Source organism: Scleropages formosus, chromosome 9 (assembly GCF_900964775.1).
Source record: "Scleropages formosus chromosome 9, fSclFor1.1, whole genome shotgun sequence".
Taxonomy (NCBI): Eukaryota; Metazoa; Chordata; class Actinopteri; order Osteoglossiformes; family Osteoglossidae; genus Scleropages; species Scleropages formosus.
The window spans coordinates 21,866,608-22,418,473 of record NC_041814.1 but is presented as its reverse complement, the minus strand read 5'-3'; the positions used below and the strand labels follow the sequence as shown (position 1 = coordinate 22,418,473).

Sequence of the window (551,866 nt, the reverse complement as noted above, 5' to 3'; positions counted from 1 at the left end):
TGTGAGTATTTTTAATTGGGAAGGGAATGAAGAAATTGTGCAGACCTGCATACAAGGAACCTGAGAGAGAGAATAATTAGTTAGGCAAACTAATTAGAATGGGGCTCGGCTCATTGTGCTGCTGAATTACAGGGTTGACCTTTGAGAGCGATCCGGCGGCAACACCTTACCCAAGCGCCTCCATTAATCAAGACGACTCTCAAGGGGGGTTGGGGGGATTAAGTTGAGGGGCTGCATTAACCAGGTATCACAGCAGCCTAGGCAGCGAATGGCCCTGTGGGCAGGACTTAGGGCCTGAAGGGTGGCCATTGGGATGCCTGTGATGTCCACTGTGGAGGGCAGCATTAGCTTGGAAACTAATTTTTTTGCACACTGTTTGCCTGGCAGAAATGGATTCATGAACCTCTACGGCTGGATAGCTAGATAAGCAGAGAAGCAATTCCAGTTACACGCCGGGCACAAGGGAAGTCAAGGCAGCAGATTTGAGCATGAAGCCGTAAAGTCCAGCCAAAGTCCAGCTCCTTCATAGTAACATCTATATAATACGCACTCTTACCACTAGCTCTCACTTGTATGTCCAAGAGGCAGCAGTCCACTGCACGTCTACATCTATTGTGTCTAAATCAAGTTTTCTCTCAGAATTAGCTTTTATCAGTTTAATTTTACATTGTAGGCACATTGTGCAAACATGTCATTTCTGGAGCTTGTCACTCTGGACTTTAAAGTTAATTAATACTTTGGTGTAATATAGATAATTAATACTTTATGAGAGACATGTTTATATTTTGGCTAATGAATTAAACACAGCCCCTGGGATTTTGTCACACTTCACTAGTTTTTGGGGCACTGGGTTGATATATTAAGGAGTTGTTTGCTTTATAAACTCACTCTTATGTTCCTAGATTTATTTTAAACTCACATTTTTCCTCTTGTATGTTTACAGTACTTGAACCAGCAATGGGCAGTGAAAGAGATTGCACTGTTTTTAATTTTCATTTCACTGAAGGTTTATGAGCTTTAAATATTTCTGTGACCTCCAAAAGGTCAGTATCTAATACATCGATTGAAATATGTCACAATAACGCTTTTAATTGATATTTCTCACAAGTAGACATTGAAAAAGCTGGTTTGAGTTTCACACATTAACTGCATCATAAAGAGCACAAGTAGCTTTATTGTGTCCTGAACATTTATTAAAACAACAGCTGAAGTGTGCCAATGCATTTGTAATTTTGTTCCAGAAGTGCAACTGAGAACACCGAACCGAAGAATTTCAGGAAAAATGCATTATTTACGTTTTTCAATAAGAAGTTGCCTTAATTAGCAGATGACTGGCATAAACATTTAATTCTGAATTCACATATTTTGAAAAGGTTTTATTGCATTCTTTTTAATGACTAAACTGTTGTAAACCTCTCCTTTTTGGATAACATGTGGCTTAGTATTTTAGCTTCTAGAATGAATATATATATATTCATTTTAAAAACATTTAATTTTAAGGGTTATATCCCACCAACCAGGGATTACAAAACCATTCTAAGTGGCAATATTCATAAGCTGTATGATTTTTAATTCAGTCAGGGTCTGAAACAAGATTATTGCCGCACTGTAGTTCTAAATTACATTATCTTTGTTTTCTTTGTTATTTTCCAATTAAATCTATCTCCAGAATAATCCCTGCAGAGATCTAGGCCTCAAATTGGTTTGAATCAGGGCCCAACATACACTCAGACACACAAACACATTTTTATATAACTTGTTACACACAAACCAAATGAATGCAATGTAAAAGAAACATTTCGTAAGAGAAAACATTCACAAAGGAACATGGACTGAATGAGAGATCTAAATTCGCAAATTGATAATCTTGATAACTGCTGCTGAAAAGCAGTATGTGGCCTTTGTCAAATATTATGTGTATGTGAATTTCCTTCAGCAAGTATCAGCCTCTAAACCACAGGCTTTATGGGAAACATTTTCTGTTTTCTTACTTTTTCTGCTTTTCAGAACAGAAGCAACTGTTGTGTGACTTGGTTGATTGCGTACCTGAATTGTACAAACGGTCTCTAATTTTACTTTCGACTTTCAGTCTCTTTGGAAGTCATTCAGCAATTCAGCTCCTTCAGTGTCTGGTGTGTTCGTGGTTCCTGCTGTGCTTTGGGTGTTTGAAAAGCATTTTAGATGGTATCCTTTTTTCTCAGAACTAAAGGAGACGTGCTGTTTTCTGCCTTGTTTGCATTCTCCACCTCGTAAACTTTGGGATCGACCAACCAACCAACCAATGTCAACAACCGCTTGTACTGAGCTGGGTTGCAGTGAGCCGGAGCCTACACCAGAGACATAGGGCGCAAAGCTGAAGGGGAGGGGGGCACACCCTGGACAGGACAGGACAGGACGAGTCTGGATCTAGAAAATACTAAATATTGTTTATGACACATAATATAGAATTAACACAAAGAAGTAAAAAATGTAGTATACTATCCTTAGAAATAACATCTGCAAAAACTAAATATTTTATGGTCCCCAAAAACAGTCTTTATATTAGTTTCTTTTGGGGACAATACACCTGTTATTGTTAAGTAACTGACAGTGTACCTTCTCTTCTTGTTGTAGCTGATAGCATAGTGGACAAGTTAGATAGTAAATAACTTAACACTGTACAACACTTTAGGGAAAAGCTTTGGGTAAGTTTAAAGTTTTTCTTCATGACAGGTAGAAATCACTGGCTATAAACATACTTCAATTTTATTAAAAAAAAAAGATTTTTTTTTTCAACTAATCCACACTATTGTGGCACATGGCACTCTGGGTTTGGATAGCTTGAAAAGGGATGCAGAGGCAGCATTCATAATGAATGTTTTATTAAAACACCGCCACACAGGGAAATAATGCTCTTGGTCAACAGATTCCATTTTCTCAAGAACTTGCGCCTCATGCCAACTCTCCCAGCCTGCTTAGCATCCTCAGGTTTTTTCCACACGCTCCCAAACACAGCCACCACATCATATTCCCTGGAATTCCCCTCAGTGGTTGAACACTCTATTTACAATTTACCCAGAATCCAGCTATTTATAATAGACCCATTTCTCGCCCAAACTCTCGGTAACACGGGTCGTAACACTATGAAGAAAATACAATTATGCATTTCTTCCGCAGTAATCTCAGTCCCAACACAGATCCTGAAACAGTTCAGCAGAAATTTGTACTATAGCAGTTTTAATGAGCGTTGTCATCATACCACCAAATACATCCAGACTTCACCTTAATTGGATTCAGTTTCCCGCAGTACTGTATTACTCATTATTCATCGTTACTGAAAACTCTTATTGTGTGATGAGCTTTGAAAAGGTCCGTTTGCACATCTTCAGAAAAGACAAGGAGATCTTACCTCAAAACTGAAAAGTGCGAGGAGATGGGTTTGTCCATTTAGACAGCAGATCCAAAATTGACTCTGCCCTCAGTGATCCTGCTGATGACACCACTTGTTGGAATTGAACTTTTTGAGTTGAAGATTCTTCGGAGTTTCAATAACAAGGTACAAGAAGGCTTAAACAAGCGGCTTTATCAAAGTTCTCACCAGATGTTTTCCATCACAGATGTGTAGACATTTTCAAAGGATGTACAGACTGATGTTAATGTGCCCATATGTCCTATTTTAATGACTAAACCATTATAAACCTCTCCTTTTTAAGTGGATAACATACAGCTTAGTGTGCACTTACCTCCCAGCATGCCACTTTTCTCTCGTTTGAAACTTACTTATCAATATGTTCTTAAAACAAATACTAGTCAAGGCCTTCAAACCTTCTATCCCTAGTTCCGTGGAAAAGTAAGTTACAGAGGCTTTCCATTCCATAGCAGGCTGCACCACAAGTACAAGCAAATAAATATGAATACCGTATGATGAGTAATATACACACACACACTTTCTGAACTGCTTGTCCCCTACGGGGTCGCGGGGAACCGGAGCCTACCCGGCAACACAGGGTGTAAGGCCAGAGGGGGAGGGGACACACCCAGGACAGGACACCAGTCCATCACAAGGCACCCAAGCGGGACTCGAACTCCAGACCCACTGGAGAGCAGGACCCGGTCCAACCCACTGTACCACCACGCCCCCCTCTGAATCAAATACAGAGGTATAAAATTCTGAAAAGTAAGTGCATTGTAACAGTTGCAAGCCATGGGGATCATTGTCTGTGATTTGTTTTGTACAAATTTAAGACATCTTGAGGAACTTGTTTCAATTTTAAAAATGGACTAGTCTCGTGACAAAGAAGGAGTGTGTGTTGAATTCTGCAAAGGAGAGATACAGGCACTCCTGAGTGATAATGCCACTTCATTTCCGTTGGACAAAATTTAACGCGATAAATGTTCTGGAAAAAAGAAAACAATGCATTTTTTGCAAAGTAACGTCTTTGAAAAGCAACCATATTCAAAGAGTGAGAATACCTCTTTGAGTTATAGAAGAAAAAAGAAATTGTCTTGCATCCTTTTTATAAATTTGACAGATTCACAGAAACAGGATGGATGAGCTACGCGTGCCATTCTTAGAAAACTAAAAGTAAATGTTCAAGTTTTGCATTGGGACAACATCTTTCTCATGATTTATATAACATCTCACATTATTTAGAAACGGCATTTACTATTTATGTTGCAAAGCTTGCACTGGTGCTGAGTAATATTAATTTGCATTGCTGCTTAAATGTGATGTCATTATACTGAGGACATAAAGGCTAAAATCTGCAGGAATAAATCAAAACAAAGTATAAAATTCCAGTTGTAACCTCTGCCTTTCTCTTCTTTCAGAAAAAAACGTCATTTTAAAGCTTCAATGCTGAATCCAAACCGCCAGCTGATAACGCAGTGTATTTTTTAGTTACTTGAACAATCTTCATTTTGATGTAAATTTGTCTTAGACTGAATTGGATAATTCAGACATGAGTTTACATTCACCACTAAGCAATTAACTTCAATTTTGACTTTGTAAGATGCTGCACAAGCAATCAGGAATTATAAAATAATGCTATTGAAACACATTCAGTAGCTGTGCAATCTAAATTAAGCCTATTTTACACGATAACACAATCAAGTCAAAAGCATTTTTTTTGCCATATTTTTGAGACTTGCATCAGGTTTGAAATCATTTCTTAGCAAATGAAAGGAAAATGATCTGTTAAAATGGAAGAGTTTAGGTCCAGGACAAACTCCACGGAGGCTGAATGAAATCAGGGCCTTGTCATACACACAGCCGCAGCACCACAAAGGGAATGAGCAGGAAAATGAATAGTCTCATCTGTCATTCGTTCTCAATAAAGGAGGTCCAGGGTGTTGCTAGGCTGGCCCCACAATCTGTTTTCATTTGCATGGCACTTCATTCTGCGCAAGACGAATCTCCTCACACGCAAAGTATAGGTTTTCGGACACCGCTGGAGGCATCTCAGGTATCAAATGACAACGTAAAGAAAATGAGGACAAATTGTTTCTGGGGGAAAAACCACCACGGAGAAGGCCTTTGTAAGCATAAATCCGATAACCTATTGCTGTCAACCTCGAGCCTCTAACAGTGTCCATTCTTCATAACAATCTATTCTGGGTTTGCTGTAGCATGCAGAGTGATGTCTGATCATTTCTGTCATTCTGGAATTTGTTTTATGATATATTCATTAACTGGCTGCTAAAACAAGTCTGTCACTTCAAAAAAGTTAGCATTGTCTCATTACATTACTTGTCCAGTACACTACGTGGTACATGCTATGTAACTATTTGTGCTTACAATCATCACACACCTGTAATAGGAGCACAGCCAGGATGTTATAAAACCAGCCCTGAAATGTCAACTTTTAAAAAACTGTGGCCCTTATCATAGTGTCAGCACAGGCAACACCAATAGGAGAACATACCAGTTTCTGGGAAACATCAACCAGCCGAGATGATAAACAAATTTCACCCTAAGGCTTTCGATCTCTAAGGAACCCTCCCTGTTTGTGGTGCTTGGCCACAAACAGAGTAACTAATCAATCTTGTCACACGGCCTTAGCGTCACTGTTCCCCGAGGAAGTTGCCTGCAGATATAACTCACCATCATGTGTCTGTCTCCCTGTGGACTGAGGTCTAAACTGAAAAAGTCAGTTGTAGCGCACTGGACATCTTCCAGACCCAGGATATACACTCATCCTGTGGTTTACTTTCAAAAGAGACAGCACACATCTGAAGAGTCTCTTTTCTCTATGTTGGCAGGGCTACAAACGAGTCTGGCCTACTTGCCTGTGTCCCCTTGCAGCAATGAATCTGCACCTTACTTTGGGGACAAGGTATCATATTATCCTACCCTCGGAAACTCACTGGGAATAAGTTATGTGTAAGAAGTGTCAAACAGGTGGAAGATATGGCTTTCTCCATATAACAAAGAATGTTGGGTCTGCTATACACTTTAAGGAAGGACTACAAGAATGCAATATTCCTAGCTGTGCGCGGCTAGATTGCTACATTTTGGGTGGCGAAATTGATATTCCCCTTAGGTGCAAGTAATTCTAAAGGTCTAATTCCATCAAATCAGCACAGGGTTTGCCCTTCACTTTGAGGCACATATTTAAGCACATTAATTGTGGTGACTGGCCATAGATAATGTTCTGTAGATAATTTAAATGAAACTTTTCATTTAATTTCATTAAGGGCACTAAGGACAAATGGCAGTTTTACTGAATAACTAACATGGAATATAGTGTTTTACTAAAGATGAGACTACTATCTAATAAGCTCATGACTGTGGTTCATTCCAGTCCAGAAACAATCATGTTGGAAAAAATACCTAAATCATTATTATAAAAATACACAAATCATTATAATTATGTTATGTTATGTTAAGAATGGAAAGAATGGCAAAGCAGTTCCTTAAACCTTCGAACAAACCCTGCTTGATATCATGAACAGGAATTTATTGTCCACTTCCTACAGGGCAATACTTATGTAGGAGGAACTGGACAGACAAGTGAAGTCAAAGCAATAGCTGCAATGACTCCAAATAAATCCATCCTGTAGCTAAAGTGATCACTGTTGATAAATTTTGGCCCAATTTTTTGGAAAAAGACATGGAACTAATTTATGAATGGGTAAGTGACTGTGTGTGGTTGCCTTGTAATGTACTGAAATCTTGTCCAGGATGTATCCTCCTCAGTCTTGTCCCCAGTGCTTCAGGGATAGATTCTGGTTAACTGCAATCCTGCTCAGGACAAGCAGGAGTTAAAATCATTCATGATCATTTTCTTGCCTCATGATACATCTATGCTTCCACTTCAGTTCACAGACTAATAACCAAATATTCTTCTTTAGAATTTTTTGACAGAAAGAGAAATTCCTTACTTCAGTTATTGTGAGACAGCCTTTGTCTGTAAAACACCCCTAGATCATTACACTGCCACCACCAGACTGGACTGCTGATAGAAGGTTCATACTCTTGTAGCAGGAGTTGCAAAGCAGAAAAGTGTTTGACAGTTGAAGTAACTGTCAATTCAAATGCTATCTTACTTAAACACATAAAAATAAGTAAATAAGGAACTAAAGCAGGAGGAGGAAGTTTGCTGTTATTAAATAAGGAATTATTGCTGCTATCCAGTGACAGGATGCCTCCTTATTGACAAGGCAAATAGCTGGTGATGTCATGTTAAGTATGATAGCATAGTGATTAGAGTTACTACTTCTCATTCCAATGGTTGCAAGTTCAATCCCCAGCTGTAGCTGTAGTACCCTTGCGCAAGTTATTTACCCTAAATTGCTCCAGTAAAAATATCCACCTACATAAAGAGATGCTCTTTAGGTTCCCCCATAGTGTGTGAGTGACACAGAGAGAGTGTGTTTCAGTAATGTATGTATGAGTGACCCATTGTAAGTAGCTTATGTAACAGTGTGAGTCACCTTGATGAATGAGATGTGTGGCCTGGTAATGCTGCGTAGTATCCATTGGAAGTTGCTTTGGGGAAAAGTGTCTGCTAAATAAATAAATGCAAATGGGTAAGTAACTGTAGTCTTGACATTGTAAGTTGCTTTTGAGAAAAGCATTAGATAAATGTAAGCAAAGGACAACAAGGATACTGGGAGAGCCACTTAAAGATTGCAATACATTTTGCATAAATTACAGTCTTTTTTTGCCTTGTGTGTCTTCTCTATCTAAACTGCCTTAAAGAATCGGTCCTTTTAGGAAAACCCTAAGACTACTTAGGGGCCCAGGGGAATCTGATGTATGACTAGGATTAAAATGAGGAATAGTGGGGAGCACCATAGTAAGTTTGGTGAGCTCATAAGTTAAACAGTTCCCAAAACTAGTTATTGTGTGAAGTACAGGGCTCACCTCTCTGACATTTTCTGAACAACTACTGTCTGAAACTAAAAGTCAAAGGGCTCACTAGGGCTTTGGACCAAATCCGCAGCTGTGTCAGTTAGTAAACTTATGACACTATGAAGTACACACACACACACACACACACACACACACACATTTTCAGAACCGCTTGTCCCATACGGGGTCACGGGGAACCGGAGCCTACCCGGCAACACAGGGCGTAAGGCCGGAGGGGGAAGGGGACACACCCAGGACGGGACGCCAGTCCGCCGCAAGGCACCCCAAGCGGGACTTGAACCCCAGACCCACCGGAGAGCAGGACTGCGGTCCAACCCACTGCGCCACCGCACCCCCCACTATGAAGTATATGGTTGTAATTCAAAGACTAATTTGCCAAAAAAAAAAGCATTGTTTTTTTTTTTTCCTCCTGAACATTCGCATTTTGTCATATTTGGTTTGCACCGAATGTAATGGGGAAATGTAATTCATGATGATTCCAAGATCAAATGATTATGTGTTGATTTTGCCAGTGAATGGATGCTAGTCCATTGTTGGGCAATAAAAGCAATCACATAAACATTAAAATAATTAGTGTATCACGTAAAATCTGCAGAAATTAATAAAATATAGGAAGTATATATCTAATATACATTAGAAAAGGAGAAACACCATAGTAAAAATGCATTGTTGCTCATTGCATCTCCATAAAGACACTTATAAAACATAGAGTTGTGGCCTGATTAACTGCAACTGAGGAGTTTTGATTAGATCAGAACGGTTGAACCACTTAACTGTTCATGGTCCGATATGTTAAAGCTGAAATGATGTTATAAAAATATTATAAAGACATACCGTTTTTCAGCAGTCCAGTCTTGGACTTTTGCAGTATCCTGCAGCGTAGTACATCTACATTAGTTATTTTTACACTTACATTTTCAAGCAAGTCATAGCAACGTCAATAATGCTAAGACTTCAATGTATCAGTAAGGGAAATTAATCTTTTATAATTTTACCAGATGAGATCGTGCATAACAGTATCTGAAGTTAATATAATAATGAATCCTTGCCTTAATCCTGGTCCTCGATCAACAGAACCTGCTTTCTTTTCACATAATGCAGATAAAATAAGTGTAGCATTTTTCCAGTCTTTTTTCATTCTATTTTGCAGCCAACATTATGGAAAATAATCTCTTTTCATCGCTGGGATTTGTTTCAATGACTTTTTTATTAAAACTATTTTGGTTAGTCTCATTCTGGTAGAGGGTCAAGGGATGCTGGCTGTAAAATGCTGCTTGGAAACAACCAATCTAAAGTTTAGATTCAGGTTTTTATTTGCATATGGGTGTGTGCTTCAGTAAACTTTTTAAACCGAGATTAAAACTTTGCTGTCAGTTTCTGGTGCATGGAATGAGAGAAGGCGTGCAGTAAGCAGGAAAAAATCTAAGGTAATTTCTCATTAACTGCATTTTAAACAAAGCCAAAATTAAACATTTATTGGTTGTGCATTTCATATGAAATTGGTGAATTAAAAACTGATATTTCTGTTGAAGAGATTTGAAGAGTACTATGGACAAATGAAATTTCTCCATTGAGTAAATAATCCAGAATTTTAGTACAATATGTGATATTTAATGTATGTATGTATAGTATTTATAAAGTTCCTCATTTAACTGATTTGTTACTGAGATATTTAATCGATAATCAATATTTAATAAATAATCCTATATTTAACAAAGTCTAATTTTTGTAAATGTTTAAATCCTAAAATCTTTTAACCCATAAAATGTTGTAAATTGCAAAATGTAATGCAGATTTTACAGGAAAATACTACATTAGAAAATGATGACTTTATCATTTCTAGTTATGGAAATGACGCAATGGACTGTGTTGGTGAACTTTTTTGTTCTCAGTCTGGAGATCTTGCAGTCCACATCAAGTAAGGAGATATATAATTATTTTTCTAAAAGGGATTGAACTATTTCTTTATTTTATTTACACAAACATATTGTGCAGCACATTATTTCTATAATTTTTTTTTGTGGCTTTTCTTTTGTTTGTTGCTTGCCAAACCATAACCATAGCATCATTACATCACCATCAATTATCTACTATATACCAGTCAGAAAAGCAAAGCTTTAAGTATTTTTAATCATTTCCTGTCAGTAGTCATTATTTATTCCGAAAAACACAGCTCACTGTGGGTCAAAACAGAATTCTACAAAGTTTAACATTTATTGTTCAGTATTTCTGTTTCACAAGTTATAATTTCATGTTTGTGTTCCCTGAGATAAATTAATATTTTTACCCTTTTAGTTAATGCATTCCTGCTACCAATGGAATCACAGATGCACAGCCAACATTACCATTACAGTTTGCCAGATTTTAAAGTGCCTTGTTAATGTTACATTCCTAAAGAGTGTGTGTTACTTTTTGCCACATCTAATTAGCTAGCTAGGTGTGGTCAGTTTTTATTTGTTCTTAACAGGCTCATATAAATGCCCCAGTTTTCATCAAATTTTAGGAGTGATTAATAATTGTTCACATTTTGACTTTTTAGATAAGCTTGATAACTGTAAGCCTGTCAGTTATCCTAAGAGCTGCAAAGAACTGCTTCATCTCTATGGCTGTCTTCCAGGTATGTCATTGTCATTGTTTCTTAAAAAATGTATTACATTTTAGCAAGGTTCATGTCACACTGAATGATTATGTGATTCTGGGGATGATAGTCCAGTTGTCTTCGTTCTTCAGATGGCCTTTACATCCTTAGCTCCTCTAGTGGAGCTACCTACTTGACCTTCTGTGACATGACCACAAATGGCGGTGGCTGGACTCTGGTGGCTAGCATCCATGAGAACAACATGTATGGGAAGTGTACTGTGGGCGACCGCTGGTCCAGTCAGCAGGAAAACAACCAAAATGTTCCCGAGGGAGATGGCAGTTGGTCCAACAAAGTCACCTTTGGCACGGTTGAAGCAGCCACCTCAGATGACTTTAAGGTGAATATTATCTGATTTCAGATATTGTGATCAATGAAAGAGGCAACAAACCAGTTAATAATGCAAAAAAAAAAAAAAAAGTTAAAATTATGGGCAACAGCCGAGTGTTTTCAGAGTCTTTCTTAGAGAAACAATAGACTGTCCTTGGAGTAGTGTAGTGATTAAGCATATCACCCTGTGTCAAATGTGTGTCCAGATCCTAGTTTGAAACCTGCCTACATACCTTTCAGTGAGGTACTTCATATGAAATTAAAATTAAAATATCCACATGCATTCAAATATCCGCTTGCATAAACGAGTAACAAACTTTAGCTCTTTTTGTATAGCTTCTAATGTTTCATATGTCTTCCTTTCTTCAAGAACCCAGGATACTATGAGATAACAGCTCAGGACATGTCTGTTTGGCATGTCCCTAATGAACTGTCTGTGGATCAGTGGAAAGAAAAGTCTATTTTCAGGTATCACACAGAAAACAACTTTTTAAATCAATATGGAGGAAACCTCTATAACCTGTACAAGGTAATGTGTGTGTCTCTATATTTACCTTTACAAGAATTAGATTTTTTGTGGATTCAGTGAAAAACATTTTAACTGATTTGTTTTAAATTCATTATCATATGATGAACAGAAATATAATATAAACACAAGGTAACAGACATAAACTATCAAACATATATAGTGTATATAAAGCGTATATTTTAATTGTGTTTTTTTTTGTATATTTGCTTTGATCATTATCCATCCTAATTCTGGCTTTAGGCTTATCCAGTCAGATATAAGGCTGGTGCCTGCAAAACCAACAACGGACCGTCAAGTCCCATTGTATATGACCATGGAAATGCAGGGAGTCTTCCTAAATTTTATGGTCCCAGCACTACTAGTAAGAAAGAAAACATTTAATTTCCCTTTCTAAAATGGTGATTATGATATGTTGGTACACGTTGTGCAGAATTCTATATTTACGTGACACTAGTCTTGTGCAGTGCACTGAGATGATCAATGAAGCATATGTGTCAGAAGAACATACTAATAAAATCTTTATTCTAAATTCTTCTTTTATTCTATTCTAAATATTTCAGTAGAGTATGAACCAGGCTACATCTCCTTCAGGGCTTTCAACAATGAACAAGCCGCACTGGCTTTGTGCTCTGGAGTCAAACCAGTCGGTTGCAATGTAGAACATGTAAGTATTCACTCACTTGTCGCGCTTGGCATGTTCTCGGCTCAATAAGGAGAGTTTACACAAAAGCCTCTGTGCAGATACGTCTCTGGAGTTTAGCTGCCTTTAGAGTGGCTTGAAGATCAATCAGTGCTGATGGTGCTTTCAACACACTTGCTCACAGAGAGCACCTATTTTCCTTTCTCCATGTACAGTGGATCTGTCGCTTACAAACCTATTTGGGACCATGGTTCGTTACTTGAAAAATTCATTGGTCAAATGTGCCATGCAGTGGCCAGGGGCTCATCATCAGTTCCATAATTCTATTCTAATTCTTTACATTGCTACTCATGGAATGTACCTTGGCAAAAATGGTGATACAGGGCTATGACTGTACTTTGACAATCAGGTGTCTGTATCTTTTTCTCTGATGGTGTAATGCAAGTTTGTTTACGTTGAGTTCTGTGCTGTTTTGGAGAAAAGCATCCGTTAAATGAATAAGTGCAATTTAAATGTCAGCAACATTGCAGTTCCGCATTTCAGACAGGAGTAGAGCGGCAGACTGTATCACTGTCATCCACTCAGCATCTCGCAGAGACCAGGCTACCTCTGGTGAGCCGGGATGCCTTGTGCATGCACTTGTGCATTCTGAGTCCCCTGGCAGAGCTAGTTATTTTACATAAGAAAGCTAAATAACTGTGGTCGGATCTAGAGCAAGGTGTTGACAAACTTGAAACAAGTTCAGCTGTGTTTTCATGACTTTTGCAGATTTGCATTGGAGGGGGTGGCTTCTTCCCTGAAGGCGGTGGACGCCAATGTGGGGATTTTGCAGGATTCGACTGGGATGGTTATGGAACTCACAACGGCTGGAGTGCATCCAAGGAAATAACTGAGTCTGTTGTGATGTTATTTTACCGCTGAGTCATTTAAATCATGTGTCACAACACCAGGAGGTGAAAGTCCTCAGGTGCATCAGAGGCACCAGCTTAGATCTATGTAACTAACCTAACAACTGCTATCAGTTAACCAGATCAGTTTCTGTAAAGGGGTTCAAGTATATTCTTAAAACTTTTAACTGATTCTTTCTTCTTCAGCTGCAGAAAATCTTCTTCATCTTGAAATGTTGATTAAAAAGCATGTTCAAAATTATCCTTTTGTTTTTTACTTTTTTATCACTACACCAGTTTGGTCTATTATTTCAATAATTACATCTCTAAATTTAGTTCATAAAACACACCAAATTAAAAATATATTTTAAATCTTTTGACCCCACAGTAATTTTCACATTTAATCATTTTAATTTTGCTATTTATTTCCAGCAACAAGAAGGAACAATTGCTAGACGTATAATAATACTTATAATAAGCAAAAATCCTTCAATTTTCATTTTTGTTATAGTTAGTGAAGATCATATGAGTGGAAAGTCAAGGCTTTATACAGGAATCATAACTTGTTGATTTGTTAATATAACAACTGCAGCCAAAACATATTCACCCAATGCACTTTCTTTTTTCACTGAACTTGTCCATTCTGACACCTTGCCTAAAGTGGATTTAGCATTTAACCATGTGTGCATTTATTATCTATCCCTGCATCCATCATCTTTTCCTAAAAGTATTCCCCACAATCCCCATTATTCCCAACTATTTACAATGAACATCGTTTCCTGCTTGAATGTGACACTCCTTAGTCATGCGGGTCATTGCAGTATTGAAGTTTGTGAAAATTTACTTGCGCCGTGCAGGGTCACAATGATCCATAGTCTAACCCGGACACAGGGTATGACACAAGGTACACACTGGACAATCCACACGCTCATTTACACAAAGAGGAGATGTATAGTCGCTATCCATGTAAAACACAGATTTTTGGAATATGGGATGCAGACAGAAGAACACACAAACCTCACACACATTGAACTGAATTGGAGCACATGTGTGAACCCAGTTCCTAGGAGCTCTAAGGCGCCATGCTTCCAGCTGTACTACTGTACCCCGGTATCAAGTCACTATTTAAAGTAAATAACTCCATTTTATTTGTTGGTGATTCATACCTGAACAATATCTTGAAACAGATTTACAGAGAATGCAAAGAGTGTAAGTGAAATGAGCAAAATCTATTTTTTGTGACAGGTACCATGTAAAATCTCTTAGAATTAAGCAGACAAAAACAATATAACCAGACTTGTTTATACTGTTTTTTTAAGAAAGGAGACAGAACAGAGAAAAAAATGTCCACACACCTGGTCACCATGACTGATATGTAAATGTAATAAGCGCTACTGTAATGTCAGCAGATTTTTACCACCTCATGCCTTTTTTCTCTATCTTGTCCATTCTGGCATATACCTAAAAGGTAGATTTACACACACACGCACACACACACACACACACACAATGTCTGAACCGCTCGTCCCATACAGGGTCGAGGAGAGCCAGAGCCTAACCTGGCAACGCAGGGCATAAGGCTGGAGGGGAAGGGGACACACCCAGGATGGGACACCAGTCCATTGTAAGGCACCCCAAGTAGGACTCGAACCCCAGACCCACCAGAGAGCAGGACCCAGTCCAACTCACTGCACCACCACACCCCCCTAAGGTAAATTCAACATTTGTTAAATTATATTTAGCTGACATCTTTGTCCAAGGACACTTACAACACAACACCATATTGATTACAGCTCTGTACCAATTTACACAGCAGGGTGTTTTTACTGGAACAATTCAGGGGAAGCATCATGTTTAAAGACTGGGTATTTTAACTGGGAACCTTCAGCTGGCAGGACAACAACCCTGAGCACTACACTCCTGTTTTCAATCTCTAATTTCTTTACACAGTGTGTTGCTCTCTGTGTTTGCTTATACAGAAATAATGAAAATAGATGTTAAACAATTTACAATGTGATGGGACTCAAAAGAGGAGCTGTACTCTGTTCGCTAACTGTGCAAGTTTCTTGGGAAACTTGAAACTTGCACTTAGAGAATAAGCTTTTATACCGTATGTGTCCTGGTAAAGGCTCTGAAAAGGTTACCGATTGCTGTGAGCCATATAGGATTTGTGTAACTATAATAAAAATTGGATGCCAAAATTGCTACAAGATGTCAATTGACCATCTACTGAGACTTTCTTCTTCTTTCAGGGATGGAGCATGGACAGTAGCATAATATCTACATAAGTGCTCCAGACACAAAAACAATGAATGTTCAGATCCCAGAAGGTGTCTTTTTGTCCGCTCTTGAGCAAAGCATGAAGCAGGAGTTCCTCCAGTCAAATATTTGTCTGTATGAACCAGTATCAGAATCAGAATCAGAACGAGCTTTATTGACAAGTATGTTCACACATACAAGGAATTTGTCTTGGTGACAGAAACTTCCACAGCACAGACAGAATGACAGTGACAAGACAGATGAGAAGATATCGAGTATGAATAAGGGATAAAAAAATATATAAAAATATAAAGTACCCAATATACAAAAATAGTCACTAGATAAAAATGCAAAGGAGTGTGAATAAGAGATATGATGTGATAAATAGTTATAAATATAAATATAAATAGCGTTGTGTATTGCACTGGTTTACTCTCTAGGGGGATTTAGCTGTTCATGAGGTAGATGGCCTGAGGAAAGAAACTTTTCTTGTGCCTGGCTGTCCTGGTGCTCAGTGCTCTGTAGCGCCGGCCAGATGGCAAAGGTTCGAAGAGGAAGTGGCCTGGATGTGAGGGGTCTAGAATGATTTTGCCAGCCCTTTTACTGACTCTGGACGAGTGCAGTTCACTGAGAGCTGGGGGGGATGTGCCGATGATTCTTCCAGCAGTCCGAACTATGTGCTGTAATCTTCCGATGTCTGATTTCGTAGCTGAGCCGAACCAGACAGTTATAGAGGTGCGGAGGACAGACTGGATGACGGCGGAGTAGAATTGCAGCAGTAGCTCCTGTGGCAGGTTGAACTTCCTCAGCTGGCGAAGGAAGTACAACCTCTGCTGGGCCTTATTCACAAAGGAGTCTATGTGGGAGTCTATGTAAAGCATATAAATATACATTGTTAATGTCTTTGTAGTCTGGGAGGTTGGTGTGGTTCCAGGAAGCTTCTTTTCTTCAACAAACATCCCAGTGCTCTACATACAGGTAGAAATATCCCAACAATGACAGTATACAAACTTACAATTTTCACTAGTGAGCAAGTACAACAGTCTTAGTGTCCGTCCGTCCGTCCGTCCGTCCGTCCGTCCGTCCGTCCGTCCGTCCGTCCGTCCGTCCGTCCTTCCTTCCTTCCTTCCTTCCTTCCTTCCTTCCTTCCTTCCTTCCTTCCTTCCTTCCTTCCTTCCTTCCTTCCTTCCCCCACCTCTGAATTGAAGCAATTATGTACAACGGGCTCCACCACTAGTTATTCCATTGACCAGTTAACATTAACAAACATTCACTTTGTATTTAAAGCACAACCATTCAATAAAATTGTACAACCACTCTATTTCAAACATTTTTAGCTTCATTTAGGTAACACTAAACAATGTAGCTGTTTCTACCACCAGTTTCCAATGGACTCTTCCTCCCAATACTTAAATGACTCCAACTCCCATAATTCCTCTTTTGCCATTTTGGCCACAGCTTCCATTTTACTCAAGGTAAGGCATGTGTTTGTTTCTCACTATTAAAAAATAAAGAAATAAAAAAAATTCTACACACAGTCACAGTATACCTATTACGATATATGATAATACAATAACTGAATCACATTACATATTTTCCATAATATTCCCTTTACTTTTACATAACCTATTCTTGTTAGAAACATAAACTTTTTTACGTGTGTAGCCACTGCTTCATCACACTCTTTGGATGAAAAGTATCTGATAAGCATTGAGACTAATTTAAAAGCTTTGTTCAAGTGCTGTTACAGACACGACTGGCATTTTTCATAAATTACTGTATAAATTGATCAGTCATTGTAAGTACCTCATCACTCAGTTGCATTGGAGAAAAATATCAGCTATATGAAAGCATGTAAAGGAAACAATGTAGCTCAGTTTTTTATATATAGAAACATTGATTACAGCTGGACTCAACGAGGTCACAATGTTTAATTTCATCCCAGCCCCACTATTTTGGCAAGACTTCCCCAAGAAAGGTACAACATAGACTCAGGTACAGCACTTCAATCGCAACGGTACTACATCACAACAGCAAATGGCAGGTAAACACGTGTAAATTCCCAGGAATCACAATTAATGAATGAATTACACTATTTAAATAATATAATGAAAGAGCAAAAGTAACACAATCAGCAGTACTGTCTTTCCTCAAAGCATCCTGTACCAGTCCCAACACGTCAGGTGAAGTGATCTGACACAATATCATCTAGCTCCTTTCTTTTCTGTATATATTTATATAAACTGAGGAGAGGAGGAATCACATACTAAAAAGTGTTTGGATTTAGGAACAGAACCAGCCTGAAAAGTTGTTACCCCATTACAGCCACCATCAAATATTTTATCGCGGTCTGTGCTTGTTAGCAATGCCGTATACTCCGTACCAGCAGAGGCCTACTTCATCCTGAAGAGGGGGATTACCGTGTTGTTTCTGTTGATTAGGCTGTTTGGGATCCATTACATTCACTGCAACTCAGCTTTTGCCAGAGTGACTCACACAAGTTAGGGAGTTATTATGTAAATCGGAGGATGTTTTTTTTTTCTCCCACTTTTTTTAACCTCTACAAAAAAGTATTTGTATAAGCAGAGAACGGGGCCACAGGCAGAGAGTGAAAAATGAAGTGGGTGAATGGTACTGTTTACATGGGCAGTCGGAGCTGTCCCTTGTTGACAGATTAGTTACTGTACAAGTTATATTCATAATTCTCTTCCTGCAAAACACACACACACACACACACACACACACACACACACACACACACACACACATTTTCAGAACCGCTTGTCCCTTACGGGGTCACGGAGCCTACCCGGCAACACAGGGCGTAAGGCCGGAGGGGGAAGGGGACACACCCAGGACGGGACGCCAGTCCACCACAAGGCACCCCCAGCGGGACTTGAACCCCAGACCCACTGGAGAGCAGGACTACGGCCCAACCCACTGCACCACCGCACCCCCTCTTCCTGCAAAACAATCTTTATTCAAGTGTTAACTGGCTACGTTTCGGACGTAACGGGAAATTACATGCAAAAATGATTCTGCTGCAAGTGCAACAGCTGAAAATTCTTAAATTTATGCCTTACGCTGGATTTAGAATGAGTCACAGTAGTTCATGATATAATTAATGCTTTACAGGCAAAATAATCAGGAAAAAAAAAATCCATCTATTGCAGTATATTAGTTCAACGTTCATGGAATTAATATTTGCAACTTGACACTTAAAGATGTTTACTTGAAAAATGACCTTACTTGTTGAAAGTTTAAAGATTTTAAATATCATGTTTACAGGTAGTGTGGCAAAGTGGTGCAGGGGGTAGTGCTGGTGCATCACAGGGCCTGGGCTGTGGGTTCGGACACTGATTTGAATCTCTCTGGGTGGAGTTTGTAGGGTCTCCCTGTGTCTGCATGTATTTGCTCCAGTTTCCTCCCCCTGTCCAAAGACGTGTTCTAGGTGAGCTGAGGGTTTTAAATTGCCCATAGTGTGTGTATGTGTGAGCGAAAAAGTGTGTGTGACTGTCCAGTGATGGACTAGTGTCCTTTCCAGAGTGCACTTTGTCTCATGCCATATGTTCCCCTGGTTTGGGTCTGGACCACCACAACCCCGCGCTGGACAAGTGATTGATAATGGATGGATGGAGGTTTCAGGTAATTTGATCTTTTTAAAAACTTTTCCATGAAGGGAGTTGTACTTTGGTTACATCCCATTAACCACAGCTGGTTACAGGCACTGTACGAGAAAACCTTCACTCTCCACCCCCTCAGCATTTCAGTCATACCTGGTATATTCAGTCATTACATCTTTTCAGGACCCTTCAGGGAAGGAGAAATGAAATCAAGCATAGCAGATGAGTTATAGTGGAACCTGCCACAAAATGTGTTATGAAGATGTGAAACAAGATCAGTAATATAAAAAACTGATTTTTTTTTTTTTTTAAAAAAAAGGTTTCGCTATTTGAAGTTGTGTCATGTATTGGATTTGAACAATTATAGAAAAGTGTACAGTTACGGAAAATTTATCTGGTGTATTAAATTAGCATTTACTTTTAGTCATTTTGCAGACATTATTCTCCAAAGTGACGTACGTCTAAAAGAATAATACAAAAAGTGCATCACATCAACAGAAGGAGAAATTTGAATGCAGACGTGATTCTTAAATAGAGACAATTTGTCACATGCCAACATATAAACTATTATACATCACACGAGAAGCTGCATGTAGAGGTATTACTTATGTTTGTATTCATCCTAATGTTGACAGTACATTCTGAGTACAGTAGACTAATACTCCCTTTTCCAAGTAATTTAAACAGAAATTCTCACCCCTTTGAGGATGGGTACAGTATGGCTCCCGAGGAGGGTGACAGCTTAACATTATCTGAGCTGTAGCTGAAGGATAATTTTTTATTTGAAAAATTTTGCTTATAATCATGGATATCTTTGTGCCTTCACCCCTTTCACTTAATTTTTTAATGTAATTTAAAAAATAGTTACAATTAAGCTATTTTTTTTCTTGCAGCTTAACAGGAAAAACTTGATCATTCAGGAATCCATAGAGGGTAACATTTGTAAGAAATATTTGTAGTGTTTTGATAAAGTGCATCAGACACTACTAAATATAGCATCTCTCCGCTGAAATCTGTTCCAGGGACTGTTTTGGTTTAGGAGGTCTGTACCTCAGAATCAGCGAGGAGTTCCAGGCTTTCAGACACGGCCCAAAGGGCACAGGGAATAAGAATATCTTTGACAGGAACCACCAGGAGGAACGCTTTATAAGCAGGAGGCTAGACAGACACTTCAGGAACTTTTTTGATGTCTACCAAGAGGTATGTAAAAAAAAAAAAAAAAAATCCTTGCCAAAAACTAAAGTGACAATAAATGGTAGAATGTCTCTCCCATCAACAGAAGGTAATCTGGAAAAGGCTGCCCTGATTTACTTTCTTGTGTTTACATGAATTATTTATCTGACATGCACATCCTGCATTCTAAGATTATGTGCTTCTCTTTCGTATATTATAATGTTTTCATATTTTACATATCTATATTTGTTTTATTTTATTTATTTCTCTGTGTGTTGCCCCTTGACAAGGAAGTTGTGATGTAGCAATATCCTACATACTCTAATCACAATAGTTCAGACTTAAACTTCTTTTACATCCAACTAATTTGAAAGAAATAGATATTCTTTGTAACAAACAATATAATCGTGTGTGATTTAAGAATTGCCTGTAATGTTGTGTTGGATTTATACAATTAGACTCTATGTCCTCTTTTATATTTGAATAGAATATTTATTATACACAACCCTGTAAATATTCTTATTAAGTAAACCCCAGTGTTAGTCCAATGTGACAGTTCCAGAATATTTACCAAAACTGTTAGCATGTTCTGTGTAATGACCATTAGGTTATCCACATGTAAGTCCCGTCCCTGTATAATTATTCCTAAATGCTGAGGAAAACAATCCATTTTGCTGAATGGAAAATTAAAATTACATTGTTCCTGTTTAGCTTTTCTGTGATCTTTTAAGCATTAACAGCATGTACATTGGAAGTCTTCTAGTCAAGATTCAAACAGAGTTAATTTCTTAATAACACTGTTCCTTAAAATGATGACAATATCATAAACACACAGTATATGCCCAGTTGTGCCTATAGTAACTGCTCACTAACAGGTTAAACAACATTGTTCTTTTATAATACAGTGATAGTCAAATCCATCTCAAAACATAAATGTACTGATAGTTTCAACTTCTTACTCTTTGCCTTTTCCTATGCTCTGATAGCTGATTTGTTCATACAAATACAGTCTACTTTATCTTGTGGTCGTTTTTAAAAAAGTCACTTTCATTTCTACATTTATAACTCCTATAATCTTATTTGGTGTTATATACATATGAAAAGGATTTGGTAAATATATACAGTATGGGAAATTTGAATCTCATTATGCCAGTATTAACCAAAGAAGTTTAGAGAAAGTGGCTGTTTTCTCTGTTTATCCATTCTGCGGGGTTCTATCTTTCTATTTAAACCATGCTCCAGCACAAAGAGTTCTCATTTCAGCATTTTTAGTTTTAAATGATAACTGGCTGGCACCCAGAAACAAGTAGACAGTTTCACAGGAAGTTCATTGAGATATAAGAAGTATTTTGTTTTCACATCTTAAAACCTCAACATCAATTATTGCCAACAAGACAGGCATGAAATTATAAATACAGCCTAGCTCCAAAGTGGATTACCATCTGTTTTACTAATGGGAAAGGTAATGGTGAGCAGACTTTAAAATATTAAGAATAGATGGAGTTTTGTCACATCGGCATTGAAGCTTGCTGAAAAAGTTTGTGCATAAACCTAACAATGTGCATTTGTTTAGATCCCTCAAATACATTGACAGAAATGCGGCATGTTTGCAACTCGGAAATATAAAGCCCTAAATCCTCTCGCATTTCAAATATCTTACGCAGTTTTTTCAAGCAGGTCTGAAAGTAAAGCTAGGACAGGATGTCCACAAATATTGCACTTGAAAAACACAGGACAGTGGGAGATTCATAAAGTCTTTGTTATTTTAAGACGTTATTTCACATAATAGAGGAACGGGGACTTGGCCTCTTTAAAAGTAGAAACACAATAAGCAAAACAAGAAGCACGAATATCAGTTGCAAAAAGTGTTGACAGAGCCAGAATCCTTCATTATGATGGGGAGCTTCTGTACCTACTTGTCTTGTCGTCTTTCCCTTTGGTGTCAGACCAGCTGCCTTATATAATGTCTCGTTGTCTTATCAGAGACAGCTTGTCCTCACAGTCTGTGAGGTTTAGCACAGAGCAAGTGCTGGAGAGATGCCCATCATGTGAAGCCCCATCCCACAGCACAGTTCCACCTTCAACCAGCATACATTATTTAATGCCACGCAGACCAGTGGAACTGGTCCAGTGCTTCTGAAAAGACAGGTAGAAAAAATCAACAGCTTGGTCACTGCATAAGTGCTGACTAGAGCAGGTTTTTCTGCCTGAATGGAATGGTTTGGATCTGCTTATTCAACCTCAGGTCTAGATGCGTAGGTTGGCTGCAGTTGTTGATCAATAGCAGCAGCACTGCACTTATCGGACCGGTTACAGGTGGGGAGGCCAATGAACAGGAGATATCGGATTGCTGTATTAAAGACTGTTAGACCAAATGTAGGTGGACTGGCAGTCTGAACTCCACAGGGATCTTCTTCTGCATGCTAGCTGACAGTCCATATGCTGACATTTACATGCTGCAGTGACTTATTGAAGAAATGCATCCATTGTCCTCCTCACTCCCCAAACCCTACTCTTCTCCCAACCCTCCATTCCCCAACTCTGTGGTTATTATGCTAGAGCCACAAGTCAAGAAACTCTTGGTAGGAGAATCCAATGCAATGTGCATCAAATTAGCAAATGTCACAAAAATGAAGAAAGCAAAACAATGAAAAACGTACATATTTATTAACAAAATCGGAGAGGAAATGATGTTTTTCGACTTTTACCAAACTATGTTCATAATCAGCAGCACAAAACAATGCACGTGGTCAGTTAAGTATCCGCATTGTCTTTTAGGATTATATACTATAACATACCTTTAAAAATTCAATCTTTATATGTCAGAAATGGATGCAGTACTGGTGCTGTTATTTGCCTAAAGTATCCTGATTGAAAAATATTAACTCATTTTAGAGAAAAGCTATGATTATCAGTCTGATGATCAGGTGTTAATGTGGAGTTCTGTTTACTACTACTACTTATAGCTTTCAAATAAAACAATAGCTACTCTTGTCTTACGTGTATTAAAATGCTTGAAATGTTAACGTGCCAAAGGACAGGTATATACTGTATGCATAAAAATAAGACTGAGATAAAAACCAACATTTTATTCACCTCTTTTCTGATAAACAAATTGTAAGTTCCATCAGAAGTGTGAATCTGTGTCTCAGAATACAGTTGATCGCTGGAGTTTATTAATAGCTGTTGCTTGGGTGAGTCCCACCACAGCAGGATGCAGGAACAGAGGCTTTGGGATTATTTATTGCATAAATAATGTGATTTGCGGCCCTGCTGCGTAAATTCTTGACATTACAAACTGTGAATGGATTAATTGCATACACAGCATGCTCTTCCTCTTATCTCCCTGGTGTGTCCTCATCCTTTCACCCATGAGAAGTTGAAGAACATGCAGGCCGCTGAGCCAGCATCCCCAAAGGAATCGCACAGTAAATACCAAAAATTTAGTCTCTGTCTTTAAATAGGTTTTACTTTGCTAGAGACACAATAGTATTTTGTATCTCCAGGTCATTTTCAGCCTTCTCAGATACAGAAACAGGGAAGGGAAGTTAACTTGGATTCCATTGCCGTAGGACTGTGGATTGTGTTCTTTTCGTTTTGCTTCATTTTTTTCTACCAATTTCTATTTCTTCCAAAATTAATATGATTTTGAGCCTCTGAATGCCAGGAAATGAGCATGGAAACTCTCGGGATTCTCCAAAGCTCTCATCCAAAACCCGAAAAGACCCCTCTGTTTTTAAATAGCTTGATTAATGGTGCAGAGGTTTAATTTTACCTGAGATGTAATAAAAGACACAAGCTTGCTGACTCCTGACACTTTTTATTCAAATTTCATTGCAGTGGTTACACCACTCAAACGGAACTCAAAAACAAATCCTATATGAGAAACCCAGAGTTATAATTATTTTGTCTGTGGCACCTGGAATTTGTAAGTCTTAAGATTGTAATATATTAAAATTTCACACCAATATCTTTAAACTCTCCCTTAAATTATTCCAGATTTGTAAAGATGAAAATAAACTTGAGACATGATTACTTGTGAAAGTAATTGTAATTATTTTATTTGTTTGTTTATTTATTTATTTTTACGGATAGGAATTTTTTTTCTCTCTCTTTTTTTTGAACACAAATGAATTTCAGGTGCACCCCATTCCTGGGTGGCGAGAAAACAGATAAAAGGCCTTTTGGTTTCTCTCATCCGCAGTCAAAATCCACAGCAATCCATAGTAGACCGCAGTGCATTTTGGTCTGAAAGAAGGGAACATGGACTTTGTAAACTAGAAAGGGAGACATAATGTTTTAAATCTTTGATTTTTATGAATTTCAGGACCACATGTGGTCAGCACGTGGGTTCAGACACATGGTTTGCAGCTTGACCTCTCTGTGTTAATGGAGTGTTATGGTCTGGGGGTTTTTTGCAGGATCAACACTGAGATCTCTTTTAAGTTTCTAGAAGTTTTTATCTTTATATTAATACTCTGAGAAGAATGTTGGCCTCTATGAAATGTCTCCCACAGTTTTTGAAACGGCTTTCTGTGTGTTTTGATGCCAGCCTATCTGATGCCAACTTTATCACGTCTTTCCTCATATTCAGTATGCAGAAATATTCCATCAAAAAAACCTGAACCTTTTTCTATATAGGAAAATACAGCACATTGATCTGCAGTATTTCTGATAAAAATATTTATAAACCATGTTGTACATCAGACAGCAACTCACTAATTTCATTTAGAGCATGAAGGCATATGGCACACACTTGCTCTGTCTACAGTCATTGTGTTTTTAAGCAAAATATGTAGAGAAATAAGGGGGAAAACTGCAGTCCCTCATGCACTCTGCCTCCTGTAGCTCTCTAAACCAGTTAGCGTCTGGGTTTTTGTCGCAGAAAGTCTTCAATGAGCTGGCTAGAAGTGAAAGCGACAATGCATGTCAGGTTGCAACACAAATGCACTTTTCTGCCCTTTTTTCTTTTGGTTCTCATTCTCACGTTTGCAAATTTTTTGGTATTTTTCACACTTTGTAGTCAGGAACAGCATTAATAAACACAAATTGTGGACCTTATCCTTCCAAAATTGAGCTTTCATGAGAGCTCACCTACTGTCATTCCAACTTGGAGTAATTGTCACAGAAAAAGGACATAAAGCACCACCTACCAAAATTCTTTTTTCTTACTCATGAATTTTAAACAGTAAAACAACTACAGAAAGAATACAAGGAAAGTCTGCTTTATTATTATTATTGCTATTTTAATGCATCTTTTAATGAATGTATTATTTGTCGACTACATATGAATGCATGAATGAACCAGGTCCATGATACAAAACAAATAAACATGCGGCATGTCCTAACCATTCTCCTGAATTGACGTACATGATGTTATTATGAATTACAAATAAAGAGCATGCAGCACAGTACAATATTTACCGGTTCTGTACCTAACTGGTGGCAGATATAGATAGTGTGATGTGTTCAAACAAGGCACAGCCATTGTTGCAAATAAGGCCATATTTCCAAGGGATTTAGCAGGACTAGACAGTGATTTAAAAATGAAAAAAAATCAGAGGCAGAAGGGTGTGACAATCTAACAGCAGGAGGCGAAGGAATAAAGAGATGTAGGACTCCAGGTATAATGAGCGCTCAGAGTTACACGGGCATTGTACTGTGTGGTTTGCCAGGATCAATGGACTGTAATGTGTGAAATTTAAAATGTGCCCTTATTTCTCAGTCGAACAGTTTTTATCTGCCACTTTGTAAAAAGCCCTTATCTTCCGGAAATTTCAGCAGTTTAATAATCATTTACTAATCACAAATAGTAATTAGTAATCATCCCATGGAATATTATTACATTATTTGAAAGAAAAAGAGCTAAGAGTTAACTGGGTAGTTTTAGTTGTTCAATTGGGTATGACTGTTTAAAGGTAAAATGTTGAATTTCTGTTAATTTTCTTAATTCATTTCTGTATAATTAGGAATTACAAAAGTTAGCCTTGCAGAAATACATCCCATTTAGTTTGAACAAATTGATGGCTCAGAAAGTGTATAATTCTAAATATTTCATAATGGTGATAATGATCCGTGAGACTGCTGTACAACCAGAGCATGCAGCTCCTAATAAAAAGTTTGGTGTGTTCTTAACTATTTTGTGCGGTTTTGCACTCTAATGGCCATCAAATGCATAATATTTCCTTTTGTTTTGAAGTCCAGGCCTACTTTGTGAATACAACAACTCAAAGAGAATACTGTAAAGTAATTCTTCTTTTGGACTGAATTTGTGCAGTCTTTGTACAGGCGTACTTTTTCAATTTTATAAATATTATGTAGGAAAACAAATTACAGCAGAAAGATGAAAAAATCGATAAAAAGTGAGACTAGGGACAAAGCGGACTGTGTAGCAAAGAAATCACATGGTGATGGGACAATGTCATCCAGGCCTAAGGACTCAAGGAATGACAGTCAGGAACATCTGCAGCAGTCTGTTATGACCAGATGTTTCAGAAAGCAGGTGCTCTGAAGCGGCAGCCTTTTGAGTTGGGCTGTCACACCGAATATCTCCTCTCTACAAATGACTGACTTAGTGTAGGACACACCTAAATTTTACCCACTTCTTTTTGCTACCTGATTTTTTTTTTTACTACCTTTAGTACATTTTAGTTTTCTTTAATTCTTAAAAGTAGTTTTTTTTCTCTTTATGCATTTATAACGGGTGCCACCTCCATTTAACAGTTTGTAGTACCAGAGTAAAATATGAGTACATCTGGGCAATCTGGGCAACACTTGAATGAAACAAGCTGGACAGAAGAGTGGAAGCAAAGCAAACATGAGTTTTCTACCTCTCTGGAAACTGCTGCAGAAGATCTGGGACAACATGGTGCCTCATTTCCTGATCAACCTTTATAACCATCACCTTGAAAAAGACACTGGTGTCCAGCAAGCGGACTCATGGTTCTTGCTGGTACTGCAAGAAAGAATTACACAAACTGAAACAATGGTAATATGATATGTAGAGAAGTTTAAAACGGTCACCAGGTTTATAAGGGCTGAGAGCGGAGCAGAATGCATTGTTTCTTTTTTCACGGGTGGACCCTTCTTGTGTGACCAACGGTCACCGAGTCTTATCTCCTCACAGACTGCCCTGTAGCAACACTGTTTTTGTTATAACCTGTACATGGGTGTAGTGCATGAAACTTGGATGCTTCCCAGATTTGGAAGTGAATGTCATAATAATACATCAAGCAATAGGGCAGATAAAATGCATCGAACGTTATCTGAGCTAACATTGTTGAGGCTCTTCTCCTAATACCATTACCTTATACATAGTTTGTCTTTCCCTGAAATACTACTCAGTACACCCTCCTATGTGGGAGATTTATCACATCTACCACTGTTCTAGGAAGATGACGCCATTCTCTTTCCAGGTCTTTCTTGGAGCCATTTGAGATATACAAAGTCAATTTTCATTATCATCTGAGCTGCATTTTAAAAGAACTTAAATGTGTATTAAATAATTAAATAATATGTAACTTCATTGTTTCTTTTCAAATTCCATTTGTTATATGCATATGGCGAATGACTGATTGACCAGAGAAACACACATCCCAATTATGGATATGTCATGCAGGATAAAAAGCTCTACTATTTTGGCTCTGCTGCAAAGACAATAGTCTTGTGTCTGACGCCGGGACAATGCCAGTGTTGATTTTCAGAGAAGTGAAAATGAGAATAGTCATCTCCATATGCAGCTTTCATCAGCTTTTCCGAAGATGAAATATAGAATTATCAGTGGCTGCTGCCGCAGTCACTTTTCTGCTGTATGCTGATGTGAATAGGAATCAATGTGAAGAGTGGTATTATCTCTCTTTTTTTTTAAACAAAGGACTCAATGTCCACATCTAATGAACTTTCCAGAGGAGACAATGAAGCCAAATGTTTAGGGGGAAAAATAAGCCTTAAAAGCACTCGAGGTTGGACAGAATAAGTACTACCATCCACTCATCAATTCACTGATGCTAATCTGCAGCCTTATTTCCCAAATGAACTGGGAAGTATCCAACTGGCAGATCTTTTTTGCGATACAAATTGTTTTTTAAGTCCGATTTAACCAATTTTAAGATCTGTTCCTGAGGTCTGATTCTTTTTCTCTGCAAAGATAATTAACTTCCTTCTGGCACAGTGTAAATGGCCCAAAATGATGTCAAAAAGTCACATTAAATTGCGGATCGCAGGAGGGCACATAGGAGTCATTGCAGAGGAGCAACCATTCTGGAACATTCCTGTTTTGATTTGTCAAGTGCTGTGGAAAGCTAAGGTCTCCCTTACCTAAATTCTACATCCCGTCATGTCACAAACCCTTATGTGCAAATGATTTTTTTTTTCCTTCAAAATACCCAAGAAATAACAGTTTCCATCAATATTACCAGACATAATGTCACATTGATAGTCATTAGTCTCAAACACTTGGTGAGTATTGGTCTGTGTTTAATATGAGGTTTTATTTTACGATGAAATGCAAAATGATGTGGTTCACAACAAAACAAACAATAGAACAAGCCTGAAACTATTTGATGATAATGCTGTCAATAGAGATTTGATTGTTTCAATGATTCACATATTGCCCTTTTAATTGTCATTCTGCTACGGTCGATAAAAAGGGACATTATTAAAGTGAAATCTCAGAAGACGCACTAATTTCCACTTTTCTTATGTGCAAATGATCAGTTGTTCATCCAGTTAGCTACAAGAAAGCAATGTATTTTCAACAGTTAAAAAGAAAATTATTTGCAGAGAGGATGTCGACCTTTAATAATACTGATCATTGCTGACCATTGCATTTTATAGTTGAAGGTATAGTGGCACCTAAGGGGTGTGGTGGCGCAGTGGCGCAGTGGGTTGGACCGGGTCCTGCTCTCCAGTGAGTCTGGGGTTTGAGTCCCGCTTGGAGTGCCTTACAATGGACTGGTGTCCTGTCCTGGGTGTGTCCCCTCCCTCTCCAGCCTTATGCCCTCTGTTGCTGGGTTAGGCTCTGGCTCAATGGGACAAGTGGTTCTGACAATGTTCATGTGTAGTGGCACTTGGAAAATGGTCAGGTAAGATATGCACATGTTGAATATGTTTCCTAAAATGATACTGCTTTTATAAAAACGACTGCATGTAACAACAGGGTAACACGGGTCAAAACTGACAGGCATTTAGACATAGATATGCTTTGTAGTTCATTTAAATACATTAGATCCAAACAAGACCTGCCTTTTCAATCGATTAATTTTCCATGTTCAGACAGGAATGCTAATCGGGTGGAGCTGAAGTATGTAGACTGCAGGGAAAAAAATTAATGTTCCATGGAATAAAAGCATAAATTCAGAAATAAGTAGAACAGAGCGAATATTCCATTCCACCATAAACGCCTCATTGCATGGGTAATACATGCACAGAGGGAAGCTACCTAAAAAGTTCTCTGTTTATTTTCTTTATTTTCTCCTAATAAGAAGGAGAGGATTCTGTTTTCGTAAAACAGAAGTAAAGAAACACTTTGTCTCTGGAAATGACACAAGCCAGTCATTTTCCGATATGCGTTTGCGTACGGATTTTAAAAAGTTTGCTTCGGTGCCCTCCTCATCTTTTAATGCTCAGCTGATCAAACTCCTTTTCTAAACATTTGTGTCCATCCTGTGAGAGAGCTGAGAGCTAGTAGATAAGCTAATGAGTTTAGCTCAGGGACCAAAACCTCGGTTCCTGGCGTGCCATGTGCCTCTCAGTTCTAATTCCACATTTCAGTATGTAAACTGGTCATTTCGGATTTGTGATCAACTTTATCTGTGCATTTCTCCAAACATGCTGAATTTCAATACAAAATTTCTGAATGATGTAAAGTTACAACCTAGAGCAGGTGGTGAAGTGTTTTGAGTGCTTCCTTGCATTCAAAGGGCACAGCATAGAACCCCACCTCCTGCTATAGGACCCTTGAGCAGGGCAGTTACCATGAACTGTAAAAATTGCACAGCTGTATAAACAGGAAACTAACTGTAAATCGCTTTGGGGAAGAAGAATCATAGATATATATGTTGGTATACAGTATTTTATCATGTTTTATTGTTTATTTGGCTGTGCCTGCGTCCTAGCCAGATTGGCACTCACACCCACGCGTAGCTTCCAACAAAATGAGTATTAGTTATGACCACTTGAATGAGTCAGATGTTATACAGGGACATAGAGAGCTGAAGAAACAACATGTTCATGCTGTTTGTCCAAGATTTTGAGCTAGAGTTGTGTCTTGTTAGAGTTAATAGATCATGTTAGGCTTGTGTTTCTGTCTGAGAGTTTTGTTTGCCCCCCCCCCCTGAGTTTGACAAGCATTTCCTTTCTGTTTCTTTTCTTTGGATGGACAGTTTAACCTTTTGGGTGTTGTACGCATGGATTTTGAGAACTAAAAGTAACGCAGAGTTCGGTCACGACCTCTCCACACCTGGTAGTATCTAGTATATCTGGTGTCTAAAATTTTTCCCCGCTTTCACGTTGATGTCCATGCCTTCAACAATGAAAATTCGTAATGAATAAAAAGTGCAGGAGATTACAGTGGCAATGACCTTGTTGAGCAATATCTGATAAAAGCATAAAAAATATTGCAGACATAATTTATGATCCTGAAAAGCTATTCAAAAGAAGCTTTTAGCTAATCGATATCATGCTCAGTCAGTATGCTTTATTATTAGTTATGCCTCTGGATATGATAGACAAGTTTGCAGACTAATATCTGGCAGCAGAATACAGTAGCTTACAAAAGTACGGGTCACTGCAAAATTGACAGCATTAATGTATATTGCCCAATAATTTTGCTAACATTTGTTTAGCTGGAAAGGAAAACAATAGGTTATTTGCTCAGTTTGATGAGTGCACTGGAGCTCAGGCAAAAGGCGAAGGATTTCCTTGAGAACACCGTGACATTGCAGATTTGCATAAGTTGTATGATGTACCGTACCAGGTACACAGTAGCCCATTGAGTGTGTGCATTGTAGGGGTTTTTTTTGAGATAATACCAGATATGCTCTGGACTTCAGTGCTGCAATTGAAATGGTCTGTCTAACTAGAATTTTAAGTATGTTCACAAGCACAATTCTTAATCACTTATTGTTGTTAAAGAACTTTGAGTCAGTCAATTCTAGGCAACCATGTATGTATAGAGTGCCTCCGGGATGTTTTCCCCTCCATTTGGGTCATTAGGCTGAAAAGGGGTAGTGCTCAACCAGGAGTACACAAATTCCAGGAGGTATATTGAGGAGTACAAGGGTGTACCGTAGGGGCCGCTTCCAGTATGGCACATTTTTTATTTGCTCTTATTTTTAGTAAAGTAACAGTCTATTAATTATGAAGTCATTCTGATAGAACATTTTTCAAATGTATTGCTTCCAGTTAGACATAAGATAATGGATAATAAAGCAATTTTCAGTACATCTGTTTGTGCAGAATTTGGAGATGCAAAAAAAAATTGAATTTCTGCTGAAGCAGTAGGATTTTTTAGCATATATATATATATATATATATATATATATTTATGTGTGTGTATACACACACACACACGTAGGAGGTACCTGAGCACCTGGCTGACACCCGTTGAAATAACTAGGTTGTTTTAGAGAAAATGCAATTGTCTCATGACAAGTCCGATCTATGGTAATCTCCATGTCAAAATTTATATTTACATTTACTCATTTAGCAGATGCTTTTCTTCAAAGTGATGTACTTATCAGAGAAAATACAATTTGTGCATTGCATTAGGAGAAAGAGAGACATAGTTGCAGACATGTGATTCTTAAGTAAACCTAGTTTGTTTCTTTCCACTTTATGCACCAATGTTCATCGCACGAGTAGGTGCACAAAACTCAGGATAGACTAATCCTGATCACCTTTATACAATTTTTTTTTTAAATGGTACACAAACATTTACATACAATACAGGAGTAGGAGCTGTGTAAAGGCTTATCTGGGCATGATCATAAAGTCACGGTGTATGGCTTAATGGTGCATGCGGTCATGCAAGGTGCACACCTTACACGAGCTTCAGAGATCATGGGCGAAGTCAGTCTAGAAGAGGTGAGTTTTCAGACCCTTCTTAAATGTGGACAGAGTTTCTGCAGTTCTGAGTGAGAGGGGGAGGTCATTCCACCACAATGGACCCAGAATTAAGAACCTCCATGCTTTACCTTTTGTGTGCGGGATCACCAAGCAAGCAGAAGTAAACAAGCAAAGTGGTGTGGTTGGGGTGTAGCGATTGATCAAGTCTTGTAAATATCTAGGAGCAGTTCTATTGATGCATTTGTAGACAATAACTAGGGTCTTGAATTTGATCTGGGCAGTTCCAGGAAGCCAGTGCAGAGAAATGAGTAGAAGAGATTCATGGGAACGCTTTGGCAGATCAAACACAACTCGTGCAGCAGCGTTCTGTATCAGCTGTAGAGGTTTGCTGGCAGTAGCAGAAAGGCCACACAGGAGAGAGTTGCAGTAGTCCAGATGGGATTTCACCATGGCCTGGACAAGTAGTTGGGCAGAGTCAGTTGTGAAGTAAGGACGGATCCTGCGGATATTATGCAGGATGTATCTGCAGGTCCCGGCTGTGGCTTCCATGTGCTGAGAGAAAGACAGACTTGAGTCAATCATCACTCCCAGACTCTTAGCCGAGAAGGTAGGCAAAATGAATAAGTTGTCCAGTTTGACTAATAGATCGTGACAGGAGGACAGGCCAGCTGGGAGGTGAAAAATCTCTGTTTTGGAGAGGTTGAGCTGGAGGCGATGATCAGACATCCAAGCAGAGATGTCTGACAGGCAGGCAGTAATGCGTGTGGAAATGTCCGATGCTCCAGGTGAAAAGGAAAGGAAGAGCTGGGTATCATCAGCATAGCAGTGGTATTTGAATCCATGGGAAGCTATGACTGGGCCAAGGGAGGAGGTGTAGATCGAGAAGAGAAGAGGACCCAGTACCGAGCCCTGCGAGACACCGATTGAGAGAGGCAGAGGAGAAGAACAGGAGCTCCACCAGACCACATGATAAGATCTGTCAGATAGGTAGGACTCAAACTATCTTAGTGCCACTCCTTTGATCCCAAGCTGACTTTTGCTAGTAGTGATAGTTCTGGTTTCATTTGATCCATCCAAGGTCAATCTGCTTTCCTAGCTGTCTATGGTGTCCTTAAAAGGCTCCACCAGCACCACAGTGTGAAGGAGTTTATGCAAACATATCCTGCTTCAGATTTCACACCCATGTAGTGTTTTAAAAAATACCATTTGTTGAACAGTTCCAATCTTCCTTCTTTTTTAGCATTTTTCCATGTTTTTCATTGCAGCTCTCTCAGCTGGTTGTTTTTCAGTCTTAACCACTACAGTTTGTCTTAACTTCAAGTCATCATGAATTATTTTGCTGTGGACTAAAGTCTGAGAAAGTTAATTTGCTCTTTTTGAATCAAAAATGTTTTCTTCTTGGTTGATTGCATCTGCTGTCATTGATAAGTAGAGACGTACATTAATTTTCACGTGACATTGCAGATGGTTTTCATGCTCATGGTGGTCACTAGATGGATAGAATTTAATGACATGTTTGCAACAGACAAGGAAAATTCAACAATTTCATCTTTGGAACTAAAGGCAGAGTTTCCAAGTAATATGCTATCAGCTGCCCTACCTAAATACTTTCTGTCATTTTTTTTTTACAATACAACTCTTTAAAAAGTTGACAAAATCTCCGAGGCATCTTGACTTTCATACCGTACTTAAAAGATTCAAGCTTCTGTTACAGTAAGATGTACTGAGGAAATGCAAATAGTTACAATCATTTCTTCTGAGCCATTCATGGCATTGCTGCTTGATGTTCAGCCCATCATTATAGAATTTGATGTTCTTCTTTTTGCTGTAATTCAAATGCACTTTGTAGCATTATGGTGAGAAGCTTACACTGTTTGGTAGTTTATTAACCTTCTGACCTGAGACAGTCGTGCAAGAGTAATTTCACTGTAGGACGCAGCTTTCAAAGGTCGATGAAGTACAGTCGTGCCCCCGCTATAAGTCAGGACAGCCACAACACATTTGAGCAGCATTTCAGCAGAAACTCATTTCGTAAACCACAGAGTTTTATTCTTTGTGTTGATGTATTCATATGCTGCCCCTGCATCCATGCAGGTCACATTTAACATGTATTTTTTGCAACATTAATGGTGAATGTGAATTTGTGTTAAGGTCACACACATTTTATCAGCCTCCTCATTGCTTTTACTTGAGCCCTTGCACTGTGGTTAAATTATAATTATTAATCTGCATTATTACACAGTCAGAGCAAATTGCATCTATTGATCTCTGCAGTAATATGTACACTGATGTTGTTTATGTCTGTAGCTTATTATGGCTGGAGGATAACCTTTCAAAGGGTTGGAACAGCAAACATTTTTAAGCTGAATATTACCATACATTATCACAGAGACGCAGCCTTTCCAAATTATGTTTCATATCAGCTGAAATAGATGTAGTCCAGTATACATTGCTAGTTGAAAATGTCATTTGTGTATAACATGGCAAATACTACCAAAGGAAATTGCCCTGTCTTTCTAAATGCTGGAATGTATATGTTGTGTATTTTAAAGCTCTTTTTCTTGAAGACACTAACAAAGCGTTCAGAAGAGTTTCTTTAGAGCACAAGGGACATACAGTGCTGAAAACACTGTGCTCGAAAACCACGTGCCTACATCCAAATTTCTCCTTCTATTCGTGTAATGTACTTTTTGTATTGTTCTCAGAAATGTACGCTTTGGAGGAAAGCTTCTGCTAAATGAATAAGTGTGAAATATACAATATCAGGATGAATTTTTTACAATATTTTAAATTCTTCTTGCGTTTATGATTACGATTGCTTGTTTCAGAAAGTATAAGATTACTGAAAGTTTCTCTCCATCCATCTTTGCAGAGGTCAAACAGCCATAATGTTTATCATTATTAAAACCATTGCTCTCTGAGAGAAGTAATCCCTGGTTTCCCTGGTCCAAAGGGCTTATGGTGTTCCAGTCTGATTTACTACAGTTAATGCGGTTTGTCATATTTTCATAATCGAACGTCACTCAAGGACAATGCGTCTAAATTAATTTTAAGTTTAATCAATTAGTATTAATTAAGTTTAGGTACACTGTTGAAAAAGCTTTTGTAGAGGAGAAAAATGTTATTGTTCAGAACTCTGTGTGCAAACCTCCTGTATCCTGTCACCCTTCAGGCACTGAAACGGTTATTTACCCTCTGTGTTGGAAGTGGTGTGAGGTTGTTGATTATGTGTTAACTTGTGTATTCTCTAAACAGGTGCTTGGAAACATGCGGCTGATGATGGTGGCACTTTCTGATGTTAACGTAGCAGCGCGTGTCGTGTTTTTTCCCCACGGGTTTCTTTATGCCTTGGGTAAATGTTACATTTTTAGTTATTAACACAAGCTGAGGAGTTCTGCAGATCTGGAGAAGAGTAAGACTAACAAGCAGAAATGGACCTCATGGAGTTTTGAATGATGTGAAAGCTGTTAGACAAGGAGGAGTACAGCAGTTCACACTGCAAACATGAAGGGATGTTTAAAACAGAAACTTTGTGATCCTTTCTGCTTTTTTTATACCTTGTTCATAGTTTATAGCAGATAAGTGACTCCAAAGCTTTCAGCAGCAGGGAAACAGGAATGATTATTTTCCGACAATCTGGAGAATTTGAAAAGAGGTAAGAAGAAGCAAAAATATAGTAATAAAATAACTTGAGGTTTTTTTGATTATCACAAGTTCACAATGCTGGGAATGGATTACCTCTGAAAGGATCATTGCAATTATCATTGTTTATATTCTGTAATATGAATGCCACAGTTAATTGTGTTGAAAGCTATAGAGAAGAACACTTTGACATTGAGGGTATGAGAAGCAAGGCAGAATTGCCACTTTGTTTGCTCATCGCCTGCAGCCAAACAACCTGAAGGTCTGGAGTAATTGCAGTATGTTTCTATCCCTATAATTGTTTTGTTAGTCTAAGAGAAACACATCAGGCTTTTCTGAAGCTCGCTATTTATAACGGCGTACCAGGCAGTGCGGATGTCTGTAAGTCTAATTACTATTCCGTAGTTAATTACCTAATAAACTAAGAACAAAGCTGCCGTGCTTTATGCGACAACTGAACTAATGCTTGTCTTTGTTTGAAATGTATGTGGGACTAATTGAGGACCTCTGACAGCTTGATCAATGCAAATAATTATGCATTGGCAAGTGAAGTGGGTTCATAATGCTTCCCATAACAAAGTTTCATGTAAACTATCTAATCCTGCTGTCAGATGGTGACAGAAATCAGAGGAAACAAGTTTTGATTCCTCCATTTGACATTAAAAAATAAGATCAGGCTCTTAGTAAACTGAGAACATTACACTTCCCAGAGAAATCGCTTGCTGTTTTTATTGGGTTAAGATTTTGTTTTGTTGTTCTTGTATTTCACCAGAGATGCGCACGTTTGATAAGTTTTCATAAATATGTTTCATGGTCTGTTTATGATCGTTGCATCACATATAAGCACGTGATGAGAGTTTACCAAAGTGTTTTAGTCCCTTCTGACTGGACTTATGAGGTATCATGATCACTTCCCACATGCGTTTTATTCCCAAAGTGTAAGTTATACCAGCTGATGCTTCAAGTTAATTTGGGTGGTCCGTATTCGGTCTTGGTGAGCTGACATACATTGCAAGTCTTCATACCGCCTACGGACTTCTTCACATATATGTACAGACGAGCAAATTATTATTTTAACTGCACTTAAATGGCCTTCCCTCCGGGTTGTTACGTGTGGAAAAACTGTGTACGTACACCAGGCCTTCTTGGATTCTCCAGTTCCGAATCACTGCTTTAAGCACATTAACAACCTGAAAACATGAATATATACTGCAACTGAGATTTTTTACAAAATGCCTTTCCCAGTCCGGCTAAAGGAAACCTCTTACAAAAGGACTAATTCTTCCACCAAAACCGGCTCAAGTTACTTTTGAGAAAACAAAAAACCCAAAACCCTATAACGGAGACGCATTTCGCGGCTATACATGCGGCCCTGAGAACGACGACTTTTCTCAGACATAATGAGCTGTGGAGGAAAATCTTTTCGCGTGTAAGCGACACGCCGCGCACACACAGCTGGTGCCACACACCTAATGACCTGCAGAACGCGTGGGAGAACACTGCATTTCACCTATCGGGCTCTTCTCAAAAGTTTTCCGAATAAATAAATTGCTTGCTGGAAAGAAGAAACCCGGAGAATTTCTTCTTTTTTTGCAGGGTGTTTCGCCTTTTATATAACGGTTCTTGAGATATCTCAATTGTCAGGTCTATACAACATGTATAACCAATCCATTTTCTCTCCTGGGTTCATGACAAGAACGCTGCAGTCCATCAGCTGTCTGTCCTTTTATTCTTTCATTCGTTTTCACTAACCGCTTATCCAGTGAGAGGCACAGCCAGTCCAGCACCTATCCCACAAAGATAAGGTCGTCAGTCCTTAGCAGTACCTACCCTCCTGCAGACAAATAGCGACTGTAGAATTGACGAACGGCGTCGTTTCTTACAAGAGCATCATTTGTCTTACGTTAAGCCTCTCCCAATTTAAATTCAATTTGAATTTGTGCTTGGATCTGCAGTGTCTATCTAATTCATAAACCTTGGAAGATTCAATTAGTAAATCTTGGGTGATGGTAATTGTGATTGAATTGTGCCTTTGCCATTAATATTGTTTGTGTACAACTAATTTGTTTTGCACTGCCTTTCATATACAAGCATATGCCAAATAAATTAATATTAATAACCATCATTACTGTTTTGCTGCTTTTGGACTTTTGAAATATATCTAGGATATAAATCAATTTATTTAATTCACCTAAGAATTAAAAATGTACTTTTATCTGCGGGAAGACTGATAAAGCTGAACTGTTCAGGACATTAAATTAGAGGCATCCTGCATGTCAAGATGAAAGTCATCTTATCTTTGAAAAAGATGAAATCCGATGAAATGAGCAGAGTTTTTGTAAAGTCATGAGCTCTGAATGTAATATCTTGTTACCTTTTGATGAAAACATTATATTGACGAAATAAACAAGTAGATTAATCATTGTTTAAGATTTAATATTAGCCATCTATGTTTATTTTAAAACCGTTACTTCCTGAAAGCTTTACTGTGCCACTTGCCAGCAATGGCAATAACTCAAAGCAAGAAATAAAATAGTGAAATAATGTCATGATTTAGTAACCTTCGCCAATGGAATTTATTAGCCTGAAGCTACAAGATGCTTTTCACACATTTATTTAATTAACTGCTTATTCAGTTAGGGTTATATTGATCTGGGGCCAAATCCAGGACATATATTGAGTAAGGCTCGACTTGCCAAAAAACGAATGCCTCTTTGCCACAGGAAACCTTCTGACCATCAGAGGGCAGGAACCCTGGAAAAAGCAACACCAAGAAGGAGACCAGCACCCCCCTACTGTTTGTACTGTGATTGGGGAAACTCAGCTCTTTGCGCAAAACTTTTTTTTTCATAGACTGAATATTCAGCATTTTTCTTTGTTCTCCAGGTCAAGTTCTGGTATCAACTCTTCCTTCCTCTGGTCCTTGAAACTTGCTCTTCCCAAGCCCCAGCCAGATTTCTTAGCTACTTTTTTGCAGCCAATTGACTGTCTCTTAGCTGTGATCAAAGCCCAGGTCCTTCAGTATTGTCCTGCGGTCTCCTGAAGTTATCCAGCTTGACTGTATTTTCTCCACTTTAGCATCTTCAGTCTTTGTCTCTATGCTAAACCCTCTGTCTAGAGAGTTCTAGCTGAATATCAACTGACCAGGCACTCCTGGTGCTGCTCAGTGAAGAGTCTGCATACTGAAAGTGGAATGTGATGGCTTAATCCCCACAATTCACCTGAACAACTAGCCTGAGGATCATGGAAGAAAAACAGTACCAAAACCACTCTGGACGATGGGAAGAACCTTCCTAAAGCACTGTGAAGGGTTTTGAACCCGCAGTCCTGAAGTTGTGAGCTCAGCTGACTGAGTCACGGTGCAACCCTGTGATAAAGCAACTAGACAAAAGTTAATGAACCCTATGGGGTGTAAATCTCTGATTTGGGCACAGCTCCCTCAATCTGCCTCTATCCATTGGGGTGATGAGGATGTCCAGGGATTAACCCAAAAGCCTCATTGTCCCTTTGTCAGATGCCACTTTTACTGCTAATAGGCCAGGAATTCGTAGGTCTGGGTAATCTGTCCAAAAATGCAGCCAGAGGTGATGTGCAATGGCTCTGCCTTTGTCAACTGCAAACTGAATCCTCTTCTAAATAAAATGTGTTGCAATTAATCCAAAATTATGATGTTGGCAGCAACGACCTAATCAGCACGACTCTCCCCCATTGTGACTGCAGTGTGATTAACACACAGATTTGTGATGCAAATCTAGCCCAGCAATTCATAATTGTTCTCTGAGAACGGGAAGGAAGAAAGAAAACAAGCGATGAAACCTTCTCATTGACAAATGTTTCTTGTCTGTTGACTCTCTCCCTACTGAATGAGTTCAGTTTAGTGTCTGAACTAGGAGATGATGTTTGAGTACCTTATTAGACCGAAGTTTAAGATTTTGACCTCACCTCCAAAAGTCCTCTACTTATGCAGAGAGCAGAAGCACAGCTAGTGCTGGTCCTGAGGCGAGGTTTGATTGGAATGGGGCTCGGAGCAGAATGTGAGCGGTTGGTGTTACTTGCTTTGTTTAGAGGGCAGAAGATGGGGAACCAAATGTCAACATGTCAACATAAGCAACCTCTCTGCAAAGCTTCTGCAGTTGGCAGTCTTACAGTTACTGGTTATTGAGCTGGTTGGGATGGCAATGTTAGATCTGGGCCACCACAAGAATCTGATTTTCCAGTAGAAATGAAATTTATTTACTTTGCAATTTATTTAGAACTTTGGATGATAAATCTCGAATAGTGGGAAGTGGACCTGAGAAGATTTTATCCTTTGTGATATTTAAGACAGTAATTCAAAGGCTTTTTTTTCCTCTTTTTTTGAAATAATTTCATTTTGAAGCATGAGTCTGTTTTTTATTTTCAGAATTGTTTTATGTGGGTCAAATTATAGCAATGGACCTTACATTGATTTATCTCTCGTTCAATATTAAGATTTATAATATTGCTTATTCCAACAGGGAATAAAATCCTATTTCAGAGAGATTGGCAAGAAGAGTTCCTCATAAATAACCATGTTTCAGAAAACTCTCATTGAATACAGATTTCAGGATGCCATGCATTCTGTGTCTTTAAAAGCAGTTTAACGATTGTATTATTATGATGGCTTTCAATAAAATAACAGAACAAAGTAATCATTAAATGTCTTAAACATCCAAATGATAGCTTTCCAAATGTTTAATATGAAGTACATAATATATTTAATATGTTCTGCAAAATGCTTTGAGTATGAAGGCAGGCTTTGATTATGAAGGAGCAACAAACTGAGATTAAACCTCAGAAACAGTCTAGGCTGAGGACTGATAGAACAAATCATTAATAGCAAGACACAATGATATAGAAATGCACGAATTGTCTTCCTGAAATGAAATTCAAAAAATTGCAACAATAAACCAGAGACGAGATGTGAAGTTGGTTATAGTCATAGTACAAATAATAATGTTTTAGTGAAAAATAGTTACAATATTGATCCGATGACAAAAATGTGAAAACACTACTGCAAAAAAATGCTTAATTAGGTTTTTCATCACAATATAACATAAACTACATGCGACATCCATCTCTGCATCCCATATTAATATTCATCAAACTTCAATGACAAAATAAAGTTAATTGTTGAAGATTATTGGATATTTCAGAGTTCTTACATTCTCTACATTTCATTAAGATTCCAAATCCCTGGTTTAGAGTACTGCGGAACAAGAATGTGTGCTTGAATGATTAGCACCAAAATAACCTGTTGCACTACAATAAACAGCGTCAAAGAGCAGAAAAGGTGTGAAGCAGATGTCACTTTTGGCAAATGTCATATCTGTTGCAAAAGTGCATAGGGAAAACAGGAAAAGATATATTTTTTTTTTTTGTAAACACATCCAGAGTCCTGGGCAGAGTTAGAGTAAGAAACTTTAATCTTGAAGTAAGCATTTATAAACCCAGCAAGATGTTTTTAATGAGGTACACATAATAGTTCTATTTATAGCAGATTGGGCCGTGCACATTAATTTGCAGAGCCATATTTTCTTATCCAAATTAACATGTATTTGAACGATAAACAAAGACAACCGCAGATACTACCAGAAATAAATATAATGTGAGGTTTTAGAAGTTGGAAAAAGCTATAAAATACGCTTAGTTTATGAAATCAGTTCTTTTCCATTTATTTTCAAATTTTAAAATTCAATTTTAAAGAGGGGGGCACAGTGGCGCACTGGGTTGGACTGGGTCCTGCTCTCTGGTGGGTCTGGGGTTTGAGTCCCGCTTGGGGTGCCTTGGAATGGACTGGCATCCCCTCCTGAGTGTGTCCCCTCCAGCCTTACACCCTGTGTTGCTGGGTTAGGCTCTGGTTCCCTGTGACCCCGAATGGGATAAGTGGTTCAGACAATTTTAAAGAAGTGTAAAATATAGTGCTACCTAAGAACTGTCATTAGTAATGATGCACATTTTAAAATAGTGAAGCTGGTAGTATAGTAGTTAGAGCTGCTTCCTTTGAGCCCAAAGGTTGGAGGTTCAAATCCAATCTCCAGGTGTAGCACTCTTGGGAAATGTAATAATGTACTTACCCTAAATGACTCCAGTAAAATTTCTCAGCTGTATAAATGGGTAATAATTGTAAGTTGCTGTGGAGAAAAGTGTCAACTAAATAACTGACTCAAAATGTTGTGTGGGGGGGGAAGCCATCTGGCAACAGGAGACTTGTAAGGCTGATACAGGGCAAAAAACATTTGGGGGACCCAGCCTGAGTGGCTCCTTGCCTATCTTGGCACACTTAAACTGCAAAGGAAAGAAAGGAATTTTACAAGTGGTTCCTGAACCAGTCAGGTGGTCATCTGAAGACTTCATTGGGTTATCATTAGTGCATTAATCAGCATAAATGGTAAACACTAACAGATATCAACTTAACATAGTTTTTCCACATACTTCAATATATAAATGAGTAAAATTGTGACAGGACTAGCTGAGGACTAGGACGCAGAGGCCAGTGGATCTACAGTGTTTATTGTGCTGTTCATAAATATAACTGCAAAACTGACCTATTCTGGAAGTATTGGAATATAGTGAACCAAAAAATACAAAAAAAAAAGACTAAAATTAAGGCAAAAAAACTTATGGATACTTATGGATAAAGTCTAGATACAAATCCAAGCAGCACAATTCACTGGCAATGAACTTAATCAGGAATCCTAATGACCAAAAACAACATAACTAGCATTTACACAACTCTTACCAACTGCCAAGTACAAACATCTCACACACACACACACACCAGCTGAAACCGCTTGTCCCATGCAGGGTCGTGGGGAGCCGGAGGCTAACCTTGCAGCACGCAGCATAAGGCTGGAGGGAAAGGGGACACACCCAGGACAGGATGCCAGTCCATTGCAAGGCACCCCATGCGGGACTCAAACCCCAGACCCACTGGAGAGCAGGACCCAGTCAAACCCACTGCGCCACCGCACCCCCTCCCAGGTACAAACAACTTTCAACGAATTTGTACACAAGCCATAAATGAGGACTGAGCTGAACAGTGTTCTGGCACTGATTCCATGCCTAACTGCTCCACTTCACATTTCAATAAAAATTCCTCCGTACACATCCCAGTAAACAGTTCAGTCACTCTTAGCATTTAAAATACATGTTTACAGTACAAAAACAACAAACAAAGCAAACAAGAATACCAACGACTGTCAAGAACCGCTTGTCCTGATCAGGGTCGCGGCGAGACAGAGCCTTACCCGGCAGCACAGAGAGCAAGGCTGAAGGATGAGGGGACACACCCTGGACGGGACACCAGTCTGCCGCAAGGCACCCCAAGTAGGGCTCAAACCCCAGACCCGCCACACAACGGGCACTGGTCAAACCTGCCCTGCCCAAACAAAAATAGCATAGGTTAAAATTCTATCTCACCCCTGTGTTTATAAGATCCTAGGCTATCAGCAGTAGCATCAAACACTTCATTTCCAAGAAGTCCTGGTTGTTCACCCAATACCATTCCCTCACATGTCTGTTTTCAAAACCACTAACTCTAAATTACAAGTTTTGCCTCATTTACAATGTGTCTGCACCTCCACATCCAGTGGCACTTTACTTTGTTTTACTTGTCCCATCCCTCTCTTCTAAGTCTCTCTGGGTTTGTGTTTATGTGCAGAGACCCTCTGTCACAGGTACATGTAGTGGCATTAAGGTAATTAAAGAGTGCATGATGTGCTCAACTGGTCCCAGACTTACGCAGCACCTCTGAACTGAAAGTGCTAAACAAGTAACTCTCAGAAAAAGAACTCATGACTAAAGCTAAATTCACCCTATTCCAGGACAATGTGGCGGAGAACCTTACCTGCTTTTACCTTTATCTCACGCTACCCTAAAGGTCTGCAATCTGTTTTGCCTGATACGTCTAATTTCCATCTTTGCGTTGGCATTCCTCCACTTTCTTGATCTTTGCAACCCGCCCACCCTGTACTTTGTATTTTACTGCCTGTTGGCTGTAGCCCATGCTCATGGGATGATGCTGAGAAAATACAGGGTGTTCCTCTTTTAAATCAAAATTACATTATTGAGTGTACACTGCTGTGGATCACGTAGGAAGTTTTTGTTACCTGACTTCAAGGCGTCCGTTTACATTTATTCATTCAGCTGATGCTTTTTTCCAAAGCAACTTTTAATTATTTGCCCATTAATACAGGTGGGTAAATTTGCTGGAGCAATTTAGGGTAAGTATTGGGCTCTGGGGTACTTCAGCTGAAGGTAGGATCCAGACCTGCAACTTCTGCATGCAGAGGCAGCAACTGTAAGCACTACACTCCCAGTTTTTTATTTTCAGGGGTGGCAATACATGAGATCAAACTGATCTGAAGGACATCTCAAGGTCAAAACTGTTCTTTGGTTGTATGGTGAATCAGACCACAGTACCCGGGGTGGGGATTTCTGAGAGCATGGGGCACCATTAACTAAAGAATAATTCTACATATAACATACAAGCTATACATTTGTACCCACCTGTGTTGTGTCCCCAAGAGACAGAAGACCTTTGTCAAAAAAACACACACACAGCCACTGCTGAGTCAATATTTTGAACTGATTAACTGCACACACCTCCAGCAAACTAATGCCATACTTGTCAATAATGGAGGAGACTCGAGGTGAGAGTCAATGTCAGTGACACCTCCGGCACAGTGCTCTCCGCTCATCTAGAACCACCAGCATGTGGTAAAACCGTAATAAATATAGCCTAATTATTCTGCAAGTAATTTTTGAGCAAAATTCCATGCTTTACATATGTTTTCAACTACATAAAAATAATGAGAATTATTATTCTCTGAGATCATAGTACATTTTCATATAACACACTCTTTTTGTGAGAAGCAGTAGCTCCCAGCAAGAGAGGACTCTCTCATGGCAGGGAAGATATTATTTGACGCAGGAAGGAGTTTATTTCTTAAAGCTTTGTGTGCCGCAGTCCTCAGAGGAAAGGCAAGTTCGAATGTAGCTGAGAAGGTATTGGTACATTCATCTTACTTTGACCGAATGGTCACCATTGAGTGATGGCAAGGCTGATATTGGTACAAATGGACGGGCCGAGCCCTATTGAGCTCCAGCAATTACCACGTTATCGTCAGCCTCCCGCAGAAGATAAGGACTTATTGAGGTATTCGGCGCTGTGCTTTTGGTAAATTTTGAATCCTAGGGCACCATCCATCCCCCATCCTCTAACCCCGACAACCTTCACCGCTTTGTTCTCTTAACATGACCCCATTAGTGCAGCGTTTAGCCCCAGGGTTGTGACTCACCCGATCAATGAAAGATAACTGTTTCCAATCGTAGGAGCCTATTGAAATGTTATTTGCAGAAACTGTCAATATTTTCAGATGTCAGGATCTTTACTGAGGAATTTTCAAAAGCTTCCTTTGTTACGTGATTGCAAAATTCAACAGCAGGTTTTAATCCCAAATATAAGCCTTCAGGAACAACTCTAGCTTTTCGAAGACTCGGAAGAGGCAAAAATTAAAATTAATACGCTGTATGAATTCTGAAACATTGTAAGCTAATCGCATAAGCGGATTTGTACAGAGGAATCCCTCCAAAAGAAAGTTAGAGGACGTCACATGTCTTAGTGCTCTGTTTCTCATTAAACGAAAATTTTGCTGATAACTGCCCAGAGAATTATTGTTTTGTTGCTGAGCCAAGGTTGTAATCTGAAGAATTTTACAGCTTTGCTCACTGATGCTGCTGGGTATGTCATTCCAGCAATTCAGGTTAAGTACCTCTCTCAGGAACACTCGAGTAAGGACCCTCCTGAAACTTGTACGGACAGCTCTGTTTAAGGCTCTGCCCTTAACCGCTGCACTACCTGCTGCCCATAATAGAGATTAATGGGGATGAGTTCCGTTAACATTGCTACAGACTGCCTTACTGCCTAATGCTTCTCTGTTGAATGTGAGTAACAGCTAAAACCATTTTAATAATTTATACTGTTGTAACAAGCAGTGAGACATTAAAGCGGTTTCTGTTGCAGTGATTAGTGAATGTTACAGAAATATAAATATTAGTGTTGTGTTTTCTGCATAGGTGACAGTGCTTGGGTTTTTAAATCGATATAACAGTGCGGAAAATACATATTTTGCAATTTAGGTTCAGCTTATTTGAATTCAAGAATGATTGTGTTTTATTTGTGTTTCTGTGGTGTTGCTTTTACCAAGAGGCGTTTATAACGTTGCTTTTCCTCTGCTTCACATTGCGTGAATTACATTATAATTTTGTAATTTCTCATTTATTTATCATTATTTATTTATAGCTAGAATTTCTATTTATTTTGGTATTAGTATTATTCATTACCAGTGGATCTGGAAGGAATTTATTTTGACCCTGTAATGACTAAAGACCTACGCTGTGTTAAGAACTTTCAGACAACCTGTTTGGAAATGTTATGAAAGATAGATTGCATTGAATTTATACTTTTTTTTTAATTTTTGTGTCATACGTTGAAAACTTAAGTTGCTTTAAAGCTAAATCATTCAACCACCAGAAGCGTGACAAATTATTCTGTTTATAAGTTAGTTCATTGGCACAGATCCTCAAATATACAGTATACTATATTCTACAGTAGCTATGACAATGTACCAACTCTGAATTTTTCTTCTATGTAAACTGTTTTTTTTTTTGTTTGTTCATAAATTATTTTACCACTGAATCACCACTTAAGTTGTTTTTTATTACCACAAAATCTTGCCCACATCACAAAGTAGAAAGCTATTCTGGCTGTCTCTGGTATGATATAAATGATTATATGCTTTACTACTGAGGTAATGGTGAAATATTTTAAATATGTGTTTACTCAACTATTACTGTGCCATGAATTAAAGGGTGGGACTTTTAAAACTTTGTGAAGCCAAAATTGTTACTGTGCAAGAATGGCACAGGTAAATAAGAGTAAATAACAGTATGTGTAACCTCTCTCGGCTAAAAAAAAAAAAAAAAAATTAATAGTTGTTTGCAAGTAAAACATGCCACACCACACCATATGTTAACAATTCTTGTGCTCAGCCGTCATGTAGACTTACATTATGCGGCATGTACTGTATATATTTATAGATATACAAGTATTTTGAGAAGTGGAAAGGGTTTCCACTTGGCAAAAGTAAAATGAAAACTTGGTAAATGACAAAATTTGCTAAATTTTCTTTCTAGGTCTAAAAATATCTAATGGCTTGGTCTAAAGGCTTTTATACAGCCCTATGTTTAATGGCTGAAACACTGAAATATTCCAAAGTTCACCCATTGTGTCTTGCATGCATTAATTCTATTTTTTTAATCTACACAATGTTGATGAAATCTGTCATCTGAAATAATAATTATTTTCATGACTTGGTAGGTTGTATTGCAAGATTAACTATCATAACTGTGACATGATAAAATGTAGGTTTCAGCATTAATGTTTGTGCAGTGATGTCGTTCGCTATGAAATATTTTAAACAATTTGTATTTATATAATATAAATATTTATGACAACCAGCTACTGTACTGAAAATTCAGTGTTGTGCTGGTGCAATACCCCTGAAGAGCTGAAAAAGTAATTACAAAAAACCACTTCATCATTGCTAGTTTTCTTTTCTTTGACCAGCCCTTGCATTACAGTTTATCTGTTTGGACCTACAATTTTTCCGCTTATCTTCATGTAATGTGATCTCTTGGAGGCAAGAGAAGAGTGTGGTGCTACTGGTGTGCTGAAAAATTGTAAGTATTTAATTTATCACCCTCACATAGGCTGTTAAATCATTATTCTTTTTAATGGGTAAGTCTTCTCAATGTCAACCGAGACCCAAGTGCGCTCACATCGTTCGATTTTGCTGAAGATGTGTCCACAGGTATCCTTCCTGTGGAACTGATCTGTCGCAGATATGAAAGTCAAACTCTTTGGCAGAAAGTATGGAAAACCAAGTGAAGTGGTCAAATCCCCGAAAAGAAACAGACAGTTAAACCATGAAATGTTTACTGCGGTTTAACGCCCTAATGCTCACACTGCCGAGTCCCCTGAGGCCATGGGCAGGAGTTTTGCTGTGAAAATAAAGGAGTTAAAAGTGATCAAGGAGGAAAACCAGTACGCCTGCGGCTTCCACATCGATGTATGTACTGCACAAATATTATTTTGTTTGTTTGTTTTTTTGCTTATGTTATGTATCCAAATGGCTGAATATTATTATCAGCATTATAGCTGCTCATGTTTATGCATGTCCCTCGCGAAATAAGGTGCAGAACAGTACCATCCTTCCTCTATATTCATAGATATTTTGATTGTTTATTTTTTCCTGCAGTCAATGGTCATTGTCGTAGCTTTATTAATATGGTAAATAATGTATGCTGCCATGAATCTCTTAATTCAATATGAATGGAGATTTTCACGCAACCTTTTTTGAGGAGACAGGTTTTTGTGTTGAACAAATCCCATCTTTATCTAACTATAATGGCAGTAATGACCTCAAGGCTTGAAATGTAATGCTTGGCCCACTCTACTTTTATAATGGGCTTCTATACCATGCATTTAGGATTGGCTTTACTCATTCTTTGGTGCAGGAAATATTTTTAAAAATTCCAGATCCTCTATGAAATTTAAGCAAGTTAAGGTGCTTTTTAGATCATATTTTGTAGTGTTGTATGATTTTCTGTCTTTTTTTTTTATTTTTCATATAACCTTTCTTTGATATTGTGTTTGAAGTTCTAGACATTGACTGACTGTATGCAGACCCCTTACTCCTTCTATCTAGAGCATATTCTCGCAAATTTTGTCTAAGCCCATTGTACCTTTCAGCATATGATAGGAGACATCGAGATGCAGATGAGCGCAGTGAAGCTTTGCAACAGCAGGCAGACGGAGAGCGGCGAACATGATACATTGGAACCTGGGATTCATCAGCACACGCTGGGAAGTCTGCCGTCTGGGACTTTCACACACTGTGACAGAGTGACAGAGCTCCTCCTTTCAGTGGGGAAAATTAGCTTTTAGATTCGTGTTAGCAACAAAGGTCTAACAGTATAGAAAACAGGAGCTGGACAGCTGGACAAAGGGGAAAACTTATTAGTCTTCTGTTGTTGCAAGGCCATCCCAAGCATTGAGGAAAATCAATGTTGCTTTCGCCATAGTTTTCAGATCTTTCTGTGGCAAGAATTGAATAGGACAACATGTGCCATGGCGACCGGAATATTCCTTCCCAAACTTCAGGATGAACACTGTTGTTGTACCTCTTGGTTTGTGTTTGCTTGTATAAAGTGTGATGACATAAACCAGAGAAGACCTTGTGGATTATTCCATGACAGGTAAAATCTTTACCCAAACAAAACCTCACGTATCTCATTGTTGCTCTCTCATTCTAAGCACGTCCCTCAACACTCAGCCTGCTCAAAGGGCTCTTCTCACCCAAGTTCAATTAATCATTCATTTTGCGACACACCATTATGGCTGTCAGGCTGAGAGAGACCATAAATCCTGGAAATCTTGCATCCATCACCCAAAATGTTGGACACTAAACAATTTATGATATTGTCTTTTGGCTAATGAGGATAGAGCGAGCCTCGCATAGAAACGTCATTAAGACAATGAGGGCAAAGCGGTGAGGGCTCTGTAGCTCGGTGACATTGAGCGATGGACGCTTACGCCTGTTTGTTTACTAAACCAAAGCTTAGCTGACACTTCGCAAGAACTGACGGAAGATATTAAGTGATTTTGTGATTTGAAACAATACCAGAATGGGCTATAGCAATTACCGTTTCACATTCATTATCACTGTAATGGAGATTATGAATACAGAGGGACGTGGGGTCTTCATGGTTGCTGAAACCAGAATGTCTGTGCTCCTCTTGCCCTTGTGAATGTCAGCTTCTCAGTGGCTCGTACCCCCAGCGGCCTGTTAGCCTTGTCACCGATGACCTTTGTTCGACCCGGGCACCGATAAATCTCTTGATCTGTGCCTTCGCATCGGCATCAACCCACCCCTCAAGGTGAAACCATCCTGTTCCTGGGATTCCCGCTTCCACATCAACATCACCTCATTAATCTGCTCCCATAGGTTAAACCAAGTCCCCGCAGGGGCTGGGAATCGATGGTGAAGCAGGTATCTCGCTGAAAAGGGTGCGTGTGACAGACTTCATTAGTGCCGTGATAGCACTTCCCATTTAGGGCGTAGCTGTTCTAGAGTAGAGCAGCATCACAGAACATACTGGTTTTTACCTTATTCTTTAGAAGAGATTTAAAAATGTATTTTGTGAGTTCTGATTCCATGTCCTCTTGTATTTAAATAGGGGGCAGCCAATAGCATAAGGGAATAGAACAGCTGCCTTCAAATCCGAAGGTTGCTGGTTTCAATTCCGCCTACTGCTGAAATACCCTTGAGGAAGGTGCTTACCCTGAATTTCTCCAGTTCAATTACCCAGCTGTATAAATGGGTTGAAATTGTAAGTTGCTTTGGAGGAAAGTGTCAGCTAAACAAAGAAAGGTATTTCTTGTAAATGATCTTATGCTATGTACTCTGAGGGAAATGTCTTGGAAAGGATGTTATATAAAATAAACAGGTTTAGAGCAGCGGCATATTGTCAAGTAGTCGCATTTTAATATTTTGAGAACAATAACATTTTAACCCTCCAACGGGAAGCACAAAGATTCTCAGTGTGATCCTGAGCTGTGTATGTGAATATGTCAACCAATAGTTGGCACATTCAAAAAGGGACAGACTTATGGCCTTTAGCAAAGACCTATGGAAACTGGGTCCATAAATGTTTGACTTCTTAAAAGACATCCAATAAGGGTATCCAAAAATAAGTAATTACCCTTGCCAATAATTGCACACCACCACATTGTTGCAAAATCAATTTTTGCCTGTGGCTCAAACAGTCTGATGTCAGAATAAGCTGGTGGGGTAGAAGAAAAATGCATAAACTTCATTAACTGTCGACATCAGCAGCCAGCATAAAAAAATAATAATAATAGGGAGAGGAAAAAAAATCATACACTTTCCACTGCCTGGAACCTCTGAGAAAGCAGTGAGATGGGATGTTGTGTAAATTGAATTTTATATTTCAAATCTGAAATTCTGATCCGCTGAGGTGACTTGCCACAAAACTTTTTTTTTTTTTTAATGCTTTAGTTTGAGACATGCACATTTTTCAAAATCTAAGGGAATTTGAAGCCGCCCGTGTCCATCACAGCTAATGCTGCTTTGGCTGCCTGAATCCAGGGGGAGGGGAATCCTGATAATCTCTTCTATTTATTTAAGGATTTGTTTAATCCTATTGCTAACAATCCATCATTATAGGAACTATTTGAAAGTTCCCACTTGGGAGTCGTGTTTTCATTATTAAGACACAAAGTGTAACCGTATATGCTGTACCGACATAAGAGGCGTGATGGGGAATTAAGCAGTGTTGACCTTGTATGGCTGTTAGGGAGACTCATTTATACCGTTGCTCCTTTGTAGATGAGTGTGGGTATTGTGTCTAGCGATGGAAAGGGATTTTAAGCAATACATATTTTAATCTTGTTATTTTTTCAACGGTTGGGAATGCCATATATGAAAGGGTGCTCAGAAGACATAGGTGGATCCTGAAGGGTGGTGTTACCGTGGTGCAGTTTTTCTGCATTTTGAGCCTAATGATCTCCATCCGATGCGTATGCTGATGAGTTATTATGAAGAACCTACAGAGCACCGCGACGCACTCTTTTTTTCCCAATGGTAGTGCCTAGTAATAAATACCGTTGCCAAGACAAGACTGTTAAATTTCAGCTGAAAGGTCTTTATGGTTGTTTGGTTATTGTTTACGTTTGTTTTTACTTTTATGGCCTCATAATGGTTTTGGTAAAAAGACAGTTTGAACAATGCATTTGAGCAGGGTATAAAAAGAATGGAGATAAATCTTTTCCTTTGTTTGGCTTCCATTGTTTTTCAGGGCCACTTTTCACTAAACATTTTTCTCTGCGTTCAGTTTGAGAACGGGTTGTTTATATTACTTACAATTTTTGGTTTTTAGAACCGTTCTTATTTACGGAAGCAGTTCATATTAAGCACCGTGGTGGAATTTAAATCCACAGCTGTAGAAGTTCCTCTGTTATTCAGGTTCGCTCCCTACGGTGTACTGGGAATATCTGAGAGAGCCGCATAAGAATATCGCCTTACGGCGCTACCATTAGGGCAGTCAACGATTCTTTATTTTTCATTTCTAACCTGTTTGGAAGTCTGGTCACAGTGACGCGGATTCATATGCATCATAAAAATTTCATATGTACAGCATTCTCTCCTGCCAGAGGGTTGAGTTTGTCAGTGTAAGATGACTGAGAACCTGTAGAAAAGGGGAGCCAAGTTCAAAGGTCAGATGAGAGGGAAGGCGAAGAAATGAGTCACTTGACAGAGCTGTTTATGCACTTCCCATAAACCGTTTCTGTTTAATTAAAGTAATTTCTAGAGGGTGTATTGGCACAAGTTTGAGTGTGTGCAGTCATAACAGATGCTATATCGCATAGATGGTTTACCTTTATTGCATTTTCTCACTCGGCTGGATACAGTTCTTGATGTTTACAGATCTATAGATAGACCATTGTGCTATTTTTTTCTAAAATATATGCCCTCAAAAACGTAGGTAGGAGAAAGACTTTTTTTTTGCATGTTTGAAAATTTCGTGTTAGACCAGTGTTGGTATGTAACCATTGCATGCAATAGCTAACAGTTTTTTTTTCCCAGAATATCCAGGTGTTGTTACCATTGCATGACTATGTACTCTAGATGATAGCAAAGGTAAATGGCGTATATGTGATTTACTTTTAATTTACTTTAATCTGACTTTTCCTTCACTTTCCTCTTCTTTAGATAATACACTGTTGCTTCAGTTACTATCTTCATTCATTCATTCATGCATCCATCCATCCGCCCGCCCCCGTCACTATGTGCTGGTCCAGTACAGGGTCGAAGTGGTCCGATACGGATCCTGCACACACACAGGACATGAGGCAGGATACCCTCCGCATGGGATGGCAGGCCTTGATAGAGAAACACACACTTGTTGACTCAGACACACTTAAGAGCATTTTAGAATGTGCAATTCATTTGAAAAATGTCTTTGTACACGGACAGGGAAGCAGAGCATGTAAACTCCACACAGACTGAACCTGGAAAACACTGAAGATATGTGAGGCACAAGTGCTACTCATCGTTCCATTTCTCTTCATTATAATTAACCATTTTTTAGCTAACACCTTTGTCCAAGAAGAAAAGGTGTTTGTGTACTCACTTCACAGTGATTTACCTATTTACATAGCTTTTTACTGAAGCAATTCAGGTAAAGTCACCTGCTCTGCAGCAGTGCAGCAAGAGTGATTCAATCCAGGGTCCTTCAGTTTCAAGGTAGGAACTCTAACCACGAAGATACCCAGTGAATGTGGTGTCAAAACTGTATTTTAAAAGCTATAAGTTTTTTTTTTTTTTTAATTCATCTTCTTTCTAATTTTGTAAGGTCTTGAGATTGGAGAGTACACAAAGGCAAAGCTAATGTTTTAATATTCAATTATTTTTAATAGTTTCCTACTGTTAGAGAATGATGCAGCTGATGTCCAGATTTAGGGTGGAGCTTGATATTTAAGTCACCTGGACCATTACTGGATGCAGTACGCAAATTAATTCAGGAGAGAGACTAGTGAGGTTGAGTCCAAGCCTTGTGGTTTTTTTCTGTTGGTTTAACTGGCAGATTAAATTGGTACAGAGGATGCTGCTGGCACTTAGTATCAAATTTAAACTACTACACACCCCGCCTTTACAGTCCTCAAATACTTACATGACCGTGTTGAATTCATTCCTAGGATTAAATGTGATTATTCAGCATGTCCTCTAGTAAGCATGTTCTGGAGATAAAAAAAAAAAAAAAAAAAAAAAAAAAATATCGTACAGGATATTGAGCTGAAAGTATACTGGAGAAGTTGTACTTCATGGAATGAGAATGAAGACGTTGGAAATGATGTAGCTCTTTATCGGTCTGGCTCCCTGACAGAAGTAAAGAAGCTGGTTTCTAGTTCTTCCTCCTGGCTCTGCCAGACGGCTGAATCGATTCATTCTGCAGGGAACGTCTGTGCAAAACTCACCGGCCCGCTGAGACCGGCAATATCCCGCAGCCCAAATCCTGCACTAAAAATGGTGTAGAATATCGTCGTAAAAAAATGCTGAAAACAGCAGGATGTAAAGTCAAACACAGCAAATACAACAACTTTTTCCAATTAGAAAATCTGCAAATTAAAATCTGACTTGTTCTTATCACTCGTCATCTATTGTTGGCATAATTTCAGTGTCTGCAGAATTTCAAGCATCATTGTCCTTTCACTTTTTTCAACCCAGACTCTGTTGTAAAGCTGAATCGCAGTCATTGACTAGTGTGATGGTTTCATCAATGGCACCCGTTTTAATTTAGGTTTTTTAATTATTATTTTTTAACAGTAGGACAACTTTTAGAAATGAGTTTCCACTCAGCCAGCATTTCAGAATATCAAGACGGCCTCAAGCATTCCATTTCTCGCTTGGGTACCACTACTTTACTCCCATATTTACAATTCCATTATAGTAATGATGGAAAGTGATTGTCCTTTTCCCACAATCTCTTATGGATGTCGTGCATCTGTGTCTCAAAGGGCCTCTGGCAGTGGGTGGATGCAGCCAGCAACATCCTTCAGCACACCAACCAGCAAACGGAGCGATCTTTGTCTTGCACCACATCTGGCTTCCCTCTTGAAAAATGTGAAAACTCACCCACTCTGACATCTGCAGCAGCACTTTACCTTTTGCTTCAGATTCATGCTCAAGGGATGGGTGTTTTTCAGACTGCAGTAAGCCATGCTCCTTACAGTTATACTATAACCTTGCTGAGGGAAAAAAAAATCTTGTATAAAATGTTCCAACAAGGGATGGGGATGGTTTTTCATGTCAACCATTATCAAAGCAAAACATGTTTTCACTAGGCATGTGCACTTTGAGATCTTGCTTTCATAGGCATACTCCTTTAGAAAGCCCCCTTTACTAATTAAAGTTGTTGGGAATTTTCTGCCACAATTAAGAAATCTGTATGAGAGGTTTACAGGACATTAAGAAAGGCACCTTGAGGAATTTAATTATACATCTTTCATTCCGAGCTCATTCGCTCTTAATCACTCTGCATTCTTCATCTTCCTTGATTTTTCTTTCCCATGATTAACACTGAGCAGAGAAGAAATACCTGTTGCGTTGGCCAGTTAGCAAGACCACCACTCCCTCACTGTGCAGGAGATATACTTACATAAACCTCCAACATTCATGCTCTGTTCTTACTGAATAAGCTTCTCAAACAAGGTAGCTTTGAATTAGGACTCTTTGGTATTTATACCTCTAAGAGACATTAGCGGTTGTTGCACCGAGGAGAGAGCGAGGCCTGTGGTCCTAAGGCAGTCAAAGTGCCAAATTTACATTAACTGTGAACACCATCCATCCATTGTCAATAACCACTTTTCCAATGCAAGGTCAGGTGCTCCAGAACCTACCCTGGAAGCATAGGGTACAAGGCTAGGCAGAGTACACCCTGGACGGAATGCCAGTCCATTGCAAGGAAAAGTAACTTTACCCGAATTATATTAATCTAAGGAAAATCGGTCAGTATTGGTCACACAACACATAGCTGACTTCTAATTTTCTTTGAGAAACAGCTTTTGAAAGAGAAAGCAAGTGTTAAGGCTTACAAACAAAGTGAACTGAGAAAAAAATGAATGTGCTACTTTTATATAATATGATTTATTGTAACATTCCATTTGCCAGATATTACCCGTACTTAAGAATCTACACTGTGAGCAAAACTCGCAGTAGAAAAATAGGCGGTAGCCACACTTGAGATAAGATGATGAAATACACTAAAATAAAATGTTTTCCCCCCAAAAGTAAAAGAATATTTTAAAAGATAAGGTCAGTTTCATGAGAGCAGTTTTTTAAGCTGACATTTGGCATTCACTGCAGGGTCTGTATTAAACGAAATGGCAGAGTCGCGCTCATTATAGAAATGGGAGCAACTCTCGAATATAAATAACATTTAACATCCAGCTGCTTCACCGTTTGACTCGAAAACAGTGCTCTGAGCCAGGGCCTGCACTGCAAGGACAGACTACAGCATTTTTTTAAAAACAAACTAAAGAGAATTCTGCATAGACTGAGATACTTTCATTTCAAAATGCAGCCCTGTGAGGTCCCGCATCACGCCGAAAGTGCCCTTCAGCTCCAAATGTCCTGCAAGTAGCGCTTCTCCTCCCGCAGCCCAGCTACCACCTTCATGGCTTCCAACTTGTCCACTTGCAGCTCCTTGCCAACTATCTCGATCAGGGCTTCATTAACATCCTTCGCCATGTTCCTCGCATCCCTGCAAAGTGTAAGAGAAACCAGCAGCAACTGATAAGCTGCCAGGCTAGAAGTCAAAAGGCAGAGAGAAGACCAACGATATGCTGTGTTACAATTCATTAAAATTTGTGTATGATAACAAGGGAGCGACTGCTTACCCGCAAACGTAGAAGCAGCCATTTTGTTTGAGCAGAACATTGCCGACCTGCTGGGCATGAAGGTGGAGGTTATGCTGGACGTACTTAGGCCCGAGTTCCTCTCCATCGCCGGCATCCCGGGAGAAGCACACCTTCAAATGCGTTAGCGTGCCACGTGCCACAAAGTTCTCCAGCTCCTCCCTGGGTGAAATAATGTTCTTAAACGGCTGACAACATTATAATGTGCTTCCTCTGTTAGTATGGCATTACAGAAGATAACGCTTCAGCTGCTTTTCGGTTTCCCTGATTTATAATATTATAAAGTGTTGAAGTTAATCATTTCATTGTTGTTCGTTCTTGCCTTTATGTGCCTGGCAAATGCGTTATCTGAAGTAGTGCTGAAATACTTCACTATTTTTATTGATGATTTGTAATGGAAAAATGGAGCAGCAGTGGAAAATGGAGAATAAATAAGAAAGGTATGGCGCGATCTATCTTCCTGGGCCTGCTCTGCTATGTGGCCTTTTTATGAAATTGGTCTGCTTGCTCGGTCTTGTGTTCTCCACTTCTATCGGCCTTGAGCGAAGTGGCCTTCTTAGGGACACGTTAACTCCGCTCTCCAAGGTCCGCTATTCACAGATCCATTAATGCCAGACAGAAAGATTTCCATTTAAACTCAACAGGGTGCCGCCCCCCACCCCAAGGTGACCTCCACATTTATACGTGGTACGACAGTATCCACGAGTTACAGCGTGGAGCTGTGTTGGGGGAGTGAATTTAAAAACCATCCACTATGCCGCAACCACAAAGCAGAGTCCCTCTCCTCTGAAACACTGTGCTCTGCTTTTCCGTCTCGATATTCGATATTTCCAAAAAAAAAAAGTAGGGGAAGGGAACACCTTGGTGACGCCTGACCTTCAAGGGGCTCTGAGTGACCTGTTTCTCCGTCTGAAACCCATATTGCTAAATAAAAATTGCAAACAGCAGGTGAAATAGTCTGGCTGTCTGGATTAATTTAGAAGACTGTGGGTCATATCGATTTCACTGCTCTATACAGATGTCAAGCGCTAGGGTTGATTAGGAATCTATGCATAAGGGTTTTTTATTCCCCTCCCCTTCGAGTGTCCGTCTTTACAGTCATCATAGAATTCAAGCCATCTAAAAGGCCGGCCTGAAAAGCAATACCTTTTCACAATATCAAAAGCATGCCTTGTTTATCTATCCGTTCTCACTTTACAGCTCACTGCTTGGTGATTCTCAGCTGGCTGAAGCCTCAAAAGCTGATAAAGTGAAAACAGATGTGCTTTCAGCAGAGCCTTGCCATGCTCAATTCTACACGTTATACATTTCAACAGGACTGAGCTGTCAAAATGACTGCATGGAGTGGGAGGATCACACTGCAGTAATCAACAGCTGTGTATGTTATTTACAACTATATCAAAATATTTTGTGTATTAAATATACAGGCATTGGTTTGTGCCATTTCTTTGAATTATTCCTTGCCTATTACTTTTTTTTTTTTTATTTAGGAACAATGCAGCACTGCAGTTATTAATCATCGTCTGTGGGTTTGTAATATATTAATAATTGGTGTTTCAGCAATTTTACTTCTGTACACAAAAACACTCCATTTATGCACATAACACATGCCTAACATGTTCAAAGGATTCAAAAGTAATTTTTTTTTTTTTTTAAAAAAAGGGTGTTTCTGAGTGACCGTTGTTTAAATCAAAGTGTGGAAACAGTCTGCCTACCTGAAGAGAAACTCCCGATCTTTGTATCGGCAGCCAAAAAATAACCATGTTTCTCCAAAGGCTGCCTCCTGGTTCTCTTGCCTTTGTTTCTCCCTGTCAGAAGATAGAAAAATTAAATAATAGAATATAGTAGAATAATGGATACACAATAAATGAAGCAACGGCAATAAAGAATTATTTTATCTAGTTGCACAGGGACTGCTACTAGGAAAATGTGTGTGCACGCATGTGCGTATTCCAGTTTTGCGAAAACACAAGGAAAAGAAAAAATGATTGTGTCAGTGATTTCTCCTGGGACCTATGGATCTGGCTAATCTCACGTTGATGGGACATAATGGCAAGACACAGATTGCCATGTGCCCTATCAGTGTGCCACACCTGCTGCCTGGCATGAGCCTGGCACAGGTAACACTGCCAACCCTCATCTTTACTAAGCTCCCACACAGGCATGCTCAAGACATCCCAATCTGTCTGCTTGAAAGCACCCTTTTGTTAATAAATATCTTCATTTTTCGTCCCCATAAATAGATCACATATAATTTCATTCCTTAGCAGATTCATTTATCAATGGTAACTTACAGCTACAAATTTACACTTCATTCATGTACAGACATGGATATTTAGTGAAGTAATGAAAGTACTTTTCTCAATTGTACAATTGCACCACTCCTCACAGGACTTAAACCAATAACACTGTGGCCTCAAGTTGTAAGTCCAACCTACTGCTGTAAATTTTTAAACTGAAAAGCTATTTTTGTGTTTTTTTTTTTTTTTTAAAAACATGAACAAAAAAGTGGTGACATTAAAAAAGTAAACCTAACAACCTGAACTGCAAAAAAGCTCAGAAGGAAAACACTGCAGTCAACCAGAAAAGTATAATGTAAGCGCTTCTTCACCTTTGACCCATTTCCACCAATGTTTAAAGTAAAAAGTGAGATATTCATTTTCCTATACATCCATCATCTATAACCATTTTTCCAGTGCAGGGTCGCAGAGGTCTGGAGCTTATCCTCAAAACATGGGGTGTGAGGCAGGGTACATGCTTGATGGCAATCTTTCTCACTCACTCACTGTGCAACTTAGTGTCACCAATTGACCTAAAACAAGTCTTGGACTGTGGGAGGAAACCAGAGCACCAAGAAGAATCCCACGTGAATGTGGGGCACGGAGGGAATGTACTAAGCCAGAACCCACAGCTCAAGGGCTGTGAGGCACCACCAGTGCTACCTGCTGCACCACCACATTGACCAGTTCATGGTATAACGCCCATATAAAATACAAGACTACACACAATGTCTACAACCACTTATTCCAAGCAGGATTGCGGCAAACCAGAGCCTAACCTGGCAACACAGGGCGCAAGGCCGGAGGGGAAGGGAACACACCCTGGATGGGACGTCAGTCCGCTGCAAGGCACCCCAAGCGGCACTCGAACCCCAGACCCGCCAGAGAGCAGGACCTGGCCAAACCCACTGCGCCACCACACCCCCCTCCCAAAGACAAGACTACTTAGCATCAGTTCAAACAGTAAATACATCAACTGTGTCTATCAAACAAAGTAATTTATGGATTATTTGCTAAATGTTTTGTTTGCAGAATGTTGAAATTAAATGCTATAAAAAAACAATTGCTCACATTTACCATAAAGAGCTGTTTGTGCAAAGTGACAGCTAAACTCAATAAACACAGCTTCCCCACTATAGAGCCCTGTTATTTGCCTTGCGATAGGAGCATTACTTCATAATCAGATGTTCGATTTGTTTGATTTCCCAACTGTCCATGAAAAATGTCCAACCTAATTCTGTATGCTGCTGAAATCTATGCCAGCAACGCTTCCCTCGTTTATGGAAAGTCACCCCTATTGCCAAAATAATTTGCAATTAACGCTTGCATTACATTGATTACCTAATCGTCTCACCAACCTGCGCCAGTGGAGGCTGCAGAAGCATCTGCCTTTCCCACAATGCCTTTGCAGCCCTGGTTTCCGTCCAATTCACATTAAGGGAGCAAAAAAAGAGCAACTCCATCCTTGCCGTATGGAAGCTGCTCAGCCAATCAAAACTATACCACGATCCGGGTTGTAAGAAGGCCCCGGCTGTGCGATTGCTTGCAGAAAACATGCGTTGTCCAAATAGTCCCCCTCCTTCCCAGTTAACATCTGGGAGTGCAGCACCCAATCAGGAAATGGACTCCAATAAAATAGGTTTAGAGTGTTTTATGCAGCCCAGAAGGGATCAATACCAATATGAAAACCTGGATTCCATTTTATGTCACACAGCAGAGCGAATGAGCTCCATCATGAATACAAATGAGGTGCGCTCCGGCGACCGGCAGAGATCGAGCCTTTGGAAAAATAGCTTTGGAAATAACCTGTGAATTCGGGTGGGGGATGGGACGATGTCCCTCACAGCCAAATAATGACTGTCTGATGGAGAACGCGCAAGGAACAAATTGCCTGCATCTATTGTTTTATATAAGTAAAAAAAAAAAAAAAAAGTTTCCACACAGTTCTTCATTGATGGTTTCCCGAGAAGAAAAGATTCAACACAGAACTGAAACTGCACAAAGCAGTGTGGTGTCATAAGAGGGCCGAAGCATTTACATTTTTAACACGCACGTTCAAAAGAACTTATTGCTGAAAGCACCGAAACTACAAACCTCCCAGAAAGGCAGTTTGGGGCCATAATAGAAAAGGAGCAGCCTGCTGTGAACGGAGCTCTAAACATACTTGCGTTATTTTCATTTTGTCACAACTAATAGCAGGCCGTTCTTCTGCACCGTAATGCTTTCCGCAAAACTAGAGAAATACACGAAAAATGAAAGGGTATGAAAAGATATCCATATTAACTGCAGTCAACTGTTTCCAAACGTGCTTGTCAATGACAGCCTGAGCTCTTTGTAAAAACGTAACAGGAAAAAGGTGATCAGGAAATCACAAAAAATATTACATTTGTTAATTAAGTGGACACTTTTCTCCATCGTAATGTAAAATGTTTACTTTTTTTGAGTATCAGCACAATGTAAGCACTATAAACTGAGCTAAATACAGCGATTCACCCATTTATATCACTTGGTAATATTTACTTTGTTGGCTCAGGGTAAGTACTTTATAGAAGGATACTACAGCAAGGTGATGGCTCTATAACCAATATGCTAGTTGCTGCCACACCCCCCAAAATAACATTTTGAGTTAATCATCAAACATGCAAATAAATATATTAAAAAAAAATACAACAACATAGTGCATGTTTTTTCTTCAACTATGAACAGCTAGTAGTGTAGTGCTTAGAGTTGCTACCTTCAGACTCACAAGGTTGCAGGTTCAATTCCCACCTCTACCTGTAGTACCCTTGAGCAAGGTACTTACTATAAATTGCTCCAGTAAAATTACCCAACTGTGTAAATGGGTAAATAATTCTAAGTATGTTGACGTTGTAAGTCGCTTTGAAAAAAAGCATCTGCTAAATGCGTAAATGTAAACTAAGCCAACTAAGATACACGTTTGACCCAGAAACTGGGATTCAGTAACTTCATGCAACCTAAAAGCTAAACTTAGTGTTGATTCAATTGTACTGCTCACCTTCGACCACTGCCACACTAGCTGCCCATGGAACACTGTTCCACTAAGTCCAGGAGTAGAGGAACTTGGCTTTTCTTTGAGAAAGTTGCTCTCTAGTAGTACATCTGTAACACAGCAGTGTATCTCTAAATTAACCCGATTTAAAAACGTCACGCCAACTCTGAAGGCAGCACGATATAAAATGTTCTTATCTGGGAGCTTGCAGGATGTAGCGCTAGCAAGAGGCCGAAACCAAACACCCTCTGTGTTATATCGCCCAATTGCGCTATCAAGCTGGATTCCTGACAACTGCACAACTTACATTTATTTAACCGGTACCCTTGTGTAAGCCAACTTACAATGTGATGTACGCTGTACTAAATCATTTACAATTACTTAAGCGTGGCTAGAGCTACAAAAGTTTTACTGGAACAATTAAACTTCTCTTGAATTAGTCTCTTCATTTAAACATCCTGAAACTTCTTACTTCATCCATAATTAATAACTATTTGCCCAGTGCAGAGCTGCAGCGGTCTGGAACCTATCCTGGAAGCATGGTGTGCAAGGCAGAGTACGCCTTGTATGGTACACCAGTTCGTCACAGGGCCATCACACACACATACACACAAGAGGAAGACTCACAGTGACACAGGGAGGACAGCCAACTCCACACAGACTGCGGTGAATTTGAACCCACACACAAGAAGCTGAGAAACCAGTTGTCCCCTTTTAGCCCACAGTACCTCCATAAAACTTACTTCACTCACAAAACTCTTCAACACCATTAGAATGTGAACCGTGTGAACAGACCTTCCAGATTCTTACCGCATTGCAAATTCTGTGATACTCTGAATCTACCGAACACTGAAAAAAGTGAAATCATTGAAGCCTGTGGTTCCAATTTCATCACGACAATTGTTTTTGTTTATGTACAAAAAAAAAAAAAAACTCAAACACAGTGCTCCATGTAAAGAGTAGAAACAGAGGAACCACTCTGCTGTTACACGATGATGTTTTTTTGCAGTTGCTGCAGCCACTTCTTCCCTAGGCGGGGTCGTGGCGAGCCGGAGCCTACCTTCCAGCACTAGGCACGGGGCTGAGGCACCCTAGACAGGACATCACTTCGCCGCAGGGCACCCCAGGCAGGGCTTGAACCCCAGACCCACCACATAGCAGGCACAGGCCAAACCATCCGTGCCACCCCCCCCAATGACGATGTTATGAATTCCAAATACTGGACACTAGAGTCTGGTCTAAACCACACACATGTTACATCCATGGAGTGAGACGGTGGGCCAGTGAAACAGCGCACAGACAAGCTGCATTTGACCTCCTCTCCTCTTTCGAGTTACCTGGGCAGCCAAGCAAGACAACTCCACCAAAAGGAGACACTGCATGGGGCATCTTTAAATGTGTAACCACCCACCACTGATTAGGTGACAGGGAAACCAATTCAGATCACACATTTTGTCCATTTAAGATAAATTAACATACAGCTTTTGTAGATTAATAGTGATGGCTATAAACCAGCATTTTGTGCGTTTCATTATCGTACAATGTAAGTATGGTACTCCCTGACATTGTAAGTTGCCTTGCGAAAGTAAGCTGCCTAACTTGTATGTTGCTTCAAACAGCTGGTAGTTTCGTGGTTGGTGCTGCTGCCTTTAAACCCAAAGGCCACAGGTTTGAATCCCACCTCCAGCTGTAGTACCCTTGAGAAAAGTACTTACCCTGAACTACTCCAGTAAAAAAGTACCGAGCTGGGTAAATAATTGTAAACATCTTAATTTAAGCTGCTTTAGACAAATACCTGCTAAATAAGAACAAGTAGTAGTTTTTATCTGAACTTAAGTAGTGGGACTGAACATTGCTATGAAGATAGTGTGCGGAAAAAGGGATGCAGAGAGAAGTTAAGACACAGAAATTTATATCAGTTAAACTAGGCAGACATCTGGAACATATATTTTTTTTAAAAATTTAAAAAAACTGCAGGAAATGTGAGCCAAAAGTACAGTTGAGACAAGGGGCAGGACTGTACAATAATGTATTGTGTGGAGCACTGCGTCACCGTGTCGACCTTGGGCTCCACAGTCCACCCACCACGGTGGGGGGGTGGTTGGGGGTGGTCAGAGAGCTCTGTCAACCATTCCTCCTCGGGCGCGTGTGATTACCTCGGCAAAACTACCTTTGTATGCAGCTCCCGCGGGCACAGCGTAACACACACACACACAAAAAAAAAATTAAATTGGTTCACAACATCAAGATTCCGCTGCAGAAAGTCAGAACTGCAACTTTACGCCTGGGATTTATTTATAGACTGCTAGACAAAGTATGCATTTCGTTACTCTTTTTCCACATTGTTCTTCCAAATCAATACACCTCCGTTTGACCTGTAATTGTATGAAGTAATAAAAATCCAGTTTCAAAAGAATTCAATTATTTTCTCTAAATTGTGGTATGCCTGCATTAATAAACTGTTTTGGCTGGCACACTAACATCCCCAAGCAAGGAATATCTGATACAACCTTTTGTACATCTTCCCAAAAACGCCTGATCCATCCCTAAAATGGAACCTCTTCATTGATTATGTAAAGCAGTGGGAACAGCGGAGAGGTGCACACGCTCTCTGCTAAAACGCGGATTTCGGGGAAGCGGTGCTTTTATTGTATGGGGTGGCCGTCATTAGGGGCGAGGCCTGCTAAGCGTAGTCCAGTCAAAATGAGTTTCCGAGCCGTACGCTCCCTCAGTTCTCCTTTCCCGAAAGTGACTTTTTCTTACGTTCGTATCAAGGTCAATTCCCACTGCCTTACATGCAAGCTGATATTACCTATCAATGCCAGTCCGCATGTTTCATTTTCAGCAAGAAAATTGCCTTGAGTCATAATATTCCAGTACAATGTATTAGAGCCCTGAGAATATGAATGAGTTATGTGCCGCGAACATAACTTAGCGACACTTTAGCCACAAGGCAGGCAGACACCCTCTCCCAAGACACAGTGACTAGCTTCAGTGTACAGCTGCTGGGTACTGCGCATCTGCCCCCACCACCTTCCACGGTAAGGTAACACAACCCACTTCCAGCTCTAACATAAAATAGCAACACAACCTAAGTCTGCAATGCACCATGCCCTCTTCCCGCTTACTTTCTGCTATAACATCAAAAATCCTACTTCCCGCTGTAATGTTAGACAACCTACTTCCTGCTGTGATGGAACAGAAACCACTTCCCGCTGTAAAGTGACACTTCCTGCTGTACTTCCCACTGTAATGTAACACGACCTACTTCCTGCTTTACTGCAACACAGCCCACTTCCTGCTGTACTTCCCAGTGTAATGTAACACAACCCACCTGCCGCCGTAATGAATACCCAGACCGCTTCATCATTGGAACATTAGGTGTTGCATACCTGTGCTGGAGGAAGCCAATGAAAGGGGCAACGCCAGTTCCGGGTCCTACCATGACAATTGGCACGGTGGGGTCAGCAGGCAAGTGGAAGGCGGAGCTTGGGCGGAGACTCACAAACACCTGAAAAAGAGCTCATCAGAACATGACCTTCTTCAGAATGTGCTAGAGAATTATAGATAGGTACCATTTATTACCCACGTTCCATTGTGACATCTTTGGGTGTTTACAATTAGCGTGACACAGGGGAGTGAAAGGTACTACGGAACACCATCACAACCCCCCTCCAAAACATGCTTTTTTGCGGAGCCCAATTCACCTTTGGTGAAGTCTGAAGTCCAGGGTTCATCTCCTGAGTATGAACCCCTCCGGAGGGCTGTAGGACAGACGACACCATGTCCGCCAGCCACCCGGTGCACACGCCTCTTCTCGGGATGGGGCGCTCAGCGCACGCTGGGAACTCGACAATGTTGAAGACAAAGAGCAGCTTCCCCGGGTGGCTGAGGCTGGAGCTGAGGAGGAGCCACAGAGCTAAGAAGGTTATGTGGAGCAATCGGGAGCAAAGCCTTTTTCGCCATAGCGAACCACTGCTGGTCAGACCCTTCATTCTTTAATGATCTGGAAGCTTCCGGTGACCTGCAGTCCCTGCTCCAACTTGGGGATTTCTCGACAGAGTAAGCGGCACGCTGGAAAAATGTAATGTTCAGGAAAGTAATCCATGTGACTGACACATTTGAAAAAGGTAAATATTCCACGCACTCTGCTGCTATAAAACACAGTGGATCCAAGCAGGGTGATAATAAAAGCAAATAAGAGCTGAGTCTAATAAAAGGTTTTTTTTCTTGGTTGTTTCTGCCAAGTCTACAAAGCAATATGAAAAATTTGGGCCTTAATGCATTTCAAATTATCAAAACAAGGAAGCTGTCCATCACCAATTTTTTTTAGACCGCACCTAAAAAATGCTTTATAAAACTTGCCTCCATAAGAGCTACTTCAAAAACCACAGATTAATCACATATAGTGAGTGATGAGGATGTAATGCACAATCATATGCTTACCTTGCTGCTGAATAAGACCGAGGCTGCAGCTTTGGCAAATGCTCTATAAACAAACAAAAAAAACAACATATACGTAGATAGATAATACATATCCAAAACCACTCACAGCACTGATGTGAACAGTAACAGTTGTACCACTGAGAAGAAAACAAATACTGAAGAAGTAAGAGAGCTGCAGTGATTCAATAGTCCATAATTAACACACACAGGTGTTGAGTATTGGCATGCAAACTTTTCTGACGAGGTAAACATGGACAAGTATACATCTGAGCATGCCAACTTGCTGGCCACTGTGCCAGTAAAGGACACAGGGGTGCTCTCTATTTTGAGCCTTAACTTGGCGTGAGACGAGTCCCCGTGGACTCCAAGAGAAACTGGAACACTTACACTCGCACAGGGACAGACTTCCTGCGTCCTTGCGGACATTTCCTACACTAAAAGTACAGACTCCTGCATCTATGACTCTGCTTTCACCTCCACATGCAAAACATCAAAATCCCTAAACAGATATACTTCTATATAATTGTAAATACTATCTACAGACTTGTTCTTCCCAAAAAAGTACAAGATTATTCAAAAGATATACTCTGAACATGAGAATCTCCCTCCCAGTCATACCCCCACTCTTCTAGTTTACCCATCTCATTCCAGCAGATCATTTTGAGCCGAGAATAAAGACAAACTGGATATATAAACATGTAAAATTACTTTATGCTTTTTCTCAATACTTTACTACTACTATTGTACCTGTTGTATCGCCTGGGATATTCAACCATTTCAGCTCAATTAGCTACAAAAAAAAAATTACCAGATTCATTAAATTATGAAAGGTTTGGCACTCAAACATTGCTACTGAGCTACCTTTGCCATCGATCCATTCATTATCAATCACTTCCATATTGCATTCATATATATTCATTTAGATTTTCTCCAAAATGACTTATACTTTTCTCCAACTCACACTTTTCTCCAAAGTGACTTACAATATTAAGATATTTACCCATTTAGGTAATTTAATTGGCGCAATTTAAGGTAAGTACCTTGCTCAAGAGTACTACAGCAGGGGTTGGTATTAGAACCTGCAACTTTTGGGTCCAAAGGCAGCAGTGCTAGCCACAACACTATCAGCTGTCCCATTTCTTGTCCCATACAGAGCTGTGCTAGTCTAGAACCTATCCCAGAAGCACAGGGTATGAGGCAGAGCAGACCCCTGATGGGACACCAGTTCATCACCAGGCAAACACTCTTTTACTCATACGTACACACACTACGAGTAATCCAAAGTCACTCATTCACCTAAACACATCCAAGAATTGTGGGGTGAATGCAGAGCACCAGACGGACCCTCATGTGAACACAGGGAGAGCATTCAAACAACACAGACTGGACAAGATTCAAACCCACATCCAAACTTACAGCACAGGAGCTGCAAGGAAGTAGTGTTAACCGCTGGGCCACTGTATATTTCTTTTCTGTGATTAATGAGTCTATTAAAAGGCATGTGTTTTTACAGCAAATCCATGATGTTTAGCAAAAATATATGAAGAACATCTTTTACCCATAAGAACTGGCCTATTTTCACTTGACTAGTATACCTTTAGGTATTGAGACACACCGCTCAAACTTTTATCTTAACACATTTATTTGTTTAACCGATGCCGTTTTCTAAAGCGAATTACAATGTTGAGCTACTTCCAATTATTTACCCATTAGTCCAGCTGCGAAATTTTACTAGAGCAACTCAAAGTAAGTACCTTGCTCAAGAGTACTACAACCAAAGGTGGGATTCAAGCCTACAACCTTGGGGGCTGAAGGCAGCAACTCTAACCACTTCACTACCAGCTGTCCCCTTATCATGCCAATATTTCACAAAATCATGAATTAGTCATATAAAAGTGCTATGAAAAGGCACCAATCATAGTTTCCCATCCAGTTATGTGGGTACAAGTAGCGGAAATAACATTTTTTCTGCCAAGTTTACTTCTTGAACTTCTGTATTCAGTAAAATAATATGCAGGATATTATTCACGCGACTAGCTGACAGAGCTACAGCATGCCTGGTTTGTTTGCATATGAACTATGTTAAAATAGCAAAAATTTATAAAGCATTATCCAGTGCGCCCCATCTTCAACACATCCTTGTTTTACACATCAGGGCTCATGCAATTTCACAACACAGCAAACAATAGCTTAGCAAACTGCTGTCTCCAGCACATTTTTCATTTAGCACATTTCTTTCAACTGCCAACTTGCTCTGCACAGCCACAGTGTGTTATAAAGCCCACCAGCTCCGTAGTCAAAAAAAGAATAAACACACATAACGCTTTTAATTTAGAGAACCATATTTAAAAAAAAAAAAAAAAACAACCTTTGTGTGCTACTATTATGGCATCCATCCATCTATCCACCCATCAACAGAAACCACTCCACTTGGAAGATTATCATGGTCTGGAGCCTATCCCTCATGTACAGGAAACAAGGTACAGCAGACAGGATCCCAGTCCATCATCACAAGGCAATCACAAACACACTTAAAATCAATTGCATACAAACCTTAAATGCATCACTGAATGGTTTCAATAGTAAGACTATTATGTTCTCTCTCTTTGTAATATTCAAAAACAAAGTCTTCAAAGACCACTTATACTGAAGCTCAGTTTTAAAACTAAAACCAATAATTAATGTGCCGCTCTTGTGCTTAACTTTTTGTTTTGTATAATACAATAACGTTTTTAAAGCCTCTACTGCCCTCTGCTGGCAGTTCTGCACACTGGTCATAATTATATATTATGGTGTATACAGTGTACATTGATGACAGTTTTATACATTATATTGACAATGGGAAGCACGTGACATACTGGTCAGCACTGCAGCCTTGCACTGAATCCCATCAAATAATGTAGTTTTCACTATTCCAGTTGTGTGTGTGTGTGTGTGTATCTACACACAGCACGTGCCTGTATATGCTTCAAAATGCCTGTTTATATACTTTAAATATATAAATAATTATATTTTAATAATTTAACATATGTTGGATAAAGCTATAAATTCCATTCTGTCAAATTGTTCTACAAGGTATGCATCTGTTCTGACCTTTATTGATCTGACCTGATTAGAAACTGTAGGAATCATTTCCAGTAAGCGTTTGTCCTGTAAGTGTTCTACTGATCCGTCCTAAGAAGCACAGGACCCAAGAGAGGTACAAGGTGGACGCAACGGCAGACTATCACAAGGTGTGCAAAGCCTGACCACTTAAGCCCTCTTCATGCATCTGGTGAAGGGAAACGCACTGACCTATGAGGATGCTCAAAGGCGGCAAGCAGGAGGTGAACGCTCTCAGCAGGTCCAGCAGGCACAACCCGGGGTCTCTTATAAAGCTGTTGTATTCAGCTGAGCCCTGCTTGCTGCACAGCTCCTGTAACCGGCGTTTCTCAGCGGGGTTCGAAGTGTATTCGACAAGGGACCGCAGGAAAGCCTACACAGGTACAGAAGAGACGTGCGTCACGCAAGCTGTGCCAGACGTGCAACTCTGGCCAGTCTGCACTCACATGTAGGGAAACCCACGAACCATCAACTGATCCTTCATCTACAACACAATGCTAAGAATCCACACTTCCTGCGGTCATTTGACAAAAAAACAGAACAGATTGATGATTACAGGAATGTTCACACACAGTATTTGTACTGATGCAAACCTTCTCACCCAAAGTGAGTACACTGACATTTATTCATATAGCTGAGGCTTTTCTCCAAAGCAACTGACAATGTTGAGCTACTTATACTTATTTATCCATTTATACAGCAGGATAGTTTTACTGAAGCAATTTAGGGTAAGTACCTTGCTCAAGGGTACTACAGTTGCAGATGGAATCAAACCTGCAACCTTTGGTTCCAAAGGCAGCAGCTCTAACCACTATGCCACTAGCTGTCCCCTAGCTAGAACTGCAATTATTTGACCATGTGAAACTTAGCTCAAGAATCCTGGCAACATATATGATATCAGCAATATTATACACTAATAAACCCAGTGTATTGTAAAACAAGATTAAAACACTGGAAATCAGCCTGTAATCTATGAGTGCATTTGTCTGACTTTCTCTTTGAAAAACACTGGCACACCATTTAAAAAAAAAAAAAAAAAAAAAAAAATCAAACTGTTCATATCCTCCTGAGATCCAGCAAAAAACAAAAAAAGAAAAAAAAAAGTTTATGGATCGATTTCTATGCTCTGTCATTTACCAGCATAAACTGCCCTGTGTGAGACGAATGGCCTCTATAACGACTTACTACTGTAGCATGTACAGTCTGCGAGATATACTTCTGTGCTCCTGAGTGAACAAAAATGAACAGCTAGGTCTCAGAAGGACATACAAGGGTCTGTTTATTGCCACATTTTTTTATGTTGCCTTGTGTGCGCTCCTTCTGAAACAAGTTAAAACAGCACCTTTTTCAGAACGCTCCGGATTTCTAGACACCAGGTGAAGAGGTACTGCAGTGAACACCTTTCTGGAATGTAACTGGGGATCTGTGCAGCTGTTGGGGCAAAAAGAAAAAAGTGTTACTCACTACCCAGATTATCAAACCTGTTAGAGGTTGAAATTAATTACCACAATAAGACAAAAGCTGTGAGAGGGTCCTCAGCATACCCATTAGCTTCTACACACAGCACGTGTTTCTGTGACCTCCCTCACTGTGAGGGCTCTCCTAGGTGAGAACTTTCACAGTTTGAAAGCTGTGTGCGCATCCCCCCGCAGCATACCCTTTTTCTTGGTGTCTGCTCGCAACTGCAGCTGGACGCTGCAGGACTTCTGTTGGGACAGGCCCAGTCTCCGCAGCAGCTCGTCCACCTCGGCACAGCTGTTTGGGCAGTGAATGTCAAATGAATCTCCAGGCTGGTAATCCATTTGATGCTCCTGAAAAGAAGGGAAGGTGGAAGGATGGAATTGACAAAATGCAGCTGGTAGTGTAGTGGTTACACCTGTTGCCTTCGGACCCCAAGGTTGCAGGTTCACCTCAACTGTAATACCCTTGAGAAATGCATGTGTTAAAATTGCTCCAATAAAAAAAAAAAAATTACCCACCTGTATAAATGGGTAAGTACCTTACTACTGTAAGTCACTTTGGAAGAAAGCATCAGCTAAATGATTTAAATAAAATCATCATTTTGATAGATGAAAATGTCATGGCTGGGACAGCAGGTGGTGCTATATTTAAAGAACATTCGTCTTCTGACCTTCGGTAATGTTTAACCTGCTGAGCCATTCAGTGAGGTTCTTTGCGCTGAAGGATGAGGGTATCAAAGTACAGTCGTGAGATACATCCATTCCAGTTAGAATTCGACTGTAAGGATTTTCATTTGATACCCATTAAATGGCCAGACATGCCTTTGCAATTATGACAACAGCTGAGCAACGTGAGACATTTACATGTATTTATTTATTCAGCAGTCACTTTTCTCCAAAGCAACTTCCAATGGATACTATGTAGTGTTATCAGCCACACACCTTATTCACCAAGGTGACTTACACTGCTAGATACACTACTTACAATGGGTCACTCATCCATACATCAGTGGAACACACTCTGTCACTCACACACTATGGGGGAACCTGAACAGCACATCTTTAGACTGTGGGAGGAAACCAGAGCACCCAGAGGAAACCCACACAGACACAGGGAGAACATGCAAACTCCACACAGACTGAGCAGGGCTCAAACCCATGTCCTCTTGCACTACCCAGGTATTGTGAGACAGCACCACTACTCGCTGTGCCACCATGTCACCCCACCCATGCTGCCCTATTCATTTAGTAGGTGCTTTCCTCCAAAGCAACATACGATTGATATCGAGCATTTAGTTGACACCTTCATCCAAGGTGACTTACACTGCTACGCACACTACGCTCCCTATAATCTTCACCCATCTAAGCAGCAGCCCTGAATAAACTATAAAGTATAACTGTGAAATATTCAAAGGAAGCGAAAGCAAGTCGACTTTAGCAACAGCTCAACTCATAGCGCACTGATCTGTATTTACATCTTAAAAACATGAATGATTACAAAACAGTTAAAAGCAAAGAGTGGATTGTTGGAACAAAGCAAAGTGACTTACAGAAACATCCAGTTCTAGCAACAAGGCTGTTTTCACAGCTCCTTCTCCAGTGAGTCGAACTGCCCTTGATACAGGAACGTGGGGAAGAGCTTCTTTACGAAATGGAGCATTGTTCTGTGGGGACAAAACAATTATATCCCTTTTTCCAATTTACGTGTGTGCTTATCAATACAAAACTGCTGGATATTTATGGGTGAATTTTGGCTATGCAGTAATTAGCTGCGTACTTCATTTTCTTTTTCCGCTGTGACTGAGGCTATGTACCATATTACAGTAAGCACTCCAACGTTCAAAAAAGGAATTGCAAAGAATATATGATGCCATTTATGGAGCATTTTATTTTCCTTAAGCATATGCGTAATGAACCATAAAACCACAAATTCTGATTAATTACAAAAAAGAAAAAATTTTAAAAAAACTTCATCTCATACAAAAAGTTACTGGCTCAAGTGCTGACAGGGCCAATACTGTTGACCCAAAGTTGTGTGTGTATATATCCTGATGTTTTTGAAAAAAAAAAAAGCTGCTTTTGCTTACTAACAGCTATACAGTCGTAATGCAGTTTTCATTTCTTTCTTCCAAAACCTTGACTATGAACTGAGCATCAGTTGTCTTCAACATCCATGTACACTGTGACATGGCAATTTGGTGTCCTCCACCTTCTGCGCCTTTAGAAACCTTTATATGGTTGTAAGAAACAAATCGCAATATTCCCAGCAAAACCTGAAAAGAATTTTAAGAACTGTATCCATAGCTAAAGCGATGTAGGTTGAACTGCTGTGGAATATCCAGCAGCACGTAGAAGCAGCAGTTATCCTGTGGGAGTCCCCCAAAGGGCAAAAAGGAGAGATTACCTCCTGTGGTGACGTGTTCAAAAGCTGGACATCGATGAAGGGAGGAGGCAGTGTGGGAATGCTGAGAGAGGACTCCGACACTGGGGGCTGGGAACGTGTCAGCAAGGTGTACGCAGCCCCAGCCTCAGCCCCAGCCCCCTCCCTTTGAGGCCCTACGTCGGAAAGTCCTGGAACTGGGTCATGAAGACTCAGTAGTTGGATATTCAAGTCTCCTCCGAATTTGTCAGTGTTTGGCTCGTCTTGTTTTCCAACATAACCGTTTGGGTCAGTCTCTGCCTGGTCGAGTCTCTCTTGTCCAGAGGCGGACATTTCCGATAAAGCTTTTCTAACCGCTTCCCACAGTCCCTCAATCCACGGCTCCACCACTATTTCCAGTCTAAACCACAAACAGAATAACAAAATGTGTAAAAGTTCACATAACTAAGCCAACTCTGAAAAATAAAGAAATCCTACAACTTCTTGAATACTGCAAATATCTCCAAGTATCAACAGACCCTACAGTTTTTTACTCAGCTTTATTAATTATGCTTTAAATATGATCCTACTTTGTCGATTCAATGTCTGATAATATTTATCTAAAATATATATATAAGCCAAAATTAAATGGTTTCACATTACCCAACACCATCATCGGCGTGTCCTGTTGGATAAAAGCGCTTTGCACCAAGCTCCTGGAGACGGCTGTCAATAGTTTTTCCACAGTTGCAGAAATTGGAGTAGTTTGTGTCACCCAAGGCTTGATCAAACATGTTTTTTAAAAAAAAAATATAGAAAAATCATAAATGTTCATTTTATTCTGCGAAACGCCAGTCAAGCAGGATGGCAGTAACAATTACTCTCCCCCTGTATTGCTATTTAAATGAAGAGACACTTGAGCTGAGTATGACCATTCTCATTATTTAAATAGGAATTCTAACAACGCAATGGATAAATACCCAAGGACAGAGTCAGTGCAGAATAGACATTTCTTACCTAGAAGTGCATAGCGCATGTGCTCAAAGTGATCGCTGGGCAAAGTCTTTTTTTTGATTCCTCTCACAAACGCAAGGGCCGTGTCTGGAGGTTCTCCATCCCCGGTTGTAGACACAACGAAAACTACCGGAGCGATTTCCTTCTCTAAATTATACTGGAAACATTTTCACAGCAAATTACTCTCAGCTACACAGTAATGATCACGCTAATGGTCCTCCCCTTGGCTGTCATATAAACTGTTTTCAAACATCCACAATGCTTCGGTAGCGTAAACCATACTTGGCAAAGTGCTGAAGATGAAATTACTCTTGTCCACAATTATTTAACACTCAATTACCTTTTCTTTTTGGCTCAAACAGTAGGCATCGGCCACAACTCCGAGCCCCTCTGCCTGGTCACATATCTCCTCTGCTATTGACTTGGCTTGACCGCGTTGGGAGCCGTAAAGAAGCAGAAAGCGGCTCTTCGCTTCACAGGGCATCGCCGACGTGCTGCGGAGAAGAGGAGGAACTTACATTGAGATGATCCCAGCTATGTTATCTCACAGACACCTCGGTCCTCATTACGACCACATCTCACCAAAAAACACTTCTGTCCCCGGGGCATCACTAAAGCCGCAAAGGGACGCATTTTAAGTGGAAATGAAAAACAAAAAGCAAAAATAAGCACATCTGTCTAATTTCATATGGGAAATTTTGGCTTTTAGGCATATAGAGGGTGTTTTTGCATGACTTGTCTTTTACTGTACAGTACTGCACCGCACGTGTTTTCTACAGCAATGAGAACATGTCGTCGTCCCCGGCTAATGTAGCATCCCAAAAAGGATGGGAATAAAAGAACTGTTAATTACTACTACTACTTCAGTAATGAACTAAGAATATGGACGGGATGTTGAAATTAAGAAATTATTAACATAAATAGGATGTAGAGGTTAGGAGCTCCTTATAGTATACCACAGGGCAGCAATTCACTTTTTTGCTGCGTCTTCAAGTTCATGTGTTTCTGCAGTGCAGATTTACAGCAAAAAATTCACATTTAGCTGGCACTTTCCTCTAGAGGGACTTACAATGTTAAGGTACGACTCTTTACCCGTTTTATACAGCTGGAGGTGGGATTTAAACCTGTGACCTGGGTCCAAAGCAGCGACCTTAACCACTAAACTACCAGGTTTCAGGGGACAACTTTTTTTGGAGGAGGGACTCACTGAGGGAGTTGGAGTGCCCACTTCTTCTTGTGAGTTATGTTTCATTATTATTATTTTTGATTGATTCAAGTAGGAGTGAAATACCGGCGTGACGTGTAAGGACCGGCGACCGCAACGGGACGAGCTAGAAGAAGAACTGAAGCCCTCGCCTCGTCTCACTTCACACATCAAGTCCTTCAAATTTCAACGGTAAAACCGAACCTGCCTCGTTTGCGACATCTAGAAAACACTTATGGCGGAATAATAAGCAAAATTCGGCACGTCGTGTGTGTGTTGTAGTTTGGTGGCTGAAGTGAAGTAAGTCAGCGCTAGCCGCGCACACTCGCAGAACTGAAATAACACCCGGCCACGCGACCAATAAATAAGAAATAACGAAACAACTTTTATTTGCTACCGTTCCTCATGCGGGACCGCTCACTGACGAGACACCTACTTTGACCACCGTCGCGTATGAAACGTGTTCGCACGCGCTACAGCGCGCTTGCGTGGCGACGCCGGAACTGACGCATGCGTGCGACAACACGTGCTCTCAGTTCTTCAGAGTACGTCCCACCAAGTCGTTTAGCGTGTGGTTCGGCCGCGTCTCGTGGTGCGCAGAAAGATGGAAGCGCACACATGCACACGCTTTCAGAACCGCTTGTCCCACATGGGGTTACGGGGAACCGGAGCCTACCCGGCAACACAGGGCGTAAGGCTGGAGGGGGAAGGGACACACCCAGGACGGGACGCCAGTGCGTCGCAAGGCACCCCAAGCGGGACTCGAACCCCAGACCCACCGGGAAGCAGGACTGTGGTCCAACCTACTGTGCTACTGCACCCTTCTTGTACGCATACACACATTTACAAATATAAGAGAGAGGACAAACACACACAATGTCGATAACCACTTGTCTCGAGCCCGGCAACACAGGGCGTGGGGCTGGAAGAGGAGGGGACACACCCAGGACGGGACGCCAGTCTATTGCAAGGCACCCAAAGCAGATCTCGAACCCCAGACCCACCACAGAGCAAGCCCTGGCCAAATCCGCTGCACCACCACACCCCCGAGTTAACAGAATATTGCACAGAAATACTATAAATATAACACATAGGCTTGATGAGATGATAGATGTAGGTAGGCCGACACAATGACACATCAGGTTATACAGTTATCTGTTTCATGTATGCTTTTGTGTTTCAAATATCTGCACCAATGTATGTGCGTGTGAAGACGCTCGAAAGTAAAACAAGAATTTATTCATTATACCAAATGATTTTATGAACCCTGGCCCTGATATCATTTTTGGTAGAGCAGGTTGTAAAAGGGCGAAGGTCATTGATTCTGAACCTTAGTGTTGCTCGTTCAAGTAGCAGGAAGGACTGTGCTGTTGAACCATTGAATATGGTATTTCACCTGTTACGCTAGTAAAAATATTAATGAAAAAATTATCATGAAACAACTGTGCAAGTGGGCACCACAATGGGGCTGTTGGTAGACCTTCTCTACAGGTAAGGAATGGGTTTCCTCCAGCTGCTCTGGTTTCCTCTCATAGTCCAAAGACATGTGTGTGCAAATGTGTGTTATTGCCTTGTGATGGACTGACACCCTATGCTTCTGAGATAGGCTCTGGACCACCATGACCCTGCATTAGGATAACAGCTTACTGATAGTGAAAGATGTGTATAACTGACAAAACCGGTAAGCCTGGACAAAGAAATTTTGGCTAAGCAAGAAATTAGCAATAATTTTAATGAACAGATGAAGGATTCTGGCAGCAGTCTTGCCATATGTCAGTGCTATCTTGATGAGGAAGCCAACCACCTGCTCCACTCAACTGGCTGCCTATTTTTTGTTGGGTTGCCAAATCAGAGTACGCTCAAGTAACCAGTTAATGCAAACAAGAACTTCATATGGCTTATTCTGCATTAGCTCATATTTACTGTATTTTTACATAAAGCTTTAAGTATATAAATATTATGTTGTAAGCATTATTCTTTTTGATGTGTCCACTCTCTCTACCTTATGAAGTACATATTGATACCAGCCTACTGCCAGGAGAGGCGAAAAAACAATGAGTTTGTTTTAACACCGCATTTTTAAAATGTTTAAAACTCAGGAATCTTAGGCGTTTGATCATCTTTTTTTACTTGGGAATGCAGGAAAGGCCACATTCCTGTCAAATCCAGTTTCACAAAAAGCGTTATTCAGAATTACTTTTCCACAGCATGTTTCATGGTGGTTCTTAGCCTTTTTTCTCCCCATTTTATATCATTAACAAGACAAAGCATGGCCTTCGTGATGTGTATTACCACATGACTAAACAGCTGTATTGTGCATGGCAGCAAAGCCTGAGACAGGCCTCACTCTGATGGTAGATTAAGCAGTAGAGAAGGTACTGCTGATCTAGCTTCATAGACAATGCACCTAATAGCAGGAACCTGTGAAGATGCACTATACAGCACAGTGACTGCATTGCCATCGTAAATGTCACTCTCTCATGGACACTTCAGAAGTCATCCCCATAGCACTGCAGAGAACAGCAGGAGCCCAAGTGACACCTTGGCGTAGGTTAGTGATAGGCAATTGACGGCCAACAATTTGGTAATTAGATCTGATTTAAGTTTTATTGATTTAATTATAATAATACAAATTATTTATTTTCCATCAACATTAGCTCAATTTTTTTAATGCTTAATTTTATTTTTTTATGCAAGCATTTACATTTTATGGCATAGTACTGTCTATCTATCATCAATAACTGGTCATTGTCATGCTCTAGAATCTATCCCAGAAGCATGGGGCATAAGGCTGGGTACACCCTGGATGGGATACCAGTCCTTTGCAGGAGAATCACAAACAAATGTTCAGTCACACATACACACAACAGGCAACTTAGAATGAATTATTCACCTGAAACATGACATTGGGAGAAAACCAATATGAAAATGGGAAGAAGTTTAAAAGTACGCACATAAAGAGCTGGACTAGAACCCATCTCCACCAGTGCTCCCTCTGTGCCACTGTGCTGCCCTTGGTAATACTGTACTGTACTTGGTAATATTTATACTGTAAGATTTACTCTTGACCAACAGCTTAAGAAGCAGCGTAACATTTAAGAAATACGATGCTGAAATTAACTGGACTTGTGACCCAAAGGGTTTCAATGCCCCTTGGTTTAGATAAATAAACTATGCAGTGCTAAGTTACACAATTCCCTTCAAGTTGAATGAAAGTATTGTCTCAGCAACTTAAGTGGGACTGTTAGAGGGGCTATGAAAAGTTGACGGGGACACTCTGTAGCATAGATAATGTGGCAGGAAAATTGAGAAATTGCCTTCCTGTTCATGCGAATCACATTGAACACAGTTCAAAGTTTACATGCGCCCACCCCATTTTACGCAGACTGACCGTCAGTGATTTACACAGGTAATTATTCACATTTCAGAATATTAAACTTCCTTCATCTTGCACTGAGACTAAATCTTTTACCTGGAATATGTATTGTAGCAAACAGCCATAAAACAGAGTGGTTATAGGACACTAGGCATTAGCTGAAGGAATTATACTGCAGTATTGAAAAACTGCATTAGGTGGAATAATTAGCCTCTGAGAAGAGAATGAAGAATCACACACACACACACACACACTGACTGAAACTGCTTGTCTCAAGTGGGGTCACGACGAAACAGAGCCTAACCCAGCAACACAGGGTGCAAGGCTGGAGGGGGAGGAGACACATCTAGGATGGGATGCAAGTCCATCACAAGGCACCCCAAGCAGGACTTGAACCCCAGACTCCCCAGAGAGCAGGACCCAGTCAAACCCGCTGCACCACCACACCCCCAAATTAAGAATTAAAAACTTTTAATAATCTTTGTCTCGACATTATGTGCAATCGACACATGATGTCTCTGGCTACAAAGATATTTAAGAGGATTCTGAAAATTGCTACAACAGAAGCTCGGGGGCATCAGAGGACTGATTTGTGGTCTTGCCACTTACTACGGCGCAGCAGGAAGAGTAGTGAGGTGGGACTGTACTGTACTTTGTTATCTTAATATTCTTGCTTCAAATCCCCACCTCAACCATAGTACAGTTGGTCAAGGTATTGAATTAAATTCCTGAATATATACATTAAAATTCCATTTGTCAGTGCAATAGAGTTCTTTTAATCACCTTTGTGTTGTTTCCTTTTAATTCCCCCATTAAATCAACATAAGCACTAAATTAATATGTGATGAATGCACACAACTTGTGAGTCACCTTGTCACTATTTGGAAACCATCAACAGAAAACATACAGGATAGGTAGACAGAATTATTCTAACATATAGTTACATATAAGAATAGTTTTGAGAAATTAAACGAAAGAATATTTTAGACAAATTTAAAGAAAATAGGGATCTAAAGGATGTGAACTTTTCAATATAGAAAAATGTTATATGTAAAAAATATTTTTCACGTACCCTTTTGGAATCAAATATAGGCTACCATAAAGACTGATTGTACTGTTTAAAGGAATAAAAAATTAGGTCTAGATGCCATTAATCTCCTTGATTAATTGCATATTTTTTAGAACAAAAGATACATGTTTTCTGTAGGTCTGCACTGTTACATATATTTATTCAGCCAGTTCAGCAGATCCATTCTAGCCTCCTGAATGAAAGGTTTGTCATCTGGGTTTATATCTTCTCTCTTACGATGAACAAAGCCATGCGTCTGGCCTGGGAAAATCTTCACTTGGAAATCAACAGCACATTTCTCATGTAGCCTCTTCTCAAGGAGCTTCACCTGAATAAACACAAATGTAATTTTAATAACGCTAAAATGATGAGACTGAAATTAAAAATAATAAAACTAATCACGTTCATTATATAATGGGAACATAGTAACCTGATCAAGAGGTATAGCTTGATCATTTTCTCCAAAAATGAACAAAGTAGGACTTTGCAAGTTATATCGGTCTTCGACGTCCCTGATGATTCCTGCAGTGGGATACAAGTTAACCAGTTAATATAAGATCCTGTGACTGCATTTATCGCCGTAAAAATTATTATTGTCTCACCAAAAGGACAAGGATGTCGTTGCTAAAGGCTCACCGTATAAGGAGACCCCGGCTTTAATCTGCGGATAGCGGAGGGTCAGGTGGTGGGTGGCGACGCCTCCCCAACAGAAGCCCACCACCCCAATCCGCTTGGCCCCACACACCTCACTCAGGTACCTTAACACAGCATCCAGCTCTCTGAACAGGAGAAAGCACAGGGAACAGAACATGGCTGAAGGGGCAAGAGACACCGTATTATGAAATGAAACCCTGCAGTTCAATTGATTTTCACAAGAAGCTCAAGTTCACAGTGCAAAGTTTTGTTTGATTGAATATTTACTTGTTTATATTGGTAGGTTTTTTGTCCTCCAGCCACTGTTCGAATGTCGACCAGTCATCAGACGGATTCCAGGGCTCCTTTCCAACAAAGAAATCGGGGCAAACAGCACTGTGTAAAAAGAATCAATCTGTTATAGTCACACTTCTAATATAAACAAAATCTAATACAATTATTTATCAATACATAAATGCACTTAGTACATAGTAAAGAAATTAATAAATATACTATATATAAATAAAAGGGGTTGAATTTTGTCTGAATCATTCGACAAACAGATAAAATAAATCCTCTTTAAAGAAATGGCTCCTCACCTAACAAACGCAATTTAGACTGGATGTATATCTGTAAGGGGGCGCAGTGGCGCAGTGGGTTGGACCGGGTCCTGCTCTCTAGTGGGTCTGGGGTTTGAGTCCTGCTTGGGGTGCCTTGCGATGGACTGGCGTCCTGTCCTGGGTGTGTCCCCTCCCCCTCTGGCCTTACGCCCTGTGTTACCGGGTAGGCTCCGGTTCCCCGCGACCCTGTCTGGGACAAGCGGTTCTGAAAATGTGTGCGTGTGTGTGTGTGTGTGTGTGTGTGTGTGTAAATATATCTGTCCATAGACCCAGTGTCACTTTTACTACCAAGTCACAATCAACTGAATGTTAATAATTACTGAAGTATGGATGAGTGACCCATTGTAAGTAGTGTGTCTAGCAGTGTAAGTCACCTTGGTGAATAAGGTGTGTGGGCTGATAACACTAGAGTTCATTGGAAGTTACTTTGGAGAAAAGTCTCTGCTAAATAAATAAATGTAAATGTCGTAATACAATCAATAGTTACAGGTTAGCGTTCATAAAAGTCTATGAATAAAATAAAACTTTTTTCCACAAGATTCTTAATACTGAAAAGTTTGTATCTGAAAATCTGCTGCTCAACCATTTGTAACACAAGGTGTGACACTTTCAGCAATAATGCTGACCTGACCTCAACCAGCAATCTGCAGTACCGGGAAGGTGTCAAATGACGGTGTTATGGGGAATCTGACTGTTGTTCAGCACTAAGTTCTATAGTCAAGACACAAGATGATGACCAATTGAGTAAAGTTATTTACATGTAGCCATTGGAGGCAAGCAAATCAGTCATGTATCTGGTGTTGGGGAGCTTCCACCCAAATATGTCTTGGATGACAATGACGGCTTTGTCCGAGTCCACCGACGGCTTTGTCACGTATGCTTGTATGTGCTCGATCTGGACCTCCTGCCCCATGCCTCCATACTCCATCCTGTCTCCAATGTCACAGGGGCACGGCTTAGCCTCGTTTGCCATCTTCTCAAAAACAAAGAAAGGAAGAAAAAAAAAATCAGCTGGTCTTGTTAAAATCAAACATATGGTTCCTGGCTATTCTCATATCTCAAACAAGGAAAAGTCTGATAACAGCCTCCTCTGTGCACAGAATCTCACTTTGGTGTGTACATAGTCTGAGGGGACAATGATAAAGGAACTTTAAAAAAAAAAAAAAAAAAAAAAAAAACTTATGTACAGGTAACTGAAAGCATACATCATTATATTATGTTCATGTGTATTTTTTGATCTCATCTGTTTATTGTTATACAGTAATTCCTATAATCTGCATTTTCCCCCTTTGCTCCAAAAAAAACTTCAAGAACGTCGCAGATTATTAAATTCTTTCACGATAAATTGTAAACATCCTTTATTTATGTATTTGCTCATTTCACTGTGTGTATTCTGCTTACTTTCCTCTACTATCCCCCGTTGTAATTCTATGCTCCAATGCTGGTATTCTGTAAATGCGCTTAATATGTCTGTTTATAATGTTTGCTCACAAATAACGGATTTTTAAAAAATCTGCCTTCAGTAAATCCCGACTAAATGGGAGCAGCCGAATCGCACCGCACCGCAGCTTCACTCGCGCCTCTAATTGTAGTGCATAAATGATAAAGTGAGTCATGTTGCAAAGGTGCTTCCAACGCTCTTCGTCACTCGTCGAGTGCGCACGTTTCTGCTCCTCTCTTTAGGGGAAAAATTAAAAAAAAAAGAGTCTACAGGTTGAATGTGCATTGATTTCTACGAGCTACTGCGGGTGACGCAAATAATTCACTGCACAGAGTGTGAGCCGTCAAGGCGACGCTTGATTTACTTACTGTGATTTATTGCAGTACCTTCACTTTTCTGGTGCTTCGATCGGTGATTTCGGATGCTCTCCTCAGCGTGGAGTCCCGGAGCCCGACTGGAAATGTGACTTTTCGCCCCTCCAGTCTCCGCCCCTCCGATCCGATCGGCCCGACCTTCGCTCAGGGTTCCACATCCCCTCGACTCCTGCGTGCGAAGCAACACGAAGTTGTGAAAATGCGCAATCATGTGCAACGCACTCCTCTTCCCGATGACATTTGTGATATGCGCGCTGCTATTCGTTTGCGATATGCTTTGATAAATGGATCTGCATGTGCGCCTTCTGTAGTATGAATCAGGAACAGCTGAGTCATTCGCCCAGTGTTACGCAATGTCATTTTCGACTTCATGTTACACGCCGTATTCGCCATGTTTTGCGAAAATGGGGAAGGCAGCGCAGGGTCTGTCAGAAACCTGAAAAAAGTCGTGCTACGCGTGTTGGAATGTATCACGCGGAGATTATAAACGGGTGATGGCGGTGTGTTACAACAGTGATTGGCAACTAAACGCGATAACTATGAAAAGGCACCGCTGGGATTCGAACCCAGGATCTCCTGTTTACTAGACAGGCGCTTTAACCAACTAAGCCACGGCGCCACACGTGGGAGTCTTCTCAGATTGGATAAATATTCGTTCATGAGGCATGGCATATGTTAAATTTGCTTTAAAAAAGTCAAATGTTTTATTTCAATTAGAGCAGAATTCCACAGACCTAACAAGATAAGTGCGATTGCTTCTCGAGATAAGCGACTGCGTAAGTCACGTGTTGAAACGGTCTGTAACGCGCGCGCGCTTTTTATAACTATTGAGTAACAGCTGATGAAATCAACACTAATCCTCTCTACCCTAGGCAGTTCCTTCAGCAATTTCTTCAGGATTTTAACAGAGCCATGAGATGTCCCTCTTTCCCACAGTTTGAATATCCTGCCTCGGCCTCTTTTTTCTATTTTTCAACATGCGATTGGATTGCCGCTCTTCTTGTCTTGACGGAAAAACAAATTCTAAATTTAACATCAATATTATTCCCCCAGGGGCAACTTCACAGGACCTCTAATAAATGTGAAAAAAGTAAAAAGTTTTCTTTGCGATTTAAGCCAATACTTTGTTCTTTTACACAAGTAAAAAGCTATTCCTTGAGAACGCTCGCCTTACGCTGAGCAGCAGAGCAGAGGAGACATTAAAAAGCTTTAATTTATGATGTGAGAATAATCAGTTGGCTATTGATGCAGGAACTAATTTCTAAACAAAACTCGAAATAACACCCTAGAATAAACCTTTTATTTATAGCTGATGTAAAGCATGTCTAAGAAACTACTAAATAACGCTGAGGAGGTGAGGGTTACATCGTGCAAATATACTATGAATACTACTAGTCTAGTGCATATTTTATTTTTTTCCCGGGTGCGGCCTCTTATTTTCTTTAAAACATGACTACTGTTGTGATTTCTGCAGCCGACCTGAAGTTACAATTATGTAACCAAAGCCCAATTTTGGTTGAACATCGAGTCACGCTTACTGTCTGTTACCAGATGTTGAAACTCCACTCTCTACCACAACTTGGCTTAGGCTGCCTCAAAGCTGTGGTGACTGTCGTGGAGACTCGGAGCTGTCGTCACTCGTCGTGTTGTGTCGTAAACATTTCTGTGCGTGGCTGTTGCAGATCCTACGTTTAGCCATCGGTGCCCGGTTACATTTAACCTTATACAATGTCGGTAAGTTTAGCAGTGCCCCCTTCTCTCCGGGGATAAATCGACTGGTAGGGCGCAGAACAAAGCTTAGCCCTACGAGCCGGCCCATCGGCGTTGAAAGTGCGGCTCTGATGGTTTTTGGAGCGGCTCTGACGGGCAGTCCGGCGCTCGCCGTGCCGATGTGCTCGGCGTCCGGCTGAAGTAAGTGCTGACACGGGCACTGCGCCGTCGCCACACAAGATGGACACCGCCGAGGAAGGTACGTTGTGCAGCAGCTCCCTTCATTGTACCCGCACATATCACACTTTACCACATATATTGCCTCACGAAAAGTGGCGCTGTATCGTGTCGAATGTGTTTGGGCTAAAATTATCCCCTCTTTTCTGCTGTCGGAGCGCACGCGCCGCCGCCAGGCTAGGCTAGCTTATCATAGCAACCTCGGCTAGCCCGCCGTGGCGTGAACCGACTCGAGGAGCATTTTAACTGATGATCCTGCTTCTGTTCTGCGCTTGTCACTTGTCTTTAGTCCTTAATAAACAGTACTGTCGGTATCAGCAGTAGGTGGGTTATGCTAGCGGTTAACACAGAATTTGTTGTGCAGCTCGCTAGCTAGTAGCTGCTGCTGGCCTGCCCCCTGCCTGCCTGGGTTTGAATCTTATGTTATGTTAGATGATCGTGATCATCATCATGTTTGGAAAGTGAAATATTTAGGTTATTAAAGTTAGTTCGGTTATTGTTTTAATTTGGATGGGTGGCTGTGTCGTGACTGCAGAACGGTTCAAGTTCCACTCTCTGCTTCTCTCTTCTTTGTTGATGTTCTTGGTCTGTGTTGATACAGTTAAAAGTACATATCACACACACTACCACTCATTTACACAAAAAGGGCAATTTTAGAGTCACCGGTTCACTTGAAACACTTTTCCTTGGACTGTGAGAGGTAACCTGAGCACCTGGAAGAAACTACTGTCTGGACCCACAGACAGTTTTGAGCATTACCTGCTGCATTGCCATCCTCCTATATAAATGGGTCTTATACTGTAAGCGATGTCTTAATAACAGATTGAGTCCATAAACAATCGCTTCCTAACCTTGTAAATGAAGGTTTTTTGAGATGCATTATCTACGTTCTTCACAATTTCAATATTTCACTGCTGTTATCCATTCAGACAGAAGCATGTTTTTACTGTGTCGCTTCAAGTGAAGTTGTTTGATCGAGTGCTATGGTTTGAGGAGGGGTTTGAAACCAAGGACCTTGAGACTGCAAGTGTAAGCATGGCTAACGCCTCTGAACTACTGCTGCTCCAAATATTCTTGATGAAATTGCTCATTTAAAAGTTGACTTACAGTATTGCTTGCCGGTTGAAATGAAGTCAGCGTCATTGCTAAAAACTTGGAAATGAGAAGCATATTATCACTAATGCTTCGGTTGAGAGCATTCACTTGCTGATGTTTTATACTGTCTGCAGGTTGTACTGTTGCATATTTTGTTTTGCTCAGTAGCTGCTAATTACAGATTTGGGGGAAAAACAGAATTAATGCAGCTTCCAGTTGAAGGATTGGACATTTAGGAAGAAACACAACTGAGACCTGAAGCTTTATTTCTCATTTTAAAGGGAGTGACACTTTGGTCACTCACCAAGAAAATATGAAATACAGATGTCAGGGCCTAAACAGGGAAAAGTATGAAAACTTCTTCATGGATTCAGCAGCCATAGGCCTGCATGATGGGCAAGTTTCCCAGACGCGCTGTAGTTCTTAGGTTCAGCTGCAGAGAGAAAAAGATAAGAAAGAAGCAAGTGTACTTTCCCGTCCAAAGAATTTGTATTCTTATAGAAACCCAGGAGAGATCATTCAGAGCTGGCAGATCTGACTCTTTGAGGTTTGCAATGCTTATTGGACAGTAGACTGTACCCACTTGTACTCTGCTGGGAACCCCTGTGGAATTAGTGTGGAAAGTAGTAGATACAGAAACATACATGTGACTTCACAATCTGCCAAGGTTTTTTCAGATGAGTATATTAAGTATTGACTAAACTCATAGCATGTTTGTTGAAAACATGGACTGAAACATGACAGCTGCTGGTTTAAACCCAGTCTTGCTTTGCTTCTGAAAAATTCAAACTGCATTACTGGTTATGTACTGAGTTGCTTTGGATAAAAATGTCAGCTAAGCAGAGAATGAATAGTTGTTCAGTTTATATCTGATATTTTGAGATGTCTTAATCAGTGGTTTGTTGTTTTGTTATTCTCCAGTTGAACATACATAAGAAGTGGAATGTATTCACATTGCTGTTTTGATTACAGTTTAAGCTGATACGAACAACGGTTATCTTTGGGATGTCACATTTGTTGTTTAATTTCTTGCCAGTCAGTCAAACTTCTATCTTGATGCAGTGACTTATCGTAGACCAGGGAGCTCTGTATTTACTGGTAAAAAATTTTGGCTGACAAACTAAACTATGGTTGTTAGACCTGATCACAGGGTACAGAGGTTTATATTGTAATTGCTGAAGGTAAATGAAATTGAAAATTGTTGAAAATGTTCAGTAGGAAGACAAAGCTTATTATAGTGTACAGTTAGCACAAGAGTCTAAAGAATGCAGTTGGTTATGGTGATTAGACTTTCAGTTTCTAAGGAATAATACGATCTCTGCTGCAATTAGGATTTCTGCTGCTACTATGAATTTTTTTTTTTTTTTTAAATTGTGGAAAGTATATAAATGGTCCTCAAGGTGTTTTGCTCATAGACTGAGTTTGTAGTTACATAACAGAAATGTTCATGAAATGCATTGTTACTTCAGGATGGAATGGTAGCTGCTAGTGTCATCAAGACAGGGGAAATGCTGACCCAAATGACAATGTACAGTGTTAATCTAATTAATCAGATATAGGTGTCTATACACGGATCCCTGTGATAGCTTAAATTTTTTACTAAGAATTCTGGACATAACTGGACTGTAGGCATTTCCTTGAGCTTGAATTGAAGCTTCTTCAGATGTTTTTGTTTATGCACTCTGTATAGATTGCTTTGTGTATAGCATATAGATCTTCTCTAGGAACTGAGAATCTCACTGGGTTCTCGGTATGGTTTTCTCCAAGTCAGTGTAATGGACTGCACTGAAAATGCCGAAATGCTTCATTAAAGGTGTAGCTGAGTAAAACAAGCAGTGTGCCTTTCATTGACTTAGTTGAGCATGTATTCCCACCTGTCTCCCTCAGCGTGGGCAGGGTTTCTCTGTACTTTGTTAGTAAAACTGATTTGTCGTCTTGTTTCTTGCAGCTGATATATGCAGGGTCTGCCGGTCTGAAGGGACACCGGACAAGCCGCTCTACCACCCCTGCGTCTGCACTGGCAGCATCAAATTCATCCACCAAGAATGGTCAGTGCTTCCTTCATTGCCCTCTTCTGATAGCTGATTTTAGTGATGAGAAAGAGAGCGCCAGCACTTGTCAACCTCCAGCTCTTTTCTTAGTGCAAAAATAGGCACTCAGTTCAGCTTTACAAACCTGCAATTCTCAAGTTGACCATTTATAATGTCATGAAGTGTTGTAACAAGGTGGAGGCGCGGTGGCGCAGTGGGTTGGACCGGGTTCTGCTCTCCGGTGGGTCTGGGGTTCAAGTCCCACTTGGGGTGCCTTGCGACGGACTGGCGTCCCGTCCTGGGTGTACCCCCTCCCCCTACAGCCTTACGCCCTGTGTTGCCGGGTTAGGCTCTGGCTCCCCGCGACCCTGTATGGGACGAGCGGTTCAGATGATGTGTGTGCATGTGTGTTGTAACAAATTCTGAGGTGCCTGAGAAACATAGCACCTGACTCAATAGCAGCTTTAAATCTTATGTGCTCTCTCCTTTTTTGATGACTACATGAAGATTTCACATGCAGGTGTTATGGCCAGGAATATATTAATATTACAGATACTACTGTTAGTAAAGGAGGATCCAGTCCAGAAGGTATTCCAGCTTTCCTTATACCTATAAAACTCAGAAATGGAGTTAAATGGACATGATAGTAGTTTAACTGCAGGAGTTTGTCACCCAGCTTGAACAAAATCCTCATGGACTAAAAGTATGTACTTGCATAGTAACAAGAATGATCCTCCATGTGGTCTGCAAACATTGCATTAACTTGTAGAGTGAGCGAGATGCTGTAAATAGTGATATTTCTCTCTTCCTCATATAGCTTGGTTCAGTGGCTGAAGCATAGCAGGAAAGAATACTGCGAATTATGCAAGCATAGGTTTGCTTTCACGCCAAGTAAGTAATTGCATATCATTGTGTTCTTTGTAATATTTCCATTTGTAGCTCAGTTTTCAACCTGTATATTCTTGTGTTAGATGAAACGCAGGTTGCTGATAATCCGATGTATCATTTGAATGGCATACAGTTGCAATTATAGACACAGCTGAATAGGTACTAAAGAATTAAGTTTAGCTACATGTCATGTTTTAACAGTGCACCTGGTTAGGTTAACCTAACTCAACCTAACCAGCAGAGGGGAAAGTGTGTGGATACTAATAACATGTTCATTTGACAGTTTTCGTTTCTGCCAAGTGTCCATGTTTTTGTCTTAATCTTCACACTTTTGGGGAAAGTGGGTGAAAAAGGAAACGAGTCTTGATGAGATCTGCCATAAATAATTGTCATAGAATTTTGTGCAAGTATATCAGTTGACATATTGAAATGAATGGATTTGCTGACTGTCCAGTTATTCCAGTATCAGTTTTCCCAAGGTCTGGTCATGTGCTGATGAACTGTACTCTGTGTGTGTGTGTGTGTGTGTGTGTGTGTGTGTGTGTGTGTGTATATATACTGTATATATGTTGGTTTGCTGTGCTAAGTGGGAGCAAACTTTTGGTATTGTTAAGTTATTTAATGTGTTGTTCATTGACTTTTCTTTTTCCCAGTTTATTCCCCAGACATGCCTTCTCGGCTTCCTATTCAGGACATTTTTGCAGGACTGGTGACGAGTATTGGCACTGCCATTCGGTACTGGTTCCACTACACACTTGTGGCCTTCGCCTGGTTAGGTGTAGTTCCGCTCACAGCATGTAAGTTTTTCTTTTTAAGCCTCTTCGCATGTGTCTATTCTGCATGTAAGGTTTTTGCTCATTAAATTGACGGAATGCCATGTAAAAAATAATTTGATAATATTTTGTTCTGAAGAGTATTGTTTTCAAATTTGAAAATAATTTTAATGAAAGACCTACAAACTGGAATGTAGAAGTGATGTTCATATCACTGTAAAATCTGGACCAAACATCATTCTGTTCATGTGGTGTTGCCCCAACAGGTCGTATCTACAAGTGTCTGTTTACTGGCTCTGTGAGCTCCCTGCTGACACTGCCCTTAGACATGTTGTCCACGTAAGTGTTGTTTTTGCTATGTCTACCCCTTGCTCTTCTTACTGACATCCGGGAGTTTACAGCAGCACTTCTCGCATCACTACTTCTTGAATTCTGTCCAGTCATTGGGTAGCATTATGTGCACAGCGGATATTGCTGGTACCTCACAGCTCCTTAACTGTGACTTCTTAATCGGGGGTTCAAATCCTGGTCTGCCTTTGTGGAGTTTTTACTAGGGGTGGAAGAAATAACATACAACATATGAAAAAGGAGTTTAACTTTGTAATTGTGTTTTAGCTACTTCAAACACAGGTGCCAAGGTGAGTCATATTAGGTAGGTGACCCAATCAGTATGTCAGCTATAAAAATGGTCTTATAATTTGCACTTTGACTTTACAAAGCAATGTGAGGAAACTGAGTTCCAAGGATGCCAGATAGTTGATGTCTGAATTGCATGTGCTATGTTCAAAAAAACTGCAAGATTATTCAGTGTCTCAACAAGATCAGCCTCGAATATAATGACAACGTGCCAAGCATGGACAAATTGCATTGGTAAAGAAACTGTAAGTCGAGATCATCGACAGGAATAGATGGAGACTGCTGAAATGCCACAAAAGTAGAGCCTCTGAAATTACCAGAGAGTTAAATCAGAACCTTTGTGACCCAGTTTCTCATTTATGACCCAGACAAGAAATATACATCATGAGCGTCACCAAGTTGGCGGCTACCATTCTAAAACTGCTTGCTTCCAAGGCCAACGGTCAAAGACAAATAACCTGATATAAGAAGCACAAAACCTGGACCTCTGAGCAGTGGAAAAAATTAATGTTTTGTTGTGTCATCTTTAACCCCGTTTTCTACACTTGTGGGGGTTTATGTTGGTCATAAATGCTGTCTAATATGACATTATGTTGGACCATAGTATTTATGCTACATTTATACTGTTACCAAGAGCAAAAAAGAAAATTCAATGCACTTAAAAGGAAAAAAACTCCTAGGCTTTTTTGCATTTCAGCTTTCTTTAGCTTATGTGGGTGTTGCTTGGATATACTCTGTTACAGAGAGAACCTACTGGCAGACTGCTTACAGGGGTGTTTCGTCGTGACATGCACTCTTTGCGCATTCATCAGCCTGGTGTGGCTGCGCGAGCAAATCGTCCATGGTGGTGCTCCACAGTGGCTGGAGCAAAATTTTGAGCAGGGAGCCAATGCAGGTGGACAGCCCAATGAGGTACCAATGGATGTGTACATACATCCGTAAATAGAGATGTAATCTAATTTAGCGATGTCTTTAATTGGTATCACGTGTCGCCATAATTATACTGGCACCAGAATCTGTCAACCACACAATCCTTTATGGTTCCACCCTTATTTGTCATGTACGTGCAGACCCAAATTTTTCAATGTACATGTATACATTCAATGACTTACACCTCTCTGCACTCTGTCTGTGGAAGGCCCCTGATGCAGATAATGCCCCAGCAGAGAATGAGCCCCCAGCCGATATCCCCCCTGCTGAGAATGAGGGGGCAGCTGGGAACCCTGATGATCATCTGGAAGGGGCAGAAGACTTGGATGGAGATGATGAGGAGGAGGAGGAGGAGGAAGATGATGATGTGGCTGGAGAGGAAGATGCAGCAGATGCCAACAATGGTGCCCAAGGTACCCCCATGTCCTTGGCCCTATATTGGTCTGGGTTTACTGTGAACCTGGAACTTGGAATTACAGTGGAGTAATTTATCTGTTTAAATTTTCTTGTTGCAGATGACATGAACTGGAATGCATTGGAATGGGACCGGGCTGCTGAGGAGCTCACCTGGGAGAGGGTGAGTCCAGTTTGTACCTCTTCACTTCCAGGTTACTTACTCCATTCTCAGGCAACCTTTTCTTATAAATCCCCTGATTACGTATATCGTTTGTTTTGTAGATGCTTGGACTTGATGGCTCCTTGGTGTTTCTGGTATGCAAATTCAGAGTACATGGCCATTTTACTGTCATGAAAATAAAGGGAGAGTGGAAATGAGTTTTGCAGGTTTTGTTTGAGTTTTATTTGGTTGAGTGAAGCATGGAAAGATTCTGGTCCCTGAAATATTGAAGTTCTTAGACATTCAGATCAAAACCTGCTGTTGTATCATGAAATGGTAGAACTAGTTTTTATTTGTGTTGTCAGTATAAAGTGTAAATAAATGTTTTTTTTGTTTCCCTCAGGAACATGTCTTTTGGGTTGTTTCACTCAACACACTCTTCATCCTTGTGTTTGGTATGTATCTTGTTTTCTGTGTTCTCATTTTAACAGCCCATAAGACTTACTCAAAAGTACTACCCAGACCACACAGTTTAGCTACTTTTCTTCCATAAATCCTGGTTAAGTCATTATACTTCAGTTTTAAATTTGACAGGATGGAAATTCACAGCACTGTTTTCAAGTCTGTACCTACTGCAGCAAAGTAACCTGCATGAGTGTAATGTTACTAAAAACAGAAATCGGGCCAAGACAAGTGTATCTGATACTCACATCTGTCATGTTCTCATCACTGTGTCCATAACACGCTTTAATCTGGAAATGAAAATGTTTTTGGAATACACAATGTTCTGGTGTGGATGTCATGAAATTAAGGAAACTGTTCATTTTGTTCAACTAGTTTTGCAGTTCTTGCTGTTTCTACAAAATAACAAAATTCTGTTATTACAGAAAAATTACATCAAAGAATTGCAGTGTTTATGTAGGTGTTTATTTTTTTTCAAAATGCTAGTGGTTTTTTTTGGCTTTGTGGATTACATACAGTACTTTGCAAAAGTTTTAGGCACTTGGGGGGGGGAGCTGTAACGTGAGAATGCTTCCAAAAATAATGCTCTTAATTAATAAGCTTCCTACAAAGCATCATCAACAACCGCTTGTCCCGAAGGGGGTCGCGGTGGGCTTCGCCGGGTCCAGGTCTCTGGCTGGTCTGGGGGTTGAGTCCTGCACTGGGTGCCTTGATGTGCCAGATGGACTGGCGTCCCGTCCTGGGTGTGTCCCCTCCCTTTCCAGCTTTGTGCCCTGTGTTGCTGGGTTAGGCTCCGGTTTGCCACGACCCTGCTCAGGAGAAACTGTCTCAGACTCTGTGTGTGCGCGCACACGCTTTCTTTAATGACATACAAAACCCTTACTGTAATACTGTAACTTTTTGCAAAGGGAATGCTTGGAAATCTGAAATATGCTCTTTCCCATTGACACTAATGCAGAAGACATTAAATAACCATCTAAAACAAATATTTTTGTGAAACATCTAAGTGCCTAAGATTTTTGCACAGTACTCTGTATTATAAATATTGCAATAATGCCTTTTCATGTTGCTCACTTTTCAGCGTTTTGTCCGTATCACATTGGACACTTCTCTGTCGTGGGTCTTGGTTTTGAAAGACAAGTAAGTAAACACTGCCAGCTGTTGTCATGGCTTCTTTGCAAAGGCTGTTTTCACAAGTCACCAATACTTTGTCCATTCAGTGTGAATTGTCATACAGGAAAAAATAACACTTAAGTCAGTGGTGTCAAACTCATTTCATACAGCAGGCCAAATAGGATTTATGGCACCTGTTGTTGGCCAGTTTTACATCAGATTTATATAACAAAGATGACAACTAGCAGAGTAGTTAAACCCTATCTGTAGCCATTTTAACCTATTAATCCTATAGTCACTTAATTCTGTAATGCTGTATACGCATCCAAAATTAATTTTGTTAGGCTATATGTTTGCACTGTTATTGAAAACTAAAGCATAATACTATGAGATGTTGCAGTTTGTCGCTACTTGCTTCCTCATGTCTCACACCAATTACCTTGGGCACCAGATTCAAAGTTTAGAGCAAGCCACTGAGCTTGTCAAGATTCACAGCAGCATTAAAATGAGTGCAACTGAGTTGAGTACAATGTTCTGACTTATTCATATTTGCAGCAGAAAATATCCAGTTACAGGCTTAAGTTGTTTGTTTTGCTGCAAGAATTATGTCTATTTTCCAGTCAACCTGGGATGTTTTAAACCTTTATAGCAATAAAATGTTATATGCATATCTGTATCAAGTCCTATGAATCTCTTTATTACTACTTGCATGTCTTTATCAGCACCAGGAATGAGCAATGTAAGCTGAGTCACATTGGTTTTCACACGGTTTTCAGCTGCCAGTGAAAATGTGACAAAAGGCTTTGTCAGAAAGCTGATTAGCATCATGCAATAAATCAGTAATGCTCTCTTAAAATTAATTTCTTGAAATGATTAACAAATTGTTGCTGCTTTATGAGGATATATCAATTCTTCCCTCATTAACATGCACTTCATTAGTTCTCCAATGGGAAAATTGTTTTAATGCCAAGAGTAGTTTGAGAGCCATTGTATAGCTTGCCTTAACTGTCACTTCACTGCCACTTATAATAATGACTCTATGGGTAAGGTACCAATCAGGCATTTGATAATTTGGCCATATAATAGATGGATTCATAATTGATCGATTTACTTAGCACAGAACTTTTCATAGGTGGATTAATTCTTTTTTTTGGACAGTAGTGTGTTGTTGTTGATGATTCACTCAGCGTTGGTTACAGTACTTATGTGTGTGGGCTGGCTAAATAACATCTGGCCTGCAGGGTCGTGTGTTTGCCACACCTGTTCTGAAGTCAGCTCGGTTAACGAAGTCCTGAACTTGAGGCAAAATGATGATTTTGGAATGTTCTCGGTGATTCAGTCAGACCTGATTAATGACCCGTTTCCTGTCATCCCTTTTCATCTGCTCTAGGTCCAAGCTTCACACTTCGAAGGCCTGATCACCACAATAGTAGGCTATGTTCTACTGGCTGTGACACTAATAATGTGTCATGTATCCTGTTCTATGTCTTGTATGTTCCAGAGAAATAATTTGCAAATTGAAAAAACAGCCAAGCCTTTGGCTGAAGCTCCAGTGTCCCTGTTCTGAACACTGTTGTTGGTTAACGTGGGTAATGCCACCTGGTGTGTTAACTAATGATGCGGTCTTAATGCTGAAGTGATGAACCAGCCCTAGGTCATCACTGGCCACAGGAAGTACAATACTGCCTATGAGAATACATGCTCAGTCTGCACGCATATAAAGACAGCAGGAAATGCTCAGTCAGTGGAATCTCAGTTGATTATGCTGGTTAATTCCGGGGCTCCATGCTCACTGTTTTGTCACTTTATCTCACTTGGTAAAATGAGCACTTAGTCTCTTCTGTAGAGCAAGGATTTTCACTTGTGAGAATGAGTGGAATGAGTGTAGTATTTCCAGGCTTTAGAACGTGTCTGGGCTGATTGTTGGCTGTCTGTGCAATAATAAGACTAAAAACCCTGAAATCATCACCCAGTTATTTGAAAATTACTGGATTGGATTAATTTAAGAAAATGACCAGCTGGTGAATTATGCTGTATTGTGGCATCTCCGCTCTTTCTTCAGCTAATGGGATAATTGTAACTGCGAAGATTTAGCATTGCTATTGCGTTGAAACATCACCCATATATTTTTTTCTAGAACATGATCAGAATGTAGTAACTTATTTTCTGGCTTGTTTGTTTTTGGAAACGCTGTGTACTGATGCTTAAGCCTTTGCCTGGAGAATGTTTTCAGTGTGCCACAGAGTCCAGGAAATGTGTTTTTTTTCCTTAATGGAAATATGCAGGGTTTGGCAGCTCTAGTGAGATTCCAGCGGTCGCGACGTCTCTTAGGGGTTTGCTACATTGTTGTAAAGGTAACCACTTTAATTCTGTTCAGGTTTTTTTCCTTTTATCACATAACTAAATTTTGTTAACGCTGTCATAATACTAGTAAAACAGAGCTGGAGCTTAATCAACATGCAGCCTCTATACAGGTTTCCTTGTTGGTGGTTGTGGAGATTGGTGTCTTTCCCCTCATTTGTGGCTGGTGGCTGGATATATGCTCCCTGGTAAGTAACGCTTGCATATGATCTGCTCAGCCTGCAGTACAGATGTTGGACAGATCAGCTGAATAGACAATTTAGTGTTATAAGCCTGGGAAAACCTCAAAATGCAACTTGTAAAGGATCAAATATTTTTGCAGGAAATGTTTGATGCCTCTTTGAAAGACAGAGAAACGAGTTTCGACTCGGCCCCAGGAACAACCATGTTTCTTCATTGGCTTGTGGGAATGGTTTACGTCTTCTACTTTGCTTCTTTTATTCTCTTACTGCGGGAGGTAGGACACCAGTTTTTTGTCTACATTCCAGACTTCGGCATAACATATATTTTATTAAATAAGGGCCAGCAGCATCTTTTCACTTTAGGTCCTGCATCTCACAAACAGGTGGAAGAAAGACCTAAAACAGTCATTCAGGATTTTAATGTGTTGGTTTGTTACTGCGTTATGTTAATACTTTGAGCACTGAATCAGCCCATAACAGAAGACATTTATGGCTTTAGTTTACATTCTGAGTTATACCTTGAAACTCTTCTCTCATATTACAGGTACTAAGACCTGGTGTCTTGTGGTTTCTGAGAAACCTGAATGATCCTGATTTTAATCCAGTTCAAGAAATGATTCATCTACCCATATACAGACATCTCAGAAGATTTATTTTATCAGTGGTGTGTGGACTCCTCAGCTTCCCATTGCCCAATTTTATTTCTATTGTTGTTCTTCCTAGGTGGCTATACTTAACAGAATTTTTTATTATTCCCCCCCCCCTCGCGCTTCATTCTCTACAGGTTGTGTTTGGTTCCATTGTCCTTCTCATGCTGTGGCTGCCCATCCGAATAATCAAAGTTGTTTTACCAAGCTTCCTTCCCTACAACGTAATGCTGTATAGGTATACAACTGTTTTTGATTATTTACATAGTCGTATTCAGTTTTGTTCACCAAACTGAGGTCAAAATGTTGGCTAGTTAGTTGTATTTTCCTCTTGATATGAGACTTTGTTGGGTGGCTCTTGCTGATTTGTTGGCTTGTGCTTCTCCCCATCTTACTCCAGTGATGCCCCAGTAAGCGAGTTATCGCTGGAGCTACTGCTTCTGCAGGTGGTGTTGCCTGCGCTGTTGGAGCAGGGCCATACTCGCCAGTGGCTGAAAGGGCTGGTGCGTGCATGGACTGTCACTGCTGGATATCTGCTGTGAGTCATAAGGCTTTTGCTTCCTTGACCAGGAAACTCTGGTGTAACTGCTTAACATGCCTTTTGGCCAGTGTTGAGTAAGAAATGTCTGCTTCCAGAATGATTCTATACACTTCTCCCTCAGTTCTGCTGTTATGACATGTTGACCAGTTCCTGGAAAAACAGTCTACTATCCATGGAGATTTGGTCTTAAGATCATAACTGTTGATGCAGAAAAGATACCAAACCATTTGTATTCTTATTAATTATATTAATATAAATTATTAATACATTCATTCTGTACTTAGCAACATTTTTATTCAAAGTGATACTGCTTTATGAATATCAAAAACCTCCCACATCCAGTACATGTTTATCAGTTTTCCTTAGCAGTCTGTCTAATTTTGCAGAGATCTGCACTCTTACCTGCTTGGAGACCAGGAGGAGAGTGACAACAATGGAAACCAGCCAGCCAATAACAACCACCAACAGATCCGCAACAACGCCATCCCTGCTGTCGGGGAGGGGTTGCATGCAGCCCACCAGGCCATCCTGCAGCATGGAGGTCCTGTGGGCTTCCAGCCCTACCATCGGCCTATGAGATTCCCCTTCAGGGTGAGAATGTGGACCATTCCCATATTCTTATACTTGATAAGTAAATGTTTCCTAAAATGTTCTGTTCAAGGGGTCCTCTGGAAGCATTGTAAGATGATATTGGTATAATAAAGTAGACCCCTGAGACAGTTTAGTTGTGAGTTGCTTTTCACGAGGGCATACATTTCGTTGATTTGCCAGTAATCCCCCCCCACGCCCCCCTTTTGCAGATCGTGCTGCTGATAGCATTCATGTGTGTGACCCTTCTGGCAGCAAGTCTTGTTTGCCTCACATTACCTGGTGAGTCACTGAGTCTTTGAAAATCAGCATTTTCCCTGTTGTGGCAGTTAGGGATTGGACTCTTCATGATGCTGTTATTTACTCTTCATGAACTGTTCTTGATGTTATGTTCATTTGTTTCAGTAGACATTATTGTAAGTTGCTTTTAGCAAAAGTGTCTGACAAACAATCCAGCATCGTGTCTGCTTGTAACACTGTTTTCTGACAACTTCTGGGCAGTTGGTTTGAATCTCCCTGGCTCTCTTTGTATGGACTTGCTACATATTATTCCCATGTTCATGTTAGTCTTTTGTGGATACAGTAGTGTCTTCTCATCCAAAGCCATTATTTTCAGTTAAAATGTGACTAAATCAGTGATCAACAGCTGACAGCCTGAGGGTGAGATCCAATCTCTGAGAACATGCCTTATAGCCCTCAAGACTATCTTGTGTGCAGACAAAAATGTAATGTAAATTAAGTCTTAAATGTATTTGTAAGAGGAGTAAGAAACTTTTATTAATTAGCAGAGCACCTCTGTGAGTTAAATCAGTGCAGGTGCACAGCAGTAAACAGCCTCTTGGGGATAGACTGTATTTGGAGCTCAGTTGTTGACAGTTTGGTGCATGATGCATGTGAGCAAACATTTTGCTTTACTTGATATTCTTGAACAATCACTGATGGGCCATTATGAATGAACACACCCTATCCTTAGTTCTATAAAGGAAAGGCTACACATTTTCTTTAGCAGATGTACAGGTCTTATGTCCCACACCAGCTTTAGCTTGTTGCTGCCAGCCCAATTTCATTTAACCCTGAATCATCACTAAAAAAAAAAATCCCTTTCCATGTGAACTTTCCCTGACTTTTTTCTGCTTATCAACTGGAGGTTTGTTTTTTGTTGGCAGACATGTCTTCTAACAATTATACTAATGTAAAAGCATGTGTTGATTTCTCACCAATGAAAGCATGACATGCTAGATATAGCTGTGCCTGTCACTGAAGATTTCAGGTTGGACAGTGATGGTACTTAAGAAAAACTTTGGCTATTTTTTTTCTGATAAGGAGCATTTCCTCATTAAGTCACTTTGGACAGTGGCATTAGCTAATTAATAACAGAAGATGATTGTTTAATGGCCCATCTCAAATCTTCTCAGAAAATGATTGGCTCCCTGACAGATGTGATAATCCCTGATAAATGGAGCCTGCCACTATGAGTGGGCATATTTCGGCCTAGGGTGTATCTGACCTTTCTGGGATTTGCTTTGTGTCATTTTCACTCTGGTTGGATAAATGGTAATTGATAATGGATGGATATTGTACTGATCAGTACCTGACTACCATACCTCTCTCTCATGTTAAGTGTTTGCAGGTCGCTGGTTAATGTCATTCTGGACGGGCAGCACCAAGATCCATGAGCTGTACACAGCAGCCTGTGGCCTATATGTGTGTTGGTTGTCCATCCGTGGTGTCACTGTCCTGTTGGCCTGGATGCCTCAGGGTCGCACAGTCATTCTACACAAGGTCCAGGAGTGGTCTCTCATGGTAAGGAAAGAGCACCAGCATCTCTAAGTACACATCCCACTGTGTAATATGTTTGGTTATTGCAGTGGTTCACAGCTCTGGTGCTCAGTCTGATTTGTGTTTGAGTTTCCCTGTGCTTCTTAAATTGACAGTCTGCTTTAGGTCTACTGTGGTAGACTGAATACTTGCATACAATGTGACTTGGGAGCCACTACATTGTTTCAGCAATAACCAACTATACCTGTCGTGTTCACAAATTAAATGTTAGCCAGGTGCTTGTAAGTGAACATGTATGGACCAGCAAGTTACTGCTTTAAGTGCAAGTTTTAGATCTCTTGTTTGAAAGTAGTATACGATCAAATAATATAAAACATCTGTAGTGCCAGTGAAAAGTTTTGATATTATACACATACCTAAGCAATACTTATAAGACCCACTGGACAAAAGTGAAAGCAAAGCAACCCATAAGGGTCCTGCAGCTTTGGGAACTGCTGCAGAAGTGCTGGGAAGGCATGCCAGCTGCTTTCCTAGTCAAATGTTTGATTGTCTTCCCAAAAAGAGTTTCTGGCAAGCATAGTCAAACTTTTCATTGGTACTGCATAGAATGATTATTTTACTTAAAATCTGCAGTCACGTTGACAGTTTTAATGTTTCATTTTACTCAGTGCAATAATTGGCCTTTCAGAATTTGGAATCTATGTTCAGTTTGCTAATTTTTTTTTCCTTCCAGATCCTGAAGAGCCTTATCGTGGCTTTGCTGGTAGCAGGGGTCATTCCACTGCTCCTTGGCTTACTCTTTGAGCTGGTAATTGTGGCCCCCCTCCGTGTCCCACTGGACCAGACGCCGCTTTTCTATCCCTGGCAGGTGGGTACTGCAGGTCTCATGACTCCCCCGTAACAGGCCTCCAGTCCTACAGATCTCCTGGACTTGGGACATTCCACGAAGTTACCACCCTGCCAAAGTTCATACTGTGTGGCTGCCAAGTGTACACACATTGGCAGGTGGATTGTTAAGAATAACACATTGTTTCACCATTCAGGCAAACCTGTTTTTTTATTATTTTTGCTGGAGTTTCTAAATGAACATGTATTCTCCTTGGTTACCATGTCCTCTGTCCCACAGGACTGGGCCCTCGGAGTACTCCATGCCAAAATTATAGCTGCCATCACTCTCATGGGTCCCCAGTGGTGGCTGAAAACAGTCATTGAGCAGGTCAGTACACATCACAGCTACTTACTTTAGCAAGTGGACTTTTTTTTTTTTTTTTTTTTTTTCCAGTGTACATTTGTTATTTGGAGTAATTTCTGAATTGTTGGAGGGGGAATAAAACTTCATTTTGTAACTTTTTAAACTTCACTAGGTCTACGCAAACGGAATCCGTAACATCGACCTTCACTTCATTATCCGGAGGCTTGCTGCTCCAGTCATTACTGTCTTGCTCTTGTCTCTCTGTGTACCTTATGTCATTGCTGCTGGTATTGTTCCAATTATAGGTATGTGAAAGTATACTCTTATTCAAATTAATGAGTCCTGTTTTTATCATTTAATTTTATTATTTTTTTATACTGTAATTCAGTAAACATATTAGCAATGGCTGTCAGCTAAGTGTCCTTGACCATATAATGACACATTGCTGTTTTGCAGGAGTCACCATGGACATGCAGAACCTGGTGCAGCGGCGGATCTACCCCTTCTTGCTCATGGTGGTGATTCTCATGGGCATCCTCTCCTTCCAGATTCGCCAGTTCAAGCGTCTTTATGAGCACATCAAGAATGACAAGTAAGTCATACTTTTGACCCATGGAACTTGTTCAATTTCAAGGAGACCTTTTTCAGAGTCTTCTGGTCCTCTATTTGTTAACACTATTATGGATGTCACTTGGACACAGCAGTCCTGGGACCTCAACACCTTGCCTCAAAAAGCCCAAACCTGCTGATCTTAGTGCATTTTTAAGTCATATTTGTATTAATGTTTTCCCAGGGCTTTAAACGCAAACTAATATTATGATTATGTATATGCAGGCTTCTTTCAATGATGTACAGTAAGACTGGTGTGAGTGTCCTAAGTGAGTAACTGGTTCATCTCTCTTCCTCTAGGTATCTGGTTGGACAAAGGCTTGTAAACTATGAGCGCAAGGCTGGCAAAACGAGTATGGTCCCACCCCCCAGCTCCCCGCAACACTAGAATATACTGCGTGCTGCATCGAAAAAAGGCCACCTCATTGGCCCCACGTTTTCTCTGTCTGCATCTCTCCATTCTGGGTTCTGGCACCATGCTCCGCTTCACCTGTGCTTTTTTTTTTTTTTGTCATGTGCTTTGTAAGAACCAGCCTGTGAAAGGCACGCAAGTCTTTGCCTTGACTGAAGCAAAAGAGAAGCAATGTACATAAAAAAAAAAAAAAAAAAAAACTTAATTTATTAAATTGAGTTGTCACTTTATTTTGTGGATTCCTATTGGTTCAGCCTGGAAAGGGATCCATTGCTACTGACATATCAGACTGTCAACACTGCATTGAGATTACCATCATTCTACATTATTGTGACCATAATTCTGAGGTACATTGCAGGACTACACTGCTGAAGTACTTTGCAGATTGTGGGGATTATGTCTGTCTTGTTTTGGGTTTTTTTTTTTTTTTTCTTTTTTCTCCCCCCCTCCCCACCCCTCTATTTTACTTCTGAGGCAGTGTAATATATACATATGTCCGGACTAGTGTGAGTCTTACAGACACCTGCAGTGGCTCTCAGAATGGTGCATCTGTTACTTCCTGTCTGAGGTTTCTCGACTTCTCTTGGACAATATGTAGAGTAACTGCTGAATTTATCCAGAGGTGTTGATTATTTGTGCTTGATGTATGGTAGGAGCTGATCTGCTTAAGGATGTTCTGCTGGTTTTTTTTGTTGAATTATGAACTGAAAAGCTTTAATGTTGACCTTACAGCAATGATAAAATGGCACATGTATGACTCATTTTAGGTGTTAAAAAAAAAAAAGTTTTTTCTTTTTATTGATATGATATCCAGGCCAATGAAGTTTAGTTCCGGATACTTTAGATGAAACATTTTCAGCATTTTCCTGATCACTTTTTTTAAACGGTGAATATTTTGAGGTACAGATAATTCCGTGTTCACGTACATTATGTGGTCAATTGTAATAGCTCAAAATATTTATTACTAGTTTGAATTTGTGAAGCATCTGACTGTATGGGGAGTAACAACTTCTGCGTTTTCAATTCCCTTGTTTTAAAGAAAATTGTGAACAGCATTGTTGTTCTGTCCAGATGCACAATGTTTTTTATGCTACTGTCAATAATTGAAGGCATGCCAAAAAGTGCTTGTCAAAGCTAGTGCTTGAACAAGGGTTTTGAAGTTGCACTCTCAACAGATGGCACTGCCTGTTCGGCAGCGTAGCCATTGTAGATTCCGGATTAAAAGAAGGCATTAGTCATTGTGAGAACACTAGTTCAACGTGGTCATAATGCTGGGAGCTGTTTTTGTCTTAAACTTTAAAAGGGAGTGTGAACATGCTTACAGAAGTGCTAATAGACATTTTTACGATGGGCTGTTTAGTGTACAATAATTTTCATTTCAGTTAGCAAAATAAATTCTTTTTAAAAAAACAAAACCACACTGTAGTCTTGACAAATTCAAGCTTTATTTTTTCACTGTACTTAAGATTCTGATAACCAGAAGATTTTTTTTAAACTTTTCATATACTTACATAAAAAATGCCTTAAGATTTTTAATAGATAATGAATTTATAGCCATAGATTTTGTTGCAGATGGACCTGCCTTAACTCAGATTTCAGAAATGAGTTATTTTCTAATTTTACCATTTTCAAGTGGCCTGAAGTGTCATGTTTTCTGCACACTACCAGAATATATACATTGTCCTTATTGTTTAAAATTCAAGATATTTGTACATTTTGTTAGGGCAAATTCCAGTTATGATGCTGCTCAGTGAGTCACTCAGTTACTTTTAAAGACTGTGGTTATAGCCAATTTAAATCCCCATAATTTGACACTTCACAGCTAGGATCTTTTGTTTAAAAATAACTTATTGGAGATAGAAAAATAATTTCAGGCAACATCTTCTATAAAATGGTACTTCACTATAGAAGAAGTTGTTTGTATTTCTGCTGTTGAACCAAAATTGTGGAGGAAGAAACAGATACTTCTGAATTTATTTTTATTAGGCTATCTTAAGAGCTATTATCCTGCAGGATTTTGTTCCAATCAAACAAATCTGAGTTTCATAGTCCTATGCTCTCAAAGACCATGATTTACATTTATTCAGCAGACACTTCTCCAAAATGACTTGTACTGAATACTGTGCTGTATTCAGCTGACACTTTTTCATCCATATTGACTTAGTGTTAGATACATCACTCATCCATACACCAGAGCAACACAGTCTCCACACAAAATGTCTTGGGACTGAGGAAGGAAACTGGAGCACCTAAAGGAAATCTGCACAGAGAGAACATGCAAACTTCATAGAGACAGAGTTGCAGTCAAACCTACAACCTCTCGGTGTCCCGAACATTGTGCGGTTTGCTACAACGCCATCCCGACTAAGGTATGTTAAACTGGGGCTGGAGTGTTACTGACTGCATAAATGTTCTTAGCCCTCAAAAATCTGAGCAGGATACCAAGGGACTGATACAGAGTGAACAAAACACTAAATTGTTGTACTTTCATAAAAAATAGAACATCAGCATAGCTGCTCATGTAAGTTTACTCAAACCTGGTTGAACACAATGGTAGAGGCTTCTAAACAAAGGGTGACACAAGTAGCGCTGGGGCCTTCCAGGTGCTGGATTATGGGTTGAGATCCTGGCGACAGTGTCTTTGCATGTTCCCCTCGTGTTCACATGGGTTTCCTCCCACAGTCCAAAGACGTTTCACGTAAAATGGTGACTAAATTGCTGAGAATGTGTGTGATTGCTCTTCGATGGACTGGTATCCTGTCCAGAATGTATCCTTCCTCACAGCATTTGCTTCCAGAATGAGCTCTATATCACCCTGACCCAGCACTGGACAACAGTTATTAATAATGGATAGATGTGATTTTAACTGTGATATGCATGTGGACCAGGTATACTGACCCCCATCATAGGTCACATGCTGGCTATTCTTGGATCCTAGTGCCCTGTGCACTTCATGTATCAAGATATTTTTCTTTCCTCCCACCCTAGCCTGAGACAAAGGGAAAAGGAAACATGCTAATAAATCGGTGGTGGTGGAATAATGTCCTCATCTTTTGGTTTTATTGGAAATGGAAGCTTTATTCCAAATATCTCCATAAGAAGGTCTGGAATCTCGTTACCTGAAAGCTCCCGGACCGTCTTAGTGGTGCGCCCCCCAGGCACAGAGGGGAGGCTGGTGAAGGTTAGCTTGTAGCCCATGTAGGTGACCCTTCCACTGGGAAGCAGAAGGGAGCATAGAGACTTACAGTAGAAGATGGAGCTTGGGGATGTCTGGTGGTAGATGCACATGGCTGTAAAGTCTTCTAGCTGACGTGGCTGAAGAGTAAACTTGTACATCTCCATCCAGCCATCTGATCTGCTCTTCCCCTCACCTTGGACTTCATCTCTCATTTCTGTTTCCAAGAACATAGTTTCTCCCTCATGCCTGATCCGAAACGTGCCATTCTCTTGACTCTGAGGCTCTGCTGTCTCCAAGGAAACTGGTAACTCAAAACTGGCTCCAAAGCCCACATCGCAAAGCCACCGTTCCCCCTCCAGGGTCACCATAACAACGAGGTGGTCGAACGGAGGCCCATAGAGTCGAGTAATGGCATTCCTGACCTGAGCTGACAGGAGCGTTACCCTGAATCCCAACTGGGTCAGAAGCCAGGAGAAGAGCCCATTGTTCTCAAAGCAGAACCCCCCTCTGTGCTGAAGGACAATCTTCTCATAAAGGTGCGGCAGCTCCAGCCGGACCCGTCCACCACTGTGAATAGTCAGATTTTCAAAGGGCACCGACAACAAGTGTCTCCTGTGAATGTGGCGAAGTGACTCTAGTGTTGGCATTAAGGGCCCTGCACAGCCAATCCGCTGCAAGTACTTCTCTGGGTCCATTGTGCAGACACCTGTACAGCTAAAAAACAAACAGCACAGAAATTGGGAGGAGAGAGAAATCCTCATATACACATATACAGTACTGTGTAAAAGTCTTAGGCACTTAATGTTTCACAAAAATATTTGTTTGTTTTAGATGATTATTTAATGTCTTCTGCATTAGTGTCAATGGGAAAGAACATATTTCAGATTTCCAAGCATTCCTTTTGCAAAAAGTTGCAGTATTACAGTAAGGGTTTTGTATGTCAAAGAAAATACATACACACTGTTTGAGACCATTTGTCCTGAACAGGGTCACAGCGAACCAGAGCGTAACCCAGCAACACAGGGCACAAGGATGGAGGGGGAGGGGACACACCCATGATGGGACGTCAGTCCATCGCAAAGCACCCAGAGCAGGACCCGACCCCCAGACCAGCCAGAGAGCTGGACCCGACCAAACCCTCTGTGACCCCGCTCATGACAAGCAGTTGTTGACGACGGATGGTTACTACGCTTTGTAGGAAGTTTATTAATTAAGAAGAGAATTTTTGGAAGCATCCTCACTTTACTGCTTTTTTCCCCCAAGTGCTTGAAACTGTACTGTATATATATATTCATATTCATATATATTTTCAATGAGTTAATGAATGAATGACAGCCCACCAATGCTGACTGCTGTAGTTCTGAATGAAAGAAGTGGATCTGCAGTATGAGCTCACACTGAAGTTACTGAAATTTACCGCCGTACCTCGTTAAAAAACTAAACTTATTCGAACTATAAGAAACTTGCCGTGGTTCAACGAATCAAGCTGTGTCATAAAGTTTGAATGTCATAAATAGAGTTCAGCTAAACTGCTCATTTATTTTGCAGACTGGTGCAATTGTAAAAAAAAATATACAATACTTTTTATTGTATACATACAATATATACATAGAAAAGCACTTTTTAATGCCAGATCCCAATATTACACAAAGTTAATTGATGGAAATCAGAACAATCCTCATTTTTAAATACCATTGCTAACTTTGTTGGTAAACACCAAGATAAGAAATGTAATTCCAGTTTTATTATTAATGACAAATAATTAACCCTTTCCCTCAAGCACCAACATCTCAATCCAGTCTGCCTAGCACATCTCAGGCTTTCCTTGGCCCCTTATGCTTGCAACAGACACTCAGCCCCTATTCCCTGTGAGCCCCACAACAGTTGATAACTAATTCACATGTTACCCACAATTCTCAACTATTCACACACACACACTCTTTCTGAACCGCTCGTTCCATACAGGGTCGTGGGGAACCAGAGCCAAACCCGGCAACTCAGGGCGTAAGGCCGGAGGGGGAGGGTACACACCCAGGACGGGACGCCAGTCCACCGCAAGGCACCCCAAGCAGGACTCGAACCCCCAACCCACAGGAGAGCAGGACCTGGTCCAACCCACTGCGCCACCGCACCCCCTCAACTATTCACAATAAACCAATTTTCCTTCTCAAAGGTAAAATTCCCCAGTAAAGCAGCTGGTTACAATAATATCAGATGCTGATGACCTGATGAAGGTGACAACCGCCTGTCAGGATGTAGTATGTGAACTGGGACATCAAGTTAACACTCAGCTACAATGTTATGATTAGTTGTAAATTGACTTAACTACACTTCGATCTTAGCGGAGAGGCCGAGAAGCAAAATTGACTTAAAAGTCTTGACTAGACTGTCCATGAGGGGTGGGCGGCCACTGGCACTCGGCCCCCCGCAGCCAGAGAGGTTTTTTTTTTTTTTTTTCCTTCTTTTTCTTCTTCTTCTCCTCGTTCCTTCGACTTTCAGTTGGGAGTTTTTTTTTGCTCCTTCCTCTCTCTGGCCAGTACTACACTAAACTTTAATACTCTAGTCAACTATCTAACTTGTTTCTTTGTCTTATCCCTTCGTTCACCGCACTGTGCCACTGTGAGAAAAGTCAAAAGCGCTTTAAAATTAATTGAATTTAACGGAATCGAATCGAACTGAATTTGGCGTGGCACGCGCTCGCTTGCCCGCCTTTTTCATGGTGACGTCGTTCTGCGATCGCGAAAGAGTCCAGTTTCAGCAGTCAGCACTTTATTAGTCGCGATTCTTTTCTGTCTAATGGCAATCATGTCTACATCCTAGTGTCGTGATACATTCTCTAATGTAAAATGCACTAAAGGTTATATTAAAAAGTGTCAAAACTCTCTCATACCGGTATTCCTCTCGTCAGGATAGTAGTTTTGCAGGTTAACTTAAGGGTGTCGGCAAGCCGGGTTGCCATGTGCCGTATTTTCTGTGTGAAAACGCTCGATATCACAATCATTTCCAAGTTACTCCCAAGACTCATACGTAACTATCAACGAATATATAAAATGAAACCGTGAACTCATCATGGAATGCACAATTTAATCTCCATAGTGCCAGAGACAACAGAAGGCAACCAATCACTAATTTTGTATGTAACCCAAAGCCGAACAAGAAATGCTGCAGAAGCGAAACAAATGCACGTAAAAGGGAGATTTAACAAACGGGAGTTGGCAACCCTGCGAGAAACCCGGACACAAAAATCACGCGATAACATTGAAGATCACGTGAGGTTACCAGGCAACACTTTGGCAAAACTAGTCGGTTGCTAGGATACCGAACGCCACGTGCTAAGCCGTCCGGCAGTTATTTGGTAAAAAAAAAAAAAAAACAAAGGATTTTCCGAGACAGCAAAAATTTAATTTTGTTATTGAACCAGGGTTTTCACACACTCACAGGTAAATAAAACCTTATACAAAAACTAACTTGTGCATCCTTAGAAATATCGCTCTAATTAATGTTGTAAATTAGGTCATATGAGAGATACGTCTCATTTTTGGCTGTGTGTCAGCGTTCTATGTATCCCAAAGTTTCGTGGAGATTATTGAACATTCATTTTGTTCTGCTTTCAGCAAAGAAGTCCTTGAATGATTGAGTTTAGGGAACGCGCGCGGCGTTCGTAGTGCTGCTCGTCCGAATTTGTATTTATTCAATTGTTGTTGTCGTTGTTTTATTTATTTATTTATTTATTTATTTATTTATTTAAAATTATTGCCGCTCCAGGGACAATCACGATGCCCCTGCCGGACACGATGTACTGCGCCCAGCAAATCCACATCCCCGCGGAGCTGCCCGACATCCTCAAGCAGTTCACCAAGGCGGCCATAAGGACGCAGCCAGAGGACGTGCTGCAGTGGGCGGCCGCGTCGGTATCCGCCTCTTAAAACCATGTTCATAATCATCACGTATATTTTACCTCTATAGTATAACCACTTAAGCCGGCCCACTGGGCACTCGGCTTCTCTTCTTATAAGGAACATGACTTGCTTTTCTTGGTGATTTGTACCTTCTAACCTTGCACCGGGGGTGCAGTGGCGCAGTGGGTTAGCCTGTGCCTGATCTTTGGTGGGTCTGGGGTTCGAGTTCTGCTTGGGGTGCCTTGTAACAGAGTGGCGTCCCATCCTGGGTGTGTCCCCCCTCCAGCCCTGTGCCCTGTGTGGCTGGATTAGGCTCTGACTTGCCCACATCCCTGCTTGGGCTAAGCAGCTTCAGCCTGTGTGTGTGTGTGAGTGCACATTGTATTTTCATTTAACCATTGCACCCGGGACTGATGGCGCATCATTTGGCAGGAATCGCGTGTAAAGAGGTCATTTACATTCATTCATTCAGCAGATGCTTTTCTCAAAGTCACCTACAGTAAATACTATGTATGTACTACCATATGAAATACATAACCACTAGGTATTAACATAAGGGAGTACATTTTAATGACTCATGAAATAACAGCAGAAACAAAACACTACGCAGTTCCATAAGCGATAGCAGTAGAGCATTATTATTATTATCATTATTATTATTGTATAACGACACAGGACAGAACACAGTGTGGAAGAGCGTTATGTTGGGGGCCAACTGGGGTATCACGGTGTGCCATATTATTCAGCATAATTTTTTCCGCTAAAACTGATCGATCATTTTCATTAACTGCTTGTCCTATTAAGGGTCGCAGCCATCTGGAGCTTATCCCAGAAGCACTGGGCACAGCTGAGGGAGGTACACCAGTCAATCAGAGATGAGCCACAGAAACTACGAGCAGTTTAGAGTCACCAGTTGACATGAGTGGTATGTCTTCGGACCGTGGGAGGAATCCCACGGAGAGATCACGTAGCCATAGAGGACGAGCAGGGACCGAACCCACGTTGTCGGTTCTCGCACCACCCACATGCTGGGGGGCCGCAGCTCTACTGGCTGTGCCAATGTGCCACCCCGGTGAGGAATATCAATATAAATCAGTGAAAACCAAAAAAAGCGCGTGTGCCCCGACCGCCGAGCCCGAGTGTGTCCTCATGCCCAGGTGCCCTCTGCGGCGGAAGTGCTCACGGACACCTGTCCCCTGCAGGTATTTCTGCGCCCTCTCCAAAGGAAACACTCTCCCTGTGAAGGAGAGACTTGAGGTGCCACTAGCAGTGCAGGAAGGGGAGGGTGGTCTCACTCCGGGCCTCCTGAAAGTGCTGCACAAACAGGTGTGTGCAGGGCTCCCCGAACCCACTGGGGCCGCGGTGTGACTCCAAACTGTCAGTCCCCACAGTGCTGACAGACACGATGACTTAGAAAAAACATCATCCTGGTGTTTACTATGCCCTTTAAAGCAGTTCAGAATGATTAATGAGTTTATTTTACCTTCCTACCCATTCTCAAAGAGAGCCTGTTGCAGTAAAGTCAACTCAGGGTGTTAAAGACGGTACAGAGGAAACCGTGACATTTTTAAGGTATGAGAAATAAAGGTCTTCTCACCTTAATCTGCACTTCTGTGAGGCCTTATAGAAGAACCCGACTTTATTCAAACCCTGTCTGTAACTCTGAGAGACACTTGAACAAGTGTTAATGGTAATGAGTAACCTGTCCAGAGACCACAATTTAACTTGTAGCATTTTTATTGTTTTTTAGTGCACTGAGATTTTTAACAGTATTTCTGCATTATTTCACATTTTGAACAGTATTGCAATTTTGGATTGCTGTAAGTTTTTTTTAAGCTATGCGATAGATGATATATAAGCTGAACCTGGATGCATTACGGTAATAATATTTTATTGAAAAATGTGGTAATATACAGTATATTTTAAAGTTAATGTTCATCTCTAAATTTTGAAGGGTCATAATGTAAACGCTTTGTTTTTCACAGTACTGTTGAAGACTGATAGCTTACACCAGGCTAAGTAACTGAAATGAGCACAGACGTCATTCGCGATTGGCTCGTGAAATTGACGAACATCTGCAATCGTACACATTTGCGCACAATGCGACTGGCCCAGCGGAGCGATCAACTTGTCATTTTAACTGCTGTCGACCCCCTGTGATGGCTGCTGCAGCTGGGCTGCGAGGAGACTGTGACCAGGGAGGAGCTGGAGCACAAGTGGAAGGGACTTTGCCTGCCCACCGAACAGCTGGACACGCTGCTGCAGCTCGGCGACTTTGGTGCAGAGCTCAAGTGGATGCAGTTCTTCGCTCTGGGCTGCAGTGCCCTGGGTGGGGTGAGTCTGCAAAATCACAGCACACCACTAATATTTCACTTCCATTCAAGTGCTCTGCTGTTCCGTGGTTGGTTATAATATATGTGATATGATAAGTTATGATATTGGTGGATATTATATATAATGATATAACATATAAATATGGATCCATTCATTTTCAATAACTGCTTGTCTTGAGCTATGTTGTGATGATCCGGAGCCTGTCCCTATTTGAGGGGGGGAGGGTTGCACACCCTGGACAAGGGCAATGGTCCATTAAAACTATGTGAACCCTATAGGAATGGTCATTAGTCTTGTAGAAAATCTTAAAGTGAATACCTGATTATGATTTACACGCCCGATTCTTCTTACCTACTTGGTTTAGCCAGTGCAACTTGGGGTTCACTTATTTTTGCACTGCTTCTATTGTTCATCTACACACATGATTTCCTCTAAAGCAACATATGGAATTGGTCATTACACACCTGTTATGTCAGATGAGAAAGACTGCTTTTCATTAAATAACATTTCCTGGTAAAACTAAGGGACACATAAGGTTCACATACTTCTAAGCAGCACTGTATGTATGTATGTATGTATAATATGTATAATACAATATATGTCGACTAGTCCATTTTTGCAACGCGCAGAGGACTTTTGAGTTATTTTGAGAGTGTAGTTCTGGTTCTCTGTACTTTGACATTGCAGTTCTGTTGTTTTTTTTTTTGGAATGATTTCTTTTTAATGCATTACTTTGTGTCCATTCAAATATTTTCATTTATTACTGTATTGCCCAGCTTCACCTTGGCCTCTGTTGGCACACTGGGCTGAAAATGAAATAACGGTGTCCTTGAATACAGCTCAGCACTCAGGATGGTGTGCAGTAACGCTCATTTCCTCGTCTCTTGGAGCAACGCAGCCAGTAAAAAAGTTTAAGATCATTACGGGAACAAGCAGAACTTGGCGTATCGGAACCTCCGAGAGTCCAGCTACAAACCGGTTGCAGTTAAAAGGGCGTTTTAATGTATTCTGAGGAACTGAAGGCATCTGTGCATTTATTGATTTCGTGTGGATGTGTTGTGATATTTCTTCTCATACGGTGTTTGGAAATGCTGGAAGGAACAAAACGGATCCTTCGAGTGTAACTGACATGTCCAACAATCTTTTGTGCCGTCTTGATGATTTCATTGGAGTTTTCCGTGTTTTAATACGATAGACAAGATCCCAGAGAAGCGTTAGAAATGGCCATTTTCCTTCTGTGCTGATGAGGTTCTGCACTATGAGTACAGTTTACTGCTCTGTGTCCCCTCAGAGTGGTGCTACAGAGCTGCAGTTGGAGCACGGCTCGGTCCTCCCTGTGCATCCTGCGTCACGATCAGACGTGCTGCTCTCATTTGTTTGTATATGAGCTATTTGACGAGTGGAAGTAGAGGGCTTGAAGACACCAAATATTTTCATAACCTGCACCTGTGTCTGTGCACGGTTCTTTTTCCTCTATGATTCATGAGCGCATGTTGACGCGTGTTCTCATGCAAAGCGGCGCCAGACTGTTTAACTTTGTTCGTGTGTGTGTGTGTGTGTGTGTGTGTGTGTGTGTGTGTGTGTGTGTGTGTGTGCGCATTTTCCCGGCTGCTCCCTGCCTCCACAGTCCATCCTGAGCACCCTGAAACACGCCTGCGAGATCCTCACCGAGGACACGGAGGGAGGCCCCTCTCGCATCCCCTTCGACACCTTCGCCGACCTGTACACCTACCTGGCACGCCTGGACGGCGACATCCCCCAGGACGAGATGGACAGCTTCCTTCAGAGCCTGCAGGAACACGTGTGGGTACACGCATGCATGGATGTTGACGTGTCGAACGTACTTTGGGAAGTCCTCCCGTGTGAAATACAGTAAGAAGTAGAATAGGATTTCCACAGGCACTAAAAAGTACCTAATAAAAAGAAAACAAGTATGAAACTTTACATGAGTGCAAAAATAATAAAATAAGATAAACACAAAAAGCCTTCCACTTTAATACCTCCCCTTCAAAAATTAAACCTAGAGATTGTGTTATTATTTGATCACATTTATCATTTATCTATTTTTATGACTTTTATCAACATGTACAGAGTGGACTGAACTTAATTCTGCACACGTCGCATGCTTTTAGATTTCTAAAGACAACTCGGATGATATTTTAATAAACTTCTGCAATTTTGATGTCGTGAAAGCCATAATAAGCTATTAATTAATGATCTAAAATATAGACTCCCAATTAGCTCTTCCTATCAGTGTACTGTGTAGTCTGTTTATGATAAAAATAAATTAAAGGACTGCTAAATATGTGAAGAACTGTTAAAGTGGCAGGATTACAAGGGGTGCAATTTCAGTATGCTTTGCATAATATTATTAAAGTCCCTGAACCATTTCAGGAAAATCAGAGATGCTACAGAGAACATCAGTAATGCTTTAATGGTGCAAGAAAATTGGGTGGATAGTAGATGTAAATGTAATCCCATGCATAACTTTATGAAATTTGCTGCCCGTTCTAAGTTTTTTGGCATCTCCCAGCAAAAGAACAGAGAATATATGTCTGCTGCCAGCTGTTGCTAGGATACACAGCATTTATGTGAAAGCTAAGAAGTGTCAAAAGTACTACTTCAGAAGCGCAAACTTTGGGGGAAAAAAAACTGCGTTCGCTTTCAGAGGAGAGGCCATATCTTCACACAACTTTTAGTTTGGCAATGAAAGAACTGTATAAACACAGGAAGTATGCATTTCGTCGGGGTGTGTATGTACTTTCTGAAAGGAAAAAAACGAGGTGTCGGGGGAGGGGAGCGTTCACCACACAGCAGAAGACCTTCAGTAAAGCCCGTAATGCCAGCAGATGCAGGTTTCTTCTATACAAAGCAAACCGATGCTTCGTATCTCATAACAAATTTATATGGAACTCCCCATCCCATCGAGTCCAGCATTAGCTGTAGCGATGTGCAGAATGCTTCCTTGGTTTACATGCTGCCGGCATGGTATATTCCTTTAGACTCCTAAAAAACAGCTCAGGTCATATTCTCTTCACCATTGCTAATATGATCTCATCAAAGCCATACTGAAAAAAGGAAATAATTACAAAATGAGCCTTCGGTTAGTAGCTCTTTAAGCATATACTGTATTCTCTGACAGTGTACTATGTAGTCTGGTTAAAAAGGTTGAGATTGATAGATGGGAGTTTAGAAATGGGGCTCCTTTATGTCGGCAGACAATCGTCCTGCTTTCATCCCATATGCATCCTAACTTTATTTAACTAGAATCCTCATATTGAGCGTTCATGTCACGATTTGAGAATTGGATTAGGTGCAGTTTACTGAGGGGGTATGGTGGCGCAGCAGGTTTGCCCGCTGCGGGTTGGGTCTGGCGTTTGACTCCTGCTTGGGGTGCCTTGCGATGGACTGGTGTCCCGTCCAGGTTGTTTCCCCTCTCCCTTCAGCCTTGCGCCCCGTGTTTCTGGGATAGGCTCTGGCTCGCCGTGACCCTTCCCTCGGGACAAGCAGTTGTTGACGTTGGTTGGTTAGCAGTTTACTGAAGATGGTAACTGTACCAGATACAGTTTCTTGGCCACGTCTACGTATACAGAAGGTGAAGAAAACAGGCAGCATACAATTGAACTTGCTGGAGAGAATATATCTACATAACCTTTTATTTATTGTACATTTTGTTTTGGATTAAAGGGGGTGCGGTGGCGCAGTGGGTTGGACCACAGTCCTGCTCTCCAGTGGGTCTGGGGTTCAAGTCCCGCTTGGGGTGCCTTGCGGCGGACTGGCGTCCCATCCTGGGTGTGTCCCCTTCCCCCTCCAGCCTTACGCCCTGTGTTGCCGGGTAGGCTCCGGTTCCCCGTGACCCCATATGGGACAAGCGGTTCTGAAAATGTGTGTGTGTGTGTGTGTTTTGGATTAGTTATTGAAATACTGCATATGTTTTTGTATATTGTGTTTTTAAAAATTAGCTATTATTATTTAACCGATGGGGGAGCGTGGTGGCGCAGTGGGTTGGACCGGGTCCTGCTCTCCCGTGGGTCTGGGGTTCGAGTCCCACTTGGGGTGCCTTGCGACAGACTGGCGTCCCATCCTGGGTGTGTCCCCTCCCCCTCCAACCTTTTGCCCTGTGTTGCGGGGTTAGGCTCCGGCTCCCTGCGACCCCGTATGGGACAAGTGGCTTCAGTGTGTGTGTGTGTATTTAACCGATATTAGGGTGCTATGTGGTGTTATTACTGAATCGCAAGGGTAAAGTTGTGGCTTATAAATGCTCCTTGTGAGAGTTGCTGTCCGGTGTACATTTACATTTATTCATTTAGCAGACACTTTCCTCCAAAGTGACGTACATCTCATAGAAAATACAATGTGTGCATTGCATTAGGAGAAAGAGAGACTTAGATACAGACACGATTCTAAAATGCAATTAGTTTCTTTCCACCATATCAACCAATGTTCATCATACAAGTAGCTGCATAAAACTTTATCCAGATCTCCACGATACTTAAGTATAAGATGCAAGTCAAGACAAAGGTGGATATGAGCTCAGGATCCATGGCTGTGTGGTGAGGGATCAGCCGGCGGGGCACGTGAGGAGTTGCCCGGCGTCAACGCCCCAGCCGCTCTCGTAGAATTGCTCAACCCTCGTGCGCCTTAAAGACTTTTTACCGGCCTTCATTTACTTTATCTCAAACACACCAGCCTTCTTACACTCCCATAATACTTGTCTTTTCGTAGATTACAATCACCACTCCATTGTTTTTAGGGGGTTTTTTTTTTTTCCCCTTAGGTCAAACAGTTGTGCTGGAGGATTTAAATGTTTGAAGGAAGCAACGGGTTGTCTAGGGACGCGGTGGTAATTAAAGGAGTGCAGCGCTATCGTGAAAAGAGTGTCAGGGAGAGAGAACGGGGGAGAGAATGGAAGAGATTAGCCTGTCTCCAAGGACCAGGTTGTGCCAGAGAGGGTCACGGCTACAGACCGAGTACAGTTCTGCTTGTTTTAATTCTCACGGCTTGCTTTGGAACATGTTGTTTTTCTGACTTTTCCCTCGGAGCGTTGGAGCGCTTGTTTTGCATGGCCAAAACGCCTCCCTGCGCCTTGATCCCTTTCCAGATATGATCTTAACAAGAGTCTTTATTAGCTCACTTTCCACCGCCTAAACTCCAGGGATGAATGGACAGCAAATTACTTCTTGGTGATGCTACGTCATGGAGATGGAGCGCGGTTTCACAACTTTGCCCACGTTGTCGGCCTCTTTAATATCTCTTTAACCCTTTTCGATGATCAGGTCTGTTCATATTTTCAAATTTGTGTTGTGTTTGTTTCAGGGAGCGCCAAGGAGGGATGGTACAGCCAACGAATTTCACTAGTCCCTGTAGAGCTGAACAGACAGAGTAAAGGTAAAAGGTACATGTTGGCAGCCTGTAACACCCTCGCATCTTACATCACCAGTCCTTATTGTCACCATTCCCTCTAAGAAGCCTGAAAACTGCAATGCAGTGCTGGGAGACGAGATGTCCTCTCTGAGACTGTTTACCCTGTTTACTCAGAGCTTTCAGCCAAAAAAATGCAGTGAAATGATACACATTGTCAAGGTATTAATTTCAGCAAATGGTTTTATACAAAAATACTCACCTTTTCTGGTATTTTACTTGAGAATCATTTATTCCAGATTCTTAACTACTACATTACCTGCTTATCCCCTATCTGAACGGGTACAGTGTATAGGACTTCTGGATGTTCACTCCGTTAAGGAGTCACTAAAATTTACATTAAATATTCTGTTCTTGGACCGTGGACATTCACAAATGACATGTATTACAGCTGAATGTTTGTCACATGTTTAAATGCATTAAACGTGGTAAAATAAAACGCATAATGATATTGGTACTGTGATGCTTGAACTTAGATTTATTCATTTTCTGATGCTTCTCTCAAGTGACATACAATGTTAAGGTTACAGTTGTTTACCCATTTGTACAGTTGGGTAATTTTACTGGAGGAATTCAGGGTAAGTACCTCGCTCAAGGGTACTACAGCTGGAGGTCGGGATCAAACCTACAACCTTTGGATCCAAAGACAGCAGCGCTAATCACTACGCTACTAGGTGTCTCATTTACACAACTTGCGTACGTACAAACAAACAAACAAACAAACAATAATGCAAGCGCGTACAACATTTTAACATAAGTACGAAGAATGCTGTACAGTTTAAACTTGCATTCGTCTTTTTCCAAAGTAATTTACAATGTTGTATAAGCAAATTTTACAGTTCTGTATTAATTTACACAGCTGCCAGCTGGGTTTTCTGACTGTATCAGTTCAAGGTAAGTACCTTGGTCAAGGGTACTACTACAGCAGCAGCCATCAGGTTATATGACAAGAAGCCTAACCAATTAACTGCCTGCTATGTGGGGGCAAAGCGAAGGCAACGCAGAGGAAGGAAAGCCCCTGGTTGCTATAGGAGAAACAACCTCTGGGGGTCTGAGGCCAGGTGTTTGCCCACCCCTTCTGGGTATGCTCACACTACAGTTACTGGAGTGTCTCGGGTGGTCTTCTGAACTTCCCCTGGCTGGTCAGCAGGTAATGCAACCCAGGATGGAGTTCACCTTGGGTGCGCTGAAGGGTCGAGATACGGGCAGGAAGTTGGATGAGGTAGTGCAGATATACTGCTATTACAAATGCCACACAGACAGCCTCAAAAACTCCTGAAAAATTGTTTCCTAAAGCTGCTTCAAAAACATGTACACCAGAGTTCTTTGCCAGTTATTCTAAGGTATGGATTATACATTTTGAAACTACCAAAACAGGCTGAAGTCTATCGTATCAGACAGCGAAATGCCCCTACTAATGTCATTACGCATATTTATTTTAATCTGCTTTCATAAGTCCAGGATAATGGTGTCTGACTCAGAAGGCATATATAATTGTCGCATCTGCCTTATGAACTGTGGAAGTTTCCTCATTTTACTCCAAGACAAGCTTGGCCCCGTGACACTGGGTATGTCTGGGGTGCAAACAAAGCTCTCTGCCATCTGTATTCTGGAGTACACATCCCATTTCATGGTGCTTACGGTAGCTCTATAAATAATGCTCAGTGTAATACCTCTCGTGGGCCTCTGTAATGCTGGCGTGCAACCAGAGCTGATAGAGAACCCCAAAGTGAGCTGTGGAAACTTCATTAGACCAAACTCGCCCCCCCCCCTTTTTTTTCCCCCCCCAAATCCGCACTGTAGCGTGATGCTCCCTGAGCAAATAGACCAAACAAGCAAAGATGAACACGAAAGGTGTGTTTGGCCAAGCCCGGCTTTTCCGTAAGGAAGCCGTTGGGACAAGAGTGACTCGCGTGAACACCTGGTGAACACGATGCTGGAGCTTCTCAACCTGACTGCACGGTGAACTTGACGCCTTCACCCCCTGGTGGGTGTTCTGCAGTGTGTTCTCGTTCCAGTGTTAGTACTTCAAGGGCCCCCAGGTTAACCTTACTGAAAATATCCAGGATGTAATCCTTTCATAATACTTCACAGGCTTAATACATGTGGGCTGAGATTGTAGCTCCCAAGCTGGAGTCTCCATATGCTCATAGGTCAGCAGATGGGGCCATCACAGTAGTGGAAATTTTCACATCTGGCCCTTTAAAGATGAAGAAAACCAAAACCAGGTGGAGAAGTGCTCACTTTTAAGTAATGCGCTCCATTAATTTAATCATATCTTTGTGAGGCACAAGCTCGAGGCACCCAATCATATGTTGGACCCCTTCTGAAACACTGTCTATTGTCCTGTGCTGTACCACATATAGGAATTACCATTGCACCATTGCTCCGCATCTGCCGCTAAACCTCGTGATGCACCGGTATCTATGTAGTTCTAACAAGTGGCCAAGAAAATGCTGAATCTTGGATCTCTGTGTCCCAGGTCTTGAAAACAGGGCCACGATGGAAGGCTCTGTAAATGGCTGGTTCATTTAAGATGCTCCAGAAAGCCCATGATTAACGCCTGGATAACAGTTTCGGCTACAGTAAGTGCAGGACGTAATCACCACCATGGTGATCCGTGTGTCCCTTTGGCAGCTTTTAACCTCTTGTAAATCATAGTTATAAACTGTACACTCAGTCTCAATGCCTTCAGTGAACTGCACTTACGTCACCTCACTTACCTGGATGTACTGACCTTAAGCCTTACAGGCTGCTGATTTCAACCGGATTCTGTTTATTCACTCACCAAAAACACAGAAAAGAGTTAATAGTCAATGCCCGCCTGACATTTTGACCCCCATGCGCTTATTGCCTTCATCGTACCGACGTAGTAACTTTGTACAAGTTCAGCTCCTGAGATGTACTTTTCTCTTCACAAGCAAATGAGAGAACAACTTAATGCAATTAGAGGCTGCTAAGTGCAATGTGGGGCACTAAATGATTGCTATTGAATTATTCTCTCATTCAATAGGCTGCTCTCTGCATCTCCAATGGCTTAGCCCTGAAGGTCAGCCCCTCTGTCCTCCAACTTTTAACTGCTTCCTCGGGCCATGGTGGTTGGCCCAGAGCACTAAGTGCCATTAATTGGATCATTAATACAAGAATGATCCGTTTCAGCAGAGCAGAATCACAGAGGCATTGCTGAGTTTAGACGGTAGAACCACATGAGCCAGAACCTTTTCGGTTAGTGATCACCGCCTTTCTTCACACAAAAGCTGAAATAAGGGCATTTCAAAGTTTTTACTGTGGCTTTTAATAAATCTTTGAGTCAACTGTGATTACAATTGTCACAAAATGGAATAAAACCAACAATATCTGGACATGAGCATTGAGAATAGGCACTCAACACTAGATTTTCTGGGATAATTGTGAAAGAAATGTAATGCGTGTTGAGTATGTACATCCGTTTGTTGTCGTATGCTGGGTACCGATGTTCATAGATAATCTCTAAGATCGTAGTGGTGGGAACTTTACTATGTCTGACTGCTTCCTTCCTGAGTGACCAGTTCTGTTTGATTATAGTAGAATACAGTATATGTATGTATTTCCTCTTCTACAGAGCTCCTTGACAGTATGCAAACTGCTTGTCCCTAAGTTTTAGCACAAAATCGTTATTTAGTCAATCAGTCTTTGTCATCTAATAGGTGTGTAATGACCAATTCCATATAATGAGTTAGAGAAAATCATGTGTAGTAGAAAAACAGATGTATTGCAGGTGTAAAAATAAGTGAACCCCAGGTTGCACTGGTTAAATTAGGTAGGTACGTGTGTAAATCATAATCTTTCATTAATTTTCAGATTTACGTTTTATAAGTTAATTTTAATATTGTATACAAGAATAATGACCATCCCTGAAGAATTCACATAGTTTTAAGCAGCACTGTTGATATATGCCAGGACCCATTAAGAGTACCCATTAAATCCTTCACCATCTGAACCCATTCTTAAGGTGGGAAGGGATTTAAAGGTCAATGTCACATGGTGCAGGTTCATGTAGTCTGGTCACATTGTTTGGCTTGGCTTTTTCCCTCAAAATTTTAAATGCAGGTCTTCTTCCTCGGATATTTTTTCCACAGGTTTAGAGTGGAAAAACCAAAAACAATCATGCGTTCAGTTACTTGAGAACAACACTATTTTTTGCAATGACTGCTGTCTCCTCACTCAGGTCTTGGGCATGATTTTCATGTTCTAAAATTCCAAAAAGGAAAAATACGTTGACTGTGAATTATCGTTCCTGTATTTGCAATAAACACTCATTTAAAGTATTCAGGTTCCAAGTATTCAAGTTCATTGCAAGGTTCAAGGTAAAATTACTGCAGTGCTCCATGTGACCCTACAACCTTACGCAGGAGTTCGGTGCTCCTACAACGGAGAGTGTGTTTCAGGCTTCAGGCACAACTTGCTCTTTAATGGTTAAATACAGGATGAGAGGTGTTACCTGGGATGCCTCCAAATCACATCTCCATTTTAACATCCAGTTATAGTGCGAGCGTTCACACGCGCACACACACTCACACACCAATGCATGCCATCTCATGCGGCCAACGCCGTTATACCTAGTTATATTTTATTTGCTTAAAGAATGGGTCAGCAGGTGGTACCGTCATTAGAGGTGTCACTTTGCATTCAAAGGAAGCGGGTTTGAATCCCACCTCCTGCTGTAGTATCCTTCATCACAGTATTTACCCTGCACCGTTCTTGTAAAAATTACCCAGCGGTACAAATGGGTAAGTCAGCACAGGCAGTTTAACATTCTATGTCACTTTAGAGAACAGTGTCAGATACATAAACGGAAGAAACAATAGGTGATAATGCACAGCAGCTGGTAAGAAGCTGTCGGGTTTTTTGTCATTTAGACCCGTAATGCAGTAACTCCCTAATTGATTGTATCAGAGGCTTTGAGAGCCACTTCATCTCTTTGTAAAGGTGTGATCTTTGCAGTTCAGATCACACCCCACTTTTCAGGCACTTTTCTTTGTCTGCATTGGTGCCCAAATAGTATCTCTTTGCCACTTCCTTTGCCATCAATGCACCAAAGTAGTTAGCCGCACCTGGAACTTGGTTTATCGAACCCTTTCCCCTTCGGAGCAGAAAAAACTGTTGTCACCCTTTTTGTTTTGCAGGTGAGAATTTTAACAATTTTTTTGCACAACAGAATTTACCTTGAACGCAGCATGTGTTTTCAACAAATGGACCCGAAGCTGAGGGACACTCATACAAAAGCCCTCAGTATTCACATGACATGAAGTGAATATTGGGTGCTCTAAGGCTAATGAACGTGTGAAAACTGATGTTGAAACTTCACACTCCATATGCTGTATATATATATAATATACATATATACTACTCGATATTCCGCCGAGTTCCTTTTTCCATTATACAGAGAAATTTATCAGATTCATCCCATTGATGGAAAAATTGTGAACGTTTCTGGCAGATGGGCACTTGTACATTACCCAGCAATGTTGTGCTCAGCAGAAGTCATGTCGTGTCACCTTATAGACACACGTAAGGTTAAACAACCCTTTGCATTCTGTTGTACTACAACGGTGAAAGACTTTATGCAGGCCTTGTTCCGGACAGCCTTCTTATTTCCATAGCCGTTGCATAAGATCATCCATTCGTCCATCCGTTATGAGTAACCTATTAAGCAGTGCATGGCTCAGAGGTTATCCTGGAAGCACAGGGCAAGAGCCAGGGTACATCCTGGACAGGGAACCAGTCCATCACAGAGCAATCACATCCTACAGGCAATCTGGAGTTAGCAGTTCACTTGAAACAGATGTGTTTTGGACTGTGGGAGGAAACCAGAGCACCTGAAGGAAACCCATGATAACACAGAACATGCAAACTCCGTACTGAGCTGGAGTCAAACTCAGATTCAGACTAGTATAAAATATACTACCTATTTCATACTGTAATGTTTAAAACTGGTAAAGCAAATTAAATGTCAGGTTTGCTCAGCGTCAACCTTTTAAAGTTAGACATTGCAACACTCTCCCTCACACTTATCGTTTGTGTGGCTCCACATTTGAACCCAATTAGCAGTGTGCAAATGCAATGTGACCTAATCCCTCTCTCTGCTCTCGTGCCAGATTTTTCCCTGCTGTGAAGCCTGTTTCTGCTAGAGGCCCTCTTAACTGTCTTCTCCTGCACCGCTACACGGATGAATGATTGCATCTACGTGTCTGATGTCCATCTTTTAAGTTTCGTTGCGCTGACACAGCAATTTCGCAGGACACCGATGATGTGTGTTCATAGCGGCTCTTTCACTTTTGCTCGTCGAGCCTCGGTCGGGATTACAAAAGCCATTTCAAAGAGCCAAGGCAGCATTAGGATGCACCGCTTTCATAACCTACCTGATGGGGTTTATATCAGGAGGTAGTGCAGCGATCTGTCCTCGAACCACCCGTTCGTGACATGAGCCCGCTGAATGTGTCTTTATTCACCCGTTCTAGCAGGAAAGGAAATTTCTGCATCGGAACGTGGAGGCAAACTTAACATATGGGTTCATCTGGGTCTGCCTTCTGATGCCATCTGCACACGAATCTTCCTCAGAAATAAGCTCTGTCGTTTCCAATTGCCTCCTACTGTTGGGAGCCAGTTATCTGGGACGTGGAGGTGCCCAGGCTGTTGCTGCATTACCTGTGCATGCATTCATTTGTTTAAAACATGGAGGTGGATATTATACTCCTCCACTGCTCAGAAGGCTGATTTTTGGCTCCTGCAGAACAAATGTACAAACAGGAGTTGCCAGGTGTTTTATGATGCCTGCACAGCAACCGAGTCATGGCATCTGGACGGGTTTTGTTAAATCAAGGAACTCAAGACCCATAATCAACTCAGTGAACTATACATAGTGTTACAGTTCTACTAAACACACATTGCATAACAGATTTTGTAACGATCGCGTCCATGCGTTTCCAGGTTTCTCTTCTCCATCTACGCCTTGTCATACGTGTCGTGAGCAAGTATGTTTCCCGGATCTTTCTAGTGTACGACGGAAATGTAAACAAGATGAGATTTGAAAATGTAAACACGTTCACTGTCCTTCACAATGGAGAAGGTTCTTGTTAACTTGGGACGGCTCTTGGTTGGAGAAGCATCGTGATTGGCGTTGAGCTGCGGGAGACACGGACTGATCTGCTGGTGACGGGCCGGCGGCATGTCGACGAAGACCTGCACGGCTAAGTCTTTAGTCATTGTTGGGAGCTTGTGAAGCTGAGACACGTGGAAACCTGGTAGGGGTCAGAGAACCCTTCAGTCACACAGCTTGACCGCTGCAGGGCTCAGGGGGCAGCTTTGCTCGATGACTGACAAGCTGTGATCCGTTCCTGTCCTCCTAAGGCGAAAGTGATACAATATAGTTTTCGCTTTTCTGACCGCAGCTGCGATTGCACGAAGGGCTTGTTCCCTGCGTGTCGGTGGGGAGTCATTTCACGTCGGGTGTCTGTCCCCGCAGTTCATTCCAGTCCCACACTGGCTGAACATGTGGGACGTAAACACATGAGGTCATGGATGCTCATCTCAGTATGTAATTAGACAGAAGGGCTGCATACCTAATGTGGATCTGATTAAGTGTAATTATGTGCTTGGTGTCATACACAGGGCAGTCAGTGTGACTACAGGACATTTTTAAAAATGCTTTGAATTGTGCTGTGTGTTTTGACTGCTTGAGGAGAAAAATTAGAAAATAACCTTCTTAACACTACAAGTAATTTCTGCGAGATCCGATTATCCATCTGCTAATACAACTGAGGCTTCAGGCGGAGCCAATGACAGATTAAGGTCAAATATGTTTAACCAGAGGAGAACCTTCCTGTGTGCCATGAAAATAAAATGCATTTGCTAACGTTTTCATTTTTTGAAAAAAATTATTTAAGTCATTTAAATGACTTACACCCTGAAAATAGTGAGATTCTAGTGACATTAAGGAGCAACTATAAATGTATTCATTTTGAAGTTATTAACAGGACAGTTCAGCCACAACACTCAAAGAAATCAGGACACAAAGAAGCATGAGCGCTGAAATTAGATATTACAGGATCAAAAACATAGATTGTCTCCATAAATCTTATTTAATCAGGTATTATGGTAACTTTCGTGTTTAAATAGCCATAGCCATAAAATTCATAGTACAGTCATGACTGAAAGTAAAAACTGTAATGGAAATTTCTGCAAAATCTGTTTTTGAACAATTTGCTGTATAAGGGGCAACAATAAAAATTTTGTTAGGAAAACCATGACCTATCTTTTACATTTCAGTATTGTAAGACTTTCTGAGATTAGAACTGTGCTGAAAAGAATCTATTTGGAGACTGATATGTAATTTTACAATATTTACAGCATGTCTAGACAGCTTACTTACATGGTAATTTCACACTTATTTTTACACAGTACATGTAATAAGGAAAATTAAGCAGATCCATCCATCTATCCATTTTCCCGAGTGCTTGTCCCCAACTAGGATCGCGGTAGAAATACCACCCTACAACCCACAGTGAAAAAAGAGACAAGGGCAGGTTGAGGATATGTTATTTGGTGAAATTTACTGATCTTAATCTTTCATTTTGTACTGTTAAATTACTTTTTTTTTTTTTTTTTAAACTACCCTGACCTTTCAACCACACTTGGTCTTGCAGGGTTTTTTCACTGCATATGTCTGTCTCATAGTTCCCAGTGTAGGAAACCTTTGCAATCAATACCTTGGAAAAATGAATAAAATAAAATAAAATAAATAAAAGCATGCCAGGTGGCGTGCATTAAACATTGTAAATAGATCCACACATCTATAAACGTTTTTATAACTTTACAATGTAAAGCACAAGACTATGTGGAGAATGATTCTGTGCATTAATTATGCACATAATATCCTGCCCTCATTAGCCTTCCTACTAAAATATATATGAATGCACGTTACGTGCAGGGAACTTTACAATGAATTAGCCCTTTTGTGGAAGATTTACACACAACAGGGTTTTTTTTTTTTTTTTTTTTTGCCACAGAACTTCTTTGGTATACAGCTGTCAGGTGTTTTTACTCAAAACAGAGTAAGTGAAGTGATTCATTAACCTAAGTACATGACTTGCCAGCAGTGGAGAGTCTGCGAGAAATGTTACATTTAGGGGCGGACAGTTCTCAGATGAAATGCCTTAAAAGTCAAATACCTTGAGCCAGCATATTAACTTAAGTAGAGCTTTCCTGCTTTTGATAGTACTTTGTTTTTTTTTTAATTTTGCAAAAAGGGAGCCGTTACTCATTGTGGTAAGGGGATTCCCCTGGAGGGTGACTCACTTAATATTTGTTGTTTGATATAAACTCCGGATTTTCCGAGCACACCCGAGAACGAGTAATTCTAATAACGAAACTTGGGCTAAACTATAACGAAGGGCTATGTGCACGTAAAGGCAGCTCCTCCGTATCTGAACGAGGAGGTGCAGCAACAGTAGTAGGAGACTTTCCGTCGCCATCGCCGCCGTCACGCCGAATTCATGGTGAGCGGATCTCGGCTCCGTTCGCCTGGACTGGCGCGCGCCGCGACTCGCGCCGCCACGGCACGTCTCGCGCGCGCGTCCTCGTGTGAAACAAAACGGTACGGAACGAGTCCTGATGTCGCGCTTCCAAGCAGCGGTTTAATCTGCTCACTGGAGGGGAGGGAGGAGCAGGAGCAGGAGGAGGCAGCGGGACACTAATCCGATTATGGAGCCACAGTTTCTGCCATCGCCTCTTTCTCTCCTCGGTGGCCTTGCTGAATGCAGCACTTTTTTTTTTTTTTTTTTTTTTCTTTTTTGGAAACACCGTTTTGCACTCCGCCGTGCTTCAGAAACACTGACACACAGAGGGTTTCTTCCGGCTCAACTCGGGATTTTTCTCTTCTTCAGGGCTGAGAGGAGCGCCTTCTCTTTCGCTTTGCGCGCTCGCGGGACTTTTTGAACCCCTGGCTGGAGTTTACTTTTTTTTTTTTTTTTTTCCCTACTAAAACTTAATGGCAACTTATAGGAAAAGGTTTCAGTGCGTCTGAGGGGTAACACTGACTGACCTTGCTAAACTTGAACCGCCCTGGAAACCTGTGCTTAACTTAAGGTGTCTTTAAGTAACGATTTATCTTTGTATAACGTTTACTAACTAGCATGACATTGGTTATGGAATTTTATTTAGGGAATACCCGCGTCTCTTCGGAGTTCCTCGGGATTTTCAGCTCTGTGTCTTGGGGAGCGTCAGTGTGTCCCGAGCGCGAGGGGATGCTTGCCGCGCACGTGGACGCGGGGCTGTGAGGGTTCGGCGCGCGCTCGCGGCAGAGAGTAGGGTAAGGGGGGGGGAGCTCCATGGTGCTCGTCACGGAGGCCCGCCGTGGGCCGGGCTGCTCGCCCCTCAAACTCAAGCAAATGGCGCAAACGAAGGCGGGGGACGCGCAGGTGTACCCCGCCCGACTCTCCCGCGCCTCCGAGCTGCCGCCGGAGGACGAGGAGGAGGACGACGACGATGAGTACTTGGGCTCGTGCGAATCCGAAGGGGAGGACGACTATGTGGAGTACGACGACTTCTCCGACCTGCCCGACACCCGGAGCATCGCCTCGGACGACTCGTTCTACCCGCCGGAGGACGAGTCGGAGTTCGCGGACGGCGAGAGTTCGTCCCCCGCCGAGAGCCCGGCGCCCATCTCCCTGTTCCAGGCGTGCAGCAGCAACAACGCCCTCTTCGTCAAACTCATGATAAGACAGGGAGTGACTGAAGAAGACGTCCGGGAGACGGATAAGAACAGCAGGGTAAGGACTGTTGGGCCGGACCGACACCGTGGCCACGTTCTTACGTTGTAAAATTTACCCACCGAAGTACAGTACCGTAGCCTAGGACGGGCGCGCTGACTGAGGAGTGCGCATGCGCAGTGCCACTCGAGCGCCTTTCATTAAATCACTGACGGATTAGTGAACTATTTTAGAGCTTATGCTTGCGCGCAGTAAAAGCCGTTTAGGATTCGTAACAGGGTGTTTGTTTTATTTTTTAAGGGACCTCTTTTTGGGTCACGTTTTTGTCTGTACAAAGTGTAGGACTTGAGTGTATGGTGTTTATTCTTCTGTCTCGCTGAACTGCTGATTTATATGCGATAACATAAGGCTTAAGCGCGCGAGTTCGCAGCTGAGGCATTGCGTGTCGCCACCCTAGTATCTTATCTTGTAATTTAACATTTTCACCTCTTTAGTTCTCCGTAATACGTATTCAGCTAAAAGTGACCAAGACTTTTGTGGCGCAAATTTGGGACTAAAAGTAAAAGTTCAGTTTTTTGAATTTGTGTAAAACGGCAAACTTCGGGGAAAATAACCAAGCATCGTTTAGCTCAGATGTACTGAAGAAGCGGTTCACATAAGTATTACGAAAATTAAGAAAATGTAGACGTTTTATATATTTTCCGAATGATATCTGTTTCTCGTACAGTTAGGGTCTCCATGCTACCGTGTACGCTGCGGTGACGTCACACACTACCTGATTTGCAACACCCTCCCTTGTCAATAATTGAAAGATTCTTGGAAAAAATAACGCAAATAAACATATTTATGTAACGAAAACTTTGTGGTCTATTGAATGTCATAGAGCACACAAGTACTGTGAGTTTTTGCTGTACGGTTTTAAAGCTGTATATAGAATTATGCCGCTCAGTATACTTAGTCTTACGCTTGCATTCTTATGTGATGACACGTTGCCTGAACTGTCACGTGACTGCTATATCCCACTCTCACATCAGTGTGTACAAGTTTAGAAAAGTGTGCCACATGTCCCAACAGTTTGAGATGAATGAACCAAGAGTACCCACAGCAAGACACCTATCATTTAAGAGACGTGTAAATTGCTATTTCACAGCTCAGCTCAACAGGCATAGAAGTTAGAGATGCTTACTGACCCCTAAGTAGCTATTATAGTATTATCAATATCAGCATGTTGCCGGGAAGAATTACTTCTGTGGCAGTAAAAATGTGCTGTATATTCACCTGTTTTTTTTTTTTTTTACAGGCATTTAGAACTTATGTTTCTTTGCTAGAAGTTGGAAAAGGAACCTGAAAAGCAATAGAAACTTATTTGTATTAGTTTCACTGGGTTATACTGATGTGTATTTATATTCCATTGGTTTCTGGTAGCAGTGTTATATTTTCTCTCAGAGCTTTCCCACATTATTCTAATGGTCATCTACTGAGCAATTTTGCAATTTTGTTTGGTCTTGCAAATATTATAGTGGCTTGTTTCTCACCCATGTGTCATTGGTGTCTCACACCTGTATTACGTTATAACAGGTGTAAAATTTTGCCAGATATGTGTAATGCTAACCATCACATCACAAACTTACATTTTAATGGAAAGTGGGCTCATTTATGCAAGGTCTTAGAAACCAATGTGCACTGCAGTAACGGTTCTTCTGGAAGTGCTGGTTTTGCTGCTATATTTCCTAACATGTTTACTACCACAGTATTGTGAGTAGTTTGCATGGCATGGATTTTATTAAATTTTTTTTATGCAAGAATAGTGCATTAGCTTTTATAATTGCATGGTTTTGTACCCTACTGGATTTATTGAAACTGTCAGTACTACACATAGTAATTAACTCTAAACATTTTACATTCTAGTTAGTTTACCAGATTCATTCTGCTTATTTATGGAAAAATACAACAACCCTCTGCCATACCTCTGTTTTTTCACTTGATGTGAAACAGTAGCTAACATAAATGCTGAAAGGGGATTTAAACATGCATCAAATCGATTCAGTGCCATAAACCCTGCAAACCATGTCCTTTCCCAAGCAAAACTGTTTTCACGAGTTTTTTGTTTAAAAAATTATTGATATCTTACTTGGGAAAATGTTTCATGGATTTTCCCACTGAAATGGCAGGATTTTATAACTTGCTGTAATAGATAAGAAATACAGCTGTGTTGCCTTTCAGCCTCTGATTCTACTGTTTTTTGGAATGATTTACATTTCCATTTATTCATTTTGCAGACACTTTTCTCTAAAGTGGGCAGGGCATGGTGGTGCAGTGGGTTTGGCCGGGCCTTGCTCTCTGGTGGATCTGGGGTTTGAGTCCTGCTTGAGGTGCCTTGCAATGGACTGGCATCCTGTCCTGGGTGCATCCCCTCTCCCTCCAGCCTTGCGCCCTGTGTTGCTGGGCTAGGCTCTGCCTTGCTGCAACCCTGCTCGAGACAAGTGGTTTGAATATGTGTGTGTTTTCTTCAAAACAGTGTATGTCTCATAGAAAATTGTAATGAGTGCATTACATCAACAGATGGAGAGATTTGGATGCTGACATGTGCTACACCACATGATAAACCATAGCAACTCTTAATTATTTCTCACGCACACATACACACATGCGCACACTTGCTGAAACCACTTGTCCTAAGCAGGGTTGTGGTGAGACAGAGCTTAACCCAGCAACACAGGGCACAAGGCTGGAGGGGGAGGGGACACACTCAGAGCAGGATGTCTGTCCATTGTAAGGCGCCCCAAGCAGGACTCAAACCCCCAACCCATCAGAGAGCAGGCCCTGGTCAAACCCCCTGCGCCACTGCACTGCCCTCTTAATTATTTAACATTAATAATTAGAAATAATGCTGTTCTGAAAAATGTGGATGTATATGTTAAAAAAAAAAAAAAAAAAATTACATAATATAATTAACTTAAATATTTTAATAATCAGTTCTAGTATTTACAGATGAAATATTGTTAAAGCATATTCTGTACGCAGGTCTTTTTCCTAAGATTTTGCTCCATCTTTTCTGGAGGTAGGGGAATAGCCAGTTCCTGTGTTTGTGTTCAGCTCTCTGGACACATGGTGTGGGACTTTAGGATCTTTACTGCAGTGTTTTTTTTTTTTTTTTTATAGCTTCAACATTAAGGCCTTGTCAGAATATCTGTGCTTGTTTTCAAGTCCTGGAAACTGTAACAGAATAAATGGCATTAAGTGCACATTTGAGGTACAGTCTAATATCACTGCTTAACCTGCTGAGCTTTCATATAATCACTTATAAAGATCAGATGTATCACTGACCTTCCTTCTTGTAACAGCTTTTGATTTCTTTTTTAATTGTTTTGCATCAATGCTTTGATTTTATGTTTTATCATATCTGGTGGTGTTCAGTATCATGTGTAACCTACCAGCTTTTTGAGATAAAGCTCTGTGTGGAGTTTGTATTCCTGTGTTCCCATAGTTTATTATTTAGGTTCTGTGGTGTCCTTCCAGGATGCAGAGACCTGCTCTTCAGTTGAATGTTTTCCCAGGAATTGCCCTTGGTGCCCTGTGTGAATGTGTGAGCCAATGTCGCTATGTAGGGGGCTGCTGATAGCATGGTGGTTAGAGCAGCTGCTATTGGACCTAAAGGTTGTAGGTTCAAATCTTGCCTAGTGCTGTATTACCTGTGAGCAAGGTATTTACCCTGAATTGCTGCAGTAAAAAAAAAAAAAGTCCTAGTTGTATGAATAAGTTATTAGCGTTGTCAGTTGTTTTGGAGAAAAGCAGCAGCTAAATGAGTAAATGTAAATGTCTGACTTCTCTGCAGTGTATTGCTGCTCTGTCTTGGGTGTATCCTCTCTTACACCCTATGATTTCTGTGACTGGATTCAGAAAACTGCACCCAGGTTACATAACTGTTTACTCAAAACAGATGGATGGATAAATGTTAAATCGTGCAAGGAATAATGAGTAATGATGCAAAAAAAGCCCTGAATCCCTTTGCGTTGCTTGATATAGGATTCAATCTCTAATCCCTGTGTGATTGAAAGCACTTTAAGATGCTGCTGTACATTCTCAGACTAATTAGTCTAATTGTAGAACCTTATATTTCAAAAGATGTATATTTGTATGTTAATGGATGACTAAGTTTTTTATCCATAGATCCTGTCTCTCTTGCCCTTCATTTCTTCAGTCCACAGATGCTTGCAGTTAAGTGGTAATTCTGTATTTTGGTTTTTGAATGTGAAGTTATGGAGTATAACTAACCACCAATAGACCTTTTCTCCTCTTTTGCAAGAATTTGAAAAAAATGATGCACAAACTGCATAAATTGACCAAAGTTGTATGAAACTGTCATATCAATGCTATTTAACAAGGATATAAAGGGAAAATGAGGTCATAGTTAGGGTTAGACTTAAGCACGTAGAAAGTGTTACTCGGCTTCCTCTGTAAAATTATGTGCTCACATGGACATGGCCATATGGGTTTTATTATATAGTTTCATAGCAACTGCAGTAAAGCATGCCAAGTTTTACTCGCAGTGGGGAGAAAAGCTGTCGTCATCTACACAATAACATAAATTCGTGGGTGATGATGTTTCTGAAAGTTGGAATTCACAAACAGTGTTCACAGATCATGAGATTTTGGGAGGAGTGCTCTCTTCGTATGCTGTGTGTAGCCTGTAGAATATGAACCCTTGTTATCACAGGGCAGATCTGTCAACAGTATCCCACTGACCTGGTTTATGAGTGACATGCTTCGCAAATGGACTCGTCTGGTCCTGCAGAAATGAGGCCAGAGCGGCCCTCTCCCATTCTGTTGGCTGGCATCTGGACAAGCATATGATTCCTGAAGTTGTCATCTTCGGTCATCTTCAGCTGCATGAAAGACACTTATTTATTAAAATGTAGCCCATTTACAGCAAATAAGAGTTTATGTCTGAAGTCTGTGGAATATAGTTTTTTTTTTTTTTTTTTTTTTATATACTGTACACGAATGTTTTCATTCCTTGCTAGCTTGGTCAATTTGCTGAACTGGAGCAAAGTTATTTCTTGCTGCACATGATAACTCAGAAGCAGCAACAAGCCTGTATAGTTTAGGGTCCAGGAGTTGCAGATTTAAAAAAAAAAAAAAAAAAAATTAATTTAATAGAATTGGTAGCCTACAGATGCCCTATTTACATTAACATGAGTATGTGCGTGTGTCTGAGTCTGTAAAGGCAGCACTAGGCGATGAGAAACGGTAAACATGGCCTTGTGACTGTGAATTTACTAATATGCGACCAACAAAACTGTGGAAACAAAATAAACCAAGGGTTCCCTGCAGAAAACGATGAACTTAAATAGCGAGAAGCAAAGAACGCGCTCAGAAAAGCCGAGCCATCGTGGGAAAAGCTATTCAGGTCACAGACTTGGCCGCTTTTTGCTTTTTGCGGCATTTTCCAGCCACGGCCGATGTGCCTTCTTGCCCCTGGTCCTCAGTACTCAATTGACTGTTAGCTGGGGCTAGACGTTGTTCACTGGGGCACTGCTGTACCCCATCAGGCATCACTAGGCGTCCCTGGGTGTCACTGAGGGCCCTGGACATCAGTGGGGTTCACTGGTATAACTGGTCAACATCCCCAGGCATCAGATGGACGTTGCCATCGGTATGCTATTGGTATCATATGAAGTGGACCAGTCTAAACAAATTCTGCTCACTTCTCCTAATTATTTATATACTTTTAGCTGAAATTGATTTTGGTTTTGTTTCCCTTTTGATGTTTTTGATTAACATTCATCTAAAACAACATAAAATACCCGAAAGGCCAAAAAGGGGAAAACATCTGCTGAACAAATTGTATTGCCAAGAAGGTGCTGTGCACTGCATTTGTACGCATGTTGGTTTTCTACATAATTTCCTGTCCTGAGATTTGTGTTAATGTTTTTATTTATTTTTTTTATTTATTGCATTTGGCTGACTCCTTCATCCAAGGTCTTTTGCAGTGTTAGGTTTGTGCACTAAGCTTCTTACAGTGATTTACTCATTTATACAGCTGGCTAATTTTTCGTATATGAATTCAGGGTAAGTACCTTAATCTAGGGTAATACAGCAGGAGGTGTTTGGGACCTTCCAACTGCAAGACAGTGACTCTCACCACCATTCTACCTGTTTTTTTTTTTTTTTTTTTTTTTTTAAAACTGTCCCCTTAGGAGCACACTTGTGTTGATTATTGTCTTTCCTATTATCCTTTATTAATCCTTATTGTATTTACTATTATACCTTTGATGTGAAGTGTCCTTTAAGTTACTTTTGTCAGTTGTTTTTATTCTGCATTGCTCAGCTTAACAAGATCAGACAATGTTAGCAGCTCAAGGTTTTAGCCTTTCTATGTCAAGACAAGAATATGTTACAGATTAACCTGACCACTTGACCGATGCTCAATTTTTAAACATTACTTCAGAGTATCTGGCCTTACATTATTTATTAACCTTCATCCCATGGTTCAGATGAAATTGACCGTTTACATTTTCACCTCATTTGTGTCCGTTTACAGCTATGTGAGTGTATGAGCTTCTGCTGACCACAGAACTTCCATAATTTCCAAGAAGCAAAGGGCAGCTGGAACGCACTTGGGTCTGCATTCCTTTCTAAACTGCGAATCGCATGAAATAAATTCTGGTTGGTATCCAGTAGGTCACAGACACCTGGCCAGTTAGTGATGGACACTTAGATAGCAGCCAGCTCAGAGACTCCGGCCAGTTTAAACCCTCAGGCTTTGGAAAGGTGCCCGTTTTCTGTTATTGGAAACTAGAAGGTCTCCTATAAATGTTAAATCATGCATCATCCAGCAATATTTTAAAGGGCACCTTGAATCCATTTGTGATATCCAAAACAAAGCTTTCACATAAAATTGTGGTCGGTTTGCAGAAGTTATCCTGAAAACATTGAGATATTTTCATGTTTTTACTTTTGAAAGTATGTTATTTAGTTTCGAAGAAGCACTCTTATCATACTGAAACGGTAGAAGCAACAATTAGCTGAAACCCGAGGCAAACGCTAAGTAGCACCGTGCAGCGCTTTCACGCGTTCCAGGTTTGGCGCTTGTTGCTTTCCTCTGGCGGCAAACGCTGAATGAAGAGGGGCGCTCAGACAGGAACCTGAAAGCACCCCTCTTCCCCCCCCAGTCGCAGTGCCAGGGAGTAGAAGGGACGTCTGAGGTTATATTTAGCCAGTGGCCCGAAGCAGTGTGTCAGTGTGACAGGAAAGCGGTCGGTGTCGCACACCGCAGGGTGTTGAATGGGGCTGACGCCAGGCTGAATAATGGCTCTAAAAGGCGTGCAGGGAAAAGGTGGACTGTTATCAGACCCCACCGAGAAGATGACTTTCACTGTGGGGTTTCTGGGCCTCGCTTAGCTTTTTTTTTTGTTTTAAGGATTAAGGGATTTGTGATATGCTGCTTAAGCCTAAATATTTCCAAGCATGATATGTAAGCGGAGTGTTTGGTGATAGGCATGTTCTTAGGAGAAATGTTAATTGAGGCCCTGTTGAAATGTCATTATTCAAATGTTAATTCTGTCTTTTGTGTCCTCGAGGTGCGAAGCCAACGCCTATCGCGTGACTGCTGCGTTTCAGGGAACTTCCCGCTAATGTCGAAGGGCAGCTGCTTCCAGTGGGTCTTGCCATGTGTTGGTAAACTGGAAAGAACTGGGCAGCGTAAAGGCGATCCGATGTACGCTGCTGGGATTTGGGCTTTAGAGCACACTGACACACTAATGGGTTGCCCAAATGCATTAGCTCTTGAAAGCGTATTATAGATCAGGAGTGCATGTCTCACTTAGTTCAGGGGTCATTCCTTTAAAATGTCTTCTGAGAATGGATTTTGAGTCCAGTTATTCACATTCACTCAAGGCCACAAACTACATATTCAGATCCCCTGAAAAAAGTTCTGAAACATGTCAGTTTTTTACAGAAATAATGTGTTGATATTTAAGACCGTGTGGGTCGGCACACTCTGGGATAGCACAGATTTGTTACTGTGACTGCTTTGAACTGGGTTCCAATCTGTCCTCCTGTTGTAGTACTTACTCTTAAGCGAGGTACTTGTCCAAATCTGCTCTAGTAAAAATTACCCAGCTGAATGAACAGGTAAATAATTGTAAGTAGATTAAGTGCACATTGCTTAGAAAAAAGCTGACAGGTAAATGAATGTAAACATTTGTTTTTGACTCCAATTTTATGCATTCACTACTTACATATTAAGTTTTTACTTGTGGTGTTTGAGCAGGTCAACTTTTCTCTAAAGGAGTCACGGGTGCTGTGTTTATTGAATATTTATAGTTTTGTCTGCTGTCCTCTGTTAAATTCCTTTTGCAGTTGTTCTATTTAAAATACACTGTATAAAAAAAAATTGACCACCACATGAGACGAGACTGAAAAAAGTATGCATTTCAATTAACATCTTTGGGTTTATCTTTAATTAAAATGCTGGTGCTGTTGGTACAGTTGAAAGAATAAAGTGAATGAAGCTTGTCATGCTGTTATGACTCATACCTTCTTAAATTATCACATTCTCTTGCTTTCTTTAAACTATGAACCCTTTGAAAGAATTACACCAGCTTGCTAGAAAAATTTGCATATTAAATAAACACATTTATTTGTAATATATGCAATGTTTTTCTACGAGTGGAAAAATCTTTTTTTTTTTTTTTTTGGTCATCCCACTGGAATCTATGAACCAGATATATAGTTAAAGTTTAATAGAAATCTGATCTCTGTAGTTCTATAGCTTTGTAAAGCACATCTCCAAAAATAAGTTTTTCTTTCTTCACTTTGATCCATGTGCTGTAGCTGTTGCGCAGTGTGGTTAAAGTTCAGCTGGGACTCAAATCCCATCATCCCACCAGTGTTGAAGAGGCCTCACTGTGCCCTCATACCCAGCTTTAGTCCTAACCCGAGCCCGAACCCCGTACTCTGCCGACACCAAGTGAAGGATGTGTAAAATGATATTTTACTCTGGTATTAAGGAATGGGATATAGACTTGGGCTGAAATCACTACCATCCACTCTGCCATGAACTACTTGTACTGTGTTGATAATTCAGCCACATTTTCCCTACTATTTATATTTTGTATGTTTTTTTTTTGTATTTTTGTTCTGAACAAATTTGATCCAGATAAGGTGTTTTTGAGAGGAAGTAGTAGATACATACATATGAAATGAAAGATACATGGGACTGAAGACCTTGGGAGGCAGGGGACAGAGAAAACGCTATATTCTTGACATTGTTGGTAATCTGTGATATTTTGAACAGTTCATGCTATGCTTTGTGAAATATTTGAACTTGGATAAATAATTGCTATGGAACAACAGAAGAGGTTTACACACTTTTTTGCTATGTGTGTTTCTTGAGATAGCAACTCTTGTCAAAGCTCTGTATACTGCATATTCTATGTAGGTTTGAGTCCCACGTCCAGCTGTAGTACCCTTGAGCAAAGTACTTACCCTAAAATTGCTCCAGTAAAAATTACCAGATGTATGTCTGGGTAAACAGTTGTAAGTAGCTTAACATTGTAAGCGACTTTGGAGAAAAGCATCAGCTAAATGAATCAAGGTAAATGTGCTGAAGCGGTGATGTTTGGTAGAATGTCTGTCTGTGCCGAGGTGGTGTGGGTGACAATGTTGATTTTTCTTCAGCGTGTCAACAAGGTAATCCTGTACATATACCGGAACGGCTTGGCGCTATTTGGTCAGCTGTGTGTGTCAGTTTCTCTTGTTCTGTCTTGTTGAAGACTGGGTTCAGTTGCAAACTGAACAAACGCTGTTGATTTCGCAGAGATGAAGACAAACTGTCAGAATTTGTTCGGCAGTCAAGCTAATTTTAAACCGCCATTTAATGCAAATCCATATGGGAACTGTTGCAAAATAATTCAATATATTTTGCCAGTTATATAGTTGTAACTGGCCTTTACATCTCCTGGGCTGTGGGTTCAAATATCCGGCTCGATCTGTGTGGAGTTTGCATGTTCTCCTTGTGTCTTCCTGGCTTCCTTCTACAGTTCAGATGTGTATTTCAGGTCAATTGGTGACTAAGTTTCCTGTACTTTGTGTAGGTGTATCAGAATAAGTATGTGTGGTTGCAGTGCGATGGACTGGTGTCCTGTCCGGAACATGCCGTCTTGTACCCTGTGCTTTCCGGGAAGTCTCTAGACCATCGCGACCCTGCAGTGGAGAAGCAGTTACCGATAATTTGCATATGCGTTTACGTTTATTCATTTAGCACACACTTTTATCCAGCGCGACTTAAAAGTCAAAGAGAACGAAGGTGCTTTTCACCAACCGATGGAGAGGGTTATTGGAGAGGCGGCATCAGTTTGTCTGATGGCACCGTTTAAACCTTACATTAAACAGGAAGCTACATATGTAATGATAACAATAGCATTACATGAGGAAGCATATAGAATTGACAAGAAATACAAAGGTGACTGACAATTTAATGTGAGTTTCTGGAGTAGATGGAAGATCTGGAGAAAAGTGAGTTTGAAAGAGTTGAGTTTTGAGATTCTTCATGAATGTTGAGAGAAATGTTGAGAACAGCTCTAAGTGAGAGGGGGAGGTTATCTCACCCCAGTGAAGCCAGAACCGAAAACCTTTGTGCCTTTGATTTTGGATCCTTCATTCCTGGGACCACCAAGTGGGCAGAGGTGGAGGAGCCAGTCTGGTTCGGGTGTTTCGAGTGATCAGGTCTTGTAGATATCTGCGAGAAAATCCACTGATGGTTTTATAAGCCATAACCAGAATCTTGAATTTGTTGCTGGCATAGTGTGGTGTGAGACAATGGCAGATCCTGCAGATGTCATGAAGGACATATCTGAAGGACTGGGTTATTATGCTGACAGAAGCAGAGATGCGAGTTGAACGTTATTCGCAGACTGTGATGTGAACTGAGTGAGTGGTCTTAATTTGATTAGTTTCCCACAGGTAGGCACATCAACTGCGAGGCGAAGGTTCTCCGTTTTGGAGAGGATGAGCTGTAGATGGTGATCAGTCGTGCAAGTAGAGACGACCAAGAGGCAGGCAGTGATACTTGAGGATATGAACGTAGCTTTAGGGGGGAAAGAGAAGAAAAGCTGCATATCGTGAGAGGCAATGATAGCAACGTGGGAGATGTACACTTGCTCTTCGGATCTGAAGGACAAAATCTACACCAGATCATTTCATGTTGTCCAGCTATCGTGACATGTCCCAGTTTCCAAGAATCGCTGAAGGGTTCTCTCTGTTTTTGTTCACAAGAGAACCAAAATGAGAATCAACTGACCACCTCTTTCTATAGAATTCAGTTATCTGCTTAGAGGAGAACATTCCCTCTTTTCAACTTGGATGTTGGTTTCCAGATTTTCAGAACATCCTTCAGTTGTTCACACTTCCAACACATGTACACAAAAAATGTTTTAAAGAGCTTGGAGAACGCAAAACAATTAGAGTGGCAGTGTGAGCGTGGGTTCGACGAGGGCCCTCTTACTACCGCAGCGGCTGTCTTCTAGTGGGCGCCGGGGAGATGCAGCGGTTCCATCCCAGGCGAAGACACATGTGGGGGGTCCTGGGGTGTAAATCGGGGTGCCGCAGGAGTGGGAAGAATCACCGGACTCGCAAAATTGGATGATTACTCTGCTGTCCAAGTAGCTGAGGCCTGCCGGAGCAAGAGGATCCCAGCGCTATTTCTTTACTATAGTAAAACTTTGCACACATTGCAGAGTTCGGTTTACTCACCTGGCTTCTTTACTATAGTTGAACTTTGTACACAGACTGCAGCTTAGCAAAATCTCACTTAATTTGAGGTTTTCTACACTTTTCAAGTTCAGGGAAGTTCATTTTCACTGCTTTTTGTACAACTGAATTTCTCTTTGTGTTTAACGTGATCTTTTCATGTCCCATTTGTTATTCTGATGACACATAATCACAGTTTTTGTGTAAAAATGGCCATTTTTGGGCATCTTCCAGTGTGACAAAAAGTGATAAAAGTATATAATGAAGTAACAGCAGGAAAGACATCAGGAAACAAAATTATTTACAATCTGCTCCTCTGTGGTCTCGTGTCACTAATGATAGGGAAAATTTATTTTTTTTTTTCTTTCTTTCCTTCAAATTAAGAGAAATAATGATAACTTGCAGTCTTATATGTTCAATGATTATGCACATACCTGGACAATCTGAACATTTTGCATTCAGGTTTACACACCTTCCCCATTAATTTTGAATGTTTTATTGTTGGGAGGGTTTACCACCCTGTACATTTTTTATTTGGTAAGATTTACACTTTATACGTGCCTAAAGTTATAATCGTCCTCATAATGTGAGAAACTTTGCGTTTGTGTGTCATTCGTGGCATTGAACATTGAATAATGGCTGCATGACAGCAACTATGACCGGTTGCTTTTGTCTGTGTTTGCAGGTATAAATAATGTGTTTCAGGAATGTGATTAAAAAATATTACAAGGGAACTAGTGCATTTTGATAAATGCTACTGCTGTGCAGTCTGCACATAAAGTAATTAATATTTCACTAGACACTGTATAGGATTTATGACATTTACAGGCACAGAGAGTGACAAATTCGGTCCAGTTTAAATAACTGCATAGAAGTGCCAGCACAGCTTTTGGCATGGTATTTTTTGTTATAATATATCAGACATCAGGTACAGTGGTGTCACAGCAAGCTCCCTAAATCAAAATCGTTGACACTGCTGCTCAAGGTCAGCTAAAAATTGAGCTTTAATTATTCTTTCTTTTTTTTTTTTTACTGACAGCTGGAACTATCGATAGTTGAAGCCAAGACTGTAAAAGGGACTGGTGCTACTGTAGTAACTCACTGTGGTACCTGTCTGTACAGTAGACTACAGCTGCTGGAACAGGGCAGCACATAGAGTAGGGTTTAGAGCTGCTTCCTCTAGACTTGGAGGCTGTATGCTTGAATCCCACCTCTTGATGTAGATATGTAGAGTAAGATATTTACCCTGAATAGCTCCAGTTAAAATGACTCAGCTGTGTAAATGTTTGGGTCAATGGCTGAGGGCTTCGGAGAAGAGTGTCGGCTGAATGAATAAATATAATGTTCCCAGAGTGTGGTTTCATTGTGACTTCAGTGTCAAAAGGTTGGTGATTCCTCATGTAGTGAAATAGCTACTTGTTACAGCTTTTGGTCGCATGAAGAAGCACGGTGATAATTAGGTTTTTTAATACTAGCCTATGAGTATAGTATGTATTTGTAATGGTTTATAAAACGCTAAGCAGCTCTTTCAGTTTATATTACAATTGGCCAGATTTTATAGTTGGCTGTGTTCATATAAAATATTAAAAAATTGGGATTACACTTTACATCCTTGAAACAGTGTAATAAATGTAACAGTGTTAAGAGTAGAAAATATTGCTGTATTTTTTCCCGAAACTTGCCATCCTTGTACTGGGGAAGTGCTGACTGTATAATTACTCGCACCGTGGTCTGGGGGGTTTACTTACTGTGTTGTTCCCCCATTTGCCATGCAGACCGGACTTATGGTCGCTTGCTATCAGGGTTACGTGGACATCGTCACTGCCCTGGCACAGTGTGCCTACATCGACATCAACTGGCAGGACAACGAGGGAAATACGGCGCTCATCACGGCCGCTCAGGCAGGTGAGAGTTCGGCCCCAGAAGCTCTCTTCACATCATGTCAGTTTAAATGTGAAAAATAGAGGTACACTTTGAAAAGTACTTCAGTTGTCGATTACTTGAATGACTCCAGTAATCGAAGACTGAAGTACTTTTCAAAGTGTAACTATTTTTCACATTTCACAGCAAAATGTAAAGTGATCTACAAAAGCAAGACTTTTTCTCACAGCCTGCAAATTAAGTGTTATATAACCTTTAATAGGCACCACCTTGAACCATTTACCTACTGCGGAGTCCCCACCCCCACCCCTCACGCTGCCTGCCAATTACCTCACTTAAGCTACAGGCAACTTGTAAAAACGATAAAACCGATGAGCCTCATGTCTGTCGTTGATTTTTCTCAGTAAAAATGTGGCATAAGCAGACTCATTGATTTATTCAGAAACAAAACTGAAATGCCAGTTTATTTCTACATTTTTACTGCAGTTCTGAACATAGTAATAATATGGTCTACCTGCAACTACAGGACATATCACAATCACCAACTACCTGCTCAACTACTACCCCGGCCTCGACCTGGAGCGCCGCAACTGCCACGGGTTCACAGCCCTCATGAAAGCGGCCATGCAAGGCAGGACGGACTGCGTGCGGGCCCTCATGCTCGCAGGTCAGTGTCGAGAAGTCTCAAAAATACCACGGTACTGCTCAGTGCGTGAGAGGGTGTACAGAAGTACACACCAGCAGAGATTTACTGTGGTTCGGTTTCCCCAGAGAGCTGAGGGTGATGACTGACATCTTGACAATTGAAAACACACACACACACACACACACACACACACACACACACACACACTGTCAGCAGCCACTTGTCCCAAGCAGAGTCGCAGCGAACCGGAGCCTAACCCAGCAACACAGAGCGCAGGGCTGGAGGGGGAGGGGACACACCTCGGATGGGATGCCAGTCCATCGCAAGTCACCCCAAGCAGGACTCGAAACCGACTCACCCGAGAGCAGGCCCTGGCCAAAGCCGCTGCACCATTCCCCCCCATTGAAAACGGTCAATGTTAAAGAATTTAATCAAACAAAAATGACTAGTGCTGCTCAATGTTTAATAAAAAACAATTTACATTTACATCTGTGTTACGTCTGCTAAATGAATAAACCTAAACAACAGTTTTTAAGTAACAACAAAGCAGGTAAAGCTGGTGACTCGCAGCTCCTTCCCTGTGGGTTCCAGTCCAGCTCAGTCTGTGTGGGGTTTGCATGTTGTCCCTGTATTAGTGTTTCCTCCAGGTGCTCGTTTCCTCCCACAGTTCAAAGACTTGTGTTTAAGGTGAATTGTTGATTCAAAATTGCCCTTTGTGTGTGTGTGTGTGTGTGGCTACCTAATGATGGACTAGAATCCCTGCCAGAGTATACCCCCTCCCCGAGCCTTGCACCCAGTGATTCTGGGATAGGTTCCGGTTCACCAGGACCCTGCTCAGGCTAAGCAGGTATTGGATGGATGGCTTTTCCTTAATGTTCCCAATGTATATTCTAGTCAGGGCAACATCCTGCAGCAGCTGAAGGCTTACAGGTGACATTGGAGTCATGGAAATATCACCTGACCCATGGATGGATGGATGGATGGATAGATAGATATCAATTTAATAAGTGTCTGAGTCAGTAGATGAGCTGTGTTGTTTACCTGGCACCACCTTGCTGTGTACCTGCTTCAGGAGCGGACTTGGCAGCCCGTGACTATGGCCGGAAGCTCACGCCACAGGAGTGGGCTCTGTTCACGGGTCGCTACGAGACAGTGAAGGTGATGGCGCGGCTCTTGGCACAGCCCATGCCGGTGCAGTTCTGCGAGTCCTACCGGGCTGAGTGGCCGCTGCTGCCCCACCTGGTGGCCAAGGCCAGGGAGCCCAGGGGCTGCCTGCGCAAGCTGTCCGAGACGGTGCGCAGAGCGCTTACTTTCGGCGGTGCTGGTGAGCCGCAGCCGGACGGTGTCCTGGACCACATGGTGCGCATGACCACTGGAATGGGCAGCCCGTTTGTGGCCACGGCCTGCCGTACCGTGTGCCCGGGCAGCCCGCCGCGCGTGGGGAAGCGCCGTTATGCCGTGCAGGAGATCCTCAAGAAACAGAGGACAGAACAGCTCAAAGGTCTGGGTCCCGAGCACCTCGCCAATCACAAGAGGCTCTTCCAGAACTCCAAGATCATGCTGGTGCCCAAGAAAAAAGACCGCCGGGCGAGCCTGCAGCCCCAAAGCCCCAAGGCGCCAGCAGGGGATGCTGCCGCAGTGGCACTCAGGCGCACCAGCCTCATGCCCCTGCACATGGTGAGAAGGCGCAGCGTGCGCCCAGGGTTCGTCGTACCCAAGGTCAGGGTGACCAAGGCCCCGGCACCCACCTACGAGCCCGAGAAGGTGGGACGGAAAGGTGGCAACGGTGACAGTCACTTCCTGCAGATCCCCAAGTGGAGGTACAAGGAGCTGAAGGAGGAGCGGAGGAAGGCCGAGGAGGAGGAAAGGAAAAGGATGGAGGCCGTCTCCCAAAAGCTGTTCACCATGGCCAAGAAGAAGTGAGGCTCCTCGCGGCCTTTTGCTGCACACACCTCACCTCTCGCTGCTGAGCTGAGCCATGTACTTTCTAAAGCTTTTATACTTGAAAAGTTTTAATATTTATTTTCATATTTATTGCTTGGGAAAATGTTGCGTTTTATAATGTTTAATAGATTGAATTATGCAACCAGGTAACCATTGAACAGGTTTACACAAATGAACAGGCTAGAAATTTCACAGGTTTATTATGTCCTCACATATTTTAACTGCACACTCATGAGGTCTAAATGACATATTTCCTGGCCTATGAGAAACCTTCAAAAAGCAAAATTGCTCTCGCAAAGTTTAACCATGTGAAAATTCCGATCCTCAGAGCCAATCCTCTCTGGAAATGTATGAATGCTACAAAAAGAGCTGAGACAATCATAGGATGGTAGAAAACAGTCATTTTCTGTAGCAGGAAAAGGCAGAGAAAACACCCCATAATCACTAAGAAAAAGCATTTCCTATTAGGTTTTATGTGCAGTGAACTCACTGTGTTTCTAATGTTTTCGGAACAAGTGCATAAAGATACATTAAATATGCAGAACATCTTCCGCTAGCAAAATGTTAACATTTCTGTGTAGTATATGTATTCCTTTTTATTATTCTTTAATACACATTTAAATAATATGCTTCTAAATGATGAGGGCTGGACAGTTTACACTTTGCTAGACATTTTCGTCACAACAATGTGCAAGCAGCATGTCTCCATCTTAACAACACATTGGTTACTGCTGATTAGTCAATGGGCTCTTACAGTGCGGTAGAGTACAGTACAGGATATGCAGGATGAGCACTGACTTCAACTCAGCAGGGTTGAGCTCCACCTCCCCTATAGCAATGATCTTGTTTATACCACCTTTTTTTATATTTATTAGGAAATCGTATGTCCAGTATCTGTGCGGGATAAGGGGTTCGCTGTGGAAATGTGCTAAGCTCTCGGCCTGTTTTTTTGTACCAACAATCAGAATCTGTAGTGATTTATCAGCGCTGAAAAGCCAAAGTGGGACAGTGTTCCAGGTGTCGAGCTTTTTCACTTCAGGTTTCTATCTAAAGAGCTGTAATTTACTACTTCTCGAAAGATGTGGTCCCCACTATGGCGTTTTTAATGCTGACGACACACTGCTCTGTTGCCGTTGTTTCTGTCCCTCATACTGCAATACGTCACCTTTCCAGGGTAACTGCTGATGGATTTCTCTTGCTCATTATATTTTTACACTAGGCTTCTCACTTCGTCACATCGCGAGAGAAATATTTTTGCATTTAGAAAATCAACCTTTTCAGGGTTGTTGGTACTGAATGTGTGTCCAGAGGGACAATGTTTGAGATTAAAAAAGGAGCTCCTGCTCGTATTGAATACACTATCTCAGGAATGTGCTGCCAGCCACTTGGATGCTCTAACAAACACTAGAGAAGAGCCGTGTCTGTGGGGAGCAGACTGTTCAAAATTGGGTAGCTCTTTCTGGTCCAGGGGCCAATGGAAGCATCCGCCTGCCCTTGCCAAGGTCCCCGTGAACCTCTTTCCTCTTTTAACCTGTTTGGGGTTGTTGGGTCACGTCCTCTCCTCTGCTGGTTTTCCCGTGGCCGTGTTGGACAGGACAACCCCTACGCTGTGCTCAGTCGCACTCGTGTGAAGACGGGGCCACTGGGTAGCGCTCTAATGCAACCGGCTAGAACCTGTTTACACCCCTTGTTTGTCAGGACTGTCCTAGAAAACATCAACAAGCGGTAGATGGAGAATGTAATGCAGAGTTATCATGGTTTCGTTGTCAATAAAGACTGGTTTACACTGTGAAGTTGTCCTCCTTTGTCCACAGTGTGTCCTTTGCCAGTTGGTCAGCAATTCAAATGGTGAAATGAACAAGAGTGTAGCTGAGGGACCCTGTCAGGTAATAACCAATCCAATTAATGTCTCATAATTAGAAATACCGGTAAAGTGATTGTCTCTGCTCGTTCCGACCTTCATGGTCCATGAGCCGCAGGGGGGCATCTTCAACGTGGCTCTCAGAAGTGCCAATACCATGCGAAGCCCCAGGTCTGAACATCTGGACAGGCACACCTGAACAGCATGTCTCACATGGACAGAGAACTAGCAGATTGCAGCAGGAAACACAGCTGGCACAATATGTGGAGACCAGACCTCATGCCATGAATTCACACCCCACCCAGTACAGGGAGTGGCCAGAGTCACTGGCCAGCTTTACACCTGACTGCAATCTAAGTGCCCTGTATTCTCACAAGAAGGAGGGCAGGTAACATAGTGGTTAGAGTATCATTTTGTACTCAAAGGACTCAGGTTTAAATCCCACCTCCTGCTGTAGGTACTAACCCTGCCTTGTTCCAGTAAAAATCACACAGCTGTATAAACCAGCATTAGGCAGCTAAACGTTGCAAGTTACTTTGGGGAAAAGGGTCAGGGAAATTACCCGCTTGTCCCATTTCAATGACTTCAAGTCAAAAACAAAATGTGCAGACATTTATTTTAAATTTTATTCCAACACCAGAAATAAAGGACAACCACACTTTCTTCATTTGAATAAAATATCTCAGCTGTCAAAAACATACAATTTGCACAATTAATGAAAAATGGGGGGGGGAAATCTTGGGTAAACCCAATGTTTCTTCCATTTATGGCAAATTTTCTTTGTTCAAACCCAAATTTTGAATTGTGATATAGTGCTCACAGGAGTTCGAGAGGAAAGGAAAGCTGGTCAGTTTCTCTCATGAGAACTCGTAGCTCCTGGTACTGGACAAGATGTAGATCGGACAGATAGAATGGAATGCTGGACGGTTGCCTTGGTAACCTGAGTGCCGACGGGCGACTGGTGTGGTCCTGGTCCTCTCTTGGTGGCAACGGCACCACCGCCGGTCGCTCACTTGCGGGGCTGGTGGATGTGCTGGTTGATGTGGTGGGGAGGAGGCAGCTTCTCCACCGAGGGTTGGGGCTTCTGGTGGGCCACCTGGGCGGCGGCTGGAGTGAAGTCCTTGTCGCCCTGGAACCAGAGACACAAAGGACATGTTCAGAGCCACTGAGGTTCATATGAACCTTCTCATTGCTAATGATGAAGAACAACCATCAGATGATCTATGATCATTTCAGCAACAAGAGCCCAAATTCCAAAACAATGTAATTTATTTCATCCTTCATTCTGACTGACGGTTGACGGTTAGCTTTTAAAACCCTACAGGCCATGTGCTCGCACCCTTAATCTGTCACACCTGAGAGTGCCATCAAAACAGCAAGAAGAGTGGAATGTGGAGAGTGTAGCCATTTCATCATAGGTGTGTGTGACTTCAGTCTCAATCACCCTACAGTTATTTGCACTAATTAATTTACAGCATCTTTTTTAAAAAAAAAAAAAAAGAATCGAAAATGGAAAAATTACATGGATGTTCTGTTTCTCATGTCCCCAGAGGTACTTCAAATACACCAGAACAAAACAAATCAATGGTGAGGGAGGTGAACTGAGGACATGTCACATCTGTAAATTCTGCTGAAACCTTTACACATCATCCTCCAGCTGTTTTTCTGCTAAGTACCTGTCGGAGAGGTGAATGTGGACAGTGAGGTCTCCACACCTCCCAGCTCCATCTCAGGAAGGTCACACTCCAAAGCCGTCAGTTCGGATGCACAGCCCTCTCGAGGGGGGGTCCTCCAAGGGTACCCAACAGCCCCGCAGTTAGCCTGGCTGAGGCAAACCATAACTGACCACACAAAACCCCCTGTAACATAAGATGAATCAACACAACCTTGCGAAGAGGGCCTCCCGAGAGGGACTCGACCTCAACACACGCGTTGGGAAGAGCCTGGATTTCTCAGAAAGAGGGCAAAACGCAGGCCTTAATCTTCAATTAGACCATCCATCGTATCACAGTTTTTTTTTTTTTTTTTTTAAAAAAGACCTGCTGTTTATAGGAAGGTACTAATCCAGATTAGACTCGGGTTCATCCTAAAAATAACTGTTTAACTGGATTTTTCCCCTGAAAAACACACATTCAGCTATATGCTGAGTTTGGAGGTGTGTTCTGAGTGCGTTCAGAGAGACCTTATGGGAAACAGGCCCTCCGTGTTGACAGTGCAGGAGTGGGACATACAGGGAATTAAGTGAAGGGCCATCCAGCACTACACTGATCCCTATATTTAGACATAGGAGGGAAAAGAAAATGCAGTTTGCCTTCACTCGGAGGTGAAAGCTGGCACTGCTTGAAGGACCAGCGCTCGCCAGTTGGGTGGGTAAACTGTGTGTGGTCCACGTCAGCACAGAGCACGTTTAAACCGGCAGATCCCTGCGGTCAATCTGACTAAGAGGAGATTAAGGTCAGTTGCGGCTAGAAATGGGAGCAGCTGCCTCGACCGGGGGAAGTGAGTGACACATGGGGGGGATCACATGGCTTCAGCGGGAAGGACTCTCTCCCACAACAGCAGGGTGGAAAAACAACAGAAGTAGCAGAAGAGAAGTGTAGCATCACACACTAACCCTAAATACATGACACACCTGAAGACAAGGAATTTCAATGTGTAGAAAAGGGTGCGACGGAGCTCAGGAAAACCGATCCCGTATGCTGTAGTCGTACACAGTATTAAAATTACATAGAGATTTGTCCCTGGTATGACTGGATTATTAATACTATAGCAAACCATTGATTATGAAATTATATGGCATTTCAATATTACACCAATGAACACTGCACTAAATCGAGGTTAGTGGTCCAACAAAGCAAAGAACAGTGACTTATCTCCATGTTCCATGTCTTCTACTCAAGGCCTTTGCTCCATAGAAGGTGGGGCATCGAGGTGAACGCTTCCCAGCCTTACCCTTGTTTCACATTTGTGTATTTTACTGCCTGCTGTGATTTGAAATAAAACATCCTCTGACCCACACAGGTGTGCAAATGTACTATTCTTCAGTATCTGGGGCCCTGACATTCTTCCAGGTGATGCTCAACCACATAAAAGCACTTTGAGAGCTCAGAGAGCTCACATCAGCACCCAGTATACACACACACACACACACACACACACACACACACACACACACACACACACACACACACACCTGCCCTGACTGTGCTCACTGTCCCACTGTGTGTTCACTGCACTCCTGGAATGAGCGATGAGGTGTAGCTCGTTCATGTATCTCTCCTCCGCCGCTCTCCAGTGCAATGAACGGTGACCAGGCTCGGTGTAACACACCCCACCCGAAACGTGCGTGCTTCCTCCCACCTTTCCCACACACCTCCCGTGTTCACCGGCAGGACTGACTGATGGTCTCGAACCTGGTCGGCTAGCTGTGGGGCCCTGTCTGCTTGCTGCAGCTGGCGGCTCTTTTCAAAGCCCGCACTTCCTCCCAGCAGGCCAAGCACCACCAGGCAGTACCGGCAGCACTGTGCAGTCTGCCAAAGAACATCTTCATCCATGCTGGACTCAATAGAGTCACTGGCTGGTCTCCCACACCCATCAAAAGTTTAAAAGTAGTTTTTGGAACAAACTTGAGAATTCATAATAAGCATCTGAAACCATATTTTATAAATATCACATCACTATAGGAACCATCTAGTGTTCACTGATCTCTTTGAGTAGTTTTAATAATTACACTGTGAACCCAGTATGATGTGGGATCACTCATAATGCAGTGTAAACTTTGACCCTGTCAGCTGTCACTAAAATGCAGTAAAACAAAAACTTGCTTATAACGCTGTCAGAAATCCTGGACCCCAACACTTGCATTATAGTGGGTGTACAGTACCGCACAGCTCATAGGATAGTGGTTGAGGCTGCTGCCTTTGGACCTAAAGGTTGCAGGTTCAAATCCAACCTCCAGCTGTAGTACCCTTGAGCAAGGTACTTACCCTAAACTGCTCCAGTAAAATTACCCACCTGTACAAATGAGTGAGTAATTGTAGACAGATCAACATTTTAAGTCGCTTTGGAGAAAAACATCAGCTAAATAAATGTAAATGGATTTTCACCCATCATTATTAAAATATTATAAGATTATCAACATCTTTAACAAAGCCATGGAGGTAAAGTACTTTACATAGGGACACTGCAGGGCTCTTTCCTGGGACTTAAACCAGTAAACTTCAGGTTTATAGACCCATGGCCTTAACTACAATGTCCACAAGAACAGAAAATAACAGACACAGCAGAGAAAAAGAAGCATCTTACCCTCGTCACCACTCCTGAGACGATTACGGGCACCTTCGGGGGACTGGAAAAGAGAAGAGGGACAGTTCAGATGTGATGCTCAGCAGGTTTCAGGAAGGAGGCCTATGGAAACCACTGTTTCAGCTGAGGAGCCGGATGATCTCGCACACCTTGGCAGGCGAGCTTTAATACGGCTGTCTTAAATTAGCCCTCATGACTGTGTCGAGGCCCATTTACCTTAACCGTTCTCCAGTATTGGTAACGGCATCCACTTAATCAGCAGCTTGTGAGAAAATCCTACCGCCACACATCTCGTTACTTGGAACGCAATGCCGAACCCGAAGGAGACGCACGAGAGAGATGTTGGTCCGCACATCAAAAAAATCTCAAATGTTTCAATGATCCAATTAAATGTGGACTAAATGGATTTCAGCCATACAATGGCGATTTAAAAATTTGATTCGTTTTGGAAGTTATTCAGGCTTTTCTGTGCATTATTCTGCAACTGAAAATCTACTACTGGTCTCTTATTGCAAAGATTACATTGCAAATACATATCTGTGATGTAACAATGGAATTTACTACAATTTCTGGAGGCTAGACACTCTGTCTGATCAAACAGGACATCTGCCCCATGACTGGCCCTCTGCCATATGGTTTCCTTCCGTTTCTTGACAGCATTTTGCCCTGGAATCAACACACACCTCGTATAGGAAAGGAATCCACACAAGGCAGTTTGATCTGGTCCCAGAATGGAGAAAAAAAAACCCCACAAATGACTGAGGGACAATAAAAATAAAAAAGGGAACTTTCAAATGAAATAAAAACCACCAAAGCATGAAATGTCCAGCAATGGCAATAAAAGGCGTTCGCTGAGCAACAGTAAGAGTTACACCCGTGTCAGTGCAGTGCAGAGAGGCATCTGCCCAGGTTCACACCACCGCAAATTGCAACCAGATGGAAGTTAAAACATGGTAAAATAAGTGAGGACATGGGGGGGGGGAGACACAAACAATACACACGGTGGACTCCATGCAATGCGGGATCACTTATGACAAAGGTCAAGGGTCCGACGCCTGTCAGTCATCACATGCGGTTTAACGTGGACTCACTTACTAAAGTGGTGAAATACCTTGGACTCAAATGTACATATTATATTGTAGTGTATCTGCTGAAAAGTAGAGATCTTATCACATGCCACTGGACACAAACCCAGTGCAAGTTCTCACACTAGTGCCCTTAAAGCACCTCCTACCTCTGATGTGGTTCGGACGCAGTGGACCGAAGTCTGAGAAAGGAAATCTGAGGGCTGTTGAGCGAAGCACATTTTTCCAGGAAACCAACAGATTAATTCAGAGGGTGACAGAATTAATGCCACCGCACTGCAAAGTACCATTGGGCCAGAGCCTGAGGCAAACATTACTCTCCCTCTGTAAATAACTAACTGAGCTGACCAGGACATCGCTGGTCCTGCTAAACCGTTCACTGACCATTGTGTAAACTGCCATTCATGTGCAAAATGTGAAACATCTGCTCCTAATCTTATTACAGCTACATCATTTCCATTAACCGCTCCACGCTGTCTTCCTGTATGAGACTGCAAGAAAGGAGGAAAAGCTTAATGGATTCTTTTGGTCAGACTTGGCAGTAATTTCTCATCGAACATTATTCTCGTCTTCCCTCGGAAAACCCGAGGAAAACGTGTCACGATGGTCTGATGACAACACGCAAGCAAACCTCTTCCAGGATGGTAGAATAGAAGGCTCTTTGCGACAGCACTGGCTATAAATCATGGTTAAGGGCTGCCATTCTTGACGCAAAATACTGCTATAAAAAGCACTGTGAAATCACACACAAGTACCGCCCCGAAACTCACAGAAAGTCTACACTCAGCAATGCAGGAATTGGCTCATTAAACATGTGTCTTTTCCTATGAAACATAAGGGCAGAAACCCCAGAAAGAACAATTCACATACTAGAAGCACTCTTTTTAGTAAGTATAATTCAAATGTCTGGGACTGAGAAGGATCACTTTAGAGAAGAAGGGGAAAAAACTGTAACCCAACACTGAAACACTGTTTAATTGCTAAATATGTAATTTGTGATCAAATTACTAAAAATTTACAAATGTGTAAACTTCAAACAAAAATGTATATTGTTAGATAACTAATTAAATAAAATACTGTGAAAAGCAGCATTTCAACAAGAAAAGTTAAGAAGTGAAAACCACCTATTTCCCATCCTGACCTGAAAAATCACTGCACTACACAACCCCTGCAGCCCAACACACCTTGGTCATATATCTCTGCCAATTCTCTGCAGCGCTGTCACAATCCTGTTGTGCTATCTCAGATGCTTAGCCAGGGATAAACGTGTATTTGCACAATTTTTTTTTTTTTTTTTTTTTTACTTTATTTTGGAACTGAACACAAATATAGGTTTTTTTGGAGGGAAATCTATCACTGAACACCTGGACTTGACACATGACACTCTTGCGCAACAATCAATTGTGAGAAAAGTTGAAGAAAGATGGCAGCATTTAATTCTTCAATCAAAGATGGGAAATGAGAGAACAAGCTCATCCAAGGCATTGTCAGATGAGTCAATCAACATCAACTTCCAAAACCTTCCAGTACTTTCTTCTCATAGTAAGAGAAAGTGTACATCAAGATCTCATTAACCCTGGATCACAAAGTGGCAGCCTCTAAACCCAAGGTTTTCTTTGAATAACTGGATTTTTTCCGTCACCCATGACTTCTAATACTGTACAAAGGGCAGCTTCTTGAGACTGCGGCAGCTGTAACCAATGGTAGCCTAACGATTGCCCTGAAAATGCATTTACATCCGTGCTAAGTTTCACTGGTTTCTTCTAAAATATAATCATTCTCACATACATACACATTCTCACTCACTGTTGATATCTCATGGCCTTGAAATCCACCCTTGACAGACTTTCTTCTTCAAAACCCACATCTCAAAGTTCAAGTGCTGCAAGCCCTCAGGTTATGTACTTTTGACTAGTCCTTTGAATTACTAAAAAAAGTAAACGATACACTTTTAAAGGATTCAACTTTAAAAAAATCTTGTTTATGATGTAGCAACTCAAATAGAACATGAATTTTGCTTACACAGAAATTCACAAATCATCTCTTGAAGCCTGTTATCAGTTTTGCACATCTAATGTAACTTAAATTAGCCTTTCACTGAAGGTTATTATGAGCATTATACATTACTCATATGCTCTTATAAACTCTTACCAAAAACAACATTTTTATGACAGAGTTAAAATAACACACCACAACACCGTTCCCGAAAACATTAATCAAATAAATTAGAATAATGCAAATTTATTCATTTAGCTCACACTCTCCCCCAATGTGACTTTTTGACAATGTTTCACAAAATAATTTCCAGGTTCACAAATCAAAGAACTTATTTCTCAGAGACCTCAGTTCTCCTTCATAAGTTACAACACATGTCCATGAATTGTAGTCTTCGCCTAAAATATCAGGTTAATGTTTGCTTAGAAGGAATCATTTTGAAAATTTAAAGCTGATTTGATCATAAGTGAATGGTGGAGTTCCCCAGGGCTTAGTTCATCGACCAATTGATTTTTCAGCAAGCAGTTGCCAACATGGTCCTCTTCCAATTTTTGCTGGCTACACATCATGCCAAAATGCCAAACTGTATAAAACATTAAGAGCAGTAATTAAAATTATTGACTGGGAAAGTAAATAAAATAAAGCTCACACCGAAACTGCATTTAAAGAAAGCTAGAGTACCCATTCCATTAATTTATTTAGTCAATTAATTACTTTTAATATCTAAAATTTCATTTTGGTTTGTACTATTGTAATAACTATTTTGTTTTATATTCCTGAAAGGATTCTGTGACAATTGCATGGAGAGGTCTTACATGAATTAAAATTTGACTGTAAGCAGGTAGAAGCATGACTGGATCTCTAAGGACAACACACACTCAGTGCTGATCATTCAGGCAAAATCCTACAAAATTTAGTGCACTGAAGCATAAACTATTAAGTGTTTATTTTCCCTGTCAAACTCGTTCTAAATAAACTGTCAATCCCCAGTGGGCAGTGGAACATTTTATATCTGCTCCAGTGGCACTGCAGATTTTCCAGCTTCATCAGCTTTTGAAATGAGGTGTCATAGACAATATTTATTTTGATAAACACAAGAGTGAATCAAATAAAGAAAAATATGACAAGGAATGGCAACACAGCGGGGCTAGGAGATAAACATAGATAAGGGATTAAAAAAATTGAGCGTATAGCAGTTTTTCCCATCTGCAAAAAAACAAACCCTCTCATATTCAATAGCCTTAATTATGATGAAGATGACATGTTTTGGTAATGTGATGCCTAATAAGGAGAATATATCGGTACAGCACAAGGCGACTGCCGCTAGTTAAGTCTACATAAGTGATGCTTGTAAAAAATGGTGTGGAAGGAGTTGGACTGTGAGAGATTACTCACGTTAACCAAGCACAGTTGGACAGCGAGCCAGTCTTGCCAAAATGCTTTGCATTCTCGGCTGAAACGCACTAGTGTGCCAACACAGCGGGTGATGCAAACCCAATTAGAACCCATCTGATGTAAGTGTGCTAATTGAAAAAGTCCAGTTTCATCGTGTAGCATGTCGTTGCGCTTGCTGGAATGCTGGATCTGTTAGTAACACAGCATACAGCTGAGGACACCTCGATTATCCCATAAGACACAGTATTTCATGCAGACGTTAACATAAAAAAACCATAAACCAGACATTTTCTACAATAATATAGTGCCCCTTTTCATGAGTTTGTAAGTTATTCTTAATTATAGTGATTAAACCCAATAAAAAGAACATCATTTTACTACAACATTAATGATCAGATGTTTAACCTAAGCTATACACAAACTGCATGACAACTGGACTTGATAAAACAACACCGGCTTTTGCGTATTTTACTGAGATGGATTTCAGAGTATCAGCACGTCTCACGGCAATGCTACAGCGTTCTCTTACTGAGGAACAAAACAGGCCCAAAGAGAGCTCTATGAAGCCCTGCTGGTGGGATTAAGAAGCGAGCAACTCTGCCGACAGAAACCGTCTCTCTCGGCGTCATTACTGTTTAATGAGAAGCAAAAACTTGTATTAGCGCCAGAAACGAGGGCCGCAAATCCTGAAAGGTGCAGATGGGTGGGGGGAGCATTGAAATTCGTCACTTTTCATAACGCCAGGCAAATCTGAGAATGAGAGAAAGCGAGCGCGGAGGACAAAGCGGAGTTAGGAGTGCGGTAAATGCCGCTACGTCAGGCACTGATTGCTACAATTCGCTGCTTCCACAGCGCAACTACAAAACAAAACACGAGCATCCTTCAAATCAGTAGCCTGATTTAATTACTCATTTAATTTTAATAAAACAGTCCCACCCCCAACCTCCATAAACACCGGTAGAGCTGCTCACAGCCATAATAAAAAATTAACCCTATTAAAGGTTATTTGATTTGCATATCAGACACAATAACCTAAAGTAAGTAAAGCACATCATATTTTTACCCTTATTGCCATGTAAGCATGTAGGCACTTACTGAAGAAACTGAGATTAACATCAAACATCATAAAAACTGGATGCGGGATTCCAGTCTGAAATCCTGATATAAGATTCTACATCTTTACAGGATTATTTGATGTACCACATGCTCTAAATCTGTTTGGGTATTTATTAACTGAAAGGGTCCCCGCTACGCCGTGATCAAAGTCACTGCATAGTTCAACATTGAGACCAAATCCGTATATCTGTCTGCATACAAGGGATGAAACGATTCACCTTTACACAGTGAAACAGCAAACATTAATGTTGTTTTGATTAACACTGTTTGACTGAGACTGCACTATAAATACAGTACCACCTCTGAGAGAACGACCACGTTGAGAGTGAAGTTGAAAGAGCCGGTTCGTGCGTTTAGGGCGACTCCTGCGCCACAGCCCTCGCCACTGGGACGCGATCCAAACGCCAGGTCCCGCTGCCCAAGGAGCGAAGGCGGGCGTCGCCAGGGTAGCCGGTGGCACGGCCACAAGGGGGCAGCAGCGGTGCACCACACTGTGCCACACGCAGAACCGGGCCGAGTCGCTCGTGTTCTCCGAGGACTTGGGCTGCTGGGGGCTTCGCAGAGACACAAAGAAATATTTCACAGCGCAAATAAAGCGCGATTGAGACCGTACAACGGCAACATTACCTCCCTGAAAGTTCAAACCTTTGCACGTCATCTGTATGGACCCATTTCTGCACTTATACAGATTGTTAGCAAAAGAACAGAGATTAACTGACAACGGAGAGTCGACACGTATCCGTTAGCAAAGCTGAAGCCTAAACTGGTGTCCCTCATGCAGTGTTTAAAGATGGCTATTGCTGTAGAGCGCGTCGTCTGTTTGGGCTACGAAAAGCGCGAGCTGGTCAGATGATTACAAGGCTGCTGGGTCAAGACAGGGCTAGTTTGCTCTTGGCTTCTTGGGAAGGCACAAGGGAGCTCTAGCTGAAGCACAAGAGCACAACAATGGGTTTTATCGTGGCCCTGAACCTGTGGGCCAACCTCTGGAGAACAGTTAGTTTGTGGCAATTAGCACTAGCATCTTAGTGTTGGCAGGGTGGCGTCTCCATGGCAACAGCACTGTGAAGCTTTCATGTGCAGTCGGGTCGGAAGATTCAGAAGTGATGCTCGGGGAACCTACAAAAAAAAAAAGAAAAAACATCTCCACAGCTGTGGAGTGGTCTAATCAGAGCCAAATTGGAATCGAGCAGCAGCGGTGCAGCCGGGACACGCTCGTCGGGAGCGCGCCAAGGGCCACGTGGCCGACTGGATTATCGACGGCAACGACATCCGAGTCTCCTTCCCCGCGGCGACCATCACGCTTGTATGAACACGCAACACCTCCATGCCACATACAGGTTATCAGATCTAGAGGAAAAGGATGTTCTTTCTGTCCTGCCCTTGGTACACATGGCTCTGACTGCGAGTCCTGCCTATCTGGAGATCATGCAGATCCAAGGCAAAATTCACCTTTACGCCACTTGAAACTAATGTGAAACACACACCTTTAGACCATCTGCAGAAAATCTGAATGGAACAATAACTCCCCTGCACTAGTATCTTGGGAAATGATCACACCCTCACATTTAACAAACAAGACTTTCTTATGTGTGAACACAGTACAGTATATTAAATACTGGACACCCCAGCAATGCAACAATGGCCTCAGCCACTAAGCAGCACAGTGGTGGTGCCTCACAGCCCCCAAGCCGTGGGGTTGGACATGGGTTCAAATCAGCTCAGTCAATCCAGAGTCTGTCTCTTCTCCCCATGTTTGTGTGGTTTTCCTCCCACGGTCCAAAGAGAGTTGTTTCAGGTGAACTGGTGATTCTAAGTTGTCCGTATTGCGAGCGCATGTAGCGTCCAAGTCTCTCCTTCTGTTGATGCAGTGCACTAATTGTAATTTTCCCTGAGACGTGCATCGCTTTGGAGAAAAGCGTCTGCTAAATCGATGAACGTAAACGTACTCATCCATTGAGTATCCTAGCACCCTACGCTTGTGGATTGACTCTGCAATGCTGCAATCCTCCCTAGGACCATTGGTCATCAATCGTGAGCGAGTGGCCTTAACCAGCGCGATTAAACAAACAAAAAAAAAAAAATCTCAAGAGTTCACACAGAACATTAGAACACCCCCATCTTCCCTACCTGGCCTTTGGAAATTAGAGATACTGCTCCCTGGGCTTCATGCCCCCAGACGATGATGTGCACCCTCCCCTCTGTAGCGGGGCTCACTGTTAGTCTCAGCAGCACTGACAGCATCACAGCCCAGTGTGACCACAGCCCCCCAGAGCCCCAGGGACCCCCCCATCCCAGCACCCGACAGGGCTGTCATGGCTCTCTTACCGAAAAACAACCGTTCAAAAATTCATAAGCAACATACAGTATATTACTAGACGGCGCATATGAGGAATGACAGGCACATGTGACACATCCTGTGCAACTGAAATTCAGCTCAGGTTTACGGGAAACACTAAAGAAGAAGCACTTTACCATTTAATTATTTACAACTACTACCACCTTTAAAGCTCAAAATCCATTACCAAAATAAGCAGCTCATCATTACTTGTACGGCGAAACAACTCATTTGTTTCTTCACCAGGGAAAGATGAACCCTTGAGGAGCATGAAACATGTGCGATGCAGATGTAAATCACCACAGCCGCACCGTACTGTACAAAGAGCGCTAAAGGGTTCAAGATATTGTCTTGTCACTCCTTGGATGATCAAAGACAAATCAAAACACTTCCCGAATCCGGATGCAACCGCACGACTTCAAAAGCAAACGGAAGAATTACGTTCTCCTCAAGCCGGGTGCGAGCCGTGCTGAATGTGAAAGAGGTCTTCTTCTAGAATCTCGTCGCGCTCTTCCCCTCTCCCCCCGTCTCGACTCACATTAGAAGAGACGGCGGACAGCATGCTAATTATTTATTCATTCAGCTAAGCAGTTCCTTTGAAAAATTTCTGTAAATTAAAATTGAAAGAAAAAGCAACAGTCCTACAGCATCATTAAATAATTGCACCCTGGCTTCAAACTGAAACCTTATACTAGGTAGCAGGTGGAGCAGTGGTTAAAGTCACTGTCCTGCACTTGAAGGAGCTGGCATCAAATCTTGCTCCTGCTGTAGTACCTTTAATCTAGGTACTTACCCTGAATTGGCAGAGTAAAAATAGCCCAGATGTATAAATTGGTGAATCACTGGAAGCAACTTAACATTATCACTTTGCAGAGAAGCAACAGAAAAATGAATAAATACTAACAAAAAGTAGTTATTAACTTAAAATAACCCTTTGTGTGTGTGTGTGTGTGTGTGTGGCTACCCTATGACGGACTAGAATCAATACCAGCGTGTACCACTCCCTCCTTAGCGTTGCACCCAGTGATTCTGGGATAGGCTCCAGTTCACCAGGACCCTGCTCAGGCTAAGCAGGTACTGGATGGATGGCTTTTCCTTAATGTTCCCACTGCACACTGTATGTATATTGTAGCCATGGCAACATCCTGCAGCAGCTGAAGGCTTGCAGGTGACACCGGAGTCACGGAAGTGTCACCTGACCCTAACAACATCAGTCCAGGCGCGACGGGGACAGCGAGATGACCGCCACCGCCGTGGTCTGCCAGGGCCCCATCCCCGTGACGGACACGCCGACGGTCCGTGCCCTGGGGACGCCGTCGCCACTCCTCACCTCTGCTACCTCTGTTAGCGGGGGTGCCAACGGCCCCCGCCCCCTCCAGCACGCTGCGGTCCTCCCGGCCCCCCGTTCCGTTTTCAAATCGAATCCGCCTGAAAAAGCCAAATCGCGTCTGACAGGCTGTCTCCAGACAATCCCGCCTCACTTGCTGCAGCAAATGTGCAATTTTTCCAGCAGCCACCTGCGCTCTGCTCCCGGCGAGTCTTCGCCAGGCGGGAGGCGGGGGGTTCGGAGGAGGACACACCCAGGGCACGGCACCAACGCTCCGGGTCACTCGGCACACGATCCTCTTCCGCACCGATCGGATCGTCGCCCCGACAAAGAGGCCCTCGCAGGGATGACAGCACATGCTACGTTGTCACCGCTGGTCTTCTGGAAGCCACACTGACAGGCTCATCCTACCCCAACACACACACACAGACAGAGTAAACTGCGTAGTTTGGCAAATTGCAGCACAGGAAACCCCTGCAGGGGCCAGGCCTCACGTAACACGCAGAATGTAACGGGGAAAACATGACAGACGTGCGGCTTGGCTGCCGCCGCTCACACACGCTGCATCGGAACTGTCAGATCGACGCACCTCGTCATAACGGCTGTTTTACGAGAAACACGGAGGGCTTTGCGCCCAAAACGCTCTCAGTTATGCTTACTTGTGAGCCTTTGACTTTCGACAACTTCCTAATGCTGGGGACAGCAGTTAGGCCTGTCACCTTGAAGGGCTGCTTACAGCGACACATGTGTAGTACAAAGAGATGCCTGGTACAGCCACTTTTAATACTTAAACATCACCTAGCGGGCTCAACGGGGCGATGCCCTTGTACCGTTTCCTGTCGCCCACTTCTTCAACCGTAATTGCTCTTTCTCTCACTCGCTCTTCTCATTCGTTGTGTTTATGACCCAAGTACTTTTAACCCATTATTTACGCCTACAATCCCATTTACTCAGATTTTTTTGTCAAACCATGACATCAAAACCTGTCACACGTTCTATACCCTGTTTACGTGATACCACGAGTAAAGCGCGCATGGACACCGATGAGGCACCTAGCCGAAATGCATCCGTGTTTTATGCAAATTAGGTTTGTTGTTCTAAGTTTAAGCGCACTGCCCCCTTTTATCTGTAAACAGAGCAACGGAAGGATCCGGGTTCAAGTCCCTTTGCCTGACTGTAGAATCCTTGATCAAGGTACGTACCCTTTATTGATAGAGAAGAAATCACCCAGCTCAATAAATGGGTAAGTCACTGTAAATGAAGAAATGTGCCTGCTAAATAAATAAATGTAAAGGGATCAGCTGAATAAAATAATACATAAAATTAACCCACTGCCAGGACCAAAGCGCAGAGCACATTTTTTCTGCCGGGGAGGAATGGAGGAGTACACCTGCAATCTGCCCTTCGCGTGCACTGCTGACTCACAGCTACCCACCGGGAAGCGCGGGGAGGTGAGGCTTTTGTGGCGAGAGCTTCCCCCAGTGCCAGCTCCACTGAGAACCTCACTTACACAAAAGCCCGTGCTGTATTCGAGAAGCAGTTGTGAGAACATCTGCAAATGAATGACCGAATTCAGGAAAAAAACGGGAGCGCATGAAAGCCGCAGATTAAACCAGCATTTCATCCGACACGCTCGACTCGTGACAGAATTCCGTCAGCCTCTTGTCGATAAAGACCATTTATGCTAAAAGTGAGCAGGTACTTAGCCGTGTTAAATACCCGCACCTTTTCAAAAGCTGAAAATCACAGAGGCTGTATCTGATCAATTTACTCATAAAATACTTGTTCGTTCCCCTCCTATGTGAAGGCCCGTCTATCGAGCCTATCTGAGACTCGTCCAGCTCTGACCGACAAACCGGACTCAATGACCCCGAGTGCCTGCAAGACAAAACCTGCACAACACCAACCCTCCCAACGCTTCCAGCTTCTTTACACACTGCAGTGCAGGTGAGCCATGGCACGGGTGTGTGTGTGTGTGTGTGTGTGTGTGTGTGTGTGTGTGTGTGTGTGTGTGTGTGTGTGTGTGTGTGTGTGTGTCCGTCCCCGGTCTACCAGCTGCTGTGAACACACTGGCAGGACCTGCTCCTCCTTACAGGTAAGAAGGAAACAATGCTCATCGCCAGTGCAGGTTATCTGAAGTTACCTTCAGTTCCACTCTGTTTCCAAAGTTCCTTGCCAAAAGATAATGTCTGTGACATAGGAGATCACAAACCGATCAGACTAAGATATCTTTCAAGTGTCCTATTTATCCCCACACTGCTGCTGTACTTTGCGAACACAGACAACTATGCAAATGGATGCTAGCACACGATAGGTAAATTACTACAATTAGCTCACAGATGTGATCAGAGGTAAATACATTAAATCCATAATGGGAGCCAAGCATAAATATAAGCTTAATAATACAGATACCCTTCAATTTATTTATGGGTGAGATTCAGTAATAGTCTGGGATACAGCCCTAAAAAATGAAAAATGCTATATAAGACATTTTTATTTTAAAGTTTCTATTTTTCAATCTGCATTAAGACCAAAACTAACTTACTCAACAATGACTAAAAATAAGAAATGCAATCTCCACAAACTCCTGTTCAGTGCCAGCTCTGGACTTATTCGTGTCATAAAGGTGTGCATGGGTGTCTTTCACTGCCATGCATTGGCTGGCTGAGGAATAACATGCAGCATTTGCTCCCTACAATTAAAATTTTTCAAAATCACGTAAGTTAAGAAAAAGCAACAAGAAATAAACAAAATTTAAAATGCACCTCTAAAAATCTGTCTGTAAGTCAACCTTCAGTAATGCAAGGATCCAGTATGGTTAAAAATGCACACATAACTGAACAACTAGGTATATTTCATTGCAATTTTTTTTTTACAGAGCTGAAGAAGCAAATAAGTTAATTATTTTATTCATCTGCTCCATGTTGAAATGTTTGTACCCACATGGTAGGGACTTAATAATGGCTGTAAAACAATTCGGAAGACATAGACAATAGGTGTCTCACACCTGCTGTTCACCCCAATGGTGAAAGTGAGATGGAACAACAACAGGGTTGCAACACCTGTGCTGCTAGACTCCCTGCAGACAATTCTTTCAAACCCAACCTGTGACTCATCTGTCAAAGCGCGTGGCGAGCATCGTGAGTAGCGAAGAGTCCTGCGTCACGAGCAAACTGACTGTGCCAGGCGTTAATCCGAGGTGCTCATCTCAGTGCCACCTGAGCCGTGGGCAACGCTCCCCCCCGGAGTCTTCTGCGGGCTCGAGCTCGATTATGAGAAATGAGTCATCCTTGGGGTTACGCTGGGGAGTCGGAGGTCTGCTGCACAGAGACAGAGGAAGGACATGCAGACTTGGAGCCTGTCAAGAGCACGCGTTTCAAAATGAGGAAATACCCGCGAACACGGCGGCACCGTAAAATCTCAGCCTGACCTCAAATTAACATATTAAAAAGAATCCTCCTTATCTTCGTGCCTCATTTTCGCTGCCCAAAAGAAGAGAGAAGCCTGTTGCTGCGTTTCTCAAAATACAAAACAATGCCTCACTCAGGGACCCCAACTTCCTTCACCTACGGAAAAAAATTCCAACAAACAACAGACGGGACCTGATTTGCATTTCAAACTGTCTGGTGTGAAATCCGGACAATCTTTTCTTGCTACTCGGAGGAATTAAATAAATAATAAAGGCAGCTAAACCATGATCTAAGAGCTGCTTAGGTAATGATATCGGGGCTTTTATCAGCCTCGGAGAGCCATTCTGTCCATTCAAAGATAAGGGCTCGAGGTTGAACGCGTCTCTCCCGCAGACTTGGACTAGCACCGGGTCCCGGAGGGGCTACAAATGGAAACCTCCTGTGGAAACCGTGTCTTCCCCCTGAGAGCAGCTACACCGTCATGGATTCTTGGCGGATATGAGGTCATTTCAAGGGCATTTACTATTATTCTGGGAAGACAGCTTATGTATTAGATAAGGTACAGGTTTTTTTTTAAAAAAAAGTGTAAGCACACTTACTGGACGCTAGTTTTTGGTTCACAAGACATTTGGTCAATGAGTTAGAACTGGAAACGGACCACCAAGTTTTCCCAGAGACGCGGGATACTGGTGGGTTGATGTGATTTCTCTCTTCGGTCCAGTTCATCCAGTCCAAGCACTGACCAGGCTGCATGCACCTTCCACTGGTACACTTTGATGTAGCGTTACGGTAAAAAGCCATCGAACAAGGTTGACGCACAGCGACCACTCTTGCGGTTTCCAAGGTGAAGGGCGGTACGGAAGTGGTTTATCACTGCCGTTTTTCACACAAGTCTTTGGGCTGTGGGAGGAAACCCAAGGTGAACATGCTCAGAACATGCAAACTATATACAGAGGCTGAGTGAGGTTCAAACCCCAGATTCAAAACCACAGCCTAGGTGCTGCAAGACACCAGCGCTTCCCACTGAGCCACTGTGCCACTTTATTGCCACAAAATGGAAAAGGAAAAAAAAAAAAGAAAACAGCCATCGCACAGGAGGCATGCAAACGATTTCACTTAAAAACCTCACGGGAAAATAAACAAAGAACTAAAATGGACGAAGACTGCATTTTTCATCTTTTTCTTTTAACCTTTTCTATTTTTCTCCAATTATCTAGCGTGCATGTGGTCCAGATCAGCTCCACTGCGACTGCAGGCTCTTAGAGGAGCTATCATAGCTCACTGTCAGCTACGGTGCGCGGTGACTGATTTATCCATCCCGTGTTGTCGTCGCACAGTCGGGCTGCGCAGCCACTTTACGAAATAACAGCATTATATAGCCGAGTGCTCCTGCCCACAGCGAATGGCATTTTAAAGGGCGCGGAATAACAGCGGCGCTGCCAAATATTATACCGTTACTTCCTGACTGAACTCTGTGGCACATCCCACCCAGTCACTTCCCGTACGCGTAAGAGAAACCTTCAAGGCTGCAAATCTAACACAGTGGAACAATCGGGTTCTTTCAAAATGATGTCCAGAGAAAAGTGACTCTGCTAGTTTCCCTTCTCAACTACAAGGTTTGCGACAGCCGCTAAAACATCCGTGAAGCGGGGAGCAGCCAGAGGCCTGACCGAGTAGCGCACAGGGCGTGCGGTTGGTGCGGTGACTTGGCACACGGGGGCACTCCAAAACTCACGAGTTCATCCCTCCAAGAGGTCCTGGTTCAGGGTTTGGTGGGAACTGCTCACCTGTGGTTCATGGTTCCGCTTTTTATATATGTATATATATTAAAAAAAAACCAGCTAAGCAAACAAATGACTAGAAAAAACTGCTACGCTACCTCCTGCACGAGAGCCACAGCCTTTGGACTTGAAGGTTACAGGTTTCGGTCCTACCTCCTGCTGTAGTAGCCTTGAGCAACGTAGTTATCCTGAATTGCTCCAGTAAAAAACGACCAAGCTGCATAAACGGGTAAATGACTGCGCGTATCTTTGGAGACGAGTGCCAGCTAAATGACACATGTAAATGTTACAAAAAATAAAGAAAATCTATGGAATAATCCAGAAATAACGCAGGTGTGCTGGGCTTCGAAAACATGCAACGGTGCTCTGCGGTCGGAGGAATGACACATCAACCCATCTACAGTGAGAAAACTGAAAAATCTTGGGGTTATTTTTGTATGGCAAGTGCGATTTATGTGTCACCTGTCGCCTAACATGCTTTCTGACATCAGAACATATGTCTGCTGGAAGAATCAGTCAGACAAATTACACGATTGAGGCATTTCTGCAGAACAGAAATAACAGGAAGCTGCAGGGCTCACTGACTGACTGACTTCTTATTACAGAGTTTAAGTGACTGGTGCACACAAAATTCTAACGTGCACACGCCAACATCCCAGTTCTACTGGGCTGAAAATACCCCGGTCACAGGACACTCTCTTTCCAGTTACCTTTAATCATAAACAAACAACACACACGGTACGTGAGGTTATTTTACGTGCGTTTACTTACTTTAGATGTGTGTTTATGCGCACACATGTTGTATGAGTAGAGATGTTGTGAGCTGTATGGTGCCACAACCAAAGTGAATTTCCCTCTGGGATTAATGAAGTTTCATTCATTCATCCGTTCATTCACTCATACGCAGTACAAAACAGTTCCTCGAGACCAAAAATCAGTCTGTAACTCCAAAGTCACTTCTACTCTCCAAGTCACAAGCAATAAAAAGGTTACGGTGAGACATCCTTCGATATATCTGATAGTCACATTCTGTGAAAATCTAAGAAAGAGTGATAAAAATAAAAAAAATTTAAAAAATGACTTAATATTTTACCAGCGGGGTGCGGTGGCGCAGTGGGTTGGACCGCAGTCCTGCTCTCCCGTGGGTCTGGGGTTCGAGTCCTGCTTGGGGTGCCTTGCGACGGACTGGCGTCCCGTCCTGGGTGTGTCCCCTCCCCCTCTGGCCTTTCGCCCTGTGTTACCGGGTAGGCTCCGTGACCCCGTATGGGACAAGCGGTTCTGAAAATGTGTGTGTGTGTGTATTTTACCATTTTATGAATTGATATATAATATAAAACTAGTTTAAAATGACTGAAAATAAAAAATAAGCACGTGCACCACATCACCAGACACGAGTTGTAAGCACCGGGGAAGAGCACCGAGGAAATCCCGCAGTCCTGCTCCGCTTGGATAGACTTTGCTGGAATCTACGAGGACGCTTTCGCTTTCGTTCTGCTCCAACCAGAAACTCGAAAAATATTTAAGTGAAGACAAAGCTGTTGTAACCGACCAACCAACCAAGAGAAGAGCGTCGATATCTTCAAAGGGTTGGAACTCTTCCATCCATAACCAGCATCGTGGCTCTCGATGCTGCTGAAAAATTGTAATGTGTCTGTTTGTCAATGGAAACTTTAAGTTTTCATCTTCCTCCCCTTCGCTGTTTCACATGTGGGGTGAAAACACATACATTTCAATAAAGCTACAATATGTAGGGCAGCGGGTAGCCAGCCTGGTGAGAGGTGTCCCCTCCTTCAACTCCTGCTCTGGCTGTAATACTCTCAGTCAAGGTATTTACCCTGAAATCGCACAGTCAGGATACCTTGCCGGGTATAAATGGACAAACCATTGTAAAGTGAAGCATGTAACAAACAGAGATATCAGCTAAATAAAAGTTAATGGAAAAAAAAAACATCTTTTAACGGTCTGTACGATCCTGTGCAGGCTAAACGGACACGGGGAAGTGAACGTGGGAGGATGCCCAGTGTGTGTCAGCGGGGTGTGGTCCTTGGGGACTCTGCGCATCCCTTACCTGCTGGTCTCATACTCTTTGCTGTCCTTGTCTTTGTCCTGCACTGGCTCCCCAGCAGTCTGGTGCTTCTGGACTATCCTCATGCCGCCCGCCTTCACTATCACAGGAAACACGATGCGCTCATCATTCTGCTCACAGTTAGGGTTTGTTCAAGGGTTACAAACAAGTACATTTTGTTTCTGGAAAAGTCACGTTAAAGCGTAAGCGCGGAGGCTGTTTCTCAGTGACTCAGCTCAAGCGCTGTTACTACGCACTGCTCTGTACACTGCGACACACATTTCAACACATGGTCACCAGAGTGTAAAACAGAGTCATTTAGCACACCCAATATAACCCACACTAAACCATATTAACAATCCAATATTATCCATACTAATTCATATCAAAACACCCAATATTATCCATATCATACTTAATTTAAACTTAACTTATACTGCAAAAATATTTGCATTGTTTGTGCACCCTGCTGCGAGTCTTTCTTCTATTTGTCTATGTTGTGTCTGCACATCTCTGTATCAGCCGCTGTACGCAACTGAATTTCAACCCGGGATCAATAAATATCTTATCTTAGACTAATTTATATTAACGCAGCCAGTATTAGCCATACTAATTCATATTAACATTCCCAGTATTATCCATACTAATTCATGTTAACACAGTTAATATCATCCAGTCTAATTAATTAATAATGTTAATACTGATTAAATAATTGATTAAATAACAGCGGCCATAGATATGCATGGCACAGCAGACTCATCACTGCAACAAAAGCTGTATAGATATTTTCTGGTTTTTATATGGTCATTTTAAGGTTGTATCACAGTTTTAAAAAATTGCGCTGTATGTGCATTACATTTTTATTACAGTTCCGTGACAGTTGTATGACGGCTGTGCTGTGTTTGCCGAATATAAATCTAAATGTTTGTGACATGGCTGTACAAGCTCTACTGTAGTCAATATTTGCCTTATGGGCCTATGGTTGAGTTTGTGTTATGGCAGAATTATTTTAATATTAAGGCTGTGTAATACTAACACTGTTGGTCATACTACAGTAGCATTGTTATATTCTCATGGTTGTGTTACAACTGTATTGCACTCACACTTATTTCATTTCAGTGATGCTTTTCTCCAAAGTTACAGTGTTAACCTACCTACAATTATTTACCCACTTATACAGCTGGGTAATTTTACTGGAGTAATTCAGGGTAAGTACCTTGCTTAAGGGTACCACAGCTAGAGGTAAGGATTGAACCTACAACCTTTGGGTCCAAAGGCAGCAGCGCTGTCCCCTATTACTGAGTGACACACAGAGAGAGAGTGTGTGTGTGTGTGTTGCACTGATGTATGGATGAGTGACCCATTGTGAGTAGTGTATCTAGCAGTGTGAGTCTTTGGGTGCTCTGGTTTCCTCCCACAGTCCAAAGACATGCTGTTCAGGTTCACCCATAGTGAGAGTGACAGTGTGTTCCACTGATGTATGGATGAGTGACCCATTGATTGTAAGTAGTGTACCTAGCAGTGTAAGTCACCACGGTGAATAAGGTGTGTGGGCTGATAACACTACATAGAGTTCATTGGAAGTCACTCTGGAGAAAAATGTCTGTTAAGTAAATAAAATGTAAATATTACTCTGTTGTCTTTGTTCTGTGACTGTGTTTTGAACGTACACAGGTTGTGTTCTGCTACTACTGTTACTTACTGTGGAACTTCTTGTGGCAAAGAGAGGTTCGTCCACGTACCTCCCTAAGGTTTTTTTTACCTCGTTCCTTGCTTTCATTAGAACTCATGTAACTGACTGTGTACAACTCTGTAATTTACTATCATTTTACGATCGTCATTCACCACATGACATGATTTAGGCGGCAGTGCATTAAATTTGGCAGCATAGTCATTATTACCTTCTTCTATCGGGGGGGAAAAAAGGACAGACCGCGCGTTAAACATGACAAGGAAGCAAAGCTCCGACATGATGGCGATTCAGCAGTTTCTCGTGGTTAAGTTTGAGTTTTACAGTATAACTGTACACTGTACAGTTAGCGACGAAGCTAACAGCACAAGAGAAGACCTCTGGACTTGGCTAGCTTAGCTACACATTAACACATGAGATTAACACACACACACACACACACACACACACACACACAGAAAGAGTAGCCTAGGCTAGAGCACACGGCCGCGTTCAGCCCCCGAGTCTGAATACTGACTGGATGGGCAACGGCAGGCAGACCCCACGTAGCAGGTCCATCCAGCCGGTCCATACAGATTGCGATCGGTGGGCAGCCAGACTCTCAGTGAGGCACACACACACACAGCTAGCCCGCTAGCCCGGCAACAAGCACAAAATAAATCACTCCGAAAAGCCAGGCGCCTTCCTGATTTCACTGAGCACACACAACCGACTCGGGCTGCCACACAGTACCGGCGGGGAGGTGTCCGCCTTTCGTCTCGGGCTTTTCTTTCGGTGGCGAAGACATGCTTCGAGCGGCAACGTTTGCACCTCTAACTGATTTATGACGGAGAGTCTCTCTATCGCCTGCGCAGACTGTGCAGAGCACTTCTGTCCACTTGGTCAACGTGGCTTTTCCCTTCCCTCTGTTTGGCAACACTCCCTGCGTGATGACGTCACCAGGCACGCCGGGCAGCGTCCGACGTGTGGGCGGAGCTCCCGTGCAACGGGAGTACGTCGCTCTTCCGCTCTGGAGGCGTTAAAATATGCCGTGTTAATTTATTGTAAACGAGTTCATGTTACTTTGAGAGTTTTGTCTCTATCTCGAATCTCAAAGGTTAAGAACACATGATCATACTGTCAAAAATAATTATTTATGATTTTAAAGAATAAATGTCTATAATATACGACAGTAAGCATGTTTTGTTGATTATGAGTGCAACTAATATAAACTTAAGCCTGTAATTTTTTGCACATATGATATAAACTTGTCATATATACAGCTGTTCACTTTGGAGCTCTTAGTTAAACACAGAAGTCACTACCTGGATAAATAAATAGCTATTCACTCACTGCCAGTGGGGAGGCATTTATGGTGGTGACAGACCAGTTTATCATCCTGCTGCTGGACATTGCATGCATCGTTAAGATAAAGTAATTCTAGCCAATAATTAAACAGCCTCCTCTAAGCAGCTCACCTGTCAAAAGCAGCAAAGCACGTGACACATTATATAAATCAGGACCCTCAGGATACAAGCACGTTCAGGAACCTTGTTGAAGCCGAACCCAAAAGGCAAATTAGAATTTTCAAACACATGAGTTCAAGTCATATTGCATCCATGTTTAAATATACAAGCTTAAAGAAGGTCGGATAAGAGCAGCTTGAAGACAGTTTTGCACTTTTGTCCGTGAATTTAGAAGCACATAAAAGCTCATTTCATAGCCCTGCTGCCAGCCCTGGAGAAAAAAGTTACAAAGCCACGTGATGCAATACAATCAATCCCTGGTGTGATTTGCATGCATAATAGCATCAGTGTATCTGTTTTTTTTTCTACAGTCTGGTGCGATAATGAATAATTTATGCAGCCTTGTTCTCAGATAAAAGAAATCAGAATGCAGGTTCTTAAAACTGCCAGCAATGTCTGTCTGTATGTTTAAGCGATAGTTATTGTAACAGCTCTATACTCCAACAGTACTGTGGCATCACAAAGAAAGTGAACTTTAAATCATTGTAATGCTACTGTGGTTTGGGAAACAGACCCCAGATCAGTTATAATGAGTCGTGTTATAAAATTAGTGCCTTTGTTTATTCATAAGGCATTTTGCTTTTAATTAAAATATGGACACTTGGCCTGCAGACTGTGATTAATATCTTAGACTGTCTTCATTAAATGTATTACATTTTAAGTTTTTCCTCTCAAATGTTGTAGATTCTTCTCTTGCCTTTCAGCATTTTCTTTCATCAGATAATTGTCCATTTCCAGAAGGGGATTTGCCAATCGCTGCTCTGCTGAAAAGAATGGCTGTATATAGACCTGTTGTATATTTACTATTTGTGAGGCTTGGCCAGCCGGGACCCAAGGACACCGTCAAACACCATATAGTTCTTCATAACAAAGTCTCTTTGCTTTAGACAGACCGCTGAGAACGGTCACTATTACTAACAGGGAATACAATTATATTCGCTCAAGTTTTTGCCCGAATTGAATATTTTATGCATCTTGTTAAAAATTACAGTGGCATAGCTTGGCTAACATTTCACGTGAAGGTATTCTGTTGCTATTAAAAATGCAGAAATGCATATAAATCTCAATAAACTTGTACATCTTTATGTTTAATAATGGAAAAGCCTATATGGTGTGATGTATACTGGTTCATGTCGTACAATGTAACAAATCGACTGTACTCAAGAATCACGTGCCTGCATCCAAATCTCCTTCTGTTGATGTAATACACATTTTGTATTGTTCTTGGAGATATACAGTATGTCCCTTTGGAGAAAACCATCTCTTAAATTAAAAAGTGTAAATGCAAATCAATTGCAGTAAAACTGTGACAAATGCAATCCAAGCAAGGAAGGGGTTGGGGAGAGATGGGATAAGAGGTTGAAACATTGAGGAAGAGTCCAGAGTCAGACATTCGGCAACAGAAATGCATTGTTCACAGTACCAGCACAATTAGATCTATTAGACCCATTGTAATGCCGTTTTGTTTATTAGAAAATATTAAACTATTAAAATAGTTTCAGCACTGTGATATCTTTTTGGAAAACAATGGCAATTAAAGAAGGCACTCACCGTGTGTGTATAAGTAACCGACATTTTCTTCAGAGGGTAAAAAAATGAGAATTCAAGGGTCTGCCTAGTGAAGGAATGCTGCAAAATGATGTGGTTGTTGTACAATATGTAAGCGTCTCACGAGAGTTGAGTTAGAATTAAGGAATAAATGGCAACCTTTCCGCTGGTGGAATGTTTGGATTTATTGACACAGCAGGAACAGTTTGACATGACATACACAGTTATGTTGGTATAAACTTTGAGTCATAAAACCCAGATGGCAAATCCAAAGCTTCTCTACTCACAGGGCCTTAAACAATTGTTTATACAGGAAAACCATGGATATTAACTAAACAAGGGCTTCTGCGTAGATTCCTTGTACTGAGGTCACCATTAAAGCCTACAACATAAATTCTGTTGAATTGCATTAAGGGATACAGTTAAGAGGCTGGGGGAAAACAGAATACATCATTCTCAACAACTTTTAATGTAATTTGGAGTATACCAATCTATCATCTAAATTATGATAAATTATGGTGAGGTAAAGTCACTCCAACAAATGAGAATGTTCTGAAAGTGTTGATACTGGAACACACTAAACTCAGTCCAGAGACACATTTTTTTTGTAAAAGCCATGACAGTTGTGCTCATTTTTGGAGACAGTTGATTTTTCGTAATATTTTATTTAGCTGACACTTTCTACCTAAAGACAATTACAATATTTAACCCATCTAAACAGATGAGTATTGGCAAATAATTACACCAATGATTATACTTATGCATAACAGAATTTATAATAATAATAATAATAATAATAATAATAATAATAATAATAATAATAATAATAATAATAATTTACTAAAATATTTCTTCTCCTTTTTTTCAGTTAATAGATGATAAAACCATTATGCATTAATTGAAAAAAGGAGAAGAAATATTTTTACATGACAATAATATTATTTATACATGACAATACCCATCTTCAGACTCTTAAAAGGAAGTGGAAAGGCTAAAACTGAATACCTGGGAAGCTGCACATATAAAGTCCGGGCACTGAAAAATGACAACAGAACGTTTATTCACTTTCAATTGCTCAAGATCCAAGCTTTCATTCTAAAGTTAATGTAACCTTAAAAAGAAATGAGAAATTCAAGAAAATGAAGCAAAATAACTGTATTGCCTCTGGGAAATTACAGGTCACAACGACACATTTATGCCACTTTTATTCACGTTGTTCAGGGACTGTGTTGCTTAGTGGAAAGCACTGTCTGGAGACTAAAATGTAATAACTTCTCATGGAAAAAATAGTTAATTCCTTTCTCCATAGTGACTTACAATGATTTATCCATTTATACAGCTTGGTCATTTTTTACTGAGTGATTTAGGGTAAGTACCTTAATCAAAGGTACAATAGCAAAAGGTTGGGGTTAAAATCTAGGTCCTTCAAGTCCAAGTTGGCAACTACTACCACTATGCAACCTTCTACCCGTTTTTACCCAAATGCTGCATCTGTGTTGTTCTCTGCAGACTAACAGCGAGAAAATCATTTCATCCGTATAACTGGCCTTTTAAACCCATTCATTTTGCAAGAGTAAAGTGATATGACTTAAAATTAAAAAGTACCCCATAATTGTTTTATATGATCAGTATAATACAGCTTGTTAGTTCAATGGCGTTAAATCCAATTTGAGAAGCAATGAAGCAGGTTTTTCTGATATTTTCATTTGGCTAAAAAAGAGGTCTGAAAGAGATGGGTTACCATGGTTGAGGTGGTCTGAGAAGTTGTGTGAACCAAAAACTCCACCTACACTAGCAGTCCAGGACCTGGAGCTAGAATATTATTTAAAAATAAGTAACATCTGGAATATGGCTGCAGTGGGAGAAAACAGGAAAAGTTTGCCACCGGTTTTGAGCAATTTATTACATTTCTTATATTAAATTTCAAAAAATAATACAGGATCATGCTTAGAATGAAGAGCATATTATAGCCTTTTGTCAAAGAGAAGTATGTTATGAAATGGCTAAACCTGAATCTGAGCATTACCACAGCATTGTTATACATGTTTTCAGTCTTCTGACACGTAGCTGAGTGCCTCGGGAGGCTGTTTCATTGCTGTGATCATTAAATAGTGAAACTATGGTAACATTCCCATCTATTTAGCTCTGCAGGTAGACAAGGCAACTTTCCCATTAGCTGTAATAAATTACACATTACAGTACATCCACACAATCCATTTCCATCAGGCTCATCAGCTAATAAATGGCCTTTAAAATATTTTTCTGACTGTTCGACATTGACTAGTTCCCCTACACACATAATCCCCCGAAGGATTCTGTTAGGCTTTGCTCCTAATTTTACTCAAATTGTAATACCCTTTCCTATTTCTTTTACAGTGAAAATGCACATAAATATTTAAAGCTACACTCTGGACCAAAGTATGCATTTCAGCAAGTAATTTTGTGAGAAAACAATGAATAATTTAGTGAAAATATCTTATGAAGAGAGACAAAAAATCCATGTCGATGTACTCTCCCTAAAGTGATTTTTCAGTGGCCTTGGGTATCATGGATGGAAACAAACAACTGTGAACATATGCCTCAGGAAGAAATAGTGTATCTAGACTAACTTTTAAACACAATAATATGGGTGGACATGGGTGGTTCATTGCCAATATTAGTCTGACATTGCATCATAAGGAAGAAAATAAACGTGTTCTCCAATAAAAGAAGCTATGTTACATTGCTTCTATCGCTATGGCAACAGTCTCCAATCAGCATTTCCTAAGCTTACGCCCACAAGAAAACTACATAAACATTCTGAGTAATAGCCAAGCAATGAACTGCCATATTATGTAATGTGGATGAGTTAGAAAAATTTTACTTTTGCAACATTAGGCCACCAAAATGATCAAAGGAATTGTCAGGCAAGTAAAAACAAATGTTGAACTCCCACGCAGAAACACCATCTTTTAGAACACAGACATAATAAAGTAATTCAATTTACTTAATTGATGTATTACCTTAAACTGAAGAATTCAGATTTATAGCCTTTAGAAATTCTCAGATTTTGTTTAAAGCTTGCCAGATTTTGTGTTTTTCTGTTGATTCGATTGAAAACAGGCCTAACACATGTTCTCATGTATTAGATGGCCTGCTCTGAGTCTCCAGTCTGTAGTACGAGCCAAAACCTGCCCAGAAAGAACAGCTCTTGGGCATAGAGTTGATAGTTCCTTGCTAAGTGGTATGTGGACCCAAGGAGACATGTCTAAGCTGTCACTCTATAAAGTCAAGCGATGGTCCTTAGTGGTTGCTGCAAAAAGTATCAATTCCAGGAGGAAGAACATCACACATGCTGAGATGTTGTTTTTGCACAGGTTACCAATACAGGTTCACATCCAATATGAGTCAAAAATCTGAGTACTGCTGAGTAACCTGGGCAACGCTAGAAACACTTGTGCGGGTCAGATATACAGAAAACGGAAAGCAATTGTCCTACAACTCTGGAAACTGCCTCTGGGAAGCTGAGCAGAGAATTCAGCTGGTGTTCTGATTAAACTTGATAGGTAAAAGTGAAAAAAAAAACTAACAAGTGTACTCAGCCTTTACTATACCTTAACCAATAACACAAAACTTATTGTGCCATAAGTGAGCCAGGAAGCTGTAAGGACTTGGAGTTGCTGGCGTTTTAATGATTCTTCACACATTTTACCTTTCCTAGATTCTGTCATCAGTGTACAGCACAGCTATAAAAAACAATCATCATGAGTGCACTTAAACATAGTACCCATTTTATGGAAATTGTCACTTTCAACGACATAGTGTCAGCACTAATTCCCTTAGGTAGTAGTAAGCAAGAAGATCTGAATTCCATGGGGAAAAGCGTTCTCAAGTCTTGCACTTGCAACTGAAAACTTTCCTATTTAAGGTCCAATGAGAATGATCAGCAAAACTTTTCAAAGGTTCATTTGTTTTTGCAAATAATTTACATTTATTCATTTAACTGACAGTTTCCTCCAAAGCAACGGACAATGTTAAGCTTCTTACAATTATTTATATGGCTGGACAATTTTTACTCTAGCAGTTCAGGGTAAGGACCTTGCTCAAGGGTACCACAGCTAGAGGGCAGATTCAAACCTGTGCTTTTGCAGCCCAAAGGCAGCAGCACTAACCACTACACTACCAGATTACATTACATTATCTTTACAGCTCATATTAAAGAAATAATAAGAGGGGTTTTCAACATTCAATTACAGTTGCATTTTACATTTACTCATTTTGTCCACACTTTACCACAAAGTGACTGACAATGTTAAGCTACCTACAGCTATTTATCCATTTATACAGCTGGATACTTTTACTGCACCAATTTAAGATAAATACCTTGCTCAAGGGTACTACAGCTAGAGATGGGATTCAAACCTTTAGCAACTGCTACTGCTCTAATCACTGTACTACCAGCTATCACTTTCTAAAATTAAATAGTCTAAAATAAAGTTCATTTATTTTTTTCCCCTGCAAACTACCAAGGGAGTTCTGAATTGGAATAAGTAATTGGGAAATAGGGGCTGCTGGTAGTGTAGTGGTTTGAGCTGCTGTCTTTGGACCCAGGGGTTGCAGGTTGGAAATCCACCTCCTGCTGAAGTATCCCTGAGCAAGATACGTTAAAATTACTGCAGTAAAATTGTCCAGCTGTATAATTGTAAGCACCTTAATAGTGTAAGTTGCTTTGGAGAAAAGTGTCAGCTAAACAAATAAATGTAAATTAGCCATGAGTGTTACTGAGCAGTCAGTTCCTGAACAAAAACTAGAGTTCTGGAAGGTAGGTAGTACAATCAGTTAGCAGTTACTACATAGTTCTCTGAAACTTGAGGTTTAAATTAATTTGTTTCCAAAAAAAAAAAAAAAAAAATCTGCAGGCATAATTACATGCTCACCATAAACATGCGATGCCTGCAGCAAAGCATGGTCATCAACATAATTTTCACACCTCTCTAAACTGTCAACAAACAGTACAGTTAGTTGGCGTTACATATTCCCAAAACAAGCCAGACAATGTGCATGTAAGTAAAGAAGTGTTTGAGTGCTATTGTCATTAATCTGTCATTAGTCTCTGATGTCCAAACCAATGTGCAAATTACAGCTCAGGATGATCATTAAGCCTTCAAAAACTGAAGATGGTAGCAAAAGCAAACTATGATTTGCGCATCAGCAGACACATCTATCAAGGACAGTGGATAGCATACATAATTATGGACAAATGTAGATTTTATGCAAATGATGTGAGCAAGCAGTGCAGTAGCTGTTACATATTGCATGGTTTCTTCAAAGTATGTTAATATAATTCATGCACTGTTCAAGTTGTAATCGATTTTTGAAAGTTTAAAACATAGAAAGGAGTGGGTTCCTAAGTCAATAATCCAAACCGTGTTATGTGTAATGAATAAAATGCTTTGAATAATGATGGAAAGGATCTAGTGTGACCACTAGAGGGGAGCCTGAATCCTTTTGGAAAAAAACCCCATACATCAGTGACATTTTCCTGGAAGTGCATTAAATGTTGGATTTCAAATGCTAACTTATAAGATTTGAAGCTTACTGTGTAGTATTTGAAGTAAAGCAGAAGAGCAAGTAATGTAGGGTTTAGGTCTGTTGTTTTGCATTCAAAATATCCCAAGTTCAAATAGCAGCCCTACTGTTGTACCCTTGATAAAGTTACTTACCCGAACTGATCCAACAAGAATACCTTACTGTATAATGAGGAAATCATTATGAAGTTTCTTATTTATAGTATCAAGTTTTCTTGGAGAACAATGTCAAATGCAGAAAACATAATTCAGGATCTGGAGTATTAAACAGTGATTGTGTATTTGGAAGAATCCTCGGGTTTCCGTAACGGCTCAGATTCCAGTGATGGGATCACACTTGATGCTGAGCAAGTTGGTCTTGTGTTCAGACATTGCGTTTAGACAGCGAAAACTGGAGATGGGATTGGAGTGGGATGCTGAGAATAGTGTGTGGGGTACTATGGAAGACAGCTGGACTTTACGTAGCATAGAGGACAGCTGGACTTTACGTAGCATGGAGGCCAGCTGGACTTTATGTACCATGGAGGACAGCTGGACTTTATGCACTATGGAGGACAGCTGAAGTTTATGCAGCATGGAGGACAGCTGGACTTCATGCACTATGGAGAACAGCTGGACTTTATGTACCATGGAGGACAGCTGGACTTTATGTACCATGGAAGACAGCTGGACTTTATGCACTATGGAGAACAGCTGGACTTTATGTACCATGGAGGACAGCTGGACTTTATGTACCTTAGTGACTGATGGCAGGGTGTAGACAAGGGGTGGTCTAATACTTCTCTCGTATTTCCGTTATTGTCACATGAAACTATTGTGCTCACCTTCAGATATAAAGAAGAATTTCTCCCAAAGAAGAACAAAGAGCCTTTCTTACAGGAAGCAGAGGCAACTCAAGAGCTTCGAGAGTGAAGTGCTACATATTTTTGAGATACTGTTCAGCATGTCACTATAGAACAGCCAGAGACCTGACTCACTATGCAAATGGTGACTTCAAACATACAGTTAGAAGCTGAGGCAAACTCTGTACTTGGCAAGTTGGCAAACTCTGTAGCCCCTGAGGGCTTCAAGTGGCCAGAGCTGACAGGTGCATTGTCATTGCTTCAAAAAAAAAAAAAAAAAAAAGAAAGGAATGTACAAGTGGTGAGAAAAAAAAAAAAAAAAAAACAAAAAAACCCCCAGAAATGCCAGTAAAATAGTCACTCAGTGTGCTGTTAGGCTGAAATTGCTCCCAGGACAGCGTGACTTCAATTTGGCATGAAGTAGTATTCAAGAGTCTCTAAACATTCTGTAAAAATCTGGCACCGTTCCTCCACAATTAATTTCTGCAGTTCATCGACAGAGGCAGACACCGCTGCTGCGTGCTCGACGGGATTGATTTCCGGTGATTAGGAGGGCCGCTGGAGATGGCCGCCTTCTTGCTTCTCCAACGAGTTTATGTTGTGTCCTGCGTAATGTTATTTTAGAGAACAACCCTTCAAAGAGGGAAGAAGCACAGCATCACCGGCGACAGTAGATCACATTCAATATATGCCATTACCTCTGCCACTAAACTGAACCCTACATTTTAACAAAAGGGACAACATCTTAACTTTGGAACAAGGTACAGCAGAGTAAAACAGAGTTGCACTGAAGACCTTGAAAGACGGCTAATGAGACCAAATCACAGCGCTAAAAAGTCTGTTCTCTGCACCATCCGGCCTGTACATGGATGTTACCAGGTGCTCCATTCTGAAGATCAGCAACCCAGGAAATGTTTTACATCCTTTCGAAGTTTAAACCCATTCTGCAGTTTTCAAATACACTTTGCCAGTACAACGTATCTCTCAAGAGGTGTTTATGCTGAAGAAGCCTTTAAATGCTGCTGAACTAAAGCAGTTCTGCATGGAGGAGCAGGCTTAAATTCCTCCACAGCAGTCTGAAACCCATGATAACAGTTACAAGATGCATTTAGTTGCAGTCATTGCAGCTAAAGGTGTTGCAACCAATTACTGACTGTGACAGGGCAATTGATATTTTTATACCTGTGACTGCACATTTTATTATTTTTCGCACCAAGGAAGTTACATTAAAACAACGGCGGTGTGATTTTTTTTCTCTCTCAGGCTTCATTTATGTACTGGTAAAACCAGAAAACGATGTGATCATACCTAATGTCAAAAAGCTGCAAAAATTGAGAAAATTGGCCATACTTTTTCATAGCACTGTTTCTCCTCCCTCCCAATCCAGGCAAATGCGCTCACGTTATTGTTCTGCTTCATGTATCTCTACCAGTTGCCACCCTTCTACGATGGTATTTCTCTTCTTTTGTTCACAAAAAAGTCCCACCTTTTCTTGTCACCTGTAACCAACGTACACAACTGAAGCTAACAATCTACTCAAAGGCATCAAATCCAACATTGAATTTTAGAATGTGGGGAACTGCTAAAGTTTAATATCTCACACTTTTCAAAGATATGTTTAGCAACAGTTGTCAGCATTTAATCAGGAGGTGGACTAATAAAATGTGAATTTAATAATAATAATGATAATAATAATAATAAGAAGAAGAAGAAAGATGACAACAACAACAACAACAATAATAATAATAATTAGAGAGACTAATAAAAAATTTAAGGTGGTGCAAATCATGCTGTAAATTTTGATAATTTTTCATTAAAATATTCAGCTGCAGCTAAATGGTGCAAAAGTTTTAAACCTTGTAAGTTGTTACTCTCTGAATATTCAGAGATAAGTCCGTGTCTTTGCGGCGAGGCTAGTTTTTATAAATCACTCTTATCAGTGGTATTCATTTCATGAAAGTTCCTATTTTTGTTTGAAAATGGGGCTTATTGTATTTAATCTTGGCGTGAGGCAGCTTGTCATTGCAATCAAAGTGGGCATTCGAATGAATCTGTGGAAATGACTGCGAGAGCAGGTTCGTAAATCTAATCAGATCACACGAAACATTGTCCGTATTGCTTTTTGGATTAGACGAAAGAGCATACCACGTGGATTTGATTTCTTCGGGCTACTGGCCGAAATTGCATTGTGGAAACCAAATAGAAGCTGAAAAATGAGCAAGTGGGCGACATGTCATAGATTGTGGGTCTCTGCTGTAACAGGGCTTATGACAGAATGACATGATTATATCTGCCTGGTACTGATGGTCATCTACTGACCTTTGTTCAGAAGCACAGTGCAGGTCAACAGAGTCATATGAGTTTGGGTTAATAGCATACAGCATTGCATCATATTCAATATTGCAGCATTGCTTTAAAAACATAATCACCCTCATTACTGGTACAGCAGTGCTTTGAAGAGTTGGAGTTTTGTTATAAAAGAAACCTGTTTTGTATGCAGACATTTGGTTGTATCAGGACATAGCTCTCTGCTGTAGCCACATAATTTATTCACTCCAGATGCCAACACATTGCGCTGATTCACATTTTAAAACCAAGCTGCTCCCCTCAGTGCTGATTCCTAATTTCCCCCACAAGACTGAATAACGGGAGAGACACGGCACTGAAAGGAGAGAAAATAACGTGAAAAGGGAGAGGAAATGAGGGATATAGATGGCGCAATATTTGAAAACCAGGTTTTAGTAGATGGTACATATAATCCTCTCGCCGAGAACCATTAGGGAGAGAAGCTGGATGGGATGTTCTTCGCTGCAACACGTAAATTCCATCGTGCAGTCCTCCTAAAAAAGGAGGTTCTGTCTTCAGGGAGTAAGTTCTATTTTATTCTAAGTGAGGCTCTAAGAATCAAGCTGTAGAGTATCTACCGTTACATTTTGTGGACTGTTTCAGAGGGCCGCGTAAACCCAGGCTGTACATCACTGCAGCTTGGCTGAGTCAAAATATTTAATGGTCCAAACCGGGGCAGTTCCTGAACTATACTGTGTGAAGGATTTCCTTCCTGGGACTCGTGTACATTGTGACATCGAGTTGCACAGTGTCAGCCTATGAGCCTGGCTCCAGATTTGCCGTGTCAGTGGATAAATGGAGATCTCCAGGTCGAGTGAGACTGGGCCAGATGTATAGTGCAGCAGTCTTCTCAGACTTACAACGGTCAGGTCTGAGGACAATTGATTCCGATGATTCCAATGTATAGGATCATATACTGTAGGTTCACTTTTGACAGACGCAAAGGGAACTGTAAGAGAGTGGCGGCTCAGCACAACATGTCTTACATCAGTTCTTCACTAGTTCTGCAGTTTTTCTGTTACATATTTGGAGTTGTATGCTTGCACTGGAAACACTGAAATAAAGTTCTAATATAAAAATATTTAAAGGGGATGCGGTGGCGCAGTGGGTTGGACTGGGTCCTGCTCTCTGGTGGGTCTGGGGTTCGAGTCCCGCTTGGTGTGCCTTGCGGTGGACTGGCATCCAGTCCTGGGTGTGTCCCTTACGCCCTGTGTTACTGGGTAGGCTCCGCGACCCTGTATGGGACAAGCGGTTCCGAAAATGTGCGTGTGTATAAAAATATTTAATTTTATCCAATATACTATTAACAAGGTCAGACGACTGCCGATGAAATCAATGAGAGAGGGGTTGGTGCAAAAAATAGGACTATTACAACCAGAATACGACTAATACGACTACAATACGATTAATACAACTATTGCGACTAGAATTCGACTAACACGACTATTATGACTACAATACAAATAATATGACTATTGCGAGGAGAAGATGACAAGAAAAGGGCTAATACGACTACTCCTTTCAATTCCGCATCCAAGAGTTGTATGCTTCAAAATCACTGTAAATATTTAAATTGAATGTGTTAAAATAGCGATAGTTGTTCCATTTTTCAGATTTTTAATTAAAACGAAAATAATGTGACGTACTGCACTGTGTGCTCATTTCAATCTCCTGTCAACAAAGGTCCAGTCATGCACGGATGAGCTGTATTATATGTGTGTGTTTGTATGTATGTATGTATTAAATACACATGCATTATGTTTTCCTCTTTGTTTAGTACTCCTTCTTCACAGATCCAAGGGTGTAATGAATGACAAGTTTGAGCTAACTCTGCAAATCAACACATACTCCCTTTGCTGATTTTAAACTGCTACTTTTGAACCATCAAGTTTAAAAACATTGGTAACTTACCAGGAGCCGGTATACTGAACAAATGTTTTATGTTTTATTACAAGTCAATGCAGTTTCACATCTTACCAAAAAATATTTTATTTCACATTGGAGCAAAACTACTGCAAGACTACTGGGTTCTTGTAACAAGTGTAAAACCTACTTGACGTGTGTTTAACAGCACAACCTTCAGTAATATAAGTACTCTGAACCATCCACTCTGCAGGCTTTGGGTTTCACTAAGCAGCTTCACATGCTTGGAACAGAGGGCAGCAACTGTTCCAGTTCCAGACGGTTCCCGGCTGACCGCAAGTGTTTCTGTCAGCACCGAGGGTGAGAAGTGGTGCCAGAACCATGCTCACCTCCCAAAAAGTTCTCATAGCTATTTGTGTTTCATGTTCTTCCATGCTACAAAAGAATTGTTAATGATTCAAAGCAACGATCTTATCATAGGATTTGTGACAATTTACAAATACATCACTGGAGAAGGGGGCGGGGGGTGCAGTGGGTTTGGCTGTGACCTGCTCTGTGGTGGTTCTGGAGTTCAAGTCCTGCTTAGGGTGCCTTGCGGCAGACTGGTGTCACATCTGGGGTGTGTCCCCCCCTTCCTCAGCCCTATGCCCTGTGTTGCCAGGTTAGACTACTGTTTGCCGCGACCATGCTCGAAACAAGCAGCTATAGACATTGTGTGTGTGTGTGTGTGTGTGTGTGAGATCAATGGGGAAGAAAAATTGGCTGAGATTTATCATTACTCTTATTTTTAAAATAAACACTATTTCTCTGTAATTCATTCCTGGTATTCGATATTCTCCTTAACATGAAGAGCACAAAAATAACCATTATAATTTAATCCATGTCTTCATATTCATTCGCATTAAATGGGATTGTATATGCAAAGGTCAAATTATTGCATTATAAAGATCATTTTCTAATGACAAGGTGTCCTTTCTGAGCCTTAGTTATTAAGAATAACACAACCTGTTCAGAAAATGTGTGTTCGTAAGTTTATATACTGTTAGTAAAATGTTTAATACCTTTTCAAAAATTACTGTTTTTAAACTATTTATTAACACACACACACACACACACACACACATTTTCTGAACCGCTTGTCCCATATGGGGTTGCGGGGAACCGGAGCCTACCCGGCAACACAGGGCGTAAGGCCGGAGGGGGAGGGGACACACCCAGGACGGGACGCCAGTCCGCCGCAAGGCACCCCAAGCGGGACTCGAACCCCAGACCCACCGGAGAGCAGGACCCGGTCCAACCCACTGCGCCACCTGCGCCCCCTATTTATTAACATTCACATATATTTCAGTAATTTCAACTTTTATATATATATTTAAATATATATGACAACAAAGGGGATGCGGTGGCGCAGTGGGTTGGACCGCAGTCCTGCTCTTTGGTGGGTCTGGGGTTCGAGTCCCGCTTGGGGTGCCTTGCGACGGACTGGCGTCCCGTCCTGGGTGTGTCCCCTTCCCCCTCCGGCCTTACGCCCTGTGTTGCCGGGTAGGCTCCGGTTTCCCGTGACCCCGTATGGGACAAGCGGTTCTGAAAATGTGTGTGTGTGTGTGTATATATGACAACAATTATGTTGTCTGAAAAATACATTCTAGATAATACAGCACATGAGATATTTTCCCCAAATACTCCCCAAGTCCCTTGCTAATTAGTCTTTATGTTTTCCATTCCTTAATGGAGTAGGAATATAATATATATATGTATATATTTAACATTTTTACAATATATTACAAAATTATATATACACATGGGGGTGTGGTGGCACAGTGGGTTGGACCGCAGTCCTGCTCTCCGATCGGTCTGGGGTTCGAGTCCCGCTTGGGGTGCCTTGTGACGGACTGGCGTCCCGTCCTGGGTGTGTCCCCTTCCCCCTCTGGCCTTACGCCCTGTGTTGCCGGGTAGGCTCCGGTTCCCCGTGACCCTGTATGGGACAAGCGGTTCTGAAAATGTGTGTGTGTGTATATACACATATATATAATATTGTAAATGATATTGTTTCTTCTGCTGCAATTTAATGAAATAGTTCCAGTTTACTGGTTTTTGAAGAGCAAGTCTATACATTGCATTCGCAACCTTCTTATGTACTGGAAACAAAAACTTTAACAAGGTCTATTAATGTCTTTTCCGTTTTTAGTGATCCTGAATGGTCACTAAGAGGCCTTAGCCTGTTATCGATGTGTCAAGGCCCCCTGGCTGCGCGACAACACACCGAGCTGGAGTCTCCGGGTAGTTGGATAGCCTCCGGAAAGCTACAAATAATATCAGCATGGCAAGGTGGCATGACAGGAAATTGCAGGATGTGCTTCACAGAACCTGAACTCTGAGTTCAGATGTTTGTTCTAATCCTACTCTGTCTGCATAGAGTTTGCATGTTTGTGTTGTGTATGCATGTCCCTGTGTTTGTGTGGATTTCCTCCAGGTGCTCTGGTTTCCTCCCACAGTCCAAAGGCATGCTTTTCAAGGCAACTGGTGATTTTGCCAATTGTGTTTGTGTGAACACATGTGTGATTACTCTTGTGTACAGTGGCATCCTATCCAGGGTGTACCTTGCTCTCACGTCCTATGCTTCCGACATAGGCTCCTGACCACCACAGTCCTGCGCTGGACAAGGTGTTGAGGAAAATAGGAAATACTGTCTTTGTCAATTTTTTTCATTGTGATCTACAACTTATGTTGTTTAAAAATACATTTTAGATAATGTAACATAAGATACCTTCTACAAATACTCCCCTACTCCCTTGCTAAGTAGTCTTTATTTTTTCCACTTCTTAATGGAGTAGGAATTAGTTACTGAGGGGAGGCAGAAAACATTAATTTAAATTAAAGTTAGTAAAAGTCAGTCTGCTTTATTCTGCTTTATCTGCTTTATGCATAATTCTTACAGCAGATTTTATTTGCACTGTGACATATGCTTTTATAAAATATGGAATGATCTCAAAGTTTTATTAGTTTGAATGTCAAACTAAAAAAAATATTTTTTGAATTCAAGTGAGCCTGCCTTCGCATTTCTATATCATTTTTTTACTGTGTTTATATACAATGTACTGTACATGTTTTTGAGTTGTGTGTCCATCTCTAAGATACTCATTTAATAACCTATAAAATTATTTTAATATGAGTGCAAACTAAAGTTTAGCTATTTCTTGGAATGCTTAACTACTATTGTAAATAGTAGTTGTAAAGTAATATTGTAAATTATACATTGATATAATAATCATGCAGTGGGGCACGGTGGCGCAGTGGCGCAGTGGGTTTGACTGGGTTCTGCTCTCCGGTGGGTCTGGGATTTGTGCCCTGCTTGGGGTGCACTGCAATGGACTGGCATCCTGTCCTGGGTGTGTCCCCTCCCCCTCCAGCCTTATGCCCTGTGTTTCTGGGTTAGGCTCCAGCTCTTCGCAACCCTGTATGGGACTAGTGGTTTCAGATGGTGTGTGTGTATAATAATCATACTGCTGTCAAGGGAATTTTAACTAATGCACCCAAACTTATAAGCACTACATTGCTATACTTAACGTTAACTACACATTCAATAGTTGTGAACCCTTTAGAATTACCTGGATTTCTGTATGAATGGCTCCTAAAATGTAATCTGATCCTCATCTGAGTCATAATAATAAATAAAGACAGTGTTATTTAACAATCCACACACATTTTTGTCACAACCTCTTGGAGCAGTTCCCCGTTCGACCACCACGGGTCCTCATGCAGAAGGACCTAGCAGATTCCAGCACACCTGTTCTCACTCTGTCAATCATTCATTCAATGAGCCCAGTCTTTAAAGAGGGAGAAGGAGAGCTGCTACGTTGTGGAATCTTGCACGGTGCAAAGACAGTGACCGCCCGATCAGCTGAGACTCGTCCCTGCAACTCCTGTTCCCTGCTCCATGTGATCTCAGAACCGTGGCCTTCTGCTTACCTGTTTAGTCCTGACATCTTCACCTTGTCTCGCTTCCCGGGTCCTCTGTGGTTCCAAGCATCTCCGAGTTTGGATCACATTGTAGGAGCCATTCATGTAGAAATCCAGATAATTCCGAAGGTTTTACAAACTTTTTCAAAGAAGTGGGTCAGTTCAGTCCCACAGTGTCTATAGTACACTTAAATTTCCTGTGGAAAAAATTAACTTTGAGGATACTCAAGTGCAGACTTAATGGTACTTCAAAATAAATTTGAAATAATTTTTGAAAGGAAGTGCAATCTGTGTACCAAGTGTATTTCAGCGACTACACTAAAATAAATCTAGAGGTGTAATGCTAATATTCTTTATATACACATAGAATATAGATTAAAATGGTTCGAATCAAGAAGAGGGCATGGTGGTGCAGTGGGTTGGACCGGGTCCTGCTCTCTGGTGGGTCTGGGGCTCACACACACACGAACTGCTTGTCCCATACGGGGTCGTGGGGAACCGGAGCCAAACCCGGCAATTCAGGGCGTGAGGCTGGAGGAGGAGGGATACACCCAGGACGGGACGCCAGTCCATCACAAGGCACCCCAAGCGGGACTTGAGTCCCAGACCCACCAGAGAGCAGGACCCGGTCCAACCCACCGCGCTACCGCACCCCCCTGTATGTTAAACACTCAAGGAATATTGTTGATAAAGGATGAAGGCACTGCGTTTAACAAAGTTGAACTGAATCCATTAGTGGAGTAATTGCTGGTCAGTTGGAAAAACATTTGGAGCCATGGGTAGTGTAGATGCAAAGGAGGTGTATTCTGCAGAAGTTCATAACTTCTCACTCAACTTTGAGTACACAGTACCACCCCTTTCTGTCTGCTAATGCAAGAGAGCCAAGATAGAATTCATCTGCACAGATGGTTCTAGTAGCAAAGGGGTTGGAACTAATTATATAACCGAGAAACATTCCTTATGTTGTAAAAGGTAGGTACCAAATTCTTCCTTAACTTACAAAATGCCGTTCTGTAAGTGTAAAAAAATGCATTTGATGATGGAATGAAGAACTGAAGGTAAATATTAACACCAGTGACTGAAGGAATGGGAAAAGAGTTCTTAGAACAGAAGTTCTCAGTTCTGATCCTGACAGCACCCTGTGTATGGCTTATTTTTTTTATTTTTTTTTTTAAACTAAGATGCAAGTTGTACTGTCAGTTGCTGATAAAAATCCATCCATCCATCCATCCATCCATCAGTGACTGTTTGTCCAACTCTGTGTCACAGTGTGCTTGTAAAATAGATCTCAAATTTGTAATAATTTCAAGCAGCACATAATGGAAAAGTTTTCATTAATTTTAAATCAGTTACTTTTGAGAAAACTATGTACTCTTTGGAACAGAAATCCATTTTTACAACATATGCTAATATGTAAAAGTGGCATTGAAAGCACTGAATAAGTTGTATACTGATAATATATCTGGACAAATGAAGTGCATTTTACATCTGCCGACAGAATGCATGATGTACTGTGCTGCAGGGAACCGACAACTGTAGGACACAACCGGTGATCCTTGTCAACAATGTCTGGCTTCCATAGTCTTTAGCTCAGTCTTGGCAGTTGTACAGTTCTTTTCAGACATACCCAAAAGTAGAATGTCAAGAAGGGGTGGGCAGCCACTAGTACTTGGACTCCCAGCAAGACCAGAGTTTGTTTTTCTTCCTTTTTTGTTTTCCTCTTCTCCTCACCAGCTGGCTTATGGTATTGTGAGCTTCATCTGTTACATCTGTAATACTGTACCATTCTTACCAACCTTGTTCAGTACTCTGCATCACTACAGTGGGAAGAGCTCTGTAGAAAATAAACTGAACTAAATTTCAGCGTGTATTATTTCTGAGCCATTTTCTGCCTATGAAAAAATATATTTCTGGATTATAATTACAAATTCATTTATTTTAAGCCTAAAGCTGAAGGTGTATTTAGAATTTTCTTTGTAATTATTATCAAATCAAAGGCTGATCACAAATGATACTTCTTACATTTTGCAAAAAAAAACCTGCTAGAAAGGTGATTAGGAATCAGCGATATTCTGGTAAAGTTTTATGCAGCTACTTGTGTGATGAACATCGGTGCATATGATGAAAGAAACTAACTGTACTTAAGAGTCACACATCTGCAGCTATGTCTCTTTCTCTTAATGCAATGCACAAATTGTATTTTCTGTGAGATGCACATCGCTTTGGAGAAAAGCATCTGCTAAATGAATAAATGTAAATGTACTAATACAAATTTTATGGAATCTTAATTCTTTTACTTTTATCAGGCAAGTCATTCACTGATCTAATTTGACAAAAAACAGCATAGACAGGGCTCTCCACAAACAGTACTGAGCTGAGAACTACAGCATTAGAATGTGTGTGCTGAGTGACGTCTATATGTTTGTATTGTGTATTATATTGGTGTGGCAGGTTCAGCCAGTGCCCGCTGTGTGGCGGGTCTGGGGTTCGAGTCCCACTTGGGGTGCCTTGCGAAGGACTGGCGTCCCGTTCTGGGTGTGTCCCCTCCCCCTTCGGCCTTGCGCCATGTGCTGCCGGGTTAGGCTTCGGCTCACGGTGACCCCACTTGGGATAAGCAGTTGACGTTGGTTGGTTAGTTGTATTATATGTCGGTGGGTGTTAGGTTTTGGGCTATTGGAAATTGTTAACGCGAGTGCTGACTTTCGATGGCAGTCTGCTATACCTGAGTGGTCGGATAAGCTGCACTTATTCAGTAATTGTTTAAACTCTTCAAAGAATAATGGTTGTTACACGGGATTAAAGGATTAGGTACTACATGTTTGCATTTATACACGAGGAGGGAAGTTTAAGGGAAATCAATATTTTTAGAATAAGGGATATGGTTTATCTGATCGTGACACCTGGTGGACGTACCGCGATACGATCAGCGGCCCTTTTTCACACCGGCTACCTGTTGCTGGAGAGCAAGACAATCAACCTACACCGGTCTGACTGAGGGAAATCAAATGCAGCAGACAAGAAAATCAACTTTGTCAATGAGCAAACCATCCAAAACCGTGTCCTAGATGGTCATTTTATATATTCGCAGTTGCAAATTGTTGAGGCAATAAAAATATCAACAGTTTCTCAAAACACCTGGTCTGAAGCAACAACAACAAAATAAAAAAAATGAATATACATCTGCATTACAAGTGATCAGGTATGATGTCTACTTTCACAAATCTTGTGCTTGCTTTCTGATGTGAACTCATGTACGTGTTAACAGCAGATTTTGCTCCACAGCCTTCGAGCACTTCGAGTCATTTATTTGTCCTGGCATCCAAACATCACCAAAATGATATTCTGTATAGCTTGGAAACAACATAACTCAGACCAGGAGGTCAATATCTTCAAGTGTTTTGCTTTTTTTGGATCAGAACATGAAAGTGAACAGGATTTTATTTTACAAGTCTTTTATGACCTTGTTGCTCTTTTGTGACACTGACTTCTGCACATAAAAATTATATATTTATATTTATATATATTCTTCATTCTCTATTAACACTTTAGCCTAAGATGTATTTTGTTTAGTAACAGAAATTCAAACTTTATATCAGCCGCTTCTAAAACAATGCCTTCCTTCTCAGACATTGATAACCATAAGACACACGCCCAAGAAATATTGAGACAAATTTGTACATCTTTGGAGGGAATTAAGCTTTCAAAGATTTTGCCCTCCTGGTAATATTCCAGTATACTGCAGATATAGCTTAATTCCATTAAAACACATTTAGAAACTAAAAAAACATTTACAAACTGGCATCAGGAGAACAGATAACTAGTCATAGATTGTAAACTTCAACTAAAGTTCCAGATTACATCCAGGTTTGAACTGGAAATAAGAAAGTTTGGCACAATTTCAGATCTCTTTTAATATAAGCACAGATTACTGAGATACTAGTGGAACAGACAGGTTTTATGCAAATATGGATGACAAAGTTGAATTTATTATATTTTAACATTGTATTATAAAGAAAAAAACTTGCATAATTGAAAACCAAAGAAATTAAAATATCTACATCTATTTTTCCTTTTTAGGCAGTGAAAAAGCACTTCATTGACAAGGAGTATGGAATGATATTCTGTTACTGTCTCAAAATGCTTAAAATGTCTGTTTAGTTTCCACTAACAAGTTCACATTATCAGAACAAACAATACTTCTAAATATGTCCTTCTTGATGTTAAAACATACTTAGCGTGGAAAGACGTCTGTAATCTTTCCAGAGTTTGTCGTTTTTTTTTTATTTGATGGTAAAACAATGTTAAGAGCCACTGAAGACTGGACACAGTGGCGCCCGTGTAATATACACAATGCACTTGTATCTCTGTAATGTACATCGAATACTTTACAACAAAGAATTAAAAAAGTATGAATTAAAAAATAATGAAAACGGGAAAATGCAAAAAAAAAAAGAAAGAAAACAGAGGCCGAATGCATCCTCTACTACAGAGGAAATGCTCCATAAAATGCAGATTGAAGCCTTGGATCACAACGAAGTTAAAGTAAAGAAACTTGAGGCGTCGTTCCCCTCGCTCGTGTAAACAACAATTTTGTGTTCTTGTGCTTACTCGACTTGTCGCTGCGTCGTCCCGCACATTCATGGTCTCTTTTTATCCTTAGCATTCCACACATTCTGCATCGTTACTCCTGGGGGATGCTGAAGGTCGAGGTTCTTGTTTTCTATACAGCACATGCCCTCGAGTTGTCTTTCATGGGCTCTTTCATTACGTACTTCTACGACACCTTTGTTTTTCCTCGTCTTGCTCTCTGTGTTTTATCTCTCCACTTGTCACCTCTCACTGTCTTTCTCTCTCCATGGGTCTCCTTTGCACTTTCTACAGCTCTTCCTACCTTTCATCTCTCCCTCCTTTTCACCTCTCTCTCGCTCGCTTACGCTCGGTATATTTCTCACACTGTCACACTCTCTCCATCCCATCTCTGCTGCCCTCTCCTTTCCACATTCCTCCTTTTCTCCTCGCTCCAACTCTTTTTACTGTACATGTCTCATGGTCTCTCACGCTCACGCTCTCTTTTTTTGCTCCTTTCTATCCGGTGTGCTCTCTCGGTGCCCGTTTCCTCCATCGAAGCTCCTTCTCTAAACCCATTCAATTTAGTGAAACCTCTCTGCAGAACGAGCTTTAACAAACAAAATGGACTGAAAAATGTCTTGTGGTATGCATGCACATGCACTGTTCCCCCCCCACACACACACACACACACAACAATTACTCCTGTGCTCTGCTGTGGTTGGATGCCAGCCGCTAGACCCAGGAATCTGGTGAGGCAGGGTAGTGGCTGGTCTCATAGTTGAGTTCGCTGTAGGGCCGGGCTGCGGAGTAGAAGTCCACATAGTTGCCTGTCGACTTCAGTCCCAGGTGCATATTTAAATCTGTGGTGGGAGGTGGGGGCCGGTGGTGCACCTGATCTTCAAAGAAAGGTTCCTCAAAGTTCCTGGTGGAGTTCTGGAACGGAGGGAACGTCTCGTACTCCTTCCGAGCGGTGTCTTGAGGAACAGGCTGGACTGGAACCTGGAACAGAATAAGGTTGTGAATCCATCGAAACCGTCGTCGAAAGTGCTGAGAAAGAGTGCAAGAAAAGCAGCGTGAAGAAAATGCTTCAGTCTCCCAAGAGCTCCTTTGAGATGCAATCGTGACAACCAAGTCAGTGTGCTGCAGAGATATGTATGTCTTCGTTCCTCAAAGCTTAAATTGTCATCTGATTGCTTGCTGAATTAAGACAACATCCTTCTGAAACAACAATGCTTTTGTTGGGATGCAAAACAGTTCACACCTCCTTAAACCATAACTTCAAATATAACCTTGTTAATTACGTCTAAACAACCACGCAAATTGGAGAAGTGAGCAGGAAATAACGCAATTTGTTCCAAATCTCTTGCAAGGCAAACACTGGAGATCCGTCTGCAGCCATCTCTAGGGTTGGCAGCTGTCAAACAAAGAGTCATTCCTATCATTCTGCCACATCAAGAGACGTGCTATAAAAACTACCCGAGCAGACATCCATCCTCCCGCATACTGACTGGAACAAGCAACTGTTAAATTTAAGTTAAAAATCACCCGCCTTAGCAACAGATGTTCCATAACAACCGAACAAGCAATTAAATGCCGTGCTGGCATATGTAGACATGTGGCTGCAACTGATTAATATGAGCCAGAAGCATGACTTGCAAGGAGCACATCAAGCATTTTAACAGCCTGATTCTTGCAAGCAACATCTGACTAACCTTGGTTCTGGGCCATTACAGGCTGGACTGAAGAACTGCCAATGAGGCCAAATATTGAGCAAATGACTGTGCTTCCTGGACAGATGCCCTTAGCATTTAACCGCTTAGAAAAGAAAAGATATGTCAATGTGCATCTGTGTAAATGTGATGAAAACACAGCAAATGGAAATCTACATGCAGCAATTAAAACAATTAAAATGATTTGCAGTGCTGCACTAATGTGCTGTGACTTTTTTGGCTGGCTTGTGGTGCCTTTTTATTGACTTGTGATGAAAATGTGCTGTGTGCATTCAGGATGGCTGCAAGATTTGTTTTCTTTCTAAAGAATCTAAAGATAACAGAGAGCCAGATAAAATACTTTGGATGCACAACTCCCAGAGAGAAGTAATCGGTTTGACAGCACATAAACATCCTAAGTTATCTGTGCACTTTGAAGTAGCAAGATGACTCTGGGGTGAAACTCCAAACTCCTGAGATGCACTTGTTTATTTCCATCTGAGAAGCAGCTTCTTTGTTATCAGTGTGTGCAGGGTTTTCATTGTATCAATGAAAGTGAAGGGTTTTCATTGTATCATTTCACATATAATTGTATTATTGTTCAGAATCTGATCAAACTGTAACTATCAGATCTGAATAATAATATTGCCTTAACATGGTTTCTTTCTGTGGTCAAAGCATTCTGAGCCATACAAAGCTATAAAAAATTAGAAATTTACGAAGTTTCTCCATGCAAAATGAAAAGAACTGAGTAGATTCATTTGGAAGATACACAAAATGTATTCAGGATGAGAGGCGGCTGGTGGTGTAGTGGTCAGAGCTCCTGCCTTTAGACTAAAAGGGTCGCAGGTCCGAATTCACCTTCCGCTGTAATACCCTTGAGTAAGGTTCTTACCCTAAATTGCTCCGAAAAATGACCCAGCTGTATAACTGGGTGAATAGTTCTAAGCATCTTAACACTATAAGTTACTTTGGCGAAATGTATCAACTGAATGAATAGATGCAAATAAATTAACACATATAATACATTTCAAATCTCCTAGGGCTTTTTCACCTTTGTGTGTAATGACTAACTCTAAAACAAATACATTCCTAAATCAATTTAATTGCTAAATCCATCACTCATTTTCATGTAATCCCATTAAAGCCAGACATCGTCAGTGGCTGCACTATGTTCTTCTTGCCAAGAAGTAAATTAACTGGATGTCAGTCCCATAGACCACAGGCCACTAACAAGCCAAAATCAAACCCAGGTCCAGGCAGGTGAGAACAGCCTGAGCTTACGGAAGAAGCAGAGGAAGTAATTAGACTACTTCTGTCTGATAACCTTTAAAAGCCTGTCAGTAATTTCAGTGGGCAATAAACTGATTAAAACAAGGGTACGATGGAATATATCAAGGATGAAGTTTGTTTTACTTACCACGAGAATATTCATAATTAGTGTCGATTTTTTTCCTGCTAAATGAGCTACTATTTGTTACTATTATTTACAAACAAATATTTAATTAAATTGCTTTTTTGAGAATAGCAAGTGCAATTAAACTCTTACATTGGCACAAATCACTTAATGCACTATTACATACTGAATCAGTGCTTCTGCTTTGAATACTATATTTAAAATGTGAACATAAAAAAATGAAACCTAATATATTACGAGATGTCAAGTGGTCTCCTAATCTCTGTCTGTCTCTCTCTCTCTCTTACACACACACACACACACACACACACACACACACAAAGATGCATTAATATCAAAATGGAAACACAAATACATCCAGAACTGAAAATGTACTGTACATAGCTAATAAATACGGGTACCAAATGCAGCGTCTCCGAGTGATTCTTACCTGGTTGTGTTTGATGTCCTCATTAGGAGTCACATATGAATTTCGGAACAATGTTGAAGTACCGCTTGAGATTTGAACTGAAGGATGAAAGAAAGAGAGGCGGGTGAGTGTGTGCCTATATACACGCTCGCAGGGATGTATACACACAATGTGTGTATTTGTGTAAAATTGAGGGAAGCAGAGGATGAAGGTTCTAAAGCAGTGTCTGTCTTTGATGTAATTACTCCTTGTTAGTACTTGCTTCAAGAGGACAGTGAACGGCACTCATTGGGAGGCATACCCAAAATCCCTGTCAATACCGATTTTTCACGAGGCTGAAGGATGGTGTGTTTGAAAAGCTAGCAGTGCCTGAGCATGAGCTTGGTGGGCCTGTTGTGATTGAAATTAATGCTGATGATCTGCGGTGTGTGCCCACGTTGGAGGAGCTCTCCTGCACCACCAGGTCATGATCCCATGTCACTGAGGACTTGAAGGCAAATGTAAAGATTGATCAAACTCCATTTAGGGAGTATTTCAACTCTTCTTGTCTCGCTCTCCCATCAAAAGGGCAGCTGTGAACCAGAATAAAGGTAATAGCATTTGGAAAGCAAGGGTGGTAAACAAAATTCAAGAAAAAACACTAGTAAAACTCTCTTTTTGGAGATGATTCACTTAATATTCTCAGTTCCAGCATATAAACTGGGCTTTATCGCATTGTCTGTGGACACAAACCTTTCGTGTTTAAGGACCCAAGTGGAGGTCAAAATATTCTGGGGGAAATCTGTCTGTGCAGTCTCTTAAAATCAACTTTGACTTGATGACACCAACGACAATGGGTGGAGAATGGCAATTAATAGTAGCAACAGTAATATTTTTTATAAATATTACTAATAATATTTCAATAATTGTTACTAAAATACACACACACACACACACACACACACACACACACACACACACTTTCAGAACCGCTTGTCCCTTACGGGGTCACGGGGAACCGGAGCCTACCCGGCAACACAGGGCGTAAGGCCAGAGGGGGAAGGGGACACACCCAGGACGGGACGCCAGTCCGCCACAAGGCACCCCAAGCGGGACTTGAACCCCCAGACCCACCGGAGAGCAGGACTGCGGTCCAACCCACTGCGCCACTGCACCCCCTGTTACTAAAATACAAAAAAGAAATCTGTTTAAACAGAGTAGTGTTTATTTTTGCTAAGCAGGATTTTTTTTTTTTAAAGCCTATGTCTGTTAAAAGTTCAGTTCAAGTGGATTTTACTTTGGAAATGAACACTCTCAGTTAAAATTTAAAGTAGTAGCTTTAAGGTTCTTGTGTTGACCAGACTGGCTAGTTCATTTTGCTGGGTTTTTAAAAAGCAGAATAAGCCCCAACAACTCTATCCCACTGCAAATATGTTGCGTTAGAATAATCCAAGTGAAGGGCAGGTGGCCTGTTTGATTACGTCAAACTAAAAAAGTCAGAGGGGGAAGAGCAGTGCCTTTGTTTGTGTTTATGAATTTGTGTGTATGTGTCTGTGTGTGAGTTTGCCCGCGGGTGTTAAGATTAATGAACAACAAAATTAAAGGCCTCGTTTTACTTACCGTTACTTATAACAACTTTGCTCACCATTCATCACCAAAATACACATTTTCGTTAAACGAGTTGGCCGCTCAGTCTCCTATCTGCTGGAATGCTGCTTAGGTTGGACATTTAAAGTTTGAATATGTATCGTGAAAGGATGGCCACCGCAACTCAGGGCTGGACTTAATCGTCAAGGTCCCTGAGGCCTGCATCTTGACCTTACAGAAAACTGCATTTGAGGCTTCAATTGCCTATATGACAACTCCCGTAATTACGCATTAAAAAACAACCAAGCGGCTACACTTGTTATTTCAAATGGCTATTTCCTTGCACATTTCCCTAGGAATAAGCAACAAAGAAGCTTGTGTCTAACTTTTGTAATTAGACTGACAGACCACCCTCAATACCCCTTCAGTCCACACATCCGGATCCCTGGTCTCTTACACACACCTGCCATGGCGTCTTTCCTGGAAGTGTGCTCTCCTTTGTTTCCATGGAAACTGGCGTTCGTTCCGGTTGACTCGTAGTCAGTCTTTCTTTCCTTGAGGCTAATCATCTCCCGAGGAGAGGCAGGGGCACTTGCTGTGGAGAAGGAAATAGGGCACATGACTTTTGGAAAGCATCCAAAGCTTTGCTCCATTGCTGGCTGCTCTGGCCCCCTTTCAAGCACTGGGCTGCACTCTAGAGCACAAAACCCTCCAGAATTGGTTTGGTCCTTTTGTTGAAATGACTGGATGAATAGCAGACCAAGTAGATGGTGTGGATCTTCATAATTGAAGGATGAGAAGCCCTGAATCTTTTCATTTTCATACTTGTGCACTTGGGAAATAGTAATGATTATGCAATAATTTTTTTGTTTGCCAACAAAACTTTTCAAAACTTTACAACTATTACCAATACACACTTTTGCTTTGTGTGTTTCAGACATATATTTCAGACTATATTATAAAATATAGCTGTCAACAGTGTTTTGATGACAATTTACGTGACATTGCACAAAAAACCCTGCAAAGTGCATTGAAGTTAGAATACAAATTGTCTGCAAACACAAACAAAATATCCAACCAGATTCGTTCAACAAAGCTTACAAAGAGGACCCATTTAGCGACTGAAAAGGGGGGCATTTATCTGTGCTAGAGTGAAAATTATGATTGAAGATTCCCAAGGCAGGGCAGTCTTCATATCTCACAGGGCACCTGTGCCCCTCATTGACAGCGGCACGACTGCTGCAATGCCAAACGAAGGACACGTAGTGAGGCGGATCAGCCACCCTCCCGGTGGACGATTCCCTCACAGTCCACTTTTCCGACTGCTAAAAGATACAGTTCCCCTCCGACCAACACGAGAGAGTCTCTTGCGACCTGCGTCCTTTGAAAGAGTAGGAAAATGAGACAGCGGAGCAGGCTTGGTGGAGAGCACAGAAGCTCCTCCTCTGCGGAGTCGCTCCTCGTGGCTGGGGTCTGTTCGGCACCATCGCACCAGAGCTCAGGGTGACGACTAAAGACAGGTGCTCCGTATGTTCCGACAGCTCCTGCAAACTGGCATGCTAATTGATTTCCTGCTTCAGTCTGATGTGCACTGCAGGTATAAATACTCCCTTAGGGTATAGGAGTAAATGAAATATTTCCTGATTTTTTTAAAATGAGTTGAAAAGACAAACAGCATTACTTATTGTACATGTATTAATGCGCAAACACTAGAATCTGCCAAAACCATGCAAGTTGTCTTTTCATGTAAATATTAAATAACCTAATATTTTTGTGTACATTGGATGTTCATGACAGGAAGCTGTTTCAATTTCTTTGAAACAAACACATTTTAAAAATGTAGTATGGTCAAAGGGGGGGTGTGGTGGCACAGAGGGTTCATTCAGGTCCTGCCGTGTGGCAGGTATGGGGCTCGAGCCCTGCCAGGGGTGCCCTGCGGCGGAGTGGCATCCAGTCCGGGTTGTGTCCCCTGTGCCCTGCGCTGCCAGGCTAGGTGCCGGCTTGCCACGACCCCACTTGGGACAAGCGGTTGTAGATATTGTGTGTGTGTGTGTGTGTGTGTGTGTTATGGTCAACCTTATGACTTCTTATCGCATTTTCCGTGGTACCAATTCCTAAGACATTAAATCTCACAGCATAGCTGGCTACTCTGTAAACATACTGCAAGATTCATACGAAACAAGTCAGTTGCTGGCCCAAGCCTCAACGTAGGTTTACCATAAATTGAACGGGCAGGAGAACCGTCTATCATTCATATCATTAAACAGACATTAAACGAGGACCAAGCAGCAAAATTTTATGATGCAGTTTAGCTAATTAGCTTCTCCTCAAGCTATGAGCCAAAGTCTTGCATTACCAAAACAAAATGGACATTTTTTCTTGCTGTCTTACTATTACATAACAAAAATACCTAAATGACAATATTTATGTATGATGAGATCAGGTCTTATATTTATTAATTTAGCTGGAACTTTCCTCCAAAGCAAGTTACAATGTTAAACTACATTAAAAAAAAAAAATAAATAAAAATAAATAAAAAAATAAAAATGATAATAATACAATGCTAAGAGTAACAAATAGTTCCATTGTTTTCCTGTGTAGCATTGTTGTTTCCGTAGAGCCCAATGTGTAAGAGGACGTACACATTTATTTCACCTACAGATGTCCAGTGCCAGTGCAAGATTTGCTTTGCAAACTTTAATACTAGCCCCACAGGCACACCATTGTGGAAGATTACGCCTCTGCTCGTCACCCTGGCAATAAAAATGCAGAAACCTATTGCATTTATTCATAATAACTGTAAAACTAACAGTCAAGAAAGCACTTCTAAATTTATACAAGGCCTGATTAACAGGCATGAGAGGTACCTATAAAACTCCTTCAGGTGCAAAGAGGAGCTACAACATCAGAGACTGTAAGGGACACAGAGCAGCCTTCAATAGTACTCTGGAGGCTGAGCTGATGGTTTCAAGAGGATGTGCTTACAGTTATTTGTTTCATAACTGTCACATGCTTGTGTGACCATCCATCTTGGCACAGCTTTGAAAAGATGCCCCCAGAGGAACATTTTATAAACTGGTCTTATGCGACTCAGTTCCCTAATTCAACTCTGAATCACAAAAGGTTTTCCTCTAAAGGTCAGCGTTAACAGTGTGGAGTAACTGTGGTGCACTTCCCAGGCTTCCCAGGTCAACCATGGAACTGGTTGCCCTTAGTGATGACCTTCATCTGAGAGCTGTTGTGAGGTGACTTGAGGTGCTCTGTTGAACAGGTGATCAGGTGTCACTCAGCCAGATCTAAAAGCCCACCCCCATCTTCAACATCTCAGTCTCCTCAGGAGACCACCTCTTTGGAGCAGGAAAACTTTCAGGAAGGACACCCTCTGGTGCTTGTAGCCCCAGATCTCCTACAGGGCTCTGATGAGATCTGTCAAGCAACAAAGCTCCACGGTTGGTGCTGGACAATGTGTGATTGTGGCTCAGCCGGAGAAATCAATTCCAGTGTTTTTCTCAGCTTCTGTTCAATTTGTGCCTGCTGATGTGGAGGATATGTCCATGTCCAAGGCAGTGACAGCTGACTTTTAACCATGGTTCCCTACGGCTACCATTTGCTCACCAGTGTTTCTTTTAGAAGGAAAGCATTCCAAAAATTGGAAACATAAATAGTAGGAAGGATACACTACACATACAATTAATTTAACTGAACAGGTAGCTCAAGACTTTTTGCAAGCTGGGAAGCAGTTTTTGCATTTCCAGCTCCCATGTGGTTGAAAATAATGAAAGGCATTTATCCAGGAGGTGTATTTCACTATCTTTTGACATGAATCTGCTTAGTTATTAGATTGCTGATGCCTGTGAGGTGGATCTGTCTGTTGACAGCTGTTAAATGTCAGCAAAACAAACAGGGGATCCATTGAAATACATGAAATGAATAAAACAGTAATGAAACAGTAAAACTGTGCGCTTGATATTAGCCTGCGTCAGTGCAAACCCTCACAGAATATGGTGAATTGCACTGCAGCTGCAGGTTGCTGGGGCTTCTGTTCTAATTAATGAGAGGTGGCCAAGGGTGGAGGCAATGCTGTTGAGACCACAACAAAAAAGCAAAAAAAGCCTTGAGACTGTTGACTGTTGCCGGCAATCAGCAGCTATCAGGAGCTGAAGCATTTTTTTTCTGGAGCTGGACTGTCAAGGTCAAACTATAATCAAATAATTACATCCCTGCTTCGTGTTATTAAATTGAATGGCAGCATCAATTTGGCTGACACGTTTTTGCCCTGGGGTACGAATGTGTCCGAGCAATCCCTAATTGCAATAGTGCACTGTGTGGGGCTTTGATGATGCCCTTACATTGCCTATCTGCCCCACCCCAAAATATTTCAAGCTACATGTTTGTACCACTGAACCACTGATTTACATTGTCTCTTGCCCTTTTATGCTTTGATCTGCCTTAGAATACTGATATGCTGTACAAAATACAACATTAAGTGCTGGGTACCTGTCAGCGGGATACGGTTTTTTAAATGGGGGAAATTTAAAAAAAGGCATATCAAAGGATAGCTTCCCTTTACCTGCATTTGCATTTACACTGACATGCATGTGGAACTACATGAGATTTATCCCCTCGAATAAAAATCTCAATAAAAACACTGCTATGATACTTCAAAAGAGGCCACCAACCTTAACACCAACCAACCACAAACAGTCTCGTTCATTTATGTTATGGATTTTAGTATGACTGACCAGTCTGTAGCAGACTCTGGAAAGCACACATGTAGTGGCTGTAAATTCAAATTTTGACTAATTACATACAAAGTAATATGTTGATTTAAAGACTGCATGTTGGGTAGCTTACCTGATCGGTTGTTGGGGGATGTCCGAACTGGGGAAACCGAAGGGGTGCGAGAGGAAGAGTAGGGTCTTTGTCTGTCTCTCTCTATTGTTGATGAGGAGCCCACAAAATGATACTGTGAATATCCATCCTGTAGAAACACATTTGCACATGAGAAGCACTGCAGGATTACAGATGCGTTTGTTAAATTCAGCTTTACTGTTACCAATGGGGGGAACTTCTCCAGCTTTTTAAGCTCTGGAGCTCAGTGTTTTCTCAGGAGGCTACATCATTTGATTTTATTTACCCAGCATTCATGCAGAATTCAGTGAATAGAAAGAAAAATGGACTTCAAAGAACTTCAGTCTCGAATGACTGAACTTTTAGCGGATTAAGCTCTGTCAGATGTACACCGACCAAAATCTCGAGGAAACTCCACAACTTTTGTGTGATGTGACTCTGAAGATGCCAAGTGTTCCTCAAAGAGCTGCACCTTCCTTGATTTTGCTAACTACTGCACGAAAGATTGCTCAGTTGCCCCAACGTAAAAGCCAGAAGGTCATTTAAATGACAGACTGGAAAGCAGTCTGGATGGTTTGTGCCATTCCTACACCGAAGGAGCTGTGATTCTGATTGAACTGAGCCTAAATAACACGTGTAAAGAGCTAAAAGCATGATCTAGCAGATAAGGTTGGTCTTGTGACAGCCACTCAGCCAGTGGCTATGAAACTAATCGATAAACCAGTTTCTCAAGCGGTATATTTCAGATTGCAGAAGCAAGTTTTCACCACACCAGATTTTCTCTCAATGTAGGAATTTCAAAGTCATTCTTTATGTCAGATTGCAAAGTAGTTCTCAGCTTCCCTTATGAAGCACATCTGGGAACATCCAAAACACTTTGAAGGTATTATTGCTTATTTGGGAGGAAGTATTGTTTTAACCAGCACCTGCATTAAGCGTTTCTCTGTTTTCGGGTATAAATGTTGATTGTGGTATACAACAGGCAAAAAAGAGAGGATGATTCCTTCTTTTGGACTTTCATCAGACTTCTTCTGGACTTTGAGAAAAATGTAGAAGCAATTAAATTAATGGATGATGACAAAAAAGTGATGTTTCTCAGAAGGTTCCATAGTAAATATCACAAACACATCTACGAACCTGAGTCGCCACATAAAGGTACGTTGTATGTATGGACCAGCGTGAGCCTACAATCAATATCAGTGTGTGAGGGGCAGGCCACAAGTGCTCTGCTGATGAAAATATTTTTAAAGCTAATGTTTTGCCAAGGCTATGCAAACAGCAAGTAAAACAGCCCGCAGCTCATCACCCCAATAATTCCAATTATTTCCAAGGAGGCTTCATTGCCCATTTGAGAGCACTAAAGGATATGGACTTCATTTGGGCCTGAGAGCATGGAAAAAGACCTGAGACCCAAGAAAGACAGGTCAATTTCAGCTGAAAAAACAAATACAGTAAATAAAAGAAGAAGAAAAAAAGATTTGTTAAAGGGAAAAAAGTTCAGTTTAAGTTCAGTCCAAACCTGCAATTATTTTTTGAAGTAGCAATGTTTCTTGACTTATAACTCAGGTCATTTACTCAAAGGGATCCATCTGTCCTGCTTGTGTTCTTACTGTTTGAGTGATAAAAAAGGAACTGAAAAGGTACAGCATAAATATTAAAAAACACTCAACAATAAAAAAGTGTCTTCAAAATATTTCAAGGTAAAAGTTCATGCTGATCTGCTATAGGATACAAATGACACTTGAATATGCTTACAAACAAAATGATGCTGGATAGAAAAGGACACCTAGGGCAGAGAGAGCAGGAGTGAAGAAAGTAAAAAGTGAAGTTTATTCAGCCGTGAATATCAACAGTATCTATCAAAATTACTTCCGTTAATTAAAGGAAAGTAGAACCTGAAACTTGTGTTAGCTGACCAAGCTCATATATTTATACATATCATATATACCACAAGAAATAATTGTGTAAATTTGTGAAACAGGATGATATTTCATAGAAATGTAGAATTAATATTGAAACTGTAGGCTTCATGATGCAAAAAAGGGCATTAATTCAAAGCATGTTTGATAACTTACAACTATACAGAACCACTGTATAAAGACGAAGACTGCTTTAATGGACACATCTTTTTGTTAAAATGTCTGTTTTTGTGACCACAAAGCCTGGTACATAGTTTTCACATAGTTTTGATCATTGTACAGTATGCTGATTTTTTCTTTCACTCTTACCAAATCAAAGCACCAACTGTTCGCTTTGGATAAAATGAAAATAAAAGATCTTGTTGCTGAAGAAAATCTATATATAATTCACATAACATGTTAACAGACCTAAAAATCTGGAATGGCCCAAGAAGGGACTTTTCAAAGTGTAATCTTTCATTACAGTTTGACAAAATAGTCCCTACAGTATGACATTTTGTTGCCCTGCAGTGACACAGAAGGGCCTAAAAGGAATCAAAATTCCAAACATTTCTGACATGCAGCAGTTCAAAGATGGCACACTTCAATTATTCCCTCTTCAGTCACCCCATGACATTTCCAGAACCTTGTTGGCAAGGAGATATTGCTGTTGCTATGCAACTGTTATGCTTTTTACAATGACAATACTAGACAGAAATGTTGAAACTAGTGGCAGAGGGAGAAATTCTTTAACAATAATATAATTCAAATGTGAAGCTCACTATGATGTTGCAGTAGGAAATAATTTTACTTTTTTCACTTTTGACAGCGAATGAGACACTGTCCCAAACAGAGATGGTTCCTGGATGAATTATTTGGTCTTGTGATGTCAAAGTCTGAAGAAAATTGCAAATGACTGGGGGTAACAGAATGGCTGGAGCTGCTTTCTTTGGCGTTGGAGGTCTGTGGTTCAAATCTCACCTCCTGCTGTATTAGACTTCAGAAAGTTACTTATCCTGAATTGCTCCACTGAAAATTATCTGGCTCTATAAATGGGTAACTCACAAAAGCATCTTAACTTTGTAAGATAACTTGGGGAAAATCATAAGCAGAAAGAATAAATGTAGGCAGCCCATGAAATTTGGATAAACAACACCTTTTCTTAGACTAGGGCAAGTGCAGTCAAAGTCAACCACTTGTGGTTTCACAGCAGGGAAGGGTACGGAAGTGGTTTAAAATTGCCTTCTTCTGCACATCTTTGATCTGTGCAGGAAACCCATAAAAACATGGGCAGAACATGTAAACTCTAAATATGAACGCATAGCCCAGGAGATGCAAAGCAGTAATGTCACCATTGCTCCACCATGACATGTTTTCCATAGACTACAGAAACTCAAATTGGTTTATGCTTCAGTGCGTGTAGACATTGCTCTCGCATATTTAGGAATATAACTTGAACACAGATATGAGTGTTTGCAGCTACATGGCTTTCATTCTACTGTTAAGTTAGGTGCTGAACCTGATTTGCTTTAACACAGTATTCAGATGTAAACCCAGATGAAAAGGAAAAGCAATGCAATGTAAGCAAGTTACTTCTTATTAAGTCCTCCACTAAACAAGAAAAAACAATTAGAAAGGATCCTGGGACCGCAAGCAGCACATACACAATTTCCTTTGAGTGCAGATACTCTTCCCAGTCCATTCTTAGAACCAACATTTCCTCATGGTTTCAGCGGCTGATTAAATCCTTGCTGCTCCCCCCTTCTCTGATATGGAGATAGAGAGCACAATTCTCTTTTGTGTCTTACAAGGTTGACATTGCAGGTAAATCAATAACAAATGCCACATAGTTGAGGTCATCAGCAGTAGTGTCTGATAACAGAATCACATGACCTGCTTGCTGAGAGGTCTCCACTTTAATGGGGCATACTGCTTGGTATTCAAATGGAGGCAGACCCATAACTGCAAGTCACTGAGATACAAACATGTCTGGAATTGCTGCGACCTTCCTTTGGTGGCCAGACTGACTGCTTCTTTTCAGTGTTGAGATGTTGGCATCAGTCTTGAGGTGCATATCATTTGAGGCTTGATGCAATGCGGCAGCGGTAAGGAGCTCAAAACCCTCAGAGTGCCTCCATCAGCCAGAAGCTGTTGAATCCTCAAGGAATCTCAAGTCCTTGCAGCAGTACTTGCTCACATACCCAACCAGTGCTGAATATACAATACAGTTGGATTTATTTAAGGAGTTTCTTGCTTCTAGCCTTCAACCACTTTGCCTCATACTGTTCAAAGGGCTCTATCCACTACAGACAAGTTATGAGTGTCTGAGAGGCTGCGTGTTCATGAAGCAGCACAGAAATGGTCTACACGGGTATTACTGGCTTTCTATATAGAGACTAATTTCTGCACCATTTCAGGAAACTAAGGCATATTGGAAAATGTTCTATTAATAAATCAACAGGCAGACTTCTCGAAACCATCCAGAAGTCCAACAGAGGGTGATGTCCTTCACCTTATCAAAGAAACTTTATTTTCCAGCCTAACTATATGTATCAGTTGCTCAGTACTTAGTCATACCTACTGTAAACACTAATTTGCCCTTTCTCAAAGGGTCAATGAGTGTTTTTTTTTTTAACCGTAAAACTTTTCTACATGGAACAACTCCTCGAATAAAACTTTTTCTCCCACAAAAAATTCATGACACCCCAGGCAACCACTTTGAATACTGTCCAACTTCTGCTATCTCCAAAATACAGTTGCTAACGCTGCACCCCAGGTAACAGTCTCCCCTCTGCCTCCTACTCCACTTTTGAAAGAAACCGACAAAAACCCTGACAACTGCTTAATAACCATACGCTGAAATGGGACTCTGGGCTTGCAAAATGTTCATAATAGTATTCTGTATCATATTGCCTGGTTTAATGTCATCTCGGCTGACATTCATTGGGCTTTGTGGGTCATGTTAGGAATTCTGTATGAGTGAACATTAGAAAAGCTCAGAACAAATGAAGCATTAAAAACCAGCACCAAACATTGGAGAAAACAGCAGGTCCATATGGTACAAAGGCTGAGGCCTTTGGCTTGTGAAGGTGGCAGAATGCCTTTGTCTGTGACCCTGACTTTCCCATGAGATAAAACCACTCCCAAACCACATGGGAGCATTACCTCCTATTAATGTGGTTTTGCTGCATTATAACCAGGAATCCTTGGTATTTGGGTTTTTTCTCAACTCTATTCTTGGTCCTTTCTCCGGTGTCCCGGAAGAAAATACCACTTGGCCCACTTAATTGTGGGGTATTATTACTGTTTTATTGCACTTGTTACATTTTCATTTATTAAGAACAGAATGATTAATTAATTTAAAGACATTATAGCTATGATACATTTTCTATTCAGTGCATCAAAATAAATCTATCAATGTATCCATTCATATATGCATGTGTCCATGTATGTTTCTGTCTGTGCTGATTAATGCTATCTTCCCATTTATACAACTTTGTATTTTTCTGTATCAATTTAGGGTAAGTGCCATGATGAAAGGTACGACTATAGAAACAGGGATTGAATCCCAAGCCGCTTGGACATGAGGTGACAATCGCTACACTAACAGCTTCCTCAAACCAAAAATCACCCCAAAGAGAAACAAATTTGTTGTATTCCAATATCCTAACAAGAAAAAAAAAAAAAAACTGATGAAATTGATTTTCATTTAATCTGCATTCCATAAAAACCCAAACCAATTTCTTTCTTTCATTCATTTGCATGTAGAGTGATATCTTATAGAAGATTATCAATTTCTATTTATCACCGCACCACACATTCCAAAATATATTTTGTATTGACTTTAAAATAAATAAATAATGCAAAACCTTAACACATACATTTTTAATTGTAATGACGACCCCACTCTACATGACATATAAATAATACAGCTACCATGTCTTTCTTAGTCTGAGTGAAATGAACTCCTCCAGTTCCTCAGAAATACTGAATCCCTTGTGGCACTCAAGAAGGGTCTCGAAACAGGTCATTTTCCCCATCAGTTTCCCTTCTGGTCTCCAGACAGTATCATAGGTTAGTCCTACACCATCTGTTATTTTAAGATAAATAAGGGGACAGCTGGTAGTGTAGTGGTTTGAGCTGCTGCCTTTGGATCTAAAGGTTGCAGGCTTGATCCCCACCTCTAGCTGTAGCACCCTTCAGCAAGGCACTTACCCTAATTGCTCCAGTGAAATGATCCAACTGTATAAACGAGTAAATAAATGCAAGTTTGTGATAACTGTAACCTCAACATGGTAAGTCACTTTGGAGAAAAGTGTCAGCTAAGTGTAATACATTATTTGTTTGTGATTTGCACAGGCAGCTGCTTGAATATGTGTGCTCTGATACCGGTCTGCTAATTCAATCAATGTAAATGTTACGGACATATCTTTTAAACATGGTTTTCTATGTAGAGCAACTTAGTTTACAGTTCTGTCCATCGATATGTGCACATACATCGTGCTTGGTAGACCACTGTATGTTGCTTTTCTAGAGAGCTGAGGCTCACTGTGCCAGCTGCAACAGCTGTGTTGTGTTTACAGGAACCAAGTAGTCCACACTCTTTGGGTTCTGCCTCAAGTTGTACTCCAAACATCTTGTTAGTCTTCTGGCAATACTGAACACAAACCGTAAACAAGCAAGCGTCCTCATTTCACACAGGAGACATATTGCTACAGTTAAAAATTACCATATATGCTAATATAGTAAATATGGTAATTCTGCAGTCCCCACTGAGGATTGAGAGCACACAGGACCGAGAGAGCTCACAGGCCTTAGTAGAGGAGTTCTTTTAGAGGGTGTTTGTACAAACCATACACGGTCCCACCTGATTTAAGATGCTGACTCATGCCTCGAACCAATAAACACAGATAATTAGTTAAATCAGACAGAGTATATGACACAGTTAAAATAAGTGATAACAGGGCACAGTAATGAGGAACTGCAGGCCTGATGGGGTACATTTACATTTATTCATTCAGCCGATGCTTTTCTCCAAAACAACGTACAATAACTTACCATTTTGTACATCTGGGTAATTTTTGCTGGAGTGATTTATGGTAAGTATCTTTCGCAAGGGTACTACTGCTGGAGCTAGAATTCACACCTGCAACCTTCACATTCAAAGGCTGAAGCTCTAACCACAATGCTAGCTGGTACCCCAAGGCAAAGTACTGAGTATGTACAAGCCTGGTGTGCTACAGCCCTGCGGGGAACAGTACTGAGAGGCTAGAGCACGAGAGAACAAATCCCTGTTTCTTTTCATCCTTGGGTCAGGTCACCCTCTCATGCTGCCCAGACCGTTTGACCAGAATCACACAAGTTGCTGAATTTTAGCATAAGCAAGGCCAACATTTCAACGTGCGAATTATTCACGTTTGTCACACATTAAATATGAATTAAACACTAATGAACCCCTCAGTAAGCGACCCTAGTGATGCTGGGGTTTCGTACTTCAGAAAGAACTGACTGAATGCTTTCATAATTTATCAGCAAATCACAAAATCTAGCGGCTTTGGGGAGATAAAAGTGTCTCCTGTAGCGCATCTTAAAGCTATTAAACCTATACACACTCTGGGTCATCTCCTTAAAAATCCTTTTCATGTGTATAACATTTTTTCTGCTGATCGCAGGAAATCACTTTCAGCATGATGTTCCTACAGCCATAAAATGACACTGGCTTACAGCGACGTGAATAAAGTCTACGAAAGTGCCGCGCTTTCGTTTTCAATCGGGACATTAGCCCATGGTTCTTACCATCTGCATTTTGATTTTTCACATTCTATGCATGTGCTCAAATAAGTGTCACATGCTGATAATGTGGCCTGTTCAGATCAATAGCTTTACACTGGGTGATTATTTAACCTTTCTAAGCCTTCAAACAAGAGTGTAATGAAGCCATCAAAGGACCTTTGTGCTGGCGTATACATCAGTCACACCTAATTCACCTGAATTTTACCCCATGGCGCTGTCCCTTTGGAGACCAGCAGAGTGAGGGTTTTGGAGTACCCTCATCCACCCATATTCGTGTCCACTGGGGACAGCATTTATCATGTCTAACCTAGGTGTGGGAACCTGCTGTGAACTGTCAGAGTGCTACAGTTCGAACCAGCAAAGTCCAAACAGATAGGTTCCTATACTGAGAGGAAGAGAACGGTCATGACCCCGACAAGGTGACAAACCCAAGGAAATAAAGTTCATTCAAACATCAACAGGGGGTTAAATGGTGATGGACATCTGAGTGGCTGCAGTTAACAAAAGCATCAGTCAAGCAACTTAATAATGCAATAACCCATAAGGGCCTTTGAGTTACTATGAGTCATGCTCTTGTGTCCAGAAAATGTCCAATGTCCACTTCGGAGTGTACTTTTGTAGAGCCCTTAAACTTCCAGCTTGAACACTGTCTGATTTCATTAAGAGCTTCCTGAGTCCGCAGGGGAGCGTTGAAGTCCACTCCAAATGACATTCCATTCATCAGTTTAAAACCTTCAAGGACTGCAGGTGAACGCGTTCACCCAGCCCGGACCCTCGTGTATATGTGTATTTACTTTGTGTGCAACTGCGAGCTTCTCTACTTTGTTCCTGCAGCTAAATGGAAAAATACTTCATGTGCACGTTCATCTTTGCGACAGAATGTGCTACTGCTCTGATTCTCCGTATTCCGATAAATAAGTCATATTTCTGCAGTGTTTCAGAAGCGTTCTTGTTCATTTACACAGGCACTATACATAGAGCCCCATCGCAAAATGCATTGACAAAAGACACACATACAGTACATGTCAATTTAGATTGCACTTATATTCTTAATTAAAAAGCTTTTGATCTATTAAAATTCCTATCAAGCTTGTGTGCTTCAGAAATAAACAGCAAGACACAGAATGCATCTGCATCCAAGCAACATGTGACGTACAGTACAATAATTGTGCAGCACTGAAGGCTACCTTTTCACGAAACCCCTCAAAGTCAATTTAATCCTTAAAAGCACAGAATGAATACAGAGATAAATAATTGAGAACACAAACAAATGCTTATTGATTGAATATGTCTAGCAAATATTTCAGCTGCTGCATTACTTCTCAAAAGGCCATTAATCGCAAATGTCACGGCGAGCTGACTCCAAAATAAGGCTGCCACAACGAAAAAAATTAAATATTACAGATATTTCAACGTCTGAACATTTCGTTTGCTCATTGTATGCAAATCCCAGCATGCTGCAGGCTGAACTTGATTTAAATCAAGTGCAAATAGAGCATAACAGAGCATGTTGGCCTGGAAAGTAAAGCTCAAAATTAAGAAGCGTTCAGTGCTGCTTTGAAGGTCTCAGGGTGACAGAGTACCTGCAGGTCTGTCCTTGACACAGCAAGTAATCAGTATCACACAGTAGTTACAGGCATATCAAGTGACTGTGTATAGTGGTGCATTACTAGTGTTTCTCGTAGGGGCCGGCAGGTGGCATAGCGCGTGGAGCTGTTAAGCAGAAGTAGTATCCTTGATCATGGTACTTACCCTGAATTTGCCCAGTAAGAATTACCCAGCTGCGTAAATGGGTAAATCATTGCGAGTAGCTCTGTATACCTGTCCAACATTATATTCACATTACATTGGGAATAAAGGTGCCGGCTAAATGACAATATGACAATAACGATACCAATGGCGGTTTCTATTACAACTAGACATTAGGGACAGAGCAATTAAACCGGTCACAGGTATTTCTGTAGCAGATTAAGTGTATTTTTTAAATCATCAGAAAGAATACAGGGAAGTGCATGGTGTGAGGGAAGTGAAGGGGTATAATTTGTGCTTAAGAGGAAATGATATCATTCATAGCATCCTGCTCAGTTGGTGCAATTTAATATAGAGTTTGAAAAAAGAGTCTTATTGAGGTCCACACAAGGACTCACTCATTATTAGTCAGTCATTATCCATAACCATCTGCTGTAATGCAGGGTTGCAGTGGTCCAGAGCCTACCCTGGAAGCGTAGGGTTTTGGGCTAAGCAGGATAAATCCCAGATGAGATACCAGTCCATTACAGGGGAGCCACATACACATACATTTGGACTTCATCACACAATGAGGGCAATTTAGAATCACCTTACAGCTGAAATACTTTTCTTAGGATTGCAGGAGGAAAGCAGAGCACCAGGAAGAATCCCACGATACAACACTATAGAACTCTGATGTTTATTTAAACTCCCACCACAGAACTGTTATATACTTCTATCTGGGACCACATTTTCCTGAATAATAAAGCAAGACAATATAAGGCCTCTAGACTGATCTTACCCCTTGGCATCTTGGTTAAAAAGTGATTGGATTAGCTAGCCTACAGTGACATAGCAGCCATGTTTTGGCTGTGAGACACTCATATAGGGTGAACAAACACACACACACACACACACACACACACACACACACCTCTTTCTTTTTTGCGCCCCATGTGGAAAAACCTTACCTTCTTGTAGAGGCTCCGCAGATCCCGGTACTGCCACATACTGCTGAGCACCTGAGAGGCTGCCTTCACCACTTTTGGCGAGTGTCTGGAAAAAAAAGGCCCATGGGGCATCACATTCAGAGAGCATTGTATGAAAAGACCTACAGCATTTTGGGCAGCTGGTAGTGTAGTGGTTAGAACTGCTGCTGTTGTATCCAGAAGATGCAGGTTTGACTTCCACCTCCAGCTATAGTATCCTAGAGGAAGGTACTTACCCTAAATTGCGCCAGTAAAATTACCCAGCTGTGTAAATGGGCAAATAGTAGGAAGCTTAACATTGTAAGTGGCTTGGAGAAAAGTGTCAAATGACGAAATGTAATTTCATTATGTTTACACACTTTTTATATTTACTTTGCAACATGCAGACAGTGGTGTTTGACAGGCTAATAGAAAGAGCAAAGAGCAGACTGTCCTTAAAAGGTATATGGATGAAGCAACCAAATGAAATTACAAAAACATTACACCAAAAAACAAGCTACAGTCATGCAGCAATACTACCAAAAACAATGAGAAAGGGATGTTAAATTGGACACACTGCACGGTAATGGTCCCCACATCACAGTGATCGTCTAACGAAAAAGGTCCCGGTGAGATGCAATTAGTGTGTAGTAAATAGGTATAACCAGGCTGTTTAATGTCACTGACTTCTCTCTTTGCAACTATTAAGATTGTACAGATATAATTACACTTTAAAACAGCAACGTATTTTATCAATGCAGAGCAATAAGTATAGCCACCGACATGCACCTTCTCTATGGTAATCCAAGTTTCTGCAGGCCCGGAAATCATAGTGTTGCATGCTTAATGGCAAAGACCTCCTCAGAGTTATAATTTTATTCAGAGCTGAAATACACACACACACACACACACACACTTTCTGAACTGCTAGTCCCATACGGGGTCGCGGGGAACTGGAGACTAACCCGGCAACACAGGGCATAAGGCCAGAGAGGGAGGGGACACACCCAGGACGGGACACCAGTCTGTCACAAGGCACCCCAAGCAGGACTCGAACCCCAGACCCACTGGAGAGCAGGACCCGGTCCAACCCACTGCGCCACTGCGCCCCCCCAGAGCTGAAATAAAACATTGTAAATATGCAAACCAGACACGTTATTCTTGATCAGGAACAAAAAATTTTTGCTTTAAATGTGCCAGTTAATGGCTGCTTTTTGTTTTACTTTACTTTTCTTTTTTCACTTTTTTAACATGTTGTGTACAATGTCCCATTCTTCACGTTTAATTAATCTCAACTATGGAGGTGTTTGAGGAAAGTAAATCATTATAACATTTGACCATGGTCAAGAGTTGACCTGACTTTTGAAGACACTTTTGCATCAATTTCGATTTCTCTTTCTTGCTTTGAAAAAATTCTTGCAAATATAATTTCAGTAGTAAAGAGGGTGTTGAGGATGATGCATTATGAACAGTGCTGTGTAATACACCTAGTAATACATTACACCCCTGCAAAGAATACTGCATCATTAATCATTTTCAGTAACAGATACAATAAATGCAGTATTTTCGATGCACTTAGAAAGTATCCTGAAAAGCAGAAGAGAAGATTTTAAATGTGCTGAAGTGGACCAACTTAGGACCAAGCATGTATAAAAACCATATCACTGGAGCTCACAAGAGCAGAGATGGAACTTGGACTAACCTTGAGTGAACCACTGTCTCATTACAGCGGAGTGGCGAGCAGGCAAAGATGAAGCTTTGAGCAGTCACCTAATTTCACCATCTTTAAAGGGAATTTTGAATTCATGCGAAGGGAGGGGGGTAAGACGTAGGGGTCGTAATCACTGCTTTCCACTTTTAATAACCTCACTTGGTTTCGCTTGAGCTTCAACCCTCCAATCAGCCAAACCCCTAATTTAATGTGACCCAGGCCGAGCAGCTTGCTGTGTGCTGACAGAGTGGGCCGCGTGTGTAAGCAAGCGTGAACAGCAACTGCCTGCTGTCGATTACTGTGGACCACCACCTGGCCAGGTTTTCTGAGCAACTAATGATGAATGCAAATGCACAAGGAATGCATTAACATGAGCTGCGGAAAACAGGTTCCCCCACCATTCTTTAATTGTGACAGAATGCATAGGATACTCAAGAGTTTGGGAGAAGTGGTGAAATGCTCCCAAAGTCCTTAGTAAGGGTCCCTAAAGAGGCAGCAATTACAACACCTTTTAAGTGTAAAGAAAAGAATGCACAAAACAGCACACAGAAAACCGGCGGTCTTAAACACATCCCTCCATAGACTCTCTTTACTCTTCAGTCTACACTGTCAAAGCTTTAGCATGCTAAAGAAAATTACTGGGAAAAAAACTGAAAACTAACAGGGAAAAGTCATACTAGGGATCGAAAAACCGGCATGGCAGTAACTCTTCCCTTCTACATCGCCATACAGTGAGTAAAGTACACTAAATACAAGAGTCCTTCCCATGGCTGCAACACAGAACAAACAAATGAGTGAGCGAACGAACGCAAACAAACGTATTTTGACAGCGGTGTTTACTCTTTAATTTCCTCCTTAGCTGTGCATTAGCTGATTTTCTTAAATGACATTAAATGACCAGACGCTGACAAGCACTGATGTCCATGTGTAAAATGCCATGCCAGCTCTCAGTACTTGCTACCACACTGGCCCCTACATGACCCCTCCACGGTATCAAAGTGTGCTGTAGCGGCCTGTCTGGGGGGAATAGCGGCTCAACGACAGAGACTGGAGTTCGATGCCGGACGCTGGCGGCAGTCCGAATTCCCACTAGATGAGCCTGGCCATCAGTAGAGGTCAGCTAGCTGATGTGGAGCGACTTGTCGACTGATCATGCACTCAGTCCTTGGGACTCGTGGGATTAAACTGACTATAAAATGAACTCCACCAAACACAACTTTCTAACACCCAGTTTGAGTGCTGGCATAATCGGCGCTTCTGCTTATATCGATACACATACTATGTAAGTGAAAGTGCTGGTAATTTGTTTGCAATAGTTTAACATTTTATAGCATACTTTATATTACTGTACATTATACTGTTATGTATATCATGGAAACATACCAGTATTTCAAAAGTCACAAACGCAAAAATTAAAGTTTACCAAATTTTCTAAATTACCGTATTTGGCTGTGTTATGCTGCTGTGCACTGCATTATGGTCCAGACGTTTTGCGGATGATTCTTACTTGGTCAATAAGGGGAGTTCACGGTCTCACTACATCTTAAAATTGTAGCATTTTCCGAGATGGAATAATGATCTGTGCAATAACTTATGCACAATAATTTTTCACATTAACTTCATTCTGAAAAGCATCACTGTGTTTGTAAAATGTGGTTAAATAAAACTGCTGCAATTGTTAACATAATGGAAAGTTAAATATGTGCTCACCAAAATGTGGAAGAAACTGTTACAACGGGTGCCGAAGCCTACAAAAAAACTGAAATAACGTGTTATAAAGCCAGCATCCACAGTACTAACTATATATACATATATAGTTAATATAGTTAGTTATTAAATATATATATTTAATGTAAACATAGAACTGATGCTATAACACGAACATGTTTCAACTATGGGCCTTCTTCAACACATTCTGAAGTTTTGCTGAATCTTTTTCATTGATGGAGGTCGTGCTGGTGCCTCATAACTCCTGAGCTGTAGGTTCGCATGTGGGTTCGGATCTGGTTCAGCCTGTGTGACGTTTGCATTTATTCTTCTAGCTAAAGCATTGCTCCGAAGCAACTTACAATGTGAAACTACTTACAACTACTGTATTTACTCAATTAAATACCGTTAGATAATTTTACTTGACCAGTCTAAGGGAAATACCTTTCTCAAGCATACTACATCTGAAAGTGGGATTCAAATGTGCCTTTGGGTTCAAAGGCAACAGCTCTTACCAGTACACTACACTACCAGCTGTCCTAGTACACAGTTTGTGTGTTTGTATAGGTTGCCCTCCCACAGCACAGACATGTGCAGAAGAGTAAACCACATACAAACCCTTCCTTAACTTGGAAACCATGTGATTTCTCACCTTGAGTTGACTTTATCCTTACCTTTATGACATATGATCATGTGTTCTGTGCTGTTAATTGCATTTTGGCTCTTTAACCATGGTAGCAACAAGGTTACTACAATGACTGGACGGTTTCCAAATACGTTATACCGTATCTCATATTCAGATGTAGAAGGATTATGACTTCTAAAAAAGGTACCTGAAATATATGACGTATTATCAAAAAGCATGGTGAATGTATGTAAAAACTTATTAGATGACAGATAAAGTCTGCATATTGTTCCTTGGCATATTGCTCTGTGTGTGACGTGCATTCACGGAAATATCTGATGACACCTTGTACATTATAATATTTACAATTCAATAAATTATATATTTATAATTATATATTGCAAAGAATAGATGATGGAACTGCATGTCCATATTTCCCAGTTAACAGTTCAAATTTTTTTGGGATTTATCTGACAAATGCCATGCTCTATTAAACACACTGCAGTGCATTTTTTCTAGTTTTGAGATTTTCTCACTCTTGGAACTAAAATCTCACCAATTTACAGCACATTTATGTTGTTAATGTTACTGTATTTATGCTAACTCTATGTGCACACTGTTGGTCACCAGGGATAAAAAAATTTGGAAAATTAATTGCTGATTTTTAGTTTTTGGGAAAGTAATTTGTATGACAATCACACACACACACACACACGCTGTCTGAAGTCGCAGCGAACCGGAGCCTAACCTGGCAACACAGGGCGCAAGGCCGGAGGGGGAGAGGACACACCCAGGACGGGCTGCCAGTCCATCGCAAGGCATCCCAAGCAGAACTCGAACCCCAGGCCCACCAGATTAGGCCAAACTAATCACTTTAATTTTTCTTTTTTAACAACATACCCTAAAATCTTTGGTTAAAAAGTAGCCTGGTTCAAGGTCATTATGAGACAAAAGACATGCTGATTTTTGTCCCACCTTGCCTGGTTTCAGCCATTATCATTCCTTGTTATACTGCAGTACTACGGATATTCTAGATTGCACAATCTGTACCTCATATATGTCTTTGTAATACAGACATTGTATGTCTTCATGTGATGAGTCTGTTTTTCTGACATTACAAAGGATATTCTGAGTACATTATGCACTCATATCCTCTTAAACATCTGTCCAGTCCACCAATCCGTGACATTACACTCTACCAAACTGTTATTCCAGGCTTTGGTGATATCTTGCCTAAACCTCTGCCACTCACCCGTGTCTAGTCCTCCTGCCTCTGACATCAGGTCTCTTCAGCTGATGCAGAATGCCGCTGCACAAGTTGTGCTTGACCTGCCAAAGCATTCCCCTGTATCTCCCCTCCTCATCTTTCTCTGCTGAGATCCTGTAGTTGTCCCTATCATGAATGCTGTTCTCCTTCACCTCTGGCTGCATGGTGGTCCCTTTTATTCTCCTGATCAGCTTGCAATGGCGCACTAATGATGTTACCAAATGGCAGAATTGCCAAAGAAATCTAGATTCTGGACTGGGCTGGGGAGCGTATGAGTGTATGATGGGAACCTACTTGTCTCCTTTGCTCCTGGCAATGCCGATGAGCTTCTCAATGCCCCCAGCATCACGCAGGGCCTTGGCGTTCTCCATGTTCTTGGTGATGACCTCATGTAGAGCACAGCAGATGGCCGTGACTGTGTCGTCTGACATGGTCTTGGTAGCTGTGACAGTTGTGGTGGCGGAGGTGGTGGTTGCTGTGCCGCTGCTGCTGTTGCCTGGCAGACGGTGGACCAGGTCGCGCATGGCATACTTGCCTTAGTGGAGAAGAAGGGAGGAGGAGGAAGGCAGAGAGTGGAGAGGAAGTGCTCCGGTTAGTTGCTATGCAACAACAAAAAAAAACATTATTTAATTTTGGCACAACAATGCTCTATCTGCATATGTACAGTGAGTGACTTTGTCAGGGAAACACTTATGTGAAATTGAAGAATAGAAATAGAAGTCTTCATCCCATCTCTGAATACAGATTTCAAAGTTGCATCAGTTTTAGAGAAAAAAAAGAAAAACGACCTTCCGCTGAAATAGTGTTCTCAGTACAATAAGGCAGGAAAGTTGGAAATACAGTGAAGAAAGTGAGTAAAGGGAGAAAACACCTCAAGAATCTACACTTAGAGAAATATATTTCATATGATTTCTGTACTTAAAGCTTTCGAGCTCTGATGTCTATCTACACCTGCCTCAGGAACCTGCTGTTTCACTGAGTCATCAAAGCAGCCATTTTTTTTCTGTTTCACCGCTTTGTTGATTTTTCTTTCAAATGATACCGCTAAGAGTAATCTGGTGAAAAAACAGCATAGTAAAGCTGAATCCTGGCATTTACAGAAACAAGAACAGATACTGCCAGGCTGAAATTTTAACAGCTTTGCGAGGTTGAGGCTAAATGATCAGAAGCACATGAACAACCGGTGACATTTTAGATGTATTATACATTTGCCCATCACCTTGGACACAAAGACCCCCACACATCTGCAGAACACATTGCGAGCTTGTGGGCGGACCAACCCAGGACAAGGGTCGGGAGGATGGGTAGCTCCTAGGGAGCAGCCGCACTCTATCACAGGACTATCACACACAATCATTCACTGACACATAAATATACTACAGGCATTTTAGAGTCACCTATTCACCTGTCTTTGGACTGTGGGAGAAACTGGAGCACCCCAAAAAAACCTATGAAAACAAGGTTTCCCTTTTTAAATCAAAGGTTTTAAAATCCTAGATATTTACTAAACTTGCCAGTTCTGTTGGTATGACCACTTAGAGGTGAACTGAGGACATGAAATCTGTGAGACAACTCATCCTTATGAACTGCTTGAAAATACAGTAAAATAGCACACCATTACCATTCCTCAAACCCCATATCTGGGCCCAGGACACTAGCAGCTGAGGTTTCATGTTTCTTTTGCTTTTAGTTAAAAGCTCACACTGGTTGTACATGACAGCCGTTATATGGCTAATTATTCTAGCTGCGGGCCCTGCCACGGGTGGTGGGAAGCGTCACTTCTCTCCTCAACGTTCTCGACTTTTTGGCCATATCTTCAATGCCTTTTCTCCTCCCTTGTGAAATGTCCCACCATCTAACAGTACGCCAGGCTGTCCTTCGGAATGGAAGGGGATTATAACGTGTGTAAAACGTTTTGGGACTTAGATTAATAACAAGCACGTACCAACTTCTGCAGAAGTCTCTGCATACTTACACTTTTTTCTCATACCATTTAGGCAACAGAAACAATGTGTGCACAATGGTTCATCTTATTCCTGGGACTGAGTGATTACTATTACCCTAATTTCATAGGTAGTTACCTAAAATACAGCACCAGGCAAAGTCTGAACACACTTGCTGGAAATTAATTTTTGATAATTGACAATGTGTTACATCCAGATCATTACTTTTAGAGGTAATTCACTTGCCTTCTTGGTAAGATAGTTCTTGTACAACATCAAGGTGTGTTTTGGGTTTGCGTTTTGTGGAAGAATGAAGGACTGCCTAACCAGCCAGCTTCTGAAGTTTGTCATAACAACCAGATTGGTGAAATTTTCATGGACTTGGTAAAGATTACTGTCTCTGTGACCAGCAAAGCAGTTCCAGACCATCCAGTGCTTTCTCCACACTGGATGAGGAAACCGCACAAACACGATTGTACATGCTCCCCCTCTCTGTGTCTTACAAGTACTTAGTGACTGGACCCAAATATTCCACATTGCGATTGACTGGCCCATAATACCAACTTCCACTCTTTAGACATCTTTGCTTTGTGGTTCAGGCAGGTTTGGTTTCACTTGTACTGAAACTTTTTACTGCTCTTGTACATGAACAAGTTAACCCCGTATTACAAGATCTGTGATTGTGCTGTAGTTACAGAAGGTAACTGGGAACCATGTTTTATAGTCCAAATGAATCTAAATGTCTGACCGATTCATGTTTGTGTAGTTATGGTTGTGTGATATTGTACACAAACACCTATATACGACCTACTGGACTTACTGGTCTTTGTGCAACACAGCACTCCTTTGTTAGTAAAACGGAAGCTATGCCTAATTTAATTAATTGGAGCCTCACTGTTTTAAAGTTTTAACAGGCAATTTCAAATTGTCTGAAAATTGAAGCCATAGACATAACTTGAAACATTCAGATTTTGATAATTACAATTTCAAATGAGTTCCCATTTATTTCCAATGAAGCAGAAAAAAAAAACTGCACTCAGTTAATTGATGTCCGCTTATCTTGAACTTCCAGACTCAGTATCTCCCTTGCTTGGGAAGACAATATGAAAGCATTTACTCAAAGTGGACCCAATATATTCTGGAGGACTTTTTGAGCATAATTTAGATATAAATTACTGTCTTTGATTGATCTCTATAACAAATTTAGGAGGCTAATTAGTGTTAATTTGTCTATATTTCCAGAGGCATTCAGAGCTGATAAAAATTCTTTACATCCTTACAAAGGAACGGAAAACCAGCTAATAGGTCAGACAGTGCTGACACAAAAATAGTAGATTAATCAATACTTTGCAGTGCTTGACATAATCCCCAAATAATGACAATTTGCTTGACATTATGAACTGAACTGTGTTTGTTCTCAATATGCATATGTCTTTACATATCTTTTATGCATAAAAAGAGATAAGAAGGCCAATGAAAAGCATGTAAAATAATGGTCGAAAAGGAAAAGTAAAAACACTGATGTCTCTGTATCTGGATATTGAACCTAAGTCTAAAGCCACTTGGAAAAAAGAAAATCAGTTCACTGCACTATTGTAAATCTAAATAATAGGAAAGTTATTTAGTCAGTTAATACAACATTGTAATGATTATACTGGATGCAGTGTACTACTTTGAAATTTCATTTTGCTGGACTTACGAAAAATCACTGGCACATCTATAATTGGACACTAGCAATGCTGAAACTTAACATAAAGTTTGACATACTTATAACCCAAAGTACTGCATTTAAGTACTACATCTACAGAAAAGGACAGCGAAAACACAACAAAAAGACTATTTAGCAGTTGTTGTGCCTTCATCCAGAACTCCAGCTGAGCTATTCATTTAGACATTTCAGAGCAACTTGATTGAGCTGAAAAATTTTATAGCTTGTTTTTTTGCTATCTGAAAATACTATATTGAGTTAATAAATTAAATGTTACATTTCAAACTGAAGTAAAGAATACAATACAATTGAGGATTCGGGCAGCGGCTGAAGAATCTGTTGGAGGAAAAAGGCAGCTTATAACGTGGGCGTTTTTATGAACAGGTGAAAAGGATTCCTTTCTGAGAGAAGGTTCTTAAAAGAAAAAAACAGCCCCACTATGGATAGCACACAAACACCCTCAGCACTTGAATGCCAACAGTCTAGGGCAAGGCTGCAAGAGCCCTAATGCTGGAAAAATCTCCCCATAGCTGGGTGCGATTAAACTACCGAGAGGGGTCAACCGAGGGTCCCTAAATCTACCACCGTGCCACAGAGACCACTTCCTCAGATTAACTGTTCAAACAGAATAGATACCGTGGGAAGGTAAAGCAACAACTTGAAAAATTAAATCAGCTTATGTGCAAAGTTACTGGTTTACTTTTAGCTGCATACCATGTTTAAATCCAACTGAAATAAAAATAATGCAATGACAACAATTGTTATATAGTCATTATAGCTGGCTGCGTATATTCACAGATTAACACCATCAAATAACGTGAAAAAGACCTGCAGACCAGAGAGCGAAAAATCATCACTCACATTTACTGCTGCTCTAATAACCCACGCGTTACATTTTAGTGTGCATGAATTCAAAAACTGCCTAGCAACATATAAAAAAACATTAAAAACACATTTGATCACGGTTAATAAAACATGAATTTCTTTTCCAGGTCTGTTATGCACAGATATTGTTAAAATATATACAATGTCTACCTGCTGGAAAGAACATATATGCTTACTGGGGAAAAAAAACCTGAGAAAACCTCAGTGAGTTCTAAAAGGCAGTAGGGCCAGGAAATGGGAATTTTGAGGAAATTGTGCATAACATACCACAGGACTGTTTGGAAACTTTTCGGTCTTGTGCTCTTCCTTCATGATTACTGACAGAGTGAAAAATGTGAGAAAGTCTTGCATGTCACAGTAGCTTTAAGTCATGCAGGTATTAGGATTTAACATTTCCAGCAAATTTCCTAACAAATAACACTTTTCGCAGGAAAACTAAAGGTACGGAAGGGACTTCTTTCTATCATTCCCTTGAAAGACAAGGTATTAAGATTCAAACCAACCCAACCCAAATGTTGATTTTACACAATTGGAGCACTTGCAGTCTTGAGGAGGCAGCTCAAATGGAAGACATCACAGCTGAATGGCTGAGGAACACAGACGTTAAGCTATTAAGCTAGTGGTACTGAGCTGAGCATGCAAACATGGCCAGAGCGTTAACATTTAGCGATTAAACTCAAAGTCTATTACTGAAGCGCAATCCAATCAGAATTCACATTTACAGGAGCAAGAGGGTGACTGAATTTTCTCTCGTCTTGAGCTCAGCATAAGCAAACTATTCAGACACAAAGCTGGGACTATTTAACACACCTAGACACACACTCCAAAAAACAGGAATGAGGCCCTGATTGCACTTGTGCACTCTTTAGTACCACAAAATGCTGCTGGAGGTACGTGTAATTTCAGTGTGATTGCTTTTTGAAGGGAATACAGGCACTGTAATGGAAAACAAACTCTAATGTTGGTTTGGTTCCCAACCGGGGAAAATGGTGTGCCCATTTTAAGATGAGTGCAGAAAGACAGACCATCACAAGACTGAAAGGCTTGACATGAAATGCTGAGTACAGTTTAATTCAGTAAAATGGAATGGATGATGAAGGGGAACAAAGCGAAAAACAGAGTGCCAACAAAAAGGGATGGGCTGAATGCAGTATGGGATGGGTGGTGCAGTAGATGGTTCTGTGTTTAAAAATCCTAACTTGAGACCAAATGGTTGCAAAATTCATACCGCGAACTATGACCCTGTCGTACCTTGAAAGTATCCAATTTGCTTACAAACATCCAGTTGTATTACTGCGCATAGCTGTAACCTTCAGCATGCAAATAACTTAAATATCTGCTAATCATATACAATAATGAATAAGTCCATAATGGTAATACGGGAAAAGAAGGAAAGTTCATTCATTTGAACTCTACTCATGCAGAGAATATGACTGCTGAGGTTTTATTCTTAACTCCTTGGGCAACCTTGCCATTTTAAAGTACCGTGTCTGTAAACACTTACCAGTATGAGAGTCATAGAGAAATCAATGCTGAGAACCAGCCCTTGAGTCGGTCAGCACCCCCTTGAAATGCTAGGACAGATAACTCATCACACGCTATGGATGCTAGACCAATAATAACATTTACATTTTTCATGAATTCTGCTACATTATGTGCTGTGGGTTAGTTTCTGTTAGCAAAGTCTGGAACCTTTTCTGCTTTGGACATTAAGCTTGGGGCACAAGGCAGTGTAGTAGTTAGGGCTGTTGTCTTGCCATCTGAAGAACCCAAGCTGAAATCCTAAATCCTGCTATGATACCCTTGAGAAATATTTTTGTCCTGATATACTCTGCAAGAATACTCTAGAGTATAACTAAGTAAATTCTTGTAATAGTTGTTAGTCTAGCACTGAAAGTTGCCTTGGACAAATAAATTAGCTAAAAGAACAAAAAGGATATCTAGGAAAAACAATGTTCCAGGACCTTTTCCCCAAAGTATACAGTTTATATATAAGACATCCATTGTTTAAACCTTTAAAAATGCCATTTTTTATGTTAGAGCAGGTTGGATGTTTGGCATCACCTCCACAATCTCAGAAGAGATCCTTAAAAAGGCTTACACTGAGGATGGTTCTAGCTTGGAAATGCTAATCTGTGATGCCCCTAGGTGCCATGAACAGAGCAGACTTCACAGTTGGCATTAAAATTCCCATGGCTATAACAACATACCTGTTCCCACAAGCTAAATGAGCTGCCAAGAGGTTGTGACAACGTCACTGAAAATTTGCACTACTCCCCTTGCTGACTTGTAGGTTTCCGTGCAAATTTCAGATTTCTAAAATGCATTTCAATTAACCCTTGTGAAATCCGTCACAGTGTGATAAAAGCATGAGGGATGCAGAGTGCCAAAATGAAAACTGTCTAGTCTCTCGGTGCTACGTTGATAACTGAATGCCATATCACCACATGGATAGCATGAAAGAAAATGGTTGGCATTAATTGCAGCGCTTTCCTAAAGGATAAGCAATATGTACGGTAATAATTCAGTAAAGACTAAAATCACCAAATCTGCAATTGTCAAGGAAAACCATGGTTGATAGGCCCCCAGCTCATTGCTGCCTAGGAGGTCTTATGGGTAAGTGGCAGACTGTTGAGCATGGGATATCATCTATTCGCTATTTGAGCCGCAGGGACTGAAAAACCCACACGTCTAAAAGGATGACTGTTGCTTCCTGTGCAAACTCAGTGATAAGAGACTGCAGGATCTTAATTTCAAATGAAACTTTTGGAGGTTCTAATCTGATGATTTACCTTGCTGCTGCAAACCTGAGGAAGGTGCAGTAAAATAAATTGATTCACTTAAAATATAAATCTGTAAAATATAAAACTCTGAAGCTATCTTTTAATTCACAAAACATAATTGTTTGTTGAACAATTGTTTATCCTTCTTCTTCTTCTTCTTCTTCTTATTATTATAATAATAATAATAATAATAATAATAATAATAATAGTTGCATGAAACAGTTTTGCATCTATTTTCAGATTTCATTGATTATATTTGTAAGCTCTCCTCAGTCCAGTCAGAAGTGTGAGGGAAGGCTCAGGGATAGGTGCTAGGTAGGTACACTGACACAAGTCCTTGCCATTTCAGAAACTGATGACTGTGCAGAAACAATCAGCTAAAGTGAACGTCCATTTTGAAAACCTGCTGACGAACACCGATTAAACCTTTGCCACATCATTAGAAAAGCAGGAAAGCGTTGCGGACGCTGAGCAGGGTGAGCCTACAATCGGGGAACTTTAAGCCACCTCACTGCGGCGAAACTTCAGTTCTTACTGCTGTCTCTTGCTTCTGTCTTTCCAACTCCAGCGGCCGTGTCGTACACCCTCGCCTCCTCGGCCCGTTCCATCAGGCTTGAGCTCAAGGTTGACAGCAGGTTTAATAACCAAACCTGGCAGCTGAGCAAACCTTCTTGAAGAAAGATTTTTTTTTTTCCTGCGGTGGTGAAGGATAGAGGACGTGGGGTTCCGAGAAGATCCTCACAGTGTGAAATTTCCAGTAGAGCAAGTCCTTCTGCGCAATTTCAGCAATGGCTTGGGAATGCTGTAGAGACTAGGGGGGTTGGTTCTCCATGAATACTTAGTTCCAATATCTCTAAGGTTAAACTACCCTCCATCCAGGAATTTAAAATATAAAATCTCCCCTGAGTTTTCTTTCCTTCTTTCTTCAGAATTGCCTTTCTTTCTCATCTCGTTTTGCTCTGGAGGCTGGGTTAGTCACTCAGGGTGAAAGCATCTGCGAGTTCAATCAACCTAATGTACATTATGTGTTAAACCACACACTCGTATGGAAAAATCATGGTGTCACTTTCCAAAATAAAAAGCATTGCCTCTTGTTTTCTGGAATATGCGGGAAATGAGCAACCAAGGCATTTGTTGTTGACGGAGAACCACTAAAGACAACGAAATTTGTGTGTGACAAATGGGCATGAGCGCCACTCAAGCAAGAGATGACAGGGAGATGCAAACGAAGGGCGAACACTTTGCAGGAGGTAACAGCTTAAAGCAGCTTTTTGGGAAATTTGCAGCTTCCGGCATTTCTGGAGCGAACCTCACAGCCACTGGACTTCTAATTCAAATACCCCTGTGGAGGGAACTGTGTTACAGCTCTGATCATAAATCTTTAAGAGCAGCACAACAAGTGAGCCCAAGGAATGTACAGTACACATGACAAACATGGCACTGCAGTCCAGGGTGTCACAGATACAGTGCTGATAATCACAAAGGTAATATTTCACACACAAAACAGAGTATCTACGTACTCTGAAACAGAGGACTACTCTTCGGATATCCCTTGTATCTTTTATACTTATGTACATTTTTCCTCTTAAAGCTTGTAATCATTTGATAAAATCTGACAATATTCTATTGCCTTCAAGGCTGTTAAAGCAATGGGCTAAAAAATATTAATCTCCCATCACTTGTAGTGTATTTCATGTCAAAATGACATTTTTTTCTTTTCAAATATGTAAACATTTCATTTCACTTTGATACCACATTTCACTGAAAACAGATTTATGCTGGAAGCCGGGGGGCAATAATAGATTTCAGAGATGTTTGTAAAAGAGACATTTCTGTCACACAAAGGAATCATAGTCCATCAGTAATCACTGGTAGGATTGATAATGTTGGTAGTATGAACAGTCTATTAATACTCTCTGAAGATGCTTCCATCATAATAATCCCTACATCTACTTCTATACAAACACAGATTTTCAATGCTGAAATGCCTCTTCACTCCACAAGGGCACAAAATCATTACATTTTATTTTTCTGATATTACAGACTCAAATATTATATATTCACATGCTGAAAGCTGTAGGGATTATGCATTTCCTTTTGCATATCCCTGCATAATTACTTTGACTTTCTTTTTAATTGAAGGATACATTCAGTACTCCTTATGACCGATTCATACGCATCATCGCAAATTGGATGACGATGGCCATTAAATTTACATGCACTTTTATCTATTTAACTGATGCCTTTGTCTAAGGAGCTTCACAATGTTATATTGTACTAAGGTACTTAAAATTATGTACCCATTTGTATTTCCCAGTAATCATAAAGTCAAGTACACTCCTGTCCTTGTACATCAAAATGACAAGTCAATGGTCATGTTAAATAGCTTGAACAGATTCCATCTTCAGGGCCTGCTCTCCAGGGGGTCTGGGGTTTGAGTCCCATTTGGGGTGCCTTGTGATGGACTGGCGCCCCGTCCTGGGTGTTTCCCCTCCCCCTCCAGCCTTATGCCCTGTGTTGCTAGGTTAGGCTCCAGCTTGCCGCAACCCCGCTTGGGACAAGCGGCTTCAGACTGTGTGTGTGTGTGTATGTGTGTGTGTGTGAGAGAGATCCCATCTTTGCTGATACAAATATAGTGATCATAATATACTTTCTTCTGCAAAATTTCAGTAGTATTTTTTTTCACCAACTTTTTGAAGGGAATAATTCAACGTATTTATAAAAAGCACATGACGATGTAAAATTAATAGAATAACTGGAAAAAAATACTCATGGAAAAACTAAAAACACTGAAAATGGCATCACCAACAACGGCAACAGCAAAAATATCACCAGTAATATCATCCAACTACATTTAAACAAAGCAAAAGGGTTCCTTAACTGCAGAAATGTACAAACCTCAAAACATTTGTCCTTTGGGTGCCAAAACTGAAACCAGCAGTGTGAAAAAGAAAAGGCTGTTGCTATGGAGATGCAAAGGCCCACCAGGAAACCAGGTTTATTAGAGAAAGATCAATAGTCTGTTAGTAGTGTCACGGAGAGAATTTCAAACACTGATGCTCAGCCTTTCAAAAAGCCTTTAATAACACTGTGAAAATTAGGAATTAACGAAGCACACCAGCTTTCCCAAAATCATGGTTCCCACACATTTTCCTTATTTTAAAACTCAAGGAAAAGCTACGTCACTCCCACATGCTGTCTATACATTTAAATTCAACCCATTTTGGACAAAGCCACGGGCCTACTTATCATAATAATGCTTTAATCTAAAATTAATTCAACATCAAAATTTAGAATAATGACAGTCAGTGCCAGAGTACACTGAGCTTACCAGTAAATGGGTGAGAACTAAACGGAGAAGAAATCTGGATGCAGCAAACAAGAACTCCAGGCTCCAAATAGAGCAAGTTTTCACCCAGAGAAAGACTGATATAAGCAACATCTACTGTAAATGTGAATATGTTGTCACAATCTAATTTAGGAATAAAAGTGGTATTTTAAGTCTGTTATATCATATGCAAAACACAGTACAAGATTAATTAACATTAGTGGGTAAAAACTGAGATACTTCATGTGAATATACTGTCTATATATGCTCATATACATACTCAACCTTCATTCTGGTATGTCCATAAACAAACACAGTGTAGTCTCGACTGCCCATATGACATCCAACCATAAAAATGCTAAACAAACAGAATTCAGTCCAAAACGTGTTTGGCGTCTTCTTCCTGGCTTAAATACAGTAGATTGCTCAACAGCAGAAATCTTTGATAAAATCAGTAATTTATAAAGCAATTTAATGTATTTCAATTAAAATGGTGCCTTATTTTGGAACTGCAACAACCAGATGTCCACCAGAGGACTCAGACTGAATGGCTTATGATGTCCTAAAACTGGGATCTGCTGTGTTGCTTGAAATTCACAGATGAAATCCAGCAAGGAAATCACTCTTTTTTTTTTAGATTTTAATAAAACTCTGTGTAAGGGTGACTAGTAGAAGAATTGATATGGTTAGAATACATCGATGAGAAAACTGGTCTACTAAGTGCCAAAATGTCAGTATAATACCTAAAAAGGTCTTCAGGTTTCTGCAACCCCCTTGCAGACTCCCAAAGGCCCATAATCTCATAATGTGGGCAGATGTGCAGATCTGCTGACACTGTTGGATATAACAGATGTGAACATGATACTCCAGCACTTCTCAGTGGTATAGGGGAGCCCTCAGAAGAGCTAAAATCTCAGCTTGAAACCAAGACTACCGCTGAACTGCCTTAGTGGTATTACAGCTTCATTAGTGTGGGTTGTGATCATGCGTACTCTCCACCTACAAATGAGCCTAGGCTAATACTTTGTGATCTGAGAGGATTCAGTTCTTTTAACTCACTTTTATTGTTGAACATAGTATAGCTCTTGGCCCACTTTATTCTCCCTTAATAAGCTAGCTTCTATTTTGGAAAATCCCTTCTCAACATATTTTCTGTAAAATTAATTGTATATGTGCTAATTTACACATTTAATGAAACCTTGGTTGAAGTACCATGTCCCAGTGTCACTCATCCTTTTATTTTCAATAAATGAACTTCACATGCAGTTACAGCTATGGTGCCTCACAGGCCTAGACTGGAAAAATTAAGTGGATTGTGAGGTACACAGTAACAAAAACAGCAGTCAATAACAGCAGATGGCTCTCCGGTGGGTCTGGGGTTCGAGTCCCGCTTGGGGTGCCTTGCGATGGACTGGCGTCCCGTCCTGGGTGTGTCCCCTCCCCCTCTGGCCTTACGCCCTGTGTTGCCGGGTAGGCTCCGGTTCCCCGTGACCCCGTGTGGGACAAGCGGTTCTGAAAATGTGTGTGTGTGTGTGTGTGTGTGGTTTTACAGGGATATTTACAAACATGTAGATGTGCTTATTTATTTAATTTTAAATGCAACTTATAACCATCTATCCACCCAGTTTTGATAACTGTTTGTCCTGAGAAGGGTTCCGGTCAGCCATTGTGTATGTCAGGATCATTAGGTACTAGGCAGGAGGGTACACCCTGGATGGGATGTCAATCCATTGCAGGGTAGCCACACACATAGACAAAGGGCAATTTAGAGTCACCGACATACCGACACCGCATGTCTTTGGCCTGTGGGAGGACATGCAAATTGCACATACTGAACAGAGATCAAATCCATGTTCCCTCACACCACCTGGGTGCTGTGAGGCAGCAGCAGAACTCTCTGCACCACCTTGCCAGCTTCTAATAATTTGCCAATTTAAACAGCTGGATCAAGGGATTCAAGGTTTATGTTTTGTTTTCTGGTACTACGGAAGTTGAGAGTTGAACCCAGGTCCCGTGACTGGTAGATAGCAGCCCTAACCACTGCAACACCTGCTGGGCCCTATGCCACCTTATCTGATAAGGAGAACTTAGGTTCCAAAGACCAGAAGAATATGTATAGAATATGTAAGATGTAAAGGTAGGGCCAAACTTGAACCTGGAGCCCTAGAGATGTGCGGCACCTGTGAAATCACAGTGTGACTACTACAAACTTCCAACCAGTCTGATGATCTTGCATAGAAATACCAATATGAATGATACGCTACTGGCATCTCTCTCTAGTCATGAAACATCACCTTTTCAAAATCACTGAAATGAAAGCGAAGAGGATCCAGTACCTGAGAAAAACACAGCACACACTGTGCATGAACTGTGATGCAACAACCTCTGGAGGACACTCTCCATGTCTTTAAGATGGAGAAGAACAGAGGCACTCAACAAGTTATATCACCAAGATATCTCCAGGGTCTACCTTGGGACTTTGAGTCATTTCATAACAATATTCAAATTACTGAGCCCCTGGTGGCTCCCTTTGAACCCGTTTCCCCCAAGACTGCCCGGACAACTTTTCCCTCCCGCTGAGGCCGTGGCCGATGTTGAGACACAACACTTCATACCGTTGCCACCGGCAGGGCTGGCAAAGAGTTCAAACACTGGGTATCAATGGAAACATCGCTGAAACGGATGTCAAAGCTGGGAAATTCGTCACAACATCCTGGTGGTGAGCAAGCAAACGAATTTCACGTTGAATGCAAGAGATGCAACATCTCTTCCCTTTTCCTGGGGACCGCCTACAGGATTTCCATGTCCTTGTACTTTAAAACAGTAAGAACGGCAACACTGACACTGGAAACTCAGTCTCAAACCTTTGTGCTTCAAACGGGGGCGCTGTGGATGCATTCTTAGTGTGGCTCAGAAGCAGACTCATGCACAAATACAAGCACGAAAAAGGCCGGGTGTGGGGTTGGAGGAGTGTAGGGGGTTGGAAAAATGTTAGCAACAACTCACCAATTAGCTCCTTGTTCCTCACATCCAGCGCCATGTTCCGGAGGGCAGTGGCAACCGCACACACCACGCGGTCGTTGTCTATCCGCAGCAGCTCCACCAGGATGGGCAGGCCCTTTTCCTTCCTCACAGCGGCGCGGATGTACACTGACCACTAGGAGGAGCAGACAACATGAGCACCGAGATCTAACAGGAGCGCAATAGACGGCTGCCATTTTTAATGTCACTCTTCAGGAGAAACCGTTTGTTCGCATATGTTGAAAGTCAAGCTTGCTAAAGGCCAAGCCCCTGCTGGACACTGGGGGTCACCGGAGGACTTGACTGGATTTGACCCTTCCTGCAGTTTGCTTCTCTCAGGGGCTCCCTTGGCAGCTCTGGTTAAACAGCTTCATGGTGTGGGCGGCCTAGAAACCAGCTCCCTGCACCCGGGGCAGCATAAAATGTTTGCGGGGCCTCCTGTCCTGACGAGACGTGTTTGTGTGCTGGTGCCAGGCCAATCCGACTTTTTCGAACAAAGCCACACAAAAAGCAAAAAAAAAAATCTTCATGGCAAGTGCATGCAAGCATCCTTACTGCTCTACGTGAGAAACATAATGAAAAAATTCCAGCATCTGTATTTGAAGGACGAATTCAGTTTTGCTGCAGATACAAAGAAGCTTCTGGAAACAGATAATACGGACTTGTAAAGAAGGGCTCTTTGGAATGAGCTGTGTTTGGGCAGGAGATGATGAAATGGGAGAACTAATTTTTTTGTGCATAGGCTAAAACAGAAGTAAAAAAAAAAAAAAAACTGCAAACCTTGCAATTTGCTTTTGATGAAAATGCCATGTTCATTGCTTTTTTGACCTCCCCTGCACGTTCTGTCTATATGGCTGTAGTTTTATGTCTGTGTTTTCTCCTTTCTAACAGAATGAGTGAGTGAGTGAGTGAGTGAGTGTATATTCATAAAGGTTCAGAAGAAATGTTGTGGGCCACTGTGTTCTGTGCATGGTGATGCAGTAGGTAGCACTCGTTTCTCACAGCCCCTGGAGACTATAACTGGATATAGCTGGTTCAATCCCAGCTCGGTTTTACATTTATTCCTTTAGCTGATGCCTTTCTCTAAAGCAACTCACAATGCTAAGCTACCTACACTGATTTAGACTTATTTTATGCCGTTGGGTCATTTTTGTTAGAGTAATTTATGGTGAGTACCTTGCTTAAGGGTACTACAGCAGTACTCGGGATGCAAACCTTTGAATCTGAAGGCAACAGCTCAAACCACAACGTTGTCCACAGCCTGTGTGGACCCTGCATGCTCTACCTGTGTCTCCATAGGTTTCCTTCTACAGTGCAAAAGCATGTGGTTGATGTGGACTGGTGGTCATGTTATGTGACCTTAGTGTGAATGAATGTGTGTTACACTGCTCCACTGTATAGGTGGCAGAATGATTATAAGGAGTTTGCTGTAGTGTACCTACCACTGTAAGTTACCCTGGACAAAGGTGTCAGCTGAATCCTATAAAGAAATTGTATGCTGCTTTGGAGAAAATCATCTACTAAACTAATACATGCAAATATATTTTCAGAGCAAATATAACCAAGGACATTTACACTGAACAGGAAGTTCTAGCAGACTGACTTTTGTTGTTATGGAAACAAATGAAATGACAAGTTTCAGAAGAATCAGAATTGGAAATACACATAATGAACACGTGCATTTCTGAAGCCAGAATCCATAGCTTGACTGATTATAACTCTTACACTGTACAGTTTTAAGTGGCGGTCAGAAGGTTTAGAAATTGAAACACTTTGCCTTCTTTTTTTGCCATCAAACATACTGAAGAGCACAAAACCAACCAATACCTGCAAATCTGGACAGCTTGTTTGTAATAACCTTGCACAGATGGGAATTTATAGTCCTATTTACAACAGGAAAAGGAATGCAAAGCTGCACAAACATATCTTAATTTTATTATATCAAAATGCAGCTCGACTGACAGCTTGCAGAGGAGCAGGCATGAGGGCAATTATAACTGACTGGCAAGTAAAGTGGTGGAGACTGAAAACACATGGAGAGGTGTGATGCTGGTTTCAGTGGGGGTGTAGGCTATGCCATTCCCAAAATTATCATATGTGGCCTCAAGCGTTCTAGACAAGCAGAGTCCATGAAGGATCCTGAGACTGGACCAATTCCATTTTAAGAATGAGGAAAAGCATTTTTGGTCAGGTGATTCTCAGTCCACAATGGAACCCTGTACTTTGTGATCCAGTGCCATCTGTCAGTTCTGGGAAAGCAGAGCACTATTGGTTATATGATGCTGAGACTGAAAAGAAATCTTGGTCTTCCTAATCCCAGTGCTGAAGATTGGTAGATAGTTACACAAACATTAAACCTGCTTTATGCCAAGGTTTAGAATGTTTAGAATGATAATGGGTAGCTTACAGGTGATAGTATATTTATATACAGGTCCTTGACTTACAACATATGCAACTTAGGATAACCTCTACTTATGATTGTCTTCCCATCAACCTTAGTACAGTAAGAAAAGAAAAGACTACATAAATAAAATAGTGCAGTGTTAAAATGCAATACTGCATTTATTGCATACTGTACTATATATTATTGTCCGTGGATATTACTTTAATATGACTAATTTGTGAAATTAGTGAAAAAAATAAATTCCTATTATACAATGTAACATTCATACATGTTCATAATTTACAATGAAGTTATTGGAATGGAACCCTGTCATAAGTCAATAACCTGTAATTATTAGTGTCTTCATATGATGGTAAAATCCTAACATATTGCCTTGCCTACCAATGTTTAAACAGAAAATGCAAAAAATACCAAACAACACATCTTACAAGAGAGACTTAGAGACTGAATATTAAGCAAATACCACACTGAACAGAATAAACTTGTTTAAATTCAGATTTGTTCAGGTTTAACAAATTACAAACATCCTTTTTCGCCCAACCCATCAGTTCCCACATTAAGACACTGACTGACCGTGGGTCCTACCTTCCAGCTACCGGCAGCCAGGTTCTGAAGCGCCCCTGCCGCGCCCTCCAGCGTGTCTGGGTTCGAGCACTCGGAGAGCAGAGTGAGGTAGGGCTTGACAATAGAAGGGTGCCACAGCATTTGGATCCCCTTGGGGGGATCTGTGGACTCTGGGAGTGGCCCCACACCATCCCACTGGATCATAAAAGAGAGAGACAGGGTGTAAATATTGCAGTTTAAATTTAAATTTCCTAGAATAAAACAAAACAAAAAAATAAATACTTGTTGAAGTACGCAGATGGATGAACGAACACCTGTAATGTAACTTTCTCAAGGGTACAGCATTTCCCTCATGAATATGTCAACGAGTTTCCAAAAGCATTTCGAGAACCACCACCCCTCTACTGCCTCACATCCCAGGACTGCCCAGGCCACCACCTGGGGTCAGTCAGTGTTTGTCAAAAAGAATTTCTGATAACATTTTAGCGGCTTCCGCACAGCATGATTCAAGGCCTACAGATTCCGAATGGGCAATGCTTCCAGCTGATGTAGAATAAACACCGGGTAGCTTGGTCAAGTAACAACAGCAGCACATTATAGGACATTTAGAGAAATTAGATAAGACGCATGGTGTAGGATAACCACGCCAAAGACTCTGAGACAGGGTAAGGTAAGTCGACGGTTCTTGAAAGGGGCTTTATTCTTTTACACTCTAGTCTTTACTCAAACTCCTGCTGGAATGTAGGTGTTTGTTGATGTTGCTGTTGTTGCTGCTTTTGACACTGTAGCTGGTGTGGGACAAATGCTAATCCTAACAAATCCACATCACATATGCGGTCACGGAACCATTTCAAAAAAGGGAGGTAATTCCAGATTGGTACTGGCAGCACAGCACTCCTGAAAAACCTACTTTCAGTCAGCACGAAAAATCGGTAAAATACCTAGATGTAAGTTTCCTCTCCACCCTATCTTCTCTTGCACCCATGGCCAATAATTAATGTCTATATACATTTATTACCTTTGCCTAGAGGACAACCTGTACCGTAAGATTTATTGCTAAAGGGAGGGGGGAGGAGAGACAGGGAGACAGAGAGACCTCTACAAGCTTGTTCCTGTATGGTGAGGAAGGCGATGATTTCGGGGGAAATAAAAAAGGACAGGTGGCTGTGAACAGAAGTGGACACACCTCCACAGCTGCCCGTTCCCACAGCTCCTTCATAAAGGAGGAACTGTCTTGCTTTTGGTCTTGCTATTTTCAGTGTGTTATGTTGGCTCAACTAAAAAAAAAAAAAAAAAAATGGCTGTAACACATTACCCTCGCTGCTGGAAGGGCCCAGCTGGTCTTTCAGTCAGTGCTGATAAATCAGAATAAAAGCCATAGTTACATATTTCATACTGAGCTCCACAGCCATCGTTGTGCTATGAATGCCTTCCAGTTAAATAAAATGATCAAATAAAATTCAAGAGAAAACCAGGGTATATTTATCAAGTTAAATACACAATGCTGAACAAGCATACTGGTACATGTGTTTACAGGCAGAGGCCAAAAAATTATCTGTACTCAAAAAAAAAAAAACATAAAATGTTTACCATTTAAGAGCGGAAAATGCTTTGCCGCCTGGCTAGAAAACATTTTCAGTACGCATCGATATGAAGATGACAGTTAATTTAAATTCTAATGGCCGAGCATATGCTCTTTACTACTGTAAAGGAAAACGGACAGCAGAACCTTCAAATAATTACGCTCTTTAGCTACAAATATTACATTTTCCCGCTCTGACTGTGTCAATGACCTATTTTATCCTTCAAATTGGAAAGTACATAGAGTGGTAGATAAGGTTACAGTCTCAAGTGGGTCTTTGCTGCATTATCTATAAGAAAAGTCTGAATAGAAACTAATCTCTGTTACTTCAGTGCTACTTCAGCAGAAACAAATATAGAATGAAACAGATAAATGCGGAAGCTGTTGCACTTTGATTAAAAGTATTTGTTAAGCAATTGCAGCAACAAGCAAGCTGTTTTTCATCACAAAAAAGTGCATTGAGTCCATTTTTATTTATCCGTGACGCCTGTAGTCACTGATGATGAAAACATGGGACCATCAAATCTCTAGAACTTTCCTAAAGACACATGCAAAACTGATAACGTTTACTTGACACCGTTCTATAAAGCGATTTAACAAGCTACCAACAATTACAAACAACACTACCTGCTGCCCAATTGGCCTAATTATTTCTAGTCTGAGAAGTAACATGAGGTATTGTGCTGGTGCTTTATCTTCGAGGTCTCTACATAAGTGACAGTCCAACCCTGGTCCTCACAGATCATAGGGTCCACAGTTTTTTTTTTTTTAAAGTTGATCAAATTACTCACCCTGATTTGGATCTTATAGAACAAATTACATCACTGCTTCAAAGCCATTAACTGAGAACTGGTTTTGATTTCTGTTAACTGAATGTGTGTTAATTGGGTGTGAGTTGATGAATATCTACAATTACATTTTTCTCCGAAGTGACATACATAGAAAACACAAAGTGCGCATTACATTAGCAGGAAGAGAAACTTAGATGCAGACGCGTGATACTTAAGTACAGTTAGTTTCTTTCCACCATATGAACCAATGTTCATCACACGAGTGTCTAGTTTTGTCATGATAATAGTAAACATGGTTCTCTATGTTATTTTAACCTCCGAAATGTAATCATTCTTAACTCCTGAATCACTAAATCCTGACATATTGATAAATCTAAATAAAACAATTGTTTATTTGGATGAATTTTATTTAGTGAAGAAGGCAAAAGATTATCAGAGCAAAGATTTTCTGAAAGTTAGTTGGCTTATGACTGGAAAAGTGGGTAGTTCTATGACACATTCTGTGAGAAGCATAACGCTCCTTCTGTCAAGGTGTCTGACAAGTGTAAGTTATTAGGGGGTTGGCTAGAACAAAAACCAGCGCACGCTATGACATGTAGGCATCACAGTTGGCCACCCTTGATCTATAACAATGTTATTATCAGCAGATGAATCCAACAAGATGATATATTACCAAATCACTGACCTGTTACAAAAACCGTATGATGCATCAATGAAATACAAAACACCAGAAACAAGAATCGACTAAATAATTTTGTTCCTGCTCAAAAAGGACCAGAAACTAAGCAGAAGTGCCTCGTATCTGCCTCATACTTTCCTGTTGGCTGTGACTCGTTTCCTCCATTTACATGGACGTGGATTAGTGTGGGCTCACAGACGTGGCCTGCAGGGCTCCTCGCAGGCGCTACGCATTTGATAAACAGCAGAGCTCCCTGGAAGGGAAATGCCAGCCTTCTACTGGGGCTGGGCTAACTGCTCCTTCTTGATAAATGGTGAAGAGGGTTATGTTGCACTCTCCTGTGAGGCACAGCTGTTTCATTTCAAGATGCCAACTGCTTTAAAGCACACAGAATGGAGGGGGCAAATATCTCACGAAAAGAGATATTACAGGGCACCAAATGCTTGAGCCTCTGGCCTTTTAGGGCTTTCGGTCTCTTTGGACACCAAAGTATGGAGTGGTGGTCAGAGGACTAATATTGGGTACTGAAGGGGTGTTAGTTCAGACACCAGGATAGGCTTTGCCAGATACCATCCAGGAAGGAATGTAATGTGCTTTCAGGCCTCTTTACTGTATTGAGCTCTGAGCTTTAGACTTGTGTTGAGTAGAAGTTAAAGAATTTATAATGATGACTGGAGGGTTATTGGCTAACATACCAGGATGGCATTTATTACTCTCTTTGGGAAAAACCGACTTGGTCTGTATTTTTATAATAACTTTACCGATATAAAAGCTCTACAGTTAGCACTTTATAAGACAATCTGTTCTGACACTATAAATTATATTCATAATGAGGTTTTGTGTGATTAAACATTGTAAAAGGTTTATTTATATGAAGTAGAATAAATTAGCAGGTGCTACATTAAGTTAAATTCTTAGCTTTGGATTTTTTTGTAATACCACAACCAATAAGATTCAAATCTAGGTGTAATAGTGTATAATAGCAAGTCTTCTAAATGTGAAAATATACTTGAATTTATGAGGAGAAAGTCGAAGGAAAACTTTTTAAAATATTACTGACATTAAGTATTGCACAGGTGGAGAACATAGCTTGGTCAGCCTTTGGATTTCCTTTATGATTTATCATTTTAATTTTAAACCCATAAGAATCACACTTTAACCTTCTCCCTTTTATGTAGAAGTGCAGCTGCTGACATATCCAAATGCAACAAGGCTGAATGTTAAGCTTCATAAGCTGCTGAGGAATGTGGACCTTTAACCCATTTCTTTCTGCTTTCTCATCACTCAAGTAAAACGCAGACTGTAGACAGGTAATACCTTTTCAGCTGGCAAAGTGACTGACACATCTCTTGAGTCTGCCTTTCAGCTGCAGAACAACTTCATAACTGCAAGCTTTTCAATCTTTTGTGAGACTTGAAAAACCACTAAGCTCCTCAAGCAGTGTAAGATTCACCTATATGCATTAAATCTAATGAGTTAAAATGTTTAAGGAAGCCAGAAGTTGAGTCAAAGTGATTAATTTTTACCCAAGTTGGATTTTCTAGGTGCATGCAGAAGCTATGGGCAACATCATGGTGCCTCGCAGCTCCTGGCCTGTCAAGTTAGGTGTGAGCTCAGTCTGTGTGGAGTTTGCATGTTCTCCCCACGTTCACATGGGTTTCTTCCAGTGCTGATATCATTCCACACGCCAAAGACATGTTTCAGATCAACTGGTGCCTCTAAACTGTCCCCAGTGTGTGAATGTGTGAGTGATTGTGCGTGATTACTCTCTGATGGACTGGTATCCCATCCAGGGTGGACCCTGTGTCACACCCTACATTTCTAGAATGGGCCCTTTCATCCAAATCACTCAGCTCGGTCATGATGATTATCCAGCATGCCTTTGGATGCTTGGAAATGACCGCTTCCTCTAATGAAAAAACATAATGATATTGATCTCCCCGGTTCCCCCAGCAGCCATAACTACAATAGCTGCAGGAATGTGACAGGAAGATGTGAGGGCTACAGGAGCCTGAGCCAGGTTTCCCACCTGGTCCTGTGGCTTCTTTTTCTTCTTCTTCTTGCCCCAACAGCCAGAGCTTTCGGCGTCCTTGCCATTGGCGTCGCCGCACAGCAGCCCGTCCAGCTCCTCTGTGCCCATCTGCTGTCCCTGAGAGGTCTCCGCAGCCAGGCGGTATGACAGGTTTCTCAAGATACACACACAGTTTTCAATGGTCTGCAACGAGATGTGGGTAGGATGACCAACAGGTTACCAAATTATTACAATTATTTTGATGAGTAGCACACACTTTTGTTTCACTACATCAGATGGTTTAGGTTAAGTATGTTGCTCATCATGTGAACGGGTGATTGAGTGTGTGCACGTGACTACCCAACGATGGACTGGCATCCTATCTAGGGTGTACCACCCCCTCAGGCTTGGACCTCCGTGACAATGACCAGGACAAGCATTTAATGAAAATGGATGAATGGATGTTGCTCATCAGTTAAATCTTATTTTCTTTGGATTAGAACAAGATATCTTCTGATAGCTCTGATTCAGGAATCATGTTTTCTGTAAAGTGTTGGCTAAGTAAAGAAATGATAAGAGCAGCTTGGGCACCATGTGTGAGGAAGGCTGCCAAGGGCATCCTGCTGGCGGTGGAAGGACCCAGACCTGAGGGGATTCTCCCCGTCATCCTCCACATCTAATTAGACACAGTAATTAGACTCAGTAATATCAGACGCCCTTTTTTGAAACAGAAAATAAACCCATGCAGAAAACAAAAGTGCATGCAATTCATTTCCATGACATTTTGTGGATTAGCAAAAAAAAAAAAAACAGAAAAACACCGGAAAGCATCAGTGATTTTCTTTGAGGAGAACACTGACGGTGCCTATGATATATAAAAATCTATGATATATGGAAATTGTTGTGATGTTTGCTGATGAACACTGACACATTCACTGACGTTTTTTCTCTCGACGGCATTTGCTAATTGAATAAAATGTAAATCAGAGGAATACAATAACGAATAATGTAAGCTTGATGCACTTTTTCCTTTCTCATTTGCCTTGGAAATGGCACAAATGAGACTTGCTCTTTATCGACGGGCTCTCACATTTAAATTCGATTAAGAGATATTTGGGTATTGTCAAAAGGAGAAAAATGGGAACAAATTTGTCATATCACACTTCATTTAGCAGAGATATTCTAAATGATGGCTAGATGTTTGACGGCAACTTCCAGAACTATTAAATATTCGTTTGAGGAAATTGGAAAAAGAAACGTGATTAACTTTTTTCCACAACAGTTTGGTAGGGGACATATACTTGTAGCAGTCAGCTGACAGCTTCTCCCTCCAAAACTTGAATGATGGGTGCAATCAAAGTGAAACGTCAGACATGTTTGTGGGCGTTTCGGCTATCATTTCCTGTGTTGTCCTTCAGCATCTATTCGTTGCATCAAACATGGATGACCTTGCGGTTTTGTCCGATTATGAGAGGAAGCCATTTCCCTTTGTGGGAATTTATCGCCGAAAAGCTTGGGGGGATAAATAAATGCAAATGAAATACGTGCGGCACCTGGTAATGCACCTGGCATGACAAGGTGACAACACAAAATAGCATGTCCCAGTGCGGTGGCCTGGCCTTCAACTCTGGCGGCCCGTCTATATAGGGTGAAAAGAAGCTCTGCAGGTGAGGCAAGGTGACAAGATTCATATAGTGGAGACACACTCAGTGGGGACACAGCTGGTAAAAAAAAAAGCAACGATAGGATGGTGTGGCATACCGGCTGCACCGGGTTCAGGGAGTGACAAGGCTTGAGGTGGTACGGTATAGACTTATGGAGTACTTCTTGAAATATAAAACAAACTGTGGGACACATGTAATGAACACAAAAAATGGGTTTTTCTCTGCACTCACATCAGCGCTCTATATCATCCTATCTCTGCAATGTAAGTCAGTTTTTCCTCCATCAGTCTGTTTAACCGCTGTGCTCGCCCCTGACTCTCTTCTCTGATCAGCCGATAATCGATGAGGTGGATGTGGCCACGCTCCTGTATGCCTCAGATGGTTATGGGCATTCTCTCAAAAAAACAATTCAGCCGCTAGACAAATGATGTCCGTAGCTAATATTTGCTGTTTTTTTAATCACAAGGGGAATGACTGTGATGATTGTGCTGGATGGAATATGGACAGAAGCACATAGACTTTTCCTGAGATCAAAAGTCAAGACAAATAAAAGGAAGGGGACCGATTTCAATCTTTCAAAGAACCGGTGCTCTGAAAAAATGAGATGAGATGAGAACTATCTCGGAGCACAGTGGGCTGAGAATCTACGTCCTTAAAAATGGACACAGCAGCAGCCCGCACATGCATTTCCAGGGCCTGTGTGCCCTCTTTTAGGTCAGGCTAGACCAGAACTCATCATGCAGTGGTGCCAGCAGGAAGAGTAATTGCATTTGCTGGGGTGTCTTCTAATGAGTTTTGGAAGTCGACCGTGGATGCAGAACTTGGCTGCTTCCTCATGCCCGTCTGGTCAGGCACTCAATCCTCATTATCATGAACACGTCACAACGCTCCTTTTTCCCCGCATACAGTCGCCAAGGTATGTTTGTGGGGGGGATGGGGGGCAGGGGGCAGGGTTAAATCAAGATTAAAGAATGATCACTCGAGAAGCCATGGGTGAGGCCACCTTGAGAAGTCAGCCATCCGTGAAGCAGTTTGTTCTGTTATTGTGCTCGTGTGCTTGCTGCTAGTTTCCTTGACATGGAGGGACAATGGGAGGAGAGGAAGAAGAGAGAGAGGCAGACCTTGCTATCGATCTCGCTGCTCCCGAGAGCACTCTGGATCACATAGAGCAGCGCGTCTGTAAGTCCCTCGCACTCCCGCATCCGCCTCCGGGCCTCTTCTCCAGCCGAGCTCACGTTCCTGCAAGACAAGTAACGGGTCAGCTGGCTCTGGGGTCCTGGCCCTGTTGCCCATAATGTGTACTGATGCAGTGTGTACAGCCCCCAGTATGTTCACATAAGCCTGCATATAGTGTGCAATACCCCAGTGTAATTATTAGGCAACATTTCCCAATACCCCATCAGTTCTTACACGAGCATTTAGGTTGTGATCCATTTTAAAAGACCCACACGTACAGAATAAATACCTTCAGTCTGAATAACCTAATGGAAACATTCTTTCCTTAAAAGCTACATAGCTATTCGACAGCATTCACAATGCAGATCATTTGAGGCACGAGTGACAGAAATTGGCTTCTCTTCACCAGAAAGCAAATGATCATCTGCATACCCTATTAGGCCTTGTCATTCAAGTAACTTCAGTTCATTGCTTTTGTAATGCTATAAATATTTGATTAAGGTTGCCCTGGGGGCAAGTGGATGTTGACACCTTGTATTGTCTCAGTATTTATAAGTGATGCAATTATGTTTGCTTAACAGGCAAAAAAGGTATCGAGCATAACAACTATTTACATAACTTTGCATAGGCCATTTCAAGGGTGATCCTCTGTAAGAGGATACTACCGGCTTTGTATTTAATAAAAATGCCCTAAACAAAATACATGTTTTGAAGCTTTGACACAACTTTAATATAGATTAAATGCATTAAAAAAAGGTGCTTTAGCAGCCTACTGATAAGTAATGTTATTGCTAACAATTATTTCGCTGACACCCTTGTGCAAAGTGATTTACAAGGTTACGTTTGTATACTAAGTCACTTAAAGTTATTTATCTATTGATACAGCTGGGTAATTTTTACTGGGGCAGGTACTTTGCTCAAGGGCAGTACAACAAGAGGGGGATTTGAACCTGGGTCCGCTGAACGGAAAGTGACAGCTCTTACTACTGTGCTGCCTGTTTTACCTTCACTAAGTCTTGAATGTTTTGGAGCTAAGTCATAGTGGCTAAATATACAACCAACATATGCTTGCCAAATATTTTGATAAAATACAAAATGCAAACAGCATTGTGTTAACCATTTGGACAGTAGTTCTTTTGGTTACTTCAGAATTACTACCAGATATTTCAGCGCACCAAACATGTTACCTGCAGGTGATAATTTACTCCCTCAGTATGAGACAAATTACCATGTAAAAACACTAGTCAATCACTGGGAATCTGAGACCGAACTTGGGATGTCCTGAGGCTCTGGAGGACTGGAATTGTCCAATTCTATTTGAAAAGGAGCTGAGAAGCATGTATTATCATATATAATGTTCCTCAAAAATATTCTCACGGAAAATTTTGATACCAAGAACCTGCCTCCAGACTGACAAATGGCACTTATGTTCCCACTTTACATTTTAATGTGGCAACAAGCCCCTACTGAGCTTACTCATTATATCAGAAAGAAGAGTTTCATTGCCATTTCACTCTCTACACCAATAAATTCAAGCCATTACTAATTGTGGTAGATGTTTGTCCTGACTTCGACATATCAGCTAGATGAAAAGATCCATGCAAGGAAATAGGAGTGTCATACAGAGCAAAAAAAGTTGTTCAGTGCTGTTAAAGTATAATTTTGAGCTGAGTTTCACTGAGTGGATAGATTCAGTACACCCCAAGAGGCTCTGGATCAGGAGTGATGAAAATGGCACATGGGTCTTTCAGGCTGTTAAAACGGAGGGCTCCTCCGGGAAGAATTCCCTTTTCAAAAATCCACTTTTAAATCTGAAATAGAGACTCTCCCTTGGATAGGACACAGATGTTAAATAATAAACTTTACCAGAAAAAAAACCCAGTGCAGTATATTTTGCTCATGCATTACCAAAAATTCATAATCATTTTATTAAAAGCAGCAATACGAGTTGGTGAAAAACCCAGTTTATAGGGGAACAAAACAAACAAACAAAAAAACATCTTCCCTTTTAAAAAAACATGAAAAGGCAATTTTTCACACAGCGATGTACATGTACATATAGGGTATTAACAGTCTATACAGAAACATTTATGGTTCTTGGCCAGGCATTTGAATGTAAACAGTGCAAGCAGTGTTGTCGAACCTAATCATTTATAGATTTTACACTTCATTAAATTCAAAACATCTCGCAGGCACATCCTCGGCATAGTTAATCAAATGGCAATATCAGTGCAATGGAGGACCTTAGCTAGTGTACCTTACATAGTGAGTCTTTATTGAGCGTGCATGGTTCATTACATAAACTAATTAAAGGTTGTTGCTGTAAGAAAAGTCAAAATCATTCACACCGTTACCGCTGTAAGAGTCGTGTCACAGTTTGTTCAAGGATCATTTTTTCACCAGATAGTCCACTTGACAGGACACATTATTGTTTGCGAGGTATTTTATAACTATAGTCATGAATTCCATTCAGATGACCACCACATTATGTTCCTACAAATCAATACTTATTACACTTGTTACTTTTTCAATCCATATGATTTAAAGCCACATTATTATGGTAATTTCTTAGCAATATGGCTAACTACAACAGCAATTTCATATATTACAATACTGAGGTTAAAAAAACATTGTGACAGAGCAGCCTTGGGGATTATATACCAAATTTGTTTGAACCAGTGAAATTTCTCTCAGACGCATTAAGGTCTACTAGGAATGCAATATTAACATTACTAAGCCATCAGCTGAATGTGACAAAAAAAAATGCATTGGGAAAATACCACAGAGTATTTATGAACAAATGGAAAATGTTCGGAGACGTAAGAACATTTAAAACTGACAACTTAAAAATGAAAATTGGAATAATACACTTTTTTTTGTCCTTTCCTGAATCCCCAGGAAATATTTTGCCATTGTAATGTTATGCTTGACGTGTTTTTGAACATCTAAGGAAAGTTTACAGATCTTTGTAGGAGCTGGGTTTTTGACTTAGTCCAAACATAGAACAAAAGATATTTTTTTCAAATGGGATCTTTTATTTTCCTTTCCAAGTTTCATCGCCTGTGCAGTAATGGTTCTCCTCAGAAGCCCCTTCTTTCCTGCCTGCATTAAGTCTGCCATCAATAGGTCATCAAGTGATGCAGCAGATACACTGTACCCCGAAAAATCTGTCTTACTGTTTCACACTGTGTCCAGCTGTATAGCCTTTATTTAACCAATTAATTTAAGACAACTAATCTTCTAATAGGTGCTGAAATCCACCTCCTCTTTCAAATGCGACCATGTAATGTTGCCTTTTTGTTGCCTTTGCAGCAATAGCGCTCCTCGGAACCTCCAAGCTGACGGCTCTTCTGTGGGGATCGTCAAGAGCACCAAATTCCTTGGTGTTCACCTGGCGGAAAACCTCACCTGGTCCCTCAGCACCAGCTCCATAGACAAGAAAGCCAAGCAGCATCTCCACTTTCTATGAATGTTGAGAAAGGCCCATCTCTCACCCCCCATTCTCACCACATTCTACAAAGGGACTTGTAAGAGCATCCTGTGCAGTTGCATCACTACCTGGTTTGGTAATTGCATCATTTCGGACCGCAAGACCCTGCAGTGGATAGTGAGGAGAGCTGCGAAGATCATCGGGGTCTCTCTTTCCTCCATCACAGACATTTACACCACACGTTGCATTGTGGATAACCCCACGCACCCCTCACACAAACTCTTTACTCTCCTGCCGTCTGGTAAAAGGTACTAAAGCATTCGGGCCCTCACAGCCAGATTGCATAACAGTTTATCCCCCCAAGCCATCAGACTCCTCAATACTCAGGGAGTGGACTGACACTGGAACTTGTGCACTGGTCGATGCTGAACTGTTCCTTATTGTGCCTATTGTCCTGTTTTAGTAAGTTGTTGGAATGTTAAGTATTGTTGAAATGATTAGTAATTGTTGAAATGTCTAGCGCTGGTTGCACAAGTCTTGCATGTGTGCACTTTATGTACTCTGTGTAGATAACTGTTTTGTTTCATGTAGCACCATGGTCCTGGAGGAATGTTGTTTCATTTCATTGTGTACTGTATCAGCTGTATATGGTTGAAATGACAATAAAGCTTCTCTTGTCTTGTCAAGTGGCTGCCAGCAGAACTTGCTGTTCTGTGTGGTGCTTCACATAGCAGGAGGTCAAACTCACAGCCATCATATCTGATTTAGTATAGCAGTAAGATGTATGAGTGCATATGGGCAACAAGGGGAACACTTCTATGGGCAAGAACTAGATGAAAGAGTGAAAAGCAGAAGCAAACCTACTCACAAGTGTTCTGCATCTCTGGGAACTGTTGCAGAAGAGCTTGAAAGACATGTCAGCTGGTTTCCTGATCAACTTTGTTAACTGGATGCCTCATGTGGGAGGTAAACTTTCTCACACTCAGATATTTGTAAATATTGGTTTTATTGCAATGCCATACTGCTCTTTTAAACTTCTGGTTAAAACTATGTCGTTTTGGAAAATGGCACAAATCATGCTGCATATCTTCCTGGGCTATGACCATCAGGGAGATCTTCCACTGTTCTTGATGAAAAAACAGTGTGACATGACGTGAAAGTACATGTAACACAGACTCAATTTAGCAATTTAACACCTCAACACTGCCGGGACTGAACACACTGCTCAGTGTCATCACAATAAGAACACGGCCAGTGGGAAAAGAAATTAATATCTTACAGCAGTGAAGAAGAAAAAGAGCCAGGATTTCATATATGTGCTTCAGAAAATCCCACCTCTATTACTGTAGTTACCCTCAACAAACATTCAGGTGATGCAGCAACATAGATACAGATGTCAACAATAGGTGTTCCCATGGGATTTTGGGAATACAACCTTTTTCTTATGTATACAGTTTTCAGTTTTGCTTTAACAAAAGAAAAGGATTTAATATGATGAATATTTTCTAATGAAAACTTATGGATAGAGTTCACCTATCGTATAAGATGGGTTACATTCAGATAATACTTCATATCCAAAGACAGACTACGAACAAACTTACTCTTTCCATTGTCTTAACGCTCTAGTGAATTCAGCTCCTTAAGAAGCTTAATATTCTGACAGCCTTTTGGCATATTATCTTTAAACCATTATGGCTCCAAAATAGTCACTCACTGTCTTAATCAGGTAAAGCCTTTAACTTCTTGCAAAAAATTTGCTCAGTAACACCTTGCCGAAACAATTTGCCCAGCAGGGATGCTCTGCTAATGGACCACCGCCATCCTACTCTTCCTGCTTTTTATACCTAATTAGGGCATGCTGCATCTATTAGCTCTATCCAAATCAATGCAAATTGTGATATCAAAATTCGCATCACCATTTTAATCCACTCGGTTTCTTCTAACCCAAATTGGCACGGATAGTTTCCAATCAGACCCCTTTTCCATATTAATACTTTACCCTTATTTGCATTACTGCGATTTCCTGTCATCACAATTTAACATGGGTTTGAAACAGGCAGCAGGTACAATGCTGGATATAGACATGGTGACCTCGAGATAGAAGATTCAAGTCCCCTTGTGCAACGTTCTTAAGCTGAATTGCTTTAAGAAACAAACAAACAAACAGAACATAAGTACAGCACAGGATTTTCTGGTGGCACTCTGTGCTTGCAAAAATCTGACATTGACTTAAGAACATGAAAGATAAAGCAACAACAACAACAATAATAATAAGACCATGCACAAGGGTGATTTCTGCTTGCAACAACAAGACGTGCCGACCACCAGGAAAGGGCCATTCAGAGGTAATTCTCAGTCTCCAGCAGACACACTGAGGTTCTAGCCACAGCACAGCATTGCACATGATCTGCCAAGGAGGAGATAAATCAAGAAAATTTATTCCTATTATTCCCATTTGGGAGACACTGATGTTGTCTTTGAATTCAGTGTGATTTAAAGTTATGATGGCCCAGCATGCATTAGTTTAGGATGATGATACACTGTTTTATCTCATTTACTTTTCTCTGGGCCTCCTTGTGAGTTCTGCTCTGAATTTATTAGAGACCACAAAGGCCTAAACCTGGCCAGGGACATGAAAACACTTCTGATTCTCTAGTGGATGCCGTGGAAAAAGGATAACCAAATTATTTACTGATTAAATAACAGTAAATGACAATTCGCTTAAACATACCCATTTTACACATATGCCAATTAACCGATTTAGGAAGCTAAGAAACATAATAAGATGTAAACATTGCGCATTACATCTGAGAAGGACTTTCAAAGGAAGCCTGCTATTTGACAGCACAAGGACAAATGAATAGTCCTCCGAATTTTCCCATAAGGTAGATGCCAGACCTGGAACGAAGCCAAGCGTTTCTGGCTGGTTGTTGATGCAGCTCAAGTCTCCTCTCTTGTCCCTTCTGCTGTCACTCATCTGTTGTTACCTCTGCTCAGAAATCAATGTTCTGAGACATAGCTCTCTTTTGAAAGGATTAAGCTGGCAATCTTGATAAAGCCTTCCGTATGAGGACAAAGCAGTGCCCCCTGCTCCCTAGAGGGGCCGACAGGTCGACCGTTGGGTGATGATGGCCTGAGACTGACGGTGAGGTGTGAGAGGACGGTAGGTGAAAGTCCGCACCACATGTTTGGCTGTCCTCGGGGTTTCCGCCACTCTAGTGATGCGTGAAAGAACGTGATGCCAACACGCTGGGAGCCAGTGTTTCTGGGGCAAATGTCTGTGACAGGCTGGAGCCCCCATACCTCAACACAGCCCCCCCAGCACCTCCTACACAGCCTTGAATCAGCAAAGGATTTAACATGCTTCCAACAACTGGATAGAGATCCCACACTGCTTGGGCACAGGTGCAAGACAGTGAAAGGAGAGCCCAGAAAATGGTGCTTATTCATCATGCTTGCCAGAGAGCTTTGACAAAATTATGGAAATAAATCACATTACGGACGATTATAGTTTGGAGGATTTTTAAATGACAAACATCGAATTGAAATTGTGCAGTTGACATACATTTTTAAAGATTCCCTAAGTGTGGTAAACAGTTATGGTCATTAATTAGTGCTTTTTCTCAAAGATAAAAATATTTATTGTAGGGGAGAAGTGGAATTACTGGCTTGCTGAAACATCTACAGTCTTAGCATTTTTAAACACACACACACACACTGACTGAAACTGTTTGTACTGGCGAGCCGGAGCCTAACCCAGCAACAGAAGGTGCAAGGCTGGAGGGGGAGGGGACGCACCCAGGACAGGACGCCAATCCATCACAGGGCACCCCAAGCAGGCCAGGAACCCCAGACCCACCAGAGAGCAGGTAGAGGCAAAGCCTGCTTCTGAGTCACCGCACCCCTGCACCCCCATAAAGATGGAAAGAGAGACCCTAAATATTGTCTTTACAGCATTCAGTGTGAGATGATGTGATGGTCAGCAGGTAAGTGCTTTAGGAAATACTTGTTCCTGCTCTCTGGTTTCACTGAGGCCATATGAATGCAACAAAATGGGCAACACGGTGGCACAGCGAGTAGCGCTGATGTCTTACAGCACTTGGGTGGTGCGAGAGGATGTGGGTTTGATCCCCACTCAGTCTGTGTGGAGTTTGTATGTTCTCCCTGTGTCTGTGTTTCCTCCCACAGTCCAAAGACATGCTGTGCAGGTTCACCCATAGTGTGTGAGTGACACAGAGAGTGTGTTCCACTAATGTATGGATGAGTGACCCAGTGTAAGTAATGTATCTAGCAGTGTAAGTCACCTTGGTGAATAAGGTGTGTGGGCTGATAACACTACATAGAGTTCATTGGAAGTCACTTTGGAGAGAAGTATCTGCTAAATGAATAAATGTAAACTACTGCTGATGTCACAACAACCCATCATTGTTCCGGGACTCATCTTGCTGAAATTTTTTTAACTGGTTGTAAATTTTCCTGACAGGGCCCGTTCAAACCCCAGAAACTCCTTATCAATATTCCAAAAGTATACTTAAGTTACTTAAAATTGTCTTAAAAAAGCCCAGTGCAGTTCAGGTGGAAATAAACCACTGCTGACAAGGCGGAATGTGGGATTTCCGTGATTTCCCTGTCAAGTGTTTAAGTTTGAATCCAGTCAAAGGAGAATATACTCCCAAGCCCCGATGAGGGGATTACTACATACCGAACATCAAGCTTTTGCTCACACCTTACGTGAATGATAGGTCCCCAAAAAATGTCTTTCCGTTGTAAACAGTCAATATTCTAAATTAGAAAGAAAAAAAACCTCTGGCTGGCATTTACCTTAAATCAATAAGCTTTTGATGGTCTGATTATGCTCTGCCTTTTAAAATTTTCAAGAAAAAAGTTCACTGCAGGAATGGTCTGTAGGTTGGTTTTAAATTTTGAGGCAGGTTACAGCTAATCTTCAGTGGTTAATGAGCCTTGCAGCTTTTATTGCTTATTCGTCCAATTTATTTTCTGTTACTCTCAATAAATTCCATCAAATCAATTAGCATACTTTGTCAGCTAATTACTTACCGAACACAATTAACAAGCGATTGAATCAAGCGTGTCTATAGCCTATAGATTGCAGATCTAATGTTCACCTCACAATTTCGGAACACACACTGTCTTGCCTTTTGTCAAAAAACAGATTTCTTACGTTCACTAAAATATATATAATTATGACATCATCACATACTGAATCATGCTCAAGGTGTATTAAAGTTTTTCTTATAAGGATTATAAGGAAAATAATTATTGACACAGTAGGTAGCTATGTAACTAGTTATGTAACTACCAAACAATAGCCTTGATTTGACTTTTATTGCAGTTTCCACTTTCCAGCGTGAATAAGGTATTGTCATTGTCTGGGCTTGCTTGCTGGTCACAGAGTTCTGGTCTTTACCAAATAATCTGAACCAGCATGCTTATTGTAATATACTTCAGAGGCATGTTGTTCCATCAGGGTTAAGGCTAATTGGGCAGTAATTCGTTCTTTAGTAAGAGAGTAACCCAAAATAAACCTAAAAGTTGTGCAACCGTTATAAGGTATGGGGAAAAAAAAACACAAGGTTACAATAACTGGTTTGGTTGGTACTCTGCATTAGAGAAGTAAGTAAAGAAAAGTACTGTTCATCCTCTCCAGGAGTTTGGGTTTAGAAAGTAGTGAACTGTTGCCCTGCAGCTCACAAAAATGAAGTATGTCAGAAGGAAATTGCACCAAAGGAGGTTCTTGGCTTGAGAATACAAGCTAATCATGCGCCCTCTGAACTCAGGAGGAGTGTGTTGAAGTTTTTTTATACCGCACTTTAGATGAGTTTTCATGCCTCAGCATTATCATGATCATTTTCATTTATTCTTATCCTCAGCTCAGTTAACAATAGTGGCAATGAGAAGTGGATTCAGTCCATAGCTTTAATTTACAACAGACACTGGTTCCTCAACTAATTTACACAATTGACCCTGGAAGTCTGTTCTTAACCTGATCGGTTTATAAATCCAAGGTAATTTTTATTCAGAGATTAACAATTAATAATAGCTTAGCAATACTGATATCCCTTGATTTTTAATTGATTATTGCTTTCTATGGTGGGGGTGCGGTGGCGCAGTGGGTTGGACCGCAGTCCTGCTCTCCAGTGGGTCTGGGGTTCGAGTCCCGCTTGGGGTGCCTTGTGGCGGACTGGCGTCCCGTCCTGGGTGTGTCCCCTCCCCCTCCGGCCTTACGCCCTGTGTTACCGGGTTGGCTCCGGTTCCCCGTGACCCCATATGGGACAAGCGGTTCTGAAAATGTGTGTGTGTGTGTATGTGTGCTTTCTATGAGATTTGGTTAGGTTCTGTAAATAACCTCAGTTAAAGCAATAATCAATGAAAAATTTTCTGATTTACTTCATTATTTGTTAATGTTTTAACTACCATTAAATAAAAACCAATTTAAAATGATTGACAATGAGTCATTTTCAGTATTCCCTATTTAAACCCAATTTTTGACCCGTATGTCATGAATGTACAATATTCATAATTTTGTTATTAATGACAGACACTCAAAACTGTTTTGGTATGTTAACTGCCAACTAATGGCCAAGTATGGAAACACAGACCACTTTTGCTTGCAACAGACAAAAGTTATAAAAAATGGGTAAGTGAAGAAAATGTTATTAAAATAAATAATCTGGAAAATGTTTGCATCTTCAGAAATTCATAATGCAAATGTTTGTAATGCCAGGAGCCAGTGTATCACATCAGGCCTATTGACCTGTGGTTCTGAGGCTGAGTCTAAGAGGTTTTTGTTTTAGCACAGCAGAAAACCAGTTTAATCACTTTGTGCCACCAAATATTTACCAAGGAAAATTTTATTTCACTTAGGAGGAGGCCTCAACCTGATAAATGACAATATCTTCTCATCTGTTCATCTCTTTTAATGAAATGCAAACCATTGATCATCTAACTGATTTCCATACCATATCATATCCCAGTATCCAAGTGTCTTGCACAGGTTTTTTTTTGTAACTACTTTTCTTTCAGGGAAAAGCCTCCCTTTCCTTGTGGCCCAGCACTGATGTTTGTAGAAATAAATGATCCAGTGGACAGGAGTAATAGTCCAGCTAAACCCATCTGAAAACAGATTACAGGGAAGGCAAAAGGGATAACACTGTGGATCCAACACACTTAGCCAACCGACAAGTTCCTGACGTCTTCACAAACTATAGTTCTGGCCTAGAAGATTCTTTCTTCAACCATTTGACAATGAAATTTACCAGATAGAATATATCAGAAATATTACAGAATTTATCAAATACACAGCGGCCCATAGAAATGAAGTTCTCACACTCGTTATCTACATTTAACAGAACCACATAAAGGGGTCATCTTGTGTATTGTGCCATAAACACAATATTTTTAAATAAACCAACTCATTTTGCCACACAGACTGTCCTTGTAGCTGTGTAACAGTGGTGGAAACCATGAAGTCCTTTATGTGCTGGAAAAGGATTATGTGTTTCTGTTCAAGGTTTTCTTCACAATAGAGGCTGCTAGTTAATAAACTTCAGATTTTGAAAGTGAATCACAAAAACGGTGTGCAAAGTCCTATTGAGGGAAGTTCCTGTTCCGGAAGTAACGCTTGACTGACCCTCAGTGCTTCCTGAGTATGAAAACGATTGAACACCACAGCACATAGTCTGCAACTAAATAGAGACTTTAACAAATAAAATATTACTTGATTTCTGCAAAGTTAAATGTGTCTTCCAAGAGGCCCAGAGGAAATTAGAAGTTAAATTTAAAAAGAGAATGGAAAAAAATATAGAATTTGTGAAGGATTACCTGTCTAGCATTTGCACAAATCATTTCAGTATCAGAAATGACTGTTCTCAATGGATTTGGCAGTCTCCTGCACTCATCTTGAGACCTGTAAATCCATCAGATCTCTATAGGGAAGGTCTAGATATTGAAACATAGCTTACATTTGTGATTCATTCCTCTGCTAGTCACCACCAATAAATACAAGTGATAGATGGAACATTCAGACTAAGGCTAATGCAGGACTGATTTGGATCTATGCACCCTGTTCTCATGTAAGCAACGCTAGAAGATGTGGGTGAAGAAGCTCATTGTAAGCATCTGCCGCATCAGTCCAGCTCTCAGCCACACTGATCCAATACAAGAATTTATTTCTTATTCTGATATCAATAACCACCACAGGGTCATGTAGCTCAGGGCCTATCCCAGCATATGGCATTTTGCAAGGTACACCCTGTATCAGACACCAGGGTAAAAACACACATTTAGCTGATGCTTTTCTCCAAAGTAACTTGAAATACTTGCTTAAGTAGGTATTTCAAGTTGCTACTTAGAATAATTTACTAATTTAAACAGACGAGTAATTTTACTGGAGCAATTCAAAATAAGTACTTTGCTTAAGGGCACTATAGATGAGTTGGTATTTGAACCTGCGGCCAGTGAACCCAGAGGCAGCAACTGTAATCACGTCAGTGCTGCTGTAAATACTCTCACTCACTCACTCACTCACTGCAATTTAGAGTCACCAATTCACATGAAAACACGTCTTAGGACTTTGGGATGAAACCAGAGCACCTGGAGGAAATCCAGACAAACATTAGAAGAACATACAAGCTCTACACAGACGGTCTGATTTCCACATGAGCAGTAGCTCATAAATATACATGTGCTGCTTTTGGATAGCAATCACGTCAGTCAAGACTTGATTGAACACAGAACCGAACACAGAGCTACTGGGCGATGGAGCCATGAACTCGGTGTTAAAATTACTGACGCCTCTGCGTGTAGTTCAATGACAGTCTAGCTTTAAAGAATATAAGAACAGAGGAGAAAAAGACTGAGGCTTGTCATATTTCAGCTGGAGAACTTTCTAGATGCCGGACAGTGTCCATTCAACTCCCCAGGGCGGTGACGCAAAAAAATCAATTTGAATTAGCTCCGGGTGCGCTGAGGGATATTGTCTCGGACTGATTTTGACACACACTGTTCTCAGCAGTGCTGCTGTGAGCCTTGTGCCACAACTAACTCATAATTGCCTTGCTACAGCACACCCCCAGTACACAAAGTCATATACTTTGAGGAAAGTTCATACGCAAAATCAATGGGTATATTTCAATTTGGTGGTAATAAAAGCAAAAGGGCATGGAGTCTTTGAGCAGCATTTCCCATCCTTTTGAAAGTAAATACAACAAAGGACATCGGGAATGAACAGTGAAAAGCAGAGACGTAAATAGAAGAAAACGTGTTTAACGGACAAAATGTATTTTAGAAAAATCTTGCGACACCATTAAACTGGTCTTAAAAAAAAAACAAGGGATTAAGACTAGCCCTTGCACAAAACACACAGTTTAATGAAGAAACACTGGTGTGTTGCTATAGAGACAAGATAGAATATTTCAATGCAAGACTGAAATTTGTCCCGGGAGAATCAACACTTTAAGTCTTTTTTTTTCTTTTTCCAGAGAGCTCACAACAAATAACAAACATCACTTGGAAGATGTCCCACATACATGTGATTAAGTGTTAATGAAAAAACCACGCAGTTGGCTAACACATGGGGAGGTCACAAACAAATGCAAGAAAAATACAGATTTGCTTAGTTTTTGGTGCAATTTAGCCTGAAAACTCAAGGTAGAAGTTCAGAGCACAGAGTCTGTTAGGAGGCTGTGGTTCAGTGAGGGCTGCAAGACTGTGGAAAAAAGACTAAACTCTGGCTTGTGCTCCATCTTCTCTTTAATGAAAGCAGGGATTTCGCTGTGTTCCGCCATCGTGAGCACAAAGAAAAGCTACGACACTTGCTGCCACCGCCCCCTGGAGAGCCCTTGAACAGCAGACACAGTGCTAAGACAGTGATGCTAGCATTTCCGCACAATTGGAATTTCACGGCACTGATGCACTGCATCCTTCTCCTGCATTTTCTGCATTCTCCCAAGAAGAACATTCACCGTGATACATATACTGTATGCATAAACCACATATCAGGAGGTTTAACCTGACTGTTTCATGACTACACTACTCCTCATGAATGATCAGGCCCCCCACTAATGACCTCATGTGGAATTGTGGAAAATGCTGTGCTCCTTTCTGCTGTCACCTTGAATGCCACAATGACCACAGGAATGCAAAATCCTCCAGAGTGAACAAAGTTCATGGGGAAAACATATATCAAGGTGCCTTTCAGTTTGGAGGTAATGAGATCACTACTGCTCCTTGGCCATGGTAGAGATGCTGGGCAAGGAAGCAATTAAGGTTGAGTGGGATTATAAGGAGTTTGGGACCACTCACCTCAGGCAACCCGTGGCGTTGCGAAGCACTTGTGAGGAGTGCAATTGCAGCTTGCGGTCTTCAGGCTGCGGTGAGCTGTCCCAGGCTGACTGTGGGATGATCACTGTGTTGGTCAGGACAGCCAGTGCATCCTGGATGATGGGCATCTTCAGGGCATCGCATGAGGAAAGATTCCATAGCACCCCTGTGAAAAGAGGGATCCTGGGATCACAGATAGTTTGGTGTGGCAGCACTATTTGACCAAGAGCAGCAAACAGCAGCAATCAGAACCCTTGAACTGGAACAATCCATCAATATGCTGCACTACTGTTCATTCTGAGATGGATCAGAGACCGAAACCAATAGCAGATGAAACAAGCATAAATTATTGTGCATCACTGCATTTTTATTCATCACTTCAACTCCTCTTCTTCTTTTTCCTCTTTTTGTTTAGTTTATACCATTTTCCAAAGGGATTTAAAATTTCAGTCATTGATCCAGGTGGGTATTTTGAAGGAACAATTCATGCTGAGAAACTTGAAGGGTGCTACAGTGAGACTTAAAACTAGCAACCTTTTACTACTAAAAAAAAAAAATCACATTGCCATGAAAATGTTGCGAATGATTATTAAAGACACAAATTATATCAGCCACATTTGTACTATGCCACGTGTTGCTCCAAAACTCAATGATCAGCATGATTCTCAACAAATCAGCTAATTAATATATCAATAAATGCAACTAATCAACAGTATAAATGGACTCAGCAGATACTGCAAAAAAGTTACATCTCATCCCACACCTTCTGTAATGGACCGAATCTCCCAAATTCAAACATTGGATTGCAATCCATCCAACATCTATCTATCTGTCTTGCACTAAAAAGTGATACTGGGTGGTACTAATGCTATAAGTTATAATATTTCTTGTAAGATTTTCCTCGAACTGAGCTCAGTCCTTCAGAGACCGCAGATTATGTTTTCTTCAGGTTTCTCCCACAATGGAACTTTTTTTAATTACCTCTGAAAAATCTGCACAGCATTTTATGAAAAGGTGATTGTAAAAATTCATCTGGAAAAAAGGTTGATTGATGGACTGAACGTCTTTCATGTTCTATAAAACAACTGCAAAAAGGGAATTTCATTACTTACAAACATTGCAAGAAACTCATTTAATCAAGCTCATTTAATCAAATTACAATGTTCGCCAAAGGCTGTGCTCAACTGTGTCTAGACAGCTTCTCAATCACTTATCAACATTCTCCAGTGCTTGAAATAATGAAAAACAACAATAAAGGCAAAACCAATCAGACAAACAAATGTAAACATTCACTTACATAGGAAAACAAAACAAAGCAGCTTGAATTCCATTCTTAAATGCCAACTGAATTAAAATTGGATACTGATCAAAGAAGGTTATCTGATTTCAGGAACAAAAATATCACTCATAAATCAAGACACAAAAGTACATGCACCTGGCAATAACTTTTTTCACAAAGTCATACAACAACAAAATCTCATATGTAATTTTAAAATTATGTTAGAATGATTTAGAACTTGGAAAAAAAGACTATTTTAATGAAAGGAAAGATGCACTTCAATGTACTGTTTAATGAAAAACCAAACTCATAATTTGAAGATTACAGGTTCAAATTTGTGAACGGTCTCTACGATTTCCACCTTGCTGACCTTGCAAAGAAATTAATCCTAACTGCTCCAGCGACATATATAGCTGTCAAAATGGGTAAAATGTGTTTTTTGTTGGTTTCAGTAGAATTTTTAATTATGCACTGAATCATAATCATTTGCTGATGCTTTTCTGCAACACAACTTACAATGTGTCACGGCCCCAGGAACAAGCAGAGTGACAACACCTGTGACTAACTGACCCACAGGATAAAAGGAGCTCCAGGTCAGTAAGACAATGTGGATTCTTGCAAATGTTCTTGTCGGTTTGTGGTATCAATGACCTCTGTTCCCAATTCCTGACCTTCGCCTGTTTTCTGACCACAGAGTTTGGCTTGCCCTTGTTGTGATGTTCGCGCCTTGAAGATCTCTTGCTTCTCTTTGACCTTGATCCTGTGCTGCCCTTTGAATCTGGAGAAACGAATAAAACCAACCCGCACTTGGGCTCACAACCCACCTGCCTGTCCTCCATCCGTCTGTTGCAATGACACAATGTTAGTCTACCTACAATTATTTACCCATTTATACAGTTGGGTAATGCTACTGAAGCAATTTTAGGGTTAGTACCTTGCTCAAGGGTACCACAGCCAAAGACTGGTGACAAGCAGGGGGGAGAGATATCTTTGAAGTGTGAAATAATTTCAAAAGTGAAAATGACATCAGTTGATTTAATTCAAGAAAATTATAGATGAGACCCACTATATAAAAACAGGCATCAAAAAGTGCTTATTAGCGTGAAATACAGTTCTTATGGCCAGTGAATAACCCTAAGGTTTGTACTGATATAGATAAAAATTTGTGTCTTGGTAGGGACCTGCACATGCACACATGGGGTGTCGGTGGGGGTAGGGGACATGCCCCAGACAGCATGCCAGTACATCACAGGGCACCCCGAGCAGGACTTGAGCCCCAGCCCCACCACATGGCAAGCCCTGGTCAAGCCTGCTGCACCACCACACCTTTCCAGAGATCTGCAGACAGCTTTATTTCCTAAAGTTCAGCACAATGTTGCTGAACCACAAGTTCATCAATGTCTATTTTAAACCCCAGCACAAAAATGCATAAGACTAGTACAAGACGAAAAGCTACAATGGAAACATTCCTTTGATTTTATGACATTAGTGTTCTGTGTCTCTTCATCAAGAGATGTTATGCTTGATAACAAGCAGATGTGAAACAGAGCTACTATATGCTGCAGATATCTTCTCTTTAGAGTGATGTATAATGTATTTATGAATATAGTTGTTGCCTTTCTTATTATAAGTTGATAAGGAATGATTTTGTTGTACACATGATTCAGGATATTTATGGCTAGAGGGTATTTCTATTTTTAAAATGCTTAATGAACATAATTAGTCTAAACCCTTAATTGGAAATACTTGTTATATAATTTTAGCTTAATGAGATTTTAACAGTACAACACTGATGAATAACACAAAAGCAGCATCAGAAGCTTAATCTAAGATATAAATTACCTCCCATCATAGCACAGTAAAGTGTCCAGCAAATGACAGGTGCTGATTAGTGGTACAGTCAGTGTAGAAGCACTCACAATAATTTAGATAAAGAGTACTTTAACCACAGGAGCACACTTGGATATGCTGGGGTAGCTGAAAAAGAGGGAAATGTTGCAAAAATGGTAGAAGTCACCAATATAAATTTAAGTACTCTGGTGTATGGAAAGATGCATAGAAATATACTATAAATTAAAACATTCAAGTGGTATGACCTGCAAACAATCCACTGCAATTATCAGACCTACTGTACTGGTTTCCATGTATTTCAAGAGCGTGTGGTGTCAGCAACTGGAATCAAAGCAGCATGTGGTATTAAGGTTTTGTACTACATCGACAGGTACTCATGTACAGTACACTTTCTTATTCTGTGAAATAATGTAAAATGCATGAATGAGTGTCCAAACTGATTAATCAAAAAAGTGGCAAAGAAACATCCCTTCAAAAGTTGTAAAACTTGCAGTTCCATCAAATGAGGGTAACACAACCCCCAAAAGTTGAATGTGAGAACTCAGTTTGCCCTGGATTTAGGTAATTGATTTCTCGACCTGTCTTACGGTCCCAGTATTCAGTGGCTGTATGAGAGCAGGTGCCAATTTCTACATCTCCGTCTCACAGTCTGTAATGAGGTCTGGTCAATGTACCCCTCCATAGGTATGCCATGTAGAGGCCATGTGAGAGCACAGGTAAACTAGGAGACACCAATGACCTCCAAGGCCCTCTGCACAAACATGCTACATGTATCTAATGAGATCTCTGGTGTGAAACTGTGCTATTGGATGCTATTGGTGCAGATGTGTTTGGAAAACATGTAGACCAAGGCCCCAGTTGCTCCGTGATATCCCAGATCGAAAGTGAAATGGCTTCACCTTTCAGCTTCTACCTTGCATGACCCAGTGGGAAGTTTCAGGAGGTCTGTTCTGAATGCATAACTGTCCCCACCCCCACATGTACAAGTTCCAGTCTTCGGTGCTAACAAGGATGACCTTGATGGCCAATAGCTCTTCAGACCCTCATCAGCGCGCCTACAGAAATCCAAAGCCTCTGGTGATAATTTGGTCCTGATTACAATCACTGTAAAGAGCGTTCATTATCATGCTCATTGTTATATCTGACCAGAAATCTTTATGATCCTTGATATCATACACCTTCTTTCTAGTTTCAATAGTTTGAATCACCCCCCGTCACCTTCCCAAAATAAAATGCTGGAAACTACAACCAATGGAGAGAATCACTTTACAAATGACCATTTCCCTGTTTGTATGAAGTTATTACAATACAGGAAGAACACCATTTACTCAAGAGAACATGAAGCACATTAGTATGGAGGAGAAGCTAAGGATGAGTGTCCTGCTTGTATTTGCCCTCTGAAGAAGAAGCAGCCAAGCTCGTCTTGACATGCTTTTGAAATTCTTTTTATAGAAATATGTACTGGTGAATCATTTTTTAAATTACTATTTATTATGCTCTACATTTTCATTAGGAACTATGCATCATAGCTTGGCGTCACAGCTTTGGCAGTGCATTAACGTCAGTGGTAACTGGGGTTACATTGGAGGATAACCAAGGTTATCGCAAAGAGGACAATTTGTAACAAGTACAGAGATGATGTAACAAAACATACCAAGCTGTAGCTTAATTCCTCAGCTAATTCACAGGTTGAAAAGGGGCCAGCAGTACACTATTTTGGTAAAATTAGTCTCATTAGGGCATTACATGTATGCCTTTTAATGCAATAGTGTCCTCTTGATGCCCTAAACATCTTCCTTTTATTTCCCATAAAGTGGGATGTGTTTTTTCTTCATAAGATAAGAGGCTGATTGGACAACAATAGGTCCTTCAAGGAGGCATCCACTGAGGAAATACTGTGATTAAAGTTACCAATAAAACTGGCTGCTTCTCTCAAAATGATGCTACGATGGTGGCCTCAGCTCAAGAGGAATAAAGTCACCAGAAGGTCGCCGAAAAGTGATGCCATTCAAGTACGAGCAGCAATGGTCCTCCAGGACAATTCAGTTTGTGTTTTTTTTGCAGAGCTAAAGCTTTTATCCAAAGCGACTTAAAATTTCAAACTACTTGATACTTTACTGAAGTTGTTTAGCTGACAGTAATTAAGGGTACACCTGCAGCTTGAACTGACAGCCTCATCCAAGGTTATCAAGTAGTTTGACGCTGTGATGCGTGACGCCAATGCTTAGCTCAAGTGCGGCTTTCAGTTCAGCAATGATTTGAAGAAGACAAACACGCAAATTCCAGACACACTGCTGAAGCATCTGTCAGTGCTAATCCTTGATTCCAGGCAAGAAGCACAAAGTGCCTTCATAGACCGAGGACAAAAAAATATTTATCTGGGCTCCCAGTAAACACAAAACTGCTCGGTTAATTCGAAATAATAGAACCCTGGAGACAGAGCTGCACTACACTGCTGATGGCATGGAGGAGATTTGTTTTATTGAACTGGATCCTCAATGGCTCCACAGCACAATGAAAATGAGTAATGGGAAGCAAACGGCGCCACCGGCTACAGGATTTGTCTCCATTCTGAGTGAATAGCTGTTGTCGAAATTGCATGTCAACATGCGATCAGAACAACGACGTGCTATCAATGACAGCGTAAGTCAACACATTGCGCTCATTGCAAAGATATAGGGAGTCCCCAGTGCAAACAGTCCACCCTGGCCATGTTTCCAGGCAGTTCTTTAGCTGAGATACCTTACTCTTCACACTTGTAGGAATTTGTTCACATAATTTATTCACTATACAAACTGCAGGCGCATTGGTCAAAAAACTTCAAAATTGCATGAAAAGCCATGACAGAAGATTCACAACAAGGAAAACATGTACCGTGTACTAAAAAGAACAGAGATTACATGTTGGGTGATTCTCACCAACAAAGAGAGACAGGAGGAGATGGTGTATAGCAGTCACAAGACAAAAGACTTTAAAAGTACAGAAGAGAATCACCTCAGTAAGTCAGTTTCGGTGAAAGTAGCACGTCATGAATTTTGCAAATGTCTCCATGATGAGACTAGCATTCAAAAACCACTTGCATCCAAAGCCAATATGCAAAACAGGTAACCTGAAGGAATGGGCACCAAACCTGGAATCTGAGCAGAATTATGACCATAATGAGAAATCGTGGAGTCCTAATAGCAGAATGCAGTCCCGTCCCCTTTAGGAAGGAAAAGAACACCGCCAAAGGTCAGAATGTGAACACAGCTGCCTCTTCAAATAACAGGGCAGGCATCAGAGTCCCAGTCACCACGCCTTACAGCCGGCCTCCGTCTTTCTCCCGCAGCTGCTATTTTACACCCCCTCTTATCAAGCTATAAAGAGGCGCCGAATTCATGCACAGTCGCAGGGAGAAACCAATTGAAGGTCTGATTTGCACAGTTGTTAGAAAATGAGGAGCTGAATGTCCCTTGGGCAATACATGCTTTTGTGGGGGAGGGGGTGGTTTGGGGTGGCTGATTCATTTGTGACAGGACTCATTCTAAGTGCCCTGCCTTTGCATTGCGTTTAATTTATATGTTAATCTTCTGACCAGCTACAAAGGTACAACCTTTTTCCTTTGTACTTCCATCTTTAAGCGTGTCCCTCAATGTTAGGCATACCTTTCAGGTGTAATCTTGTAGGTACTACACATTGAGATGGAGCTTCACTGATGATGTGTAGGACTTTTTTTTTCTTTAACTGGTTGCTTTGTTGCGGTGGACTGACATCCCATCCAGGGTCTACCCCCCCTTAGTCTTGTGTCCAGTGCTTCTGAGATAATCTCCGGATAATCCTAAACCTGGTCAGGACAACTGGTTATTGAAATTGGATAAATGGATGGATACTCTGTAAATCACCTAACCCAAAAAAAACTCTCCTGGTGATGCTTGTCATCAACTCATTTTTCAAAAAAAAAGAAATGCACACAATATCTGAAACTGCTTGTCCTAAGCAGGGTCATGGTGAGCCAGAGCCTAACCCAGCAACACAGGGCACAAGGCTAAGGGGGGAGGGGACACGCCCCTCATGGGCTGCCAGTCTGCCACAAGGCACCCCAGACAGGACTCGAACCCCAGAACAACCACAGAACAGGCCCCAGGCAAACTGCTGTGCTGCCGCACCCCCCACAGAAAGCCAAAAAAAAGATTTAAATACCAGTAACAGGCACTTACCATATTAAAAAAATTAAAAAAAAAAAACCTATCATAGTGATATCTTCAAAGACACATGTCCAAATGACTTGTCATAGTTGTCATAGCTGTCATGCTTGCCAGCCATAGTAGTCTTTCTGCACAAACTATATGCGCACTTATACTATCTTGACCATCCTACTTGTCTAGTTGTTAATGATTAGATGCTGCCATCTCTGGACTCAGAAGCTGCAGGTTAAAATTCCACCTCCTGCTATAATACCCATGATTAAAGTACTTACTATACAAATACCTTGCTGCATAAATGGGTAAATCATTTTAAGTTACTCAGCATTGCAAGTTTTTTTTTTTTTTTTTTTTTTTTAGAGAAAAGCACTAGCTAAATGAATAAATGTTCAATCCTGTAAAAAATCCAGAGATGGAAAATATTTCTTTCTTACAGCAGATGTTATTTTTTCAAATCAGTTTGTCTCTTGCAGAGATTAAAAAAAAAAAAAAAAAATTGTTGCTCAGTGATTGTACAGTCCTTCTAGAATACAGAAAAAATGAGAACATCTGCCAGCATCAAAAGCATGAACCACCTCCACCCAATTATTATACTTTCAATTTCATTTATAAAACAGTTTCATATGAAATGTGAAGTCCAACTTTAAGTGTGTTTTGAAGGCAGTGGAGAAGGTTTGGGGGGTGGATATATAGTAAGAACCTCCTAACATCATCAGGCATTTTGATTAAATCCATCCATTTAGCTGTTTAGACAGAAGCATACTATTATTAATACTGCTTTGCGCCCAGGAGGGCACAACATGACCTGATTACAACAGAGGACACTGTACCATGCGGGACAGGATTTTGGAAACAGGAAAAAAAAAAAAAAAATGCATTAACAACGGTTATTTTGGTGCACAGATCTGGAGGTAATGGATGACCTGTATTTAGAAACCATGTGTGACTCGGCAGTGTGACCTTTGGAGACGGAACGTCTTGCTGCTCTTCCCTTTCACGTCCAATCCTAGGCCGTAACAAGTGAATCAAAACTCAGCAAGTCTGCTCTCCTATGCTGCGCGTAGCCTTCTGTCTGCAAAGTGACTTACTTCTGCACACAGATAAGAGGAACACTGACAGCCTCCAATATGTGCAGGGACAAGGAAGTCCCACGTTCAAGATTTAATTTCTCTGTTGTGTGTACATGAGTGCAATCTGTCACCACCACCCCAACCCCTCAGAACTCTGAGATAGAGCGAGGGACAGCTCTAACATGTCACGATACTCATTACCATTCCATCACTCGCTGGGATGATGTGAGACATGCTGTCAGCTGGGTGGATCGACCAAAGCCACATGTCATTTTCACACAGACCTGGATGGAGCAGAAGGACGGCTCAAATGAGGGGTGCCATAGGCTGACCCAACCTTCCAGTCTATACCTATACCTATACTGGTGGGAAAATTAATTTAGCCTACCATGGATGAGGGAGCACAGAGTCCCACATTGTGGAGCCGCTGTGGTCATCCCTGCTCACCGAAAATGCCTCTGAAATGTAATAGCTGATAGGAGCCATCGCAGCATCACAGCAGAAGGATCACCAGATAGCAGCCAAAGTCATACGAAAGCCTTACACTCAGAAATGCCTTCAAGACATCGTGTAGAATATATTAGCTCAGGAAAGAACATTAAAAGGATGGATTACAAAATACACCAAAGGAATTACAACAGCATTCTATAAATACCAGGGTATGAGCTATTTTATTCATTGCACTGCGCCAGGTCTATAGCAGACATTCGCCAATCAGCTTAGGATGCTCTGATCTTCAGAGCGAAGAATACAAATGGAAGCACACACTGCACAGATGTGATGACAAGGGAGTGACATGTTATAAACGCGGCTCCTCTTCCCTTTTTATTTTGTTCATTTCTCACCGTTACATAGAGCACAATAAAGCACATCAGCAATGTGATGAAATGTGCTAAACTGCAGTACAACATTTTATTTAGGGTATCTCACAAACATCACATTCCATTCAAATTTCTCTCTTGACATCTCTTGGCACAATGACATCTGTTTTTACCGTAGGTGTTTTATTGCATCTCTGCTTTAATTCCGCCGCTATTCCATATTCATTTCTGGCTGTTTCAGAGCGGATGAATGCCAGCATGAGGATGAAATAAACAATCTGAAAACTTTTTTAAAAATTTATTCCCTTTGCTCCCAATTTGCCAGTGTTTGCGGGTACCTGTGAGGCTGTCTGGGGCTGTGTAGGCCACAGCATTCGCATCAAAAATGCCTTTGAATTAAAACCCACTTTGTTTCCTTAGGAGTGAATTCTGGTAAACCAAGTGGGTGGACATTACAAGGGGAAATAAACAAAATATACATTTTTAATGGACTGTTGTTACTGGAATGAGCCCTAAAGCATCAGAATTTTGGTATGATAAACACAACTGTTCCACAAAGTTCTTATACTGTGCATTTCCAGTTTTTGAATCAGATAACTAGCACTAAGTTACCTGAAAAAAAGGGTATCGAAAATATTTAGAAATCTATAAGGCTTTTTTACAGACAACAATTTAAAAAAATAAAAAAAAAAAAATCATGTTTTTGCTGTATATTGTAGTTAAGGCTAAAGTGTCAGTTTACTCACAAGAACGACCCTTCCAGATTTCCAAAACACATACATTAAATCCGGAAGACAATAGGGCAATCAGTGAAACATTCATTTTCAATAGATTTTGCGGGGTGCATTACGGGCAAACCAGATGGCCAATTTGCATAGAAATGTAAACATTGATTGCGTTCATCACTTGCAATAAAACAAGGCAAAAGAACAGTTTTTATTTATTTCAACATTCATTTTCTCAGCGAGAACACACATAATGATTCATGACAAGCTAATTTTAAAATCAAAGCGTTATCCTGAATCCTTTTCAGTTATGTGAGTCTATCCCTATTTTCCAGAGACAGGAAAGAATACAAGTTCATCAACTAAATTCTGCATTTTCTGTTGTCTGGTTTGACACCTGTGTGTGGAGGATTTTGTTATATTGTGTGGCAGAACTCTTGGGAATAGGACTCACTAACCTCAGATTATTCACACGTAGCCCAATCTACACTCATATCAAACCACATTTTCTGCATTTATTCTTCATGATTTAAACTTTCATTCATTATTTATTAATTCAATTCTTGTTTAATGTGGGATTTATAGGATGCAGACCCTATTCTGGAATAAAAAGGCATGGGTCTGGTAATACCCTGGAAGAGACACCAGCATGTCACAGGGTAATGACACACACTTATTCGTTTACACATACACACAGTAAGTATAGTCTCCTGTTCACCTGAAACACACCTTTGGACTGCTGGAGGAAACCCTTATAAACACAAGGGATGTAAACTCCAGACAGATTGAGGGGGATTTGAACCCAAACCCACAGCCCAGAAGCAGTGAGGCACTAGAAGTATCCTTTACATCACCATGTAGCAACATGAATATGTAGTTGCATCTACCAGTTATAACTGTAGGTGTATATAACTCTATAACTTTTGGATACATTACAGGGATCTAGAGCCAAAGAAATTTTTCAGTCCAGAGTTTTTCCAGTGTTACCTGTAAGACACAATATACACCTGAGGTTTGGGAGATGGGATGGCCACGACAGATAGACAAGTTCCATCCATCCATCCATCCATCCATCCATCCAATTCCTATAACTCTCCTGAGCAGGCTTGCAGTGAACCAGAGCCCATCACAGAAGATCTGGGTGCAAGGCTGAGGGGGTTACACTCAGGATGGGATGTCAGTCTATTATAGGGTATCCAGACATACACACAGTCACCCCTTTTCACACTACAGGAAAATTTAGCATCACCAATTGAACCTGAACAGCATGCCCTTGGACTGTGGGAGGAAACCGGAGCACCCGGAAGAAACCCATGCAGACATGGGGAGAACATGCAAACTCCACACAGACTGAGCGGGGAATAAACCCATGTTCTCTCGCACCACCCAGCACTGTGAAGCAGCAGTGCTACTCACTGTGCCATGAATGCCATGAATGTAGATTAATAACTAAAACTCACAGGTCCTTTTGATCATTCTAATCAAGACAGAAGTCATCCAGAATCATAAATGCAAATATATGGTACTCACAGCGTCACAGGGCATTACAGAAAAGCTAAACGACTTATGCTATTGATTTTCAGTAAATTCGGTTTTATAGTGTTAATTTTCCCAACAGATGCATTTATCCAGATTATCCAGCCATGTTTACATAAAACCTTATCCAGTTGCCAAAGCACCTTTGTCAAAGTTTCTCAGAGAAACGGACAATCCTGTGACTTGAACCATCTCTTCAGCCAGCAGGCCGCCCACTGCCCCCTTCAGAGGCACACGTAAATTTGAGTGTTTTTCCCTCTAAGTAAAATGGTTCATTGGCCTGATTTACAATGACAGCCATTATTATATCCATTGTTTCCACCTATCCATTCATTTAAATGGATTTGAAATGGAGTGATGAAAGTTCTGCTGGTATACGTGTCCTTGGAAACAGGGATCATGCCCCTCCATCTCTGTGTGCCATTATGGTCCATGCAGGTGGCAGTCCCTGATCTCATGAGAAACTGATTTTGGGAGTGTGAAAATCACCCTCCCCCAGCATGTTCTCCACTCATTGTGCTGCATCACCTTCATTCAGGTACAGAATGTGAACATGACCTAATCAGGAGTAAGATATTCAGTGCCAGGAGATTAGAAATTCCTTCTGGGCTCAATCATTACAGCTTATCCCTGCATCTGTCCCTGGTTGTTAAACAGTCCTTCACCCTTATTAATTACTACTCATAGCAGAAGACAAATTTATTCTGTTTCATTTTACCAGTAAGCTACATTTGTATTGGTCAGTTTTAAGCTTTCTGAATCTTTAATTTTTTATGTCAAATTTATCCATTTGATTAGAAGAGATTTTTACAAATGAGTAAAAAGAGGAAAATAAAAAAAAATAAAAATAAAAATCATGAAATGGCCACATACTTTACCTGATTTCCTACCTCACTATCATTAACCCCTCTTCCAGGTGAGGGTCATGGTGGTATGGAGTCTGTAGCACAGTGCACAAGCCTAGTCAAGGATACACTGTCAATGGGATGCAAGTCCATCACAGTGTGCTCCACTGTCTTTCAACATATGTTAAGTGCATAATAAGAACTTGGAAAAAATGCATAAAAGACCAGTATTTTGCAGCTACAAAAAGTATGTGTACACATACAGTCTGAAGCCGCAAGTCCCAGAGGAGGGGGGTTACGTCGCGGCGAACCCGAGCCTAACCCAGCAACACAGGGCATAAGGCTGGAGAAGGGGAGAGGACACACCCAGCACGGGACACCAGTCCACCGCAAGGCACCCCAAGCAAGACTTGCACTCCAGACCCGCCAGAGAGCAGGACCCGGCCAAACCCGCTGCACCACTGCGCCACCATGTCTGCATGCTACGGAAAGTACCAATAAACAAATGCACAGTATATGTTAAAGACACAAAGTAAAAAACACTGAACCTGCTGCTGAAATGATTTCTAGTGCTATATGTGATATTACTTCTACACACAGGTCATACAGACATTAACACATATCTTCATTAAAAAAAAAAAAACTGTGCTTTTCTAATTACTGAAATGCTCAAAGGAAATACAAATATCAAAGTCAATGTAGCCTAAAGGACACATTTTTCATGATGGAAATTGCCAAATTTCTTGAAACACAAAAATCCCCACACAAAACATTTAGACCTACATAAATACCTCATGTAAATGTTAATATAATTTCTCCGATGTTATAGAGAGGTAAATGTCTCTCGTTGAGAGTCAGTATGAACTCAATATCATGTTGTTCCTTCCTCTTTCAGATCCCTAGACTGTCTGTGTAATAAGTGCAACAGCAGGATATTTTTGAAAAGGTGAAAGTTTCCCCTTATGTATGAATCCGAAAAGTAATAACCATTGTCTAGATCACAGTAGTCGCCGTCATGTGCCACAGAAATCCTGCAAAAGCGTCAATAGTGGATGAATGCCAAAGAAGTCAAAGGGAGCCTACAGAGGACTGGGAGTTCTTGCCAGACTTAATGAACCAAATAATCTCAGAGTATGCAGCATTCCTCTGTGCTCACCAGGGCGATTTTAATAATTTAACGTAGAAAGACATGCTGAAGAAAGATTACTTTAGGGCTGTCTAGAAACTGGGACAGAATGAACAACTTTCTCTCCTGAGCAGATTGAAAAGGCAGGAGTGGTCAGGACAGTTTAGGGTCAGCTGTACTAACCCTAAAGTCTGTCATTCCTGTAACAATCTTGACTCTTTATACAGCAACTTAATGACAACCAACACTTTCGTTAAAACTTCCTCTGCAATGACCAACGGGAACAGTTTTACCGAAAGGCAGGTAAAGGGAAATTTATTTTTACGTAATATTGCAATTGGGGGGGGGGGAGGGTGGTGGTGCAGTGGTGCAGTGGGCTTGACCGTGTCCTGCTCTCTGGTGCATCTGAGGTTCGAGTCCTGCTTGGGTTACCTTGTGTTGGACTGGCGTCCCGTCCTGGGTGTGTCCCCCTCCCTCCAGCCCCACGCCCTGTACTGCCGGTTTAGGCTCCAGTTCGCCGCGACCCTGCTTGGGACAAATTCCTGCAGCAAATGTGTATGTGTGTATTACAATTGGAACAAGGTTGTTAAAGGTGCTTCATCGTGTCATTCTGAAAATATTAAATGTACTCAAAAATCCATTTATCCATTCATCATCAATAACCGCTTCTGCTATGATGTCACAGTGGTCTGGACCCTATTCTGGAAGAATCAAGCCTGAAGCGGGGTTACACACAGAAGAGAACGTGGGTTAATCACAAGGCAACTACACACATACACTCATTCAACCTCACAGTCACACACCTCAGGCAATTTAGATTCTTCAGTTCACCTGGAACATGTCTTGGGTGTATAGCAGGAAACTGGAGCACCTACTGGAATCACACACACCATGTTCGATGTAATCCCGTGTTCAAACCTAGGTGTGAGACACCAGTGCTACTGCAGTACGAGAGAAGGAAAATATAATATAAAATTGCATATATATATATATATATATATATATATATATACACACACATATATATATTTTTTGAACAAGCAAAAAAAGTCTTCACCTTCTCAGAGCAGGATGTTTTCTGTTGCAGATAGCACGAAACAAAAATGTCAATAAACTAGCCTGAGGCTGCGTGAGGATACCTTATTTAACACTTTAATATCATCAAAAACACTGAGCAAAGAAAGGTTTTCCCAGAGTTTGTGTATCGATTAAAGACATTCTGAATAAAATATCACCATGCAATGGACCATTCCAGCAAGTATCCACTGATATGTCTGTAGTTATTGACTATAAAGCCAGACAAGTCCATGGAAAAACAAAAGATAGTGGAGCTCTATTTTCTTTGTTTAACTTCTCCAAAAGCTGCACACAAAACGGGCAGAGTTTTGATGAAAGCAGAATGATATTTAGCCATTCTGAAAATAACCTCTCCACATCAGCCTCTCAGATGACATCATCTCATTGCTACGCAGCCTGAACTCAGTGTTCCAGCTGGAAGAGAATAGGGCACAACAGCACAGCTGTGAAACACAGCCCAGACTGAAAATTTTGACATGTACAATGCATTTTTTTTCAACTGAGCTGACACACACACACACACACATTTTCAGAACCGCTTGTCCCTTATGGGGTCACGGGGAACCGGAGCCTACCCGGCAACACAGGGCGTAAGGCCGGAGGGGGAAGGGGACACACCCAGGATGGGACGCCAGTCCACCGCAAGGCACCCCAAGCGGGACTTGAACCCCAGACCCACCGGAGAGCAGGACTGCGGTCCAACCCACTGCGCCACCGCACCCCCGGATCTGAGCTGACACATTTAGCCAAAATTACTTGTGAGGTTTGTATGCTAAGCTCTTTGTAATTATCCACCTATTTATAGAAGAGTAAATTTTACTGGAAGGGGGTGCGGTGGCACAGTGGATTGGACCACAGTCCTGCTCTCCGGTGGGTCTGGGGTTCGAGTCCCGCTTGGGGTGCCTTGCGGTGGACTGGCGTCCCGTTCTGGGTGTGTCCCCTCCCCCTCTGGCCTTACGCCCTGAGTTGCTGGGTTAGGCTCTGGTTCCCCGTGACCCCGTATGGGACAAGCGGTTCTGAAAATGTGTGTGTGTGTGTGTGTGTGTGTGTGTGTGTGTGTGTGTGTGTGTGTGTGTGTGTGTGTGTGTAAATCTTACTGTAGCAATTCATGGTAAGTACCTTGATCAAGGATACTACTGCATGACCAAAGATTTGCACCAGGGATCATGCGATTGCAATGATTACTACACTTCCTCCTGATTACACACAGACTTACTCCCTCACTGTCTATATCTGCTAATTCTAAGCCAGTTTTAATTCTAAGGGTACTTGGCCTAGCAGGATATACCTTGGATGGGACAGTGGTCCATTGCATATAAAGAGCAAAATATTCTATGTTACTGCCCCTTAAAATATTCAATGTTTTATTTACAAAATGAAATGAAGACTATGAATAATATCCTTTGTTTGAGTTACACGCACATTTATTAAGATTCCCCCAAACTTGCGGAGCAGCCCATTTATACAATATCCAGCAGCAGTTGTGGCTAAGTATACTGCCCAAGGGCTTGACAAATGTGCCCCACTAGGATCTGAAGATGCAACCGTAAAGGCCTAAATTGGGTTTATGAAGCACTGTGCCACCCAATTATGGCATAAATGTACAACTGTAGATAAACAACTGAAACTATTTGCAATTTCTCTCACACAAAAGGGACATACAGTATGCATTTTCACCAAGATCCAGCAAACTAAATATTACGAACTACATAACAGCGGCAGTTTGTATGGCAATATATTTCACTGACGTATTTCAAATTATTTTAAGAACCCATTATAATGGTACATATGTAGGGCCTCTCTGGGGAGTTCAACCAGCAATGCTCTAGGAGTAGCTGTACTTCCTAAATCAACACGCTACCTGTCATCCCCAACTGAAGCAACAGCAGAGCAGCAGGTAGACTCTACCTCTTCTATCCTGTCTATTCCTGATCCAGCCCTTACCCGTGACTAGCTCCCGGACCTCCACGTCAGTGGTCTTGCGCAGCAGCCGGACCAGTGCAGGGATCCCTCCGCAGTTCTTAAGGGCCACCTTGTTGTCGTCATTGGCCTTGCCGTACACCAGGTTGCGCAGCGCCCCACAAGCACTCCGGTGCACCTCGCTCATCCGGTGGTCCAGCAGGTCCACGAGCAGCTGGATGCCCCCCAGGCGGCGGATCTGGGGCACAGAACATGCAAGGGTCATTGACAAACGGTCCATGGGGCCTAGTGTGCCCTTTGACTGCTTAGGATTCTAGATCGTTCACTCTTGCTTTTTCAATTCAGTTGATGTACATGGCCCGTGGGTGTGAAGGAGGCTCTGCTTCGGGGACTAAAAGTAACAACGAAAGCCAAGTTTCTTCCCCTGTACACACCCTGCAGCACAAGCAACACAAACCATGTCAAAACTGTGGTCACCGCAGCAATGATACCACCGAAACGTCGGTAAACCACACATTAATTTTCTCAGTTTAACCGCTGCTACCCATGAATTATTCTGCATGTGAGCACTGACCTTTGTGAGGTTCAATAAAGGTCGAGCAGCTTCTTTTTATTTCCAGATGACAAAAACTTGATGACATTTAGAGTTTATGTTTTAGTATAATGAAATGAGCCAATGAATAGAGGACTTCTTTTTCAAACCACTCACAAGCATTTTTGAAATTCAGACTGTTGTTCCATAAAGTGCTTCATTACCTTAAGAAGGAAAAAAAGATTACACACCTGACGATTTTCACTTAAATCATTTGCTGAGAATTCATCAAGGGTATGGAAGAAATCAGAAGCAAATGTATGACTTAATTAGCAATGCAATGCTGCAGCTCTGTGTACTCAGCAGAAAGCAATATTCTGGTTGTTTTTGTTTGGATCCAAAATAGGAAAAGGCTTCTTAAAGCAATATTTTTGAACAAGAGAACAGGATTCAGAGACGCCATGACACAACACTCAGAAGTGTGAAACTGATTTGCTGCAATGATGGCCATGATTAACTGCCAATTAAATTTCAAGGAGGGTCACTCAAGAAACAGTCGTTTATAGCTGAAATATGGTTATCTTCATAATTAACTGCATGGTCTGCGCACTGTTAGTTAACCAAGTTGGTAATGAACCCAACAACTGGAAACTTCTCACATTTCACTGCCTTTGTGATTTGATGTGAAGCACTGATGATCCCAGGTGCACCTTCATAATGATGACATGATGCTTGGGACTGATTTGTCATTCTTCTGTGCTGACTGAGTGTACATAATGAGATGTGGGATTAACCAGAATATAGCTTTCAAGAATGAAAAGTAATGATGATAATGGAAGACAGTGAAAGACATTGCAACTGTAGCATGAAGGTTGACTGAAACATTCAAAAATCAAAAGAGAGACCATAAACCATATGGCAGAAAAATTAAGGTGAAAGTGAGGGAAGGCTTAAAACTTGATATTTATGTCATTTTACGTATCATGACATATTCTGTACTTTTTTTTTCCAGAGACACTGATCCCAGCAAATTTGATATCTTTTATGGAGCCATTCAAAATGTGAATGAGTAAGTTATCCAAAAAAAAAAAAAAAAAAAAATCAATTAAATACATGCCAAGCACTAGAGTATATGTCTTTTTTTCCACATATTCACTAAGCAACATTTCACTAGCACTGCTATTGTCTGAGCAAAAAAACATCTGAATTTTATCAGATTGTCATTTTTCAGCAGGCCAGATGCCAACAAGGCACCTGTAAAATGTGAAGTGAACACTTACCCATCAAACCATACTCGGCACAGCAGTGAGTGATTGTTGGCTCATCTCAACTGTGCGCATTTGTGAAGTTCCAAATGCCATCATTTCATGCAGTATTTACAGTGTGTCACCCACTTTTGTGATCAAAACAACAGGCTCTGCCTGGAGGTTTCACCATCCCTTTGCAGAACCCTTAGCACAATAGCTGCAGTGACGTTAATTACGGTGAATGTCGGGAGGCAACAGATGTTCAGAGAAGCGAGACAACAAATGAAATCAAGGGTTTTCACTGAGATCCAAGGAAGCCAAGTGCAAGGCTCCAACTGGGGATTCACTTTGCATATTCTTACGCAGAGATGACGAGTGTGTACTGCGCCTTGAGCTCAGGAGATCGAAGTGCGGGCACTTTCTACATGTCAGCTTACTGGGGGCGTCACAGACTTAAAAGACAACAAAGAAAAGTTGCAGAAAGAACAAAATGCCACAATGAGAATGAAGGCGTTCCACAGTTGCAAATATACCACATTATATTGCTAAAATATGCAATGGAAAGTGACGCGTTTGACCATTACTGCGTATTTGTTTTATTGGAGAAACGTGCTCTTGTCCCTGTATTACACACCTATATTAGCTACCTACCCATGTCCTGTGTATTTATTAATAAAGCATTATTGGTTGGTGAGGATTCCTTACTTAGGGGTTTGACAATGCTGACCTTTAGTCAGGAAGAGCTCTTTGACATTAAAAAAAAGTTTCAGGTCAACCTGACAGCAGTATTGCTTGACTTTCTGTGGTGTCTGCATGGTTGAGCACGGTCTGAGAAAGGCCACGGACATCAGTGCTTCACCACTTGGAAAGTAAACTCAGTCCTCATCGTTATTCTATGGTCTTCCATTGTCAGGAAACAGCTGCCTTGTCATCCCAGGAGAGGTGAGCAGCCTGCTGGCCTTAGACCCCTAGAGCTTTCATGCCCTGCACCAGCCTTAAGAGTCGTGTTTCCTCTGCTTTGACGCTTTTCGGATTTCCCATCCCCCACAATTATTGTTAACTGCTTATCACTCTTTACTTATGCTACTTGCTGCTTGTCTGTCCGTACGTTTTGTGCAATGATATCTTAAGCGCTCTAAAACAACCTGTTGGGAATGGCACAGTAGAAAAATGAACTGAAATGAATTGACCTGAATTGAAATGAAATGGGGTGAATTGAATTTGATATCACAGCATCTTCTGTTGGGAGACATTCACCATGGACAGCTGGGGCCAGACGCACTGCTGCTCCGTGAAGACTAATCTAAATCTTCTCATTACCCAAAAGCTAGATTTTTCTTCTTTTTTTTTTAAACAGACTCAAAGTATCTTAAGAAGTGATCACTGTCTCCAAAAGCCACTGCTTTTCCAACATTTTGGTCACCCAGTTCTATTCTTCAAGAACAAAAACAAAACTGCTGAAGCCAAGTGTAGATGAAATCAGATTCAGATAGAGGGTATGGAACACAATGTCTTGATCACAAGTAGTACAGACATATAATAGATACGTATGTGTGCGCATATATATATATACAGTGCCGTGAAAAAGTATTTGCCCCTTCCTGATTTTTTATTTCTTTGCATATTTCTCACAGTGAAATGATTGCGATCATCAAACAAATTTTAATATTACACAAAGATAACCCGAGTAAATACAAAATGCAGTTTTTAAATGATGATTTCATTTATTTAGGGAAAAAAGCTGTCCAAACCTACCTGGCCCTATGTGAAGAAGTAATTGCCCCCTAAACCTAATAACTGGTTGTGCCACCCTTGGCGGCAAAAACTGCAATCAAGTGTTTGCGATAACTGGCAATGAGTCTTTCACATCGCTGTGGAGGAATTTTGGCCCACTCTCCTTTGTAGAATTGTTTTCATTCAGCCACATTGGAGGGTTTTCGAACATGAGGGGCCTGTTTAAGGTCATGCACAGCATCTCAATCGGATTTAAGTCCAGACTTTGACTAGGCCACTCCAACACCTTAATGTTGTTTTTTTTGAGCCATTCAGAGGTGGACTTGCTGGTGTGTTTCGGATCATTGTCCTACTGTATAACCCAAGTGCGCTTGAGCTCAAGGTCACGAACTGATGGCCGGACATTCTCCTTCAGGATTTTCTGGTAGAGTGTAGAATTCATGGTTCCATCAATTATGGCAAGTTGTCCAGGTCCTGAAGCTGCAAAGCAGCCCCAGACCATCACACTATCACCACCATGTTTGACTGTTGCTATAATGCTCTTTTTATGAAATGCTGTGTTAGTTTTAAGCCAGATGTAACGGGACGCACACCTTCCAAAAAGTTCAACTTCTGTTTCATCAGTCCACAGAATATTTGCCCAAAAGTCTTGAGGATAATCAAGATATTTTTTGGCAAATGTGAGATGAGCCTTTATGCTCTTTTTAGTCAGCAGTAGCTTTTGCCTTGGAACTTTCCCATGGATGCCATTTTTGCCCAGTCTCTTTCTTATTGTTGAATCATGAACACTGACCTTAACTGAAGCAAGTGAGGCCTGCAGTTCTTTACATGTTGTTCTGGGTTGTTTTATGAGCTCCTGGATGAGTCGTCATTGTGGAGTAATTTTGGTAGGCCAGCCACTCCTGGGAAGGTTCACCACTGTACCAAGTTTTCTCCATTTGTGGATAATGGCTCTCAACACGGTTCGCTGGAGTCCCAAAGCCTTAGAAATGGCTTTATAACCCTTTCCAGACTGATACATGTCAATTACTTTGTTTCTCATCTGTTCTTGAATTTCTTTAGATCGTGGCATGATGTGTTGCTTTTTGAGACCTTTTTAGGTCTTTTAGAGAGGTTCTGTTTAAGTGATTTCTTGATTCAACAGGTCTGGCAGTAATCAGGCCTGGGTGTGGCAAGTGAAATTTAACTCAGCTTTCCAAAAAATGTGGTTAATCACAATTCATTCATAATTTAACAAGGTGGGCGGCAATTACTTTTGCACATAGGACCAGGTAGGTCTGGACAGCTTTTTTTCCCCCTTAATAAGAAAAACTGCATTTTGTATTTACTCGGGTTGTCTTTGTGTAATATTAAAATTTGTTTGATGATCTCAATCCTTTAACTGTGACAAATATGCAAAATCAGGAAGGGGGCAAATACTTTGTCACCGCACTATATATATATATATTTAAAAACCTTATTTATCAATGCCAATGGGCATTTGGAGAAATGAGAATGTGTCCCCTGAAAAAAGAGTGTTTACTATTACAATAAATTTAGGATGTTGTGCTGACTTCAGCAATCACATTATCCTAAATGCTTTCACATTACACGGGCATCCTCCGCCAATCTCCGCTAGAGACAAAAATGGAAATTCAAGCGAAGTCATTCTATATCAGTCTTCACCCTCTGCCTCTTCTGTCGCATTCAATTAACTCGGAGAATTTCACCGTAGATTAATACATATTGCATCAGTGGATTTTCTGTGATACGAATCTGTTTCCTGTGGAGATGACATTTACGGCAAATGCAGTGTGTGCTTCCTTGGCCTATCAATGTTATTTGTTGCCTCCATTTCCAATCATGTGGTGCCATTTCAAGCTTAATGTATACACTGTGGACTTACAGACAGCAATACCAAAGCAAGAGAATGTGTTTAGAGTAATTGGATGGTTCATGGATAATTGTATAGCTGATGACAATCACGGTTGGTCAAGGCCCGTCCTTCCTCAGAAATAAACAAGGGGCTGAGGATCCTGTGAAAGGTCACTCAAACACTGTATTTGTGATAAAGGTGAGCTCGCAGTGTGAAAAGAGAAGACATACTGTAACTTGCACTATCTTACAGGTCTTGGGGAAGAATGGATGTCCTCATATCTTTTGTTATATGTACACACACATTTTCGGAACCGCTTGTCCCATACGGGATCGCGGGGAACCGGAGCCTACCCGGTAACACGGGCGTAGGGGGAGGGGACACACCCAGGACGGGACACCAGTCCGCCGCAAGGCACCCCAAGCAGGACTTGAACCCCAGACCCACTAGAGAGCAGGACCCGGTCCAGCCCACTGCGCCACCACGCCCCCTGTTATCTGTACAGAGGTTGGCTAAATTGGTTGGTCATTTTAACTGAATAACTTTGATCTTTCAGAAATGCTGTGTGTCAGAAATGTCTTGAAATTAAAATAAAAAAAAAGTGTGTTTGGGCTGGCCTATGCATTGGCATTAGAGTTTTGCTACTTTGGTACTCTTCACTTTTTAGAATTAAATGCTAGGAAATACTGTATAATGTTCATCTTAGTTAGGCATAAAACTATCCATAAATAAATTCTTTAAAGCCAGAGAAATACACACACACATTTTCAGAAACGCTTGTCCCATACGGGGTCACGGGAGCCTACCCGGTAACACAGGGCGTACAGCCGGAGGGGGAAGGGGACACACCCAGGACGGGATGCCAGTCCACCGCAAGGCACCCCAAGCGGGATTCGAACCCCAGACCCACCGGAGAGCAGGACTGTGGCCCAACCCACTTCACCACCGCACCTCCTGCCAGAGAAATATTTTATTTTATTCTTAAATGCACTGCAGAGCTTAATTTGCTTTTGGATCGAACCATTTGAACTGCGGTAGTGAAGTGCAGAAACAATAAAGGACCCTGGTGGTACATGTAGCGTTTATATTACTTATTCCTTTGATTGAACCCAGTTTGCATTTCTTATCTGTGTGTAGTTTAAATGTTCTCTTTGTGTTTGTGGGGGTTTTCTTTAGTTATTCCAGTTTTAGTGAAGTGACATGTTTTTCTGGTGCAATAGTGACTCAGCATTGCACTGTACAACCCTGTACTCAAAAACAAACAGATGGTAGGCATGGACAGAAAGACATATATCAATTAAGGGCATATCAGTTAACCTCACATGAAGAAACTGGGGGCAGTGTTTTTTGAAAAAGGTGGTTTGAAAAGTTTTCTTTAGAATGCAGCAGACTGTCTCCTGCACATTCTTCTGATTGCACTTCTAGGCTGTGATGATTCGAAAACTCTCTGCTACACACAAAAATATGTTGACTTTAAAGACATTCCAGCTCATAGAGACAGTTTAGAGGAAAAAATTAAAAAGTAATACAAAATCTGAAAAAAAGAAAATTAATTTAAACCACAATGACCATACATTTTTGACCACTGCCGTATTTTTATGTAATTTCAGTAACTTTAAATGTTAGGCTAACTAAATCTATGACTTGAGTTTTAATCAGAGATAACAAAAGACAAATATTGCCTGGATACCCTTTATTAAGGTGCCAATATTCATACTGTACTGATTGCTTTGCTCATTTTTGAGACCTGAGTTTTTGAAACATTTATTCTCTAAATCTCATTTTCTGTAACTGTGGACTTCTGTAACCTTTGAGAAACCATTATTACTTTTCTGTGTCTCAAATGCTTTTCTACACCAACTTTCCTTTCTATTATGTGACTGAAATATTAGATTATAATTAAAAAAGTCCAAAAAGGCTAATTCATATTCAACGAATTTTCTATCGGGAAATCAAAGATTAAAAAAAGTATCCTGGCTTTTTCTAAACAGAATAATAGTCAACTAAACATGTGAAAGCCCAAAGTCATTATACTGATAAAATCAAATGAGCAGTTTCTATGTCTTCAAAATACACTAAGCAAACTCAATAACATCAGTAACAAGGCAAAACAATACATGCATAAATACCACAAGGGTGGAAGTAATGAACCTAACAATTCTGCAGCTTAATTAAGTTCTGCATTTTTGAAGCTACAGTATGTAATGAAAATGATTAAATAATGAAAAAAAAAACTGAATGTAGTAATTTTATGAAGCTGAGTCTTCATGACACATAATTAGCCCTGCCACATATTCGAAGGGCTGACAGGTATTATTATTTATTAGTTTAGCACTTTTATCCAACGCAACTGAAATTTTCTGGTTTTTACACTATGCTTCTGAAAATTATTTAATGGATTTTACAGTTGGGTACCTTTTACTAGAGGACTTCAGGGTAAGTACCTTTCTCAGGGGTACTATAGCAGTAAAGGGGGATTGAACCCAAGTCCTTAGGTTGCTAGGCGATGGCTCTAACTATGCACTCTACCTGCCAGAGCTAGCTAAACGGTAGTTTAGTATTTGTGAACCTATGCAGCTAACGAAAAGAATCCGGTTTCAGTTCTGAAATGGAATCCAGCAGCTGAACCACTGATCAGCGTGCTGAAGCTGAAATGTAGTGAAGTCTGTCCAGCGGTGTAAAACTAAGCAGTGAGATACGGAACGAAACGGGCTGTTACCTCAGACTTGATCTTGTTGTCTCCAAAGCAGAGGTGCTGCAGGTAGGCCGCCGCGTTGGACTGCACCGATGGGAACTGGTGCTGCAACATTTGGATGACCTCGGGCAGCTCTGGGTCTCTCCAGCCAAACTCCCTAGTCAGAAAGAAAGAGGCAGGGAGAGATTTAGAAAAGTACTGCAGAAGGAGAATGAGAGAAGGGAAGAAAGGGAGCGTAAGAGGGAAGAGACAGAGAGGAAGACGGAAGTACATTGAGTTCATCGTGTGTAGGTATCTGACTTGTGTAACCTCTTCCACTCCTGGACTCAACAGCAGTATAATGTACAGCATTGTCATCTACTGTTGTCAACAGGCACAGAAAATGAAGGTTTATTTTTCATGTAATTACAGGAATTGCATTGCCTTATTTCCAAACTGATGGTTGGGATTCCATTGAAGGCGTGGAAGAAAAAAAAAAGTCAGGTTATGGATTTTCCTGTTCTCTGAATTCATCAGTAGTTTTCCCCATCCCCTGCTGTATCCAATTCCTTTTACAGTCATTCTTTCCCACTAATGCCTGTAAACTCCCAAGACCTTGGGAGATGATTTTTAAAATTGAGTTTTCCGTTTAGAATTGATTTCATGTTGAAGGATTTCAAAGGTGCCATTTGGCTCCCATACAATGTGTCACTTCCTGTGTCTAGCTGGTAAAAACATGCACTGGCATATGTGAAATATTGTGCCCTGGGGCAGCATATATTAATCATGCTGAAGCTCGTGGTATGTAGACAATAATATGCAACAGCAAATCTCTTTAACAGGCGACACCCAAATGGAGCTCTTTAACTTTAAAATTTAGCAGTTGTTGAATTCTTTGCCCGTATGAGTTTTTGATTATCAGGCAGTATTTTTGCCAGAATAACCTTTGCATTGACTTTTTGATATTGCTACATTCATTTCTAACATTGCATCCAGCCAATATAAGCGTATGTTATTACAACAGAATAATTTGTTGGGCCTTACTATGGAGCAAAATATATTAGATCATCAAAGAGCTAAGCTGTTGTAATTCTGAAGGCCCAGCACAAGGAGTAAATTATTATTTAAGGGGGAGGGTATAGTTCAAAGTTGATACATCTTTTATGTTCTCTACTGAAGACTGAACACAATTATGAATTCAGAGCTTGCAGGAAACAGATGCCTGTAAGCTGATGGCAGAGGGTCATGAATGCAGAAGAGTCAGCAAAGTTATTCACATAGAATTAAAAAAAGAATGTGCGCTGTCTAACGCACAGAAATTAATGATATGCTTTTTATTTCTCAAAGAAATTATATAACATGTACGGAAATTTTCAAAACAAATCATTTATGAAAAATGAATAACTTCACAGTTTCCCTACAAAACTATAGCTGAAATTCATGCCATTTAAAATGACATCTGACATTTAATTTCTGTTACACTGTTAATTGGGAGATGATTCTACAGTTCCAAAAATTGACAGCAGTGAACTACATCGTAACTTGACTTTTGGTCCTTACAAGAAAACAACAGAGGAATTGTATTTTTGTCACAGATTTCATGGACATTTGATAATGCTCGAATTAGAGAGTAGTAAAAGTTTGACAAAGCCTGAAAGTCATTTCAAAAAAAAAAAAAAAAAAAAAAAAAAAAATGCACTGTGGTTTTTTTTTTTTAATCAATTTTTTATGCCATCTATCCATCTAGAGAGCAATCCGAGTGGATGTCTTGTGTAAAATACATCACAATTTTAAAATAATGAAGCTGGAAAATCAACATTTTTTTACTTATGGGTCAGTTTTCAACAGTTAAACATTGTATTACTGAGTAGAATGGTTCATGAAGATTAGTTATATGTAACTATTTTCTATCTGTTAATAGTTTTTTGAGCACCGCTCAACCATGATGAATTGCATAATTTTCTCAGATTTCTATTGTCGTGTTGTGAAGGAGGTATGTATATATTTATATGAATTTACAAGACAAAGGTGTGTATACATATGTAGTTTTTTTTTTTTTCATTATTTAGATCAGTGGTTAATCCAATGTGAGCTGTTTTTGTTTAGCCCTGTATTAATAAAATTTTTACTGATTTGTTGATTAAATGCATAGCATAACTGAAATAGCATTAAAATGAACTTAACAGCTAAAGACTAACTGTTGTTTTCAAAGCTTTTACATCACATTTATTAGTGACCAACCCGCAATGCTGAAATGATCAGTAAAGATGTTTCTCACCTATTTTTCTTTAGAAAAATTAATATAGCAGCCAATACAGTAATTGCACGGTTGTTACTACGATTACATTCTTAATCATTCATGGCCTTCCATTGTCAGGTAAGATCCATTAAGTGAAACACTGTACGATTGTGCTCAACAGTTTTCTTAGAGCAACATCTGCTCTGTTTCAACAGAATAACAAAATAAACAGAGCCTCCAGCTACCATGTTTGGTTTGGCTTGGTTTCAATCCTATGATTTGTTAAATGAAGAGCTCAATCAAGCATATTTGAGTGCTGAAACTGCTCCAACAGCCCAGCACCCTGTGAGGTATACTGGACCTAGGATGGAAACCACTGCTATTAACAAATGCTGTCTTACAGCAGAGCTTATATCTTATTTCCTCCAAATACCATGAACAAACTACTATGGTGTTTTGGCATGGAAGAGCCTGACAACAAATTGCTTTTTCCTGGACTTTCAAATATGAGGACACATTGGACAGCTTCTTGCTTACGGCTTCTGCTGCAGTGAATCCAGACATAAAGAATTCACTAAGAATTCACATGTTCTTTTAATTCTCTCTTTCACTAACTGCTTGTCCTCATCAGAGTCACGGCAACCCAGAGCCTATCCTGGAACCTCTGGTGCATGGCTGGGGACTCCAGTGGGGTGCAACAAACAGATCTCGATACGTTGCAAGGCAGCTACATTTACACGCACATGCACACGCACACACACACACACACACACACACACTCACACACTCACTTACCCAGCCACTCCCTACAAGCCATTTAGCACTCTCAATTCACATAAACTGCATGTCTTTGGACTGTGGGAGGAAACCAGAGCACCCAGAGAAAATCCAGGCAGACATGAGGAGGACATGCAAACTCTACACAGACTGAGCCACAATTAAACCTATACCTGAATAGGCCAGGTACTGTGAGGGAGCAGCACTACCTGGCTGTACCACCTTGGTGCCTGTATTCTTATAATTAAAAATTAATAAGGTTAAGTGGATGATCCGCCCCTTTTTAATGACCAGCATGATTACTACCGTACTTAAAAAGAGGTCAAGATTTTTCTGATTTCTTAAACTGCTGTAACTGCCAAACACTCCAAACTGGCCAAAGATCCTGCGAGGAGCCCATAGTGTAGCATTGAGCAGGTACTCGGCCATGGATCAAGAACTGCAGACACAATTTTCTTCACGACAGCAAGGATTGATCTCTCCAAGGGCATAGCCAGCACCACCAACACTATAAATTACAAACGATCTCCAGATAAGATAGGCATCACAGGCTTTATTAATTAAAAGCTACGAAGGCTTTTGAATTAAATGTCAATCACAGCAACTCACTTAATAGAAAAGAAAGACACCTGGATCTCAGTATGGATATACCGTTGATTAACCATAACAATTTACCTACATTAATAAAAAGAAAATGTACCTCATGTACTTTAAGTACAGAAATCTTCAGTATTCATAGTTCAATTCATACATTATGCTTATTAGATTGGCAAAATCAGTAATCTAAATAACCAGGGAATAACTACTCTTTTGTTAAACAGGCATTGGACAAAGAATTTGGAATGCATCTGTGCATGTCAGAAAATAAAGGGCAGAAGACACTGGGATCTTAGAATTCCAACACACATTTGTACATTATTACCTTGGTGCTTCCCAGACTATTTCTGTCTTTGCTATCATCAGGATAGTTCTATGAAACGGGGTCAGAGAAGTGGCATTTCATTCCTTCCATAGAGGGAAAAAAAAACGAAGAAGAAAGAAAAACCCAAAACAGAAGAGCTGTCATGTCACTCAGTCGTCTCTGATGACAGATCTCGTCTCGTGCTGCCAGAGCCTGTGTCCAGGCTGAGGGTCAGGTGCAGTACGGCTTCGAGATCACGGTGGAGGGGGCAGACGGGGAGTTACGGCACTAAACGAGTGGGAGTGTGTCCAGGCGCCATGGCAACGGGCGGAAGGTCATGTGACCCCACCAGAAGACCTGGAGCACTGAGAGTGTGCAGGGAATCATGGTGCCAGGGAGGCAGAGCAGAGGGTGATACCGTGTGAACGAATGTTGAGAAATCGTTCAACTTGAGGGTGGTGAAGCCTCCTCCCAGTCCTCAGCACCACAGTGTAGCCCTCTTCATACATCCCATGCCTCGGAAGCGAAAGACCATAAAATCCACAGTGCTGACTAGTCCCTGTGCGTTATGTTGAGTAACACACGTCTAATAGTGCCCGCTGACATCACAAAGCCCTGGTCGCCAATAAGGCCCCTCTGCAGACCCGAAGTATGCCCTATATCCATGGATTTTACGACACATTGTTAGTACGTTTTACAGCAGCCGAACCGGCCTGTCTGAAAACGCCAGGCGACACTGAGCACTCCCTGGTTGTAGATCTGAACCCTTCGTCTGAACATTTCAGAAGATTTGCACAAGGCTTTTGATTTTGTTTTAGCCCCCCCCAAACATGCGACAGCTGCCAGGGCCGCTGAGTGCTACTCCTGCCACAAAGGAAATCTCAAGCTGTGCTACAAACCAAAGTAGTGCTCAGGCTTGTCTTGCTCCCCCTAGTGGACAAGTAGGCTTCACTGCGCTTGGGAGCCTCCACGTCTCTCTCAGCAGTGAGCGGTGGGCATGTTGCATGACTGGGAAGGACAGTTTATATGATTGTAGAAAAGATATTTGGCAAAAAATTGAAAGAAAAAAACACAAAAGGTGTCAGAGATCCTTGAGCAGCTCTAAAAGATGGTCTCTCTATAATTAGTTTTCATACCTAATAAAACTGTGTAAAACAACACCTAAAATTATCTCCCCAGTCGCCTGGACTAAATTGAATTGTATTTTTAAAAGTGGCATGTCATCTAAGGAGGTGAGGAAAAAGAGAGACGGAGAGAGAGAAAGATCAAGATATGTACAGCGGTAGCATCCTAGATTAATCAGTTTTCACTCAGGAAGACTGCCAATACCACAAAGTCCATTTCTGTTATATAGATCCCTCCTATGCGCATTGCCTTAGACCGCACTGATTACAGAACTGAGCTATTATCATAAATTGACAAGACGCGGATGATAGCACCGTGGAAGTTCAAAAATGAATTCGGGAAGGTGGATCATATTTTCAAATAATCTTTAATATTCAAAGGCTATTTATAACATTTAGCATACACCACTAAATCGAAATCAATATTAATAAACAGATTTCAAGTTTTTACCATCTGCCAGAAAAGGATAAAAAATATAAATAATGCAAACAGCCACGTTCCTATGAAAAGTATCTGGGTATAATTATCACAGGTGTGAAGGTTTAATTACCACTTCAGCCCATATGTCTTAATAATAAGGTACATTTTAGCATTCTGCCATCAAGTTTTTAACATTTGAACTGTTTTTGATATTCTGCCCTCTCCACTTAGGAAGTTCTGTGTCTCTCAGATTTACCTAATCAGATTCCAGTGTTTTTATTAACTGTTATGTAAATTCCAGTTGTCAGTAATGCACTTGCTCCCAACATATATCACACACACATTTTCAGAACCACTTGTCCCATACAGGGTGGCAGGGAACCGGAGCTTAACCCGGCAGCTCAGGGCACGAGGGGGACACACCCAGGATGGGACACCAGTCTGCCCCAAGGCACCCCCAGCAGGACTCGAACCTCAGACCCACTGAAGAGCAGGACCCGGTCCAACCCACTGCGCCACCACACCCAACATATATCATTGACTGTTTATTTTACCACATCCAGTAGAACCAACAGCATAGTACTCGACATATGCAATACGAGCTGAGATATTAACATGATGTGTTAAACACTATTTAAAAAAAAAACAATCCATCAATTTGTCATAAATATCCACCTGGCCAATGTAGGGTTGTGGTCTAGAGCCTATCACAGATGCACCGGACGTGAAGCAGGGTACATTCCTTCACACATTCACATACAGTGGGCAATACAAAGTCACGTGTTCGCATTAAACACGGGAGGACACTAACACGAACACATGGAGAACGTGCAAACTTCATCCCGACTGAACCGGACTTGAACCCCACCAGCTGCTGCGCTACCGCGCCACCCCCAAAACAAAAATCTATTATTAATATAAACATAATCATCGTCATTCCACCAAATTCAGAACCCCTAGAGCAGAGATATCATGGGAGGTATTTCACAACTACAGGTCTTACATTTGGACTCACACGGGTGAGGACGGTATATATCTGAGCTCAGCAGCATGACCTTATACCTATAGTCTCTGGAGTTTTGTACCGTTTCAGAATGAAGAAACTGCAAACCTTTCAACGTTATCCTTTGCAAAGTTTGAGTTCTGTATGCAGACAATAAGAAAACTTTGATTTTCAAGAATATTTTGACTTTCAGGATGGGATACTTGGAGGGCGTTCAAAAACATTGTTGCACTGCTCAATGCGCTGAGACTGGTCAGGTTAATCTTTTTAAACGTCTCCAATAAATAAGGATACAGACTCACACATCGTTCCGCTGTGGAAGACCGGGGAACAAAGTGTAATGATACTGCTCTCCCGAGGAAGGAATGACATCACACGCAATGAGAGCAACACACTGTTCCACCGCAGAGAATCAAACTGGGAAGACAACACATAAAGACCCCATATTTCACTGACCGGCAGTGGTTAAGAACAACTGTGTGAAAAAGTCAATTGGAGGACTTGGCTGCCTGCTTGTACTTTTGATCCTTGATCACTTCTGAAATTTAACGGCTTGGTGAAAATATGGGGCGGCATTAACATCCACACCCTGCCTGTCTATCGCAGCGCAGAGCGGCAGAAAGTACACGCACAACAGGGAGACACACAGCGTTGCATTGCAGTCAGCACAAAAGCAAGGCTCGCAGCACACGGTACAGCACGAAAACACCCGAGAGGGGGAGAGGAAAAGCACTTTGCTTTTCTCTCAAAAGGGAGAGGAATCAGCAGGAAGAAGCGCAGCTGAGCAGACGGGGTCAATGCAGACACAGTGGAAACTGCTCGCACTTCATACATGCTTTGCTGTACAGCTGGATGGCGATCAAGAAGCAGGCCTGCATAAAATCGCCGCTCTCTAAAACCTACTGTGCGAGATCCAGGAACGAGGGGAGAAATTAGTGATTAAATGAAGCGAATAAAAGACGGGCGAATCCTCGGAAGAACGCCGGGGAAAGGGAGGGTGATGCGCCATTCCGCCGCACGCAAAGGCACGAGGGATGGGGCCCCGGCAACAGCGTGTGACGCACACGTGTGAGGTCAAACCGCAAGGACCGGTGACTAAGAGTGTGAAGGGACGCAGTTTGGGCTGTCCTTCTGAAGGATCACAGCGGGTACAGTACCGCGGTGAACGCAGCACAAGAGGAAAATTGGCTTTTTTGTTATTCTGCTTCGGTTACAAATAATACACGAAAAAGGCAAGTAAAAACTACCATGGTTCCCCTTTCTGGCATGCAGAATTGTGAAGGGGTGCTAAGGGATACAGGAGGTTGCTGTGCAGTCCAGTTTAATTAGCTGAGCAAACAAAAGTGAACCGGAGAGCAAAAAACCATGTAAAGGCGACTGGCAGGTGTTGCGGTCCCGGACCTGTCACCTGGGGGCTAAAAGATGCTGATTTACGTAAGAAAACATAACACGCCGTTTCCCTCCAAGCAGGCAAATTACTTGATGTTAACAAACTGAGACATTGCCAAATAACAAATAAACGTTGTATTCCCACACCAGTGCTACATAGCAATGTGTAAAGCATTGCTTCCTGCACTAAAGGCAAATTCTAGCTGTATTAAAAGTATCTGATGGAGCCCTTGATTGTATATATAGAGCACAACTGATTATTCAAATGATTTGTGATGAAATATGAAAACTACTACTACTAAACTACTACGATGAGGGAGAAGGATCACGATTTCATATGAAAAAACTTCTTCAACCAGTATATTTCCTTTATAGCAGAGGTTCTTAACCTTTCCTAGGTCAATGAGCCTTTTAAAAATTTGACCAAAGCAAAGGACTACAGAACTCACAGAGAAATGTCTGGAAATAGTCTCTGAAGAAAGGCTTTATTGCACTAAAAACTGATTACCTTGACCTAGAATTATTTCACAGGTGTTATATTAATATTTTCTTTTTAACTTTAACTTAGTGTTATTTTCAAGGTAACCCTGTGCTTTGTGGACCCCCTGAAGCCCATCCATGGGCCCCAGTAAAGAATCCCTGTTGTACAGCATTGGTGGCATAAGTGGAATTTAAAAATACACTGTTGTGAACGGCTAAATTAAAAACCTTCAATGGGAACAGAAGGGCTGCTCTGTACCATAGTACTGTGTTAATCTGGCTAGGGTCATGTATTAATGTGGCAACAACCTGCACTTTCTCTGAACTTTCTCCTGACACACAATAAATTAGTGCAATAAATTCCTTTTCTGTATTTAAATTAATCATCCTTCTCTGCTCCCTACACGTTACTGAGCTCTTAATCATAATTAGCATAGAAGTAATCTTTGTTGACGTGAAAAACAATACGTAAATAGTTTAAATAATGGCAGCATAATTAGAGGTGGACACATTTATTTTCTATTTTGAAATACTGTATGTCGACAGTTTATATAAAATAGCAGCAGCACAAACTTGATACTGTTTTTTTTTTTTAAATAATAAAAAATAGCGTATTTTAAGACTTCTAGGGTAAACAGAATACATCTAATTCATACATATTTGTAGCTAATCTTGCATTAATATGCCTTGGCAAATGTTGATTTTCCATAAATAATTAAACCAACTGTATTGCTTCCAAAGCAAGTGACTTTTAGATGGTTACATATTTTACAGATGTGAGTGGAACTCACATGATTTTTATTTTTATTTTATCCCATTCTTATAAGTTATTTATAATGCTGAAAAGGAAAAAGTACACTCTAGTCCCAAAACTTTTTGGTTGGAACTGAATATAGTAAATAGCAATCTGATCCCAATCACTTTGAAATTCTACAGGATCATGTGTTATCATTCAGTCACCATATCACATGAGCATGTCTGTGAAGATACACACACACACACACACACACACACACACACACACACACACTTTGTCTGAAACCGCTTGTCCCAAGCAGGAACACAGTGAGCCAGAGCCTAACCCAGCAACACAGGGTGCAAGGCTGGAGGGGGAGGGGACACACCCAGGACGGGACACCAGTCCATCACAAGGCACCCCAAGCAGGACTCAAAGCCCAGACCCACCAGAGAGCAGGCAAAGACCAAACCCGCTGCGCCAGCGCACTCCCCTGCCTGTGAAAAGGAAAAATAAAATGACCAAAGTAAGAGCACTTGCATAATTGTTGAGAAGGACCAGGCTTGTTGTCCTTTGATTTAAACGATAAGACAGGCAATAATTCCAACAAGGCCTGTAGAACAGAAAATATTATAGCGTGGGATATCATGTTGCTCTCTAATGAGGACCATTGAGAGGAGGGGGAATTTTATAATATCAGCACAACACATTACCCTGATGAAGTATCATTCTGAGGTGGAAATAACACTGAGATAAGGTCATGGCGGATATTACAGAGCCTTATTCACAGCTGACAGATTTTCTCTGCTCTTTGGCAATGGGTGATTTAAGTAATGCAGATCCAAAGGCCAGGGTGTAAGTTTGGCACAACATTAGAATGATGACAGCAAAATGTTGCCTGCAACTCATAACTCTCGACATTCTGTGCCACGTTGGTCAGTTGTGATCACATCTCATGAATACTGCGGAAAAAACAATATAATCAACAAAAACTGAACTCAACAGACTCAAGAGATTTGAAAATCAATGAATCTTTTTAAAAATAACTGAAAATCTGTTAATGCATGTGAGATATTCAGTGCACTGGGGGCAGTGGACATATCAAGTGTAGGTATCTTGATTTATGATCTGGCAACTCTGGCTCCAGCTCTGTCGCTGGGGACAATCATCGCAAAGAGGGAGAGACTACACTTGGAGCTGCAGACGTTTTGAGGAACTTTAATGCCACATCAACAATGGCCATCAGTGTCCCATTCGGCATCCTAAGTGCACCACTCCTAAAAACCAGCATATCAACACCATTCCACCATTCTTTGCGTTAGACAGGCAGCATCAGGTCCTCATAAATCTGCCATTCTGGCTGGTTTTTATCCTTGCTGGGATCGGGAGTAAATTGAGAAGCAGTGATGCTGAAAATAGCCATAGCATACAACTCCTGAACACAGGGGGACACTGCATCCCTTGAGCTACACATTACCATTATATGAAAATACGTTGATATTCCTGTGGCGCCAGACAAGAAGTTTCTACCAGCTCAATTTTGGTAGAACGTAAAGCATGTCTGAAGTGAGTGGCTTGAGAGAAGCTTGTGTTTACCAAGTTTCAAAGGTATATTTTCATGATTTCTAGGAAGCAATTCCAGCCCCACTCCAAACATCTGATAGCATTTAAAAGAGCAGGAAGACCCCTGTTAGGACTCAGAATTATAGCACATTATAGCACAATACAATTTGGAAGACATAGCTCACACCCTCTAGAGTGGACAAAAAAATGAATGTCTACGTCTCAGGAGGATATCAATAATCCAATGTGATTTTAGATATTACTAAAATACAGAAGTGCAGCCATTCAGCATTTTTCAGTTAAAACATGAGTGTTTTGGAGGAAGTGGTTTAGTTTGAGAGGTTGAGGGTTATTTGGTGCATCTGTGAAATTGATAGAACAAAGAGCTCAACGGATAAACCTCTGAATTCAGACTGACTTTGAGGTTCTCTGCATTTGCTCCAAAAGCAAGCGTTCTCCACCTCATCTAGATACTAGGTCAAGTGTGTGACAGGCCAGCATCATGGTTCAAATGTCTTGTGTTGAAATAGTGACACGGGTCAGCGGGTAGTATAATGATTAGACCGAAAAGATCGCAGGTTTGATTCCCACCTCCAGCTGTTGTACCTTCGTGCAAAGTACTTACCCTAAAAATTGCTCCAGTAAAATTACCCATTACCCAAAGGTAAACAATTTCAAGTGGCTTAACATTGTAAGTTGCTTTGGAAAAAAGTGTCAGTTAAATGAGTAAACAAAGTGGAAACTGTTGAAATTCAACATTTCTCCAGTGGGAAGCTACACATCTAGCAAATGAAAACTCTTACTGCAACAAGGAGGAACAGATGGCTGAAGTAGAAATTGCAGATGCTGAACATTAGAAAAAGAAATGAAGGGGAGCCATTGACTAAATTTTAAGTGTCAACAATGGAAGCTCTACAGTGTAGTGAGGAACCGGGGAATCAAAACCAAAGCGAGCAAATAATCGTACAACTTAAATACAACACCCAAGGCACATCCAAATGAATGCGGGGAAAAAAAAGCTGGTTGCCATGGCTTTTTCTAATGGTTTGAATTTACAGTATTTGGAGACTCCGAGGGGACTGTACACTGCATGAATCTTCAACCTTGAAAAAAGCAAAGTGACTTCAAATAACATTACTGAACTGGAATTCAGTTGACGTACCATTGTTTTCCACAAATACTTTCATACTTTTACATCCTAAATGCCAGAGTGTTCCAGAGATGTTTCTCGCTCCAGCTTATTGCATCATTTTTAAGTTGCAAACGAGAAATGTTTACAGAGGCAGCTTGAAAAACTACACACGTAATGTTTAGTTTTGGTTATGGAGCCTTTTCTTTTGACTGGACTTGGGTGGGGGGTGGGTGCTGCATCTCCAGCATTACTTTGTTGATGCCCTCAGTACCAAAAGTCATGTCAAACTTTACACAATGAATATAAGGCTGTAGCAGTTCAAATCTAACAAATCACAGAATGCCATCTTAAGGAAGAATGCAACAAATACGCTACGTGTTCGTCACTTTGGAGAAAAGCATCTGTTAAATGAATAAAAATAATGTAAAAAGGTTATTTTACATGGACAGTTGAAATCTGTAATAACCCCCAAACAACATATATATGTTAACGACTAATTATTATTAAAATATATTGCTGTATACACAATTCATCTGGAAGCAAGGTCAAGGGAAATATGCTTATTGCAGTCACCTCAGTTTAAATCTGTGTGGTGTCTACATGTTTTCCCATGTCTGTGTGTGTTTCCTGCAAGTGTTCCGTTACCACCCACAGTCCAAAGATACGGAGTTCGGGTGAATGCTAAATAGCTCACAGTGAGTGTGTGCTGCTACCTTGTGATGGACTGGCATCCTGTCCAGGGCGTGCCCCCCCAACCTTGTGCCCAGGGATTCTGGAGTAGGTTTTGGACTGCTGCAGAAAACTCATTTTACAAGAAATCTTTTTTCTTCATGTTTCCAGGATGACATTTTGTTTCTATCAATTCTCAATACATATTCATTTTCTGACATTTCTTATTAATGTTGCCATATCAACGTTTGAATATTTGTATCTGTGAGCCAATAAAGTCTCCTTTACCTGAAAATTTCCGAGAGGAACAAACAAATAATTTATCCAGGATAAACAGAATGAGCGTTAGCCTACCTTGTAAAATAGAATATTTTTAAAAGTAAATATCGCAGTGAAAGATGTCAGTGCTTAAGAACCCTACCCCCTGGCAGTGCTCTGTTTTCTTTCCACTGCAGACAATACTAACTTTACACTTGCAGTTTCAACGCTGTGTGCACATTGCATTTTGTACATTTCAAAGAGTTATGCAGATCTTTAGCTGATACCAGACAAAAATTATACCATACATACCAGATATTATAACTTCACATTATTAGTATTTGTGTCACACTTATCTGTTTCTTATGTTAGATGTTATAGCAGGTAAATAGTTATTTGTATCTTAAAAACAAACAGCAGAAAAATACACAGTCACCATGTCCCATTCCACCTGAATTTGACCCAACGCAAACATTCACTATTTCAGGAGTGTCTTTCATTGAAAACAAAGGACAGGTGTTTAAACATGCTGACAACTGCAATGCATCATCCAAGTTTTTATTCCAAAGTTTTTATCATTTTACTAACTAAAATCCTCAGTTTTTTCCAGGTGCACTTGAAATTTAAAGGTATTTCAGGCATTCGAGCTGCACAGCCCTGTTCTGAAGCATTAAAACATTTTGGTGACAAACACTTGGATAATTTTAAAAGAAAGATAAAAAGATTTTAAAGAGCTATTTGCACCTACCACTGACATGCTGATGCATTCACATTAAAATAACCATTCAGCCTAAATGAGAATAGTTGAAGATAAAAGAATAAAATACTCATGGAAATACTATATCTGAAGCAAAATAACTATTTTTGGATGCCCTGTAGTCAAACACACCATGGAAAAATTATGGTAGGTGGCTTGAAGTGGCCGAAACAACTCAAATGCATTTGTCTCTTAAAAATAACCCACTTTTGCAAGACTCCCACAAACCTCTTATTGACATTCAGTTGACTGTAAATGGCTTCCAGAAAGGAAGTAATGGTTATAAAATGAAAGTTGGAATGAATAATGTAAGATCACATCCATTTAGAGATCAAAATGTCACAGACAATATTCTGTGAATACATGTTTATTTTCTGGCACAGTTTCAAGAAAAAGGGGAAAAAAAATTCCCCCCAAAAAACCCACTCTACACTCAGAAAGAATACTTGTAATTATTGTCTTTGTCCATGTGTATACCTTACACAAAGTGCTCACAGTTTGTATTCCCATTTTGCACAACAGGCCTCTTACTCAATGGTCAGTGTCTGGTTGAGACAGTTAAAACATACATTGCCAGTCAAAACTTTAAAATGTTTCCTGGAAACTAGTTTTTTCATGAGCTATTTGGTTAAAGAGGTTGAGCAGGAAATGAACCTACTCCATGTGGGGAAAAAAGGAGGGAAAATGTGAGAACATTCAGAGAGCTTTTCCTGACCTGTCGAAGTCTGAACCCTGCTTTCCCGCTTCCATGCGTCACTGCAGTCCTGCACTGTTTAAACTAATGTCTCATCATCCCCCATCATAAGCGGTAAATCTCCTCCCAAGACATGGTAGTCCACAGAGTCAGCAGAAAACCGATACCGTCCCGAAAAGAAGCTCTTGGTAAGCACAATCTGAATGGGTTGGACTATGGTGGTGCATGGAAGCATGGAAGCAGGAAAGCAGGGTTCAGACTTCGACAGGTCAGGGAAAGCTCTCCACATACAGCTTTTCTGAAATGTTCTGTTTTATTAAGAGATGACTTACATCATCATTCATATTCACTGTCAGGCGACCACCTATGAATTATGCATCTTTTCCACGTTGTTTGCTCTTACTGTCCTGCACTGTGCTGAGATTCAGATTGATTCACCTCCGCTGAAAAAATAATGAATGGTCTTCTTTTGAAATCGCTGCCATGATTACTTCTGCAGGTTCTATGATCTACATTAGATACGAAGATAGGAAAATAAAAAGCAAATAGATGCGGATGCCCACAGCGTGTCCGTCGTCGGTAAGCCTCCGCCTTGTGTCTATCACAGTATGTTAGATGACACGCTTGAAAGCTGAAACGAAGACACGAAGAGATCAAAGGACGTGTCACACACATGGAAACATGCTGCTACTTGTTATGAACTGTGACGGAGGAGAGGGAGAGCAGGGAGACCCCAGGCCCTGGCCTTGTCGCTTTCACAGTTTGTGAATCTAACGCATCTCACCTGACAGCTCCAACATATATCACTTCATATTTTCATGTGTTTTCCTTTGATATGGTGCTACATTTGTAGCTTTTATAAACTTTACTTTGTACCTTGTAATTTTGAATATTTGGTTACTTTGCCTGTTATTTGGTTTATTATTAATTATCATATTGTAATTTCATTAGCATTCTTTTATATATACGTATATATGAACTCCAAATGCTCAAGTCCACTGGCACAGCTGACAAGATGAGCCATGAGAAAATGGAGAGCATAATCTCCAGTGGAGCTGGTTCTCGAAGGTCAGAGCCAATCGCAAAACGCATCTTGTTATTTACTTGTCTGCCAGATTTTTTTTTTCTATTCAATTTTTTCCAGAACTATTTCTCTTAAATGTATAACTTGACCAATGAAATCTATTAACACTATACACATTCATTTTAAACATTTAACATGTTTTATATATAAAGATTTGATAAATTAAGGGGCATTGGCAAATATGCTATGAGTGGTTAAGCAATAACACAGGCAGAGGTTTTTAGATGTGGAAAACTAACTTTCTCAAACTAAATTGGGAAAATTACTTGCATTAACTAATGAATAATTCTGCTCAATTTTCACTATGACCAGAGAATAGATCCATTTAAAAAAATATATAGTTAAATACTTTGATTGCTTTACTGTGGTACTGTGCTAAGGTAGCCTTACAATATCAGGTAACGTTAATCTGTTAAAGCCATACTGTAAAATAATGTTAAGCCATTAGCTGCTTTGACTAGTTGTATATCAGCTCCATAGTATTTGCAGAATTGTACATTTCCGTTTACTGTAATATTTCCAATGAGGTACAGTTCAACTAAACTAAACCAAATTGCAACTCCTTTTATTGTTTGGCTGGTTTCCTCCATTTTAAAGTACTGTTGATTGTGTTTCCACATCTCTTCAGCTGTCACGTTACCATTTGAGCTCATTTACCACAAACACTAAAAACCTTTTCAGTTCCCCAGTCACTATCAGCAATAAAAACAATATTTAATTGTTTACAAAGTGATATACAGGCAGTCCCTGGATTACGAACATTCGACTTACGTAAAACCCATACTTACAAACCAATCCCCCTGTAAAGCCTACTATATTAAAAATTTGAGTTACATGCAATGATTTGTGATAACAAATGGGCGCTACTTTGCAACGCGCATCAAAACATTGCGCGTATACGGCGGTTCTCCGGCTCGTGGGCGTGTGAGCCCAAGATAGGGCAAAGATTTAGTTCTTTCCAGTCGGACCGTCGTGCCCACAGCCTCGCTCCGAACGTCCCCAACTACTCATAATCAGAGCAGCAGGGTATAAAGAAACCGCACCTGCACACCCTGGTTGCGGAATCTCATTTGAGAAACCTGTCTCTCCAGCACTGATCTCCTGATCCCACGACAACCTACCCGTCATTCCAAGTCACTTGTTCTCCTCAATCCCTTGTTCCCGCTCCTGATATCCACAGCTCCCGACGCTTGCATCGCCTCCTCAACTACGACATAGGATTCTCCCCAAGACCTACTTTTGCGCATCGACCGACCCACACCTGTCCCCGACCACGAATCTCGCCTGGTCCCTTGTGTACCGACAATAAAGAGCTCATGATTGGGTCCACACACACACACACACACACACACACACACACACACACACACACACACAAACCTCAGTCTCCTTCCCGGTCAGTATAACACAAAACATGTTGTTGTTAACAGTGTCGTGTGTGATACTTCATTTGGGTTTAATTTTTTTGTTTTTACCCTCCTAACCATGTAAATGTGATGCAAGTGATGGAAGAAAAGGAAAATGATCACGACTGAAACTAAAGCATAAATAACAAAGCGACTGGAAAAAGAAGAAATCTGGACAATGACAACAAAATCTGGAAAAGAAAACAAAGTTTTTTTTTTTTAATGTTTTTTATACCTGCACACGCACATACACACTCTCTCTCTTGTTATCCTCTCTCTCTCTCTATTATAAATACTGCAGTAACATTTCTTATTATTTATTTCTATACCTCTCTGTTAAAAATACTGTGGTTACATTTATTATCATGATTATTATCATTTCATTGTATTATTAGTTAATGAGGGGGTGCGGTGGCGCAGTGGGTTGGACCACGGTCCTGCTCTCCGGTGGGTCTGGGGTTCGAGTCCCGCTTGGGGTACCTTGCGACGGGCTGGCGTCCCGTCCTGGGTATGTCCCTTACGCCCTGTGTTGCCGGGTAGGCTCCGGTTCCCTACAACCCCGTATGGGACAAGCGGTTCTGAAAATGTGTGTGTGTGTGTGTGTGTGTGTGTGTATTATTAGTATTATTACTGTATTATTATTTTAAAGATGTTTTAGTGTATCTGGAAGTGTTTCTTTAATGTTTTTTAGAAATAGAAAGGTACACAATATACTATATACTAAGACGAACATTTGACTAACTGACGTTAGACCCAAACCGTACCTAGCTGTTCTGACTTATGTAGAAATCCAACTTAAAGACAGACTTAAGAAAAGAACTCGTTCGTATTCCGGGGACTGTCTGTAAAATTACTTATGGTTATCTGTGCTAGCTCTGTTTGTGCTTTCCAGTGTGAATAAAAGCAAGCAGGCCAGACACAAAGGGAAACCCAAAAGACAGGACGTAATAAATGGCAGCGATGACATCAGCCTACACTGTCTGTACACAGACAAAAGGAACTTGGTGCTCTGCACCCGTCTGTTTAGCTGGAGCCTGAGTAAACATTCATCTTTATTAAACTCTCACCTGTTGCCTACCCACACTGGATGGTCCACAGCATTGTATTTGCTCTGTTCTCTACGTGTCCCTTTTCCTGAAAAGACTCAGACAAATTAAAGAATACATATATACTTGTTACAAAAATTACTCCCGGTTCAGGAATGTTCAGGCTGCATATATGATTTTGCCCTCCAGATAGATGTCATATTTTGGCAATACTTGCTCAGAGCTACAAGCTGATGCAAAAGCTTAAATACAACAGGAAAGAATACTTTGAGCTAAACAAAAGAAGATGATGATGATGACATGATAAAAATAATAATGGTACAAGTGGCATTATTTTCCACGTCAATAGACAATGTCAGGTATACAATACTAAGGTTGTTACTATTATTTTTTTATTTATACAGCTGGGTTAATTTTACTTTCAGTGTTTGTACCTTGCTCTGGGGCACTGTAGCATAAGGTGGAATTCAAACACAAATTCTCTAACTACAAGGTAATGTTTCTAACTACTACACTTATTATGGTTCGATGTGTCAGTTTATTTGCATATGCATTCTTCCACGTTCTGTTTACTATTGCACACTGTGGATATGCTGTCACATACCCATAAAAATTATCAATGCATCTGTGTCTTTGCTTCACAAGCTATATTCAGATAACTAGCTATTTTCCACATTACATTATTTTTCATCAATATTAACATTTACTTAACTCACATCTTTGGCATATTTCAGATCTTCGCAGTTACACTGATTTACCCATTTATACAGCTGGGTATTCTGAAAGTATCATTTCTGGATAAGTACCTTGACTACTGATGGTACAGGAAGAGAGGAGATTTGAAGCAGGAATCTTTAGATTGGAAGGCAAGAGAGCCATCCAGTATGCCACCTGTTGCCCCCACTACAGCAAATCCCTACCTTGAAGTAAGAACTTTCAGGTTAGAAAATCCAGTATCTGTGCTTAGCCACTACTCCACCTGCAGCCTAAGGTTTATTCTTAACATCTACAAGCTTTTTTTTTTTTTTCTTTTTTCTTCCCGAGGATGTGGAGGAAATGTGTGGGCAACCATGCCTTACTGGTTCAAACACAATAAAACAGTAACAGATTTAAAAGTTGTGGGACCACAGCTCAATGGTACAGTGTACCCTTAGGCCTGTGTCTCACTATGTGGCTCACTTAGGGAATTTACCCTGAAAAGAGCATCCAGTAGCAAATAATAGCCAGGGTACATTTTTCAAATTATCTTTATTTCTTTAGGTGAGGAATTGTATGGTTAACAATTTATGTGTCTTTCAGTTGAACTCACAAACACAACTGACTATAGTTCAACGGCAGTGTAATTACACCAGACCCTTGTAACCTATATTACTACTTATATTTTTATTACAGAACTATCACCGAGGAAGCATTCGCACAATAATATCCTATGCATCATCTTACTTGACACCTTGACAAATGTCTATGGAATGAAAAAATTTGCACTAAATCAAATCATTAGTTTAATTTAATTACAATTTACATATTTAGATTGCTTTGGTACTTTAAACCTCAGAATGGAGAAATTTAGGGCTTAAATTTCCTCCTGCTTTTACCTGGTCTACTTAAATGCTATATTTCTCCAAAATTACACACACTGCAAAACGGAGGCACAGAAACTGGGAATGATGTTTCTGACAGTGTAAAACCTGGACCGAAATTTTTCTTTTACCTCCAGGTGTTGTCCCAAAAGGTCTGTGTACTGGCTCTCTGAGATCCCTACTGACATTGGCCTTGTATATGCTGTTCACATCAGTACGTCTGGCTATCGCTCCTCTTACTGACACCTGGGCTTGGAAACCCTCAATCAGCCATTGTTCAGGTTTAGCTAAGCACAATTTCTGCATGACTCCCTGTTGAACAGAGCTTTATGCTACATTAGAGGACACCGGGATGCTTTTCTGAAGGTACGCCTACTGCAAACTATATGGAACTTCCTTCCAGATGCTCTCAGGCCCATGTTTCATGCAAAAGCATTACATTTCTTAAAAGAAGAAAATAATTGTCTGGGGACAGAGTTTCCCAACAGGGAACAAAGGTCTCTTTTCCCATTCGTCTTTCTTCCGTGTCTGTCTGTACCTACAGAGATATCTCTTTGTGACGAAGATCATACATCTTGAAGCACAATGAAGCCCGGTCAGATCTCAGAAGTGTTTTCTAGAGGGCAGATGCACATGTGCAATGTGGAGGATGGGTGGTTTAAAGGAGTTTATGCGGAGGAAACAGTGCTCCCCCAACCTACTCAAGAAATGCAAGCTGTCCCGTGGTGCAACATCCTCCTACATTCCAGCATACTTGTTTTCTAAAGTAAACCTAAGCCAAAGGATGCAAATAAAACAGCAATCCGGGAGATTGTAAAAGCCACTGGCCTGGAAAATTGCCTTTCGTCTTGCCTCTCTGTTTTCTGTTGTACTGGGCTAGTTATTTATATGGCGCACAGATAGGCTCTGTATTTGCAGGTAAATCCCACAGAGGAAGCGACCATTGGCTGATTAAATTTAGGGCTGTGCTTCGCTTGCTGGGCATGCACTCTGCATGCTGCGTGGACCAAACAAGTTTTGTGCCACGTTGGCTTCTTTTCACCTTTAATATTTAATAAAGTAAAAATCAATTTCTGCAGACTTCAATTGTCTATGCTCTGGCGTAATTTGATCGCAGGCAGCACACTTGATTCTCCGGCCAAATTTCTGTGCATTTGGAGAATGACTAAAGAGCACATCAACTCTGCGGTGTGTCTGAGGCAATTCCGAGGTACCTGTGACACAATCAAACACGTTTCAAGAAGATTAGCGAAGGGAAAAACAAACATATACCTTCGCTGACTATATTACTATAGAAAGATATTCCCTGTTTTCTGAACACGTATTTATGTTCTTTTGGTTCCCTTTGAAAAAGCTGCATCAGCAGAATATAAAAGTTTTAAATACATATTCAAATGTTAAATACATTCATTCACTATCAATAACCAGTTGTCTAATGCATGGTCATGGTGGTCCAGAATCCATGCTTGAAGCATAGGGTATGAGGCAGGGTAGACCTGGTTGGACATTTAAATTGGATACTGCCCCAGCAAATATTTGCAAATATTTCTATATGGTACCATGGTACCATGGTAATACCACTGAGAAAAATTACACATTTTTTTTTTTTTCGGAACCGCTTGTCCCATATGGGGTCACGGGGAGCCGGAGCCTACCCGGCAACACAGGGCGTAAGGCCAGAGGGGGAGGGGACACACCCAGGATGGGACGCCAGTCCATCGCAAGGCACCCCAAGCGGGACTCGAACCCCAGACCCACTGGAGAGCAGGACCTGGTCCAACCCACTGCGCCACTGCGCCCCCCCTGCAGAAAAATTACAAGCTGCAGAAATCCCTCTGGATATTTGCTAATTTGATAATATATCGTAGATCACACTCAGGCATTGTATGCTTTGACTTCCTGTATGTCTCATATGAATGCACTAGACTGGCATTAATGACCCGCTACACACATTGGGCTGAGGGTTCATCTTACAGTCTGTCTATTTGCCTCTGCCTCCATCCGTTCAGGAAGAGCATTGCCCAAAATGAGCTGACCAGTGTGTCTGCTTTGCTTCCTGGCTTCAGCCTCATTCCCCATAAATGCCACTAAAGACAAGAGGATCAGGTATTTCAGCCTTTAAGTGGATTCCAATTTACCTCTCTGCTGAAATGTATCGATGGGTTTAGAATGAATTATATGGTGTTACTTGAGGGAGTAAGAGATGCCCTGAAAACGTGTTGGAAGGGAGTCCTTTCACAGATCCACAGGACAAGTCAATAGCCATCAAGGTAAATGTATTATGCAGTGGTCTCTAGACCCAGTTTTTAGCCTTGACGGAAATATAGGCGGCCAAACTGAATGTAATTCAACAGGACATTTCATCATCATGTACAATTATGTGCCCTACTGTACACTTACTATTACCTTTACTTAGATGTATTCATTTTCTGCAATTGTTTAGAAGCAAGATTTTCTTGAAGTTGTATTTTTTAAGGGTCAGGGAACAATTTTCACCTCTTTGCATTAGCAAATTAGGGGTTTCTGTTCTTTAAGCCCTTTGGTAGATTTCCTTTACATTACCTTTTGATAACTTTTCATAAGAAATTAGGTAAATAATATATAGTAAAATGTGACTGATGCTGTGGCTTCAAGTCAGTTCTATAGCACATTTGGAGACATTCGCCAATGTAACTACAGCCCTGGCAGAGCAGCCGACATGCTGAGAATGTGACCTGAAGCTATGTGTGAATCATACCACTCAACAGCTCATAACCACTGTAGCCATTTTTACTGCTCTTTCACCCTTGCCATTTTACAGAGCAGCCAGTAGCATAGCACTCAAGGAGACAGACTGGGTGCCTGAAGGTTGGTGGTTTAAGCTCCACTCTTTGCTACTGCTGTAGTGCCCTCAAAGGTACCATCGAGATACTTGCCCCAAACTACTCCAGTAAAAATACCCTACGGTATAATGGGCCAGATAACGTAAGCTGCTTTAGATTAACCAAAATTCATAGAGCTGAAGTAAAAAATTGATTTTGCATTTTAGACCATTCCAAATATTAATACTTTTTTGTTGTTAAAAATACAAATACACACGTGTGTGTGAACACACATATGAAGACACACTTCGATGATAGTCATTGTCTTTAAAGGTTAAACGTACTCCACCATTTCTTAAAGAATTCAGGCAGTCAAATTTACATCAAAACTTCTGAAAACGGCAAAAGGGTCAAATCATACATTGGCAAAAAATATTGTAATAATCTGTATTGCAATTATACTCTATTATAATGCAGTCATATTATTACTTATTATTACATTATTAATACAAATATATGATTACTTATTAAAAGTACAGTTGGAAATAAAAAAAGAGACAGAAGTAAATCTATAAGGTGTCTTTAGCAGTTAAATTTTTCTGTTTACTTCAGGCCAAATTAGAAATCAAATATGTTTATCTGTAATGCTTACAAGAAAGGGAGCATACGCCTTATCAGAAAGAAAAACAGAAGGCTTCACAAGAATTTTTAAAACTTGAAAGAAGGTGAGGAGGCCAGTACCACTGATAATCTTGTACATTCATCAGTGAACATGAGAAATGAAAACAGATTTCAGAAAATAATTTATATTAATCCTCATTGCTAAACACAGTGAGTTTCAAAGTTTGTAATGGATGAAAATCCACTTGATGATGGAACACAACATGAGAATTTGGTGGTGATGACAATTTTGACGGTGCATTTTAAATGAAAGCTGCAACGTGTCAACATACCAGTCTCTTAGCGATGCCACCACCATGTTTGGCATTGAATGACAATTGGTGCATATGGAAGGTCCTGAATAGTTGTGGGGGGTCATCATTTACAATGCTGGGCCATCTCTGGGTAAATTGCGGACAGTATACGGGGAAAGTCCTGTTCAAGGTGTGACGGCCCGTGTAATTGCAAGGCTCTGCTGGTTCAATTGCAATGCGCTCATTCGAGTGTGGCAGCTGCTTGAAATAAATACATCACTGCATATGCTCCCATTCTCTACTTGTTTCCAGGGACAGCCACAATGGTGTGGCCCTATTTATGCCCCTCCATTACAAACCTGAGGTACTGTACCCCATCACTGCCCCAGGCAATTTACTTGAAAGATGAGAAAGGAACACCTGAAAAGAGGTCTTCATCTGTGGAAGATACTCCATCAACATTAAAACGTTACAGAAGTAAACAGCAGGCAAAGCATGTGGATGCCCCCTTACAATCAAAAAGAAAAAAAATCATGGATCAATGTGTTGCTTCTGTTGTAGTCACCTCGATCAACGTACTTACCGTGATTTACACACACACACACACACACACACATTTTCTGAACCGCTTGTCCCATACGGGGTCGCAGGGAGCCGGAGCCTACCCGGCAACATAGGGCGTAAGACCAGAGGGGGAGGGGACACACCCAGGACGGGACGCCAGTCCGTCGCAAAGCACCCCAAGCGGGACTCGAACCCCAGACCCACTGGAGAGCAGGACCTGGTCCAACCCACTCCGCCACTGCGCCCCCTTACCGTGATTTACTCAAGTTATAAATGAATTGCGTAATGAACTGTAAAAAATTAGTAAATAATTGTAATCTGCACAGTACATAAGCCTAACATTGTAAGCTGCATTGGACAAAGGCATCAGCTAAATAACGATTAACGAGAAGAACTATCCCAAGAAAAGTCAGACCCTATTCAACGAGGCAAAAGCTCTACCATTCTGAAAAAAAGCTTGACTCCAGATATTAAATCTAATGGCAAATATTCCTGTGCTTCCACAGTGTGACTGTGGTTCTGGAAATCCCAACATGACACCCTCATCTCAACTCACCCTGAGGCAGCCTACATCAAACGCTCAATGTCATGATGACAGACATTAGTCATGAAAAGTCACGTTAGGATTCCCACAAATAATGAATTAACTCACAATATGGATAAAACTGGGTGGCTGGTGACATGACTCAGGTCTAGTTTCAAAACACAAGGAAGCAGTCAAAATCAGTTCTTTCCATATCTTGAAAACTTTCAGCTCTGTCTGACCTCTGCTCATTCATAAATATCATAACCAATAAAACCCTATGGATACCACGAAATCATTTCTTGTGTCCCTTTCTAAACAAATAATACTATTTCAAATTGTAAGTGGCCCCAATATTTAATTATTTTCCCCTGTATAAACTTTTTTATTTAGCTTTTTATTGCTCCAATCTCCAGGCCCATTACCTATTCCCAGTGAGTCAAATAATTGATTGTGAATGCTTGATTTCCTTCATGTTACTGGTAAAGGTCAGACTGAAGACACGACTGGATTGCTGAAAGCAAACCTGTATAGTTTCATTCCTTTTTGCATATGCTCTGCTCATGGCTGACCTTAAGCTCCCATCAAATACGTGAGCAAACTGTCCTTCTTTTACGAATATCTGGAATGGAACAGAAAAATGCAGACGAACACTTTAACCACTCAATTTAAAACAGAAAGAAACCTGAACATCCAGATACAATTCTGTCTAGCTGACAAGTCCCCATAATCCCTTTATAATCCAGTAAGAACAACAATGTGATTAACCTATACAATAGACTGGCTGTTTCGGTCATATTTTATCTAACCTTGACCACCTTTGACACCAGTCACAGGGATTGTCTTCGAAAGGGGGGCATTCCTGCCTTCCTCTTTTAGAGGCAAAAACTAAAATACCACATGTTCGACTATAAAATATGCCCCAGTGCCTGTATTTTGTTTGAGATTTATAGGTAGATATGTTTCAGACAAGCAGTTCTTCTATGAAACAAGTACCGATTTGGTACAGTTTGGTACAACAGCATTATGCGATTAGTGCCCGGAATCCCAGCTCCTCAAGCTGGCTAGTTAATTTTGATGCTCTGAAGACAGCAGAAATATTAATCTTGATATAGCCACTAAGATACACCACACATTTGTTTAAGCACCGACTAAGCGCAATAATAGGCTTGATGGATGCTAATGGAACTCTTGACAGGGCCTGTAATTACCATAAACAACAGGAGCTGGATTGGTCACACAAAGGCTGACAACTCTTCTCCCAAGAGAGCACACTGACAGCTCTTAAACTACAACAGCAATCTTTCAAAACGTAAATACCAAACGGTATGATCACGGTACACAATGAATTAATCAATTAATGTATTGTTTCACTTCTTAGAATGCCTTTAAGCCGTGATTGCCATCGCACAGCGTAATGAGTCACACAGTAATCTTAAATGGCAAAGATAAACTTTAGGTTGAGTTTCAAAATTGACAGAAAACAATAGTGAAAGATTTAAGCAATCATGACAGGCTTTCTTTTGGTGAACTTGAAAGGAGGGCAGCTAAGAATGTAATTGGAATATATAAAGCCTGTACATTGTAATTTTAATGGCTAAATAAAGGATAAAGGATATAAAAGGGTACAGCTGCTGATTGCTCTCACAATTACTGGAGAGGACACAATCGCTAAAGTTACGAGAAATACGATTGGCTTTTAATTCGAGGCCCTTGTTGTATGATAAGAGGTTCGACATGCCACCTTCAGAAAAAGATGCGATCACCCTCACTGTGAGGAATGTGCTCTGAGCCCGCTGTCCTGTGTGTGATCCACAGCCCGGAGAGCATCAATCACATGGCGTTTCCAGCTAAGAACCACTACAGAGCTGCTTAGGCGGTCCGACTTTGTGCGCCTTCCAGCTCTCCGGCCCATAGCTGCAAAGCCCCCAGATTTAACGGCGAGGATGTTCTTTATCAACAAGGTCACAGGCAGCGCTGCTTGACTTCTGGTGCAGAGAACGAGTCGGGATGCCCAATTTACCTGGAACAGGGAGCCACGGTGGTTGGGGCAATGGTCTGAGGTGGCGTGCACCCCTAACTGCAGGTCATTTTGTGGAATAACACCAGTCAGGGAGGGAATTACAGTGCTGGGCACCAAGGAAGACTAGCCTTGCATTTCTAACACTTCTCATAAAGGCAACAGTGAGGAAAATAAGTTTTTAGAAATGGCTTCCATGCAACACATGCAAGTTAGAAGTTTCAAGAAGTTGGAGGCCCTATTGGCCCGTTAAAATACAACATTGAAAGAATCATAGAAAATGGCCATGCCTATTATGAACTGCTGAACTCAAGAAGAGTGAAAAAGTTGCTAAAATGAGTGCCAAGGACACCTAAAGCCATTCTCTGTGCATTTATAGGACACTTGTATTTAGGATCCTTTCTGGCTCGCAGCTGGTCACCCAACAGGGATTAAATGACTCTGCTGTGAGCTTCCAAAAATGCATTTAAATTACAGCAGGACACCAAGACTGATGCGCAGTCCAGACGGAGTTACCTGCACCCTCAATAACAGAGGTCTGAATGAAGCTGAGACTGTGTTTGGAAACTGCAAGGAAATCTGACAATATTAAAGCCCTTTCATGCACAGGCATGCAGTGCCTTGTCCTACAAGCTACTCAGTAGAGACCCCTCTGTTTATTTCCTGAGACATAATGATTGGATCCAAAAAACACTATTTCAGCAGTATTTCAAAGATGATGCTCGGGGTGAAAATAACAACTGTATGCAAAGATTACATCATTTACCAGGGATGTAATTTTGTAGATAGGCCCAAATCCCTAGTGTTGGAAAGAAATGCACAGCCATAGAGGGGCTACTCATTCTCTCATTATTTTTGAGCAAACAAGAGGCAGGCTGAAGCTTTGATAAACACCAATGTGGGATATTCAAATCTGTGACTGCAAGTTAAATGGTTTTCTAAACACAAAAATAATTTCTTTATTACAGCCTCCCATGTTTTGCCAGGATACCTGTGTGAGACACACCATCCATCGCAGTTCAACAAGGGACCAGGGTGGTTTATACTGGCCTGATGCAACCTCCATACTCCTTTCCTTCACGTGTAAAAGGAAGGTTCCATCAAGGAATCCCACAGAGTTTGGATCCATTGGGCATGTCAGAACCAATGGAAAGATCTAGCAGGATCCCGAACCCCTTCTCCAGTTCCCGATCTCTTTAAAGAGTGCAAAATGTAAGACACAGAGGCCCTTGTCTGCAGGCCTAATGGCTGCAGCTTCGTCAAATCAGAGACAACAGAACAAGCACTTGATCAATGCGACCCCCCACCCCGCCCTTCTCAAAGCATCACGAAATGGGAACTGGGAAGAATGAAGTGGCAATAAAACGCATTACAAGAAGACGGTGCAACAGAGGAGAAAGGCGAATAAACACACTCCAAGGCCTAAGGGATAATGACAGTGTTTAACAGCAGGCTTTCAGATGCCGCGTCACTGTTGTTTACTCTCTAGAGGCCGATCGATGACGCAAAGGTACAATGGGTCCCCGCCAAACGTTGGCGGAGAAGACAGACCATGACTACCTTTCTGGAGAGACGGTGTGCCATGGTGTGCCAGGAAGGGATCAATAATGTCCCATTCACATTTAATCATATTTATTCGTCTTTATTGACCTCTGGCTTCATCTTACTGGCTTGTCAACGGTTCTGTTACTCCTGCCATCAAGGTTCTGAAATGAATAATCCTATTTTTTTAACGGTTCTAATGGTCAGCACATGCAACAGTGCAGCGCCGTGAAATAGATAATCCTGATGTTCTAATTCTGAGAAAATGTTTGTTGCCCAAAACACCGTATGCTAGGAACATGATGGTTAAGTATTTGTAGATAAAGATAAAAACAGACACTAACAATAATGCATGGAACAGATTTACTTCAAAGTGTTACCTTTCTGTCATTCCTTACACAAGAAGCCCCACCCACTCTCTATGATTTCATGTGACTGTTGGAAAATATGGAAATATATATTTTAATTTCTAGTTCTTTTTTGCCTGTGCTAACAATTGAACACCACTGTTATCCAACTTGTCATTTAACACTTGGTTTGATTTCAAAATAGTTCTGCTTTTAAAATTTTCTCAAATCTAGTTGAAAACTGTTGGCTGAATCCATGCATTAGTCATTTAGATTTCTTCTATCAGTGTTAATAAATTCACACAAAAGCACAACCAGCTGGTGTTTGGGTCAGTCTAAGCAAATGTCTGAAGAGTTTTTGAAATTTTAAGATTTTTTTGAGATTGTAAGATGGTATAAAACAGTAACGGCTGCAAGTTTCCATTCCATCGAGTGAACGTGTGTAGTTATTACTGTGATGCTGCAGTACCATAGTGTTTTCTTACACACTCACAGAACAGTTTGGCAACTTTGGTGCTATTTTGTTGTCTCTCTGCTTCAACTGCTTCATGCAGGGGGACTATTGCATCTCAGACATTCGGAGTTTAACAGGATGTGACAAACGCAGGGCCGTCCTCTTTGGTGAGGAGTGCAGTGGTGCACCCAATAAGTAACCTGTGCTCTGATGCGCTGTCTCTCCTCCGAGCTGCCTTGAGTCAGGCAATGGGTAGAAAAGGTCAGGAAATGTCACCTGGCATTGACGCGAATCGCTCAGAGATTCAACTCAGGGGTGGACAGGTGGGGGCTGTAGCCTCCGCGTCCGGATCGGGGAGTTAACAGCTTCATAAGTGCCCTAGCCTTAAATGGGGCCGCTGTGCTTTGAGCAACCTAATAACAACGAAACATCAATTGCCATACTGATGATTCGTGCCCTGCAACTAAACCTTTCCAACTGTGCACCTGTAAAATTTCACGATGGAAGCATTTAACCGGCTGTCGGGCTGTCAAAACTTGGCACAGATATTGTTTATTTCCCCCTTCACAGCAGTGAAACCACGCCTTGAATGCCAATACACTGTAACAGTGGGGATGCTTAGATTTGAGATTTAATGAAGAGCAGAGGTTCTATTGCTTTATTTGATAAATGAAGAGATACGGCAGATATGATGAATGGCAGACACTAAGCCCTTAATGGGATTGTGGCATGAAAGGGAAAGTGCTGCTGTCACCTCAGTCTTGCCTCTTCCTGTACTTTATTTACTCTTTTTTCTTCACTACAGATGGAATATGCAGAGGAATCTTTATGCCTCACCAACAATACCTATGCGGCAGATAATGTAGTGGTTAAAGTCACTACCTTTCAATCAATGGACCCAGTTTTAAAGTTCTGCTTCTGGTTGAATACCTTTCATCACGTTTTTATCCAGAATTGCTCCAGTATATACTAATCATCTGGGTAAACAATTATAAGTGACAGTGTAAAAACCTCACATTGTAAGTTGCCTTGGATAATGGCATCAGCTAAGTAGTGGTTAATAATAATATTAACATCTTAATCTTATAGTAGATAAGTAACAACATTGGCTTGGCAAATGATTTTTGTAAATGTTTCTATTCAAAGAGGGGGCGCGGTGGTGCAGTGGCGCAGTGGGTTGGACCACAGTCCTGCTCTCCGGTGGGTCTGGGGTTCGAGTCCTGCTTGGGGTGCCTTGCGATGGACTGGCGTCCCGTCCTGGGTGTGTCCCTTACGCCTTGTGTTGCTGGGTAGGCTCTGGGACCCCATATGGGACAAGCGGTTCTGAAAATGTGTGTGTGTGTGTGTGTGTGTGTTTCTGTTCAATGCATTCATATACAATTTAAAATACACACACACACACACACACACACACACACACATTTTCAGAACCGCTTGTCCCTTACGGGGTCACGGGGAACCGGAGCCTACCCGGCAACACAGGGCGTAAGGCCGGAGGGGGAAGGGGACACACCCAGGACGGGACGCCAGTCCGCCGCAAGGCACCCCAAGCGGGACTTGAACCCCAGACCCACTGGAGAGCAGGACTGCGGTCCAACCCACTGCGCCACTGCACCCCCCCAATTTAAAATATCTAAACAAATCAAGCACATTACATTTAGATATGAATGAGGATGGAATCAGTTTGCACCTTTCAGATTAATGAAAAATAAGTAAAGAAGGATTTCAGATGAGCTAAATAATAATGCAAACTAACAGGAATACGGCAAAACATTGTAGTGATTATATAACAGCTGTCTAAGAGGCCTTGTCTTCTTGGCAATGTACTTAGGGTTGCTAGCAAAGGCTTGGGTGATCGGGGTTTTATTCTAGCCGTTGGCTGGTCCCAGCGGACTCAAAGCAACATCGGAACATACGCACATATTCCACACAATTCATTCATCAGATGCAGAACATACCAGCAATGTTTTCTTTTCCTCGGGTGTCCTTTCGATGCGAGAAAACTATGAAGTAAAGTTGGTGCTAAACTAACGCAGCAGCAACTGCAGCAGAAAACCCAGCCCAGAGAGAAAGAGAAACAGACGTAAATTCTTATTCATCTTCATTAAATGACACACAAGCGTACCAAAATGACTGAAGCACTGACAAGCCGGGGCCTGGAGACTGTCAGCCGAGGAGGAAACACTCAAATGTAAGGCATTAGTTCAGGCACAACCGCATCTTGTCGGTGCGTCTTGTGACAGAGTCCCTTTTCTACAAACTCCGCAAGGCAGCACCAACAAAATGGTCCGACCGTTTGAAAAAAGTGTGAGAGTTTGTCCGAAACGGCTGCGAGATTCTCAGACACATTAGAATCATCGGTGTCATCGCTGCACTGAAAAAATGACAAGCAGAATGAATGTTTCACAGATATTCTTGGGCTTGCGGCATGCCTGGGAGACATCGCAGCTGAGCTGTGGTTACACAACATTACACCCCAACCACCATCTTCTCATTTTCTTTGCTTAACCTATAAATGACCGTGCTGTCTTCCACATCGACAATACCATTTACATTATTAGAGTATAACATTAACCACAGCAGTCCAATAACTGTGAGTCAGAGTGGGGTTGGATGATGCAGTTAAAATTTCATTCAGTATATTTCTACAGATGATTTTACAGTTTTGCAAGTTTAGAACAAACCGTGAACCCAAAACTAACATTCTTTTGAAAACACTAAACAGAGCAAGGCCAAGCCTGATACAAAACTTCTTTTACAACCCGTTTTTGGCTTTATCTCCTTTGTAGTGTGAGAACTAAGCCTGGAAACACCACAAACATGGTGTCTATGCTTATGTTTACATGACATATTGAAGATAGCCTCTTTTTCAGGACCTGTGGCAGATTTCTTCTATGGCAGTGTCTTAATGATCTGTTTACTTAAACCTGGTCTGACTCTGATTTGACTTCATAAGAGAAAAAAGCAGCAAAATAATGAACATCAATAAACATTAGATTTTTTTGCTCTTTTTTTTACTCCAGACAGAGGAATTCTAAGAACAAGGTAATGTAGAGTATTGCATAAACCAAAAACTAAAAACTCAGGGCTGTATTCAGAGATGTTTCAAATGGCCATCGCTAATATGTGAACATCTGCAGCTCTTGTTTCATGTTATATTATAATGTCCTGCAAATTTCTATTGAACTGTGCCTTAAAAATAAAAACACCCTGGGGCACTTATTGCTTACTAAAGCAAACATTCAAGCAGAGAATATATTAAGTGCAAGGTCTGCAATAAGCCACCAGAGAATGTCTGCCAACAGTTTTCACAGGCAAGTTTTTCTCTGGCAGACACTACCAACAGATTTAACAGACAGGTTTATACTTAAGGACACATTGTGCACAGCTCAATATTTAACTATACTTGGGTCAGTTATTAGTCAGTGCTTGGGAGTTAACTTATACTGTATAGTTTTTACATTTATTTATTCTTACTGACCTGTTATACATTTTTCCTATATTCAATGTGTCTTATCATACAAAGACAAGACAGAATATGAAATGTTTTTTATTAAAAAATATAGAATATTTTGGATACTTTTTGACTCATCTTGATATTATCCCATTATGATGTTTGCATTCTTTTTATTTTTAGTTGTTGCCCATAAGATTGTGAACTACATGCTATTAAAACTGTTGAATACAAAGCACCTCTGCAATTGGTAATTTTTCACACAAATGGGGATAGGGGTTAGAAGACCTTTGGTTCTTGTTTTGGGTACAAGTAATAAGTCATGACATACAGGCATGTGCTGTCTTTGCAAGTTTTGGGTACACCTGGTGAAATTCTGCCCATAAACAGTTATAAATCCTTTTATGCTTCATTGGGCCTTATCACTGAGTCTCCAAAGAACTCAGAATTGCCTGAAAAAGATGATTTGATTCCAGCACCACTAAATATAAGTAATAACACCACTAAATAAGCCATCATTGTTCAGAAGCCTAAATATAAAGTCATAATAATAATAAAACATGAAACAGTGCCAGAAACATACCACTCTAAGCTGCCTAAAAGGACAAGGCTCAACAAAGACACAGCAAGAATGGGTTAGAACTCAAGGACTCTACTGGACCACAGGATATAGAGTGAATTGGTAACATTTTAGTCTTTGCAGCAGAAAAGAAACGCTACAGTACCAGATGGCAACCAGCAATGGTATCAATCTTAGGTGGCTCAGAATAATTTGCCTGGTTGGTGGCAAGGTGACAGAACATCAACAAATAAATCGAGGGTGACAGCGATCCAGTACAAGCACATATCCCAAATCTTCCAGTTCAACCCACCCACTTCGAGCTCACCTGGGGTCCTTCTGGATGCTGTCGATGGAGGGCGATCTGGCCAGATTGCCCTCGGGGGGCAGTGCTGGGCCTGACTTGCTGTAAGGGGAATCCACCGAGGGACAGTACTGAAGTGTGCGGTAAGGGTCCGTGTAGTTAGCGGCTGGACCGGTGTTGTAGCTGGGCCTTGGGTAAGTGCCGGCTGCATTCTGGCTGCCTGTGCGCTGCAAGGGGACGGAGTCAACACCGGGGGAGGACGGGGCTACGACAGGGAAGTAAGGACAGAGCAAAAAATTCAGGACCTGTTCGCAGAAATGGTTGACTAGGTCTAGGCAAGAGGAGCAGACACACACATAAACACACAAACAGAGTGAGAAGAGAGCGGAATGAGACACCAAGATGAGAAGAGAGATGATAGAAGAGAGGGGAGCAAGAGGTACAAAAACACAGTCAGTGCAGAGCATCTAGCAACACAGCAGAATGCAGAAAACAGCAGCAGAATCCAAAGGCAGCACAGTTCAAAGCAGCACAAAGTAAAGAGTACAATGCATATGTCACAGCAAGAAGGACAGGTGACAGAGCCATATTGCAATACAGTCATTTGGATTATTAGTATTAATGCAAAAGTCACTACCAAAAACTGTGCTACTTCTACTCAAGTGAGCACTGATTCTGTGGTCAGTTACAGCACTATCAGGACCAAATAGAGAAATTATTCATCATAAGTGCATTGAAAAATATCTAGTGAAAGGTGAGTTTTATTTTCTTTTTGCGTGTATAGCTGTAGAGAACGAGTGGCTCAAGTGGTCCTTTCCCCACTTTTAGTTTTATTATGTATCGATTCTAAATTATAAATGTAGAAAACTACAAAAGTGTACGGATTAATTAGTTTGTGAATCCATAAACGAAGCACATTAGGAGAAGCACTGATGGAAAAGAAAATGGCAAAATGGACATACAGCATGAAAATGTGATGTTCATATATTTCAGTGGCACTGAATTTCAACAGTTACAATACAGACAGAATCAGCAGAGATTATAGAAATTATTTACATGAACATTTTCTCTAGTTAAAATTGAAAGGACTGGGATTTTGCTGTCCGAGAAACAAGATTTCTTTAAAATTTGTCCCCTGCTGTCAGAACTACCTACTGCTAGAACAAAGGCTTTTGAAAATTATACAGAAGAAAGTGGAACTTTCACTTTTCCGCTGGAGAGGCTTCATAATATCAACTTCACATAAAATTAACATAGAGCTGTGGTCAGATTAATTAGTGAAACTGAGAATACTACAGCAGCAAGACAAAGAGAATAATGAAAGGAAGATACCAGACCTTTGCGCCTGTGACAATAGCAAAGATATCTTATGAGACTACGGTCAGCACATCTTGTGGTGCTTTTTTGATTATCTATTGACACCATTTGTCATAATTAGGCAACATTAAAATAAACGAATGCCTGAGGGGAAACCTGGAGAACACATATATTGCCAGAGGGAAATAAAGGGAGGACAACTTTAAATGAGAAGCAGATTTGTGAAGGACGGTATTAAAGTAGTCTTTAACCTGATAGATCTGGTGCAGCTGGAGCCCTTCTGCATGCTCTGGGACCATACAAATGCCAGCGAGCAAGAGAGTATGTGGTTACAGAACGCCGCTGCTGAAATAGTCTTTTCAGACACGTTATTATTAGTTGTACCTACTCCCACACACATTTTACCTCTATCACGTACTCTAACTGTAACCCTGGGGCATCTAACCAGCTACTAGAGGTCATTCAGTGTGGACAAGAACCACAAAGCTGACCTGTGGGTCAAGGGAGTGACCGTAAACAAATAAGTATGGTCTGCAGCCTTGAGGTGACTATAGAAAACTGAACAAAACTCCTTCTGGATGAATCTCAATCAAATGATTTTGGTTACTTGCAATGAGGGCATATATAAGTACACCAATTCAGAGGAGGGGAGGTGACCCAAAAAAAAAAAAAAACTAATGACTTTTAACTATAAAGGCAAGATAATATTATTTAAATGAGCTGGCACTAACCCATAGTGACTCTACCCATTTATATGACTAGGTATGTTCCGAGGTTAACTATTGTGCTCAAGGTTAAAAGTGCCTGATTCACAAGTAGGACTAGCAGCTTTCAGGTTACAAATCTGTGTGTTTAACAACAACGCTACAGGTTACTTTCACAGGAGAGCACTGCTCATAACTAGCAGCAGACCATCTATTGTTGGGGAACATGAATAGCTTCATTCTCACTGGAGGTTTCATATATAAGCACACATGCAAAGAAACTCATTACATTTATATTTCTTTATTTAGGAGATGCTTTTCTCCAAAGCGACTTCCAATGAACTCTATGTAGTGTTATCAGCCCACACACCTTATTCACCACGGTGACTTACACTGCTAGATACACTACTTACACTGGGTCACTCATCCATACATCAATGGAACACACTCTCTGTCATCCACACACTATGGGGGAATCTGAACAGCTTGTCTTTTGAATGTGGGAGGAAACTGGAGCACCCGATGGAAACTCACACAGACACAGGGAGAACATGCAAACCCCACACAGACTGAGCGGGGATCGAACCCATGTCCTCTCACACCACCCAGGCGCTGTGAGACTTCATTAACTCTAAACGCTTGAAATATTACATTGCGTCTTGAAAATTTCCTTGGATATGTAGTGGCATTTCCTGCCTAATGAAGACAAACAATGAAATGCCATCTTCTTTCATCCATTGGTTGTAAGGTGTTCACCTCCAGCTCAGTAACTCAGAGAACCTCTAGCACTTTCAGAGCTGGAGCTCGCCAGAGACTGCTAGCAGAACAGCAATGGAGGGAGGACATGTTTTTTGAACATACAGTTGTAGCCAAGTGGACGATAGGTAACATTTAGTGATCTTCAGACTCCAGCTCATGTCATGTAAATGTACTGGGTGCCTCAACAGGCCCAGCAAGCAGTGCATATGCACACAAATCCAGCCACAGAAAGTTCTTCTTTAGAAGGGACATTTTAACTGAAGGTTTAATCTGTCTGTGAGCTTCCGTTTAACTCCATATTCACATCATTTAGATGGAAGCCATTTACAATGACTTCAGAAAAAACTGGAAAAAAAAAAAAAAAAAAAAAACATGAAATTTTGACTTTTGCACACTATTCAAAATTTAATCTAGCATTGCATATGTAAGAAGTCAATTTAACTGCCATTCATTTCATACGCAACCTTATTGTTTAATCTTTCTATTTCTGCCACCTATTATTTATTAATTTATTACCTGCACAGGTGTTCAGGTATGTATGCTGTGTCAGTACAAGTCAAACTTTATTCACAACCAGCACAATAAACTCATTGAAGTTTATTGAGCTCAGTTTAATTGGGGCGGCACTGAAAACATGGTCGACTTGAGGAAGCTCTTGCCAAGCAATTCAAAAAGCCTTTAAGACTTATTTGTACTTCAAATTTTCAGTGAGGTGATAAAGTACTGAAGGAATACCGTCTGCCCAACCACTTCAACCCCCTGCTGCTTTCTGTACTTCAGAAAATGTTTGTAAGACAGCCTGATGGTGAAGCGAGGCATTGTCGTCTGTTCATCACTGACAAGGGGTTTTGCTTCGACCCCATAATTCTTTAATTAACACACAATCTAAGCTGTTTTACTCACACTCGGCTTTCTCATGTTGACTGACTCTGGCGCCAGCTGAAGGTTTGAAGGACAATCTCAGATAATTGACCGGACTTAATTACATTAAGCCAGAGGAAACTTAATTCTCTTTTACTTGAACGTGCTGTTCCTTGATTTCCTAAAATCTAATTCGTGATGTGCTTGAACCTCAACCACTGAGGGAACTTCAATCTAAAAGGAGGCACTTTAGACATCTTTAGGCCTAAAAAGAATATTGAGTACTCATGAAATTAGTTAAACAATGTCACAAATAATACAACTCAGTGGGGAAATGAAAAGAAAAAATGGGGGGGAGAAAAAAATTCTGAAACTCAGGAAAAAAAATTTATTTCATAACCAGTTTCTACAGTATTTCCTGTATTATTATCTTGAATGTCATCATATTTGTACATTCACATTTGAGCATACAAATGTAACGATATAAAATCTAATTTGTGAACATTTTGTTTGCCCACATCCTATTTTTATTAAGCAATATAACAATTTAAATCAAAGTAATACATTTCCCAAAGCTACCATTTCTGAAATCAGTAACTGCTAACTCAGTTTAATGTATGCACATTTTCTTTTCATGCAGAACTTCTCTGCAATAATCACTGAATATTTTCAACAGTTAAAACCCATCTTTCACCTCCACTTTTTACAATAAAAGACTTTTTGACCTCTTTTAAATATTTTAGCTTCTGTCTAACTTGCATGATAGAGCAACAGTAATTTTTAAGTGGAGAACGTTGGTGGCTCAAAGCCCAGGCACAACCTTACTATTATATTCTAGAACAAGGCATTTAAACTTATAGCTATACAAGAGGATGACAACTTTAAATTGCTTTAAAAGTGTCAGCTTAGCTGCAAATGAAAAACAATTATAGTTGGCAATGTAACTTCAAATAATCCAGTAACACAATGCTAATAATATACAGTAGAGTAACTACATCATTAATAGGCACTTAAGCTTCCATGCTGCTACTTAGCTGTGCTCCAGAACCTCGTCTCTGTATGGACACAGGCCACCTACAGCCTGCTGCTAGTGGTCCATCCCTCAGTCTCCTAATTTCCCCTTGCCGTGTTTGTTCTTCAGATCACGAGTCTGCTTATCTTATTGCTTTCAGCATCGCCTCTAATCTCACCATGCCATGCGTCTCAGTATACCGCTTGCAGTGATAACGTTACGTGCTTTCAAATGACTTGATGCTCGGATTGAAAGTGTTGATACAAATCACTAGGTGCCACATGTCCTTTCCGCCGGAAGGAGGAAGCTCACAGTTAAGAGCGTAATGGGGCAGAAAAACAAACAGTAGCTCCTCTGTCACGCACTGCCTTTTTCAGACATAGTGCTCTTTCCTTAGACTAAATAAATCAAAGCATTCATCAAATTCTTAAAATTATGTAACCACTTCTGAATTCACATGGGCTGCATTTGAGTCTCGCATTAGCATTTTGGTGACTCGGAGGTTTGACGGATCCTTTGAGCCACCATTTTTGCACAAACTTTCACGGGAAGGTTTCAGGCAAAAAATAATTAAGGACATTAAATGACTTCCTAGGGAATAGTCTGTTGGTTAACACACCACACAGAGGGAAACAATGACCTCATCAAAAGGCACCAGGTCTTGTACCTGTTAAAGACAGACTTCCAAGTTGAAGGTTTCCAGTTCAAATTTCAATCATGTCAACAGTTATAGCACCTTTGAGCCATGAACTTACCCAGGATGGTTCTAGCCAAAATAGTCCTTAGACCTGAACACCAACACTAACCAACCAACCAAAGTCCACAACCGCTTGTCCCAAGTGGGGTTGTGGTGAGCCGGAGCCTACCCGGCAACACAGGGCGCAAGGCCTAAGGGAGAAGGGACCAACCCAGGATGAGACGCCAGTCCGTTGCACCCCAAGCAGGGCTCAAACCCCAGACCCACCACACAGCGATGCCCCCCACCAATACTATATTATATTAAAAAATTATACTTATGTATAATTTAAAAATTGTACTGATACATTCTATTTGAAAACAAATTCAATCAGAGTTATCCTCCATCTAAAATCTATCAAGTGGCATATGTAGACATGTTCGTATTGATTGCCAATATTCAGCAGAGATGGAGAGTGAAGTTTGCAATATTTTTATTTAATACAGGAAGGATAAACATTGCTTAAAGAAAAGCTTGGAGAACAATGCTCTATCTCTTCGACCACCTGACAGATAAACGAGCAGAACCACTTAGCATGGGAAGTACACTGGGGAAGAAAAAAGTGCTAAGAAAACAATTTATTGAATAGAGCATGTTACTTCACCAGTTGCCATGTGTCTTTTTTATGCCAAAAACAGGAGATACTCCCGAGGACTGTACCCCTAGGCCAAAATGCGAATGACGTGCGTCTTGCTCAGGTGACGGGTGTCACACCCTCTATGTTTGCCAGGTGTCACGATTCTTGGTTGAGAACTGCCGCCCAAATGCAAATCATTAGCACTACCGCCATAATTCCCTTATTTTTGTCATCCGTGAATACATATTCTACTGTATGTCAAAATTTGCATTTGGGGTTCAAAACGCCTGTCACATTGAAATTCGGATCAAACGCTCCTTTCTGTGAGTGTACCCTCCAGACATGCATTACCATTCAGGAAGATCAAGCTGAAGGATTCTGTTATGCTTGGATCCACAGTAGAGTTCAGTGTATCGCGAGTGTGCCGAATGCACAGATGAGTCAATGCATGCTTGCTGGCAAGACAGGTGTTACATCTTAATCAGACATCTTTCAGAGGTAATTGTCATGCATTCTGCAACAAATGTTTCTCCTAAAACACGAAAAATAATTAGTAAATACAATTCTTTTTCTTTTGATCACACTTAAAATAATACGGAAGCCTTAAAAATCTCTGGAGGTTGCCTGAATACATAAAAAGGACAAATATGACTCCATTGTTTAATTAACATTTGGTACCAGATTGTACAGCACCACAATGGTGCACAAATATTTCATAAGTCCACTTCATGTACACCCTTCTTTCTTTAAATGAAACATCAACAGGGAACTTTGCCCCAAAGGCCTCTTTCCCTAGAAATCTGATCAAAGTGTTTCACCTGGGCATTATAAAACATTAAAAACTACAGGGAATGTCATTTTCACCCCGTCAGCTTGCATATTAAGCAATGTCTATTCCACGAAGCTGGCTGGAGATCGTTCTTTTGTAACTCAGATCAAATTAGCATCTATGGTGACAAGTTTAGAATACAGGTGTTACTACAGTGGTATACTTAGTTCCATTATTATACTGTATGGTATTCATAATTTATTTGTACATGGTTTTAAAAAGCTTGATGTGGTTCAAGCAAAAAGCAACTTGTTAATTAGCTTTCTTTAGTATCTTCCTAAGAGTTTTGAAACAGTAATTTTAAACACATGAGGTGCAAAGGCTGAAATATTATCTATTACTAACAAGTACTTAAACTGCAAGGGGGCGTAGAGGTGAGGTGGCACAGCGGGCCTGGCTGGGTCCTGCTCTCTGATGGGTCTGGGGTTCAAGTCCTGCTTGGGGTACCTTGTGATGGGGTGGTGTCCTGTCCTGGGTGTTTCCCCTCCCCTTCTAACCCTGTGTTTCTGGGTTGAGCTCTGGTTTGCTGCAACCTTGCTTGGCACAAGCAGTTTCAGACAGTATGTGTACTTAGGCTGCTTTGTCAAAGGCAACTTACAAGATGTAGTTTGTACACTAAGCTTGTAAAAATTATTTGCCCATCAGTACAGCTAGGTAATTTTTTCCAGAGCAGCTCAAAGAAAGTACCATTCACCAGAGAATTACAATGGGAGCAAGGACTTGAAACCAGGTCTTAGGTTTGCAAGGCAATGGCTATAGCTAACCCTGCAACCCACCAAACTTTCACTATGCCTGATGCCTTCTCCTTCTCCTATATTGATTAATACAAAAGGAGAGAGACTACAAAATTATTAAAAGGAGATGAATCATTAAATGGGCAATGAAAGGAGGCTGGAGGTTCCATGTCAGTCTAGATGGTTACCTTGTACATCCCTGTGACAGCCAGTCTAACTGCGACTGACTGGCTCAACTGCTCATCTGTGTTAAGCAAGAGCCCCTGCAAAGCTCTTCCCCTCTACTCCACAAAGCCCATTTACTTAGAAAGTCATTCTATTTACTTGCTCCAGAGACATTTTTCCCAAAGCAATTTGCAGTTTCAGTGTCTATTTTAAAACTGTTATATTTCAGAATCTCAGATTATTCTCAAAATTTTCAGAACTTGCTAGTGGATGCACACCATGGCAAACCACAACTGTCTCCAGCCAGTGGTTGTTTGACACTATGCATGTCCGGTCACACGCTGTCCCATGAGAGGGCTGGTGCTGACAGGAGGAGCATAGCAATTTTCTTGCAAGGCGATCCAGAAATTCTGGCTAACCAGCATGAACAGACATTCACCGAAATCTGTTCTATGGCTACAGGTCTTCCAGACTCATTGGCTAATGACACGGCCCAACTGAAGATTAGAACATATGTATGAGACCCACTGCGCTTTCACTGACGGCATGTTCACTGTAATCTAAGAATCAACTAAAAGTCAGCTAAGAAGTTTACTTAGGAACAGACCTCAAAAACACAGTATTATCCATGAAAGTCCAAAATGCATAAAAAAGAAGGCAGAACTATTGCTTTTGAGGGAACAAAATGGCTTACAAGCCATTGTATTATTTAAAATGAAATGATTTACAAATTACAGGGTTGTCACTGCTGTTCACGTTTAATTAAGATGGAACACAAACCATTCTCTTAGCCGCTCTTCACAATAGCTACAAATGATCTTTGCAGGACATGACAGCAATCTATTTATTGCCTTTAAAATAGAACTCTTCTCAACTTAATTACAAACCACATGGATAACTCCATCAATAACCTTTTTTGCACACCTCCATAGAAACAGCTTAGTTGTCACATCCAAAATGGTGACCACGGCCATGTGTGAGCGCACACCTCAGGCAGTTTGACACCCACACATTTTCCATGTCAAAGTAATCGATGCACCCCCCGACATCCCCCTCCAGGCATCTTGTTGTCGAGCACAGTGGCGAAAACCACAAGGTGACCATTGGACATAATCAATGTGCAGTTAACGTCTCCCGCCCCCTATACCCACTACTAGCATCCCTCACAGTAAGTTACAGTTGTCATCAATCAACTCCAAGTGTGTCTCCTGTGTGAATGTATAATTGATCATTAGGCCTGCTTCCATGCCAGGGGTAACCCAGGTTCACGTCTCTGCGTTAACCCAAATCACGTCACTTTTTATTGTTCACTTTTGCAGAGGTAATTTAAAGTGGAGAGGAGCTTGGTGAAAGCTCATGGTTTCTATACGGCAATGCTTCAGGAGCTGAAACGACCAAAACTCTACCTAATGGAAAAAGACATTTTACTGGATCTAGGGCTTTTTGCAGCACAAAATGTAATATCCTTCCTTTCATTACTGCATTTTTTATGTAAATGGTTTAATATTTCAACATTTCTCAACTTCACCAGTAAAACTGCTGCTTCTTTATTTAGTATAATTTCCTTGTTGGTTTATTGGGGGATTAAATGTTTTCTTTCAAGTGAATATGCCCATTCTTTATTCAAGGTTGGAAGGTTTTTGTGTTATATGATATTCCCTGTGAGACACACAGGTCCCCCAACAACACCATGAGCAAACTCCAGTGAAATAGCTGACCCCCAACACTTTCCAGTACAAAATGGCAGGTGGCAGCCTCTAGATTCCAGAGTGTTTTGGGCTGATGTAGAAAAGCATGACATGAAACCAGGAAAACTGCCATTTTGTAGTATACTAAAGCATTGCATCCAGCCTGGTACATGAGCACTTCAGAAGATGCCAGCAGGTCTTCTAAATTTCTTGATTTGAGAATGAAAGTGCCTCATGCTAAAGAATTCGCTGAGTACACTTTCAGATGCTGACATCAATGATTATGCCCCAAAGTAGAGGGAAGCAAGTAACAAAGTACCAGTTTTTGATGTAAGAAGAAGAATGAGATGGTGCAGAAAAAGTATCCTGTTGCTTTTGGAGGAAGCTCACATTTTGCATGACCCTATAGCAAATCTGTTATGGAAACGGGCTGGTTGAAGAGTTTGCGATGACAGAAGCCAAGCTGGAAGCCATCTACCAGGCAGGCCAAGGGATTTCAACAGGAGGTTTTATAGCTGATCTGTACCAATTCCACTTTTGTGCACTGGATGTAATAAATTTCCAAGTCCTCAGCAAAATGTGCAATGTAACATCTTAGAAATAAAGAACAGCAGTCATGAAATTGCAAGTCTTTGGTAGCAATAAGCTGTTTTTTTTCCTCAGAGTTCTAGTCCATTTTGGTAACCTTGAACACAGTGACTTTGGTTTGACCAAGAACATGTACCAAACTACATCACAAAAGTTGATCTTAACTGACTGTATACTACAGTTTGAGAAAGATACTTGACATGTTCCGTGCTACCAATAACCAGGGGCAAATTGTTGCTTACCCAATGGTAATTAAATTTTAATGCCAAAGACACAGCTTTGACATCTAGAAGCCACTTCAAGTCTTCTCTTCAAAACATAATGAGAAGACACTTGCAATAACAAAGAAGCAGAACACTTCTTAATGCTCTATATAAATCCAATTATCATTATCCCTCCATTGGAAACCCCAACACTCCTGAAATAGAATCTCTTGAAGCACAAATAAAAAGACAAGCATTAATAACACCTGTTCTAAAACATCATTCAGCAAATACTCAAAGCCTCCTTCTTCTCTTATGAATGCATCCAAGACAAATGTAATTCTTCTAATAAAGAGCTTGCAAAGGTTCAAGTTAGGAAATAAAAAAACTTTCAGTTAAGGGGAAAATATTGTGCAGACTGGACAACTAACCTGATGTGTGAGATGGAACTTGTCAAGAAGCAACCTGCAACCTGAACCTTGACTTTTAATATGTAACCGTTCTTCTTCCAAACTTTTTTCATACCATTTTATATCAGGTCTAAAATAAATTTATAGATTTGCTAAGGGCAAAGTGTGGGCTGCAGCTGAACAGAGGAACTGGACTTCTGACCTAAAGGATGCTGAGGACGAGAACCTATGCTATGCCCTTGAGCTAGGAACAGTATCAGATTTATTGATCCTATTCTTTCTTTAGTTGCTTACCAGATTATTTTTTTCCTGTAAAGCACCTTACCGTCCATTTTATTTATGCAACTAACCTTTTCCCCTAAACTGATTCAGGATAAGTGCTTAGCCTTTGGCCAAAACAGCCCCTCCTGAATCTTAAAACAATATTTAATCACAATTTCCATTTGCTATCTACCTGCTATAGAGTAAATTGCTCTAACTGAAAAAATACAAGTGCAAAAAAGGTTATGTCACTGTGATGAAGAGCATTATTAAGTAACAGAATTTATCCCATGCACCTAAATAATTTCTTTATGTTGAGAAACAGAATCAGTCTTTTGTCCCTAAATACTACTCAGTAAAGGGGGGTGCGGTGGCGCAGTGGGTTGGACCACAGTCCTGCTGTCCAGTGGGTCTGGGGTTTGAGTTCCGCTTGGGGTACCTTGCAACGGACTGGCGTCCCGTCCTGGGTGTGTCCCTTACGCCTTGTGTTGCTGGGTAGGCTCTGGGACCCCATATGGGACAAGCGGTTCTGAAAATGTGTGTGTGTGCGTACTACTCAGTAGGCCTAAAATATATCTTATTTCAGGAAATTATGTCCACCAGTTAAAGGGTTAATCAGAATCTCTGTGAAGTCAGTCACAATAAAATGCTATCAATTTCAACAAAGATCATTTTATTTTTTACAAGAAATCAATCAGTGTTTAACTATACCCACTGCTCATTGTGCTGGAATGAAAGGAAATTCCATGGGTGCAGAGTGAACTCCATACACTGTTGCTTATTGTCTTCTTGGAAGCCAAGAGAGCAACCATTCCATTTCAGGTTGTTAATAGGAGATGAATTTTAAACGACACAGAATATGTATGTACTCTATATTTTTTTTTAAATTATTCTTCAGGCAATAGGATATACACTAATCTTGCAGCTTTCATTTTTTTCTTCTGTAAAGGTGTTTTTAGGGGCACCACTTTTCAGTTTCTTTTAATAAAGGGAAATTGCTTGAATACATTAACGTGGAAGTCTTCTAACTGTGACTTGTTATTAGTTAAGTGGGAGGAAATTATTTCAGAAAATTCTGAAACTCTGTTGCTCAGGATTGTGTCTTTCACAACAAACTTGTCTTTCAAAAAACATGGAAGACATGCTAATCCATATAACTATGACTTTTCTTTCCTGCCACTGAAATCAGGTTAATCTGTTTTGTTTTCAACATGCTATTTTCGAGGATAATTCCAGCTGGATATGCTTTTGGCCTTGTAGGTACAAAACTCTTAGAAGACTAACTGACTTGATGGAAATGGAATATCAGTGAAGAAATACTCAGCTGGTTCCAACACAAATCAATGAGAGCTGCCATATGAAAGAATTCCTGTGCCTCTTCAGCAAGTGTAGAAAAACTCTTTGCAATTCTCCATTTAAGGAGGGAGAACTAACAGACAAATCTACCTGTTTAATAACTATGTCCCCTTGAGTCCCAGTTAACTCAGTGACCAGTCATGTGGTTTTCTTTTTAAGGGATGGTTCATGAGTTGTTTAAAATTGCCTTCTTTCATGCATGTCTTTGGACTGTGGGTCCAAACCCATACAAACATGAGGAGACTATGCCAACTCACACAGACTGAGCCAGAACTGACCCTAGATCAGAAGCCCAGTAGTTCTGAGGCTAAATATCTACAGTGAAGCTTTGAGAAATCCCATATAATTTGTTTACAGTAATCAGACTTTAAAATAAGACAGTTTTACTTACAATCATCAGGACTAAATCTGCCATGAAAGCTAAATTCACATATGTACTTGTAGTAATAATGTATACCTATACTTATGTATACTGTATATTTCATATACAGTGTATTGGTCCATAGTTCATTTCCTTATCCAGATCATCTGTAACGAATCATGGGAAGCACAAAGTAGGACAGAATATGGATTGGACATCAGTCTGTCACAGAGTACTCATATATACATAACTGAACACACATCAGAATTGTCACTTTACCTGACATGTAGAATATGGATCAAAACCAAAATATATTCAAAAATTATGAGTTTTGTGTCCATAGTAAAACCTTGGAGCTGTGATGGTAAATACAGCACAGCATAAACAACTAGTATATGTACTATTGACATATTGGGAAATACAGGTATAGTAATATTTGAAAACATGCCATAATGAATGTTAAGTGTAATGTCTTATTTATACAGTTCCCATTTTCATATATGAACCAAATCAAATTATTAAGGAATTCTGAAATAACACCATTGGAGGTGAATTAAATGTTGTATTTGTACAATCAAGGAAAACTAGTAGTATAATGGTTAGTGCTACTGCTTTTGGACCCAAAGGTCGCAGGTTTGATTCCTGCCTCTAGCTGTATGTAGTACCCTTTAGCAAGGTACTTACCCTGAATCGCTCCCGTAAAATTACCCGGCTGCATAAATTGGTAAATAATTGTAAATACCTTAACATTGTAAATTGCTTTGGAGAAAACCGTCAGCTAAATGAATAACTGTAAATCTGTATGTATACCAACTTGTCCGTTTCACCAGAGCTCAAGAAACAGTATTTACTTGTGTAAAATTGTATTTCCAGAAGATGCCAACTAAGCTACCATCCACCACTGATCACAAAAACTGCATCCTATATTTCGATTTCCCCACATGGCTCTACTTCTTTGACTCTGGACTCCGTCTGTCTCATTTAATTTGCTCTCTTCCATGTTAGCCTGAATGCGCTTTCATGTGTCTCCTGAAGCCTGGCTTAGCCTTGCTGTTCCAGAGAGAAGAGGCTGCGATGCAACCATCCCATCCTCACAAGGAAACCCAAAAAAAAAAAAAAAAGAGGCCACAGTCTCGGTGGCTTGTCCATGCTTTGCCACACCCTGGCCACCCAGTTGCAGTTCACCCTCAGGCTAGCACTGCACGTGGAATGACTTAAAAGACTTTGGAAAGTTGCGATCCACACAAGAGAAATTTCATATGTCAACGTGTGTTTGTAATGAAATTCCTTTACATAAGTCAAGGATATACCAAATGCAGACTGATAGTTAATAAATAAGTATTACAGTGCTCAAAACCCCAGGTTTGTACCAGGGTTCTTCCTGTTCTTTGGTGAAGGCCTTTGCATCTTTCAGGCTTTCACTTCAAGGCACCCAAGGCAACCTGGTTGATTGGCTAACTTGCCCTCTATCTTTAAACAGAGCAAGTGGTACCCAGAAGGCTAAGACTGCCCAAGATGGATCTGAATTGCTCTAAACTGTATAACACTCTTAAAAAGACACATACAGTATTAAATGTGACACTGGGAGAAAAATACATGAGCTTGGCTACTTGCCCAGATCTACATCGAGAATAACATCTAATAGTCTCAGGAGGTGGAAAATGAGCTCAAAGCACACCTACTGTAGGTACATTTAACCTCTGAAGGAACCTGGGGTTGAGTCCAAAACTCTCCATACTAAACAGATGGCAACGGAAAGCTCCTGAAGGATTCCATCAATACAAAATATAGGTTTTGTCCTTCATTTCCTAATGTTACGAGGATTGAAAATTGGAGGGAAAAGAGGGTGTAGCTGAGAAGGATCCATCTCCGGGATGGCCGTTACAGAGAGTCGCATGAACTTGCACAGAACATCACACAGTAGTGCAACATTATAATACTGACAACGTGGTGAAACTAGATGTATGATTGTACATGGAAAATTCATTCTTCTTGCTTGGCTTTATGTACATAGGCTGCAGTCCAAACATCCTTCTGCATAGTGTTTGACTTCTTTTGAAGCTATGGTGTCACTGTTACAGAGCTCCTCCAATTATCCTTACTGTACTGTCTGATAAAGTTGCTTGATAAAGCTAAAAGGGTGTGCAGAAACTCTGTCAATCCAACGCTTGCAGACCTGGTTTCCAACGGAGTTAGAGCCAAGACCTTTTTAACATGAATACTGGGCAGTGTGGTTGCCATGACACCAAGACAGATCAATTGACTTTAAATAGGAACATTAGCGCATGCTGCGTTTGGGGGTATACACATGGGCAGGGCCAGTGTGACCTAATTTGATCCTTTAAAAAAAAGGTCTCAGCCCACCCTGAGCTCAATCTGCCGATTCCAGGGGTAGAGATAACCAGTCTTAATGAGGTTACAACGGCTAAAATTTTCCTCACCTGGATGTGATGTTTTGCAGAGGAGCCCTGGGGCAATGCTCATGCTCAGAAGTGGCTTTGTGGGTTCAATAAAAGGAGCGTTGGCTCAATGGAGCTCGAATTGGAAAATTGCTCCACTTGGCAAATAGAAAATGTCAAAAAGTTGTCATGGTGTAAATTCAACTGTGGAGTAATTTGACCCGGTCTCAGAAAATGGAGAAAGAGACCCAGCAGGAAGCCAAATGGATCAAACAGCCGAGAACACAATTTTAGACAATCATGTCTTGAGGGTATTTTATACAGGATTTACAGACTTGTTAAAGGCGAATCCCACCAAAAAATTATATTGTTCTTGTTTTACCTGATTCAAAATGATGTAATGCTCAGCCAAAGAATGATATTGCCTGTTGTACAAATGAGAGATGCCCATGTTTAACTTTTCTGAGAAATCAAGCAAGAATTTTTTTCTGTTTGTACAAGATGTCATTGGATTGCACATATTACACACTCTGCAAGCCATGAGGATTTTTCTAATCTCATTTTGCCTTTAAGTGTTTAACATGACAAAAGGTACTAAAGTGATAAGAGTATAAAAAGCATTCTGGTGGTCAAAGTGCTAGTGGAGAATAAAGACTACAGTGCAAGAATGGAAGTCGGATCCTAGTAAAGCAATCTAGAAGAAAGAAGGAATTCCCAACTCTGTGTTCTTTCGTTATTTTTATACTTCATAAATTATTTGCAATACCTTTTTTGTTGGGTTTTCAGTACTTTAATTTTGAAAATGCTATGAGATTTTGGTAGGTTATGACTGTTATATTTTAGGTTTCATTCCAGCAGAGTTTACACTAAGAACTCTAACGCATGTGGTAGTTCAACATGCTAAAGATATATTCCTGAATAATGACATTTAAGTTAAAAATTAAAATGCAACATTTACAGATTTCTCAAGAATCCTTAGTTTTTTGAAACAGTAGTGTAGGTAGTGGCAAAATATTCACTGGGAACTGCATGAGCTTCTAAACTATAAGACATGATGTTCTGCCAGGAAAATAGAAGTTGCTGAGAAAGCTCCTTACAAAAATTAATTAAGCAATATTTGATGTGGATTATGACCACAATACATAAGAGGATCAACAATTTAGCTAATCAAAGTACAGCCAAAAATGTTCACATAAAAAGAGTTAGATACAGCATATAAATGTATTACATGGAGACTGATGAAACTATCATTGCCTAACAGATTAAGCCAGTACAGCATGTAACACTGACACTGATTTGAAAAGGCTGCCCATCACTGCTACATGCATCAACTATCAGTTGAACATGTACCTTAATCATGAGACTTTCCCATTGGATAGGTGCAAAAAATTTTTTAAACATAGCCACTTATTGATTACCATCCATGCACCAGCCATGCCAACCTCATGGATCACTAGCTGTACCCGAGTACTAGACGAGACCCAAGCGTGGCCAAAGTATTTAAATGGACTGATGGAAAAAGGGATGAATGGACTGCGGAACAAAGAAGTGGAATGATTGCTATTGCAGTTGCAGATGAAAGTTTCATTGGTATTTAAATCACTGTTCTGGCACTATATCGTTAATATTTACAAAAAGACCGTGTATGTCCATTCTGTAACACTTCATCTCTCCCTGAACCTAACACACTCCCCGCATGCTACAGTTTAACAAACAGAATGCCTCGAGCTTAGATTCTGCCATTGCAATAATGGTAACACTTCCAAATTTACACTGACTATTTCATATGATTTTCATCTTGCCGTTACTACTGGTTGTGCCGCAAGGTAACTATTTGCAAATAAATATCAGACACATACATAAACATAAAATTATGGTGTACACCTGTTCAAACGATCATGCAGTATAAAGCAGATAGCAAACAGTCATAATAAGGCCATTTAATGGACTACAGCACAGTCAAAATACCTATAGCTGAAGACCAGAGCTGTGAAAACGCATCACTGAGCAATGTGTAACTACAGCTGTACCTGTACTGTGCAGTAAGGTCCTAAATTGAGTCAGTGATAAGACTGAACCACATCCTGAACCATAGGAATTACAGTGATTTGAGCCAATCTTTTATAAAACCAACAGATAATGTGGCATATAAAACTGGCCATGGTCTGTTTATCATGCTAATGGTAAATATTAGTTTCTGCATCATTAAGGGCTTTGAATAAAAGAAATAATGAACTATGAAGGCATAAAGTATTTTCATAAATAACAAGCCCCTAATGGGATTTACATACCTAAACAGAAGCTAAATGATGTGCAAATGTAAATGAACGTATTAATGCATGTTTAGTCCTGCCCATAATTGTTATGTGTTGGCCAAACCCAGTTTTCCTGGTACAAATGATCTCTGCATCATCAGCCTCAGTTAATCTGCCCAGACAACAGTAATGGGGTTGCTCCTTATTCAGTGTTCAAGCTCTCAAACCAAGAGTAGTTCAGTTTTTAGTGCACAGTTTCAACTGGTAGAGCCTACCTGTGTTGGTACGGTAGGCTCCAGTAGGTCCCACAGGCAGGGCATCGCCCTGACTTTGGCTCAAGCTCCGCATGGGGGCCTTCTGGTAGACTCTGTCCTCGTAGATGGGGTCAATGTGGTGCTCAGGGGACTGCAGGGGTCGTAGCTCAGTACCCACGTGACTATGTTGGCTGGTGTACGACCCCCTTGACCCTGGTGGGACAGAAGGCAGTCGTTTGACCTTATGACATTTATACAAAGCTCCTTTTTTTTTGCTATCTGTTAGTATTCATATGCCAATATTATCACATTTTTTATAGCTACCCAAGATGTTTTAGTCAATGGACTGCCTATTGTGACACTAAAGCTGATCACTTTAAATCTGGTTTTCAGTTGATGTCAATGCTCCTCCACTGACAAATCAGGTGGCATCAGTGCTACCCCCACTGTAGAAAAACATCTATCAAACAAAGTTTGGAAATTACCTCAAGTTCAGTTATATTTATGTACTTCCATGTGTTATTGCATTTTTTGAAAAATATATCATTGATGCAAAGAGTCTCATTGTTGACATATACGAAAGTCACTGTTTTTGAAAGACATTCAGAATTAAACAAATCTTCAAACCAAACCAAATGCAGACATATGGGCCATGTGACATATGCAAATGTGATCAAAAGTGGATGGATTATGCTGAATCTGTATGTAGCTACAAGAAGATTCTAATAATGACGCGAGACTTTGGCTTCTGTATTGTCCATGCTGATCTCGGCCCTTTGGGACACAAGAAAGCCTAATTCCGCGAGAGACGCCATATCCCCCCCCATGCCAAGCTCAGCCCTGCGTTAAGTTTTCGGCAAAATGTAATTCCCCAAATTTACAGACAATGAGAGGCCCGAGTTTCAGACCTCCTCTCTCTCTAATCACCTTATCAGTGTGAGGCAGCTGTGTGCCTGTGGTTCCCTAACCTGATTACTCGGGGAGATCTTTGGGGGTAAGTAAGAGCTCACTCTCTTCCAACGGGGTTAACAAAGCTCCCCAACACAGCACCACAGCCAGGAAGAGCCCCTTGATCTGTCAGAATCACAGAGGAACCCAATAGATTGAACAAAACCTCTTATGAACATTTCACGCTCTAAGCTGAATGGGGATGGCACCGCATGATGATAAGGCATGGAACAAAAGATGTAATAAAATCTAGTGTATGAAATGGAAATGCATTTAGTCCAACAATGAGGTTGTTACTGTTGGTTGGGTGAAAACATCAGAAGGCAGCATACTCATGCAAAGGATGTTTTATTTTGGGGGATGCTGATGACGAGTGCCCCAAATGAGACTCATGTGGTATCTCCGCATTGCGACTTCATGTGCGATTCGCCCTGGCCACCTCATCTCTCCATGTGTTGACAAAGCTCAAAGGAAAGCTCTGACTCTTTACAGTATAAAAAACAACCATGAATGAACAAATGAACAGTGTGGCCCATATTTTCCACAAAGGGTGCAAATTACCACGGGTCTGGCTTCGATTTGCAGACTCAGCTGTTTTCGGTTTGCAAGATATTTTCTGATTATGTAAATGAACACTTAGGGTGTGTGTTCAGCATGCTGTATCCAGAGTACTGCATCAGCAGCTCCAGAATGGCATACTGTAAGCTACTGTACTCTGCTACATTCTGAGATGAGCCAGGTATTGAACAAATAAAAAAAAATATCAACCTAGCAAGTGCTGAATGTCTCAGTTGACCTTTGGCCCTTAAGGACTGGATCTCAGAACTGCAGAGCTATCAGACACTACATAATCAATATCATATTAAAATTATGAGAAACACTTTGAAACATTATTGGGGTTACTGACCAACATTTAGAACTTTGTTTCATTGCTAGACCACACATCACTGTGCCTTCTTCTAAGAGAAACTTTGTTGCTGTAAATGTTGAAATTCTAATATTAAAATTGCCACAAGTGGCCTTTAAAAAAATATGTACTGCGTTAATGAGAAACATATAATTCCCTGATTCTGTACAATCAAAGGAAATACGTGGGACTATTCCAATTAATGAACACAGCACAATGATTAAAAGTAATAGCAATAAAAACTTCCATCGGTCTTTTCTATATATATCTACATTTTGACCAAAAAAAAAAAAAAAAAAACAACATTAAGATGGTAAGGTCTTTAAGATAAAAATTAACTTGACACTCTTCTCCAAAGCAACTACAATTATTTATGAATTTATTCATTTATACAACTTTTTACCACATGTTTACCGCATCAATTCAGGGTTAGTACTTTGACTAAGAACACTATAGCAGGACTAGACATTTGAACCTTTCTTTTAAGTGGAAGGCAATGTATTTAACCACTACACCACCCGCTGGACCTCAGTGTAAAAATACCTTTAATGCATTACACATGGGCCTGCAAGCAGCACAGAGGCTATGAAACAGTTTTTGGTCTAACACCATAAAGCGATATTGCGCCACATGAACAGCAGAAAACATTGATGTGATGCGGTAAAATATAGTCACCATAAGTTTATATGCATGACCTCTACATGTACCTGAGAGTCTGCACCAGTGGTTAATGGATTGCCATAGGTTAAGCAATTTTTTTTGCCTGTGCCTGAGACAAAGGTTTCTCGAGTGTGGAAACTGTTAAACAGTCCATATATAACCGTCACTTCAAATTCCTTTAACTCCACCCCCAGACATGAAAAGTCCTTGGGGCTTAATGACACACATCAGTTGGGCCCTTCAGGGTGGAAGCCACGAAACCTAACATCATCAAAGGCAAGAAAAAAAAATGTAAAAACTAATGCAGCAAATCCGTGGTGAAGAATAAGAAAGCGAATGCACTTTGCGGAAGTTCCTGCTGCGATTGCCCCTGGACACGGTTGACTTTGGGTTCCAATCGTTCAAACACCCAGGATTTATCTGCTGCCACATTGGGTGGGGGTGAGGGGGAGTTCACCAGTGAATTCCGCAGCAGCCATGGTGTTGGGGTTGGAGGGACAGCCCTTGGTTTTGGCTGGCACCCCCAAAGCGTTGTTTTAATCAAAGTGACACCGGGGCTAAGCCAGTGGCTACGGTTGGCTTCAGCTGCCACTCCTGCGTTTGTTTTTCAGCCTTCTGCCGCTCATCGGTGTGGCTGGAGACTCAGCCCAGTGACAGGTGATACTGAGAGAAATCAATAGGGCCGCTCACACTCTCGGAATATCAATTTCCAAGGTTTTCAGATAATGAACTACCGAGGGGACACTCTATGGTCTGAATGTGGGAACAGTAAACTCCTAAGTCCCCTGAGAGGAGTGGAGAGTCTCCAGTGCTTTCTTTCATTCATTTACTCCTAATTCCAGCAAACAACATGTTGGACATTCTTGATATTTTTTTAATGGAATTATTTGTATTGGGTATTAAAAAAAGAGAGAGAGAATGCCATGAAATTCATGTATAGAGGCCAATTAAGGGAGACTAATTAAAGCAATGGACCAAAGTTTAAGTCTGAGTAATACAGTGCATCCTTATTGTGTGCTTCTTTGATGTTTTATTAGTAGCATTGAGGCAAATCAGCTTTCGTATCAAAGCACTGCAGTCATTCAGAGGATGAGACTAGGTCTCACGACTGAAGCCTCCAGTGGAAAAATAAACTTCCCATGACATTTCACAATGGCAAGAAAAACAAAAGAAACAATCAAAAGTGTATTGGTCCCTTGTTGCCTTCAACCTAAAATAAATGAGTTTCTGTATTCCAAACTGACTGAATATGCACACAGTTTTCAGGGTAGTTTCGGCAAATCCATACATGTTTACTTTATGGGCTCTTGCTTAATTCAAAAAAAAAGAAATAATAATAAAATAATATTCAAACTTAGAATTGGTGCCACTGAAAGGATTAAACATCTAAAACTGAGCTGGAAACCAGAGACTTTAGATTGCCTGCAGTGATTATTTATTATTCAATAATTTATCTGACACTTTTCTCCAAAGTGACCTACAGTGGTGGCTTTGTAAATATGAAGATATATACAATTATTTATCCATTTAAAATTCAGGGTAAGTACCTTGCTCAGGGTTTCTACAATAGCAGCGGGGTCCTTTGACTGGAAGGTGATATCTCTAATCACTACGCTACCTGCTGACGCATATCAGCAGAAAGACTCAGCACATTTTTAAATATCCAGTAGTTAATGTATTTTATCCAGAATAAATATTAAAAAAAAAGTAATGGCAAAAATGTATTAATAAGAAAGATGTCATCATGGCTCGCGCCAACACCTCAGCCTGTCCATCATCGATTCATATCCTGCAAAGCCTGTCTGTGAAAGTTTCTCACCTCCCAGGCTGCCCGGCCTCTGCAAGGTGGCTGTGGCATACAAGTCGTGGGAGACCTTGTATTGGTCTGAGGAGTGCACCAGACGTTTGGTGGGGGACAGCGTGGCGTAGCTCCCCACTGAAGAGCTCAGCTGGTGGATGGGGGAAGAACTGGTGGCATTGGGTGGCGAGGCCACACGCAGCGGAGAGGCACTAGCGTGCCCCGGTGATGACGACGAGGCTGCTGTGTTGACTGGCGAGCTGGTGCTGTAGGACTTGGCCAGCCGGACAGGTGACGGCTTGGGAGAAGAGATCCGCTGGGCGTTTGCGTAGCCAGATGTGTCAGACACGGACGTGGAGGCCAGCCGTTGCAGCTTAGCAGGAGAGCCCACTGTCTGCATGGACAGCGGGGAGCTCACACGCTGTGCTGGTAGGGTGGAACAAGAGTAGTAGGCCCCCACCGGCTGGGGGTCAGGCAGGTGGAAGGCACTCCCATGGCTCGGCGCGAAGGAGTCCCGTGACTGGGCGGCTTCGCTGGCGGCAATCTGGGCTGCTCTGCTGGACGTAACCTGGGACACAAATATGTACCCTCCTTACTCTCAAAACAGGTAAGCTCTTACACACAACAAAAGAAAATCAGTGGCCTCACCTTATCTGTTACATAATATTTTCATTGCAACAAAATACTTGCGAATACTGGGTTTGTGATGGCTTTAATTATATGGTTTTGTAAAAGTATAAGTTGTTATTAATTTATTGCACAGCTGATACATTTAATGACTCTATAGGTATACCACATATCTTGCTCAAGAGTAACCCAACAGTAGATAGGCTTGAACCAGTAACCTTTATGTTGCATTTTTTCAGTTAGATGACACTTTTCTCAAATGAGAGTTACTATTATCCACCACTTCATAGAGTAGGGTAATTTTTATTGAAGCAGTTTTGGGCTAGTACCTAGCTTAAACCTGGGTCCTTCACTACAAATTCATCTAACTGTTACACTCCCTGCTTCCCCAATCAATCTGTTGATCTGTCTGTTGGATTCTACAAAGTACAGACAAAGTTGCATGCCTCATACATTAACTGTAATCTTAACAAGTCACACCACAATGAATTAAACTAAAATGTATGTATTTGAACTTTGAAACAAATATTCCAGTTGGTGAGTCAATTCTGTATCATTTGGCCCCAAGTAGAAGCTGCCACAATAGTGCTGGCTTCAGGACTCCTCATCACAAAGCCTTGTTTGAAATTTAATCCAATTAATCCTATTGGTCTAAATCAAAGTGTTTTCATTACAGTTCTTATGAGGTGTGGAGGAAAAGCTTTTGCCGTAATTTAGGTGGATCCAAATACTAAAACCAATACAGCAGGACTCATCGATGTGAAGAGGAGGGAATTCTTTGGTGATGTCACAATCAGTTATTGTTGTTCATATCCATTATAACAGGCAACCATCACTGCACTGAATCTGATTTAAATTTCAGTTGCAATGACTTGATACACAGGATAATATCAATGTTTATAAACACTGATTTCAATCTCAGTCATCTTTATTATTCATAGACAACTCTGTGGTATAACTTGACTAAGATGAATATGTGTCATTTTCATTTGTTACGGAAGACGCTGGAAGCCATCAAAGGTGCCCGTTCATCTATTGGCAAAAGAACTTCAGCATTTCACCACACTGGGCCTTTGCATGGGTAGGCATGTCACCTTGCTGTAACTAGTCAAATTGCACATCTCAGGATTGACTGCATTATCTGTGTTTAGAAACTGCCACAGGTGCCAGACTCAGATGAATTATTGAGACAACAAGAGGTTTGCAGTGTTATAAATATCCAGGCAAAGAACAACTTTCCATTGTGCTGTTGTTCAAAACTATCCCCTGCTCTCTGAAAAACTCATCCAAGAGAATCATCTTGACAGGAGGGGGGGAAAAAAGCATTGCGGCGCCACCTTTAGCAAAAGAATGCAGAAATGAATGGGAGATACTGCGGGGAACGAAGAGACGATACAAAGCTGTTGATATTGTAATGTATGATGGAGAAAGAGAAGAATTTTTTTTTTTCATTTAGCTGAGCATCCCATCTATTTCGAATGAAGCTCCTGCCGAGCTGAAATGGATGTCTTTGTAGAGCAATATCACCCTGCTGTCATGCCTGCTAAGACAAAAAAGCAAGTGCGTGGATGCAGCACACCCTGTGTGTTTAATCTCAAACATAACTATTTCAAGTGTTTCCCATCAATGGACAGATGTTCTTTGACAGTGCGTGGGGCTGATGCATAAGCATTTGTGCACGTACACACGTGTGTGTATGCATGTAGCAACAGAAGTAGCAGAAGCAGTAGTAACAGTCTGGATACTGTTCACCTTCCTTTCTGTAAAGCTTCCTGACAACCAGTCTCATTATCTCTATCCTGAGAACAATTTCAAAGGCATTTGACTTTAAAAAAAAAAAAAAAAAATCCCGAAAATGCAGACATTAACTTTACCAGTCGCAAAAATCGTCATATCAGTAACACAGAGGGAGTGATTTTCTAAGGTAGTCATGCACTGTAACATTTGGCCCTTTTGCATATTTCATAATACTTTTTACTGCTACCTAAATTATGAAAATGTGTATTTTTCTTGAAGGCCATTCTATTTGCGCTGCATTTTTAGCCTCTCTGCTATTTTTTGACATGGACGGCACTTGGGCTGATCAACTTTTTTGAACTCCATACATAAGGAGCAACTCTTCCTTCACCTTCTTTTTCGACAACCAAATTTGAAATAAAATAGAGCGTGGCAATATGAATTAGGGCAAACAGCACTGACAAAAATGCCTAATACCAAATCACAAATGTCTGACCTATCAATCCAGATCAATCTGATCTCTGCTCCTTATGAACCTTTACAAAGCAACTAACCAGAACTTCATCAGGTTTCCCTCTCAGAGAAACAAGAGACCTCTTCTAAAATATAATACATTAGTACAACCCCATCCTTGCAAACTCCTGTAATCAATATCACCTATCCCCCAACAAAAAAACAGAAACAAATATATTACATATTGCATCATCTTTCCTTTCCTATATCCAACATCATCTCTTTCTACAGTTTTCTGTGTCTAATGAAGGGCTTGAAACGTATAGCAACTTCAACTTCAAAGCGCACTCCCCCCCCCACCCATCTTTATTCACAGCCGTTCCTCCATCCACCACATCCAGACATCACCTACCTGGTTGTAGCTGTGCACTGCGCCTCCAACCTGGCCGAGGGTCTGGTTGCTATGGTAGCTGGCGGAACTCTGGAAGGACCCCTCTGGGTTGGTGTTGAGCTGCAGCGCACTCTGGGACAGGAGGCTGGGTCCTGTGTTGGAAGCAATTTGGAGCAGGCAGTGACGCGGACCTTGGTGAAGTGGAAAGCGCCATGCATAATTCATGAGTGCAAGCGCATTGGGGTGGGGGGGGAATGCTGAGCACACGTGCTGCGGGGCTGTCAGATCGAGACCAGTTATGATGGTAATTAGGAGCCGCTGGTTTTCCAACTTCGAGTATTGTGTGACCATTTCTTTTGCACCAAGCATATGGACTGAATCAGCACATTTTATTCTGACAGGTGCCATGTCCAAGACAGTGTGACTTTTAATACATAGGTTACATGAAATGCACATAAACATATAGCTGCACTGTTCTATATGATAACTTCTTTCTCAGCAAGTCCTTCAGTTGAAGTCACATGCAAAAACTGTGCTTAATGGTGTTGATACTCAACCAGTAGCGTATTAGACTTCATGGAGCTCTGTGAAAGGGCTGCATGACAAGAGAGAAACCCACACCCTCCCAACACCCCCATCCCCCAAACAGGGAAGCATTGAACCATAGCCCTGGTGTGTCCATGTGACCTGCTTGATGAGATAATGACCATGTTGAGTTGAGCACATTGATGGGGTTTGCGAGAGGGTCATCCGCCAGCTGCACTCCACACCTCTCAGTGCATCTCAACCTTTACAGGTGCTGTGTTGGAAACGGAGGACACCATTTCCCACATAAGAGGGGGAGCTGTTGTCAGTTTGACTCTAACCACAGCTCCTGGAAGACTTGCCCATATATAGCTACCCTTAATGGAGAACGGGAAGGATGATTCAACAAACGGGATTCCCTTTGACGGCACAACTCGAGCTGATATGACAGGGTGAGACAAGCAAAGGAATTCAAGCATGGGCGTCCTATTTTGAGTGTGTACATGGTTTTTGGCTTTATGTTCTGAATTTGCCTGCATGTCTTACTTAAATTATTTTGGTTATTGTAAATTCAGTTCTGAAAAATAGTTTTACCCTGCTACTCAGTCACTGCCCATTTCATGCCGTAGGCAGTTAAGAACAATACACTTTTACAATTGTGCCATTTTTTGACAATGTTCAGTAATATTCAGTTTAGGGAGCATGCTCATAAGTACTCTTTTCATTAAACTCATGCTTTTGACTGAAAATGTGTGGCCTACCAATAACATTTGCGTGTACACTGAGGATACAGCTTGTGGGTATGTATTCCTTACATGGAGAGCTTCTGTGACTCCATAGTGCAACCACCCTGTGAAATTTACATTTATTTACATTTCACATGTATTTATTTAGCAGATGCTTTTCTCCAAAGCATCTTCCAATGAACTCTATGTAGCGTCATCAGCCCACACACCTTATTCACCATGGTGATGTACACTGCTAGATACACTACTTACAATGGGTCACTGAACCATACATCAGTGGAACGCACTCTGTCTGTGGCACTCACACACTAGGGGGGAACCTGAACAGCATGTCTTTGGACATGTCTGACCCCTGTCCTTTGTCTCTCCATTAAATACTGTTGTCGTAAAGGCAATGGACAATCCAGGAGGGGTGCCTGGCTATACTCCTGCATGACACAAATAGTTTAGTGTTTTCATTAAATTTATTAATTCATTTTGCACCTCTGGTGCATATTTTTAATGTGTAAATTATTGTTTCAATAAATGCATACTGAAACAAATGTACTATGTGCTCAAATATAACTTTATATTATACATAATAACTTAATATATAATACAATATAGACTGTAACTTAAATCCTAGCAAATGTTTCACTTCAGAGGAAAGGGCATGCTTCCAGTTACACAACGGAGCTGTAGTTCCCAACCCCGATGTCACATGGGGGACTATTTCTAAAACTGATTTATGCACTGTAAAGCCTCTTTTATTCAATTGTCGTATTATTGCAATACTATTAGTCTTCCATATTATTTGATACAGATATGTTATTATTGCTTAAAATATACATTTAAATTTTCTCAGAAGAATTTTTCAGGCATCGAAAAAACTACAGAAATGTTCATGCTACTAGCACTTTTATAAAATGCGAGTACTGTTCCTACAACTTTCTTTTTTAATGAATGGATTATACTAGTCATTGCTAGACACTTTGGCAACATTATTACAGGCCCCTAAATCACTTTGATATACTTTATCATACAACATAATAATTAAAAAAGTAAATTCAACTAAAGTCATTTTTTGATCAGAATGTTATGAAAGAATAATCTGGGGTTATTAAATACATGATTAACAAATTCTTATTCTAGGATAAGAATTTGATACAGATCTTTTAAGGAGAAGCTATGGTTGTAAATTTGCTTTTTATTTTATAGCTGGTGAGATAGATTTTCATACAGGAACAGACACATATTTAAACATTAAAGAACTATAAAATACACATTTTGCATTTCTTCTGTAGCTTTTTTCCCCTCATCTGATGTCTGATATTTCAGACATCACTGTATTCAGCATATTTGTATATATGGGTGCATAATTTTGTATGTATGTATATTTGCTTTATGACACCTTTTGTCTTGTAAACTATTTTTGATGAAATGTTCATACAAGGTGTGGAGTCTACAGGGTCAAAGTAAGAGACACTGCTGCTATTTGCATAGAACCACATCAGCAACTATTAAACATAAACATTAATACATATCCTAGGGTTAAAAAAATCCCATGAATAATAAAATCCTCTCCAAGATGGAGAGGACACATTTTAGACCTTTTTTGTAGTCGGCTATTTCAGCCTCAAGTTAAAATAAACCTGCACTTTAGACACATAATCCTGTTAGAGGCACGCTAGAGTGTGGCTCCTCATACATAAAATATGCTGGGAATGCTGGTTTTATTATTGTGGTAGTTAGGTCCATACATACACACACACCCACTGGCTGAAGCCGCTTGTCTCATGCAGGGGTCATGGCGAGCCAGAACCTAAGCCAGCAATACAGGACCTAAGGCTGGAAGGGGAAAGGACACCAGGCCGTTACAAGGCAGCCCAAGCGGGACTCAAGCAGACCCACCAGAAAGCATGACCTGGCCAAGTCTGCTGTGCCCCCTGCACCCCCAGGTAAATATACACACACACACACACACACACACACACACACACACACACACACACACACACACACACACACACACACACAGTCTGAAACCACTTGTCCCATACAGGGTCGCGGGGAGCTGGAGCCTAAGCCAGCAACATAGGGCGTAAAGCTGGAGGGGGAGGAGACACACCCAGGACGGGATGCCAGTCTGTCACAAGACACCCCAAGCAGGACTTGAACCCCAGACCCACTGGAGGGCAGGATCCTGTCCAACCCGCTGCGCCACCGCCCCCCCCCCCCCAGATACCTACATACCAAAAAAAATTTAATACCGAATATAGTGTCTATTTTGGAAATGGTTGTGATGACGGGAGTACCGTACTCCCCAGACATACGAATACAGAACTGGTGGTTGCACAAATGTAACCTTAAACTCCAAGTTTATCTGAACAAGCAGTGTTACCATGCATTGTTGGTTCATCAAGTATCAAAGGAAGCCAGATGCTCCAGGTGTCCAGACTTGAAGAATGTTTTTGAATATCTATTTTGGGGCAGCATCCATTTTCTGCTATTAGCCTGAAGGTTTTATTAATGAATGATTAGATTCCCTCAGAAGGGTACATCAGCTTGGTTTGCAGTCATCAGAAGTTGAAGCTGATCTAAAAACTGAGTTAGAAAACATATCAATGGCCAAAAGTGTCATAGAATGCGTAGGAAGAACTGAAACAGATTTGTATCTAACTGCGTAAGTCAATTTCACCAGAGATATTTACATTCATTTGTATAATATGTTTGTCCAAAAATGATTTACACTGCTAAGCTACTTATAAAGATTTATACAGCAGGGAAATTCTCAGGGGAGCAATTTTTTGAAGATAAACACCTCAATGAAGAGTATTACAGCTAGAGGTAAGACTCAAACTTGCAACCTTTGGCTCCACAGGCAGCAGCTCTAACCACTATGCTACCCACTGCCCCAGTAACTTATGTCATTAAGCTATGTATAGTTATTCAAGCATTTATAGAGCTGGGTATATTTTGCTGGAGCAAATCAGTGTAATGTAGCATAAGATGGGGTTTGATCCTGGGTCCCTGAATACTACCTGCTGTCCTATATTCATTTGCCCCCTTCAGCTTTTCAGTATCTTTAACATCTCTTGCTTGGTTTACGGACAACTCCTAGAGATGGAGTCCAGGATGTTTAAATTAACTATGCGTCACTCAGCATTGCAATCATCCATCTATCATTGGTAACTGCTTCTCCCGGGGAGGGGGGTGTCACGGTGAGCTAGACCTTTGCCCAGCAACACAGGCAGCAGGGCCAAGGGAGGAGGGGACACAACCAGGATGGGATGCCAGGGCTCGAGCCCCAGAGCCACCACACAGGGGGCAGTGGGCAAACCTGCCATGCCACCACATCTCCTCTATTGCAACCATATTTACTACAAATCATTTGCAATGAGGTAATGATCAGAGACATACCAAACGTCAACTATGTATACATACAGTTCAAAACCCTCAGTGCATTACTTATTCTTTCAGCATATACATTTTTGGATATAAAATATTGGTTAATGAAATTCAGATAAATTTTAGACAAAAATCAGAATGCTGGAGGTGGAAAATTAAAGATTTAATTTTTTTTAAGTATCAGAGGACCCATTTGCGATTTTGCAGTCCAAGTCATTTTTGAGTCTTTTGGCTGAGTGAATATGAATTTGATTATCTTGTTCAGATCATTTACCCTACTGTTTTCTCATAAGGAAACCTGGGCATTTCGCTGCACTCAGAGGAATCCAATGGACTGTGATTCTTTTGTGAGACGCAGTATACAGAGCGTGAAAGTTGCTGAATGAGCAACCACAGGTATTCCCCTTACGAGGCTTGTGCTAGAGAAGATCCTTTTACAAACACAATAAAGCTGTGGTTCTCTAATCTTATCCTGGCAGCCCTGTGTGTGTGCAGGATTTCAAGCTCTCCATAACCAGATAGAAACCAAGGTATGGGAAGAAAAGGCTAAATTAGATGAATTAAAGAATCATTTGATTCAATCAAGCAGGTAATTGGCGATATACAGTGGAAACCTACATACACACCAGTCTGCCAGAATATGATTTGATAAGCTCTACAATGAAGTCAGACCATGTTTTTTTCTGGAAGCAAGAACATTTCTTTAAAAAGCACAGTGAATGTTTGCATTCATAAACTTTGTTTTTTAAAAAAAAAAAAAAAAAAAAAAAAAAAAAAATCTAAACAGCTACGAAACGTTCTGTTTAACTGTTCAGTTTTTTTCTCCCACTGAGAATGTTTCATTTCCAGACATCATTAAGTATAATTATATCTGAAAATCAAAATGTATTCCACAATGTTTAAATGTGGTATCGTAATACTCATTTACATTTTTTTTCCAAACAAAGCACTCGATCATTTGTTTTGCCTCATTTCTTGATCTTTTTGGGATTTTGTTGAAAAACATTGTCACCCTCACCATCTCTGGTAAGCCTACTAAATGCTTGGGTAAGAATGAAATTATAAACAAAAGAGGCATGTTAAAATCCATTTGGATCCACATATTTCATGGTGTGTTAAAACAATAGCAGAGCTCCTTACTTTCAGTTGTTGAATATTCCTGGGGGTCAAGTATCCCAGACTCCTGCAGAGATCGGATACAAGAGTCCACCAGCTCCAAGCCTGTTGTCAGCTCATCTTCAATGTCTTTTTGTTCATCTGTAAAGCCAACAAATAGGGCATGAGAAAGAATTACAAGCCAACAACTACCTACTGGTTTACTGTGATAGCTGAACTTACCAAGAATGATCTACAAGCCTTGACATAGAAAATTAAACTGCAGGAGGAAAAAAAAAATTCCCCAATTCACTTCTACGCTGGTACACAACAAACTGACCATTGGCTTGCAAAGTATGGCCTAAATTGCCAAAGGAATCCAGACTTAAGAGATTTAAGATGAAGAATTAACCTTTCTGTAACACTGATAACAAACAGGCCAATTCATAAAATTTAAACTTTGACATTGTTCTGAGCTACAAATGCATGACAGAAAAGCTGTGCAATGCAAAAGGATTAAAGTATTTAAATGGGCAGATTTGTTTCTTGAGAAACATCTTGGAAAAATCTTTCCTCTTAGCAACTCTATGCAGACATATATTTTACTGATTGTCATCCTCTTGGTAGTTTACTGATGATGAATTTTAGAGTGATTTCATTTTTATGGTGGGATATTTTTTACTGGAAACATTCAAGGTAAGTATCATGTTTGACAGAAATACTGTAGTGCTGAGTGTATGTGTGGGAGCAGCTGGTAACATAGTTGTAAGAGCTGCTGCTTTTGTACCCAAAGGTCGCATTTTTGAATCCCACCTCCAGCTGTAGTACCCTTGAGCAAGGTGCTTATCCTAAATTGCTGTAAAAATTACTGTGCTGTATAAATAGGTAAATGGCTGTTGGCAGCTTAACATTGTAAGTTGCTTTGGAAAAAAAAGAGTTAGCTAAATGAATGAATGTAAGCCAATGTAAGTTCAGCCAATACCATTTTCTATTTAAAAAAATCAGTTTATGAGTGCTTGAAGAGGTGAAGAGTCACTGCTTGGTTGATACACTAGTAAACACTTCAGAAAGTGCAATTATATACTGTTAAGTCTTAAGAATACAACATGCATCAACCTCTTGCCCTGAGTTATATTTCCAGAGACTTTCCCTAGACGCATTCTTTACTTTTGACCTTACCTACCTCTGATAGATAGGCTGATATATACATATATTCCCTGACAGATACTGACAACAAATTGGTTATTTTTTACTACATAAAATTTTAAAAAGCGTATTTTCAAAAATCCACTGTTTGTATAGTTCCTCTCCATTGCCCAGTCTGTACCTTTTCACCTCTAACAATTGTTACAAAAAACAGGCAATTGAAGCAGAATCATAATATAATACAGCAGAACAGAAAAAAAAAAAAAAAATGAATTTAAATAAAAAAGGGAAATTGGTACCTTGAGTATTCCAGCGAAACTGCTCCTCAGCTGAACTGCAAAGTACAGATAAGATTCTGGTTATAAAGCAAAGCTCTCCTTCATGAAGGTAAACGTCCGAATCGGTCACTATCATAAGCGCTAGAGGTTAGTCATAAGTTCAGTGTTTGTATTGCAGTTGAGCACAAGTTTACCACATTGCAGATGTTAATTCAGTGAATACAGAAATACAGAACATATGAACTGGTTGCAAATGTTATGTTCAGCATATCTCTGACGTTCTAATCTTGTCCCGTTCCCTCCGACTATCAAGGCATTAAGTTACAAATATGGACAAAATACAAACTAAAAAGTTACAAGCGAACACTTTTGAAGAATCAGTATGAATTATATTTTGTATTTCCCTCACATTGCAGAATTCTTAACTGAACTTGCCAGAAAGTGTTTTTATTTCTTAAGGCCAAATAAGCAGTGTCTCAACAGGGATTGATAAGACCTCCAGTGTCAGGAAGAATACCAGTAGCTAACTATGAAAGTAATATTAGTCAGCAGAATGATTAATATTGCATCTTTTCCCTACAGACGAAACAAAAATTCATTGTCATGGTCTGAGAAAAAGAACAATGCATTCACTGTTCAATTCAAAAGCACGGAATAATGTTGTTGTGGAAAGGATAAAACTGAACAATGACTGTGCCAGTTATAATCTTTGTTGGTCCTGTCAAATCTAGTGCATCACACAATAGACATATTGATTATCCTTTATTTTCACATAAAGAATATTACCTCCTTGTTGTAACTTGTATGTAAAAGGACACATGGGAAATAACCGGATTCACTAAAAAGGTGATGAACAACGGGTAAGTTGATATAAGCAAATGGCACAAGATGACACAGTATTTAAGATGTGGCACAAAGAGTAATCAAAAATGGATATAATCTACTACATTACATCGATTGTCCCAGTGTTCTAAGTAATTGTATTTAATTGTTCCCAAAGTGCTGAAAAATGGCTGACTGTTATCAGTGGGTTAACTGGTCATCCGCCACCCTCAGCACAACGGCTGCTGCTAAATCAACCCAACAGGCCCATTGATCTTCCTCTCTGGAGAGGCTGACAATTCACACTGTAAGTCTGTCACTTCTTACACCGAAGAGACAAATTGCAGTGGTAAACAAAACGTCACATGTTAATGGAGCTCTGCATTTTCCTATGAGTATCAATTTGTCACCTTTTCTGCATGGAACAATAAAGATACAGAGAAGACAGCAGCAGCGCAACAGAGAAGAAACTAGAAAAATTTTCACCACATGGTAAAAATAACCCAGCAAGCCCCAGGTTTTCATCTTTGCCATGTCCATCTTAGTCTTTATTTTGGGGATTTTTTAAAATTTATCTAGTACCAGGAAACCATTAAGCATTTAATCAAGGAGAAAGAGCAAGGAGAAAAGCTGGAATGACATTGGAGTGACAGTAGATATTTACAGCTCACAGGCTCCATCAAGGCTTTGGACGTGGGAGATGAAAATAGTGGGAAGGATGATAACAAACCCTTGTTTTGAGGTCATGCCTATATGTAAGATCTCGGCAGAGGCAACGTGAGGCCCAGGAAATCCCCCATAATGCCTTTCAACATTTTGACCCAGAGGAAGGAGAAGGCTTTACTAAGCATGTTTCTTAAACAAATACATTATAAATTGTGTGTAAAGCCTTATCGTGATATCAGGATTACAACCCCATATGCAAGAGTTTAATTAAATTACAATATCAGTCGAGAGCAAGGATAGACGCTACGAGCTCAGTTATGCAGGTTAAGGCTGCAGACCTGGGTACGAGAAAATCCTTTGTTGACAAAGCAGATGATCGGATTGCATTAGATCTACAAACAGGCAACAAAAATTCAGTCTAAAGCAAACCTGGATGTCATCAGCAGATTATTGCAATGAAGTAATCTGAAGAACATCAGACCAAAATACCATTTTCAAGTTTAAAATTGTAAAGATAAATTTCTTGTCACTACTAGTGCGCATAGTGAAATGTTTTTCAGAATAAACTGAACTGATTTTACATGCATCTGGATGTGAAATGCAGCATCACAAACAATATTTACCTTGTTCATTTGTTTATTTTCACACCAAAAGTTTCTATAGTGAATTATTCTACAAGTCTTTTTATCAGAGCAAAGAATTTTAGCAACACAATTTCCTTCCTCAGATAAGAATTCATGAAAATGGATTCAGAAACTTTTTATAGGATACACTGCAAATTAACGCCTTTTGTCATTTTTGGTGTTTTTCATAGAAAAACAAAACAACTGCAACCGTAATACTTAAAACTGAAAATATATGACTGACAACCATAAAGTCATAAATGTGTACAGACTGCAGTTATACTACTGTAAATGCTGTCATACATGCAAATAAAAAACATCTACAATGAACATTTTGACAAAAGATCTCCATAATGCATAATTATATCCCAAAAGCCTTATGTATGAAAACATAAACCATGTACATTTATAAAGGATTACAGTTCATTAGCAAGTGTAAGAAAAGACAGTTATAAATAGCTATTTTAGTGGGGTTTAGAGTGAGTTTTTCCCCTGCATGTAGTTTGATTTGGCCTCCAAACCTAGTTTCCTTCTGCCTCCATCTCCACTCTATTTGACTAGTAAACATGATTCCTTCTTCACTCTGACATTGATTCCTCCTGTCTCAGAACTTAGCTTCTTGGAATTTGTCTCTGAACATTTCCTTCGAGTTTACAAAATCTTACTTTCTGATACTGAGCTCATCTGGTTCCTACTACTGAAATCAGTTACTTCCCCATCAATCCATTCATGTGCATCCTGCCTCTGAATTTGGCTCTGACTCCTTAGTTTTACTGGAATCACTGAGCTGGGTTTGTTCACAGCCTCTGAAACCAGTTCCTCACCATTTCTGACAAGTCTGCTCCTACCGAACGGCAAACAAGTGTTTCATTGTTTTCCACAAGAACATGTATGACTCAGGTTTGGATTTTAAAATTTCCAGCAGAATGCTCATCAGTTGTAAATGCAGCATGATATCGATACAAGTCTATTATTTCTGATTCACCAGATCTAATGGTAGCAGTCTCACCAATGAAAGGCTGCTTCTCTGTATCCTGGATAACTCATTCTGAGGTGTGAACTATTCAACACGGACGGTTGCCCAAGTCTCTTGGGAACTCTGCCTTCTTGAACTTATTTCCGGTGGAGCTGATTAGAGAAGCCCAATGTTCAATGTGAGACGCGTCTCATTAATTACCCGCAAATTGGATGGCACTAACAATGAGGTAGCATTTACTGAAGACTATCCCCCTGAACCCCCACACAGAAGAAGAATGGTAACAGTGTATACAGTTCTCATGGCTTTAACAAGCCACAAGTTGATTTTATGGGAAAAAAAGAACTAGCTCTGAAAACTCTTTTCTTCAGCCTTTAGGAAACTGGAACAACCAGTTGCTAGACTGAGAAAGCATTCATTCAACCTTTAGCCCTGGGGAAGTCACTTAAATACGAGCTACAGCAGAGGTTTAAAATGATGCATTGAATCCATGTCACCTATAATATGGGACACAATGAGTCCATGACACTTCACAAAAACCACCCAGCAAAACTAAAGGGCTAATAATGAGAACACTGAGATAAGAGCACAGGCATGGTCAGATTCCCTTTACTCAGTCCGCAACAGAATGGACTGGGTATGGGTTACAAAGTGTGTAAAGGATTTTATATGCTTGTTAAGCCTTTTACAAAAACATAATCAATATTAACCTCTGACTTTCTTTTTTTTTTTTGCATTGCAGTTCTACTTTAAACTGACTTAGATGATCAGGTCTAGGCCATGGTAGCATCCTGTCTGATCTTCCAGCCTCTATCATTGAGCCTCTCCAGATGATCCAAATGTGTCTGCAGTTCTATTTGACATGTCAAAGTGTTCCTATGTATCTCCACTCTTTGTTGTTTCTTTCCTTTGTCTGCTGCTGCCTGTATCAAGTTTAAGACTTCGGTTACAGCCCACAAGACCATCAATGAATCTACTCTCCGATACCTACAGGACCTGATCACTCGCTACACCCCAGCCAGACTGCTATGCTCCTCCATCTCTGGCTGCCTGGTGATCCCATGCTTGAAATTGTACAAGTCTACAGCAGTATATACACAAAAAACAGTTACAGAAGATATTAAGACTTCTGAGTTTAGTTACTCAGTAGATGCTAACCAGATGTATAATCTATTTTGTTCCTTCAGGTTGTTTTTCTAATTGTTGCATAGACATGTATAACAAGCAGGACTTCCCTCAGAATACACACACACACTTTCAGAACCGCTTGTCCCATACAGGGTCACGGGGAACCGGAGCCTAACCCGGCAACACAGGGCGTAAGGCCAGAGGGGGAGGGGACACACCCAGGACGGGATGCCAGTCCGTCGCAAGGTACCCCAAGCGGGACTCGAACCCCAGACAGCAAGACTGTGGTCCAACCCACTGCATCACCACACCCCTTTCCCTCAGAATAAAGCTGTCTAAATCAAACATCCAAATGCCTTACATATGGACATCAACAGTGAAACACAGAGTAACCTCGTAGCTAACGAAAACCAGGTTGACTAGAGTATATTAAAAATTTGAGGTACATGAAGCCTGTGTTAGACACATCCAGCCAGAGCAGGCATGGGCTTATATAAATGCTTAAATAATTCATCTTCAGATGAGCTAGACTGTACCAACCACAGAGACCCTGTATGGAAGGGATATAATAAGCTCTTCTTTCAGATAAAATTATTTCCCCAGTGTAGGACATTATTCATGCTGTTAAATATTTTTAATTACTTTTTTGGCATTTTCACTTCATTTTTTGCCTGTTCAAAAAGGTATCTAAATAATTTATTTAATGTAGTCCTAGTTACAAAATGGGATCTTTCTGAATGCGTCTTGGCTATGCCTGATGTGTGAAAACACTGTATGAAGCTGACCATGATGAAAAATGTCAGCAAGTTAAATTTGTAGTTATAGAGGGTACATACCCAAGAGGAACGCATTATGTGCTATGCTAAACAATCCACATTCTTGGCATATCAGAACATAACTACTGTTTTCGATATATACAAATCTCTTCCTGCTTCAGAGGCAGCTAGTAGCACAGTAGCTAAGAACATGGACTTATGACCTGAAAGTGGCCATTTAAATTTCAATTGCATCTTTGAACCAAGTGCTTAGCTTGGATCACTCCAGTAAAACTTGCAACTGTGCTGTATAAATGGTTACAACTGTCCTTTTCTTTTGATAAAGAAAGCAGGAAAATAACCTGAAAATAAAAATATTCTTGTAACATGAAAAAATACAGAATGAGTTTAAATGGAAAACAACTGGGAAGGAATTAGCTTCAGAAGAAGTGGGGAGAAAAAAAAAAAAAAAAAAAAACCTGTTGAGATTTTTGTTCATGCTCTACAAAGTAGCAGTGTTATCTGTTTTACCACCTGAAGAGGTGACAAATTTTGAACTTATTAGGAATGCAGGTGTTAACATTACACAAAAGTCTCCTCTCAAGATGACCTTAATCATTTCAGTTTTTGCATTTTGAAATCAACTGGCAAAGCAACAATTGGTTATCTGTCTAAACCATTTCTATCCAAAGTGTAAAAAAAAAAAAAAAAAAAAAAAAAAAAAAAACATATAGTTACAAGAGCGTAAGGCAGTTGTCCGAAGCGGGGTCGCAGCAAACCGGAGCCTAACCCAGCAACACAGGGTGCAAGGCTGGAGGGGGAGGGGACACAGCACGGACAGGACACCAGTACACTGCAAGGCACCCCAAGCGGGACTCGAGGCAAATGCCAAATGAGCTAATAAGCCCATGTTAACTCTTGTACAAGTTATCTGTGATACTACCCTAAGCAACTTGATTTTACAGTTCATACATTTTGTCTCATATATTACTATTACGGAAAGAGCTGTACGGTGCATAGTGGTATTCTTTTTTTAACTGATTCTTATTTTTCCATATTTGTAAGAAATTCCATTGTATTCTTCAAAATGGTCATTATCATGTATATCATTATTAAATGGATATTATTACTTATTATTGCAGGAACCATTAGCATCGTATCTATTGGTACCATTTGTCACAACGTTTCTATGGTAAAGTGGTCGTACATGATTTTTGACGGTATGCAAGGTTTCAGTACCACCAGCCCTGGAGTAAGTTGCCGGTGGAGTGAGATGAGGAGAAGGGATCCATGGGAAACCTTTGTCTAGTTGAAGATAACTTGTGCCACAGATTTCTGGATCATTTTGGCCATTAAAGATTCCAAAGAATGCTGCTGAATTAACCATTTTAATAATATTAGAAGATCACTGTCACTGAAGTAAATTACACTTACTTTTACAAATAATTACAGCCTATTACAGTTCATTGCAAACATGATAAATGGTACATCGCTGTAATTCTTTCAATGGTTTATGATCTTTTCTGCTGCTGTAGTTTCTATAAGATATCCAAGTCATAGCACTGTAAGGCTATTCACTGATTGGATGGCTCAGTCTTTCAGAGTGAAATGCTTACTCGAATCCCGTTACACTATGAAATGTAAGATATTATCTTCCCTAGATATCAAAGCCACCTAATAATTTTAAAGCTCTTGGACTTGTGTTTTTTCATAAAATATTTACCTCTTATTTTAAAATAAGTGTTATACTATGGTATAAACTCACTGTACAAAAACTCATTGTATTTCCGGTACATGTATTTATTAACTGTACAAAGCCAAAGATTCATTGCCATCTAGCCATGAAAAATAAGGGAGAGTACAACTCAGATACAAAAGTGTATGTGTGCGCATGCAAGGGCAAGACACTGCTGTGCTTGTCTTGTTAAAGTGGTGTTCAGTCTAAACCGTCCCCTACCAACTTGACTCCCACTGAACTTTTTCTTTTTTTTTTTTAAAGGAAAACTCAATGTCTAAGACATGCACGTCAAGTTAAGTTTGGTCGGTATTTTTATTCAGTCCAAGAAGTTGGCAGGAGCAAAAAGCCATGTGACACACTACATGGTCAAATGTGATTATCTTACACCTGTGTGGATAATTACCACCTTGGCTATATATCAGTTTTATCAGGTAGCAATATATGGTGTGTTATAAGAGTTAAAGTCTTTCAAAAGTAGATTTTCCTCGGAAAAAGTCTTTTCAGAAGTATGTCTGCAAATCATTTAGCCTCAATCAGCCTGACTTCACACACACACTATACCTACATCCACTTGTCCTGAGAGGGGTTGCGGCAAGCCAGAGCCTAACCCAGTGACGCAGGGCGCAAGGGACACACCCTGGACGGGATGCCAGCCTGCTGCAAGGCACCACAGGCGACGCTCAAACCCCAAACCCACCACAGAGTAGGCCCCGGCCAAGCCTGCTGCGCCACTGCCTCCTACCCCCCAAGCCTGATTTTCTGCAACCCATTTCTGCTAACTGACTGCATGTAGTGCAGAAAAGAAAACAGTTAAGTACAACACACACACACACACACACACATTTTCAGAACCGCTTGTCCCTTACGGGGTCACGGGGAACCGGAGCCTACCCGGCAACACAGGGCGTAAGGCCGGAGGGGGAAGGGGACACACCCAGGACGGGACGCCAGTCCGCCGCAAGGCACCCCAAGCGGGACTTGAACCCCAGACCCACCGGAGAGCAGGACTGCGGTCCAACCCACTGCGCCACCGCACCCCCATATGTTAAGTACAACAGTATGTAAAAATATAGACACACACACACACACACACACACACACACACACACACACACACACACACACACACACACACACACACACACACACACACACACACACACACACACGCACGCACCCACACACATTCTGAACCTCTTGTCCCATTCAGGGTCGCGGGGAACTGGAGCCTAACCTGGTAACTCAGGGCGGAAGGCTGGAGGAGGAGGGGACACACCCAGGACAGGATGCCAGTCTGTCACAAGGAACCCCAAGGGCAACTCAAACCCCAGACCCACCCGAGAGCAGGACCCGGTCCAACCCACTGCGCCACCACACCCCCCTATGTAAAAATACATTATTTTCTATTATTAGATGTATGACACAAGTGGTCTAAAAAAATGTGATCTCATTTTTAAGCTATCAACAATATGAGAAATATATTCTTTTTCAAGTATGACTATTCTGAGCATACTCCTGAAACACCCACATCAATGAAGGGTTCGAACATGACGTTACAACAAGTGACCCTGTTCTTGATATGGTAATTATTCGTAGCCAATATACTGTAATTTATCTTGCATTAGATTATATTTTAAGCAAGCACAGATTTAAAAGTCATTATGACAAGCAACACAAGCTGTACAAGGTGACCAGGAAGAACTGTTAGGGCACACATATTAATAGTCAAGAGGCATACAGTCAAAGTAGAAAGCCAATATGTGACCATCGACTTAATAGTGAACCTTGTCTGACTACCTTAATAAGGAGCAACATGGTTTAACATGAGTGAGGTGCTTCAGCGCACAGGCCTATTGAAAATCAACACAGATAGTAGGCTGGAGCATAGTTCAAGCTCAAGTTGATTTCTTGTTTAAAAGTGTAAGCCGTTTAAAATTCCAATATCATTGTGGAAACACCTCAGGGGAAGTTACCATTTCAGACTTGACAGTGGAGATAAAAATTAAAATGCAAATCTTATTCCCGCTCGCTCATTAATTTAATTACATTCCTGGAAGGCTGTCCTCTCACTGTGACAAAGCCCGTGTTTGTGTGGAGAAACTCAACTTCAGCCCAAACTTTTGGCAATGCTTTTCGCATTAACTTTTGGACTCTCCACACAAGAAATCACAGCAAGGTTCCATACTCAATGGAAGTAGAATTTGAGCTGATTTGAAGTGCAGCAGCATTCATCTTTAGAACCCTTTATGTGTCCAGACATCAAAAGATAACCGTACATACACTACTGTTATGATGGCAAGAAAAGGGGGAAAAAAAATCATGTTTCTCTTATGAATTACTGATGTCAGGCAGATGGCCCTGCCACAATGTGTGATAAAACGCAGGGAACATAAAAGCCAAATGCAACATCTTCCTATCAGAAAAGAATATTGTCCGGACGTATTATGTACCGCTGTCACCAGAGCGTTTAGTTCCCTGCCATCACTCCTTTAAAAGGAATTGTCATAAAAGGCAATGTGTGTGGGCCGTGGTTGTCACAAAATGTTTCAAAAAACTCTCAAAACTCTGTCTTCGGAGTCCATTTTTATACCCCAGGTTTCAGACTCTGCACGAAAACTGTTCCCTGGAAATGAACAAAGCAATGTTCACTCAAACAATGCACAGACAAATGGAAATTTATGGAAATCATCAGAGGAAATGTTGAACGCAGGAATAGCAACTACACAATCTGATGTCATAAATATGTTTCTTTAATGTGTTCTATTGAAGTTTATCATAGTTTGTTATTTTTCCGTTGCATTCCAATGTTAAAATTCAATAAAGACACCATTTTTAAAATAAATCTAAAATCCTTTGGATCAGTATACGTATATGGTTCATTGTTCAGTTTGTATACTTTTCCTGTGGGAACTAAATCAAATCTGGTGGATTTACCAGTGTTCTTCAAATAGGTACTCCTTCTCCCTGGTATATGCTACTATAATATCCAAGAGGCAGCAAACTTCTTTTTTTTGTTCCTTAGGCAGTGGCACATAATTTATGCATTTTAGTGTGTGAACACGTAGGCGTCTTCCTATTTTTTCAAGCCTTTACAATTTCGAAAGTAAAAATAAAACAACTCCCTTGAAAGTTAACCAGAAGCTACTGTGCTCAAGTGTAGACTAGACTGCACGACCAAGTTCATGCAATTATGCCAGTGATGTACGATAAGATATGCAGTGTAAGCAAATTCATTGCGTGTTTTGGTTTCCAGCCTTTTAATAGCATTATTTGTCTGCTACATGCAACATATTTATGTAGACAGGGATAGAGGAGGCTCATTGAAAGAGAGGTGGGGTGCATTGGTTATTTGGGTTTTCAGTTTGTCAGGGCAGGTAGATGGAAAAAGGCTGCAGATTTGCATTCCTCTGTGTACCAGTAAAACATATCAATAAACATGGAGCATACAGAAATAGTGCAGGGTTGTGGAAAACTAGAATGGAATCAAATGAACTCCAGTGGTTTTTTTGGCTTTGAAAGTTCCTTTGCCTTGGGATTTTGGACATGCCTCATTAAGCTTTCAGGCACCATGTCTTTAAACATCGAGTGATATTTTACAGCTTATTGGGTTGCTTTAGTCTGTGATACAAGTCTTCATAACAACTTTTATGCAAAAACAACAACTTTGACAAAGCCTGCTATGGTAGAAAGCAAATTCCTTAGATGAAATGTTAGTTAAGGCATATTTTTTAAAGGAAGGGAAAAACACTACAGCACATCAGCCTGTCTTTTTTTTGTTCCTATTATTTATGATGGTTACATAAAGCGACACTGTAGCTTCTATTCATCGGCAGGGTGACAGCTTGTCCTTATGATGATACTGCATTGTCAGTCAAATCGTAAAGTCAGCTTTTGTGCATCTGGGAACAATAAAAAGCTTATGTAAATCATCTTTTACAGTTGATTTCAATTGATAAGTGGGCTGCAAACCGGCTGCCAGTCTGCCTGCTTTTGCTCCAAATGCAGACGGCGTCTTTCAGAGATGGCCCACAAAGTCATGTTAGCCTGGTTGTTGTGCCATGCAGCTGCAAACTTAGCCTCTTGAACCATTTCTTCTCCATCTTAAACCACAACTTTGAGACTTTAGGACTGGCTGGAAGCATCATGATGGCTTATTGCTTATTATTCAAGTAAACAAACTGGGCACAGATGGCCATTAAATAGACAAGATTTCAACTTTGCAGAGAAACAGGTGCAATACCAAATAACGAGATCCATCAAGCTAAGATGCCATTTGTCCTTGGGTGCTATAAAAAGCAATGAATTTCCATTTCGCTGGACCTTGTCCAGAAATGTGAGTGTTTGGTATTTTCTCAAGTATAATGAGTGATTGCCATGCCTGTTGCCTCATTTTAATGTGTGAAATTAGACTGTCTATAATTAAATAGCAGTGACAAGATGTGTAACCAAGAGCCTAAGGGGAGGCTGCACATGCAACACAATTTCAATGAAAAGCACCACAGTGAAGCGCATGGAAGGCCTTTTTCATCATATTTACAAAAGACTGTCTATACAAAAGGAAAATAAAGTTTTTTTTTTTTTTTTTTTTTTGCAGTATGCAGCTATGCACTTACTTGCATTTGTCTGTGCTTGGCAGGCTACTCCAAAAATTCAATTGTCGAGGGCAAACACTCGCTTTCAATGAAGAAATCTCAGCTGAGCAATTCCCCTGGCTTATGCTGGCAGCCTCGGACATGGCTCCACACCACACGCTTGAACTGCACAAGAGTGGACGTCCTTCACCTTGCTTTAGTAAGTCCACCGGAAGAAAACATTTTAAACCTGTCAGCAAGAGGCCTGCTCGCTGGGAATATGTTTCCCCTACACGGTTTCTTGATTCACTGTTGCACCCTACAAAGCCTTTATACAGATGCTTCCATTTAGCCCTACATTGTTTGCTGTGCATATACCATATAGCATTTTAATTATATACATATATTATTTATATATATATAGAAAAATTACCCAAGCAAATATCTTCCTCACACAACATTCAACAGTAGTTCCTCTCCCAAGATTTGTCAAAAGTCCAGTTTGTCACTTGCAACACCACCTGTTTTCTCATCCCACATGTACATCTGTTGGGCTGTTTGGCACCAGCCTGAGTTATTAAAAACATGTGTTTCTCAGTAGTTGAAAACAGTACCTGTTGATTCTGCTAAAATTCGGATATTTAATGGGCTGTGACAATAAATAGTGTATAGCAAAGTGTAGAAGAAACAAAAGAAACATTCTAAAAGTCAGAATCCAAAGATGCCAGTGATTTTTATGATGACACAAAAAACATAAATAAAATTAGGCGGCAGGTAATCTGAAATCCTGAAAGAATTGTACTACTTTAATAGCCTTGAGCAAAGTACTCCGCATTAATTCCTATAGCAAAATAGCCAACTGTCCAAATGGGTAAAACTAAGTTACTTCAGATAAAACTGTTGGTTAAAATAAGGAACTATAGATTAAACCATATTAACTAATGTGCTGCAGTAATCATTAATTAAGCACAGGCAGTCCCGGGGTTACAAAGGTTTGACTTACGTACAACCTGTAGTTACAAACCACCCCCCCCCCCCCCGTAAAGCCTATTATATTAAAAATTCGAGTTACATACAACAATTCTAAAAACAAACGGCCACTACTTTGCAATGTACATCAAAACACTATGCATCTACAGCTGATTGTCGGCTCGTGGGTGTGGTGTGTGAGTCCACGGTAGGACAAAGACTTCCTTCTTTTAAGTCGGACCAGGTTGCTGTTAACAATGTCTCGCTGTGCTGGGCTTTAACTAATTTTTTTTGTTTTTACCCTCCTAACCATGGCACCAAAGAGTAAATGTGATGCAAGTGATGGTGATGCATCAAACAAAAGGAAAACAATCACGACTGAAACTAAAGTGGAAATAATGAAGCGAAACGTGAAATGCCAACGAACACTGAAAAAGCAAACATTAAAGTTTCTTTAATATTTTGCACAAGCGCACGTGCTCACTCTCTTTTTCTCTCTCTCTCTTTTTTTTTTAAATACTGTGGTTGTCACAACCACGCCCTGCACCTCAACCAGCAGCTTAAATCGGAGCACTCGGTTACAAAAGACACTTCTTGCCAGTTGCGGAATCTCACTCTACACAACCGTCTCCTCTGCATTCTCAAACCTACCTTGCTTTGCTCTTCCAAGTCCTGTCCCTCACCGTTCCCCAATCCCGTCTCTTTGATAATGACTGCTCGCCTCATCCCTCGACCACGATTTTGGATATTCATCTCTATTCAGTTCGCCGATCGACCGACCATGAGAACACGTCTAGTCTTTTCACAAACTGATGTTAGACACAAACCATATCTAATGGCAGCGACTTATATCAACATCCGATTTAAAGACAGACTGAGGAACGGCACTCGTTTGTAATCCGGGGACTGCCTCTAATCAAGTAATTATCTTGAGCATGTCTGGAATTATCGGTTGTATAATTTATCTCTTCAAGTTCAACAGTACTCGGAAACACACCAATAGCATGAGCTGTAAAAATAAAGTGAAATCCCATTCCAGACAGGTCCTTTTCAACTCTAATCATGCCTAAATCTGCTATAGTTTAAAAAAATTAAAAGATGATCAGGCACAGTAACTAAATAAAGCAACTAAAAATTTAAAATTGAATGTTTCTTTAAAATGTACAGGACTCTGCAAAAGTTTTAGGCACTTGGGGATAAAAGCTGGAAAGTGAGAATGTTTCCAAAAACAATGCTCTTAATTAATAAACTTGTTACAAAGCTTAGTAACCATCAGTCGTCAACAACTGCTTGTCCCGAGCGGGGTCGCGGTGGGCTTGACCGGGTCCTGCTCTCTGGTGGGTCTACGGTTCAAGTCTCGCTTGGGGTGCCATGTGACGGACTGGTGTCCCGTCTTGGGTGTGTCCCCTCCCCCTCCAGCCTTAAGCCCTGTGTTGCCAGGTTGGGTGCCGGCTTGCCACAACCCCACTTGGGACAAGCGGTTTCAGACAATATATATACATAAACATTTAGCATTCCTGAATACAAAAAAAGTTGTACAAGGGGGGGGGGGGGGGGGAGATGATAATAAAGATGAAATTAAGGAAACATTGCTACAGTAAAATAAGCAATGCTAGGCAATGCTCAAATTTAATATTATAGTAATACTTAATATAATTTAACCATTGTGAACACCAATAACATTGCACAAGATGTTTGCTCAACCCAACATGGTGACTGTGATAGTCATGGTGATGAGCTGCCTAAGGCAGGGCTGTGGGGCTCCGAGAGAGCTGGGCCAGGCTATCAAAGCAGCCCATGTTCCAGCATCCTGCCGCCTCAGCAGTGCTACAAACACCTTTACCGAGCTAATCATTACTCTGCCCGGCTCCCTCACAGCCACAGTCCACAGAGACCACACTCAGACCAATTATTTTGTCTGGTTGCCCTTGATGATGTCAATACACAGAGGAAGGTCACTGTAGAGACCCCTTCTCAAGAGCAATTTGCCAATAAGTGAACATCTCACCTGAAACTATTTCAGTCAAACATACTATTCAGAACAGATTATTCCTTATTATATGCAAATACAAGTGGCTTTGGGTGGTGCAGCAGTGATCTTTATATTAACATTTAATTTTATTATAATTTATTCATTCAGATAATCCACGGCAACTTAAAATCTGAGGTTTGTAAGATTTCAGGTTTGTGCTCTAAGCCTCTTACAATGATTTACCAATTAATACTGCTGAATAATTTTAACTATCAATTCAGCATAAGTACTACAGCAGGAGCAAGGATTTGAACCCTGGTTCATTTTCATTGCATGATTAAATAAATTTTTTTTTTTAAAAAATCGCAGCAAAATAAATGGGTAAATTGTAAATACACTTATATTATAAGCTATTTTGCAGTAAAGAGTCTAAGTGAATAAATGTAAATTCAAGATAACATTCTAACCAAAATGAAATATACAAAACAATCAGCTGGAAATCAGTTTTATTATTTTGTTGAACATTAGTCGGAATATAGGGCTAGAAGAGGAAAATTACCTCATTTCAATTTTTACCATCAAAGCAACAGGTTTAGTTTCAAAGGAGTAACATGATGGTAAGTATGGATATACAGTTTGCTCCACATGACTTTCAGCTTATACCGTTTTTCCTTTTTGATTCAGTTAACAAGTTGTCAGATTGGAATAAGGGAGGAAAAGAAACATTATACTGATCAATTGACTATTTCTATTAATTTATCTGAACAAATGCTACCAATAGACAGACTATAAATTGTTGATTCAGACCTCCTGCAAACTTATCTGATTTTACATAGGAAAAGAAACAGTATTACATAGTATTTCCATGCATTTCCTACAAAGAACTTTGCAGGTGTGCTTCCTTTTCTCTCCCTTTTATCAGAAAACGAATTCAGGAGAGCTGTGTTTCTAATTAATTCGGTCATGCCATAGGCCACAGTCCCTGCAATCCATCAGAGCATTGTTCATTTTTAATAGACTTCCTTGGTACCCAAAAAGCAGAAAGATGTCTGCATCTGAACAGACACACTGTGAGAAATTTGAAGTCATTAAACCACTGAAATTCTCAAGTACCATCATTTCAGTTTCCACAGAAATTTTCCATAAGGTACTTTTTAATGATATTTATTTATCACTTTGTCCCTGTGAGGAAAGAGGCAACTATCACAAGGAAGCTGGCAAAAGCATCTGCTTATAGCTGCACCACTATTCGTCACACATAGTGTCAGAACCCAGTGTGACTTGCAGTTGTGTTAGGTTGGACTGGCATCACACACAAATCCATCAGTGATGTTGACATATCTACCAGTGTTACACACTTGTCCTCCTACATTACGTGCCGTGATTAGACTGCCTTTTCAACTCTACCGAGATTAATTCAGCAAATTTGGCTACACTGAGATGTGCATGGTGGCTGGAGTCCCTGTTGGCTGGAGTTTCTGTCTCAGAAAGCTTGCCACCATCACTACCAACATCATCCAGACCCAATTAAGCTCACAGTCACGGTGGTTGTGTGTGAATCTGCTGCTCCACCCCCAGACAAGAAAGAGGCCGATATCTCCACGCTATTCATGCTGGATCAGGACTTCCTATGAAAGGAGCTCCGTGGTTAGGGGTCAGCTCCAGCCAAGAAGTAATAGGGTCACCTACGAGAGCATCCGGGAACACACAGGGTGAAGGCTTAGACATATAGGATTCTGAGAAGGGAGAAACCCCAGGGTGCAAGGACCTCAAGTGAAGGTAGCTTTTGCAGTCAGGGAAGTGGAAAGCCATAATTATCTTTTATTCTGTCTCAAAGTCTCTTCTGAAAGAGTCGACCAGATCAGACTGAAAGGAGAGAACAGGATGAAGGGAAAAACCAAACCGTGTTCCCAGAAAATAGTGAGAGAAACTGAAAGGAAGAAAAGATGACAAAGAAGAGGAATACATACGAAATGAGAGTTCAATTAAAAAATTTCCTGTGAAATAGGCAACACCAAGTGTTTTATTTGGAATAAATGAATCAATACTCTTATATCTTTAAACCATGGGGATGAGAACAGTGCATATGATACTTTCACCTTGGCAACTTGCAAAAAGACAGTGTGCCTTGAAAAGATATAGCAGAAAATTGTTTTGAGAAAGAGGACTAAATATACACACACACACACACACATTATCTGAACTGCTTGTCCCACAGGGAGCCAGAGCCCAACCTGGCAACACAGGGTGAAAGGCTGGAGAGGGAGGGGACACACCCAGGACAGGACGCCAGTCTGTCACAAGGCACCCCAAGCGGGACTTGAACCCCACACCCACCGGAGAGCAGGACCTGGTCCAACCCACTGCGCCACTGCGCCACCGCACCCCCCCAAGGACTAAATAGTTGTATAGAATATTAGGCAACGAAACAAGTACCACTGCTGATAACAAGATTAAAAGAAGAATTTTAGAAAAAATTTCAGCAAGTATTTGTATTAATAAACCTAGAAACCATTTCCTTAGTCTTTTTTCAGTATGCTCAACTTGATTTGACTTTTCTTTTTAACCGCATGGTGCATGTGAAAGGTGAACGAAGGGGAAGTGTCACAGCAAAGGCACATTTTAAAGTCACATGGCTCCAAACGATAAAGACAAAGCGGGCTTACTGGAGCATCGTTCACCGCCCCTGGCAACACCGGAGGAAAAACGGATCGCAGACCCTGTGGGCGCCATCCCACTGGTGACTATGCTGCCAAATGAGAATGGCCCATGGAAGGGTATTAAAGAGTGCATTTCAAAGTCACTCACTTAGATAGGGAACTGGGACACTCATTACTGAACCAAACTCAGCCCATGGAGGATGACAGCACAGCACGTGAGGTGCCAGCAGCATGCACTACCACAATCCAGCCACAGATCCCTCCAAGAGCAAGTGGAATCCATGTTACAGGCACCAGGTGTTTTCTCCTGAAGTTTACTATTAAGACCTGTGAGCATTTTTCCCTCACAGATGAGTTAAAAGCATAGGACAACTTTTGAATGCAAAAGTTACTGAATTGCATCCACCTCTGGTATGAAGGGGATGTTGAGGATTGAGGATTTCTCCTATCGCTGGGGATGGATGAAGCAGTTTGGTCCTGATGTGAGCAAGTCTCCCCAACCCCCTTCCACTGCAGTTGTACCAACATACAGCAGATCACAGTAAAATGGGATGCTGCCAACTGTACCACCATCATCTGTTGGAAAGATCATCTGGCAAAAGTCCTACCCTTCTGCAAATTCAAGCTCAAGGCATTTTAACTTTGCTGCTGTTCATGTTACAGTTATTAGTTGTACCCTGCTCAATGTATTTCCATATAGGAAAGATGGCACAATGAAGACATGTTTGAAATACTGTCTCTGTGGTGCAATTGAATAAGAAGCAGCAATGAAAGTGACACCTTCATTTCCTCATCACTGAAAATCCAATATATGGATATTTTTCACTTAATTTCCTTTTGCACTTAATTTTAGTTACACTGCATATCCTGCACAAGGTAAAAGATAAAACTGCTGTAACCCATATCCACAAACATTCCTGCCCATCTGTCCTTCTGTTTTCTTAGCTGCTTATACATATGAGGGTCATGGTGAAACATATCATCCACTCAATATATCAAGTGTACCAGAGGGAAAGACAATGTAATGAAGTATAAATTCAATATTTTGTCAACAGTCAACATTTTTCAAGCTCAGTGAAAAATAACATTCATGCACTTTTTCACTGCCTAAACTAAACAGATCACTTATAGCAGAAGTCGTTTTGGTAGGACTGTTACGGGACCAGGGAGTTACATTTACTTTGTAGGGGCCACAGCAGTTGTGGCTATGGACATGTTTTTATCCAGTGGTACTGTTTAAATTCACTAAACCACAAACATAAAAACAGATTAATGGGGGGTGGAATACTAGACACACATCCAAACACTTCTGGACACCATATATTTGATCTGAATATTATCCAGGCTCAGCAGTTGATTTTTTGGCAAAAATTTAAAAAAAAAAAAAGGATGCTGGTGCAGACAAAATAATGTCTGAAAGTTTTGCCCTGATGTGCTACTTGTAATTCACATCAAAGAAAGCAATGAAACAGGCCAGAGAAAGGAACCAAGCAGAGAAGCCTTTAGGAAGAGCCTCAGACTGTTGGCTGGCAGATAATGTGATAAGAAGCACAGAGTTATGCGAAGCCCAGAATCAAACTTGCTCCACATTTGTCAATGTAGGTAGTACCGTAATTACAGAAATGTAATAATAACCTGTAGGCTTTTTCTCCACATCATAAAATTGTCTACTGAGATGGTTGTGTTGAGTAAAACGAGCTTTGCTGAGATGTGCACAGTGGCTCTGGAGTCCCTGTTGGCTGGATTTTATGTCTCAGAAAGCTTGCCACCCAGACCCAATTATGCTCATAGTCACACTGGCTCTGTAAGCATCTGCTGCAAGTCTGCTAGACAGGAGAGAAGCTGAGATTGTCAAGCTATTCATGTTGGACCAGGACCTCATATCAAAGTAGTTTGGTGGTGAGGGGTTGACTCCAGCCAGGAAGTAATAGGGCAACCTACAAGGAGTACAGAAACATCCTGGAACACACAGGTCCAAGGAAAACACACTGGATTCTGGGAAGGGGAGAAACCCCAGGGGGCATTGTGTATTTTACAGTGATTAATGGCATAGAACAATTACCTGAAGTTTGTTGACTCAAGCCCTACCATAATACTATTGAGCAAGGGACTTGACTTGTTCCACTAAATTTTCCACTTGTACAAGGTAGGTTAAGTGTCACGCCACAGCAACTACACAATGTGTTTTTCACGGTAAGGGAGGATACAAAACAGGTTTACCATGGCCTTCTTCTATTCGTGTCTTTGTACTGCCAAAATAAGGGGAACATGCGAACCCTGCACATCCTAAGCTGGATCTGAACCTAGGCCCAAATATGCAGCTTTGATACAGAGAAGCACCAGCATGACCTGCTGCACCACCTTACCACATCCAGTTGTATAAAGGGCTACAACTAAAGTGTGAGCAAAGGAATGATCATAATGTTAACACATGCTAATGTTAATTACTGTCATCACAAGAAAGCCCCATCGTTAAAAAGAAGATACTTGAGTGAGAAGAAACTCTTTTTTTTTTTAGACTTCAAGTGAGTTACAAAGCCACCTCCTTCAACACAATAGGTGGTAGGTTCCCACCACAGGAATTACACACATACAAGGCTAGCAGCTTTGCCCACTGCTCAGCAGAGTCACTTTTATCTGGGCTCAGCTGCTATCTTGTGTTTGGACAAGATAAGCAATACATTTGCATTTTTAATGAGATTTCAGCAGGCCCGACTTCCTTTGCAGACAGCCTGTTGACGGATATAATGGGGGGCTGTAAACACCTCCTTCTGTAAGGGCTTACCATTCCACTTGGAGCAGGCGCCACCTCTTGATGTCCCTACATCTGGACCATGCAGACAGAAACCTTCACCATTCCAAATATCTGAACTTCTATTACAAGCCGCAATGCTGCTGAATTTACATGGGAAGACAAAAAATACTGCCCGTGCCACATTATATTAGTGTTTTTCACCTCGAACTGGGTTGTTAAGCCTTGTCACATCAACCTACTGTGTATCATGATTTTTGCTGCAAATGAGCCTTAATTTCCTGTAATTGCTTTTGATTGATTGATTTGTTGATTAACCAATAAATTTTGACTAACAATTTATTGAAGGAAGGCTCAGCAGCTTTTGTTAGTCATGAGAAAATAAAAGTATATTGGTCTAAGAAAACCTTTAGAGGTGTGTTTCCTCTAGGTAAGCTATCCCTCACTTATTTGATTATTCTCAACACTCAAGCAAGCCTCATTAAATTAATATTGAACCTTATGAATAAATTAGTCCTTTATTTGCTACGTAATTGTTGAGAGGCTAAGAACAATTAGGTAAGTAATCATTGAAAATAGTTTCATTGAAATAATGACCACTGTATCATTCCTTAAAAACAAAAAATCTTTCCTAGGGATTGCAGTTGCTCCATGTTGCATTTATACCATTAAAAAAAAAAAAAAAATCCTTCTTCATTGTAACAAAATCAAAAATGATAAGAATTTTCAAGATAATACACATTATTTCAGGACAAATGGATGCATTTTTTTAGGAGAGTCAATTGTTTTATGATGGTGACTTTCTACAGATTTCCTCTGGCTGCTGGAAAGATATTTCCATTTCTATTACTTATGGCTTGAGGGTATTTCTGTGCCCTCTTCTGTCCATTCTCAAAGCTTACATTGCAGCTTATTGATGGGCATTTTCCTGCCGTAGTGACTACAAAAATATCTTAAATTGAGTTTTCAGTGACATTGCACATTTCTTTCAAAGAGCAATTATATATGCTTGATTCAAGGAACTGCAAAAATTAATTTTAATTGTGCTTTTACATGAGATTAGTACAGTTCATAACTTTTCATCCATGGTCCAGGTGACCAGCTGGAGTTTGTTAGTTCTTGATACAGCCAAGTTCTTAATTCATCATCTGCTGACTGAATGTAATAATTAATTCACATATAGAAAGCAAGCTTGTTATGCTTCCCAGTAACTTCGTTATGAACAATTTTCTTTACAAAACTAGTATTTCCCCAAGCCATACTCTATTGTACTTGTGGTACTACAGTTCCACAGCTATTGATTATGAGAGTTCAGTGTGAGAGATGATGCATCTGATTTCAACACATACAATGGAGGAAAAAAACTGTTGCTCAACCATTAAAGAATAAAACATCACAGATATGAAGGGTGTATGTTGGGAAAGTTCTCAGATCTCCCCTCAATATTCTCCCCTCGGCCTTCATGAATGAAACATGAGGGATGAAATAATGATAGTGTCATGCATTTTGAAAGAAGTGACCAAACTGTGTGGTACAAGCCAGTGTTTCATTGCATGAAGGTGAGTGTAGATAGCATGAAGTCTGACAAGAGGGCGCAGCACTGGAAGAAACCAGTCGAGTCAGAACAGGACACATGGATAACAAGGGAGCCTTTACAGGCCCCTCAGGTGTGAGATCTAAGGAAAGGCAGCAAAGATGCCTTGGAAAAACTACACCAAATTTTAACTCCAGTTCAGTCTTTCCCAGCTAGTTGTGGGATTTAATGATCTTTGCCATTTCTACATGCATTCTTGGAAACAAAGTAATGTTGATATGAATGTAGCTACCAAATCCTCCATCCTCTCTATCCTATAACATGTTTTCATCTGGACAACCGGTGCATCTCTTCTTGTTGGATGCTGACAATAATTCAGTTACCTTATTGCTGTACAGGAACTGTTTCTTTGTAGGTCAGTTGACACACCTTGGCTGCCTTAAACAGCCACTCGCACAAAAGATCAACGTACAGCTCCAGTAGGTATGATATGGTATGGCTTGGGTCTGTACCATGTCGCATAGCCTGCAGTTCGGTTAAAAGACCTCACACTAAGTTAGACACACCAAAGCTGTAACCCCTCACAACACTATAATCTGCACATATCACTTACCTGTGTAACAAAAGCTAAGAGACTGAAAAAGTTTGCATTAGGCTTTTCCTCCCACCAAGGAAATATGTTGGCCTATTTTCACATATCAAACAGCATACAGTAATGGCACTCCCATATGAAAAAATGGAGTAACTATCTACACTGTAATTGCCCATCCAAAAAATGCATTAGGAAGGGTTTTTCAGCCTACGCATGAATCTGCTGAACCTTGAAATATCTCCATCTAATGTTGTAATGGACACTTATTGACATGGAGGGAAGCAAAAAGCAGTTTTATTTTTTACGATGATACCTGACTTTCTATCTTTATTCACAATTGCAGATGGTCGATTTGCACTACTTTTCCATGACTGATGGCAATAATAGGCATTAATAGGCCTGCTGAGAGCTGCGTCGCAGGCCAATAGGTGCAATCTTGACGCTTTAAGATGTTGAATGGCAGCTGAAACATTAACTCCTGTAAGACAGCAGTGGTATCACATGAACCTAATGGGGCAATATGTGCAGACACATTTCCAACAGTGAAACACTCAATCATAAATCCTGATCAAGTGCAAACACACAGGACACCACATTTAAAAAGTATTTCTACATGTGTCTTCATCAGAAAGGTTAATTAAGCATGTTACATACAATGAGATAAATAATTGCTTTCATTGTTTTGATTTAATATTCAAATTTAGTGTGGTTCTAAGAAAGGACATTTCGAGATTCTTCATCCGTAGCAAAAGGAACAAAAGTCATTTTTCCATTCGAACAGATAATGCAGGTCAATTTCCTCCCTGGCCTGGTTAACCGCTGTGTGTGCATGCGTGTGTAAACACAAATAATCATGCTCAAGGCTACTTTTACTAAAAGCTGTGTTCCCCTTTCAGGGTAACAGCCTCATTGAAAAGGGTTCACTTTTCCAAGTCACTTACTGAGCACAGGTGGCGCAGTGAAAAAGTATCTGGATGTGTGTCTAAAAGCTTGTGAATTCAAGTCCCAGGACTTGACCTCCTACTCCACCCTTTTTCTCAGTACTCCTCCTATATTGTGATGTCCAGCTGAAGAAGTTAACGTAGAAAAAAATGTTTGGTTGAGGATCTTTGCTGTGAAATTGTTAGTGCACTAGAACAGACTACAGTCAATCCTCCTGTCTTCAGGGAGTAGCCAACATTAGTTAAGGGCCAATCCTTACTTCATTTAGCTTCTGTGTTGAATGTAATAAAGAGAGACACCTTACTTTGGACTGCTGTGGCGATCTAATTCAGAGGGGGCAGGGTTCCAGAGAGATTGGGGCTCGGATGAGAGGAAATCTTCTGGAAATAACTGTCCTCAGACTCTCCTGATCTGTCTGTATCCAAATTTTGTCCTGCTCTGGTTTCTTGACCCTAACAAGGTGACTTAGAAGAAGACAAAAGCAGCCAAAGGGTTCCACATTTTGAAACAAATTCCTGTTATACAAAATTCAGAATAAATGTAAAGAAACTGAACAAATATAAAGCAAATATATAAAGCAATGCTGTCTTACAGTGCCTGGGTGTTCAGACACAGGTTGAAATCTAGCTCAGTCCGTGCAGACTTTACATGTTCTCCTTATGTCTTGTTGCTTGCTCCCCTGTATAAATACATGTCTTTCCAGGTTAATTGATGACTCTAAATTGCCTGTACCATGTGAATGTTTGTATGTGTAGCTACCTTGAGATGGTTTGGTGCCCCATCAAGGGTGCGCACCCTGCGCTGCCAGGGTAATCTCGGCATAGCTGCGACCCTGACTTGGACGAGTGGTTAAGGAAAATCAGTGAATCAGAAAAAAATGTTTACACTCACATATGTCCACATTCTGACAATGATTTGGTGTGTCTTAATTATTGGGAGGAATCACTGGAACAAACACTCCTGTATCACAGTAAGCATACACCTATCAAATCTATTATCTTGAGTAGGAACAGGAATAGGCCTGGATGGAAAGTAAAGCAACTGGACCATTAAGGCACCCGCAGTGTCATTATGCTACAGGGCAGCACTTTCTTCCCTGATGCCATTTATCCAGTCACTTCCTGAAACAGCGAGGAAACAGTCATTCCAGCTGGAAGGACACACTTTTTTCATCAGCCATATAGTTAAAGATCCCTGTTTCTGAAAGAAATTAATCACATCGCAGTGTGAGTTTTCAAGATGGGCTGTATTTAAGCAACATAAGATCATAAAGGTGTGGCCATTAGTATTAAATGTTTGTTAAGAGCAACAGCCATATACAGTATCTACTGATGAAATGATTAGAAAAAAAAAACCCTGTGAAAGGTTACTAACAAAGCTCTGTTGTTAGTTTTACTGTTGAACTGTTCCTGATTTCTCACAGATGACATGTTTTCAGAAGATATTCCTGGAGGTACTGAGTTACAAAAGGAATATAGGAATCTTCATACCATGAACACCCTACATTTGTTAACTTAGTTGATGCAGCTTACAATCATATTTACCTTTATTGAGCTGAGCAATTTAGGATAAGTAGCCTGCTCAAGGGTATAACAGCAGGAGATAAGAATCAAACTTGCAATCGCTGAGCCTACAAGTGGCAGTGCTGACCACACCACTGCCTGCTAGTGTTATCTTTAAATATATGTATATTAAAAATCATGTCTCCCACTATATCTCACTTACACACCGTCTGAAACCGCTTTTCCCGGCAAACCAGAGCCTAACCCGGCAACACACAGCACAAGGCTGGAGGGGGAGGGGACACACCAGGACAGGACGCCAGTCTGTCGCAAAGCACCCCAAGCGGGAACTGAACCCCAAGCCCACCGGAGAGCAGGACCCGGGCAAACATGTTGCACCACCACGCCCTCCTGACTATATCTCTCTTTCCGCTAATGTAATGCACAAATTGTATTTTCTATGAGATATACGTCACTTTGGAGAAAAGTGCTTGTTAAATGATTAAATGTAAATGTAAATGTAAATATGGCAATTCAAAGTTCATAATGTGTAATTTGCAAGTACAATAAATAAGAGTGAAGATGAAAATAACTTATTACAAGATGTCATACAAATATGCTTATTGTGTATAAAATAGCACTTAACAGTGACATTAGTAATGGTAATAACATGAATAATAAACGTCCCACTTTTCCAGCACAGTTTCAAGGTTTCTGCATTGTGGATTGCAGAAGAAGACAGTTACTCGACCATTTCCTAACTCAGGAGCCCATCAATAACAACAATCTAGAACAGCAGATGCCTTGGGCAGGAACCTCATGACTCTCGTGGCCCATTTCCTGCCGTGGTTTTTGAAAAGTCACACTGTGTCCCCTTGTCAGTGCAGAATACAGCCTCAACAAAACGAGGCCCTTTCCCGTTAATCCTAACAGCTCTACTCTAGCCACTGACCTTTATTTAAATGTAATTCCATCAATGCGTCACAACCTTGAATGTAAAATAGTGCGCCATCTGCTAATAGGTCATTTTAATTGCTCTCAGAGTGGTAATAAGACGGAGATGACCTTATGTTTATCGATTCGTGTGGACTAATCTAACGTTCACGCACCTAATTTGAGCCGACCGGCACACCGTCTTCCGTTTGTAGGGAGAACATAAAAAATAAACGAATCAATGGCAGTGCTGGCTCTCCGTCACTGTCAGATCTGGCACGAGTCCCGCCCTCTACACCGTACAGGCTGACACCACCCTGGCGTGGCAGCTTGGCAGAGAGCACCAAGGCCACCAGGGCATCATATGGAAGGGCGATGAGGGGGGATGCTCTGGCTGGCAAGCAGCCCTGACGCAAGCCCATGAAAACGGCCCAGTCATGATTTAATTATCGAACCCTCTGCCACGCCGGCCGGCTTGACATGAAGGGGTCTGGCAGTGCCGGAGAGTAAATACCAGCACTGGCAGCACACTCGGGAGGTGTGCCGGGCATGTCTTGCATAATGAAGAGGATTCTCTTCTTCTACTACAAATCTGATCTGGGTGGGGGATGGGGATTGCTTCAATTAACATGGATTCCAGCCCCGTTTCCATGGCCCTGGTGTCGGTTTCTAAAAGGCATTAGACCAAAAGCTTTTCAAAGTCTGACCCAAATTCTTCCTTGTGCAAATGTTTTCTTGTTCCAACAATATAAAAATCATAGTTTACACAACATGATCTAGATCTGGGCAATGTTCTACTGTCCTCTCCCAGTAAAAAAAAGAAAAGAAATAAAAGTATAAACAATGTAACAAGAGAAAACATTTTGGAAAAGCCTGTGGGTATGTAGTGTAGATTGCTCTTATATTTACTGTATGTGGTCCATTTTACTTTTGTAAGCTCTTCTCACATGTACTCCTTCAGTTTTAGCAAAACAAAACAATGGTCCATCAAGGATGCTATGGTGAGCTGCTGTTCAGTGAAACTCAATCAATATAAAAGCCTCTGAGTCTGTATGTAAGAATCTAATGGGAGTAATGAGAAGCCTCAGTGGTGCACTTAAATCAGCCACAGAGCCCTTGTGAGTCCATCAACTCCTCTGACCTCCAAAGCATGTGGATTTCATTCCAACTGATCCCTTCAGGAAATAAAGCCACCACCTGCCTTCGTGGTGGTCACTATTACAGAAGCTAATTTGGGTAGAGATCTTTGCAATGTCTGCTGCTATTTTTTATTATTAGTTCATCTCACGGGAATAAATAATATGTACCTCAACTGATGTATTTTTAATGCTTAATTAGTCTTTCACTACATAAAATTGTCCTCAACCATTTTTGATGGTTTTCTCTCAGGGCGCGGAATCAAAAATCAGTTTTTTTTTTGTTTAATTCGCTTGACCATATATTTCTATAATCTTTGAGATATGCAAAAAGTCAGTATGTAACTCCCTTAAGCACTTAACTGAAGTAACGGTTTAAAATGACAAATGTTTTTTTTTTTTTCCCACTGTACCTAACATATATATTTCTGTGATGTTAAAATTCCATAATTTCGCGAAGAAAGAAGCCTTGAGTCATTTGCTGAAAAGATAAGAGGAGGATGCTTAACCTAAATAACATATTCCATTGCAACTCAGCTTCAGACAATCTGATTAATAACACCTATATTATTATATCATTCTGCTTAAAATACATCCATTTCACTGTCGGTCTGAACACCTCAGCAGTCCTGCCGGGATTCCAACTGAACTCTGCCTGTGGTGACCCAATTATTGCTTGTTAACATTTCCGAACTGATGGAAAAAAAAAAAAAAAAAAAAAACACTTGTGGTGGCCAAACGCAACTAAATGTGACCAGTAATACATCCTGAATCTATTCCCTGCGGGGGTTCACAGATGCAATTACTGCTTGATATTCAGCTTCTCATAATGTTCCATTTGATGGTTTTTGCTACAAAAACCAGCCGTAAAGCTCCAAAAAAAGCTACTGAGGCATAATAGAACTTTCTGTGTCCAAAGTGGCAGAGCAACATCTCTCCAGGAGTTGGACAAAAATGTCTATGACTTTAACAGGCAGTAATTCATACAGAGCTCCAGTGAAGCACAGATATGGGTCCTTTCTCTTTAAATTATTAATGAATGGGATTTTTGCAAAGGTCCATTAACCTGAGCAAATACAACTCAATCCCACAGTGTACAAGCTGAGTGAAAGTCATGGATGTAGCACAAATGCATGCCAAAAGGGGATTCCACTTTGATGGGCATAGAATTGAAGAAAAAGCAAATTTTTTAAACAAGCTTCTGCAAACAGTTGCCCGCCATTCCAGCAGTGTTGGCAAGAACATGATTTTCATTCCTTTCTGCTCGCAGGGCATCCTGGGTCAACATCGATCACCGTAATTTACTCAATTGGCCCGTGGAGTGCTGCGTCACCCAGCTGGCATCATAGTGCACGGTGCAGTTTGGCGCAGCATAGACCTCTGCTGCAGGACAGCACCCTGTTAGGTGCGATAAATCACCCAGGCGTGAGCTGCTGACAGTAGGGAGTTCTTTTAATTACTCCTCTAAAAAAAATCAGAGTGCAGAATGATAACCAGGGGGCTGTTTGCTTCTGTCTGATTCATTGCTCAAGAACACGACACTGCCAGTGTGCTATGACATCACCAGACAAACCCCGTACGGCAGCCGACATGAGTAATAACGGGCATCACCAAACCTATTTTCATTTGATTACAAACTGCATACGAACAATCTATCTTGTATGCAGGATTAAGAAATGGTGCCCGAATGTTTTTTTGTTTTGCATTATAAATAATTAACTAAAATAAATACGTAATTTGCACAATGTGTACTGTATTTTGTTAACATAAAATATATTGAACAGAAATATCAAGAAATGAATACTGCCTAAGAGAGTGCTGGAGCAATGTTTAAAGGTCTAACGGGAGATGCAGTGTATGGTGCACAGAATATTTTCTTAACTGCATCTCAGATGGTTGTTTATGGTGCCACATGTACCCAAGAGAACTGGAGCAGAAAGGTGGCTGCTGAACAAATTGTAGCTATTCTGTGCCAGGACTACAACTCTCTGCTTGTTCCAAGTATGCCTTAAAACCCTTTCACTTGGGGGAGTGGGCTAGCAAAATCCAGCATGCTGAACTAGTCCCCTAATGGTTGTCCTGGAAGGAGCTCTTGACCCTCAAGCTGAGTTGACGTGGTTAAAATATCTTTCTGGAAAAATGGCTGCACTATCAAGATGTACTGAATAAAAGCAGCAGCTAAGCAGTTTAATGACAACAACCGGCTAGTCTGGAAATTTCCATCCACTGGACCTGTGTCCTGGCCAGGGTATTCTCTGCCTCATGTCCTGTGCTTCCCAAACAGGCACTGGACCCACCGTGGCCCAACACTGGGTAAGTGATTATTCATGATGGATGGATGGGTGTATGGATGGATGGATGGATGGATGGATGGATGGAAATACTAAAATCTGTTCCATATAAAACATTTTGAAAAAAACAAATTATGTAGACCACAAAATTAGAAAAAGAAGATGCAGCAGAATGCCTTATACCCTCTATATTCTTTGTACAGAACACCAGGTGTTTGCAAACAGTTTCCAGCAGAGCTGCAAACTCCTTTTAACTGCTAAAAATGTGATGCATTTTGCTGCTGGATTCATGAGTATGTTTGTCAGCCAGACCTTGGCCAAGGCCTACAGAGTTAAGCTGGAGTTAAGCCGGAGCCATTCAGCCTGGGCCTGTCAATTTGGGGGCCTTGCTTTCATCTCGTCCCCAGTGTGACGGATCGGCTGCCAAATCGATATGTTCTGTCTTCACACATACAGGAGCATGAAACTGCAACTATGGCTTACTCATCCAGTAGACACGTCTACTCAGCCTAATATTCGTTAAATCTGCCGGCAGCCTCATTTTTTATTTTTTTTACTTTTTTCCCTCCTTTTTCTCCAAAGTTTTCACAAGACATACTAATGATACTTGATTGGTTTAATGACACATTTCTGTAACCTAGCTGAAAGGAAAGGCAGCACAGGTTTTGGAGGCACTGTACTTTAAAAGGGCCAAAGGGGTTTGAATGATTAACAGCAAGAGGGCCTCACCAATTGACTCACCTTTGAAAATGGGGGGAGACTATGCTTATGCTGCCTCACTCATTTATAGATAGATTAGCATGGATTAAGTGAACAATCGAGGTTGTCCCTCTGTTTTCATGAAGACGGAACAAACTGACTTGAATCACTCCTTTTCTACCCAAGCCTCACCATTTGGAATGGAAACCTTTATCCCGGACACAAATACCAATCACAAACAGTTACACGGACAATAGCAAGCTGTTTCCACAAGTCACGTGAATTTTTGAAATTATTGTTGCAGTCAACATTTAATTACCATATTAATTACAGAAATATGTGCTCTTGAATTTATGCAGCTACGTTGAAAGTATCGGCACAACAGCTTGTTTCGCATTAACCTTGGATGGGGAGGTCGGACTTTTGTTAGTTCATCATTAATGCAAATCCATTTAAAAATCCATCACAATGAATGTCTGCTCCAATAACACCACTACAAACACACCTGAACAAAATGGTAATTTTTGATGACTACAATAAAATTGAAGAAAAAACAACAAGCAACATAATCTGTTTTCGACATCATCCATTAAAGGCCAAAGCAGGGTATTTCGTTATGAAATTAGTGCTTATTTTGCATTATTTATAAGTGTATAGTTAATCAGGACTACAGCTCAGTGATCAAAGGCCAAAACTGATCACATGGGGATTCTAGTGCATTAAAGCACTCGGGTTTTCATCTGTAAATATGTACTTATGCACATTATTATGAAAAGCCTTTAACAAAAATATTTAAAATTGTTTTCAGTATAAAAAAAAACAAAAACACCATTACTGCAAAGCAATCAGAGAGCTATTTTATATACATTGTTATCGTCAACTGAAATACTGAAAAAGATTTGTATTATATACAGCAATATACAGTAGCTGATATTATGCAATTTTTGGTGTAAAGCCCAAGATTTTAAGTGTCCCATCCCTGCATTGTGCTGCGTGTTCGCCTCTGGTCTGTGCATAATTGAAAATCATTACCTTTGTGAATCGGATAGGAAAGTGAAATTGGAACGGCTGAAGCAGTATAATTTTACCAGTAATGCTATTCTTTACTGGACACGAAGCCACACTAAGTCATCGCAGGCCCCTGTGAGCTTGGGGTTTAAGTAGCTTATTACACCATTATAAAGCAGAACCTCCAAATGTCCTTCCACTTCTTTTCATACGCTGCTGAGTGCCGTATCACGCGAGTTCACTGCTATGTTGTTGGATGGTCCTCCGAGAGTCCAAACAGTACGGGTGACTGCAAAAATTAAGGGAGAATAAAATATCGAAAGCAACGTTCTCATGGGAATCCAGCTGAGTCATTAACAATAAATATCATGAACTGCAGAAAGATGTTGCGACTAATAAATCAATCATATCACTATAAAGGTTTGGTTTGACAGTTAACTCAACAGTTGCACTTTTTCCCTTGAGGAAAATGCGACAGAAAGCTAGTTCACCTACTTAGCAATGCCCAATTATAATTATTATTTACTACCAACATTATGAGCCAAACATATCCCCGGTATGTGGTGGAAATGGTATGCATGGGAAGAGGCTAGCGGCAGTGCAATCGCCTTGCGGTTTTCCCTGGGTGTGTGCTCAGCATGAAACACAAGCACCTCTCGGAGGCAGAACCTTGAGTGTCAGAATATGGCTGGGTGTAATAAGGCAATGTCCTGGAGGAGGACCCCAGGGGGTCCCCCACCCATGCAGAAACAATACAAAAGTCCTCTTCAGTGACTGTGTGCAGGTGGGAATGAGGAAATCCAGCCATTGCAGCACAGCCGTAGCCAAAAAATTGAATACTGCAGTACAGCAACAAAGAAATCTTTAATCCCTGTATGTGAAAGCACATGATATTTAAACGATATCCAGAAAGTAGCTACAGATGATTCTGCACGTTCATTTACAAACACACCACACTTAGCATTTCTTTAAATCTCTGCCAATGAGCTGAGTTCCGCCGAAGGTCATGTCCCACACACAGGTGCACTGCTGAGTAAACAGCAGCCCCTTCACGACGCTGAAGACTAACGCAATGCTGCATGTCAGCAAAAGCACTGCGACAGGAAGTCTTTTTAAAAAAAAAAATGATCCAGCTGCTACCATATTGTTTTGCTCAGCACGGCACACAAGAAAATGGTTGGGTGGAGCCTAAATGAGTGATGCAAAAGAAGCACTGTTGTAACAGTAACAAACTTTACATATAACAAATGTATAATGAATCCTTTAGAGGCTTCTAGATTTGCCCTTTCACAATAGGTCTTTCTTGTCAATACATTACCCACAATGCATTATTAATAACTGCTTGTCCAATGCAGGGCTGCGGGAGTCTGGACCCTATGATGGAAACTAAGGGCATGAGGCAGGGTGCACCCTAAATGAGATTCCAGTCCATCCCTCGGCAGCAGTATGTTACTAATGACTGCATTTATTCATTTAGATGTAAAAGTTAGACAGTTGTTGTAGACCTTTTCTAACTGCATCATATACCACTCTTACTTCTAAGATTTTACAGCTTTGTTTCATCTGGTGTTGTAGTCAAAAGTTTGAGTAAACCTGCTAGGAACTTTTTTCTGTACAAGTATTGTCCTCTTGTGCTCAGACTTTTCTCTGGTAGTGTAAATCCTGAAATACAGTTTATTCTGTGCCTTGTTAAAGTGCTTCAAGTATCGCTTTCAGAAGCTGCATACAGAACCCAGATCCTGAGTCAAATTACAGACAAAGATTTCGCCAGTGGTTTGTTTTTCAGGCTTCTTTCCCCTGCTTAAAAAAATCATTTAAATCAATGAGGGTGGTATGGTGGCACAGTGAGTAGCACTACTGTCTCACAGTGCCTGGGTGGTGCAAGAGGATATGGGTTCAATCCCTGCTCAGTCTGTGTAGTTTGCATGTTCTGTGTCTGTGTCTGTGTGGGTTTCCTCTGGGTGCTCTGGTTTCCTTTCACAGTCCAAAGACATGCTATTCAGATTCTGCCAGAGTGTGTGTGTTCCACTGATGTATGGATGAGTGACCCATTGTAAGTAGTGTATACAGCAGGGTAAGTCACATTGGTGAATAAGGTGTGTAGGCTGAAAACAATACATAGAGTTCATTAGAAACCACTTTAGAGAAAAGTGTCTGCTTAATTAATAAATGTAAATGTGTTAGGGCCTAAGAGTGTAGCATACTTCTCTGCTAAACCTTCTGCCAGAGGTGAGAGTGGTTTCCCACATTAGGTGAGAAGTGAATCTTGTAGCTCAGCACCTAATCAGTATGCTGGATTCATCTACAAACTGCCTCCTAAGTATATTCTAATGAGCGATGCTGCGGGACAAGCCCTACCCCAATCAAGTGATTTATGACTGCAAGGAAACCTTTCAAAGTTACCCCTCCAGCTTTTATTTTATAACAGTGATGATTGCAATTCAGAATTTTATGGAACAAAAGTGTTGAAACTAGATATACCTACTTAACAGTGTGCTAATTAAATGTAACTTAAAAAAAAATAAACAATAAACACTTTATCACATCTTATTCTCCAAAGATTTTATTTTTCCATAAGTGACAGAGCATATTTTATAAAATGGCCTGAGGTGCATCTTACCTTTTAATACCTGTCCCATGACCCCAAACATGTGCAGAGTTGACTGTATGCTGGTGGTCCATGCAGTAATATGTGTTACAAACAGTAGCTTCAGTGAATTTAATTCAGAGATGACCTTTAACTACTCAGCCACCCCCCACCAACCAGCTATGGCAGATCCAACAGGCATCAGTGAGGGGCAGTGCCTGTTCCTGGAGCCACGTAAGCAGTGCATCCTGAGTACATCAGTTCTGATTTGTTAATCTATTTGGTAAAGCAATTCATCATCATTTTATCTTGACTGTTTCAGCACAGGGGGATGCGGTGGCGCAGTGGGTTGGACTGCAGTCCTGCTCTCTGGTGGGTCTGGGGCTCGAGTCCTGCTTGGGGTGCCTTGCGACGGACTGGCGTCCCATCCTGGGTGTGTCCCCTCCCCCTCCGGCCTTCCACCCTGTGTTGCCGGGTAGGCTCCGGTTCCCCGTGACCCCGTATGGGACAAGCGGTTCTGAAAATCTGTGTGTGTGTGTGTGTTTCAGCACAGATTTATGGTGTGGTAGAATGAGCTCCCTCTTTTGGTAACTCAGAGTTGTGTGTCGCTTTGGAGAAAAGCATCCGTTATATGAAAAATCCAAATGTAAACTTGACTCGCGGAAGCTGGTAGCATAGTGGTTACAGCTATAAAGTTTAAACCCAAAGGCTATAGGTTTGAATGTTGCCTCCGGCTGTAGTACCCTTGAGCAAGGTACTTACCCTAAATTGCTTTAATAAAATTACCCAGCTCTATAAACGGGTAAAAAATTGTAAGTAACTTAACATTGTAAGTTGCTTTGGAGAAAAGTGTTAGCTAAATAAGTAAATTCAATTCAATCTATTTCTATAGAGCACTGTTCTCACAATGTAACACAACATGTAAGTTATCAATTAGTTGACAAATGTAAGCTATCAATTTCAAACAACTGCACCAAAATGATCTGTCTGGCCTCAAATTGAGATTTTTAAAAGTAGAAGGCAACATATGTCTGAGAAAGTTCTAGCAGACAAAATTTAATAATTATTGCCAAACTTTTTTAGACTGTTCTGCTTAATTAATGTACACAACTGTATTACTATGACAATTACAATAATTGTAAATGCTCCAGCAGGTGCAGCTTTAATTATGATCATTTTTTAAAGCCTTTTAGTTATCTCCCAAAGCACACTGAGTGTTTTATTATACTCCTTTCATGACACAATGTAGAACTGTTGCTGATAGATTCCTGGGGTTTCTGACCCACTACAAACTGTCAATCACCAGAAAGGATGATGGGAATACACTTGTCAGTTGTCTCAGTCCGAAGCCATTCGTTTGTACAAACTAATTAACATGCAATTGGGACATTGACATTGGTGATCCACCCCCTACCCTCTCTGGCCTTTCACAATTAAGCGGGAAAAAAGCAGGGCCCTCCATGCACTCTCAAGGTCGCTGTGGTAATTGCAAAGCTTAATTAACTTTTCTGAAACAATCAACGCCATTCTTCCATTTTCAGCTGTCATTGTGAATTCAGGAATGCCTCTTAAACAAAGTCTAAACACTGTGCTCACTGTAAGGAAAAAGCAGCTTATTAATACAGGTGCATAGATGCTCACAGTGGGGTTTGTCCTCATCAACTATGCTGCTGTAGCCTGGAAGACCCAGGGGGTGCCACTTGAAAGGGGCCATGAGCTGAGACCCAGGTGTTGCCTTCTCATGCGCTAAATTCCCTTCCATGCCAAGGCCATGTGAGACCTGCTTCTCCCATGTGGAAACCACCCCCTGGAACCTCAGGTGGGTCCCCGAGCATCACCCCCCACCACCCACTGCCATTCCCCCTGTTCTCGACATCCTCCCCATGCTTGTTTTTGCTCAGCTCACAGCTGCCTCTCCTGTGAGGAGCCTTAACATCTTGGCAGGAGCGTTCTAACTTTTCTCGCATGGATTTCTATTCATAGCACATCTTTTTCATTGTTGGCTCCTTTTGAGCACTCCTGGAGGTTGTTTCGCCCCGTCCGTGAACTTTCCTGACAGGCTTTTAATTCTACTTGAAGACACAAATACGCATTACTTACGAGCCAGTAGCCGTTGATTCTCTTACAAATGGATGACTAACAAAAAGGTTCAACAGTCTAAAAAACCTTCAGCAAACAGCTCAACTGTCCTTAATTCTAAAAACATCTCGCAGTTTAGACTGTTGCACTCCGGGGTTTATAAAACTTACTTTAGGATTATGCACAATTTTATTAAGTCCTCTTTGGAAACTCTGAGAATGTAAAAATCTAACTAAAGAAACCTGTATTAATATACATAAAAGTGTAGCATATGCACTGATCTTCTCACATACAGAAAGGTAAAAGCTGCCTTTTAAACAGCAGTAGAATGTGGTTGACCTCATCATTTCGTCTTCCATAATGTCAACAGGTAAATACTGAGAAGCCATGATGTCAGAGGTACGGAGCTAGAATATCACAAACACACACAAAGAAAATGGGAGGTATGATGCCAGAACTCATACCTTATGCTGCTCATGCTTCCTGTCTCAGATCCCAGCTTGCATCGCTCCAGCTGGGTGGCAACAATCTGGCGCTCCGCCTCCAGCTCCCGAGTCAGCCTCTCAAACTGGAGCTCCTGCAGGAGAGAGCAGCCACAAATTTTGCATCGACACCTCGCTTGGGGAATCCTTATTTTTTTATCGGAGGATGTATGTTGGGGAGAAATCCGTCTCACGGCCCTCTAGCTTGGCACGGGTATGAGCTGGTGGGTGGTAGACGCTTACTGCAGTATGTAATAAGACAATCAGGCAAAAGTAAGTGTAGCAGTTTAAAACGAAAGCAGATTTTGCTCTTTGCTTCTTCGTTTTTACTCCTCTCCATGAAACATGTTCTGGTTCAATGACACAGATTAAGAGAATGTTTTAATTGTTTATTTCTTTAATACAGTGTATGGCATGCAGAAAGACAGAGCACACACATATACAGTATACAGAGCGAAACACTCAGACCAACACATACACCTGCTTAGTGCTGGTGACCATGCCACCTTAACACATACACCTAATTACCATTAACCAACACCCTGCCATGACTTCCCTATTTAAGCCCCTGCTTGACAGTGAGAAAGGACTTGCCCTGGAGCAAAAGACAGAGAAGGACCAGTTCTGACTCCCTTCTCCCTGGTGCCTCACCCAGCCCAAGAGTTTCATAAATAAGAGTATTGAATCCCGAAATTCCGAATCAGTGTCTTCTTGTCCCAAAACTAGGAAAGAACATCTGTCACAGTGTCTGTCCAAATCAGTTCTATAAATGTTTCCACGGATTGTTTAACCACATTTAATATAAGAAAGCATCCTACCGCAGCTGAAATGATTGTATTCTAGCGATAAATCAAATTCAGAAGTTAGTAATAAGTATAACATGGTAGTCTGTAGATGATGGTACAAAAGTGGTCTGCCATTGCTTTCTTCTATATATGCCTTTTTTATTGTGGGAAGGAACACCTCCTCCAAAAAAAAGGAGAGCATGCAGACTCTATACAGAGCCATATTTAAACATAGATTCTGTACCACAGCCCAAGAGATGTGAAACACTAGCACTACCAGATGCACCACTGCGTCACTTAGATATTACATAAATTACACAAAATTGTTCCTGTAATGAGGGGTGCGGTGGCGCAGGGGGTTGGACCACAGTTCTGCTCTCCGGTGGGTCTGGGGTTCGAGTCCCGCTTGGGGTGCCTTGTGACGGACTGGCGTCCCGTCCTGGGTGTGTCCCCTCCCCCTCCGGCCTTACGCCCTGTGTTGCCGGGTAGGCTCTGGTTCCCCGCGACCCTGTATGGGACAAGCGGCTTCAGCCAGTGTGTGTGTGTGTGTGTGTGTGTTTCTGTAATTTTGTGTTGAAGCTGTTGACATAATGTGAATGAACATGTTATTGCACAGTGTACTGTATACAGCATAACCTTACTACTGTATGTACACATACATTGTCTGACTATATACCCAGAAAATCCCCAAGTTAAAGATAGTGTGCATGTTTGGTATATTTACAGTTATACTGGACCCATACCAAAAGGACCTTTCTTTTTCCCTATTACTGTTTGAATTTATACTGTTTACTGTCGTCTCAATTCAATGCTACAGTCAAGACTTGCACTGTGTAATCCATGCTGAGTAAATCATTGCAAGATCAGAGCAGTGTTCAGCAATGTAAAAAGCAATATATGAATTTCCATTGTCAGAAAAAAATTCAGTACAATGCTGCAAATGGAAAAAAAAAAAATGACCAGATAGTAGATATGATGTAAGAAAATCCCAAGTCCTTGTTACTGTGGAACAAATCACACACACACAGTTTCAGAACCGCTTGTCCCATACAGGGTCGCAGGGAACTGGAGCCTACCCGGTAACACAGGGCGTAAGGCCGGAGGGGGAGGGGACACACCCAGGACGGGACGCCAGTCTGTCGCAAGGCACCCCAAGCAGGACTCGAAACCCAGACCCACGGGAGAGCAGGACTGTGGTCCAACCCACTGCACCACCACACCCCACTAGAACAAATCACTTCATATTTAAATGTTTTTTTTTTTACTTGAATGGAAACATGGTTTATAATGGAAATCCAACATGACAAAAAAATTTATTGCCCAACTGTTGAATGAGCTGAAACCTTTCATTTCTGACATGAAAACATTGTAAACACTGTATATTTACATATCCACTGAAATATGATGAATAAAGGTTAAAATAATTTAGGGAAAACTATAATTCCGTAGCAATTAAACAGTAATTGACTGGCAGAGATTTTGATTTGATACATTACGCACTTAAACCAAATTATAGTTTAGCACTGCTGAAAGAGAAATTGTACCCTTGCTGATGGTAAATCGGGAAGGAAATCTCAGACCACCACTCAGAGCTGATAATTGCCTGTTAAAGGCGGGAAAAGAGAGACATTGCTAAGCCGAACAATGCTGGCCAATTAAAGTTAACCGCTTCCTACTGTATGTGACAGGAGTGAAATTAGTTCACTTAGCCTAGCGGTCAAAGACACTCAGTAGAGTAATTCATCCTAAATCCAGACCAGAAATGCATCACATGTTAGTTTTGGCAAGCAGCATGATGGGGAACAATAATGCACTTCCCAATTCAAACACCTCAAGAGGCCATTATCCCAACTCTACAGAGTAAAGGCAGAGTACTTGTCTGGCGCCTGCCACACTTCCAAAAAAAAAAAAAAAATGCACAGAATTATTACCCAGATATCCAAGGCTGAAATTAGAAAGGAGAAATCTGTTCAGACCCTCCTTGGATGTTACTTTATGCCATATTTGGTTTAATAAGGGTCAGCCGGAGACAGGTCGATAGCAAGCGGATCTCACGCCCGTGCAGACTGTACAGCAATGCCGTGGCTATCGATCTCCTCAGAGCTTGTTCAGGGTACAACTGAAATACCCACCCCAGCATCCTGTGGGAAACTGCGTTGCAGATCACACCCCACGCTCCAGGAGTAGCAGAGGGGAGAAAACCATCCACCCCTTCCATGTGCAGCACTCCTGCCAGACTGTAAAGCGCTAGCCCCCAGCAACAGCCAAAGATCTCCAGCTTCCAGTAAGTGTGCCGTGCTATCAATCACTTTTTTCATGAAGATAACCTGGGCGAAACACTGTTAATGAGTTTTAACAGAACTAAGATACACTAAAATAGCCATCCACAAATCTGCCTTTTTATACAGCACACAGAAACTGCACATAAAGTCAACTTTGTCATGATGCGTACCACCTAAGACTGCAAATCTGTAATATTAACAAGATGAGCACGTGAAAGTGCATCAACATTTCCAAGTTAAGATTTTAATGAATCTTAAAATATGGACGTAAAAGTGCAAGAAGGGTACTTTCTGGTTTTTTTTCCCCCTCTTCAAAAAAAGAAGTAACCTGTTTCCCCTTGAGAAAATTACAAAAAGAGTGTCATTTACCCGCACATGTACCATGCTCCAAGAAAGGCATCGGTAGGAAACAGTCCAGTTTCTGCCAGTTTTACCATCCCATGATTTACCGCTTCTCGTTGAAGAAGTCCTGTACTCATTAGAGGAACAGTGAGCCCGCTAGTGACTGCCTTCAAGCGGCGAAGAATAGGAGTTCAGCGAGGCACAAAGGTCTCCATGGCAACAGAGAATTTAGACCCCCTTTGGCATTATTTATGCAACATTTCATCACAAAAGGACCCTCCCACCCTCCCGCCTGCCAAATCCTGCCTCTCTCCAATCACTCTTCTGTCTGATCCGCTGTTCCCCACTCCTATTCCTACCGCCATCTGTGCAGCACCCCAACTCCTCCCCCCCAAAAAAAAGGAGGAGGAGGGTGGTTAGAGGTGCCCCGTTGAAGAGCTGTGAGAGTGGCTGAGCATCGCAAGTGTTTCAGGGTAGAAGCGACAAATATACTTTGGCCCTCTGGTGATGTGCCTTTGGTGGGCACGCCAGAGCCGGCCTCACTTTGCACACTGGTGTCCCGAAAGCAGAGCATGCCAAACATTTTACATGCACACAGTTAATAGAGACACGTTAATGTGGCACAGTAAATAAGAAGAATCTGCTGGCAGGGAGGAGGAATAATTACCAGTGTTACAGCTGCCAAGTCTCTGCATCCCGTCTGACTCAGCTCCTGACAGACATTCCCTCCGTATTATTTATTTTGCTGACAAATTATAAAGCAAAAACAATGCTCTGCACTGCAGTGTCTCTGTGTGTCCTTTCTTTTTCTTTTAATTGCAGATTGAGCATTTAGGGAATTCACTGAACATTCTGTGGGACAATGGTGGGTCACTTTACATAAGCCTCTTAATAACCAACAAAAGCAGCATTTTGAAGCTTCATTTATCCGCGGCAAATGAAAACCGAGAGGGACACTAACCCTCTGCTCTCAGGCAGGTTATTCCCTTGTCTTTCATGCATACAAAGTACTCCTGCTGACAACCCCCACCCCCCACCCGCCTACTAGGTCTCCTCTGTTTACCGAAGTGACAGAGAGCGCTGAGGGAGCACAAGCGTTGGGCTGTTCTGTCACTGCCCAGTGGAGGTCAGGTGGATGTTCCACTCTGGCAGAGACCACAAGACACCCCTTGTCCCCAGGAAGAAAAAAAAAAAAAAAAAACTCACTAGGCAGTCTGATGGATTCATATATACAGGAAAAAGATGTGCCTTTATTTCCCCTGTGTATGAGCAGTAGCTGAAGTACTTAGCTTTCAGCAATTGCCCAAATGTGTGAACCAATGAAATGCAAAACAGCAGCATATCTGAATAGTCTTCCGTACTGTAAAACCTCTACAACAATGTTAATAGTAATTTACAGTTTATTTTACCCCATCTTTTGCTATACTATAACAGGGTATTTTTATGGTATTTTTATGATAAATCCATCCATCCATCCATCCATCCATCACTGACAACAATTTCTTTGTGCAGGGTCTCAGTGGTCAAGAGCCTATCCTGGAAGCATAGAGTGTGAGATAGGGTAATCCCTAGACAGGACCCCAACCCATCACTGTGCAAAAATTCACAATCTCTAAGTTAAACGCACACTACAGTCAATTTTGGGTCACCAGTGCACCTGAAACACCTGTCTTTGGGCTGTAGAAGGAAATCAGAACATCTGGAGGAAAATCACACAAACACTACGAAAATATGTGAACTCCACACAGACTGAAATAGATTCAGAGCAATGCCCAAACTCAAATGATCTCATCTTCTCATTCATCTTAATTATCTCATCTTTAACTTTTTTATATAAGTTGAGTTTACATAAATGCAGATCCTGCTTCACAGTTCAGTTCTGCAATACCCTACACTGTATTCCATCATCAAAGCCTCAGCTATTAATTATTTATGATTTAAATTCTTGAAGTATTACCAGCTCCCAAGAAGACAAAATTGAAAAGACAGGCCACAGTGGTACCTGTATAAACCTGTACACATCAAAGAACTTGGTGAGTCAAGAGTGCTTGTGTCTACTGTTACTCTTGTCCCACTTGTCAGTTCCAGTCATTTAACTAAGCTTAATTTCCATTCACTCATCACGTTAGCAGATGTGAACCGCTGATGTGAATGAAAATTTTTACAATCTTACCTGATAGGTACACCAGGAGCAGGATGAAGACTTGGAGCGATTGTAAATTGCAGCAGAAACACTTCTTTCAACCAAGAGCACAATGTGGGTGTTGCCAGCATATGTTTCATGTGCTCATGCCTTGGGGATCCGAGGACCATGGTTAGGTTGAGCAGGTGGGTATGTGGCCACATATATGGTATATAGAATGTCACAATCCAACCCCAACAGCCCTTTCCATTTGTATTTTCTGACTTTGGAGATCTTAAACAGCCTGTCCCAATATGCCCCTGACCCCTTCTCTTACTCCCCCCACCCTTCCATCTTGCGCCTTCACACAAGCAGCCACCATGCTGAAAGGTGACTCATTTCATTGATGGGAAGTGGGTTATCACGCCCTCCATTTTGGCAGGTTTCTGTGGAAGGCACTGGATAACACATCCCACAATTCTATGCAGTACTGACAACTTGACAGCAGAGCTGAATCGAGAAGCAGACACAGATAATGGGGGGAAGTGCATATTTTGTAAATTAGAGCATTAATGATGTATAATTCATTAGTTTTATCAGTGCATGTACGCTAAAATATTTTGAAGATATGCAGCAATTTATTTGGAAGGAAATGGATACAACAATTCAGTTTGATGTTGCTGATACCCTGCCACGTTTCAAAAATCTTTTTTTTGTATTTTGGTACACATGTTGAACAGAAGTGCTGGATGAGGGGAAAATGGGACAGGCCCTAAGACTCACTCAAAAATGGGATGTTTTAAGATAGGGAGAGAGCAAATTGTGATCGGATCTTGACAGCTAAATAAAGAGTTATGTCTTCCCAGAGTCCTTTAAAATGTGTAACTACTTGATCTTTTTACACATATAGATCTGTCAACAGCAAATAGCTCTTATACTGTATATATACAGTACATACACACACATACATTTGAATTATACACGAGGGGATGATAAACACTGTAAATATATCAACCAGAGGGGCAAGACTGTTTTAGCAGGTTGTTTTTTTCTTTTAGAAGGGCATAAAAAAAGACAATATGAGCCAGAGTGCTAAACTGCATAGCAACAAGTGTGCCTTTATAAATGGACTTGTAGGACTATTTTTGTCCTTGCCAAGTGACACTGTGATCGCTCTGGCCTTATTTGAATATATTTGGCCTGGGTGCTTAGATAATCACGGCAAATTCGGCCCCCAGGGGCAGCACCCCTCCTTTGGAAGTACTGTGCAATATGCAGATGAGGGTCATTCTCAAGAGGGAGTGCAGAGCAACACTTTCATTGACTGCTGGGCCTCCGTTTTGCGATCGCGCTAAGCTTATAACCTCTTTTGTCCAAAGCATGACGGTTTGCTTATCAGTGACTTGCCCTTTTCACATCTGGAAGGTGTATTATGTGCTGGCTTGTGCTGAAAAAGGAGGGCAACCTAGGTAATAATGTTTCAGTAGTCATGGACAAGGTGGCGGTACATGAACATGTTACTGTTACTTTGTGCCTGTAACGTCTGCAAGTTTCTATGTCAACAACAAATCATATACCCCAGGTACAGAGTTATTATTAATTTGTATTTACAGTAGCTGACATCTGTGTCCAAGGTGATTTACAGCACTGGATACACTGCAATAATCTACTTTCAATTATCTATCAACCCACAAAACAGAGCAATGTAACCAACACAAGCACATACACACACAAAAAAAAACAACATCTCAAAACCTGAATTGAAAGGCGTAAAATAGATTTTTCCTTCCCGAGTAGATTTTTTATTCTTTTTTTCTTAACGCAAACGGTCTGTAATAAAAAGGTCCAACTAGAAAGCATTTAGCCTATTTGCGCTATACAATACTGTGTGTGTTGGCGTAAGTGGCAACGTTTTTGATAAATGGAGTCTTTTTTGTAATCTGTCACTTTGAGCTTCAAGTGGGGAAAAAAACAGCACATATAATTGAACAATTAATAATCTCTGCTGGGGGAACTCACTTTCATTATTTGGGCCTGTTGTGGAAAATCTTAAAGAATTCAGAGAAGCTGAAGATTGTGCATTATCGGTGCTCCATGATGAATGGCCTAATTAAGCCATTTCTTAAGTAACGCCTTTTTCCCTCCACCTTGGCTTTCTACTCAGACATTCTGTGGATATAATGGCCAATTTACCAACACTGAAATAAACAGACAGGGCTGGCCAAACACATCCTTCCTCTTGCCAAGACAAAAACCAGCAGTAGCACTGTTCTCTCATTGTCAATCTATAAACAAAAGGTCCCGAATTAACTAGCACAAAGAAGTGTATTAAATAACAGCAATAACACTCAGTGTAAACACTATATGTGGATGAAGCAGAAACATCACACTCAAATAAGGAAAATCAAAGAAATTTACTAAAACAAATACATAGAAATGCCTCTGTTCAGCAGTAATGAAATGTGCTTGTTATCAACTATTTGTGGAACAAATAAACCAACTATAGACAAATCTATAAGGCAAAAGAAATAACTTTGGAGCAGAATAAATAATGTTGAACATCCATTCATTCATGATTAATGACTGCTTATCCAGTGCTGGAACATTGAGGTCTGGGGTCTACTGAAAGCACAGGGCATGAGGCAAGGTATACCATGAATGGGACACCAGTCTATCACAATCCAATCACACACTCATTCACTCCCACATTCACACAATACGAGCAACTTAGAGTCACCAGTTCACCTGAAGTGCATATTTGGACCGTGGGAGGAAACCAGAGTAGAAAAAGGGATGAAAATACAATCTCAACAGAAACTGAAGTGAAATATAAACCCAGGTCTGGACCAAAAGCCCAGGACCTGAGACACCTGCGGAACCCTTTGTGCCATTGTGCTACCCTTAATGTCAAACAGAAATTGTAAGAAGGACAACAGGATCTTTAATAGAAAAAAGAGGAAGACAAAAAAGATAACAAGAACAACAACTTCCTAGGCTATCTACATAAATAAACAAACTAATAAATAAATAAATGGCAATGAACTCTTCTAAGAAGAAACTTTGTTACAGCTAAATGTGACAGTAAAATATACATTGAAAGCAGGTCTGTGCTCTTATAAGAGCAGATTGTGGGTGAACCAAAATACCCCTTTGAAATGTCAGGCATTGATCACCGTTCTGAGTGTTGAAAAAGGAATAGATGACCTTTCACCTGTGTGTGTCACCTAGTGCTGGTCAACACTGGTCACTCAGTCAAGAATTCACTGACATTCAGAAACATTTGTTATTATGGATTAAATAAGATGGGATCCAAGGTGTTTGGACAGCTGAGAAAACAAGTGTCCGACTGTCAAATATAGAAAGGGGACAGTCGAGCAAAATGAGAAATTACAAAATACTGTTGAAGATGATCAGAACAATGTGGGAAGTTTCAGTTCTGGGGTGAAAGGGCAACATATCAGAGCACATCCTTTTTAAAAGTAATAACTTTTTTGTTATTTTGTTGTCCAGCTGATGCTGTTGTATACACCTGAATAAGTTTTTTGGTTTTTTTTAAACCCATTTATATCATTTAATACTACTGTAATTTACTAATCCTTGGTCAACAGTATATGCATAAGTAATTTAGAGTAATTCAGGGTAAGCACCTTCTCAGGGGTCCAACAGTAGGATCCCTCTTGGAACTCAAACTGTAAAGCTAAACAACTAACCAACAAACTAAAAGAAGCCTACTTTTTCCAGTTTCATTCTAAGTGCTTCATGTTACAAAACGTGTCTCCCATGTCCAAAACTTGTTTATTGTTCTTGCAAAAATTTTAGCAAAATGTGTAACAAAGAAAAACAATGTCAGAGATGATGGGTGTTTGTTCTTCACATTTCATTTGGCTTTTTCACAAATAGAAACGTCCATGAATCCTTGGTTACGAGAAACACTTGTATTAGACATGACAGCCAACGTACACATTTATTGTGTAAGGTTGTGCTCTTCATAGCACTTCATTCTCACTTCTTTTGAAATGGAGTGAAAAGACACTGAAGTGTGGGTCCAATTTGCTGCTCAGATCGGTCTGTATTGGTTTCAGTGTCTGCGCAGCATGTCAATAGTTTTGCAGGGCTTGAAGGGTACACTTTTCATGTCTGATCAAACGTAAACTGATTTACCTCAGCACTGCAGATGTCATCTAAAGCATTTTACCAGCATGTGATGAAAAGCTAAGAATTTGGCCAAGTTTCACTAGGTGGAGTTTTATAATGAAAGCATGTCATGGAAAGACTGCTTCCAATGAATTTAAATCTGGAGGAATTGGTATGCCAAATGATCCAAAATATATTTCATAAAAAATCCATGTGTGATGTGCTTTTTACATCTATCACATACACCCTGGCTTCCCATAGAGGTATATCCTGCCTTATGCCCAATGTTCCCATGATACACTCTGGATCACTGGATCCTTAGAATTTCGGTTATGATAGTGAACGAGAGAGTCACTATCACATAGAAATCGCACAAATATTCAAAAGAGCAATATTGGCATGCTGATTAGCATCAAGTAATTCTCAAAGGTACCGGCAACAATGGTCTGTGTGTTCTGCTCGTCATAATATGTTCATTCAATCAGGTCACAAGGTGGTATATTAGCAAATTCTTACCAAATGTTTTCAGGTTCAGACCCAAGGAAGGAAACTGCATTTTTCCTCAGTTTTCCTCAGCTTCTTCATTAAAAAATTAATGGGGTATATTTAATTACCAAAGTTAAGACAAAAAAGGTCAATGTTCTCAACGAGATAGATGTACTAATATTTTAATCATTCTTCTTGCCATTTTCACTGGCTTAAAAATAAAGAACGTAGAGCAGTACAATGGTTTACTGCCTAAAGCTATGTTATAAAATTTATGTACCTGTAACAAAGTCCATTGACCCAAAATCTGGGTTTTACAGTGACTGACAGATTGCCATAAAGATTAATATTAAAAAAAGAAACAAGATTTATATTGCCTTGGCTTACTGCATAATAACATTGACCAATAGAGGGAAATACATGGATACAAATTTCATCAGCCAAGTCAGAAACACTAAATAAGATGACTAAATTTTTCATGATATTTGATGGTTGCGACCTTGCTCCCCTATATCATAAATTTTCCTTACGTCTGACACTAAAAAATCAAACTGGGAGCCATAGCCTTGATATTTTGTCTGTTATTTAAAGTTGAGAACAAATGTATCTTCAACATTCAATGTCATTCTGTTAAGATAAATGGAATTAAAGCCTCAATACTCCTATAAGCATTAAATAAAATTAGCCTTTTGGGGTTTTGAGTCCAGCGAAAGGTATATTTCTTACACTTTTGTGCTGTATATACATACATACATACATACATACATAAATACATACATACATAGTTATATATACCACTCCCTCAAGAAGCCTGTTTCAGAAAGACCTGCACGAAAGCCGCAGTGAGGACATCAGTGCAGTAAGCTTTAGAATGATGCACTAATAAGAAAAATACAGTCAGCAGGAGAGATGATACTGGTTTCCTGCTGTTCTGTTTCATTCAGTCTCAAGACAACATGTACAACATGTACAGAATTACCAGTGTACTCCAGAGAATTTCTAATTACATCCATACAAAGTACATAAAGTAAGGAATTGCTATGAGTACATGGCTCTTCCATGGCAAACTTAACAGCACTAGTTGCATAATCTAAGATATGAAATTCCCTTTGCACTAACAGAGTTCTTTGTCCTAATTTTGAATGGGCTTTTACAAGAACCTTTCGAGGAGAGAAAAATGGGATAGATGTAAAAAATGGCACGAGTCTTTAGGCTACTGTTGTACCTAACAAGTTGGTGCAATTAAAATTGTTGTAAGTTATAGTAACTTTCCTTCATATCTGTTGCAATACTGATACATTTGTCTATTACTTGCTGAAATATCTTCACAAACATCCGTCTCAACCTCTTTCAAAATTCACACTGCTGAACGTGACATCTATAACAGCTTCACTTAAAAACATTCCCATGCAATGTGAAGATACAACAGACGTCCAGAGATATGGACATGTTTGAGAAAGGAAAATTAGGCGACTATCAGAATTTCATGTTATCTCTGATTCATAGTGTGCCACAGTGCATCATGGGATGGTGGGGTTCTTCCAGTTGCATTCTCAATATCTGCAATGACGTTAACTTTGGTGCATACCATGCAATGAACTGGTGTCATGTTTGGGTGTACTTCCTCCTCTCTGCTTTGCACTCAGTAATTCCAGCATAAGCACCAGGACCCTGACCAGGACAAGTGGTTAACAAAAGCAAACGTGAGAAATTTGCATACTGAACAAATTTCTGTGCTCATATTTGCTATTATTTTTATACAGTTTTTTTTTTTTTTTTTTTTTTTACATTTGAGGACATCTTGTCTATAGAACTACCGTGTAGCATTTAGCTGTCACCTTTGTCCAAGGTACACTACACTAAACTCCTGTCAATCATTCACAAATCTATAACAACAGTAATGTAACACACGCATTCACAAGGCAAAAGAGGTGTCAATGCAAAGCTAAAACAGAGAAGAAAAAGCAAAAATATCAAACCAAAATCTCAAGCTCTTAAGGATAGTAATCGAACTGCCATAATAAATTGCTGCTCATCATATGTTCACCCACCAAATCATTTAACAGAACATCTTACAGTCGTGGTGTTAAAGGCCAAGTTTGAGCAGGTCAGCAGCAGATAACTATTTTGGGATTTTAACCCTTGTCTTAGAGGAGCCCTGTGTATACTGGATTTTGTTCCATGTGAACTATGAATTAAGTTTGCTTGATTGAGCTGTTCACTGAAATCCTTCTTCAATCTAAAATGGTAAAATCAAACCCACTGGCAGTTTTAATTTTCAAACCATTTTTTTTTTTTTTTTTTTGGACAAATGTCAATGGCAGTGAAAAATGTCAGAAAATACTGTGAATTTCCTAATTTTCTAATACTCCAATGGATATTCTGAGTATCTTTATTTCAGTTACATAGTTGTTACAATAATTACATATTTAAGTATTGAAATGCTAAGAACAGTTCATTAACTAAGGAACTGAGGCACTGATTTATTCAGTTTTGTGTGTTCTGAGCAATGAAATAGAAAATATTTCTGATAACATTTTTTCCTAAAATTACTTATTTTCATGCACCTTATAATATAGAGCAATTACTATGTAAGTTTGTGAGCTGGTTGACTACTTTTGACTACTTTGGTTTATACAATGACTGAAAGGTAAAGATTTATGCTATTTCTTAGGACAGCTGGCTTATGCAATTGAGCTACTGAAATACAACAGAAAAAAAAATACAAAGTCCTTGTTAATGTGTACATTTAAACAGTGATTGGCATTGAAATGTACATGTTGTGTCAAAGATGAAAAGGTGTACTGCCCTTTCTCCTCCTCTATTTGTTTGTGTGAATGAAGTGCTCCAGTATATTTCAATAGCTATACTGGCATTTATTCATTATTTGCAGGGTTCACCTAAATGGAATATTGGCCCTCACTTCTTCACTGCTCCACTTGACTGACTGCAGTTGTAAATAGCTGATGGTATTCATAATGGAATATCATTTTTACTCACTTTAGTTGGCCCAATCATGAACACCTATGTTATGTAAGAGAGTTAAATGAAAAGTAAAACCTTAACCTCCATAACACTTGTTTCAATGATATTTTAATCAATGGAACATGAAAATAATGCTTTAACTGACCTCTTTTATTCACTGTAATTACTTTCCTACATAGTCACCACCATTTGCCACATATTTTCCCAATAATGGAGAAGTTTTGAAACTTCTGAGCATCACATTGCAACTCTTCAAACTTTGAAAGGCCCAATAAGAAGAGTTCGGAAGCAGAAGAAGGAAATTTTGCAACACTAAGACTCACACAACACAAACTTGAAGGAATAACTTCGTAGGCAGCAGTTTGACTCAAATGAAGAGGTGGACAGGACTGTGAGGACCTAGTTGAAGAGAAAGTGTGCAGTTCTTTTGTGACAGTTTTCAAAAAACTTGTCCATTGTTGGCAAAGTAAAAAAAGAAAGACAGGCAATGTAAGAGCTCAGTTCAAGCATTATTTTAGTGTTTCATTCCTTCCTTTTCCTTTCAGGAAAAAGTTATGGAGGTCGAGGCCACATGCAGGAAAAGTTAAATAAATATCATTTAACAGTTCTGCCACAGACGACCCAGTGAAAGGTATTGTGTCTTCATGTTTATGCCTTGTGCTCCAACAAAGCAGAAGGTGTTTTTCTATACCATATAGATAAAGTATCATTTACTTTTGAGCTGATTCCTGTGCTATGAATTCTGTAACAGCAGCGTTATTTGTGGTTTTTGAATCACATCCCAATTCTCCTCTCTGGAATCTGATTCATGATAGATAATGGACAGAATGGATAATTGGCACTTAAAATCGCAGTTTTCAAGGATTAAACATGCGAGCCAGGGATTTGCACAATGGCATATGAAGTGTAAAGAAAGGGATTATGTTGGTTAGGCTTTCTTTTCTATGAAATCGGGAAACAGAACCAAAATTTTTTGCAAAAGAGGGAAATATATGAGTGATGCATTTGTCCTCATGTGAACGTGAAAGGTTTGGTTTGCCTTGGTATAATTTGTTATTCAAAAACCTGCAATTTGGACGAGGGACACAATAATTACGGTGTCACTCATTCTGCATGCCAGACACCTTTTGTGTCTTGTTACAGTAAGCAGGAAAAGAGGATCTCAACGACCAATGTGATGTGCACTGTAACACACGGGATAACAATCCGAAAATAAATGAACACAAACAATGTTTTGTCGGTGGCATCAGAATACACCTACTGAATATCTTACTTTAAACCGTCAGCGGCAATTAACAAAATGAATCTAATCCTAGGGAGTTTCTGTCTTTACCTCCTACTGTCTCAGATGCAGTACATAGGCCGTTGTGCCAGGAAATACTGTACATGCATAAAAAGGTTATTTTTTTTGTCTCTGTTACTGAGCTCTTGGGAAACTCATTGTTGACTCCTTCATCTAGCTGGGCCGAAGAAGCACAGCTTTTGAAACGCATCCAACCTGCGGGTGGTTTGAAGGGCTTCCCTGAGAGGGGGAAACACGCCTGAGTCACTTCCATGGGTGCGCACGAGGCCGAGTGTGGGAGGTGCGCTTTTGCTTTCTGGTCCAAAGTTAATTTTTTTTTTCCTTTTGCAGTGTGGCACTGTCTGCACCTGGGGGAGCCAGTGCAGGGGGACCCCGGTTCAAATGTGCGTTATAAGAAAAATCCACGTGCATTAATGTTTTATGAGTGATGGGTTCCTCAAGAAAAAAAATTGAGTATACGAATGAATAAGAGGGCTAAAAAGTCCTAAGATCCTCTCAGCTGCCTTTTCCCACATCAACTTAACTCTATTCACAGCAGGCAGCTGTTTCCCAGCAAAGAAGGAATTGGTCTTTTAAGGATCCTGGTGCAGAAGAGTACTGTGTTGCCATGTATTATTGAAAAGGCATCATAATACAGCAAGAAATTCCTGCCTGACATAATACTGATCTCATTTCATCCTGTTATGAAGTCAAAGACATTTTTTCTTTCAGTCAAAACTCTTAAATTCAGGAATGTAACAAACTGCCGGGTTTTGGGAGGGGCAAAAATAGGAGTTCTCAAAGGAGTTGTGCATAAATACTACAGATACAAATTAAGGTTCTGTGAACAATGGGGACATACCTAGGCCTATGCTGTAAAGACAGTGACGGCTCAGCTGCAAATGATGTTTTCTAATAGGAACAAATATGAATGCTGGCACTCAAAATTTTATTTATTCATCAGTTCCACACAATTTCCTTGTAAAATATCTCCCCCAAAGCATTTAACACATTTTTTTTCATAGCAGTATTTCCACACAGCTTGGAGCAGTGTCGAAGTTTTAAGACACTTTCTTCTAACAGCGTAGAAGAGGACCAGTGGTGATATTCCAGCAGCCACTTTGGTCTATCCCCTCCTGTCAGCTCAGTCTTTGGCAGCCTTCCTAGGTTTTCTAGTCCCACAAAAACAAAAGTCGTTTCAGACTGTGGCCATTGCCAAGAAAAAAACCCAGGGAACAAAGCAATATATGTAAATAAATATATATTTTTCCCCTACGCAAAACACATGCCATCAGAAACAAATCAGCGCATTAAAAGAGCGACAAATTAAATATTCCTTTTTATCGGAAAATGGGTAACAAAACAGCAGCAAATAAACAGATGCACTGCCAAGTGTGGGAGATGAACATGACAACATCGCCGGAGAGCACTTGACGGGTGCTCTTTGAAGCACGTGCACCAGCTCGCCTCAGAAAAAGAGTGCAAGGAGCACGGTACAGCGCAGTAATGCATGGCAGAGCACGAAGAGGACAGGAGGATGTGTGCGCCCTGGCTGAAGAGGGACATCCTCATTTCCATCACCTTGTGTTTCTCACACACGTCTTCCTGCTCGCATGCCGTATCCATTTTAATAGTCTTTGCAAGTAAATGTGCAGTTCGCCCATAACTGCACCATGAATGACATATTTTACACAAGGATAGTTCGCCCCATTCATTTTAAAGACAGTTTTTGAGTTCATTAAAAAAAGAAAAATAAATCATCTTGAAAACTCCCTCCGGTTTCACAAAGTTTCCATGTGTGTATTAGTACAAAAAGGAGGCCATATAGCTGTATGTGTGACACTTGCATTGCTTCACTTATCCTCCAGGTTGCATGGGTCCTCCAACAAAACAAAGTAAACTAAGTTCATAGGTGCTGGGAACTGATGTAGATTAGGGCACCTGCTACTGAAGATAACAAACATTTCATTTTATATCAGTCCTAGTTCCCTGGCCTGACTTTCGCTCAGGTTTGGATTTAATGTAACGCAAAGCCCAAGCCTTTGACATTCACCTTCTTTCTAACAATATAATGGTTTTGTTTAGCTGGGGAACAGACAAAATACTAATGCACTTGAAGGTTAAAGTGAAGCATTATAAAAGCAAGTTGTTTACTGCTGTGGTGATACGCTTCCCGCTTTGCCCCATGTGCCAGAGCTAAATGAATGCAAGTCCCTCCATGCATTCACAAAGCAACTTTTCAATTACACCTTCCAAACCATTATTAAGAAAAGTTGGTTATCTTTACTGCAGAAAAGTCACAAAAGTGGAAAAGTGAGTGCTGGTAAAATTGGGGCCAGAGAACCAAAATTAAATAACAGCATGTACATGTATATTAAAAATTTAAAATGGAAAGAACTTAATGCTTTGTGCTGAACTCTGTTCACTTCTGTTTTTCTGCTTGAAGAATGGACAATTTCCTGAGCACACAAGTGCTTTATTTCCCTTAAAACTGATCAGAAGTGAGTGTAATGAAATATACTGTATATATAGATATTGATATAGATATATACACACACACACACACACACACACATATATATATATATATATATATATATATAGTAATTTCCCATATGGAGATAAAAAGCAAACTTCATTAACAAAGAAACGTGTTCAAGAGGCTCTGTTTATAAATGCATTGAGCCTGGTTTACAATATCAAACAAACTAGAGAATATTAACCCTAACCCTTCGTATTAAACATTATGCTCCTGACTCAGCAAAAATCACTTTTAATCCCACTTTTAGAAATGAGACTGCAAGTATGGCTGGTTATAACAAAAACTGTGCTGTAATCACATATGTTTTGTTAAATGGTTGTCCATCCTCTGACACTGTACATGTGTCAATAATAATTCAATACCTCAGAAACTGTGCCTTATAGAGCAGATGACAATGCAAAATGTGTTGTCAATACCACAAGTATGACCAAGTAAGCAAACCTCAGTTGTCATTCTCCATGGCCTCTGGGGAAGGCCATCAGGGACTCTGCATCATACCTGAAATCCCCTTAGTCAATATTTGTGTCTCTTAAACCATCATTTGAATTGCAAAAGCAACTACAAGTGATTTCTCATGCCAGTCCGACACACAATCATTTGGGACCAGAGTCACATAGTCATTATTTCATTGATCGCTAAAGTTTTCTTCCCTTGTCTGGTACAAAGAGTGTTTTGCAATGAGGAGAGCAAATAAATTTATCCACAGTATGAAGCAAGAAGCTGAAACGCACTCAAACAGACAGGTTTCCTGCAGTGATCAGTTGCAACCATTGTTCTAAAAATACAATTCTGACCATTTTCCCCCCATTTTTTATCTAAACTTATGCTGACCTGAAATTCTCCCTTTTCCCACAGTAGTGGGCTGCCAATAGGGACATACAGGGAGAAGATCCAGAAGAAGAACATACGCTATAAAACAATGGGGGCCACCCATTCAGAAAGACCAGCGCAATTGCGCCTGAGGTCATATGTGTATTACAGCACTGAGGAAATGTCAAAGAACCGATGTGGGATTTGAGAAAGAGAGACTCACGGGTCTCGGGCCTCCTGTGGCAAACGGCTTGTGCCACATTCTTTACCTTCCCCGGGCTCAATGCAGAGTGACATTTCACTGTCCTGGGAGACTGTGCTCTTTGCATTGCTCTCTAAAAGCCCCAAGCCCACAAGTTCCAACTACTTTTCTTTAACCTTCGAAGTATATTCTTTGTCATCTTTTTTTGTTTTTGCCTAATTTTAGTTTTTTGCCTAAAGGACCCGCCACAATTCACTAGGGATTTTTGCTTTATTTACTGTTCTTTCCTTTGTTTCCGAACATGCTTTATACCAATACCTTTTCATCTATTGCAAATTCATTACACAGACAGATATTCAAAGATTTTACCCCCTCATGGACCAAACCAGATTGTGGACGACATGCCAGTTTTAGCTGAAGAGCTTTGACTCCTTTTTCAGAAAGATAATTTTCAAAAGATTGCTGGCTTCACGCAGAACTCTGGAAACCTGTTTGTCATGCAGCCGATCCTGCAGGACTTCAGTTGATCATAATTGCTTATTTAGAAACGTGAATGAAGATGTTAACTGCAGAATGGCATTTTAAGCACCGTCTGTCCTGTGACAGGGAGCAGATTAGGCCTGAATACCGCAGGGTGTGGCTGCTCTCTGGATTTGACAGCACCAGCAAAGGCTCTCCTACACACTTTAAACACTGTCACCATGCCCACACACTATTTTTAAGATTTTTCATCCAGATTAACAAGTATTTTTAAAAATATGTATTATTACTTGATTTTCATCCAAAGCTGTGCAGTTTCTTTGTCGCTTGGTATTCCCCTGGAGGAGTTTGGGTATCTTGTACAAAGATGCGCTCGCAAGAGAAAGCATGATGGAAGTTAATGTCCCCAATCGTCAAAATACCTGCATTGTTGAGAATAAATTATTACATTTAGTGCCACATAATTATATTACAAGAATGTGGAAGAATGATACCGCGTGTATTCTTTGAGCAATCCCACAATGATTCAGTCAGCTGGAAGAGAAGATGTGTATGTTTAGAAATTTAGTAAGAGAACATCATCATCACATACACACACACACACACACACACACACACACACACACACACACACACAAGGAATGTCCATAACCGCTTGTCCCAAGCGGGGTCGCAGTGAGCCGGCGCCTAACCCAGCAATGCAGGGCACAAGGCTGGAGCGAAACACCCAGGACAGGGCACCGGTCCGTCACAAGGCTCCCCCAGCAGAGCTCGAGCCCCAGACCCACCACAGAGCAGGCTCCGGTCAAACCCACTGCGCCACTGCGCCCCCCTAAGAGAACATCATGAAAGGCATAAACAGGTTGATTTTTTCTTTTTTAAGAAGTAGAAGGCAAACTGTTCTTGCCTAGGGTGTTTCTAATAGCACAGCAGCACCACATGAATGAAGCACACCTTGATCACGTTCTGATAGAAATACTAATGCAATGAATGCACAGTGCCACTAGTTTTCAGTCCTGGTCCACAGGACATCTACGTATATTGGTTTTAATTTAAGCTGAGCTGTTTCTTAATTTGTCTTCACAGAGCAAGAATTTGAAGGTATAGCATGACTGGAATCAGAAAAAAAGTATTTTAACACAAATGATAATTTAAAAAAAAAAAACAAATCAATGGTTATTAAACATTAATCAACTCAATCTAAATCATGGAATTTAAAAAAAAAAAAAGTTGAATAAATTTTCTTTGTAATGATGAGTTGAAATTGTGCACGTCATGCATTTTACAAAAACAGAAAATTATTTATAATCTTTTTATGAATATAGATAGGATATTCTGTGGCTTTTATAAATAATGATTCCTTGGATACAATGTTAGGTTTTAATCATGCCATTCATTCAGAGAAGAGCTCAATGAAATTAAAATTAATTGCATGGTTAGTCTAAGCAAAAATCTGTATCCATTGGTCTCTATCAAGACCAGAATGAAGAACAATGTTTTTGCTATTAGATTATGCAGTAAAATGTGTGGCTTTTGTAAAATAATGTACGTTAGGGTACGTCTCTCCCCATATTTAAGCTTAAAAACTCTTCTCATCAGTTTCCTTGCAGAACACCAACAATGCTCAATATGATCCGTGTCATAATATTCTAAAGTTGCTCCAATAGGTTTCAGATAGAACTTCTGGAATGCAACAAAAGCTTTAACTTCTGGCTATTTGGTTTGATCCTTTTCTCTTGACTTTCCATTTCTGTAATAAGCTGATATACGTGTGAAACTGGGAGTGTTGTGTGAAAGTAACAGTAGCGCAATGTTTTTTTACACAGACAGATATAAAATTACTTTCTGTGAAGACTGATTAAACACAGCTGATGTCACATTTTCTAAATAAAAATGGCTTAGTGCTTAGACACAGCCTTTCAATGTAGTAGACACAGCTTAATAAATCTAAAAGTTGTCGCTTTAAGTCTAGGAACCATCCCTGCTGTAGTTCCAGTCATTAATGTATTTTGTCTGAATTGTTCCATTTAAATCTAAAACTGTATAAATGGATAAAAACTGTAGGTTGCTGGCAATGCTATGAAAGAAACAATAAATAGTCAGCTGTTGTTACACCAACAGTGTGCAACGATGTTTAACCTTATCGACGTCTGTTGCATTTTCATAGAGATAATTAAACTAATACACTGAGACGGCAGGGGAATAGACATATAACATTTAATGTAAGTATTAATTGCTCTTTTGCTTGATACCGTTGGCTAAAATTACTGATAAGCATGTAAAAATGCTCTAGCAACAAGCTTTTCTGCAAGCAAACGCAAGGCATTGTGGGTAACAGACATGACAAATATACTGTACTGGAAAATTAATGGATTGCACTGCCTTTCTTTCCTCGAAGAATGAATGACTTCCCCATCTAGAAAGGACTGACAATGAGTGATTACCTGATACATGAAACATTTTGCTGAATCACCTGGCTGCAAGCTATCTGTTTGTTGAAAAATGACTGAAGTAAAAAGTCAAAAATGCATGTGGTAAAATATATTTGCTTCAAATTATAGTGAGAATTGAAAATTTTAAAGAAACATTCAAACTTTTTTTCAGTATTTATTGAGTACTCACCTCGAATAATGAACAATGGTGTCAGCAGCTCCAGCATTTTTCGAAATTTTGCACCCATCAGTCTAATATAATATTAGTACTAGTAAGTGCTTAACAGCATATTTTTTAATTTTCAAAAACACTTGAATTGCAGATTTTGGCAAAATGTCATGTAACCACCTGTAACAAGTGGATGGTGCTGTGGTTAATGGTTCTGCAAATGTGCTACATTTCTCCCTAGCTTCTGAAAGGTAGATTAGAAAACCGAAACCAAGCCTATTCTCATGATTAGAGAATTATAAAAATAATAAAAACGTCCCTTCACAAATCAAATTAAAATTTTAAAAGACCCAGGGCCTGACCCAAGGTAAGTGGTTTGCCTTGAAGACAAAATAACAAAATTACAAATTTGAATAATGTTAATGACATAATCTTTGAAGCTACAAGAGTTTACATTCTGTTAGTCATGTATACAAAAACATTAGAGCAATAAAAAAGTTCAGCAAATTTCAATCCGAGACTATAATCAGGCAGGTAGCTTTACTTGTCTGTCTGGAAGATATGTTGGTAGTTGAATTTCATTCCTAGTCTTTGTCTTTTTTTTTTTTTTTTTTTTTTTTTTTGCTGCTTTGCACAGTTGCACTAGCTAACCAATAAAATACATACATACATACATATTGTCACATTGTGCTGTAGCATTCAATATGTTAGGAAGTGCATACCTCATTCAAGAGTAAACATGAAGCCCCCACATAGATTCTGAATCTGTCACCTACTTCAAATCCACCTTTTTTATCATAGCTTAACTGCCACTTAAACAACTTTTTAAATGTTGACAAAACATTTTAAAAGTAAAATGATACACGATAACTTAATGAGAACTTGTTTTATTACAAAAAAATCCTCTCAACTTTTAATTTAACTATAGCATATTTCACAGAAGGTGGCATGGTGGTGCAGTGGGTAATGTTGCTCCCTTAGAGTGTCTGGGCTGCCAGGGTTGAAATCCAGCTCAATCTATGTTTAGTTTGCATGTTCACCTCTGGGTTTGTGTGTGTTTCTTCTGTGTGCTCTGGTTTCCACCCATGGTCCAAAGACATGCATTTCAAGTCACTCTAAATTGCCTGTAGTGTGGGAATGCATGTTTGGCTGTCCTGCAATAGACTGATGTCACATCCAAGGAGTACCCTTAGTAGTCCTTGTCTAGTTCCCAGTGATTCCAGGATCGGCTGTGGACTATCCTGACCCTAACAAGGACAAGTAGTTAATGAATGAGTGATATTTCATAGTATCCAGATTATGCAGGATTTCACTGCATTATTCATACACATTTTTAGCCTGCATTAATATATGACACCTAATCTGTCTTTATAATTTTACCACACCTTACGTATCCCTAATTAAGTGTTCTATTCACCAAACCATCACTCTATATTTTTTTCTGATTTCTGACTTATTAGATGCTGCCACTGACAAAGAACCTCGTGACAGCAGTGGGTATCAGAGAGCAGACTGTCCAGGTGGCCCCAGGCTGCTGCCAAAAACATACACCAAAAAAATGACATTTTGCAAAGCCCACCTCTCATCCTGTTTTTGGCCTGCTCTGCAATAAAAAGGGGAAGGGAGCCTGGACTCAAAACTCCCACAGTCCCTCACATTTCTCACACCAGGTTGACGGCTCCCGTCAGCACACTGTGCTCTGCTCCTGCTTCTTACACAGTTGTTCGGTGGCACTCCCACGCCCCTACACCGTTGATGCTGAGCCAGGTTTGAGAGGGGAAAGTGTCCCTGATTTTACGACGACCCCCCCTACACAAAACAAGAATGCGGAAATAGTGGCTGACTGGAGGGTGGTGGCAGGGGGTGGCTGCCTGTAAGCCTGATCCAAGATGACTGTTGAAGCAGGCATAAGCTGGGGGAAGGTGCCATGTGCCCATTCTGTTCCTCAAAGTGACAAGTCGCAGTCTTCTCACATGCAGCGGACCTATGCATGGTTGTGAGGATCCATCATTAAATTTGACTTCCTTTCTGGTGTAGTTAGATCAATATTATATCAGAGAATTATCAGATGCTGCAAGACTCTTTGCTAGAAGAACATGATAATGGCCCTATGCAGCAGAAGACACAGTATGTAAGGACTAAGGAGATGCGCATTTAAATCCCAGGCGGAAACCTGCTGGTGTAGACCAGAACTAAACATTTAATCCTAACTGGTTTGAGGGGGACTGATATTCTCATTAGAAACAACAGGAGAATCACAGAGTGAGTGGTACAGTGTGTGAGGCACATCAAACCGATGTCCTCGCTCTTTCCCGAACTGCAGATTAATCACCAGGCCTCCACTGTTGCAGCTGCACCACTAAGAGAAAGAAATCACCCTGGAACTTGATCGAGAGATTGGAGTTCATTGGATAAAGAGAGACTTATATAACTCTACATGCAACCAATTTATCATCTGAAGTTTGTTTCAGACTTGGTATATATAACTTCATTCTGGCAAAAAAAGAAACAGTAGAATTTCTACATATTATGTTCAGTGAAATATATTGAAGGGCAAAACACTTTACAGCAGCTTGGCATTCTAGATATGGTTAATTTTCAGATATACTAATGATCATATTTTCAGAAGCAAACTGCATCATATGTTTGATAACTCCTGCTTTGTGGCATACTAATTATATAAGTTTAATATCATAAAGATGTCACTAATCATAATCACCAAATAGCCCTTGGCTCAGTGTAATTGCTTCTATTTTTCTGCTTGTCATTTTTAATAGCTTCAGAAGAGTCTTATTTTAATTTAGGTAAAACATACCCAAAAATATCAGAGCAGATTTAGGCTGTTATTTTAGATTGTTATTTTATTCGTTTATCAGTAAGTTGAAGAAAAGTTAAAAACAAGAAGTGAATTCATAAATGTTTATTAATGTATTTGGACCTGTCCTAAATCTACAAACAATTTCAAAGTTTGCATTAAGGAGTGAAAATGGGCACTTTGGCAGATAAGATGAGTTTGAGTAACCAAGACGAGTTTTCAGGGCCACTGATGATATTGGAAGAGAATGTGTTGAGTTCTCTCTTTGGCAAATACCATGGCTGCTTAACACATAAGCATGCAATGCCCTCAGATAGGGACAGCTGGTAGCGTAGTGGTTAGAGGTACAGGCTTGAATCCCATGTCCAGCTGTAGTACCCTTGAACAAGGTACTTATCCTAAATTGCACCAGTAAAATTACCCAGCTGTATGAATGGGTAAATAGTTATAAGAAACTTAACACTGTAAGTTGCTTTGGAGAAAAGCATCAGTTAAATAAATAAATATATAGAAATGTTGGGTGTACACTGTGATATTATGATCTCTGGCATATGGTTTCCTCATACATGTAAGTGTCCTGCACATGAATTAAACCATTTCCGAAGGAAAAGAGAATTTGCTCTAAGTTGTTCCTTATCAAAACAATTATAAACTAAATGACCATGTTAACAAGCTGTGAAATATTAAAAATGTGCTCTTTCCTTTGTGAACTGTAATTACTACTGTAAAATTCTAAGTATTTCATGAGTTGCTAAGTAGGCGCTACATTTTTTTAATTACTTGAATTTGCTGATTTAAACAGCTGGTTATATACTAAGCCCCAGAAGTTATATAGGTTAAGTACACAACAAGCTTAAGTTCACAACTGCAGAATTTTTCCAGGGACTATAACAAGTAACCTTTTAGTTAGCACCCTAGGGTATTAAACACATCCGTCAGACCAGTGTCCACAAACAGCTGAAAGTAATACTTTTGTAAAGAAAAAACACTACCAAAGCTACTTTTACTTATACATACTTCTCTAATAGTCATTTCTCTGAGATATGTCATTTGAGTTATAAGATTACGAGGCATTTCAATGCATTTCGTCACATTTACAAGGACTGAATTTGGTTTTCGCATTGCTCCTAACAGCTGAGTAGCATAAGACTTTTGCAATAACATTTATTCATTTAGCAGATGCTTTTCTCCAAAGTGACATACGATGACTATTAACTACCATTTACCTGGCACCTTTATCCAAGGTGACATAGTGTTCAATACACTATATTCATTCACCAATCCTTAGACCAGAACCAATGTAACACACACGAGCACACAGGCACACACACTAAGGGCAATTTCGAGTAACCAATCCACCTGAAACACATCTTTGGGCTGTGGGAAGAAACCCGCACAAACTCTGGAGAGTATGAAAAACACATACAGACTGAGTAGGGATTGAACCCAAATCTTTTTTGCACAGCTTAGGAACTGTGACAGACCATGTCAGTTTGTTCAGTGAATGTGAATTCATTTGCATCATTAGAAGAGATTTCTGTTGGCTTTACTGTTCTATGTTGTTGTTGTTTTTGCATTAAAGGTTGAACTAATTTATTCTTTTAGCTGACACTTTTCTCCAGAGCAACTTACAGTGTTAAGCTACTCACAGTTACTTATCGATTTATACAGGTGGGCAATTTAATTGGCACAATTTAGGGTAAGTACCTTGTTCAAGGATACTACAGATGGAGGGTGGGATTTTAACTTTGCATCCAAAGACAGCAGCTCTAACCACTACACTACCAGCTGGCCCTAGTTAATACATTAAACACTGAGCATTATATACTGTACATTTAAATTACATTTATTCCAAAACTTGCATTCATATACATTGCATATGAATGCAAGTTTTTTTGTGAGTATGTGTGTTACTATTACTATTAGTGTTACTACTGTTACTGTTAAAACCTCATCACTCAAACAACTGTGTACATTTTAATGCTATATGGTTTAGTGCAACTGGATGTCAGTTTTTGGGCTCAGGAATGCATAACATTTTGCCATTGAAACTAAAGGTAATTACAACTTTGAGTTAAGAGAATTCACCTTGAGAAGGGTTTTTCAGGAGCATTGCCTTTGCAAGGTGGGGGAAAACTACTTCAAAAGTAGCTTTAATAAGTAGATGAGATTGTGAGGCTAGCTGTATTCAAGGCAAGAAACTTGTATAGATTAATATGCTCGATCCAGGAACGTCTCACATCGCTTGACCTGAATATTTAACCTCGCCAGCAAAACAAAATGCAGATCGCTGACATGGCTAATTAATCAGTGGCATTCCCGGGCCAGCAGCATCTCGCTGTGAGACATGCGAATGCCCTGCGGTTGCTCCAGGTACTTATCACATACCCTCTCGCCATTGCACAGCCTGAAACAGCACCCCCCTGCAGCCATGCACCGCTTCCCAAGGTAAATCCTTGCCATGCTGGCTTGGTTTTTGGAATGCAGTGGAATATGATCATGCAGTTAGGAGGTGGAATCCATTCCAGCAAGATTATATTGAATAAAGGCATACTCATTACAGGGCTGCCTAGGCTCTTCATATGCTTTCAGTGTCACAGCACAGTTCCATTAGGCTGTTGGAAGTTTAATATAATTATGAATGTACCGTCTCAGATATCACAGTTTTTTCCTGCAAATCTCTTGATGAGAAAAGCATTTGTAAATATATGTCTATGTCACATGTCACAGTTTAGTAAATATTCAAAGCAGAAGCACTGAACATATACATACATCTCTTCAAATAAATTCAACATTTTTTGCCTATGAAAAGGGCCTAACACCATTGCCGACTCAAACCCAAATAAGATTATGGCTTTTTACATCCGAAGAGGAGCCAAAGTTTCAAGGTTCAGATGATTAAAACCAGCCTGAATGACTTCTGACACCTTATTACCAAGTGCCTGTAGTGATGTAGTACTGTCAGGAGATTGTACATATTGATTTCATGCCTCATTACACTTCCTGTTTAATGATGCTGTTGTGCTCCCTCATATACCAGGACTCACAAATGACTCTTTATGCTGCAAACAGAACCGTCTGAAATAAAAAATGGAAACATTAATACAAAAAACATTACTATTACTCAGTTGTATGCCTACAACTGAAGAATAAATTATTTGATTTGAAATACAAAGCAATAGTTTATGGTAACCGTGAAACAGTGTGTTTCTCTTCGAGTTAAAACTTCTTTTTTATTTTCTAAATGTACTGTTTCTTTAAAATGTGACATAAAATACTCATGTATTTGTTTAGCATTAAGATAGTTAAGTCTTACTTCAGTCTCATATAAAGTGTGGCTAAAGGAGGCAATGACAAGAACAAAGTACAGGTATCATTTTCCATCGGACTGGCAACAGTCAGCATATTCAGTTCTCTGTGGAATGGGCACTGGATACAGAACTTTGATATGGAGTTTTAGATACATACTGCTTTTTGTTTACCTTCTGTGGACAATAACAGACAGGTGAAATAATTTATTTTTATACATAAAAAAATGTGTCAGAAAAGTCATACAGTAGATCCTACATTCAGGAAGTTTGACAACTTCTGCCAATGGTAGAGCAATTAGAGCTACTCCTTTGCCTATAGTACCCTTATACAAGATACTCACCCTGAAATGCAACCAAAATTATTCACCTATGTAAATGGGTAATTGATTGTAAGAAGCTTAGCAACCAAGTCTTGCATTGCAAGTTGCTTTAGAGTAAATGAAAAAAAAAAAAAAAAGCTAAGTTATTATGTAAATTTGTTTTATTGTAAAGCCATTAAATTCACAAATGGAAAAAGAGGAATTTCTGTAAAATTTTTTAAATAAATTACTTTAAAGTCACCTGAAATAGTAAGTCTCTTCTTCTGTTATAATATCAGATTGATCTTCAAGAAATCTAATAAGATTGCTGCATTTACTATTTTATTTCCAACTACATGAATTTTATGAATTTTTCGTATTTTCCCTGACTTCCAAAGTACATTTCAAAATTCAGTACTTAAGGATTCAGTTAGATGTTCCACTCTGCAACATTTAGCATTTGACGAGGTTGGTGAATCTGAGCACTCTAAAAAATGTACATAGTGTGTGTAAAAGGAGACATTTTGTTTCTAAAAGGTGGGTTATGTGTTGTAGGATTTAAATATTATTATTTTAAATGCAGGCTGTGGAAAAATCGAGAGGGAGGGACATCGGGAATTCCTGTCTCCTGTCTTTCACTTAAGGAATTGGAAAATGACTTAGTAGATATGCCACCAATCCAAAAATGTTCCTGAGCATTAAAGGGGACTGTTTTGAGGGAAACGAAGCAAAAAGATTTATTGTTCCAGTGCAGGAAAGAATAAAAGTCCATCTAAACCACAACTATTTAAAAAATAAATAAATATATAGCAGCAGCAACGCAGTACCGCAGTGGGTAACGGTAGTGCTTCACAGCTCATGAGCTATGGCTTCAGATCTAGGGTACAACCCCTCCTCAGGCTGTGCAGAGTTTGTGTGTTCTCCCTATATTAGCCTGTGTTTCTACTGGTAAAGCACTTCTATACCTGTCTTACTTTAGAAAGCAAACATTGAGTCACTTTCAACTCAACAGTACTTACCCTTAAACAGGTAAAAGTAAATGACAAACAGGTTAATTAAGGGGTAATGTGAACAATAGGTCATGACTGCTTTGCTATTTCTCACCTTCTACCCTTATGCTTTCATGACTCTGGGCCAATTTTTACCATGAGACAACAGTTTGGGTATCTTTGCAAGTAAGTTATTAAAAGCTAATAACCCATCTCCTTAAAGCTCAAAAACAGGCAGACAGTCTGAAAGAAGTAATCCAATATGATGAGTTCCATGGCGCGTCACACACAAACTGTTTATTCCAGGACTCCAGAGGATTTGTACTATTGGGAAGTGATGCATCAGACTGGAAATACATTGCCACTGTGCACTGATTAGCCTAAGGCATCATTTTCCCATGTAAATAAGGCATTTAAAACAAAATATAAATATGAGTCATGTTGGGGAAATAATTAAATGACACAGTCCTAACTGAGTAAAACAGCAAGATCTGGGGGGAGGGGAAAAGCATTTACAGTGCAAGCAGATAATTCATGCACTTAACCTGATTTTTTTTTTTTTTGGTTTGGTTTCTGTTGGGGAGGCTACAGCCAGTCCAACCTGGATTACTTCAGTAAGCTTTCAAGAGATGCAAGAGTATTGCCCTGTCACTGTACAGTGGCAGCTAATCTCTGAGATAAAGCCCTGCAATTAAACCTCGGATGACAAAATTTTCATAAGCCAATAAAATAAAGAACATTCTCATTATGTGAAGAGTTATCTGTTGTCCTCAAATTGCTATTATATCTCCATAGTATGCAATCATCATAAAACTCTGAGCAATGTCTTCACTTAGTGTTCCATATTCATATTCAGGCCACATATTTTCTTCATATTACCTTACAGATATTGCTACACAGAACTACAATCTCAGGAAGCTGAGTCATACAGTATATGCACTATTTAAAATCTTTTATTAAAGCTATTAAAAATATAATAATTACCTTGAACGTGGTGTATTTCTTCTATGCATAATTTATTGTTTCTATACCGCTCTCCAAGCAAGCATGATTCTGAATGTGCACATGCAGAGAAACACTTCGACAGTTGCTAAAAATAGTTAGTTCTTTTGTGGCACATATAATTTCTGAGGGAAAAAAGACAATTCAAAGTATTGCGGCTGGAAAGAAAATATTTATAAAAATTGAAGAACATGAAAAAATCTATACAGCTTTGCAAAGAAAATAGGTTTAAAAAACGTTTGCTTGTTAAGTATTTCGATTAATGTGATTTGTAACAGCATCTTATCACAGGTCTGATGACAACTTGATGTTGGTTATTTAGTCCTGATCACTTATTCTGGACAGGTAAAATTTGTGTACTATTACCTTCAACTTGACTCCTGTCGAAATTGAAAAAAGATTAAACCCTTTTTTCTACTGATATGAATGAAGAGGGACATTCATTTTATAGTTCTGACAAGCGCTGCTAGTGAACATTGAGTAATAACCACAGCTGAATTGTAAGCACTTCATTCGACATGCTCAGTGTCCTTCCATTAAATACAGTCCTGTTTACTTACTTGACTAAATATTATTTCACCTTTGGCGCTTTTTTCCTTACCTCCAATGTATTTTTCAGAGGTATGCGACTTCCACATACGTGTCTGTTATATTGGCCTCTTTGTTTGATTAGTGACAACAAAGCAGGGGTATTAATACCACGGTTACAAATAGGAAGAATAGGATATGTTCTTTATGGCACGTTCCTCAGTAGATTTGGCAGGAGTTGACAGCATTTCATGGAAGCCTGTGTTATCGACTGGGGAGGAGGAGTGTCTGGCTGGAGAAAATCTGAAGCCTACCAATTTTAAAGAGTAAAAAGCTAACTGTACACAGCAATACAGGATATCATGGCCCATTTTAGTCCATATCCTATGGAGTTTATATGTCCTTAGTACCCTGTGCTGTTCAACTCTCTATTGCCATATAAATATCCCTTGCACTGCTGTCAAATAAATTTTTTTCGCCTCATATCATAGAGAGTATTTATTTTTGGTCAGCTGTTCTGCGTAGCTGCTCAAGATGAGCATGACAAAAGAAAGGAAAACACATCACCGGAAGCTCATTTCTCATATGAAATGGAAAGACAGATGTCCAAACCCACTTCTTACAACATTTATTACTATTTATTGGATTTCTTAAAAGTTACAGCTATTTAAAAGAGCTTCGGTGTTGCAAGAGTAGCTAACTGATTGTCCCCTTCCATGCATTTCTTGTTACAAGCATTTAGAAATTCTGAAAAATGAAAATGAAATGAAAAAATGTGTGTCTATGTTTATTTTACTAGTGAAACAGCGAAATGCATTCATTAAAATGTATTCATCAAAGAAGTAACTGTCAAATCAAGTGAAGGAAATTATAGCACACAGGCTGATGATATCACTCAGTTGTGATGACAGAGTCTCCACAGCTAAACATGCCAAAGCAAAAAAAAAGTCTAATTAAATTACCGACTATATTAGCTTTGTGTGCTGAGCAACACATGCTTGGAGAAAACTGAAGAAATCAGTAAAACCTCAGGTGAGCATTCAGAAAGCAGTGGACAGTTTAATTGCCCACACTCTAACTGTTTATTCCAAGAAATAAAGCAGCATGCCCATTAGCGATGGAAAATATTTTTTAAACCAGCCCAGTTTTTTTGGCCTCACTCATAACTAACCTAAAGGATTTATCCCTCTCTGACTGTAGCAGCTGGATATTTCCCCAGCATTCCAATGAGCTATTCTATTCATGGTGGCGTCACACTGACAAATCACTCAAGACAGTTTCCATTTGGCAAACAGATACGTAACTGTGATCAGGTGTCTCACCCATTTAAAAATGGACATGTCGCTAATGCCTCCATTCACGCCATTTTGGAGGGAAGAGGTGACTCCATTATATGCCAAATTTGAACACAGAAATATAGAAAGAACATATTTCAAAGCAGTTTCCAGGTATGTGACCCTACTATAGCTATCCAGCACCAACAAAATCCTCACAGTTTCAGCTCCAAGAAGGATCAGCTGCAATTTGGATGTGTTTATTTCTGTATAGTGTTTACGCTCCATTTATCGGGTAGCCAAAACTGTCTGATACTGCAGACAAAGCAAAAGATAAAAAAGAGACCGCAAACTTCTTCCATAAAAATGACAAATGATTTAACTAACAATAATTGTGTGTTGCCATTGGACTAATTTATCGTTGCTAAAGAATCCTGTATACACATTATCCTGTGATTAAAACCTCTTCTAATCAGCTATGTTTTTTCATAGGCGCTGCCTTCATCGTCATTGACATTTGCCTATCTATGTGGCATGCAGTGAATGGCCTGTTGTCAGATGTGGTACCAGAGACCTTGAACAAGATCAGTCATACCTGATACCACACAGACTGTATATAAAAGCTGTGCACAAAAGGAAAAAAAAATGTCTATTTAAACTTGCAATTCAACCAAACCACTGTCATTCACCAAAGGACAAATTATCAGCTCCAATGGGATTAGAAAAAAATTTCTATGAATTCCTGTATTCAAATTGAATGCATTTTTAATGTTCATGTAACATCAACAGAAGGAAAAATGTCAAATGTGCATGAAACATCTGATCTTCCATCTGATCAATCCTTAGTTGGGCTAATACATGAAAAAAACATACATGTATATATACAAACAAATATGTGGGTGGATAAAATTGTGCAAGAATTATTTGCATAAGGAGTACAGTACACTACCTGTAAAAACAATTCTCAAACAAAAATTACAAGCAATACTAAAAAGGGAGAGCAAATACAGTACTAAAGAAAGCTAAAAGAGTGAGGCTCTGTAAGGAGCAGCAGATGGCATATTGGTTAGAGCTACCATCTTCATCTTTATAGATACAGGTTCAAATCCCACCCCTTTCTATAATACCCTTGAGCAAGGTCCTTACCCAGAATTCAGTAAGAAATATTCAGCTGTATAAACAGATAAATCCTTGTAACATACTCCACACTGGAAGTCTCTATGGATAAAAATGTCAGTTACATATACAATAAATACATAGCTCAAATTCATGTTGTCAACTAACCTCGCTGAACCTGTAGGTTACCAAGCTGGGTGTCACCCTGTACCCTGCACACCTACAGAAACAGCATCGGCTTTATTACTTCCAGAAGAAACCGTCCACCTCCATATGTCACATTGTTTTATACATTAGATGGACTTATTGGTTTAAAACTGACTAAACAAATTATCATTGCTGTGCATGCTGTCAATTAATTTCACATCACTCTGATCCCAGAGTGCCAGTTTTATTAGGACTGGAGTCCTTATCAGACTGTTAGGAGACATCACCTGCAGATAAGAGAGAACCCCAACCTGTCTCTGATCCCTAAATGAATTCCATGGATACCTCTTTTCATCACAGCTCAGTAGGCTGGGAGCTGCACTATGAATGTGTTTATCAAGCTTTTGATTGAGGATAACAAAGAAGTCAATAAAGTGAAGTAAAAAAAGAAAATCAAAAGATGATGGAAGAACTCAGAAACTGATGCATGATAGGAGCATTTAGGTTGGTCTGGAAAAGCTCTAAAAGTAAAGAAATGGCACATATATGGGCTGCAGAGTAATTTTAAAACGGTATCATTCTCAGGCAGGTATACGGACAAACTCTTTATGCCCCAGCAGGGAACATCTTACTTTTGTCAACAAACTGCCTTGAACAGGACAACTAAATATCACCATCCAAGCACTCATGGTGTTGGAATCGTTTGTTAGAAAATGTCCTGAATTGTATCACCGTTTGGAGGTCTGTATTTGACATTTAGAAAGGCTTATCTTAAATAAACATATATATATATATATGCAGTACATATATAAGATAAGCCTATATATAGTATATCAAAAAATTTCCAATTTCAGTGAGGGTGTATGGACTTTTGATATCCACTGTGTGCATGTGTACAGTGAATATCAAAAGTCTATATACCCTAACTGAAATTGGACATTTTTTGAGGTTAACACTGACATGAGGAAAAATTCTGTCAGACATAAACCTTGTTACAAAAATCAAAGCATTTTTTAGGGTTTTTTTTTTTGTTTTTTAAACATTTCAATGCCTTTCTTGCATAAGTGTGTACACCCTTTAACTAATGTATGGACAGCAGATAGTGTAGTGGTTAAAACTTCTGTCTTGCACTTCAAGGGACCCAGACTTCAGTCCCATCTTCTTTTGTAATACCTTAGAGAAAGGTACTTGGGCAAATACACTTCAGCGAAAAAAAGATCCAGGTTTATGAATGAGTAAATCATCATAAGTTGTCCAGCACTGCATGTTGCTTTAGAGAGAAGCTCAATAAATAAATGAAGTACTTTGTTCAAGTAGCTTTTGCTTTGACTGACCACAGTAAAAGAAGATGCTCTAACCTACACTTTACTTGCTACACAACTAGATTTTCCTATTTTATCCCACTCTTCCCACCTAGACTACAAGAGGGTCTCCTATACACAGCCCTCTTTAGGCCAGTCTAAGATTTTCTATAAGATTTAGGTCCAGGTGCTCACTGGCCCATTGCAGTTCTCTGATCTTCCCTTTTTCTATTTCCAAATATAAATCTATATGCCCTATTATATGTTATATATATTGTACTCACTGTTGCAAAAGGAGTGCAAAAGGAGGCCCTTTCCTGTAGGTGTTTCTACATACAAAGACAAAACAATGTAGATTGTGAAGTGTAGAAGGCACAGAAATACACCAAGGTTTCAGCAGTGTGACAAGGTCAAGGGTTAGCTACTTCACAAAGGACAAACATTCAAACATATGAGTCTTGTCAGTAGAATTCATTATTACTGCATGGAAATCTCTTTGGCTCTATGTACTAAGTCAGTCTGTTTTAATTAAAAATAGTAACAAAGAAGGAAACTTTTTTACATGGAAGAGATGCATTAATAGAACTTTGAAATATACTGCAATATTTTTTCAGGCAAAATTCAAGCATGAAAGCACAATTTTGTGAAATGTTGCAGAGAGGTACGCACAACCATCCCTAAACACATAAGAAAGCATGGACTTAGCTTCACAAATAAGCTATTTAAAGTGATAGAATAACAGCAAGGACCGCATTTGAAATCTAACAGGAAAACTGATCCATCAGCAATTCTGTTTTCAGTGAAACTATTTTCAGACCGAGGACTCAGAAAAATCCTTTTGCAAACAGCAAAGTGGGAAAGGTATGGATAAGCAGTGAAGTTACTAAATAAAGAGAAAAAGCAGGTTTTAGTTAAGGCACATCTCAACACAACTGATACAAGTGGTCCAGAATATTGTGCATGGAACATCCCTTTTAAAATAAATTGGAACAACAGCAATAAAATCAGTGATGTTTAAATTCTTTGATATACTGTATGAAAATGTTTGAAATATTAAAACCCCTTTAATTTAACTTTTTTTGAATAATTTCTTTTGCTTTTAATCATACCCTTTGACCTCAGATTTATAAAAATCACAGATAAAAGGAGCTGCTCCATTTTGTTTAATTCTTCACATTAATTCCTTTACTGCCAAAGGGGTCTTCAAATGTTGTCTGGTTGTGAGGTCCATCTATATTGAGCACCATCAGAGGCTTGCCTTAAGGAAATTAAGAGATTAAGCCTTTATCTTTGTGAGAAGCCTATCCTTCAGAAATATGACTAATTCAAAAAATCAAATTTATTGTCTAAATTATAAAGGATTATCAGATACTACTTCTGTCAGTCTTAGAAAAAGATGCTCCCACTTCATATTTTTTAAAAACCTCAGAATGACTATGCTAATATTTTTTTAACTCTCAAATTGCTGATATTTATTTTGATTTAGCCAATCATTTGTTTAAAAAACCAATGTGGTATTGGTAGCTGATGCATGCTTTAAAAGTCAGATCAGGACCAACAATCAACTGGCATATTTTAATGAAGACAGTAGAGGAGCCAAGAGGTGTGAAAGGACCCAAATCCATTTCTGGGCCAGAGGCCTATATCTTCCATTAAGATTAGAGTGGACCACCGAATATGCAGCAGTTTAGCCCTTAAAAAGGTGCAATAATAAAGATTTCAGATAATCCTCTTGCAAAGTGCTGCCAGGTTTGTTGAACTCTGAGAGTAGGAAATTACATAGTCCTGTGATTTCTAGCTAAAGGAATATGAAACGACTAATAAAACAGAGTTAGTGGTAGCTAGACTAATGGCCTGTGTGTTACACTGGTGCAACCAGCTTTAAACATATTTATTTTGTACAAAAATGTCTTCCACCGAAATTTAAATCGTATAGCTGAGACAGACATTCATCATGATATGGTTGCAAAACAACGGATATTCCCAAATGGAATTTTCCCAGTTTTACCATTGATGATTGTGATGTCAAGGTTGAAGAAACTGATTTAAAATCAAATTCAGTCTTTTTGGGGTTCTGGAGTAAGTTTTCTGAGTGGTAGTCAACTCCCACCACTCCCACTCCACACATATTCACACACAATAGGGCAGAGGAATCACAATTACTACATTTCTACCTGTGACATTTGATAGGCCTTCAGCAGTCCAGCCCCCATCCTGCACGTCCCCGTTCCCACAGGAAAAATGGTTAATATGCTTGCAGTTTATGCTCTCGGTGCAAAGGCCTACACTCCAGAAACCGGCATTATCTCCATGAAAGGTTTAGGTATGGCTCTTACTGAATGTGTCACAAATGGAACACACAACTGTCCTGTAGAGCTGCTGCAGGTGGACACCATAGGGGCAGTTGTATTCAACTCGCTGAATACATGACCAACTCTCTGGTGAAGCCTTCACTTACATTTACATTTATTTATTTAGTTTATGCTTTCATTTAATGTAACTTACAACATTAAGCTGCTTACAGTGATTTCTCCATTTATATAGTTGAGTAGTTTTTACTGCATCAGGGTAAGCACCTTGATCAAGGGTGCTACAGCAGGAGCTGGGATTCATCCCAGTGACCCGCACATGCTCTGAGGTCACCTGCTTTTACACAAAGGACTGACTTGAGAAAAATAATTTCATTAGCATGCTCACTGAAGGTAAATGTAATAGAGTTAAGTAAGAAATTAAAACATGTATCATGTTTACAGGTTTAAGACAAAAAAATATAATAATAAATCAAAAATATATATAAAGAAAAAGAAAACCTGTACTCCTTTCATTCTGAGTTTAGTTTCCTTTGGTTCTCTTGATTGAAAGATAACAAATGTAAACAAACAAATAGAGAAATGAGAAAAAAAAAAAACATGAATGAAACAAAAATTAGTTTTGGGCGGTTTGGTTTTCTAAAAAAAAAAAAAAAAGTTGTTCTTTGGTTTATTTTCTCACGCCACATACTTGTTTGATGAGCTACTCAGTGCATAGCATGAAATTCTTAAATATGTTTGGCTCACATGAAAATTATTACTTTACAAAGTTGTCCTCTCTGTATTTGACACAGAAACTGTGCAAGAATAGCAGCCACTAAATGGCTCTGCAGGAGAGATGCTTAAAAATCTACCTCCCTGAAGCCAATGACTTCCAACACTGGTACGTGTTGTGTTATTGTGACACTGAACCTTTTCCATATGTATTTTCACTTGAGAAAGGACTATTATCACAAGACCAAATACTTACCTGTCACATATAAGCGTATATTACACCGTGCCTTACTTGTCACCCTCTTACATTTTAGCTTTTTCATATTTCCACTCTTGAAACTAAAAATCAATTTGCTGTTAGAGACTCTGCTGAATCCATTTTGAGCCCCATCACAATGACAGCCCAACTGGCAAAATTCTGAATTTGAAAACCATATCGAACAACCCTGCTTAAACGTCTAATAATATTACCTGCTTTTCACATTCACACAAGAAAATGAATGTAAATGTACCAATGAGAGATCTAAAGCGATCATGATGACATCAGTTATTCCATTGTTCATCAGTGAATCTGAATGCAAACAATTTAAATCAATCCAGAAGCCTTATTTCACTGTTGTTATCCACCAACCCACCCACCCATTAGTGTCTTTGATGCCCTCTTGACCGGAAGATTGACATATGATCGACTGATCCACTACTGAACGGATTTCAACACTTTTGTTGTGACAGCTTTCTATTTTCCATCCAGAGTTTGATGTCCAATTATAATTGTTTATAAACCAATTATAAAACGTTGATCACCTAATCATAGACCACTCATATTTAGTCATTTCACACATCCTGCACTTTTTGGAGTTTATGTCTATAGATCTAATTTACCTAAAATGATAGCACTCATGTTTGTGTGTATATGAAGTCCTGAATTTGGCATTCGATACTCTTTGCTTTTCATAATATTTTCACCAGTTCATTGCCTATGACTGGGCAGATCTGACCAGACACAAGGAAGTACAAATTTAAAATAAACACATAAAATTCTATTAATGAAACAGGCGAGCATTTCTTTTTTTTGTGTTCAGATGCCTAGTGTGAAGGATGAAGCCATATGACAATCAGACGAAAGAAATTGTGTTTTATGGTGGACATAAGATGCAATTGGTTCAAATCTGACCAGAACATAACCTGAGGATTAAAATCGCTTTTCCGCTGGAGTGCAAGTCGAAGGAGAGAAAAGTCACAAACGCATAACACGCTGGTTGCTTTCCACCTTGTACCTCATTGCTCCACTTTTCGTCCAGCTTGATGTTCAACAGGATAAATGGCTCATCGGCAGGACAAATGACTTCCTGCCTGTGCCAAAGTGCCTGCCCTGACTAACGACGTGATCGAGTGCCTCTACTGCTGCTGGATCGGCAAAGGAGGACTCCATCAAACCCTGGTGAATTCTTGCACTTTCATGCACAATGGCAGGGCTATATTCCCACAGTACAGTTCAATGAACTTCTACACTCCATGTCATGCTATTGCCATGCAATAGTGACTGCAGTAGTGATCCAACACTCTGTACAGCAACCCCTTGCCATTGCTGTTTTGCCTGTACTTACTTAATAAGGCTGGTAGTATGCTCAGTCAGAATGTCAGCTAGCCCAAAAATACTTGCAGATTTAAGTCCCAAGAGGAGCTATGCCATTGTGCTCTTAGCAAGGACCTTCAGATGAATTGCTTCAAAATACTTTGAGCTATACAACATAACCAGGAAAAAAGAAGCCGTGAAAGTGACTTTGGATTCAAAAAAAATTAAAAAAACTGATAACCAGTAAAACTGTAAATATTGCAAGTGCAAATCTATTGTATTGAATAAGTATTACCTTGGGACATATCCAAAGTGACACATTACAGCATTATTATCCTCAGTTTCATTACAAATGTGAGATTGAAGCAATATTCCCATTTTCTAATTTAATTTGTTACTATTTAATCATCTATTATTACTTTGCAACATAAAATACTGTTCATAAAATTGTTCCACCAATGCGAATCAAGCACAATACAATGAAACAAGCAAGAATAATTAAATTGTGACCCATGGGAACCATCAATTTCATTTTTTTCTGAACCCTTAGGGTTGCAGGGTACACCAAATTAACTTATACACTAATATTTACATATACACATAGATATAACACAGACACACATGCACACACTTATTTAAAAGTAGTTATATTGCCAGTACAACAATGTTGTCTGTATGATGTCATAACTTTGACAATAACCCGATGAGCTTTCATCTACTGTTTGGAATAGCAGTAAATAACTTAAAATATAACATATAAAACCAAAAATCCTTTAATGAGTTATCCCAAAGGGAAAGGTATTTACCTTAAATACCTGTGCTAAAGCACTTCAGTTCTACTCCTCCAAGCAACATTGCAATGACCCATCTTTACTTGCTGCACTTGAGAGTTGAGATAGTCAAACCCATTGAATTCTATTCCTCTGGCCATTGATGCAGTTATCTAACTTGAGCAGTACCACATCTAAGCATTGAAACTGCAAGCGATTGAGGTAATGATGTTAGGAGGTTCTAAAAAAAGTGAAGCCCACAACTGAGATAAAGTGAAAGAGGAACTGACTCAGTCATTGGCCACATGGGTGTCCTTCCCATCAAATAAATGGTTCTCATAGAACAGGAGCAAGGCTTCTCTGTCAGATGCCCAGCCTGAAGGTAGACAGCAACATTCTGCTTGTTTGCAAAATCCCGTCTCTTTGTTCAGAACTAAATAAAATGTGACACTCAACCATATCATAGGAGGGCAACATCTTAGTGCAGTTTCCATTGCAAATTTATACGCCCCACGCTGGAAAATCTTCACAATGAATTAAACCACTAATAACATCGTGACAGCACTGTAGCAAACATGGGACCCCTTTAAACTCATTCATGACCAGGCTAAAGCTATTGCACCGTACCTCATGAATCTGAGTCCTTTGGGTATTTGCAGAAAATTGGTTTGTTCTGAATATGAATGAGTTGGTAATTTATCTCTTGTTTACAGTAGTACTGTCATGATAATCTTGCTAGCTCAAAGTCATGAAATAGAATACAACCTTTACACAGCATGTTTCCTGAGTTATCTCTCTATTTCTGTATTTTTGACTTTACATAATACAAAAAATTCAACCATGTGAATGTAGTGAATTTTTCCAAAGAAATCATAAGGACATTCTCTATGAAGGTTTTCTGGCCAAGTGCTTAAGACACAATTTCTGCTTTTCATTTCTGAAGAGGGAATTCCAGCAAAGAAAGCTTGTACTTTTTACCTGGTAGATGTCATGATGGGAAAAAGGAACATATCCTGGTGTAATTCAGCGGTCCTCTATCCTCACCCTCCCCTGTAGATCCCCATCCTGGAGGGTTTGCCCTCTGCTTAAAAGCATGCTTATGAAACACAGCTGCTGCCCAGGTGCTGGGGCCATCAAGACACATTCCTATCTGCACACTGCTTTGGCCTCAATCCGCCAAGTTCCCCAGTAGCTTGCATGAAGACCCCAGCCAACAGAGTGCCACATTTCCATCACACGCACTGCGAAAGACGCACAGACTTGAAAAGGTCATTCTTGAGAAGGTCTTAGGGATGCCTCTGCTTTTTATAGGGAAAAAGCCCATAGAGTGGAAAAAACATAAATAATAGAAAAACAACCTATTATTTTGTATGCATGCTTTTTCTTGGTATTAATACTTTTTCCAGTTCATCAGTTCAGTGAATCATACTTTGGCTCAGGTTGGGATCCCCTTGAGAGGTCCTGCCTTCCTTTTGAGAGTGCTACTATTTCCTTTAGCATTATAAAAACTGCCTGTGTACGCTAATTTCGAAGCACTGCATTTTGCCTTTTATATGGTTGCACTGGGTATGTTCAGCTGAATGTATGATGCTTTATACAACGTACATCAGCGTTAGCTGAAAACTTAAAATAACAGGTCAAATCCCATAAGCAGTATGTACAGCACAACTACCAGGTGCTCCACAATAAATGCCACCATTCTAAATAAGTGTGCTAAACAAAAAGGCTAAACCATATTTTAAAAAATTCTTTAATAGATTTTTTATACATAAATTTCAATAGAAAGTGTAATTTTTTGAACAGTGGATATCTAGTCTACAAATAAACAATATCAGACCTACTCTCATTTAATAAGATCTTATAACTAATAATATTCAAGTGAAAACTATGAGTATTTTTTCTTGGAAAAATAAGCAAAGTTTAAGAAAATCAACTCCTCAAGTGTTCATACAAAAATGGACATTGTTTTCCAATTTAAAGACTCACCTTCTTAATCTCACACACACATTTCCTGAACCGCTTGTCCCATACAGGGTTGTGGGGAACCGGAGCCTACCCGGCAACACAGGGCATAAGGCCAGAGAGGACACATCCAGGACAGGATGCCAGTCCGTTGCAAGGCACCCCAAGGGGGACTTGAACCCCAGACCCACTAGAGAGTAGGACCCCATCCAACCCACTGCGCTACCACACCCCCTCTTCTTAATCACATATAAAGGTAATTTTTCTTCACCTGACATCAACTGAACTGATTCTAATTAAGTTTAAATAGAATCAGCTGTTTTGTAGCTGATTTTTTTATATTACATACTGGGACCAGCAACATTTGCAAGAATGGGCAACATTATAACTCTCTTGAACCAATTCAGCAGAGAAAATGCACTCAGACTAGCAGACCATGAGTATCAAAGAGGCACAGAGCTGTCATTTGCAAGACTGTAACAAAAAATGGTGGCTTTTTTCTGTGCTTCAAATTTTGTTCTCAAACAGGACCTCTGGAGACATGTAACTTGCTTATTCAGTATTTGATCTTCTTCAGAAATGTTGGATAACTGTGCTCCAAAGGTTGTTCAAATTGAATATTTCCTTTTTCTGTTGAAACAAATTACATGAAATACTAAAGAAAACTTATAAAACTCTATGATGCAGGGAATTGGCAAGAATCAATATTCAGTTACAAACACAAGAAAGAACACCCTCTTTCTTATTTTGAAAAAAAATACACGATGATTATGGCAAAAATGATATAGTGTATATATACTGTATACACACACACACACACACACACACACACAGACACCCATAAACTTATGTCGATCTGACTTACATAAAGCCGGATTTCCGGAAAAAAATTCCTGGCATACACATTATTTACGGATAGCGCTTATGCAAAACATCTGAAATACGTTAAGTGCAAGTCGGCGTAGCCAGACAAGGCAGGAAGCTGCATCTTCCCAGTTCTCGCGTGTTCTGAGCCGTGAACACATCTCCTCTCGTTAGTGTAGTGCTTTTTTTTTTTTCCATATTTCTCACCCATTTCATTATTCACAATGCCCGGTGGTAAACGTGCATTTGAAGGAAAATGAGAACCACCTCGCAAGCAATCGATTTGGAGAAGAAATTGAAAATAATAAGGCAGTATGAAGGTGGACAAAGATTATTGTCTAGCATGGGAACCAGATTTAGCCGTGTCGACTATATGCGATAGTGAAGGATGCTGCATGTATAAAGGAGCATGCAATGATGTTGAATGGTGAGGGTGGAGGGGAAATCTGACATACGTAACTTATGACTTACGTAAGGGGTTCAAGAACGGTCTATTTGGGTAAGTCGAGGGGTGTCTGTATACATATATATATACATATACTAATATGTTCGATTCACATCTGGATGCACCAAATGGTACGAAAGGATGATAAATGCTTAGATTGTAAAGAGGTTTAGTAAAGTGCAGGGCCTAAACCTTTTCCAGCTTGATGGGGTTGAAAAGATTTGCATGTATTCATTTAGCAGACAATTTTTTCCAACACAATGTAAAACACAGAGTAAAGAAGGAAATGTTTTACACAACAGATGACAAGTTTCAGGTGCAGAGAATTTGAGTGCTTCAGATGCAGAGATTTCTCTCACATGTAACAGAAAGGTATGTTTTACTCGTTTTCCAAGAGGGGCTTAGTGCTGTGTGGCTGACAGGCAAGACTAAGGCAGACACTAAGAGTATGTTAGAACATGCTGAGACCTGACAATTAAATATATAGGGCATCAAGGGGCAATTCAGTTCTATTCTGAGAGTTCTGATGACAGTCTCTGTTCTCCGTGGCTTCTGTACTGCATGTGATGAGCACATTAACAGATGAGGCTGAACACAGTTCGTGTTTGGTGGGATGCAGCATAGCGTTCGGTTTCTCATTCTTGGACATCTGTTTTCCCATGTGAAATAACCTTCCCTTTTGCCCCCTGAAGAGGATACTGAAACTGAGTAATTACGCTTTACCGAATCTGAAAATAATTTTTACAGACACCTCTACGAATAAAAATGTGAATTATTGTGACAGGTTCAACAATTCTATTGTATCAAAGGAATACATAAAGTTTGGCTGATCTCCAAAACAGTGAAGAATTATTTGTGCACCAAGAAGCACAAATATAATACACATGCATAGAATAACCACAATTGTTTACTAATCTGTATTTATTTCCATGTTCTACTGAGATGTATTGAGCATTGAAAATGATATAACAGGCAACTTAGGGAGAGACCGTTTCCAGCTTTTGCTGGTTTGCATGTTTTCACACCGAGAGAAGCACACAGACAGAAGAAAGACATTGCCAGTTCATGCTGTGATCAGAACTCTGCTACAGGCTTGGAGGATAAGTCCTGCAGCTGACACTCAGAAAAGGTATTTTTTGCCAGGATTTAAACACTCTCCAGAATCTGTGGCCCCATCAGGACTAAATGTAGGATTTGGTCTCGACCATCAGCACCCACACCCTCCTGACCCACCCCATCCAGCACCCATACTGGTATATTCAAGTAAAAAAATGGGCTAGATTCCTAAAAAATGACAATAACAATCGATTTTGAGTCACGCTTACTTGTGAGGCTAGCGCCTAAGCACCAGGGGGTCATATTAATCAAACCGAGAGTGAGTTATTACATGTACTCCCCAGATACACTGAAGCTACAGGAGCTGCTGCATCAGCTGTCTGTGTATTTCAATGTGCTAGTTATGAAAACCGCTACATCAGCTCTCTAGATTTCAAAAGTATCCTAATTTATTGACAAAAGAGCTGTCTCAACATACCTTAATGCCACCTTGTCTGAATGCCATAAATGGTCAACTGCCAAAAAGACGTCCCTTTCCAAGAAATGCCAAACAATTAATAGCCATGCATGACAATTCGGGTCTATTCTCAATTAACCACTCTGTGGCCAATAAGTTCAATAAGTCCAATACTTTTTCAATAAATTTCAGTGTGTATGTGGGTTAGTGGGTGTGTGTTTCTGTTTGTGGGTGTCTCATTAATGGGAGGGAAATAGTTTTTTGACATCGAACAGTGCAGTAGGGCAACAGGTAACATAGTAAAAAGCCTTGTAACCAAAAGGCTGTGAGTTCAGATATCATTAGGGGTCTTCCTGTTACATCCACGAGCAAGGTACTTCATTGAAGTTGCTCCATTAAAAATTTTTGGATTGTGCAATAAGTGAAAATATGAGCTGAAGCAAAGCGCCAGATGACAAGCAATAATAATTTACAGTATTGCAAAAGAGTCATGAATCTGACTTTCACTGAGACAAAGACAGTGGAATCTGAGCCCCCTTCAGACTGTATATTTCAGAATAAGCTTTGTTTGATGTTCAGATGGATTTTGTTTGTTTTGATGTAAGGGGTTAGCAAATGTCATCGGAGCACTTCTGCAGATGTGGCTCATTGACTAATCATCCTGAATTTTCACTATGCTTGTGTGCTTGCGATAAAAAGCTAATACATAGTTGATTCTCTGCATCCTTTGCTTTACTGTCAAGTGTCAGGCTTAAGAAGCCAGATGGAATGTTATTTTAAACCTCTTCAGGTTTACACCATATTTTTATTCTTTTAATGGTTATTTTTTGTGCTTTTCTGAAGACACGGCAAAGAATTTTTTTTTTTTTTTTTGCCTTTTAAACTGTGATTTCTCAGAAACATATCACAATTGCTATATTTACTGTTTAATACATTGTCTTCCCATGGACATGCAGTGGGAAATGCAGAAATGCCATGGGAAGCAGGGTTTTTCTTCACAAAACTGACACAGAAGTGAGATCTTAGGATAAAACCCATATAAATAAACTAAACTGAAACAAAGGGGGACCCCAAACTTGGAACACAGGCATGATGAGCGCATGAAGAAAAAAAAAAATCTCAGATTTTCGGACCAGTTGCCAATGATCCATAGAAGCAGCTAGACATCAATACTTGGGAGAATTGTGCAGTGTTACCATGGCCAAGAGGAGCGGGCAGCCAGTTGGCCCTTCCCTCCATTTCCTTCTGGATTTTCCACACTTTCTTAACTGCCTGTAATTGTTACTAATTGCTGCATGTGATTCTGTTGTATGAGATTTATTCTCAATTAACCACTCTGTGGCATCCTGTTGGGAAGGAACTGTGAAAACATAAACTTCAACGGAATTAGATGAAATATCACATTTCTACTTCTGCCTCTGCTCCACCTGATACATTTTTTTGTTTCATTTTTATGTGAGATATAATGCAAACTGTATGTTGACCATTCTTTTTGTAACCACAGCCATCAGGTTTAAGGGTTAAGTTCAGTTCTCATATTTCTGCTCTGAATGGAGTTATTTCTGAATGGTGTTACGGTATATGACATTCTATATTTGGGTCAGCGTGTCTATTATAAGTATAAGCTTTATATTAAAAACTTTAAGAAGTTACTCCAGCTTTGGATTTATGAGGAGCCCAAAGCACCATCCTTTTGCTCCCACTACTATGAGTTTAACCAATTCACATGGCTGTTGTAAACTTGAAGGTGATGTTAATAAAGTGAATGTTCACTGACGCCTTTTGAGAACTGTAAGGACACTGGAGTTGGAAAAGAGAAATGCCGGAAAATAGTTTGTCATTTACGTGAGCAATTAGTCAATTTTCAAATTCATGGGCAGGGAATGGATTTATAAAACCCCTTACAGTAAGGGAACCAGATACTTGGCTGAATTAATGTAGTGTTTTCCTCAGGATGACTGGAATTCTTATGAATACACAGCAGAAAATGATTTTTATAACATAAATTTAAAGGACTATCACTTGCTGTAGGTTACCTCCATTGAGCATGATCTGCAAACTTTGGATCTTGCCCATCTTTAGATCTTGTCTTTTGATAACAGTATGGTGCCATCAAAGGCAGAGTGATGGGGGGACAACCTACCTGCTCCTTCACGGATGCCAAGATGGCAGAGGTGTTCTCTGTCTCTGACCCATCCCCATTGGAGGCATTCAACACAGGGCTCAGCATGGTTGTCTTCTCTGCGTCAGAAGGCTGGTCTGGTACTGGCATAGCTCCTGCGAGAAGACACCCATTGAGAAATCCATCATTAGTGTAGTGTGTTTGGAGGCCCTCTGAAAAATAAAATCAACCTAAGTCTTGTGACTGGGGGCAGAAATGTCGTCGACTTATACCAAGGGCACCGAAATCAAGACCCTGAGGACCAGCAGACCTATATTTTGAAATGTAATTAGCAACTCATTTACATCTGAAACATTAAAAAATCAGATTTTTTTCCCCAGAAATCATACAAATTTACATAGAGGGGGAATAGGAGTTTCTCCAGAATGCATTAGAAAATCATTATGGTAAATTAGTATTTCTGTAATAATTATCATTGAATAATAAAAGCTTTACACACATTTACACGCATGATACCTTTGGAAAGATTGTTCCAAACTTTGGGCCTGCAGTTTGCTTTGTAACATAAATCAAAGTCAAATGACAGAACTTCTTATACAATTTCATCATCACCATTCAGTACATATCACCACAAAAAAACTAGGACATGGCTGCTGCTGAGCATAAACATGTGATAAATTTATATCGCATGCTGCTTCTCAGGGCATTCTGGGAGCTCAAGATCAGAGACACTGTTAGAATGCAACCTTGGAAATTAGCATTGCCTGTTTCCTTTTAAAGGTTCTTATGACAGGCATTCTCCGTGACTTATATAACTGAGAATACTAATGTATGAAGGCTACATTAAACTAGATTAGCATTCAGCAAATAGCGACTTAAGTAGACATAATTTAATTTTCTCTGAAACTAGTTCACTGTGGAGAGATGCTGTCATCTTAGACGAGGCACGCTGGCTTTATTAATGGCGGCACTAACTTGGTGAAATTCACCAGATTATCCAGTGGGCACGTGGCACAGGCTCCATGTAGTCATCAACATGCAATAATGTCACACTCAAACAATGATTTTTGACACAAAAGATTACTTTTTGTCCTTTACGTACAATCTTGAGTTTTAAAGCTTATCACTAGGGAAAACATTCTTGACATAAGGCTTTAAATTAGCAGGAATATCTTTAGCTCACATACCTATCCTTGTCAGCTTGTGAGTTTGTTCATGACATTGAACAAAATAACTGGCTGGTAAGGTCCTTTTCAGTGTAGCTGAGAGATGTGTTACCAGGCTAGAACATCACCCTGTAAAATCCTGGCCTGTCTGTATGAGAGCACAACGGCTCCAGGTGCAGTGATACTAACACAGCTACATTCTGTCAGCATCAGGGAGGTAGAATGAAGCTCAAATACTGGCAGGGCTGACAGGTTTGTAATTCCACTCCCAACGTGCTATGAAGGTCTCTTTTCACATGGGAGGTGACCAGAAGACCTGAACCAATGGGATGGGTCACCGTTGACTGCAGCTGCCTCCTCCCTGCCTGGAAACTCCACCTCACGGCTTGTTTGCTTACTCTGCAATTGTTATAGAGTTGGTAAAATGTGGCGGAATGTGACGAAGCAACCCACAAGCTCATCTGTTGCGTGAATCTCATAGCCCTGAAACGGCCGCCATAGGCTTACTTCTGAATGGCATCCAGCGTTTCTTAGCCTATGGAACTCATTTGCTTTGGATGATTCAGAATTTGCAGAATAACACAACTGCACAAGGCCTTAACTGAGAAAATGTAAACCACAGACATCAGCGAAATAACAATATTTAGAATCTTCAGACTTGAACCTATCTGAGGAGAAGAGGATCAGCCAAGGGACAAGTGATATATTATAGAATTATTTTGCTTGGTTTCATATTAAATGATCCATATATGAATCACTTTTTTGCTCTTAACACGGAATTGAGCTCATTTTCATCAGAACATATCAAATGTATTAATGCAGGCTGTTATCATAGTTTTCTCAAATTTGTTGAGGTCACTGGAGCAATTAAACTAATAAATACTCATCTACTCACTGCTTACTGTCAGCGAAATCATCTTTTTATAATTTAGCTAATGGAAAAAAAAATTCCCAGTTCCAATGGTATCATTTACGCAAAGGAGAATTTGTGATCGTTTGGTTCAGTCAACAATGATGATTAGGGGATACGTTTCATAATTTTCATTTGGGAGTAGGTGGTTGGAGAAATTCTATATGAAACTTTGAAATTCTGACATTCCACTGAAAACAACATAAATACAGGAAATGTCCTTTCAAGCCTATGTTTTCTTAATTTTAACAGGTTCTTTATTGGATGCTTGACTGCTCTTGAAAAGTTTAAAATGTAACAGACCTATTAACACTATTCTGGGATATACTTTAATTATAATTAATTATAACTATAAACAGGACATAGGGGGTGCGGTGGCGCAGTGGGTTGGACCACAGTCCTGCTCTCCAGTGGGTCTAGGGTTCGAATCCCGCTTGGGGTGCCTTGCGGCGGACTGGCGTCCCGTCCTGGGTGTGTCCCCTCCCCCTCCGGCCTTACGCCCTGTGTTGCCGGGTAGGCTCCGGTTCCCCGTGACCCCGTATGGGACAAGCGGTTCTGAAAATGTGTGTGTGTGTGTATAAACAGGACACCGGCTATAAAAGTGGTCAAAGAGCACATCAGAACTGTATTTTGCTAGACATTAAACTTTCCTACAACATAACTGAGCAATTACTCTTCATTCTGCATGTTAACGAAGGAATTATTCTTCATTCTGCATGTTAAGCACGGAATTAGTCTTCCTGTTGCGTGACACCTAAGGAATTATTATACATGTCTATTCTCACTCAGGATGCTCAAGGTGTTATATTTCACCACACATTACAAGAACCATGCTATCTGGCTTTATATAATGAGGTCTAGGAAACCACAGATTATGACCATTTAAATTCCCTAGCCTCTATAATTGACAGCATTCTGTTGTGCCCAAATAAGAAGTTAGTGTCACTATTTTATATCAGAACAGCGTTTAAGACCTAAATATTATGTACAATATTGTCAGTTCTTAAATGAATCTGCTGTTGCTGTTTCAAGAAATCACTGGCAATAAAATTCACAATATCCAGAACTGTTATATAATATTAATGTTTGGTTTAGTTCAGTTTAGTTTAAAAAATATACTAAACTAGAACTTGAAATATGCATACAGTATGTTATCCTGGAGTCAGAAACTAAGACAGTAATGATTTTTGCCTAAAACGCATCTGGATATCATGAAACACTAGATAATCCTATTAGCCATCACACATAGAATACAGGAAAATAAAAACAAGCCATTAATTAATGGCAGTTAACACATTGCACAGTAGATTTATTTTCACGAGAATGCCATAGGTTATTATTGGAATGACTGCTCTCAGTGCAATTTCAATATGTCAGTATGCAAACGAGGGTCCCCTGTAGCCTCATTAAAATGCAATGCACTGCTAATTTCACTGAGGTAATTATCTGTGGAGCTGCCTGGACACAATCCTTGCACGTCATCATGGGTGCACCTTCTGAAAATAATTATCATGGTCTTTCTGTGCAAAAGTTGATTAAATCTTTTACCTTGATTTATTTTAGCGATAAGGCTGGTCAACCCACTCTTTCTGATGGCATGGATATAGAAAAGAACTAAATATTGTTGTACTAATCATGAACTGGAAACCCTGAACTCTGACTCTGTAATAGATGATATACAGTTAATTAAGGCCATTAAGATCGTGATAGTCCTTTTTTTGCTGCCATTGTTAGTAAATGCTGAAAGAGGACTGTCAGTGTGATTAAATGGCTCCCAAAATACCGCCTAGAGAATTGTGGGAATTTGAGCCTTCTCAAAAAGTAATTTACTTTAAAATACATCAAAGGTAATTTTGAAATGAGAAAAGCTCCTTCTCCCTGAACACATCTTATTTTACATATTTCAGTTAAGAAGCACGTTGTGCGTTGAAGGATGAAAGTAATTTCTGCAAGAACCTTATCAGGTTTTAGTCATCACTACCACAAAAATGCCAAATTCAGAAGAGCAAAACATGTCATTCTGAATAAAACATTTATAATTAGCCACTATGATATCGCACTGCATCTACAGCATGGCCCCCCAACAAAGCAGAGGGCATTTCAGCAATAGTAATATAGTACATGTGAAAGATGAGTACAGAAGAAACATTTCAGTCCTCTGGTTTTGTTCTGAAGGTCTCTTGCATTGGATTTGGGCTCTGATGAAGATCAAGGGGCCAAAGCTGGAAATCAGGGATAATAGTATGTTTACACATTGTTACTGGAGTTGGCATAGAAAGCTCCTGCTTATGATTGCCTGTTTTGACAGCCATCAAACGAGAGAAAAATTTGGAACTGGGCCTGGGCTGTTTTCATCCTGGTCTATTAAAGTGCAGCTATGAACCTAGATCTATCATTCTCAATCTAGAACCTTCCGATCAGGCAGAAGATGCCAAGACATTTAAGATTTGCTCCCCCAGATTTGCTGGTAAATTAGCAAGTCTGTTGAATACACCAGGTTCAGCTGTTACACATACTTCCTTCAGTGGGTATCTAGCAAATCAAAACTCACATTCATTCTGTGAAAGGGAAACAAAGCAGTCAGATGTCAGTGTTTCCTTGATTATTTTAACATTTATTTATGTTTAAAATTCATTCCTGAAATGTTTATCTCTTCCAGCAATAATTTTGTTGAATTCCCATTCAGCACGTATGTTCAGAAACTGACATTTTCCTTTGTAGTTTAATTAAATTTGGAGGGGCATGGCGGCACAGCGAGTAGTGCTGCTGTCTCACAGCATCTGCATGGTGAGAGAGGATGTGGGTTCAATCCCCGCTTGGTCTGTGTGGAGTTTGCATGCTCTCCCCATGTCTGTGTGGGTTTCCTCCCACAGTCCCAAGATATGCTGTTCAGGTTCCCCATAGTGTGTGAGTGACAGCGAGAGTGTTCTGCTGATGTATGGATGAGTGACCTGTTGTAGGTAATGTATCTAGCAGTGTAAGTCACTGTGCTGAATAAGGTGTCTGGGCTCATAACACTACATAGTATCCATTGGAAGTCACTTTGAAGAAAAGCATCTGCTAAATAAATAAATGTAAATTTGTTCATTTGGCAGATAACTAAATCTGTTTAAAATATTTTAGCTGGTATAGGCTCCTTCTCTAAGTTTCACACAAACACACACAGGTTAACTGAAACTGCTCATCCCGAGCAGGGTTGCAGGGAGCCAGAGCCTAATCTGGCAACATAGGGCACAAGGCTGAGGGGGGAGAGGACACACCCAGGACGGGACGCCAGTCCTTTGTAAGGCACCCCAAGCCAAACAGGCCAAACCCGCTGTACCACCACATCCCCCTCTCTAAATTTCAGAGTTATGCAAATCAGCTATAGTTAAAGTTAGGCATTAGTCAGCTCCCCTTTCGAGAGGCCCAATAGTACAACATGTATTCCTGGGGCCTCTCAGCCCCTGAGATGCAGGTTCGGACATGGGTTTGAATCTGGCTCAGTCTATTAGCTTGCATGTTCACTCTGTATTCACATGGTTTCTTCCCACAGTCTTAATATGTGAATATTAAGTGAGTGGGTGACTCCAAATGAGCCTTTGGTATTTGAATGACAGCGCCTGATTTCCATGCAATAGACTGCTGCCTGGTTCAGGGTATGCTCAGTTTCATGCCCTATGCTTCTGGGATATGTTGTAAACCACCATGACCTAATACTGGACATTAGTTATTGGTTATTGATAATGAATGAATGAGGCAGGTATCAACCTGAACACATCCAGTCCACAAAACTGGCAACTGAATCTTGAAGCACTTTGTTAATTTGCTAACAAGCCCCAAGTGCAGCCAATCATCCTATGAAGAACTCAGTAGAAGTTAAGATGAGCATAAGGGGAGTGGGGGGCGAGAGAATGAAAAAGTGGTGTTGGTTTGTGCCCCCCTTCCCTTCCCTTCCCCCCCCCCCCCCCCCCCCCCTTTTTTTGGCTTTGCTTTTATTTGATTAGTCTGGTTGCTTTTGTTAACTCGCTACTCTCTTTGCAGCAACAAGAGTCACTGACGTTGCTTTATTCATTATTTTGTGCAGAAAAAAATACAAGTAGCCAAAAATCAAGCAACCACCGTTCCCTACCAAGTCACTTTTTGAACCCAGGAATCAGCAATTCCTAGTATACCAGCATGAACTTTCCTGCAGTATTGTTTACTGTATGTATCTGCTTGCTTTGGCATTGTGTGCTTATGATGTGAATAACTACGGTCAGATCACACTATTGTGTGTGGGTTTCTTTTATGCTTCATTCGTTATTTTCTTTTATTCTGGGTTTCAAGTTGGATAATTCCCAGATAATGGCTAATATGAATGGGTGTATCCGTCAAGCAATACCCACTGAATTCCCTGGTCAGCAATTGTGTGAACGTGGTATGAAACATGTTAATGTTACTTCCTTTGCAAACATTTCAGCGCTTCCTTAAAAACACATTAAATCTCTAGAGGCTTTTCCCATCTCATAAACACTTTCAAATTAAGAAAATTCATCCCATTAATGATGCTTAAAACTCAGTCACGCATTCATTACCTCCAGTGTAAATTACTGCAAAGTTCTATTGTCAAAATTCTAACATCTGCTGGAAGTTCTCTCCAGCTGGTAAAAATCCTACTGTTAGAGTTCTTGCAAATACCAAAAATAAATATATAGTAAACACAAGGTTTGTAATGGTCTATCGGTAAGAAGTGGTATTCCTGTAGCGGGAATGTTTGGGTTGATTGATCCTACCCGTTCTGCATGTTGGGCCAACAGGGGGACAGATGTGGCACTTTTGTTTTTCCTGTTTATTGTTCAGAAGACTGTGAATTTCTTTATTGGCATGACTAAGTTAGTCCCTATGTGCTAAAAGTATAAGCTGCAGCTATACAGTAACTTGAAATGAAGTGTTCTGAAAACAGGCACTCACTTTTGTCTGGTCTGTCTTTCTGATCACCGGCAATATATTGAATACCTTAGCACATTTTTATTTTCTCTGGAAAACTACCTATAAAGGGATAGTGTATAAGTTGCAAAAATGTGCACTGCTCTAAATACTGTTGACAGGTTGATCGCCGCTTACCACCTGGATCAGTCTAACATCCAGTCCCTACTGACAGCTGTCTTGAAGCATGCCATTTACATTACTGCTTTCAGTTTATTTCAAAAAGATCCTTTCGAAAAAAGGTCTGCGTAGCTTGTTCAGTGGCCTTTGTTTCATTCACACAGTCACTGTATGAGATCTATCCAAGCTGTCCTGGCTGTGGTGAAGTCCTTGAGTTGAAAACACAGAGATAAACATGCAGGAAAGAAACAATGATGTCAGTGTCTTTCAGAGATCTGTGTCCAACCCAATTTGCCAGCTGGCTCATGCTGAAGAAGTAGTGCATCTGAGGTTTTGTACCACACATTGTGTTGGATCCGACACATGGATCTGTCCCGCTGCTCTCTTCAACCCAGGAGAGGGCATTTGTGTCACTCCTGGACAGGTTCCTTTATGTGCCATGGATTACATGAACTGCTCAACTTTTGTTTCCTATGTGAAAAGGCCTGTTTGTTACATATACAATGTCAAGTCAGTCAGGATCCAGGACTGAAAAAGAAACAGAAGGACAATAATAATTCCCCCACAACTGCATTTTTTGTTTACCACTCATTGGATTAAGTAATTGACAATTTTTTTTTTTTTTTTTTTTAGGAGGCACAGGAAGCTGTTCACTTGGATTCAAGAAACATGGATAAACAGCCTGGATTATTTGGTAAGAGTGATGCATTTCTTGACTAGTAGAATAATCCACTCAGTTATTTACAAATTGAATAACTGACTAATTCAATCATTTATGCACATCTGCATCTGTGCCAGGTAGCTGAAGCCAATGACTGCCATCAGTGTGCGTATGTATGAGCGAACACTGAGATCGAATCAGGAATGGATTAATTGATTAAGCAATTGTCATCTTGGATAATTTTATTCAAATTGAATATCCAAGCATTTAAATGCTTAGTTATAGAAAGAAATGAAAACGTCAATATTAGCATTATGATGTGTGTTTCTGTATTTGATGCTTTATTTGTGGTGCAATTTCAGGATAAAGTTCTTGTTTTTCATTTGGCTGCAACATAATAGATTCTACAGGTGAAGCAGAACAAATGCTGAACTAAATTTCTGTTATACTCTAGCATAATAATGCTCTTTTTACATTTCTAATGGTGCTGTTTCAAAGTTGTGTAGCTTGTGATCAGGTTTTTCCCACATGCCTACAGTAAGGAAATGGTGATGGTTGCAATGCAATGTCTACACCCACTTGTCCCAAGTGGAGTCACAGTTAGCCAGAGCCTACCCGGCCACACAGGGCACAAGGCTGAAGAGGGAAGGAATACACCCCGGATGGGATGCCAGTCCACCACAAGGCACCCCAGACCCGCCACATAGTGGGCACAGGGTAAACCCACCTTGCCACCTGGAAATGTTGATAGTTTATGTCCTTACTCTATGTTGTGCAGAAAAATAAGTTCCAAGACTGGCCACTGTGTGACACTGCTGAGTTCTTACTGATGGCTTGCAACTACAGCAGTGTCACACAGCAGCCCATAACTGATTGATTGTTCCATGCACTCAAGCCCACAACCATAGCTGGTTAAACACAGACCTTAAGAGCTGCAAAACTGCACATTAAGTTCATCGTTAAACCATCTATCCTCATCCCAAACTCCTCTACTTTAGTACCCTTGTGCAAGGTACTGACCCTGAATTAAAAGTAAGAATACCCTGCTGTATAAATGGGTACAAATGTAAAAATTTCATAATATTAGAGAAAGGTGTCAACGAGCTAGTGGCTAATAATGATAAAGATAAAGAGTAAGTCACTGTTGTGCACCGGAAACTCCAGGTGAGATAACTTACTGTCAAAATAATGTTTCAGTCTTAATGCTAAGTGCTAAGATTAAATGAAAATAAAATGCAGGTGATGTCAATGTCACAGAGGAGAAATGGACTCAATGAGACCTGAAGTGCAGCTTGAGAGCTCTTTGATTTTTTTTTTTTTTTTTCAATTTATGTAGGTTTGTTGTGGTCAAGTACAATGTGTTAAGAGTATTCATGTTCCTTTCTCACAATCTGTAACAAAGTCCACTTCGGGAATACCTTTGCAGGTCATTCCATGAGGGCATTACATTTACATTTATTCATTTAACAGATGCTTCTCTCCAAAGCGATGTAGATCTCATAGAAAATACAATTTGTGCAGGGCAACTGGCCACTTGCTAAGGAAAATTCATCGATTTGCATTTTTAACAATAGTCTCACTAAAGTTAAATATTTTGCTCCAATAATGCCCACACTAGGGACAATGGAAATTGACAGCAGGTAATTACAAAGAATAATTTCAGACTCAAAAATATATTTGAGGTTTTAATTAAATTGCAATGAAAACAATTCAAACTCAATGAATATTATTGGCAATTTAAAAGAAGTTAGGAAGCAATATAGGTGCTTTTTTGATAATGGAACATTTTTAAAATGTGAAAAATTAATTCACATAGGTTAAATGTTGAAATCTGACAAATTCAGTGATACAGAATAGGCACAAAATGTTACGAATTATTATGAAGTGAACCACTCCAAGTTGTTTTTGTCAGAGAAAAGCAACACGGTTATCCTTTCCTAATTAAATATCACGGAATTGCTTTCAAATTTGCAAATGAAGTACACTTAAGCCCCATGTTAATAGACTCTAATTATTTTAAAGCCTTTTTAGTATTAGTTATTGGAGGTAGTTTAATACATAAGTGTAGCAGAGCAGGATATAGCTCCTCAATCCTCAAAATTCAATCAAGCCTAATGTGTACTCTACAATATTTGTGCATAAATCAATTGTTGCTAATACTATATTGTTATACATATTCCCCAATACCTCCATAAGTTGCTTTGCAACTGTGCACCAATTGGCAATGACTGCTTAAAAAGCAGGTGACAGTGAAGTCTGTTTTCAGAAAATCATGAATCAAAATTATAATTGCAGAGTAGAGAGATGTTTGGGAGTAATGTAAAACTTCACAAGGTCAGTCTAGGAAACAGTTCACTAGATTAAGGTCACAAACCAGTTACTGTCAAGAGTAGAAAATGTAAAAAATAAAAAACATATGATCTGTTTTGTTTTTTTTTATGATCTAAGTAGGTGTGAATTGCTGACAGAAGGTCACTGCATCTGTCATTACTTCAGGCCAAATCAGATAAAGCAACTCCTGGAAAGGTGAAAGCGTCTATAGTCTGGGGATTTTTCTGTAAAAATTTAAATTACTTTTCCAAAACCATCAAATAGCATCCAGGCAAGAGATTTGCATGTCATACTTTTAAAAGACATTTGTAGAACCACCAGCTTATGACATGCAAAGCTTATTCCTGAGGGGAAAGGTAACTTGGACACACTGATGATGACCTCAAAATGCGACAATAAAAAAAAAAGAAAAAAGCGTGGTATTATATCGACTAAATTAAAGGTAAATCTCAGCAGGACACAGATCACAGTTGTGCCAAGTTTCTTTATCAGCAGAAATAGGCAAATAAATACAGGGATTTAAAAAAAATAGGAACTGAAATGTAAATACCCTTCTATATCCTTGCGGTTTCTTTTTGTAGCAGAGAAAACTCCCTGGGAACTTTTGTTAATGGGTTTAATAAGCCAATTTAACGGACATTTAATTGCTCCTCTGCCGACATCACGCTTGTCTTTCACACTTCTCTTTCTTGTTTGACTCAATTGTGAGGCCTAATGCTTTGAGCCCCTGGCATAGATAAGGAAGGCTCTGGCTTCACACAACCTTTTTAAAAAAGCAAGTCATAACTCCTCTGGACAAAGAGACAGAATGTTTATTTTCTCAGTTAAAAACTGTTTAATTCAGAATGATGTTTGAGACACTTGGTGCCATTTTTATACAAAGTAAAAAACATGCAAGGACCCTTAATCTAAAATCAAAATCCAAAGATACTTAAAATTCTAAGTAGAAATTATACAACGTAGTATCTGCAGTGTACCAGCCTGATTTACAGTTCCTTTGAGCCAGATTTCCTCTGAAACTGCCAAGCAGTCTTTATATGGACTGCTATTGAATTTAACAGTCAGCTCTTTCTTCTGCTTAGTTTGCCCTCTCCGTAGATGTCCTTTCCCAGCATGATTCGCGGTTTTGTTGGTCGGGTTTCACCGGAAAACCCACAAACATTCAAATTCCTGCAGTGATGAAATAGTCTGGATATTGACTGCTGAACTCGTTTTCTTTCTAGGCAGTTTGCTCTAAAAGTCAGCCTGAATCCTGGGCTCTAGACATCTGTTTAAGATACAGCACTTGTCATCTCACTAGTCTTCACCTGAACTTCCTACGAGAACTGATGGAAAACTTATTCGGCAAAGCCAGAGCTATCTTCCATAAAAGGCCCAGTACGTTTAGCTTTGCTTCCAGATTTTATCAAACAAAAATCCCTTGCTTAAACCACCCTCTGTAGTGACTGCTTCCATTCTAAGACTATGGATGATGACAAAACAAGGAGAATGCATTGTCAGTGCTGCTGAACCAATGTTTGCTGACCAAGTTCACAGCCACTTACTAGATCATCTTTTCTACCTCCATATTGAATGAAGAATTCCCAACTCATCATTTAACCCCCCCCCAACCACACACACACACACACATATACACACACCTTCTGGAAATACCGAAGTACATAGAATAGCTTTGACTTCTCCTTTGATACCACATCCACTTTGTAATTATCCTTATTTTTGTTCTTCTGCATATTCAGTTGAATTTTCTGGATGATTTTTTAAATTTTTTTTAATCCCTTTGTTGCCAGGTAAATTCAAATGCATGAGCCAGATATTTCATCAATACCAGAAAAGATGGACTTCAAAAGCTGGCCACCCACAAGTTTAATGAATTAAAATTCCTACTTGACACAGACAAGCCAAAGAAATAAGAATAAAAGAAGAAATGTAGACTTTAACACTCGATTCTGAAAGCAATTTCAAAAGCTATGGAAGGTAGTTCCAGATTTTCTTTTCCCCACATGAACTGAGTTGACATGATCATATAAGATGTGCTGAGTGTTCATGAAATTGCTGAGTAACTAATATTTCTTCCATTAGTGTATGTTTCTATTTTTAAATATTGTATGTGGCTTTCGGAAATACTATCCAGTCGCAGTGCATTCTTATACCATGTTGGATTTGCTTAAAAATTCTAAATGAGGGCAGTTCTCGAAGTGAAAATGTACAGTACATTAACAGTGCATGAGGAACCTTGGGGATGCAGATGTGGACATGACAACGTGATGGAGTGGTCTACAGTGGAGTAGATGTTACAGCAAAGGACCCATACACATCTCCCCTTTCTCTCCACATTTATCTAAGTGATGGTAAAAAGCTGCCCTTGACTCAATGAATCCTTTGTACAGTTAGCTTTTCCCTCATTATACTTTCTTGTTTTTGTTTGACCAAATGAAGACAGTGAAAGTGCACAACAACCAAAATAGTAGGCTCATTTTAGAGGAAATTTATTTAAATCTACATACCTTCCTTCTGAACACATATGCAGTGCTCCACTACTTACAAAGTGTATTGAATGCAATGTAAATGTAATTTAAGTGTAAGTGAATGCCATTCATTCTGTACTTTCATCAGGAAAAAAAAAAAAAAAATCAGTTTTTTTTTTTTATTTCAAGATCATAATGCTGGAACTGAAGACCAATATAACAGTTTCTCAGCTGAAACAAAGTGAAAATTGAGGGGGGGAAAAACCCCAATGTCAACTGCTAACCTTCTCAAATGATGAAAGATAAAAATTTCCCTGATTTCAATGCTGTATTTAAACTATTAAGGACCCACCCACATTTACACATTAAAAACTGTGAGTATAAAGATATCTCCTACCCTCAATTCTGTCACTCGTGATGTTTCCAGTTTTACTCTGCAGCAGGTAGGAGCTGGTTCACACCACCCTCAGACAGGCTTGTTGGGAGGAAACAAGTACCAAGTGTGGGCAAATCTGAAGCATGAGAACTTTAAAAAGACAGACTTAAGGTTGAAATCAGGTTATCTATTTTACATTTAGCTGATACCTTTCTCCAAAGCAACTTACAATGTTAAGATACTGACAATTATTTACCCATTTATACAGCTGGGTCATTTTTACTGGAGCAATTTAGGGTAAGTACCTTGCTCAAGGGTACTACGGATAAGAGCAGCTTATTATGGTAAGAACAGCTGAAAAGATCATGGGAGTTCCTCTTCGGCTCCATATACAAAAACTGTTGCATCTGCAAGGCCAACAGCATTGTGGACGACCCCTCTCACCCCTCTTACGGACTCTTCGAAGTTTTATTTTTAAAGTTTAAGTTGTGGTTATGCCCTGCGCTCTTAACGTTTACTTGAATCTCAGTAGTTCTTTGTTTTTCAAGGAAGAGTCATTCATTGAGCTTCATTATGTGATTACTGCTATTTCACAGTTCTGGGGAAAAGGAATAAAAATTTACCCACCACATTCTCACATGTTCCATTCTTTAAACCATGAACGAGACTATTCAGCTTTTTTGGTGTCTTTTGTTTCAGTGATTTTGAAATCTTTTAATTCCAGGGTTATAAAGATGTATTATAAACCCTTTATTTATGTATTTAAAAAAGAGAAATATGGACTTCCTGTTTATTACAATGTACCATTTAATTAATTTAAAAAAAATGTAACCAGCTTTTCCTGTACCACAATCGACATGATATTTAACTGAAAAGTAACAGCTAGACTTATACTGTTGTATCTTATTTAGAACAGGTAAATAAGAAAGAATGAATGTAATTGCTCAACATCTAGATAATGAAACATGTGCTAATTTAATTTTTTCTAGCATATTTCAGACCAGTTCAAAGGCACTTTCAAGAGTAGCATGATGTGTTTTTTTATTATTTTTTATAAAGGAGGGGCACTGTAGGACACTGAAGAAAATCCATTACCAAAATGTTAAGGTGTTTTACTCAGCTGCTAGCACAGTCAACAATGTCCACAACATCTGAAGGGTCACGTCAGTCATGCAATTCTATGAAAGTATAAAGTTTAAAAGGCATCATCTAAAAGTCAATGCTGCAAAAGTTTAACATTAGCATAATTTCCAGGAGACGCATCTTGTTCTAATTCAGTTAGCTCTGCAAATGCAGAGGAATATGAAATAACACCGAAGAATAAAGGATCACCAATTCATTGCTAGCTTTCAGCATATGCTCTTTTTAAAAGAAATTTATGAGAAATATTTTTCTTGATTGTTTTTAAAAATCCAGCACTTCTGTAACCATTCAATGGACCAACTTGTAAGAATGTTTTATTTTGCACTAAGAATGTATTCCTATTCAAGGTCAACAATGTACATTTTTAAAGCCTCAGAAATCTGTATGTAACAGAACATTGTGGTGTGAAATGCCAGGTCTTTTCTTCTCCCATAGATCTTTTGGAAAGTGAGATGATTTTTTAAAAAAAAAAAACTTGCACACCATAACAGCCCTGTGCTCATTTTTAGTTAGCAAAGAAATCAAACAAGCAATACATGGATTCATGCATGTTGTAACTTTCAATTAACTATTCACATGAAGTAATAAATAACTGGATGGCATAATGTAGCACTCTCTTAACATTGGTGTGGGAACACGGCCCTTACATTTGCTAAATGTACACTTTTGTTGGGGTCAGAAACCTTGTCCAAGTGGCTAAGTATCAATCAAACCACTAGGCTGTAAGCAAAAGATAAATGTGGCAATTTTCATGTCAGGTAGCCACCTTTCATATTCTCTAAGGAATTCAGCAGTACTGCGATAGCATATTTATCTGTTGAATTGCTTTTTTGGCACAAAGAGCGATCTGACCTGAATATGTAATCGATGGTGCTTTGAATAAGGTTATTATTTAAAACAGAAAACCATTTTTCAAAGATATGTGTGGCTTATCTGTTACCCCCAGGACAATCTTTGCTTATTACTGAGTCGGTTTTCAATAAAGGTCATTAAGAAAAAAAGGAGCACATGGCATCTGTCTGCATATAGATCAGCATACCAAAATATTAAAATCTACGCACTCCTGAGTAATATTAATGAAGATAAAGAACATTCATTAATGAATAAAAAAGTAAGCACTATTCCAAGGCAGGTAAATCTATCCAGTACTTTGCTATTGTTCATTCTAAGCTTTAACATTGTGTCTCAAATACTGCTCGGTATCTTGCACCCTAAAAACATTCATTGCTGTCCTTTAAACTGGTGGGGGGTCTCCTTGATATTATGAATTGGAGTTTTGAGAAACAGGTAAGATGTTCTTCGATCTTTCCTCTTTAACGAATGAACTAGCAGCTTTAACATTTAGAGGTGTAAGTTATAGAGCCTTGATGGGGATTTTGATCAAATGGGTCATTACTGCTCACTCATAGCTCAGTCAATCACAGGACGCACAGATACACATACAGTCTTGCACACCTTCAAAGATTACAGGAAGCTTCAGTGTCGCCAATTCATGGGAAACACGTCTTTGGATTGTGGGCGGAAACAAGAGCACCTGAAAGAAACCCAGCTGAACACAAGAAGAATATGCCAAGTCTGTACAGACCAGAATGGGACTCAAATATACGTCCAGTTGCAGAATGCAGACACCGAGAGGCACTTGTGCTACCTGCTGAACCACTGTAAAAGTCTTAGAGCAAGCAAAAAATGTTTCAAGTGAGTAAAACCGATTCCAGAGTAGCAATCTCAGAAGCCCCACAAAAAGGCCTTGATAATCTAGTTACACTGACTGCTTTTGATTTGGGAGTTGGGGGACTGATTCTCATCATATGCTGTCCCCAGTGGAGTAGCTACTTTGGAGTTCAATTTGCTTGAACATACAAGCCCACACTTGCAAACTATATAGGTTGACCTATGACTTACGGCCTGTTCCCAGTACTAACATACAGTAAGTCCGACGTAGTGGTATAGGAGAGGGCAGAGTACAGAACCTAGCAGTCTCCATAAGAAGCCTTGGCTAGTCTCCTCTGTTGGAGAGATCAGGCATAAAATTCCTAAGAGAAATACTTTCAAGCACATTCTCAATGTTAGGTTAGCTATTCCTTCATTTTAATTTAATTTATTTTTAATAAATTAGTTTAAATTAATTCATTAAAAATAATTAACAATTTATTTTTATTGCAGGAAGTAAGTACAATTTACAAAATTTACAATTTTCTTTTATGGGTTTTTTATATTAAAAAATCTCACATAATTTGGGTTATCTATGAACCCAGCAGAGAACAAAACAGCACTGGCCTCTAAGCACTGATATTATAAATGCAGTTAGGGTCTGCTATATTCCTTTAACTCATCTTGGCTAACATTTTTTTGTTGTTGTTTTTATTCCAATTTAAAAATAATGACAATAATTAATTAAGCTTACATCTACAATGCAATTGATTTTTATATAGCATTCTGTTCTTAGATTTAATTGCCAAGGTTAGAGTTTAAAAAATGATGTACCATCACGCATAACATATATGCAAGACACATTATATGTAACTAAGGACAAAAGTAAGCAGTGAAATAAATGAATAGGTTTTTCAATAATAATAATAATAAAGAGAATCAACAGCAATGTACTTCTTGACACAGAAGTGATGATGAAGTGGGCAGCCAACAACAGAGAACATTAAAACTAAAACTAAATGAATATGCATCCAGTGAAAAAAATGTACGATGGAATCCTTTTGTGTCACTCCACATAGAATGGAACATCCCTCCATTCCAACCAACAAGAGTAAAAAGAAAAAAATATCCATTCTCAAATCCTATGGGCCCAAGATACATAAAATAGCTTTTTCTACCCATTTTAATTTCACATTTACTATGTAATTGTCCCCATTTTGTCCTGCATATTCCACTACAAGTCTGGAAGCTCTTTAATCCCTTTGTTATGGAATTCAAATATAATGAAGTATATCCATGTGGCATTCCATCGATAGCCGCAAAATTGGAATTTCAAAGATGAATACCTGAGGGTTAAATCATTTAATCATTAATCGTGCAAATATAACTGCTTAATAAAAATTCTGTATTAGCCTAGAAAAATGCTACATTAAGGTGCAGATCTGAATGTAATTTAAAGAGCCATGGAAGTCATTAAAAGAAAAGATTTTGCCAAATGACTATATATTAAAGCTTTAATTTAGATATTATTTTGATTCGACTGGCCATCCCAGATGGGAAGATGGAGGCAAATGTGGGTACAAAACTAATTTACAAAAATTGCTTGTGCACCATTTACAAGTTTAAATAACACAAGATTATTATCTATATACAGGCTCTGAGACATTAGGTTGTTCAAACTAACAGCAGCAACATGAGTAATGTGTATTTAATTATTATTTATTATTATTTTTTTATTATTATTACTTGTTTTATTTGTGCAGATAGTTTAGTGGTTGAAGTGGTTTAACATGCAAACCAAATTCTATTCAGTTACTGCACCATATAATATGTGGCTTACTTAAAAACAAGCATGGTTGCATTCATACATTCACTGAAGAAACTGAGATAAGGTAAATGTTACGTTAATAAATAAGCAAGTATATTTACACAAGGGACAGCAATGTGAAGCGAAGAGGGGGCAGGGGAAAACAAATAGAACTTTGCTCTTATATTGGGAGCCAACACCCCCCCAAGCCAACCTGAACTCTGATAGCAATAATAATTCTCTCTTTTTCACATCATCATGATGACCTTGTTGTCTTGTTAACTTCTATCAAAGTCTGCAATCTTCAGTAAACTATACTCAAATATTGATATGTGTGCTGCTTTAAACACTGTGCCTACATGTTTTGGAAACACAGACATACACATACACACACACACACACACACACACCACTTCTCTGAAGCAGGGTCGCGGTGAGCCAGAGCCTAACCTGGCAACATAGGGTGCAAGGCTGGAGGGGGAGGGGATGCACCTAGGACAGGATGCCAGTCCATCACAGGGCACCCCAAGCAGGACTTGAACCCCAGACCCACCAGCAAGCAGGCACAGGCCAAACCTGCTGCACCACCACAACCCCCTTGATTTGGAAACATTTGTGACAATTCAAGTTCACAGTTAACTAGATGCATAAAGTGCCCAAGAAGCTAAGCGGTGATTAGAGTGTATGCAAAACATTAGATCGTGCTGTCCCATTTTTACAGGTGATACGCTTTATCTCGCACCAGCACGTTCTTGTTTTGCATGAGAATGTTGAAATATTTAAAGCACAGGCCAGGTTTTAAAGGGGAAATTGATATTGACACTGCATCAGCAGTCAAGGAGGTGACCTTCTGAACATGAGAACCTGAGGTTCTACAGCAGGGTAGATGTTACATGGGAGGGTATAGAAATACCTCTTTTCTTTCCTTTACTCTGTATCATGTAGTAATGATCTGGGATTGTTTTTTCTTAATTTACATTCCATTCTTTGATATCACTGTATTGTACTTTTCATATTACATTTTAATAAAAGTTATCCATCTTAATTTTTGAGTTTCAGGTTTTTTATGCAGGGGGGCACAGTGGCACAGTGGATTGGACCGGGTCCTGCTCTCCAGGGGGTCTGGGGTTCGAGTCCTGCTTGGGGTGCCTTGCGATGAACTGGCGTCCCGTCCTGGGTGTGTCCCCTCCCCCTCTGGCCTTGCGCCCTGTGTTGCCGGGTTAGGCTCCGGTTCCCCGCGACCCCATATGCGGCAAGCAGTTCAGAAAGTGCGTGTGTGTGTGTTTTATCCACTAGGTACCTGCAAAACATCTGACATGGTGATCAAGTGTTTGAGAAAATTTTAATGCAAAGCTGTTGATTATGAAAGAGTAAGGTTACTGAAGACATTCAGCAATTCCATCTATTTATTTTGCATGAAAACATTAAAAAGTCATTAGTTATGAGATGAGGGTGCAGTAATAATAATAGTCATAATGTTCTCAAACATAAGCGATTCTTTATTATGAATATTATTTCCCGAAACATCTATCCAAGGTTTTGCAATGCAAATTATCAAACTGACTTTCTGCTTATTAAAATCCACCTTCAAAGTCCAGCATATATGAAGATTTAGAGTGATTGATGGATGTAATTTATTGGAAAACATTAATTTGATAAAGAACTGTGTGTCTGTGATTTCAACCCACACACACACACAGGCTGAAACCACTCGTCCCAAGCGAGGTCGCAGTGAATCGGAGCTTAACCCGGCAACACAGGGAGCAGGGGAATACACCCAGGACAGGGTACCACTCCATCACAAGGCACCCCAAGCAGGACTCAAACCCCAGACCCACCAGAGAGTGGGACCTGGCCAAACCCGCTGTGCCACCACACCCCCAATTTCAATCCACCTAAATAAAATTAAATTTATATTCCTTAACATTTCACTTCTTATTTTTCAGCAACATTGGTTTTGTAATACATTCAGGTATTTTATATTAACTTAAAACCGTGAGATGCTTACGTCCCTATAAGTTTCCCGTGTTCCTCTACTAAACTAATTAAAGAATCAGACTTCTAAGTGGATGACTATTAGCTTAAAAACAACAAATAAAGGTTTAATAACTCATACTTCTCAAAATAATAGTACAGTAAACAATAAATAACATGTTAGACACCAAGTGAAAGACCATATAAGTATTTTGTTATGTATAATTTACTGACTCCAACTTTTTTCTGGAGGTGAGATTTTAGATTTGGAAATGCACTCAATTAAAATACTTTAAAAATTAAAAATAGTTAAAATAATTAAAAATAATTTAAAGTAAAATTTTACTGCAGTTTTTGTCAATTTGTTAACTGAAAATTTACTAACTAGAATTACAAACGTTTGTAGGTCTAATCTAATTTTTAATCAGTACACCTCACTTTTGGGCTTCTTTTTCTTTTAATTCCTTTCTTTGCATCTCTTTCTCATTTTGGAATCTCTTTGTTCTGGGGATATTCTATATTGCATTTAATAAACTCTGCCTACTATTGTCACTTTGGAAAGAAAGCATAATTTTAGTGTACTATTATGGACTAAATTGAAAACACATACACATGCATGCACGCACACGTACACTGCCTGAAGCCGCTTGTCCCGAGTGGGGTTGTGGCGAGCTGGAGCCTAACCCACCAACACAGGGTGCAAGTCTGGAGGGGATACATCGAGGACGGGATGCCAGCAAGGCACCCCAAGCAGGGGTTGAACCCCAGACCCGTCAGAGAGTGAGACCCAACGAAGCCCGCTGCGCCTCCGTGCCCCCAAATTCAAAATACACACACACACACACACACACACACACACACACACACACACACATTTTCAGAACCACTTGTCCCATACAGGGTCACGGGGAACCGGAGCCAAACCCGGCAACTCAGGGCGTGAAGCCGGAGGGGGAGGGGACACACCCAGGACGGGACGCCAGTCCATCGCAAGGTACCCCAAGCGGGACTCAAACCCCAGACCCACTGGAGAGCAGGACCCGGTCCAACCCATTGCACCACCGCGCTCCCCCAAATTCAAAATATTTATGTAGAATATTTACAAAAAAATGAAGAAAAACCAGTGGCTCAGACTTTATGTTCAAGTGGCAAGAAACCAAGTCTTGAGTTTTTTTGCTTAGAAAAAACATGCAAACTTTAAAACATGGCCAAATGTGATCTAGGAAATATTAAACTTAAAAACTTAATAAAATAGATGCTTGATGATTTCCTAATATACCATTTTGCCATGACTTATAACAGTAGTACAGTAATAGAATAAGAAATATGCAAAATAACTTTCTCCCCCTCCATTCACCTTTAGTCTTTCTCTGCCTTTTGCCACCAGCAGTGCTGCCAAGGTTCGACATGCACTGATAGCAGAAGTACTTCCATTAGCTTGAGGAAATGCAAATCTGGATAATTGCTTATGCAACCAAAAAGTATAGCAAAAGAAAGCTTAATGCTAATAGTTTGGGAAAAAAAGTCTCTTATTCAAATTTAAGGACAAATGTCATGGTAGTTTCCTGGAATCTAGAATTTTCTTCCAAGTCAAAGGTGAAATTGTGAAGAACTTCTGATATCAAGCAAAATTCGCTACCACATTTGGCTACTGGCAGCTGTAAAATAAAATATATGTCTTTCAATCTATTCACTTGATATGTATTGATTTATTACTATTATTTCAATGCATAGAGGGCAAAACAACCTTTTTCCATTTTATATTAACGTATATATATTACTGGAGCAATTCACAATAAATGCTTCTGTAAATGGTACAACAGAGAGCCACTTCTTGCACTTGAACTCTGAACCACTCTTAAAATCTGTATTATTAACCACTAATTTCTGTTTTCTAGTATATTAAAAAAAGAAAAATGTATTAATTCAAAACCTATTCTGTGTCGCACTGGTCATTAAATCCTGACTTTGTCCCTAGTGGAATGTACTCATGTAAGGGAAAAAAGAACCTCAAGTCAAAGCTGTTCCAGTGCAAGTTCCAGCACATTAAATATGGTGGGGAAGATGTCTTTGAAGCACCTCCGATGCCGAAGCAGCCTGAAGAAGAACAGAACTCGCTCCCTCCTTGGACAGCTAATTCGAGGCTCGCTGTGTGCTCTGCAACATCCGTTCGACGGTGAGCTGTGAAAGTAGGTCACACGCTCGAGCGTGAGCCGTTTGATGTTGGCGCGGGACGCCGAGCGGGACGCCGAGCCTTGACTGGCACTTGGTAGGCTGGAGATCTAAGTCGCCTGGGAAGCCTGTATCCTGCTGTGGTTCATGTTCATTGGCCAGATGAGGGGTGGCTGCGGTGGGCTCTGGGCCATGTGTGTGTGGTATGACATGTGAGTCATGCACAGAAAAAACTAACAGCCTAAAGAGATTATCAAGGTAAACCTGATTGCCATAAAATTATTGATTTCTAATAATTTGTCCTGCTTTGACAACTCAATTAGCATCAGCTGGCATATCAGTTACAGCTGTTCAGCTGTTCAAATCCAGCTCTCGCTATAGTACCCTTGCTGAAGCTACTTACCCTAAATTGTTATAATAAAAATTACTTAGTTGTTGCTATGCAAACTTAACATTGTCACTTGCTTTGAACAGAAGTGCCACTCACACAAATAAGTATAAATTAGTGTAAGTGTAAATAACTTAGTGTACCCTGCACTGTGTTTCTTGTAAGAGTTCCTTCTCAAAGCAATAGCAGTTTACAGTAGTAGGAAACTGAGTGACTAATCCAACTGAATTCCCTTGGTAACCACACAGCTTTTTTGCTGGTTTGTTTAGTCCTCTAAGTAAGAGGGACAGCTGGTAGTGTAGTGATTAGCGCTACTGTCTTTGGACCCAAAGGTTGCCGGTTTGAGCCTCACCTCTGGCTGTAGTACCCTTGAACAAGGGACTTACCCTCAATTGCTCTGGTTTAAAAAAAAAAAAAAAAAAAAATTGCTCAGCTGTATAAATGGGTAAGCAATTGTAACTGTAATATTGTAAGGTACTTTGGAGAAAAGCATCAGTAAAAAGAGTAAAGGTATCATTAGCATACTGTCACACAAACCATGATAATAATACAGCAAGTAGCACTGCTGTCTCACAGTGCCTGGGGGGTGTAAGAGAACATGGGTTCAATCCCTGCTCAGTCTGTGTGGAGTTTGCATGTTCTTCCCATGTCTGTGTGGGTTTCCTCCCACAGTCCAAAGACATGCTGTTTAGGTTCCCTCATAGTGTGTGAGTGAGAGAGACTGTGTGTTCCACTGATGTATGGCTGAGTGAGCCAGTGTAAGTAGTGTATCTAGCAGTGTAAGTCACTACGGTGAATAAGGTGTGTGGGCTGATAACACTACATAGAGTTCATTGGAAGTTGCTCTGGAGAAAAGCATCTGCTAAGTAAGTAAGTAAATATAATGACAATTCATTTTGCTAACACTTGAAAGAAACTCGTAATGGTAAGCCACTTACAGTGATTTACCCATTTATTCAGCTGGATAATTTTTACTGGAGTCACTCAGGGTTAGCACTTTGATCAAGGGTTCCACAGCAGGAGGTGGGATTTTAACATGGGTCGTTTGAGTGTAAGCCAGCATCTCCAACCACTATGCCACCTGTTGAACGTCCCTGATGCCTCTTACTGGTTATTATTGATTCTATCAGTTCGTTGTATAAACAGCAGCCCAGAACACCACTTAACTGCTCCAGTTTTACATTCCCCGGGATGTGGGCACAGTGGTATCAAACCACCGCTGGATTCCCACTTACCCCATGTGTGCACAGTGCGCTTGAAAACCTCTGCTTCCCGCGATAGAACGCCGTGTACCAAAAAGAAAGTCTCTGGTGACGCGGGTTTTTGTCTGATTCTTTATGGCGTCAGAAGCGACTTCACTGTCTATCGCTGATGCTGAGACTGAAAAAAAAAAAATGTTCTATTTAGCCGCTTTTCACATTTGACACCACACTTGAGAGTCAGTCGACTGCTGTTTGCGAAAGTCTGCTGTAGTTCAGCCACTATTTTTGAGGCTACTCATCTGTGCAGAATGACTTTTCACATTTACATTTCATTTGCTTGGCTCATACTCTAATCCTACTAAATTTCATGTATTTATCAGTTAACATATCCTAAAACAATAGAAATGTAAAACATTTTAAACCGTTCTGACATTAATACTCTGTGTGCTCCGCATATGTGTCTCGGATTATCCAAACATTAGAGCCTATTGCACGCAGTCAATAATGGAAAATGACCACTCACTATTGTTATAGTGTTTAAATGGTCACAATGAACTGGTTCAATGTTGTTCTGACATCTAATTTATAAATCAATCGGACACTATTATGCTCCAGAGGGCTCCATCTCTAAAACTGAGTAGCGACCCCAGGAAATGTAGAATAATTGCAAATAGAAGAGTGTTGTTCCTGCTGAAGTGGAGGGGTTACATTTTAATGTTTGCAACACCTCGCCATCACACGGTGAATCATCAGACCGTGAGAACTGTATATATATATATACACAGAACAAACATGGTACTTTAAGTAAAAACCACCAGTCACACTGACTATCCAAACTTTTCTTTGCAAGGAGAAGAGAAGAGCATCCACTCCCCACACCACTCGCTAGAGACGTTCCTCATTCTGACATCCATTTGTCACTTTACAGTGAAGTAAGAGCCTCAGCGCATCCAGAGTGCCTCCATGTGAACCGTCTTATGTATGTATGTGTGGGCACTGTGCGTATGTGACGCCTAGATAAGATGGTAGCTCTTTTTCTGTCAGCAGGTGACTTTTTCCTGATAACACTGTTGTTTTACAAGGTAAGGTCAGCAGTCCCGCTTCATCGCCTCCTTGGTATAGATGATGTGATGATGAACAGGGGACCTATATGAATATTTTGTTTTTACACCTTCTACCATGTATTGTGTCACAGAAGAATCCTAAATGCACTTAAGGGTGTACCTTCACTCGATTGGCTGGTGGCAGAGGTTTAGAACGAGTTTTGTGATTAACAGCTAACAGTCATACCGGACATGAATATAAAGATTGGGGAAGGCGAATAAAGCAGAGTACACCGTCGTGTATAGAAATCCACTGAATGGCACCGTGTGCCGCACAGTCATTCCTGACTTCTTTGTGTATAGGGTTACCACTCGGATATTCCACGCGGACTTTAAGGAATATAATCTATTTGTCCTGAGCTGTGGTAAACTTGGATGAGGTCCTGCATTATCTCCAAGGTCACTCTGTTCCTTCAGGACCTGAAAAGATGTGTCAGAATGGAGGAATGCGCCTCGATTGTTTGCTCCCCCTCTCTATCTTATCGCCATATGTGCACAGCCTGCTTAGACAAAAAGAGACAGAAATGGACAAGTTCTCTTTCTATGGACAACTTCAGCGATAACAAAACAGTTCCGCTATGACGGCAATTACCTTCCATGGCAAGAATAAAAATAATGACACTCCCTCCACCTTTTATACGGATGAGAATTTTATTGGACAGTTATTGGCGCGATGCAAAAAGAATTGCGGAGAGTGCTGAGCTCTCCTCATGCTTCCCTAATCTCACGGAACAATTTACTTAAAGCGCGAAGGTCTCAGCGTTTATTCTTCCGCATTTGCTTAATTCCTTTATTTAACAAAAAAAGTTTGAAATGCGCTCTGACAGAATCTATTCACAGCCGCTGGTCTGTGCTGCCTCCAGGTTAATCGAGGCCCGCATTGTGCAAGTTCTGTTCATAAAGACATGTCTCCCGGCACAAAAGTCGCAGTGCGCGGACCACAGTGTCCCAAGCTTGAAGCAATTAAAGGGCTTCTGGACTAACTTCCTCAAAGGATGTCTGGGCGTGACACAAACGATAAAGAGTAATTATATGAGCCTTGCTGTGATCAAACAACCACGCTTCTCATTATCTTTTTTTTTCCCTCCTTTTTATGGACCTGATCCTGCGGCACGATTTAAATACACCTTGGTTTTCAAGGCCGAAACGGCTGCTCTCCGATGATTTTATTAAATTGTGTTCAGCATGTTGTCATGTCTTGCTAATTTACTGCAGTGAAGCTCAAGGAGTGATCATCCTCAACTGTGTCATACAGACGGTCAAGAGAGAACAAATTAATCAACATATTAATCCATATGATTAGAGTACCAGCTGCAGTCAATTAATTATATGGATAAAGCATATCGAAAGACACTTCAATGTTTTCTAAGTATGCAAAACTTAAAGAGCTTTGAAACCGTTTAAAAGGTTACTCTTTATTCATATTAACTCTACTTCATAAAGTTGGGTTAAGTGCATTTATGTTAAGTACCTGCTTGGGGGGAAAATGACAATTTCCACAGCAGAACTGGAATTATCGCAATTAAAAACTAGACTTTGTGCTCTCACTATTAGTAAAGTGTCGCAGTTAAAAAGGTGGACTCGTAAAATGAAGGTTGCCATTTCATGTCCTTTTCCCTATAACTGCTGTAGTAACCTTGAGTGAGGTTCTTACACTCAGTTGTTCAGGTAAAAAAACCCAGCTTTGTAAATGGTCCGAATAATTTAAGTTCCTTTGGACAAACACTTCAGATAAGCAACACAATAATAGTATAATGCAGTTCGAAATATAAGACCTGTACATGTCCTTTTATTGCATATCCTAAGTGCAGAAATTCACCACCAGGTCCCTCCAAAATCACTTCTCATTAGTGCTTCCCCAGTTTCCTCTTCCTACTGTATCAGATACAAAACTATCTGTGTCATGCCTAAATACCCTGTTAGTTACAACTTTCCCTTAAGATGTGGTTCTTGCAGAGAGGAAGAGGTTGCCTTAAGCTCATTCTGAAACCTCAACCCTGCTGAGCCTTTCAAACAACGTAAATCAATGTCGATGAGTTTAAAAAAAAAAAAAAAAAAAAAAAAAAACAAGCATTTCCAAGGAACTGGAATGACAAATCTCTCTGTGTCACTAGTTAAGCCATTTCAAAGGCAATTTACTGTAAAACAAGGGTGACCAAGTTCACTCTTAGCAGTCTTGTATACTGTATATATGCAGAGTTTTGATCTCACCACCCAACAGCAAATAGTTGTTGTTTTACCATCTGTTAATAACTGCTAATTTTCAGTTTTGGGTCTTCCGGAAAATACATTAATATAAATACAATATATTTATTATATTTTATTAATCAATCAAAAACTGGCTAATAATATTATGATTAAACCAGAAGAATTGATTAATATTAAAACCACAGTAGAAAAATTCCACTTTGTGACTAATGTCCCTCATCAGCCACCGTGCTTCCCCTTTCCCTGCGTTCGCGTTGATGCGGAGTTGCCACCGTCACCGGGTGGGGCTATACAGCCCCCACAGGCCCTGTTCCCCCCCAGGAGATTTCCAGCACTTTGCACTCCTTGTGACTTTGTATGGCAGCAACGCACAATGCAAGAATCTCTGTGAAGATGAACACGCAACACGTCGGTTGACGTGTCGCTCTGCCACGTCTGACAGTTATTAACAGCTGCAATTGTGCCAAAGGACTGTCTCTTCTAAATGAGCAATGGGTAGCTGAGGATTATCTTAAAACATCAGTATTGATAAATCCTTTATCATTTTGAATGCTGTGGCACAAACAAGACTTCTGAACAAATTTCTTTTCTTTGTGACAATTAGTAATAAGACGTTGCCGCACATTTATTTGATGATTTTTTTTTTTTTCCAAAGTCACTTACAATTATTTACACAGGTGGATTATTTTACTGGTGCAATTTTTTTTTTAGGGTTAGGGTTAGGCCACTGGTGGGAATTAAACCTGCAACCTTTGTGTCCAAACAAAGTAGCTGTAATCACTACACTACCGGCTGTCCCCATGCGATAAGTACACGATCACAGATTGTTGTTTTATGGAGGGTTTCCGCTTCTGACTCCGAGCTCAAGGAGAGAAAAGCTGCTGGTGCACCAATATCTTCATGACAGACGGCAAAAAAAGAAAACTTTTCATATATTTCTAGAGTTGTCCAATCCCCACACCTAATTATGTGAAGTAATTTAAAAACAGAGAACGTCCACTATAAGGTGTGTTAGGGCACAGCACTGTAGCATGTACAGTTTGGGTGATGCACTTAAAAAAACACGCCTTCTATAGTGGACAAAAATCAGTGGCTGTGCCTCCTGAAGATAATTATACATTTATTCATTTCGCTGATTCGTTTTTCCAAAGCAATTTAGAAGTTCAGATTCAAGTTTTATTTGGCACATACACAACCATACTTAGTACGACGTGCAGTGAAATGCTTTTCTGACTGTCCGTAATACAAACTAATAGTATAGATACAATAAATAAGGCAATACAAATACAGTAGAAATTAGAAAGATACTATAGAAAAATGAAGAATATATAATGATAAAAATAGGAAAAAATAAATAAAGTAAGATAAAAAAATATAGTGGTAAAATAAAAATATATAGTGGTCTACAAATGTGGAATAACAGAACGATAATAAAGATGTATTATGAGATATAGAGCAAAATAGAATGATTTCAAGGATAAAAATGCAATACTGGGTCTTTTTGCTTAGGTGTTTCTATTTACCCATTTATACAGCTGGGTAATTTTTACTGGAGCAATTTATGGCGAGTACTTTGCTCAAGGGTACGACAGCTGGAGGTGAGACTTAAACCCGTAACCCTTGGGTCCAAAGGCAGCAGCTCTAACCACTACATTATGAGTTGCCCCATTAGGGGGCAGCTGGTCGCATAGTGGGACAGCTGATAGTGTAGTACTTAGAGCTGCTGCTGCCTCTGGATCTAAAGGTCGCAGGTTTGATCCCCACCTGTTGCTGTAGAACCCTTGAGGCAGGTACTTACCCTAAATTGCTCCACTAAAATTACCCAGCTGTACGAATGCGTAAATAACTGTAATAGCTTGTAATAAGTGTAACCTTAACATTGTAAGTAGCTTTGGAGAAAAGCGTCAGCTAAATGAATAAATGTAAATTATACTCCCGCAAAATTGTATGCATGTTGCTAAGTTACTGATGTTTCTGCAATGACTTGTGCTTTGAAGAGCCACCCCCTACTGGTCGGACGTAAGGCTGAGAAACCACAGCATGGACGACAAGTCACCTCTGCAGTTTGCCGAAAAGCTGCTCTTTCCTATCACTCCTGCTTTAGGCAAGTAAATGACATTGAAGTTGCCAGGCTCAGAGCTCAGGGAGAACACTGTAGTCTGTACCACCCCAAACCCAGTTTTATTTCAAAAAAAAAGGAAAACTACTTCATTTTAAAATCCTACATGCGGAGTATTCTTTTTGCATGGTTTCCTATTTTTTTGAACCTCAGACCCTCCTAAATCTGCTTTCAGTGAGCTTACTCAGTGCCACCTAATTTCCATGGGATAAAATTGAGCTGTCACTCAGGGTGGTAATTGTGTGGCAGCCCTGACACCAGGCTTCATGCCGTTTTGGGATTCATATGAAATAACTGGAGCTAAGATCTAAAAATAGCACACTACATAATGAATAATATATTTTGCTCTTAAGGTAGTTGAGAAGAGATTTAAACTCTTTGGATTATTTACAACCAAAAGTAGTGCTACACAAAGAGTTAATGCTACAATTCTTGTCACAAATTAGTAATTTTTATATTATATTATTAAGCACAATAGTAGCTTTTATTCTTTGGATACAACTGAAAATAGTTTGTAACACCCTTGTTTTTAAATTTGAGAATAACTTCTATGAGAACTGAACCGTACATGTCACCCAAAACTCACATCGACATCAAAATCACACATATATAATATTCAAGAACTGTCATTGAAAACTACTTTTATTTATTTGCCTAGCTCACACTTTTACCCAAAGCAGCTTGCATCTTCACCAGCTTGCATAGCTGGGTATCTTAACAGAGCAATTCAGGATGAAGTACCTCACTCAAGGGTTCTATAGCAATGGGCCTCCTTAGACCTGAAATATGTTCTTAACCAAAGCATTGTTATCCACAATACACAGTCAGCAATGTCCCTTCTTCAGCACATCAGCTGTACCTTCAAGTAAGAAAAGGAATGCTCATCATTCAAGTTAATTCCATTATACTGTAGTCTTATAATCTTAGTAAACAGTGTCATCTAACAGCTTTTTGGAATTTAGACATTTCACATTACATGTCTCGCTTCTAAATATACCTACATATTTTTAAATCAAATTTGTGTTCATGAACAGTCATTCCATGTCTTTGTGAACATTGTACATATACTTTTGTTATTATATAATAATAATTTTATGTAATTATAGGTCCAAGTACTTTATTCATTTGTACTAGAGAAAATAGATAACATTCAGTTTAATTAAAACTAATCAATCATCTACTTAATTGTTCAGTAGCTGGGAGCTATTGAAATAAGTAAATTAATAACTGATTAATAATTCATGATAAATTGCAATTTCATGATGTAATTGCTTAATAATTGACCACAATTAAGTTTAAGAAAGCAGTAATCATTTCAAAGAGACACGAGGATACAAATAAAAATCAAACTGCTGTTTCTTGAAAATGTTTCAAGAATACACAGCAGTGTCGACAGTTCAGTTAATATGATATAGCAGCTGCGCTGTAAATTTAACTCAAATATAACTCAGACCACATCTAAAACTGGTCAGTGTATATCACAGGGAACTGTTTGTTTCTAGAATGAAAAATATAAATTAACCCTAAAGCCCATTCTCCCGAAATCCAGAAAGGCTAAGTACGGTAAGTCAACAGCTTCAGATTTTCTTTTTTTGTAAGAAAAATAAAAATTTCCCATATTCACATGGATAGACAGACATACGTTGGAATGACTAAATAGATTAGGCCTAATCCCTCATTGTGTCAACCGTGCAGAATCATCCCCCGCAAGGAAGTCGAGAACGTACCAAGAAAGAGCCACTATTTTTCCTATTCTGGACTTAATTAATCATTTGCAAACAGGACTGTGAAGTGCAGTGACTCGCACTCCATAAATAGATGCCGCATAAAACAAAGGAAAGATAAAGACTAGATCCTTAATGTTATACTGCTGTCAAAAACTGTTTCTCATTTTCATTATAAAGATTACAACGCATAGCAGGTTAATTATCCATTGTCTCCGCAGAGAACAGAGTGACACTATTGACTTCATTGAGCTATTGTAAAGTCAAGTAGAAACATTTTCTCAAGTCACAATGCAAATGCACAGGTTCTGTATGGTCCATAAATAGCCCGATATCTGAGCGCAACTTCTCATATTTCATCTTTGAAAGGCCTTTGTTTAGCACAACTGCAAAGACTCCGGGAGCAATGCTGAGCAATGTTTCCTACAGCAGCCGTGGTATGACATGACCCCGGTCTTTGAGCCCCAGCCTATCAAGAAGCAGCGGGAGGACTAATTGCTGTGGACCTATGGAAAGCGTGTGTAGAATCTAGCAAAACTGATCCGGAGAGGAGAAACTGGACACCTGAGAAACACTAAAACGTCCCCTTGGCTTCTTGGAGGAATTGAGGTCCTTGTGGTGAAAGAGCCAGAGCACATGGTTACTGAACTACACTTACGCTGAGATTGAGCTTGCTCCATTTTAACTAATCACTCTGGCTGCGGGTAAAAGGTACTGGAATGAATAAGTATAATAAATGAATTTAAGGTCTGCATTATTAAAGGGGCTATTGGCATGCCTCCTCCATGGAAGCTTTCAATGTATAGATAATTAAAACTACTATATATTTAACTGCTACGAGCTGTAATGATAGCACATCCCTCTTTACCCCATCCTTTCAATTCCCTAAGGGACCTGAATGATGAAGTGTTAAAACATTTATTTTATTTATTTATTTATTTTATTTTTGTTTTTCTTTTAAATACTACAAAATTGAAGCATGTAGACTCTAACACACATTTGATGCTGTTCACCCCGAACCACAAAGGTACCGTTTTCCCTATTGAAAAGAACAAAATCATTTCTTCTTGCACTCATTTCTTCTTCTCTAGCTCGAAGCTTTATTTTTGATTAACACAGCAAACTGTTTGTTCGCCTTAATGATTTAGTTTGCAATGTCCCAGCACTCAGTGTTTAGGCCCAGAGTGATGACAGATGATTATTAATTGCAAAATCTGTCTTTCAGAAGTGCCAGATAGTCAAAACAATTAACACTCCTTTTGTATAATGTAACATTACTCTGCTTTTGGATTTTTTATTATGGTAAACTGTGACTCTCCTTTAAATATCCCTCATATACACCTGTATATGCACCTGAAACAAGTTACATAATCTAGTTTAGGTCCTGCTTCTGTGTGAACATATACATGCAAATTGTACAGAGAAATTGATTATTTAAAACTTGCTTTTAATTTATGTAAAACTATATGGTATCCCAGATTTTCTGCGCCAGTATGTCCATCCTTTGGATCACATATACAGTATCTAAAATGGGATATGTGCTGTAGGTGAACTACAGTTTAAGGACGTGCACTCGTAGGCTGGGAACTGCTGGATGGAGCCCTACTGTAGTACCCTTGTTTATGTTATTTATTTATAATAAGTAGAATATTGCTTGAGGCAAAAGCACTAAAAAGACACAAAGCGGTGAAAGACGGACATGGGACACTGTAGTAACACTGATATAGACAAATATCACATCCAGATAAGTACATGAAATAATAACTGCACATCAGCTCTCAGGTAAACATATTTCCAAATATATTGTTCTCCTTCCATATTTAGATTTTTATCCCTAAACTGTTACTAACCTCACATCCCTTCTACCTTCATCCTTGGAAACCTCAACTCTCTCCCAGTATGAAAGAGCCTTTACTCCCACTGTAGCCTGTGCATGTGAAACTGGAAAAGTTGCTCTCATCCAGCTGCTACAGACCAATGAATCATTGCCTACATCCCTTTGGAGTCTTTGACACAAGGAGATCCCCCACTGATGAGTGTTTGACCCAAACATCTCCCAGCTTTGCCAGTGATCTAGCTGGATTTTTTTCTTACAACCCTTGTACAATCACAACAGACCATTGAAAACCATGTTCCACTTGTGACACTTTGAAGACAGGATGCTTCTATATTAAAAATCTTTGTGTTTTGAGCATTGCATGTTTCATTAAAGCGGGCGTGATGGCATGGCGGGTTCAGCTGGTGCTCGCTGTGTGGTGGGTCTGGGGTTCGAGCCCTGCTTGGGATGCCTTGCGACAGACTGGCGTCCCATCCTGGGTGTGTCCCCTCTTCCTTTGGCCTTGCGCCCTGTGTTGCCGGGTAAGGCGCCAGCTGGCCGCAACCCCACATGGAACAAGCAGTTGTTGACAATGGATGAATGTTTCATTTATTTTATCACAAAGAGATATTATTAACACTTTGCTTCTTAACTTCTTTAGTAGACCTGAACAAATGTATATTTTAAATTGTCAATTATAATTAACTGAAATATTTAGCAAACAATACTAAATTGAAATAAACTTAAAGGAATTTAAATAAATAAATAATGCATCATCCAGAGAATTTTACGGGTACCAAAATCACTGGAAATAGTGGATAGCACATTTATTTCAAAACCTTGCAAGCATATGTTGCATCTCTACCCCGGGGCTGGGGACTTACTCAAGGCTCAGACAGATAGCAGGGTGTATGGGCAGGGGAACAGAAGACAAGACTTTGCAAGTTCAGCTTCGCAACTGCAGCAAAAGCAGGACTAGCGCAATATTTAACAAACTACGCACTGTATTAGGCATGCACATCATGTATCCCGTAGAGAGCCCTGATCCGCTGTCAGTTTTTTCTCTCCATTTCTCCCACGCACACGTCATAGGGTCATTGCAACTCATGCAAGGGCCAGTAGGCTTGAAAATGCAGCAATATCTTGGTTTTGCAAATTTCTCATTAATGTCAAGGTCTGTAAGACACAGATAGTCCTGCCAAGTGTGCAGTCTGCAAAATCTTCAAAAAAAAGGAAGCACTTCAAAAACCCGACTGAAAATTCCTTGATTCTGCCTGAAAGATCAGACTCTCATACAAACATTGAATTTAAGAAGAAGGAATTTTGATTTTGGGCCACAGCTGTTTCAGCAGGTTGGACGGTCATTTGCTATTTTTGTGATAGAACTGCGCTCAAAGTCATCGCTTCATGAGTTTAAAAAGTACAAAAAGGAACCTCTACAAAAGCGAAATCCAGCAATTCAAAACAGACTAGGAAAGAGATGTGTCCAAAATGTGTTCGTAGCAAAGCCCCTCATCAAAAGCAGACTGAGATGAATTATTCATGTACGGAGAAATGATGATCGCCGAGGCTTTTAAGAGCCTGGCTTCCTTTGATGGCCAATTAGCCTTTAGAGACCCTGATAGCCAAACCCATTATTAACCTCCACAGCATAAGCAATGACAGGTACAAACCAAGAGGCGACTGGAGATGTACAGTTAGTATTAAATACGCACCAGCAGTTCTGCTGTAGGCCATTTGGTAAAATGCACCTTTTAAATAATTAATGATAATTACAGCGTGGCACAGCATGTTGTGATTTTTTGTACAACGATCTGCATGCTTTGACAACCTGGACTCGTGCCCATTATATACCATCAACAGGGGAGGAGTTGTTTGGGGGTGGAGAGGGGGATAGCGAGAAGCAGACGTGAAATCCGTCTGCTAATCTCTGAACTGCTGATAGTTCCATGGCAGTTTACACAGTGCACCGTGTCCCCCATCCTGGTCCTGGAGGAGCACTTTATGCACGGGTTTCTTTGTAACTGAACACTTAAGCACCCGATCAAAGCAATCATACCCATAATTGAACTAATTTAGCACTTATGTGAAGTGCTGAGGTTGTTTGTTCATTTCAAAGAAACCTGGAGCACCTGTGAAGAGAGACGCCCACCTGGAGCAGGACTGGGACTCTAAGAGGGAACTGGGGATTTTTAAGTGAAAACTAAGAATTAACAAAGGAGCTACTTCAGTTAGAAAACGCTGCCTCTTTCTTGGTATTAGAGAAATGGGCGTGTTACATGTTTGACTTAAAGTGAGGAAGTAACCATAAATATACCCAAAAGTCTTCATATTTCACGCTGCCCATAAACCGAAAAACGACTTATGCTGTGCATAAATTTACATAATTCATAGTTATTTATGGTAGAAAAAGAGTTCCAGAGTTCAAAATGGAGAATTTCATGTAAATTATTACTCACATATGCAGTCGGGGGAAGCATTTGCAGTTAGCTTAATGAGCCTTTTGAGTTCACACAAGATTAATGCAAAGATACTGATCTTCCACACTGCTTTGCAATACATGAAAACAAGTGGAATCTTGACCGCTGCTAATGCAACCATACATGCTAGACCAGAAAGTTGTGTTGATTTAGTTCTCCTTTTATGCGAATCTTGCCCCATTACAATGAGAAATGCACCCTACCTTACAATAGCCTCTTCAGCAACCAAACAAGATCTCAACGTCAACATCTCATTAGCTCAAGCAACTTCCCTTTTACTCAGCGTTTGATCAGCGCATTACTTCTTCCAACACCTTCTCCCAAGCATCTTCTACCTTGGAGCCAGGATGCAAACACAGGTCAAGAGATTGCCTTCTTCCTCAATTAAGGGTAGAAGTGGAAGCTGCTCAGACAAGGAACAGCAATGAGTGTGTCAAAACTGACAGTGAGACTCACATTGGAGGCCTTGCTGGAATGCCTTGGACCCACCCCCCAGACATTCATCTGCAGGGCTCTTGGGGGGGGGGAGATGGTTGTGAGGGTGATGTGCCAGCCTTGCAAAGTGTCACTGTGTCCCAAGTGAGTCTTTGCCCCATAGAATGGATAATCTGCCACAATAAGGGTGAAGAGCCCCTACCAGAATCAGACCTCAACATGGGGAGCAATTAATAGTAAAGTAGTCATGTTACACGACAGTTCAATGTCTTAATATCCCTAGTCCTTTCTCTACTCAGAGTCAGCATGTAGGGATTTTATGAAAGCTGCCTCATAATTATTCTGTGCAAAACAATCAGGATCTAATTTATGTCATGATCCACATTATGTATTATTATTTAGCTATCACATATAGCTTAATGATAATATCCATTTTTGTCAACAGAATGTATGAAAAATGTAATTTTGGGGTGCTGTCTGCAGTTTAGAAAGCATACTTCTGTACAGTGCAATGAGATATGAATTTGCAGAAATCCCTTCCAGATACATGTAGGAGTGTTAATGACATCACTGGCTGCGATCCCCGCCAGTTTGTGCGTGTGTGAAAAGTTGCCACCTAGTCTCCATCTCATGTGCCTCTGTGTGTTGCCAAACATGTCTTTCCTGAGACAGGCACATGCCTTTTAATAGAAGCCCTTACTTCAGCCAAAAAGAGCATCATTCCGCATCATTCTGACGATGAGCTCATTCCGAGACGTGATCCTGGACTTGCTACAAGCGCTCAGCGTGTCAACACCTGCCAGTAACCACTCTGATCAATAGCTTATCCCACTAATTCCAGATTTAAAATGCCCTCCATCCAACAGAGGATACATTCATCTGGCTGCCAGGTAATTTGATTTTATAATTATAGGCCTGAGACACTGATACCTATTCCACTAAATATCACACATCAGCAAGGATCACTTGTTAAAAAATGACTCAAGTACATTTACTCCTTGTGAGTTAAGGTTAGACTTTTACTTCATCAGTGCTGCAGAGATGCATCAAAAGTGTAAATTCTTTAAAATATGGTGATTTACTGAGCAATACGTGTATGTACATATTTGCATATAAGGTAGACTTACTAGAATGACTGCTCATCAGTAAATGCTGTAATGCTCAGAAGGAGTTGATGTAAGCTGTATAAACTCCTCAGAAATGTGTCAGTCAGGAGTGAGCAGGGATAACACTGTGGTCCTCCAGCTTATCCCAGTTTCTACGGCACCAGAATGCTTGACGCACAAGCACACCCTTGGATGAGGCATAAGTCTATCACAGCTCCATTACCCTTATCCATCTTTATAATGCCAAGTGTCAAGCGGTGAGGAAATGGGTATCATTTTAAGTTTTTGGCGTAAGTAGGCCACACAGCAAGAGAGGCTAATGGAGCTATTGGTTCTCCAGCTAAATACTGTATATCAGTCTTTCACCAGAAGAATGAAATAATTACAGCAGATTTGACAGAGCCTCTAAATGCATGACTTACAGTACATCAAATTGATCTTTCATTCACGCCGATCAACCACGTTTATCCTTGTTTTCCCAATACAGTGCATTATTTGATACCAAAGCTCGGGAAAACTTCTCAGGCTTCTGCACAGTTTTAGTCCATAAACAATAAATTAGAGCAAAACATCTGGCTGCAAAAAGATAGTTTTTTATTTTTAATTTAAAGGTTATATTATTGTTATAATATTTACGGCGCACATAAATCAGGTTTACCGAGTTTGGCCAATTAGCTAGCTAGGTAGCTGAGATACTTTAAATTAGCTAGCTATCTTTTTTCGGCTTTTCAGTGCTTGTTTTTTGCAGTTCTTCATTTGGGGTTCGTGAGCCATCTGTCAAGAGCTTAAACTAATCAATCAATCTTACTGAACCCACAGAGAGAGAGAGAGAGAGAGAGAGAGAAAACTTAGAAAAAACAGGCTCATACTTCTGATGTTTCATTCTAACTACTGCAGATATTGAGAAGACTCCTGAGAACAAACTACAGCCATGAAACTGACAGTACCATATACGCTACATGCATCGTACAAGACCATGAAAGGGAAAAAATTCTCAAAGACAACATATCACTTATCCCCATGAAAAAAGAAGACTGTTTTTTGCAAGTTACAAAAATCTCATTTTTCTCCTCATCAATCTTTAACAGGAGCATTCTACAATGTTAATAAAATAAACAATAAAAGGTGAACAAACATACAGCAGAGAACCTGGGCAGAAGGAACTTAAATCTTCTGTTACTTATGAATACTGATGAATATGCTGAAGGTCTGAAAGCACATTGACCAGTTCAACACCCTCATTTTCCCCGCACACAAAAACGACATGTGATCATTTTCAGACAAACACCATTAATGCCTTATGAATACCGCGCTGCATTTGTGCATGGATCTCATTTATGAATATGAGCTACCAGTTCACCTGAATACTGTACATACATAACCAGCAAATTCCACTGAGTCAAAGCTACACAATTCTCTCCATCCACACATTGGAAAAGGTGTGACACAGAAGTACTGTTATTACATAATTTTAACATATATCGTGCATAATGTAGTCCCTGTACCGTGCACTGTACCACACACTGCAAGAGAAACAGGCAATAAAACTACCTCAATTAAATTAGGCTTGGTGCTTAAAAAACTGCTTTGACAGTATAAATGTATAAGCTGTGAAGTGCACTTTGAAATGTGGTGCAAATAAAAGTCCCATATGCCCGCCTTGTGATAAATGACGCTGTGGCTCAGTGATAAACCTGCCTGCGATTCAAACACATTACAGGAGAACCAAGAGGGGAAACAGTGATGCTTTTTTCATTCTCGGCCATTAACTGTGCCAGTAAAACACACAGCATTTATGAAGCCTCTCAGCAAAGGAACCTCCTATTATTCATAGAAGGGGGTTTTAAGTGCAACCACTCGAGTCTTTCATACGTGAGAGATCCACGTTTAAAAAAAAATAATAAAAAAAAAAAAAAAAAAAAAAAAAAAAATGAAGGGTTAAAAATCGAAATTTAGGTCACTGGGCACGAGGCTACGGTAAGCAAATGCAACAGCAAAGAAGGAAGCCCGTTTACGCAGGGAGTTAAAATCATACGGGACGTTCGGCTAAATATGAATGCGTTATGAATGCGAGGCGACGGATTTAGTGGCGGATGCAGCCATTTAGAGGAGAGACGCTGTTTAGCAACAGCGGGAGGATGCGAGGATGCGAGGCGCGCCGTCGTCAAGGAGAGGGTGCCGATCGCGTCGCGCTCAGCATCATCATGCAGCGGTGTCCGTGCGGGGAGGATGATGAAGAGCAGCTGGGATGAGGGATCACATCCATCGCACTCACCAAACACTGTCCTGAGGAAACGAGGCTCTCCTCCGCTGGCACTGCCCGGCGCTTTGCTCTCGCTGATTCAGACGTGGGGAAGAAGATGCGCTCTCATGCCCGACTGGAGATCCAGGAATATGGACCATTCGATGGATGCTGGATGATGAAGAGCGACGGGTGTGTGGTGGTGGTGGTGCTGGTGGTGGGGGGGAGGGGGGTGGGGAGTATCCGCCGAATCGGGGCGAGGAAAAGGGTCCGGGTCCGGATCGGCGCGGTGCGGTGCGGTGCGCACAGCCAAGGAGACGGCAGCTCTCCTACTCCACTCCGCTCCCAGAAACACACACACACACACACATGCACTCACACACATACACACACACACACACGCACACACACACACGCGCGCGCGCTGCACCGCACGCGCACACACTCGTCTCAGCAGCAAACGCCGCTTGCATTCCGGTGTCTGATTAGAGTGCGAAGAGCGACCTCTTGTGGAGGGTGTGGGCCATTGCGAGGGTGCCTCTTCGCAGTCTGATCCTGTGAGGGGCGGGGGGTTGTGTCGATCCAGGGGCGCGTCGATCTCTGGTGCCGATCGAAGTGGGGGGGGTGTGTGTGTGTGTGTGTGTGTGTGTGTGTGTGTGTGTGTGTGGGGGGGGGGGGTCGTACTAAATGGAGTTTAAAAGAAAAATTGATTGACACCCATCCAGCCCCGCCTTCTTTCACTTACCGTGCGTGTGAAACTCGGGAGTTGGGCGGAGCCCTGGAGTTCAGTGTCACAGCCGTTCGTTATGCGAAGTCCGGTGACGTGATTTACAGAGCTTTCCTCCCGTCGGCACGTGCGCTCCTCGTACACATCATGTCGGCACATGATGAGTTGAGTTCTGAGAAAAGAAAAATATAATGCTTTACTGTTAGTAACAGTAACAGTGTTACATGTACTTTGTTGTTTGTGTGTGTGTGTGTGTGTGTGTGTGTGTGTGTGTGTGTGTGTGTGGGGGGGGGGGGGGGTGATATGCATTTGTCGATCACCTGATTCGACTCATCGCGATTCACAGCAGTGAAAAATATTGAAAATTGACGCGTTGAAAAAAAATATCAAAAGAGAGAAACTGATTCACTCTTTCATCGATCTTCCATTTACTGATGGGTGATTCAGTACAGATCCAAGCCCGTGACTTCCTATATGGGGAAAGAATAAAAATGTAATAGGTACTGTTATCTGAAGTGTCCTTTGTTTTAATTATTTTAAGCACTTTATACTTCTTAAGCCTATATTGTTATTATAGACAAAAAATGAAGACTTGCCATAAAAATCAATGCAACCCAGTGCAAACCACTGTGCATATTATTTTATGTAAGTGCTGTTATTACAAACAATATTGTTTTCAATGTTTATCAGAAATCATATACTCAAAAACAATAATAGCTGAGATAAGAACCTATCTAAAGCTAATTTACACAATGGCATCAAGCTGTAGAATGTATATATAGCTGATATAGCTGTTTGAAATATAAATTGATTTGAAACATACTACTTGTTCTTTTCCCAAAGAAGCAACACTAGCGAAAACATTGACTTGTAACCAGCAACAGGTGTCAAAGTCTAGAGGAAACATCATGAGTTTTGTCTTGATCCCAGACACCGGGCAGAAGCAGATAACCTTAAAGGAAGGATGATCAACTGGAATGTTATAAACAACTATCCCTTATAAGCTGGTGAAACAATGACTGTATATGTGTCTTTTCTTCTGACCTTACCAAACCCGTGCACGTGCTTGAGAAATAAAAGGATACTGCTTTCTCTCTCAGCAATCAAAAGTCCAGTTAATTATTAAAGTCTTATTAAGTATAAATTTTCCACAAGTGAAAGAAGGCTGATGGAAATCTCCAGCTTTGGCAACACCGGTAGAAAATACGAACATGTGCGTTGCTGTGATGTCTCTGCCAGAAAATTATTTACAGGCTAAATTTTTGTACATACACTTGTACCTCATTACAAACATCCAAGTTATGAATTTTCCAAGATACAAACATACATACAGGATATTACACGTTGTAAAAAATGTTCTGTTGCTGAGTGAAAACGGCCTTTTTTTTCTTTTTTTCGGCCACTAGTAGGTGGTAAAATGCACAATTAACTGGGGGGGGGGGGTTTGCGGCGCATGGTAGTTCTCCTGCGTCATGGATTTTTATTTTTTACAGCTACTTCCAAAACGTTTCTTCTGAAACTGCCCAGCAAATAAATAGAGCTGCATATATGTTACAACGCTTTTTGAAACTGAAAGTGACTAAATACTTACTAACAAATTTATTTGATGAATTGGTTGCTTCCCCTTGGCCAGTAAAATACAGTCAGTGTTCAAGATACTTTTCACACTTTTTCCAACGCACTCTCCTTTCTTTATTTCACTGTTTAAAGCACAAGAGGAACATGGCACTGTTGGTCATTGCACTGCACGAGGTTTCAATGAAAGTAGATTAAAGTGTTACAGTGATTTTTAATTCATTATAGCTTTATGTGACGTAGCGGTATTGCTGGGCCATAGGGAATGGTTATGCATTCTGTACATCATTACCTGAGTAACGTTTCCAACAAAACTGTGGTTACACAATCAAGCTGTTGGAAAATGCACTTTTGTTTCCTTTCAGTTTTGGGGGAAAAAAAAAACAGTAGCTGTAATATAGTACATAAAGAAAAAAAGCCTGACAGAATATCCATGCAGAGGCCTGAGGGCAGGGCCAGTCTTTGTCTAGACCACTGAAACTGAATATTCGACGTTCCCATAGCATTAATGGTCTTGTCAGCTTTCAACTTCAATCAAGCTGTACAGCACTAATGTTTTTCCTTCTCTTTCAATTTAATTTACTCTGTATTAATGCTACAGTCTTAAAAAAGGTAATCCATACTGGTTCAAAGTAGAGCAGCTACAAACAGCATTATTTTATGTAACTTCTGATTTTCTTTTTTTTTTTTTTTTTGCCATTTTGGGAATGTTTCAAATGTGCTGTTGCATGGACATATTTTACTTCGCTTTGTGCTAAATTACAATACGGGTTTAAGTATTGAAGGCGTGAATTTAGTTCTGTGTAATTGTTTTGGTTGAGGTTTTAACTAGCGGTGCACCTGCACGAGACACACACATCCGTGTTCCAGAAGCACAGTGGGTTCTGGGAAAGTGAAGTGTGTTGCTTTGCTTTTACAAATAACCTGACTTGGGTTTTTGCAAATTATTTTTTGGTTAGAACAGTAGGAACCCTTACTCTCTGGTTTTGTATTGGAGTGGCAGCTACAACTTAGTTTTAAAAGTGTCTCGGGATACTACTGAAGGCACATTGGGACCGCACTTGTGAACACTACCCCTTGTCAGCTGTCCATGGACACAGCCTCTGTGCAATTTATGCTGGCAACATAACCTGAAACTGATCTGAATTTGTTTGTAAAATAAAACCATTGTTTTTGCAAAAAAAAGAAATAGTTTCAATGTAAATGGTGGGGTGCAGTGGTGCAGCAGGTTTGGCCCAGGCCTGCCTTGTGGTGGGTCTGGGGTTCAAGCCCTACTTGGGGTGCCTTGAGGTGGACTGACATCCTGTCCAGGGTGTGTCCCCTCACCCTTGCATCATGTGTTGCCAGGCTAGGCTCCAGCTCACCACAACCCCACTTAGGACAAGTGGCTGTAGATGTGCGTGTGATTTCAGTATGACATTGTATTATGATTATTACATTTAGCTGATATTTTTTTTTTTTTTGCCCGAAGCAACTTACAGTGTTAATATACCTACAATTACTTATCCATTTGTACAGCTGGGTAACAGTCAGTAGGATAAATACCTTGCTCAAGGGTACTACAGCCAGAGCTGGGGATCAAACCTGCAATCTTTGCATCTGAAGGCAGCAGTTCTAACTACTATGCTACCACCTGTTGTTATTGTTGCACTGCTCTGCAAAGGGCAGTGATGGTGACTTGTAAATGTTCCCTTTTTTCTCCACCTGGGTGCAGCTGGCGGCAGAGCTTGGAGATGCTGTGAAGAAGAGGTAAGAAGAGGTAAGAAGAGGTAAATGGTACTCCTTGACCAGCTGGACCCTGACTTGAATAAGCAGTTAGTGCTCACCACCGTGAGTGATTGTGACAATAGGTGGTTTTCGCTTTCATGTCCTCTGTGATTTCATTGAACTTTTACCTGGAACAGACCATATTTAGAAATGAGTTTCTCTGAAGGAATGATGTGTTCAAATTAATGCTTTTACTGCATAACCAAATAAATTTCTCTTAATTTTTTCAGATTAGTTTCCTGCACGCCCTCGGCATTTTCACCATTGGTGCTTCTTGCCTAGGAATTTGCGGAGCATATACGGTGAAGGAAATGTACCTTGATTCCACTAAGGGTCTAAATGAATTCTTTCAGTTCTTGAAAAAGTCATAAACTACATTTAATGAGAACCTGTGGAGCCTCGGCGATGCCATTCTTCCCAAATAACAAGTTATATTCAGCAGACAGAGTGGCAAATTGTGAATGAATAGTCTTTGTTAACCAAAATATTTTATAACAAGTTAATACCAAGGGAAACTGTATGAATTATATAAATACATGTTTTTGTAATACCAAGGAAAACAGGATGAATTATTTGAATTGTATGTACGTGCCTCTGTTTGTGTGCTGTGAGGACTTCCGGTGCTGTTACCACTCCATGTTTGGAGGGCAAATGGATTGGAATGGAACTTGGCTCACTGCCCTATTATTCTTTTAAAAATTAATAGGAGGGCAAATTCCATCTGTTTGTGCTACTGAAGGAAGTTTCACAAGATGTTCAGCACCTTGCGGAACTGCTGCAGGCTGAGGTAGGCAGTGTTCAGGTACCTGTATCATCTTCTCATCTTGTATCTACGTTAACACACACACACACACACACACACACACACACACACACACACCCCAACGATTACCATAAATTTCCCCTCCATTTACATGTATTCATTTATCTGACACTTTTCCACAAAGCAACTTACTCTGTTAAGGTATGTACAATTATTTGCCCATTTATAAACCTGGGTAATTTTACTGGAGCTATTTAGGGTCGAATCTGTTGATTTCTCTTTTAACAGTTTGAATGCTATGGACTTTTCAGTGGCCACAAAGACTGGGGAAGGAAAATAGCGGATATCTAAAAAAAAAAAACAGGACACCACCCAGGTTAATTTCAATAACATCCTCTAATTGGCAGGTGATTATTGGGTTGTTAACAGACCAGTCATGTGAGTCTCAAATGGGCTCCACCCACAGATGTTCCAAGTTTAAAAACCAAAACTCCCCACTAGTCTTTTAGAACTGAAGAAGCTACTTGGATGAGTGGTGAAATGTTTTCAAGAAAACTTATGTGAGTTCAGTTGCCTTTGTTTTAGATTTTTTTTTTTTTTAAAAAAAAAAAAAAAAAAAAAAAAACCCCATGACCTGGATGGTTGAGAATCTTCACAGACGAAAGTAGCGGATTCCTGCCTCTGCGCTGAGAACTATCAGAAAGCTGATGCATGTATAGATGGAGGAACATCACAGTGGTTTGTTACTCCTGCCCTTGTCTGCACAAATGTATAAACCCATTCTGTAAATCTGTTCTTATCAATGTGCGGGAGTCTTTCTTTGGACAATTTTCAGTTAGAAATGTATATATGTAGAGCACCTGCTGTTTAATGTAAAATCCCATGTGTGCAAGTATTTGCAATACTGCATTATTTTCCCATCTTATTTTAGAGCAGCTTTATGAGTCAAGGTTTCAACTCGACTAAACTGCTGCACAGGGAGGTAAAAACACGGGTCATTTTCTGTAGTCATGATGAAATGTCACGCGAGTGTCTTTCAGGAGCATTTGGACCACAGCCCTCAATGAAATTGCATCGAGATCCTTGAGAGACATTTCCTGTAACATATTTTTCATGACCACACTCACACCACAACCAGCAGCACCTGACTCTGATTAAGCACCCAATAGCAATCAGAGCAGTCAGCTATAAAAACCATCCACAGATCCTTTCCAGTTGTGGAATCTCTTTGAGACAACTGTCCCTCCTGTGATCATGGCTCCTCCACAGCACCCTATCTGTTCTCCCCTGTCTATCTCCCTCCCTCCTTTTTCCCTCACCTCTCTCTTTGTCCCTTTTCCTGTCAACTGTAGCATCGACCCTCACAACGTCCTCATCGACCATGGCCTTGGATTGTCCCCATGTACAACAACGTCTGCACCTCGGATTCACCGCGGTTGTCCCAGACTACGAGTACTTTCTTGTCCCAAGAACCTTAGCAACAAACGATTCCACAATTGGGTAGACACCCGGGTCCTCGGGCTGCTCCGACTGACAATGTTGAATAAGTGCGACTTTGGTCTTGAGGGAGATGCTAAAATGGCACCTTAAAGTTCATGTGTTCCATACAGCATTATGAACGGGGGAACAATCCTCTACGGTCTGAAATAGCTGCTCCCTTCTGTGCATGCCATACCATGCAACAAGCCAAAGAGTGTTCTCTGAGCTTAGAAGGCACGATGTTGAGCAAGTGATAACAGCTCTACTCTGATAATTCAGTTAAATGTGAAGTAAGATGTCATATTGTTTTCTATGAGTTTTCACAAGAGGAAGTAATACAGTCTTGTTTTCTGCTGTTTGAGAAATGGATACAGTTATGACTCAATATGTTTCTGGGAATTGCATTTGGATTTACTGCCATGGTGCTATGTATTGGAAGGTTTTTTTTAATCCTTTTTTTCACCAGTTTGTCAGAGTGCCGGAACTAAGACTGAAAACTAATGTAAAAGTTTTCCCAGCAGAAACAAGAATTTGTTTAGGCAAGGTTTAGTGTATTAAGACATATCTTGAAATGCATGACCAGAACTGACCGATGTGATCCAGCATTCAGTGACATCATCCAAAAATTGCAGGAAAGATAGCGTGCAACTGTGAGCAACAGATAGGCTCTAAGTGGAGCTACGTTGCAAGAGAAGAGAAGATACAATGAAGAGAGGGGAATAAAAATAAAGTCTTTCACAAAGAAAAGACATGAAGGGATGTCATGGGGGATATGCCTAAGGAGAGGATTTACGGAACAGTGTACTGTTGTGGTCTGTATTGTGTATTCAAGTTTTGCACATCATTCTAAGAACATGAAAAAAGTAAGCTGCTTTTTTTGCAGAGGATAAGTAGTGTACTCATTTTTTGATAAGAAGGTCTTACCTCCACCTAAAAGATTTTTTTTTTTTCTATTTTTTAGTAGAAATTTTCAAGAATATTTTGCAAAAACTGTGATAAACCAAATTGTTTGTGCAGTTGTTCAGCAGTAGAATGCTTGGCTTATTTTCCATCCCTTTTTATTGATGTACTTGGTCATTGTGTTACCAGACTAGACAGAGTCACCCAACTACAGGAGTTCAGCACCAGCCCCAAACTACCAAAATACTCAGAGCTGTACAACATCATGTGACTGTAATTCCACTTATGTTCACTTCAACGGTGTTTGCGTTTCATCTTGAAAAAGACTATATATTCACATTAAAATGTAACATTTCGAAATGTATGTTTCACAGTGCAAAGTGACAAGTCAGTTTTTAACTGATATTTTTCAGAAATGAAAAGGCAACACTGTTTTGTGTTACATTCTTTGGGGTGTTTCAGAAAGGAAGTAGCAGGACATGGGAGGGTCATTTTGGGAAATGTATAGTGCAGTGGTTGAATCTGTGTGTTTTTAAGTATGTGTAACAGAACATGAGTTAGTGTTTCTGCTTCTCAATACTATGGTTTCAACGTTATGCACTCTATCACTGGTAAACCCCTGTGTAAATGCTTCTAACGTAATCAAAACCAAAGAGAGCATCATTTAGGGTATAAATCCCTTAGGCACAACAAATGTTGTATAGATATACATCCATTATTGTTAATTATCTGCATATATATATATATATATATATATATATATATATATATATACATACTGCATGACTGGAAAAAAATGTGCAGCTACCCTTTGAAAAGAAATTCAGGCCACAAACTTGTTACTGAAGAATGCTTTATTGGGAGGTGAGGGGATGGATGCTCTCCCAGAATTCTTTGTGGTGGGATATTAGTGTTGTCATGTTACAGTTACATATTCACTATGATATTTTATGAATTGCAAGCACTGCAAGCTTTCTTCAAGATGGCGGCGCGGTAACACGCAGCGGCCACTTCAAGTAAACAGCTAACCCAGCATGACTCGATACACCGCAAACAGTTTACAGTTTATAGCCCATGTCCTGTGTATTTATTGTCCTGTTGCATACTGTTCTGTGTTGAACCATAGTCCCCGGAGAAACGACATTTCGTTCCACCGTATACAAGCTATATAGAGGAATGACAATAGAAAGCACTTGAACTTGAAGTTGAACTAGATGTTTTAGCACAACCAGTTTTCTGGGGCCTCACAGCGATCTGAGTTTGGTCCCCGTTAAGTCCGTGTGGAGTTTGCATGTCCTCACAGTGTTCACGCGGGTTCCTTCCCGCATGCACAGAAGAAGATAAAGAATTTCTGTATCGCCCCTTACCCTGGAAGCCATGTGACCACAAGTCATGACTACCTTTCTGTAGTTAGTACTCATCCCGGTAACTCTTCATAGAATAATGAGGGTGCAGAGAAATTTCTCATGTGGCTTCTTCCTCTTGTATTACACAGTATATTTCACTTACACATGTTCTCAAGAAAGAGAATACGGATCAGCCATCTCTGGAGTGAAATCCTGTGGTACCCTCACTCCTTTGAAGAACCTTGTTGCACTCAGTCCACACACTGGAAAGTTCTTCCTCTAAGGCTCACAGCCCACAAAGTGTAGTATCCCCCTGTCTGGAGAGAACAGTCTGTGGTTCCATACCTCTTGGAACTGACGTACAGTGTTACCTTAACTCCCAGGAAGTCACACAGTGTGGTACTGTACTATTTTTGAGGTACAGTTCCTCACTGGAGCTCATATAGGTCATTCCCTGGGGTGAAACCTCATGGTTCCTTTGCTCCCTGCATCTTAAAATTCATAAGCAGCATGAAGTGGCTTCACACCCCAGAGATCAAACATTGATGCATCCTCTTTCTCTTGAGCTTCCACCCTGTGTTAGCTGAAGCTCATGCCACCTGGTACCCCCATTCCACAGAACTCATGTCATGTGCATACTTGAGTCTTTGGAGAATAAACCCATGATCTTCTCCGATCCTACTGTGTGGTGCCCTTGCTCCAGGGAGCTCACACATTGCAGAACCTCACACACTGGTACCCTTCCCCACAAAGATTTCAGTGTGGTAGGCCCATCCCTTGGAACACACACTCTAGAACAAAACGCATTAAGGCAGTCTCCCTTTTTGGAGCTCATGCTGGTTGGCACCCATCATTCTGGTGCTCATGTGTAGATGGGTTTATTATCTGTAAAATTACAGATAATACCGCGTGTAATTATACAAACTAATTGTCATTTACACTGATTACATAATCATTATGAATAATGTTTATAATGATTCCAGTCAGCATAACTGGTATTATTTTTAGCAGAGTCTTGTATGTTTAATTTACAAATTATTTATTTTTTTTTAAAGTCGACAAGCCAGTGTTCAGTAGTGGGTTCCTTCTCAGTACTTGACCTTCTGTTCTCTGCATCTTCAGCAATGTTTAAAAGTATTAAACATCCTTGCACTTGTTAATCATGGATACATTTCATATTAACTGGTGTGCATTAAGTCCAGTGAAGGAGTGGCACTCTGTCCTTTCAAACTGTAGCCAATGTATAAGTTTTAATAACCACAAGAAGATTATCAAATAACCAGTGTAACAGCTTTCTGTTAAGAAAGTGGAAATAAGAAAAAAATAAGTGAAACGTTGTTACACAGAAGTCAAAAACAATTAAGATATGTCTCTCTTTTTATGCAATAGACTGTCACAACAGCTACAAAAATGGTAAGATGTCTATTTCTTTGCTATGTAAATAAAATATCCACATTATTAAATTGCTTATTACATTAAATATAATTATCCTTTATATTAAATAAGATGCAACAAAAACCTTGTTACAATGTAGCTGATAAGTTTTCCTATTTCACATTTGCATAGTCAAAATGCACACTTACCAGTTTTTGTTTTTAATGAAATAATGGCACTAACCATGCAAATAAGGTGGGAAACGACTGTTTGCAGAATTGCTTTGCTCTTAGTGGAGAGGTGAAAAAAAAACACTCATTCATTATGCAGTCAAAAGAGACTTCTGGGGTAAAACCAAATGCAGTAAAGTCCCATGGCAATATTCTTTAATTCAGTTATGAACAATGGTGGTGACTATGGTCACAGTGCACTGAACGGTTCGAGGGAGCAGACCAAATTTGTGCATTGTGTAGCACAACCATGTTTGAACAGTGATGACTGAGCAAAGGTGCCGCTATAGTTATGATTGGTGGCAGTGTGAGTTTGTCCGCAAAGAAGTTCAGTTCTACATTTCCACCCAGCTGCTGGAGTTGGCTCAGCGGAGTGCAGACCCAGGATTTCTCAAATCCGGGACACCAGCCTCTTACCTAGGAAGCTGGGACCTTGAATCTCTATAAACGCCCTTGTGTTGGAGCTTATTTCTACCATGTGAACACAGAGCAAATTCAAAAGAGCTGAAAATGGGTGAAAACCTTGGGCTAAATGTTGTCCAGGAAACAAAACATAAACACAAAACCACACAGCACTTACAGTAAACTAAGGCTTGACTGCTGCAGATTATGGAGGAAACACTGACAAAAATCTCCATGGAAAAAGAAATGGATGAATGGACAGTGACCAGTAGCTGTGATGCAGTGACGAAGGGGCCTAAAACGGTTCATATAATAACCAGATCTGTAAATGGCAAATTAAAACATAAAATTATTCAAATAAAATTTTGCTGTGTAAGCTGATGATGTGCACACAACTAGGTATAAGCTGTTATCGTCATGCAATATAATTTTAGCAGAATGGCTCATATCAAGATTTTTCTCAATAACTAACAAACTCCATAAATGCCCTTGATATTTTAAAATTCGTGGTTACTGTTTTTATGGCTATAATATTAAATACATGTAATTGAATTTCAAAATACCATATGTCAAACATGTCTAATAAAAAGTATTCATGATTTTATTTTCCCCCAACTTCTGTAATTACTGTGTAAAGAATCATGCATTCTTTGCAAGACAATTTACCTTCTTTGTTTTAAATAAGGTTGTGTGTAGGTCACAAGCCTACTGGCAAACTTAAATATACAAAACTATAAACATCCATCAGACCTTCTATTACACCTTAATTTCAATTCACACACACATTTTCTGAACCGCTTGTCCCATACGGGGGTCACGGGGAACCGGAGCCTAACCCGGCAGCTCAGGGTGTAAGGCTGGAGGGGGAGGGGACACACCCAGGAAGGGACACCAGTCCGTCGCAAGGCACCCCAAGCGGTACTCGAACCCCAGACCCACTGGAGAGCAGGACCCAGTCCAACCCACTGCGCCATTGCGCCTCCCCTGACTTTCAATTCGATATCGGAAAATGTCTCTGGTTTCCAGGGCAGTGCAACTGTTTGTTGATTGAAACTGTTAAAAGTGCACTATCTTTTTTGTTGCCAAAATGTAGAAATGCAAGGCTGGGGAGAAGTCCGTATTTTATGGCATGGTGGTGCAGCAGGGAGCGCTGTTGTCTCACAGTCTCTATGCTGTTTGGGCATAGTTCATGTCATGTGTGTTTCAACCAGGTGCTCCGGTTTCCTCGCACAGTCCAAAGACAGGTAGCTGAGGGAATTGGACATTGTAAACTGGCCAGTGTGCATGTGGCTACCGTGCAATGGACTGGCATCTCGTCCAGGGGGTAATAACCACCCCCTCACCTCCCTTTCGCGAAGCGATACGGTCACATACTGTGGAGCCCCGCGATCCAATACAAGGCACGTGATTAAAAACGGAGTGAGAGAATTCAGCCACAATCCGTTTTTCACTTGCGTATAGAAATAAGGTGTGCAGTTGCGCCCAGCGACCACTAGATGGTGCGGTAAAACGTCTGAAAAGCCCCCAGCAAAGATCGGTATGGACGGATTAACCTTTGAACAATTTAATTTTTTTTTTTTTCTTTTGCAGATGTCACTTTTCTTGAGAAACATTCCCTAAGGTGTTCGGACTCCTGCTTTCCTGTCCGAACAAGAAGGCACGGGGTGAAGCGCACGAGGGACATGCTTGATAGGATTTCCTTTGCCGTCCTTTCACTTTGCACACCACGTGGTCCACGTGCTCCCGATCAAGAGCCGGGCGCCGCGGAGAGCTCCGCGTGAACACTGTCGCCCCCTCGGGGACGGGGACGGGGACGGTGGTGGGGAGGGGTGTGCGCATCCATCAGCGCTTGACAGTTTCCTCATGCCTTTGCACTGTTTGGCTTTCTGGTTGCGGGTTTTATCTCCGTAAGTCTGTAAAAATGTGTTCTGTCATTTTCTAAAGTGGGAGTTCCACATAGATTCCATTGTGAAGAAGGCCCAGCAGAGGTTGTACTTCCTTCGCCAGCTGAGGAAGTTCAACCTGCCACAGGAGCTACTGCTGCAATTCTACTCTGCAGACATCAGAAGATTACAGCAGATAGTTCGGACTGCTGGAAGAATCATCGGCACATCCCCCCCAGCTCTCAGAGAACTGCACTCGTCCAGAGTCAGTAAAATGGCTAGCAAAATCATTCTAGACCCCTCACATCCAGGCCACTTCCTCTTCGAACCTTTGCCATCTGGCTGGCGCTACAGAGCACTGAGCACCAGGACAGCCAGGCATAAGAAAAGTTTCTTTCCTCATGAACAGCTAAATCCCCACTAGAGAGTAAACCAGTGCAATACACAACACTATTTATATTTATATTTATATCTATTTATCACATCATATCTCTTACTCACACTCCCTTGCATTTGTATAGAACATACCTGTACATACATACAATGTCTAATGACTATTATTGTATATTGGGTACTTTATATTTTTGTACATTTTTTATCCTTCATTCACATCTTCTCATCAGTCTTGTCACTGTCATTCTGTCTGTGGTGTTGAAGTTTCTGTCACCAAGACAAATTCCTTGTGTGTGTGAACATACTTGGCAATAAAGCTCGTTCTGATTCTGATTCTAAAAGTTTAATATGCTCGTTTGTTACCGACTAGTTTTTTTTAAAAAAGTCTTTTCTCTATTTATTCCTTTTCTTATTAACTTATTTTGTTGCTTCCCGAGTGACTGGTGGCATCATGGTTGGAGTGGCTGCCTTTAGCTCCGGCGGTTGTTGGTTTGATCCCTACCTCCAGCTGTAGTGGCCCTTGAGCAAGGTACTTGCCCTGCAATTGCTCCAGTACACCTGTGCCTGGGTGACTAATTGTGGCCCTGCAATGGGCTGGCATCCTGTCCAGGGTGTGCCCCCCACCACCTCTTCAGCCTCATGCCCAATGTCTCCAGGATAGGCTCCAGCTTGCTGTGACCCTGCTTGGGACAAGTGATTGCTTGTTTCCCCTTTTGGCATACTTTTCTGGCTCACTGGATTTATAAAGTTAAGTTTGAAATTACACAGGTTTGTCAAAATCATTGTCACAGCCTTGGTCCAAAAGCCCTGTAATGTTTTGTTTGTGGGCAGGTCTCTCTCTCTCTCTCTCTCTCTCTCTCTCTCTCTTTCTGTCTCTCTCTCTTTCGCTCTCTCTCTCCACAGGTGTAGCTGGGAATTGACAGCCAACTGTTATTGGGCAGCAGAAATGAAAGAATACTGAAAAGTCACATGGCCACCGGACCAGAGAGGCTGGCTCTACCAGAAAGATTTTGTGGTCTTGCTGTTGCTATCGAGGTGCCATAGCTTAACTGTCTATTTGGGAATGAGAACTTGTATGTACGTGCAGAGGAAGTGCAACGGCTTCATAAATAGCGGTAAAAGCCCTGACTGTGACCCTTTTGTATTCTGAACGAACTGGTGCATGTCTTCCTGGTAGCAGTCAGTCTCCATAACCCTGCGTTGCAGTCCAACCCCAGACCGGGCTGTAACCCCATCTTCCATCGCTATCATTTTTGCTTTTTCGAATGCGTTCTTCTTTTCAAGCTTTAACATGAACAAAGTTCTCAATTACGACACTTTGTTGTTTTAATTCTATGCCATCGAGCAACAGTTTGACAGTAAGTGCCTCTGAAGTACAGGGGTCTCAAGTGTAACATGAATTAAAGAAAATTACAGATTTTGTAATATAGACACACATAAAATAATAATAGTAAAATAGCAACAACAATTAGTATTATTATTATTGATTTTGAATCAACTAATAGGTTACTGCTTTTATTTGAAAACATTATTTTCTTCCTTAACAATTTAATGTTTCTCTGAATTTTAAATATACTTTCATGACTTCTGTATTACCAAAGTATATATCACCTTACACTGAAGTCGTGAGCAGAAAATCTTCAGTTTTTGGATAACTGCCAACTTCCGTTCAGCAGTTGCACAACTCACCTGGTTAAGGTCTAATTCTTTTCTGAGAGCAGAATTCATAGGCATTAAGAGGAAAAAAAAAAAAAAAAACAATATATTATGTAACTTTAACTTGAATTCTTCAGTTGCAAAATGAAGATGTTTACATTATTGCCTAATAAAAAATTTTATTTAAATGTAGAAATATTTTTTAATTACTTTTTCAGTTTTTGAAAATTGATTTGCTTCCATGGATTGCTGTTACTGCATCTTATTTGAGATTGAGTCAATCCTGTAGTCTTGTCTATAACAAAAATAAACAACAGGATTAAAATAACAGCAATTAAAATACAGTGATGCGTGTGGTAATGACTGACATGTACATTTTCTCATGAAAGGCACCTTGTCTTGCATTTCATGAGATTCAGTGCAAAGCCGAACGTGAGAAAGTGCAATGAATCATGTTGGTATTTAGAGTACGTTTTGACCGAGTCTGTTGGGTATTTTAAAAATGCGCAACTAGGTTTCAAAATACCCATTCTCAACAGAAAACGCAGGAAAAATATAAATATTTTAAATATTTGTGTTTTGAAATGAATAAAACCACATTTAGACAGGTTTTACATTTACAAGTTTTACATTTATTCATTTAGCAGACACTTTTCTCCAAAGCGACGTACATCTCAGAGAAATACAATTCGTGCATTACATTAGGAGGAAGAGAGACATAGTTGCAGATGTGTGATTCTTAAGTAAAGTTAGGTTTTCCAGAAAAATGGCACTATACAAATCATACATGGTACTACATTTCTTTCATTCCACTATTATCAGTAATCTCTTGCCCAGCAAAGGGTCATGGTGGTCTGCAAACTGTGCCAGAAACTCAGGGTGTGAAGTAGGGTACACCTCAGACAGGGTACCAGTCCCTTACAAGGTGATCACACACATACACTCACTAATGACAATTTAGAGCCAGTAAACCACCTGAATTACACTCTTTTGACCTGAGTTAGATCAAATACCATACAAACTGAGCCCAAGTTGAACCCACAGTCCAAGAACTCTGAGTCACCAGTGCTACCCACTGCACCATTATTTTTGCAAATACAATCTAGCAATAACTGTCTTAGAGAAACATATGGTTCTATATATTACTAAGCTAAGTCAAAATATGACTTGTAAGCAACAGCGATACAACAGCCTGTATTTAACTGTAACACTGGAATAAAATTTGTATTGTTCTGAACAATTAAGAAAATTTGTGATGATCTGAACAATGGGTACGAATGAGGAAGGAGTCAAGAACGCAGAAGATTTTCAGGTGACATTGCTGTTAAGAGGTATGAAGCAGCCATAACTCTGAGCAGGACAGTAGTCCTCAAGTATTGTGACAATGTCTATCTATGTAATCCTTGTTTGCATCACAGAAGGAGGAGGATAATGACTCAGTGTGTTTGAAAGAGGAGAAGTAGAAGACCAGATGCAATGACCTCTAACCACAAGATGACCAGATCCCCTGGACATGTGTTGCTCATTGCAAGATAAGATGTGACAGGGCATAAGGAAGGTAAAACCAAGAATGGCTAGGTATGGATCACGTAGCTCTAAGGAAACGTGGTGGAAACTTAGTGTAGTCTACTCCCTCTTTTATTATTTTAGCTAATTATTAACATTTACTCTTCATTATTTACTATTATTCACCCTAGAAATGGATTATTGCTACACAATTTATTCTTTTGTATCCTTTTCATTCTTACATTTATTACTGTGAACCTAGACAGTCCGGTGACAGTGGCAGGTGGGGAGTTTGACTGGAGCAGTTCACCTGTCCAACGATAATGGAGATGATGAACACTGGTGCATACAGTGGAAAGAAACAAACTAACTTTACTTAAGAATCGCACGCCTGCAACTATGTCTCTCTTTCTCCTAATGCAATGCACAGATTGTATTTTCTCTGAGATGTACATTGCTTTGGAGAAAAGTGTCTGCTAAATGAATAAATGTAAATCTAAGGCACGCTCAGGGAGGACAGACACCTCCTGTGGAGCAGAAGGACAAAAGCTTACTTGATCTTGATTTTCAGTATGAGTTCGAACAATGAAAGAGCCCCTCTTTGAGTTTTTCGGTTTGGCAACTTAGTGAATTCCCATACTCAGGGCAAAAGTCCATGACCAGCTTTTGCTTGAAGGAAGTACTGATAACTAAGTTTACACTTTATTAAAAGATGAAACAGAGATGTGCAGGCATGCACAGAGGACACACACCCTCACGAGGCACAGCGCAGCGGTACATCCTTTCCAAGTGTTTGTGTATGCCTTACAAGTGTGTGCGAACATCAACAACGCAGAACAGCTCGCGAAACTGTGTCATAAACCCTTTTTTTAAGCTTTATTGTGCCTCGTCATGGAGACTCCAAAGAATCTTTAATTGTCTGCAAAAGGCCAATTTAAATACCAACCATGTTGCTAAAAACAAAGGAAGCTGAGCCCAAGGATTAGAAAGTAATGATTATAACAGAGAAAATTACATGTGTTAGTTCCATTTGTAAAGGGGTGCGGTGGAGCAGCGGGTTTTGCCAGGTCACACTCTCTGGTGGGTCTGGGGTTTGAGTCCTGCTTGGGGTGCCTTGCAATGGACTGGCATCCCATCCTGGGTGTGTCCCCTCCCCCTCCAGCCTGTGCTGCTAGGCTGGGCTCTGGTTTGCTACGACACTGCTTGGGACAAGCAATTTCAGACAGAGTGTGTGATTTCCATCTGTAACACTTGGAATTTAGGCTCCAACAGTGTTTGTTTGTGATGACTGCTCTGTTGTGGATGTCTCTGCAGTCTATACATCAGTCAATAATGCGAAAAAATGTTGTGTAGTTTAGTGGTTAGAGCTGCTGTCTTTGGATCTGAAGGTTGTCAGTTTTAATCCCTCTCCTACCATAGTACCTTTTAGCAAGATATTTATCCTAAATCATTCCAGTAAGCATTACTCTGCTGTCTAAGTTTGTAAATAATTGTATGTAGCCAAACACTGCAAGCTGCTATATAGAAATTATCAGATAAAAGAGCAAATGTAAGATAAAACTTTATTATTATATATGAAATGTCTAACATTAAAGCTGATCAATTTTTATCCATAAAGGTTCTCCGGCTGATACAGAATACTGCGGCACAAGTTCTCTTTGACCTGGCAAAGTGTTTCCATATATCTCCCCCCCTTTGTCTCTCTTCTCTGAATGACAGAGTTGCCCATATGAAGTTCAAGAGACTGGTTACAGCCTTCAAGACCATCAAAAAAGGTGGCACAGTGAGTAGCGCTGCTGGGTGTGAGAGGATATGGATTTGATCCCCCGCTCAGCCTGTCTGGAGTCTGCATGTTCTCCCTGCATCTGTGTGAGTTTCCTCTGGGTGCTCTGGTTTCCTCCCACAGTCCAAAGACATGCTGTTCAGGTTCCCTCATAGTGTGTGAGTGAGAGAGACTGTGTTCCACTGATGTATGGATGAGTGACCCAGTGTAAGTAGTGTATCTAGCAGTGTAAGTCACCGCAGTAAATAAGGTGTGTGGGCTGATAACACTACATAGAGTTTGTTGGAAGTTTTTTTGGAGAGAAGTGTCTGCTAAGTAAATAAATATAAATGCAGTAGATCTGCTCTCTGATACCTACAGGTCCTGACCAGTTGCTATGCCCTAACTAGACTACTGTACTTCTCCATCTCTAGATGCTTTGGTTGTCCCAGGCATAAAAGGCCCAAAATCAAAAGCCTGAATGTTATCAGTTCTGTCTCCAGTGGAAAGGAATGACTTCCCTCAGTACTGCTAAATCCCTGTCAACATTCAAGAAGGCTCTCAGAACATATCTATTTCAAACCCACTTCTCTTCTGACTTCCCATCATGAAAAAAAAACTAGAAAGAACACTGCTTTACTCCTTATCAACTCTATATACAGTACAACTATCTGTGTTATCTGGTAACGCGCACAGGCAGAAACCGTGGTACTGGACTAAGTGACTTTACTTTGAGAATCACAAGTCTGCATCTATGTATTTGTTGGCAAAAGCACTTTTGTGTACTCTGAGAAGTATAGTTGCTTTGGACAAAAGCACCTGCTAAATAAATAAATGTAAATGTAACTATATTACTGAAAGACTAGAACTATTATAACTTGGTAATTTAGTTATACAAGCCCTATTAGCACTCTTAAAATAAAATTTTCACTCAGTGATCTTATTAAATTTCAATACTGTAATTACTAACATTAGATCTTGAGTAGTACGATTTAATTAACACAAATTCTAAAATTAAGTTTAAATCAGAATAGTGGCCACTATTTTTATACTTTATATTTTAGACACATGAAACATAGTATTTAACATTTACATTTGAAAACATACATACGATGTACAGTACAACTTTAATGTCATGTGATTTTAAGAGAAGTAAATCTATATTCAAAATGTGACTCTTTACTTCTGAGAATCAGGCAATTCAAAGGGTTTTCCAAAAACTTATTCAATATCAAGTTTTCAGTGAGAATTGATTTAAAGTAAATATTCAACGTAAGAGCATGGCATAAATTGCATTCTAAAGGTTTGATAACATGAAAATAACATATTGGTGACGGAGACAGTTTTAAAATCATGTTGCCAGCACTCGGAATGACTGCATACCCAGAACAAACACAAAATTCCTTCGAACTGCACGTTACAAAATAATAGATAGTAAACATACAGTTATAGTTACTGTTTCAATGTCAGCACATGACTTTATCTTATGTGATGGGAAAGCCCACTTAATTTTCCTGGAAAATCCACAAAATGACATTCCAGCCATTGTTTGAACAGGAGTTTGAACTCTGTTTTAATTGCCCAATATCTCTGAAATTGATCCAAATCTCAAGGCCACCAACGGCACACAACCATTCATTTTGCGTAAATAAAACTAGCGTGCACAGCCCTTATGCAATTTCCCTCTTCCTTAAGCACTTTTCTTTAAGCACTAAAATTTATTTATTTTCCCATAGTACATATCTGTCAATCATCTATAAGATACATAGATAATTATATCTGTATAACACATCCACCTGTTTATATATATATTTGCATGTGCATGTGGTTGCTGTGTTCCCACAGGGTTTAACTTTAGCTAATGTACTCTTTGGTGTACTCTTTGGTGGTATCTTCAAGCAGTTCCATATTTCAAATTATTTTATTGTTTCAAAATCTCCAAAACCATTTCAGTACCAACATAGCAGCCATACTTTCACTACAAGCACCACCACATCCTACCAGTACAAATGCAGTCAGGATTAACAAATAAGACAAATATTGTATGTATATGAGTTCTTTGAACTTTGATTATATAACCAGTCCACAAACGGTGAACACCAGACTATTCAAACTACTCATGCCATGGGCGGATTATGGTTGATCAATGAATCACTTTATGTATGAAGACAAGAGCAATCTTGCTCAGTGACTCATTCAGGTATTCGGCAACTGTACTTAAAGCCAAACGTGTGAACTTAACCCTCATCTAAACAGAGTGTGTCTCGACTCTCTGGCGGAGTTTCCCAAGTACCCAAGTTCTTAGAATACAATCTAACCCAACAGACCCGAGTTCACCAGATATTTTTAATTAAGCATATTTTTTGTACAATTTTACAATCTGAAGGTCTTGTTTCAACAGAAGCATTCTTTCCCCAAACCAATGTAATCATTAAAAAAAAATGTATTTTTCAGTTTTTTTTTTTTTTTTTTTAATTTTTATGCAATTAAAAACAATTTCAGGTTAAATTATTTCAATAGTTTAGGTTGAATAAAACCACCTTTCACTTATGGTCACTGACCAAAATCAAGTTCAGTTTAATAATGTGCAATTAAATAATGTCAACAGTCATTCTGAATAATAAACTTCATCATAAAGGATGGTGAAGGCCTTTGCTGAGAAACACCTTGTAGGGTTAAAGTGAAAATTGAGCGACTGGAGGGTAGTCAGCGCCAATCAGGTCCAGATTAGCAGGGTGTGTCCCCAGAAGAACGTGGAGAAAGACTGATGGGTTACATCGGTAGACACAGTGTTCCAACTCTGGGAATCGAGCCTGAAATCTAACAACGGAAAACCAATGTAAATCCAGCAGATAGCTGGGAGCAAGTGCATGCAGTCACACGAAGCTCACGCAGCGTCAGTGGGAATGCTCCGCCACTTTTTACATATGCACCGTTTTGTTTTTGGTTACACGGGGACATGCGCCTCTGCTTCACCAGAATTTCTGGAACAAGATGAGCCTTCTAAAATACACTCGTGTCTCACAAAGACAATTTCACACTCCAATAATGCTGAAAGCATCTTAAAGCACCTGGAATCAGTCAACACTTTAGAATTTCAGACCTACATTACGGTAATTCAGCTTATTGCCCCACTATTGTGTTGCAGCTTGTGTTCGTCTCATACACTATATCATTGTAGTTTTGGAATACGGACTCAGTTGTCTTAAGTTTATACTGTAAATAAAATTTATTGTTAAAGTGCCAGATTTATTCTGTTGTTTATGGAATATACAGGAATATATTTTATGGAAAATACAGGAACAGCTTTTCCAAAATGTATTTAATTAACCACGGAACTGAGTCATAACAACATCAACAGGAATCGAAAACAGCAATACACACAGATGTAGCATGGTTACAAAAAAGTTTCAACAATTAGTAGGAGAAGTCATGTAGCACTATCTCCAGGTTTCAAAAAAGCTTAATAAATCCTAAAAAATTCATTCAGGACAGCTGAGTCAACCACATTTGGTAGAGAGTTTCTGGAGCAGACTACAGCAATAAGATACATTGTATTGCCAGATGTGAAAGAATAATTAATCTAAGTTGCTTATATTCATGAAAATTAAACTTTAGGTTGCGATTTAACAGAAAGAGGGGCACAAAATAAACGGACGATTTCTTTGAATAGCTGAAAGAGCATGGTTCTAATAAGTTTGTATCCTATTACCTTCCCTGAAACAACTGGGTGTTCGTAGAAGGTGTCAATATATAGTAATTTGTATATAGTAGTATATAATAGTATATTGTACTGTATTCCACTGTTGCAATACATTTCCATAGGCCAATATATACAGAATACATTTCAATGTACTGTTTTGTGAATGGAATGTATAGGGAAATATTTTCCAAAATGTGCTTAATTCTACTTGTCCATACACTGCTTCTATTGCAGGTCTTTGAGGACTCATGAGGATCCATCTCTGAGCTGAGAATACATGGAGCCCCACGTTTATATGGTGCTGAGAACGATCACCTCATATGCCTTCTTACAATAACAACACGGTGATGGGAAATCACGTGAGTTTCGTTCGTGTGTGTGCACGTGTCATGTGGCTCTGCGTGACTGAGTTTCATTGCATTGCGATTCACATTTATTAATCTGACCTTTTCTCGATTCGCTTTTATTAATCTGACCTTTTCCCCTAAACGTCCAACAAGGCCAGGCTACACTGATTTATCCAGAATTTATAAAGCAGGGTAATTTTCACTTGAGGAAATTCATATAAGTTCCTTGCTCAAGAGTATTACAGCAGGAGGTGGGATTCAAACCAGGGTCTTTCAACTGCAAAGCAGCAGCTATTAGCACTACCTGCATTACATGCTGGCCCGACAACACATCTAAGAATAAGTGGTAACATACCTAAAATACTCAGTGTCTGGTCAACCCACATTATGCAAAGAATGTGGCACCTTAGCTGCTAATGGTGTCTGCTAGGACTGAAACAATGGCTTTCTAAACACTTATGTTAACCGACTGTCTAGGTCAGGATCGCAGCACCCCAGAGCCTATCCCAGAACCACTGGGTGTAAGACTGGGAGGGGACACACCCTGGATGGGACATCTGTCAATCACAGAATAGTCAGTTACACTCACTCGCCCATTCACTCACAACAAGCAAGTTATCATCAATCCACCTGAACTGCAAGTCTTTGGAATGTGGGAGGAAACCAGAGCGCTAGAGGAAACTCACACAGACACGGAGAGAACATGCATATTCCACACAGACTGAACCTGATTCAAACAGCCCTACATTGAAACAGCCCAGCTCTCAAGGAAAAGAAAACTTACAGCCAGTATTAGAGTTTTAGGTTACATTTTTCTAACAGTGCAGTTTGCTTGCTTCTAATCCGATACCGGCCTTTATTTCCATTGGCCTTTATTGCCATCCCAATGCTCCTTTTACAGAGCATTCATAGATGAATAACGCAAAAAAAACTGATTTATTTATTTATTTATTTTTAAAAAAAACTGCTCTGTTTACTTTTGAAGTCATTTTCATAACCCAGTAAGTTGGGCTGGCCCTTTCACTGATATTGATCCAGTATAGGTGTACTTTTAATTTAACAATGTGTCACATGTACACTAACATTATACTGCAAGTTACTGAGTGCAAAATAAATATTTAGAAAACACTTAAAATACCATGTTGTTCAACCAAATAGTTATATATCATACTTAATAGTCATGACTGAAGCAGTAAATGTGAAAGCCCATAAAAACTTCAATAAAATGACAAGCTTTTTATAGTAATCTTCCCAGTTACAGGAGGAAGTGACTTACTTTCGAGGTTAGGGCTAGCTTGTTCCTGTAGTAACTTGACCAACTTTGTATGCTGAGGAGCCTTTTAATACCACAAGCAAACCTCAGGTGTTCTTGAGGACAATAAACGCTTTACTCTTGAATCATGTTTATGTCCTGAATACTTTTAATGGTTAATTGCAAGGAAAGTAATAATGTGCAATCTGGCTGCAACAGTTATTCCTTGATGTGGAAATTGCAGCACTGACGTCAAGCATAATGGTTTCGGATCAGAGGTTCCCAAAATGCCCAGAAATACACACACACACACACACACACACACACACACACACACACACACACACACACATACTGGCTGAAGCCGCTTGCCCCGACCGGGGTCGCGGCGAACCAGAGCCTAAACCGGCAACACAGAGCGCAGGGCTGGAGGGGGAGGGGACACACTCGGGACGGGACACCAGTCCATCACAAGGCACCCCAAGCAGGACTTGAACCGCAGACCCAGAAATAAATTGACAGAAAACGCTACAATCAGTTCATTGCACCGAGAACGAATTATGATCTTCATGGAATTATTTCATACAAAAGCAATGGAAAAGCACTGCTCTTGTTTTATTTTAAACTTCTGCGGACAAGGAAGCACCGTTTCACCCTATCGTTTACCTCTGTCCTCTGATCGTTCTATGTGAGCATAGCACAATTTTTTTTTTTTTTTTTTTTTCCGTCTTCTTCCCAAAAGTTATGCGTGTAAACCGAATCCACCGACGCGCGATTCCAAAGAAGCTGCAATGCAAAGTGGGAAAAGACGCTTCCATGACGTTTCCACCAACGAAGTACCGGCAGCAGTATGAGTATGAATGTTTGAGTTTGGGATCATTGCGATTATAGCGCGATTTTTTGCAACGGAATTTCAGTCTTTGCGGGGAGAAAATCTGTAAAACAGGCGCGATTACGACTTTATATTTGCGCCCTCACGCATATTACTACTGGTGCGGTGCAAAGTTTGGTAGCTGGTTTCCCCCCCATTAAGTTCTGCCACGCTCGGTCGGTGTGACTCTCCACGCACTCGCCGGTGGGACTGGCACCGCGGCGCGCACCCAGCACGGTGGCTGAAGGAGCGCGCGCAGCCGGCGCTCCCACGCCGCAGGAGAAAGTGAAAGGAAAGCGGTCCGCGCTGACGGAAGTCGGGGTGCCCATAAACTTAGCAGAGAGGCTCCGGACGCGAAGCGCAAGTCGGAACGTGGGTCCGTACCTCACCGCTGCCTCAGAAAGTGCAATTTGAAAAACTGGGACAGATTAAAAAATAACAATGATAGTAAAATAAAAACAAAAAATTACATATATATAATATATATATATATGCGCACATAACTTCCTCAGAAGTGATAAAGCCGATGGACGCAGTGGCAGCCGGTGGGCGTGGGAATGGGAGTTTCTGCTTCAGTCAATTAGGGATCATGACTCTAAAATGACAGATGGTGAGTATGCTGCACAAATGAGTTGACGGAGAAGCTGGCTGAGGAGAAGAAAGAAAAAAAAAACATAAAATGACGTACAAGTTCAATGACGCAGCCGAATATATGTCCTAGGCGACTACACGCGCTCTTTCCCGGTCGCGGACGGCTGTCAGGAGGTGGCCGTGGGATTTTTCCTTTTTTTTTTTGCGCTTTCTGAACACCTACCTCGGCAGCTCCGGCGGCACGCTGAGGATTGTGAGTTCGCGTCCCCGGCGCGAGCCACCACGGTGTCTCCGCGTGGCTGCTGCTGCGCGTCGCTCCGCCGCGGACGCTACAATGACGGGAGAGCTTATATACCGACATACACGCCTCCGCCGGGGATTCCCGCACTTATCCCACAAGGATTTCCTTCAAGTCATAAAGAAACCTAAGTGAATTTACGAGAAATGCGGCCTCGCTGGAAAAGCGAAGGTATCTCTTTTTTTTGACGTAGCCGGGAGCGCGCCGCTCCATTCACGCTCGCATGGATGTTGGCTTGATCTACTAGTGATGGTGTTGATGGCCTTGGACTTGGAGTTGGAGGGAATTCATTTAACTCCTGTACAGTTTTGTATTTGTGGCAAGATTGATAATTATAGTGGTGTTAAAATATAATGAAGCACAAGAGTAGGGGTTGCTGGAGCGACAGAATCCGAATACTAGTGAGTTATAGTGACACAATAATGAGCATAATGTTCCAAACTCCCCATCATTTCAAAATAATGACGGCAATAATAATAACGCGATAGTAATGCCATAACAATGGTGATTTGTGGCGCTACTACAGAACCGGGGACTCTGCCATGAGAGGGCTATTCCTTCATAGCCTAGTAGCTGCTACATGACTTCCTATATCATGTGCCAGCTTGCTGACAGGCATCTGATTGCTGTTTCCCTATTATAATCTATCTGCATATCTGCCATTGAATTAATGTTATAGAGTCAAGCACTGCAGGAGGATTTGTACATTTTATTTTATTTCTCTGTTTCTTTTTCTGCTTTTTTGGCATGTTGAAAATACACTCAAAAAATGTTAAGAAACCCTAATACTGTAACTAACGGCACAAAAATATATTGTCAGGTGTGTCATTTGCAAAAACTTTGCAGACTGATAGAGATTTATTGTAAATAATATGAGTTATGTATATAGACCACTAAATACAGAGCAGGTGAGCTCTATCTATGTAGTGCTCAACAGCACTATTTCAGTGCGTACATACCACATTATTTACTCAGGCTCATAAAAAAAAAAAAAAAAAAAAACTTTAAGGCCTAGTTTCTTTCCTTTTTCCTGCGAAAATCTTTTCTCCTTCAATCTCAGTAGGTTTTTCCACATCATCCAAATAAAAAGCTTATGTGGAGTGAAATGACTCATCTTACTGTTTAGTTATGTTAGAATTAAACCGTTAGTGTTCGGGAAAACGAAAAAAAAAAAAAATTGACACAGCCAGTTGGGTTTCTAAATACATATGACATTTTAATGTGTATAAACTTTTCAATGGTTTTTTTACAGTTTTATTTTCCAGCATGGTCTTGCAAGATGCAGTTGGAACTGTTGACTCTTTATTTCTCAATGTGTTCCCCTGTAAAAATCTTTCGTGAGCTGACACTGATGATAAATGATGTGAGGTCTAGTATGTGTAAGCATTTGTTTTTGTACAATACTATATTATTATTACTAGGACTGGTGTTTGTTATCACACATACTGGGTGTTAATCAGTCACATAGTTTAGGTACAGTTTAGTGTCTTGTGCATTTGCTTTATTGCTGTGATTGTAATCAAATCCTCATAAATCCTTATTCAAATTCTGTCATAGAAGTCATGTCCTGTAGGTGGAAGGAAAGCCTCTTTTTTTCATAGATGAAGATGGTGGAAATCTGCTCCATAAATCTTTGCTGCAGAACTGACTATATGTTCAGTGATGTTTAGATCTGGTTAATAGAGGCCACAGAAAATGCATCACTGAAACTTGACGTTCAAGAAGCCACTCCTGAATCTTTGTTGTGTGTATGAGAATGTTGTCATGGACACTGTTTGCAGCATAACTCAGCGTATGGGTGTCTGACATGGCTTTCTCTTCCTTCCGTTACATGCTCATGCAGACAGCATCCAGCAGTCCAGTGACTCATACAGTATGGTTGCCCCTGAAATTACTGATCCACTACCTTCTTCAATTGTTTATAAGTGAGCATGAGTTGAAGGGATCTTTTGGTTTTCTCCACCCAGGAAAAAAGTTCTTAAGGGTGACTCATGAGACCCAAGTAACCTCTGTGTGTTTGACCAGCGGTCAGTTGTTCTGTGTTTCATTCCTCCAGTTTGCGTATTTTTGTGCATTGGCAAACTTTGACTGAAGAAGACAATTTTCTCTTTCCCAGTGCACTTTTTCCTGGTTTGATGTATGCATTAGTTGTGATATTAGTCTCCATGGCACATGAGATGTTATTTCTTCTCCAGGTTGGATGTGGACTATTTAGTCTCTTTTTGACTCTGTTGGCTCAGGTTGCTTGAGAAACACATTTTAAAATGTTAATTATAATTAATAGGGGGCGTGGTGGTGCAGTGGGTTGGACCGGGTCTTGCTCTCCGGTGGGTCTGGGGTTCGAGTCCCGCTTTGGGTGCCTTGTGACAGACTGGCGTCCTGTCCGGGGTGTGTCCCCTCCCCCTCCACTCTTATGCCCCGTGTTGCCAGGTTAGGCTCTGGCTCCCCGTGACCCTGAATGGGACAAGTGGTTCATAAAATGTGTGTGTAATTATAATCAAACCTTATAGCTGACATACATATGTGACATATATATTGAGATTACATTTATATTTATAAGTTTGGCACAAACGTGTCTCTAGATATTTACAACTTAAAAAAAAATAGTGCTCAACAGACAGAAACCTTTGATATATGATTTGTGAACCAATTTGCTTGTTTCGTACCACACGTGTTCAAGTACGTATTAATAGGTGACATTTGAGTAGAAAAATATATGTGTAAAAGTAATAGGTGATGAAGGGTTAACTTAAAAATCTTCAGGAGCTTGAGGCAAATAGGTCCAAAACAGATGAGCCGTTAGACTGTTGAAGGCTGATAGGGATTCAGCAGTTCTGAGGGACAGAGGAAGGGTTATTCCACTTTCAGGATAAGGCTGAAAATTATACTTTGTATTGTGACAGGTACTAAAGCGGAAACATGTTCATTCAATCTATTGCTAAAGCTGACATTGCTCAAGCGGCTAGTGTGTGTTCTATACAGCGCAGGTTCCGCTCTGGGGAAAAAAGTGTTCATTTCCCGTTATTACAAAAGAAAAAAAAAAAAGAATATCTTCCCCATTTGATCACTTTTAATACAAATAAAAAAAAGATGACGCTATTTTGAAATCCAGTTTCAGTTTTCCTCACCATATTCTTATTATACCCGGACCTACTACACACACATTGTCTGAAACCGCTTGTCCCAAGTGGGTTGTGGCAAACCAGAGTCTAAACCGGTAACACATTGCGCAAGGCTGGAGGGGGAGGGGGCACACCCAGGACGGGACACCAGCCCATCACAAGGCACTCCAAGCAGGACTCAAACCCCAAACCCACCAGAGAGCAGGACCCAGTCAAACCTGCTGCGCCACCGCACTCCCTTGCGGACCTAATACCTTTAGTTTTTTGTCTGCAAATTTAAAAAATAACAATGACTTGAAGGTGTGTATTTTGAGTGGCACAAAATAAAAGACAAACCAGTTGTGGAGATGTCAGCTTTTTTAATCCTGGCCATTGACACACATGGTGCATCCCGTGTTTCTCCAGCTTGACCTCTCCGTTTATCTGCTTTATTTAAAGTATATCTTGACTATGGACTGCAATTTCATACGTCTCAACAATCTGAAGATTATTTGACAGAGATTGTTTTGGGGCGAGCTTACATTTTTGAAACTTAAATGTGTATCAGTACGATCATAAAGTATTAGTCTTAAATATGTTCTTATTAATGAATTAATGCTAAACCTTGAGCAATATTAGCAATGCAGGCTTAAGGATGAAAACAATCTGCTGATGGTTTATTCTTTGAGCTTATTACTTTTTATCGAGAAACATGTGAAATGCCTGATGTAACCTAGAGTTGGCAAACAGTGTTGCAGATTTTATAGATACGAGATAATAAAACGTATTTGGTAGAAATTACGTTTGTATATGCATACCATATGTGTTATGGAAAATAATTTGACTATGAGTTGCTATACATTGCAAATCATGCACTTAATCAGCAGTGTCCTGGAAATCTGTTCCCTTTTATTTAAACATCAAAATCCTAGAACTGATAGCCTGTTGCTGTTTAACACTACTATTACCATTTATAATAACATAAAGGGTGAGCTTAATAATGTTGATTTCCTCAATTTCTTTTATAGTTTTCCAACTTATTTTGGGTACTTATGTGTTGACTCTGATTCTGCTGCCTCCTACCCATTCCTGTAAAAACGAAAAGACAAAAGATGTCACTGGAGATTATAATAACATCATTCATCCTTTCCTTCAGTATATTGTAAGTATGAGAATACCCAACAACAAAATATACAGATGTGCTAAAAAACATTTTGAATTAATTGAGTTTACACATTGCATCTGCATTCTGTTTTTGTTCGCAGGAACGTTTAATTGCGAAAGATTTACAAAATAAGACATGCCCAACACACAAACCTGTAGAGATGTGTGAAGAAAACAATGTAAGTAAATATTTTTAAGTGTCTCCTGTCATACACTCCTGTGAAACAGATTTTCTTGAACTGTGTTACATGTATTCAGTTTAATTTTAATGCACCTTTTGAAATTAATGGAAGGCAAATACTGTACTTTAAAGAAGTTTATATAGTATTACTTCGTAAACACTAGGTATTATATAAACAAATCAGATAACAGATTATGTAATGGGGCATGGTGGCGCGGCGGGTCTGGGGTTCAAGCCCTTCTTGGGGTGCCTTGTGATAGACTGGCATCCCGCCCTGGGTGTTGTCCCCTCACTCTTCGGCCTTGCGCCGTGTTGCCAGGTTAGGCTCAGGTTCACCGCGACCCTGCTGATATTGGTTGGTTGGTTGGTTGGATTATGCAATGGACTGGGGGGCTACAGGTGGCACAGTTGATTTGCAGTTAGGTCTTCAATTTGAATCTGAGCTGCTGCTGTTGTATCCTTTATCATGGTACTTACCCTGAATTGATATAGTACTACCCTGCTGTATAAATGGGTGAATCATTGTAAAGCTGTCTAGTACTATCACTATTAGTAATGGATGTCACATGGGGACAGAAAATCATAGTTGACTGTGCTTCCCCCTGCAGTTCAGTCAGGCAATTGCTTTGAGCAACATTGGGATACATCTCCAGCAGTACACTAAACTGTTAATATAAAGTAGTGAATGAATGAAGCATTAACTTTCTTGCAATTTTCCCCTCAGGAAACAAGTTCGATTCTTAAAATGGTTTCTTGTATCAAATTTAAAAAACCACAGGGAAAAAGCCGAATAAAGTGTGAATTAAGAAAATTTGTGAGTCTCATAGAAATCTCCCTTCAGTGTAACACAAAGGTAAGGATTTAAAATTTGATCAAAATGCAGAATTTAAACTTGATGTAATATGTAAGGCTACTGTATGCATACACACAGTACATTTTACACATGTTAAAAGGAAGTCATGAGAGCAGCATAAGGTATAGCGGCTACAAACGTGTACTTGTACCCTGAAGGTTGCAGGTTTAAGGCCGAGTCCTGTTCCATAGCATCGCAAGGCTTTCTGCAGATTATTCATATATACAGGAATGGAATATGACAACATAGCCAGTCGAGGATCTCCTCGCAATCCATTTGTGGAAGCAGCGTGTCCAGTGCAAAGGTGTGGTGATCCAGAGTCGATCCCAGGAAGTATAGGGTGCAAGACAGTATAGACTTTCCTACAATGGATGAGCCTCCAAGCCAATCACACACACAAGCACACACTGTGAAATTTGGATTGATCTGGGCTCAGAGCCCAGAATCTTAAAGGCACCATTGCTACCCCATGTCGTTGTGCCACTCAGTCAAAGAGCTCCACTTTCCTTTTTTTCCAACCCACTCCAGTATGGCTTTGGCTTTCTACTTGAGGTCATAGCCCAGATAAGGGAAGTTGTCTTAGTTTTGCGAAACACGATCTCATTTCACACCTGTCTTGGTACTGCTCAGGCTAAGGATGTGTTGGCTCTGAACCAAATGCCCCTCTTGGTATTTAGACCAGAAAGCTTCTTATTGAACTGATCTTAACCACATTTTCTTCCCCTTTACTGCAAACTTGCTATGCCTCAGTTGTTCACAGTTATCTTGGCATCTTGTTATACTGGTTGGTTTTCCTGTTTTTCAAATATTGCCAACCACTGTAAGCCCCTGCGACCTCAACTACACAGCTTTCTCAAAGTTACAGCTGGTCTCGTAGTTGCATCCAAGGTTTGTAGGCAAGAACTAAATAAATTTTAAATTATCCACCAGGTTATTTTACCAGGGCAATTCAGTGCAAGTACCTTACTAAATGGCATCTCAAGAACTATAAGCGGAACTCAAACCAACTACCTTCAGGCTACAAGTCCAGATTTTCAATCTTAACTCTTCAATAACCAGTTCATCTTAATTTACATTTTTGCTTTGAACACATTTCCAGTTATCTGTGCATTTTGCATTCTGCTGCTTAATTACTTTACAAAATACTTTAAAGGTTCCACATCAAACCAGTACACACTGATCAGTAATGTAAAATGTTTTTTAATTTTATGTCCACTGTATTGTTCTAGGGAGCAGAATGCTAAGTGAACCTTTAAAGGTTACTCCATGAATGATTTTATATATAGAAATTGAATTATAATTAATTATTATATATATATATATATATATAAAAATAGATTTTATATATCTTGATGTGCGTGTGTGTGTGTGTATATATATATATTTATATATACTGTGTATATATATATATACACACACACGCACACCAAGAGAAAGACTTTTTTTCCCCTCCCATTTTCCTCTTAAAGAGTGACAGCTTACAAGAGTGTTCTCTGCTCCGACCGGGGTCCTTGGGCAGAAGGACGCTTTGTACAGTCAGTCAAGTCCTCGATGGGATACGCTCGTGCTATGGCAGACTGGCTGAAAGGAACCCTTAGGAGATGCCAGCGTACACGTGGTCACTCTTCAGCCCCGGAGAGCTCCGGGCAGCACTACCATGACGTATGCGTGTCGGGGCCTAGGGCGGCAATTGGCAGCTCTCCACCTCTTTTGTGACGATAAATAATTAAAAGAAAACAAAATGGAGGGGGACCGACCCATGAAGGGCATGCGCTATGGATGGATCCAGTGCTCTTCTGTACTGGGTGTTACTGGAGGGACAGCTACAGGGGCAGCCCCCAGATCAGAACACGAGTAACATATAGACTTGTGAAGCACATGTCTTATGTGACAACCTGCTTTTGGATAACAGTCAATATGACCCTGTGTGGTTTGGGTTTGTAATTAGATCTGCACAAATCTAGTCGCAACGTGTTTGGAACGCTGGAAAACCACACATGGCGGGTGTGAAAGGGAATCGCTCGCTTCACACAGAAACACCTCTTTGCACTTTTCTTCTGAACCAAAAGAAAACTTCCTTTGGTTTCTCAGCAAAAACCTGGTGCTTGTTTTGTTCCTGTAACTGTCTGATATATGGAATTGTTTACTTTTTCTTTATTAACTCAGCCATGTGTCTTACTGTGTTTACATATAAAAGGCTAATCAGTAACTAATGAAACATAGATTACATGCCATTCTTTGTTAAAATACATAAATATATATTTTTATATAGTGTGTGGCATATATTGAAATATATAAACTAAATGTATCTGTCTCTTCACTGCATTTGTCACATATGAATAATGTGCATGTAGCCAGTTCTTTTTCTGTGGTCTGAAGGATGAATATCACAATTATACCATACACTAAAATAATCAATTAATTGTTCTTGTAACAGCTTTTAACATGTCCTTCAAGCTTTCTCCTTCAGTTTATTGAAGAAAAGGTGCAGTAAAAATTTTTATAACACTCAGTTTGTACAACTAAGTAAACTCTCAAGGTAAAACTGTTTAAGTGCCCTTACTGCTGCAACTCGTTGCCTAAAGGCTTGGTTTTTGAGTTTCATAAATTTGTTTCCAAGATGTATTAGTTAAAATGAAATTCAGTAAAAATTTGCTATTCAATTTACAGAAACACTACTTAACGCCAAAGCACTAATAATTAAAAATGCAAGCTCGGTACTGGGATAGTTATCTAGTTGATGAATCAAACCCAAATTTGCAGTACTTACTGAAAATGAAGTACTCTATCAGATATCAAGCTTTGAAAGCTATAGAAAAACTGGACAATTTGGATATACCGTATGACTTTTGGATGACTATTAGAATGTATCCCCCATTCCTGGGGTTTTGGTTCAAATAAAATAGCTTACTACAAAATTTGTGATCTAGTGCACCAGCTGAATTGATTGAAAATAACTTATTTCTCTGTCACCAAGATGGGAAATATGATATGGAAGTAGTCTCTTGAGCTTTAATTTTAGTCCCTCATTACTGGGTCACTGGTTTAGGCATTTGTTTGTACTGCTGAACAGAGAACTACACAAAGCATTTGCATTCATCTTCACTACAACAATCTTGGTGAATTTTATTAATGGATGAAAAAATGTGAATATTGTGAATCAATGCTGCCATGTTTTTCATGCTGACAGAAAATCGGTGTTGTTGATAAATTTACAAAAAAATCAATTAAGCACTACAAACAGAACAGTTTTTAGATTACTCTTGTAATGTAATAGACAGGGTACGGACAAATGGAGCAGTCCTACAGATCGGTTTCTTAACAGATAATATCAGGAAAGAGAAATCAGAAAATTAGCAATAAAAAGAAATGTTTTTGCTGTCCAACCATTCACTCCCAGTCAAACAATCAAAACCAGTCTACTTAATGAAACGTGCTGCTCGCAAGTAAAAACCTGTCCAAATTTTTTAAAAAAAAACATCTATAAAGCACCTGTTTCAGATCCTAATTGAAAAACATGGATTTCTGATGCATGCTACATTTTGGGCAATGTATTTGCTCTTTAATTAAACTTACATTTAGCTGAAGTGTGTTTTGAGTTAAAAAAAAAAAAAAAAAAAAAAAAAAACAGCATAAATGAACACAGTTCACATAGAATAATATAAATATCATTCAGCACAGAAAGAGAAGACATTAAAACAGAATTTAAGGTACTTACATTTCACAAAAAAGAATAAGTTAACAAAATGACCTATGCATTTAGTTTCAATTTAGTACATCCATGTCACATTCAATTTAAGAAGAAAGGGGGGGGGGGATCAAGATATCAGTTGATATGTTCCTTTAGGAAAGCGGGGGGGGAAAAAAAAAAAAAAAAAAACTCTGAAAATGTCTGATTCTTCAATAATAAAAAAAAAACATTAATATTAATGTATAGTGATACAGAGCTATTTCATTTAATTTAACAGAATTCAGTTTAAATTGAATTCCTAGCCTTATCAACATGATCATATGATATTTTCTGATTGCAAAATAAATATGGTTCCTTAAATAAGAATTTAAATCCATACATGTTTAAACAAAATTCTCCAAGAAACCAGTATATATTCATTTTGTAATCAGAAGTCCATTATATTGCACTTTAAAAAAAGAAATGCATACATACATTTGTGGTAAATGAAATTGATGGAAAATGATGCTCAAAGAAATGGCAATCTATTAAAATGTTCATACAGTGGCTCCTCATCTTCATGAAAACAACTGCGAATCTAATGAGTTTTTTTGTAACTCCATAGTCACCTCTACCATTAAACAAGGAGCAGAAAAAGCTTAGTGACACAGATTTCCCTTTCTTTAGTTGTGGGTAAGATTCTTTAAAGACCTGAACCATCACCATAAGAAACATACTTTATTAACTGAGCTACATTAAACAATACTTTGTCTCGACAAATTCCTATTACATCCACACTGTTCACTGATTCTCTGCATATATATAGGCAATGTTTGTCTTCTTGTTATTGTTCATCTACACTCACCAACACCAAGATAAGCTTTAAACACTATGGAAGTGGTTAAGGAGGCCCTACACTCTTAATTCTGTGTAGTTGTTTTAACAAAACTGCCTGGGCATGCAAATAGAGGTTGCATTCACTCTGCAAGTACAAATTTTAGCAAATCAGCTGCAGGGAACAAAATTAAAAATAAATGACTAAACTGGGATATCAACTATATCTTTGAAAATTAACTCCATTTGTGACATGAGAAGCCAGTGTATACTATTAGGGTAGATTTTGTGGTTTTCTGGAGCTGATATTGAGGGAAATTCAGCATAGCTTTCTTTTTGCTAATTGACCCATGTGACCTTTATGTTTGCTTCATTCATGGTTAAATGCACATCCTCCTCACCCCACACTCACAGCAAAACTTAGCTGACTCCACAGGGAACTTGGTTCCACACTCATGACAAAACTTGGTCTGTTGACCTGTGGGGTGGTCTACTTCCACTGCATTTTTGGAGTCATTCCTGAAAGGCAGGGGACAGCATTTCTTACATTTGGATTAAACACGTCCATGTACAAGGTTCATCCTTAAGTATGTATTTAAGCTAACTTGCCTTTTTAAGGTTAGAGCCCCAATGCATACCCAAAAAAAAGATACTTATCTAATGAAAAATGTGTAACACAATTCAACAAAGTAACAGTATTACTGACTGTTAACAGCAACAGGTAAAAGACACAGGATGGTAGAAATAATGTCTTTAAGGTATAATGCAGAGTTCTCTTCAAAAGAAATTAGCTGTTCTATCAGATGACGTTATTTACTGAAAAAAATTAAGTTGACAGAGTGGAGAATATATATACACACACACACACACACACACACACACACACACACACACACACACCGTATATATAAATCCTAAACGACACTTTTCACAGTATCCCTCAATTTCATTGAATAAATGAGTCAAAGTAAGCAGGGAAAAAAATCCACGTTTTCCATTTGCATGGATACTGGGTTTTGGAAGTGTGTTCAGTGTTATATCCCAAAAAAAAAAAAAAAAAAGTGAAAGGGATTACCTTGAAATGTTGCTGTCAGCATTACTGACTTTCCTTTTGTTCATTCCTGCTGCTGAATATGTGTTTTTCAAGGACCCTGGGGATGTAGGTGTCCTGGGCTTCAAACTATCCAGAAAACACAGGAAAGGCAAGGAAACAGTGCACAGGAAAGGCAAGGAAAAGTAATCGCAGCTGGTTCCAGAGTCTGATTAAATGTTTCATTCAGTGTCATGTATTTAAAAAAAAATAAATACATAAAAACTTTTCAAGTGTTTCCCAGACAGGCTTTAATTTTTGAACTAAATCCAATATTTGCTTTGGCTCTACATACAGTTATTACTGACAGACAGTGTGGGGGACTAATACTTATAAAGCCATACATACAAAGACACATCCATCTCTTTTCTTTTAACACTGGACCAATTTCGCAGTCCAATCTTAAATAGTGCTACTTTAATGTATTTACAGCGTAAACAATAGGTCAGTTCAGTGCTGTTTTAAAGTATTCATTAAAGGCAAATGAAAAAACTGATCATAACTAATCAGAAGGTGCTCTACATTTTAAACTGGTTTTTGTAATATTTTTAAACCATGGCAACAGTGATTCATTTTGAAACCACTACTTAGAGCCTGAATACACACATTCAGTTTAACAACATTTCACATGAGGTCAAATCGTGTGTGAATTACGGGAAAAAAAAATTCTATGCAGGTCATGACTGTACTACAGACTCAACAGGGCAGGTTTTGATTTAATGCACAACAGGAAAACCCAAAATTAAAGGTTCCCCCAAGGTAAATCCTGTCAGAACTGTTTTAAGTAGTGAAGGAAACATATTAAGAGCAGTTTAAAAAAAAAAACAAACATACCTGTATAACTAGCTTGCTTAGACCTTAAACAAACACACACACAGCAATTATTATGAATTTAAATTAGTGTACAGAGAACTTAAAAGGAATCCACATCAGACTAAACACCTGGAACTAAGTGGTGGAGTGAGTGTCTTAGTGATTGTCTTGTTGACAGACTCACCCAGATGGAGGGCTAGTCAGGCCTGAGGGATTGGTCCGAGGCAAGGAATAACCTGAAGAGGCGCTCTTCACAGACCCAGCAGGGGGGGGCTTGCTGGCTTGAGTTCCTGGGTGGAAACAATGGTTCTTTTCAGGTTTTCCCCTGAACCAGATTCATGATCATGTCCATATTCCAACATGACCATATAGCAAGCAGAATTAAAAAAATGCAATACATTTTGTTTTAGTTTAGCTTGCAATACATTTATTACACACACACACACACACACACAGGTTGAAGCCGCTAGTCCCAAGTGGGGTCACGGCAAACTGGAGCCTAACCTGCCGACACAGGGCACAGGGCTGGAGGGGGAGGAGACACACCCAGGACGGGACACCAGTCTGTCACAAGGCATCTCAAGCGGGACTTGAACCCCAGACCCACGAGAGCAGGACCCAGCCAAACCTGCTGCGCCACCGCACCCCCGCGCAATACATTTACTATTAAAATGTAAATGGAAATGTAAATACTAATAAAATGCTCCTTGGTGTAATTATTATTGTGTTCCAAGAAAGATACATAAATATAATATGCACACAGGAAACAGTCACACATTAATAACCAGGCATCCCTCGATTTACAAACTCTTTCTCCAAAGTTTTGGTATAACGGCTTTTAATACCCAAATTTCAATTTCAAGAACGGAAAATTGGTATAATGAAATTTATCCAAAGTGCGTCGAAAAAAACTTTTAAGTTTTGCATTACATGAGTGAAGCAGAAGTGTGGTAATCTACTAGAGTTGGTATAGTAGTAAATAGCTATAGTATGCTAGTATACAGCTGTTTGTTTTTGGTTTACTGATGCTCCTCGATTAACGAGAAATCATAAGTCGAAAAAGAATACAGTACCGCACCTATCGAACATCATAGCCTAGCCTAGCCTACCTTAAACGTGCTCAGAATACTTACCATAGCCTACAGTAGGGAAAATTTAAGCAGGAGACACACATGGGCATTTAGTAGACATAATGGGATGAGAAAACACAAAATGAAAAAAAAACTCTTTCAAGCAATCAGCAATATCTGTTGTTTACACTCGTTTGCGTGACCGCTACAAAGAGTGAGAGCATGGTTGAGTGGATGCTGTGGCTTACTGCCATCGCCCAGCATTAGAAGAGAGTATCGTAGTGCATATCGCAAGCGTGGGAACAGATCGAAATTCAAAACTCGAAGTACGGATTCTACCGAATGCTTATCGCTATCATACCACTGCAACTTTGAAAAATCGTTAAGACAAACCATTGTAACTAGAGGAGCGTCTGTAGTCTGAAACAGTGGAATCAGACAAATGAGCTATGCTTTAATAAATTGTGTCTCTGCACCCAACTAAACCTCTCTATACGTTGAGCTGTATATCATTTCGGAAAAAAGCATCTGCTTGATGAATAAATGTAAATGCTCTATGAAACAGAGGTCTGGTAAATAAGTGATCTGATGGTATACAAGAGAGGAAATGTTATTTTGAAATGAGATCTCAACCCACCTGCCATTCAATGCCATTCCAGGCAACACCTGTTCCAGTGTGAAGCAAATGCAGCACAGGCTATAAATACTCAGAAGGCTGTGCTAACTGTGTAAAGCTAATAATTCCTCTTGATTAATCAGTGATTGCAGGTTCTGTGCAGTCTGAACAAAGGTACATCTTAATGGTGCTTGAGCCTGCGAAAATCCCTTCTACTAGTTTCCATTCACAAAGGATGCTCAGAACACAGTCTGAGATGTGTAGACAGCATATGGAGTGGTTGGTGGTTTCTGAGGATGCATCTGCAAGAACTTGCCCTTCTGTAATGCTGTGCTTTTCCTTCCCCATACTCATCACCTTCATGGCTTCCTGCCACTAATGTGCCATCACCACATACACACCTGTTAAACACAAACCCAGGACAGTGAAACTGCTAATTTAATCTTACAGCCATGCAGCCACACTGGTTCAAGCACATCTCCATTTAAACACTGCTGACAAAAACAAAAAGTGTTGAGAAGAGAGAATTTTTACTCCCACATCTGAAGACATGCACAGAGAAAGGTTATGGTAAACAACTTCCTAACCCCTCATAACATGAAGTCTTTTCACAATCTGTTCATCACTTTTACCATGTCACAATCAATAAATGCTGAATAACACATATGTCCACTGTAATAGGTTGGGTTCTGTATTACAGACCTGCAAAAACCTCAAACACAGCTATAATAAATAAATAAACTCTCTGAATAATCTCTAGAAGTAAACACTTCCATCTATCTATTATCAAAGAATGCTGGTCCAGTGCCATGATTATAGTATCTGCAGCCTTCCCTGGAAACAACACAGAACACAATAAAACCCCTAACATGACACCACTACAACTCAGTGCAACAGTATTAGTGCTTCTCTTTAACGTCAAAACTACATTAAAATGAACCTGTATACAGTCATTGAAAATAAAAATGCATCATCTCTACAACCTCCCCATCCAGAAATGTTCATAAATTCATCAAATAAACATGTCCGATGCTTATCAACTACAGGCTACTTTCAAAATTATCAGCTACACATTCAATACTTGATTTATTTAAGGGCAAATATATAGAAAGCTACAGAAAATAAGATTACTTTTAAGACCTCATTTTTCAATTTCAAGGTACATTAACTGTAGTGTAATTTAAAAATGAGTAAAAATAAAACCATCCTTTCCACAAAACTTACTCAATAAAGATTGTTAAATTCATATCATAAACATGCTATGTTCCTCATCTTGTTATTGATCACTTAACTTAGGAACACCATACAAGAGTTGTAAATACCGTAAATTCTGTTAGAAGTGCGTGGAATGACATGGGTCCTGCAGAACTCAGTGAAGCTGCTCCTCCTATAAACAGCATCATTGTGTTTCCATTCTGAATGCATTTTGCTGCCAGCTAATGGCAGCTAGCAGACAGGAATGTAATTTTTCTCCCCAAGTCTTAGAAAATAGAACAGTGAAGAAAATGCAATTAAAGTGGGAATTGTTTGTAATTTATAAAATTTATAACCAATGTTTGTAAAAGAAGGTACCAGAATACTTTGGAAATCATTAACTTTACAATGCACCTGTAAGAACAGACTTAGATGAAACAGCTCAGACAATAACTAAGGTAGCCAGATGTAAAGAGTGCTCTCCTCCACCTAATACTAGCAGCAGGATGCCTTTATTAATGAAATTGGTATTAATAAAGTTCATATCCAGCCACCATTTTTAAACGCTGAAGATGCTTTGATGCATTGCTCACTACAAAAGCAAAGCTTTAGCCATTTTAAGATAGCAATTATTGCATTTTTTTGTCTAACGCGAACGCAACCATGTCCCCCTCTAAATACCATTTTGGGGGAAAAAAAAAAGATTCCTCTGACTTGCAGTATTTACTATACATATTTACCACACCAAACAAACCAAATATAATCAGGCCTAGTCTCTGACTTACTTAAAGTAGCTGTGGTCAGACCCTTGCTAAAGAAGACAAACTAAATTTACAGTGTACTTACCAAATACAGCTCCTGCCTCTCTGTCAAAACTTGTATAAAAATCTGTCTGGTTTTGCCCTGGCCGCAACACTGAAAATGCATTTACCAGAACTGTTATTGACACACGGTGCCCTTTCTTACTGAGGTACACATTATGCAACACTTCTGTATTAATCCTAATACTACAGTAACCAGCAGGTAGGTATGGCTCATACGTATTAAAATTACAGATCAGAATACACTCTTTGCAGGTTTGTTGCAATCCCTAATTTTAGATGCTCCTTCGTGTATTCTGAATAAAGGTGCTCATGCTGCAGCCCATGCGGAGGTCTGACAAACTCACTGTGTACTTTTGTGTTCTAATATCCATGATCCTGTATGCCATACACTGTAATTATACTTCTTCATTTGTCCTCCTCTGACATCTTTCATAGCAGCGTGCCTGAGGCGAGCTTCCCTGGACCAAAACCTGCAAGGTTTTTCCATTCACTTCTTGATCTTATGCATTGTACATCACCTAGTCCACACTGGGGGAGACTGGACGACCACCTCTCACTCTCTCTTAAGTGCCTTGAAGCAACTTGATGGAAAGGGTGATCTACAAAAGTAAACTCAGGTAAAGTGGTAACAGACAACAAAAAGTACACAACAGTAGCTTATGAAAATATATGCACTTCATACACTGGGATTATTATTCAATATAATGGCATTTTACTTTGGTTCTGCAATCATTTTACTTGTGTTATTCACCGCCTATGTAATCAGTAGGTAGAGCAGTAGTGCTCCCACCTTGCACTTTGAAACCCAGAGGCACTGATCTTTTGAACTTTAGTTCTTTGTATAATGCATATCTGTGAGCCGTATTATAACATTTAGAACGTATCCTGCCTAATGCCCCATGCTTGCTGAATACAGTGTCTGGTAATAGGATGCTACTAATAATGAACAAAAATTACATTCACATTTATTCATTTAGCAGATGCTTTCCTTCAAAGCAATTTCCAATAATCAGAATGTAGTAGCATCAGTCTACACCTTTTCATCCAATGCTAGACATACTACAGTAAACTACTTCCAGTGAATCAATAATTTAAAAACCAATGAATCTCTCTCTCACACACAGACACACACACACACAAAATTCAGTCCCCAATTCACTTGAAAGCATGTCTTTTGACTGTGAGAGGAAACCAGAGTACCTTTAGGCAATCCACACAAACTCCACACAGACTGAGTGAGGATCAAACCCACATCTTCTCAGACCATGCTGGAGCTGAGGCACTAATGTGCTACTTACTGTGCCACCATGCTGCCATATAAATATAACATATATAGAAGTAAAACACCATTGAAATGTTTCATTAGAAATACAACATAAGTGGGTGTTACTGCCAGACATAAAAATCCCTTTTATTTTGTTCAGGAACTGATTCATTTATTAATCAATTAATTAATTTTTATTCTGTAAGAAATGCTGGCAATTCAACCCATGGCAACAGGGGTTCAACAGGCTGTTTTTTTTTCCAGTTTGAATATTTCCATAAGACACAAGTTACATTTTTCTCTTCATTTTAAGAATTTCCTGAAATACACTAGAACAAAACATTAAACTAGTACTTGTGAACTTCCACAAAGTGCTAATTTCGAGCCATTTTGAAGCCATTTCAGGTGTGTTATTTTCATCTCCAGAATTATGAGCTCTCGGTCATGGGTGACTCACAGAAAAACTAATTTGACAATATTTCGGCTGATCAGTAACCCCAGCCAATCACAATGGTGAAAAGGGCCAGATGGTGTTGGCCTAGAAGTCCATACCTCCAGTAGGCTGTCCGAGGGTGGAACGTTGTGGCAACCGTGATGCTGAAGATACCACTGACACTGCTGGAGAGTTTGTCTTCTTTACTGGGGGAGGCTTATACTGTAAACACAATTAACTCATGATGAGATCAAACTGGATAAAACAAAACTGCTCTCTAAACAAAGGCTTTTACTGCTTCTAAGTAGCCAAACATATCATACCTGAGTCCTTGCTGGAGGCTTCCCTTTTGTATCTCCTGCAACCTTACCCTTGTTGGGAATGCGTGCTGCTTGCTCTTTGCAAAACTTGATGTGTCTTTCTGCAGCATTCTCATTGAACCTCCTCTGACAGTAGGGACACTGGATGTAATCTAAAACAACAAGTAACTTATTAAAAAAAATCTTTAAACTTAACTAACAAAGACTTTGGTCAAAGAGCCCTAGGGTGAAAGTCATGTGATGTAGCCTGTTCAAGGAATACAACCATAAGACCTGTCCTGAGACTTAAACTGACATGTTAACTGCATTGTACTTGTCAGTATGACAAGTACCTTTTCTCCAAAGAAACGTACATGTTTAGGTTAGTATTCTAAGCTATTTACAATTCCCTGGCTAAATCGATCCATCAGCTGTTGTTTAGACAGCACCAATCACAACAGGCTCGCCATTCATCCCTTCTCCTTGCTTTTCTCCTCCACAGACGGCTTTCACATCTGACGAGATTGTCTTATCTTCTTGGAGGTTGTTCTTTTTGCCATTGCTGCTTTGCTTGTAGCTGCAGTTCCATCCATTCACTTGAGGGCTGTTACATGTCGCTTATGTAGGGCTACCTCTTTTCCATTTTTTGAGGCTTCCATGCGATTCCACAGTCTTTAGGTGTTTCGCTGAATGGAGTTCTTGAAGTCTTCTTTAAGCTTTTGCCTTACCAGCCTGGACAGCAAAAGAATATTCAAGATAGTCTGTTTGGTTTCTTTACAAATTTTGTTTGTCCATTATCCTTTTCGTTTCTTGTGAGATCCATCCCATTTTCTCCTTCGGCCTCGCCACCTCTGCGAACTTGATGCTTTGTCTCAGCTTGTTTGATAGCACTTCGCAGTCTTGATCGCCGTCCTCCAGTTGGCTCCGATCGAGCCTAGAGATGAAGCACTTCAGTCTGGTTTCGTCAAACGTCTTGGGCAGCTATCTCTTGTTCATTATCCACAGGGCTTTTCTCTCGTTCCCTTCATTGAACACAATTTTCACCCTGACCTGTTAAATTGCCGTACAACTGAGACAGCCTGCAAGATGTGCCTTTTGTCAAGTATAGTCAAAGTCATTTTTGCTGTTTCCATTGGGCGCGATCCATGTCTATCTCCCTGACGTCTTCTTCTTAAACCAGCTGTTTTCAATCCACAGCTTTCTCACTTCTGTCACTGCTATAAACTTCTCCCCTCTTTCGTTTCTTTCTCCTGTACCATGCCTTCCGATGCACCTTTTGCCAGCTTTTCCCTATCCAACTTTCACACTAAAGTCACCCATCAGGACGGTGTAAGTTGATAGTTTCGCAGGGACCATCTTTATTTCATCATAGAAATCTTCTACTACTTCTTCCTCACTAGCTTGTGGGAGCATACATTCAGATTATCTTCAGGCTAGCTCTCTTGCTGATGCGCAGATACAGTACCCCAACGCGTGATGATCTTATTTGACAAAATATAACCCTCTACAACCCCTCCTTACTTATAACAAACCCAACACTGCCAAAAGGTCGTGGTCCCTCTCCTTTTCCAAGGGTTATAGACATGCCGTCTTTCCACACTGCATGCCAATCCATTTTCCTTCTCGTTTCACACTTGATTCGCTTTATTTCCTCCAAGAGAGGAAATCCATTTCCTGCCTCGCCAGTGTTCTACAGTTATATGTACAAACAGCGAGAGTTGTCTGTTTCCGTGGCAGACTCATCCTTTCATCTGAGATTTTCAAATATTTACACAATTATAGACCTTTTTAATTTTAACTGGAAAGTAAATACCTTCCTCAAGAATACTACAGCAAAATTTGAACACAGGTCCACTTATTGCAGGGTGATGGCTCTAACCACTACACTATAAACAAAGACAAGGGATAGCATTACAACACAGCATAATACTGTAATGTAGCTTCTATATTTATTCTGACATATAATGTAAATGTGACTTTTTAATTGACTGTTAATCCAGTGCGCTGGTGAAATGGAAACAGCCATACCTGGGTCAAAAGACGGAGGTGGAGGAGGAGGAAGAGGACCTCCATCCTTCATTACTTGGCTCAGCCCCTTTGCAGCGCGGATTGTGGCAATGAATTCCTCATGTTTCCTCCGCCAGTTAGACTGTTTCTTAGGTGGTTCAGGCTGGCAGGGTGTTTAAAAAATTACAAATTAGACATTTGGCAGAAACTGAAATCATATCTGGAGATGTGAAGGTGCAGTGATGCCATTGATCTAATGTAGTGTAAACCCTAGACAGAAAAGCTGAACAAAGTTTTGTTCACTAATGAGAAATGTTCAAATTATCCCATCATGCTAAAGTGCACACTGATTAATGTATTGATTTCGGTGTTAGTGTAACTGTTAATAAAACAAAAAATCTTAAAGCATTTCACAACAAATTTAAAGGACGAAAAAAGGTCTTGAAAATCACAACGTGCCCATATATGAATACGCACATTAATAAAAAGTAAAGAAAATTTTAAATCAGTGTAGCAGTGTTTCATATTTTACAAAGGTACTTCCATTTTCTTGACAACTACAAGTTGCAAATGATACTTCTAACACTTCACTAGTGATTAGACAAACATTCCCCATGTTCCCATCTCCATCTGAGCTTAAATCATTATAGCAAAGACAGCTGTTTCAACTTCTTTCACATAACTGAGCCCTGGGCCATGATCAATGGATTGATATCCAAATAGGAAATGATCAGGGTCACACCACATTCACACACAAGCTGGTGAGCAGAAATAAAATGCAATGAAGACACACATCATCTGATTGTCTCAAAGTCACATTTCAGAAGGACAATGACTTGTCTCTTCTTCAAATAAAACATGCCCTTTGGCATTCATATAGCAAGCATATTTAGCATTTGTGCAATTTAAAAGCAGCACAAGGTATGCCTCCATTTTTATTCAAAACTATTTTGCCTACATAAGCAGCTCTAAAAACAAATGCTACAGAAATATGGCTGAAGGCATGTAGATTACCTTTGCAATACAAAAAGGGCAGTAGTTGCATAAACTGTTCACTATATCTGTTTAGAACATAGAGAGAGGTAAAATAATTAGTTTACAGACTTTTAAGAAATAGACAACTAGAAAATATTCCTCTGTATCTTTAGCGTATATCAGAATTAAAAACACTAAAAAGAACTTTATTGTTTTAAAGGACAAACTATCACCTACTGTATTAAAAAAAATCTACATTTAAACTCTTAGAGGCCTCAAAACATTACATTATGAGCACTCCAAGTACATGTGATCATGACTTTTATAGCAATGTATGACCACAGATACACCTGCATACATAATTTTACATTTAATGTAACACATGGATTCTGGGATTCGAGCCTTGCTTGGGGTGCCTTATGATGGGTTCCGTCCTGGAAGTGTCTCCTCCCCCTTTGGCCTTGCGCCCTGTGTTGCTGAGTAAGGCTCCGGCTTGCTGCGACCCCACTCGGGACAAGCGGTTGTAGACGTTGGTTGGCCTTTGTCATATTTAAACTCCAACAATGAATGCATTCCATCTGTCCGCTGGACATAAAATTAAGTATTCCTTATCATAAATAGTAGTGCTACACAACTGTGATGTCTGCTGAGTGTGATGACCAAGTGAGTGTCCTATCACTATTCTGGGACAAAAAAAAGTAGTTGTATGCTATAACTACATAATATCCCTTTTACACCAATACATTGTTTAACCAAATTTAATTTTCAGAGTTTAGCTGTTTAATCTATAAACAAGTATTTTTAGTCAAAGAAAATACTGTACAGTATATTCAGATACAAAATGTGTTATGCTGCTTACTACACTAACCACATGTAGGCTATCTTTAATTCTAATGTTTTATGTATTTATCTTGCCATTTACTGACCAATTAGGTATTCTGCCTGTTTTTCTACTCAAGCTAGTTGATTATTATCATTGACCTGACAGTTACCCAGTAAGCAAGCGAAGGCTAGTGATCATATGCAATGCACAAATTGTGTTTTCCCTGAGATGTACGCCGCTAAATGAATAAATGTAAATGTAGTGTCGAAAATGGTGAGTGCTTAAAAGTTGTAAAAGTATTTTACCGCTGTCTTTTAAAATTAAAATCTGAGAAAGATGGATTTCACTGGAAAATGGAAAGACAGAAACCCCTTTTTTTTTTTTAATTATACAACCATCTCCTATTATACAAATGCTTGTTATACAGACATTGACTTCTCTGGACTACAGGAATCTGTACTACTCACTCCTAAAAAAAACTTTACAGTTGTATCACTCCTTATTTTAACAGTAATTTACACATTTATTTTGACATTTATTCACTTAGTGGATGTTTTTCTTTAAAGCAACGTACATCTCAAAAAATAACAGAAAAGTGCAATTACGTCAACATAAGGAATGTAATGTACCAGAGGATAAACACAGAGAACCATGGGATAAAGATGAGGATGGAAGTGATGATGTATACTGAGAGTACTGAGTTACTTCATCCACATCATACTACATGATTAGTAGCATCTTAAACTTAATGATGGGGCAGCAACAGCAAGATGGAAGACCATGTTTATTTTAAAATGTTAATGGATGCTTTTATTTTATTTCACTTTTGAGAGAACCCATTTCAAATCTGTAATGGAACAGTTTACAACAATTTCCACAGGAAATAATGAGAACAGATTCTTTGGCTGCTCAGACCCCTGAATTAATGGTAAATTTTAAAAATAAATTGGGTACAGATACCAGTGGGAGGGTATACATCAAATACAGTCCAGCCCCTATCCCCGGGTTCATTTTCCTTGGTTTCAGTTACTAGAAAAATATTAAATGGAAAATTTCAGAAATAAAGAATTCATAAGTCGTAAATTATGCGCAGTTCTGAGTAGGATGATAAAATCTCGCACGATCCCGCCTGGGACGTCTTTTGTCCAGTGTATCTGGGCTGTATACACTACATGCCCGTTAGCCACTTACAGCCGTTATCAGATCGACTGTCACGGTATCGCAATGCTTGTGTTCCAAGTAACCTTTTTTTTTATAATTTTTAAATAAAAAACTATTTACAAAATAAATACTTATGAGGTCTTCTGTCTTCTTTGTTTTTATCTGTTTTTCTTGCTTTATGCCTGTGTTAAAGTGCTCTGTGTCACTGTGTGAGAAGAGCGCTTTATAAAAATAAATTGAATTGAACTTAAGCATTGGTCCTTAGTTTTCTTTCTTCTTCTCTATTGAAAAAACATAGTATATATAGATTTTGGTACTATCTGCAGTTTCAGTCATCCGCTGGGGGTCTTGGAACATATCTCCCACGGATGGGGGGCGGGGGGCTACTGTAATAGCATTTGTCACTACCATTAATTGTACAGCCTTATTTGCAGGTCAGTCCCCTTCTGGTTGTATTGAATGTATGGAAGTTTCCAGTTTAGGAAATCCCAGTCTCTATTTTATACAACCAATGCAAAAAAACAAAATAATTTTCAAGGAAATTTCCAGTATATGACAATCACAAAGTATTTTCCCTCACACAAACAGTAATCTGGGTGTGCATGTGGCAGGATGAAGATTTCTTGGGTATTACAACAATCCTCAGTCAGTCAAACGCAAAACATTTAAGTACTGAAAACATGCCACAGTTCTCCCTCCCCGACTGCAGGGTTTACATTCCTGACACAGAGGAATGGACTATTAGTCTTTAAGGAAGTGAGCGTTAGGCCAGTGCAGTCTACTCATCATTTCAAAATGGCATAACTGTAATCCTGGTAGTATCGCAACTGCACTGTTGCTAAGAACAACAAACGAGTGAATACCTAACTGGCACCTACAGACTGAGGACAAAATCATACTTGAAACTGGTAATGTTATATCCTCCATATCAAAACACTGTGACTGGGTGGAACACATATTCAGTGATTTCATGTTAAGTGACATTACTCCCTAACAATACATCTCACACAAATAATAAACAGTAAAGACTGCTCCACTAAAGGGAGCTGCTACGGAACATCGAGATTACATGTGTAAAAACACTTTACAAGGCTTGTACTTAAAAGTGAAAGGGTAAATTGAGATACATATTAAAATGTTAATATATAGCTATACCTGTTGTTATACAGTCATACTCAAAGATAAAACACTGTAAACTACTAAAACAACAAAGATGACTACTTACTTTATCAGACTTAGAAGTGCTGAATGTACTGTTTAACTGAAATAAAATTAGAAGTAGTTTAATATAGTACGTAAGAAACAAGAAAGGGTGGGAACGATTTACTCAGTGTGACAAAATTTTAAGTGGTAAAGTTTCAATTTGTGCAAGCACATTACTATGCTGATCTTCACAAATTAAAAAATTCTTTTTTAAAAACTTTGACACTGAAAGGATGTCCTCTAACCTTTGGTTTTAAAGGCTTGAGCGTGGAAATGTCCGTTCCTTCCGCTCGTTGCCTGCTGGAATCAAATACTTTCCTCTTCTTAGTGGCAGCCTTTTGGCAAATGGGCACATGCTTTTGCTGGAGACAAAAACATGGAATGCAAACATCTGCAGAAAGCACAATATGTACCAATCTATTGACTTTTAATTAAATCCAAATTTGTACACAGGTCCACTGGTACAGTAATGCCCCTTTGTTGCTAAATGTTTCCACATGCGGTTGCCACATAAGTGTCACAACTAGAGGAGATGGTTTCAGGAAGATAATCACCTTGAAAGCTGTATTATTAATATCATTATTAATTGGTTGACTAATTTACTTACCCATTTACACAGCTACATAATTTAGAAAACATATACATGCTCATCGCAACTCGTGACGATATATTGCCACAATGGGTGGTGGATCTTCAGAAAACACAGAAATAAAGTGTACTTTGGACGGCATTTACAGCTGGGTTTTTATAGCAGTAACAGTGTATCAAACTTCCTAGTCTGTATCACCTTTATTTCATATTTGAGGTTCTGTTTTGTATCAGTGGTGCCATTTATAAAATCCTATCATCCATTTTGTCCAAATAAAATGAGCAATCTTGCCTTGCAATACAACGAACTCCCCTAATAAGTTTGTCATTAGCCATCCTTTGTTCATTCAAGTGTCTTGATGTATACCATTCTTTGTCCACTGCTTTGGCTTGTTACATGACATTGTGAGTGACGTGACATTGTGTGTTCCTTATTTATTTACACGTTTCATTAATGTCCTTGCATGCTGATAAAGGCCTGTCGCCAAAATGCGTTTGTGGTTAAGTTTCAAGTGTTTAAATTTCATATCATATCAAATATGGTTACAACAGTGAGCGTTGTCTTAAGTACACTTTAAATTTAACTGGAGAAATTCAGCTTAAGTGCCTTCATCAAGGGTACTACAGCCAGAGCAGGGTCTTGAAAGCAGGGTCCCTCTAACTACAAGGCAGCCACACTAAGCACTGTATCACAATAAAACTGGTGACAGAAAACACAGCAATTATCCCGCTTAATAGCACTGCAGTACTGATTCACGAGCTGTGTTAAAACATTTACATTTATTCATTTAGCTGACACTTTTCTCTAAAGCAACTTACAATGTTAAGGTACTTACAATTATTTTACCAATTTATACAGCTGTGTAATGTTACTGGAGAAATTTAGGCTGAGTGCCTTGCTCAAGGGTACTACAACCGGAGGTAAGGATTAAACATGCAACCTTTGGGTCCAAAGGTAGCAGCTCTAATCACTATGCTACCAGCTATCCCTTGTTTAAAAAACAATTCTGTCTTAATTGTACATGCTCTAACTGAATTATGTAATACCAATATATAGTAACACAAACTTATGTAGCCGTTCCACATAGCTATAAGATCTCTTACGCATACAAAGGTAACGTAAAATTAATTAAAAGTTTTTCCACTTACAAGCACTTTAGGAAAAAAACGTCGTCCACAGATTCTGCAAGGTGCAAGTTCCTCACCAGAAGGCATCTCAGGATCTGCATACATTACATTTAAATTTATTCATTTAATCATAGACAAATGAACCCATTTCTTTATGGACATTCTTTTCTTCTGCAAAATCACCCCATTAGGCAAACCGCTGTTGTGAGAACATCAAAATTCTATTACTTCTTGCAGAAAACAAAGTAATTAGTTCCTAGATGAAAAATGTTAGCTGAAATTAAAACAACAAAAGGCAGTCATTCTTTGAGGTATACCCATTCAAATGACAAGAATTCAACTCTGAGGTGTTTCATTTGTTATCCATAATACATACAGTTTCCGGGGCATTTCTTCACATTTACAAGGACTGAATTTGGATTTCACATACCTCCCAACAGCTGGACTATTGGACTATGGCAGCTGGTTTGGTGAGAACAAATTCATTTAGCATTGTTTTCATTGATCTGTCATCTTTATTCTTTATGTCTTTATATTGTTTCAATAAAACCAAACATTGTCTATCATATGACATGTACTGCAGCACTTTCAAGGCCACTACAAATTGTGTCCAGAGAAAAGTATCATTATAAATGCTCCTTATTAACAGAATTGCCCATGTTTAATCATTTTGTACCAGTGGCCAATATAGCCTGAAAGCCATGCAGCAACTGTGTTGCACTGGGACTGAACTGTTCTTTTTAAAAACCTGCCACTGGATGAAATAACGCGTGAGCAATAGCAACTGGCATTCCTTGTTGAACACTTTTTCCATCCCACTGTACAAGACAAATGTGTAACTGGTTAAAAAAAAATAAAAAGACTTTTGTATCCGATAAGGTTGCTGTATGAAAAAATGGGTACATATTTTCATAAGCCACTGCAACAATTTTTCATTGTACAGTACCATATAATATGATCACTCAGTGTACAGCAAGGCAGAACTGGTTAAATGAGTAAAAGCAAGCTGACCCGTTCAACTTCAGATTTCCAGAATAATCTGACAAACCATTACATCAATACAACTCAAAATAAGTGAAATAAATGAGCTATTTCTAAACTGGAAAATACTGACCAACATTTCTCTCAAAGATATTAAGGTTTTTAATGATATTTTGTAAGGTAAGATTTATATGTATATCCATCTATGTATAATTTATTTACATTTATGTATTTTCCTTTACCAGATGCTTCTCTCCAAAGACTTAAAATGAGCACTATGCAGCAATTAGCTGAGACCCTTTTAATCCAGTGATTTGCAATCCTAGATACACCATTTATAGTAAATGAGAGTCATCTATAGAGCAATGCAACACAATGTCACACACACTACGGCCAATTTAGTGTCACCAGTTCACTTGAAACATGTCTTTGGACTGTGGGCAGAAAACGAGTGCCCAGACATATACACCAGGAAAACATGCCAATACCACACACACCAAGCAGGGATCGAACCCACATTCTCTTACACCATCCAGGTGTTGGAGAGAACAACCCTACCCGCTGCACCACTGCACAGACTACCCCAGACTAAACAAATCAGGAACACGCAGACTTCTGAACTTATACAGATGCCCCTTCATTTATTTATTGGTTAACTTCAATTTTTAATAATAAAAAACTCAAACTATAGAATAAGTTTAAAAAAAAAAAAAAAAGATTATTTTTATTCAAGTTGTAACTAAATTAAAGCTTGTTTAAAATTACTGCAATTGTGTCTACAATTCTCAACACTGAGGAATTTCATTTCGCGCATGAATTATTCATCTTTTTGCCACTTCCGTACACAGTGAAATCCATCATGACTGGCACTTTGAAAATTATAATCACCAGTGACAACGATAAATAATCACTGATCATTATATATAATATAATATTATCATGGGCGCGTGGCATATAACTTATATTATAAGGTTTGGCCGGTCCCGCTCTGTGGCTGATCTGGGGTTCGAGTCCCGCTTGGGGTGCCCGACGGACTGGCGCCCCGTCCTGGGTGTGTCCCGTCCCCTTCCAGCCTTACGCCCTGTGTTGCCGGGTTAGGCTCTGGTTCGCCGCGACCCCGCTCGGGACAAGCGGTTTCACAGAGAGAGAGAGAGAGAGAGAGAGAGAGAGAGAGTGTGTGTGAGATGATCATTATCATTATTATAACCACCACCACTGACGATCGCCAAAGACGACGAGTCGAACTATTGTCTCCGTCGGTTTTACCGACATCTATCGGATCGGCGGGGAGACACAGATGCGCAAGACAAATTGAAATTTTAGGGAAAAAAAACAGAACCGTGATGAAAATACACTAATTTTTCATTAAAAAAATCATATCGTTTGAATTAGAAGTCTGATCTTTCGTAGCCAGACCAAATAAAATGCATGATTTTCTGTTTAAAAACTCATTACTGAAACATCCAGTGATCCACCGCCTCCGAAACAAACGCCGCCTATATGCTATGTCACATAATCATATTTATATTTGTAGCGCGGGTCGTTACAATGACAAATTCTTGGAAACTTTGGCCAAAAAAAAAAAAAAAACAGCGTCTTGACAAGCCTTCGTTTGCGCGTCTTTTTTATGTGCAAATGTTAACGCTTACATGATTCAGGGTTAATGAATGTATGTAATGATAGATCAAAAATGCGACGTGCTAAGCTAGCCAACCAGCTGAACTGCAAAAATCTGTATTTCAGAATGCCAGCACAGCTGTATTATATCAAAAATCACCTGATGGATAATGTATGAAGCGTAAATGTAAGAGCAATTACGAGAAAAACTGTGTAAAACATGTCGAGCTGGGTGGACAAAGAGTAAGAATAATGTGTGCTTTTTCACGATGAGTCTGAGAGAGTCAGTTAGGGTGGGGGAGGAGCCCCGCTGCTAGCTCTGCAAACACAACAACCTGAGTAGGCTCAGCCTGGCCTAGCTGCTGCTGGCTGACCCAGCCGGGCCGAAGGGGCTAAAACAGAAATGAAAGCACAGAGAAGGCGGTCACGTAAGTTCGCCCCTTTCTACAGTCCAAATGCCTGTGTGTATGACTCGCTACGCAGCTACAAACGTTCGCTCACCCGCGAAGTCCTCCATCTTTGCCGTGTAGTCAACCGACGCCGCGCGCTGCTGTAGCAACTAGCGGGACCGTCCGGTCCCCCGATTCTCCGCGCGCGTGCGCGCGCGCGTGCGTCAGCCCGCACCAGCCAGCACGAGCCAGCACGAGCCAGCATTCGCGCGTCCCATTGGCTGCTCCCGGCACTTCGGGGAGTGCGCGAGCGCGGAGCAGCGCGCGCTGAGCAATTCGGACAGCAGGTGGAGTTTGGGAGGAGGCCTGTCGTCGGGATAAGGATCCAACAGAAGGACAAGTGCATGGGGTCATGACTGAGGGCGATGCGCGCCACGCCAAGTACAAGATGGACATGTGATGCAAAACAATAAAAGCAATTCAGACTGTCAAGCGAATTCATGATTTTAAGATGGAAATTGACTACCGATGCCAAAGAAATTCATATAATTTAGACAAGTTATAGTTTTTATAAGTGTCTGTTACTAACGATATTATATTTTATATCAGCTTATTCAAAATTCTCTTTTAAATATTTGAATTACCTTTCAATGTCATGATCAAAAATGCAACCGTCAGTTCAGTTTATTAATTATATGTAAGCAATACCAAAGCACAGCTGTAATGGAGACTTATGGTTCATTTGGAACATCATGTCTTCCTCTTCTAGACAGGGTGCCAGAAAGCTGAGACACATCTGTGGACTTGCTGCCGCTGAGCAGCAAGCGGGCTGCTCCCCAACACAGAGTCTGTGTTTCACTCTGAGAAACTGCATGCTTCTCGTTTCTGCTGGAGAGCGTGCAACACAATGGCGCCTGTGTTTTCGCCACCAGATCTGGCGGGAGAAAGCTGGTCCCCGAGGATGCGGCGTTGTACGTCGCGCTCTGTCTAATGAAGTCAGATATTATGTTGCAAACAGCTGAAATAGCATGATTTTATTTTCATTAAACAGGCTGCTGGGTTCTTAATTTGATCTTATATGTGCTCTCTGTGCTTGGCAGATTTAAAGAATGTTTTGGCATGTTCTTTAATGTCTTGGTGAAAGCCTTGTTTTGTTGTGCTTAAAAAAGAGAGTGGTCCAGCATTGTAAGTAACAAAAGGTTTTCCAGGTTAAGTGTCCACTTTTGCTTCTTTAGTCAAGCAAGGTGCCTGAATTGTTTCAGCACAAAAAATGACAACATTATAGATAGTTAAACTGTTAGTCACTAAGGGAGCGCGGTGACGCAGTAGGCTTCGCCAGGTCCCGCTTTCTGGTGGATCTGGGGTTCGAGTCCCGCTTGCGGTGCCTTGTGACGGACTGGTGTCCCATCTGAGGTGTGTCCTCTGCCCCTCCAGCCTTGCGCCCTGTGTTGCCGGGTTAGGCTCCGGTTCGTGACCACCCGAGTTTTGGACCGTGTGTGTGTGTGTTAGTTACTTTGGATAAATTATGAATGTGTTGTTTCCTTAGCAATGAAAAAAAAATAAAACACAAAAACTGGAATTCTCAGTCACGCAACAGTCAGTGGTGGACAGTGTTTTTCAGGGCATTGTGATTTCATGATGTGTTGTATTTTATGTCCTATATATTCCTTAGGCCTATAGCACTTATATAGTACTGTATACAGTATTATAGTGTGGGTCCCTGCTATACGTTGTTTTGCAGAAACATCGCAACTTGTCACCATATCTCACCGTTACACTTTTATCCTGATGCTTTTCCACACTGGTAAAGGGACACATTGTAACTCCAAATCAAAAATAAAAAAAAAAAAAATGAAATGTGGTTTCATGTGTTTATTTTCTGAAAAAAAGCAGTCCACATTATTTCATAAAAATATTGTTCATAGTGATGGAATTTTCTGTTATGTCTTATGGGGAAAATAGCCTCACGTTACATTGTTGAGCTTAAGATGCGCATTTTTTGCCCATTTTAGCGTCCTCTAGAGGGGACCCCCAGCACAAACCATCAGTAATTCATAGACGGGTGGAAAAAACGTCGATAGAAAAAATGAAGAGACATTTTGAAATAAACTTCATTTGAAACATATCTCAGATTGAAACTAAAAACATTCAAAGTCTGATGTCGCTTCGCTTCGTCTCTGATAGGGACAGTAAACCCCAATTTAATTTGGAAAAGTTGTGCTTTATTGGGGATGAAATTTTGTGAAGTGATCTTATGTACATCAGTTTTTTTTACTCTGCGGGTGGTTATTTAGGGACCTACAGTAAAGAATCGTAATAAGACTTATTTATGATTGGATTTGATTTATGATTGGATTTATGATTGGATCGCAACAGTTGTAATTCAGAAGTGGGAGGAAGGTAAAGTAGGAGATTATGTTTTTTCTTCGCCCGAGGCACAGGGGTCAAAAGTCTTGTTGCCCACGTGACATTTTTCTTCATCTATAATCTCCTTTGAAACGGTTTCCTTTTTTTTTTTTTTTGGGGGGGAGGGGGTGGGGTGTGTGTCAGTTTAACCGCACGTCTACGGAGGTCGTGGGTTGTCGTTCGGAACCCCCACGCCCACCGTGGGAAATAACGTTGGAATCCCTAATGACATCATAGCTGGAGCGGCTGGGGCTGCGCCCTCGTAACGCTGCTCTTCGCGCTGGGGGAGAAAAAAAAAAAAAAAAAAATGGGCGTTTGGCTTCTCTCTCTGCGAACCATCGCTCTTTTATATTGTGATTAAAAACAAACAAAGACAACAACGACAAAAAAAAAAGAAGAAAAAAAAATAGCCGCGGGCATAGCACTGAAGGTAAGGATGCACGCGCGAATGTCGCGAACCCGTATCGTACTGATCACTGCGTTGCACCGCTTTGTTGCGACGTCGCGGGGGGTTTTGGAGGCGAGCGAGCGGCGAACGAGCGGCGAGCGCAGCTCCATTTGCTTCGGACGGATCTGCTCGATTTCAACATCGCATCATCATGTCTTGTGTGCTTAGGATGTAAGAAGAGAAACGCAAGAACAGCATGTCTTGCATACATACATGCAAATGTTTTGCAGCGCGTATATTTTTTCCTGAGCGATTTTTTTTTTCTGGTCAAATGAATAGGAAAAAAGACGTTTAACACCGCTACTGGTCGCTTGGAGACGCGCTGTCGGTTTATGTTTTACAATCTCTAGAACGCGGCTGTTGCCATAATTACACGCAAAATATATACCAAACCGTGTGGCCTGCATAGGAGAAATATGAGCTGAATCTGAAAAAAAAATGTATATATTTGATATATTAGAATAATGTCATGGCTCCCAGAACATGTCTTCCACAGAAACCCTTGAAATGCTGGACATGATCTTGAACCTTCAACCAACGAGATGTGCTCCATCATGGACTTGTTACATTATTTTCCCTAAAGAAAAGGTATCTTCCAAGGTAGCTTTACAATAGATCTGCTAGAGTAATTCACTCCTGTTTTGTGTGTTGTCTTAAAACATTTCATGCAGGTGCTTAGTTTAAAAAAGACGTCGAGCTCTTTCTCTCAACAAGCAGAGGTACGATCCTCCTCATAGAGGTTAAAGTAAGTATTTTAGGGGTTTTTATTGGTGTTGTTTTCCTTGACCTAATGGAGAGAACCAAAAAGTCGTGACTGAAGACAATTCACATAGCTGTTGTTGTAACAGGTCACTCTAGTTTGACAAAAGTCAATACTCAGCAGTACTGTCAGCTGGGAAATAACCGATCCAAGGAAGTTAGGTTTATACACCGAGACATGTATTTAGTGAGATGCTGGCCAGCGTGTCCTGGATGTCCGACCCAAGCAGCAATGCTCAGAAGAGCAGGCAGTCCAGTTGACACGTCTGCTTTATACGTTGTTTTCTAACTCTGCATAGATGACATAGTCAGTGCAAGTTAGGATATGTTCATCTGTTTTGTCAGTCCATCCATCTATTGTCAATAAACACCTGTCCATTGCAGTCTTGCTGTAGTTTGGATCCTATCCCAGGACCATAGCACGTGAGACAGGGTATCCCGTGGATGGGATGCCACTGAGCTATTTTATTCTATGCAGAAGTGTTCGACACTTTCATGGGCTCAACACTCCTGTAATGAAATGCTGAATAAGACAAAGAAGTTGTTTTCTTTTTGTTTGTTTTGGTCCAAGAAGGTATTTCTGGAATAGTCTGCCATTGTAGTGGAGGACATACCTAAATACTTTTAAAACATTTGGTGAGAACCTTTCTGGGAAGTTGCTTTTTGTTTAAATTGGTGAAATGCTTGGTGTGAACAGTCCTACATTGTATGATGGTTACGTGTGTGAGTTTTAATGGTATGTGCGTGACAAAATGATTGGTATGGAATGTATCTATTATTTTGAACAAAGGGAGCAGTTAAAATATTAACAATACTCTAACTGGGGTGTGGTTGTGACGATAAAGGCTTTAGAATGATAAACATGACAATAAGCTTTCATTATTGCTATTTAATGTAGAGATGTCTGAATTTTCTCTTATTCTAAGCAACCATTGTTTTTCTTAGGTTTTTGTGGTTTGAAAATGGATGGTTAGAAGGAAAAAGTTCCTCTAGGCATGCTTTCTTCTTCTTTCCGTATTTTATGATGTGATTACGCTTATTCAGTATGATTTTGGAGAGTTTATGCCCGAACATATTTCACTTGTTGAATTTTTTAGTAAGTGACAGTCAGCTGAGGCTGCCTTTGGGCAAACTGGCATCCCAACCGATGCCGAGTGGGTGGCCCGTGTTGCGTGTTACGCAACTGTGACCTACCCTGGTTTACCCGGCATTGCCATGTGTACTGCTGGCACCACCCGCCTCAACCAGACTTTCCATACAAAGCTTCTGACCATGCAGAGGTTTATGCAAATACATAGGTGTTTCTTTGCAGTGGCAGTTTTGGCTGGTACCAACACTGGAAGTTTCCTTGAGACAATTGGACCAATCCCCTCCCCCCAATTTGTGTAAAAACACTATTGATTTTCCTGCTTTTAGTTTCATGAGTGAGAATGACTGGTCCCGTTTCTCTTTTGACAAGTAATTAATAAATAAATCACTGGCCAGTGATTCAATGTCTGCAGAGAAACATTTTGAATGACTTGCGCTTTTAGGTTCTGCAGTACTTACAATTAGGGTTTAGCATGTTGAGTTATAACCTGTGTTTTGTTTTCACATTACAGGAGGGGCCCCTGTTTGTAAAATGCGTGAGTAAAATACTTAACTTAGTTGCTGCTGTAAAATAGATATTTTTAAAGGAAAAATATTAAAGAAGGGGGGTGCGGTGGCGCAGCGAGTTTGGCCAGGTCCTGCTCTCTAGCAGGTCTGGGGTTCGAGTCCTACTTGGGGTGCCCTGTGATGGACTGGCGTCCCGTCTTGGGTGTGTCCCCTCCTTCTCCAGCCTTGCTCCCTGTGTTGCCGGGTTAGGCTCCAGTTTGCTGCGACCTCGCTCGGGACAAGCGGTTTCAGCCAGTGTGTGTGTGTGTGTGTGTGTGTGTGTGTGTGTGTGTGTGTGATATTAAAGAAACTTTGGATAACTGTGCTAAGCAATGTAATAAAAATAATAGTTTATTTGATGGGGGTATTTTTACAAGGGGTTTAATTCTTAAACCTGAAGTGTTTAACCTAAGGGGTTGCTTTTTATAATTTATTTAATGGAGGCTAGCAAACATTTATACTGTCAACTATGTGAAAGCTGTGAATAAATCAACTTTGGCTGAAAAACATTTTCCTCCCTGCCTGTGAGCGTTTTCCGGGCAAGATTTGTCAATGGAAAACAGGAGTCAGTTCTGTTTTGTAGTATGCGCAATAAATCCTTCATAAAAATACTTCTTGAATGATGGCAGAGGGTGGTGTGGAGTTTAAAAAGGGGGAAGTAAGATAAATCGCACTGTATTTGACTCCAGTTGAAAAATTGGCAGGAAGATGTAACATAGCTTGTAAGTTGCAGAGTTCCTTGGAAACACACTTATTTGTCCTGTGTTCTGCTTAAATGGCAGTCACACACATTAATTTTTTAACAAAAGCTGCATTCAGTGAAGCAAATGATTTGCAGTGAAATCATTTTTTATATTAGATTTCTTGCTGATGATGTCAGTTGTGCTAATGTTCAACCATCTGAAGTCATGTCCCCATGTTAAGAGCTTAAGTGAATGAATAACTTTAAAATATTAAGATGGTGGAATCTGTGCCTTATTTTATAAGCAGTTTTTTAAATTCTTTTTAAATAAATTATACTGGATTAGGTTACTGGCGGTACAGTTCTGCTTTAGAACGTTGTGTATGTTGCACTTTGGTTAATTATGCGCTTGAACTCGCAGTGCATGTTTCTCTCATTTAATAAAGGCTTCTTTTATGAGAATTGCAATATGAGCAAATGTAATTTTTATCCTACATTTGTATAACAAGCTATAAAAGTACATTTACAAGAAATGCCTTATGAGAACATAATTTAAAGTATGGTGAAGTCGAGCACCAGACAAGGTGAACAGATTGTACCTGCAGGCATGGCCTGGCCTCTTCAGCACATTTTAGATAGACTGCTAGTAAGCATCTCTCAGAAATCTTTTGACTGTACAATAGTGAACCCAAAAGTTTTTTCAAAAAAGCTCCCCCCCAAGTGCTAAAAGTTGAAAAGACAAAGTGAAGCTTTACTTCATCTGTTTAAATCTTGAAGTGATAAAATGCATGGAATTCTCCTAAAAGGCAATGTGATTATGTGTAACTTTGTGTGGTTTAATTTGCTGTTCTTTTACGGCAAATGATGCTTTACAGTTAGTTCAGCATTTAGAGAATTACACCAATGAAAGAACTGCAGAAAAGGAAACCCATGTAAACACTGGGAGAACAAATAAGCTCCACGTTTACTGATCAGACTTGAAACCCACAGCCAAACCCACCTCACTGGAACAGTGGGGCATCAGCACTACCTTTGGTACCACCATTTCACCAAAAAATCACAGTATAAAATGACAAAATAAAAAGAGATCATGATACAAATATTGTGTATAAACGATTTTCAAAATATAGGTCATAACATAGGATTTAAAGGTATCCAGAATTCTGATATTCTGGATTATAACTTCGATGAATAAAATTTTCCCCGTTTAAAAGGATTAAGCAGAAATGTTGTATGTTTAGTCAAAGACTGTGTGACTCTTTTGTGGCGAAAGAATGCATTATCTGTTTTTCCCAGTTTAAATGAATAATGATGAATAGTTTTTTTATGACTTTACACATTTTCAGAAGAAAATTATGGACATTATGTGAGGTAATCCTGTATATATCATCATTTCACTTCAATTGACTTGTAGTTAATGGTTAACAAATTTTTTTTGTCCAAGAAATGGGCAATGCATTTATTTATTTATTTATTTATTTATTTATTTTGCAGTTAGACCAAAAAATTTTTTTGTTAGATGACAAATCAGTCATGTTCTGATAGCTTGAGAGCAGAGATGATCAATGTCAGGTTAGAGGAGGGAAAAAACTTGATGGTGTAATGTGACATTTGGGAAAATCACTTTGAAAATTAAATGTTCCAGGAAGTTAATGTGCATTGTTTAATGGATTTATAAAGCTCGCACGCTACACTGTCCCACCATCAGAGATAGATGTGACCAATATAAGCCCTCATGATCGGGCAAACTGGACAGGATTTTTCAGGCTAAGACGTTCGGGACAATGAGCCATTCTTAGCGACTTGCATGTTGCTCCCTGTTGCCAGTGTTTTCCGGCTGAATGACAACATGTTGAGGCTAACAGCTGAGAGAGATTGAGCCAAGGTGATGGCATATGCCAAAAATAGCACCAGAGCATTGCATCATGGGAAGTGCAAGCAGTGGTGCATTAGGTAAGCCCCCCCCCCCCCCCCCCCCTTCTTCTTTCAGCTTGACGGCCTTCTAGAAAATTTCCAAATGAGTGGGCAGCAGTCTGTAACTTGAAAATGAAAGGGCCTCTACCTGGCTTTGCACAGTGGTGTACCAAGAGTGGACTGATCTCCATAACACCCGATGAGTAGAGGGGGTGTGCGTGTGCGTGTGCGTGTGCGCGCTCTGACGTCCTGCCTGGCCTTTAGAAAAAAGCGTCATTCGAACAGGAGTTGTCCGTTCCTGCAGAAGTAACGGGGCTTGTTCTAGGAAGCTACTTGGTCGTCTGAAGAGCAAATTAAACCGCAAGATGCACGGTCTGTCTTCTCGCTGATGCGGATGTGAGTGTTTAGATAAAATCTGGAATAGATATCAACACTCTCCATTCATTAGTGCTAACACAAGATTTTTCCCACTCCCAGATTGATCCAGAATAGTGTGTCCCAGAAGCTACTGTATCTCTAGCTATGCCACTGCATTTTGAACAGATCATCGAGTTGAACAACATTGTTAAAAGCTGGATATAAATCTAAGTGCTCTCAGGTTTACACTTATTTAAATGTATGGTGAAATTTTTGACTCACTACACCCAACAGTTCAGTTGTTGAAAATGCAGATAACCTGACATTTTATCAGAATAATCTATTGCTTGTGGTCTGAATATTTGGGAGCGGTATGGTTTAACTGTCGGTGCAATATAATTCATACTAAGTATATAGTTGTTGATGATCTTTAAGATAGTGCGGTGACTCAGAGGGTAGCCTTTGCGCCTGGGCTACATGTTCGACGTAGGCTCAGTCTGTGTAGACTCGGTATGTTCTTCCCTTGTTGGCGTGGTTTTCCTCCAGGTGTTCTGGTTTCCTCTGAAAGTCATCTCTGAATTGCCTGTACTGTGTGTATGTGCGTGTGAGTGAATGAGTGTGTGTGATTTCCCTGTGACGGATTAAGATACTGTGCAAAGTGTACCTCACTTAATGGACTGTACTTCTTGATAGACTCCGGACAAACGTGATCCTGCGCCAGGCACGCAGTTATTGATGATGGATGATTAAATTTTAGAGTAGAGCGTCATCATCGCCTTTTTGGCAGTCTGCTTATAATGCATTATAATGCAAGTAATGATCACTAAAAGCTGATCAATCTCTGTGGCTGTTAACTTTCGTGTGCAGCGCAGATGGCCACAACCCACAGATGATGTTATGGCCTTTGTGTTCCAGTTTGTGCTCTTCCGTGCATGCAGGCCAGGTGCTCGGAAGCCTGGAAGTTCGCAGCCCTTTTGCTCCATCGGTGACCATGGGGGCACATTACCTTACGATGGACTTGGTGGAGCCTGAGCCAGTTGTGCCCATTTGGAGCAAATTTCTTCAAGCTTCTTGGTGTTTTGGTCCGTTTGATGTTGTAAAGAGGCCGAATTTGAAGTGCGTTTTTGCCTTTTGCATTGGGCGGTAGTGCAGTGCTGGCTGAATCTGCACAGAGGGATTTGACGTAAGGAGTCACGAGTGCTTTGCACAATACATCAACGTTCTTTAGGAATGTTATTGAGTTGTGGCATTTAATGAATGTGGGCGTATTATAGGCTGACATGCGTTTTTCCTCCTTCACCTCTGGTTTGAAAAGAATTTCTCCAAAACTTGGAATGGGTTCAATTTAATCTGGGCAATCTGTTGTTCATAGGAAAAGTTAAGCAGGATTCTTTGTCAAGGCTATAAGTTCAAAAAAGTTGCCTTCCTGCATTTGTTTTGAGGGATGCTGTGTAATTTGAACGTGTACTTTAAACTGAAATTACACATACAATTTTGTATATCTGCGTACTCCTCCTTGGTGACTGAATATTTTGTTCCAAGCGGAGGAAGAAAAAAGACAAGGAATTAAACTTCTGCCACTTTGGCTACAGCAAACCTGTGGTAATTTTAATTTACAGTGCTGGCGTCCACGGCCTTCGGTAAGTTGACGTGTCCGGCGTGCCACGAAGCACGAGGTGTCCCTTTAGCAGTGTCAAGAAGCAGCCACAGAAAACAAAGGAATGTTCCTTTGCCTCAATACACACCTCTTGTTGGAAACGTGACTATATTCCACTGGCTCTGCTCTCGTTGGAAGTTTGCAGATTTTTTTAGGTTCTGTTAATCCAATTCCAACAGAGGAGCGCAAATTGAGGCTTTTTTTTGTGAGAAATGTCTCCCTCTGCTGTCCGTTGGCAGTAAGGCCTTTTCACCTCCTAGCCATGGCCCTGTGATGAAAATGATCATTATTTACTTGGCATCTTAATTTACATTTATATTTATTTATTTAAATTTATTTATTTAGCAGATGCTTTTTCCAAAGCAACTTCCAGTGAGCTCTATGTACTGTCATCAACCCACACACGTTATTCACCGTGGTGACTTACCCTGCTAGGTACACTACTTACACCAGGTCACTCACCCATACATCAGTGGAACACACTCTCTCTGTCACTCACACACTAGGGGTGAACTTCAACAGCATGTCTTTGGACTGTGGGAGGAAACCAGAGCACCCGCAGGAAACCCACGCAGACACGGGGGGAACGTGCAAACTCCCCACAGGCTGAGTGGGGATCGAACCCACGTCCTCTCGCACCACCCAGGCGCTGGTTTAAGGCAGCGTGCAGTGTCACGTAATCAACGTTACAATGATTTATATGCCCATTTATGTGTCAGGATATTCTTCCCTTGTCAATTTAGGGAAAGAATCTGACAAAGGGTACTACAGTAGGAATGGGATCCGAACGGGGAACCTTCAGATTACAAGGCGATGACCCTGACATGTCTCTTTAAGTATTTTTCATTATATATCAAGATTAACTTTAAGGCTGCGTTGCAAAGTTATTTTTCATACTCAATGTTAATTTTAGTAGTTTAAAATGACTAGCTGAGATGTCATTGCCCTCGGTGATACTCGGCTGGCTTCCCGCTTCCACTGAGAAAGTGTTTACGGCCATGGCTGCATCGCAGATTACAACAATGATAAACAGGATTAACAATAATCATGTGCTTGCTGTAGTTAAGGGACATATGCAGAACAGTGCCAAAGGACACCCCGTATTTGCCACAATTAAAAAAGACAAAAGTCTGTTTCCCAGCAACGTCGTAGCATTTCAGGAAATATACACTCTAAAAGGTCGCAAATAATTTCACTGCTGATCATTTTTGAAATTGTATAGAAGTTGTACGGAGCACAGCTGGGTGAATTTCTGGTAAAATTTGGGCCGTGAACCAGTGGCGCTGCGATGCTTGTCTGCGTAACCCAGTGCGGCGGGACTGTCTTTCAGGCACTGCTATGTTGAAACGTCTCAGCGATGACTGATGTGGAATCGACGTATGAAGACTTCATCGCTTCAGGCAGGAGCGGGAGACGCAACGCGCTGCATGACATCCGAAGCAGCCCGGACGAACTGGACCCGGGCGACGTGTCTCAGGCGCTCTCTGAGCTCAAAATCAATCGAGAAGGTGGGTGGGGCCTCGCATTGCAGAACCACTTCGGACCTCTTTCTGTGCATCGGTAGCTACGGTATGTGTGGTTGTTTTTTTTTTTTTTTTCCTCCTTTCTTCCCCACTTTGATTTCATGAATGATCCAGATCTGCTTGCTTGATGGTCTAAGGTAAATACCTTGATCAAGGGCAATACAGCTGGAGTGGGGATTCAAACCCAGGTCTTTTGATTGCAGGGAAGTGGCTCTAACAACTGTGCCCTCTACTTTGGGATTAGACATTTTGGCCGTGGATCTGGTTCTTCTTTCCGCTAGACATGTTTACTGAACCCCCACCCTTGAGTGCCATGTCTTGAATGCACTGATCTAAAGCATGGACTCTGAATGAATTCAGAAAATTGGCAATGGGGAGAATTCATAATTTGGCAGTGCAAATGAACTGCTTTTATCTTAAACCCCTAAGTGCAGTGGTGGGAAGCTGGTGGTGCTGCTGCTGCTGTGTTTGACAGCAAACATCTGTTCTCTGTGTTGTGGGAGTTATGTTCCTCCAAGTACTTATGTTCTTTCCTCACTGCGGACATCTTTCAGACTGTTGCAGTTATAATAATAATAATAAAAAAAAAAAAATCCCTTGCTGCTTGCGAATGTGCCTTTTTTTTTCTTTTTTTTTTTTGGCTCCGATTCCCCCAGGAGAAGATGCCGACGTGGAGAAAAGTAAAGACTCGGGCGCCGACTCACCCCCTACATCCGAGGAGGGCAAAGAGGCGGTTAACAGGCAGACCTGAACAGCGGCGGTGGTGCCAGATGCTGGTTGCTGCTCCCTCTGCTAGAAACCGAGCAGGATCCAGCTTCTTCCCTAGAAGGCGGGACGGAACATCAACCGGCGGAATGGGCTGCTCGGAAGACAGGGAGGTCTGCTTTCCCTGGTGTAGGAAGAAAGGCCAGGGTTCAAACGCACAGGACGCCGCGGCCCTCCCGCATGGGCGTGTCGGCATCTTTAACAACGGATGATGAGGGCCGCCGCTGGTCTCGCGGGCGGCGGCGCCGCAGCAGCGGAGTTACACACCATCTCAGTAGCTGATGTAGGGAACATCAACACAGACAGAGGTTCAACCCCAGTCGTTCCTTTTGACCTGCGGGTTACCAGGGGCTTGGTATATCATGGGGTGCTGCTGGGAATGGAGGTCTTTCAGTGTTCTTTTGCGTGGGGGGTGGGGTGGGGTGGGCTGGGGTGGGGTCCTTCAGGGACTGTGCTTTTAGCCAATTGGGTTTCCGTCCGTGCGCTCAAATCTTCCTCGCGCTGCCCTTTCTGCCGAGACTCTGAGGAGCGGCGCCGTGACGACGCGTTACCGTTTGCAGAGGCCGTACGGATCGACTTCCGGCGGTCCGAAGTGCCGCGTTGCTGCGCGCTCGGATGGCCTCGTAACAAAGCTACGTCAAAGAGAAAGTGCTTCACGCTGATGTCTGTTACTTTTACGTACTGTCTTGTTCTAGAAACTGCCACTGTTTTACACTGTTCCGCCTTTTTGTATCAGGGATAGAAACCCATCGTTTTGTAACTGTGTGTGTGTGTGTGTGTGTGTGTGTGTAGTAACTTTTGGCCCACCTTTGTTACGACTGCACTTTACTTGACCTCAGTCTCTATTTATGCTGCATCTAATAATTAAAAGAAAATAACAATAGTCTTACAAATGAAGTCTCTTACTGTCCATGGCCTCTACTTGAGATTTCCTCATCGAACACGGGAATTGCAACACGCATCGCATCCATCCCTCATGTTAATTTCCTAAACTGCGGAAAGACGTACGTCGCATTTTTGAGCTGACCCGGAACCTGTGCGCAGCTCGCAAGATGCATTATGATGCACTTTTCTTAAATCCTTACATCCTTAAGACTATGCATGTCGCTTTCATTATGAATACAAGAACTAATGAGCACAGAAATTCATGAACATCTTATTGTTTGCCATTATTATGCAATACTTTTGTTTCGCGAGGAGTGATAATTTTGCATTTGAAGTTCCCCGTATTCAGTGATTAACATGGAAAGTGTTATTTCTCTTTCATATTGGTTTACTTTTATTTCTTTTTTGTCATTGCTATCTTTGCTTTGTAATGCTTCATAATACTATACTATGTATTGAAATTTGTAAAAGCACAGTATTATGTTTAGTTATAAATTTTCAGACCACTTAATTTATTTTAGTTTGAAAGAATAAACTATAACTTGATGATAATCTAAGAAGTGTGGTGTATACAGTACATTTGTCAAGAAGTGAATATCTGGAATTTAATGGGTAAATATTTTTTTGTTTTCAAAAATGGGAAAAAAAAAATTGATTAAAATGTACATTGCTTCTGAAATGTGCTATTGTACACTATGAAATATCTGTTTTGCTTTTGAGATTACCTATTTGTCAGCCTTAAGTTGTATTCTTTGACTGAACATAATATTTGTTAACAAATAAAGACTCGTTGATCTTGTAGCTGAGTTGAAGACCCTGAACTGTGGGAAATGTCTCCACCATGTGGTCATGCTGAGTATTGTCGCTTCATCGTGTGTTAACGTGGCTACCTGATTTGGGAACATTTAATTTTTATTAGCACCAGTGAAGAGTTTTAATTTTTTGCTGCGTATTCCTTATTCTAGTGGAAATTTAGCATTTTGTTTTACAAGCAATTAAGCTGCTGTTGTGCTTTGTGTGATCAGACCAGCTATTATCCAGTGGCTGAGATTGTGTGGGTGGAAGCAAAAAACAAGAAACAATTTGGAACAGGAGCTGAGGTTAGTATTTCGGAATCAGAATGAGTTTTATTGGCTGGTGTGCTGATGCGCATAACGAATTTGTCGTTCTAGGTGCCTCCAGTATTTGCAAACAGCTGACACAGAATTACAGAATAACATGTTTCCTGAGTGTAAATAATAGTAGAGATGCAAAAAGGTAAATAAGAATTAAATTACAAAAAAGTGGTTGGAAAGTGTTGCGCTGACAGGAGACCTATAGGGGAGTGTAACTGTTCATGAGAGTGATGCCTGAGGGGAAAAAATCTCCACTTGTATCTGGTCGTTCTGGCAGACAGTGCTCTGTAACTCCTGCCAGAGGGGAGGAGCGCGAAGACTTTGTGCCCAGGGCGTGTGGGATCGGTGGCGATTTCGCTCGCCCGCTTCCTCGTTCTGGACTTGTACAGGACCCGAAGGGTGGGCAGGGGGGCGCCGATGATCCTCTCGGCCGTCTCGACCGTCCTTCGCGGCCCGATTCTCTCCGATTTGGTAGCCGAGCCAAAGCGGACGGTTATAGCGGTGCGCAGGACGGACTCGGTGACGGCTGAGTAGAACCGGATCGGCAGGTCCCGTGGCGGGTCGAACTTCTTCAGCTGGTGAAGGAAGTACATCCGCTGCTGGGCCTTTTTCACAATGGAGTCAATAAAGGTGTCCTACTTCAGGTCTCAGTAGATTGTAGGACCCAGAACCCAGGAACCTGAAGGACCTCACGACCGACACGGTGCTATTGAGAATGGTGAGGGGAGGCATGCAGGGGGGTTCCCCCTGAAGTCCACAGTCATCTCCACTGTTTTGAACGTGTTCAGCTCCATTTTGTTTTGATTGCACCAGCCAGCTGTTCAGCCTCCCTCCTGTATACAGACTTGTCACCGTCCTGGATGAGGCCAAACTGTAGCGTCATCTGCAAACTTCAAGAGCTTCACAGAGGGCTCTTTGGAGGTCATTTGTGTACAGGGAGAAGAGTAGGGGGGAGAGGACACATCCCTGAGAAGCACCATGACTGACTGTGCAGGTGTTGGAAATAAATTTCCCCAGCCTCACCAGTTGCTGTCTGCCTGTCAGGAAGTTGGTGATCCACTGACAGATGGTGGTGGGCACAGAAAACTGCATCTGAAGGAGGTCTGGGATGATGGTGTTAAACGGCAAACTGAAGTCCACCAATAGGACTCTTGCATAAGTCCCTGGTTTGTCGAGATGTTGCGGTCTCGTGTTGACTGTGTAATCCGCTGACCCGTTTACCCTGTAGGCGAACTAGAGGGGATCCAGCAGGGGTCCAGTGATGTCTTTCAGGTAGGCCAACACCAGCCTCTTGAATGACTTCATGACTACAGATGTCAAGGCAACAGGTCTGTAATCATTCAGCCTTGTGATTTTGGGTTTCTTTGGGACTGGGATGATGGTGGAGCATTTGAAGCAGAAGGGGACTTCACACTGCTCCAGTGATCTGTTGAAGATCTGGGTGAAGATGGGTGACAGCTGGTCAGTACAGACTTTCAGATAGGCAGGTGAGATGCCGTCAAGGCCTGGTGCTTTCCTTGTCTTCTGTTTGCAGAAGACCTGGCTCACATCCTCTTAATTTATTACACTGTTCTACAATACATAGCATATAAAAGCACAAACTGTGCTCAGCTAAAGCTGGCTGCAGTTAGTCGCTATTTTAGGAGTTGAACAGATTAAACGAAGTCGCGTTTATCAGCAAAATCCACTTTACTGCATTTATTTTCATACATATTTACAGAAATTGCTGAAATTCTTTGTGTTTAATGTGTGCGCAGATGTTGACACAAAAATGAAGGTAAACATTTCCATCTTCAGCCTTGGTGCCTGGGATCATCCATCCATCCATCCATCCATCTTCCTCCGCTTTTATCCGGGGCCGGGTCGCGGGGGCAGCAGTCCGAGCAGAGTACTCCAGACCTCCCTCTCCCCGCACACCTCCTCCAGTTCCTCTGGGGGAACCCCAAGGCGTTCCCAGGCCAGCCGGGAGACATAGTCTCTCCAACGTGTCCTGGGTCTGCCCCGAGGCCTCCTCCCAGTGGGACAAGCCCGGAGCACCTCCCCAGGGAGGCGTCCAGGAGGCATCCGGAACAGATGCCCGAGCCACCTCAACTGGCTCCTCTCGATGCGGAGGAGCAGCGGCTCTACTCCGAGCTCCTCCCGGGTGACTGAGCTCCTCACCCTATCCCTAAGGGTGCGCCCAGCCACTCTGCGGAGGAAACTCATTTCTGCCGCTTGTATCCGCGATCTCATTCTTTCGGTCATGATCCAGAGTTCATGACCATAGGTGAGGGTAGGAACGTAGATCGACCGGTAAATTGAGAGCTTCGCCTTACGACTCAGCTCCCTCTTCACCACAACAGACCGGTACAATGACCGCATTACTGCAGACGCCGCACCGATCCGTCTGTCGACCTGCCGCTCCATTTTTCCCTCACTCGTGAACAAGACCCCAAGATACTTAAACTCCTCCACTTGAGGGAGCAACTCCCCCCTAACCCGGAGGGAGCAATCCACCTTTTTCCGACTGAGAACCATGGCCTCGGATTTGGAGGTGCTGATTCTCATCCCCGCCGCTTCGCACTCGGCTGCAAACCTCCCCAGTGCACGCTGCAAGTCTTGACTTGATGAAGCCAACAGGACCACATCGTCCGCAAAAAGCAGAGACGAGATCTCGCGGCCACCAAAACAGACACCCTCCGTTCCCTGACTGCGCCTAGAAATTCTGTCCATAAAAATAATGAACAGAATCGGTGACAAAGGGCAGCCCTGGCGGAGTCCAACATGCACCGGGAACAGGTCTGACTTACTGCCGGCAATGCGAACCAAGCTCCTGCTCCGGTCATACAGGGAACGAACAGCCCGTAGCAACGAGCCCCGAACCCCATAATCCCGAAGCACCCCCCACAGGATGCCACGAGGGACACGGTCGAATGCCTTCTCCAGGTCCACAAAACACATATGGACTGGTTGGGCAAACTCCCACGAACCCTCCAACACCCTAGTGAGGGTATAGAGCTGGTCCAGTGTTCCACGGCCAGGGCGAAAACCGCATTGCTCCTCCTGAATCCGAGGTTCGACTATCGGTCGGATTCTCCTTTCCAGTACCCTGGCATAGACTTTCCCAGGGAGGCTAAGGAGTGTGATCCCCCTGTAGTTGGAACACAATCTCCGGTCCCCCTTCTTAAAAAGAGGGACCACCACCCCGGTCTGCCAGTCCAGAGGCACCGTTCCCGAACTCCACGCGATGCTGCAGAGGCGTGTCAGCCAAGACAGCCCCACAACATCCAGAGACTTGAGAAACTCGGGGCGGATCTCATCCACCCCCGGAGCCTTGCCACCGAGGAGTTTTTTGACTACCTCAGCAACTTCAGCCAGGGTAATGGACGAGTCCCCCTCCAAGTCCCCAGCCTCAGCTTCCTCTACGGAAGGCGTGTCGGAGGGATTGAGGAGATCCTCAAAGTACTCCTTCCACCGCCCGAGAACATCCTCAGCTGAGGTCAGCAGCGCACCACTTCCACTGTAAACAGTGTTCGTGGAACACCGCTTCCCCCCTCTGAGTCGCCGGACGGTTTGCCAGAATCTCTTTGAGGCCGACCGAAAGTCTTCCTCCATGGCCTCACCGAACTCCTCCCAAGCCCGAGTTTTTGCCGCGGCGACTGCCAGAGCCGCGCTCCGTTTGGCCCGTCGGTATCTGTCAGCTGCTTCAGGAGTCCCATGAGCCAGCCAGGCCCGATAGAACTCCTTCTTCAGCTTGACGGCATCCCTTACTTCCGGTGTCCACCACCGTGTTCGGGGATTGCCGCCGCGACAGGCACCGGAGACCTTATGGCCGCAGCTCCGGACAGCCGCACCGACAATGGAGGAGCGGAACATAGTCCATTCAGACTCAATGTCCCCCACCTCCCTCGGGACCTGGTTGAAGCTCTGTCGGAGGTGGGAGTTGAAGACCTCTCTGACAGGGGCCTCCGCCAAACGTTCCCAACAGACCCTCACTATGCGTTTGGGCCTGCCAGGTCTGTCCAGCTTTTTCCCCCGCCATCGAATCCAACTCACCACCAGGTGGTGATCAGTTGACAGCTCAGCCCCTCTCTTCACCCGAGTGTCCAAAACATATGGCCGAAGGTCAGAAGAAACGACTACAAAGTCGATCATCGACCTCCGACCTAGGGTGTCCTGGTGCCAAGTGCACTGGTGGACACCCTTATGCATGAACATGGTGTTCGTTATGGATAAACCGCGACTAGCACAGAAATCCAATAACAACTCACCGCTCGGGTTCAGATCAGGGAGGCCGTTCCTCCCAATCACGCCCCTCCAGGTATCACTGTCGCTGCCCACGTGGGCGTTAAAGTCCCCCAGTAGAACGACAGAGTCCCCAGTGGGAGCGCTTTCCAGCACGCCCCCCAGGGACTCTAAAAAGGCCGGGTACTCTACACTGCCGCTAGGCGCATAAGCACAAACGACAGTGAGAGACCGTTCCCTGACCCGAAGGCGTAGGGAGATGACCCTCTCATTCACCGGGGTAGACTCCAACACATGGCGGCTGAACTGGGGGGCTATTAATAAGCCCACACCAGCCCGCCGCCTCTCACCTTGGGCAACGCCAGAATAGTGGAGAGTCCACCCTCGATCGAGTAGAGTGGTTCCAGAACCCAAGCTGTGAGTGGAAGTGAGCCCGACTATATCTAGACGGTATCTCTCAACTTCCCGCACCAGCTCAGGCTCCTTCCCCGCCAGTGAGGTGACATTCCAAGTCCCAAAAACCAGAGTTGGCGCCCGAGGTTTGGGTCGGCCGGGCACTCGGCCCCGACCACCGCCCAAATCACAACGCACCGGCCCCTTATGGTTTCTCCGGCAGGTGGTGAGCCCACCGAAGTGCCTGGGATCAATATATTAAAAATCAAATGGAAAATGGCACAATGTGGGCTTTTACTTGCATCTTGCTTGGTGGTGGATGTGTGGGGAGCCGAGTATCTGGGTGTTTCAAATCACCACCAGAATATGTCATCATCTCTTCTGGTCCCTTTTCCTTCACTCTTGCAGCCTTGTCCTTGATATTTCCCAGGTTTGGGATTGCACCAAAAACACCCTCAAAGACCCACATGAGCAACGATCCCAGCGCTACCAGCACCTGCAACACACCTTACAGGTCGGGTTTATGGCCAACCAGGAATGGAGGTGGGGATGAGGACTCACAAATTGTGATAGATTCCACTTTAATAAGTGTCACGCCATCATATGTTTGTTATAACCTCTGGGTTTTGCCCCCAGGAACATGTCTTTCTGTCACTGGTCTCTCACTGTTCACTCTCTCCCAGAATGCACCTCCAGCTGTGGATGGGGGTACTGATAAGGACAAAGGCATATTCACCAATCCTGCATGTGCACCGAAATGATTAAAGGCTTTATTTTACCTTCCTACCCATTCTCAAAGAGAGCCTGTTGCAGTAAAGTCAACTCAGGGTGTTAAAGAGGGTACAGAGGAAACCGTGACATTTTTAAGGTATGAGAAATAAAGGTCTTCTCACCTTAATCTGCACTTCTGTGAGGCTTTATGGAAGAACCCGACTTTATTCAAACACTTGAGAGACACTTGAACAAGTGTTAATGGTAATGAGTAACCTGTCCAGAGACCACAATTTAACTTGTAGCATTTTTATTGTTTTTAGTGCACTGAGATTTTTAACAGTATTTCTGCATTACTTCACATTTTTAATAAGATTTTAAATTGTGTTGCTGTAATAAAACAGTTATAAAAAAGATATTCAAATATATTTTAAATGCAGATACATTATAGTAATGAGCTTTTTAATAAACAATTATTTAAATATTGAAAAAATCTGAAGAATCATAACACAAAAACTTTGTCTTTCAAGATCGTGCTGTTTCAGGCTAAGTAGCGAAACTCACCAGAAACATTAGTGGTGAATGGTTTATGAAACTGAACCTTATATACATTATTATCCATTAGCTTACTTTTGTCCAAGGCAACTTATGGTGTTAGTTTATACTACAGGCACCTCAATATGACTTGCCCCTTTACACAGTTGGGTATTTTTACCAGAGCAGTTCATTTTCGGTACATCAATCATTTTTAATTTCATTATATTTTATGTTTAACTTCTTTTTTGTCCAACTCTAAATTATAAACAAATGCAGAAATTACATATTTATTTTTTGTTGCTCTATTAAAGATTCACTGTGTCCAGAGGGTGGAAGTGCGCTATTTGTGCACATTTCATTAAGGATAATGTATATGAAATTAATAAAAAAAAATAAACATTTCACAAAGTGACCTTACCTTGATAGTGTTTGTGGACTGGCTTCAGGAAGAGGAAGGTCACATGTCACACAAAAATGAATAATAAAATTAAAGTGCAGCGTGTCCCACAGTGTCTTACTTTGCTGCTGGGTGCAGTTTTCAAGTGCAGTCTCAGTCTGTTGCGCCGGGCCACTTGTCATGGGCTTGGACCCAACATTGCAGCCTGGATATATGAAAATCCAGAACAATTAACAATAATACTTGTTGACCAGATCCTTGAAAAACTGGAAAATGCTGGGAGATTGAATACTGGGAGATTAGTGTATTAAACTGTGTGTGGGCAAATGCTTGGTGTGCTTTTCATCTTGGCTTAGAGTCTGCTGAAAGCCTCGCACCTGTGGTCAAGCGAAGTTGTTGAGCCCTCTGATGGGACACTTTTGGACACAAGTGAAGTGGAGATGCTCTGATTGGTGGGTTCAAGTAAAATAGTGCATGCCAGGGTTTAGAGGTTAGTGTGTGCTCACATACCCTGTGTTCGATAGAGAGCTGAGCATGACCAGAGTGTTGGTCTTACACTTCTCTCCTGAAAACAAACATTTACAGAGTTCAGTTATTGGAAGTTATAGAACATCCTTTCATTACTAATGCCACAAAACCAGAACACGCAAGAGCCTTTGGTCGCTTCTCGGCTTCTGATCTTGATGGCCAGGTGTAGGTCCTGCAGTGAAGCGAAGGCCAAACAACTTCAACCATGTCAACACCGACATTCAAAATCAAAATAACCGCACTGAAACGCTCCCATCCGCAGACCTTGATTTCATCTCCCCATCGAATGCCGCGAAAGGGTCAACAGCCTTGAATGAAAACTCCAAAAAAGTGAGATTTACAAATAAAACTTTAAGAAGCCCATTTCCTCAGAAGTTACAGTGTCGTGAAAGTGAGGGCTGCTTGCCTTACAGACAGAATAAAAACATACAGACATTTTCATTACTGCTTTCATTAAGGCAGAATTAGTAAAGATGTTTATAGAAAAAAAATCCCCACAGTACACAAAATAAAGTTTGTGATTCTTTTTGATTCTTATACACATGATGTAATATATTTCACTTTTCTGCAATGGTTTTTCAAACACTTTAACAGAATATTGAAACATATTCAAATGATTTTAAGTAGCTACTGGCCAAAACATGTTTTCTGGTTTAAAATAATAGCTAAAATACATACATCCATATTTGGAATGAATTTAAAATATTTTAAGATAAAACCGACGCAACTTATAAAACCACACTGTGAAACGAGAAGGCATAAATTATCCACCGCACCTTCAAGAGTGGTAAAAAGAGTAAAACTTTGCTCTTAAACACATGCGCTCTCAAAGCCCCTTGTATCGCTATGTTGTTGTTTTCCACTCCACCTTCCCCTCTTTGTTTTTATTTGCTTAGCAGATCTTTTTGCTCAAGCTACATCAGCCTAAGATGATGCAAACGCAGAGACGAGTGCACAGAGAAAGCCATAAATAGATGACTAAAAATGCGAGTGCGATATTTTGAAGGGGCTGCTACAGGTTTTGGATTGCGAGGACCGAGAAACTTGTGCGAAGATTCTCAACCTGTCCATGTACTATACGCTGTTACTACTCAACACGGTGATCCATGGGCAGCCCCAACCATGGAAAGGCCTGGTAACCTTGGCCAGCAGAGACAAAAGTACGACAGTGGTCTGTACAGCAGCTAGTAGAAACACAGCAGAATGGAGGAGGACCTAGTTCTTTCGGACTGAACGAGAAACGAAAACTAGCAATGAAAGCTGAATACAACTTGAAAACACAAAACCTTAATCTCACTTACGTTAATCGCCTGTCCTGGTCAGGGTCACGATGGTCCAGAGCCTATCCAGTCTGGAGCCAGAATCAATGGGTACAAGGCTGAGAAGGGGTGCACCCTGGATGGGACACCAGCCCCTGCTTTGCCAAAACATGTCTTGTGATGTTAAATAAACAACCAACCAACTAAATAAAAACACACACACAGTTCTCATGGTGATCTCTAGCAGTCTTTTTGTGATGTAGCTGTGTTATAATACCTAGGCTAATGATATTACAGTTCACATTTACATGTAAATTTCCTTGCTTTTCATTATTAATAAACTGCCACTTTGTCTAGAGTGGAAAATTGAAAGAGCTCTTTGCAATTAATCGTTACATGAAAAATTGTGATTAATAGGGGGGAAGAAGTGGGTCTGGACTGCTCGCTTTCACGGGGGGGAAAGGAGGCGAAGCTTTCAGGGTGACAGGGTGGCCTGCCCTCAGCACTTGTTAACAACCAGCGTGGTAACGACTGACAGCTGATTCTCTCCGCGGTTCCTGGTGATGTGAAGGTGGCTCCAGTGAGCGGTCGCTCCGCTCTGGGATGAGCTCCACCTGTGGGGGAGCAGATAGAGGAGGAGGTGCAGGAGCGTGCTATGTCAGTGATAGCGCGCACATGGTGGATCGCCTGGGGAGGGTCTGCGGTGCTAGTGAGACACCTGCAGGTGTCACATCCTGATCTCATGAGATCAAGCACGACTGTAATTAGACCATGACAGCATATGACAGTGGGGAGGCTGTAATGAGCGTGGAGAGCAGGGTCTTTATACGGCGAGAGAAAGAAGTACAGGATCTCCATTCATTATGAAAAGCACCATCAGGGTTTGGCGAAACTTTTACATTATTCTATAGGGTGCTTCAAGAAAATAAATAGAGAAAGAACAGGAGAAAGAAGTTAAATAAAGTTTGAACCTCATGGTCCCTGAACGCTCAGTACAGTAAAACATCCATCCATCCATTATCAATCCATTGCAGGGTTGTGCTGGTCTAGAGTCTAACCTAGAAGCATAAGGTTAGAGGCAGGGTGCAGCCTGGACAGGATGGCAGTCCATCACAGTGCAATAAAAACATATTTAGTTCTGATAATTTGAAAACCACCTCTAATTATGCTGTAAATTGTGTAATCTTTCAGAAAGAGCGCTAACACGGTGTACATGTTGTATTGTACCCTCCATCCAAAGGAGTTTCAGTGTAATAGGTTAAAAAAAAATAATATACAGTATAAATATTATATTTGTAATCTGTTAAGGATAATATAAATCAGGACAATGTTCTAAAAAGATTTAAAAACACAATTTAGTGAACTCTTAAAACCATCGTTGTACTTTAAGACATAATATAGTAATAGATACGATATAGAGCAGAAGGTAGTGTAAAGTTTGGTGAGACTGTTATTAAAGGACATGAGTTGAAATCCCACCTCCCACTATGGTGCCCTTGAACAAGCTGCTTTATTATAAGTTTCCTAATATGCAAAAATAAGAATGCAACTTGCTTTGGAATAAAGTGCCTGCTATCTGTCCAGATCTTTAGAATGTCCTTTTCAGGTGTTTCTTTGTATTTAAAATTCTTACTGTGAACATACTGCAGCATATGGAAAGGCATCCAGCTCACGTGCCACCCCCATCCCCAATGTTTAATACTGACAGAAACGGTCCGAAACAATGCCATACTTACTTCAGCACAAATTGACAACTTTTATTTTTCCCCTCTGCAGACCTAATTTCCTCACAGGATATTTTCAATAAGGTTTTCGCAGACTGAAATCCAGGTGCAGAGCATAACTACACAAAATAGTTTTCCCCTCCAGCTGTATTTCATATAAGATTCTTTCAAGTATAGCACCAAACAGCAGGCCCATATGCAGTTTCTGTGAAACATGCATTGATTTAGCCCTCCAGCCTAAAGATGGCAATATTATTTTCAGGCAAATTATGATATTATTTATATTTATTAGTGTTTAATATGGCAATTTTTCTTATTTACCTGTCAACTCAGAAAAAAATGCATAAATCAAACCAATAGAAATGCAGACACGAACATGATACAATTATCTTAGTTTTCCCTGCTGCCAATAGGTATAATTATGTTATAGAATATTGCACATATTAGGTCAAACTTTGCATAATTGCACCTTGTGACTTTTTTGACAGATGCAAAATCAAATTTTTTCCCGAGCATTTGCTTTTTCCGTTGACATAACATTAGTTCTAAAACAAGATGTTTTAAATAGCAATTCTGCAACCGCAAAGTGCATGATGATAGTTTTATTTGCCACATTCCGAAAGAGCGTCTCAGATGCGTTCTCTGTTTCCTGGGTTTTTCATGACATGCAGAAAGTTTAAAGCAAACAATGTCTGTTTCATATCATTTCTCTTGCCATGATAAGGAAGTTATTGAAAGTCGATGAAAAGGGTAGCATGTGGTTTTGTTTATGTGACTTGATTATATTTTGAATTCCAGACATTTTGGAATAGATTTATTAAACAGTAACAGAACATGTAGTGTCTCATCGAGGGATCAAACATCACAGCCACACAGTGGTTAAGGGCGTTTTCCAGCAGTACATGTAATGACATTGTACTGAAAGAGATTTATAGTAAATGAGTATTCTTTTCATTTATTGTCATTATTATGACAAGACAGAGGTCGCGGAAGTGTTTTCTTTGCAATCACAGAACGCTTGACCAGATACAGAACCACCACACATGCAAATATACTTGTGGTTAAGTGAACGAAAATGATTTTTTGTATAACTTTGGTTTGTTCTTACAGTTCAACATTCTGTCCAAATGATATCATCATCCGAGTACTTTTATGATGATGATGATGATGATTATTATTATTATTATTATTGTTATTACTACTGTTGTTGTTTTGAATGTTCTGTCTTGCTGCGCACAAATGTAACACTGATCAATGCACTTTTTCAAAACTTCTTTTGAATGTTGTTACTGAATGTTTCTTATGTTTAATATGCTACATAATTATAAATAGCGTAATATTCCAGAGGCATGCTTAAATAGAAGTATATCCTTCTCACATTAGCTGAAATACCTTTTTTTCGTTACAGTAACATTTATCGATGTTACGATCAACCTTCAGTGCTAAGGAAGTCATTCCAACCACTAGGCAAAAGGCTGCCTCTTTAACCCCTGGTAACTTGGAAAGTAAGATGTGTATACTAAGCCACCAGTAGTGCTTCAGCCATTTAAAAAGCAGGGTATTTCTGGCTATCTATTGATAAGTAACTCACCTTAGGGTAGTACAGCAGGAGGGCGATTCAATCCGGGAGACCTCGGCCGGCAACGTGACAGCCTAAGCCTCTAGGCTTTTTGCTGAAGAGTAAGACCCAAAGGTTGCAGGTTCGAATCCCAAATCCGGTTATCGTGTCCTTGAGCCATGTACTTACCCTGAGAATTGCCCACCTGTATGAAAAGATACATAATTGAAAAGTTCAACACTGTAAGTTGCTAATAAATGTAAACAAAACAACGAAAAACGAAACTCACTGCTGTTCAGTACACACTGAAGAGGACGTTTACTTTGTTTTAACCCATTATAATTGTTCATTATTATGACAGTCTTAATGCACATGAGTGTGACGTGAGTATACATTTCTATTATAAAGAAGTTTAATTCTTCAGTTTGGCCACCAGGGTGCGATGTTGTATAACGAAAACGACACAAACGTATTCGCTGGGAAATATTATATGCGCAGACCTTTCAGTCATGTAATAAAACGCTTCTTTTGTCAAAATCATGCTGTACTTTCAACAACCACGGGTATCACATGAACTTCATCTACCTGCGAGTTCGAAGTAATGTTGATTTCGGAGGGAAAAGGGTCCAAAAAAAGCATGGCGGTCACGTTGCAGCCCTGCGCTGTCTGCGGGGCGCCGTGTCCAGGAGCGACGGACGGTGATTGATGGTTTCTAAGTGTTTCACTGCGAAAGCCTCTCTGTCAAGCCAACGTTTTTGAACTGTCTGAAGCAGAAAATAAATCAAAACTCCGGAGAAATGTGTAAGTTCTCCGGCACATCGCGCGCATGCAGCTCCCGCTCCTCTTGATGTGCGCGAGCGCGGAAGCGGTTTTCACTTTAAAACGTTCATTTCGCCCCGAGATATGGATATACACCGTTTTTTTGTAATTATATTTGTATTTACAGTAGTAGAACACGCTTTATGTCTATGGCGACAAGGAAAAGAATCCCCCCCCCCAATCCCGCGTGCTTGCGGTAATAAAGTGGCGGGAAAAAAAGGCATGCCATAAATGTGTGAGTGCAACGGAGTTTGAACAAACAAGGGAAGATTATTTCAAAATAACTTGATAACGTATATGCAGCGAAAATATATTCAGAAGCTTTTATACAGTAGGCTATTCGGTTACACTCACTCACAACGAATCACTAACTTCCTGTGCAAGTGAGGGCCACAACCCTTTTTTTAACGCTAGTTCTTGTGAATGGGGGGGATCGACAATCATTCTCCTGTTATGCAGTTTAGTAACCTTGTTGGCCTGCAGTTTTGCGCTTAACATTTTCTTCATTTCACCTTACGTTTGCTACGTGTCAGGATGCGCCGTTGACACGAATGGCGGCACAGATTTACTTTACCCTAAACGGCTCCGGTCTTTAGAACTGAGTGGAAAATGAGCCTGAAAGAACAGCGATATCCACAACGCTGCCTGAAGAATGTCTTCCCAATGCAGCTTTGGGCCAAATACATGTGGTCCAACCCTCCCTGTAACCCCTCGACAGCATGTCAGTATCGTTACCATATGCCGGGCCTGGTTTGAATGTATCTGAGGTCTAGGCCATTCCAGCACATGTAATTTGCTCTGTTTGCGGGCCGTCCGGACCAGATAGGTCCCTGCGTTGACCAAGGAGCTCCTTCCCAGGCCCGCTCGGCTTGGGTGTCACTAAAGCTTCGGGCCCCGGAGGCCACTCTTGACCTGGACTGTTTCCACTTGGCTCCCTTCAGCTCCTGCTTGCCTTGGGTTCACCCGGCATGCAATGAGGCGAATCTGTCGATCCCTTTTTTTTCCCCCTTTTGTTTGCTTCCAGGGGCTCCTCGTAAGCAGTGTGTGAGAGTGTGTGTGCGCGCATGTCTCCCCTCACCTGCTTTTGCTTTACACCCTCCTGTGTATTTGATTCACCATCTAGGTTGAGAGGAGGCCATAACACCAGGCCCAGGTTGTGTGACTAGACCACAGAAGCGCAGCAAATTCATATTTCCTGCAATTTTGCTTTTATAGCAGGGCTATGACCTTCTTTGCCCCTTCTTCTCTATCTGCCTGTCCATCCATCTCGCTTGGTCACGGTAACATACCACCTCTAGCAGTGCAGTATATTAATATATGTAATTAATTTTTAAATAGAAATATGCATATTAATGAAGAATGGAAATATGTCTGGGTTTCTGGAATTACTGTAAGTTTCGGAAAACCATAAACTTAACGTGCTGGGAAAAAGAATGTTACAGTACTTAAAGCTCCAGTTTTTGTGTGTTTTTTTTTTAAATTCCTCAGGAACCCTCTTGGAATACAAACACACTGTGATATATTACAGAAGTTATATTTGTTGCTGGATATCATTATTGACAGACGAAAATTAAATTCACATTATTTGTTTTCAGCCGCACACATTCAGATAAATTAGTTGCGTTTTAAGAGGAAACCTGATCCAAGAAAAGAAAAAAAGAGGGAAAAAAACATCTTGGTTTTAGTTTAAAAAGCATTTCAACTCTTTCCCTCTTTCTTTTCCCTTATTCTCTCTCACTGTCTCATCTGTCATGTCCTGAAATTTTGTGATCTGTGCCGTATCTGCAGAACACATTTAAAAGAAATCCGGGGGTCAAGTGCAATAAAGACATGACTTGAAAGTGAGGTTAGCAATGCAATGGTCCCTTTTTGCCTGAGAAGGGTACTCATATTGAGTAATTGTCCTACAAATACGCTGGTTCCCACACTGTAGAAGAACTTTAAGCGAATCAGGAAAACATCTAGGGTATAATTATAAAATAACCCCAAATCCCAATTTGCATCAAGGGACTAATCAGGTTGCTTGAATAAAATGTTCCCGTGTTAGCTATTGCTTTTCCTTATCCCAAAGTCCTTGGATAAATTTGGCCATTTACTGAAAAATGAAAATTGTCTCCGTCCCCATTGTATATGTTGAACACATTCACTGAATATCCAGGTTCATGGCAGGAATTCACAAAGACTTCAAATACGTGGCGGAGCATCTTACGAATGCAAAACCAAATTAAAATGAAAGCACAGGGGCAATTCTGTCTACGAGTTTTTAATCACTCAGGGGCAAAATTATCTGACGCCAAATGGAGCCAGCAGTTGGGGTGCACGGCTGAGGGCCATGCCAAGCAGACATTCTGGCACTAGCTGCTCTGAGTTCCGCCCATACCTTCGGCTCAGCTAATCTAGTGTCCCGGCTGTCTTTGGGCGTAGAATGGAAAGGCCATTTTCTCTCTTTGTGTCCTGTCCCTTTTCTGCAGCTTGACTCCACTGGGACAGATTTCCCATTTCCCCATCCAGGTCCCTTATAGCCCTACACCGCGAGTGACATTGGGCTATCTAACCCTGGGCACAAGGTGTTACACTGTCAAAGGGTCATGAATAGTAGAACACCAGCCGGTGTTCAGAAACTGCTATATGAGAAATGTGTGTATATAAAAAAACACCTTGGAAAACAGTTATATAGGTTTTGGGGGGATGCGGTGGCGCTGTGGGTTGGACTGGGTCCTGCTCTCCGGTGTCTCTGGGGTTCAAGTCCCGCTTGGGGTGCCTTGCGACGGACTGGCGTCCCGTCCTGGGTGTGTCCCCAGCCCCTTGCCCTGTGTTGCCAGGTTAGGCTCCGGCTCCCCGTGACCCCATATGGGACAAGCGGTTCAGACGGTGTGTGTGAGACGGTTTTGGTGATCTCCTGGTTTTGGCCTGGCCTTTTTCCAGGTGCTCTAGTTTCAGTCTAAAGACATGTTTCAGGTGAACCGGTGACTCTAAATTGCTCTTAATATGTGTGAATGAACGAGTGTATGTGACTGCTCTGTCATAGGCTGGCGTCCCATCCAAGGTGTACCCTTCCTTCTGTTTCTGGAAGAAGCTCCATACCACCGAGACCCTTATTGACAATGGATGCATATATGGAGGGATATTTGCAAAAACAGTCACACTTATTAAAGTAGAGCAATCACTTTGTTAAACCCCAGAACTGTAAATTTTGTGCAACTGCCTTCGGATAGCAACTGGGCTTTACATATCAACATAGCACTTATTGTAAACATCAGTAGTGCTGATCAGAGAGGCAGAGCTGTCTCCAAGACAAAATTAAATCCATCCCAGCATGTCTGCCTGCAGAGTGTAGCTTAGTTCAGCGGAGGCAGCAGTTTGTGGTAACCACCCGCAATAAATTCTCAAGACCATGTGTCAGAGCAATCATCCCCTGGAGTGTCACTCTTAAAATTAACAGCTTTGGTTTGCTGGGAGGAACATAAATTAACTTTAATTTGCTCCTTGTAATTTGAAGAGACATATGTTTGCCTTGATCAAGGCTGTCATAATTGAGAAATGGGGAGTGAATGAGAAGTCGGAGCGGGGGCATAGAAATACTGGCCTTTTTCAGGCCATTATTGATGATATAATCCAATTGCATGATGGGAAGAAAATGTGCATGTAGAGTCATGGATGGTATAAAACAGTTGATCTGCAGACATCTGATGTGGGGCCTCAGCTCTCCAGCCATCTGTGCACCTGAACAAAACCTCTGGACCAAAAAGTTTCTGGAAGGTTCCTTACAGAATAACCTCTGGAATGCAGTATGATTCCTTTTTTAAATGTTCAAAAAATACAGGTACATAGTTTCAGTCGGTCATTGCAGGCAAAAAAATCCGAATTGGTAAAATGGAGAAAACAGTGAGTGAAAAAGCAGCTCTGTGACAAAGCCAAAGTGAGAGAGCAACGGATCGTTGCTTCCAAGTTATGAGGAACTCTCGACGGACTAAAGAGCCAGGGTTGGAAAATCTGATAAACAGACAAAACGGTCCAAAACTCCGAATATCTTTCTCGAGACACAATTAAAGTGCTCACTTTTTTTTTTTTTTTTTTTTTTGGCGTGTGTGGCCTCCAGCCTTGCTGAACCTCAAGGAATATGCTGGAGTCATGTCAAGTCTTACTTCTCAGTACCGTCCTGGAAGGCCGGATGTACCATAATTCATCTTTCTGTGAGATTTTACCAGACATAGTGCATAGCATGAAGTAAACTGTGGCTATACACAGCGGGAAATTTGTTCTCGTCGGCGATTATGGAATGGATATACAAAAATGCATAATGACAGTGTTCATTTCAGCTCTGCTCCACTAAAAAGGTGAAACCCCTGCCAAACACACACACACAGCCCTGTACTTATGCAAACCACAGTTGTTGACCTGGAGAGCCCCACTTTCCATTAAAATCTGCATATGCCTATCTATAATATATACTGCTCATACACAGCCTGATTTGTTTAATGTGGTTTGGAGTGTAATGCACTTGAAGTTTAAATGCGATACCACAGTGAATGAATTTGTACAAAGCTATTCCATGGCTCTATTTGAATACCACAACTGGAACGGTGTGTCCCTTGTGGAAGAGGTGCTGCTGGTGTGAGGCCATGTATTCATGTCAAAACCCACAAGTCTGGAAGAAGCTGCGAACCTTGCAGCCACCCAACACAAAGATGGAGACTCCTTCTTCCAGGGGGGGCTTGTGGCTTTCTGCCAATTTAAGAAGTCCTCATTAATATGAGGTTTTATTCCATTAATCTAAAGTAAGATCATCCCATTTTATGTGTTTGATTGGGAGAAGTCAGCTCAGTGTTCTTTAATCTATGGCAATTTTATGCCGCTGACACCGTTATCCAAGGTGACTTACAATGTTAGGCTTGCACTCTAAACTACTTACAGTGTCTTACAACTGGGTAATTTTTATTGGAACTAACGGGGGTAAGTAACTTGATCAAGGAGATTATACCAGGAGCAGGGACTTGAACCCAGTGTATGCCAATTGTGTGGTGACAGGTCTAACCACTTTGTCATCTGCTGCTCAGTTATCATTACTACTGCCAAAAAATAATTTACTCAACTTCAGCACATGGTATTAGGGACAAAACTCACATACTCATCTGAACGAGCAGGTCTTTCGAGCTTTAAAATTGGAGCATGGGTGTCAGCTGTTGTGAAGCATACATATGGATGACAGCATATTACAGATAATGCGGGATTAGAGTGGATTCGAAGGCTGATCGACGGCTCTGAGGACCAGGTGGGGCTTCCAGTGTCACTGCGCTGACGTGTGTCTTTCTTGCTTATTGTCACAGGTCTTTAATAATGTACATCAGCGAAACAACACAGAAATGCCTGTCTTCACTATGCAAGCAATGTGTTCGCTTTGCAAACTTATCTTGGTCGAACAAGTTCGTACCCAAGCTGACTGATAGGTGTGGTCAAGCGCATGATTCTCCAGATCATTCCTGTTTTGAAGGATAGTGTCCGGTTTGCATTTGTTATTCATGCATGCTAACTGAGGATGTCTTAAAAGGTCTGTTGATTGTGATCCGGAAGGTGCATTCTTGTGTTGGAATATGGCCTTGTGCGAAATGGTGCGGAAGAAAAGTTTAATTTTTATCTCTCTCCTTGACTAGACAACTCTGGAGATGTCTTTTTTTGTGGTCCAAAACATGCAGACTCTGAAGTATGATATTTTGCTTTTAATTATAACCATCATTTGCATAGTTTACAAATCATAATATATGGTAATATGCATTTACATTACATTTTGCTACTTAGGCAGCTAATGTGTCCCAAAAATGTCTGAAAATATCAATTTTCATGCCATTTTCCAGAGTACCCTGCCTTTTCCAAAAACTGAGCTTTTTTTTCTAAAAAAAATTGAGTCTTGTGCAATTACGGTCAGTTCAAATTATGCACTGTTATTCTAATCTTGAATGAATATGAAATAGGAAAAATGCATTACATGAAATTTGCAATCAAACCATGACCAACATATTTCTCTAACTTTAATATGTATTGGTGGCCAAAATTAAACAAATTACGTTTTCGTTTTTCAATGAAAAAAATACAGATATCAAAGTCATTCTATAGATCTATCTGCTTAAAGCAGTTAATTGTCATGTCTTGAAAAGTAAGATGTACTGAGCAGAGATCCAGCAAAGAGTTGGTGTTCCATAGAGCTGATCTGGACCACAAGCTTGTCTTTAGTAAGACTGTTAAGGGGCAGTAGGTAGCCTAGTAGTTACAGCCACAACCTTGTAATCATAGGGTTTGTTTTCAAATCCCCACTCTTGCTTTAGAACCCTTGATCAAGGTATTTACCCTTAATTGTTGCAATAAACACACACACACACACACACACACTTTCAGAACCACTTGTCCCATACAGGGTCACAGGGAACCAGAGCCTACCCAGTAACACAGGGCATAAGGGACACACCAAGGACAGGACACCAGACTATCACAAGGCACCCCAAGCGGGACTCAAACCCCAGACCCACTGGAGAGTAGGACCGTGGTACAACCCACTGCGCCACCGCACCCCACTGCAATAAACATTACCCAGCTATATAAATGGCTAAATCGTTGTGAATAGCTTAGTGTACAGACCTAGCACTGTAATTCACTTTGTATAGGATTGTCAGCTAAATTAATAAATAATATTAGGTACAGAGAACCAATCACTGTGTGGGAGGTATTTTGAATCACTGTATCAGTACAATGCTTGGGTCACTCACTAAGCTTCTCAGCAGATATTTAGTACCACAAGACAGCTTCCACCATAACCTTTACAAGACAGTAGTTTCCATTGTTGAAGAAGGTAGAGTTGGTGATGTAACTTTCTACTTTCCCTCAATTTCTTTACATTTACAGCTTTGGCAGTTTGACAGTTCTTTGAGTTATAATCATGCTTGTTCTTTGGCATGTCCTTTCATGTTGCGATTGCAAAATCAGACAGATTGAAGAAGTTGTATCATTTTGCCCAATATTGTTGACAAGCTTACTCTTATTACTTGTTTTGCTTCGAGTGTCAGTCACATGGTAAACTCCCCTAGGTTCTAACAGGCTGACTAACACTAAGGATTGTAGTTTCACATTTAGTTGGAAGAGAACAACCACTCATCAATGTCTGTTAATTACTCATCCCATGTTTTTTCAATGGACTAAACAGCACAATACATAGAATGGTCCAGATATTCCAATATAAGTAATTACATATTTATTACAGTTTGCGGTGCAGTTTTTTTGTAGGTAATTTTTTCCACACCCAAGGAAAGATTTACAGGAAGATAAAGTTGCTTCAGTAAATGCTGGCAAAAAGAAAAAGAAGAAAATTTGCCTAAACCCTTAATTATTATAGTAGAACAAGATGCCATGCATGAACAGTGCACGATAATGTTTGAAGTGCCTAAAAACTAGGAGCAACAAGAAATAAATCACATCAGTGTAACAAACCAAGAACCTTATTACTTATAAATGCAGACACTCATAAATCTTGACAAGATAGATCCAAATTAGATTCCACAGTGTCTGTGAAAAAGAATTGTCAGATGCAGAGTTTGTCTAGGCCGCCTTTTGAAAAGCAGAAGGCCATAAAGGGCAGGTCATCTTCAGCTAGAATGACAGTAGCGGTGGACTGTAGGTCCGAGTGTTGGAATGAACACCCTGATACAATGAAGCAATAGTGGGACTCCAGCGATATGGAATTTTCATATTTCTGTATCTGTTCTGTTTCTGTATCAGTTCTGTTGAAAACTAATTCATTTTGTGGGGGAAAATTGGTTGTGTAGTGATTAGCACTACTGCCTTTGCATCCAAAAGTTGCAGGTTTGAATCTCACCTCCAGCTGTAGTATTCTTGAGCAAGGTACTTACCCTAAATTGCTCCAGTAAATATTTCCCAACTGTATAAATGGGTAAATAATTTTAGGTAGATTAACATTCTAAGTTGCTTTGGGGTAAAGCATCAGCTAAATAAAAAAAATATAATGTATATAACAATTAGGAAAAACAAAATCCCTTTTGTGAAGGCTCTTCAATCATACAGTAGCTATAATTTGTAATTCTGAGGATTTTTTTTTTCATGAGTGTGAAATGCATTTTCTGGAACGCTTAAAAGAACAATAAGAGCATGAAAAATTTTTGTCACATAGTCTCTACATTGATTAATAATCACAAGTACTTTTGGGACCTGCTTGTACTTATATTTCAGGAGTTTCTAACAGGTTTTAATTATTTCTTCTGCCTGAAATAAGGGCCAGAGAGGAAAAATGTAGTTTAATTTGTGTATAGATGTGAGACAGGGAAACTGCCAGTTGGTCACAAAATGCGATTTTCTACTCAAGTGCACTGTAATTTCTACTCCGAGGGATATATGCCTAGCCCACTCAATTGCTTCTCCACTGGTTTAGCATTGCAGCCACCACAAATGTGCCTGTACTTGCCTTTGGCAGTGAATGCATCGAAGACCAGGAAGTGCAGGTACTTTGACGTATTGTGCCTATTCAGTGGCATATCAAAAAGCGGTTGGCCATCTTCCAAAACAAGGAAGGAAATCAAAGTCATTCATTCCATTATGTCTGTGTGCAGGATGTTAATTTTTTCCCATCGTGAATCTTGGAATCAGTATAAAATTAAAAATGATTTTGGTTAGTCTTAGCAGAGTAAAGGATACTCAAGAGAGCTCGTTTACAGGTGGGCTAAAAATTTAGAAGATTTCCTATCCTGAATTTCTATATAACCCTCTTCAACATTTTGCTAGTAAACAATGGGAAGATGGATCTAAATCCTTAATTATAATAACAGAACAA

At 40.5% G+C, this 551,866-nt stretch overlaps 11 protein-coding genes and 1 non-coding gene across 23 annotated transcripts; 5 read left to right on the top strand and 7 right to left on the bottom strand.

Moving 5' to 3' along the window:
- The first annotated feature begins 9,740 nt into the window (after nucleotides 1-9,740).
- On the top strand, nucleotides 9,741-13,642 carry LOC108935438 (intelectin-1a-like). The gene is made up of 8 exons (XM_018754023.2): nucleotides 9,741-9,783; nucleotides 10,200-10,274; nucleotides 10,896-10,973; nucleotides 11,087-11,334; nucleotides 11,695-11,853; nucleotides 12,094-12,214; nucleotides 12,414-12,517; nucleotides 13,262-13,642. Exons 2-8 carry the CDS (start codon nucleotides 10,202-10,204, stop codon nucleotides 13,412-13,414), a joined length of 936 nt encoding a protein of 311 aa, XP_018609539.1. The 5' UTR covers nucleotides 9,741-9,783; nucleotides 10,200-10,201; the 3' UTR covers nucleotides 13,415-13,642.
- Nucleotides 13,643-55,935: 42,293 nt separating this feature from the next.
- Nucleotides 55,936-76,086, bottom strand: mtrr (5-methyltetrahydrofolate-homocysteine methyltransferase reductase). Of its 4 annotated transcripts, none has more exons than XM_018754218.1 (15): nucleotides 76,035-76,086; nucleotides 74,735-74,888; nucleotides 74,398-74,551; nucleotides 74,044-74,161; nucleotides 73,426-73,801; nucleotides 72,572-72,685; nucleotides 71,219-71,372; nucleotides 70,904-70,992; nucleotides 69,754-69,934; nucleotides 66,460-66,502; nucleotides 65,721-65,913; nucleotides 65,406-65,524; nucleotides 58,440-58,532; nucleotides 56,707-56,886; nucleotides 55,936-56,570 (listed from the first exon to the last, which is right to left on the bottom strand). In XM_018754218.1, the coding sequence occupies exons 2-15, from the start codon at nucleotides 74,876-74,878 to the stop codon at nucleotides 56,426-56,428; spliced, it is 2,103 nt and encodes a 700-aa protein (XP_018609734.1). In that variant the 5' UTR covers nucleotides 74,879-74,888; nucleotides 76,035-76,086; the 3' UTR covers nucleotides 55,936-56,425. The 4 variants fall into 4 exon arrangements, with proteins under 4 accessions (XP_018609734.1, XP_018609735.1, XP_018609737.1 ...); XM_018754219.1 differs by having other exon boundaries at nucleotides 75,996-76,061; XM_018754221.1 differs by lacking the exon at nucleotides 76,035-76,086 and adding an exon at nucleotides 75,686-75,700.
- Nucleotides 76,087-79,389: 3,303 nt separating this feature from the next.
- On the bottom strand, nucleotides 79,390-83,335 carry cmbl (carboxymethylenebutenolidase homolog (Pseudomonas)). Of its 3 annotated transcripts, none has more exons than XM_018754015.2 (6): nucleotides 83,106-83,335; nucleotides 82,055-82,272; nucleotides 80,965-81,072; nucleotides 80,680-80,822; nucleotides 80,474-80,565; nucleotides 79,390-80,371 (listed from the first exon to the last, which is right to left on the bottom strand). In XM_018754015.2, the coding sequence occupies exons 2-6, from the start codon at nucleotides 82,267-82,269 to the stop codon at nucleotides 80,192-80,194; spliced, it is 738 nt and encodes a 245-aa protein (XP_018609531.2). In that variant the 5' UTR covers nucleotides 82,270-82,272; nucleotides 83,106-83,335; the 3' UTR covers nucleotides 79,390-80,191. The 3 variants fall into 3 exon arrangements, with proteins under 3 accessions (XP_018609531.2, XP_018609532.2, XP_018609530.2); XM_018754016.2 differs by having other exon boundaries at nucleotides 82,055-82,269; nucleotides 83,124-83,335; XM_018754014.2 differs by having other exon boundaries at nucleotides 82,055-82,269; nucleotides 83,106-83,328.
- Nucleotides 83,336-83,656: 321 nt separating this feature from the next.
- trnat-agu (transfer RNA threonine (anticodon AGU)) lies at nucleotides 83,657-83,730 on the bottom strand. Its single transcript has one exon. It is a non-coding gene; the product is annotated as a tRNA-Thr (tRNA).
- A 1,039-nt stretch (nucleotides 83,731-84,769) lies between these two features.
- On the top strand, nucleotides 84,770-101,968 carry LOC108935545 (E3 ubiquitin-protein ligase MARCH6). The gene is made up of 26 exons (XM_018754257.2): nucleotides 84,770-85,080; nucleotides 88,102-88,201; nucleotides 89,001-89,074; nucleotides 89,725-89,868; nucleotides 90,111-90,183; nucleotides 91,224-91,392; nucleotides 91,619-91,823; nucleotides 91,926-91,987; nucleotides 92,089-92,121; nucleotides 92,370-92,421; nucleotides 93,510-93,568; nucleotides 94,932-95,012; nucleotides 95,827-95,895; nucleotides 96,016-96,090; nucleotides 96,225-96,359; nucleotides 96,629-96,748; nucleotides 96,869-96,969; nucleotides 97,132-97,269; nucleotides 97,659-97,863; nucleotides 98,073-98,142; nucleotides 99,482-99,663; nucleotides 100,373-100,507; nucleotides 100,766-100,855; nucleotides 101,004-101,136; nucleotides 101,288-101,423; nucleotides 101,741-101,968. The coding sequence occupies exons 1-26, from the start codon at nucleotides 85,062-85,064 to the stop codon at nucleotides 101,826-101,828; spliced, it is 2,748 nt and encodes a 915-aa protein (XP_018609773.1). The 5' UTR covers nucleotides 84,770-85,061; the 3' UTR covers nucleotides 101,829-101,968.
- A 2,154-nt stretch (nucleotides 101,969-104,122) lies between these two features.
- On the bottom strand, nucleotides 104,123-108,012 carry LOC108935443 (arylamine N-acetyltransferase 2-like). Its single transcript, XM_018754029.2, has 2 exons — nucleotides 107,921-108,012; nucleotides 104,123-105,744 (listed from the first exon to the last, which is right to left on the bottom strand). The coding sequence occupies exon 2, from the start codon at nucleotides 105,723-105,725 to the stop codon at nucleotides 104,868-104,870; it is 858 nt and encodes a 285-aa protein (XP_018609545.2). The 5' UTR covers nucleotides 105,726-105,744; nucleotides 107,921-108,012; the 3' UTR covers nucleotides 104,123-104,867.
- Nucleotides 108,013-108,434: 422 nt separating this feature from the next.
- On the top strand, nucleotides 108,435-117,121 carry ropn1l (rhophilin associated tail protein 1-like). 2 transcript variants are annotated; one of them, XM_018753904.1, is made up of 6 exons: nucleotides 108,435-108,470; nucleotides 108,796-108,937; nucleotides 110,132-110,255; nucleotides 111,102-111,263; nucleotides 112,891-113,066; nucleotides 116,580-117,121. In XM_018753904.1, the coding sequence occupies exons 2-6, from the start codon at nucleotides 108,807-108,809 to the stop codon at nucleotides 116,647-116,649; spliced, it is 663 nt and encodes a 220-aa protein (XP_018609420.1). In that variant the 5' UTR covers nucleotides 108,435-108,470; nucleotides 108,796-108,806; the 3' UTR covers nucleotides 116,650-117,121. The 2 variants fall into 2 exon arrangements, with proteins under 2 accessions (XP_018609420.1, XP_018609419.1); XM_018753903.1 differs by lacking the exon at nucleotides 116,580-117,121 and having other exon boundaries at nucleotides 112,891-113,262.
- A 9,930-nt stretch (nucleotides 117,122-127,051) lies between these two features.
- On the top strand, nucleotides 127,052-145,450 carry ankrd33ba (ankyrin repeat domain 33ba). Its single transcript, XM_018753813.2, has 4 exons — nucleotides 127,052-127,492; nucleotides 140,962-141,091; nucleotides 141,594-141,734; nucleotides 142,786-145,450. Exons 1-4 carry the CDS (start codon nucleotides 127,052-127,054, stop codon nucleotides 143,634-143,636), a joined length of 1,563 nt encoding a protein of 520 aa, XP_018609329.2. The 3' UTR covers nucleotides 143,637-145,450.
- A 758-nt stretch (nucleotides 145,451-146,208) lies between these two features.
- dap (death-associated protein) lies at nucleotides 146,209-168,965 on the bottom strand. The gene is made up of 4 exons (XM_018753821.2): nucleotides 168,755-168,965; nucleotides 166,336-166,432; nucleotides 149,824-149,866; nucleotides 146,209-146,647 (listed from the first exon to the last, which is right to left on the bottom strand). The coding sequence occupies exons 1-4, from the start codon at nucleotides 168,807-168,809 to the stop codon at nucleotides 146,528-146,530; spliced, it is 315 nt and encodes a 104-aa protein (XP_018609337.1). The 5' UTR covers nucleotides 168,810-168,965; the 3' UTR covers nucleotides 146,209-146,527.
- A 20,792-nt stretch (nucleotides 168,966-189,757) lies between these two features.
- LOC108935566 (catenin delta-2-like) lies at nucleotides 189,758-464,036 on the bottom strand. Of its 2 annotated transcripts, none has more exons than XM_018754302.2 (22): nucleotides 463,671-464,036; nucleotides 425,111-425,244; nucleotides 378,962-379,074; nucleotides 343,584-343,618; nucleotides 342,184-342,300; nucleotides 336,407-336,537; nucleotides 333,199-333,745; nucleotides 328,886-329,077; nucleotides 311,420-311,660; nucleotides 278,700-278,832; nucleotides 270,637-270,850; nucleotides 254,164-254,347; nucleotides 240,356-240,473; nucleotides 237,589-237,774; nucleotides 232,517-232,702; nucleotides 229,525-229,675; nucleotides 216,166-216,406; nucleotides 210,565-210,649; nucleotides 200,178-200,304; nucleotides 195,787-195,918; nucleotides 193,779-193,855; nucleotides 189,758-191,221 (listed from the first exon to the last, which is right to left on the bottom strand). In XM_018754302.2, exons 2-22 carry the CDS (start codon nucleotides 425,237-425,239, stop codon nucleotides 190,955-190,957), a joined length of 3,606 nt encoding a protein of 1,201 aa, XP_018609818.1. In that variant the 5' UTR covers nucleotides 425,240-425,244; nucleotides 463,671-464,036; the 3' UTR covers nucleotides 189,758-190,954. The 2 variants fall into 2 exon arrangements, with proteins under 2 accessions (XP_018609818.1, XP_018609819.1); XM_018754303.2 differs by having other exon boundaries at nucleotides 232,529-232,702.
- A 27,743-nt stretch (nucleotides 464,037-491,779) lies between these two features.
- zc2hc1a (zinc finger, C2HC-type containing 1A) lies at nucleotides 491,780-516,954 on the bottom strand. 3 transcript variants are annotated; one of them, XM_018754154.2, is made up of 11 exons: nucleotides 516,853-516,954; nucleotides 513,775-513,848; nucleotides 512,283-512,399; nucleotides 512,060-512,095; nucleotides 507,897-508,038; nucleotides 505,893-506,041; nucleotides 505,689-505,791; nucleotides 500,353-500,458; nucleotides 499,341-499,445; nucleotides 498,678-498,784; nucleotides 491,780-492,652 (listed from the first exon to the last, which is right to left on the bottom strand). In XM_018754154.2, coding segments are annotated over exons 1-11 (957 nt in total). In that variant the 5' UTR covers nucleotides 516,869-516,954; the 3' UTR covers nucleotides 491,780-492,650. The 3 variants fall into 3 exon arrangements, with proteins under 3 accessions (XP_018609670.1, XP_018609669.1, XP_018609671.1); XM_018754153.2 differs by lacking the exon at nucleotides 491,780-492,652 and having other exon boundaries at nucleotides 497,786-498,784; XM_018754155.2 differs by lacking the exons at nucleotides 491,780-492,652; nucleotides 512,060-512,095 and having other exon boundaries at nucleotides 497,786-498,784.
- Nucleotides 516,955-519,295: 2,341 nt separating this feature from the next.
- pkia (cAMP-dependent protein kinase inhibitor alpha) lies at nucleotides 519,296-530,167 on the top strand. 3 transcript variants are annotated; one of them, XM_018753854.2, is made up of 3 exons: nucleotides 519,296-519,576; nucleotides 527,929-528,106; nucleotides 528,778-530,167. In XM_018753854.2, the coding sequence occupies exons 2-3, from the start codon at nucleotides 527,956-527,958 to the stop codon at nucleotides 528,870-528,872; spliced, it is 246 nt and encodes an 81-aa protein (XP_018609370.1). In that variant the 5' UTR covers nucleotides 519,296-519,576; nucleotides 527,929-527,955; the 3' UTR covers nucleotides 528,873-530,167. The 3 variants fall into 3 exon arrangements, with proteins under 3 accessions (XP_018609370.1, XP_029110394.1, XP_018609371.1); XM_029254561.1 differs by lacking the exon at nucleotides 519,296-519,576 and adding an exon at nucleotides 520,177-520,194; XM_018753855.2 differs by lacking the exon at nucleotides 519,296-519,576 and adding an exon at nucleotides 524,695-524,980.
- Nucleotides 530,168-551,866: the final 21,699 nt, after the last annotated feature.

Bases quoted from the DNA above. Each gene is read 5' to 3' on its own strand.
- pkia (XM_018753854.2), top strand. From the start codon at position 527,956: ATGACTGATGTGGAATCGACGTATGAAGACTTCATCGCTTCAGGCAGG. The intron at 528,107-528,777 runs GTGGGTGGGGCC...CGATTCCCCCAG, and splicing joins GCTCAAAATCAATCGAGAAG to GAGAAGATGCCGACGTGGAG.
- cmbl (XM_018754015.2), bottom strand. From the start codon at position 82,269: ATGGCAAACGAGGCTAAGCCGTGCCCCTGTGACATTGGAGACAGGATG. The intron at 80,566-80,679 runs GTGAGCCTTTAG...ATCCCACTGCAG, and splicing joins AGCCGGGGTCTCCTTATACG to GAATCATCAGGGACGTCGAA. The intron at 80,372-80,473 runs GTTACTATGTTC...GTGTTTATTCAG, and splicing joins AAGCTATACCTCTTGATCAG to GTGAAGCTCCTTGAGAAGAG.
- LOC108935566 (XM_018754302.2), bottom strand. From the start codon at position 425,239: ATGCCAGTACCAGACCAGCCTTCTGACGCAGAGAAGACAACCATGCTG. The intron at 329,078-333,198 runs GTGAGAAACTTT...CTGTCCCACCAG, and splicing joins GAGGCCGGGCAGCCTGGGAG to GGTCAAGGGGGTCGTACACC. The intron at 278,833-311,419 runs GTGAGCTCGAAG...CTTTCTGACTAG, and splicing joins AGCATCCAGAAGGACCCCAG to GGAGTTTGGCTGGAGAGACC.
- LOC108935545 (XM_018754257.2), top strand. The intron at 90,184-91,223 runs GTAAGTGTTGTT...ACTCTGTTACAG, and splicing joins CCCTTAGACATGTTGTCCAC to AGAGAACCTACTGGCAGACT. The intron at 96,360-96,628 runs GTAGGACACCAG...CTCATATTACAG, and splicing joins TTATTCTCTTACTGCGGGAG to GTACTAAGACCTGGTGTCTT.
- ankrd33ba (XM_018753813.2), top strand. From the start codon at position 127,052: ATGGTGCTCGTCACGGAGGCCCGCCGTGGGCCGGGCTGCTCGCCCCTC. The intron at 141,092-141,593 runs GTGAGAGTTCGG...CTGCAACTACAG, and splicing joins CATCACGGCCGCTCAGGCAG to GACATATCACAATCACCAAC. The intron at 141,735-142,785 runs GTCAGTGTCGAG...TACCTGCTTCAG, and splicing joins GCGGGCCCTCATGCTCGCAG to GAGCGGACTTGGCAGCCCGT.
- LOC108935443 (XM_018754029.2), bottom strand. From the start codon at position 105,725: ATGGACCCAGAGAAGTACTTGCAGCGGATTGGCTGTGCAGGGCCCTTA.
- dap (XM_018753821.2), bottom strand. From the start codon at position 168,809: ATGTCTTCGCCACCGAAAGAAAAGCCCGAGACGAAAGGCGGACACCTC. The intron at 166,433-168,754 runs GTACTGTGTGGC...TTCCTGTGATAG, and splicing joins AGGCGGACACCTCCCCGCCG to TGAAGGCGGGCGGCATGAGG. The intron at 146,648-149,823 runs GTAAGATGCTTC...CTCTGGTTCCAG, and splicing joins TCTCAGGAGTGGTGACGAGG to GGCGACAAGGACTTCACTCC.
- zc2hc1a (XM_018754153.2), bottom strand. The intron at 505,792-505,892 runs GTATGATATGTT...TTGTGTTTACAG, and splicing joins AGCCTCCAGCAAGGACTCAG to TATAAGCCTCCCCCAGTAAA. The intron at 498,785-499,340 runs GTAATCCCTTTC...CCTGCCTTTCAG, and splicing joins GCTGACAGCAACATTTCAAG to GAATGACTCCAAAAATGCAG.
- ropn1l (XM_018753903.1), top strand. From the start codon at position 108,807: ATGCCCCTGCCGGACACGATGTACTGCGCCCAGCAAATCCACATCCCC. The intron at 110,256-111,101 runs GTGTGTGCAGGG...TGGCTGCTGCAG, and splicing joins TGAAAGTGCTGCACAAACAG to CTGGGCTGCGAGGAGACTGT. The intron at 111,264-112,890 runs GTGAGTCTGCAA...CTGCCTCCACAG, and splicing joins GCTGCAGTGCCCTGGGTGGG to TCCATCCTGAGCACCCTGAA.
- LOC108935438 (XM_018754023.2), top strand. From the start codon at position 10,202: ATGGAAATGACGCAATGGACTGTGTTGGTGAACTTTTTTGTTCTCAGT. The intron at 10,974-11,086 runs GTATGTCATTGT...TTCGTTCTTCAG, and splicing joins TCTCTATGGCTGTCTTCCAG to ATGGCCTTTACATCCTTAGC. The intron at 12,215-12,413 runs GTAAGAAAGAAA...TAAATATTTCAG, and splicing joins TTATGGTCCCAGCACTACTA to TAGAGTATGAACCAGGCTAC.
- mtrr (XM_018754218.1), bottom strand. From the start codon at position 74,878: ATGCCCTGTGAAGCGAAGAGCCGCTTTCTGCTTCTTTACGGCTCCCAA. The intron at 65,525-65,720 runs GTGAATTGGGCT...GCTCTTTTTCAG, and splicing joins GACTTCAGACTTCACCAAAG to GTGTTTGTGAGTCTCCGCCC. The intron at 56,887-58,439 runs GTAGGCAGACTG...TATTTCACCCAG, and splicing joins GATCGGGAGTTTCTCTTCAG to GGAGGAGCTGGAGAACTTTG.